This window comes from Drosophila yakuba, chromosome 3L (genome assembly GCF_016746365.2).
Source record: "Drosophila yakuba strain Tai18E2 chromosome 3L, Prin_Dyak_Tai18E2_2.1, whole genome shotgun sequence".
Taxonomy (NCBI): domain Eukaryota; kingdom Metazoa; phylum Arthropoda; class Insecta; order Diptera; family Drosophilidae; genus Drosophila; species Drosophila yakuba.
In genome coordinates this window covers 6,121,704-6,676,229 of record NC_052529.2, presented here as the reverse complement: position 1 = coordinate 6,676,229, position 554,526 = coordinate 6,121,704, and the positions used below count along the sequence as shown (strand labels likewise).

Below are 554,526 nucleotides of genomic sequence, written 5' to 3'. Positions count from 1 at the left end.
CATCGGATCCAAAGGAGGTGATACCGATGAGGGCATTATCGTAAGCCAATGGACCGCCGGAATCGCCCTGGCAGGTGGATTGCGCTTTGGGGGTGGCAACGCAGAGGACCCTGCTGGTCACAATCAGGCTTCCGAAGGTCTGCTGGCACACGGAGTTGGGGATGACGGTAAGGTCGACGAACTGCAGATGAGAAGCCACGGCGGAGGCGGAATCGGAGGTGAGACCCCATCCGGAGGCAACAGCGGTCTTTCCCTCGTAGGTGGAGTAGGTGCTGGCGATGGCGGGCAGGGCGATCTTGTTCACGGAGGACGAGAAGGACACGCTGGAGGTCTTGATCAGGGAGACGTCGTTGCGGACGGTCAGAGCCAGGTAGCTTTCGTGCTGGATGAAGCTCGAGCTGGACACTACCTGGGTGAACTTGGGGCTAGTGCGGACAGTGGCACCGTAGTAGATGGTCACGGAGGCGGCACTGCGTTGGAAATACTCCTATTAGCCAGGATCCTCGTAGAGAAGGACATGCACTTACCCGTCGGTACAGTGAGCAGCAGTCAACACCCATTCGTTGTCGATGATGGAGCCACCGCACCACCAACCGCCTGCAGAGCTGGAGAAGCTGAGTCCCACCTGGTAGGGGAACTGGTCGGCCACGGCGTCCTTGCCGTTGGTGATGCGACCGCTGATGGACGGGCTCGATACCCTGTCACGGGGATGCACTGGTGCGACATTGGGCAGGAGCCCAGCGGAGGCGGAGGCCAAGGCCAGAACCAAAACTACGAAAACCTTCATGCTGATGGGTGCTCAAACTATGAGTGATTTTCCCTTTCCAATGCTGCCTCTTTTATACCCAGACTGAGGAATCTTATCTGCATCGATGGCGGGTCTGGTCCACTTAAATGCTCTGATTAGGTGTCGCAGAAATTTAGTTTTGTTTATTATATGGTTTTTACCCTTTGATAAAAATTGTCTGTCTGATAAGATTTGAAAGTGGCTACTGGTCCTTATTTGTTTATCACAAATTACGGACTTTCAAATTGTGTGAATGAAAGACAATTACCTTGGTAGCATTATTGGTACACTTGGTAATAATCATTAATCGTTATCGTAGTAAATCAGTTTCAGCTTGGTTAAACACAATTATTCCCCACTTATCAATATTTCTTTATCTTAACTGCCTATTTACGTCGTAGCTTATAAAGTAAGCCATAAATATTGGGACTACATTAAAATATCCAAAAGCAAAAATTTGCTTTGGCAAATACATTGTTTTATTCTTGGTAAATAGGAAACTATATTACATTGTTTTATTCTTGGTAAATAGGAAACTATATTACATTGTTTTATTCTTGGTAAATAGGAAACTATATTACATTGTTTTATTCTTGGTAAATAGGAAACTATATTACATTGATTTATTCTTGGTAAATAGGAAACTACATATATTTTCTTAGTGGTGTACGGCACAATTGTATTAAGTCCTTTTTAATACAATTTAAGTATTTAAGTTTCACAATTCTGTTGTTTGCAACCCAGTTTTTTTATCAGGTGGGACTTGGCTTTAAAAACTCTCTCGGCTTTTCAGGATCCTGAATTACACTAATTACTCGATAAAGCACAAAATAAAGGATTTTTTTTTAATGCATCATTTATTATTGAAAATATTACAAAACGGAATAAGTTCCTTAAGCGGAAACTCCGGAGTTGCTCTTGATCCAATCCAAGTAGCTGGTGACTCGAGTGAATCCGGCTGGTGCTCCAATCTCGCAGCCATCGTAGGCTCCAAAGGAGGTGACTCCGATCAGAGCGTTGTCCACCACTAATGGGCCGCCGGAATCACCACTGCAGATGGAGGTGCGATTGACACCATCCACACAGATAACACGACTGGTGACCACCAAGCTGCCAAAGGTCTCCTGGCACACGGCGTTGGGAATGACCGTGAGATCAGCGTACTGCAGATCGCGGGCCACCGTTTCCGAGGTATCGGAGGTCAGTCCCCATCCGGAGGCGACGGCCACTTGTCCGGTATAGGTGGAGTAGCTGCTGGCGATAGCCGGGAGGGCGATCTTGTTGACGGAGGACGAGAAGGTCACGGATGGCGTCTTGATCAGGGAGATATCGTTGCGAAGGGTCAGGGAGATATAGTTGGCATGCTGGATCCAGTTGGCGCTGGAGACGGTGTGGGTGAACTTGGGGCTGGTACGAACGGTAGCTCCATAGTAGATGGTCACGAAAAGGGCACTAGAAAGTGGAACATTCAATTTCCAGGAATGAATTCTCTGAAGGATATCAAAACTTACCCGCTTGTGCAGTGCGCTGCGGTCAGAACCCATTGGTTATCAATGATGGAGCCGCCGCACCACCAGCCGTCCTCCGGTCCGGTGAAGCTGAGTCCCACCTGGTAGGGGAACTGATCGGGCACGGCGTCCTTGCCGTTCGTGATGCGACCAGTAATAGATGGTGTCGATGTCCTGTCACGAGGACGCACCGGCAGAGCCTGGGGCACAAGTCCTGCGGACACACAGGCAAGAGTCAAAGCCAAAACTACGAAAACCTTCATGGTGATCAATATTGAATTGAATGAATGATTTTCCGCACAAATTGTGGCTGTTTTATACCCGTCTTTTAGCGTCTTATCTTCAATAGACCGTGGGAAAAGCCTTTACCTGGTTAAGGGAAAATCCCTATCAGCTAAATCTATACGTGGGTCAAGTCGTAGGTATAATATAATAGGACTTAGGCAGTATGATTGTACGATGCTATTGATAACTTCTCCTTATTGCACTTTAATTGCTAAATTTAATTTTTTTGAAGACAAAGTTAGGCAAGGGATTTTCACAAGCACAAGTGGATTAAGGCCATAATTCAAAGGCGAACCAGTTAACTTGGGATTCGCCCAATATGTTCTAGTGATAAGTTGCTTGGGGTTAGTGTATAAAAGGCTCAATTACAAACAGTAAGACACTCACAAAACGTGAAACATTCATCATGAAGGTCCTAGCAGTTTTTGTTCTGGCCATCGCCGCTGCCTCCGCTGGGCTCCTGCCCCAGATCGCTCCTGTGCATCCTCGGGACAGGATCACGAAGCCAACCATCGATGGACGCATAACAAACGGCAAGAATGCAGTTGCGAATCAGTTCCCCTACCAGGTGGGACTCAGCTTCATCACCTTGACAGGAGGCTGGTGGTGCGGTGGCTCCATCATCGGCAACTCCTGGGTGCTCACCGCTGCTCACTGCACCGACGGGTAAGATATCTCACTTTGTTTCTATCCTAGTAAAGAACAAAATTAACCTTTCTTTCTAGTGCCTCCTATGTTACCGTCTACTATGGAGCAACCGACCGATCTAGCCCCCAGTTCACCCAGACCATCTCCAAGTCCAACTGGATCCAGCATGCCAACTACAATTCGAAGACCGTCAGCAACGACATTTCCCTGATCAAGACCTCCTCCGTGACCTTCTCGGCTTCCGTGAACAAGATCAGCCTGCCCGCCATCGCCAGTAGCTACTCCACCTACGAGGGACAGACCGCAGTGGCCTCCGGTTGGGGATTGACCGCCGATACGGATACCGGAGCTACCAAGCACCTGCAGTTCGCCGATCTGACCGTGATTCCCAACTCCGTGTGCAGGAAGACCTTTGGATTTTTATTGGTCACCAGCAAGATTATCTGCGTGGACACATCCAATGCCATCTCCACCTGCCAGGGTGATTCTGGTGGTCCTCTGGCTCTGGATGGTACTCTCATTGGCATTACCTCCTTTGGCGCTGAGGATGGCTGTGAGATTGGAGCACCAGCTGCTTTCACCAGGGTGACCAGCTACTTGGATTGGATCCAGGCCAACTCTGGCATCTCTGGTTAAGAGAGTTCTAAAAACCTATAATTGTTGTGAAAAATTATAAATATAACAATAAATGGTTTCATTTGATTTGCAAGCAAAAGCCATTCTTTTACTACAACAAATCTGCTAACTACGTTTAAAAAACTCCCCCGTTTAACTGGGCAATTCCCTTAACAATCGATTAAGTGTCCGGAACTGGTTACCTCATCCAGTTGATAGCCAAAATCCGTATCAATAAAAATCTGTAGTGGTTATCAATTGGATTGTGAAACTTGAAGTTTAAATTACGATTTCTTCAAGTGGGTAGTGCCCAAAATGAATGATTTCTTATCTTGGGCAAATACACAACGATTACTTCTTGGAAATTCCACTTGGATTTAGATTGGATTGATACAAAATAAATGTCTAAATGTCTATACACCTTTACAAGTGATTTGAACTTTTTCACAGGTGTTAAAGTTTGAACTGGTTGCGATTATTATTATGTTATGCCCTTATAAGAAAATCTGTTTTTATTACACTATTCATTTTATTGTTCTACAAACTTCTAAATTCCAACTTCTATATTACAGCATTGCCTAAACTGATATTTCTTGTCTTCGCCATTTGCAAACGGAAATGGCCGCCGAGCACTTCTTCAGTATTCTTTGACTTCCATCCAATGGCAGCCGCATCATCGAACTTTTGTTTGCTTTTTGTTCAATTTTTATTAGATACCATTTGTTTGCGTGCCTCGACTGTTTTGCTACTCGAGCCGAACCTTAGAGGTTCGAGGTTCGAGCTCTGTTTTTATGTTTATGCGGAAATCTGCAGAAATTGTGTCAATATCAATAAAATCAGATTAGTATCGACGAGGACGAGGACGAGAATGAGAACGATGCCGACAAACAGGCAACCGAAGTGTGGCAGGCAACAAATAAAGTCCCTTTCCCTTCCATTCCCTCCCCCTTCCACCCGCTTTCGTCCTTAAGCCAATTTCATGTGTTGTGGGCTGCTTCCGTTTTCTGGCTCACTTCCGGCCCCACTTCCTTCTCTCTGTGTGTGTGTGTGTGTGTGAGTGGGTGTGTGTGTATGTGACAACTGTTTAAATGCCTTGAAATTGTTGCAATTTTGATCCGTCCCAATTGGGTAAACTTTCTTGGTGGGCACAAAAGCATAGGGCCCCACTTAATCTCAGTTAATTTTCTTAATGGAAAAGTTTTTCTCAGCTCCTTTCATTCATTTTCTCCCTTTTCGACTAGGCTCAAAAATTGCTTTTCACTTAATTCACGTTGGGCGTTGCTGTTGAAGAATTTTTTATATGCAGCAACCCAATTTTCATAATGCGCAAATTAGAAAAGTTTTTCGCTTCAAGTTTGCCCAGCGAATATGCTCCTCTTGAATTTGCTGTTAAATGCGGCTTAAAGCTGCTCTTTCCCCTATTGATTTCGCATTCAAAACATTTACGTGGCATTATCGCGGGTTTTTCATTTTCCCACTACCCCACAACAATAAACAACATGAACAATTGTGTCTCCATTTCTCATCTGGTAGCGTAATCTTTTATATAAACACAGCCGTGGCGCTCCAACACTTTCCACTCCGGTGTCCAACTAAGAAAAACATTTGCACAAGGAGCCCGGCGAATGGCGGGAAAAGCCGGAAAAGTCGGGCAACTGGAAGTGGAAGTGGGAGGTCTTCACTCCGCGCCGCCAACTGAATCACGTGACGAATGATTGAGTGCACTTCTGTGTGCGCTTTTTCACTTAAAATGTGCGATTTCAATCACTAAAAGCAAAGGTACACATCGGCAAATCGAATCAGCCATGGCTGATGGAGTTTCTGGAGTGCTTGCCGCACTTCTTTCCTTTTTTTTTTTTTTTGTGTGTAACCGCAAGGTGGGCAAAAACAAAAGACATTCGCAGTGCATTCAAAAGCGGAAAAGGAAGTTGGCAATAAAAACGCTGAAACAAGTTATGTGCAAAATATCCGGGACACGTGATGGACTTTTCACCTAAGCAAAAAACCAAAAAAACTTAGAAAAAGGGAAAATAAGAGCAGTTAGAATGCCTGAGAACCTCTTGCTAAACATTCCGCACATCAAAAACGACGCGCCACTTAACAAATCCCAAGTTGTCGTTGCGTGCTACGTGACTGGCATACAAAGCGGCCAAAAAGGACTCCTCGCAGGACCTTCTCCCCGAAAACAATAGCTCTGCTTTGGTCCGCCGGAATGTGAGGGCCAAGCCCACACTGGTTGGTTACTTTATGGCCAGCCAGCAAAACGCTTTCACGCACGCCCACTCCTGTCCAGCTGGCGACCTGCCGCGCTTAATTTCCGCTTGTAATGGACGCACGATAAATCCTGGCAAGCGTTTCCGAATCTCTAGGACTTTCCTCACGCGGCACGCAATCGAAATATATATTTTACAGACTGCCCCTTCACTTGGCCAGCGGACTGCTTGTTGCACTCGCCAAGTTTATGCGTTTTATTAAATTTGCAGTAGTTTAAGTTTGACATGAGGAATGGCTGAGTCGCCTTGGCATTTCATTTAAACTTTATTTCATTAAATAAATTAAAGAGTTTTTTGGAAGTACATATGCATATGCAAATAACAGCATGCCTTTACTTTAACATTCCCTAACTTCGGCGTCTGCAACTTTAGCCAGAAGTCCTTTCTCTTTCTCCAACATTTTGAGTCGCATCCTTTTGGGTCATTTCCGATCGAAAATCCTTTTAACTTGCAGCCGCAATGTGCCAATTGCCAGGGCCATTTTTATTGTCGCCCGTCGTTAGTCAAAGGCTAAAGTCGGGTAACAACTATTGCCTGTCTCGTTGGTGGTCTCCCCAAACCCCATTCCCTTCGCATTTACACCTGAGTTAGCCCACCTGTGCGTGTCGCCTAAGCCGGCGATAAGGTGAGCACATTTGGAAGGACGAACCGAACAGAACCGAACCGAAGCGAAACCCCTTCGATCCTGAGTCCTGCGAGTATCCAGAAGTATCCGGGAATATCCCGCTTTCGCTACGTGCCTTTCTTTGCGGCTGCGATAAATTGCTATTGGTTTGCAGTTGGGCCAAAAGGTAAAGCTGCTAATTTATTGGCCAAAGCGACAAACAAAGCATAAATAAGCACGGGCTTGGGTTCGCCATCGTGTATCTGCAGTTGCGGCTGTAGCCATCCGTCTGACCTTAAACATTCGATTTGCTCATGGCCATTTTCGGCTTTAATGTGTGTGAAAGTGGCACATAAATTTCAATGGGGCGTAAGAATCCGCTAAGCTCTTGGCTTTCCAGTCATGTGCCACGCCCACCCTTTGGGGGCTCATCTTGTCACTGTGTGTGTGTAGCCCTGTGTGTGTGTGTGTGAGCCAAACAATGGAAAAGCGACAACGACACCGCATATTCAATAATGTCGCTTTCAACTTTTATGCTTGCAAAATGCAAAAATCCGCAGTCAGAGGAGTGAAAAGCGGGCACAGATAGTAAGTTGGCTAAACACATTCATGCATTTTACAATGCTGCCAAAGCCCGTCGGACTAAAGTTCTTGGCTGTGAACAATAGAAAAACGAATTAAACAAAAAAGCCAGGCCAGCGGCAACACACTCACATAAGTATATGTTGCCATGGGCACTGGGAGAAATTTCAACGAATTTATAAATTGTCAGCTGTACGAAATGATATCCATGCAATGTATTGCTATTTAAATCGAATTTTGGAAAATTATAAATAAGTTGTAAGCTTTGTACATTTCATATTCAGCTTTTGTATACTTTTTTGATGGGTTTTTAGTTTTCGGCTTAATTTTTTAAGGTGCACGACACCGTTTGTGGGTGTATATGTGTGCCACAACAATAAGCAGAAAGGCAGCAGCTGCAACAATGGCGAACAGCAAAAATGAATGCGAGTGCGAAGCGAATGCGAATGGGAGTCCAAGGGAATGCAGGGAAGCAGGCTCTGCAAGTCCTCCACTGTTGCTTTTACTGGCTTTTGTTTGCCCCACCACCTCCGACCTGCCACGCCCACCCTCCTCCCTGCCTTGTTCTCGTACGCCTCTTTTGGCAGCACTCGCCCCGCTCCTTTGTCGCTGCTGCATTAGCCACCATAGTGCATTAATGTTGCAAGTTGAGCATGTGTGTATGTATGACTGCAGATGGGTTGGCTTTGCTTGGCTTCCGACTCGCAAATAAATGTGGAGCATGCTAAACAGGATTTGATCCGGCATCGATAGCTGATGTGCATAAATGGATAATCGATCGGTGGGTTGGAATTTGGACAGGGTATCAGAAAAACACCTGTATTCCTATATGCAACTCAGGCTTTAAGGTAATAGATTTAGAATGCATATTAGCATTTTAAGGATAACTTGTCTGAATTCCTGAAAGTACAGGGTACTGGTTTCCTCAGCAAATCCTTTCCACTGCTCCCACTTTATGTCCTTTGTTTTATTTCCTTGCATTCTGCACTTTTTCGTGCCTTTTCCGCAGCAGCACTTACAGTTGATCGAACTGTGCCGGCAAAGTGTGTGATTTGGAAAAGTTTCAAGTGGCAGGGCAGCCGTCACAACTCTGGCAACTGCCTCTGAATCGCCGCCCGCACTGTTCCACTCGAAAAATGCGGAATCCTGGTCAATAGCATGCAATTTGGGTTAGGCAAACTGGCAAACAGGCAAACAAGAGGGGTAAGAGGGGGTACTGGGTGTGGCCGGCCAAACATTATGGCATAATCAGCAGGGAACTCATCCACAGGCAGCGTTACTGCAAGAGGGCCACGTTCGCGTCTGCTGCATTCAATTGGCCAACGGCGATGGGCGAACTCTGTCTGCCAATTGGCCAAAAATGCCACAAAAACATATTTGGCAACGCAGCAACGTCAGCAGCAGGACAAACTGCTCCTGGGTCAATGTTGATGTTGATTTTGGACATGAGAGCCAGCTGCAGCAGCATCAAAAGCACCAACAGCACTAACAGCACCAGTAAAACCGGAGTTTGGGCCATAAAATCAGGCAGTCAATGAGCCAAATAGCCGAAATGGCTGTTATTGTTATTGCCGCAGCCCGGCAAATTAATGAGGTGTCCAATTCGGCCATCAACTCCATGCATAATCGAACTAGGACTCTAGGCTCTAGACTCTCGACTGCAGTTTTGTAATTGAGCCTGTCACTTGTGGGAGGAGCAGGATTTTCCCCAAAGCGTTCAAATTTGCGCACATAGCTCACGAACTTTAAACGGGCAATGCTTTAAAATGAACAAAAATATTTGCCATGTGCTTAATTAAAGCAAATTTACTTAATATTCCTTTTAATTCAGCAGTAGCTTTAAGCACTTTAACTTGCCTGTTCGCTTGAGCACTTTTTTGAGGACTTTCAAATGAAAGCCGCCATGAAACTGCAGGCAGGCACTATAATCCCGACATAATGTTTAGCATTCTTGTAGTCGCTTCTCATTGCCGACAGTCCCCAGACAATATTTGCATGAAAACTGTTACTGACACTTAAACATATTCCTGCCAAAAAAAAAGTAGAAAGGAAGGAAGGCTAAGAGAGGGAAAAGTTTCTGTCGCTTTCTTTTTATTGTTTTCTGTAATTTTTCGTTGGCTGGCATTGTTGGAGTTTTAATGACGAGCAGCACTGGCAATTGTCGCCTTAATGTCAGCCAAGGCGACAACGTAGACACAGAATGTACGAAACTCTTAGCCCTCGCAGTTGCCGACTTTTTAAGTTTACATTTTTATGCGAATCTCTGTTGGACTGTTGGACTGCCAAAGATACTTAAAATGCAAGCCCAACAAGTTTTTGGACAGGATTGGTATAATGGTTTTCATTTCCAAGCTGGCTCCAGGCACTGAAACCCATTTGAGAATGGTAATCCCAAAAAGTTCGTTTACCTCGCAGTCATAAAGCACTTATTGCTCATACGCCATGTGTTACGCTTTCCAGCGATGGATGGAAAAAACTTTCAAGGCATTCGCAAACACTCTCACTCTCATTCTTGGCGGTGTCACAAACATTTTTAATTAGCCTAATGAAAAAGTTGAGACGAAAAGAAAATCCTCTCTTATACATTTATGCTTCTATTATAATTTCTGCTGCGAGTTCGGTGGTTTCATTACAAAAGACAACCCGCTGACAAATGAAGAAAACGCAGCGCAAATAAGCATAGCTATAATTTTCACCATTGTGCAGCTGAAGTTGCAAGGGAAAAGGTTTTTGCGAGCTGTAGAACAAAGAAGGACGACTAATGAAAAGCAGTTGTAACAAGGGAGCAAAAATCCTGGGTAAATATAGCCACTGCCACTGTGTCCTGAAAGGACTTTTTTCGATTGCTGTCCGCCATATTTGCCATCGAGAATGTTCAATTAAAAAACTTTTTCCATGCAAAGATGGCAGACGAATGCCTAAGCCACTTACAAATTATAAGCTACCCATTCCAAACAGCAGTCCTGGCCATATATAATTGATTTTCGACGTCTTCTGTTTGTTGTTCCACTCGACCACTTTGGCTTATTAAATATTTAAGAGGCAAATTGTCAAAAACATCCAACTGAATGACAGGCCATCCCCGCAGATTTCTTCCCCCGATTTTCACTGCCGCTTTGTTTGTGCCACCATAATTGACAAATAAAGTGAAAAAGCAGGGAAAAGTTCTTCAAGTTCTCCCTGCTTTTCCCCATGAATACTTCAGGCCCAAGTAGAACTGGGCCCACCAAATGGTTGTGGGATGGTGACAACTTCTTTGGCAATTTTCGAATTATTTAAATGACAGCCATTTCTTTTTTATTTGGCCTTTACTTTTATTTCATTTGCGCGCACGCCTTCGTGTGTAGCGATGCCGATAATTGCAACAAAGGAAAAGTTTCCACCAGAAAAGCAGACAACACTTTGACAACGAACACGAGCACGAGGATGTGGCTGTGGAAAATCGGGGAAAATGGGGGAAAATGGGTGAAAATCGCCGCTGGCCAGAAAGTTTGCCATTGCAAAGATTTGCCACAACTGAAGCAAGAAAAGCGAAAAATAAAAAATCTGTGTTCGGGATAGCTGCAATTAAAAAAGGGATTACGATCCTGGCCAGACTTTCGATTTGCTCTTTTATATCGCGCCACCCGTCTGCCGACTTCCTTCCTTCCTTCCGGCCTTGATTTTCTTTTCGCTTTTCGATTAAAAGTTTAGCAAATTAAAATTGTATAATGACGGTGATTAGGCCCGACAACAAACAACCTGCTGCAGCACAATGTGCCGTTGAAGGCGACCTTAAAGAGAGTATTCAATGCGAAATTGTGTCGCCAACAAATAATTAACGTGCGAAAATTCATTTCAGATGCCAGCTGCCAGGCCAGTGCACAAAAATTTGCATAATGAGTGAGAGAGAGGAGGAATTGATTGTTATTACTCGTGTTCTGTGTTTTCCTTTTTATTGTTTCTCGCTTACTTTTTTTTTTTGTTTTTTTTTATTATAAATTAAACAACTTTATTTACTCAATTGTGTTACGGTAGTGAATTATTTACATTTTTGGTTCGTGTCTGTTTTGCTTACATTTAAATATGCATTTCAATTTGGTATATATTTATTTATGCTTAACAGTGGGAAGCAGCAACAACATTTAACATAGAGCTTTTCCGTACTTGGAATATTATATAATTTTTTTTTAAATATTTTTATAGGCTTGCAGTTGAAAGTGCTCAAAGGAAATTGAAAAGTAAACATTCTGACTGACTGACCAATTGAATAAGTTAATTTTTATTTATAACAATTATTCAAATTCGAAAATGACAATTTATAATTTCCACTTAAATGTTTGAATAACCATTGAATACTTTACGCACTTTTCTATGCCTTTTTTTTGGGATACACTTAACCAAAAAAGCGGGAACAACCAAAACCCGAACTAAACTAAACTAGAGATACTTTCACCATTTATCAGCTAGGCGTTTCATTTGCAGTGTCTGTGTTTTTCTTTTTCATAGAGTATCACATTTTCTCGGTATCGGTTCGATTCAAGCAAAACTATTTTGCACGCACCATAACTTAAATGTAATTTTGCGCAACCAGTTGATCGATTTCCTCCATTAGCTACTGCTGCTGCTCCGTCTCCATGTTCTTGGCACGCAGATACTTCAGCAGCATCTGCAGCGAGTCATAGGTATCAAAGTCGTCGAGATTCCGCCGCGAGGATGACATATTGGTGGGACGGGGCATGGCCAGTGGGACGGGCAGCAGTTCGGGCATCACCGAGTGATGGGTGATCAGTGCTTTCAGGCTGGAGAACTCCTTGCGAAAGCCCTGAAAATGCACAAAAGAAATCCACATCGATGGCATGTAAGTATATAATTAAATTAATAAGCAAATTGCAGTTATCTCACCTTGATTTTGTAGCCCCTTGGGGATCTTAGGATAATGTAGTTGGCGATTTTCGGCCCAGGTGGCGAGGGTACGCGAAGTGTGAGTGCATAGCATCCTGGCTTGGAGCTGCTCTTCCGCACGAGAAACGCACCTGGGCTCTTGCTTTGCAGGACCTCGACGGCAATGTCCCTGGAAATGCCCGCCTGGTACCAGCAGGCATCTTTCAGCTCCAGATCCTCCTCCTCGCATCCCACATTGCCGAAGGCGTTGGCCAAACTGCTGCACCGCTGGTTACTGGCACCCTGGTTCATCCGCAGGCGATTGGCGAAGATTTTCGGACTGGAATTTGCTATAAAATATAAAAAAGTTTTGTAAAATGTTTTAAAATCATATTATGTCAATGCTTTCAAACAAAAACTTGAACTATAAGTGTAGACCAAATCACTTACCGCTGCTCGTTTCCCGCAGATATCGCTTCTTTAAGTTAAACTCGTTGTTGTCGTTCAGGTTGACGTTGTCCAGCATCGGAATGGCTGTCAAGGATTGGCGGCACGAGTCACCGAACTTGCTGTCGATGTAGGAGTCCTCGTTGATGTAGCCATTCGAGTACACCGGCTGGATGTCCAGAGGCGCACTCAAGGGGGTCATGTCGCCCACCAGTGGGCGTGACTCCTCGTTCTGGCGCAGCAAGCCCATTGTCAAGCGCTTGACCTACACAGAAAGAAATAATATATTTCTTTAGGTAATATTATTGGGTGCAATTGAGTACTCGTCATTCTTTAAGCGTACCCAGATTGGTTGATTTAAATTTAAGTATTTTCCTTTACTATATTTAAACTGCTCATAAAATAGCCATATATTTTTCAAGTGTAGACCCAAAGCGACTTAAAGTTTAACGAAATCCGCCGAAAAAAGGGATCAAAGACGATGGCAGAGCGTTCAAGTGGCAACAAAATTAACTACAATTTAAACACCTTGTAAGCCGACAAGGATCAGCAAAGGATGCTGCAGTCAAGGGCAGCGGCTGGGTGGCATTGGCATGGGCGTGGGCGTGGGCGTTGCCTGTGTGAGGGGGGTGGTAGTAGAGGTAGAGGGCGTGGCCCGCAGCCACAGACGGAGGCGGAGCAGAGCAAAGGAGCAAAGAATTTATTACCGAGAACCGCAGCGAGACAAAATGCTGGCAAAATGCGCCGCGCCACAAAAGGCGTCCTCCGAACTGCAGGCGAAACTTTTTTCGGCTGTGCACTTAAACAGGAAACGGATGCTTGGACTAGGCATTACCGGTGGTTGAATTGCGAGAGGAGCTTGGGAGGAGGAACTTTGGTGGTAGAAAAAAAAAGCGAAGAAAGAGTGCAAAGTGCACAAGGAACGGAGAAAGGCGCATAAATTCGTGGCAGACTGCGAGTCCTTTTATGGTACATTGCCACCGTCTAAAATGTTGCATAGCAAATGGCGGCCCTGGCATTCTAGGCGGAAATGTGCCGCAGGACTCGGGACTCGGGACTAAGGACCAGCAGCGGCGGCAAAAAGAATAGCGAACTATAGTATGTAGAGCAAGTGTTGAGTTGTGGTTGCGAAAATACCAATCGACTGGGTAATGCCCCTGTAAATGCTAACTTCAAAGCTAAACTGACTGAAAATGCATAACAAAAACTTTAGAACGTGTTAAAAGAAAGCTTTAAGGATATCTTCGGTACTTCTGTGTACTTTACAGATTTTCTATTAACGTTATTAAGCTTATACATGGTATATGCCATTAAATGTACTATAAGTTTTAAAACTATCTAACCCCTATACGCTCGCTTTTTAGTGGGTGAACTAATGATAAAACTAGCGCCCATGTTGAGATCGTGTTACACTTGCCCCGTGCCCCTTCGCCGGAGTTTCGTCCTGTTTTTTCGGGGTCAGTGGCTTTGAAAAAGTCTGCCGGCGCTTGTAGAATAGTTGTCTGCCCCAAAACTAGACTGCAGTCTAGTTGGTAGCCTAGCCGATTTTCCGCCACCCATTTTTACAGCCCCACTTTTTTGTGGCATAATTTAAGGCGACATTGACAATGAGACGGTGGCTGGTGGAGGGTTATCCTTGCCACCTGCTTTTCCTGCTCCGACGGCAATTGTTTGCCCATTGCTGCATAATTTCGGGTAAAAAAGTGTAGAAGTGAGATGAAGGCACCATTGTTTGCATATTTCACGGCGCATTGCACACTGATTTGCGGCCATGTTTTCGTGACTATGTACACACTTATATCGCTGGAGTTCAGTTCGCTGTATAAAGAAATGGGCTCCTGTTTCAGGTGTGTTTACATTGCGTGGCAGCGTGTTCCCTTGCCCCATTTTCTTTTCTATTTACTTTTCAGCTTTTGCTCTTTTCTTTTCTCAATTTCAGAATAAATATCTTGGCTTCTTGTTCCCCGACTACACTAATTACCCTGCTCGTTTAATGAACTGCCAGCTAGCTGGACATTAGTGGCAGCTGTTGCAAAGCCAAAAGAGGCGGCACGTGCTCCCCAACCCTCAAAAAAAGAAAAAAATACAAAAAAGCAACAACGAACACTTGCCGCAAAATGCTCAACATTTATGCAAATTTAATAAACTGCTTGTGCCAAAGGATAAGGAGCCAAAAACGGGGCTAAACAAAAAGGGCAAAGCGAAAGTCGAGCGGGTTTTAAATCAAATACACCAACTGGCGGTGGGCGATGGGCGTGTGTGTATGTTTGTTTTTCCTGTGTGCTGATGTGGGCGTGGCCCACAAAATATTATTTATGACATTCGAGCTGAAAATATATTCCGTGCACACATGATACATGGGTAGGCGTGACGCAGCCGGATCGAAGAACCGAGTCAAACCAAGTCAAAGCCAGGCACACCAGCCACATGTGGCAACTGATAGCTGTCGCTCAGAGTTCAGAGTGGTTGAGTGGTGCACTCGAATGAAATGTACCCTACTAAATATACCATGTTATTGGTAAAAGAAATAAGCAGCAACGAGCTTAAGGCCAAGTGTCAGCCAAACATGCGCTTTAATAACAGCTTAGATACTTTTAATGCATTTGAAATGCATAGAAAGCAAGCTTTTTGTCGCAGTGCAACAAGGGGAGCGGGCAGCCAGGTCTCGTTTGCCGTTGCAGTTGCAGTTGCTAAACAAACATTTAGCGGCGCCGAGTCAACAGCATCGATGCATCAACGCCAGCGGAGAGCAGAGCAGAGCAGAGCGACCCAACAGACAAACAGACAGACAGACAGTGCGTCATTTCCGTCTAAGTCGGATGTCAGTGGTGTAGGAAGAGGGGGTCATGGGATGCATGAGGGGGTGCAGTAGCAGCAGCAGCAGCAGCAGCAGCAGGAGGAGTGATCCCAGGGACAAGGATATGCGGGTGATGTGGCACTCAGACTGAGACTCCGATTCAGACAACACCGACAGCAAACTGCATAATGTGGCAACGCATTTGTCTTTGACTCCTGCCGCCCCCTCTCCCCCTTTCGCCCACACCCATGTCATCGTGGGTCGCATGTGCAGCAGTTGCCTGCTGCTTTATTTTGCTTATCTGAAATTGAATCAGCCAGCCAAGCAGACGACGACGACGACGTTGGCGATGGTGATGGCAAGTTGCCTGTTGGGCACAATTAGGGAAGCATCACGCCCCTCTGCAAACATTGCTGTGCCGCCCATGGGGGGAAGCAAAAATTAATTTGCTTATCGGGCCGCACCCTGCAACACAGAATGATGTTATTGACAGGCAGCAGCATGTCGAACCACAAAAAAGTAAAGGAAGGGGGACTCAAAAAAATAAAGAACTATGCAAAACAAAAGGATATGCCTGCCGTACCATGCGGCGTATGCGTGTTATTTGCCGTTGCCGGCGAAAAATGTTTATAGCCGAAATTGATTTATTGACAAAACAAGGGAACGCGCGCTGCACAGGAATATGAAAAATACCAAAAGCGAAAGCAAAAACCCTTTTATTTTTCCCTTTTTTTTTTTCCGTTTCTTTGTTTTCCGACCTCGAACATATGCGGAATGTCGGCGGGGGTGGTAGTATATATACATATGTATATAGCTACGGTCCTTGTATTGACAATATTTATGGTTTACCATTAGGGCCAACTGATTGCTTTTCGCTTTCGATACGATTTCAATTTCTCAGAGTGCTGCTGCTGTTGTTGTTGTTGTTGCTGTTGTTGTTGTTGTCGTGCGCCGTGTTTGGATTCCCATTGATGTTTCAGTTTTGCTATGTGACTTGGCCTTGATTCGATTGATTTTTAGTTGCATCGAACTGTGGGTGGCTCATCCTCGAGTCGGAGGCCATTAGTTTACAGACGTAATCACCATAATGCGCAATCGAGTCGCATTGCTGCCATAAACAAGACAAACACATAACGTATACGCAGCGTGGTCGAGTGCCAGCGCGTCTCTCTCGTATGAATAAACTCGCACGTACTTATCGCATAGACTATGCTCGACTGAGCACAGCTGCCTCGACTCCATATCTATCTATATATATATAAATATATATGTATATGTATATGTATATGGAAAGGGGAACGCACACAGGGGCATGAATATTTAAGGCGTTGAATTTATGAAAACAACGTGTGTGCAGTCGGTAGTCGAGGCAAAAGGCTAAAGTTTTGCATTGCAAAACTTCTGCCTCGAACTCGCCCATCACGTGACAAAGAACACGGGCGAAACATTTGATAAACATTTCGCATGTGGGCAGCCCTTCGACTTCTTCTACGTGTTATGACGGAGACAAAAAAAAAACAGAAGTTGAAACGGAAAATGGCAAAGCCGAAAAAATCCAGCAGGCAATCCAGCAAATGGTCCGTAAGGACCTCCAGCATTGTGGGCCCCACAACTTGTCTAAACTTTTTCGCCTTTTAAAAGGAAGCTTAGCTAACCGCGTGCGGGAATACTGGCTGCCAATAATTCATAACAAAGCGTTGAAAATTCACAAGACATTTGGACCACTCCTTCTGCGTGGAAATGGAAAAATGGAAAAGCAATAAACGTGGTCCAAGTGCTGGCGCACCCTTATCAAAGTCAAACCCATCAAATATGTTTGATCTTCTAATGCAGGGCAAAATATTTGCCATCGTTTGGCAGGAAAATCTCTTGAATAATCCTAACACTACGTAGAAATTCCAGCTCTACAAATGTCCCATTATCATTCATACAATTTTGTTTGTTTTTCTGGTATGTTGCCTTTATGCTAAGTAGTAGTAAAGTAGAACTTTAATACACCGAATATAGTTTACACTCACCAAAGGAGGCTTGTCTGCCAGTCGCTTGCAGCTGTTTAGTTCGGTGGGCGAGTTGTCCTCATCAGAGCTCGGTGTTTGGGCCACCTTCTCGTTGTCATTGCAACTGAATAAGGAATTTAGACAATACTCATAAGATGTGTCGAATATTAAAAGCAAAATTATAAAAAGCAAAATTACATAGGCTCTAATTAAAATAGACATACTTAGGCAATAAGTAAACTCCTTGCTTATGCAATTTTTAACTTGTAAGAGCGACTTTTTACTTAAATATGTATTTTAATAAAGCCATTACTTATCAACTATAGTTGTGTAGTTATAGAAGTGTTCTGGGTATCGTGTGCTTTTTAATGGATGTGAAAGCAGTGATTGGAGAAATTTGCTACGAGGCGCCTTGAAAACTACTCACTTGAGATTCGCGTGCGTGAAGAGTTGCAGTGGGCGGCGTCGTCCTAGACTCGCTGGCGAAGGGGGCGTGGCCAGACTGGTCCTGCGGCTAATGGTGGCCAATGGTGATCTCAACATGGCCGCATTAGCCACTCCAGCTGGCTGGCGATTGCTGCAGGATGAGGATCGAAAGCGGGCTCCTGCGCCGGTTAAAACGGCCGCCAAGTTGGCAGCTATGCGATTGTCGAATCGATTGAAATACGAATTGGAATTTGAGTTTGAGTTGGTGTGCTGATGCAAATTCCGATTTATATTTGCGTTTGAATTCGAACTGGAGTTGGAATTGGAATTGGAGTTGTCCGCCGTGGGCGAGGAGTTGCTGCTGCTGCTGGTGCTGCCATTGCTGTTGCTGTTGCCGACGCAGTTGCTCATGGCCACCGATGATGTGGCGACTGTGCCTGCGGTGGTCGTTGTAGCTCCTGTTATTATTGTGCTGCTGGCGCTGGCCTGGTCATAATCCAAATTATTGTTGGTTATCATTGTGGCGGTCGCGCTTTTGGGCATTAACTTTTGGCAGCGGGTGTTACTGGCCGACGCTCTGAATTATGTGCGCATATAAAAAGCGCTGCGGGCGGCTTTTGTCGCACTGCGTGAGCCTGCGAGGACAATTCAGGACATTGGCAGCGAGTTCCAGTCACCACCAGCACGAGACTCTCTGCGCGGCCTTTTATTAAATTTGACTACAGTGGGTGGCAAGTGGGTGGATGGGTGGATGGGTGGGTGGTTGCTTGGTTGGGTGGCCAGCCGCAGGGGTTCACTTGCTCTTGCCGTTGCTGTTGCTCCACTCGGAATGACTGCAGGACGAAGGACCATGAACGACGACGATTCGCAGATTTAAACACGGAATTAATTCAAGCGGAAATTGGCAATGCAGGATGGGTCGAGTTTTCCGGAGAGGGGGACGGCGCAGGAAAACCAAAACAAAAATCGAAAGCGTGAAGCATAAACAAAAACGGCAAGTGAAAACGCAAATGAAAACGCATAGCACGGAGAAATATTGAGGGGGAAAGCCACAAAAATGCACATAAATAGGGATAGGAAAATGGAGGGGAGTGGGTGGCTTAGGGCGGGGGGTGGTGGGTATTACAAGGGGGATTTATCAGCCAAGGGTCGCAGCCATGACGTCACACCATAAAGCGCATAAATAGCAGGATTCGCAGGATGTTCATGAACATGGTGATGATGGTGATGATGATGATGGTGATGATGGTGTTGTTGAAATGTTTTTGTTCGGTGGTTGTTGTGATTGTAAGGGAATACATGATGCCCATATTGTTGTGGTTGTTGTTTTCATATATATTTTTTGTTTTGATTTTACGTTTCCCATTTTATGCGATTTTCGATTACACAACAATTTTACGAATTTCACATTTTGCAGTCGCAAGTGTTTTTTTTTTTGTTCGTTTTTCGCCAATTAGTTGCCAATTTTGCGCATAAGTTCGATGCCAATTTCGATTCGTTTGGTTATCATGTTTAAAGGCCGAATTTCATGTAAATAAAAATGGAGAAAGAATATGCCAATTTTGTAGAAAGTTTTTGTTTTTTCTTGTTGTGCGCTTTTCAAATTTGCATTGAAAACTGCTGGGGAAAAGCGAAAGCAATATTGCCGAATCGATATTTTAGCATCCGCTCCGTATTTTTTTTGGTGCAGTCCGAAAGCGAGTTTTCAATGCAAATCCGTGGCTAGTTTTTCACATATATTTTTATTTTTTTTTGCCTATCCGGTCTTTGCTCTACTTCACGTATTGATTTACTCACATCGGTTGGGGGGCAACCAAACTTTTCATTGGGCTTTCCTCCAGTCGGCCACGTTTAAAGCTGCAAGTTGAGTACGCCGTTCATGAGCTGCAAGTAAAGCAGAAGGAAGATTTTGATTTAATTAAAATCAACTTAAAGCAGCGCCCAAGTGTAAGCACATGAGTTGCTCTCTGTGTGTGTGTTGTTGTGTGTGTTTAAGCGAGGCTGTTCTATGGCAATCATTAGACGTTCATAGTCAACACCTCATTAGGCGACTAATCAAGCGTGGCCTGGGCACGAAATAACAACCAGTTCAGTCCACTGGCAACAGATTAAAGGAGCCCAGCGGCACCCAGGATCAGCAGGAGTGGCGTCTAGAGGATGGAAAGTGGAGGAGGAACATGGAACACGGAACAAGGCGCCAAGCCACAGACACTAAGCAAAACCAAAGCAAATCATCAAGATTGCAGTGGGCGGTGGAGCCAAATTCCAGCTGGAGATGAGAGCGTGCTAGCCCCAAGAGCCCAGGACAAGTTCCAAACTAAATTACTACACGGAAAAGAATGGTGAAAATGAATTTTCCTCTTTAGAAAAACTGCTTTATAAGTAGTTGCAGCAATGGAAAGTATGAGCAATACCTAATGACGTTGAACTGTCTTTCTGTTGTTTTTACATTTAAAGTATTAATACACTAACCTATGCAACTGATTGGATTATTTTGCTTATTAGGACATAATGATAAATCAATCTTAGATTTTACACAGATTTGTTCGCTGTGCACTCGGCGCTGGCCGGGCAATGAAGTAAACACGGAGACGATGCCGCAAATAAAACGCACAGATTAAAGGATGCCCGGGTGAAATGTCTTCTTAATTACTTCGTGGAGTCCAGGGCCTGAGACTGCGAAGGATAAACAAGCCGTGCTGGAGTTGTTGGCCGGGAAAAAGGATCTGCCGGCTGCATGGATGGCTGGGTGGTTGGTTGGTTGGTTGAGTGAGGCGTAATTGAGAAGTCGCCGGGCTGGGACTTCGAATTGGGATGGGTTGGGATGGGTTTGGCTCTCCTCGGGTTCCTGCGTCTGCAACGCAGTTTAAGCGGAAGTAATTTAATTAATTACAAATGAAACGGAAACACGAGCAAAGCGAAGGCGACGACGACGACCATTCCGGCTATTTCCCTTCAGAATGCATCGTGTGTCGATTGTGTTTGCCTACTGGGATTGGCGTAAGTTCGTAAAGCAGGAACAACCAGAAAACACAACGATCAACAACAAGTGCGACCCAGCCCCAATTCGGGTTTTCTTTCGTTTAGCATATAGTCCAAACTGGGAGAGGCCTAAGCGTTTTTCAAAACAACAGCGGAAAAATTAAGGGACCAGCCCTCCTCCCAGCAGAGCAATTAAATTTTTCTATGCCCCAGGACCGCAAACTATTCGATGTTGGAGTACACAGAGAGAAACTGCATGGTCTAGTTGTGATTTGAATTTTTAAAAGTTTTATGTCGCATAACCATATCCTTGCAAAGTTGTCATATAAAAAATAAAAAGACGAACGATTTCCGTTTGATTTCTTTAATAGATATTTAAGAGATTTGGTAAACTGTTTTACTGGTACTTTCAACTTGATACTAATTCAACTCTCTGCTGCATTCCCTTATTATTTAGTCCAGTGTATACACACACACATAGTGACCGCACGCACACATTGGCACACGCATTAAGCACAGCTCATTTGCATTGTGGTTTTAATTGGCAGAGGAACGCGAGTTGAGTGAAGCGGGGAGTGGGGATGCCGGGCTATTACCTCTGACCCCAGTCTGCTGGGTTCGCAGGCAGGGCTTACAAGGATAATGAAAACAATTTAACGACTCTCCCGACAATTCACTGGAGCTTGGGACAGACGGCAAACGAATCCTGGTTAAACAAATCTTGAATCCTTTTTGCCGCCTCTTGCATTTGCGTTTGCCATTAATTTTTATCACCACCACTTTCAGCCAACATGGCCAACTGAATTTTGCGTGTCTGCGCACAATATTTCCAGATATTTTTTGACATTTTAATGAAAATATTTTGCGTGGCAATACGGAAAAGCAAAGCGAAAAAAAAAAATAATAAAAAGCCAGTTAGCACAAAAGGACAGGCGAGCTGAGTGATGAATCCTTTATCCTCTCACTGGCTTAATATTATTTTAACGAAGCGGATTCCCGCGCACCATGATCACTGGAATGAGGGTCACTTTTAAGTCCTGCTGATGGCCAGTAATTAAATGCTTGACATGCCGCTGGGTGTGAGGTTTGGCGGTCCGAGGATTAGCGCCACTAAGAGGATATCTCGACGGAGGGAAAATCCAGAAAATGGCCGAGTGCAAATGTGAAAAATTAATGACGGAGTACTTCAGAAAGGCACGCCACTCATTTCTCGCAGTGCAGCGCGGAAGGTAAATTAACGCTGATGCTGGCTTTATAATTATGGCAAGCAGCTTAGACGTTTGTTAAGCTACAGCAGTCATTTCAAGTTTAAGGTAGAGTGGGCTTCTTATTAAAGCAAAAATGAAGAAATATCATTTTTAAGGGCATTTAATATTAAAAGTGCCATTTAGATTCAGGAATATTATTAACTGATTTACAAATTCGGCTCTTGACTGACTATAATGAGCAGTTTATTAAAGCGTGAATTGCATCCTGTTGCTCTTGTTTATCCTGCTTATCTCTCCACTTCCCTCACATTAAATATTTACAAGTTCTCAATTTGCCAAAGTGAGCATCGTAACGCAACAAAGCCGTAATAAAATCAACAAGCCTAAGCAAAAATATTTGTCTGCCAGTGAAAAATGAAGGAGGAGAAAGGCAAACAGCAGACAGGATAAGAGCGCGGAGTTGCTCGCAAATTAAAAGAAATCAAAATCATATGAGAATTTTCAAGTGATTGCCGCGCGAGTTCTTGTTCGCATTTTTTGCTCACTGCCAGGAAGCGGGCCAACATAAACAAGCAATTTAACAGGCACTCACACACACCCACACCAATCCACACACAGCCGCACAGAAAGCACACATCCTTAAGGATCCGTCGCCAGTTGGCAAACAAACGAAGCGTTCAGGCGAAAAAAGCCAGCGGAGAAGGAAAAAAAGTCGGGCAGCCTCGAAACAAGCAAAGCGTTTTATATGCCGACATCGGTGTGCTAGTGTGGTGTGTCCCTCTATGTGAGTGAGTGTGGGTGTGTGTGTGTGTGTGTGGAACCGCAGATTTCTCTCACCCACACATAGCACATCACACACACACACACACACGTGCCAGCCGCAGCCTTAAAGTATGCCGCAAGTTTCGCCGCTCTTTGTTAATGAAATTTTAATCAAGCTGCAAGCGAAAAAGAGTTTGCCAACCAAGTTTGGCTAGCACACACACACACACATGTCGAGATGCCGCACTCCTTTGCTGCGGCTCCTTTTAAAGGGAATTTCCCTCCTTTTTTCTTTGCTCCGCCAAATAGCCGGCAGCTTCATTAGAGACGCCTCGATCCACGCTGCGTATGCGTAATAATTTATTTAAAATGCAATTCGTTTATGGCAGACATTAATCATTTCGGCGAATGCGATAAGACATCGAGTGAGTCACGTTCCGAGGTCGGCTGCATTTATTAACAATTTACGTCATAAATAAAATTGAAAAACATTCATAATGTCAATGGCGGCGAACGCACAGAGAACGAGTGAAAAGTGAGTGAAAGACGTGAGAGCATGAACTGATGGCAATTTCATAAATTACACCCAGTTGTGGATGGGATGGATGTTGGGCGGTGTGGATGAGCGGCTGGTTTACATAAATTAGACAACAAATTTCCCAGGAAAATGGGAACAACGCGCTGGCAAAAAGGTAAATCACAAGGCGGCCCCAAAAATGACAACATTAAATGCAGCCAGGTGCGGTAACATACTCTTAAATGGGCACTGAAAGAAAATCTAGTGCACAGCCTAAATCTACTTAGCTGAACTTAACCGTTGATGTATAAACTCTTGCTTTACTTTTTCCCAGTGATAAATTTGCAAAAACACTTTTACTTAGAGCCTTAATTCCCTGACCAATTTTTCGTGGTATCAGGCCGAGTTGTTTAACATATTTCTATTTTGCTCTGCCTGTTACGCCTTTTCCTGGCCGAATTCGAGTGAATAATGTTCGCTTAGCACGGCAAATAATTATTTCTCGCTTACTGCCAACTGGCATGCTATTTGGCAAGGGCTTTAAGCAGCGCTTTCGGTCCTTTTTGGGTCCTTTTCACCCAACCGCCCCCACTCGCCCATTGCCACCCACTTGCCAAGCCCCCGGTTTTTGGTCTCCAGTTCATTATGTGAATTTTGAAATTGTTTTTTTTTTTTCTTTTTTCGCCTCCTCACTGTTGTTTCATTGTGTTTTTTTTGCTGCGGGGCACAAAAACACAAAATATATAGAAAAAGAGACTGAAAAAGAAATGCCAACACGTTGGCTTGGCTGAGCAACCCCTCAAAAAGGTGTTGAGTTGAGCTAAATTACAAAAAATTGCTGCTGTTGTTTGTGTGCATTTTCCTTTAATGATTTGAATATGCAAAGCGCGCCGAACGAACCGAATGAAAAGAATTTTAATTAGTTTTCGGAATGTTTTTCGGTGCAATTAAAGCCAAATGCCAGGCAGTGCAATAAACAAAACAATTATTATTCTCGCATATTCGGCATTCAAAATTCTCCATACTTTAGCTTATGAAGGCAAAAATGATTGGTATGCCCGGTGCACAATGGTTAGTTAAATGCTAAAATGTTTTCCAAAATAAAAAAAAAAAAAATATGATGCCAAGATGCCAATAAGGAACGGAAAACTGTGCGCCCACAAGGATGCCTGTACCTTTGCTTTAAAAGGACAAGGAAAAACTATTTTCTATATGTACGAGCATTCGAACAACGGAATAATTCGACTACCTTTCGTCCGATGTCTGGGCAATGTCCCCTGAAGTCCTTCTACTTCCTCCCTTTCGAAAGCAATAAATGTTGAAATCAATTGAAACGTTTTGCCAAAGCCTCACACCCAGTGCGAATCCACCCCCGATATAAATCGAAGGAGCTGGGAATGGATTCCTGGACAGCTTAAGGCGGCGATTTGGTTAGCCTCCGAACAACAGAAAATCGATAAGGGATGCCGAGGAATGTCAACTTGTTTTGAACTAGTCAGACTGCCAGCCCAAGGAAACCAGATCCTGTCCCACATTTGAGAGCAGAGTCGCAATTGGATAGTAGTCTATACTATACTATACTATAAGAGTATATGTATGTATTTCTGGTCCACAAATCGACAGAAGTCGACGGCAATAAAACGCCATTTGGTCATAAAAATAGTCGAACGTTGCTGGGTCAAAGTGAATGCGACAACTGCCCCAAGGGGAGGCAGCGGAGTTTTAGGAGTTTGGGCAATGCCCCCAAGGAGTTGGGGTGTTCTGGATCCTGTCTGCCAGGGCAAATTACGAATTTTGCATATTGCCTTTCTTCGTTGGCCTTCTCTCTGTTCCCACAGTTGGCCAACTGCTCCCTTGGCCCCCCCTTGGCCCATTAGTCATTTTGGTGCCGAGCGAGTGTTTGGCCAGTGACTACGGCTTGGTGTGTCGCCACTTTGCAGGATGAATGACCCCGGCATAGCCGGCATAGTTGCTGCCACTATTCCGCCAGCCAATCCACTCCGCATCACCCCTTTTCTGGGGAAAACCTCGGCTGGCGGAAATTGCGCACACGTCACAGGGCGGCAATTTCCCTATAACCGTTGGCCATTTTCCTCATACTTTTCTCGCAAATAGAGAACTATCGAATGCATACTCCCATTTTTTAAGGTGAGCAATAACATTCTGTGTTTACTGCTTCCTTTCATTAAATACACATTTTCAGCTGGCCCAAATGCAAATGATTTACTTTTTTGCTGATTTAACGCTTTCAAAATGATTGCTGTCCTTAATTAAATATTTGTTTTAAATACTTCAATGGCCGCCGTGTTTAACCCTTGTACTTTTCTGTATCGCATAAATTCACGTTTAATTGATTTTCGCAACCGAATGCATCAAATATTCATGCGTGTGCAATTAATGACATTACCGGAGCTCTTGGCCAGCACGAGGTATTTTTATTCAATAAATTATAGTCATTATCATTATTAAGCAGCATGCGGTGCTCTCACTCTCTCTTCAAAATGACGCGCATTAAGGTAATGCGTGCTCTACTTAATTTTTAATCATAGTGAACGCCATGAAATTGTCGTGAAAACCGATATTTCATATCATTAAAAGTGTGGCTACATTTGAAAGATCGTGGTTTTAAGAGTTTATTTACACAGGCACCACTTTCCTGCTGGTAAGGTTATGAATTTTCTAATTAAAGATAGAAGTTTTTGAACAGCCTCTAGGCGCTGCAGTCATTAGATAGATGAGAGCTTTTTGGTGCGTAAATGTTGCCTTTAATAAGTTCTTTTCCCAATATTCTGCCACTCCCACACCACTTCCGCCCCCTAACCCATACACACTCACATTTACGCACATGTAGGTCAGAGCTGGCTGAGCAAACGCAAAAGCGTTGCATACCTTTGGGCTGTCAATTTATTTTTCGCGCTTCGCATGTTCTTGGGCCATGTTTTTCCGATGCTCCTGCGCCTGTTTTTGCCTGTTTTTGCGTCCTTGAAATTTATGCGTTCGACGCAGGCGAAGCGCCAAGTGTTGAGAACATCGCAGATAGGCACAAGTGCCACATGGCGTGTAATGCGCTCATTATGCTGCTGTACCTACACGAACATATATATGTACATATATGTATCTACATAGAGATGGATGCCACATGCAAAGGATGCCTACCGCCTTTCGCCCTTGGAACTGGGCCAATGTGAAAGGCATTGTCTTTTGGGTCGCCACCGCCGGAGAGATAATAACAACAAATTATTACACTTGCCAAGGGACCTCCATAGTGGAGCAATGGGATGTGGAGCAGAGGTCCTTACTGGGGTAACTAAATTAAGCATATCGTTGATAACTCAACGCAGATCGGACGAAATGCGATAAGACGCAGTCCTTTATCCTGGCTGGCTCTTTGCCAGCTTATGCCCTCCATTTAAACGAAGGCCTCCATCTCTGCACTACGAAAAAAACTTGAAAATTCTGTTTGGAATTCGAAAGAAATATACAAAATATTCAAATATTATTAATATTACCTTAATATTTAATTAACAGACCTTAGTGTAACCAATACTACAAATTTCAGTTTTTGAATAACTCAACTCGATTTTTGGAGTTCAGTTAAGAAGGTTCTGCCCCATTTGTTAAAACAACACAACATTCATTGGCTAGCAAATAGAACACAGAACACGTGCACAGTTTTCCACACAATATTACACAACATCATGCATAAGCGTAAACGGCGGTTTCTAAAAAAAGGAGAAAACCTGATGATGTTGCGAACGATACGATTGGAAAAAGCAAAAAAGGCTGAGCAACAGAAGGAGCTGACCATACTCAACGCTATAACCAAATGCAAATTAGCCTCCTCGGAAGTTATTCCTGGCGTCAAGGAGCTGCTGCAGAACAATACGATAGGAAACCTGGTGGAGTCGCTTGGCCGCGGAAATAAGAAGAAAATTCGAGCCGAGGCCGCAGATGCTCTAGCTCACATAGCCAGTGGCTCAGCTGAACACTCAAATTTAGTGGGTTCTATATTATTTCATAGCTACTTCCTTTTATTCCTAGTATATTTCAACTTTTTCAGATTGCCAAGGCTGGCGCAGTGCCTCGATTGATTCGACTCTTTCAATCATCCGATCCTGAAGTCAGTGAAAAGGGGGTTTTGAGCTTGGGAAATCTCTTACACTTTGCGCCAAACCTTCGCGACTTTATCATCAGTCACGGATTCGTGGAAAAGATGTTGGCCATAATTCAGGATACAAACACTTCTCTAATTTTGAGTCACTTAACCTGGGTTCTAAGGAAACTGTGCATTAGTCCTCAACCGTCGCCACCTGATGACATAGCTGGCATTCTTCAGGCATTGAACATTCTATTGTACAAACCAGAGGCCAAGATTCTGGAAGACTCACTGATGGCAGTGCGTAATTTGGCCCACGGAAGTGAGATGATTCAAATGCTCCTTGGCAGTGAAGTGATACCCAGGATCATTTATCTACTGGAGCATGATGACGCCATGGTTCAGAAGGCCGCGGTTCAAGCCCTCAGAAATATTGCATCTGGATCCGCGGAGCAGATTCAAGAGTTGCTTAAGCACAATCTTTTGCCCCATATATCGGCTCTGATGTCGCATACCGATGCAGATATTCGCTGTCAAGTTCTGTGGCTTCTGCTGAACGTCGCCGATGGAAATCATTGCCAAAGACAGGCCATTATGAACGCAGGTCTGCTGCCCAAAATACTGGAGAACTTAAAAGCCGAAGCGATTCCCTTGAAATCTGCAGCTGCCTTGACAATCAGCATGCTGGCTATTGATAAGGACAAGAATCTCCTGTGCTATCTTATGAGACAGGGTGTTATCCCGGAGTTCTGCAATTTACTGTTCTACGAGGACACGGAAGTCATATGCAATTTGCTCCAAGTCCTGAGCACCATGCTAGATGTGGACCCATCTTTTACGGCCGAGGTGACCGGCATCATCGAATGGAGTGGAGCACTGAACAATATCAAGATGCTCCAAGGCAATGAAAATGAGGAAATCTCCTCGGTGGCACGTAAAATCATTAGTAACTACTTTTCCAACTAAATTCTGATGTGTTTCATCTTCATTATTCATATAATTTTATACTTTTACAGCCAAATTCCAAAACTTCTACTTCATCAAGTTGTTTTATATTGAGTACAAGTTTTGGTTGAACATAAATTTATTTGAAGTACGTCCATGTCCTTGAAAAAGATTGATCGCAAAAGTATCCTTTTTATTTAGTATTTTTTGTGTGGGAGCCGCATCAATTGCACTTCCGCATGAAAAACAAGTTTCGTGCAAAAGCCAGATTATTGCAATCATAAATTTTTATGATTTTCCCATTGGTTGCAGCTCGAGGCAAGAGTGTGTGAAAAGTGTGGGCGGGAAAAGCGTTCGCCGTTCAGCGTTCGGCGTTTGTGTGGGCGGCGTGGGAAAAGTGCTCGCATACCGCACGGAATTTTATGTGTATTTAATAGCCTTGCAGATATGATGCAGAAAGTTATTACACCCAACGCGCCCAAGTCCTCCCATTCCCGAAGCAATGCTGTAGGAAGGCGATAAGTGAGGGGAAAATAAGCTATATATACTGATACATATTCCCATATCAGCTGGCAGGAGTTTGTGTTTTTTCGGCGGCCATTAAAATGAAATTTAATATAAACTTAGCGCAAAATGACGAGGGCCGTAAAAAGCATATTGACATTGCCACAAGATCAAGCCATCCCAACCATCCATCCATCCATCAATCAATCAATCAGGCCTGACACCAGCTGTGGCAGCCACAAAAATGTATCCACAGCACAGGACTCTGGTGGCAGGTAGGACGATGCAAAAAATGTAATCTAATACAATTACTCAACACTGGCAAACAAGGAGGAGGAGAAGGATTCCCGGCACGGCGCTAATGGACGAGTCCCCAAACATGTCGGATATCACATGTCTACAGCAAAGTTAAATAACCGAAGGCAATCGCAGAGTATCAGAGTATCAATGGCCAGGAAAAAGAGTGCGGATAAGGCCAAAGCCACAGGGCCATTTACATCAACAACCCCAACTAACCAAACGAATGCGTTTGATTATTAACCAACAAAAAAGAAAAGAAAATCCCGGGGTAAGAGTGCAAATCCTGGCCCGAAAAGAAGAAAAAAAGAAATTGAAATTCATGCTCATTCGAAGGGTTCTTCCTATGCTTTTGTTAAGGCCACGGGGCTTACAAGATGGAATATCCTGTTAGGTTGGTTGGACTTGCGGCCCCCCCAAAAGCCTTCTATTGACGAAATTATCATTTTTGTTGCTTCAATAAAACGACAGGGCCGAAACTAATATGGTTTCATCTTTACCCCTCCCCAAACAAAGCGGACTTAGGCATGAAATTGAAAATGTAACAAAGGGAAAAGTGAGAGGAAAATGGGAAGGGTGGAATATGTTAGGCTGATTGGATGGCGAAACGACGGATGATGATGATGAGGTGACAAAGCCCACTGGTGAATTCAAGCAATACTCTTATGCCAACGTAGCGATTTAACAAGAATTTCATTTCACTTTTCCCAACCAAACCAAGCCAAACAACTTCAACTTTCACTCTTGGCCATCGAATGGCAATTATAGCCAGCCATAGTTCAAATATTTGCCAGTATTTCACCATCATCATCGGAAACCTTCAATGCTGATGCTGATGGTGACACCGAGTTGGATGGCCAAGCCCCGAACCGATTATGCAAATTTGTCGGGGTTAACGATTTCATTAAATGCCAGAACCGGCCACGCCTTATCACCCAACTGCCCCTGCGGTCTGGCCAACTAATTTCAATATCACATCCACCGCCTCCAGGAGCTGGAGCTTGCATTAATTCTCACATTTAGCCCACAAGCCGCAGGAGGCGTGTCCTTGCTGATAAACAGGCACATCCGAGCTTCCGTTTAGTCTGCCAACTCTGGACTCTTAACAAATCCCCCCCAATCCGCATCCTGCACAGGATGTCCTGCATAGAAGGTAAACCGGGGCGAACACATGGGCGCAAAACTGAGCGACAGCCCAGCATCCAAAGGGGTCAATTGGGAGCGTATCAAAAAGGGACAACAGTTTTATAAACTACAGTTCTGCCAGCTTAGTCCAAGGAAATCCCAAAAGGACGAGGAGGTGGACGCGGGGAACTCTGTCTGGCCGGCATATTTATAAACACATTAAAAACGCTTCACTGGCATGTACTGGTCAGGATATGAGAACTTGATGAGTTATCATCAAGGAAAGGGCGTTCTGGGAAAGGGCAATAACGAAATTAGACACACCATTAGAAAATTAAAAACAAAACTTGAAACAAATCAAAAAAATTAAATTATAAGAGTAGCTAAACAGAACGTTGAGGCTTTGCTAAACAATTAGTTCAGAAACTATTTTCAAATTTAAGATGTGAAATTATTGAAGGAGACATTTTGCCACAGTGTGCAACTAAAACTTCCTGCCACCCTGCCCCCCCAAAAATTAACAGAAAACAAGTCAAAGTCAATGTTTGTAGATGTGATGTGTGTGCTGGTTGTGGGCGAAATCCCACAGCATGTTGAAAAATGTCAGTTGCACATGAGACTGGCAGGGACCTCAAACCTCAAGAACCTCAGCAGTCAAGCCACCGAAGTGGAGGATAGGGAAAGGACCTGCTGCTGGTGGTGCTCCCCATCCGAGGAGCCAGTGATGAGGAATTGCTGCTACTTGCAGCTGACGGTTGTTAAGCTTGTCAACATGAAGCGACAGTAAGTCGCAATGGGACCAGGAGGCGAATGGAGCCAGGTCCTGGTGTAACAATTGAGCCTCCCCCATATGCAGTTTATGCCTCTACCCATCCCCCCAAAGTCCTGGCATACCTATTCCCCAAAGGCGCCGCTACTTTTCCAGGTCAAGCCACATTTGACCCCGTTTTTATCTGAAAGTCAACAGTTTAAATGCCATTTAACATTTTATGGCGCGGGGGAGAGCACAGCGATTTGTAACCTTCATGTTAATACTGCAAGCCAAGTTATTTATGTAAATTACTGGCAACTGCAATGCCAACTGCTCCGAAGGATGCTGGCCAAGCTAAGGATCCCCTTAACTCCCAGCGTTCATGTTTTATAATTAAGTCAGTAATTTAAGAGTGTCGGGCAAGGGAAACTTTTTTCGCTTGCAGCTTTACTCCACTGCATTCCTTGTGGCTTGCAATTTGGTTGGAAAACTTTTCGCCGGTTCCCTCCTCCCCCGCATCTAAATATGCTGGAAAAACAGGGACAGAGAAAAGCCGTGCGAAAAAGCGGAAATGTTAACAACTACTTTGACATTTGCCATGGCTGCGGGATCGGGATCGGGAGCGGTAGCGACTTTTCCGGCGTTGTTTGTTTCCAAGTTGAAATTACTTAAGTGCCAGCGCGACGAGGCGTGTGAATGCTGCCGAATCGAGTGCTCAGTCTCCATCTCCATTCAGCAGTCCAAAGTCACCAGTCACCAGTCCCGACTGAATAAATGAGTTAGAGAGTGACTGAAATGGCTGAAACGGAGCTTAACTTCGACCCTGGCTCATAAATTAATGTCATTGCATTAAAGCGTATTGGGGCAGCTCAGTTGCACTGCCAGACGCAGTTAGAGCACTTTTTCCAAATAAAAATGAAAATAAACAGGAAAACAGTGCTGCAGTGTCGAGAGTAACACAAGTTACTCAGGCCCAGATGCAGCGAAGTGTGAAGGACAAAAGGCAGCAATACGTAGAGTAAAACAGGCTAGAAGGATATGACTTTCACATATCCTGTTTTCAAGAATTAAAAAAAAAATAATTAAATTGTAATAATAAATAATATTAAATCAATATAAAGTACAGATCTTTAGAAGACTTCTACTATCTTTGATTATCCTAATACTGTAATCATGCATGATCCAAAGGATACTCTTGAGTTTCAACAGAACTGAGCACAAAAAGGACGAAGGCTTCAAGGCAAAAGGGGTAAAGGGGTTAGCCCCTAACGAACTACAAATACTCTTAGGCTGTCTGGAGACCTTGAAAGCGTAATACATCCCGATGGAAAAAATGTTTGCTCTGCCGGAAGTAGTTTTCTGCAAGAAGTTGGTCGGAATGTCCTGCCAACTTGACTGCAAAGCGTTCGCCTGATGTGAAAAGGAAGCCATTGTGTGTGTCAGAGTACAAAAATGTTAGTTAAATTTCGAAGCTACATTTGTTTTGTGCCAGTCTGGAAAATAGGAAGAGAGGTACTGACACAGTGAGAAAGGCGGCAAGAGTTGGCAACTCTCGAGTGCATGCATAGTGCATAAGTCAGTCAGTTGCCAGGGGCCAAAATGCAAAGTCGGGGTATTTCGTAGTCCTGGCATGACTTTTAGACTTATTGTTCGTTGACTTTTTGGCAGCACTCGAGAGTTGGCTCTTTCATTTTCATGCTCGCACTTGAAAATGAATAGCCAAGCAAGTCAGTCTTGTTTTTTGCCCGGAATAGAAAAATATATTTCATAAACTGTTGCAAGTTATTAAAATGTCAGTCACACTGCTTTGCGTACCTGTTTTGATTTTCTTTGTTGCAACTTCAGTTCATCTTCGACCATTTCCTTTAGCCAGACTGCGACCAGACCATGGCTCGTAATATATCCTCAAGGTATGCATTAATTACAAGGATCGTAAAAGCCGGCAGTGGAAAACGTGCGCCTTGCAATGCCAGCGCACACGAACTGAAACCCCGAGAGATGCCGACTCCGTTTTACTTTGTGTTACATTCTGCATTTTACGGCCAGACCAAGTTGGAGGTCCTTGAGAGTAGATATCTACATATATATATATTATATATTCCCCCTGCTCGTTCCCTTTATGACATTCCATTGTTTCGGCTCCGTAATCAGGCGGCAAATTTCGAGTGCATAGTTTATATGCCTCCCCGCAGAAGTATTTGTCTCCAGCTGCAAAGGGCTTTTCATAAATTGCTCCTTTAAACTCACGCCAAAGGGATGGGTGGCGGCAAACAAATGACGAACTCATGTTGAAGGCTCATTTGTTTTAGGGCTGACGCTTAGGCAGGCAGCTGATGTCCCTATCTACTACTACTACGCATCCTGTTCTCTTCGTACTCCGGTTGTCCCAGTTATTTGACACGCTTTTTGCAGTCCTAGCAGAAATGAAGACAGGCAGTTGCTGCTCAACTGCCATTCATTACTGGGATGCAGGATACAGGGGGATTTATACAGAACACTTATAAGCAGTCGGGCATTCAAGGCTCGACATTCCACTAGCAATTTAAATAGACTCACAACCAAAAATATTATATTTTACCAGTTATAGATACTCTTCAGATATCCTAGATATTTTTAACTATTTTTTGTTTTATTTACAGTCATATTACTTATTTAAATACGACCTATTGAAGTCTTACCGCGTGCATTTGTATGCAAAATATAATTGCCTACTTTTAGGCGCTGGCCGAAATGGAAATCTTGGAAATCTTCAAAGGCAGCACTGCGGTTACTTTATCAACTTTATTATGCCAGCGCCAAAAGTGGCAGAATTAACAACAACAGCGTGGCAGAAACGGTGGGCTTTGGCAGCGGGGGAATGGCCATAAAGCAGCCTCTCTTTTGGCCCTTAAGACAGGACTCAACTGCAGGCCGCGACCGTTTTACGACTCACATACACACGTACACTCGGCGGTGTACAGTTTCAATGTCTGCCGCCACCTTCCCTGTGTGTGTGAGTGTGCTCCTTATTTATCTCGCTTTTGTTTGGCCCCGTTCAACCAGCCGCTGCTCTCCTTTCCACTTCCACCACCGTCCTCGAAAAGGAGTGTCTTACTTTGCTCGGCTTTCTCGCTTTTTTCGCTGCTGTGGCAACTTCCAGGACGATTTTGTGTGCCTGCTTAGTGCGTACGTGTACGTAGCTGTGTGTGTGTCGGTGAGTGAGTCTGCATTCCGTGCCCGTGTGTGGGTGAGTATCTGGGTATCTGTGCGTGGAACGTGTTCGCCAACAATCGTGGCTGAGCGCCTGTTCCGAAATATTCTCCGTGTGTGGGTGTATCGCACACAGACACAAGCCCACAGAAGCGAAACAGTGCATATGCATGTGTATGTGTGAGCCATGTTGCTGGCAACATTCAAATGGTAATTTTGAAACCGAAAATGTTGCCGAGCCGCTTGAAGTGCTGCGTGAGTGTTTTGATAGCGGGCCAAACTAAGCCCCAGAGATTTTACTCATATGCACACATCATCTCGGCAATTTTAAGCGGCTTACGACGACGATGATGCCGTCGCAGAATTTTCATTACTAAGCCAAAGGTGAATACCTCAGACTCCGAATCATCCCAGCCCAGAACGTTTGCCATTCTCCACAAGTGCGCAGTCAACTTCAAAAGGCTGGCAAATTCCATGGGCAAGCGTGGAGTCTCGAGGCAAACACAGATCAAATCTTATCGGGAATCATTTTATGAGCAAAATTAATACGCTTCAAGCCAACTCAAGCCAACTCAAGCGGCTGGAGCGACTGGCAAATTTGTAGACGTTTTGTTGTTGCCCAGGCAACTTGAACGAAGGATTGGGGTCCTCGTGGAAAGGCAACAATATAATGAGCCAGAGCAGGTGGCAGGAGTGGTATCAAAAGATTGATACAAAAAGATACTTTGGCACTCGGAAAAAGGGCGTACTATTATGGATTTGCTGGATGGTAATATAAATATGTTATAATAACTGAATTATTAGCCTTACAGTGTTCAATTCCTTGATGTTTATTTAGGAAATACTTTTTTCAGAGCATCCATATACAACATAATGTTCTGAATTACTAGGAGTATTCTGGCAGTGTAATAACGGGCTGACGGGCAACGACATCGTCATGGAAATTCTTCATTAACTCAACTCGGGCGCTGAGAGAAAAGAAGTTTATGTTATTAAGAACATGGAGGCGTGGGCGGAGAATGATGGCGATGGTTACCATTCGTGGCGGTTGGGGGCGTGGCTGGGCCGGGAAGGAGGCAGCAGCTGTTGTTGTAGTAAAATGTGTGTTTTACTTGACAAGAAAGAGATAACGGTAAATGAATATGCAGCAATTTGCACGCCCACATAATGAGTAGGGCGATGGGGCAAAGAGGGAGGCAATGGGGGGGAAGCGGTAAGGATACCGCCGGCGGGCAGAGACTGAAATAATAACAGCAGCAGCAGCAGCAGAAAAGCAACAGCATCAGCCGCTAAACAAAAGTCGATAAACATAAACCAGGCAACGCAGACAAGCGCTGATAAGTGTGCTACACTTTCCACAGGAAACGGAAGGCGTGGGCGTGCATGTGTTTGTTTGTATCTATCTGTGTGTGTGTGTGTGTGTGTGTGTTTGAGGCAAAAGTAAATTAAAACGATTTTAATTACGGTTGCCAAGACGATGAATGAAAATGTCAACGATGCCGGGCGACAGCAGGTGGGCGTGGCGATGGCGTTCAAGGAGTGAAAGAGTGCGGAAAAGTGAGACAACTCCTAAAAGCCTTTCGCTGTACCGCTTGCTGAGCAGCACTGTGAATTATGGCACATGTACAAGGAGCTTATGCACCGAAAAAAAGCGAGGGTCTTCTGATAAGTTCGCAAAGGCCATGCCAAGCAGTCGGTAAGTTTCTATCATGGTCTTTACTTTACACTTTAAGCAACAGAATACATTTAAAATATTAAAAACTAATGTGTTTCCTTAAAAAAAACTCCAATTTTAGAGGAAAATTTATTTAAGGAAATGCAAACATATCCTGACAAAAATTAAAGCTTTTTTCTATAGTTTATCAAATCTGTATTTGAAAAATCTTTTTCATACGTGTACGTATGTGTCAGTGAGTGGAATAAAAGCAGATTTTCATTTAGACTCTGTTTTGTTGTCTTTAGCTACTTGACAAGAGCCAGGAGCCAAAGTCACTGCCAAGAGCAACACCAGCAAACTTTAACAAATAAACGTGTTTTCAGGGAAAAGGGGAAAAAAAATGGGAAAGGGAAAAAATTGAAGTAGGAGCAGCAGTCGCTTCTAGCTCAAACAAACAAGCTCCATTTTTATGAGGCTCTTTTGTCTGAGGCTGCTATTCCGGCTTTTTTCCCCCTTACTTTTTTATACCTTATTAACGCTCGCTCACTCGCTTGTTGAAAATGAAAAGTTTTCGTGGCGGGCGTGAAATTTCTTTTTTGCCCACAACCAAAAAAAAAAAATAGCGAAAAAACAAGATGGAATGCTGAAAAGCCACCGAAAAAAAATGGAGAGCAGAAACCATGGCTCGCTGATTAACTTGACACGGCCAAGAGCGGCGGGGGAAAAGTGTCGCGGAAAAGCGGTGGGTGGTGAGGTATAAAATTCGCGGTTCGCATGCAGCTGACAGGCAGCACCTGTCGCCGCGGCGGAAGTGTCGACTGCGAATACGAATACGAATGCGACTGCGGCCAGCAAGCCGCCGCTTGACATTTCCTTGGCGACGCTTTTCAAGGAAAATGTTGCTGGTTTTCCGCGAGGGGGAGCGGAAAACATGGTGGGGTGTGGAGTGGTGGAAGGACGCTGCGGTGGCCTTGTGTATCTTATTTTGTGACTGCATTTAAGTGCATTTTTATGCCACGGATTTAAGTGTAAGCCACTGGATTGCCAAAGTTTGTCCAGAGGTTTTTCTCCATTAATTTTCGCACTGCTTTTTAATGCAGCTCAACCTTGTATTAACCCCAAAAGTATGATGTGACAAGTAATTCGATTTGTACAGGATAAGGGCACTTGCTTAAGTTCATGCCACAAAATGGGCAACAATTTTCAAAGGACTCGTTCTGATTGGAAATCCTATTTCAGGATATAGAATAATGAATATACAAATATAAAACACGCTCCAAATAAACGTAAAGAACATCTTTTTAGTTTGGATTTTTAATAAATTTAATCAATCAATAAAACAGGGGTTTAAGTGCAGTTTTTCAAGAGGAATAACACCCACCATAAAATGGCATAGCATAATATTACTTTATTCACACCAAAGCTTTTTATGCAGGCGTGCTCGCGTGCATTTCAACGCCCCAAAGAATTTAAAGTTTTTCGGAAAAGCTGAAACACTTCACTCCAAACATGTTGACAGCTTAACAGGAAGTCTGCCCCAAGAAGTACGACGACACCCCGAAAAAAGTTGATTCCCATCCTTGGAACCCCCCATTTACACCCCCATTCCCTGCTGATAACTTTAAGCCGAACGAGGCCAAAAAGTGTAACAGCTTTCGTGGCAAAAGTTTGCAATGCATTTTGATGTGCAGCCAAAGTGCCAAAAGGTGGCAAAATGCAGGGGGGGAAACTCTCTGGGAATAATTATATAGAGAAGATGAAAGGCCCCGTAGGCAGCGAAGCGAAACAAGAGCCTATGCAATCCATTCAAGTCAAGGCTATGGACCTTTTTAACACTGTTTGTCAAGGACTCTAAGGGCGGACTTTGATCCCCACAAAGGGATAAAATGAACCCAAATTGACCAACAAACACCAGGCTCGTGTATCCAAAGGATATTCAGGATGTGGAGTCAACAATGCAATTTGTTGTGTTGTGTGTGTATGTCCCACTCACCTTGGCATCAATTTTTGGCGGCAATTTTCGTTATGTTCACGACCTTTGTTTGCGTTTTGGTTTTATTGCCACAATAATGCCAGAGAAAGCTGGCCGAAAGTTTTCGCATAAAATTCAATTACGATTGTGAACTCATAAATCGCAACACTTGGCCGCGTTTTACGATTACGCCTTTTGATTTCGAGCACGGAAAGTGTGAAACTTTTTTGGTTAACGCGGCTACTTTGTTATCACTGTTATCGGGCCACGACTCCGGCAATAAAATTACCCCGTCGCGTCGTTAAAAGTTAAACGACCCTTTGTGCTAAACTGGGGGATTTGTTAAGTTTTTATGGCTTTCGGCGAATTTCGGACAATGTTGAAGTTTTGGGCATCTGCCAGATTTAAACGGTTAGGTGCCTTTATTCTAGGGCAACCTTTGCAGTTGAAAGCGCGCAAGGAACTGTTTATCCTGGCCCCATGTGCTGGCATTTTTGTGCTGAGCCCGAAACTTGGCATCCTGCCACGAAACTTGGCATCCACCAAGGCGCATGCGCTGGATATCCTCGGAAAGTAAATGGGTGGAGTGGGACAGGACCTTTCCAGTCTGCATTCAACTGGTGGTTGGCTTGCCAATCGAATCCTCAAAGGACTGCCATATGTGAATGGTTGTCGTGACAACTTGATTTTCTCAGAAGCTAAAGGTTTCTCATTTCCTACGAGCATGAATTTGATAACATTTTATTACGATTTTTGCCGATGGCAACCTTTGATGCGCCCAAACATCCACATCCACTAGTTTGAAATCCGAGGCTGATCTAATTATGCGACCGTTTAGCAGTGCATACTTTTCAGGGATTTAAAAGAGGGCCGGTAAACATCTGAAAAGGCGAAAGGACTGGCGAATGACATTAAGGCAAATCCGCTTACAGATGCGGCGATGAGATGAAGATACCGAGGGTCGTCCATTGTTTATGCAAGCGCATTAAGTTGAGGCTCAGCCAAGGATACACTGACTACTCGGCATGGAGATGCAGATGGGCAGATACGGATACACAGATAGAGAGCTACAGATACGGATTTAGATACAGTAGCTCAGCTCACACCCACAGGCTGCAGCGACATGTTGCGGTTTGTGTTTTGTGAGCAGCAGATTGACCTGGCCAAGAAGCCCAAACAAAACCGCATGTTGCAGGGCGTGGCGGCATCTTAAAGCAGTCCAAACAGCTGCAACAGTTGAAACTGAACACTCAAAACGCACAAATCAGGAACCCATAGTATGTGCATCGATATATGAAAAGTCAGCGATGCGAAGTTGAACTCATTAACGGCAGTGAGTGGAAAGCCGTTGTCATGTAATCCAATGCTGCGCACCAAATTGGAATCTCGCATTTCTCATAGATACGCGGCAGTACGTGCACACGTATAAAAAGGACTAATAAAAGGAGGGAAAATCAACTAAGAAAAATGGAAACTCGCGCGGATTTTTCGTGATTTTCCGTCTGCAAGCGCCGCCCGTGCAATCTTCTTTTTATATGCCATCCATTTTATTGTTTATTTACAGCATTGTTTAGCAGCATATATCCACGTGTATATATACATAGAACGTATATTCCCCAGTCGGCGTTGATTTAATGGATGTAAATTGAAATGGTATACGCGAAAAAGGGAAAAAATGTTGGCATAGGTGAGCTGAGTTGATTTGGCAAAAATATATTTATTGAAAAAGTTGTCAGAGAAGAATTTGAAAGAATAAAACTTTTGGGGATTGAAACTTGCATTTCACAGTTGTAGGCCGTCGGCTTACGTCATCAATTTTCTATCCTTTATGGATTTTATTAAATATAACGAAAGCCTAAAATCCTTCTTTTTTTTGCATATTTTACGAAGAAAAAGGGAAAACAGCTGGCTGAGAAAACTTCCCTACAAATTTATCTATTGCCTTTTATCCTTTGCGTAACCGTTTAAAAGGAAAAGCCAACTTCTGGTTGCCAATTTCTGTTTATCTTTCTTGTATCTTTTCCTCGTTTTGCTTACATTACGAGCGGAAATTTGATTTGTTTCTGATAAATGCCATTTATTTTACTTGCTTAAGTCCTCCCACTCGCTCGTCCCTAACTTTCCATGAAATTCAATTGCCAAATTGATTCAACTTTTTCCCCTCGCTTGCGAAAAGCCATATAGCTTCGCGTTGAGCCACAGATAATTGAATGATTTGAATTTTTATATTGAATTTGGCTTTATACATAGCTGAACACGCCCATTTTTCATTTAACGCCCACCCACCCGACCTTTCATCATATTTGCCCGCTTGGCAGTTTGGCAGTGCGAAATTTTTGTGTTCATCGTGTTGCGTGGGATTTTTTCTATTTTCCCATTAAAATGGAAATTGTAGGCGAATTGGAAAATTGCTTATCAATTGACGGGGGCATATGCTTCAAGGATCAAACGGTGGCTAAAATTGATTTCCCTAGCCGCCCCCATTTTCCGATGACCCCTCCCTCCCCGCACCCACACCACCGTTTATGCTGCAATTAAGTATAAAATTAAGTTTTTCCCTTGCCAGCGAGCTTAATTGAGTTGTATGTGTTGAGGCTCTCGTTCCCATGGAATTGGGGTGAATCCCTCTTGGAATTTAATTTAATCCGCTGAAGCGTTACGCCGCCAGAAAATGCATGGCGAATTTTTTCTTTCTTTTTCCGAATATTGCGCTGCTTGCCTTCTTTTAATTGTTTGTGCATGGGAATTGAAGACAACTGCCCGCATGATGATGTAACCATATAGAAGGAGCGTGCACATACTATACTATATATACTTAATGATCTACCAAAGCAGACGGAATGTCTGAGGAGCTCCTTTCTGGCAGACATGAAAAGGAAACCCTTGGCTGGCTAATGGCAAGGTGCTCTCGAGATGCCTTTGTTGCCAAAGAACAAAAAAACACAACTATTACTTATTGGTTCGTGGAATGCAACTAGAACGCGGCATAGAAACCCTCTCAAGTGCCACTCCACATTTCGACCTTTGTTTCGCAATCGAGTCTCGATTCAAAAGCAATACAAACACGCACTGCGGGTGCCACTTCACTTCACCCGTTTGAAATGGGAATAGCAATGGAATTGGAATTGAAAATGAAAATGCTTTGCCTTGGCATTCGGCTGGAATCGTTTGAGGAACTGCGTCACCATAAATTGTAATTACCCAGAATTCACGCGACCCACAGTCCCAGAAAGTGAAGAAAAGAATATATAAAGTGTCAAGGGGCGTTTGCAGCGTCACTTCACCGACCCCGCCCCTTTTTCCTTTTGACCGCCCGCTGCTACCAGGTACCGCCCGCCGACTAACGGTCTATATCTATGTGCGTGACTAGCGGTGGTCTGCTGAGCGGCGATAGTTTTTGCAATGTGCTATGCTTTAAATGGATACGATATAAAATTCTATAAGAAAAGAGAAAAGTATTAAGAAGCTCTTAACTACACAGCAAGCATTAATATTAAACCATTAGTATTAATATTTAATTTAACATTAAGCGCTTGTATGAACTGTATGTACTTTCAGAAGTCCTGATCCTGTTTTTGTTATGTTTCTGTGTGTAGTAACTATATCTCAACACTATCCTATCCTAAAGACTTTTACAAATGAATTAATTGCAAGCACTGAGATTAAACCATATATTCATAATTAAATCAACTTGTATGAACTGTATGTTCTTTTAGTAGTTCTGATCCTGTTTCTGTTTTTCTGCGTAGTAACCACATCTTATCGCTATCCCATCCCTAGGCCCCACATATGTGTCACATAACCTGAAGACGTTTACAAATGAATTAGGCCAGTCCATCGCATTGAATGCTGCTCAGGGCGCAAGCGCACAGTTTGAGGTCGAGGCAGAAACATGAGGCGCAAACTTCATGCCAGACACAGTGACACAAACCACATGCTGACTTCTTTCGATTCTCCACGGCTACCCCATACCCATTAAAATCGAATTCAAAACGAAGAGAACCAAGAACCAGCCAAGGCATTCCTAATGCAAAACGTGTGGCGACGACACTTGCCCACGTTCGCATGTGTTTGTCAGCTGTCCGTCTTTGTGGAAGAAGAGAACGCATCTCAAATTATCCAACCCGCAAGAAATGGTGGGAAATTAATAGGAAAATGCCGTGGCTGACAGCCAGCAAAGTGTGACATACTTTTAATGTGATTACGAGTCAAAACTTGCGACGAATGCTGATGGGATTACAAAGCCAGCGCCACCAAAAGCCAATTAGTTTTTTCCCCCAAGAGCAACGCATCGATGATGGAATTACATTGTTTCAGGCGACAGAAACAATCACAGAGTGTGGCTCGCTCCCATTTTCATTTCCACTTGGAAATGCAATGCCATAAACGAGTGCCACTTTCAGTTCTCACATTGTAAAAAGCATTTAAATGCCAAGTTTGTGCTTTTACCTTGGGGATAAACTCAGTTAGCAAAGTCCATATCAATAATTCCGAACTTGCGGCGAACATAAAAGTCAAGAACTTAATTTCCAGCTGCTGTCACTTTAAAAAACAATATTCGGTTTTATGACTTCTTCGTTTGACTTCGTTTGGCCAAGAACAGGCCAGAACCAGGAACAACTTTTCAATATCCGAGGCCATATCCGGTCGGGCTATAACCACACACACCGACAAACATACACAGATGGCGGTCGGCTGCCACTTTTGTTGGCTTTGTGTAAAGTCGCAGCTTAAAACAAATAAAATGCGAATGAAAATGTATTTTATGCATGTTGATGCTCTCCTCCTCGCAGTCGAGTGCATTGTTTTTGCAGTGACAACAGTGAGACAAACGCATGCACACGCACACGCACAGCAGCAGCACAGTTTCACCTGCACACACAAGCAAATGTGTATGCACACCAATACCAATGCACACACACAGGCCACAAGGATTCTGAGAGGCACACGTGATGTTTGCCCGCCTGCAACTGCAACAAAAAGCGAGCTGCTGCTGCTGCTGCTGCTCTAAACTGCTTAGCTCTTAAGGAAGTTGCTGCCACAGTGGCTTCAAAGTGGCTAAACCCAAGGCGATTTGGCTTAATTCGCAGAAGGGCTCAGCCGAAAAGTAGTTAGTTAAACAGATTAGTTTAAGGCGAACACAAACACACGAGTTGGAGATATATTTTGAATGTTATGATCAAAATACTGATATTTATAATCGCAAAAACACAGAAAATCGATTTTCGGCAAAATTCCAATACTTACGATTGGTATTTACGGTATAACTTGGCTAAAAATGTTCAGAAAGTTAAAAGAATTACATTTTTGTTCTCCTAATTAACAGTACTAACCAACTAAATCACTTTTTGACCGACTCTGTTAAAATAATTTTTGACCAAATTTTCGCATTTTTTGTAAGGGGTAACATCATCAAAAATTGCAAAAAATGTGAAATAAACAAAATTTTTTTTTGAAAACACAGTTTGATAGGAAATTTAATTACGAACACAACGAGGTATAACATTCCATATTCGGACCAATACTTCGAATGTTCTGATCAAAATACTGATATTTTTGGTCGCAAAAACCAGAAAAACGATTTTCGACCAATATTCAAAATCATCATCAAATATTGTAAAAAATGTGAAAAAAATATAATTTTTTTTTGAAAACACAGCTTGATTTGAAATTTAATTAGAAACTCAACGAGGTATGACATTCCATATGTGGAGCAATATTTCGAATGCTGTGATGAAAATACTAATATTAATATTCGCAAAAAAACAGAAAATCAATTTTTGGCAAAATTTCAATATTTACGATTGGTATTTTCGGTATAACTTGGCTAAAAATGTTCAGAAAGTTAAAAGAATTACATTTTTGTACTCCTAATTAACAGTACTAACCAACTAAATCACTTTTTGACCGACTCTGTTAAAATAATTTTTGACCAAATTTTCGCATTTGCAAAATTTGCAAAAAATATAAAAAAAATTGCATTTGTTTTTGAAAACACAGTTCGATTGGAAATTAAATTACGAACTCAACGAGGTATGACATTCCATATTCGGACCAATATTTCAAATGCTGTGATGAAAATACTGATATTTATAATCGCAAAAACACAGAAAATCGAGAAAAAATGTAAAGTACATTGTAATACATATGATCAATATTTACCACTGTGCACAACTCGTAACTGAAGCTTATCAGGTATCCGTAAGATCTATTTGTGGTTTTCTTGCGTTTGGTTTGGTTTAGTTTCAGTTTCTGTTTAGTTTCGTGTGCCTGTGTGTTTGTTTATTTGTTAGCTTGAAGCATCACAGACGTAGACGGCGTTTACATTTGCCCAAGTTGGGCAAATAAAGTCGTTAAGCGGAAGCTGGGAAAGATCAGAGGCAGGAGATACGAGAAGAGGAATGGCAACCAAGTAGCAACTTGCATTATCTCGATGGTCATGGCCACATGGTGATGTTCTCTCCTCGTCCTCCTGACGACTGCTTTTTCAGTTAATGCTGCCAATTCCGGGAGCAGCATACAACTGACATGATAAACAAGCTAAACATGCCAAAAGTGTCCTTGGCACTAGCACAACTACTACTGTTGCACAGAGAAAAAAGGAAATGAAGTCTATGATTTTCTAAGGCAGCTCTGTTCACATTTATTTAGCACTTTTGTTATAATTTCCTTCAGAGATGATATATACATGATTAGAATGTTAGTTATTAACAGCTTGTCTAGATCATTGTAAGTTTAATATGGATTTTTTCTCTCTATATGAAAATCCTGCTAGTTCCTTGTCCTTCGCCTGACAGCTCTTTTTTCCTGTCTGTCGGTGTTGTGCACATTTATCCTGTCCCTGCTAGTGACACCTTCTTTGTTCCCCCCGTGTTTTGTCTGCATGTCACTCTTCATTCGCCGCCCCACCTCCTTTCTTTCCCTGCTTTCTCTAATGCTCCTCCTCGCATATGGAATTCAAAGCAACTGCTTGCATGTCCCCCTCGATATTCTCCACCCACACATTTGCTTAAAACGTGGAAATTGATTTTCTATTTTGTTGCTGGCGAGTGCGAGTTTTCCTTTCGGTTCCGCCTGCCTTTTTTCCCTCCGCAGCGCGATTGTCAGTGTCAGCTACACGTGATTGAGTCTTATCTTTAGTTTTGTCACTTCAACGCTGGCAGCTACTTTAAATGTCAGCACTCGATTGAAAACCAGGAGCTGTGGGGCAACTACTCCCCTCCCAGTATTCAACTGAGTTCATTTACCAACCAACACGTGCTGTTTTGGCGAATTTCCCGTTGCCGGGAAATGAAGAGGAAAAAAGGGGAGAGGTTCTATCCCTACAACTGGAGTGTCAAAAGGGCTTACGAGGCGCGTGTGCTGCATTTGCGGCATCGAAAGGGTGAACAGATAGGGTCCCCTCTTTGTTAAGTGCAACACATGTTGGCACTTTGTTTTGGGACTTGCTTTAGAGCTTGTTTAAGCCATTCCGATAATTTTGTACAGGAAGTGTCGCCGACAAAGACAGTGCTTAAATTACCTGTAGAACTTCCGATAAGAAGGTCATGAAATTGTGAGGAACAAAAGAAAGTTAGCCAGAAGACAATTATTACTTTATTTATGATGTTTTAGGATGTAAAAAATAAGCATATTTATTGTATGTTTAGACTGATAACAGTTGTTTGCATTTACAAGATTAACTAAAGCTTGGCTGGTCCAACATCAAATTATTTTACACCATTTCCATAAAGTGCCCCAATATTACCTTCCCCGCACCTTTGTTGATTGAATCCCCGCTGGAAAAAATCACTTTCAAGCACTTTGGCCAAAAATATTTGCTTACGCATCAACAGGAAGTGCTTTCTCTTCCTTGCTGCCGCCAGAAACCACGGAATTTTACTTCGACCACCACAAAGTTTGTTTTAAGTCTGTAAAAACCTGGCCAAGGAGTCCAAGGAGCCCAAGGCAAATAAGGCAAGGACATCGCATAGAAGTTTGGGGCCCCTAACGCAATTTTTATGCCCCGTCCGTCGTTTTTGTCGCTGGGGGAGCCATTAACGAGGAGCGACTGTCGGCCCACTCACGCACATTATGCTTTAAATTTATGTGATTAATAAATTTCCATAATTTCGGGATACAGCATTCTTCGCGACTGCAACGGACGAATGTCCTGTCTGTCAGCAATTTGGCCCGCTTCCATCGCTTCCTTTTTCCTTTTTTGGTTAATGGCAGCCGAGATTGTCCCAGATGGAAATTAAAGATTTTCTCTTTTAAATGTGGCGCATTTTCATCAGCATTTCTTCTCTTTTTTTTTTTTTCTTATTTGGGTTAGTGGTTTTGGTTCGTGAGGGTATTAAAATAAATTTGTGCGCTTAGTTTTGGTGGCTGAGCAAATGAATAAAAATTAGTTTGCAGGCCATAAAAAATTAGGCCAGCTTAAGCGAAAATTCCCCAAGAGAAAAACGCCCGAGAGGGTGGTGTTGGTGAGTCCAAAGCTGGCACTCAGTGAAATTTATGACAGCTTACGCACAATGCATAAATCCTGGCAATTGTGTGCGATTTTTAATGCTAGTTAAATCGACTGAAAATGACAGTTTAATGATTGACATGCGCCGTTGCTGCGCCGCTGTGGTTGCCACTGTACAGTGAGCACCCCGTTCGGGGTATCCTTTTTTGTTTCGTAACCTCATCCCCTGCTCTTACAAACGTTTCAAATGAATGTCAACTGTCTGTCCGTCCGACCGAATGACGAATACACTCGTTAAAGGGCATACGCCGGAATGAGTCCGGCGATTCCACAGTTTGTGGAGCGGAACGAATCGCGGCGGGGGGTTAGTCGGGTACTCGGTTTCCCGGGCACTTCGCATAGTTGGGCAGTTCTGCGACCCCACCACGCCCACTTGTCAGTTGTCAGTGGCACAAACGTGGACCCGGGAAAGGGGAAATAACACTGAGATGCCGGCAACATCGTCATCATCGTCATCGTAGTCATCGCCGACGCATCACCATCATCCACATCAATGTCAATGTTTATGACAGGCGCAGAGGATTAGCGGGTTACCCATTCGGAACCGTTTTAACCCTCCGTGCGAATGCTTTTAGTGGACTGGGGGTGCGGAGTTATGCAAAATGCGCAATGCTCTAATATGTACACTCCGAGAAATTACCATATGACGCGGTTCAGTGAGTCGACAGGGCTCGGCTGGGCTGTATATGTTATAAAGTGTGTGATGGATAGCTTAAGAAGTGGAATGATATGTCACGTGGGTGAAACAAAGGCATTCCCTTCGCTCAATGCTTAAATTATTATTACCAGAACAGAAAATTATAGATATACCTTAAAAAATTCAGATAAATTTCGCTTTTGAAATGAAATTCCAAAAATGTTAAAGTGTAATTCTGATGCGAGAATATATTAATTTATCTATCGTCACCAGATAGTACTCCTTAGCTAGCTATTATTAATGAAATAATGAACAAAGCATGATAAATGATCCCCTTCAGAATCACAGAAAGATAAGCACGTAGAATATAAGGTTACATTTTAAGTGATTTTTGTCTAGTGATTTACGATTTGTTTTATATATTTTTCCGACTGTAGCTGGCAGGTTCGTCATTCACTGTCTCCATTTCGAACTCCCGCGACTGCATTGCGCTTGTCAATCAGCGCCCCTTGTTGAGAATGACGAAAAGTGCATAATGTGGGGGTCATTCATCCAGTGGGAGTTGCGGCATGAGGAGGAGCTCAACGAACTGGGATCTGGGTTGGGGGGCACAATGTGTTCAAGTGGCCTGCGGAATAAATCATGCGTGCTGACCAAACGACCTCCCACCACCGCGTTGCAGCCTCTGACTCCAGAATACCGACGACAATTGCGACCACACTTGAAGTTGCATTAAGCGAGGAAGTAACGAGAGCCCAGTACATACACTGAAAGAAACTGCAATGTGTAGTAAGTCTACATATCGTAATGGAACTGTAAAAGGTACCAAAAAGGTATTAAGTAGCCTGTTAAAATCCAGGAGCAAGCTTTGATCTGCTGTTTTAACCTATAATACCAATTCAGAGATATTTCTTTCTGTGCATCCCATTCTGTATCTCCTCATGTCCCACCGTCACCCCCGCCTCAATCATTGCTGACTTATCTTATTGTTGATAAATGCTGCATTTCATTTCTGCCCGACTCTGGTTGCTGCTCAATTGTTGTCTGTATGTGGCATGAAAATTCGACAAAAACTCACTTGAGACAAATTGTGAATTCGTTTGAGGAGCAGAGCATCAACTACTTGAAGTGCGCTTAGCACAAATTTGTTTTGTTATGGAAAATGTTTTATTAGCCCGCCTGCGATGTAGGGGGGTGCAATACTTCTTGGGGATGTTGCATGGAAACTGTCGCGTAGGCGTTTGATTCACTAGACTAGATGAAGATTAATTGCGTTCCATAAAAAGAGGCCAACGGCGAGGTCACCACCCTACGTAGTCTTCTATATCTATAGGAGCTATCATATCGAGTTGCAAAAGCGCGTTAACTGGAGCGGAATAAGCTTGGAACACTTTTTTGAGAGCTGCACTTGGTTACCTTTGACATCCGCGATGACATAATCTCATCGCGATACGGTGGCCGTGAGATAAACATCGCAAAGGTATCATTACAGGGTCCAACAGTAGGATTTGCAGTCATGACAACGGCGGAGGCGCCGGGGAAATGTACTCATTTCGAGGGTTGCAAAGTCAGCCAAGTGAAAAACAAGCGGGGCACACGTGGACAGGACACACGCCAATTTTTGGGGGGAGAAACGCACTCTAACTATCCCATCCCATCCCAATCCATTCTAGCAAGCAGTCAACAGAAATTATAATAACAGTAATTACCAGCAAACCAACAGACCATCGGGTTCCTCGAACTGAAAGAAAAAAGCACCGAACCCCCGTGCTGAGGGAAAACTTACGTGTTTCCAACAATCAAATTTATGGCTCAAGTGCAGGACAACACCCCATAGCACTAGAGCAACAGGAAGTGGCGGTGCCACCGCAATGCACTGAAAGAAACACAAGCAGTTTGTGCTGCAATACATGTTGCCAATTTGGATTGGGATATTTAAACAAAAGGAGAAATTCAGGGATAGGAAATCAAAATACTTACAGTTCACTTTTTAAAATTTCTCTCAAATAGATATATCATATTTCTCAAGCCTTTGTAAGATCCCCATTACTAGTAGCTTTATATTTCATAAGCCTTTATAAGATCCCCATTATTAGTAGCTTCATATTTCATAAGCCTTTGTAAGATCCCCGATATTAGTGGCTTTATATTTCTAAGTGTAACAAACAACCCCCCCAGAAAGGATTCACACTCGAACTAGGAATAGAAATCGGAGTCTATATAAAAGTTAGTTGCATGTCTCGCTTGTTGCAGTTGTCGCCGCTGATAAATGGGCCACGTGCCTTATCATCCGGGAATATAACAAGCAGCGGACGTAGGACTTGTAAAAATAGAGCTGCCCCGGCATAGAGATCACGTACCCCCTCGCAAACCAAAACCCCTGATTATGCAGCCGGGCAAAATGGATGCGAGTCGAACACGAAAACCAATTTGTAAACGACAAATGCAGACAGGCCGAGGGAAAGGGGAAGTTTGGGGGGGAGGAAGGCCACTAATGTGGCATGCAAACACACAAATGCATTCAAAATAACGCCAATAATAATAAACTCGAATTGAAAGTGCAAACAGCGAAGTTTCAAAGGAGACAAATGGCCAGGGGCATAAGTAACCCTCGCCTTGCGGTGCACTGCAAGCAAATGAGGGTAAAGTTTACCCTAAATTGAAAATTTGTCTCTCCTGAGCGCAACATGTAATACACTAATTTTACAGATGTTTTATTTTGTATAGATAGTGGGTAAGAAAGCGAATTTTCTGTGAGTGAAGCCCCTCAAGGATGCGGGCATCCCCAAGGACTTTGGTTACTGTTCATCCCCATCCGCAGGACATTCAATCCTGGCGCATCCCCCCCAACTCCAAATAGCTCACCTTTTATCGGGCTTTCATCAATTTACGGTATGTTTTTTTTCATATTTTTTCTTTTTACCAATCAGACAAAGCGCGTGTCCTGAGAACGTTTTGAATTAATTTAATGCCCTGTGCCTGCTGCCAGATGATGGCCCAAAGACCATGTCGCGTCAACATCATAATTCAAAAACTTCATTCGAAAACATGACGTTTTCATTTCGGCACGCGTCTCACCCAAAAAGCAAAAAAAAAAGAAGTTCCTTTCATTCATTTGCTTTTGGCCAGAGGGTTGGAAAAGTTGCCGCGGTGTGAAACTCGCCAGCGGCGCTTTCATAATCATAATTTCATTCCGCCTCTAAGTGCTGAGAAATTGTGTTTATGTTTAGTTTAATTTGCAGTTTTCAGCTGAGACGAGGGTGAAGCCTCAAAGTGACCCTGTCATGCAAAAAATATTACTCAACTCGGAATGCACTTTGAAAAATTCAATGAATCGCAAGGATCTACGAAGAATGTTTAAACTAGTTCGAATACAAATTCCACATTGCCAAGTTCGTTGTTAACTTGAAAACTTGTATAAAATTTTCCAAGTGCTCCAAATGCAATAGTAACTTCGATTCTGAGACTGCGGTTTCTTAGTCGGCTGTCGGGCATGAAATTGCAAACTAAAGTCGCCATTTAGGGTTGAACCAGACAGAGTCCTGTCAAGCTTGTGGGTTTCTAATAGACCTGATTGATGACTCAGCCGGGTGGCATATGTCCTGACAGCGTTTAGAGCCCAAGTTGAGCCCGAGAGCAGCTGCTAAAAGCCAGCCAGGTCCCCTGGGGCACTAAGCTTTAAACTTAAAAAAAAGTTGAAACTCTAATGCCACATAAGCTGCCATTAAGGCATTGGCTGTCGGATCCACACACCCACACCCACACACACACAGCATTAAAAATGAATAAAATCAATTTAATAATTTAAGCTAAAGACTTTTTCAATTAACGGCGGTGACAGCAGACCACAGACTAAGCCGCAGGACATCAGAGGCGGCGGGACTCCATTATCCTTGCTGGGGGGTGTGGTCAGCCAGCAGATGAAGCAATGGAGCGGAAATCGAAACCAATAAATTTCACAAGGCTGGGAAATTATGAAAATCCTAATTGAAGCGGGGAAAATATTATACCTCTATGTGGGTGAAAGGAGACTCCTTCAGTCCTTTTCATCCTCTATTTGGTATCTATTTTGTATCGATTTACCTGATCGGCAAACAGGATATCTTTATGGAGGCGTTGGCTGCTAATAGCATTTCTAATTGGTGGGCAGGCAGTTGTTTTTCCCAGTACAGTGATGCGGTTCCCTTTTGATGATCCTTCACGCAGGACACACACGATCAGAGTTCCTGATAAATGGTCACCGTAATCAAAAGTATATCAGATTTAAGGCGTAAGTATTTTTGTCACATATCTAAAGCGGTTCTTATATATTTTGGTAGCATATGCAGCAAACTTGTAGTTTTAATTCCAATTTTCTATAAATCAAATAAAACTTATCGAATTAAGTACCCCACTAAAATTTTATAGATACGTCGCCAGCCAATATATATTTGCCTACCCACTCAAATTGCAGCTGTCAATTTTTTAAACACCTAAATCTTGATAAAATGCCACGCTTGCCCCAAAAACCCGAAAAGAAAACTTTTATCGAAAACCGAAAAAAAGTGGAAAGAAAGAGGAAAATCAGCAAATAATAAGCGAAGTGTCGCGCTTGATTTATGTGATTTTGTTTGGCGCTGTTGGGGTGTAGGTGCCAGGACTCGTGTGGCTGTGTAAATGTGTCCTTAATGGCGCTTTGTCATCATCAACATTTGTCCTTGCGCCGAGTGCGTAGCCGGCAGGCAACAGGATATGATTTATGCCCTCCATTTCTAGGCACCCACATATGTGTAGTTTGCTGTGGGCTCATTTTTTGTTAGGAAAAACCACACAGAAAAGCCGCAGCTAACTTGGCTTACTGCCGGGTATTTTTTTTTTTTATTTGCGCTTTCCGAACTTTTTCTGGCTTTGTCGGCCTAATGACAATTTTTCATATGATTTGCTGGTGTGCGGACTTGATAATGAAGGGCACAGTCCAGGGACCTAATCATAATTTATATCGATTCTTGCTTACGCCTTGTATTTGTGTGACTTGATTTATGCGAATGCCAGCTTGCTGTTCATCTGATGCGATTTTAATGTGGTCCGAATCTATGGAAAACTTCCTCAATTGATGGACTTTGATTTGAACTCTTGAGTATCCAAGTATTGAGTGATTGATTCGATGGCATTTTTTCAATTGCAGTTGCATTCGCCCAGCTTAGAATGCATTTTTCTTGATTCTTTTCCCGCTTGGGCGCATCCATAAAATGTGTGTGACAGAGGTCGTAAATCATATTTCTCTTGACATTTCAACTCGATCTCAATTGAGAGTATCTCCTCGAGCGGCATTGTTTACATAAGCCAATTTGATTACGCTCCGCTGACAACTGAATGGCAAGCCAATCAATTGCAACTATTCTCGTCTTGGCCCAGAAACAATGAGTGCATAAATCAGGGCCCAATGCAATTGAAATAGTTTTCCCAATCGAAACGCCGCCGCTGGACGCGGATGTGCATGCGGATGCTACGACCGGGTCAATAAAGTAATTGAGACTGGCGCCGCGGAGGCGGAGGGCAGCAAGGATAAACAAACAAGCCAGGAGACGCCGGAGTGCCCACGAGGGGTTGCAAATGGATGCGGGCTCTGGGTTTATGCAAATGATATAGGGCAGGAGTCGACCAGATACTGTTACCCGCTCTATTTTAAGTAGGGGATCGCACTGGAGATGTCATCGTGATTCGTTGCATAATAATGTAATACATTTAAAGGACTTTCCTTTCCTTCATTTTATTGACATTTAGTTCCATTATTTAGCAAGCAATTTCATATATTATGTAGGAATTTATTCTGATCTCCTGATCTCTACCCGTTTAATGGATTTTCTTAGAAAATATAGAATAAATTCTGTATATATTTTTCCCTTTTGTAATAATTTGCCATCTCTAGCTCATTTTGGTTGCGGTGCCGTTGGCTGACTGAATGACAGCGAGGTAAACACAATATTTACACAGCCAAAAGTCCGGAGTCCGGACCAGCTCGCATTTAAAAGACATCAACACGAAAGGGTTAAAACGATGCATTTGAATTACCAAGGTAAACACGATATACGAAAATACAAGAATACAATAATACAAAAATACGAAAATACTTTAGAGCGCGTTTCAGGGGCGAGGCATTGGACTAAAGGGGTTAAAGGGGGTTAATTGGACCGCTTGCCGTATCGCACATCCAGAAGATACGATATAGATGCGAAGCGAGTGACTGACTGACTGACTGACAAGTCCCTCGTCGAAGGTCTCACTCTGCTTATGACAGCTGTCTAAAAGTTTTCCCGTGTATCTGACACTCTTGTTTTCCCGACTGCAGCTAGGCTCGGAAATTATGATTTGGGGCGCGGTTCATTAAACACGAATTTTCGTATTTTCGTATTTTCTTTTAATTTACTTGCCCCATTGTTGACTCGTCGTTTTTGGCCAAAAACAAAAAAAAAAGGACTGCCTGCTGACAGCAGCATTTAAATTGGCCATTGTGCGAAAGGATATGGTAGATACATACGTACAGTAATCGAAGTACAGGTAGTTCTCGGGACGGAGAACAATCGAGCAGCTGCCCCAGAGAGAAGTGCGGGAATTGACTTTGCTGACTCTGATTGTGTGTGTGTTGCATGTTGCATGTTGCGGTTGATAGACGGCGACACAGGCACAAAGGGAAAACTCATTATTTCTCGTTTTGTTTTCCATTGCAACGTCATTAACTGCTCGGTGTTCCTTTTCCTTGTTCCCTTGCTGCTGCTCCAGCTGATGCGATGCCATAAATTCCCCTAGAGCGGTGCCAAAAATTTCATTTAGGTCTATGTCTAGGTACTATGCCTAGGTACTTGGTCGTTGGTCCTTGAAAACCCAAAACGACAATGGGCCAGGACTCACCCATCATCCTGACAGCGGCGCTCACAAACCGTCCAGACAGTCAGGCACTTCTTTTGGTTTGGTCCTTTATTTTCTTTCTTTTTTTTTTGCAAATGCTTTGTTCCAGTTTTTGGCATTGTCTCTGATTTTTTTCGCTCGCCGTGCAGCCTTGAAAAATTGGAGAAAAAGTAGTTGGGATGAGCACTCGGCGGCTGCAAGGACATTCTCATTGCTTTCCACTTGAAAATCGCATTAAGCGGATTCCGTTTCGCGCTTTTGTCTGGCTGCATCTTCCACTCATCAGATTTATCCTTTTTTGGCAAAAGGAGGCTTAGGAAGGATATGCGATACAGGTGACATTTGGCTGGGGATTAGGTCATAGGTGAGGCTGATGGGATAACAAGAGGCGTGTGTGGGATGCGCTACTGAAATCTGCAACAAAGGGCCCAAAGAACTTTCTTTCCTTTCCCTGAAAACGAAGAACCTTTTGCAAATTGGGCAAAACTTTTCCTTTTGCTGGACAAACAAATCCGAATCGTTTAGCCAAACTAAGTCAAAGTTTATTTCATTTCCGTGAAAGGTCCGTCCGTCAGTCCACTTGATCCATATGTCCTCGAGGATAACTCAATTTCCACTGATTACCCTCATGAGTCACTTCAAACGAGTGAGTGCTATCTCTTCCACCATCTTCAGTTTGTTTGCCTGTCTGGGTGGAAATACATTTTTATGTCTAAATTTCATTAATTCCAAACAAACAGGAGGCGCCCATATCGAAAATTACAAGTCGCACTTCCTGCGAACGGAACGGGATTTTAGGGTCTGAGAAAAAATATCAAATTACACATCCCTGTGCATATTCAAATGTTCGAAGGAGGAAAAGTCTGTGTCTGGCAGCTGCTGTGAGATGGGCTGGGCCATTAATTTCCACAGGAAAGGCGACGGCTAAGTAAAGGATAACAAGCCTAACGACTGCACATGTCTTCATCTTGATTATGCCACATCCTGGCGGCAAACGCACACGTACCAGGACCTCTCAACCTCCGAACTTCTCAACCTCTCTATTTCTCCACTCGTAAATGCACCTTTAAGGATCGCGCCGGAATGTCGCGCCAGGAGGCGGGGAAGGTGTCCTTAGTCGCCGTAGCAGTCAGATTCAAAATCGTTGTCCGGGTCTCGGGGCATATTTTTTATACAACTAAGCTGCAAGTGTGACATTCTCACTTGGCCATGACATCTACTGCGTGGAGCAGTCGCATCCTTTTTCCTTTTGAGAAATTGTCACACATTTGTTCTTTTTCGGGAAATATAACTCTGCGTCTTCGTTGGCTCTCTCCAATTTCACATGATTTGTGTTCCCATCTTTTGTAGTTCATTAATCTTCGGCGGGTTTTTCTCCACTACATGAAATTTCCAAGCTGGTAGCGTATAGGGCAGGAAAATTGGGTCACTAAGGCAGTCGTTAGTTGGTATTGCAGGTCATTAGGTGCTTACATATGAGTAGTTTGCTTCCCCTGAGGGACTGGAACTAATTTTAGGCAATGATAAAACCCTCAGAACCAAGTACATATGTGTAAAGTATAATAATTTAGAATAAAATTTCTTCTCAACAGCTTTACATAGAAGTGCATTCTTTTGAAGCTTCATTAATTATACGAAACTTATGCTTACCGCCTTTGTATGTTGCTTTGACATCCGAATAAAGATTTGTAACCTCTAAGCGTTATCATCCCATTTCGAATCGGTTTTGCTTCGCTATCGTTCCGGAATAATCGCAAATATTCGGCAAACCCCCTAAGCAAACTTCGGCAGCTGTTCGCACTCTTGGGATCCTATCTGCTACCATATCTCTTGACGACCCAAAACAAAGGAAAACGGCACCTTCAGCAGCACACTGCATCTATCAGAGATTTTCCGATCGCGATAACACTTCACTACTTCCGGGAGATGGAAAATGGGAAAATGGTAAAGGGGCTGTGGAAAAAAAAAGGTTCGTAACCGCAAAACGCCATATAGGAATTTTCTCTGGCCTGCTTTTCAGTTTTTCACGCTAGGCTGCGAGTTTTCCAGCTCACCATTTTAATGGGCATGAAAAAGCCGAACCACTCGATACGATACGATACGATGCGATGCGATGCGGTCCTTTCCTATCAAGCATACACATAATAAAAAAGATAGAAAATGTAAACCCTCGTACGCCAATTACGATTTATTTGTCCGCTCTGAAGTATGGAGGTAAATAAAGGCCCTAACCCCCTGATCAAAACCTACCTCTATCACAAATGCTGTGCATTAAAAACGCAACGATCTGTGGTCGTGTTCCACCTTATCGAGCACTCTCGCATTGTGGTTGATTTCTGTGCATAAATTTGTTCGTTGCGGCACGGAAAAACCGGGTCACACTTCGCTATCACAAACTGGCATTTTGTCACGTTTTTTATGGTGCGTTTCGGTGCCTTTTCCTCCAGCATTTTTCCAGCGATTAAGTGTATCATGCATCCAAATATGCTCATTTGATGCGCACTTGGTCGTGGTCTTGGTCTTGGTCGTAGTATTGGTTATGGTCTTGCTCTTGGAATCGGAATTGAAGTGGAATTCTCTTTTTTTAGTAATTGCCGTACAGGAAATTAGTTATTCACATTGGGTTGCGCTTAATTTATGCATCGCTATAATTGTTTGTGCTGCTGGAAAATCGTTTTCATTGTTCGTGTGTGTGTGCGGGGGGAAAACGAAAAGTTCTCGTTAATGTGGGCGTTATCGGAATCATTACGACGAAGGAAAAAGAAAACAAACATTTGCGGAGTTTGGGGAAAAACTCCACATATTTGATATGTAACGAAACGTGTGAGAAATTCCCAAAATCCAGCGGGCTTTTTTTTATCGCAAGAAATATGAATGGGCGGGGCCGCTGGGAGAAGTAAAGTGAAAGAAACTTTTGATAAATGACTGATTGATCGGGAAGCGCTAACTAAGGAGAACGTAGAGTTTTCCCGGCGGCACACACTACCATAAAACCATGTCAAACAAAATTATCGGCGAGACAAGTTAATGTCCTATAAAATATGAATAACGCAAGTTTACCGCTTCTTGTGAGCTAAATCAAAACAGAAATTAACAACAAAAATTATTCAAAATGCTCGGCTGTCTCTCCCACTCCCCCAAAAATGAAAACCCAAAATGATTTATGACAAGGGGGCGGGCGAAAAAAAAGGGGGGAAAACAAAACGAAAACCGAAACAAATAAAACGAGAACATTGAAAATCAACCAAAACGCAAAGCGCAGCAATTAAAAAATCCGTTGAACTTGCCGGCAGTCGTAAACCAAAACTGAAGAATACGGAAAATGGGAAAACCCAAGATACAAAATACAAAATCCAGTGCCCCAGAGGCTTTGACAAGAGCAGAAAACAATTAAACTAAGATTTAATGGTTTTCACACATAATTCTGGGGCTTGTATAAAATAAAGGATTACCAGAGAACCCAGAAACACTTCACTCGCATTTGGAGAACTCCAGAATGCCAGAATTTCAGAATGCCAGAATTCCAGACCACCCCTAACAAATCATTTATAAACATAATTGCTGGAGTCACTTGAGAATCGGGTTAAAGATAAACGATAAATGTGGAAAATCTTTAAGGAAACAAAGGCGCCGCAGGCCAAATGTTCTTTTCTCAATGGAAAAGCCCTGAGTGGCTTTTCCAGCAAACAAATTGTTTTTCGCCGCATATCCATAACTACGTTTTTAACACTTTCCAGCGACCTCCTGCCGTTCAGTGGGAAATCAACTTGGTCGTGTCTTTTGTCAATAAATATCATTTTATTTCTCTTACGCGCTGCGACTATAAATTAAATCAGGAAAACCCAACGACCTGAACAACAATAACAAACAGCAAACGAAGAGTTTTCTTGTAGGCCATTTATTGCTCTCAATAATGAAGCCATTACATTCGGATTCCGATTCCGTTGAGGGGGTGTTATTGTAGTCAATGCTTAAGTGCAAATGGCCATTAAAAACAATTTAAGGGGCGGATCACCATTCTCGGCAAAAGCATTTAGAAATATTGCAAATTACTGCAAATAATTGACAAACATTAAGTGCCGACTGGAGTGGCGGTGGAAAGTCGAGTTGTGGAAATGGAAAGGCAACAGCTGGCTAAATTTACACAACATTCACTTGGAAAAATCAAATGCTCTTGTGTGTGTAAATTGCCGACTTGAAATTGATGTTATTGTGATGACAAATCAACCTCAGAGATGGAAAAGCTTTCTATCTAATGAAACTGCAATTCACACAGGAGTTAGAAGGCGGTTTTCCACAGCTACCAATGTGAGGGGGTTGCACTTGATTTATGTATTCTTTTCTCGAGAGTACCGAAAGTGCTTTCTCATCGATACCATACAATGGGATATTTTATTAAATGCTGCAACCGAATTCAATTTTCGCAACTGTTGCCAAAATATCAGCTTAGCTAAGTGGAAGTTTTTTTTTGGGGGGTGGGTGGTGTTTTGTGCAGAGCGGAAAATTTGAACATTTGTTAAAGCGACTTATTAATGTTATAATCCAATTGTGATTTCCTCTGGCCCCGGCTTTGATATCCATAAAAAATTACTCAGGTTCAGGAGGGTCGACAATGCGGGTAATATTTCTCGTGATCAGGGGTAAAAATATCCAAATATAGGATTATTAGTAAGCTGCCACGTGAGGAGGAGTCCCAAAAAAGGGATTTTAGTTTTTCCAATTGCATGATTTATTAAGGTAGCCTTACAGGTATTAACTGCAGCTGTCCGAAAACTCCACAAACTTCCCAAAAAAAAATAGTTCCAATTAATTGGAAACCCAACCGGATTTTAGTACGAGCCACAAAACTCTTGACGACAGGACTTCTCCAGCCACTGATGCAAGTTTCGTCCTGCATCCTTCATCCTTGCGAAGCGCTAATTAAGTAAACAAAAGGGGAAAACCTCTGAAGCCAAACCGGAGCAGCTCAATTAATAATAAAATGCGAAAATGGGAGCAAGCCAAGCGCAGCTCGTAAACAAGCCACAAAAAAACTTGAACTCATAATTTCCGGAGGTGCTAATAAGTTGCAAAATTATTTTCAATGAAAATGGCTGCGGGAAAATGCGAGGGGGCGGACGTAAAAGTTGCCAGGGCAGCCACAAAGTATAAAAAATTGACTTCAATTAAAGTGCCATAGTTGCCTGTATAAACAGCACACGGAAAAATGAAAAGCGCAAAACGAGAGAGAGAGCGAGCCGAAAGGATAATGATAATTACGGCCAGTCATGGCGGGGGGAGGGGACTGGGAAAATCGGGGAGGTGGTTCCGCCGTACCGACTGCTGAATGAGACTGCAAAGTTTTTGTGTTTATTTTATGCTCGTGCAAAAAAGGAGACCAGAAAAGGACGATGAAAGTTTCAATGTAGTGCGGCTGATAGAGGTAAAAAGGAAAGCATACCAGGCTAGCGGAAAATGCAGCCCAAATGGGTGGCTCTATATGGCTATGGAGCAGCAGCTACATACGATTACGAGGACGTTAAACAAATAAGCAAAAGGGCAATGTGTAAAACCAGCACAGAGGACACAGAGCCAAATGAAGAAGCCAAAAGTGGAGCGCGCATCATTGACACAGACAGTTGCACATCTATGCGGACAAGGACTCATTCAGGACACACGACTGGCATCAAAATAATAGTGGTATCATTTTAATGTGATAAGAAACAATGTAGTTACTCATCTACATTTGAAGTGATATTTGAACATGATAAGCTATTCCAATGCCAGAATAACATATCATATTTTAAGATTTTTATTGATGAGCGATATAAAGTTGACCACAGCTATAAGAGCGCCTCCTGTCAATAAAGAAATGAGGAGTGAAAACTCTGCTGCCGTTTCTGATGCTGATTCTGATTCAGAATCCGAATCTGCTCCTGATTCAGCTGCTGCTTCATTGCTGTCCAAAATGAATGACTCGCCAGCGGGCCAAGTGCCCCGCTCCGTCTTCACCAGCCCCGCCCTTTCCGCCCCATGGAGCAGTGGCGCCACCCCCTGCAACCAAGCAACCACCCAAGCCACCCACACCACCCACCGGGGTCTCAACTTGTTGAGGAGTGACAGACCAACTCATTCACTTGCCCGCTCGTCCGCTCACCAACTCACTCACTCACTCGCACACCAAATGAATGAATGACTGACTGACTGACTTTTCTACCCTCAAGGTTCATCGTCAGTCCGTCAGTCACTCAAACTCGCATTTCATTCCATTTCCATTTCATTCACTTTGCCCGCTGCCCAAAACAGCCTTGTCTCGTCTTTCCTTTCGCTGCTTCTTTTTGTTTCAGTGTAGTTTCCGTTGGTTGTAGTAAATTTTTCTCATTTCGCTGTTTGTTCGAGTGGTTTTCATACCCGGCATTGATTGAGCTGACGGGTATACTGGATTCGATGGATTACGCATAAGAGAAAATACAGTTTTGAGCCTAGGGGTTTTTTAAATATTTTGATGGAATTATTTTAAAAAACTTATTTTCAGTATTCGAAAAAGGTAAGCTATCAATTTTGGGCTGTGACTTTATGTGACAAAGTATTAACAATAAAAAACCATGGACACTTATTGCTTAAGCGCCTCAAGGTAGGCAACGTTTTACTAGGTATCCCAAAGTCGACTTGTCTCACTTTCCGTTTGCTACTTCTATTTGCGCTGTTGCTGTTTTGAGTGTTCCACTGCTGTGTGTGTGTGTGTGAGTGCTTTGAGAACGGCAAATGAAGAAAAATCAACTCACACAAGCAAACCGAATGAGAGAGGCATAGAGTGAACTAGCGGTAAATGCATGAACAACGCCGGTTTGCCTGTCATGAAATTTGTATTTGTATCTCAGCGGCTGTTGCTGCCCTCGTTCCCTTCCATTCTGCCGCTCTTTCTCCTTTCACTCTCTCTCCCTGTTACACTCACCCCCGCCCGACCACCACACCGCACCGCACCGCTTCTTCCACTGCTTCTGCTTCCACGCTCTGCTCTGCGTCTCGTGCTCATTTTCCGTTGTACTTTTTCGATGCAGTCGCCCCGTGGATTTCATTCCCTCTGCGCACTTCGAACCGATCGCTCGTATCGCTCCCGGGACTCGAAATCCGAATACGAATACGACTTCGAATTCGAAACGAACCTATAACCGAAACTGAACACTCGCCGGACTTCGACTGCGATTCAAATTGCATTTACGCGCTAAGTTATTGAGTTGTCTTGAAGGGCGCATAAAGTTCTTGAAATTACGACTTTAGCATATTGTGCTTGTGTTTAAAGAGCAAAGTGTAAACAAACCCGAAGAATTATCTTCAAATCTGAGTAAAATGGGTCGCCTGTTCCAATACAATCGCTTTGGCGCCACGGATAGCATCAACAAAAACATCAGCAAAAAGGATACGCAGCAGAAGAACAAGATGGTAAGAGTCTCAAGATCCCTTACTTTAAAGAACTATTAAGGGTTTTAGATGGATACCTTAAAGCCATACTTTTAGTTTATTAGTTTAAAGAGGTTTAAAGATTCCAAAGAATGGGTTAAATAGAGTTCCTTTTTCTTTTAAGACTTTTTGGGTCCCTAAGGCAGGACTTCAATAACTATGCTGAGTCAGTTTACATTAGCCATCCAATTATATATGATTTATAGACTTTAACTATGTTCCATAGGTATGTACATCTGACAAAGATCTACAAGCAGATACATTAAAGATACTTTTCAATCCTCCAAGTTCCATGAGAAAGTTCTTGCATATACCCAATACATCTCCACAAATATCCATGCCCTTGATGACTCAAGCTGATCTGGTCTCAGTAGAATCTAACAGTCTATGCACATTTCACACTCCCCACACACCATCGAAGTACAACTTTGGGCACGCACACTTAGCACTATCTACAGTGAACTCCCCACCACGTCGACCAGTGGAGGAGGGGCGGAAACGGGGGCATGGCCGTATTCAAAACACGAACGACAACAATTAAAATGATTTAGTGTCACAGATACCACGAAAAACAACAACACGGCCACACCAAACCAAATGCAACAACAAATAGAACAATGACAGCGCAGCATAATAAACTCGACTGTCGACGTAAATCAGTGGAACACTAAATCACATAGGGCCAAATAAATATGATTTGCATAAAAACTAAATCAAAGTATATATATATGCAAACAGAGGGGGACGATAGTGAGCGAGCTAAGCCCAGCGTAAATCTGAATACAAATAAATCAAATTGTAAATGCAGCCTGATTCCCGATTCGGGAATTGAAATCAAAACATATGTTGGCCCCATAAAGATAGTGATTGATTCGAATTGACAAAATGCATTTCTATATGCAAACAAAGCGCATATGTTATTTGTTTTTGATTCGAGATAAGCGCTAACTAGGCTTTACCGTCTAGTCGCGATGCCCAAAAGGCGATAGGCCCTATAACGATAGCTTAATTAAGACAAACTGCCTTGGCAGCTACCTGAATGCAAAGTCAACTTTTCTTTAAGACCGCAGCTACTTTGCTTCACTAATCTCCTTATTTGACTTGGCAGCCATCCATCCGTAGATGCTGCACACACTCACAGATACAATGGCATTTGTAACAATGCTCCGACATCTGAGCAGCATTTATCAAAATATTTGTTTAAAAGAACAACGACGAACCACGACGAGATAGCGACGGGTAGAGAGAAAAGTTTGTAATTTTAAACTGAATGACAGTTTGCATTTTGCCTCCGCCTCCTTTTATGCCGACCTTTGCATTTTTCATCCAGTCATTTTTCACTGGAATTGACACCCATCTCCTTCTGTATCTCGTCTCTCTGGACTCCCTTTGTTTTGATCTATGAAAATCCATCTTCCTCGCCTCGCATTCAATTTTAGGTTTAGGTGTAGGTGTAGGTGTTGGTTGTTTTGGCTCCCAAAAGGATTGTCTTTTGAAACGGGAAGTCTGGGTGTGGCCGCAACAGGAGTTGTTTTACCAAGAAGCCACGAGGCCCACAAAAGAGACTTCTTCAAGCTGAAAAGTGCAAGAATGCGCACTCTTGTATCCCTTAGATCTTCGTGTATAAATCGCTCGACACCTCCCCGTAAACCCCACCGCAACGCATCCGTTATCAAAATCTATTACCAGACACACACACTATGTTTACAGAGCCAACTGGCTCTGTGCTGACAAACGATTTCAATTAGCCGGCTCGCAACAGATACAAGACATCTCGCCTATCGCGGGTCAAAGATACAAAACGGAATCGTCACGAGCTGCAGAACCGAGAAATCCACATATCCACATATCGAGAGGGACCAGAACTAATAAAATTGTCACACAACTGGCCTGGGTCTGTCTGTCTGTCTGAGTTGACCATATGCTGTCTGGTTGGCGGAAGGAGGGAACTGCAACCATATTGCTAGATTAAAATCGGAGACAATTAAGTCGGAGATGATAAAATCGACTTTGCAGCGGGTTTATTAAAGTGAACTGCGCTCGAGGGGTTTATGAGGCCTGCCAAAGTGTTTATGAACAAGAGATTATTTCCCGGATAAGTATTTGATTACATTTCATTAGGCTGGCACTTTTTAATTAATTAATCAAAGGGAAACTTTCTCAAACTCATCTCATATTCCGCTTCAAGTATAACAAACATTTATCAGAGGCAGTATCATGACCCATCTGCATCAGATATAATTAAGTAAAGCGCGTGGAATGTGAAAAGTATTTAAATAGTAAAAAAGCACCATCTATCACACAATTAATGGAAAATATGGAAAGACATTTGATAAATTTAAGATATCTTTTTAGCCTAATTTGTTATAAAATATGCATCGTTAGTTAAACTGGGCATGTGACTACCAAAGTTTATATCATGAAGTTGTGCCATACGAATTTGGAAAATTCAAAAATCAGTTTCCGCATACACTTTCCCGAACAGACAATGGATTCAAGTGACTTGTGCTGGGGAAATCAGGCCGAAAGCATTTTCCTCATCGTGTGGCTTATGATGCCATGCTCTGGTGCCTTCAACGCCCTGCCTAAGTGGATTTCCTCGACGGCAGAGATCCCGTGATGGGCCTCATAATTCTCGATGAGATGCAGCTAAAATTAAATCAACTGCTGGCGACGATTAGCAGCAATGAGCTGAGGCATTCAAATTCTAAGGCATTTTAATGCACTTTTCCCAAAGAACTCTCGTAGAACTCGTCTCTGCACTCCCTTTTCAAGGGCAGTGATTAATGTTTATTTGGATGCTCGTGTTCTACACATGTATTTTACATGCAGACTCTTTGATTTTTCGGGTGATGCCCCTGGGGAGGGGAAAAGGGAACGCTAAGGATAGAAAATTAATTGCACCGCTTGTGAGTGCATTTAATTAGGAATTTCCAAGCAGACGCCTTGTTCACAATGCCCCAAGATTTATTGGGGAAAAGTGCAATCTGCAAACTGCAGGCTGCACAAATTGATGAGCATAATTAAATAGCCGGCGACTGCATTCGACTTGCATGCTATGTAATTTATGCTCCATATTTTGCCCAACTACCGCCGAATGGCCACGTCGCTTTGAGTAAACAACAATTTCACTTATTTTCATGCCGTCTGCCGTCTGCCGCCTCGACCATCAACTGTCTGCATTGTTATTTTTACGCTCGACTCAATATAAATTTTCGCCCCTCTTCGTTTTGTTCGCCACATGCCACGCCATGAAAATGTAATGCAAATATGCAAAAAAGCTTTCAACGGTATCCGAGCCGCCCAACCCTCAATATCTCTTCTTTTTGCAGCTCCTCCTAGCCCTTGTTCCCTATCCCCTATCCCCTATACCCATCCCATCCAAAACTCCTCTGGCTGCAAATAGTTTTTGGTTTTGGCTTAGTCTGGCCCATCAGCCGGCAAAAGAGAACGGAGTACTGAGTACTGAGTACCACCGAGTACCCAGTATAGAGAAGCTAGCCAACATCATCGTTATCACCAGTCAGTTGTCCGTGTTTGAGTTTCATATGGCTTCCCACCAAGGATTTGTGTGCATTAGACGACTAGACTCGGGGAAAACTATTTGCAAGCCCAGTTACTAGACTTTCCACACACACACACACACACACAAGAGCCGACGTATTGGAGTGGTACAGAAAGTTGTCAGAGTCTCTAATTAAATTGTTCACCATCTCTCAAAGTGATAAAGTCCAAGAGTTCATTGCCTGCTCTTCAAAAAACTTGAGATTCATCTCTTGAACAACCCACGCAACAAAAAAATAAGAAGAAACCCCAAAGCGATGTGCCCATAAAACGCAATTAAAATTTCAACAATTTTCATTTGCATTTAATAAACCCATCAAAACGGTTTTTAAACACGCATAAAACAAACGGCTGAAGGGAAACAGCTTAATTCGATTCACATTTCAATAAATTTTTATATGACCCAATTTTTTACACCTATAAAAATGCCGCAGGAAAATGAAACAAAGGGAGGCCCATAAAAAAAAGCCAATGCCACACGCCACATGTGTCTAAACAAAGGATTTTCCAGCCAAAGGCAAACCTAATTGTAATAAAAAACTTACAAAACATACCAAAAAGCTGAAACTATAAACATTTTTCCTCGCGTATAAAACTAAATTAGTGAGAAAATCATTTTACGAGCTCCCCAAAAACGAACTCGTTTAACCAACTAAAAGAAAAACCAACTCACTGAAAAACCGAATTTTTTTGGTTCATTGGTGGGTGGAGGGGGGAGAAATGTGTGCGAGACGTGTTTTAAAAAATGTCATAAACTACTCGTAAGTCCATGTATCTCTGACATTTTGAAAGCCCCGACACGTGTGTCCGTGCTGGGATCACTTTGAGTTTCTTTTGGTGTGGCATAAAACTGTCAAATTAGCTGGAACTAAAAGCGAGATGACTACAAAATATTCAGAAACGCACGACTAATGGCGCGGAGCCAAATGAAATATTACTAATTTCGATAGTGAAATGTCTTAAGGAATTTTACAAAAATTCATTGATACAGTTGCTGCAACATTTTTTTGGAGTGGGTGGCATTTTAGGGGGTGGCAACTGAATTGGGCGGAGTTTTAGTTTTGGCAGCACAGCTGCTTTGGCAATTGCCCAATTTGTGAGCGGATAAGTAGCCGGTTAGTCGGTTATTGCGGTTGCAATTTAAAAGCCACCAGTTTGCCAGTGAAAACCACTTCCGAAGGTGGAAAGTTGTGGGCTGCTTGAGTGGTGGGGTGGTTTTTGTTTTTCAAGACCCTTCAGCAGCTGCTTGATTTTCACAGAGCGAGCTCAAAAATTCAGGCATATGTCGGTGGGACCTCAAGTGGCGCACAAAGGAAACATTTCAATAAATTCATCGACTCACTCCGGGCACTTCAACTAATTTCTGTACCCCCTCTCTCTCTCTCCATCTATCTAAATGCACAATAAATGAAAATTTAACAACTGTTTTTATAAGACCCAAAAGGGAGAAGACCAAAGGGTCCTCTTTAGAGTTATACCTACCTTCTTGTCCGTCAGCTGTCGAAGGTGCCTCGATTCGGTTACCTGAGTTTTTATTGTAACACATTTTGATTACGAAAATATGCTAACACCTCGCTGGCCAAACAAAAGAGCTCTTTGGCCAAGAATGGAATGGAAAGCCGGCCCGAGGCGCTGTTTCATCATCAATTAGAGCTCAACCTTTCCGCGGGGCAGGATCGGAATATAAAACCAATTGGGTCGGAGTCGGAGTTGGAGTTGGGGGGAATAGACCTATGATTATTGCATTAGCACGAACACCATCAAAGATGAACAGGGCCAGCACGCCAACACCTTTGGGCCACTACTGTGTGCTGGATTTTATTTCGATCCCAATTTTCTTTGGGCTCTATTATCATTGAAATTACAGCACTGTTCCCTATTCTCTTGCTTGACTCGGACTCGGATTTGGACTCGGACTGGCCGTGCATAAATTAAAACTCATGTAGCTGGCAAGAATCGTAGCCATTAAACGCTTGTTGCCCCATTGTGTTTGATTTAAGCCGATAAAAGGTACACTTTTGAGGCATTTCACGCCGCTTTTACCCCACAACTTTCAACAGATTTATGCGCTGCGTGGCCACATCAAAGAAAACTCTTTTGCCTCTTTTGGCCATGGCTCGTTGGCCAAGAATTAATGTCCAACCGGCCAAGATGTAGCAACAGTTTTTTCGGGGGTGAAGGGGCCCTTCATGTTTGTTCACATATAAACAAGATATTGGAAATGCAAATCAATGGGTATGGGATGGTCTGCAACGGAAGTTCTATGTCTGCACTTCCTTTGTTTGCGTTCCCAAACCACTAATTTATTGAATGTGTTGAATTATAAAGCCCCCAGCCACTCCCAATCGAATTCAATTTCGTAATCCCACTTCGAGTTCTACCTGGTCGTCGGATTTCCATTGTGTCCTGCACTCCTTTTTCAATCGATTGCTCATTATTTTGCCATTTTTCCTTCGAGTGTGTGTGCGTGCTGAAGGGTGCAATGCATTTTGGGTTCACAATGCACAAAAACAAGGGGTGAATCTGAAGGGTGAAGAGTGCTATTGCACTTACGGGAATTACGGGAAAGGTAAAGACGACGAGGTGGTGGCAGCCAAATCCATATTCAATGTTCCGATTCAATGGACCTTATAAGGCACCTTCATACTCAGATTTTCATTTAGCGTACTTACTAGAAATTATTATATATTTGGTATAAATATTCCTAACTTTTTCGCCTCAAGCAAACACCGACTAAAGTGTTGAATGGTGCCACGTAAAGGTGAGAACTATTTAAGCATTTTTAAAGCGAAAGTAGGTGTTGAAAAAACAAGAACCCACTAGCAACCCTCCGCCAGAGCGGCATATGAATATTTTATAAACGAAATGAAAGGCAAATACGAGCAGGGAAAACAACGGACTGGCAAATTGTACAACAATGAACAAGTAGAGCAAGCGCATTACAAGGATATCACAGCAGCAGTGACCCAAAAGCATTAGCAAAGCAGTCATGGGGTTTTTAGAGAAGGGAATGGGAACGAAAATAGGACTCAGAATGGGATTGGCTCAACAAAGGCGAAAGCAGAACAAAGCCAGGATAATGGGATGGCAGTGTGTGTTATCTGCGTGGTTCGTTGCATAAGAGTGTTCTTCGAGTGAAATGGGAAACCCCGACGTAGATAAGATTTATAGGGACAGTCCAAACATTTTTTCTACAAATTTCCTGACCAAAACTAACAAAAAATATCCATCTTGTTTGTTCTCGCCCGACAGCTACGCAATGCCATCAAATGTCCTGGCTATTCGGACATCTATGGTCAATACAATACAAACTCGTCCTTCGAGAAGTGCGAGGAATGGAGCAACAAGCTGCAATTTCCAGCCGCCGGAGAAATGGATAAACAGGAACCGATCCAGAGTCGCACACACAAGGTCTACGACAGCATGAAGAGTTTCCTGCAGCGAAAACTCTTCGCGCAACCCTCGCACAAGGAACAGATCTTGAACGAAGAACCTACGAGCGATTATGATGAGGTGTGTATAGTATAAACTTATAATGTTTTAAGAACTAGTCTACAATTAACAAACTAGGAGACCCCTTTTTCGATGTGAGGTCTATGTGAATTAACATTTTGATATGCGGAACCATTTTGGGCTAAATATTGTGGGTAACCCAAAAAGGTTTTCATAAGTGCTATCATGACTTTAGGAACCCTTTCCTTTGAATGGTTATTTAATTGGTTCTTCTTCTTTCTTTTAGCAGGACCTTCTCGACTCCTCGTACCACGCCGACGCGGAAGAAGAGGAGGAGGAACGCGATGCGGACTGCAGCTGCAGCTCCACCGGCAGCAGCACCACCAGCAGCAGCAGCCCAACCACGCCCAAACGCTCGCCCCAAAAGTCCCTGCTGTCCCTCAACTGCTGGCAGAGCAGTCAGCCGAGCAGTGACTCCAATCCCGAAGAGGAGGAGGAGGAGGACGCAGAAGAGGACTCCGATGCAGGGATCTCCGATTGCTGTCAACTTTTGGCTGAGAACTCCCCCAACACCATGAGCAAACGCCGCCGAGCCGCACCTCTCTTCACCAGATACATCAGCGCCCACCAGAACTCCGACGACGATGAGGACGAGGAGCCGGAGCTCCTGGCATGTCCGTGGTATCAGCCCAGAATCACAGCGAAGGCAGCTTTGGAGCATTTGCAGCAGGCGACACCTGGAAGCTTTCTGCTGCGACGCAGTACTCCGCGGCATTTCGAGCTGGTGCTACGACTCGAGAGGAGCAACAAGGTGAAGACGTATCCAGTGCAGTCCACCCGGAACCAGATGTACCGCCTGAAGGGAGCGAAGAAGCAGTTCACCAGCCTGAAAGCCCTGATCACGCACCATTCTGTGATGGCCGAACAACTGCCATTGGTATTGGATATGCCCAGGGAGCGTCATGTGGTGAAGCCGTCATCTGTGCGCTATGCAGATGACTTCGAGCCACTGGAGTCCCTGCAGCTACTCGGCATCCTGAGGAGTCTGCAGGCCAAAAGCATCGAGATGTAGAAAATAATTATTACGCGGGGTTTCATGGGGCGGGTCAAATAATATCGAACTGCAAAGGGAACGATAGGTGAAAGTAATTAGGAATTTGTTTTGTTCTATGCATAAGTACATGTGATATAGTTTACGGAATTGCGGGTCGAGCAACCCTTGAATTTAGTTAGGACTACCAACTACCAACTAATTGAAATATTTTGTATCCGACATAGGGATAAGTTTTCTATTGTGAAAGTGTAATATGAATAAAAATCAAACAATGGCATTCAGCAAAAACGCAACCCTCACGAGTTTAATGTATCCACGCCCCGGCAATCGATGGGCTTCCTGTTTCTGCCCCGTCCACCAGGAATACCCTCCTCCATGGATGAGGGTTGGCCAGAGAACGCTTCACTTACATGTGATTAGCGATTCGAGTGGCTCTCATTAATTTTTCAAGTGCGGCTCGTGGAGCTCTCGACGCAATTCAACCGGCAACATGTTGCTGGCAACATTTTGGTGGCATGAATAATTAGAGCCACTAAATTAGCTACAACATTCTGGGGGATTCCCTTCTGCATTGCAAAGTGTCGACGTCGCACGCAACTGAATAAGTTATGTGCGCATATCAGGGGCATCAACACGGAAAAATGTTTAATTGTTACAAAATGGATTGAATAATCCAGTTTTTGGCATTATTTCTGTTGTTTTGTACATAGCAAACATTTTACATTCCTTTGACATAAGATACTTTTTCTACACACGCATTCTACACCCCAATAAACTGCAGGCCCATAAAAGTATGCTATGGTTTCATTACAATCCCGAATTATGATGAATCCTAAAAGCAGGCAGCTCAGCGGAAAAAGGATAAAATAACAGAGAAATAAGCAAAGAAACTCGATAAACCCGTAATTGTCATGGGCTTAATAAAACTATTTGACAACATTGCCAACAATTCCCAATGTTGGCACTTCGCTAAGCCATTTCCTGTTTAACCAGCGTGAAAAACAAGCTTTTTATGACCCATGATTGATATTGGATATTATTTGCTTTGGTCAAATAAAGGCCATAACTCAAACGATGCACACAATTGGCAGGCAAGTGCATAAAATATTAAAATATAAACTACAAATATTCGCATTGACAGCAGCTGGACAAAAGCCGGACGAACTTTAACCCCAGAGGCCGTAAAAACAAAGGACCATTAACAATAACGAGCGCTGCGAAAAACATTGGCAAACAAATTACAAATAAATGGAAACGCTGACAGCATTAATAACGTTACATCATTAATAAGCGAATCGAAATGAATACAATAACTGAAAGCGGAAAATGTAATAATTATGACAATAAATTAAGTGTACGTGGGGTTTGGTTTCTCTTAGTTGTTTATTTATTTAACTGGCGCCAGTGATTTCCGATTTAAATCGAAGCCACCCAATCATTAATTGCCTGCCAATCTCATCGACCGCAACATGGGAAAATTTCAATGAAATTGTCTTCAAAATAACCAGAGCAAACTGAAATGGAAATGGCATTGAAATCACCATTATTTGGCAGACATAATACTACATTTGTGTATAAACAATACAATCCGATTTCCCTGGACAATGCACCTACAGCGATTTCCATCAGATTATAGTTTTCGATAAACGGAACACGATGGCATTTAATGCAAGCTTTGTGGAGGAATCCTTTCATTTCTAGCATCCTTATCCTTTTGGCCAGCGATTCCTTTTGGTTCTGCGCACTTGGACGTAATGGAATTCAAATTGAATTGCAAAAGGGAACCGGAAGTGTGTGTCCAGGCATATGTGGGAATAAACATTCAGCATTCTCGCTAATGAAGTGCTTTCATCTGCAATGCATGCTGACTTTTTTGCCCCTTTCACTGCGAATGTTTGCATAATTTTTGCACGAGTTTGTTTAGCTTTTCAATGCTGACAGCTGAAAAGGCAACAAAACGGAGAGTGTCGCCCTGTAAATTTCATTTTCATTTGTATATGCCTCACTAATTACGAAACGGTTGCAATAATTCCAGAGAAAACATCCAAAATGCTCCCCTGGGAAAATGAACACACAAAGAGGAAGTTCTGGTAAATAAATTAAATGGAAATTAGAAAGTAGTCGATTTATGAATTTAAAATGGCAATTGCTTGCATTAAATATTTTATATTTAAAGCTATTCAGCCTTAAGTTGTTTTTCTACCCGCTAACTTTGGATTACAAACAACAAATAACTATGTCCATCCCAACTTTTTTGATTTTCGAAAAATAAAATTTAACAAATTTTTGCATTTTCCATAAATCATCAAAATTTGCGAAAAATGGTCAAAAATTAGCATTTCAATGTATGTCCATGGATCGATAGGGAATTTTGTTACGAATTCAACGAGGTATGGCATTCCACATTTGGAAAACTATTTTTACTGCTATCGAAAAAAACGGATTATTTTTTATCAAAAAATCGAAAAAAACATTTTTTGTAAAAAATCTGATATTTTCAATCGGCGCTTTCGCCATAACTTGGCCAAAAATGGATGCACAGCTAAAATAAAGACTGTTTTGTGCTGCTATTAAACATAGCTAACAATGTCTATCCCTACTTTTTCGATTTTCAAAAAAAAAAAATTTGACAAATTTTTACATTTTTGATAAGGGGTACCATCATCAAAATTTGCGAAAAATGGCAAAAAATTAGCATTTTAATGTATGTACATGGATCGATAGGGAATTTTGTTACGAATTCAACGAAGTATGGCATTCCACATTTGGACAACTATTTTTACTGCTATCGAAGAAAAACGGATTATTTTTTATCAAAAATCGAAAACAATTTTTTTTTTTAAATGGGATATTTTTAATCGGCGTTTTCGCCATAACTTGGCCAAAAATGGTCGCACAGCTAAAATAAAGACTGTTTTGTGCTGCTAATAAACATATCTAAATATGTCCAAATATTTGCCTTAGTACCAATTAAAACGTGTTGAGCTCAATAATTATTTCTTTGATCCTCTCAATTAGATTTAAGCTCGTGGGGTTCTCATTAAGCCGCCATTCATTTTCACTATCCATCTGCTTGCCCCATACCTTTTTATGTATAAACTGGCTCCACCGCAGGTAATTACAAAAACAGCTCTTCTATTTGAGTACCCCGGGCTCAGCAGCCCGTATCCTGGGAAAATCAATAACTGACGACGACGAATGCACCCATGAATGGTCAATCATTCAGCAGGGATTCTGGCCACCCATTCATTCGTTCATTCGCATTTACCAAAGGAATTGAAACAGGAGCAACAGGAAAATCAGTGGAAGCAGTGGACCCCCCTAGCGATGAATGGCATTTGCCATGATGTTGCCAGGATTATCTTCTGTTTATATGGGATTTATTTTCCAGCGGGAGAAAGGAGGGCAAAAAGGATGCAGGATGCAGGACACAGGAGCTGGAGCATGTGTTGCCATGACGGCCGCCGTTGCCTTTGTGTGCCTTTTGTTGCTGCGATTGCTGCCAGTCTGGCATTGCATAAATGTTTTGCCTTTTAATTAGCACGCATTTCACATTCGACATTTCTGCTGCACCAGCCTCCAATGCCTACGTTTTAATGCGCTTAAAGCAGATTCAGCCCGGCTCGATGATAATGATGGAAAATACTGGCCAGCTGAGAAGGAAATTCAATCAGCCACCGCTTCGAACTGCCCGTCGAGTAATGCAATCTGAAGAAGGCAACTCGCAAACGAAGGAAACAGAGGAGTGCACTGGAAAAATACTTGTGAATGTCTTTTATAAGAGAAAGTACAGCAAAAATATATTTTGTATTTTCTTAGTTCCATTACTAGTAACTTTCGAAGTAAGTGCAAGCAATACATGCATTACTATATTTTGCGTTAAAGAAATGTACTTTTTTCTCAGTGCACTGCCTAGTAGCTGGCAGCAGTATGGCGGAAATTATGTGCCACTCGAGTGTCCAACGAGCCGTGACCCGAGTATGATGTAAGTCTGGGAAAGATGTGGCAAAAAAATGTGTCAGCAGGGGCACGCACAAGGATAACGAAACCGCTCCGGTGGCTGACTGACTGCCCGACTTATTCCTTATCCTTGGCTACGTGATCCTGCGACGACAGCAGCGCCAGAAAGTATGCAACAAGCAGTGCAAAGTGCACTCAATTGTTTAGCTGCCTCTCGGTGGTAAGAAGGGCTTCTTTTTTTTGTGTAGCGGGGAGTGGCAAGTTCCTTTGTGGCGCACAATCTATATAAAACAGAAAATCAGTTGGCACTCGGCCAAGTGCATATTAAAAGCAGTCAACACACTGAGGTTGGGAAAATCATTTTAAAGAGTGCAGTAAAATGCGATTTTAAAGACGAGTGAATTCCTTAATTGCATTCTATGTAATTGCACTGTTTATGCTAAGTAAATATTGACCTAATAGTTGATGTGTTTATCTGTCGCAATAATTACCCGCTCCATTCCGACTTTACAAAGCAAACAAAATAAATTGAAGACTTAATTGACCCAAATTGTTTTAGATTACTTTCGTTACAACCCTTTCTGCTTCGAGTTACAACTTACTTTCCTCTAATCAACTACTTTAAATTAAAGTCTTAGACTTTTCAATTGGTATATATCTACCAAGGATTGCAAAATAATCTAACTTAATTAAACCGAGTAAACTAGAATAAAGGTTTTTAATTTATTTGCCCTAAAGCTACAATCTTCTCTTAAAAAAGCAATTAAAGTTTTCAAATTATTTCGCAAACTTATTTATTTAAGCTATTACGAGATAGTATGCACCTTACTTATTATAAAAAAAGTATCCTTTTTTGATCCTTTTGTTTTGAATTAATTAATTATGCCACCCTCCGTAAGCTGTTAAAATTGTTATCTTATCCCGATAATGAGGCTTTTAGGACTTGCATCCCCATTTCAAAATGATTGTCCGTTTCCTGTTTGCTGCTGAAAGCAAAAGGAATAAATCAAAATTCCCCATATGGGGACGTGCCTCTAAACTTTTATCTTTTAATTTGGTTAATTAATCGATACGTTGGCTCCTTCCAGTTTCCAGCTTTCAGCATTCAGCTTCCAGCTTTTGCCCCCCGTGGCCAGGCAAACAATTAGAGGAAAAGGAACATACAGCTGGCAACAGACTGTGTCCTTGCAGCAACAATAACACATGCCATCGACTCCTGATTACTCCTCGCTCACTACCCAGCCCCCTCCCACCAATGCCACCCCCCTGGGTTGCTCACATGATTTACAGTCTCAAAGCCCGGCGGCAAAAGTTAAGAAATGAAATTTCAAGAAAATTGCACAAACAACAGGAAGCCGGCAAAAGTGCGGGGGCTGGCGTCTAGGATCGAGGACTTCGAGGGCATTGAGCCAAAAGGAAATATTGTAAAACTCTGGGCATAAAGCAAATACACGATACATATCATCCAGTGGGCGGTGTTCGGTGGGTGGTGTTCGGTGGGAAACCCAAAAATGTGAGCAGCACAAAAGTCGTTATCTTAATTACTTTTATAGCTTCGATTTGGGGCGAGTGGAGCAGTGGCAGTAGCGCCAATAGGAAAAACAACAACAGAGACATGACAACTAAAAAGGACAAATATGATGGCACAACTGAGTGGAAGTCAGGAATACCCTCTAAATGGAAATGCTTGCTTTAAATTAGTTATGTTTGCCACAAAATTAAAATTTGACAGCAATATTATTACTTTTAACACAAATTTCCACCATCAATTAGGCTTAATGAAAGTCGTGCACCGTAATAAATTAATTATTGAATTATTAACGCAACTTGACCAATTTTAAAATATAATACCTAATGATCTGATAATAGCCGCACGACATTTGTCATAAATTAAAACAATTTATTAGTAGTAGCTCAAAGTGTCATTAGTTTTTATAATTCGATTTTTCTGTAATTTTGGGTGAAACAAATTCATGCTTTAAAAGTTCATAGTCAATGCAATAGTTTGCATTTGATTTTAACTCATAAGCAAGTTATTTTTAGTTGCACAAATTTTATTTTAGTTCTTGACTAGTTAAATAAGTAGCAGTGTGTATCTTTAGTCAGCAGCCTTTAGAATTTGACAGTTTGAGGAGCACTAGAGCCCACTTAAAGCATTCGAGTGTCCTTAAAGCAGCCACAAGATATTCCCCACAGAAATGCGATACAAGGATATTACATGTATGCCATCAAGCATATCCACACAGTCATCGGATATTCTATATGCCGCCTCATTATGCCATAGAAATCTTCGCATATTTCGCACTTCATTAAGTCACATTTTTCAACTGCTATCAGGGTGGTTGTATCTGTGTGTCTGGTTTTTGCGTGTGTGTGTGTGTGTGTTTGTGAGCCTAGTTAGCACACCAGTTAATTAAGAGCCCGCGCACATATGTGGCTAGATGGCTAGATGTAGTATACTTGGTATTCAGGTTACTGGAGCCTGTCCTTGAGCCGAGGGAGAAATTTCTAAGGACCCGCACACAGGCTGCTTAATATTTCATGGTTGACTTTGGAGCGCCGGCTCTTAAACTAGACACTTAATTAACATTTTGAACGATAGATACCCCCCCACTGCGAGAATGGCCAAAATCAATTTCCCTTTTCGCCCGAAACGGAAGTGGGAATCCGGATATGAAAGACGAATGCCCGCGGGCGACAATCGCGGCAAGTTCCGGAGTTACGGGGGGGCGGAGTACTCTATAACAACATCAATGCCTTTTAGTTGAAATTATTTTACCATTTTCCATTTGCCTGCTGGAGGTGCTTTTCGCCTTTGATTATTTATGTCGCGCTTTGTGGCTGAAAAGCTGTCGCTTTTCGCTGGCTGAAAAGCCAACATCAATAAACTGTTGACAACTTGAAAATAACCGCGTAAGAACTGTCTGAAGGGGGTGAAATGGTGACTGAAAGTGCTGACTGGCACTTTGTTTATTGAAGTGCGCTAAACTTTTTAGTCGCCATCACCACCGCGTCGTGGCTTGTTAATATCGAGCAGCGCATTATTTATGGCCAACTTTCCACCAAAACACTTTTATCCCAGCATCGCTGATGGCAAGGAGCATAACTTTTAACGAGTTCGGTTCTCTTCAGTTCGGTTCAGATACTTTTCCATAACGCACCAGCAATTTTCTCACCTTCCCGCGTACACTGAATGTGCTACAAAAGTTCTTGCCACTCGGTGACTTTAAGTCCTGGCAGGTGGGTAGTTGGAGTTTTGGGGCAAAGGGACTCTGACCATGGCCACGTCCTTGGCCACAAGCAAGCCAACCCTAAGCATTTCATTATTAGAACACAAAAATGTTTAAAATTTCATTAAATGGCTGCGTTGTCCGGCGCCATACAAACATGGCCAACTTGGGCCCACAGGGTGGCCAGCAACGGAAGTGGAGAAAGGTGTTGCAAGCATATAAGCACTAGAAATGCCCTTTCTCTAAAATGTACAAGAACTCAAAAATATAAAGAAAAATATTCCCAACTTGGTGTTTGCTGTGATGAGTTGATTATTTCAATTTGAGTCTTGCTAAAGTGTCATTTAATACCTTTAGGTTTACCTACCAACTAATAGTCTATAGTATAGAGTACAAACCACCGAACTACGCAGTGCGAACACCCATACCACTTGACCTTTGCCCCACAGCTAGTTTGCGCCCCAAACCGCATCATAACAATAGCTGAAACAACAAGGGGACCAGCAGACGGACAAAACAATTCATAAAAACGTTTAACAAAACGCAAAAGTGAAATTCGCCCCACAGCCAACAACTGACCGAACCCAGAAATGAAATTCCCAGACAAGCAGGAGAACAACAACATGGCTGGGTGCTGGGATACCCGGTATCCCGGATTGCAATCATAATGAGCAGCAATTCGAATCCCCCAACCGCCAGCACCCCCAAAAGCCCGCATCCTACCACCACCAGGAGGATGAGAAGAAGGAGGAGTAAGCCACCGCCAATGTGGTCAGCAGCAAACATTGCAATTTCATTTAATAACAAAATATTTGGACAGCGCCAACAAGAGAGAGTCGCAGCTCTGATGAGTTAGGACTTTGGGGGCCATTGAAACCTGCAAGAGGTAGCAAAGAGTTGAGGCAAATTATTACGTCTTTATGCTGAAATTATTTATGATTGCTTTGTCTAGACTTGGCGGCGTCGATGGAAGCCAACACAATGCACCGGAATTCCGGTCTCAGGGAGTCCTTGCAATGTTAGCCGGGTAATTTATGTGCCTATTGCTCATACGCCACGTGCAACGGCAAAGGTGACTGCGAGTGTGAGTGCTGGCTTTAAAGTTTCAACTAACTTGGTCCACAAAAATTGTTACTGCTAAGTGCATAAATCAAATGAAGTTCCTCAACTACATGACCCTGCCAAACATATATTAAATTAACGCTCCTGCTTTGCATTTTTTAAATTTGTTGCAGCTTTTTAGCTTTTTAAGCCATCAGAAGCGGCAGCTTTAAAATATCCTCGCGAAGCCAGCGAAAAGAAGCGACTGCAAATTGCATTGGGGAAATTTAATTAACGTCGCATTGAATTTTAATCAAGTTCATTCAGCGAATGCGACACAACACAGCACAACACGTGACATTATTTGCATGCGAAATTAACCTGTGACAGGACACCCGCTGCCGATTTTTCACACATTATACGATGTTTCTGTTTCTGTTTCAGTTTCTGTAGTGGGAGGTGGGAGTTGTTTTTAATCAAGCACCGCGAGGTTTTTCCTTTTCCACCCATCAGTCTGTCAGTCTATCAGTCTGTCAGTGCGGTTCGGCTCAGCAGTTAATAGATTGGAAATGTGATGTTGAATTGGACAGTGGCAACTATTTTTTTGGGGTATCTTTAAAGCAGCCAGTTGGAGATTGTGGCCAATATTGGTCGAATCATTTTGCATGCCAATCAGTTGCAAATTGTTTGTTCGCCAGCCGAATTCACTCACATTAGCCACCGAAAACAGATCCACAGAGGGATTGGATTGGCATGTAATCATTGCGTTTATTACGGGTGCATGGATGCTGTTTTTGGGCTTTAATTGAAATATGATTTGCAATTTTGTGTGTGTCCTGGCAGCCAATCTGCAAGTGGTTGGGGCCATCAAAATGCCAGTGATGCCAAAGCAAATTTGATCTCTGGCTGGCAAAATGTATGCAAAATGAATTCATGACACGTCCTCGCCTCACTTTCCTACACCATGTTTTATACTCCGGTTTATATTCATATGCTCGCCATGGCCAAACTGTCCGAAAACTGTCACTGAATCTCTCTCCTGCCCTCAAAAAATACTGCTGCTGTGGCTGCCACCAGAGCAGAAAGTCAAAAAGTTTCTGGCTTTCGAGCAATATGCAAAATATCTGGGATATGCAAAGCGCAAAGCGCTCAAGTCAAGTCAAATCCTGCTTCTAACTCCGTGTGAAACATTTTTCGAAAACACTTGAAAACAAATTCGAAATAAAATGAACATGAGCAGTTTGTGGTAAATGGCTTGTGTGGTCGAAGGGGAATTGTAAAGGCACTTGGAGAAATTTTCGAAACTCAATTGAATGGCAAAATAAAAATAAGAAATAATACTTTATTCATTTTGAATCCATTCAAGTAGCTTTCATCAAATATGCTTTATAATCTATCATGTTTTCTTTTACTCTTTACCCATTATAATGTTCCTCTTTTATTTCTAAATTTTTCTTAAAACATATACTTTCCACTGTAAGTGCGTGTAAAGTTTGGAGCTTTTGGCTGCGGCAAAATTCAATTAACTTGCCTGGGTTGATTGAAGTTTCAGCTTAGAATCTGACAGATTGCCAAAGTTGCATGTGCTAGGAACATTATTACCACCCTACTGAGGTGAAACCATGCATAATTTTAAACACACGCTGGATTTTCATCATTTTCCTCGCTGGGTTTTAGTTTTCCTTCTGCTGTAAAACTCTTATCCTGTGCGTTATGTTTTTACTTACCCCAAAAACTGGTGGACTCCATCACTTTGCGGTCCAGTTAACCGCTTGACATATGACCGTCATCATTTAGCGCATTCATCTCCGGCGAAGCCTTTTAAGACCCGCTCTTAAAAACCATTCCAAATCACGCACTTTTCCCCAACCGTCGCCCAGTTTTCACTGCCCCTTGAGTGGTCTCCGTTGGCAGCCCATTGAGGGGGCGTGTCAATAGCCCAATGCAGCATTTAAATTGTCCATTCCATTCCATCAGAACGTTTACGAGAAGTGGACGATGTGCTGCAATAACTCGGCTGCGATGCCAGACACACAGTGGTTTCCATTTAGCTCAAAAATAACTACACTTAACTTGAACTTACAAATATTTGTTGCAGTTTCTTGAGAGCCAGTATAATTTAGAGTTAGCTTGTAATTGCATACTTACAGAGACTTAGATTTAGATCTCATATTTTATTGGTATCTAGCCCACGGTCTCAGTGCAGTCCTTCTGCCTCTGCTCTTGGCCCATTCCCACTCTAGTTGGCCACAAGCAAATGCACTTTCCTGGCCACGACTAATTTTATGGCCCCCATTCTCGGCAGAAACTTTGTGTGCGTCTCCGGGCTGCTCATTTCTTTTCCTTTTTTCTTTTTTTTTAATGGGCTCAGCCTGGTCGGCTGAACTGAACGGGTCTGGACTGGCGAGGAGGAGTAATTCCGCTTGGCTCTTAACTCATAATTGCCAGCTTGGCCAGCGCCGTCTCGGCCATTATGACAATTGGCAATGCACCAAAAAAACAAAAAAAAGGGGCAGAGAGCCAGAGCCAAACTCCTTTGATGCGTGGCCATGAGGCCAGAAGAACAATTAAATGACAAGCCAATTTAATGAGCAGACGGGGGAGATTCCCGGCCAAGACGATGGTCTCTGTTCGCTGGTCTCAGTTCGCAGTTCGCGGCTTAATGGCCAAATTATTGTCACTTTGAAGTTGGCGCCATTAAAGATCGGCGCTCCAAGCGCTCGACTGCAATTGAAAACCGCAATTTTACAGCTGAATTATTATGACGTTAATTTCGTGATTTTTGTGCTTTTTTCCTTTTTAAATGCGATTTGTTCAACTGGCGACGCGTCGCTAATTTCGCCAACGAAACCAAAACCGAGAGCCACTCACGCGTGATTCGCAAAATAAACCAAACTGAACTTAAATTCTGACTTTAAAGCGGCTGCAAATATGGCAAAATAATAAATAATTGAGCAAGCGATTTGGGGAGTGGCGAATGTATCTATTTGGTTGTTTTATTTACATAACACTTTGCCATTAATCGATTTATGGCGCCCTCTGGCGTTGACTTTTCGCATTTCCTCCGCACACACACAAACACATAAACACCCAAGCACACACACACACACGGTTCATTGAGCCCTGTTGAAATTGTTTCAATTATTCGCATTATTTACCGTGCATTTTCGGTGGGCAGCCAATTATTGCCATAGTTAATTGCATTTGGCATGCCAAAAATTTAAATTAGTTATTTAATTAAGTTGCATAACACACGAGAGCAAGCCAAACGGAGTGCTTACATCCACTGGGACATGAAATAAGCCAGTATTTGATTAATACAATGCCTAAACGGATCCAAATTATCCAATCATCTGCTTCGTCTAGCGGTAATTTATTCAAATGATAACGACGATAACCCAACCAGCCAGTCAGCAGACAAAAAAAAAAAAATTTCACACAAGATTTCCACTAACCCCAAAAAAAATCTCGACCATAAAGCTCGGTAAATGCTGTTAACATGGTAACTGGGATACCCAGCACACGCACACACACACACTCTTGGGAACAGGATACAAAAACATAGATACACACAAACACACACACACCAACACTAACACACACTGAGAGGATAGAGGAACGTGAAGCGTTTTTAATTTGCGTATTTTAGTCACGTTCAGGTAAATCTCAATTGAATCGAATGTGACACCGGATGTGAAAATTGTGCACATTTTCCAAGCATTTTGCCACCGAGCGAAACAGAGCTGGAAAATTGAGATGAGATGATGGCCATGGAGGGAAATGGTCATGTTGCCGCCGTTGTCATCGACGCGTTGTTGCTGCTGCTGCTGCTGCTGTCGCTTTTGCTTTGCTCTTGCTTTTGCTCTGCTGTTGCTATTCCAATTGCTATTGCTAGTGTATGGAAAGCAAAGCACGAGGCACAAACAAAGATCGCATCAGTAAGCATGCTGCGAAATGTTCCCTGCCGAACAGAGGAAAACACGTCGTCAAATCTATCTTACTGATGCAGGGGCCAGCCAGGAACAGTCGTGGATGAATGACGGGGCTTTTGCTTTCCCCAGTGCACTCAAAAAATAAAATGCATTTTAAAGATATTTTTAGATGTACCCACCAGTTTCCAAAAGTCTCTTTATTGCTTTAAGTTTTCAATAAAATCATACAGAATATAAGAACACATTTAAGCCATTCAAATATTCTTTTTAGAAACAAGTTATACATTATCTGGTTAGCCACAGAAACATTTATTATTCGACCAAAACTTACCAATCCTTTCAATATATATATTATATATTCAATATATTTGATTTACCTCGTTGAAATCCTTGCCGTGTAGACAGAAATCAGGGCTATCGTTGTAGACAAAGCATTTACAGGACACTGCAGACAGCACTTGCTCCTCCTGTCTCCACTCCTTATTTTCCAAATTCCCATTGACGTGGGCCATGGCTACTTTGTGCCCGTGTCCACAGAGCTGTCCCTAATATGCCGCACCTGATTTTTATGACGTACCAAGAGTGTCTAGGATGCAGAATGTGAGGCTAAAAGCAGAGTGAGATGTTACAAAAAGGTGTTAAAATGGGGACGCTTTGAGGCACGCACTTGGCAAGGATATTGTTGACCCAGGCCAGGTGGCAAATGGAAGGATATCCACACACAACACACACACACAACACACATACCCACACACTGTACACTGTGTAGATGGTGTATCTGTAGCCCGTTTTGCTTTGATGTCGGAGTGGTGTGTTGGTAAATATTGACTCGGCACATTAACGCCAATTTGCCTCTGGCCAGATATGTAGATTCTGCTCCTTTTGTTGCCCGGGCCGAGGCATTAAAGTATTTCCTGCCCGGCATCCTGGCATCCAACAAAATCGAGTTAGCAACTCGCCCGACTCAACATATAATTACATTGTTATTTATTGAATTTTCGCCCCGAAAACTGCAGCAACAACGCATAAACAACATCAACTTTTGCCCGGAACCCAAAAATTGTTTAGCGACAAATTGTCACAGGCGCTGACAAGAGTTGCAAACTCACTTTTTGGCCAAAAAGCCAGTCAGTCAGTCAGTCAGTCAACCAGTCAGTTCGTCAGTCAGTCAGTTCGTCAGTCAGCCAAGTTTGTGTGGCAGGCAAACAGCCAGACATGATGCGCTCTGCCACAAAATATTCCGCAAAGTCAACAGCGGCAACACAAAATGAGGTCAACCATGAAAATTGCACCGGCGGCAGCAATTTCTCATTTTGAGTTTAGCAGGCTGCTCTGCCAAAGAGCAACAAAAACTAAAGTACTCCAAACGAAAAAAATCGGGGAAAAAAAGAAAGAATTTCGCGATGCGGTCCACTGAGTGCTGGTGTTGTTGCTGTTGCTCTTGATGTTGCTGCTGTTGCTGCTGTTGCTGCTGTTGCTGTTGTTGCTGTTGTTGCTGTTGCTGCTGCTTGTTCCTGCGGTCGATCAGTTGCTGTTGCTGCATGTTTTTGGTGTAGCTGCCGCTGCTGCTGTTGCTGCTGTTGCTGCTGCTGCTGGTGTCATGTCGTTCATCAGCGTAACAATTTTTATTGCTGGTCGGACCGCAACTTTGTTGTCGATAAAATTTTAATTCGCTTTGGCTTACATTTTTTTGTTCGCTCCCTTTATGCGATTTCAATTTGAGCTTTAGTAAACGAGAGCACACTGAAATTTGGGTTATAAAAACAAGATTTTTGGTAACTGAATTTACACAGAAATTAAGTGGCCACTAAGACAGCAAGATTTCGCCACTATGATAACCAATTTTTGTGTCATTAAAACGTAATTATTAAAAGTAATTTTGCCATAAATTAAGTAGCTTTCAAAATGTTCTTGCCTGAATCATAATTCATGTGAAACACAGGGCATTTTCCATTCGTTGGTACAACATTTCACTGGAATTTATGCATGCATCCTTCGACGACCCTGCGTCAAATTGATTTATAGCGTTCAAACACGTTTCGCCCAAAAAAAAAGAAAAAACGTTGCAACCACAAGGGGGAAACATACGAAAAACTGAAGACACCACAGCGATCACGTCCCCAATTATGAACACAACTAATTGCCCCGGCAAATGTAGCATGAAAGCGTTGCGAATACATAATAACATGGCATACAAATCTTGTGCTAAATTGTCAACATTAGCAGGGGCAAGCAACAAGCACAGATGCAACAGCCGCAGCAGCAGCAACACTTGACACAACAACTACTTCTGACACCGCTGCAACAATGTGAGGCACAAGAAATCGCAGATTCTATGGGGCACATTTATCATGGCTACCGTTTTCAGCGCTGCACGCTTTTGACCTGCTGCACAGCAGCAACGCGCGTGCCACAAACAGCAGCGGCAACAGTTGCAGCAACAACAGCAGCAACAGTTGCAGCAACAGTTGCAGCAACAACAGCAGCAGCAACAACAGCAGCAGGGACAACACAATGCCAACACGAAACCTTCCAAGAGTTGAACTTGCTCAGTGATCTTTGATCTTATCTTGGCCAACGAGCGCAGGTAAAAGTGTTATACTGCAGATAAGTGCACTAAGAAAAAGTTTAGTCGCTAAATAAGAGTCAATAACATTTCTTAAATTATTTAATTCAATTTTACAAATATTTTTTATTCCTAATTAGTCTTTAATTTAATATTTTAAACTTAATGTACTATAACAGTGTCACTATTAGCATACAACCACTTTTTGCTCACCCCGCTTGTTACTGATTAATTGAAATTTCGCATATTTCAAGATCCTTGCCGTGTTCATTAATCGTTTGCCCTTCTGCAGGCCTCTTCAGCTGCATAATTTGGCCACGCCCCAAACATGTTGCAAGTGCCACTTTTGGGCTGTTCTCTTTTCCCCTTTGCAGACCGTCGAATGTTACCCTTTACGTGCCACCATTTGTTGTCGCCGTTTAATGCGTTTTTAAAGTGCACGAGCTCCGCCCACGGGGCGTATGAGAAACGTTTGCAGTTATTCAGTGCCGGCAATTAGCCAGCGAATGTCATAAATGAACCACCAACTGCACCACCAACTGCACCACCATCTCTCCACCACTCTCTGCTGTCAAAAACTACGCCAACTAATGACAGTGCGATTGGAGCTGGAATTGGACTGGGAATGACTTGAAATGAGAATGGGTATGGGAATTGAAATCGCACTTTGGACGGCCAACGGAAAGCGGGGGAAAAAAGGGGTTTGGATTGGGGCACTGTGGGATTGAAGCTGTTCGAGATGTAAGCGAAGTGAGGCAATTACACATGCAAATTGCCGGCCACAAGCCTCAAAACTGAAAACTCAAAACTGGAGTCTCGCCGCGCAGTGAACACCATAAATCAGTTGTCATTGCCACATTTCAGTTTGTCTAAGCACACGTCAAATTGCACTCGTGTGTGTGTGGGGGGGGAAATGGTAACAGCGGGGGGAACTTCATTAGCCAAAGAATGAAGATGGAAAGCCAAAAAAAAAAAATGAGCAGCTATCATTAACATTTTTGTATAATTAACAGCTGGGCTCGAAGCCCACATTCTAAAGCAGTTGTGATGGAAACAAACGGGCCTACAACTAATTGGCTAAGAAGGTGAATCAAGGTTGGGCTTTACTCTTTAATAAGTATAATCAGCTTTTATATTTAATTTAAATTAGAGTATCTTAAATTAATTTAAGATACTCTTGTTTATATTAGAATGTTATCTTTTATCTATTTTACTACTTTAACTGGATGTTCTCTTCCTGCGACTCAACTAGTTCTGAACACCAAGAGGCCTCCTTTGTTCCCATGCCACTTGCAACTTGCATCTCCCCCAACAACTGGTTCGCCTACCCCGCACCTGGCCGCGCCCTTCTGCCCACCACCGGAAACCACATCTTGGCAACACACACACACACACACCTAGAACTTCATCTGGATGTGCAGCCAAGCAACAAGCTAGACCAGCGACATGTTGCCAGTGTCGCCCAGCAGCAGCAATTGCTGCTGACGTCGACGCGGCGACAAAAAACACGCTGCCAAGTGATGCGGCGCACAGCAGCAGCAGCAACAGCAGCAACTGGCGACTTGTGGCGCATCAAACCGCGTGGCAGCAACAGCAGTAGCAGCAGCAACAATAGCAGCAACATCAGCACCTAGAACCCAGCTTCGTGTTCGAGTTCGGCTGCTGCTCGTGAGCTCCTCTGAAGATGTTGCTGCCACAGCAGAGACTTGGGAGCCCCCTTCTCCTCCTCTCCCCCCACCACCTCTTATGAAATAGAAATGAAAAGGCCGTTCGCACTCGTTAAAGTGCCAACATGTCCGGCTGCTTATCAGTCAACTCACTTTTTCCGCTTGTCATAAATTATGAGAACTGTTGCAGTTTTATGGCCGCCTTTTGTTTGCACAGCAGGCAGCACGGGCAAACACCCACACGCACACACTCGCAGATGCACTCATTCGCATACACACACACATGTGCACACTGAAAATGAATAATTCACTTTCGTAACAGCACATTTTATGAACATTCCAGGAAGCTCCACAAGTACACTGTTTTGAAATTTTAAGTTAAAATAATTGTTTCTAAGGATATACAGAATACAGTAAATTTAAGTTTAAGAAAAGCAAAGAGAAGACTCTTCTGTATAGCAACTTTTAAAGATGCTGCAAGACCAGCTAGTAATTTCTCTCAGTGCTGGAATATTTAGTGCCCATACGGAAGACTCACGCGTGGCCGCGACTATAACTCATCCCAGTCACGCCGTCTGTCGCGGTCTCCGGATCGGATCGTTCCGCTCGCCGGCTCCTCTGGAGTTCATCTCGAAGCGGGAGGAGCCGTTCCAAGTCCGCCCAACACTTCCTGCCAATCCCTGTGGCCAAGTCCGCATCCCTAGAAGCCCCCTTTCTCCCTCCATTCACCATACATCCAAATAATTTTCGCAATGCAACGCACGCTGGAAATGAGCTCGTTCGAAATCCAAACATTTTCACTCCCAACCTCACCTCTTTTTCCGCCGATTTTTCCGCATTATCCCGCTCCCCCTGACCCTGCCCCTTGCCCGGAAAACTCCCTTCAACTCACTTATTCATTGGTGCGTGTTGGCAAATGCCAAACATTTTTAGATGCGACTGCCAACTGAAGCCTGTAAATACTTTGGAGTTGTGCAAAAGTGGAGAAAAGATTTGCTGCCATCTCGCTTTGTATTCGCGGTATTCACTTTTCACTCTTCACTGTTCACTGTTCTCTGTTGTTGTTCTTGCCGACGTTCTTCGCGGGTATTTGCTGTAGTTGCTGTATTTACTGTATGCCTACGTCTGTAGCTCTTGCCAGCTGCGATTGGCATTTCAACGACTGAGTTTCAGATACGGCTGAGAATGGGGAGTATTCGAGTCGAGTCGGAAATGCGGGAGGCAAACATTTTTAATGCATTTTTAATTAATTTTTTGCCGCGTCAATGGGCTAAGTGGGCGGTTGGTAGGGCGTGGCTGCTGGCGAAAGACAAAGTTGCCACTTTAGCTTCCAGTTTAAAGGCGAAACTTTTTGCACTACAGTGATTTTCCTGCAAGGCGAAAAACAAAATGAACTTTTCTATTTTTTGCCATGCACACTACATTAAGTACCTATTTTTAAATGTGCCTTCGAGCTGCTAATTGTAACTGAATCCATCAAAGGATACAACACACTCATGGGCATGAAAATTATATATCTTTTACCTCCGCAGTTGATTACTAATTATTAGCTATCTTAGCCCGCTTTGCAAGAACAGCTCTAACTAACTAGCGTGGTCAAGAGTAGTTGGCCAGGAATCGTTAAAATCAAGAGACCATCTGAAACTGCTCCTAAATGTCCACGAAGCACTAACCCTAATTGAGCCATCAATTAATTAGTCGGACGAGCGATACTTGTGTTTTTGCGGGCATAGTGAAAATTATCAATTTCCAACGGCTCCCAGAAGTGCGCATTAAAAATTATGAAGCTTGGGGCCATAAAAAACGGTTCTTAGTTCATGGTCTTATCATAAAAGAAGAGATAACAAACCGCTGGCGAGTCGTAAACGGGCCCACCACTGTGGCTGTGGATGCTGGCTTGTGGAACGCGTAGTGTAGTGTGCCCACTTGGCATCCACAAACAATGTCCGTGTGAATGGAAGGAAACTGGTTGCTGCTGCCGGCGTCGCTGTTGCTGTGTTGCCGCTGTTGCTGCTGTTGCTAGTGTTGCTGGAGTTGCGAGTGTTGCTAGTGTGTGTGTGTTGCTGGTGTTGCTAGTATGTGTGTGTTGCCGCTGCTGCTGCTGCCAGCTGAATGCCTGGCCTGGCCTATTGAATGTGCATCAAAATTTATGTGGCCTTTTTTAGTCGTTTGCGTTGAGTCAGCGGAAGCGAACGTCGTCGTCGGAGTAACAGTAACAGCAGCAACATCGCAATAACAACGCAGCAACATCGCAGTAACATCGCAGCAACATCGCAGCAGCAGCAGCAGCAACATTCGTCGTGTGTGCTGCCAGTTTTCGGTTGAATACTGCGAATGCAAAGAGACAGGTTGCCTGGCGGTTTAGGTTTTAAGTGGCAGTCCATTTCGCAACTGTTAAAAAGTGTGTGTGCATAATTTAAGCCATTGCGAAACAAGTGCTCACTCGAGGAAACGAATATCAAAGAAACCAGCGACATTTGTGCACCGAAAAACACGTAAATTAATTGATTTATGCCTGTGACCTTTGCGCACACAGCACACCTGTTGCACTCGCAGGAAAATAGAAGTTGGATACGTTATTTATATAAGGTAATTAAATAATTATGCAATCATCTTAGGCTAAGCGAAATGAATCAACTTCATCAACTTAATCAACTGGTGGGCAGGCATAAAAATGTAAATTAAATTGAGGAAGCCGGAGATTGTAACACTTTGTTGTTGGTCCAACGAGAAGGAGAACATGTTCTGTTCTGCGGTTGACTTCGTCGTTTTCCCATTGGCGATTGTTGCTTCCTTTGGCCAAGCGTGAGAATATTCACTGGGCATTAATTAGCTGGAGAAATCAACATGAGGCCATCGGTTGTGGGACTTCTCAGCGAGTGTGTCTTGCATGTGATTGTGGCCAACTAATTGGTGGCGATCGCAAAGAAATCAAACACGCCATTTGCTCCAACTTGTGGAGGAGTGAGATTCAAATGGTTTATGCTGTATGTATGTATGTATCTAGAGAGCCATAGAAGCAGGCATAAATCACACACCCCTGCTCCTTTTTTTTTTGTATTTTTGGTTGCTGCATCCTGGCCATGTTGGCACAGCGTGGCACTAAACACAGACCCACTCCACAGACTCATTAAGGTTTTAATTTACAAGTTTAACTCGAGATTTAAACACCGAGATTTATATGCGTGCCGCGCGAGGCAATAATCAACGGCAACAACCCGCAATCACGTACGGCAACAAACAAACGAAGCCAGCAACAACATATGCAACAGCAACACTGGCAACACTTGCAACACCAACAACATGCGCCAGTGTCCACCCACGCAGATTGCTGTAACAAACCCTCAATAAGGAGGCCCGTGTCGGAATTGTGTCGGTCGGTAATCGAATATGCAACTCATGGGGGGAAACTTAAACTTAAGACAAAACATGACAACAGTACAGGCAACACCAACCCAGATGAACATTTGCGCAAAACAGACAGGCATTGAAATCATTTAGAGTGCAAAGCAGGATGTTCCCTCTAGAGGTAAATGTAGCTGGGAATCTGCAAAGTACTACTGCTATGTAAGAAAGTCAGGACATGAGAGCAGAAAAGGACATATAGAAATAGTATTCATGTTTAAGATTTTCCAGCTTTTAGGACTATAACTCTAGTTTGAATCTATTTTCCCCTGCTATTTACTAGACCCGGTAAAAATAAGCCAAAATTACAACGTTGATTAAGCTCGCCCCAAATGGGCTTTGGCTTCAGCCCGACCTAACACAACAGCAACATTGCAGCCACAACTGCAGCACGCACCTGCAACTTGCAACCTGCAACAGCCGCCAATCATTCGAGGATGAGGATGTGGATGGGGATGAGGATGGGGATGAGGATGAGGTTGGGGATGAGGATGTGGATGCGGATGCAGCGACGACAGCAACTCTTGGCCTGACTGGAGCAACACGTGCATGTGATTTGGAAGACAAAAACCGTTCTAATTTCTCAACTGTCAGCTGAGAGAGAGAGCGAGGTCTCCACTTGTCCCCCGGCAACTTGCAACTAGCAACTAGCAAGCAGCAACTTGCAACCCCAACTCGTTAGCTGGCTGTTGCCATAGCAATTATGCAGCTGGGCCTCACAAAAGAAGGTCGACATTGCTGTTTGGCTGGTGGGTTCCGGCTCTTTGGCTCTTTGCCTCTGACTCTGGCTCATGTCTTCATTTTGGACTTTTTGCTGCAAGTACACATGTTGCTGGCGTGCTCGAGCAGCAGCAACAGCAACAACGCTTTTTGTTTGTTTGTTTGCATTGGCCAGCACTTTTGGCCTTTGGCGCTGGGATGTTAACCCTAAACCTGGCTGCCTTTATTAAGCCACCGCGACCAAGTCACTTGCACTGCACCACTGCACCATCGCAACACCACACCATCCGCACCACCAGCAAAAACAACTGCAATCTGGGCGCTTTTTTAATAGTTTTTCGCTGCAAACACGTTTTTGCACGGACCCTCTGGTGTTGACGTCGCCTTTGGTTCTCCATCGTTTACCCCCACCGTCTTTTCTTCTGCTCGCCTCTAATTTGCACCGCTTTAATTTTTCCTTTTTATTTGCAACACTTGTCGTTTAAATGCAGCAACAGCAACTGCAGCAGCAGCAGTATAAGGAGCAGCAGCAGCAGCAAAGTGTGGCCAATAAATTAAGCGAAGCCGAAAAAAGAGACACGCCGAGCAGAAATATCATCAAAGCCCAGGTTGCTGGCGAAATTATCTATGTGCGGCTGCCAGGGGTTCTCCCTCCGAAGACTCTTGGGTTCCCAGATCCCCAGATCCCCACATCCAGGTGCCCAGTCTTCAGTCTTCGAGACTCCGAAGTCCCAAAGTTCCGTGCACAATCGCAACAAATGGCATTTTTATTGATATTTCGCTCGGTTCGCTTGGCAGCCGCATGTTGAAATATGCGCGCCACCTGTTGATTTTGTTTTTCGATTGCTGAAGGAGTAGGTGAACCTACAGCCATACCCTCCACTGCATACATATAAATCTGTATATATATATATAGCGATTTATACGTATATAGTGCTCGTGATTTGCGCTGCAAATTAAAAGCGAGGGCGATGCATATAAATAGCAATTTGGACGGGCGAATTAAGGTAAACGACTGCAGCTACAACAAATCTTGGCAGTTCCAACGAAGGAGTTGCAAGAAAAGAACTCGATTCGCCAGGTTGTCTTGTCACATAATGGAGTGGAATTATATCAGCGGCGTGACTTTAATTTTTAACAACTTAAACAGAGGTGGGCTGGAATGCCAGTTAGCAGCAGGCAATCAAGTAACTCAAACATAGGAAACCAGTTAAGTAAAGGGGTACAAAAATATACAAATATTGAGGAAGGAAGAAACATTATAGCAATCTATAGATAAAGTTACTGAGCATAAAAGTTAATGGGACATTAACTGTCAAGCTTAAATTGAAAGTCCTGTATATGTTATTACACGCAATTTCTTGGAACTTACTGTAACTACCAATGAAAATGTGTATAGCCTATAGACAAACTATGTTATAAAACTCCCCATAAAGCAGTTTAAATTATTCCCCTACTAAATGCCAACTATTTCCCCGAAATAGTGCATTAAAAATTCGAGTAAACTGTCTGCAACCCTCGAAAAGTGGAAACTTTTAACTAAGAAAACTCCGAACTAAGTAAATTCCAAGTTTATCAGCCGCTGCTTGCCCACTCGAAAGTAACTTTATCAGACGACGGACGGCCTGCATCCAATTAAAGGTTTTTCCGAGTATTTAGTGGATTGCATTTTCGTTTGCTCCAATAAGATAAGCCGACGAGGAAATGCAACTTCACTACCCATAAACCGATGGCTCTATTGACAGAGCAACTGCGACAGGTAGAGATGTAGATAAAGCGCCTGATAAGCAGCAAATTTGACAGCCATAAAGCAAATAACAACCGACCGACCGATGGACAGGTAGAAGATATAGACCAGTTCAAACTTAAATTACACTGCAATCGGAGAACTGAGGGGGAACTATGAAAATTAATGAAACCAGTTTGGAGCATTTTTTATTGTTCGCCTGTCGTTTAATTAAAAGACAATCAAAGTCGGGACCGCAGCTGCGTAGCTTTGTAGCTGGGTAGCTGTGTATCTGGATAGCTCGGAACAAAGGCGAAATGGAAACGAATATCCAGCGGATGCCAAGAGTTCATCAAAATCAGGAGCAGCAACCAAACAGGCCAGATACCAACTGCAAGCATCGTGATCCCAGATTTTCAGATTCCCAGCTCTGCAGGCACAAAATCTTTAAAGGGGGAAGTCAGAACCTGCTCCGGCATTCTTTATCGACATGTTTATGCGTTCCGTTTGCCCCCGAAGAGGAGAAGAGCCGACAAATGTATAAGTATTTACACAAAATATTTACGATTAGAAGCGCCTGGCAGCGGGGGCAACCGCAATATTGCCGCCTCCTAATGAAATGCTAACGATATTCATTGGAAAAATCAAAAGCGTAACGAGCCCGGCAGCAAAACCGCAGATGCCAGTTGAAAATTTTCAGTTTTTTCAGTGCTCCGTTGCAACACAAAGGAGAATTATGTAAATGCTGGGAAATTGTTGTTTGGGCCTCAAAACCGGCAATTTTCACCCAGCATTTTTTGGGCAAATCAATTTCAATTGCCAGGCCTCTGTGTCCGTAGGCGTTTAGGCCATCACAGCCAGGGTGGGCGTGGCCATGGCCATAACCATGGCTTTGGCCTATGGCTTATAATAATAATTGAATAAATTGAGGCTGCAATTGAATGCGAGGCCAGAATCTGGGCAATCCTGGGCAGGTGTAAGTCGGCCAAATGGAAGCGCCTCGATTTCATCGGTGTCCGTAATGAAAATGCCACTTTGTTGGCTGGCAACAGCCTGCGGTTATGGCCTGGCTATAAATGTAAGCCAAGCCGAAAATGCAATTCGGCTTTCAGCTGCAAGTCGTATGTATATAATTGAAGCAAATGTGTTTTATGAGTGCGTTCCGTCGCATCAGATTTAAGTATCCGGAGCTCATTTGCATGCCATGCAATCCGGCAATTCGGCAATCAGGCAATCCATCCATCGACCAATCCTGCAATTATTCCATCGCCAGTCAGAATCGACCACACAGCGAACAGCGGATCTCGGCAGCTCATCAGCGGCATGCTGCCAAGTTGGGATCCTCCCTTGGGAGCCACTTGGTTATGGAGCCAACGCTGTAATAACTGTAACTCCTCGGCGAAATAATGCAATTATCCAAATTGTTTCCCTTGAAATTTGTTTACATCATTTCTGCAGTTCGAGGGGGCAGAAGAAACAGCAAGACTGCTACCAAATCAAGAAAATCACATGTGTTCTACTGCAGAGTATTGTATACTCTATCTTTAATCATTAAGTATGTAGTGTTATAAAGAAGAATAAATCTACTGGTACCCCTCTTCCTTTTTACTTATGTTAGTTGTTTAAACTATACAAATTATAATGTATTTTTCAATGAATTTTTTAGTAGAATATTAAGCACATATACCGCTACCCTTTTTAAGAGTATTCATGTAATCCCCGGCATGGAATGCAAAGCGTTTCCCGTTAAGAGGCACTTGACGAGCGGCTAACACACACTAGTGCACACAAGTACACACACTAATGCACAAACACTCATACACACACTCATACACACACACACACATTTTATGGTGTAGAGTAGAAGCTTCTGCTTTTTTACATGAGCTCTTCTGCTGCGGCAGCCTTGCAGTTTTCCAAACCGACGCTTCAGCAACAATTTCATTATAGCGCCAACAGCAACATTATCATCATTATCATCATGCAACTCCAGTCGCAACACATCATCTGCAGCCATAGCAATCCCCCTCCCCCCCTTCCATTTCGCATCTCGTGTGGCATTATCTTCATTATCATTAAAGCGGAGCACAGGAAAGCTCTGCTAAACTGTTTAACGTTTTCCCCCTTTTAGCCGACTTCCTTATTTTTCCCGAAGCTTCCGCTTTTGCTTTTTATCCCTTTTCTGGGCTAAGTACTCAGCAGGATCTGCATATATGTACATATATTCATGTTTGCCATAATCCGCTTCATAAGTTGCATTTTAATTGCATTCCACGCTTTGCTTTATTCCTGCTCCAGCTCTGAGTGAAAACCCACTTTTTTTTTTTTTGATCAGAGTGGGTTAAACAGCGCACGCTGTCACTGAAAAGTAGCATTTCACGCTGCGTGGAAAATTGAGCCGGAAAAGCGCTTAACTTTCAAGTGCATGTGAAGTGTTTGCCGCCGCTGCGAAGAGATCCAATCGATGGAACTCTTAGGAAACCATTTTGCCCCATCACTTGGCGGTCGAATTGCTTTGAACAATTTTCGGACGCCACTTTGGGGACTAGCGTTTTCCCATTTTCCCCATTTTCCAGCCAGACTTTTCCATCTACTGTTTGCCCCAACCCTTCAAAGCGCCGCTAAATTGCCCGCTGTCAGCGTCGAGCGGCATGTCAACAACAATAATAATTGTAATAACCAACTCGGCGACGAGTATGAGCCATATATACATGGCCGACTATTAAGGCCATGTTCTGTTGGCAACAGGCTGACAGGCCAAGTTAGCAGAGGGTTCGCGAGTTGGCGATGTGGGGCAAGTGGGGCAAGTGGGGCAAGTGGGGCAGGTGAGGCAATCAAGGCACAAAACTTTGCTGCCAACGATTTACTTTGCGAATCGTCGTGTGGGGCGCCGTTGGCCGTGGCATCGTCTCGCTTTAAACTGGATATTGTCCGCCAAGAATGGAGCCCAAAAGTGGGAGGAACATGGGGGTGTTATATGTACGAACTGTGGGGTCATAAAATTCCAGCTTGGTTGGCCAGACTGCAGGCACATTGAAAGGGAGAAGTGTAGTCTTAATTTTAGAGTGCATAAAATTACAAAAAAATTTTAATTTTTTAAGTGATAAATAACAAACAAAAATACTAAATAAGAAGTTATTACATGCACTTCTAAAGCTAAAAATTTACTGAATAGGAAGTTATTACATGCACTTCTATAGGTAAATATGTTCTGAAGTGTTTAAGTACCTAGATAATATTTCTATCCATTGCTGATGCAGTATGTGAAACAATCTATGTAATAATGTAGCTAATGAAAAGTACTTAACAAAGTATTAAATATTTTCAAAATGAGATCTTTCACATCTGGATATTAACCTTTCCTTGAGTATCCTTCAATGTTATGTTAATTTCCCTTCGCTTAGGAGTCAGTGATCTTATAATTTGCTTCCACTTAACCCACTTAAAGCGATCATTCCGCAGGCAGAATAAAAAGATATAGTATACAGAGAGATATAGTATGTAGGTACAGAGGCAATGGACCGAAAATTGCCCGACTTGATTAGCAATTCCAATTAGAAGTTTTCTCATTTCTGACAGGCTGAGCGACAGGCATGGAATATACATCGCTCCCCACATTTTCCCTTTAAGCCGCTGGCCATCCTGGCAGCCAATCATCATGATCATGTTCATCTGGCATGCACAATAAAAATAAACAGATCATAAATAATATATGAATTCAATTCATATCTAAAAGGATTTGCGGTTAAGACGCCGCAACGCACAAATATGGCGAGGAAAACGAGTTTTCTTTGCACAATGAGGTGGTGTTTTCGGTGGGGAGGGGGGCGCTCTGAGAATCCAGCCAAGGAGATCGCGTAGATGCAACCAAAATCAAAAAAAAAAAAGAAGAAAATAAAAGAAAACAAGAAAAACACGTAGAGCGGCGAGCGACGAGGTGAACTCACTTTTTACCCCCTTGTCTCGTCTGCCGGCAATTTCCCAATGCCGGTTGCGAAATTTCTGGCCGGGCTGCGAATGTTTCATGGCCAAGTTAACAGGCGCACAGAGTCACAGAGCAAGTCGGTCTGGGCGATCTAGCCAAGCTGAAAGAAGAAAAAAAATATATGTATGCTAGACCGGAATGAAAACCATCATTAAGCTGTGTTTGCGGCAACATGCAACATGCAACTAGCAAGCAGCAAACCAACTAGCCGCCACCACTGAAGTTCAAGTTCACAGTCAGCCAGCGAGCAACGAGTTATTGTTTCTCGACAAGATTCTTTCCACTTATTACACAAGTCATCAGTCGTAGTCGTCATTTTCCTCTCCTCTCCTTTCCCTTCCCTCCCAACCGATCCCATCCCAGCAGCCATCATCATCTGGCCTGTCATCTTTGACATTAGCCGGGATCTGGGATCTGAGATCTAAGTACTGAGATCTGGCCATATCCCTCTTAGCTGCCAGCTCTTAACTCTTTTCCACCCGTCTTAACGGTCCGAAATTGCAGAAGGCGTTGCCGCATCATTATCAACTGATTGTGAGCACTGAGCACCGGCTACCGTATCCTGTGCTGTCGCAGCACCCAATTTCATCTCACCGGAAAGAAACGCGGCATTTCACAAAAAAAAATTCAAGAAAAATTCAGAAAAAATTACACAAGGGTACGGAATACAGGGAAGACCCCTCTTGACGGCACTAATTGTTAATTAATGGAATGCATGCGTGCCTTGAGCCTGCCCCTGGCATTTTGGTTTCTCGACTTGCCTGGAAATTAGTGCCACACTTTTTCGTGGCTGCAAGTCATGTTTTGGGGTTCAGATAACATAATTCCCTGCTATATGTTCGAAGAATAAGGAATATGGGACTTAAGATCAAAGGAAAGGGAATAGAAATGATTGGTATTTAAGTAGAACAGGATATGCTGATACAGCATAAAACATAAAAATTTTACACAATATGTAAAATACAATTAAAACATTCTCCTTTAAAAAGCTTTCACCTGAAGCTCTAAAATTATTCGGCAAATACCCAAAACAATTTAAAAAGTCATCTGTGGCACCATATCCCCTTGCTCGCCTAGAGATCCAGTTCTCATTGTTTTTTCCACAGGCACTCTGTGGGGCGAATAAAGATTCATGAAATGCAGCCAAACATATTTCATTTTCACAGTCAACGAGGCAAAAGTTTTTCAATCTCCCAGGAAAATGCATCACCTTTCCGTTCGCCCACCTCGGTTTGCATCCTCTGTGGCAAACTGTGTCATCAGACAGGCATAACTTTTATTGAACTGTCGCCTGGAGAGGAGTTACAACTATCTTTTGGTCTCTTCACATATACATATATATAATATAGTGCAGGGATGTCAAAGGTCGGGAAGCCCAAAGGTGACAAGTGCCGAGTCAAATGCCGCAGACATTTGTATAAATTATTACTGTTGCCCACGGCGGCGTTCAAAGCACATCTCGATATGCATTTCTGATTGCATATGACATTTGCATGACGCTGCCACGCCCCCTATCGCCTTTGGCCCGCCCTCCACTTTTACACATTTCCAACATTTCCACTTGTTGAACAGCTGACACTGGCTTTTCTGGGATTCCGTTTCCTTGGTGTCTCTGGGAGTCGAAATTGGCATCGAAATCGAAGACTTGGAGCGGCGAATGGTTTTCTCCCGTGGCTTTTTGGTATTTGCACGACACAATCATTAAGTAGCCATGGCCAAGTGCTGACAACCACAAGTACGGCCAAAACAAAAGCAAAAACAAAAGCAAAAACAAAAGCAAAAACAACAAATTACAAGCTCACATTGTCAGAGTTGCACTTTAGGCGACATAAATTTTATGTACGTCGCCATGACAGAGCAAACAAAAACATACGACAAAAGGCGATCGCTTTTGATGAAGCGAAGCCAGGGATACTCTTTCCACAAAAGGGACATTTGGACTACTTGAATGTCTTATTTAAAAAATATGCAATATGCTTAGAGTCCGAGTGCTATTCTCTTTGGAATTATTACTATTACACCAAAATATCAATGAAAAACATGTCATACAAGTGTGTATAACTTGTGTAAGGGTATTTGGAGGAGAACCAAAGGCTGCATCACTAAAACAAAAAAAAAACCAACGGCAGGCAGGAGGTGTCAATGTACAATTGCAGGAACAACAACAATGGCATTGGCAACAAGGAGCTGGCACAACAAAGAGCCCATTGTTGTTGTTGTGCTTTTTGTTGCTGGTGTTGCACATGCCAAATGCGGACAGAGACACGACGCCAAGGAGCCCGCCGTTCGGACACAAAGCTCCTCATGCCACCAAACACTTGGAGAAACAATTCCAAATAAATGCATTATGATTCAAAGAATTATCTCAAATGTAACGTGGTTTTTAGTTCAGGAAATCAAGATAAAAATTAAACAATTTTCTTTGTTGGAATCATATAAAAATGCTCGATATTGGTTTCAGTGCATCCATCTGCTTGGCCATCCTTTCCTTTGAGCGGCTACAAAGCATTTCTCACTGTTCTATTGACACACGCAACGCTCGTCTTGGAATGTTGCCGCCGTTGTCGCCATCACAGCGGCTTGTGTAATTACGCGAGTCGCATTAGCACAACAAATCGACCCCACAGAGCTGCATTTAATTAGTGGCTCAGCCACTGGGACAACGACGACGACGACGATGACGACGACGTGGCGATGGCGATGGCAAAGATGGCAAACATGTCCGGCGAAATTGTTGGCATAATTCATAATTGAACTGCATTCGTGGCTGCCACACGATCTCACATCCCCAGCCGCTTCCACAGTGTCTTTTGGAGGCCGAACTCCGCTGGCTTTGATGGCTACATAAATTCTGTGATAGGTTGTGGCGCCCAACGTGGGGCCGTGGCTAGCGTTGGTCGTGCCTGGTATGCAATGCAACGCGGCCCCTCTTTCCCTGGCTGTTAGCTCTTTAAACTGCCGATTTTATACTCTATCAGTAGTAGGCATATGCTATGAAGTTTTCAGATAAGCTTAAGTAGTGTTTTAGACTTTTAATAGCTAATAAAATGAACTAAAATCTCATACTGCACATACGTACATTCCAAACAATTCTGTAAAACCCTTTGATTTCAGCAGGGAAAATACTTAAAAGAGCATTTAAAACTTCACATCCTGTGCCAAATTTTTCTTTACTTTTCGTTCGTAGCCATTGTTAGGAGTCTTTTAAATATTGTAGCCTACTGTGCACTGGGCGCACCTACAACATTTAAAGTTGTATAAGCGGCAGTCCCGTTATTTCTCGCTCTTTGGTGTTGTTAACAGAGTATTCCATTACCACAATTCACATGTCGGCCCAAAAGACCACCCAGGTTATTGTTTCCGCGACTGTATGTGTATCTGTATCTGCATTTGTATCTGTATTTGCGAGTGTGTTTTCGCCGGGTTCAAAGACTGTTGACATTCGTGGGTTATTGTTATTGCGATTGTTGCGGCAACCACATCCGTTTTAGTTGCATGTTGCAGGCCATTGATTGACGTAAGCGCTTTAAAGACTTTGTCAAACGGGGTCCATAAAGCAGCAACTCCGCCGTTGACTCTGGAGTGCAATTTGCCAAAGGGATTGTGTTCTGCACCGAAAAATATGAACAAGCCAAATGGGAAACTGAGGACAGCGAACAAGCCCAAGCGGCAGACATGAGACACCAGCACTTCATATGACAATCAAACTTTGTCTGCAGGAAGTCAACAGGGGAGAAAAAAAAACTATTCCGAACGATTTAACAATGAATTCTGCAACAAAATCTCCATGCAAATAGATATAAACGCAGTCAGACGCCGGGAGAAGGAAAAAGATAATGGTGGGAAGTAGCATATAACCATAATATCAATTTCAATAAACTAACAAGCAAATGTGCGAGATGTGAACGGAAGCGGACTAACACAGTCCGCAGTATATAGGAACTTATGGAGCGCACAGAGGATGTGGATATGAAGGTTGTCATATGGCAGAGGACACACGGACAGGTGCCATAAAAGTAAATTTCACTTCCCAGCGAGCAAAAGAATAACAGACTGAAGCCAAGCGTGTTGATAAGATTGAGGATATGAAGAAAGGTGCCAAACGATTGCCAAGTAGATACATATACATTTAAATTCTTTTGAAAAAACTAATGCAATCTTCACTTTATTAAGAAGACAATATGTTCATTAGAACGTAACTATTTCTTAAAATTGTTTTGAAGAATACATAAAACTGCATTCCCTTATCTGTTTGTACATACAACTACTAAAGAATTAGACTTTAACTTTTGTAGCTTTTCCTAAAAAAAAAGAAATGAACCAGAATAAACTTCCCCTGCAGTTGTTTTGATGCAGAACAGTTCCGTGCAGTTCCAGTTTCCTTGAATAGATAAAAAGTCTTTTGCTTACCACCAAGCAAGCGGCAATAAAATGCCAACTTTTTGTGAAATTTATTGAGCAAAACTTTAACTTGATTCGAGACAAAGAAACAAACACAGAACTAAGTCTCTATTCTCGTCGTCTTCTCCACGGAGTAAGTAACTTGCCGGTTGAAAGGCGCACAAGAGTGTGCTATGCAAAATGTAGTCACTCCGCAGATATGTATGTGTAGCTTATTATCCTTGTAGCTACAACATGTGGATGCGTTGCTGTATGACAAGTCAAATTAACATGTGCAACACAATCCTCAGCCCGCTCACTTTGCTCGCAAATGGAATCAGAGTTGCAGTCCTTGAAATCCTTGTTGTCATTCGACACTTTGCAAAACTCAGCTCGGGGTGACGGTAAATGTCAGCACATTTGTGACTCCTCATCCTTGGCCAAATTAATGCCCGGCCAGCATGGCGTATACTTGTTAAATGCAGAACACCATCACAGAGCATCCAAGAACATCTCAACAACTGTCGACATTTTCGCCTGCAGCTGCAGCTTTTCTTACGCCATCCCCGCGATATTGCAACCAACCCTTTTTTGCATCCCCCTCAGTGTTGCAAGTTCTTTTGTGGCACAAGCGCCCATTGTTCATTGTTTGAAAGTGGGTAAAGTGGTGCAGCACCGGCTGGTGGATAACACAAACTGATGCACAACGAGACCTTCGGGGCAAAGTTAAGGCCTCCTTTGGTCTATTCTTTATCATTTGCACCAATTCAACCTTAACCCACATTCGGTTTCAATTATCCGACACTGCCGTGGAAACCGGAAAAACCACTGCCGAAAGAGCTTTAAAAATTAATATGCTGAAAATCTTGAAACAATTTGCAAACTAATAGCAAACGGCTTAAAATCGCATTAAAAGTTTCACCCAAGAACTATCGGCACAGGCCAGAGGCACTCAAAAACACGCATATATATATATATATAGTTTTATATATGTAGTTTTATATGCGGAGAGATTCAATAAGCAGCCAGTTGTGGGCACAAAGTTTGCAGTCGGAAAGGCTTAAAGCCTTTTTCAAAGTGCCAGCAACTTAAAGCGGCAAAACTTTGGGCCGCAGGCGAAGCATTTTGCACTGCAGGAATAAGTCAAGAAATCATCAACGATGCCATTAGCATGGGGTCCAAAAGTGACCGAACTTCTGGCCCCTGGAAGTGGCAAAAAGTTTTGTGGGACTCACGAAAGGGGTTGCTAAGAGTTTTAACAAGCTTCTTACACTTCCTTCTTGATGCAAAAATGGGAATACATAACACACATACTTTGCAAACAACTAAATAATTGGATGTCTTGAAGTGAAGTTTACCTATTAATTTGCACTTACTATTATTAACCTAATATTTGAATTTACTCTATTTCAGATGCATTGAATGTTTGGAGCAAGAAACACTCAGCTGAACTTAAACTAAGTACCAATGATCATGCAGGATATACGCCTACGCCTGGAACCACAGCACAGTACAGCCACGTTCATATCCACCACCTCCTCCTCCTCCTCGGGCTCATCGTCCTCATCCCAAACAGCGGAGACCACGCTGATTGAGGCAGCTGAGGAGCAGTCGCCAGCCAGGTGAGGGAATGGCCAACGCAACTCCCTTAATCTTCGTCGCAAAGTATACATCCACCACCTTAATCCTAACGCTCATTTGTTAACCGCAGTGAAGCAGCTGCTGCAGCAGTGACAACGACATCGCCGCAGCATTATTTCCATCATCATCATCCGCCGGCGCATCCGCATCCGCAGAGCCAGCCCCAAGCCCAGCTACGCCAGCAGCCGCATACGCATCCGCATAGCCACTCGCATCCGCATCCGCAGCTCCAGCGTCGCCCGGTGGAGCAGCTGCATCTGCTGCACAGCCACCACGATGTCCAGGAGCTGTCCGGACAGGAGCATCCACATCCGCACTCGCACTCGCATTCGCATCCGCAAGCCGGCTCGCATCCGCATCCGCACCATCTGCGCTCGCCCAGCTCCGAGGAGGATAATTCGCCCACTGAAATGAATAATTGCCGTCGTTTGGTGGATAAGCCGCCGCTGGTAAGTTCTGCGAGGGTTCACTGTAAGAAATGGTTAAGTAATTTCAGCATATATTTCAACAAGCTGTCAGGAAAAGAAAAGTAAATCCTTTAGTTGTAGGGCAACAATTTAAGGTGCATTTTATGCAAAAGGAAAGCATAATTCTTAGTAATTATTGAAGCAAGCATGTCATACAGTATGCCCACTGATTTTTTCCAATATCCAACTTATTCTGCACTGTTCTCTTTACCAATGGAGCTAGTTAATATTAACTATTAGCCAAGGTATAAAAAACAGGGGCGGATTTTGCGCAGCCAGCCGAGGGAGCAATCATTTTTTGCTTTGTTGCCAGGTTGCTTTGTTGCTTTGTTGGCCATTTCTCATTGCTTGCAAATTACTTGGCACAGAACATAAATCTGCTTACGCTGATGATTTGCCAGGAAACAAGAGCTGGTGGGGGAATATGAAAGGAATTGCCTATTGGAGGAGCATCGGCTTGGGATGCACTTAGTAAAAGCAAAGCCAAGTAGCGAAGGAAAAGAAAAACTTCAAATCGAGACAGAAGCATCAACAAAATGTAAGGAGCGAGGGACTTGGGGAAAATGAGTGAAAACTCGTTGATTGGGGACTACGTTTAAGGTGGCTTTTCCAGCTTAAATTCTCTTTTTAGTACGTTTAATTACATGCAACTTAAATCACTTGGTTGCAATTGCGCTGCTTGAATCGAACTCAAGAGCAATTGGGAGAGGAGTACGCCCTTCAGGTGGAAAGTGTTTTTGCCACTAAAGCTGCTGCCGAAAAAGAGTTCATTAAATTAATTTGCACAAATGCAAATTTTCGAGTAACGCCACTTTGGCACGCACCACTAACAAAAGTGCACTAACTGCACACAACTAAAATGGAGAGTAAATGGGTGGACACTGAGAGAAAATACAAATATAACGCGACATAGAACACAAGGCTTTTTTGAAGGGGAAACATTTCTTGGTTTTACTACAGCTAAATTGCATTTTCAGATATTAAACGATGTATGGCCTAGTTATAAAAAGAACAGTTGTAGATGAGTTTAATTAAAGTTGAAATTATTTGCAATCAAACTGCATTTTACTGGCAGTTCAAGTTTAGTTTAGTTGCGCTACAAAAGCACTTCCCACTTTTAAATGCTAATTAAATGAGCAACAACTCTATTGCCACCCATAATCCCAAAGCGAGCACAGTTAGCAAACTAATTACTTTCTTTTGTCGGCAGCAACTTAGAGCATTCATAACTTTCTGCTTAAGCCATTTCATGGCAAGCCGTTTAATGCTACTCGTATTTTGCCGTAGTGCAGTTTGAAGTTGGTAAACCGGAGTCCTGGGGAACAATGCAGGATGCCATGGCAAATGGCAGGCAAATGGCGTTAACTTACTGACTTTATGACACATAAATCGCAGCAACAGCGCCAAATGCAACCGACAGCCCCTTGCTGTTGTCACGTGTTTTTAGGCCTAGGGAATGGCCTGGGCGTAGAGGAAATGGTGGAGGGGAAAGAAATCCTTGGCAAAAGGACAATGGAACAACTTTTCTCTGGCGCCGCCTGAAAGTAGGCAACGTGGAAAAGTTTCGCACAGATAACAACGCAAGGAAAATGCGAGAAAATCAAATGCCAGATGGAGCACCGCTGCACTGAATGCTGCTTAGACACGTCTATTGTGCCATTGTCTGGGAAAATACCTTGGAAAAGTCCAGCCCCCAGCCCCCCTGCCTCACAATCTACATTCTTTACAGTCGGGATTTGTGTCTAGAAGTCCTAGAGTTCCAGTCCTTTCCTTTTTTTTGCATTGCATAATGCGCTGGGGCTCCCTTCCGATTGCCATTAGCATAATGGGGGCATTAGGTTGGCACGATGCTCTGATTGCATACTTAACGACAGCCAAGTGCCAAGTGCCGTCGATGCGCCAATTTAATTAGCTGCAATTGAAGAAGCGAGCCTGAATTGCGCCTGAATCGAGCTGCGAATCCGCAATTTAACTCGTATACCGTACTGGCCAAGTAAATCGCCTTTCATCTTCATAAAATCATCATGATTATCGCAAATTAAGAGGAAATAAGCAAGTTCAATTTACGTTTAGGCTGTTAATTACGCAACGCAATGGGAAACAATTTAAAAGCAGCCAAATGAAAACCCAAAGGCAGCAGTATCGCAAACTTTCCATTCCGGGCTCCAACTCATTTCAAAGTAATTTGCCGCAAAAGCCAGTGGTTGCCATAGTGGGCGTTGTGCGGCCAAAGGGGCGTGCCAAGCGCTGTTTAACATTTTATTGGTAACCAGAAATTTTACACATCAATCTCGGTTGTTTTCTGGGCGACTTTTTTGGGGAGTTGGGGTTCAAAGTGCTGAGGTACGTCGTTGTTGTGGTTCTGGCTGTGAGAGCTAAAGTGTGTTTGATGTTTGTTGGATTTTCGGGGCGCGGGTGGAGCGGGGGTAAGCTGTGGGGGGTGTGGGGTGGCGCCACAAATCCCTGAATGAGTACACACCGGCACCGATACTGCAAAAGTAGTCCCGAATTCGTCATTATAGCAATGCAAAAACTTTGCCAAATTGGCAGACAACATGCAACATGCAATATGCAAGAGTACTACTGGATCTGATGCACTGAAAACAAACAGTAGTATTGCATTTTACTTCACTTAAGTTGCATTATTATATATCATTTTATATATCATATCCCTTTGTGATTGTATGAGATTTAATCACTTACATATATACGTTTTGCATTGTTTATTATTTATTATTATATATTTATTTTTCTCTGTGCATTCCTATCCCTTTTGCAGGTGAAACGCCTGACCATGGGCATTGGTCTGCTGCGGGGCACCGAGGACAGCCGCCCCCTGATGCACAGCACCTGCGGCTCCTCCCTGACCTCCGGATCCGGCTGTGGCTCCACCCAGACCATCTCCGATGGCTATGTGAACGAGGCCATCTGCGAGCCGGACAAGTACGTGGCCAGCAAGTTCGGCGACTCCTGCCGCCAGTCACTGTCCGCTCTGGAGAGTGCCACCCAGCGGCTGCAGGTGGAGCTGCCCGCCAGCAGCAAGAAGTATCTGCGGGAGACGTGCAGCGGTAGGTGTACTTTAAATGTCACATAATGCAGCTATTGTATCACTTTTGTGTAATTATCAGCGAACTCCAGTCCGAAATTGTTTCCCGGCCATGGTGCCCTGCGTCTGGATAATCTCAGCCTATCGGAGCAGCAGGAGCTTAAGGGAGCCGCCTGGTTTCAGGCGGGCATTCCCCGGGAAATATCACTGGAGGTGCTATCCCGACAGAGTCCAGGTGCGTTTCTAGTGCGCCAGAGCAGCACAAAGCCGGGCTGCTTCGCCCTCTCGCTGAGAGTGCCACCTCCCTCACCACGAGTGGCCCACTACCTGATCCTGCGGACGCAAAGGGGCTACAAGATTAAGGTGAGATACTTAAAAAGCTTGCTTTGTTTTAGAAATATATATGGAATGATGTAATGCCATGTTGTATACCGTTGTAGGGTTTCACCAAGGAGTTCAGCTCGCTGAAGGCGCTCATCACGCACCACTCGGTGATGCCGGAACTGCTGCCCGTGCCGCTGACCCTGCCACGCCCCCCTAGCACACGATCGCAGCGGTCGCAGGGCGCCTATGGCGGCGGAACCGGAAACGGGGGCGCGGACTTTGAGATGTACGGCTCGCTGAACGACTTTCGCAAAATGATGTCCGATTTGAATGTGTGACCGCTGGGCGCGCTTAATTAATTAAGTAATTATGTCACGTTGATTGAATTAAGCTGCCCGGCTTGTCACATTGTCCAGTGTCCTGTGTCCAGTGTCCTGTGTCGCGACAGGATAACAATCTGTTTAATTTGCGTAATTGGCTGTGCTAACGACGGTTGACGTGGCTACCAATAAATAGGGTCCATGTCCATGTGTACTCTGCAATGGTCGGCGAAGGCCCACCTGTCCGGCAGGTGCTGCAAAAAGTGCACAAAACTTTTTATGAAAATTGATAATAATATCAGCTACGTGGGCGGCGGCAATGGCTGTGGTTTCGCTGGGGCGTGTGCATACACAAATATAGGGAATACGCTCAAATCATTTTTGCGAAACTGATTAAAAAATGGCAAAAACATGCAATATGTATACGCAAACAGACATCGAGTGATTATTATTTTTCGCGTTTTTATCAATTCGGTTTCGTTTTGTATGGCCTGTGCTGAGTGGCAGATGCATCAGACAGACGCATCTGAATGGGGGCAGTCGGATTAAATGTTAATGTTTGGGCTGGGAAATCGAGGGTCGGCTGCCAGGATTTGGAGTGCTGTTGCGGAATGGGTAAAGTGGATGCATTTCGTATTTGATGCACTCACATTGCGGTGTACTAGGTAGATAGACTTATACAGGAACTAAATAAATAACCAATTATATTGTAACTCTATGTATTTTGTAATAAAGTTAATGGAAAACCTATCTTAATAGTATTGGTTTTGGGTTTTTCATACAAATAGCATGTGATAAATAAACATTTTATGTCTTGTGCATTGGCTGAAAGCAAACAACTTCTATATATTTTAAGAGATTTTTTCAGTTTAAATTTCCCGCATTTTATCGATAGCTCTTCGATAAGCACGGACTGTAATCGGTTCGCACACTCGCTAGAGGAGATAAATCCAACACTCTTGGTCAAAGTCCACGCTAAGCTCCATTCAGAATGTGTTGGCAAAGTTATCGATAACAAAAAGTATACAAATTTTGGCCCAAAGTAGCCCGAGTTTTATCTTCTACAATTCCCAAACGCACAAATGTACCACAGCAAAAGAAAAAAACAGAAAACACACCTAATTGAAGGGTAAATAGCCCACTAATCGATCGATAGCCGCCGAGAACCGCCCAAAAGTGGAGCGTGTACCCGCTAATAGCCAGAAGCGGCGTGGAAACCGCCAAGCCCGCAGCACTGCACCCCGAAGGCCAGCTGCAGCCGCTTCCCGCGCATTTTCTTCAATCCAGGTAGGTCGCATTGGGATTCGCTTGCCTTTGGTGTTTTCACTCGCCAACAAACCTCCGTAGCAACACCATCCAGACAACGTGGAACTCCCGCTGAACCAGTAACCGGCATTATTTCCATTGTGAGTGTGGGCAAGCATTGGCTGCAACGCCGGCGTCCCTAACCTTATATGTATATTATATACACACGCACACTTTTCTTTTCCAGTTTCGGAGACCAAAAATTGTGAAAATACAAGATAAAATGCCGCGCAGAAAGGCCCTGACTAATAACAACAATGCCGGCGAGTCGGAGCAACTGCAGCCACCGAAGGCGAAGCGCGCCAGGATCGCATTTCATCTGGAGCTGCCCAAGCGGAGGACTGTACTGGGCAACGTGCTGGTCTGCGGCAACGGTGATGTGGGCCAACTGGGTCTCGGCGAGGACATCCTGGAGCGCAAGCGTCTCAGCCCGGTGGCGGGAATCCCGGATGCCGTGGACATATCCGCCGGTGGCATGCACAACCTGGTGTTGACCAAATCGGGGGACATTTACTCATTCGGTTGCAATGATGAGGGCGCACTGGGTCGCGACACCAGCGAGGATGGCAGCGAGGCCAAGCCGGATCTGATCGAATTGCCCGGCAAGGCATTGTGCATTTCGGCGGGCGATTCGCATTCCGCTTGTCTGCTGGAGGATGGCCGCGTCTTTGCTTGGGGCTCGTTCCGGGACTCGCATGGCAACATGGGCCTCACCATCGATGGAAACAAGCGTACGCCCATCGATCTGATGGAGGGCACTGTCTGCTGCAGCATCGCTTCGGGCGCCGATCATCTGGTCATTCTGACCACTGCCGGAAAGGTCTTCACCGTGGGCTGCGCTGAGCAGGGACAACTTGGCCGGCTCTCGGAGCGTTCCATTTCCGGAGAGGGTAAGTCTTGGTACTAACATATCCAACGCAAATCAGTATTAATGCCAAAATTGGAACGCACAGGTCGTCGAGGCAAACGCGATTTGCTGCGACCCACCCAGCTCATCATCACGCGGGCCAAACCCTTTGAGGCGATCTGGGCCACCAACTACTGCACATTCATGCGCGAGTCGCAGACAGAGGTCATCTGGGCCACAGGACTGAACAACTTCAAGCAGCTGGCCCACGAGACCAAGGGCAAGGAGTTCGCAGTGACGCCCATCAAGACGGAACTGAAAGACATCCGACACATTGCCGGCGGTCAGCACCATACTGTCATCCTGACAACAGACCTTAAATGTTCCGTGGTGGGTCGTCCGGAGTACGGTCGCCTGGGACTGGGCGATGTCAAGGATGTTGTGGAGAAGCCAACGCTTGTGGAGAAGCTGACCGACAAGGTTGTGTCCGTGGGCTGTGGCGAAGTCTGTTCCTATGCCGTTACAGAGGATGGCAAACTGTATTCCTGGGGCTCAGGCGTCAACAATCAACTAGGCGTTGGCGATGGCGATGATGAGCTCGAACCAATCGTGGTCGTCAGCAAGAACACGCAGGGCAAGCACATGCTGCTCGCATCTGGCGGTGGTCAGCACGCAATCTTTTTGGTTAAGGCGGATAAGCAGGAACAGAAGGAAAATGTTCCTGTGAAGGCGTCTGCCAGCAGCAGCAGTAAAAAGGACAAGACCCCGCCGCAGGATAGTGCCGACAAGGAAGCCGATAGTGCAGATAAGCAGGAGCAGAAGGAGAATTTGCCAGCGAAGGCGTCCACCAGCAGCAGCAGCAGCAAAAAGAACAAGACGCCGCCGCAGGATGATGCCGACGAGGCGGTCGAAGAGGAGTCCGTCAAGGAACCGACTCCCAAGAAGGCCAAGAAGCCGGCTGCCAAGCGAGGCGGTAAAAAGACATAAGATTGAGTATAAATACGCTGACTTTCCCAATTTGTTTTTGGTGACACTAAGTTACAAAACCCGTACGCTTACCCTACGCTTAAGGAATGTTTACTCATGGCCCAGATTCGTAAGATAGATCGGAATTTTTGCTTATTTGTACGCCGAGATTTACGAACTGAATCGTGTTAAGTTCTTATTATTTTGATAAATAGATGCCCGCTTATATCTTACAAGTCTGCCTAACGACGAAAACTTCTTTATCAACCCAACTAAATGTTTATTATATATATTCGTTCGCAATACGAAACCTTAGTAAATTTGTATTTGAACGCAAAGTGAAACTAAATGAGATTTATTTACAAACTAATTAACTTGACTTGTGAATCCGACACAATGCATTAGGATTTACAAAGCCATACATCCTACTCACAGTGTATTATAAATTCCTGACTCAGACGGGGGAAAACGGAGATTACAGGCAAATAGCGGAGTAAGTCAAATAATTGGGAGTAAGCACGGGACACCATTTACTCGAATAATATCAGGAAACACGAAATTGTTACTCTTATCATAGGTCTTAAGATTTATACAAAAATATGTATTTGCATGGGTGGCTCGATTTGCAAGGAAGGGAAACATCTTAAAATTACCTTTGAAAGCAAAGGTGGCCATACAAAAATCCGGAGAATTTCAAAAATAATTTATGGATCTTCATTCTATCTTTTGAGAGGAAACCATTGAAGTATGTAAGAAGGCTTTAATATCTGTCGTTCATACCTGGCAAGGGTCAAAATGGATTATTAACGTACACAATTGTACAAATTGCATATTCTGCTAGACAAATCGAACCACCCTGGCCTGCATAGGTGTGGGTTTTGGCTTCACTACGAGTAGTAACACGGCTGACGATTGCCTCTGCCTGAGTCGACTGTGGCTAGGGAGGTGGTTATGGTAGTGGTGGTGGTGGTGGAGTTTCCGCCATAGTTGCTGCCCAGGTAGAAGCTCACGAACAAGATGCCGCACAGCAGCAATAGCGAAAGAACGACGCGTACCATCTTCCTTGCGAATGCGATGAGTCCTAGCAGATGGCCGCCGGCAGCAACGCCGCCCAGCTGTCGATCACCAGTAGTGCGCTGACAGCTAAGGCACAGCTGCAGATGCGCTTGGATCAGTGCCTCCAGGCATTCGCCATCGAATTGGTCCAACGTATCGGCACAGTCCAGACCCAGATTCATTAAATCAACAGCACAGGCACAGTTCTCCAGCTCTGGACAGTCGCAGTCGTGTTCGTTATTGTTGTGGCTATCGCGAGCGGCAATGTCTAGCTCCTGCCTGGTCAGATTACACGGGGAAAGTAAATATTATTTGCGCTTGGCGCACGAATACGCCGTTGTCTTGGGACAGGTAGAGGCGTGCTGGCCCAACTGCTGGTACATTAGAAATCCGAAGCCGGCAAACAACAGGAACAACAGCGCCAGCGTCACATATTGCAGGTTCTGGGTGAATGCCAACTGGCGCTCCATTGCCGTAGCTGGATCAACGTCCTGTGATGCGAAATTACAACTCTATGAGTATATTTTCGGTTTTAAAGGGTTAGGATACTTACAGCACCGGATTTCTTGTTGCAGTCCACGCTGGCCTTACTGGCCTTGTTTGCGCAATCTAGCGGCGCTTTGGACTTGCTCTCCTCGAAGCGACAGACCAACCGATGCTGCTCCACATCCGCAGATGTGGGTAATTTGCTACGCCACAGCTCGGTTACATCGGCGCCACCGCATTCACCGCCTGGCGCGATCATGGCCATCACCAGGAACTTGTCCTTGCTCTCGTCACTCAGCTTGTGCTCCGACTTCAGCCATATGTTGATGGTGGCCTCCTGGTTGGGCTGGATAATGCCGCAACGTGGTCGCACACGGAACTTCTCCGGCGATGTGGTTTGGATCTGCAAGAATTTAGAATAATAGATTAATCTGGTTAATCTCAAGTATGCGTGTAGATTTTACCCACCTTGTATGTCACTGCCGAGGTGGCAATAGACTTGATGCTCATGGTGGCCTCCGCATTCTTGGAATTGAAGTTGACAAAATCCTTGGGATTAATATGCAACATGCCTGGTCAAGGAAAGCACTCTTGGTATTAATTCGCAGTTATTTTTGTTATTACAAATTTCAAATTTGGGTGGGACCAAAAAATTTTGTTTATGTGGGGGATAACGAACTAAAATGAGGCGACTTGATTGTACGATGTGTGTGTGTACATTTGTGACATAATGAGCAGTGCAGATTAATGGAAAGTCGATTGTAAATATACCCTTTCCACACCTTTTTAGGGGCGTTAAGGGCTGTGTTTCTTACCCTCGCTTGGAGTGTGCATCTCGTTGATGTTGGACTCCTTGAGCACCACGGGAGCGGAATCGACGAAGGTGACCTGCCGATGAAAGAGAATGCGTTTAAATGACCGTCTTTTGGATGGTGGATAGGAAGGTTTTGGTGGCGCCTCCTCATCGGACGCCATCGAACGTGATTTTCTGTGTCATTTTCAGAAGGGCCGCCCCAGTAAGCTTGGCACCCTTGCGCTGGCATTATGGGCGAACTGTGGAGGTCCACTCGAACTGAAGGTCGATGGGTGAATTGGTTTCATTTGCTTTTCGGCCGGATGTGGGCTATTCTGTGCGAGATGTGCCGAGGCACATCACCAATGCATTGGATTGGTATATATGGGTTTTATCTGGCTGGTTTATCTGCCCTCCGGATGCCATCGGCAACTCACGTAATTGAAACGCCCTGCCTCAGACATTGGTCACATTCGCCAGTTTCCACACACAGTTAATATCAGTAATCCTATTCAAGATCTCAAACATATAGAGAAAGCCGGACTTTTGGGCCCTTAGGAGAGATTAGGTCTGCAAATAATTTGCATCCACCAAAACATGAAACAGCTGGCAACCCTGAAACTGTGGATTTCCTGGCGTGGCTTTAGGCATTCTTGAAAACGCGTTAGTAAATTGTTATATATTCAACTGTTTTCTAACGCTGTTTTAAACATCATGTTTTAAATGTATGTTATTAAAAATATTTCAGCTTCTGATTAAGGAAAAAACAAGGCTTTAACATTGGTAAAAGTAATTAACTCCAGTATGCTAGCTAGTTAAATTTGTATAATTAACATTACAAATTTTTGAATTTTAACTTGCCCTTTAAGCCGCACTTAATGTGCGGAACCATTTTACTAGCTCATTTCCATCGAATCGCTGTACAGATACAAACTCCAACTGGCACTTGAAACAATTCATACTCCTTAACTTAAACTGAACAAACAACAGTTGTCATTTTCAGCAGCAAACAAAAGAAATTATGCAGGGTGAAGTAATCGTCTTGAATGGCAAGCTAAATTCGATCCGACTCGGATTTGTTGGGCTTTTGCTTAAACTTCCACGTAACGCACACATGATCATGATGACAGACAGTGAACTTCCATTATGATTCGCCGGATAAACTCAAATACTTGGGGATTTTCAATGGTTTATAGATGATTTATTGATTCTGATAAATGACACAAATTTCTTAAGCGCAATTCAATGAGTATGAAACATGACACACAAAACACATTCTATACGCACGCACGCACACACATACCCTTGGCATTTCGTTGTTGTTGCTGCTCAAACTTTGAGTAGTGAATATCAATTGGTACGATAACAATGCAGTTTCCACTTATGCTTGCTCCTTTGTTAATAACAATTATAGTTTGCAAATGTCCATGGCGATTAGCACAAGTTTTGGGACAGAAACGAACGTAAAATGCGGTTGCTTTGCGGAATTTGGTGACTAGTTCGCCCAAAAGTGAAAATACAACTGAATTGAAAGCACACCCAAAAGCTCGCTCCGTCTCTGCTGTCTCGCTCACACTCGATCAGCTTCTTCCAGCTGTTGTTGCGGCCGCTTGCGTCTGGCGTAAAATGAACTGCAACTGTAAATGAAATGAAAGTGCCGTTGAAATGAGAGGCAGAGAGAGAGTGCATTAGAAATGATGACGTCGTGTGGGTGTGATAACAGCGTGTGTGTGTGTGCTAGCGTGGGTGTGAGAGAAATGCCGGATAATATTCGCTCTGGGAGTCATTTACACATACATGGTGGATACAGTACACGTACGACACAAATACGCACACAGAGAACAAGCCATAATCCCTCTGGCAATGTGTGTTCTACTTTTTTCGGGTCAACGCTTCGGGGCCTCGAGAACTGACCATTAGCCACTGACCCCAGCCAGAAACCGAAAGTTTAGCAATATGTCAAATAAGAGACTATAAATAGTTGCTACAATGTTCTGCCCACAAAAGCGTAGGTGCACTGCGAAAAAAAAGGAGCTCGGTACAAAAAGTCTAAATTTGTTTTTCAAACTTTCGTAAAGAGTATGAAAACTAGCTAAATATATGATCTCACATCGTTTCTTTAAAGATAGTATTAAGATTCCTGGCTTGAAACTATTTCTTGAATATGCAGCTGCGCCTAAAAGAATGCTATACATTTTGCCACATTTAAGCTACAACTGAAGATTGGAAGCTCTTATTTGAACTGAAGATTGGAACCTGATATCATATTTGAATCAAGCTTGTAAAACAATGATCTATACTAAAAGATTGAATATTTTTGACTAAACTCAAGTATTTCACACAGTGCACTGGAACAGAACAGTCCTGTGGTCAGTTGGGGACAGGCAACTCACGCAGGACACGCAAACAGCGCACCCTAAATCAATACGTCCCAAGAATGTGAATCAATTATGGTAGAGAGCGCTGTAAGGCGGTTCGCGTGCGGCTTTTGGAAAAAGCAATTAGGCGACCTAGGAACCGAGGGACCGACTCCTTCCGGGTGCAGCCGTGTCACAAGGACACTCCCAACCAGGCGAATGGCGCTCGAGATTTGGTCTCTTGTGGGTGGTAGTAGTAGCTTGTGTCTGGTGCCTCCCGCTCAACCCAGTAGCTTACCTTTTTGTCCGCGAATTGCTCATCATCGCCGGCATTGGCAGCCAGCGGTTTGGAAGTAACCTTTTTAGCCTCCGGCACAAAGCTAAATTCGTAGTTATCCTCGCCACCCCAGATGGCCAGGCAGTTGTCCTTGGTAATGTACTGGTTGATGTCCTTTTTCGATATCATTTTTAAAATCTCAACTGCTTTGGGTGGCAGCAGTGCCTTGATGACCTTAAAAGCAGCTAGAAACAAGCCGCAAAAGGTCATGGTCATGGTTAATGTTCAATGTGAATGGCAGTTATTAATTGAATAAATTCAACTTACCATTGAGCACCCAGGCCAGCTCATATACCAAAATATAGTTGAGGGTATTGGGATAGTACTGCTTAAATGTCTCCACAATGCGTTTAACAAAGTCCAGATCCATGGTGGCCAAGCCAGTGCCGGCCATGTCAAAGAATATGGTCAACTGGGTCAGATGCTGCTCCCTCTGACTTCTCTCCACCCAGTACACCACGATGCGGATTAGCTCGTCCAAGTTCTTGGACTTACTGTGCAGCTTAACGCGGAATATCAACAGCGGCTTGCCATCCACATCATTGTTTCGCACAAACACCGATCCCTCCTTCAGATACTCCTGGTTCAACTGGCTCTCGTCGAGATCGTTGGCCCCATACGACTGACGCCAGACACAGGTTTCCCACAGCTTGGTGAAGGAGGCCTCCATGTCGAGATCGTGCATTTCCAGAAACCTCTGAAGCCACAGATGATCATTGCGAATGCGATCAATATCGGTCGGGTGGAAAGGTGCTGGCAGCGGATCATGTAAAGTAATTTTGATAGTAAAGATTATACCGTTTGTAAATTTTAATGATTTACGTTTAATAACGTTAATAACGTTTAATAATACTTATTGTTCCGATATCAACAAAAATAGTTGTCCAAAAGTGAAATGTCATACCTCGTTGAGTTTGTAACAAAATTTCCTATCGATCCATGTACATACATTGAAATGCTAATTTTTGGCCTTTTTTCGCAAATTTTGATGATCGAAAATGCAAAAATTTGTCAAATTTTTTTTTTTCGAAAATCTAAAAAATTGGGTTAGACATAGGTAGCTATGTTTATTAGCAGCACAAAACAGTCTTTATTTTAGCTGTGCGGCCATTTTTACCCAAGCTATGGGGAAAACGCCGATTAAAAATATCCGATTTAAAAAAAAAAAATTTTTTTCGATTTCTTGATAAAAAAAAACCGTTTTTTCTTCGATAGCAGTAAAAATAGTTCTCCTAATGTGGAATGCCATACCTCGTTGAATTCGTTCTATCCACACGTGTTAAAAAAATGAAAATGTAATTTTTTGTAATTTTTTGCAAATTTTAATGATGTTATTGAAAGTGCGAAAATATCAGTCGGGTGGAAAGGTGCTGGCAGCGGATCATGTAAAGTAATAAAAAGATTATTGAAATCTTATCTGTGCTTATAAATAGTTAATGCAGATAATAAAGTTTATACCGTTTGTAATAATACTCTTATCTCTGCTCTTATAATGTTTGAAATGTGCAATATTGCGCCTAATCTCTGAATACATAGGAGGTGAATTTAAATCGATAAGAGGATTGATAGCATAGGAAACAAACAATTGAAGCATCTAATCTATGCCCACTCTAAAACATTCTGATTTGCTTAAACTTTGGCTGCATGTACTTAACCTTATGTCGCTGACTGTCCGTCGCGCGGAAGTCCATACCCCATTCTATACATAGTACTTTGGGGAGCTATAGCTTAGGTCTCAAGTTCAAAGCTTTCGCTAGAGTGCACTTGGGGCAGTTAAGTCGTTGGGAAAGGCAGGGCTGTTTGAATTATTCACCTACTAATTGGAGAATTTGCACTGCAAATAAGACAGGCGAAATGAATCATATGAACAAACTATTAACCGAACACTGTCATATTTCTGGTAATTACGGAATAAAACCTATAAAAGCGATCATAAACCAAAGCGCACACAAGTTATTAGACAAGCTAGTTAGCGAACGTTGCACTTTGTATCCGTCAAGTGCTTGGGATTATCTCACCTGCTGGCGGTGATGAGGCGTATTTGCTATTGAACCTTTCGCGCAGCTCCTCGATTTGCTGGGGGGTCGTCTCCTTGACCTTGATGCCCATGCTGCCAGCTGCCAGTTAGTTTTCGCACTCGTTCGCTACCAAACTTGTGGCACGACTAAGCGTTTGGGGTTTGAATTCCAATACGGTGCTCCTATCGCTTGGCGCCTAATCAGCAAATCCACTTTCACTGCGATTAGATTGGCTTAGCGGGGTGCACAGGTGAAGGTACAACAGGTGGTGATACTCCAGCGCCAACTGCTCAACTGCTATCCAAGTGCGTTCCACGAGCGTGTGCGGCTAACTGAACAACTGAACTGAACAGCCGACTAACGGTGTCCGCGATCGGCAGCTATAGATACAAACGTATATCGCTGCGATCGTTAGCAGTCATCCGGCGTGCGGCTCGAATGTGGAGCAGCTGGTTCTGCGCGGCACTATAATGGGCCTCCCAAAAGGGCAGCCCACCCACCTTCCACCCGCCAACTGCTGCAATGGAACGTGATCGTGAGTGGGTGGCCGTGCCACCTGCATTACAATTAGCCCCAAACGCTCGAGTGGAGCTACTACGAAAAGCTTTCAAAGCTTTTCGCCCGCGTAGTAAAAATAAAATGTAAAATAAAATGTGTTCAATAAATATCGTATTAATATTTACACTATAATACAAAGTTGAAGGTGCAATATTTTAGGCAAATTTGTAAACGTAGTCATCATTGCCGCCCCAGATTTTCAGGCAGTTATCCTTGTCCACATACTGATCGATGTCCTTTTTGGTGGTCACCTTCAGGATCTTTAGCGCTTCGGCGGGCAGAAAAGTCTTCACAATTTTAAAGGCAGCTGAACAAGGAAAAATCACCATATAAATATGCTAAACTTCATATATCGAATTGTTTACATACCATTTAGCAGGAAAGGCAAATCATGCACCAGTATGTAGTTGGGCACATAGGGATACTTGGTCTCGAACACTCCGATAATACTCTTGATGAAGTCCAGGTCCAAGTTGCTCAGACCGGTCCCAGTCATGTCCATGAAAATGGTAATCTTATCCAGGTTACTCTCCCGCTGCAATCGCTCAATCCAGAAGACAATCACTCGCAGGAGCTCCTCCTGATTTCGGCTCTTCGAGTGCTTGTTGATGGTGAGGATCAGCAGGGGTTTACCATCCTTGTCCTTGTTGTGCACAAAGATGGAGCCATCGTTCAAATACTCCTGGTTAAGGCTCTTCTCTGTGAGGTCATAAACTCCAAAGCTTTGCCGCCAGGCGAGGTTGGACCACAGCCGTGTGATGCACTTCTCCACATCGAAGTCATAGACCTGCAGCAGCTTGGTGATCCAAAGGTCACTGTCCGTAATTCGCTTCAGGTCGTTGGGATGGAATGGTTCTATTTCGGGATTGTACATATACATATATGTAGATTAGAGGTGATTCTTATGGCTGCATTAGCTTACCTGCTGGTGGCTCTTGCTCCAGTTTCTGCAGAATGCTACTCTTAACCTGGCTTATCTGCTCCGGAGTTGGATCCTGATCGGAAGGCATGTTGCTGCTTGGATTTGCGTGAGCCAATTGAAATGTCCCCTGCAGCGGACTTCAAATTTATATCAATTTCTTATCTACCCCCTGAGTAAACTACTCCCAAGTTGATACGAATTTCACCGAGTTCTGGGGGGGAAGACCGAGTTCTTAATCTGGGAGCGGGATGTCTGACCTGTGAGCGCGCTAATCATCGACTGACAAGCAGCTCGTCGTTGCGCTCGCGTCGAGAGCGTTTTCATGTGTTCTCCAATTGTGCTCTGCTTTCAGACGATCATTTAAATGACTCAATGCGGGTGGGGGGCACTGGGTGGGGCAACCGCATGCCTCCCGTTCTTTAATCAATATTGGAGCCCGCAGAAAAAAGCGAGGGAGGGGGGCAAGGGGACGCCGTCAATTGCGATAAGCGGAACAAACGGGGGAACTGGCAATGTTTATGGGGTTTGTTCTTCGGGAACTTGGTTTTTATGATTCTAGCTGTGGTTTTCTTTGCGATATGTGACGTATCCACTGGCTTCCTGTATCTTTGTATCTTGTAGCTGTGAAAATTCCTTGTGGCTTGCCCCCATTCGAGGTAGCAAGCGAAGTGTACTGAGTTCGATTATTCCCCTTCAATTGTCAGCCGCTGATTGCGGTGGCTGTAATTGATATCAAGTAGCAACGGTTTTAGCTTAATAACAGTAATTTCTTTTTTTAATCTGATGGATTTATAATTGCACATATGTATTTCCCAGCAAACAAAAACCACATGTTAATCTTATCAATCTTATAAGCTTTATTTTATTAGCCAGATTAAAGGTGTACTATTCTGATATTGCAAAAATATTATTGCAAAAATTGTACTGAATAAAAAATCGTATATAAACACTGTCTTTACTGTTGAATCATTTGTAAATTTGCATTTAGAAAAAAAAAGATCTTGCAAAGATTACTAGTTTTGTTTTCAAGATACTGATTACATTATAATTAATAACAACCATTATTCAAATTACTTTCCTATTGATATTTACACATCGGTTCATTTCACTGGTTATTCGAGCCCATAATTATTATTAAAAGCATTTAAATATTTTTTCAGACATGTAGTAATTTAAGTTAGCAACGCTAGGCAAAAATCCCCATTTGCTTTAGTCAAATATAAATAGTAAATGATTTTTCTATTACATATTACTGAATGCACCACAGTTGCTTATTAGCTGACTTTTTTAATGGGCGTTACCAATTATACAGAAAACGGCTTTGTAATTACTCCATTGACCAGCTGTAGTAATTTTCATTTTAAAAATAATATATATTATATATACAAATATATGTGCATTAAGCGTTGAAAATCAATCAATTTTGTTTAATAAATTCTCATAATTTCTGAATTGGCTATTTAATAAAATCTAATCATTCTGAGCCTGAATGTGTTGCGCTTTTGTTGTTGTTGACATTGAAAGTGGATGCGAGGCAAGAGCTAACAATAACAAAACCGAAGCCATTTACATATCGAAAGCTCGATGCCTCGTATCCGATGCCCCCGCCACTTGGACCGCCATCCCAGCCAGAATCGACATCCAAGAACTTTCGCTGCCTGTTCGCTTCTGGCCCAGTTGTGATGTTTACGTGAAAACGTGCGTTTGCAGTGCGACCACGTCCTCGCGATTTGTCCAGATGCGGATGCAGTGCAGCCAGTTGTGAGATCCCCCCCCAAAAAAATCCCGAGATGAAGTTCGCCGAGCACCTGACGGCCCACATAACGCCCGAGTGGCGAAAGCAGTACATTAACTATGAGGTGAGTGCCGAAAATCGCCGTTCAAAGTAGCGGAAAAATATGTATCCGTGAGATACACGGACGAGTGTGCTTTTCCCGCTGTCATTCTGCCAGCTGTGACGTCACGTGCCCCATCAGCTGTGGCATCCAACTGTCAAACGGCGGAGCTTTCAACGCGCATGCGCCCTGTTGATCGGCATTCTGTGTTTTGCTCTCCTCGGACGTAAACAAACAGGAAGGGCTTTTGGGGGGTGAAAGAACGGGGAAGTGAAAACACAAGAGAAGATGAGCAGGAGATGTGTAGCTACAGTGCGGGTCAACAGTATAGGTCCTTAGGATAAGGAAATATAGCTTAGATACAGAGATATCAAAAAAATGTTCATACCTTAAAGAAACTTATTGAAGAATATTTATATTTCTAATACAAGTAATTAGAAATAAATATGAAATTATAAAAAATGCTTAGTAATTGTAGATCAATTGTATTAACAATCCTTATGACATCCTTTTAGGAGATGAAAGCCATGCTGTATGCAGCCATCGAGCAATCGCCCTCCGCAGAGCTCGTGGAGCGCGAGATGGTGACCCGATACTTTGCCAAATTCGATGAGGAGTTCTTCCACTACTGCGACAAGGAGCTGGCCAAGATCAACACCTTCTACTCGGAGAAGATGGCCGAGGCGACACGCAAATATGGCAGTCTGCGCAGCGAGTTGACCGAAGCACTGGAGATGGGTCACCCCAAGAAGCTGCCCGCCTGGAAGAGGCGAACGCCGCTGGGCAAAAAGAATGTGCCGGCGCGCAAGATACAGGATCTCAAGTTGGCATTTAGTGAATTTTATCTGGGGCTGATACTGCTCCAGAACTATCAGAACCTCAACTTCACGGGATTCCGCAAGATACTTAAGAAGCACGACAAGCTGCTGAGCGTCGACTATGGTGCACGTTGGCGCACGGATCACGTGGAGGCCGCCCACTTTTACACCAACAAGGACATTGATCGACTGATCCAGGAGACGGAGCAGGCTGTTACGCAGGACATCGAGGGCGGTGATCGTCAGAGGGCAATGAAGCGATTGAGAGTGCCACCACTGGGCGAGCAGCAGAGTCCTTGGACCACCTTCAAGGTGGGTCTCTTTTCCGGCGCCTTTGTGGTGCTCTTCATTACGGTTGTGATCGCTGCCATGTTCTACGGATTCGGTGAGAATTGGCGGGCCGGAATGCGAATGTTCCGCGCTCCATTCCTCATCATCGAATGCCTCTTCCTGTGGGGCGTCAATGTCTACGGCTGGCGTTCGTCCGGTGTGAACCACGTCCTCATCTTTGAGTTGGACCCACGTAATCACCTGTCCGAGCAGAACATCATGGAGGTGGCATCCGTGTTTGGAGTTATCTGGGCCTGCAGCGTGCTGAGCTATATCTTCTGCGATCCCCTGGGCATCCCACAGTATGCAGCTCCACTCTGTCTCTACACATTGATGGCTGCCTTTTTACTCAATCCCACGAAGACGTTCCATCATGAGGCGCGGTTTTGGGCCATAAGGATCCTCATTCGGGTGATCATGGCTCCGTTTTGCTTTGTGAACTTTGCCGATTTCTGGCTGGCCGACCAGCTGAACAGCATGGTGCCAGCTTTTCTGGATATACCCTTTCTGATTTGCTTCTTTGGACGCAGTCCCACTTGGCACAAGGCTGGCAAGGGTAAGTAGAAGTGGGTTAGTAAAAGTATGGAAAAAAATCTAAGATTTCCATTGATTATGAGCATACCTTTTTCTTCCTCTTTAAGTGCATTCAATAAAAGTTCTTCATGCCATTCATTTAACTTGAGACAAGCCTTTTGGCTGAGTTCCTTTCCCAATTGCACTCAATAACTTTGCGGTTTTCAAATGAGCTTGCAAATGGTGAAAGTGAAAACCGCAAGAACCCAAAAGCATTGTTGAAATGCTGAAAATGCACGCTGAATGGTTTAATTATAGACAACAAAGTGTTTAATTTGACGTGCTTGTTTTGTTTGTGCAACAGCTGCCAGCCACTGTGTGGAGTACGTGTCCCTGCTGCATCCCATTGTGGCCATTCTGCCCGCCTACTTCCGGTTCGCCCAGTGCATCCGGCGATACCGCGACACAAAGGAGTCATTTCCGCATCTGGTCAACGCCGCGAAGTATGCCACGTCCTTCTTTGTGGTCATATTTGCCCACAAATACCACACGACCACCGGTAAGTGGATTCATTATACGAAGCGTGAGTTCATTAGGTCACACCTACATTCCCCATCGTAATTGCAAACATATGAGTATATCATGTGTATACATTATTTGTGCTATTTACGGTCCAGTGCCAATTAGTGCCGAAACTTCATGTAGATTGTGTATTGGTTGTGGCGCACGTGCCTCCCTGTTCAACTCACCCCACACCCAACACCATTGTCTTCTCATCTGCAGACACCTATCCGCTGTCCAAGGAGAATCCCTGGTTCTACTGCTGGATTACGGCGGCCATCTTCTCGTCCTGCTACGCCTACACATGGGACATCAAAATGGACTGGGGATTGTTCGACTCGAAGGCGGGCGACAATAGATTCTTGCGTGAGGAAATCGTTTATTCATCGACGGTGAGTCCGGTTTGTTTTGTTTTGTTTTCTCCTAATTTGGGGTCAGAGTAGGGACGACTGTTCCCACAAATAATGGCCACGATAAATATTTGGGCAAACGGCACGTAAAACAATCTTTCAAAGCGTTCATTATCTGTGTATGTGTGTGTGTTATCTTTTCGGTGGCCAGTGGTTCTATTACTTTGGCATAATTGAGGATTTAATACTGCGCTTCAGCTGGACACTGTCCATGAGTCTAATTGAGGCTGGCTACATTGAGGGCGATGTCATGATGACCATACTCAGTCCCCTGGAGGTTTTCCGTCGCTTCATTTGGAATTACTTTCGGCTGGAGAACGAGCATCTGAACAACGTGGGCAAGTTTAGGGCTGTGAGGGATATATCGGTGGCTCCAATGGATTGCTCGGATCAGGTGAGTCTTGTAGCCATAACAACATAGCATATTATACCTTTTTTGATATTACCTTACCTTAAACTTGGTACAAACGCTTAGTTCAAAGCTTACTAAGGCTAATCATATCAAAATTAAATTGAAATTTAAGCAGCATACATACAGCAGTCAACTTATCCTCCACAATATATTTTCCTTACATTTCAGACCACGATTTTGCGCATGATGGACGAAACTGATGGCGTGCTGAATCGGAGGCGTGGAAAAGCCGCAGGCGGCAAATCCGCAACCAAGAAGAACAAACAGGAGCAGCGACTGCTCCTTCAAGGGGAGTCCATTGAGGATCTTTGCTCCTAGTTGGGTCACCTCACAAAAAAAATATCGCTCTCTCTCACTGTGTGCACAAATTTTAAGTTTATGCCAATAAAACATTTCGGTTGCATTTGCGGACACTAAATAAATTCCATTCCTGGTTTCAATGCCATTGATTCTCGCATCTGTGAGCAGCAAAGTTCGAGCAACATCATTTCTCGGGGTCATTTGTTTACCACATGTGGTTGGTGATGGTGATGACGATGGCGATGGCGATGGCGATTGATGACGAGCACTAGTTGGATTGTCGTGACAGTTGAACAATAAACTTTGGGTAAACTCCGGTTTCATTTGGGTGTGCCATTTTGGGTTGCCTAAAAATAAATGTTATTCGATGGATTCTTGTGGTAGTCATAGCAAAATGTATAAAAGCGCTGCCATGCGAAATTATTCCTGACATTACGCTGTGTTACGCTGTGATATGTTTTGATGATGTACTATATTTAAAACAGGCAAAATGGATGACCAACGATGTCGTTTTTTATTTTTTACGGGCTTAGCTTGTTTTCCCGGAAATTTTAGATGGATATTAAAAGAAATTCTTTATTTTACATAATACAGGTACATCAGTGGTGGCTGCTGTTGACACACAAAATTTGATGTATTTCACCGTGAATTTCCGTGGGGAGTTGAAAAGTTCTCGTTCACAGCTGCTGTGTATTGATTGATTGATTGATTCATTTTTTTTCCGTTTCCTCTAACTGTAATTATGGCATAAAACTTGGAAGGGTATTTGCGCCCTGCTGATTACATTCTTATCAAAGCTCATTCATGTTGACAATTCATAGTTGTGGCTAACGTATAAATTGATAAAATTCACATCTTTTGTGTAAGAAATTCTTGCGTTCATCTGTCGTCATAAACCACTTTTTTGCGGTCTTTCTGAAATAAATGGTAATAATAAATGATTCTCGAATTTAATATGTGCTCAATTTAATAACGCAAACGGAAACTTAGCAAGTTTCGGCGAAAGAAAGTTATACAAATAGTTTCGGCAACTTTCTGTGTTTCTTGTAGTCGGAAGAAAGTTTTGCTAGTTCTTGGAACTTTTTCTTTTCTTACAAATACTCCTGGCAGATTTTAGTATTTAATTGATTTAATATTTAAACAACTGTTAACTTAAACTTTCGTGTTCGCCAAATTCGCTTGACAAGCGAATGCGTATAACTGTCAAGCAGATGTACCAAGTCCCTTTCACAAATTCAACTTCAGCAGCTGCTGTGTGTTCTATGTGAAAGCGGATTATGTTCAACCTCACAGTTGCTTATGTGGGCAACGCAGAGTTCAATTTAAATTGCACTTTCCAGCATTTTATACATTTTCGGAAACTTGCCTCCCTTTGGGGCAGCATTTTGATGTGGTTCTGTTGCCGGGCAACTCCCGTAGCAAGGCATTGACCATTAGGAATCTTTTTATGACTCGCAGCTAGGCGTTTCCTTCCTTTCCGGACTGTCACATCGATGGCAATCTCTTATGCCAGAGTGCTTGTTTTTGAAGTCCTGCGATAAGAGTACCCTTTTTTTATGCTTTTATTAGCTCGTGGATGCTGCAGGGCCTTCGTGTGGGCGTGAGCCCATATTTAGCGACATTTAATTTGCCGTTCGCGATAAACCCACTGATAATATTGTTGCTGTATTCGAGTTGTACCTTGTGGCTGCCGCTTTTAGGCAGATGAAATTCCGTAAAGCGCTTACGTTTTGGGAAATCATTGAAAAAAGGTCGATGCTTTTGCTTACCCTTAAAGCCTTTCACTTGAGTGACAAACATCAGTGTTCACTTTCACATATCAAAGTTGTGGTGACACCTTTTATCCCAGCCCCCAGTCTCCTTTGTTGCTTATTTTTTCGGTTCGGTTCCCTTACTGCTGTCAAAGCAGATTTCCTTTTGACTTGACAGGGGGCCATGTCAACTTAGGCTCCAGAAAACTGATTGCAAACACCCGCTTTGCACAATGGCGTTGTTCACTCAAACGTATGGCCCACCGTGCGTATGCGTGATATTGTGTTGACATTTTCGGCGTGGCCTTGCATTTGCCCATGTTGTTGTACAAGTCCCTGATTGCAAATGTTTTGTTTAGCTTAGTCTAGCTTACTTATTGCATATACGCCATGTTTAGCTTGTGCCATCGCCTTGTGCATCGCAGTTAGTTAATGTTTGTCAAGCTGAAACATCTGCGCTTCGGGACTGATAAATGAATAAACATACCGCCAGAGATTGAAGTGGCAATGGCTGCAAATGCAATGCAATCGGGATATGCAAATGGCCAAGGATAAAGAGATTGAGCGTACTGAGCTGAGGTTGTGTGGCACGTGCGAAATTATAAAGCCAGTTGAAATTAAAACTTAACTGAATGCATCGATGGCGAAATACCAATTCAAATGTTGCCTATCACTGACGGTCTGCTGCCAATTAGACGCACGTGTAACTGGTTCATGGCAGAAAATATATATTTCTAATGATGATCTGAAATAGAATTCTTTGATTGTCGACGCGTGTAGATACATCGGGGTAATTAAAACAGCACCTGGGGCCCTTTGCCACTCGAACAGTGCCACGCGGCGTATACGTCATTTGACTGCGGATAAAAACAAACACAGCTGGCTGAAAGTGAATAACATTTCAGCATACAAACTTCAGTGTGACTCGCAGTCAGTTTTCTATTTTGAGAGGGGCACTGATTGAACAAATGTTTACATCGAAAGTTAATTAATTAATTTAAAGCTTGTGGCAGCGATTGATAGGACATTGTCGGGAATTGCCAATTAATATGCTAATCGAATGCCGCACGGCTTTTAATTAACCATAAAAAGCCGACCGCGAACGTCCCTTTTTTCCGATAAAAGTGCGTGGCCTTTAATTTAGGTTGCCCAATTTAATATTGGCTGGCAATGTATGGATAACCCCAAAGGAGGCAAATAAATCTTGTTTGCCAATGCCAATGCCATTCTGAACCATCTGAGTGGGATGTGCTGAGTAATACGATGCGGAAATGCCTTTTGGGCCCATTCGTTGGCCACCATTGATTGATGGCCAAGTTGCTTGCAGAGGAAAAAGCTATTTATAATATGTTTATTATTTATCATGCATGCTAATGCCGCCGATATATGTATGTGTATATAGAGATTCGCACACGAATATACAGCCGTTTATTGGTCCTGCTTGTTTGCTTATGAAATTTGATTGAAACTAATGGACGCCGTTGCCGTTGCCGAATGATATCAGCAAATGCCACCCAAAGGACACGTAAAAGCCATTCAAATATGAGAAATAACTCATGACAATGTTTTCAGCAACCAATTCGTCGGTAAAGCAGATAATATGGATAAAGGACTTACTTTTTCGATGCGTTTCATAACCAGTTTAAAGTCCTTAAAGCGCATTGCAAAATCTGAGCTAAATAAGCTTATTTCTTATGCTCGCGCGCCGTGAAAATTTAATTTGATATTTCCATATCAATTGTCAACCCTGCTTAAGCTCAAGCACTTTGAGTCGATTTATCATTTATAGGAATATTCCTTTCGCTGTGAAGGCAAAGGAGGTCAACTTCAGTTGGCCAAGAATGTCAAGTGGCACTCGCGGTGTCATTCAAAAGTTTTGACAGCCAAATTCATGGGCAAACAGCAGAGTCGACAAAATAAACACACCGAATAACTAAAAGTCAGTATTGGCGCTATTCTAATGAAAGATCAACAAACCGCAGTGGTTGCTTCAGTTAAAGTTTGCTTTTGGGACGCAAGTTATTAATATTATTAGCTGTGCAATTAGCTCAGCCGGAAATAGTTTAAAAATAATAGAAACTTTTAGAACCCATCCATTAGCATAATTGTTTTTTGTGGGCTTTTTTTGTAACGTTACGTTATTCATTGTTTTTTTTAAGGTCCTTACTCTATTAGCACTAATTGAATTAAATGCGGCAAATGCCTTAATAATTGAGCTGAGTTCAAAAGCTCAGGATTTTACTATCGCAGAACTGTAGCCATTTTGCGTAAAATTTTCATATTTATTGCTGAGATATTAATCTCTTTATACCCGACTTCCCTTTGGGGATTTATTTACCCGCGAATCGTTGTCATGGAAACTATTTGCGGTCTATCTCACCTAGAAGTTGTGGGCATATTGGCACTTTATGGTAGCAAATTACAATTTATGAGATAAATAAAAATATCATATTTTCATATAAATGTCTTAAAACATATGCTTACACCTGCCAAGAAATGTGAAAAGGGTATACAAACTGTTGAATGCTTTTTTCACACGATTTTTGTTTATATTGTGCAGATTGCGCATGTATTCCATATTTCAATTAAAAATTCTCGTAAAATGTTACCGGCTAACGAAGTGGTTAAAGGACGAGCAAATAAATTGATTTTTGTGTGATCTTAAAGAGCAAAACTCAAGGTGAAGGGTTGCGTTCTGGAGAAGGGAATAATTTACAAAAGGATTCTTTTTGTTTTCTTTTGAATAAGTCCTCAAGCCTTTTCAATGCTAATATTGTGCCTTCTGAAAAAGGTCAGATTTTGTTTTTTGTTTTGAAGAAAACTCGGTTTTCCCTTCGAAGCCGAGCAAAATAAGAAGCTCAATTAAAAATGTCCTAATTCCTTTGGGAAGCGGAGTGAAGTAGGCATTTTCTTTTACATATGCTACAGCTGCCTAATTTCCAGCGAAAATCCTGCATGTATTTTAACGCTGAGGTGTCACCTAAGCCCACAGCTTTTTGCTCGGAGTCACAAGATTGATGTGTGGGCCTTGTTCCACATAATTTACTTGCACGATTTATTGCCGACAAACGGCTTCCCGCTAATGCGAATCGCCTTGCCGGCTTATATCCTAATTATTTTGGCTTCAATATGTGGAAATCCCTCAAAGGCAATAGGCTTTCAGTGCTTGATGTTCCAAAAGCTGTTTATAGTTTACACTTGGCAGAATTCCAATATTATTTGAAGTCATTTGTGAGCACCAAATGACCCTTAAGCGCTTGTACTTATGGCTCGTCTCGAGGGAATTAAGTTTGGGGACAAATATGACTTCCTGGCCACAATAAGTTTTGTATGTTTCAATTAAAGTTTCTGTACGGAATTTCGTTTCGCAAATGTTTTCATCATTTAATATTCATTAAGAAGCTTACATCTTTTATGGCATCTCCTTGGAGCGTGAATTAGCTTCATTTGAATGCTAATTTTCTAATTGAATGCATGTAGCCACGTATCTATGAGTAAGTACCAAAAAGCTTAAAGAGAGCACATGTACATAAATCTACATAAATTTCCTGCCAACTGTCGTTCATATCGACCCTATACCCGGGCCACGCTGCGTATACGCAATAAAGCGAGTGACAAACTGGCTGCCATTCTCGTCAAGCGTCAAGTTGCCCGAAAATTCCTGTTTACTTTCTGCCTTTTAAAATTCAACAGCACATATATAAGAGCCTTACCCAGTTGTCATATGCTATAAATCAAGTAAAAGTCCAGAAAGTGTGCCAAAGGCAGCCAAGTCCCTCGGTCTCAAGTTGCCTGAAATCTGTCAATATTTCGAGAGTAAGGGAAGAAGTCTTAAACTGCCTTAAAATTTAACATTTCATTTAATCCAAGACCCTCAATCTCCTGAGTTTGGCAGACACAAGTTTCAGTGGGGCATTGTGTGTGTGTGGCAACTTGAGTGGATGCATGTTCAGCCAAGTTCGACACCCATTGTTACACTTCCGGTTTCCTGTTGTTGCCGTGGTTTTGCAGCGTTGGCTGTCAAAACTTTGCATGTTCTCAGCGTTTTCAGTGGCATCCCACATGCATGTTTAGTATATCGCATGCTCGTATTTACCACCAAGTTCAATGTCCAAGTTCCAGCAGTCACTCCAAAGTGTCCAAAGTTGCGGACGCTGGGCGAGACAGGAGTTTCATTTGATTTTACTGCTGCTGCTGCTGATGCTGATGCTTTAATTGAATTTTCACTTAAGCAGTCAGGACGCTTGGCAAATATTGCCACTGCCCGCCGCACTCAAGCGCTAATGGAAAACTCATTATCCTGGCATCCTGGCAAGTCTGGGCAAAGCAGTCATCTTAGCAATTAGATAGAAAGCGTGTGCGTTTCTGCGTTGCGAAACTGAGCTTATTGGCAATTGTGTGTGTGTGAGTTTGTAGCAATAATCCCGGGATCTGGCATTGTGGTGTATGGTACAAGTATTTATCCCCTAAGTGCTCCACAATGGCAACTTTAAAGGACCAACTGAGGGGTGTTGATAATGCCGACAGTAATTCCAGGGATCTGCCACGCGAGTGCTGCATTTGTTTGCCATCAAAAATGCCAGTGATTTTTAAGAACGTAATAAAGGACTTATTTCACTTCATGAGCATAAAAATGAACATGAACTTCCACATCCCGTATTCCATCAAATATTTCATTGCACGCACAAAACACCAGAGAAGAGTAATTACAAGTGCTCTCCATGGCTTCTGAATTAATTTCATCCAAGGCGGAAAAAGGCTGCCAAGCAGAAAGATTGCAATTACAAATATTTGCTCTACAGCTTTATAGTTTACCTAGCTTTTTGCTTTGTATTTGTCTAAGACTTTAATGCAACAATAACACCAAAAATAGAAAGGCAATGTAAAAGCATTTAAACTCCTAATCAATTATGTTTGCAAAAGAATTTTCTCGGTAACTCGATATTTATCTAACAGACTTTACACTGCATTCCGCCACTTAGGAATCCATTAGGCTTTTGTTTTTTTCCGACTCTGTAGCTTTTGACCAATGTCCGCACATTTTTGGCTTGTGGGTTTTCAAGTAGCATGCCACCGAAATGTATGAAGTCTCGCTGCCCGTGGCATTGTCAATATTGGACGACTTTTCACAAAACTAATAACAGTTGTGCGAACTCTCAGAGTGGGACTTTCCACAGCGTCCAGGACCATGTGTACATACCTTGTGAACAAAAATTCTCAATAACTTACTCTTAAGCAAACATACAGTGTGTTTAAAAATTCCTTGAAATAATAAAAAATTTGAGCAATTTCTTAAAATGTGTTTTTGTTGGACTATGAATTCTGACAAATTGAATTCGTTTCTGTCAGTGTTTTGGTGGCACTGGCACACTACACACCGGAAGTTGGACAACAGTTTGCGGATGGTGTGGCTTCTCCACCAGGAGCTCTTTGTCATCGGCAGCTGGCGGTCGGGAAACCCAGGTCAGATCCTAAACCGCTCATCCGCTTCAAGGCAGCAATCCGGTGTCATGTGGCCCTGCATCTCCACCTGGGGGTTTAATTAACAGGGCCAATTTAGTCCGGTGATTAAGTGCCATTTAATGACGCCACTGCTTTGCTCTGTTGTCCTCGGTGGTCCTTCACAGGACTCGTGCTAGCCGTTGTAATGGATTGCAGTGGAAACTGCCTTTTTTGTCTTTTCATTCCAGAGAAGTTAATAAGCGCTTAAGAGCATCATTTAAAAAATATTAGACGGCAATTAAAACCAGTTAACCCGCCCTCAATCTGGTATCCTTCATGGGCGGGTCAGCATTTTTCAAATGCTAATTACGTTTTTAAAGTCCATTTTACCCTTGTGCCCTTGTTGTTTTAGGGTTATTTCGACCTGAGGCTGTCTGACCGGCTGAGGCTGAGGAATTTGAATAATTATTTCAAAACGTCTGACCCCGAGGGTCACCTCCTCCTCCAGTTGCCAAACAGTTTGACTTGGCAAAGCACTCGAGCTCGAACGGAGCTCACATCCTGTTGTCATTGTCAAGTACCGGAATTTACGCAGCAAGTACAGGCAAGCCTGACTAACTTGTACCATTCCAAGACAAAATATTTTGAGCGTAGAAGTAAGCATTTACCATCCTGCAACCTATGTGTGCAAAACGTTGCCTACTTATTGGCGTTCTTGGCTAGTAATGGCTATACCTATTCGTAGGTGGTTGAAAGTGATACAATAATTAAAGCTTTAACATATTAAAGTACAGAAACGAAAGAAAGGCAACTTTAGAACTGGGAACCAAAACGTGATGGGCATTTGACACATCCTGGAATCCTTTTCGCATCCCCCTACTTTTGATACAGTAGCTTTGTTTCCATGGAACACGCTTGTGTTAAACTGTAAAAGCATTTTTGTCAAAGTCTGCTATATGCCTGTTTGAAATCTCATTTCCCTTTTATTCACCCCTTTTCGGATTAATTAACATGTAAAAATATCTTATATCTCAGCAGCAATGTGTAATCGAGGACAAACGCGTAACTCTGGCTTAGTGATGAGTTGCATCACCACAATGAGCTGGACTGGCAGCCAGTGTGAAAATTGGTATGCGGCCGAGTTCCTGTCCAGTTGACTGCTCCGCACGGTGGTCTAGATGGATGTGAGCCAAGTGATGTTTATTGAAAATAAGTACAAGGCCAAGTCGCCCATGGACGCACCTGTGCGGGATTGCTGCTCCTCCTCCTCGGTGATGGTGGAGAAGTTGGTTAGGCGCTGCGAAGTTATTAGCGGACTGGCAGCACCGAGCATACGTCGCCGCTTACCATTTGCTCTGCCGGTCTCCAGCTGCTGCAGTGCATCAGCGTGCTGCTGTTGTTGCTGCTGCGCTTGCTGCAGCTGCTGCTGCGCTTTGGTTAGCTTCTCCGCTGCTGTGAAGACCACAATAGGCTTGGGTTTGACGAATGGGGCACAGAGCACGGTGTTCAGGTGTTCGGGTGTTCAGTTGGGAAGGGGGGAGGGCAAGTAAGCATACTTGGGAGTGGCACAACACATTCACCGAAGAATACCTACCGATGCCGTCGGGGCCGCCAGTCGCATCTCCGCTCGCTGGGAGCGAAACGTCTGGTACTGCGAGATGACGCACAGCAGACAGTATAGCTGGATGCGGAATAGGAATATTACAGGTCATCCCAACATCATGTGGTTACTCTGAGGCATTGAACTCACATTGAGGCACAGTAGGAAGAAATCCATGGTGAAGATGAAACCCACAATCGGATCGAACTTGACGCGGCGGGCGAGGGCCAAGTGGACCAGGTGGCAGACCTCGATGAGCAGATCGCCCAGCATGAAACTTATCCAGGGTATCAGCAAATGTCTCTTGTTCTGTAATTTTATACGGAACTCATGCTTTTGGGTCGGCGATTGCGTTAAAGTAACACACTCACCTGCTGAAGGCCCAATATGAGCAGAACCGACGATAGCACCATCAGTATGGAGCAAAAGAGCAACAAAACGTTGAATATCACAGTCACTGCAAGAGGCATTAATCACACGTAATTGAGTTGCTCGCATGGCACAAGTGCCCGTGTCGGATGCAGTATCCTTTCCACACTACGGTATCCATTGGTATGCTCACCTACAGTCACATCACCCTTCTCCAGTAGACTTTCACCCAACGGCCGAGCACGGTTCCCGAGCAGAAAGTCCTGCTCCTCGATAAGGTAGAACAAAAACATCAGCGTCGAGAAGCCAAAGTAAACCTGTATGGGGAAAAATTGTGAGAAAATACCTGGAACTTCCGTGGGTAAACGTAAATTGCGGCACACGTTTCCTGTTTACACAGAAAAAGACCCAAAAGTGTTCCCTTCTTCATTCCCCGAAAATGTTTCTTCAAGTAAAAAATTGAATTCAGTAATTGTTGAAGAAGTATGCAGCTCAACGCGTTAATATGTATGCTTGGGTATATATTCCACATAGTTAAGCTGTTAATCATTCTAATTTACGAGGTTTCGACAGCAATCAATAAAGGAAAAGTAATCTAACGAGCACGGAAATGTTTGTAATGAGACATGAAATTTATGCGTGTTAAAGAAAAACTCAATATGTTGCTGGGGTTTTTACACTTAATGAAGGTCCTTAAAGAAAACATAAATCTTTTTTACATAGCATATAGCTTTAGGAGGTCAAGTGTAAGGGTTATTGCAACTGGCTTGAAACACTTGAAAAAGTTACATTTTAATACCACACATAGGTATTAAGGTAAGTATTAAAGGTAAGTTTTGGTTGCTTTGGCTTAAAAAGTTTGGAGAGGCCAATAAACTTCGCTCCACTGTTTGCCAATTGGCTGGAAAAGTTCAAGGGAATTTTTGATATATTTACTCAGGCTTCAGGCTCCAGGCCACAAAACCTTATCTCCAGAAATTATTCATATACGAGTGTATGAGGAGCAACCTACCAAAGTGTAGATGGCGCAAGCAAAGCTGCCACTCCGCACATCCTTCCAAAAGCAACAAGACTCCAGGATGGCCATCTTTCAGTAGCTCACGCCTCGCGGATGAGCATTCCAAACACGCTTGACACAGGAGAAGATTTTACGTTGTTTTATTTGATTTTTTTTTTTTGCTTTTCTTTAAGGGAACGGCAGCCGCCACTTTCACTTGACTTTCTTCACTTTCACCCGCTGGGATTTCACTTTTATTTCGTTTCCCGCCAAACGGTTAATTTGCTTGCTTTAGTTGTTTTTCTTTAGACAAGTTTTTATTTGACACTCGCCAGATAAATATCTAGAATTTCTTGTGGCTGCTGCGGCACTGCCACATAATTTCATACACAAGACGCGCAGATTTATGACACTGATTTATGTGGCATGACCGAGCATAGTTAGATGGACCGCAGTGTGGGCTGCCAGGATGACAGGACGCGAAAATCCGTGTAGAACCGCCGCCATTGAAAGTCGCATCGGGACTGGCTTAGTACTCCTTATGCGATGGCAACCACATTGCTTTCAATTTCGAAAGGTACTCGCACACACGTTTTATGAATGAAAGTTCGAAAATCGTTGTGGGGCATGAGATTTTGCGGGCAACGCATGCGCCATCTACAGGCGAACCACAGCAACAGGTGGTATAGAAAATCCTTGCATTGTGGTCCTTGCTACAAACCGAATTTTCCTGCAATTAACCACAAACTGTGTGGGCTTAGCCAATACCGCAAATTACTGCATTGGCTTAGCTCTCTATTGGATTAAAGACTCAATTTAATTAACGTGGAAAACGCACTGGAGGAGGTCCTTGGAATCAGCAAACTGACAAGGAGGAAGTGGTGGCGTCGAGGAGTCCGTCCGCCTGAGTTCCATGACAATGCCCATTTCGTGCTCCAGTTGCTGCCACCGGAACGGAAATGAAAGGAAAAGTAGCTTGGGCAACGAATTGGAAAAGCATCAAGTCATTCGTGGAAAAGAATGGCGAAAATGTAACCAGTCAGAGCTGATTAAATAGTTTTAACATGAATTAACGTGCCCGCGATGATACTAAATACATATAAAAACTAATTTTGTGTATATATGTATATTATATATATTTATGTATATATATTTTTAAAATATTTTTTTGTGTCAGCAAATGACGTTACTTCTACAGAGATTTCATTTCAAACATGAAGCCAAGGTTTATAAGTCACATACTCAACTTTGCCCTGTGTTTCAATATGGCTAATGACGAAAATGAAAATGCATCGACTGAAGATGATGACGTGCCCAAAAAGAGGGAACGCAGGGATCAGGGGCAGCAGTCAGAGCTCATGAAGATGTAGGTAGCGATGCTATAACTGGGTATTAGCTAAATCAGCGTCTTATCGCAGCAGAAAGTATAACAACGAGCCGGATAAAGTGGACATTGGAGTTCAGGTGGATTCGTTGGAGAAGGTCAAGGTGACCTACGTAGAGCCGGATGAGGAAGAAGAGCCTTCCCATAGCTTCTTTTGGGGCAAGAAGCGATCGGAAACATCATTGCCACGTCGATCGTGGGTGACGGATGACTACATTGATTTCGATGATCTCCTGCCGATGATCGGCCAGTTTGGCCGCTTTCAGATTAGGCTGTTCCTGTTCATGATACCCTTCTGCTTCATCACCGCCTTCGTGTATCTGGGCCAGATCTTTATGTGCTTGAGTCCACCGAAGTACTACTGTTTTGTGCCGGAACTTTCGCATACGCCGCTGGAGCTGCGCAAACAGTTGTCCATACCAAAGGAGAAGGATGGCTCTTACAGTCGCTGCCGGATGTACGACACCAACTACACGAAGATCCACTTTGCAGAGAATCAGAGTGCCTATATCAACACCTCGCTGTCCACGATACCCTGCCGGAAGGGTTATGTTTTCGATCAAGAGGACAGACCTTTCAAATCGGCCACCATGGAGTTTGGCTGGCTGTGCGAGGACGACAAGTATGCCACCTATGCCCAGATCATCTTCTTCTTGGGTTCGATTTTGGGCGGACTTGGCTATGGCCACTTTGCCGATCACTGTGGACGGGTGGCGGCGTTGGTCAGTAGCTGTTTCCTTGCTCTGGTTGGCAGCCTGGCCACCTCGATGTCCTCGAACTTCTTTAGCTTTGCGGTTTCGAGATTTCTAGTTGGCGCCTCCTACGATACCTGCTTTACGATGGTATACATTTTGGGTAAAAACGTGCACACACACTGTGCACAATGTGATATATTTTAGTTTTTTTTTTTTTAATATTAAAATACCTCTTGTTATTTCAAGTGCTCGAGTATGTTGGCCCCAAGTACCGCACCCTGGTGGCCAATCTATCGCTGGCCCTGTTCTACTGCCCATTCACGATGCTGATGCCGTGGATAGCGCTTTCCGCGGGAAATTGGAGGAGATTCTCCTCATTCACATCCCTACCCATTGTGCTGGCCATGTTCTCATTCTTCCTGCTGCCCGAATCTGCGCGGTGGGTATCCAAATTGTGCCACCTCCAAACCAAGAGCTCACATCTATCCACACAGCTGGCTGGTATCGGTGGGTCAGATCGACAAGGCCATGGAGATACTGAAGAATGTCATTGAGGTGAACAAGAAGTACGTGTCCCAGGAGGTACTTGATCTCTTCGAGGCGAGCTGCACGCAGTTCTATAAGGAGGAGCTCAATGGACGCGATTTTACAGTGTGTTCCATATTCAGAGGAAAGCGAATGGCCCGCTATATGATCCTGATGATTGTCATCTGGATGTCCATTTCCTTGGTCTACGACGGACATGTGCGGGCGGCCAGTGTCCTGGATAGTGATAACATCTTTGTGTTCTTCACCATCGCTTGTGCCACCGAGTTGCCGGGTAATATCCTGGTGATCCTTACTCTCGATCGCTTTGGACGTCGTTGGTGCTCCTTTTTTTACACCTCCTTGAGTGGGGTTTTCAGCCTGGTAGGAGCCACCTTACACCAGCGGGAATACATGAGGGTATCGGCACTAGCTGGTAGATTCTTTGCCAACATCTGCTATAATATAGGACTGCAGTGGGCCGCCGAGATACTGCCCACTGTGGTGAGGGCCCAAGGAGTGGCCTTCATCCACACGATGGGCTTTGTGGCGATGCTGATGTCCCCGCCAGTGGTCTATCTTTCCAAAAAGTCCCTATCCAGCACGCTGATCATTTTGGGTGTCCTGGGCATCATTGGTGGACTGCTGTCTCTGTTTCTGCCGGAAACACTGAACCACGAACTGCCGGAAACGCTCAGTGATGGCGCCGAATTCGGTAAGAATCAAAGGATATGGCATATGCCCTGCTGTGGCCCGGGATCAAGAAAATCCCATCCGAGACATAACTGGCACCAGGGCTCCAGTTTGAGGACCTTATCGAAGGACGAGTTTCGATCCAGCAAAATGTTTCGCAAGACGAAATATAAGCAGCATGAGGCGAACCCAAGTCGATCATCGAGCGAAATGGAAATCCGTACCTACAAATATGAAAACGGGTCAAAGTGGCCTGAAAATACACGCTGAGGTTATCTTTAAGTTAATTTTTTCTAATTACAGTTTTCATTTTAATATTTTGAAAATTAAAAGAAATTAAGAATTACAGTTTTCATTTTAATATTTTGAAAATTAAAAGAAATTAAGAATTACAGTTTTCATTTTAATATTTTTAAAATTAAAAGAAATTAAGAACTCATTCGAAACTGCGCCTCTAGTAAAGTGCATTGTCAAAGTTTAAATGTTGGATACATATCACAGATTTTTCCCATTCTAGGAAAAGCAAACTTTTTCCAGTTCTGGAAACAGTCGTTGCTAATTAACTAACAACCTGCTAACTTTCATGACGAATGCTTTAGTTATGGGGAAATTCTGTGATGTGTGTTTTTCTAGGCAACAATCCAACTCATTCGCTACTGCCAGTTGCAACAGGAAGTCATTCTCCAAATGCTGGGAAGGATTGCGTTGTTCCTAACCATAATATATGTGGTTTTTAATGCAATGCTTTTGCGTTGGGTCGTTGAAAAGCAACCATTGAAATTCGCTGACGATGAGGAGCACTTTAATGCAACGTTGGCCAAACTGCTAAAGCCTCGATATGTGGGCAGCCAAGGACATCACGAAGTTCGTGACTTCATGGAGATGGAGCTGAAGCGTTTGCAATTCACCACTTTGAGGAATGAATTCCACGCGGGAGGAGTAAATCTTACCAATTTGGTAGGCTTTTGGAATATGGGTGCAAGGTTTTATCTGATGCTAACCTGTCACTACGACAGCAAAAGGCCAGAGAATGGCACAACCGACGAGTTCCTTGGAGCCACAGAAAGTGCTGTTTCGTGTGCCATTCTTCTTAATGTGGCCAAAACATTGAAACCACTTTTAATGGAAAAGTGGTCTAAAAAGAGTGACTTTGGACTGGCTGTGAGTAGTCGTAAACTCGTTAAAACTTTTTAATTACAGAACGGGTTTTTAAAGTTTATCTTCTTCGATGGGCACAATCCTTTGAGCTCAGATCCCTATGACGACAATCAAATCATGGGCTCACAGCACTTTGTAGATGATGAATTTATACCCTTGGAAAACATGGTGGGCACATGAAGTTAATATATAAGAAAAAATATATTATTCTTTCACTAGGCTGTTGCAGTAACTCTTAGCTATATTGGAGCGCCCAATCAAACCTTTCTGAGCTACTTTGAAGTTACCAACGATTTGCACAACATGATTGCTGACATCGAAGTGGCTCTCAGAAAAACCGGACAACTCGACGACTGTCATTTGTTGTTTGAAAAGAAAACGCACTACGACAACGATCTGCTTGACGATCATATTTCATTCGACGAACTTGGTAATATGATAGTTTTATAACTTTAAGACAAACTTTATAAAGAGTATGTCCACAGATGTGCCAGTTCTTCACGTGGGTCCACAGGAATTTCCAAGTGTGCTTTATACGGCAGCTGATAATGCCGAAAATTTACACTTTCCCACCATTCGCAATATGATCAAAATTATGCGCACTTTTGTGGCTAATTTCTTTGAAATGTGGCAAGTCTTTATGAAAGCGAGAAATACTTTTGGAATTAATTATGATTTTTATGATGACTAAATTAAATTACTAACTCTTATTTTTGAAAAATATAAGTTATATTCTAAGTAATTCTCAAAATGTATCTATACATCTAAAATAACTTTTATATCAGAACTTTTGTGTGGTTTGAGATATCAGGCTTTAGGTGCCATTACAATGCAATCGAGGTAATTATCATTATAAGCATCAATTAGTCGGCACACGTTTCCCCAACGAACGCGGCTCCAAAGCTTTTTGGATCTCCCGCAACATCAGCATGATTGGCTCTTAAAAAACTCTTAAAAAACTCTCTTGAATGCGAGTTCAAAGCTTTCGAAGTGGGTTTGCCCGCCAAAGAGGCAGTGGAAAACGAAAACAAAAGCCAAAGCCATCAAAGCATCGAATCCACAACACAACACAGTACAAACTACGGTAAAGATTCGATTTTTCTGGCGCCGATCGCAGTTCGCACGCTTTAGTGCGTCGCCGAGCTCCGAAGCGTAGAGATGGGGAACGGTTCCGTAGTTTTTGCCGCCGCCGGGCTGCTGCTCCTCCTCCTCCCGCCATCGCAGCAACAAGCGGCAACGGGAAACGTAAGTCTCCCGACTCGAAAAACAAACTGAGCTCCAATGTGACTCACTTGGGAAATCACAGAAGTAGCCATCCATCTATATAGTAATGTGACCAAATTGCAGATTGGTTCACAGTGGCGAGACGATGAGGTCCATTTCAACCGCACCCTGGACTCCATTTTGGTGCCACGCGTCGTCGGCAGTCGCGGACATCAGCAGGTTGGGTGATAAAGTTTTAAACTGTATTGCTTGGCATTATAAAATTAACATTGCGAGCAGGTGCGCGAGTACCTGGTGCAATCGCTGAACGGCCTTGGCTTCCAAACGGAAGTGGATGAGTTCAAGCAGAGAGTGCCAGTTTTCGGAGAGCTCACCTTCGCCAATGTTGTGGGCACGCTCAATCCGCAAGCTCAGAACTTCCTCGCTCTGGCCTGCCACTACGACAGCAAGTACTTTCCCAATGATCCCGGATTCGTGGGCGCCACCGACTCCGCCGTACCTTGTGCCATTCTGCTGAACACCGCCAAGACATTGAGCGCGTATCTGCAGAAAGAGTTTCGCAATCGCAACGATGTGGGACTTATGGTAAGTTGCTTACTTAGCGGCCATTACCACAGACCTTGATGGCTTTACAAAATTTTCCATGAACTCCAGCTATAGAAAACCTGAGCGAAAACAAGTTGTATACTTGCTATTCACATCTCCATTTGGAATTAGGCATACATTAGTTTTACATGGCAAAAGATACTTTACACATTGAATAAGCTTTCATTTAGTTATTCAAACACTCGAACCTTCTTATCCACCAGCTCATATTCTTCGATGGCGAGGAGGCTTTCAAGGAGTGGACCGATGCGGACTCCGTTTATGGCTCCAAGCATCTGGCCGCGAAGTTGGCCAGCAAACGCAGTGGTTCCCAGACCAGCAGCCCAGGCCAACTAGCTCCACGGAATATAGACAGAATTGTGAGTCAATGACCTTTGCGTGAATTATCAGCTTGCTAAAATTGCTAAACCAATAACAGGAAGTGCTGGTGCTGCTGGATCTCATTGGGGCGCGGAATCCCAAGTTCTCCAGTTTTTACGAGAACACCGACGGACTGCACTCCAGTCTTGTGCAGATTGAGAAATCTCTGCGCACTGCCGGCCAGCTGGAGGGCAATAACAATATGTTTCTGAGTCGTGTCAGCGGTGGTCTAGTCGATGATGATCATCGACCGTTTTTAAGTGAGAGTAAGTTTGATATTCTTACGCTGAATACATTAATACAGTTGTTATACTTGCAGATGTTCCTGTGCTACATTTGGTAGCCACTCCTTTCCCAGACGTCTGGCACACGCCTCGCGACAATGCCGCCAATCTTCACTGGCCTTCCATACGCAATTTTAACCGCGTTTTCCGTAATTTCGTTTATCAATACCTTAAGCGGCACACGTCACCAGTGAATTTGCGTTTTTACCGAACATAGTTTATGTTTTGTCTTATGGCTAAGATTTATTAAGCATAAGTGTAAAGTGTTTTTCGTTAATTAAAATGTCCTAAGGCATGTGAAATTCTTCCTAGCGACGTTTGCGACCGGCTTGCGCCTTCTTGCCTGGAGCTCTCTGACCACGATTGCCCTTGGACTTCTTGCCCACCGCCTTGCGACTGCCCTTGCCCTTGGGCTTCTTGCCGCCCTTCTTGCCTGGCTCATTTTCAGCCTCTGCTTCACGTCTGTTGGAAAAGTATATAGTTAAACTCCACACTCGGTTCAGTATACGTATGTGATTGAACTTACGCCAAGCGATTGTCGCGCTTCTCCATCGATACCGCCTTGCTCACGTCCAGTTTGGGCTTCTTGTTCAGCACGCTCTTGATGAGATCCAGGTTGGCCTCCTTCTCGGGCGTTTGTGTGATATGCGAAGCCTTGCGTTTGCCGCCAGGAATCAGCTCCTTAATGCCCAGACCACGTGCCTCCTTCTCCTTGGGCAGTTTGTTTTGGAATTTGCCGACCGAGGCTGTGGAGGATTTGGCCACAGTGACGGCTGTTAACAGCTGGCTGGAGGAGGCCGCCTCAGGTCCCAAGTAACCACTGCGTGGCATGTCGATCTTCTTCGCCCGCACAATATTCTTCATGCGCTGGATCTCATTTTTGGCCACCTTCTCGTTACGCAGGTCAATCTTCTTCTGGAACATGTCCGTATTGGGATCGGCGTTCTGTGGCACCTCCAGCACCCAATCCTTGGCCTTCTCGGCCTCGGCACGCTTGAAACCATATGTGGGCACCCATTTCTATAGATATGAAAGCGTTTAGATTGTTACTTCTCAAGATTAAAGAGCTAAAACTTGCATCCATGGTCTCGTCGTAGGTCTTCTTGTCCTTCTTCTTCTTGGTGATGCCCTTCTCCTTGGCGAACTTCTCCCATTTGGTGAGCGGACGTGGACCTGGCGGTTTGCGGAGGCGGGGCAGTACCGTCGTGGGTTCCGGCAGCTTGGCCACAATGCTCTCGTCCACCCGTTCGGTGGGCAGCTCCCAAATGGCATTCACCAGCAGTTGGGTGTTCTCCCGTGTCAGTGCGGTCAGGTACTCCTCTTTGTTGGCCCTAAAAACAATTGAATTGGTGAAACATTCGTAATCCTCGCTGGAAACAGCCGCTTACCTCAATTCCCGGTCATCGAAATCGTTGGGATCTGTGATCAGCAGGCTGCCAACATCCAGTCGGCATTCCAAATGCTTTTCTACTGTGATTGGCTTGTATTTGTCCAATTCCTTTTGGTGTTTTGCCAAAACTTCCTTAACAACATCCATTTTGAGGGAATAAGTGTATAAACAGCAAAATTCAATTCCACGTGCTGACCACTGTGACCATACACCAAAATATTAAATAGGCTTAAAAATACCACACGAGCATACGGAACTGTATCAAAGACTCGAACCGTGGCGGGAAACTTGGCTATACATTTATCGGACTATCGGCGCTATTTCAAAATGCTTTTTATTAATTCAATTGGAATAACAATTATAAAGCCCTAAAACGTTTTTATATATCCGCATTTATTTTACGATCCTTACAACGTAACGTCCAGCGCTTTTCCGCCTCATCCAATGTCTGTGGCATCGTAGCTCCCTTGGTTTCTGGCAGCACCAAGATTATTGAAGCGCCTACTACCGACACCAAAGTAATTATAAACATGGGTAGAGCTCGATAAAAGCGGTGGGTGCTGAGGACAACTGGCGAGATTAGGGCACCCATCTGGCCCATAATGTTAATGACCGCCAGTCCCTGGCCACGCAGCACAGTTGGCAGTATTTCAGAGGCCCACTGTTGGCCCACATTGTAGCCCATGGTGATGAAAAATCTGGCTGCAATGGCCGCTGCTGATACATACCATTCCCCTTTCAATAAGCCAACGAATAGACTGCATGTGGCACACAACAGCATAACGGCCGACATCATGGGCTTGCGACCAATTCGATCTAGCAGAAACATTGGCACAATTCCAGCAGGTATTTCAACGAGCGAGGAAAGGGAAAAGGTTATGAACACATCGGTGTCCAGAATTTGAACGACCCGCACATGGGCATCGTACGCCATGGCCACCGTCATCCAAGTAACGATCAAAATTATAAGGACGACGCATCTGCGAAATGTCTTAAAGAGATCCAGACTGGTATACTGCTTTCCCAATTGCTCGTTGGCGAATTTGAGTTCAAAGCATTCCTTCATCTCCGACCAAGTCTCTTCGGAAATGGTTTTTCCATTGGCCTTGGCCGCATCTCTAAGCACTTCTATTCCCCAGTCCACCTTACCCACCGACAAAAGCCAACTGCAATGTGATACGAAGTGCATACAGCTTTAGAAAATCTAATCATAACATACCTTGGTGACTCTGGAGCCAGCAAACTGGTCAGTATCATTAGTACCACTGGAACGGCAACGACCATGGCATAGTGCCTCCAATTGCTGAAGGCGTAGGCCAGCCAGGGAAGCAGGCAGGCGCCCAAGGTGAAGGAGAAAGTGAGGGCCAAGTTGCCCACCAGAGTGCGATACTTCATGCCAACGTTCTCCAAAGCTATTTCAAATAGAAGTGATTATATAAGGATTTATGGTCATTTACAGTGCAGCACTCACTTAGTATGTAGATGGGAACGAAGCAGTAGTTCATTGCCAGTCCAGTCACAAATCGACTGGCAGCGAAGCAGGGAAAGTCCTTGCAGACCGCACTGACGCAGCCGCCGATCATGGAGCAGGCGTTGGCCAGGAATAGGGCCACCAGGCGACCGGAGTGATCGGTGATGTAGCCAAAGCAGAGGCAACCCACAATGCAGCCCACGAAGTAGACAACGACACTATATGTACCGAAATCCTCCTTGTCGCACACCCAATCGTACTCGGTGGCAATGGACTCGTAGGGCACCTCCTTGCGATCGTAGATCCAACCATTGTTGCAGGGTACCTTGCTCCTTGTCTCGTTTGCATCGTTGGTCTTATTGGAGTTGTAGGGTATATTGTACATGAAACAATTCTCGTAACTGCCATCAGACTTTTTGGGAATGCCCCGATTCTTTTGCTCATTTTCTGGCAATCCCTGGAGTTCGCTTACTTTGCACCAGTGATTCTTTGGCAGCAGTATCATGAATATCTGACCAAAGTAGGTGAAGGCGAACAGAAAGGCGGCGGGCATCATCCAAAAAAGCAGTCGCTTTTGAAAGGGTCCAAAGTCTCCAATGAGCAGCAGGAAGTCATCATACCTTTCACAATCTCTGGGCGGCATTTCCACATTTAACTTAATAAATATTTACAAAACCAAAAGCCAACTTCTTTGAACACCAAATCCATTCAAAACTATTTTGAAATCCATTCCATTCCCGCCAGCTATCGATGACTTCTTAGGCTTGCATTTCAATTCGGTATTTGATTTGTCATACATGCTGGTCCCACATTTACGACTGATATCGATAATTGAGCAGTTCCATCTCTAATTTGCGCGCGAAAAACTTTTAATAACAATGGATGTGGATTTACTGCCTCTGCGAAAGCGAATAACAAACACTTTCAAGCTATGTGGCTTCCTCATCCGCTCGGAGAACAGTTCCTACCTGGCAGAGCAGCTGCTGCCCTTCGACGCCGCGGAACGGGACAAGTGGCTGACGGTGATCACCGAGAATCTGCAAAGCCAAAAGCTTCTGACGCCCCATGTGGAGCGGGCCGCCCTGGAGAAGGCCATCAATGAGCTAAACCGGGTGGGATTGGATGAAGGGGAGACGGTATTTGCCCTGATCGATGCGTTTACGGTGCCCCGTTTCCGGTACAACCAGCGGGTCAAGAAATTCGAACTGGACACACAGCCGCGCCAGTTGCTGACCGCTCCTCGCATGAAATCGGACTACATGCAGCAACGATATGCCATGTTACTACAGAAAACGCTGCGACACGACCTCTTCGCACCCGCCGTCATCCAGGATGGCGTTGGAGCCGAGGCCCAGGCTAAGAAATTTAAGCTCCAGTTCGCTGAGAATCTGCTGGCCACCTCGACGATGCGGGAGGCCGTGGTTTTGGGACTGCTTACCCAACTGAAGGAGGGCAAGTTCTATGTCGAGGATCCAACGGGATGCGTGCAGTTAGATCTCACTGGTGCCCGTTTCCATGCTGGCTTCTTCTGCGAGGGCTGCTTCGTTTTGGCGGAGGGCCACTATAACAACGGTGTGCTCAAGGGTAAGAAGCCTCAAGTAGTCAATAACTACATCATAGGAATATTTTATGCTTTTCCAGTTGACGGCCTGGGCTTTCCACCCGCGGAGCCGGCAAGCAGCAGTCGAGCGTTCTTCGGCACCGCCAACACCTGGGGCGGTGAGTCTGCTAAGCTGCTGAAGTACTCGGCCGGACTGCAGGAACTGGAGCGCACCAACACAGAAACAACCATTGTTTTCCTTTCCGACGTTCGCTTGGATCTGCCAGTTGTCATGGACAAGCTGCGTCAGTTGTTCGTCGGCTACGATTCCTGCCCGCCGCAGGCTATTGTGCTCATGGGTCCATTCACGGCCAGCACAAGGAATCATCATGAGCTGAGGCATCACCTGGATGCTTTGGGTGGCTTGGCGGCTGGCTGCGAGCAGCTGAAGAAACAAACGGATCTGATACTCGTACCCTCTTCGGAGGATCCCACGGCACCAAATATTCTGCCTCGTGCTCCCATTCCCGAATGCCTGGCAGCCGGTCTGCTGAAGGCCTGGCCACGCACCCAGTTGGCCACGAATCCCTGTCGTCTGCAGTACTGCACCCAGCAGATCGTTGTCTGCCGTCTGGATTTAATGGCCAAGTTTTGCCGAAATACGTTGCATTTTCCCGAAGACACGTCGCAGATCGAGCAGCATTTTGCCAGAACGATTGTGTGCCAGGGTCACTTGGTGCCCATACATCCGATTGCCATGCCCGTGCACTGGGACTACGATCCTGCTCTGTGGTTGTATCCACTGCCGGATCTGATTGTCATGGGTGATTCGTGCCAGAGCTTTAGCAGCAGTCAACATGGATGCACTGTTCTCAATACCGGCTCCTTTGTCAAGTCCAAGTTCGCCTTCAAAGTGTATATACCAGCGACGCGAACGATTGAGGACTCGGAGATACCGGACGATTTGGAGTAGTTATGATATAGTTAACCTTAACGTAAGTTTGAATAATTATTTTATTGGATATCTTGATTACTCTTTTGATTGTGGGATATTTGGGCCACTTCTTTTGATTTACAAAAAAACCTTTATACGAATTCAAGCCTACCGTATATTTAAGAAGAATCCCAGTCATTTAACGATTTGAATGTAAACTTGTTTCGGTAGCTAAGCTTCCTCCGGCTTCACATGTTGCTTGGCCCTTCAGCTCGCCCAATTTTTCGGCACCCAGTGCGTGTGGCTGTTCCCTCGTGATAAGCGGCCCAGCCTCATCATCACCGTCGTCAGTCATCATATGCGCACAGCATGTGTTCCACAATCTTCGTCTCCTGGCTGTACGGCTGACGCGCCTCGCAATCTGCTTTTTACGGCGACCGGGGGTTGTCTATTACTTTTCATGACTTAAAGCCGATTTGGAAAAATATTGTTACTCTGCCCGATGCTGGCCACTTAGGGACGTGGAAATTCAATTTCCCAGGCTGGCGCGCATCGCCTCGGCAGCTGAAACGGCAATTTTGATAATGCGTTTGACCCGAGGACATCGATGGCCCCCCATTTGCTGTCACATTTTTTAAGACATCATTAGCCGGGTTCAGATGTGGAAGTGGGTTGGTTTTTTTTGCGCTCCTATTGATTTATGATTTATGAGTGCAACTCTGGGCTAGTTGTATGCCGCACGTCCCTGGGATCAATTTCCAAAATGTGTCCACCATGAGTGTCAATTCGATTTGGTGGGCGTGGTCAGCCTTGGGTGCTAACTATATTTTTCATCTGAGCCATCCCCTTCGAGTGTTAAACATTTATATTCCTCTGACTTTCCAGCGGCGCAATGCAGAAAGGCAGCTTCAAAATGCTTTCTGTGCGACAACAATCTTGCTTCTGCTTCATTTAACTGGTACATTCCAAACTTTTGAAATTTAAATATTGTTTTGCGCTTGCTCTGCAACTTGGCCGCAATACAATAAAGAAAAAAGCATTTTATCTGTTATGGTCATCGGTTTTTATGGTGTACTCGCCGCAAAGTTGACACCATTTAATTTGGAGCTCAGACTTCAGACGTTGGCACTCGATTAAAGCAATCAGTGATGCGGAATTGTGGAATCTGTGTCTTGGCCATCAATCACGCGACCAGCTGCGTCCCCAAGTGGGCCGATTCCAATCAAGGATCAAAGCAACTGCCCATCATGGCCCACCTCAGGTTATCCTTTATCCTTTCGCACACACCACACATGCTTGGCAATCAAACGGCGATGCACTCATGTGCATGTCCTGTGGTTATTTGACAATTGTTAACCCATCTCTGGGCTTTGTTCGACTGATTCCTCGGTGTTGCCAAGTGGCCATATGCCAAGCGTCCCCAGAATATCCATCCGGTAATCCTCGACTTGGTGGTGTGATTTCGATTTGGACAAATATCCTTAACTGGGGTGGCTTTAATCGTTCTCCGCTGATGAAGGGTATCATCGTTGGAGTATGGAAATATTTATGGGAGTTTCTCAATAGAGTTTCACGACCAACAGTCGTATTTACAACAAAACATCTAGTTAGTAAAAATAATAAAATATCAATAATCTTATACTACCCAAAATAAAGAAGATGTACAGTTTTCGTAATTGAAAAAACTTATTTATATTGATAGCAAGAAATCATAGGACTTGTATTTGATGTTAATTTTAAATCTAAATATTATAGAGCATTTAGATTTATTACTTCGTACGTTACTTGCATATATAATACCAATTTAAAAACCCTTCGAGGGCATGAATATGGCAATATTTTTAGCGCATATGGTCAAAGGTTTTGCGTGGCGCTTTGAAACCACAACGTCAACTGGAAAATCAAAAGCTCGCCTTTGTTTATGAACCCATTCTTTTGTTATGCAACCATTGATACTTGCAGGGTTTATTAACTTTTTACGAACTCAACAATGAGCTGCATCCTTATAGCTACTCGTCAGCATTCAACTTTTGATAGGGTTATCATCAACATTGTGTGCAGTCCTAAAACCCAGGGCAAAGTGCACTTGGGTGGCATGAGTAAGCGGAGCTGGAATTGCGAATAAATCCGCTCCATAAACTCCACTGTGATCATATGACAACAATGTATCAACTTAAGTCCCGGATGGCCGGCGGTCTGGAGTCCGGACGTGTGCCGACATTTACGCCTCAATTATCAGCCGCAGAGCAAACACTGGGGGTCACCACCACTTGCCATCGCCATCGCATAGAGGCGATAATTTGCTGGCCATAAGCTGCTCCCACACATGGTGTAGTTGCAGTCCTTGGACCACCCAGCGTGTCCGGCCATTCCCATTCAATTCAAACCAATCCCAAGTGATCCCAACCAAGTCGATGTTGGTAGCAAGGGCAGCAAGTGACACGTGGCGACCATTAATTTACGCGTTGGCTTTATCTGCGATTTGCTTGCGCATTCTCAGCCGGTGCGAGGATAACGCCACTGACTTCGGAGGTCCTGCCACGTGCCAGAGTTGGCAAATCAAATGTTTTTATTATTTAAAGCGACAAACGGCGACGCCGTTTTATTGTCTTCCTTAAGCCGATAACAACAACTGTCTGCCTGTTTGCCAGTTTGTCGGTGGAAGTTGAAGTTGGGGGCAGGACAAATTACAAGGCAGCCGCATCCTGACCGCCATTGTCCTTGGAATTGAATAACGAATTGCACCTTGGGGACACCGCCGGCGCTTGCTCGCCTTTGTGTCTTAATGAAGCAACTGGCATGTGATAAATTTTAATTGATTTCATTTGCGTCTCTGCGGCTTTTGTGCAGGCCACTTGGCCAGCGGATAAGGATCCGCGGCTAAGCGCGGCTCATTAGCCAAGGATAATGCATCTAGATAGCGCCGTGATGTTTGACATAATTGAATTTGGCTTCCTAAGCTCTCCTGCTAATGATCCTAATAATGCCGGCTTCAAACTAATGCCACTCACCTGGCAGGAGTTGTATCATTAAAAACTGCTCATTGCGAGTTTCTAAACGGAATTAATTGTATTAATCAATGGAAATCGTTTCGCTCTCGGATTTTCAATTAATGGATTTTCCGTTTTGGGTTTTTTCTTGGGATTGTCTTCCACATCTTCTATAGAATATATATAATTTCTAAACTTAAATCAACTTATGGTATTAATCAACGAAAATCATTTCCTGTTTGGATTTTTAATTTTCGATACTTTGTTTCGCATTTTGCTTGGGATTTTTTTCTACATCTTCTATCAACTAACTAACACTTCTTGTATTAGTTAATAAAAATCATTTCGTGTTTAGATTTTCAATTAATGGATTTTCTGTTTCGTATTTTGCTTGGAATTTTCTTCTACAGCTTCAATAGAATAGTTCTTAAAACTAAATTAAAATCAACTTGAACTCACTAGCTAAACCCTATTTATTTGTTTTTTCTTGCACAGTTTTCGGTTACATATTTCAAATTGATTGCGTTTTAATTAAAACTCCGCATAAATCACCTGAGTGGGCAGGACTCTCGGCAGTCGACTGTCGACAGGACTCAGGACTCAGTGGCCATTGGACAGTAAGACAAAAGCCCCAATTCTGCAGCCGTGTCAGCACAATGGCACAGGCGACATAAGCCGATTTCAGGGATATCTCTGCCCGGGCTCCAGTTCCCAGTTCCCACTTCCAACTTCCCACTTCCACTACCCCCCAGTACCCCCGAAAATGCTTCAAATATTATCATCAACGCACAAGTGGCTTGTACTTGTCACACAAACACTCACACATACAGTAACCAAAAACCGAATTTCCTCCACTCCGCTGTTGAACATGGAAAAATATTTTCATTGTGTTTCAGCAGATTTTCCGCCACGAGAAGGGGGTTGGAAAAATTGGGTAGCTGGCACTCGCAATGCGATTACCTGCGCTTGCCTATTTGCAGCTTGTTGTTCGCTGCCCCAAAAATCAGGAGTGGGTGAACTGCCCATCCTGCTCGTCCTGCCCTGAATGCTAATCGACTTTTGATTGTGTGTTTTGCCGTTTTGCCGGAAGGATGAGGAGGCTCTCGCACAAAAAGGTTCAAATGGTCGGGCCATAAATAGGAATTTATGCGAGATTGTTTTTTTTTTTTTCACCCCACCCTTTCTGAAACGGACCACCGAGATTTATAGATGAGGGTGGTATATGGTATATGTGTCCAGTGTGGTGATTGAATTTCTGGATGGGATTTATGGTCTGGGCTGCGAGCGGCACAGGTGACATATTCCTGTCGGCCGAATGACAAGTGTTAACGCCTGTTTTGTTTATTATTTCACCCTCTTTGCATGGCAAAGCTGAATCTCTATTGTAATTGCTAAAAAACTTAAGCTGCGTAAAATCCCAAGTTTCAATTTAACGCTCTCATGATTTCTTGTTGGGATTTTCCTGGACATGTGAGTTTGACAAGTGCAGCTTGCACTGGCAGCTCTATGCTATCTTATCTGTACTTTTTTTTTTGCTGATGGCAAAAGCATTCGCCATCCGCTGGCGCTCCCATTTGACACTAAGCAGATGCGTCGCTCGAGAATGCGCTCCATGTGGCCACTCTGGACTCGGTACTCCGTACTCTGGACTCTGTACTCCGGACTCTAGAAGCTCTCTTTCGAAATTGGAGCTCTGCAAAGAGTTTGCCTGGGGAAAAGCGGAGCATGCGCCTCGTTAGTTAAGGGGCGGGTTTTCGGCGAAGCGCCAATGGCAAATGGCAAAATGGAGTCGCCACCGCGTTGCTGAAGCGAGACAGGAAATTGATTGGGGGCAGAAGAGAACAGAGAATGGGGAATGGGCGCCCTGCACATGATTGCACATATGTGCCGGCTGCGATTGCTGGCCAAGATTGCGAGTGGAAAAGGGAGCGGCTGCCAAATAAAACAAAAAAACCAAAAAAAAAAAAAAGAAATGGCGACGCTATCGCTTGCAGGCAACATACGTGTGTACTCGCAACAACATGTGTGATGTGTGCCCCGCCGTATGGAAGCCCCTTTCTCTGCGGATCCTCCCGCTCCGCCAGCACCTCCAACGTCAGCTCCAACTCCTCGCTGCCCTCCAGGCTCACCCATATGTAAGTTTCTACATACAATGCGGCGTAAATAAACAGACTGCCAGCACAAAAGAGACTTCCTTGCTCCTTCGTCTTTTGCTCTAAGCATTTTGTTTTATTATTATTGAGCTCTGCTGGGTTTGAGTTTCTGGATTTCGGTTATGGCCCATGCCGGATGTGCCGTTTAAGCCCGATATCGGTGAATGGTGAACGGTGAACGGTGAATGGCCCATCAAGCTGATGGACCTGCCTATCAATAGTTGGCTGGCGGGCCAACTAAACCTCTTCCTTTGACCATCAGCTTGATTTATGTTGTGTTTTCCGGATGATTGATGCGTTTCCTCTTAACTTGGCGCTCACTTTTTCTGTCCACAACTGAGATTTACTCGTAAGATTTGTTTGCTTGACAGCTTACAAATTTAACACTAGTACGGATCTACTTTCAAGATTAGTTTTCACAAAGTTTTCGGAAGAGATGGAGTTTTCAATCTAAGCTAATAAAAAATTTATGTATTTTAGGTATAAATATTACCTGCGAGTTTTTGAACTTGCTTTCTAAACAATTGTATACTTATATTAAAATGCCATTTTTGGCAAATGCCTCTCTTGCTTTCTGCTTACCGATTTCTAGGATTTTTTCTTACTTTTGAGCACGTTTTGGTAATTATTCAAACTGATTACAAGGCAGAGCTCGTAAAACTTTATGCCCGAGTCTTATCTACTTTTTGGCTTTCCTTGACGTTTTTTATCTGTGCCGCGATTTAAACTCATTTTCCGTGACTTCTGCGCGCAAAAGTCGTTCGTATCAATTAGGGAGTTCGAGGTGGAACCACGTACTTCCAACCAAAAATACAGAAAACATGACTGCACCCCAAGAAGAAGTGGCCCAGTCAAGCATAAATGATTTCAACAATATTTCACTTAAAAGATTCAAATCGCGCGAGAAGCGCGAGAAGAAAAGAGACAACGCTGCGTATAAAACATAACAAGGGAAAATATAAATACGCATACGACAAGTGCGCCCAGAAAAAAGGGGGGAAATTGGGGGGAAAAAGGAAAAGCGTGCTGGCTGGAGTGGGAAACGCACGCGACAGAAGGAAACGGATACGCTCGAAGAGCTCGCAAACAGATTCAAAATTTCCAACCACATATGACAATGCTCCACAGAGCAGCGCCCCTCCGTGCTCCTATACATACGTACCGCATCGCCAACCCTTTCCCTTCATTTTGGGGATCCTCTCCTCGCATCGCGGGCAAAAAATTCAAATTTACTCCAAGTAGTGGGTCAGAAGGGCCAGAAGTGGCCAACTAACTGTCGCGCTTTTTTCACATTTTTCGCTTTTCCATGGTTTTCCATGGTTCTCCATGCTTTCAGCGGAAGTTCCATGAACGCGATGTGGTGAAGGGCTAAAAACTGGCTGTGGAGGCTATATGGTCGTCCTTATGCCAAGGGTCGTCAAGCGCGAACATTTGCATAATCAAATAATAAAAATTTGCATAATTTTATTTTTTACGATACGCATGCCACACTCTTTTACTGCCGCACTCTGCCCCCCTTTTTCCTCCTATGAGAAGAAAGAAAAACACAACTTTTCAGTTTCAATTTGTGTTTTGTCCGGGGGTAAAAGACATTATAGCCAACGTTATCTGGCCAACTCCACCTCCGTCTATAGCACTTGCGATTCCAGTTCTATAAACACAAAATGGTGTCAATATTTATTTGCGAACCTGTTTCTTATCGCCGCCAACGATGAGCTTTTGCAAATTTGCAACTTTAAACTATTAAAGTTTGTTTATAGAATAATATTGAGCACAGTTCTTAGCAGAACTCTTATTCCTCAAAAATATTTCTATTAAACTTATGGCTTAACTTAAACAGATTAACCAATATTTCTTTTGCTAACTTCTGCAATTCCTGTCCAAAATTAACAAGTTATGAATAAGCCTTCTCAAACTGAGCCATAACTTCCACTCTAGTTGGTAACCAACTTTTGGCTTACATATCGTACACTCGATTCGCCTGTTGTTGTTTTGCTGTTGGGTCTTTTTTTGCAACATAAGCTGGCGAAATATTTAGCATGTCAAATGACATATTTGCTGGTTGCCACACACACTTTTTTTTTGCGCGGTGGCAAAAGACCGCGATTTGGCCAAGGATGTAAGTGTCTTACTTGGTTTCTACCACCGGTTTTTGCTCTCCTCCCCGGCTTTTTACCTGGCATATGTGTGCCTCGTTCGGTTGTATTGCTGCCTGTATTTTTGCCGTTTTGTGCTTCATTTATCACTGCGGTGTCGGGATTTCCATATACTCAGCATATTCGCCATGATATATGGCTGCCAGAGTGCTTAACCCGGCCAGAGATCGCCGCGAACGTTTATCCCCGTTCAGTGTGTCACTTGACTCGATGACAAGCAACCCCATGGTGCCATCGTCCAAATGCCCATTCCACACATGGTGTAATTTAGATAAGTGGCCATTCTTCATTTTAATGCTCATAATTTCATAATGTGTACACCCATATGCAGCTCCGCCCATTCCCACTCCCATTTTCATTCTCGTTCCGGGAAAATATTCCAAATTAAAATCGTGCATTAAGAGCTGGGACCAAACAACATGGTCAGCGTCGTGCGTTGGCCATGCCATTTATTTTATTTGGCGAGAATTCTTGTTTTTGCTAGTCCAAACGCCACCTTGCCATTGCCACGAATATAAATGGTATTCGTGGCTCCAACTCACATGAATATGGAGCAGGCGAGCGGAGAGGTCGCGAATGTTGAATATGTGTTTTTCCACGTTGTTTCTCTGATTTACGAGCCATAAAAGTTAACTTAATTAAATGGTTTTTGGCGTTCGCTGAATATTTATGGTGCCAGCATTTCAATGTGTCGCAGAAAGTTATGGGAAACGCTGTGAAGATAGCTATATACATATATTTCTACTACTTCTTAAATAAAAATTGTTTATACTACGTACTCAGCAGACCTAAATTCCCTAAAAAATTGTTTATATTATTGTTAATAAGATCTGCGGATTTAGTAAGTGTTGAGATAATAGTTTATTTTACCAATCTTTCTATCTATATCTGGGGTTGTTTTTCGCGTCACTTTCATCCCTGAGCCACAAATGTGTATTTCATTGAAACTAACAAGTGTCGAAATAACAAATGCGTAGCAAATCTTTCGCATATTTCCAGTCACTTCAAGTTCTGTGCATTTCAAATGCTTTTCATGCTTCAGTAAACCAATGAAAAAATTACACAACAATGAATGCGAATGAGAAACCATCGAGAAGTGATGGAGAACAGCACTTAAAGTCAGCTTAAATGGCGACCGCAGATAGATTCACTCGTAAATCAATTAGCACCCACAACAGGCAACCCGAAAACCACCAACCAACCAGCACACCCAAGTGGGTATCTCCTGTTGTCCTGCGGCTTTTTGGGAAAATTAACTACCTGCTAAGTTAATTGAGCAAACAGCGCTGGCAGGACTCGCAGGATACGCTGCCATAAAAGTTGTGCAGCGGTCCAACTAAAAAGTCAAGCGCTGCGGCTTACAACTATTAATTATGCGGCCCAAAGTTATGACAGCAGAAAACAGCCGCAGAACTCGAGTAGCGAAACTAAAAACTGCCAACTGCCAGCGAGCAAAAGGGAAGCGCACATCATAAATTACGGCCAGGACACGGCCATGGATTGCAAGGATGTGCCAGCTTCAGCTCCTGCTCCTGCTCCTGGATGTATATGTATGTGCGGTAAGCCGCCGCCTGTCTTTTGGCCATGGCAAACAGCTTCCATGCATCCAAAAATATTCGAAAATTTCAATGGACCTGGTGCTCATGAGCATGAGCTGCTGTTGGATCCTCCCGGCACAAAGGTATCCTGCCACGGCACAAAATGGCCAGCGCAGAGCGCACAAAAAGTGTCATGGCGCATGAAAAACTTCCTGCAACGGCGGTGGCTTGGCCAGAAAGGGCCTTCAGCCTCTCCTGACCGTGGCCAAAACAATGGCTCGGCTCCTCCGCAGTTTTCGGCAAATGAAAGTCGCATTGTCAGGCTCAATGTTTCCGGTCGGCTCATGAATGTCCTCGCACCGAGTTTCAGCCTCATCCTCATTCTTATTCTCGATTCTCCAGCTCTCCAGCTCTACAGCTCTTCAGCCATTCCAGCAACCAGCATCCACTGCGTCTGAGTCTCAGTCTGCGTTCCGTGGTTGTGACTGTGGATGTGGCCTGAAACAAAGCGCATCCGTTTGGCGAAAATTGAAATGACAAAGTTCAAAGTTTAAGCGGCTTGGCTGTCAGTTTTTCAGGGGCTCTTATAGTGCCGCGTTCAATGCACAGAGAACAAACCCATGTTTAAGTTTAACTTTTCTATCAATATGTTGAACTCATAAATGGGTTATAATGCATGCATTTATTAAGGTATACTAGTTTTAAACGATTACAGTTTTGTTTGCTCTTAAACCTATGGATGTTTTTCAGTAGTAGGTAGACAGTGCCTTTAATTTTTCTGCGTGTGACAGGGAATTAAGTGGCCCAAACCACAGTGCTAATCAGAAGGCAAACACTCAAACCCCATCGATTGCACTGGGTGCTGGTTGCAAATTAAAAACGACCGGGAGCAAGTGGAAATTAAATTGCCTGCAGTTAAAAAACACTTTGCCCAGGCACCGTCACCAGCACCAGTCGCAGTACCAACAATGTAATAAAAGTCATCTACCGACACGCCCACTCCAATGTTCCCAATCCCGGCAGCTTCAGCTCCAGCTCCACCAGCACGGATACATTTGCATACTTTTAAGCGCAGATGAGCAGAAATCACTCATACGCACGGTGGGCCATTAAGGGCGGTTGACGATGGGGCGGAGCCAAGGCCCAAGGCCCAAGGCCCAAGGCTCACGTCTGAGGCTCAGGCTTGATACAGCTGTCGGATTTTCTTGCTCCTGCTATTATGACGCTATTTGCATTGTGTTTAAACGTATTTGAACACGATTTTCAGTCAAGGGGATTTGCAATTGGGGCTGGACTTGGAATGAGGCTGAATCCACGGCTGGTTAAGTTTGGCGAGGGTAACCGAAATGAGCAGGCAATTTATTTACGGTCAAATTGCGAGGTTAGGCAAGGCAAACACAAAGCGGGGCGCAGGTCGCTGCGCATTGGGATCCCATGGACTGCTCCATTGTGGGCGTAAAAATGTGATAAATATGAAATGTGATTATGGCCGCTATTATGTAGCACCCAGCAGCCAGCAGCCAGGATGATGATGATGATGAGGCTTATTATGGAGTTGCTGCCTTCAGTTCCTGGTTGAATCTGCGGTTGCCCTGGGCGTCGTTTTGAGTGAGTGGCTGCCATGGAATTGTCTGACTTGCCTTCTTGGATGTGGTGGTGGTCTCCTCGGGTAAATGAAATGAGGAAATGTGATTTTGACGATGTGTTCGCTTTACGGCTATGGTAGTTCATATGGGTGGCGCTTGTTTGTTTTTCTTTTTTTTTGGAAGGGCGTCGGAAGTTGTAATTGTTTTTTAAAGGAAGCTTGAATTGCTCATTGGGGAAATGCACGAAATAAATCAGAGGCGAGTGACTATAAACGAAGTGTCTAGGAATGGGCAGTAAAATAAAACTTGAACTGTCTTCAACTTTTTTTCCTCTGCCAGGGATTTTTGGCAACAATAACTTTGCTAGTTGTGAAACTCCCTTTCATTTAAAACAAAACTCGCGGTATCATGCAAATTATATCCAAGTCTGTGACTGTATTAGAATATCAAAAGAGAAATGCTTTTTGATTTGCATACGTTATTACTTCGATATCATTTTAAGCGCTGTTTTCTAGGCTTTCCACCTTATAACTCAAGTCTGCTTATCGCTTCACCTTTACCCACCAATTTAGCAGCATTAACTTTCCCAGCAATTGTTTTTCACCCCACACAAGCTGAGGGAAAATGTCTTTATCAAGTGGCAAGCAGCGAACACAAAGCCATAAAATGCTAATCCCATCATGGGAACAATGAGCAGAGCGGATCGGAGCAGAGCGTTTGCCGTTTGCCGTTTAGCGATGCCATCAATTGATACATCAGTCGATAAGGCAGCCAAGTAGTCCTGTGAGAATCCTGGCTGGCTTCCTTGGCTGTCTGGCTTCTGTGGCACGGGGCTAACTGGATTTGGCCACGCTAAATCAACGCAATTCGTTGTGGCTCATTTGAGTGCAGCAACGAGCCAAGGAAATCGCTGGGGGGAAATAGCAGCCACCACCCGAGGAATTCGTTGCGCTTTGTTGGAATTTGGCATGCTACAAATTCGAGGCTCATGGGAACTGAATTTCTGGGAGGGTTGGCAAGTGTGGAAATATTGAAATTCGAATTACATTTTTGCCAAAAACTGCACTGGCACTCCACTACGATGATGGGTTATCCTGGTGGATATACTCGTCGTATTCGTCGCGCCGTCTGTGCGTCTGACTGCCTTTCGAGTTTAGGACAACCCCGTGGCATCCTTTCATCTTGTTACCATTTCGGTTCCCAGCTCATTAGCGTCGGCGTCGTCGTTTTTGTGGCCGCATCTAATTGCTGCATGCGGCCAACGTGAATCCTGCTGAATTGCAACTACAGGATTCACTGCCTCACTGCGCTAACAAGTCGAACATATTCTTCGCTCTACTCACATGGCGTATGTTACTCGGGGGCCCGCGGATTTCTGCTGGTTTTTCTAGGCCTGGGAACCTATGTTCTGGCTCTACTTCACAATCGAAATAATGGATTGTCCGGCAAGAAATGTAAAGCACTCCATATGCTGCCAAATCTTGATATTTCCGCTTTCTGGAATTTGAAGTTTGCTTGTATTTTCGAACCTGTATGAAATTTTATTCCCGGTCTTTGGTTAAGAAATATATTTCGTTCCTTTTAAAATCGCTTTTCTTTGTATGTAAAAGTTTTTAGATGTGTGGAAGCTATTTTCTTGAAAGGATAAACATCTCTTTGAATTTTATATACCCTCTCTTTCATTCTTTTATATAAACCTTAACTTCTTTTCATAACATGATTATAAATACTTTAGATTTATGCATTCCCCGCTCTCAGCAGAAATTATCAAGAAACCTAATTATCAATTCGTGCGATAAATACGCTTGAGCTCAACAACTCACATTAGCATAAATCCACATTATCATTAACCCACATTATCATTAACCCATATTATCATTAACCCACATTATCATTAACCGACATTATCATTAACCCACATTATCATTATAATTTACCCACATTTTAATAATAATGCTTCGTAATTATTATATTGACATAACAATTAGATTTTTATTGAAACATTCAGCCACACATTGAATGCTAATACAAGCAGATTCGCAACTTAAACATAATATCTTACAATGACGAAACTCCAGATCCTTGCGGCTCCTTCGATAAGAATGATAATTAATTGAGATACAGGGAGATCCAGTTACATGTTTAAGATACAAATTGCACTACATTTAAAGCTAAGGGGAAATGAAAACGGTGCATGAGGGAAACTAAAGTTAATATCACAATCGAAAATGGGCATTATGGGCTAAACCAACGGGTTTTGTTTTCGGTGTAGTGTGTATCGATTTGATGACCTAAAAATATCCGAAAAAATGCTTCGATCATTTGGGCATGCCACCCATTCGGCGACCTGGCGGTGTGCCGCCCACCACGTTGATGATCTCGTTGTCACCGGCCGCGGAGGATGCGTCCTCCAGCTGCGGCTGGTGATCACTGGCCTTGTCCTGGTGGGCGGTCATGTGACGCGTTAGATGGTGTCGCTCGCGGAACGTCTCCTGGCAGACGGGACACCGGAGTTTCTCCTCCCGCTTCCGGCGATTTGGATCGCAGGCCACTTCGCTTTTGTGATGCGATCGCATGTGATACACCAGATCGCTGGTCATCCGGAAACTAATGTTGCACTTGGCGCACACATTCTGTGCGGTCAGCGTGAAAGTGGATGCCAAAGTGGGTGGAATCAGCGTGGAGAGAATGGCCGCGGCAGCGGGATTCTGGAGCGGTTGGGAGACCGCAAATGGATGTGGTGGCGGTGCAAATCCGGGATAGGCATGCAGAAACTCCGACGGCGGTCCTGGCGGCGAGTTGCCCGGCATAGAGGCACCTCCTCCTGCATTGGGATTGGCCGGTCCCGGTGGACGGGTGTACAACAGCTGCTGCTTGAGACGCTGCTGTGCTTGGAGAGCCTGCATCGGATTCACCGCCTGGAAGGCGCCGTTGAACTGATACTCCGGTCGAAAGTTGTGGTACACAATGGGATTGGCTGGCAGGGGATTTGGATTCTGGCCACCGCTATTGGTTCTGGGTGGTGGTGTCACCAATGGCGGACTTATGGAGTGACAGCTCAGCTGATCGGGACTCAAGGGCGGTGCTCCCACATCCACGGGTGACTCCAGACGTGACGTGGTCGACGGCGAGGAGGATGCGGTGGACAGCGACGAGGAGGCCACCTTGGTGAAAGCGCTGCGCATGGGCGGTGGTGGCGACGAGGTTGACGGTGCCTCTGGCGAATCCACCAGTGGTATGACCACACTGGGATCATCATAGACTCGCGGCGAACGAATGCTGATCTGTGGATACCGCTGACGTGCCTCCAGCAGACTGATGTACTCCAATGCCGCCGGCGAAGGTGGTTGCGAGGTGGCTCCTCGAGGAGACAAATCCGTGGGATAGTGGCTCATCTGCTGCTGCTGTTGCTGTTGCTGTTGGTGGTGATGATGGTGGTGGAGGTGCAGTGCCTCCTGGAGGCGAGCCTGCTTCTCGGCCTGCTTTTGCTTGATCCGCTCGTCGGGCATCATGAGGAAGGCCACATCGAAGGCGCGCTTCAGCGTGGTCTTGCCACCGGCTGGCGATGTGGGTGTCTCATTGTTGTTATTGTGATTAGCCGTGGGATTCGGCGGCGGTGACTGTTGCGGCGATGTGGAGATCCTAAGCTCGGCGTGCTGAGGCGGCGTGGAGCGACGCTGGCCAGGATTCGCGTGCGACGGCATGCTATCCATGAGCAGATTCATTTTCACTTGCAAACACTTTTCGACTTTCACTTGGCTCTGGTGGGGATTTGGATTTCTATTTGTGAGGTTCTATATAGTTCCTTGCGTTTCGAAATTCCACTTTCGACTGCTGGCCGCCCGCAATCTGTTCCTCTTTAAGTACCCGCTGCCAACCACCGCGTCCAGTTGGAATTCTCGTATTCTCATATTGTCCCATTCAATTGGGAAAAAGCAACTCTCCGCACTCGCACTCGCGGCACTTGGCCCATCTGTCCTGATTCTGCTCGGAGTCTGTTCAGATTCAGGTCCTGCAGAGAGCACCACCCTTATGTTCCTCCTCCTGCTCCTGCTCTTGCTCCCTCTCTTTCACTCCCGCTTGTGCTCTCTCTCTTTCTGCAGCGGTCTGCCCTCTCTTTCTCCACTCTCCCTTTCTCGCCAGAGTTCCATCTGCTTTGCCAGTTGGCGAACATATTCTGTGGTTTTATTGTGCGAGTCCTGGCCAGGACGACTCCTGGTTGGCTGGCATCTGAAAACCAGGTTGGCTGGTTCGAAAACCTTGTGGTGCTGTATGTGCTGCATGGGCACAGTGGGCTATGTGTTTCTTAAATAGGGTTGATATTATTTAAAAAAATTTCTAAATTGAGCTTAGAAGGATGTGAAATAAGTATAAGCTATATGAAAAGTTACTACTGTTTCTGCGAAAGAGCGGATACTTTAAAGTAATTCTTGTAGTAGTTGTTATCAATACATATACTTAAGTACTAAAACTTATAAAAGTGAAGGTTTTCAAGTATTTTCCTTTAAAAAAAACATTTTGTCTGGTTTTCATTTAAATTTGTAGTGAAATATTGTATCTAACTCCCTGAATTTCCCTGTTTCGCCCACTGTGCCACTCATTTCTTTTCGAAAGGAGGCGGTGCTTGGTCCTGGCTCTCTCGCTGGCTCTCTCTTTCTGTCTCTCCCTCTCTCTCTGGCTTTGCCTCTCACACCCACCCCGAAAATATGGCAGAACGTGCCCTCTCTTTCTGTCGCTATGCCCGTCCCTGTCGGCGGTGATGTCCTTGTTGCAAGTGTTTCCGAACAGGTTGTTTTTGTCGATTTTTTAGCAGCGCCAGCGAGATTGTGTGAATATGTGGCCATGTTTTCTGCTGCTGTATTTGTTGCATTCCTTGTGTTTGTTGTGTTTGTTGCCTTTGTTGCTGCTGGCTTGGATTTTGAGTATATGCTGCGCGTAGCCCTTACATATTGTCAAACACACACACAATCATACACACCCACATACACACTCATACACGCTCACGAATTGGGGGTTCCCCTTGCTTTGTAGGCGACTGTTGAGCGGCGAAATCTTTCAACGTACCCAAATATTTATTTGTCAGTTAAGTTGTCGCTGCTGCTGCTGTGTAGAAAAAAAGTGGCAAGTGCCCAGTAAATATGCAACATGCAACAATAGCAAATTGTGCACTGCTTTCCGTTCGTTTTCCGTCCCCTTCTGATCCCCCGTTTATTTCCCTATTTTTTCTGCCGTCCGGCTAGACCCTAGATCCTGGCAGACCGGATGTGAGGATGTGGCCATTGCCAGGACAAAATATGTGTCTGTTATGGTCAGTCGTGAACCAGGTTCTGCAGGGTGTATGTAGTAGTATTTACATATATATTATTTAAATTTTCGCTTCTTTTGTTGCCATGTGGCTGCAACAGCGGCAATTTAATGTTTGCATATTTTCAGGTGCTAATTGTTCCACTTGCCATATGAGTTGCATTTTTAATTAATATTTATAGCCACCAGTCGAGTGTGTGTGTGTGTTTGTATGTGTATGAGTGCATTTGTATCTGTATATGTATCTGTATCTGTATCTGTATCTGTATCTGTATTTGTGTGCTGGAGCCTATAATTCGCATGGCCGCCATGTTGGCTGTCGACGAAATGAATATTAAACACATGATTGCCTTCCAACCTGACCATTGCATTAAAAATATTGTTTAGTATGTATTTAATTAATTGCCGATCGAACAATCCACGCCCAATCCATAGGCTGATGTGATTTTAAATTGATAAATAATGGGATATTCGAAAGTTATGGGGGTTTATTTCTCCAGCAGATGAGTGCTTCAAATTGTTTGAAAATCATTTAAAAATTACTAAAGAATTAATTGTCTTACCATATACCCTATTAAATGCTGTACTCTGAATCAATTTTCTTAAATTAAGTTCATTTTTAGCTTATCCTGATCAGATATCTTATCTTTTGTATTGTATTGTATTGTATTGTGACCAGATATCTTATCTTAAATCTGACCAATTTCCTCAATATATTTTGTATTATCGCATCGCCCTAGAAATTACCCCCAATTCAATTGGATTCTCACATATGTGACACGTGTGCACAATTGAAGTCAAGTGAAAATGCCGCACACATTCTCAGTTCATTGCAGTAAATATTTTGTGCGGAAATTAATGAAAATCTCCGATATACAAATCGAGCACAAAATTTCCACTAAACCCAAAAGGCTTATCTACCCCTGCTGATCTCCCTCCTATGATCTGCCAAACTAAAAGATTTTGCCATGTCACTGATGTCAGGGGATGGAACTTTAGGTGGGTTGGTTGTTTGGTTTAGCGCCTGTCGATACATCAAACTGCCAAGTGACAAAGTGATTCCCCTCGTTGTCAAACTGAGACAAAGCGCAAAAAGGCGTGAAATTGCCTTTGTGTGATTAAGTCGAGAGCGTAGAAAATGGAAGGTAGCGAGGAAATGTCCCAGGAAGCAAATTAAAAACTAAGATGACAATCTTCCGACTTAAGTTTAGACACAGCTACGTGCTCCTTATGCCCGGGCATGGCATCCTCCTGGTAGATGGGTTTCAATTATCCCTGGTAAGATAGCAAAATGTAAATGCTAATTGCCTCGAGTTTAGCGCAGAGCTGGCTGCGTTTATTCCGGAGACAGCAGACACCTTTTCCGTGGAGATTGTGGCCTCGGCTGATGTTAATGTGCTGCCTGTCTGCCGTAATCTTTGTGTTTTGTGCGCAAATCCTGGCGGAAACAGCTTCTTGCTGCCTGCAAATCTAAGCGCACTCTGCACTTGAAAACAAAGTGGATTAACTTCTAAATCCAAAGAAAAGGAGCATTCTCCTGTCAGCATCCTTGTAATTATTAGGCCTTAATTGGGGTTTCAAAAATACTCAAAGTGATCTGAAATATTATATAGTTTTAAATGGATAACATCGTACTGAAATATTATTTAGTTTTAAATGGATAACATCGTACTGAAATATTAGTTTTATTTAGTTTTAAATGGATAACATCGTACTGAAATATTAGTTTTATTTAGTTTTAAATGGATAACATCGTACTGAAATATTAGTTTTATTTAGTTTTAAATGGATAACATCGCACTGAAATATATTATAGTTTCAAATAGATAACATCGGTGCACCTTCCATGAACACGCATGGGTTTCACATAAACGGGTTTTAAGATATGAAATGCGATAGGTTTTATCATGATCCTTAAACCTTTTTTGTTCAGTGGATTATGTTGTGCTGGCGCAGTGGAAGTTTCCTTGGAGTTTTACCATACAAATTGCATCCTGCAAGAGTCCTGCACTTGCCAACCCTCAGCACGCAAAGTGTCCCTAGAGTGCGGAGTAAACTAAAACTCGAGTCCTGTTCTGGATCCAATCAAGTGCTTTTCGCGCATTAAATAAAAATTCGAATTGGATTTTATGTGCCCTGCTCACACGAGAACCTAATTGTATGAGGGTTGGAGTACTTTCGCCTTTGGAGGGCTGCATCTGAATCTGAATCCAAATTCGAATCCGCATCTCGAACTGAAACTGGAGTATTTTGGGAGGGTTGTTGTCGGCTATGAAGTCCCTGTTGCTGTTTGTTTAAATACCGTGAATAACATGTGGTTTTTTCGAAGCATATGGCAAGGACTTTGTCACTATTAAGGTGCCTTCTGGCGTTGGTCCTGGTCCTGGTTCATCGTCCAGCCTGCCAAATCCTCCAATTAGACTGTCATTCATTTAAACGGATTAAAAATGCGCGAACGAGGGTCGCACTTTTCGCTCTAACAAGGCCCGAGGGTCCTTGGTGATGGTGATGGTGGTTATGCTGGTGGTGGATCTTGTGGTTGCTCCCTGTTTAGTCTTAGTCGGATTAGAGCCCTTGTTTTGGTTAGCAAATCGGCTGATGACGATGTCTATGCCGATTCACATTCAGATTCGTATTCGATTGGATTCCAGCTCTGTTTGCTGTGCGTTGAGTTGGTCCAATCAGTTCGAGACGCACATTCGCCTGCAATCAAATCAAGGCACAAAAACATTTTCTGCTGTCATATGCAAAACGCCAACGATGCTACAAAATGCACCTGACTCAGTGGGTTGGATGATGGGTGGTAGCTGGGTGGCTGGAACTTTATCTAAAATGCTTACGCTTGAGAAGCTTTCAATCGAATGCGGCATAAATATTTATGTGCCCCGATGTGGCAATATTTTCCGCAGCTGAATCATACACACAATTCAAACAATCGTACAACACGCAAACGGAACTCGCAACAGTTGCCAAGTGTTGCACGTGGTTGCTGGATAGCCATAATGTCAAGAGCTCTTCAAGTGGGCCAGAAGGGTCGGCAGGAAGTCGGAACAGGAACTCCCACTGTAGACCCTTCAACTTTACAGGGTATATACATATAGTGAATGAGAGCTTAAGAGAACTTTAATTGCGTTTTAGTTTCAAGAGTTTTTCCTTTTCTTATTTTAATAATAATTACATTTTAATTTTAATATATAAAAATATTTTTGGGAACTTTACGTTAGTATCAAAACAAGTCAGTTATATTTTGTTTAGTAATAATAAAAACATTTATAGTTATATTTACATCAAGTCGATATCTCAACCTCTTTATACTCAGGCTTCTAAAGGTATGGGCATTTCTTAAATATTTTGTGTAATTCTATATTCTACTACTCCCTTTCCTTTCAAAAGCTCCTAAGGGGTAAAATCCATTCCCAGTGACACTTGTAAAACATATTCATAAGAAAAACATGCAACATTTGGCACATTCTACGGTTTGGGGCGGATGTGCAGCGTATGCTCAGCGAAGTTGCACAAATGAAGCGACCACCAAGTCACCACCACCCAACACCGTCATTACCACCAGTTGCCACCAACCCGGAGAACAGAGTACGGAGTACATAGAACTGGGATGACCCGCATTTAAAGTCGCTCAATACGTTTTCTGGTGCCATAAATGGTGACCCTGCCCAAAAAACCCGAACCTGTTTCCCTGCCTGCCTGTCTGTCCAATTGACAGGGCGGTGGAATCGGCTTGCAAAATCAGATCTAATCAGCTTGGAATGTAGAGTGCATAGTGGATCTAGTTCCAATTGCCGGAAGACCTACGACCCACTGTGAGCGGTACGAAAACGATGAAAACTACCCTTTAATGAAGGGTCGCTAGTTATCCTGGGCAGCAGCGAAATCACGCTCGCGCTGAGCAAACATCTGTGCGATTTCGACAATGGTAACAAGGACCTTCGGCGAGGTCCTTCGCCCAGCCCCGTTCGGCGTTTAAAAAGTGTTTAGTTTATGGTCCATTGATGGCTTTGTTAACTCGCCGAACAGTGCACTCCCAATCGCAACCACTCCACGGCAGTAAAGCCCAAAAACAAAAATCGCAACCCCGTCCGCAGGACACCTTACGTTTTTCGACGTTTACGATCTGTCCGGGGCGTTTGTCCGGGGAGGAGAGGGGAGGGGGTTACTCCGTCTGGCTTTAATTATGCTGAAAACCACAAAATGCTGTTAGTGCAGCATTTTTCGATTCCAATTTGGGTAGAAATGCTGACATATGCGCGTTGAAATGCGCTGCGCCGCGGGATTCTCGAGTTCCCAAGTTGCGATTTACGTGTTCCCGGTTTCCAGTTCCCCCGAGTATCCTTCGCTCTTTGACTCTCTGATTGGAACTGGTCCATAGCTGGGTGATAACCATCGCCGGCTGGTGCCACACAGCTCTATAGCCCAGACAGACTGACAAGTGAGTTGTCGATCTAATGTGGCATCAGCATATGCTGGTCCCTTTGGGCATATATACCCAGCCAGCCGTGCTTCGATCAGTTGCGGCTGCCACTAAATTCCCCATTGACTTTGCTTTAGATTGATCTATTTTCTGAGTTTATTCAAGGACCAGTTGCAATGCCATTAATGAGATAGGCATCTTTGAAAGATCTTCATTTAGATCGGTCATCGCGAACCCTTAGGAATATTGTTGTTGAGCTTTGCACCTCAAATCTGTGCTACAGAATTTTAGGTTAGGTGTTTTAAGACTGATTAAATGTCTTCTTTATTTTTTTATATATTCTTGTTTTAAATCAGCATTATCTTTCTATAAATTCAGTGGTCTTTCTCCTTAGATTAACACCCATTAATCTTCGTTATTTATTCTTCAAGCTGCAAAAATGGTTTTAAGCTATTAACCATAGAAGTATGGTCTAGACCACCTATAGTATTTGCTCTTTTACATATTTTTAAGACACTGACAGCAGCCTCCTTCAACGTTTTTCTTTGCTCCAAAAATAATCTATAATTTTTGTGCTCATCGAATTTTCATAACATTAGTTTTTCCTGCCGCCAATTCGACGGCATTATCATATGTAATGACTTCGTTTCTTTGATTTCGTTTGCCTGCGCTTCGAGTTCAAACACTTTGAACAAATATTTTACTTTGCTCAGCATTTTTTTTTTCATTTTATATTTGGCCCGTACCCAAGCGAAGAGCCACCTTCAATTTGCTGTTGATTTTCAAAATCGAATCTTGAATTAATCATGTGGAATAAATTTACTCTACATTTACTCTAGAAGTCTGCCTTGAACGAGAAATAATTGTGGAGCGATGTAAAAGGAATAGAAATGCTATCAACATTTCGATATTTCTGCAGCGGCTAATTGAATTAAAATTGCAATTTCATTTTCAGCGATTGCTTCATGCGTATAAATAACATTCGTATTCCAATCGAATGCGAGAAACCAAAATCGAATGCGAATGCGAAAAACAGCGAAATTTATGACAGGCAGGCAAGATTTACGCTTGTGGCTTCAGTTTCAGACGCAGAGTTCAATAACTTTTCGGGGTGGATTAGAGCATAATTCCATTGTCATGGTAATTTATGAGCTTAGTTTCCATTGTTGTCACTTGTTGTTGTTGTTGTTGCAACTCATCCAGCTTTGCAGATTTTTGCAACATTAGCGCGGAATTATGGCATCCATTACGAAGGATTCTCGCATATGTGCTTGGCTCCCATAAAAGCATTCGAACATTGCTCATATGTCGAAATGTTGATGCTGCAAATGGACCGCGGCAATTACATTAAGCGTTTCGCAAAATCGTCTCTTAAAAGTCCTTTTAAACTGGGTCACACTTTTCAATTGGGTGCTAAGTGGTTGATTCGTTTTTGGTAGCAAATCCATTCCATTGCCATTGCCTGCTTAGTGGTTACCGATTACATATGCGCATATTTTAATAGAGCACAGTTTTTCCCACATGGGGTTGCTTCGAAGTTGGTCGGAAGTAAATGTAAGGGTAAGACTGGAGTTTAATTTGTGGTGTAGATCTAATGAACAAATGAGTTGAGGAGGCACCAGTTGGGTTATGGTTTAGATTTTATTGTATATGTACATATATTTCCATTTTCAGATATATGTTACCAGTTACTAGTTATTATTGAAATGATTGATAAAGTGTTTCTTGACGGCCGCTCTGTTTGCCTTTCTGTTTCCACTCCCAACGAGTTCATCTACAATTAAAGCTCCTCCATTCAGCTGCTTAAACTTGGCAGTTGTACGTTTCCTGACGTAGTCCACCACCTCCTGGGCTTCCAACTGGGCACCCGGTTTCTTGACCACTGAGGCAGCTGCCTCATCTCCATTCACTGGATCCCAAATGCCGAACACACAAGCCTCCAGCACATTTGGCATCTCAGCGATGACATTCTCTATCTCACTGGGATAGTACATGATGTTCTGAAACTTCAGCATATCCTTTAGGCGATCGATGACGAATATATATCCATCCTCATCCACGTAGCCCAGGTCACCAGTATGAATCCAGTTCTCAGAGTCTTGAATTTTCCGGCTTTCATCGGGATCTTGGTAGTAACCAGACCACTTTTGGTCATTGTTAAAGCAGATCTCTCCCTGGACATTGGGTCCTAGAGCTCCACCCTGCTCGTCTATTACCTTAACTTTAATACCCCTGGCCGGACGACCCACTGAATTGGGTTTCCCATCGAAGTTCAAGTTTACACTTCCAGCTGAGTTCAGCTCAGTTAGGCCGTAGCAAAAGTGTAGGCAATCGTGGCTCAGATGGCTGCGAATTCTGCGCTGTGCTTCTAGAGAAGAGCTGGATCCGCCATAGAACAGGTATTTTAAGGAAGAAAGATCAGCCGATTGAAGCTCTGGGCTGTTGGCAAACATGGCTAGGTATGAGCTACTTAAGAGCACCAAAGAGATCTTGTACTTCGCTATAGCCCTACATAAAAGCCCGGGATCGAAGTCACAGTCCGCAATAATGCTGGTGGTACTGAACACGCCAGTGGAAATGGCCATCAAAAGACCCGATAACCAGTCCAAGGTGCTTGATGTATACTGAACAATGGAGCTGTTTAGTCCCCTGGAATAAAGTCGCTCAAAAAGAATGCAATGAAGATAGACTACTATATTTACATGTACTCCACGATAATCTTGTGACTGTTGCTGATGGTAACTGCCTTTGGAAAGCCCGAGGTGCCGGATGAACTGAGTATGGCCAGGGTTTGATCTGTGCCATCTTTCAGACGCACTGGCTGGAAGTTCTGCTTCACGGACGTGGTGAGAATATCCTGGATCCTTACTGAACCCACAGGATGATTCCGCATGGTGACTATCGTTACCTGGAGATCTTTGGTGGCCGCTTGCACCTTTTCATACTCATCGCCATCGCAGAAGATCAAGCGCGGTTTTGTGATTCCAAAAAGCTTACTAATGCATGACTCTTCGTAGGCATTGTGAAGGGCGTGGAAGGGGGTTCCGTTGAAGAAACATGCATATGCCACAGCCGATAAGTGAGTCGTGTGTCTGCCCATCACGCCCACTATATCATCCTGCCCCAAACCCATATCCCTCATATAACTTGCCACTCGCATCGCATTCATGTGTAGTTCCTCGCGGGTCAGTACGGTGTCCTCTGTGATCGAGATCTGCAAGTTGAATACAAGTAAAAGTATATATCTGGTTTTGGATGATGGAACTACTAACCTGGGCAATGAGTTTCGGATGGCACTCCATTTCCCGAAAGATGATCTCTCCGATGGACAAATCCGGCGAAAATGAGCTCCGTGTTTCGCGTCCACTCCAGATCTTGAGGTTTTCATCATAATTCACTTCACTCATTATAGGATATAAAGAATATATCAGAAGTTTACAGATAAACCATGTGGTTATAACCCCAAGCACTCTATTCAATAGCTACAGATCAGCTGTACGAAATATTTGTAGTCGGTATAAGTTTTGGTATTATTTTATTCACCAACTGAGCAAAAAAGAGCAAGATGGCGCATCTCTAAAAAAGCTTACCTTACATACAACAAACTACCATTTTAGAAACAGTGTTTTTTCCATTTTTATTGTACTTTATTTGTTATTATTTTTTTTAAGAAACAACAACAATATTTCAATATTGTAACATTTTTTAGATCGAATTCTTCTGCATAATTCTTAAAAACTCAGCTTTTGTGGCGGCTCTGTTTGCCTTCCTATTACCACTCTGAATAATCTGATCCACAATCAAAGCTCCTCCGTTCAACTGCTTGAACTTGGCATGTATACGCTTCCTCACAAACTCCACAACATCTTGTGCCTCCAGTTGGGTTCCTGGTTTCTTGACCACTGAAGCTGCCGCCTTGTCTCCATTCACTGGATCCCAAATGCCAAAGACACAGGCCTCCACAACATTTGGCATTTCAGCGATGACACTTTCAATCTCGCTGGGATAATACATGATGGTCTGATACTTGAGCATATCTTTTAAACGATCGATAAGGAACAGATAGCCATCCTCGTCCATGTAGCCCAGGTCCCCGGTGTGAAACCAGTTCTCGGAGTCCTGCATCTTCTTGGTTTCCTCGGGATTCTTGTAGTAACCAGACCACTTTTGACCATTATTGAAGCACACCTCTCCCACGACATTGGGTCCTTGTGCCTCGCCCAACTCGTTGACTATCTTAATTTTAATGCCTCTCACTGGGCGACCCACTGAGTTGGGTTTCTCATCGAAGTTGAAGTTCAGACATCCGGTGCTGTTCAACTCGGTTATTGTATAGCTGAAATTTACACACTCATTGCTAAGACGGCTGCGAATCTTGTTCTGAGTTTCCAGCGAGCAGTTTGATCCGCCGTAGAAGAAATACTTTACAGATGATAAATCCGCTGAATAGAATTCCGAGCAGTTGGACAGCATGGCCAATTGCGAGGAACTTACGAACACCATCGATATTTTGTACTTCTCAATTAGGCCACACAAAGTGGCAGGTTCAAAGTCACAGTCCTCGATTATACTGGTCAAGCTAAACACGGCTGCATTAACAGTCATAATGATTCCGGATGCCCAGTCTAAAGTGTTTGGGTTATACTGAACAATCGAGCTATCCACGGGGCTATAAAATATCAATTAGATTAGCTAGGGTGAACATAAAGAAGTTAGTTATATTTACAGAAAGCTCCCAATAATCTGATGACTATTGCTAACGGTGACTGGCTTTGGAAGGCCTGAAGTGCCCGAAGAACTCAAAATGGCCAGTATTTGATCAGTGCCATCTTTTAGACGCACTGGCCGGAAGTTCGACTCCACGGGCGTGTTTAAAATATCCTGGATACTCAGCGATCCTGTTGGGTGATTACGCATGGTTACTATTTGTACCTGAAGCTCCTTGGTGGCAGCTTGAACTTTTTCAAACTCATCTCCATCGCAGAAGATCAAACGTGGTTTGGTTATGGCGAACAGTCGCTCGATGGCAGATTCTTCGTATTGAGTGTGTAGTGCATGATACGGAGTTCCATTAAAGAAACAGGCATAGGCCAGAGCCGTCAAGTGGGTGGTCAACCTGCCAATGATGCCCACAAAGTCACCTTGTTGCAGGCCCAGTTTACGCATATAAGTGGCCACCTTCATTGAGTTTGTATGGATATCTTGCCAGGTGAGCACAGTGTTTTCCGTAACTGATATCTAAGGAACAACCCAAGCTAATTAAGATTTTATTTTTGAAAATATTATTATTGAAATACCTGTGCGGTGAGCTTGGGATTACGCTCCATTTGCTGAAAGGTAATCTCTCCGATGGACAAATCTGGGGAGAACAAACTCCGCTTCTCGCCACCACTCCAGATCTTCAACTTCTCATCATAGGTGTTTTCTGTCTTGAAGGGAGATTTTCCCGCTTGCAGTACAACCATTTTGTTAAAACTTTAATTTCTATATCTCTCCTTGCATCTAAATTCCTTGATGCTCACTCTTTATCATAAAAGCGAACGAGATAAGCGTAGGTAATCGAATTTAAAGCTTTAAGTAAGGTCTCACCATTATCAACTATTTTATCGGTATTTCAATTAAATAAGAAAGAGATACTAAAAGCCTTGTGCACTTCTCATAAGTGAATTTATTTCATCTTCCAATCAATTTTTCCCTCACTGTTGCTATACTAATCAAATTCACTACTTATGTTTACTTAAGCAATGATTAATTGCCAAGACTGCTTACATGAACGCTGATAAGCGGATTTTTTGGGTTCTATCATATAGAAAAATACTCAAAAAGATGGTCAGCTGTCTTAAATGGCCACCACCATCGCCATCGCCAGCAAAAGATTATGATAATGGGCAGCCGTCATGGAGAGGATTATGGGTTTGGGAAAACAAGTGGATTAAGGGGTTGACAATTGGGGGAATGTTTGTGTGCTGTCAGGAACTTGGCTTTTGCGCTTTGCATTTGTCCTTACGATTATGAGCGACATGGATGGATCGGAATCGAAATCGTTCAGTTCTGCCCCTTTGCCATTATGATGCGTTATTTTGAGTGAGCCTGTTTACCCCGCAAACAAAGCAAACTAATAAGTAAAATGTGTTTTTCAAACATTGATTCCGTCCAGTGCGTAGTGGGTGGTGTTTTTGGAACACCCACACTCACACACACACACACACCCTTTTCGAGTCGACAACATTTGTCATACGGCCAAGACAGCCTCAACAGTTGTTGGCGATTATCATTTTGACAGTTGCTTCTCGCTTCGCTTTTGTTTCAGTTCCCTTGGCTGCGTTTTTGGGCCTTGATTTATGCATTTTTAAGCGGTTCACTTATTGTTTCGGCGCACAAATATGGCCAAGTATCTTTGGAGTATCTCCTGCGAGATACAAGCCCATGGGCAGCAGCCCTTGCCGCGTAATTTGTTGATTTATTGCACGGCTGCCACTGCAGGCATCTTCATTAAGCAGCACTAGCTTCCGTTTTTTATCCGGCCACACCCCCTTGCAGCGCCCACAATTCGTCTCATTATCATTATTTTCCTGGCGGCAGCAGTGTCCTTAGCCTCGTTTGTCATGCTCGGTGCGTCTGCTTAAGTTTTTCGCACGCTCCAACGCCTCGGCTTCCTTGGCGCAGTCTTCAAGATGTGGAAATTGAATTGAAAACGTGCTGAAGCGTTAAATGCTCTTGTGTCAACTGCTGCCCATACCCCCCCAAACCTCCTCGCCCCCAAATCTTCCGCTGTCCATCACATTTCGTCCTGTGTGGGTGTGTGTATGTGTGTGTGTTTGTGGCGACATATGAGAATTTGTAACCTCAGCACAAGCTGGTCCGAAGTTGCGGCTCTGCCCCGCCCCCGCCCCTCAAAAAGTTGCCGGCCAAGTGGCAAGCAAGCGTCGCATAATTAATTCTAAATTGCAACCGCAAAGGATTGCCAAGTTTGGGTGGCCACAACTTATCCTACATTCTGCGTAGTGTGTGGCTTAAGGTCTTACCGAAAATCTGCTTTTCTATATTATGATACGTTTCACAGATACGTTACTTTTTGGGAGCAAAATATTCTTATTTACCCAATTGTTTATAGTTATTTATGTATGATCAAAAATTTTATTTTCTATTTAAAGTATAAAAGAAATTATATCTTAAAAGTATGCTATATAATTTTTTTTAATTAGTTCCACTACTGCCCGCAATTCGTAGTGGCGTCTTTTTTATTTTGTACTAAAAACGTACTGGCGACATCTATCGAGTACTGTGTGAACTTGTGGCGCCATCTTTTAGTCGCACTGAGTTTCATGGCTATTAGTCTATGTCAGCCAGAAACTTCTTCAGCAAAGAAATGCAGCCAAGTCAGTAGTCCAGCTGTCTGACGCGTCTGGCTAGGAAACAAATAGTTGAGGTTCAATACCAACAATGGTCTCCTCAAATTTTTTATTAGTTTTGCCTTAAAATAAAACATTGTTTTATCTTAAACTTCATTTTTGTGAATTCCATATGGACCCTTAAAAGCAGCTTATGCTAAATAACTTTTAGCAAAGTCAAAGATTCGTGATTAGCTACTCTTAAAATACCGAAATTATGAATGAACAAAAGATTTGAAATCTGCGAAACAATTTAAAACTTTTAGCATTAAATCTATTAGCTTCTTCTTGTGCTCGCTGAATATACATTGATATTGTTTTCGATTCTGCGCCAGCTGCAAGGAAATTCCCACATACATATGGATATCAACCTGTCTTTATGGCAACTTCGGTGTTTATGTTGCTGGCGGGATGCGAAAATGTCGCCAAAGGATGAGGACACGGACTGCGGGACTGGGACAAGGCGACCGGAAACGAATAGACAAAATGCAAACTTTATTTTTAGTAGTTTTTGGCGCCGCGGTTCCTGTAAGTTGGCTACAACTACACAGACATTCGCACAAACGCAGCATCGCCTGTTATCCATGATAATGATGATGATGTTGTATCCTTGCCGCCGGTCGACAGTTTCTGTGATTTTTCTCTGCACTTTGGCTATGCTGGCTATGCATTTTTATGTGGCTACAAAGAATGTATGGCATGGCTAAATGGAAGTGTCTTGGCAAAAATATTTGCATCTGCCTCGGCGCACAAATTTGCGTATTTATGAAAAGAACAGATTGAAATTGGTGCTCCTGCCATCTCTTCGCCATCTTCTATCGTTGTCACTTGTCATGTTCTTGTCGCTTTTAAATTGAATTTTCAGTGCAGTTTGTGGCGCAATTAAAGCGGTCACATTGCTTAGTGGTTCCTCTGCTTTACGAGCTGTCCTGTAAATATGCCGTAAATATACTTGGCTCACAGCCAGCCGGGCGACGATGTCCTGCGAATTGTCCTTTGGCTGCCCGCCACTGGTCACTGCGCCATGACCGCCGCTCTTCACTCTTCGCTCTTCGAATGGGAATTGCAAAAGCCTGTCAACGGCTCGCTGAATAGATTGCATTGTCTGCCAAGTATACATATGCACATAGATGCAGTAAAATGTCCTTTTTGCGTGCTGCGTGGGTGGGGTCCTTTCAACGCTTTTTGTCAGCAGTAGCACATGTCTTTGGAGTTCACTGACTTGGAAAATGAGCAGCGACACGGCGGCCTCAGTTAGGTAAATGTGGTTCTATATGCAAGTTACTGCATCACAATGCAAGGGAAATTGATTCAGTAATGCAGTAATATATTGCCAAGCAATCAAGCAGATAATCAACTAAGGAACTATGGTAAAAAGGAATCTGCGTAAGGACATAAAACGCTATGAAGTTATGCAGGTTATCTGCGGGTGGAAATGAAAAGCTGTGAAGTTATTTAGGTTCCAGCCAAGATCTGATTATTTTTAAATACATCTTAATTTTTCTAAACTTCCCTTTTCCATCTTCCGTTTAATCACTCCCTTCAAACAATTTGACAAACAACCTGGCTGACCAAATTTGTAAAAACCCATGACCGCCCCATTGACCAGCTCTCGCATCGTCTTAACCTGGCCCAAAAGTAATATCGAATATATACCTTTCATCCTGGCCCCTTCACTCCTTCTCCCCTTGTCCCCCCGCCTCCTGCCCATCAAGTGGGCGTGCCCTGGGCGGGCCATAAACAACCTCTCACGGCCTCTGCTCCGCGTCGGTTCCCAGTAAGCAACAATCCGCGGCTAATCGCCAGGCTACTACCACTTGAAGAAGCTGCCGCCGCCGCCAATGGTTGGCTGATGCTGAAGCTGGTGGGGATGGTGGTGATGCTGGTGATGATGATGGTGATGATGGTCGGAAACAAAGTCAGAGGTTAAGCACGTGCGCATCACTGTGGGCATAGGGCATCGAGCACTGGACATGGGCATGGGTATCCTGGTCATCATCTTCAGTTCCTTGGCTTGCCGGCTACTTGGCTCCTTGGCTGCTTGGATGCTTGAGCGTTACCGCCTCCTCTCGCTGCTTTATGAGCTGCTCCTTCTCGTTCGTTTTGGCTCCGCTTTGGGCCAATTATAACCTTGGCCTGCTGCCGCCATATCTCACATTTTTTAGTACGTGGCCGGGTCGGCAATGATGAAGATGATCATTTCTTTTGCTCTGGCTCTTGCTCAGACTTTGGCTCTTTGGCTGTGACTTTGGCTGGGGGTATCTGGATCTGGAGTCTGGTCTGGGCCGAAAAAGCGTTGGCCTGGCGCTTGGCAAAATTTATAAACGCGCACAGCGAACACCTCGCCACACGTTGGGGCGTCTCTACTTCGATGTTGGCCCTCCTTTAACCCGCTTGGGCCAACTTCTTGGCTTCTTGGCCAACTCAACGACCTGGTAATTTATGATTAATGTTGGGCAGCCGCTGTCGTCGAAGATGTTGTTGTTGTTGCTGCTGTTGTTGTTGTTGTTGTTGCTGTTGTTGTTGTTGCAGTTATTGTTATTGTTATTGCTTTTTGGGGCTAAATCAGAGCGTACCATTTTGGGCAACCCTCCCGTTGTGTCTTATTACAATTGGGCGATTGGCATGCCAGCAAGTTACCTGCATGCAAGTCAACACTTAAAAAAAGGATCAATAACATTTAATTTCAAATAAAAAATATGGTTTAAATTAAATTTATTAAACCAAGCGGATAAGAATACTTCTTCCATGTATGTATGTGGCTCTTTAGTTAAGTAAATATACTAGTAAGAAAGCTTTTAAATTATAGGAAGCTTCCCCCTTTTGAATGTAGTTCTTATTTTGCAAATGTAGTTCCCAGTGTATTTGTGGGCGGCAGGAGCAGCTACCCAGAGGTGAACTCATGTCAACGCTTGGCTGAGTTCGCTGGCCATTTCAGTTGTATTTCTTATACCACTTCTTTTTTTTCTTTTTTTGGTTTTAAAGGCCGGGTTGGGGGATGGATAAAATGCACTTCCTGCTGGCGGCCACGTCGGTGCCGAGGAGCTTAATTAAAGAGCGGCGGTGCTCATTTGACTGGGCCCGAGAGGCTTCCTGGAAATCAAAGAAACAAACTCGCTAAATATTTCAGTTAACGCTTTGGTGGTCTTGGCCTATAATTTGCTGCTGTTGCTGCTTCTGCTGCTGCTGGGATAGACATCATTCGCATCTGATGCGGACGCTGACGGGTTTTGTATAAACAAGTCGAAGTCAGCTCTCAATCATAAATGAATCATGCGCAAATTATATGGCCAAGACTGGACGGCGAATCAGATCGGTGATCTGGAGTCCGAACGGATGGATATATGGATGCTGGGACAGATGGCAGGACACGCAGATCGCAGATCGCAACTTGCTGGCGCTGCTTAATAAACAATCATCAGCAACAACAACATTGGCAGTGGGATCAAGTTGAAGTTGAAGTTAAAGTTGAAGATGAAGATGAGTGGTTGGTTAACAACAACGCCAACGCCAACGGACACATCGGCCATGTGATAATGATGATTTCACAACCAATTAAGCGTTGAAAGCCAAACACCGCCAGCAGAAATTTGAGGTTAATCCTTTAGCTGCTGCAATTTTCGGGGCCAGCGAAACGTGAGCAGCACCATGGAACACCATGGAACACAACCAGCACCATCTACACACCGCACCGATGAAGATCTGAGATGGCGTTGGAGATGGAGTTGGAGATGGCGTTGATGTTGATGCAGGCGGCTTCAATCAGCAGAAACTGCGGCGTCTGTCGGCTTGTTAAGTGGAGTGTTGGAGTTTGTCGGGTCGGCAAACGCCACGGGAAATTATGGTGGCCAAACTTCCCAGACCGCAACTAATTTAACCAAAGTGCGAATTGGAGGAGTCGTCGTCGTCGTCGTCGTCGTCGTCGACGTCGTCGTCGCAATCGGAATCGCAGCGAGCTGTTGCACAGTCGCATTCGCAGTTGGAGCTGATGTTGAGCCGAAAGCGAAGCGAAATGGCCAGAAAAAACCAAAAACAGACCGCAACAAAGCAGCCGCGAATCTGAGGATGTGGATGGGGATGTGGATGTGGGACCTGGGATCTGAGACCTAAAACCTGGTACCTCTCCCCTTGCTACCCGATCTTGTTAGGAGGCCCTGAGAATTATGAGCGTCTGCCCGAGCTGCGAATTTGTGAAGCGTGATGAGCGCATGGCTCTGGGATCTTGGAATCTGACTTGGTACTTGGTGGTATCTGGGAGCCCAGCTGGCAGAGGGACAACAGGCGGATGTGATACTAGCCAGGCTTTACTGTATGCACTGCAACACGCGATCTTCACGTTGGCCAGCAGCAAACAGGCAGCACTCGAAATTAACTCATAAAATATACATTATCATAGCTGAAACCGCGTCTCTTGCTGTGACTGCCGCACTGCGGACTGTTTCATGTTGTGTCTGCCTGCAGTCTGGTTATAAGTCTGCAGTTCTGGCTGGGATCTGCACTTGGATCGACTGGTAGCTGTTAGCTGTGCATGGGAGCTGGGAGCTGGGAGCTGGAAGCATGTCGTGTTCTAGTCTGCCTTTTTGGCGCATTCGTGTGGCACCTGTCGCTGCCACCGCTGATTGGCCCCGACCAGCACCGATCATCATCAGCTGGTGGCACTCGTACTGGCATTGGCACAGGTACTGGTACTGCTACAACTATGTACCTACTGCCTTGCCAATTGCCTTAACAGATTTGTGTGCAATTAGCCGGGCAGTCGCCATGGGAGCACCGCATCTGCTACCCTCGCCAGGGTGAAGACACGAAGGGCAGGAACAGTTGGAGTTGGAGTTGGAGACTTGGGAAGTCGGCAAATGACATGCCGGCCAAGTGCAGCCGAGCATAATGGCAAATAAAGATCGGGCGTACCGATAGTTCAGCCAGGCGGTGCCCATAAACTTGCAACTGATTTTGACGCCCCAAAAGAGCAAAAGAGGGATCCCAGGAGAAGGGGCAGCCTGAAATGGAGAGTAATGCCAGGTTTTGGGGGGAGTTGAAAGCAGCAGTCGTTGGAATTTAATTAACTCGTACTCGCTGAATGCTCAATTTTCAATTTAGAGTTACTCAGTAAAATGGATAGAGGTATAAAGGACAGACAAGCAATTTAATCTATATAATTTATGGCTTGCATGTTTTTATATTTTTCATGTGGATATTGAACTAAGGTCTTTCCAAATATTCAGAAGAAGTTTGCATTATTTTGTAGCATACTTTTCAGAAATGCGTCTTTCAGAAGCTTCGTTCGTTTCATTGAAAAAATTAATATTTCATTTGTATAAGTAGATATATTCTATCCAGATAAATTGTAATAACATTTGAATTTGAATTTACCTTTTCCCATTTATTTGGCGACTGTGGGAACCTGAACAAATTTGGCTCCCTTTTGCTTTACTCCCCCGACGACTGTCGTCCTTTGCGCTCACGTCTACGTGTAGCGCACTTATGCACAATTATGGCTTTATTGTCTAAACTTGGGCACATCTATTTAAAGCCATGCGCGGCGGCAGCAGCCAACTGCGATCGAATCCATAGAGCGTTTCATTTTCGGTTTGGCCTTTAATGCGCCGCCATCGCCATCGCCGCCTGCCCAGCTCCTGGCCATCTCGCTCCTCCAGCTTCTCTAGATCCTCCAGCTCCATCAGCTCCTCCAGTTCCTCTAGCTCCTCCATACCCACCAGCTCCTCCTGCTCCTACTCCTCCTGCCCGCCCACCAGGCACCATGCAATTCGTCCGTCTGTGTTGGCTTCATTGTTTTCTTGGCGGCCCTTCGTCATCGTCAGCAGCTCCAGTCTGCACACTGAGAAAGAAATGTGCTAAAAATGTGGGCAAAATTTTCAAATGTCAACTATTAAAACATACACTCTAATTAATTGAAGAAAAAAATCTAGGAAAAATAATCCTCGTTTTGTTGGTCTTATGAATATCCATTACTATTCTCAACTGAATTTCGAAGTTTGTTAGTTAGTAAAAGTACATCCATATGTGCACTATCATATTTCAAAGCACAATTTTAATTAAGTAAAATTTACAAGGATCTCAGAAATAGTTTGCATTTCCAATGATTTAGTTTCGAACATTATTCTGAGTGTGATCCGCTTCCCAAGGCTTTCGGTGCCTGTGATTGTTTCGGTTTCTGTTTCTGTTTCTGCAAATGCTGGCAAGTTCCAAGCTGCAGCTCCCAGTGGCAACTTCCAAGCGGCGACTCCGACTCCCGGACGAATTAACTTGTTTTGGTATAAACGGCGGCTATTTTGTAAGTTCATAAAGGATAAATTGCCAATTTTGGGATTTGAACTGGCCAACGTTTTGCGTGTCTGTCCCTGGCGCGTCTCTGCCTCTCCCCCTCCCCCTCCATTACCATTTCCATTCCCATAGCCACATAGCCACATAGCCATACCCATGCCCAAGACCCAAGACCATCGCAATACCCATACCCATACCCATATCCATCCCATCATTGGGCCTGCCCCATTCGTCGGTGCTATATTGAGTTTTCAATCTTTTGTTGACTTGATGTGGCCACCGATCGACTGGCAGTCGGAGTTCGAGTACGAGTACGATCAGTCCCCGTGTTTGCGTGGAGTCTTCAGGGAAAACTGGCAGCCAACCTTGAGTTGCTTATTTAAGGCAGTTCGTCAATTTCTGCCGTCTGAGCCGCAGTCTGAATCCCAGTTTTAGCCCGACTGCAAAGACAATGGCCGGGCCAAAAAGCCCAGCAAATCGCTAGCCACTGTGGCGGGTCAGTCTGTCCGTTGCTGTGGCGGCGCAAAATGAAACAAAACCAATTAAAAATGTTTCGTTGCACCCAAAAACGAAGATTCACTGGCCACTGGCCACTGGCTGGGCTTCTTGGGGGCGGCGGGAGGTGCAGCAGGATGAAGATTCTGCACTGAGAGAAATGCTCCCATTTGGGGTGGTGCTTACACTCAATTAACGATAATTGATTTAAGGGAAAGTTTACATAGTTACATGAATTACTATGATCACCAATTCAGTCATGATAGTCAAATGAATTACTATGATGAAATGAATTGAGCAAATATAAATAAATATGAGCAAACGAATTACTATGTTCACCAATTCAGTCTAATGATCGTTAAATGAATTATTATGATCACTAGTTCAGTCTTATGATCAGCAAATAAATTACAATGATCACCAATTCGGTTTCATAGTCAGCAAATAAATTACGATGTTCACCAATTCGGTTTCATAATCAGCAAATAAATTACTTTGATAAACAATTCGGTTTCATAATTAGCAAATGAATTACTATGATCACCAATTCATTCTTATAAACAGCAAATGAATTACTATAATCACCAATTAATTTTCAAAAGGATTAAAATGACGAAACAATTTAAATGTTCTCCTATGTAATTTTGTAAGTATTTTCAAACAAATATGAGCCATAATAATTCCTATCAGCGCTTTAATATTACTTCATTAGTTTCTTGGTTACTTTTCACAAGTTTTTCTCTCAGTGTCCGGCTGTTGCTGTGACTGTGACTGGTGCTGCGCTGGTGGCACTGCCAGCGGAGTATCTGTTTCTGTGGCCACCGAGCGCCACTGGGTGAGTTCTACGTGGAGTGGCCACTGCTGTTGATTGTCTTGCAGATATGCAAGTTCGGGCCTCGGGAGGAGTGGCAGGGCAGGGCAAGGTGGGGCAAGGTGGGGGGCAGGGAAAGGAAAGGGGTGGCTCAACGCCGGCGCACTACCTACACGGTGGCAGGCTAACAAAAAGCGACAACAACTACATTTTTTGGTCTCAGCCTGCTGGGGCAGCAACACACACACCACACACACACACACTGCAAAGTAAGAGACATTCTTCGGGGTCTCAGGTCTTCATTTTTAATGAAATTCTTAACAAGGCGCACAAAATGCAGCGACGTCGACGTCGACGGCGACCGCACCGCGTTGTCCAACTAACTAACCAAATCGCAGTCGCAGCAAGTTAAGTGAAGTGACCGCCCGCCCGCCTGCCCCTTTTTGGGGCACACAAAGGATGGTGGCCGTGTGCTGGGAGGAGGCTAAGAAACTGAAAACTGAAAACTGAAAACTGGGAGCTTGGAGCTTGGAGCTTGGGGCTTGGGGAGCTGCAATTGGGTCCGCAACGCGCATCCATGAGAAGGCGACCGCACACCGCGATTTTGGCCAACGCCGCCGCCGCTCTCATTGGAATTCATTAAAAATTCAGCAGTGTGTGTGAGTCGTCTGCCCAAAAAGCCGGTTAAAAGCCATGGCCCAGCATCCATCCAAGAACAGCACGAGAAAAACACCACACACAAAAACAAAAAAGAAAAAAAAAGAAAATAAAAATAAAAACATTGTGCATGGAATGAGAGCAGTTCGAAAAATTTACGAAATTAGTTCACAAGCTGGCGAGGATCGGGGGCAAACGGGGAGCTGGCTAACTTGGAGGCCCAGAGCATACCAGCGCCACTTTAATTTAGTCATCAGGTGATTTTTCGCGAGCTTCAAGTGAAATCTTTAACGTGACGTTGGAGATTGTTATGTGATCTCGGCTGCGAGCTGGCGATCCAGGGCAAAGGCAAAGACATCGGGAAGGATCCGGGGATTCGGTGCACCGAACCAGTGGACAGTGGAGAGTGGACATTGGGACAGGGTCTGGAATAGTCAGCGCGTGTGTGGGCAATTGGGCTTCCAGCTTGACTGTGCGGCTGATTTGCCTGGGCGATCGAGGGAAAGAAAAATGAAACTCAAGTTCTTACTTCAATATATGTGTATATAAAGAGACAATGACTTGAAGAATTTCGAGTGATTTAACGAGATTTTCTCAGAGCTTTAACGACAATTAACATATAATAGCATGGGTCACCAATCTGAAAATGGAATTCTGGAATATGGATGAACATCATTTGACCAAACCGAATTTTACATAAATATAAACCACATATTTTAAAGCACTTCTAATGGAGAAAGACTACGTACAATATTTTTTAACCAAATTAAAAGCAACCCACTTATTCAAATTCCACACTTTGTACTGTCTGCCGTTTTGCTGTCCAGTTAATACATTCCTGAGTTTAGACTCACCAAATCGCTCAGTAATTGCGCAGGCATTCGACAAATTCAAATAATTTGCAAGACAAACGTCAGAATCGGTTTATAACCCGTACGATCTTGAAGCCTGAGTCGAAGTTGGCGACATTTCTTGAGCCAGAATCCAGAATCCAGATGCCAAAGAGAGCTGGCTCGTAATGGTGGACGCCGTGCAGTCTAGAGCGTAATAACAAAGCCAGGCGACGAACTGCATCACGATGTACTCATGCTCATCCTCATCCTCATACTCAACCCCATCTCCATCCCCATCCCCATCTCCATCCCCATTGCCATCCTCTTACCAGTTCCATATTCCGCTGCCGGCTGTCTGGCATTTCAGTGGCTGAGTTTCCAAGCTGCCGAGCTGCAGACTTCCTTGGGCTGCGAATGCTTATCAACAAATACCGCAGACGGATATTTAGCCAAGTCAAGACGAGGCTTCCAGGCCTGTCAGCTTGACTAGCCACTATGCACTAGACACTATGCACTGGGCACTACTACTGGTACTGAAATATTCCAGCATAACAAGTTATTTACTATGACGAGCTTTGATTGGATCGAATTGGCCACGGCAAGCTACTTAGCTGCTGCAGGGCAGCCTTCCTCAAGGACGGGGAAAATATTGTGAACTGTTTGATTTAGGAAATGCATGGCAAAAAACCAGTAGCCGACACCTGCAATTTCAATAAACTCACAACAACTCGCGCTGGCAAACAGGTGGCAATCGGTCATGCAACTTGTGGCTCGTAGACCCGGCCAATCAGCCAAAGGCACCATCATTGCCAGCCACGTTTAATGACAAGATCAAGCTCAGTTCACTTCACTCCAACCCAACTACACTCCACTTCACTCCACTTCACTTTACTTCACTTTACTTCACTTTACTTCACTTGGGCATACTCCAAAGCCCCACACCCAAGGCTAAGCTAGAGAGTAGGATGCAGAGTCGCGAAAGTGTGCAGCAAATGTTTCCGATGTTGCTGGTGTTGCAGTTGCAGTTGCAGTCACTGCTGCTGTTGCTGTTGCTGCTGTTGCTGCTGATGATGAGAAACAAAAACCAGCTTCGGTGGGGCAGCAAACAGCCAAGATCTCTCACCTGTTGTTGCCCGAATCGCCGGCTAGCTGGCTTGTTGATGTTGCTGCTTATGTTACTGTTGCTCGTGGTGGTGGTGGTGGTAATGTTGCCATTGCTACTTCCACTACGATGTGGCTGCCTCCGTGAGTCTGGTCTCTAGGAGACCACCACCGTCTTTGTTGTGCCCATGGTCGACGCAGTGTCTGGGAAGTCGCTGTGTTCGTCTCGCCGAAGTGGCAGTCATGGGAATTATTGTTTATTGGCATTGGCCACAGTCGTTCCCCACAGTCGCAGACATCCTCTTAACCCCACTTACTTCATACCTGCACTCGTACTCATACTCATACTTGTACTCGGCTAGGCAAATAGAAAGATGACTGGCTCGACTAAGACGACGACGATGAAGACGACGTTTCTGGGACAGATTTCGTTCTGACATTTCTATTAGACAATTTGTCGTCGACTGAACAGCATCACTGCTCAGGAATTCGAGGTGAGAAGTTGGCAAATGGAAAGGGAAAGATGGGGAAAGCTAAGGAATGTTTGGGTAGCATTTTTCCTAGCTGGCTAACCAAGATGCAACAAAACTAGTTTAGATACATAGTATTCTGTTAGAATACTATTTACTTTAAAGAAATTCACATCAAACATAGATTCTTGAATTTTATAAGGATTTCATTTGAGTTTCTGTTAAATTGAAAGACCTAGAGTGTAAATTACATTACAAAAAACGAAGTTAATGAAATTAGGGCAAGTCCAACTCCTTGGCATTTGGATCCACCCTTAACAGCCGAACTGAATGCCTCCAAATTAGTCAGCACCATTGCATGTCACTTGACTTGAACCCAAAACTGCCAGCTGTGCAGTTACTCCGCCAGAAGAAGGAGTTGAAGCTCTTTCAAATTATAAAGCGGCTTTTCACAACAAGTTCGTGGCCGTCTGTGGACTAATGGGCAGGTGCATCACCTGGGCAGCTGCCACTTCGCTCACAAAAGTAGAGCTTAGCGGTCCAAAAAAAAAGAAAAAAACCAAACCACGTGGTCGAAACATTTAAGCCAGGGGGTTAACCACATGACTAACAATGCGGTTGCATTTATTTATTAACTGGCAAGTGGAAAAGCGACCTGTTCGTGGGCTATTTGTGTGTGGTCCTCGATATGGAGGCTACCTTCATTAATTAGGCAAGTTGCTCAAGCCTGTTGCTCATTTGTTGCCAACTGCGGTGACATTCTGATTGAGCAGCTCCGCTCAGGCGACTACCATTCCAGCACCTCACTTAGCACGCCCCAAAAAAAAATATACAGAAATACATCTACAGATACATTTGCAGCTAAAGATACATATACAGATACAAAGACAGATACAGATGCAGAAGCAGGTGCTACCAACCAAAAAAAAAAAAAAAGGAGAGGCAGAAAAGGAGATCCCGAAGCGAGGCAGGTCCTGCCGAAAAGAGAGGGAGCGATTGCGCCGAGCCAGACGGTTCCTTTGTGTCCTGTTGTGTTCGGTGGCAGCTGTTTTACTCTGGACAGGATCAACGACTTAGCACGTGGCGCATGTGGCGTTCCGTTCGCTTCCCCAAAAATCCTCGGTGCAAAAGGGAAGCGAACGTCACTGGCTCCTGCCAAAAACCAAAAACCAACAACCAAATAAAACCAACAACCAAAAAAAGAAACCAACAAGCAAGAAAAAAGGTCACTCGGGAAGTGTGTCCCGGCTATTGAATCCTTGTGGCAGCTGCTCCTGCTTCTTAAATATACCTATATATATATATACATATATATATTTAGATATATATACACCTATATATTTTCCCTATTTTGCCTGGCTTTGTGTGCTGCGCTCCTTCATCTTCGTTGATTTTTTTTTCGTGTTTCTGATTTCATTTACTTTGGCGAGGAGTTGTCATTATTTATTATTGTTTGGTCCTTTGTTTGGCTGCGCTTGTTTGGTCCTTTGCGCGCATTGTGCGTTTTAATTTAATTACGATTTATGTATGGAAATTTTCGGAAATAAACAAACCCCCCTTTGGGCTTGCATCGATTTTATTCAATACTGTTTGGACAGCGCCGCGATAATGAATTGGCATAATATTTTCCCAATACTTTAACGACGGGGTGGAAATTGAAAATTCGATTCGCAGTCGAAAATGAAAAAAAAAAAAACACTCGTTCACACGCAATTGCATTCAGCATCCGGATTGAGGTTGATGATGAGCTAATTGAGACATTTCATCAAATCATCTCCTCATCTCCGCTTTTCACTTATCGCTTTTCAGGGTGGGCACACATACTGCTATATATACATATATATATATATACCTATATGTAGGGATATCGCTGGGATATGGCAACATAAGATAATTCGCGTCGAGGCTTAGCGCCTTGAAATCGCCGGGAACATTGTCTGGGGCAATGTTTTCAGATACTTTATCGCCGGGATGCGTTAAAATGTTTCGCGCTTTTTATTGCGCTTAACGTGATTTCTGCTTTTGGCCTTCTTGCTGCCTTCTTGGCCCTTTCGCAGCCGTATAAATTGACAAACTTATGGCAACGCCTTATCCCCTGTTTTTTTTTTTTTTTTAGCCCTTTATCTCTTTTTAGCCAGCGTGTGCGGCATTCCCTTATTGATTTTATAATTAAGCGTTGTCATTAAATTTTATGTTGCCGCAACGGCGTCACCTAATTGAGTTGTTGCAGCTGCAGCTGCGACTAATTCAGTTCTATTTTTAACGAGCCAACTAAGCTAACTGAAATCTGTGCTAAAACTGCATTTAGCTGCCGCCCTAATCGTGGTAATCCTTTGTTTCTAATTCGGCTTAATGCATAAATCATCTGCATAAATTCGCGAGGAATTTCTTTTGTTTTGGGACGAGCCGAAAAATGTGGTTTTTGTTTGCCTGGCGGCAGTTCATCATGTCGCAGTCAGCGTTGATTGAATGTCTTTCGGTTCGGTGCGGAAATTTCTGAAATTTCTGCACAACTCTGGCCATATATTCTCGATAGCCACTTATAAATCTCCCGGCTGCCCCATTGTCTCTGGACTTTTGGTTCTTTGGGTGCTTTGTCTCACCGCCCATTTAAAACCCCTCCCTGATTGGCGTAGCATTCTGACTCAGGAATTCCTTCAGGTTCGTACCTAGACCGCGCTCAATTAATACAGGGTATGGCTTAAGTGCCGCATCATTCGGTAGTCGCTGGCCACGCCCCCTTTTGATGATGCATTTCATATGCCGCTGCTGGCGTTGTTGCAATCCCCGATCAGCTGACAACTTTATCTAGCTGATGGACATCAGCAAACTGTGTGTGTGGTGCCTAGTGCCTAGTGCCTGGTGGTGTCTGCTTCCGTTGCCGGCAGGCGCATTGGGACACACAGACCTCCGTCTCCTCCATCTCTTCCAGCTCTTCCAGCTCTTTCAGCTCTTCCGTCTCCGCCGGCATCTCAATCTCATTGTGTCGCTAATTGTCCCTGGCCTGTGTGCGCGTCATAAGCCGCCGCTGTTGCTGCTGCAACTTCTTGCCCCGAGTCCCGCTCATTCGCTCATTCCTTTGTGACTGTCTAAGCAGCAGGTCATTCTTCCTGTTTATCTCAGCTGCACTGGGCGAAATAACACGGTCGTTTCACATTTAAATGCCCTCAGAAGTGTACTACATAGACCATTTTATAATAGACTAGATCATGGCATTGTGAACTTCAGGTTGGCCTATTCTTTCTATTTAACCATAAATAAACTATATGTTGTCGGAAAATCTATATGATAACAAATATCCAACTTGAGGCACTATATAGTGTAGCATTCCATTAACTGTCTTAAGTTAAGAAAGGAACTTGCAAAGGGTTTAATATATTCTGTGATCTGTTTGATCACCCCCCCAAAATATATTCTACAAACCAATTTATGCGAAAAAACCAGCACTAGTTTCGCTCTGTGCAGCTGACTGGCTTCCTCTGGCTCTTCCTGTGATATGAGTATTTTTTTATGCCGCAACACGCACAATTTGCCTCGGCCAGCGAGAACACAAACAAAAACAAAGTCAGCTGACTCATGTAGAAATTGACGTCGACCTGGAACTCATCGGCTGGGTGCAAAACCCTCGGAAATGGGACCTCTGGAGTCTGGGCGGTGCGTTTATTGAGCGGAACGGATTTCTGAACGCCCCAGCCGGCCAGCCGTTATCCTGCCATCCTCTTCTGTCCACCGGAACGTTTCGGTGCTCCGGAGTACAGAAGGTAAAGAAGGTAGGAGGAGGCACAGGAGGCACCAATGGCACAGTGGGAGCCAGAGCCACACAATGCGCCCATGGATGTCTGGATAGTCTGGCATAAGTCCCATAGATCGTCTGGCATTGGGAAGTCTGGGTGAGCGTGTGTGTGTGTGTGTGTGTGTGTGTGCGTGTGCACTTAAAATCCTATTAGGCTCAATTATCCGCTGATATTGCGTACACGATCTCATCTCAGTTGGCTTCCTTTCATTGCATTTCGCTTCGTTTTTCATTCATTCATACTCAACTGAGACTGAGAATGAGACAGGCGGCTTTCCCCTGCTCCTCTGTGAATGTGTGTGTGTGTTTGTTCCAGGAATTAGTTGACTTGTTGTTTGCATTCAATTTGTCTTCCCTTCTTAGGCGTTCGGTAGCCTAAGATCCGGGACGATAGAAGATATCCTGGCTGACTGTCTGGCAGGACGTGCCGATTACCCTTGGCAAGCTGCTTTATTGTCCAGCACACGCTTCCAACTGACATTGATTCATATTTAGTGGATGTGAATGGACCGATCGGCTTGGTTCTATTAGTGCATCTTAGGATGTCGTCGTTGTGTGGCGGTGGTCTCCCACTTGTACACACAGGACACACACACAGGACCTTTTTTCTCTACGGTCAGCTGCTTCAGCCAGCAGCTGTGTGTGTGTCTGTGTGCGTGTCGTTTGTGTAAACGATCTGATTAACACCGTTTCTTGGCTGGCCATCAAGGGGTTAAGGAATTATACAGCTGCCTGAAGCAGCAGCTCCTTATATTTGGCATTCCAAAAGGTCCAGATTCGAGTAACATTCGATGCCACTTCAAAAGGCGCCTCGTCTTACCGTTAAATGAAATCACTTTTAATTTCAGTTGCCCATGGCGCAGATTCCACAAGCAAAAACGAGCGACACAATAAGAGCGCTATAAAAAAGTGTCGTATTTCAAATGTTTCATAAAGACATCAACTAAATCAAAAGCGACAACAGCACCTAAGGCCTCCATGGCTTCCACGGCCATAAGTTCTTGGCCCAAAGCATAAAAAAACAGCAACAACAGCGAGTGTTGTCTGGCGATCGTTGAAAAATTAATAAAATTAGTAATCAGCGCTTTAAATCAACAGAAATCAAGGGGCAACCAAGGCAGGCACTCAGCCGCAACACACGTTGAAATCGTGGGTCTCTTTTCTTTTTTTTATTTATTTTTTTTGAGGGGGGTTTGGGACGAGTGTCGCCGCTGAAACCGCAGATTAGATAGCGCCGCCGTTTGCTGCTAATGATTTCTATTGCCTCCGAGGCAGCCACTGTGGAAGCCAGGCTCCCAACTCAGCTAATAAAGCAGCAGGAAAGTGAAGCATAGACGCCGAAACTTACGCACCAGAAATACCCTTTAATTTAATATTTATAACTATTAACAATCACAGACCACATAAGCTTAAATAGTTTAGCAATCATGCCAACGATAAGTAGCTGTTTGCAGTTATGTTAGGCTGCCACTTTCACCAGGATACCACGAGTGCCATACCAACGAAATGCATTAACTAAATAGAGAGGTAGAGAGTGAGAGACTGGGATTCTACGGCGTTCAAGGTCTGCCAGGCGAGGAAATTGAAGGAAGCGAACTGCTGCGGAGTCGCAACCCAACCAATTGGCTCACACTTTGGCGCTGGGCCTTGGGGACGGTGGCCGAAGACCCGAGCGTGGAGATCGCGAGCGTTAGATAAACTTGCCACCAGCATCGTGGTGGCATCCAAGTGCCTGGCTTGCTAGTGGTGATGGTGGTCTCCGTGGATGCCCCCTTTCCCTTTGCCCCTTGCCAATGATCCCATGATCCTTTCTTTCTTTGGGGCTCGTCATCATTATAAAACGAATTGATGTGCGATTATCGCTTGAGGTCTTAGCGCCAGCTTTTGAGGATGCGACTGGCGGCTGGATGGGCAAAAGCTAAAGACGTCCAGATTCTGTGCCTGATTATGGCAGGCGCAACCTTACACTGCCTCCCGTTCAAGCCCACTGCTTCTGTGTGCAGCCGATTTGGGCTTTTTATTTATTTTGTTTTTGTTTTCGTTTTTTATTTTTTTTCGCTTATTTTGTGGCCAAAAGGCAGGAGCTGGGCAGGACCAGTAGCTGTGGGAATGCGGCTGTGCTCTGGCTACTTTGCAATTTCTGGCTGGGCTTTTTGCGGTGCGCGACTGCCAAAAACAATTGAATTCGATTGAATGCACCGCACCGACTGGCAAAAGGGAGGCCGCGCACTCGGCCACATTCCACTGGTGGCAACCACCACAATGCTGGAGCAGCAGCGGCAACAGCAGCGGCAGCGACACAAACAACAAAACAATCACAACAACTGTCAACGCCCAGGCGACGGCGCCGCGGACCAGAAACTCTCTTAAAAGACAATCAGCGACACCTTTTTGGTCCAAAATACTATCGCCGCAGCGGCTTTCTGGCCAAAAAGTAGCCGGAGAAGGATGTGGGTATGAGGATGGCCAAGGCGATGTGCGATGGCGATGGCGATGGCGATGACGCTGACGATGGCCAGAATGAAGAGCGGGCACAAAAAGATTGCCAAGTTCGTTGCTTAAGTCTTTTGTTTCGAATGCAGACACAAAAATTGAACTCTATCCCTTTGTGAAGTGCGAAAGCGACAGTGCAAAGAACAATGCTCCAGCTTCTCATCTCCCAGCTCCCGATTCCTCCCGATTCTACCGACTACCCAATTCCTGACTCCAACTCCATCTGCAGCTTCTGCGCCAGCTCCTGAACTAAACTGAATCCGAACTGAACTGAGATGCTCCCAAGGCTCCCCAGTTATGTCGCGCCATGTTTGGCGTATGATTTCAAAAATTGCCCTTTTTGGGGTTTCGACTTACAGCCAACAGCCTACAGCCTTCAGCAAGAGGCGGAGGCCGCCAAATCCATGACATCATATTTGGGTGCTAAAAGCGAGCCGCCCTTCGCATTGGCCCCGTGTCCCGTGGTAAATAGAGACGATAAACGAGATTTTTCCAACATCTCTGCGCCAGGCCGGCGGGAAAACGAGGCGAAAAGAAGGCAGAGAGTGAGAGAGAGAGAGATGGTGTCGAAGTTCGCACATCAATTGCACAATCCGCAAACAGCAATAATCACTGTCAGAAGAGATTAAAGCGATAAGCCGAGACAGAGGATGCCCAGGCAGATCAGAGGACCAGACACACTGAACGAAGCTGGGAAACAAAAAAAATACATATAAAAATAAAATAAAAAAAGTAAGCAGAAATAATACAGAAAGCCAGGCAAAAGGGTCCGCAGACCAGAGAGCCAGACAGCCTCAATTGGGTGGCCAAAAATGAAATCATTAACACCTAAGATAATAAAAACGCAGTCCCAGCACCAGATAAACGCATTTCGAGTGCCACTGAACGCCAGGAATGCGTGTGTGTGTGTGTGTGTCTGTGCCTGTGGGGTTTTTTTTTTTGGGGGGGGAGGGAAGGGGGCACCGAAGGGCTGTGGCAGGAAGAGGAGCAGACTGTAAGAGGATCTGTGTAAAGCCAAGTTGATTTCTATCTTTTCATGGGAGGTTGGCATTAACGAAAGCAGCAGCAGCAGCAGCAGCAGCAGTAATACTTGCAAGCGAACTTGAGGATCGGTTCCCAAGCCTCCGTTGCCCCTCATCCCCTCATCTCTGCCAAGTACCAACCAACCAAGCAAACCAACCGATCGACGGACCAACCGATCAAATGCTTCAGCCGACACAAAGCCAATTAATTTATTAAATTGAAGTATGATGCTGGGCCGCCGGGGTTTCGGAACGGGGATTGCATGAAAGGAATTTTGGCGACAGACGCCTAAAAGCAAAATGGGTTTCGTGTGCCTGTTTTTGGTCAAGAGCAAAGCAGCGTGTTAATTTTTACCAATTTGCGGTGCCAGCAATGGCCAAAAAAAGGAAAAAAAATTACCAAAAAAAAAATAATGAAAAATCAAGTAAGAAACAACAAGAAAAGACGAATCTTTGGCGATGACAACAACGTCGCTGCAACATGTTGCGAAGGTGCAAAACTAATGGATTTCGTCGTCGCCATTCGGTCGCATTTGCCTGCCCCCCAATAGCCCCCTCCCCCCTCCCACCTACCCCCCAGCAGAGTAACGAAGTCAACGTCCAGTCCTGGCTGAAAACTGGCAAACAAGACCAGGCCATGAATGTGCTTTGCTTCCCAGGCGCTCATGGACGCCTTTTTGGCCCCCTCCCCCCCACCAACTCCACCTCCTTGGGCAGCTCCGCCGCCGCGTTTATATTGATATATTATGGCCACGGTTTCTTTGGGACAAAGATCTGCTTATTATATAAAAAAAGAGCAAAAAAAAAAAAAAAAAATGCAGCAACAAAAGTTTACGAAAAACAACAACAAATCAGCCAGAAACCGAGTCAGAGTTTCAGTGAGTTTCCAAGTCCAAAAGCCCCGGCACCAAGCAAAAGCAGGGACCAAAAGCAGACCCATCCACACATCCCCAACAGCCACAGCCACATTCACATCCACATCCATGGTGCCCCATCCTTATACCCATACCAACCAGCAACCAGCAAGCAGCAACCACATGGTATTCGCATAAAAGGCGCACAGCAGAAGGCATCGCTGCGGCAGATCTTGAGATCTGATAAGAAAATGATAAAAAGGTAGACGCCAGTTTTTAATTTGATTGGAATGGAATTTTCAGATGATTGCAATGTTGCTAAAACGGCAGCGCCGTATAGTCGTCCACCGCCGGACAGACGGACACGGACTTGGCGGACGGAGATCGAGATGGAGATGGAGATGGAGATGGAAATGGAGATGGAGACGGAACGGATTGGATCGGTTTGGATCGTTTGGCTACGGAATGGGGTTGGGAATGGAGATGGAGTTGGAGTTCGAAATGGAGGTGGTGTGTGGTGTGTGGGGATCGAACTGAGACCTGTGATATTTCTGCTGTTGTTGTTGTTATTATTGTTGTTGTTGTGGGAGGGGCAAGCGCGGATCAGGTGGCGGCAAAGAGGGGCACGAAATGAGAGTGCTGGCCAGAACCGAACTCATTGGCATTGGGTCTGCTGCAGTGGCCAGATGCATCAGGTTGCATGAGCTTGTGCAGTGCTCTACTTTAAGATATATGAAGTATCGGGCTCATAAATAGAATCAAGTTCCTTATAAATGATAAACATGTAAAATAGTTCTGTTTTTTAGATAACAAGAAAAACTTTCTTTATTAGAACTTTCCTCCTTTTTATAACCACGAACTATGATGCGGCTCTTGGCTTTTAGTAATATTCATGAAAGTGCCCACATAGGAGTTAACATATGGTTATGTTCTTTTAAATTCTTGGGAGCATTGTGAAATATCATGATTTCGTTTTCTTGTAGGGTATCAGCAAGCTCAGCTTGGCCTGGCCAACATTCCATAGGTAAATTTGCATCTTGCGCCGCGTCTGTCATTTCATTTCACCGAAAGTACACACACACACACACACACGCGAGTGTACCGCCAGCAGCAACAACAAAGGCCAGCAGGCGATGGCCACATGGGTGTAGATGGAGGGGGCTCGGAGGTGGTGGTTCCGGAGGGGTGGGACAGGGAGCACGGGGAGTCGTCGCCACTGGCGGCCTGAACGAACCGTCGCCATCGTCGCCGCCGCAAGGATGCGAGGAATAGGAAGCAGAGCGGATAGTTCGGTGGTTCGGTGGTGCCGCTGGCGGCGGTTGTTGCTGGTGGTGCTGTTACTGCTCATGGTGGTAGTGGTAATGGTGGTGCTGATGGTGGTGGTGCAGCCGGAGCGATGCCGATGCCGCCACCTTAATTTATTTCATCTCATGCAATAATTTTTGTGGTTAACAAGTTTTGGCGGCATCGTTAGCGTCTTCACACGCTTGGCGGGATATCAACACCATTTATTGCCGTTTTGGTATTTTCGCAGTCCCATCGCCTCTGTCCCTCCGATGCCCCCCTTCTGCCCCCCTTCTGTTCCCACACGAATCCCCGCAACAACCCCTCTGGCCCTGCGTCTCTGCTCTTCATTTTGCACTGTTGTTGCTTTTATTTCGCTTTTGTTGTTGCGGCTGGGGCAAAGCGATTTTATTGCTTGATTTTTGCGGTTTATCTGCTCGCTCTCATATAAAAATCGATTGGATTCCCGTGAAATTGATAAGTCAAGTCAACGCCGTTTTCCTTCGCATACCTCCTCCCCCTCCCCCTCCCCCTTCCCCGACCCCTCAGCAGTTCATCCTGCTGACTGTGCAATCCTGGCCATCGTAAATTATTCGCCTCGACTAGTTTTCTACATTAAAAGGCAGACGCCAGCGCCACAGATTTGCCACCGATCCCGATTCCCGATCCCAATTCCGATCCCCATCTTCTATAGCGATGGCAGTGGTCAGACAGCTCCTACTTCTGCCTTCCGGCGGCCTGTGCCCGGTAGTGTTAAAATATTCGACCACCTAGGGTCCCATGGAATTTATTTAGCCCCAAGTCCGTGGGCACATTTCTGCCGCTTTTTATTAAGTTTTGGGCATGTCATCAACTCGCAGACTCACCTCTTTGCCTCCACCTTTCCTTTCATTTTTTTTATATATTTTATTTGTCGCCTAATTGAAATATTAGCCGAGGATTTCAGCATTCTGAGTCATGCGGAGCATGTGCTCGAGTTAGAGTTTGCGGTAGGAAGATGGATATGATCTGCGATCTATGGAGCTGCTGTGACTGCCACTTACGGCCACGGAGTTCAGGAGTCTGCCTGCCACTCTTTATTTATAGCCCATCCATCGCCTCATTGTGTGACTCGTGTGGAGCTCGAGACGTTTTTGGTTATTTTTGCCACATTGCTCTTGTCTGGAGCAGTCACTGGAAATGGAAATGGGAAAGGGAAAGCGCTGATCGCATCAACGCATATTAAATACCCTTTAGTGGTAAAATTGCGGCGATGTTTAACAGCACGCTTTAATGGTTCTCAAAGTTATATCGTTGCGTAGCAATATTCTCTTAAATAGTACTAAGAAATATTTATATTATATCTATGTTGCAGAAAAGGTATATTGCATTCCAAATTCCCTTCTAAATTGGGCCATATCTAAAATGGCTGCTTTCTCCAATTTGAAAGTTCCCTGAAAAAGGATATAAACTTGTAAAGTTTCGTGTTTGTTTATGCACTTAATAAGAGCATTTCAGGAACTGCTTTCGCACTATTTCCCCATTTGGCGGGGCTAATTACATGGAGCATATTTTTAGGCCCAGACACGACGCTGATTATCTGCAATTCACGTGTCGCCGTCACCGTACCTCTTAACTCAACCCAACTCGACTTTACTGGACTCGATGGTTCACTGTTCTGCACTGTTTCTGTCTGGTCGTTGTCTTCTGCTTGAGTTTGGCAAACAAAAAGTTTGCCAAAAAATGTCAAACGTCAGGCGTTTTATTATCAGATCACCACGATGAGCTGTCACCTCCCCCTAGGCGAAATGGACACGCGAGTAAGAGGCGAATGCCTTCACTACCGTTCATTGTCCTCCGGTGATCAAAGCCCTCCCCTTTATTAGGCCAGGTGAGTCACCTGGGCTTTTCCCATTCGTATGCCCATTGTTGTGATCAGTTCCCAGATTTTGGGGGGGGAACTAGAGTCATAGATAGAGGCTAGATAAGGCAAACATTCAATATTTGCTTAAATATTATGTTGTTTGTATCCACTTGAACGCACGCTTAACATGGAAGTGCCAGCTCATCGGTTTGTAAATCGTTTGTAGAGGATATGCGGAATGTGTTTGAATTTGGGGGAAAGTTATCGGGCAAATGGTCAACTTGCCGCAATGCTAAGCCAAGCCGGAACAGCTCAGTGACACTGGTTGTTGGTGGTAGCGGGGCTAATTAGACGGCAAGTCAACACCAAGTCGGCCCGAAGTGAAATTAAATAAATATAATCATTAATTTATCGTGCCCCTGCGCACAACCCTCAACTTGGAGTTAAAGTCGGCTCAGCGGCTCAACGGCTCACCACAAATCATCAAAAGTCATTTAGCAAACATTTGAAGTTGAAAAATAGCCTTCAACTTGCTTCAATGCACTTGAAGAGAATCAACCGCAGAGCAGATGGACGGGGGTAAGGTTAGGGAATATGGCCATATATACCACATACCCATATACCCATGGCCCATGGCCCTACCATGGCACTTCCATGCCACTTCCATGGGAATCGGAATCGGAAAGGGAAAGGGGAGCAGGAATGGGAACGGCAGCAGTGGCAGTGGCAACGGCGGCAACTTTTTACGGAAGCGGCTCAGGTATAGAAGAGCCAAACCAAAGAGTCACGTCACGCGTGGGTGCCCCCCACACAGAAAGCAAAATAAAAAAAATAAAAAAACAGAAAAAAAAGAGAGAAAAAAAAAACAGACTATATAAAATAAAAGACACACGGATGGACAGCCGGGCAGACGGACAGTTCCAGTTCCAAGTCTCTGGGCGTACTTAGCGCTGCTGTTGAATAATTTCCACAACCACGAAACCCAATTGAAATTAGAGCCCAGTTTCAGATAGTCTCGTCGCACTGCAGCGCATGCCCCTCCTGGCCAGGCCACATGTCGCTACCACTAACAACAACCTGCACCGCGATCTGTTGTAAGCCAAGTGCATTTTCATTTCCATTTCCATTTCCTAGCCGTTTTCTCAACCAGCCAGTAAGCGAGTCAGCCAGTCAGCTAGCCTTTAGTCTGCCAGCTACTCATAATGCGGAAGATTGCACCAAGTTCAGTTCGCTCCTTACTTTCCTTTCCGTTCCGTTCCGTTCTGTCTCATGCAGTTTATCTGGCCGCTTGGATCTTGAGGTTTCTGCGTTCTGTACTTTGCCTGTTGGGTTTTTAACACAATTTAGCGGCGTCTCATTCAGCTGAGGGATATACTTCTATACTTGTATACTTCTATACTTGTATACTTCTATATTTGTACACTTCTATACTTGTATACTTCTATACTTGTATAGGCTGGGCTGGCGAGGGCGTTTAGATAGGATCGGTGCGCTATAACGGCTTTGTCCTTGGTTACGCAGACCCTGTTGCTTGATTATTCAACACCAGCGAAGTGCCCGCCAGTGCAACAAGTGCATTGGCCAAACAAATTGTAATCTTTCATTGCATTTACTTTCATTGCAATTACTTAGCCGGCTGAATACGTAGTTGAGCGTAGAGAGATAGGCTAATACCTGAACAATCCTTATCGGTCTGTTTATGACATAATCATATAGAAAGTTCATTAAGGTCTAAATATAGAATTAGGTGGCCTATTTGCTAGCTATTAAAGCCTTATACGCACACCAGTAAACCTCTTGTCGAATCGGAAATAGTGTCGTTATTAGAATGGAATTTTGCACATTACTTTAAGATTGCCGATTGCGGATTCCGATGGCAACAGTGGTTAGATACTGGTTTGTAGTTAGTTACCCTTCCAAATGAATATGAAGATCTTTGGTTCATTACTTAGTGGGCATGGAATTGAAATTGTTTTTCTTCAGTTTGTTTTCCCAACTCGATGCCATCCCACATTAGCGGCCTCCCCCGTGACGACAAATAGGAATTGGATGTTTGCGCCTGCGCGCATTTCGAAATTGCTCTTGGAAAATGTTCTATGTTTTTGTGTTTGTTATTGTTGTGGGCTTGGCTCGCTGCCCTTGTTGTTCTTGTTGCCATTGTTTGTGTATATACATACATATATATATATATGTATATGTATTTATGTATATATGTGGGTATTTGTTGATGATACAATGACGCTGCGCTTGGCAGCTGTTGTCTGTCGTCAGCCAGGTTCTAAAACCGTGTGAGGGGATCTGGATCCCTGAATCTCCGGATTCTGCAGCTTGTCCAACGTTTGCCGCTTCCAGCACTTCCTTCCGTACTAGACAATGGAGTCTCTCTCTCTCTCTTCTTGCAGCTTTTCAAATATGTGCTTACCAAACTCAAGACAATCTACCTGCCCGAACTGTGAACTCTAAACACTCAACGCTGAATGCTGATCGCTGAGCTGAGCGGCGACAGGTGTCGAGCTTTTACTTCCGCTTCCGCGCGCTTTGCGGTTAGGAACTATTATGTTTGTCTAATCGATAAGAACACTATCATTTTTTGTTTTGTTTTTGCGGTCTTATCAGCTGGCTTGTTGCGGTAAGTAGGGTAAGTACCTGTTTTGCTCATTCAGAAAGTGGCAACAACGTAGAGCAAGTTGGCCCAGCTCCGCGTCACAAGTGGCCGACTTTGAACCCTTCTTTGCCTCTGGGTTTTCTTACAATTGTCGCACTTGTCACCACACCACTGCTGCTGCCCCACCTTAACCCCCCTTTTATGCTTTTTCTCTTTCATTTTTTTTGTTTTTTTTTTTCTTTTCTGTCAGCTTCTTTTATTGTTATGCGCAGTGCGTAGAACAAGTGGAAGCTTTGTTTGACAATAACAACAACAACAAAAGCAGCAACAACAGCGAGTGAAACATCAGCAGCTGGGGCAAGTTGGTAAGAAAAAAAAAATACGTTAAGTTTACACGACTTCCAAGCGCTGGACGGAATCACCTGCCGCAGTTTGTTTTTTCTGTAGTCGCTGTTGTGTTGTGGGCTTGACATTTGACAATAAAGCAAATAATCATGGGAAAAAAGCTGAGCCCCCAGAAGAACTACGCCACTCGCCGCCGCAGTCATCATAGGAAAATATCAAAAACTGGAGGAAATCCGGAACCAAAGTCAAAACAAACGAAAGCGTTGAGTTGGATCTTCACTTAGATGAAAGCAAAACTAAATTGAGATTGACGAGTTTTGTTAGGCGTTCATATTGTGATTAATCGATTTGTAACAAATTAATAAAATTATGTCTCGCATCTGTTTTACATATTAAATCAGAAATATATTTACTTAGGCAAATAGTAATTTAAATTTATGAATTTATAATGATAGATCATTAGATCCGTTAGTAATCCATATTTTTTGGAATCGCTTAAGTTAGATGAAAACAGTACATTTAACGTATTGAAATGCAGCATAAACGCACTTCTTTGATTCAATTACCTTGAATGACTCATTGAACTAGGACTTTAACTCTTTGCGTATGAGCAATCATGTTTAAAGACCCTCCGACTGGAAAGCATAAATAGTAGCCTATCAGAAGCTCGACGATTATGAGTAACCTATCGGAAATCGGAGCAAAAGCCAATGACAACTGTCCTCATATCTATCTTTATCTCTTGGATTGGTGATATTGTCGATAGACGACACCTATATAAACATTAAACGGTTCGATTGCCCTCATAGTTCGGTCTAAACTTTAAAGTGTAACGACGGTATTGCAGTTTCTAACTAAGTTGTGGGTGTTAAAAGTTTTAGGAGTCTTGCAACCATAAATTGTTCGACTTAACACGGTAAGAAATTATCCTTACAGCAGAGGAAGAAAGTGATTTTTCGAGAGAGAGAGAAACGGATTTGGTTCTATTAAATATATATATATATAATTAAATAATAAATGAGGACGTTAGAAATCGAAAATGTTTTTTTTTACTGATCTAAATGCATTTATTAACATATTGTGAAGCATACTTATAGTGTTGTCAAATAGCTAAAAGGTCTGGTGCGCCACCCTTGATAATCCATATTAAATAACCCAATTGTTAACCGCAAATCGCCTTTAAGTGATTAATATAAAGTAATGAATTGGATCACCCGCAATTGTTGAGAGAAAACTGCAGGGTTGAGAAAATGCTGGCGTTGCTGTGAGAAAACGTTAAACCAAAAAAAAAAAAAAACACTCAACGTTTGAGCGAAATGAGTGTGCCGAAGATATTCGAACACGGCCGAACGCAGTCGAACAAATTCCGACCAGTGAGATACGTTTGAGTTGTGAGATACGTTTGAGTTGTATCCGTGAGATACGTTGTGAATGCTACCACAGTGCTCTGCATCGGTGAGATACGTTTGAGTCGTTTTCGCGGCATCAAATCGAGCAGACCTGTGCCGCTCCGCAGAGCGAGTTCGCCCAAATAAAAAAAAGAATTATACGAAATTCCGCCTATGTTAGGAGCAGAGAAAAGAATAATTTTAAACCAACATACACAATCAGTTAGTTTCCACCGACAGTCCGCAGAAACCATTCGACGACAACGGTACGGGCGCGCGATTGTCGGCAATCCGAAAGATAGCCAAATTTTATTACTCTTCAGATACTCACCGAGGGCGTTGATTGAAGATCCCCCAGACAACTGCAGTTTCGAGTGAAGTGTTTTTTCAAATCACTACAAAATTCTGTGTGAAAAATTGTGCATTAATTAATGAATTAATCAAAATAAATACAAGCTCCCTGCGAATTTCACCAGCTGGAGCAACCGAAGTGACAACCGCCAAGCAAATCGAACCCAAATCGATCGATCGATCGAACGTGTGAAAAGGACTTTCGGTTTCATTCAGAGTGTGCGATTAAGCGATGGCTTGCTGATTTTCCCCGGCAAAGCGCACTTTTTGCGGAATAAATATATAAAAAAGAAAATAACAACCGCTGTGGCAACTATAACAATAAAAACAACAACAGCCGTGTGGCATCTTCATAGAAGCAACAACTTCTCTCTGCACTTCGTATATGTACTTATCACATAGACATATATACGCACAGATATATAAAACAAAAAACGATCGATTCTCGTGCCAGCGCGTGTGATTGTGTGCGTGTTCCCATGTTGCATATATATATGCACAAAATATATATATATATACATATATATATATCTAGAGCCGACTGTTGCGACGACTTTTCTATATAATCGGGCTAGTGAGCACGCAGACAACGAAAAGGTGCACAACTACACCAACAGATGCGGGTATATATGTATTGCACATATATCTAACCAAAGCCAAAGTAGAAGATATATATATATATGCGTATAAGCTGAACGCGGCGCACTCTGCTCTGTTTTTTCTTTTATAATTACTTTTGTCTAAAATTAGAAGACGTGTGTGTTGTGTGTGCCCCGTCCGTGTATCCGTATCCGTGAGATACGCGTGAGTGTCCGCGTCTGCTATATCGCACATCATCATCGCCGTACACCATCCGCCGTCCAACATCCACCATCATCATCATCATCATCGCCATCGCCATCGACATCATCGTCGTCTTCGTCGTCGTCGTCGTCATCGTCATCAGAGATCAGAGATCTGCGGCGGAGTGTGTGCCAGAAAAGAGGAATCGTGAATCAGACTACGGCTGCGACTACGGCTACGACTACGGGTGCGACTACGGCTACGGCTATATAGGCGAGAGATCGCGTATACGGCCAGACAAACATTATCGTATATCTGGTGGCGAGGATTACAATTACAAGATCAGCAAACGCAACAGCAGCAGCAGCAACAGCAACAGCAGCATCAGCATCAGCAGCAACAGCAGCAGCAGCAGCAGCGGCATCCGAAGCTAAAGCCGAATACGAATACGAGTACGAATATCCGAGCCGCACAACCGAATACGAATACGTTTACGAATACGAATCCGAATCCGAACACGAATCGAGGCGATTCGAAACGATCGCGCGCGTGAAAAGCCTCGTGAAGAAAAGCGCTACGAGCAAAAAAAAGTGAGGGAAAAATCAAACGCCACGCGACCTTAGGCCCGTCCAATTTTGGGGGGGGTGGGCGTGCAGCGGGGCGTGGCCGTGCGTCGACTCCTAGCGATCGCTCAAGTGAAACGCGGCGAAATTCTGTTCAGATAACAAAAATGAGTCACCAAAATAAGCAGCAACAGCAACAACAGCAACAGAAGCAGCAACAGCAACATCAAAAGCAACAGCAACTATCGAGTGCGGCCAAGTGTTCATAAATTAATGCTAGGCATACAGTGTGTTAGACCAGTCCGAAAGACACTATCCCCTCTCTCTCTCGCTCTCGAACAGTCCGTCTCTCTCTCTTGCCCCTGCTGTCGCTCAAAATGCTACGAAACTATCGAAAGTATTTGCAGGATAAACGGAAATACGATAAGCCACAACGACGAGGCAGCGAGTATAACATTTGTCACGTTTAGGCAAATTGCAAGGACACAGGACACACCAACACCAACACAGCAGCAGCAGCAGCAGCATCACGCAGCAATACGCAGCAGCAGCAACGCGCAGCAGCAGCAGCAACACTCGCTATCGAGATTTTGTACATAAAGTCGGGGCAATAGCAGCAACAACTTTGGAGGACGCCATGTATGCGCAACATTTGCGCAAATGGAGTCTAAAAACAAAAAAGCAACTAATGCCATTGATATTGCTAATTATCAGCTACATGTCAGCAACATGTGTGTTGTCGTCGTCGGCGACGACGCAGCAGCTGCAGCTGCAGCAGCATCTGCAGCAACAGCAACAGCAGCAGCAGCTTCCAAGATTATGGGAAGGCAGTGCCGAAGAAAGCAGCTACTATATACCACTGAGTTCGGATAACGGCAGCGGGAGCAGTGAAAGCGCCGAGAGCAGCAGCAGCAGTAGCAGCAGCAGCAGCAGTAGCAACATCGACAACAATATCTTAAGTAGGCTGCTCAGCCGCAACAGCAATAGTCTTAGTAGCCGTAGCAATGTTAAGTTAAAGCCAGCAACAGTATTCGACGCCGGCAGCAGTTCACCCGCTCAGCAGGAGCAACATGTGGCTGCGGTGCCAGAGCAGCAGCAGCAACTGCAGCAGCAGCAACAGCAGCAGCAACAGCAACTGCAGCAGCAGCAGCAACTGCAGCAGCAGCAACAGCAGCAGCAACAGCAGCCGCAACAGCAGCAACTGCAGCAGCAACAGCAGTCAATGCAAAAAGTTCCAAATACTTTAATCAATAGTCAAATATATAATTTATTATACAATGGCATGCCCAGCGAGGCGGCGAGCAGCAAAACGCGTCGTCACATTCAATCCACACAGCTGCCCCATCAGCTGGAGAGCTTAGCGCAATTGCCGAGCAACTACAGCAGTCGACCGGCGGTGCGTAGCTATCTCATAGAGTCCTATGAGTTGCCAGTTAGCCAGCTGGCGGAGGATCGCAGTGCGGAGCAGGCGGCGCGAAGTCGTCGCGATGGCAGCAGCAATGCCAATGGCGGCAGCCGGCAGAAACATCGCAATGGCCATCGGAAGCAGTTGCAGCAGGACAGAAGCGATCATCGCCGCCAGCGGCAGGATCAGCAGAAGGAGCAGCGCCGCCAGCAGCAGCAACAGCAGCCGCATCAGCATCAGCACAAGAGCAGCAACAAGCATCATCACCACCAGCAGCAGCAGAAGCAGCAGCAGCAGCAGCGCGGGAAGCACCAACGGAATCGCCAGCGGAATCACCAGCGATCTGGACGCTACTGCTCCGCACGGGATCCCGCGCAATTGGCGTACGCGGCGCCCACCGTTTTCCAGGGCGTCTTCAAATCCATGTCCGCCGATCGGCGGGTGAACTTCTCGGCCACCATGAAGGTGGAGCGTGTGTACAAGCAGCAGCACGACCTGCAACTCCCCACCTTGGTGCGACTGCAGTTCGCGCTGAGCAACTCCAGCGGCGAGTGCGACATCTACAGGGAGCGACTGTTGCCGCGTGGCATGCTGCGTTCCGGAAATGATCTGCAGCAAGCGTCGGATATATCCTACATGATGTTCGTGCAGCAAACGAATCCCGGCAACTTCACCATCCTTGGCCAGCCCATGATGGTCAGCGAGTCAGTGATGAAAGCGGTCGAATTGGCTGTGAGCGAAAATTATGGTGAGTGGATTTCGATTTTAAAACTACTACTTTTAGAAGAAAGTATTATTCAACATAATTTGTAGCGGATGGTTTGATAGGGAGTATTATTCAACTTAATTCGATGATTTAATAAGAATGTTTTTGATTGAGAGTATTATTCAACTTAATTCGATGGTTTAATACGAATGTTTTTGATAGAGATTATTAATTTAATTCGTATAGGATGGTTTGATAAGAATGTTTTTGATAAAAAGAATTATTCAATGGTTATTAATTCGATGGTTTGATAGGAATGTTTTTGATAGAAAGTATTATTCAATGGTTATTAATTCGATGGTTTGATAAGAATGTTTTTGATAGAAAGTATTATTCAATGGTTATTAATTCGATGGTTTAATAAGAATGTTTTTGATAGAGATTATTAACTTAATTCGTATAGGATGGTTTGATAAGAATGTTTTTGATAAAAAGAATTATTCAATGGTTATTAATTCGATGGTTTGATAGGAATGTTTTTGATAGAAAGTATTATTCAATGGTTATTAATTCGGTGGTTTAATAAGAATGTTTTTAATGAAAAGTATTATTCAACTTTATTCAACTCGTGGGATTTAATAAGAAGTTCAGTGCATCCACTATGATGCTCTATATATTGCATATCTGATATATTGTTTTCCGTCTAAAAGACATGATATGGAAATCTTCCGAAAATTGCTCCCTTTCTCTTGCCACCTTTCTTTCGGCTTCCTCCCATTACCTTTCTTTCTTGCCGTCTCCCTCTCTGACTCTCTCTCTCTCTCTGTCTCTCACTCGGCGTAGCAGCTGCCTCTTTCTACTCTCCATGCTGCTGTTGTTGTTGTTTAATGAAATTTAGCTGCTTTTTTGCAGCTGAATTTCTTATTTGCCAACTTCACGCTCTGCTAATATTCACCAGACCGAAATAATTTTATGCAATACACTCACACCACTGCCACACACACACACTCTCTCACACACATGCAGTTGAACGTTGCGCATGCGCCTGTTCGATTGCATTTATTGTTGTTGTAGTTGTTGTTGTAGTTGTTGTTGGTAGCGAGTCTAGGCTCTGGTCTTCTTTGGATTCTTCTGCTGGATTCTTTTCTTTGTGCCCGGCTCAATTTGGTTGCTGGGCAACAAAAATGCTCACATCTAGAATTTATTATTGCTGCTGCCTTCGCTGTTGCTAGTTGCACATTTTAATTAAATTCGCATTAACTTTGCTCGCTGCCCCCGGCCGCCTTCTCTCCCATTCCTCCCCCTTGCCCCCTTACTTCTTGCTTCCACTCCTGAAAAGTGGGAAAAACTTTGAAAACTCATTTCTGTGTCCGCCCGTCTTTTTAGCTTCAATGTGCAACTCACAACGTCATCGTCATCGTGTTGGCTTGTTGTTCTTGTTCTTGCTACTGCTGCTGCTGCTGTCTGCATTCGACCTTTGCGGTTGGCGGACCCAACCCAACCCTAAGATCCCCTCCCCTCCCCTTCTTACCCCTCCCATCGCTGTTGTTGTAATTATTCTTGCGTCGCGGTTCATGGAGTTTTGCGTCTGTAATGCGACTAAGTGCGATCACCCGGCCCCGCCCCTCGCCGCCTCCCCCGCCTTTCTTTCCTTTCCTCTTCTCTTCTCTTCTCTGCTTCACACCCTCGAAGGGGCATTCCGATTTTGAAGAACTATATGTTCTATATATTTGAAGAACTATGTATATATTGCTAATCTTCAACGGAATCTGTAGATATTCTTCATATATCATAACTTTATATCATGGTAACTTTAATAGAACACCTAATGTTGTTATTATTGAATATAACAATTATAACAAACCGAATTATAATTACATAACAATAATTACTTATAACAATCTGACTATTTGAATATGGAAATTACTATGAATTATAGTTGGTTGAACCCTTGGCAGGGCATATAAACTTCGACTACCTTGGGCTAACTTCCTTTCGTTTTATTTATTTATGTTTGTTGCTGTTGTCTTTATTGTCTTCGCCCTCTTGGATTTTGTGCTTTGTTTCATCGCGGGCGCAATTAGATTTTTAATTCATTTTCTCTCTCTTTCTCACTCTCTCTCTCTCTCTGTCTCTCTCTCACTCTGCACATCGCTCCTTAGCTGCTGTTTCAGCTTCTGGCTCTTCCGTCATGGCTCCCGCACACGGACACGGAGTGGGGGATAAAGAAACCCCCCTTTGGTGTTCCCAAGATCCCCAGAGATATGACTACACATATATAGTATAGATATATGTACATATATCCCCCTTTTGAAGAAGAACCAACCCTTTTTGGATTCGAAATCAGCTGCAATCAGCTGTTCTCTCGCGCTTTGTCTTTTTGGGTTTATTATCTGGTGTTTATTTACTTTCTGGCCTTTGCAAGCAGCTTGCCTCTTTCTTCGCCGCTTTTCTCTGACTTCTCCGACTTCTGCGACTTCACAGACCTCATCAATGAACATATAGCACATATAGCATTAACAGGATATTTACTTTTTGGCCCCACGGCCACGACTGATTTATTTTGACTGCGAACGCAGCAAATGCCTGGGAATCGATTCGCAACTGGTAGCGAATGTTGTATGTATATTAAAAATCGATTACTCATCGAAAATGCATACTAATCAATCCACCCACACAGCCGCAGACAGCAGACCGAAGAAATCTGTCAACTCCTTTCACTTTGCCAATTTTTTTCCTCACTCGGCCCAAAGTGCTGGCCAATTTGCATATGAGGCCATAAAGCCTGAAGATCGTCAGCCAGTTCGTTAAAATCTATAGTCCAATCAAAGCCGCAAAATCAAATGGTATCCAAAATCGTTCAGATCAATCAAAAATCTGACTCGGATCGGTTATTTTACAACCTGAACTATTTTCGTGCTGGACTCGCAATCTGGTGATTGAGAGGCAAATGCAGAGGCAGAGGAGTTTATTATGCATACGCCCCGTGTGACGACGCAGCTTGCGCTCTGCTTGAAACCAATTAAAATGCCTTCGAACCTGACTGAATCGGTAGTATCATGAATTAACTGGTCGCATTTTATGCCCAATTTACACCCACGCCGTGAACGTCAGTCGTCGCCAGCGGCAAAGAGTGTGACTTCAATATGCGAAAAAAACAAAAAAACAAAAAAAAACAAAGAAGTGGCCATGTGAAAAATAAATAAAAGTCACATCTTTTGTATTTAGCTGCTGCGGTGCTACTACGGTTTGTTCTTCGGCCTGTGTTGAATCGATGTAGTAGTAGTTGTTGTTGTTGTCGAGGTGTTAAGTAAATTAGCTGCTCATAAAACATGATTTGATCTGGCAGAAGTTGGTGTCGAAGCAGAATCATCGGCTTAGCTGCCAATGTTTGTGGCTGGTTTGTTGCTGGTTTGTTTGCTGGTTTGGTTTGGTTTTATTTGTTTATTGGTTCGCCTGGCTGGCTGGTCATTCAAAAGCGGAGACAAGCTGGCAGTGGCTGACACAAGATACAATTATATGACTGACTTACCAAAAATATATTTTCAAATGTTTGCCACCGCTGCATTATATAATCAGTTATTTGTCACTTGTACTGCACGCAGCATTGAATACTCATTTATTCTCATTGCGGTCTCTATTTTGTCACCTTGCCAAAGCACTAATAATCTCGAAAAGATTTTTCATTGAGAAAAGCAATACCTGGTGCCAATACCTGGTGTAGAACACACACAGCTCGCAAACAGATAAGCTAGAAACACCGCAGAGAACCTTGACTGCTGGGATTCCATTACTTTGAATCGGGTTGGGGGGGGGGGCATGGATAACCTGCGACTCTGGTTTCGGTTTCTCTTCTGGGTTCTCCACTCCGGTTGCACTTGCTAGCTGGTAAATGGGAAATGGGAAATGTGTGGTGTTTGGTGTTTTTGTGTTTGGCAAGCGATTACAAAACGGAAAACAGAAAGAAAACGCCAGAGCGGAAAATGCTTTTCAGCAGCACACTCGTATAACGGCGACACAGCGCAGTTCGCATATTTAGGTCAACGCCTACGAGTGGTAGCGACAAACTTACCCAACGGCACCCACAATTCATCATTTCTCAGCTCATCTCATCTCATCTCGTCCCATCTGATCTTTTTTTGGGGGTGTCTGGTCTACCTGGTCATAAGATTTTCCACCTCGATGGGTGGAAGGTGGGGGGCATTGGGCGGTTTGCTCATTTAGCGTCACGCCAGAGAAGAGACAAGTTTTCGTTAGTTTTCTTGTCTGCTGATGGCTCTACTTGATTTTGTTATTCGTTTTTTTTTATTTTTTTTGTTTTTTGTCTTTGGTAATTAAGTATGAATGGCGGCGCTAGATGACGAACCTTGGTTCGTTTAGGTAGTAAGTGTAAAGGGGTTGACTCAGCTCTCTGACCACAACAGCCCACTCCGACCCCTCTGCCACTACTCAGCACTGTCTAGCACTCAAAAAAATCATTTCCAAGTGAAAAGTATTTTTTCCCAAATATATTTTAGCAATCTAGAAGGCTTGTCTACGCATCTCTTTGCATGTTTCATCACAAGATTTATGGGAAATATTTTCAACACAGATTTATGGGAAACATTTTCATATTTAACTAAAAATCTATGAAGTTGCTTAACCCATTTTCCCAGGTATCTCAGTTAGAACATTTTTCCAGCATAAGGGCAATATTCGCCGCAGGCTTAATAGTTCTTAGGGTCACTTGATGGGTATTTTCTGCGAGTGTAGGGGCCCCTTTGGGACTTGGAACTGGGGACTTGGCTGGCGGGCCGTTTGGCATGCGGGAAATAGAAAATTATAACGAAATGAAATTTTCAAATGGCATGCCATGTTTCCTTGCCTTGCCTCGCGACTCGACTCGCTTGCCTCGTTTATGAGTTTTATGCTATTTCTGGCCGCGTCGACAGCAGAGGAGCAACATCGGCAGCAGCAACATCACGCAGCTGAAAGCCATTCGAGCTGCTAGGAAGACATCTTGGTCGCCATAGGCTTGCCAAAAAAACAAAACCCCTCCCTCGAAAAAAAAAAAGTAAAATTCGAAAAATAAGCCAACTCGAAAATCTCGCTGCTTGTTAGCCCTGCCTGCAATTTGCATTTTGCATTTCGCAGTTGCAGTTGCAACAGCAGTCGGGCTTTTCTGGTCCATGCCCCCAAAAAGTGGCGCTAATGGAGCAATCTTGGCCAGATAGCAAAAACCAAAAATCGAACAAACGGAAACCGGGCGATCAATGAAGCTCCTCTGTTCCGATCCATCCACATTCACATCCACATCCACATCCAGTCGAGCACTCGCAGCGGATGTGACATAATCTGATTGCCGGTTGCATTGCATATGCAACGTGCCGCCGAAATGGATAAATGGATAAATGTATAAACCGAATGGCATTCATAAGGTCTCTCATTGGGCCCATCAATGGGTACAGATCTGTGTCGGCGCGATATCAAAGGCACCCCCTCAGGTGGCGCTTCCTCAAGCAGTTGATCTACATACATAATGATAATTCGATCAGGGCGAATATGAAATGCCCTGCACCAGAGATACAGCCGAGTTCAATAGTTTGTCCACAGCATGACTCTGCTAAGTTGGTTTCTATTTATAAGTTTTCTATATATAGATGGTAGTATACCCGCCGTTTGGCAAACTAACTTCAACTCAATTAGCCATTCAGCATTTGGCGTTAATTTGCGCGGCACTTGCGGCACATTCCCCAATAACCAAAAAAAAACAAAAACAAAACGCCATTCGTACAAAAAGATAAATGATAAGAGATGTGTTCGGACGGACTAATTGTTTTGGCTGGCTGTTAATTTCTGCCCGCATAATCGCACTGCCCTCGGCCACCTTCTGCTCCACAAAAACAAAAAAGCGCTTCAACAGTTGCGCACGCGGCCAAGATTAATGGCCAAAAAAAAAAAAAAAGTCGGCGACCAACCAGCCAACCAACCGAATGATCGACCGACCAAGTCGATCCATCGCACAGATAGATATTGAAATTGATTGATATTTGAAAAATCATTTCGGTTCGTACGGCTTGGACTCATTATTAGTTTCCCATGGATCATTTTCACAGCTAATGATTGGCTTGGAAGCACGAGCTTCCCAGCAAGTCGCATTCCAAATTTTTTTTTTTCGGCTGCCAAGTCAATTCAATTTGCGTTGGCGGCTCTGGCGCTTTGAACTCAATGGAAACCCAAAAAAAAATATATGAAAACGGTGGGAGGAGTTGGCCAAAATCTGAGATTTCACGCCGACAAAACTAGGCTAGTGACTAAAGTAAGATGAAGTTCAAGATCGCTGCTCTGACCATGGAGCCCTTGTCCTTTTCTCGACTGGCTATCTTAATTACGCATTAATTACATCAAACATTAATAATTCCACATGCCAGCCGAGCGGCTGCTCATCTATCTACTTCAGTGGCAGCAACACCTCCTCCTCGATCTGGGATGGGGATCAGGATGGGTATCTGCTTGGGCATGGGCTCAGGTTGGGGATCGGGTATCAAGGCGGGCTCCTCCTCTGCATCTGTATATTAAACTGTCTGTCACCCCCTGCCCATCTCCATCTGCATCTCCATCTGCATCTGTATCTCCAGCGCCCTGCATCAAATTGCAAGCCATCCTGGTCGTCGTCGTCGTTGTTGTGGAGTCGGATCTTTGGATCGTTGGATCGCCATCGCCGGATCGCTCTGTTCTGTCTGCTTTATGAATTCGCGATGGCAAGTTGAGAAATTTGCCTTTGATATCGACCACATGTGTGCACTGGCAACAAATCCTACGTAGAACGTTCAAATTATTCGGAATTATCAAAAATCCCCTCTTTGAATCAGACTAACTCACATATATTTAAAGACTTTCTGGTATGATAAACTCACATATATATACAGATTTTTTGGTATGATAAACTCACATATATATACAGATTTTTTGGTATGATAAACTCACATATATTTAAAGATTTTCTGGTATGATAAACTCACATATATTTAAAGACTTTTTGGTATGATAAACACACCTTCTCAGTTGCAAGTAAATATTTACGGAAGTGTGTAATTTTTCTGTGTGCAAGTATGCAGCCAGTTCTGAATCCTCCGAATCACCCTGCCTCCGATTTTGCCCCCCGTTGCTGTGGAGCCATATTTTCTTTTTAGCTGACGATTTAGTCCATTTCCCGCTCATAATCGCATGAAGTTGTTTGCCTCCCCACTGAATGGCTTAATCCGCCATCGATGCGTTTGTGTTGACTCAATAATAATAATTCGCCTGAGCAACTCTTTTTTTTTTTAAGGAGTTTATGAAAATTGCAGCAGTTAGATTCGGATTTCATTTACCTGCGTGGGAAAATCGACTAATCTGAGACCGCCTCCGAGGAGTCAGTTTGCCTGTTGTCAACAACAGGACAGGTAACTGGCCACATGTCTGGCCGGAAATTCCCCGTTGACCCCTGACCCCGTGTCCTTATGACGAATTCGTCACTTGGCGTGAGCACACCTGGATTTCCCAGCGCTTAGCCAGCGGAAATTCCAGAACACCTCTGGCCCATCGGCCCTGAAAAGTAGTGATGTAGTGCTCTGCTATAAAGAAAAGAGATGTGTTTTATTGGCGGAAGCATCCGCCAAATTGCACCCAATCTGCAGTTTGAAGTGGTTGCGCCACCCCCCCCTCCTCCCTCTGTGAATTTCCGCCGGCCGGCAAGGTGACCGTGTGCTAAAACAAAATTTTTATATCGAAATTGCCGCCGGTCAACGCGCGCGCCTGGCCAATGGCCACTTTAACCACGTTTCAGCGCGTGTTGGCCTTTTTGGTTCCCAAGCTTTGTTTGGCCCACACACACACACACACATATATGTATGCTCTTACACTGACTCACTCACACACACACACACACACACAAAAGCCATTTCGGACAAGTTGGAGTTGCATTTTTAGCAGCATTTTTGTTTTTGTGCGGCATTTTATTCGTCGCCGCTGGCTACAAATTTGTGGCTGCTGTGGCAGGCTTCTCGGATCTTGGATCTCGGATCTCGACTCTTGACTCTCGAGTCTCGAGTCGCCACTGCCACCGGTTGGCCACCAATTCCAGCCTCTCGGGCTTCACCTTGTGCCCCAAAAGCTATTTAAATGGTATTTAAATGTGTCTAAAAGTAATTTTTTGCGCATTTAATTCGCATTTTTTTGCTCAACAAGCATTTGGCAAAGCACTTAACGACATTTATGAGTATATTTCATTAAAAATGAAAACCTCCTTCGAGTGCCTGACATAATGCGTCATAATTGACGTGGTTTTTGTTCACTTTTTATTTTGTTTTTTGCATTGTTGATGGTCAAACGCGTTGCAAGAATTCAGTTGACAGGCGGCTTGGCTGCAAGCGATGGAATCTAGGGGGTTAATTAAATAGCAAACTTGGCTTAAGATAAACCGAAAGCTATATACCCTAAGTTTACTTAAGTATTAGTTATGATAATTCGTTGATTCGTTAGAACTTATAGCTCATGTTGCATGTGCAAGCAGCAATCAAATTGTTACTATTCTGCCGCAAAATATTTTCACACACACGAAAATGATTTCAACTTGCCACCAGCAACCATAATAACAGCTAACAGCGGCAACAAGTGGTCAGGTAGTCGCTGCATGCCACACACAGCAAACAAACAGCAACTGTTTTTGCTGCTGCTGATGTTGCTGTTGCTGCTGCAATTGCTGCTGCTGCTGCTGTTGCTGTTGCTGCCTCCTGCAACAAAGAAGGCAACTAGAAACTATCCAATGGCCACCAGCAGCAATAGCAACTGCAACATCAGCATCGCCACATGCTTGACCAGCCGACGAGACCAAAGCGAGCGCATAAAGCATAAAAAAGCGCAAAGCCACAAGAAGTTGCAAGTCGAAAAAGTCATTATATGCGACAACCAAGTCGTCGATATTGGCAGCGACGCGAGCAGCACACTGAGAGAAATGTGTGCCACATTTTTGAGCAACTACTGTGGGAGTTACTGCACATAAATCAAAAAGAACAGTAAAAATACATCGGAAATTCATGTGGTTTCAGCTGTGTTTCTGTGCACTTTAGCATGTTAACTCACTTAAACATACTTTGCTAAGTTAAATATGATTAGTTTTCTCTCTGTGCAGCAGGCAGCAAACGGCGACTTTGGCTTTGGCTGCGACACATTTGCTTAAATAGCAACAGCAACAGTTGCAGCCGCTGTTTGTTGCTTGTTTGGGGGCTGCGGCGCAACAGCAACAGCAACAGCAACAGCGGCAGCAACAACAGCAGTGCCCATTTTTTTTATTGCCGCGCAGTTGGAAAATGCAAGGCGGACGCAATCGGGGGTATCTTGGATTTCCAGTTTTCGGTTCCCACAATGCAAAATTAGGTACGAAGCGTCGTCCCCATGACGTAATTAGCATAGAGCAGTCGTTGTTGTTGCCGTTGTCGGGAGCCCATAAAGCGTATTTACCGCACAACGCGCCAGACGCACTGCATCTGGAATGGCAGGGGGGGAGGGAATGGCCGGAGAGGGGGGAAAAGGGGTCAGGTGGCCAGGTTGGAGGGAGGGAGGCTGTTGCCTTTCAGTCAGGTGAGCCATTGCCATTGCGCATATGTGGCGGCGGCGGGAGAAGGTGGAGCAGCTGGACGAGGACGTTGCCATAACTCATATACTCATGTGGCCTGGTCGCCGGCAATTGTCGTGGCAGTCGGGGCCAGAAATAAAAACATTTCGTTTAACGATCTTTATCGATGCGATTATTGATTGTGTGTTCATGGCTTCGCTGCTGTGGCAGCAACATTGCAGCTGCAGCAACATGTTGCCAACGCAACAGCAACATCGCGCTGATCACAGACAATTTGGTTATAACTTTTAGGAGCAGCTGTAGATTTAACTATGAAAAGGCCATGTCCTCGCTTCTTTCTTTAACCTTCAATACTAGTTTATTTCAATTTGATATGTTCATATATAAAATAATGCCAATGACGAATTACTAAGCAATTTGGTAATAAGTATTTGTATCTTTATCTTACTATGGCTAAGATAGTTTGGAGTTAAACAACCATACTAGTAAGTGGAATACGTCAACTTTTAGATTGACTTAAGTTATTAGATAATTGCTGTGGCAATTTCCATCAGCGAGTTACCCAGTTAGTGGTTTATCTACACAGATACCAGATCGCCAGGTTCCTTTGCCCCACCTCATTGTTCTCGCAACCAGCTTTCAATTATTAGATTAACGTTAAGGCAGCTCACAAGCAGGTTGCACGCTCTTCGCAGTTCATTTTCACCTGGCCATGTGGCACCAACACACCCCGCTCCCTTCGCTTCCCCTGTTGGAAATTCCTGGCATACTTTGGCTGACAGCCGGGCAATTGTCGGAGATCCGAGTGCTCCTGCCTTGGCCACTGTCCATGGAGCGGCAGCCTCCTGCCAACCACTTATTACGTAATTATTTAGCCACATCGAGCTGAAGCAGCAGTTGAAGCAGGAGAAGCAGAAGAGGCAGATGCAGCATCGCCCTGGGCACGTGTTGCCAACTGACTTGGGCACCTGTTTCGAGCCCGAATCTCTTAGCTATTTATGCTATAATTTCTGGCATGCAGCCGACGAGAAGCAGAGAGAAGCTGAGAAGCAGCATCAATTCAATTTGCATGCCATGCCCTCAAGCTAGCTGATCATCCAAGTTCGCAACTGCTGATCCTGATAAGCCATCGCCATTGCCATCGATTCGGAATTGGTTGGCAGATAAAGTGAGGCAGCGATCTTAAGTACCTGGCAATTTAGTTGCAGTCGAGCGGACACGTGGGTATCGTTGGGAAAATATTGCGGCAGTAAGCAGTTAACGGCATTTGATAACTGTTTCACGCTTCTGCGTTTGCAATTAAGCCGGATGGCATAGAAACTTTTGATCGTTTCATAGACCATAAACTTGCCTCGACACGCTCTCACCCAGCAAAATCCAAAAAAACCAACTAAACCAACAAAACCGTCAAACGGCAGCGACGACAACACGACGCGCGTTCAACAGTGCGTATGAGCAATGTAGCGGGTGAATTTTTGGAACCGCTTGCGATAGCAAAGAATTCTAAAAACATTTAACAACTTATAACATATTCCAAGTGAAGAAAGGGCCGAAGTGCGTAGCTTAAAGTCAAGTTCTGTGCTTAAGACCAACCAACTAAGTGTTAGGAACCTGAGCTACTGAGCGATTGTGTTGTGCTTGAGCTCATTGATCGTTTGGGCAAGTCAAGATTTTCCAAAACAATTTTCGTTTGTTTATTTATTTCGACATTAGTTAATGCGTTTATAATGCGCAAAGGAAACACGGCGGCCGAAAAGCTGAAAAGTCGAATAGCCGAAAAGCAACAATGACCAGAGAATTTTTGTGCGCTGCTGTTGGCGCCTGCTAAACAATTGAGGGGCAATTCCCACGCTGCGTATGAAATAAATTCCCCAGCTGAAATTGTGCGCACAACTCTTTACATTTTAATGATGCCACCGCGCACTGGGCGAAACTTTGAAGCAGCCGCGCGATTCGCCGCTGCCGAGTCATTTACTTGTTGTCGAGCGCCCCATTATAAATCTGCTAGCCCAGCCTATGACAGTTTTGTATTTGTTTCGCCTTACTTGCCACGGTTTCTGTATCATTTTTCTTATGCTTTTTGGTTGACACAAGAAATAAAATCACAAAATCAGAAAATCACACCAAAATGTGGTTTCTGGGGGCCATTGCTCGACCGGCTGACGCCTGATGTGATTGCAAATGAGCGGATCCGAATGTGGGAGACAAAATCGGAATCAGATAACTACTATATATACATATTAGCCGTGGCCCAAAAGTAAGAGCTCTGCGTTATGTGGGTGCTGACGGCGAAAAGAAGATACGAAGATATCTTATCGTGACTATCACACGCAAATTTCCAAGAAATGTGCGAACTTTACGCCCATGACGTAGTTATGTTTCGGATGCTCTTCCGACCACAAAAAAAAAACCCACTGAGTAATGCCGACTAGACACTTGTTGGTAGTTCCCCTATTGGCAATGTTATAAATAGAAGCAAGCAGTTATCAAGTGCGGAAGCTGAACTTATTATGGACAATTAAGTGATTTAATATCGTAAATTAATAACCAGAAGTGGCACACTGAAGCTATTTGCAGAGATTAGAGCAGATAAGATAAATGGCAACTAGAACACCGTATAAAGTGCAAGCGAGTACATTTAAGATGTATTTTTATGGGCTGAAGATTCAATAAAATGTACTGCTTAACTAGCCTGTTTGTATATGATCGTAATTTTCGTTGATAACCAAAGATGCCTGCTGTTGCATGCCCCTCCAAAAATAACACACTTTTCCCCTCGACGATCTGCACTCGATCGCAAAACGATTACCCGATGTGAAGTGGCCACTTTCGAGCGGCGATTACCCAGGCAGGCAGCCACTACCGGGTTGCTGATGCAGTTGCTCTTGTTGCAGTTGCACTTGCAGCTGCAGTTGATGTTGCCAGACGCAGCGCATCTTTATTTAGACACAAAAATGTTGCATGTTTCGCGCTTTTCACCAAATGCGCTCGCCGATCCACATTATTATGCAAAGAGGGTTGCACTATTTACCCAAAAATGGCCATGGCTAATGATGATGATTGGCCGGCAAAAGAAGAAGAGCGAAGCGGAGTTGCACTTGCCTCTGGCAACAACAACAAAGCTGCAACAACAACAGCGACAACGACAACTTGTTGCTGCCTTGCAGCAAAATTGAGGCTGCAAATGTTGCCAGCGTTTGTTTATATGTCGTTGAAATTTAGTTATTGTATTTATTGTTTACGGCACTCAGGGGAGCTCTGTTTTCGCTTCCTAGTAAGTTGAAAATCCGTCTAAACATTTTGGTAGTTTTTGGCAAATTTCGAAATTTTAATATTTCCAAGGAAATTGCGTTGGTTCGATGATGTGTAGAGGTGCGCAGTGGAAAACTAACAGATGAGAGGAAAAGTTCTCACATGACGAAATATTTATTTGAAATCTTTCATGTTTCATAAATTTATGTGCAATTTATTTTTAAACAACAACCGTCGACGGCGCGACGACAACGTCTGACAAGTCAAAAAAAGGGGGAGACAGACCCTGATGGCATTCATTCCCCCATTCTACTGGCCCCCAAAAAAAATAAGTTCCCTCTAGACACAAAAGTGTGCCTAATTAGAGCTGCAACAACCAGTGGAAGATCGAGCCGTGGCGCCACATTTTGTTGCTTAAGCACTACAAAAGGAGAGCGAGGCATGGATGGGATGAGCATGAGATGCGGGGAGCGAAGAGATCAAAGGGCCGCAGATTTTCTTTTTGGCGCCCTGTCGGCCTCGATTGCGAAAAAGCAAAACAAGCCATACAACCGGAGGGTGGCAGAACATGAAGTTCATGAAATCAAAGGGCACATCCCACACACCTGGATTTTCCCGCTTTGCCCCAAAAAACAACTTCAAGCAGTGACTCAAACTTCTGGCCAGTGATAATTACAGGTGTTGATAGCAAGCAACCATCTCTCAGGGGCTGTCGTTATCAGACAGAAGAATCAACCGGGAAGACTCTCTTGGGGGGTTGGAAAGTCTGCAGAGTCTGGAGATTCTAGAGAGTCTGAAGAGTCTAGGGAGTCTGCTGGAGCATCCGGGGGATTCAGCGGAGTCTGGGGAACTGATATGAAAGCAATTAGCAGCAGCGACTTGGCAACCAGCTGGCTTTTTTCCACAGAATTTGTCAAGCTGTGACTTTGATCTGCGGAAATGTTCGGCAGCAACAACTTTGAATTTGATTTGAAAATGCAGCCGCACCTCCACCCAAAAACAAAAACAAAAACAACAAAAAAATACAACAAAATTAAAGAGGAGAAAAAACCGAAAACAAGCAGCAGTAGCAGTAGCAACAGCAGCAGCAGGGTCTTTTCTTATTTATAGCCACAATTTTTATGCTCCATTTCAATGGGCCTGCGGAGGAGGTTGTGGAGCTTGTGGAGGATAAGGAGGATGGGTTGGGGATCGGCCGTCGTCGCCCCTTTGAAGATTGTGTGCTGGTGCTACCCCCTGGCCCTCTAACCACTTGATTGCACTTTTCGCAGCATAAAATATACATTTATGTGCGTCTGCAATCGGAGAAACAAAACAAAAAAACAACCAGACACACACAGTGCCATAGAGCCATAGAGCCGCACACTCACTCACTCATTCGCAGCGAGACTAGAAAAACTATATAAAATTGATTTCCCCACCCGCACAATGGCCGATCGGGCCGACAATGAAGCGCCATTGAAGCGCAACCAAATTAATCTTTCAACGACAATTACAATTAATTATAAACGCCCCCGCCGGCTTCAACATACACACAAAAGCCTTAGAATTTCCAAAATAAAAAACTTGTGGGGTAGGGGCTGGTAGCGGACGGGGGGATTTGGTTGTAAAGAAGTCCAATTGGCTTGCTGAAAGTGCGTCTGTGTGTGTGTTGGCCACCGAGTGTGTGTGTGTGTGTGTGTGTCGACAGCTGGTGGCCAGCACGTCTGGCGTTTGAATTTGGTTCAAACAGACGAACTAGTCGAAGCTTGAATGTTCTTACCAATATTTAAAAACTAATGACCGATAAGAGATTTGAATATATTTTATAAAGCTTGTTTGAGTTCATATACTTATCACTTAGAAGGAATATTAGGTGTAGAAACATGTAATATTTCAAATATTTAATTATGATACATAGCCCTATAGCATTGCCTTAATTAGTTGTTTGTTCCATCTTTGTCATCAAATAATTGAAATATTCAAGAAATCAATTCCAGACAAAGTCTGTGAAATAAAGACATTCAAGTCAATGGATGGGTTATATGGCAGCGTATGTGTAAACATTTTCTCGGCTGCTGTTTTAATTTTCATCTGTCTAGCGCGCTGCCCCATACACAAAGCACCATCAAGTCGGATCCGTATCTGTAGCTCGTTGTTGTAGTTGTATCTGTATCTGTATCTGTATCCATTCCGTCCATCGGTCCATCTATCTTTTTATCTATCAGTCTCAGCGCTCGCCTAATTACGAAAAGATGAAAGCGCTGTTTGTGGGCCAGCGTCCGTCCATGTGGGCCCACCCACCCATCCGAAGCATCCATCGAATACAACACCTTGGTGGATCGATGGTTGGGTGGTTCGGTGGATTGCTAGATTGGTGGATTGGTGGATTGGTGGATCGGTGGAGCGACGGGATCCCATGTCAGGGGGCTGACCCACCGACTGCGCTGCTTGTTAACGGCAGCTACTTAATTTCGTATTAATAAACATCACAAATGTTGTAATAGTTTGGCACTTTATTTATTTATTTTCCATTTTATGGCCGGCAAGCCATCGAATGACGGCAAACATTTTGATTTCTGATTACGGAAATATATTTTCATCGATGCCAGGCGATTGCTTTTCGCAACAACAAAGTTTACACACTCAAATGATTGACGGACGGTGATTGAGCAGAAGTTGCTTAAACAAATTTCGTTGATTCTCTTGGCTAGTTGTGCAATTTGAATTTAGATTCATTTGTCCGTTTCGAATTTGGATATTGACTTTGGTTTTTCGGCAGGGTGTGGAAACCTTTTGGAACTGTATCCATTGACGCGTAACTATTTCGAGTTGAGAACTGCGTTCTGCATCAGTGTAAATATAATTCAATTCAAAAGCTTGTTTTGGGTATCGACTTTTCAACACATCGTTAGCCACAACAATTTTGCCCAGGTATTTCAAAGATTTTGTTATGAAAACTATCAATTAGAATTGTGATTTGTTGCCAATTAGAAGATTAGCAACTAGAAAAAGGGGAACTCCAAATATACATTTCTATGATTTCCCAGAGCTTCCCCATACAAATATTTTAAAGAATTAATGCCGGCAAAAATCAAATTTGATAATGCGAATCTAATCTAATGAGCTGTGATAACGAATGGCCTTGCCGCCCCCTCATCGCCTGCAGTTAAATGAACTGCAAATGGGAATTCGCAGAAAACTCAACCAAAAGACAAGACAGAATGCAGAGGAACACAAGGCTGTCAGTGCCATAAATATTTCGACAGCCAAAACAGAGCCAAGTCGACTATAAACAGAAAGTGGATTTATTAAGAGTTCGATAAGTAAATAAGCTAAATGGAAAATGCAGCACGATGAATGTGAATCGCATTTTCCGGCACTGCAATAATGGCAACCACCAACATATATAATTCCGCTGATTTTTCAACCATTTACACAGAAAATGTATTTCGACTATATATATATTATATGTGGGATAAGTATAGATATTTGCACAGATTGTTGCCGTCTGCCGAATGGTTTTCCAAGAATTGTGGGCGTGGCTGTTGCCGCTGCCGCCCATTGCTGAGTGCTGATGTTTTAGCTGGAAAAGCCAGCGAATCATGGCCAACAGAAAGCCGCCGGCTTGTTGCGTCATCGCTGTTCAATGGTGCGTATGATTAATTTCGGTTCGCAGTCTCTTTACCAGCTACAAATGTGGTTTTTTCCTTCTTTTTTTTTTTTTTTTGTGCCAACTACTGCTGGAAAAGTGCAACTGCAGTCGAGAAGTTCCCACAAATAGCTGAAGTTCACTTTTGGCTGCTCTTGCCTTGCTTTTCTCCAGGCATTTTCACATTTTCCACTCGCCGCCGAGTGCTGTTGTTGCTTACCGCAGTGGTTGCCCACTTTTGGACATTTAAGCCGCTTTTGGCGTGCGTACAACTTCAAAAGCTGCCAACTCTGGCCTGCAGCAGTTGCAGTTGCAGTTGCTGCTGCTGTTGCTGCAGTTGCTGCTGCAGTTGCAGTTGCTGTTTTTGTTTTTCCTGCTCAGCTGATTTATGCGCCCGCTACACGAGTGTAGGCGCTTTTCATGTAATCTGGCGGGTAATCCAAGTGGCCAAAGCGTGAGAACTTTACACATACCAAGTTGGCCCCGGCCAGCAGCAACTTCCGTATCATTTGTGTTCAATCAGCGAACATGCACCAAATTTAACTGCCAGGTGCTGGATTGCCCTGCCATTTTGTTGCCCAGCTGACTGGGTGTACTGAATAGTGGGTACTGGGTACTTGGTAGTGGGTGTGAACCGTTAGGCCCGCTCGTTGAAGGTCGTTGGTTTCTTGGGCCAGCTGCAGACCCACTCTCTCCCGTTTTCCCCTCTGCAAAACAATGCGAAATAAAAAACGATTCTGGCACAGATTTTCTCACGCTGATAATGAACAGAAAAAGAAAAAGGCTGTGGAAAACTTTGAAGTTGTCGGCTCAGCAGATCAGCAAATCAGCAGATCAGCAGCTCCAAGCTGAAGGATTCACAGCGCTGACAAATGTCAGTCAGGCTCAAATCCCAGTACGTGTCCGAGATAAGCTCGTCATGAGGATGAGGATGTGGATGTGGATGTGCATGTGGATGAGGAATCTCCAGCCAATTGCAGTGGCAACTTTTCCTCCACTCGACACTCCAGCAACTCTGGCACTGTGGCTACCTTTCTCTGTCTTGTGGTTATGTGCTCATTTTCCTTTTACGGCAATTCACCTGAAATTGGGTTAACTTCAGTTCGGTCAAGATTTTGCTCTAGTTTCGTTTGGCTATCATAACCAGGATGATGACGCTGATGGTGGCTTATTATTATGGAGTTGGCCATTGCATACCTTGGGCAATTCCCTGGCTATTTTTAGAGCCTCCAGGGCGCGTCTTCATCGCGATAAGCTGACAAAGACGGAGACATTCAGACATGCAGACAGACAGAGAGACAGACAGAGAGACAGAGAGAGAGACAGACAGACAGAGAGAAAGACAGACAGACAGAGAGACAGAGAGGCAGAGAGGCCCTGGGAACGCTTAGTCATTCCACTTGTTGGCCAAGCTCACCCACGTAACTCAAAATCCAGACGAGGCCACGACTGCAACCTCGGAATGCACTGGGAAAAATCAGAACGTTGTAATGCTAACGATTCGAAATACTCACTTTGGGAAGATTATTCATTCGCTTGATTGCTGTAGCTTATACACTAAATAAACACTTTCTCTTTAAATCAATTTAAATTTGTATCTAATGTGGAAACCACTGGTAACCTTAAGACTTGTCTTGATTTCAACAACTAAAACTGTTTCGTTCAGTGTGGGGCTGGGCTAGCAGGCATAAGAAATAATGTCGTCGGTGGAAATTGATCGATTTAAAAAGAATTAAGATCATCGGCCACGTTCTGCGTCCTCATCCTGACTCACTGACTTAGTGAACGACTAAGCCGCCAGCCAGCTCCAGCTCCATCTGCATCTGCATCTGCAACTGCGGCGAGTGCAACTTAATTATGGTTTGTTTATTCTGCAGCTGTCCCCCCACACCCCTCCCCTCCCCTTTTTCTGTACCGCCGTCTGGCAATCTTGGCCCGGCTGGGAGGTGCGCTTTGTCATTGCCAAACAATTGCAGTCAGTCGTCGCGCTCTTGGCCCGATGGCTTCGACCTGGCCCGTTGTCGTCCACGTCCACGTCTGCATCTCCCCGTGTCTCCATGTCTCCATGTCTCCGTGTCCCCGGGCTTTGGGTCTTTCTGGTCTGGGGTATGGGATCTGGGGTCTGCCCAGATGGCTATCAGCAATCAGGCGCTTTGTGCGCCAACGATTCTCAATCCAATCGAAATGCCTGATGAGCAGCGGCAGGCAGACTCACTCACTTTTGAGGTGAACTGCTGCAAGTTGCAATTTTTCTCGATTTGCATTAATCAAACAGAGTCGTAAAAATAATACGTACAAAAATAACCGCTGCAGACGATAGCAGATAAGAATGGGATTTGGATGACAGTGAGCGTCAGCGTGACAAAGAGTCAGTGGGGGGAAAAACAAAGCAAACTATCTTAACCTTGGGTGCATGTACCCACACCCACTGGATTGCATTCGGAAAATATCACACGCTGTCACCATGGGCGGAAAAATCTAGCCAAGCTGTTTGTTTATCAGCACTGAAAAATATTCTTTTATATGTAGCTTAGAATATGCAAGAAAAATGTTCAACTCAAAAAGTTGATTGATAGAAGATCACGATTTTAGTTGTTTTATTTAAAATATTTAAATAATTGAATATTTTGTTTTTGATTATATGAGAGGTACTACTTAGTTAGATTAGATTAGTGATAAATCGTGCAGTTCCGTCTAGTCATAAATTTCACAACTACCCATGTAATCACTGGCGCTTCTCTTCGACTTGCAATCAAAGCATTTTCCAGATGTTAGTCATCTCAGATTGCCGGCAGATATCATGTGGCACATCAAACTGCGAGTAGATATCACGTTTAGCTAATAGTACGCAGTACGATGCCATTGATAAATGCAGTGACTCACTGGCTAAGAACGCACTATTAGCTCAAGTTGAAGAGCCCAGCATAACTGGTGTGTCCAGCCCTGAAATCCGACGACAAACACCGCAGTTTTCCCTATTCCGCCCACTTTGCGCTTATCGTTTTTATCACTGCCGCATTGTTTGGATTCACACGCCCCCAACAGAAGGGGGGAAAGCAACGACACAAACAACACAGGCAGCACAAACAGCACAAACAAACAAAACAACAAGCTGAATTATGCACTGCGAGAAATATTTGGTGAGAGCGCTAAATGACTGTGCTAAAGATACCAGACAAATTTACATAGAATCGCTGCACAAATATTTGCATAACATTTTGACAGTTTCGTGAAAAACATGCCAAGAGGTGGTCCCCAACAATAGCACCAACAATGGCCACAACAATAACACCAACAATAGGCGTAACAGCAAATGACAGTAACAGAAGCGGGAAAAGGCGGTAGGTAACAGTGGTAGAACGTAGTGTCAACAGCACCCGGCTACGTCATCTGTCACCCACTGTTGACGCATCCCCGTCACGTGCATCGTGGAAAGTTTGTTACGTTGTTATCGTAAGAAAGAATTTATCAGGAATGCCAGCGGATTGTAAATCGGAAGTTTTGAAATGGGAGCAGATAAGGTTAAGATTGGGTTACCCTTGAGAGATCGTTGAATGTTTGACAATGCATTTTCAGCGGATTTTAAGTACAATAAATAATTCATTAAATATATTACTTATAAAGAATATTAAGCACTAACTATCAGCTTAAACATTTAAGCACTTTGCTAACTACTTAAATAAGCAGAAACTTGAAAAAGATTGCAGGTCAAGTTAGTTCGGTGCGGGAAAAGTAACTTTTATTGCTACATATTTCAATCTCATGAAATGGTCCAACGGAAAAAGAAAGGTTGGCGAAAGGAGAAGATTTGTTGACTGCTCATAGTCTTTATATGTAGGTAATAAAATAAATTCGCCATAAAATAAATCTGTTAAGAATCAAGCGAATTTTTTCGAAACGCTCAAAGATGTCTAGACAATTTATTTTGGGAAAATCTCTGTGTGTGTGAACAGAACCGAACGGAACAGAAGAATATTTTTGTAAATTCGCTAAGCGCACGAGTATGCGGCAATTATTGGTGTTTTATTATGCCCATAACGAATAAATATGGTTAGGCTCATTTGGTGGCCATCATTTTGACACTTATTTACCCAAGCAACCATATAAACCTCACACAATTAAAGTATCTATCCACCTAATAATCCAAAGCGCTCTGCTATCTGCAAAAAACAGCTGCAGCATTAGCAGTGTCAACAGCACCACCTGCAGTAGCCAAAAAATAAGCACTTGCCACAGCTGACTGAGTGATAAGATTTCGGGGGCATTAGTCAGAGGATCGTGAGAAAGTGATAAGATAGATATGGGAAGATATGGAGCAGAGGCTGCAGATCGCAGATCTGTTGGTTAAGTCCAACAGCTGGGCGCACAGAAGGCGAAACGAGACTGGGAAAAGAAAATAGAGCAGCGGCAAACAATGAAAAGCAGCCAAATAAACAAAACAAATGCGCTATAAACGAGGTAGACGGTAGAGATAGAAGCATAGAATAGAGCAGAGTGAAGCGAATTTGTTGGCATTTAGCGGCTGAAACCGAGGCGAAAGACAATTGATGCCGATGGCGATGCATGGGGCCAGCAGCGATCCTCGCTCACTTGACTTAATTAAACGCTTCAGACAGCGGGTAAAAATACATGTGAAAGGGGAAGTTCAAATCGACCGCGAAAGGGGCGTGTGAGATATATGTATATGTACAAACGAGTAACACAGATCTGCGAGGGCAAATGCTTATCGCTTATCTAGACTACACAGATTACACTGCTCATCCCAAACCAAGCCAAATGAATAATGGCGCTTTAGACCGGATTCCAGCAGATTCCACTGTTTGTTTGCCGTTGAAGATCTGACTACCCATTTCTTTTCACACAAGAACACACACGAAATGCTTCTTGTTATTGCTGCTGTCTCTCTATTTGCTTGAGTTGTCAGCGCCAGCGACAAAAACGTGGAAAGTCAACGCTTCAAAGGAAATCACGTTGCGTATACGCAATACGCAATGTGCAAATAAACAAGACAAAAACGAGACAAAAATCGCAAGCAAGCTAGCAAGCAAACAAACATGGAAAATTCGACATCGACCAAATGGCGACAACGTAGCTGCTATTTTCCCCCGTTTTATTAGTTCGCCCAGCATTTTGGCCACACGTGCCAGCCATCCATTCAACCATCTCCCATTTAGACCTATTCAAGATTCCAATTCCCATACCCATTCCCATCCATCTGCCTTTTGCCGAACTCACAACTCGCGAAAATCTTTTCGCACTGCCTTCATATTCTTTTTTGATTTGCCCGTCTTGTGTCTTATGTCTTGTGTCTTGCGAAAGGCAAAGACATCATTCGCCTGTTTGTTGCTGTATCGGAATATGTTTTCCCATCTTGACTTGGGTATTGGATGTTGTGGTTAACTCATGAACATATTTGCGCGCGTATCGTATTTCCTATTGGAATGCCTTCAAAAATGCTTTTAAATGCTGTGGAAATTCAGGCGTGATAAGCCAAAGTAGATTTTAGTGCTGTAGACTATCTTTTTTCCTGGAAGTCTGATGCATTGTTTGAGCATTTAAATACGTTTAATTATTTATCACTCAATTCGCTATCTACATTGCGAGTGAAAGGAAATAACTACCTTGTTGTCGAGTAATTATCCCACTGATAAGAGCTAAATGGCATTACACCTTGATGACAATCGGCGTGCCTAGGCCAACACCGCGTATGCGCAATATTAGCCGACACTATTGACACTCCAGTGGTTCGCACTTACATATATATACATATATAGGCGTAATAATGCAAATATTATCAGAGCCTCGAGTGAAGTGAATTGAATTTGAAGTGTTACTCGAGCACGCGTCTGCACAATTGTTAAGTTTTACTCAGACAAATAAGATAGTGATACATATAGTATGTGCCTGCGTACTCACTCGTAGTATTTGTTTATGGCCCGATAAATCACTGACGTCGGGGCGACTCAGCGGCTCAACGCAAGAGAATCCAGCAGTGACACAATGTCGCGAGCCAATAAAAATGAATCAAAAATAATCAAATAAATAACACTCGAACGCATTCGAGAAAGCATAAATAAGCGCCTCGTGGTAAGAAGGGGGAAAATTTATATATGAATTTTATTTTTTGGAAAAACTTCCGCTGACAGCGGCAGCCTCTCTTCTCGGCATCTTCTACACCAAATGTGGGTCACTCGCCGGGCTGCCAAAATAAATCGCCTCTTTCGCTTCCACTCGCTGCCCGTATTGGTAGATTAAACAAAATATATATACATATGTATATATATATATATGTATATGCATATATGAGGAAAAAATAATAAGCGAAAAGTGCAGTTCACATTGCACAATTGGGATAAACCCGAAGGGAACAATGAGCGCCGTGGTAATGACTATGTAAATTGCAATCGCTTCAATGAATGGAGTGAATATTGCATGAATATATATGTGAATATATAAAAGTGCATATATACAGCAGCCAATTTGACCCGGCAGATGGCGCCAGTCGGCGGCGTGTCGCATGCAATTCCGCTGTTTAATTCAATGCAAAGCGACTTCATTTTCGCCCAACAACCTGAGCTGAGATAACCACATGTTGGCGCTGCTCCCCCTCGCCAAGTTTTCCACTTCATCCTCCTAATGGTAACCGCTTTTCGCTTTTGGCTCTTCGCTTTTCTTGATGGATTTGCATGAATCATTAGCGGCGGCGTTACGCTCGAGAGGAAAAGCGCGTCGGCCCCGAAATGAAATGCAAAAAGCAAAAAAAAATATTATTTGAAATATGAAAAGTTATTTTAATGCTCCCCGTCGCTGTGCTGTCTGTGTGCTAAATTGGGGAGCAGGCAGCAAGGCGACAGCAGCGTCGACAGTTTTCCTCCGTTTTCTTTGGCAGCGCTCGCTTCCTTTTCCACAGTGGCACTTGTACTTCTGCCAGACTTTTCCGGAAGCGCGTCGCGACACCAGCCTTTTTGACGTAGGCACTGCCCAAAGTTGTTGACGCACTCGGCAAACGCACAAAAACAGGGCCAACAAAAAGGCCAATGCGCCCGGAGCGCCTGCAGGATATCGGATTTCAGTTCGATTCCTTTATCCTTTGGCTGCGAATTGCGAATCAATTGACATTGACAAATCAAATTTCCACTGGTGCAGGCAAAACAAAAATAAAAAATCAGATAAAACATATTGATGAGTGGTCTTATATGTACATACATATATGCTTTCAAACAAACTCATAGCATAATTTCATTCACTTAAATGCATTTTATTTTATATTTATGAAAACTATGTAGGTTATTTCGTAACTAAGTAGCATATCTTATGATACAAAATATTAAGAGAGAAAAGTATTTTTTACGTTCCAATTCAAGCTGTATGTCTTTTCGTTTAGTGTAGCCAAAAAGACCAATGGCCCGAACAAAAAGCACACATTTTTAAGCGCATAATTATGTCATAATAAGATCGGCGGGGGCGGCGGTGCTGAGGCAATATGATATGCCAATTTTTGGCTGAACCCACGAGCACACGCAGAGGGCAAATAAAAATGTTCATCTTATTATTCTGGCTGGGATTTCTGGTTAAATCAAAGCGGGAACCGCTGAGGGGCATTCATGTGGCTGACTGACTGACTGGTTGGTTGGGAGTTGTGAGCTGGAAGTTGTGAGTTGGGAGGGGTTTGAAGCGATCTGAAGTAGGTGCTGTTCATGACAATTGTCAACTTGTTTTGCGTGTGCCGGTGTGTTGGGTGCCTTCAATACTTAATCGCCTTGTGGTGTGCTTTGTGTGCCTTGTGTGTTTTGTGTGCCGTGGACACTTGTGAGTTGACGTTTCGGATCGCTACCGCACAGATACACACAGCTAAACAGCACACACACACACACAGATACGCACGAACACACATGCAGCCTCACAATTTGGGAGCGTGAGAAAGTGGCGCGCACAATTAAAATGCTGCTTTATGGCCCGACGCTGGGCCAAACATAAATTATAAACAATAATTTATCTTTTAATATACTCAAAATGTTATAGAATATATATACACCTTTCAAGTATATACACTGCACAGAAAAGCGGGCACTCTTTTAGTGAAAAACTTTGCTATGCCAAATGATTTTCGGCAAAACTTAAAAGCAATTTCCTTTTGGTAAATGCATATTACTTATTTCATTGGCTCGAAATACATGCTTTCTCGCAGTGTACGTTTTCGAATTTAAAATCACATTATATACGTACAATATACGTGTATCCATATGGACAGCTTCGTCTGGCCACGCGATCCTCATCGCATAAATTAACATTTGCCGGGCATTAAATCAGCGCAAACTTTGCAGACTGCTTGGAACTGCCTCGCCCTCGTGGATTAGATGTAGTGCGAATATATATTTCGTATTCCCTGCCAATTGCATAACGATCAATGTGTTTTTTTTTTTGTGTATTTTTGTGCACTTTTTGCCGCCACCCACCGACCGACGGTGAAGAACCGAAATAGATGCAGCGATCGATGAATGATCATGATCATCGCTGTGCTGGTGAATCACTTGGACAGCGCACGCAGGTCTCAATTAGCATGTGACGAGCACTTAGACATTACCGGCCCCGCCCCCAAGCCCCACAATGCCCGCCCCCGCCCACCAGACACGTGATATGCCGGCTAATTTAAGCATTTCACCGGGCGGGGGAGTGGCAAATCGCCCAGAAGAAACACACAAGTTTCATTGCCAATTTGTCGGCATTGATGAGTCAGTCTGTTGTGACTCTTTTCATATGTGATTGGGTAACTCGAAAGTGGATATATTTAAACCGCAACTGGGGCCAAATCTATTCATAACGAGCGTACAACTAGGAGCACCTGTTTGGACCTTCGAAATGATCGTAAAAATACATAACTCTCTAAAAAATTGCATTGATAAATAACGCCGGAAATAAGGCTTTCTTTTTTATTGTCATCTGAGCTGCACAAACATTTCATCGTAGATTTTTCCAGCGCTGAAAAGTAGCACACTGATTTTAGTTTAACGATCTCCAGGCAACTTAAGAATCAAAAAGACCAAACAAACGCGACGATCGTAAAAGTCCAAGAGAAAATTTGCCAAGAATGCGAGAAATTTCTAATTTGCTATTTTGTTTACGGCTGTCTGCGAGATTCATTTAGAGTTCAGTGGGGCAGATGGAAAATTCCGCAATTATCTACTCAGCCGTATTTATTGATTTATCCCAAGCGATTGAAGGTGGAAATCATCGAAATCATCTAAATCACCTGAATCACTGAAATTACCAAAATCAACGGAAAGCGAAATGCATGGCCTAATGGTTTGCCTGGTCTTTCTTACAGCACAGAACGCATCGATCGAGAGGATCAAGGTGGAGCCGAATAACACCACCATCCGGGATGGTGAGCAACTGAAGATCATCTGCAAGGTGTCGGGCTGGCCGCTGCCGAAGGTCACCTGGTTCAAGGACGACAAGTCCATCAATCGCAAGCGCAACATTTACCAATTCAAGCATTACAAGTGAGTATCCAGTGAGTGTGTTCATTATGAAAGTGCAAGTATCTAACATGTATCCATCACGCATTGCAGAAGACGTTCCGAGCTGATAGTGCGCTCCTTCAATAGTTCCTCCGATGCGGGCAAGTACGAGTGCCGGGCCAAGAACAAGGCCAGCAAGGCGATCGTCAAGCGCCGCATCATGATCAAGCCCTCAGAAGGTGAGTCCCATATATGTATATCTATCTTATAAGTGATCATATAAGTGATCTGTGGGTGTTGCAACAAGCATGTATTTCTATATGTCGATGTCGAAGTCGATGTTATGTTGCGGCCAATTCGGTATGCTCCAATTCACTTGTTATTTATGGTCGCATATATCTACATATATGTTTTACATGTTAGATTCAGCTAAATTTATATAGAAAATACCAACGCTACATCAATCAAATTATATAAATCAAATTATCTCTACCCTGTATTTCAGTTCACACTCCTCCAGCAGACGGGTCAGGCTTGGGCACACCCTGCCAATTCGAGTACTGCTTCCATGGTGGCGACTGCAGGATAATCTCGGATATCAACGAGGTCTATTGTCGGTTAGTACTGAACTGCTCATGAATCCCTCCATAAGAACCTTTAGAATTAAACCTTTAAATTAAAGCTAGAACTTTTGAAATATTTCATTAGTTTAATATTAGTTTGTACGCTGCTCATTCAACTTTAAGATAACAATGCGACTATCTTACTGTTTTGGATATTTTTTTTCGCTGTGCACTCGTTGCATCCTGCCGCACTCTCGAGCTAGACTCCTCGAAACCGAACCCAAAACTCAAGTGGTTCGCTTGATAAACCGCGCTCATGTGACAGCTGATAAGACCCCATGTAAATATATGTATCTATCTTGTAATATTTTGGCATCGCATTACACATTAGGCTCGAAAAGCGAGCGCCGCGGAGAGGGAGCGCAATTAAAAGGCCACAAATTTCGGTGTGGTGGCCGGAGTAGAGAACTCCACAAAGGCAATGGCAAAGGCAAAGGCAAAGGCGTGTGTGTATGCAATGTGAATAATGTCTTTCAGCGCCTCGTTTCCTCGTTTTATCTGGCAGTACGAGTGTGCACACGCAAACCGAATCGATTCGATCCAATCGGATCCCAAAAAAAGCGCATTTCACTCGCTACCCTTGCGATCATCTCGAGTGGGTTTTATTTTTTGTCCAGTTTTTTGAGGAGGCATCGCAGGCGGTGGAAGGCGGGGGGGGAAAATTGAATTTCCATTTTGATGCCACTTCTTCCGCACATTCAGTATCCACTTTTTCACTTTTCCTTTCCGAAATTCGCATTTAATTTGTTTGTTCTTTTGTTTATATATTTGACCGGATCATCGAGTGGTCAAGCAAATGCTGCACCGCAGTTCATGGCCATTTCAATTGCCCCCACTTGTGTATTCCTTACATATATAATATAATATGTATATATTGCAAATTAAATACGATCTATACTAAATCTGTGCAATCCATCTTGTCTATCTTTGCAGTTGCCCAACCGAATACTTCGGCAAACGTTGCGAGAACAAAAGGCCCGACAGTAGGTACAGCTCTCCCGAATCATGCAAAAATTATCAGGGAGGTTATTACTGCTAAAATAGGCACTTCTATAGCATCGATTGTTTTACGAGTCGAGTCGAGTCGAGTCAAACGCGAGTTATACACAATACCTAAATCGAATCAAATCAAATTAAATCAAATCAATCAAACCGAACTCAGTGCCCATACCAAAATAACAAATAACATAAAGTATAATAAAATAAAAATACGATAACTTAACAGATCTATCTGCAAAGTACTACAACCTAAAATAGAAAAAATGGAAAATCCAACGGAATTCCCATGGCACATTTCACAGCCATCCTACCACATTGAAACTTTCTGCGAAACATCTGAAACAGAGTGACCGAGAAAGTGAAATAAACCAAATATAGTTGATAAAGCCACAAGCACAGCACACCACCCAATCATACAGACAAAAAGTACAAAAACAGTATGCAGAATTGAACCCAAAACTAAACTAAACTCCAGATACCCAATCACACTCCACACACACACACACACACACAGATCCAACTATCAGTCACTTTGTGAAACGACGAACTAAAGGTTTTATTAGAGAACACATTCCAAAAAAGAAACAAAGTAAAGTCTTAGTAATGAAAACAAAGAGTAAACAAAATAAATAACTAACCAAGTTGTTCATAATATTAAATAATTTTATTAACTAAAAACCATATTAAGAGCAATCATTAAAAACGAGAAGAAATCAAATAAATACGAATAAAAACAAAGGGTGCTATAGAAGGTTTATTTTAAATAGTGTTTACATAGGAACTTAATTTAATTTCAACTCACTCATCACACAAACCACACCAACCAAAACCACAAGTAAATGTAAAAAAAAACAGCAAAACAAAACAAAATGATCAAGCAACTCGGACATACGGACAGAAATACGGACGGACAAGCGGACGGATAACGGACAACAGAAAAATTGGCCTAAAAGGGACCTTTGCCCCACAAAGTACTGAGAAACTTGTCGAATCCTTTGGCTCATCCCACATTTACTCACCCGCCCCCCACACAACACACACACAATATGAATATCCAGATTAACGATAAAAATCAACAGAGGCTCTCTTAGTTAGATACACGAATATCAACACGCATAAACGCTGGCAAGTTAGCCAAAATAAAAAACTCACTCACCCACAAAGGCATCGAACTGACTGAACATTTGAAACGGGAACTGAATTTTGTTTTGTTTTCAGTGTTATTATCTGTAGTTTGCAAATATTAAAAACAAACCACATTCAATAACTCATTATAGTTTATGATTTCCAATTAATTTTAGTTACTACTCGTTATTAGACATTAACCATTGGCTGTAGATTTTGACAAACCAAAAAAAACCAAACCAATTCCACCGGAAAGAACCCAATTAAAATCAAACAAAACAAACAATTTCATTCTGCTCCTCGTTTACTTTTATTTGGTGATTGTTTTTTTTTCGTATTTTTTCTTTTCACTAATCTCCTGCGTTTCCGATTTGGGTAACTCTGTTCACTTTATAACTTTCTTAGTTTGTGCTCGTTTCCTCCTTAAGTGTAAACGCCACGGCAAAGTGAGATCTTGAGCTCGAATGAACCAAAAAAAAAAAAAGAAAATGCAAATGAAATCACTTATTTTCAAGTAGTTCTTGCTGAAGACCTTCTCTTCAAAATATCCTACTGCATGGAATTTTTTCATTTGAGAGCGCAATTTGATGCTTGTAGTTGCCCCTAATTGTGGAAATGGTGTTAGCCAGCTTTTAGTTAGCAGTAAATGAAGAACTGAAAGATTCATTTTTTAATTTTATTTATGATTTAATCTCTTCACAGATATTTTGTTGCAATCTACGGCCAAATACATACCTTAAATAACGACTATTAATGCATAGAATTTGGTTTCATTATTTTTATAATTTTATAAACAAAACGAAAAACAAAAACAAAAAAATCGAACTCCCTGCACTCCAAAACCGACAATTGTAATTTTTTACGTTTATTTAAAAAATTAGAGAATTTGTTGCACCAGCAGACCATGCCCAAAAAAAAAACCCCCATCACCGTTCTCGAAGTTTGCAACTACAATGAAAACATATCCGAAAACAGAAAACATTTCAAAATTCGTACAATTCCCCTAGATTCGCCTAGAGTTCCTTCTTACCGAGCGAAAAGTTCCAGAAAAGATCCAGACTTTAGCTGACTTTAGCTACGTTTGTTTTTGTGCACGGTGACAGAATATCCGAAATGTATAAATCTGATGTATGAAATCTGAGCAGAATTTTAATTTATTTATTATACGAAATACATAACATCTAAGTTCGAAGTTTGAGGTTCAAAGTTCGAAGTTCGAGAGCAAAGCATTACCGATTCGACCCTGACTTTGACACTGTTGCGCTTTTGTTGTTGTACCATAAACAATACTTTTAAATTGATAACAAAGGTTGACGTAGCCGAGAACTTTGTAATAAATCCTGTAAATAGCTCTCATTTTAACTAACGATAAGTTTTGTGTACATTTCAACTAAGGTAATGCAAGCCCTTCTTTAACCGTAATTTATTGTATTTAATTACACCTAAATTAAACGTAATTCTAGCTATAAGCTCACACACAAATACACACACACACACACACACACAGCTACTTAATTTCGAAATACTATTTTATTTGTCCTCGATTTTGATTTGCGATTTTGCAATTTAAACACCAAAATATGTAAAATCGCAAATTAGTTATTTTTTTCACCATGTGTATGTTGACATCAGTTTCTATGGCTAAGCGTAAAGCAAGGAAGTGCGTAGAGATTATTTTTAGTTATTTTAAGTGGCAAATTTTTTATATATTTAATTATTGAAAGATTTATACCAAAAATACCATGTAAAGTTTAATTTTAATTTAAAAACAAAACATTAAACAAACAAAAACGAAAAAAAAAAACAAAAACAAACAAAACGATGCGTAAGAAAAAACTTAATTAAAAACTTGCAAATAATTCACATTTTACAAAACATCGATTGCTTTTTGATTTGGTGATTTTCTGTTCTTGTTCTCTGTGGCTTCTACTTCTACATCGTTTATGATTTGCTGCTCTGCTTTTGCTGTATTTTTCCCCACACAACCGACAAATCAGAGCGCAGCAATCAAAGCTCTGACGAACCGAGCTAGGTTTTGGATAGCATAGTTTAACTGGGTCCTCTATTGTCTTGGCTATATCAAAGTCTTGTTTTAGTCTCTTGACAGGCATGCGATGAACCGGAGGAAGCCTGTTAAGCCGAACCACGCGGAGTTACTTTTGCGCTCAGAAATGGATCTCATGCTTAGATTTAGTTTACACAAGGATGGCCAATAAAATTCTGAATTTGTTGCAATCAATTATTGTTGTGTTTTTATTTTGTACAAGGCAACGGTTGGATTTAAATTTGCCGCCCTTTGTTTAATATGCTTGGCAGCACTGGTCGGAATAGCCAGCCCTGGCACCACCGTCCCTGGCGTATAGCAAATACACACACCATACATGGAAGTACACTGCGTTTAGCTAGTGCACACACCATCGATATCCATCGATAGCTACACACAAATGCATCGAAGCATATCGAGCTTCTGCCATCTCTGTAAATCAACAGCTTTCAAAAATAGCGGCAATTCTGCAAATTGTTCATTTCACTGCCATTAAAATCAACTTCAAACAACATGTCAACTGCCCAGGCAACCAAAAACTGCATCACACTCAAGGGATCCGCTCAAATTATTGTAGAATACCTGAGTATGTAGATAGCAACGCCACGCAAGCGTCAGTAAGCCCGCCTGCAATGGCGTCTCCTTTGGTTTTTTCTTTTGTTTTATTTGCAAAATAGAATATGGCATCAATTCGATCCTTTTCCAACGCGGAATTTACCCAGCCGAAGACTTTGACAACACGCAGCAGTATGGACTGACTATTCTAATGTCCAAGGATCCCAAGATACAGACCTTCCTGCAGAACGTACTCAGCCAAACCGAAGGTAAGTGATCTTTTGTGTAGCTAGTGTATAATGATCACGAATAATAATGGTTTCACGAATAGAATGGCTCGCCAAGAACATGATCAACAAGATCTCGATGGTCATCACCAACGCCCACACCAAGGAGGTGCTCGAGTGCTGGGACTTCAACATGCAGGCCGAGTTGGGCGATGGCGATACCAGTGATCCCACCAAGCTTACAACCACCAAGGAGCTGAGCCGCATCCAGAACGAGATCCGCGACGTTATGCGCCAGATCTCGGCCACCGTCAGCTATCTGCCACTGCTCGATTGCATCTGTACCTTCGACGTTATGATCCACACGCTGCAGAACACCGAATTACCGGCCAAATGGGACGAAACGGGTGCCATTATCATTCAGAATCCGCAGGCCGTTCAGCTGCGCTCCTTTTCCACCGGACTGCACAAGGTGGACACCGTGGTGAACTACAAGATGAGCACTTAGAAGGCAGTACCGCCTTATTCTAAAGTTTAAATATTTATTTCGTTTCTATATTTACAATAGTGCGTAACGAACGTAAACATATTTGAGAGTTGCATTAAAAGCCAGTTGTGAAAAGCTAACAGTTGCTAAGTAGTAGTTTTGGTTGGCCGCAGGGGTCGTCTATTTGTCTTTCGCTCAAATGCAATCTGGAGGACGAAACAGGAGAGAAGAGGGTAGCTTCTGTTAGTGGGGGCGAAACGGAAAGGTTTTTGTCTGGGCGACAGCTACCTATCCTAAGCAGCGCTTAGTCGTCAAGTCTGCATGATAGACCCAAATATCTAGTCTGTACCGAAGTATTTCTGGCCAAAGTGATTGGGTGCCACGGGATGCAGCTCGGACGTGAGGATCTTTAGCTTGGGGAAGGCATTCACCACAGTTCGAGCGGCCATGGGAGTGCAGAATAGGTTGGACAGGATGATACAGCTCTCGGGTACGCCGTGCTCCCGCAGCACATTTACCGCCTGCAGCACAGTGTTTCCAGTCGACATGATGGGATACATGAGCAGCACCTGCCTGCTGCCGATGTCATCGGGAAAGCGGGCATAGACCACACGGGCCTCATGGGTATTGGCATCGGACTCGACCAGGATCTTGCCAATGCGAATGGAGCGACAGCAGTCGCGAAGTCCCTGCTCCATGGCCTCTCCCGAACGGATGATGGACACTCCACAGTTGCCGGAGCGATACTTCAGGCCCTCGTAAATCGCACCAGTGGGGGTCTCCACATCGCAATGGGTGTAGGGCAGCTGGTTGAGCGACTCCTCGATGACCAGCCGGATGAGACGATCGGCGTAGAACTTGAAATCGCTGCGTGTGGTGTTCCTGGGGGTAGAATTTTGTAGTAGCCGGCGGTTGCTGACTGCCACCCACAACGTCACCTACTTGTCACGCAGTATGGTCAGCAGTTCGGCCACCTGGGAGTTGCACTCGAGAAGCTTCAGGCTGCTGCCGTACTCCGCCAGAATCTCCTCCGATGTGGCAGCTGGCACCACGGCGTGTGCATGCGTGGGAGTGTGCAGCTGTTGCTCCTGCTCCTGGGCTACCTGCTGCGGCTGCTGGTGATCCGAGGAGCTGCTGCCCTCCTCCGACTGGGAGCCGTTGCTGCTGGGCGAGCCGGTGCGCATGACTCGGCTGTTGCTCTAGCTAATGCTATTACTGGCTACATAAAATAAATAAATTGAATGAATTGTGGAACGTTGGTCTTTGTTCCACTAGCGCGTGCTTGGTTTGCTACGGTCACACTTCATGGCTCATTTCGAAGGCATTGCCATCCGTTGGCTCGCGGTAATTTCTAGCACCTGGCGGTTAGCGCACGACTGGCCACACTTAGCAAATCACCTCGTGTTTCACTCGCAAACAAAGAAAAAAGTGCATTTTAATTACTGATTACTGCATTGCGATTAGGCGTTCGCGAACAACTGCGTTTTCTTGCACATCAGCGAACTCAAAGGGCGCGCGTGGGCAGGGCATTAAGCGCAGTGTCTGTGTGCGTGAGTGTGGGTGCGTTGTGCGTTGTGCGTGCGTCGCAGTGTTGGTGCGTGTGCCCCCATGTGTGTGTGTATTTGTATTGCCATTAACTAATAAACAATAACCTTCGGGCCACGACGAAAGCCACGAAATCGGCACCGCTGCTGTTCAGTTCAATTCTGTTCCGTTCTGCTCTGCTCTGTGCTGTTCTCTGCTATTCTGTTCCATCTGAAGCAGCTGAATAGGAGGACTCATAGCCAGAGACTAAAATAAAACACCAACGCTTCCGCCCCGCGAGAGGTGCGCCCAATTCAGGAGCGGACCAGCGGCGATCCACCATCCCATATCCAAACGGAGTCTCACTCATCTACAACTACACACCTACACCTAACCACACACACACACGCAATGGCGGACGTGAGCGATCCCAGCGAGCTGTTCGACCTGGAGCTGCACGACCTGGAGCTGCAGGACGACAAGGCCAGGGACTCCGACGACGACAGGATCGAGCTGGACGACGTAAGCTACCGCTTCATATTCCATGCCATGCCGTACTATCCCTTGTTGCAAACTGCGCAGCAACAATTTCCCTCTTTGTTTACCTTTTCTGCGCTTTGTCTGCGAGTTTTCTTTTCGGCCGTCTGGGCATCCCAAATTCCACACCCCCCAAAAAAGCAGCATATCCACTAACCGCACACCCTGCAAAACGGGGCTTATCTGCTGCGCAAATGTCTGGCGTCATTCAGTCCAGTCGCCGATTATTCAGCGCATGCACACTCATTGTACTCACTCGTTGTATCAAAAGTTCGACTCGATCCGAGGAACCTCCTTATGAAACCACCATCGCACATCGCACCATCGTTTGATATTGGCCAATCGTGGCCAGTGGTGGTGTCCTTCAAACTAATCAGCCTCAATTGCCCGCCACACTCCATGGCAGCCCGCCCCCTCCCCCCCTTCTCTTGGCCCGCCCCTGTCTCCAGCTGATAATGCAACAACTGCAAAGGTGGTGTGCGAAGGAGAAGGAGGGAGGTCCCAAGCGATCGTTGACTCGCTCGCACCCTCGAAAGAGTCTTAGCTTCCACTTAGAAAACGAAATTCCTTATCAGCGTGCCATATAAAATTAGAAAATGAGAAAAACCTCAACGCGCCGATAAGGGAGCACAACAAAGTGGAAGGAAAGGGCAGCAGGCAGGCGATCCAAATCGAAATCGAAATCGAGCGATCGCGACAAGCCGTCATTTTTAGGCGGGTGCTATGTGGAACCAGTTGTAACTGCACTGCACAGCAGCAAAGTGCACTGAGAACAAATATTTCTACCTTTTGTTGCTGGAACTAGCAACTGGATTTATGTACATATCTACCGAAGTACTTATTAAAACGAAATTATTATAATTACTTCCTGTTTGCAACTCCAACTAAAATAATTGAGTAATTTAATAGCAATGGATGTAGTTTGGCCAGTGCAAGTTGTTGAAACTTTTCATTTGAATTTTCAAATTTTCAAAGTTGCCAGAAATATGAGTAATTTAGCAACTATTAATGCCGTCATACTGTGATGTCAATTGATTTATTTTTAGAAGAATTGAGTAAAGTAATTGTTTGACTATGCCGAAGCACTCTACACTCTTAATAAGAAGTGAGAATAGCTCTTAGGTAACATCATTTTCTTTCGTGTATAATTGGCTTTGGCTGGAGAAACCTTTTGAGGTGCTGATAAGAAGCTATCACTACTACCAACCATATCGCACCCCCTTCCAAAGACCTGTCGATTTACGTGATTTACGCAAGCGCGCACACCCCCTCCCGCGCCCATACACTGAACTTGTGTGAACGCTATAAATTATGATGGATTTGTTAATTGGAATTCACCGCCAACGCTGACGAGGTGAACCAGTTTTTAATGTGCTGCGCGACGAGATGTCGAGATGCGGATTCCGATTCCCATTTCAATTGAACTTTAGTCAAAAATGTTCTATACAAATTTTAGGCATGACGAGAACAGCGGCGGCGGCGGCTTCTGCGGCTGCTGCTGATTCTTCAGATTCTGCCGCCCCTAACTGTGGCCTTCCCCCGATTGGAGCAACCGCATCCGAGGGGGCGGGAGATGGAGCCGGGGGGGATGGACGAGGAACAGCGCCAGCATCGCCGGCAGATTATTTGGCATTGTTCCGAGTTCTAAATTTAGTTTGTCATTAACGCAAAGGTGTGTGTGCGTGCGGAAAGTTTACAAATGTACATCTCTTTTGTGGATGCCACGCTCTTTCTCTCTGTGTATACACAAATACCAACGCAGCGTGAGTGGGCAGATCGAAGGGTGGAGAAACTGACTGGCGTCACCGACTCCCAAAGACGAATGGCATCCGAGATCCCAGAGCGAGCCCCCGTCTGCTCCGATGCGATCTCTCCATTCATCGGAATCGCCCTCTGCTTGCAGTTAAACTGAAAAGTGGGGCAACACCGAATGGGGATTAAAGATGCAACATGAAGATATGCAAGCACAACTATTTAAAAAATTTAAATGTTAATATTTATGAACTTTTAAGCATCTACGCGAAAGCTATTTTAGAACTGATTTTGTATGAATTTTCTTTTGATAATTTAGTTTAGATAGGGATTGTTATTATATATTAGAAAGTTTATTACATTTTTATAAATTTGTGGGTCGTGACCTTAAGCCTGATTTTTAAGCATCTGCTAGATTTTTAGGGCCTCTAGTCTTCGTTGGTGCCCTGTGGTGCTGCTGTGTAACTTTCCCTTCCGCTGTTTGCTCCCAAGTTCGCCATAACTATGATTAATTGTTGACTTTTTCGCATGTATTCCGCTGGCGGTTATGCTCGCAAGTTGACGCCATCTCACTCACACGCTCTCACTCCGTCTCTTTTTCGCATTTGCAGGTTGACCTAGAACCGGAATTGTGTATTAATCTGCACCAAGAGTGAGTAATGCCAGTGCTATGCCTTCGCATCGACACATCGCCACATCGCGGAGGACGTGACTGTGATTTTCTGAAGAATGCGGGGGCGGGGTAGTAGATAGGGAGCCAGATCGCATCGGACTTCCTCTCCCAGCCAGCTGAGCAGATAAAAGCTGGATAAAGCCGGGCAAATGAACAGCCTAATTGCCAATTATCAGCTCAGACTTGTTTACACACTGCGCACGCCGCCAGTGGCAGTGGCAGTGATAGCAAGCATATGATTGATTTGGCTTAAAGCCTGATCCCGTCCAGACGCACCTCTGCCCGTCCTCTGCTGGACTCCGGGGACAAATCCAGACGATAAGGGACCAATAGTCGGACTAACGGACGAACGGACGGACCCAGAAGTGTTTACAACTGCTATTGACTACCAACAAGCTGTCACTCGGCCCCTGGCCGCCTCTTCAATGAGCCAGCTAGTTCGGTGTGTAAACAAGACTCACGGCAAACACTCGACGGCAATAATGCGAGAGCTGGTTGGCAGTGGAAGTGTGGAGTGGAGGTGGAAACGGAAGGGAAAGGGGAGGGAGCAGGGAGGAGCTGCTCGGACCAGAATGAAGGTGATGATTGGCGCGTGCACGCCATGGGATTTATTTATAGCACGTGGGCTGCTCCTTTCCCACGCTAGATGACACAGACGCAAACACCATCGAACAGAAGACCAACAATTAAATCAGTCCCCTAACCCCAATACCCAATTCCCTATTTCCCAATTAATAGCACCGAGGGCCAGGAGACCATACAGCTCTGCGAGGAGAATGTCAATCCAGGTAAAATCAAGCTGGGACCCAAGGACTTTGAGCTCAAGAAGGTCCTTGGCAAAGGTGGTTATGGCAAAGTATTTCAGGTACGTAAATATCCATAAATTCCCGGTTACGGATCACTAATATTCTTGGTATTTCAGGTGCGCAAAACCGCTGGACGAGATGCTAACAAATATTTTGCCATGAAGGTGCTCAAAAAGGCATCCATTGTGACCAATCAAAAGGACACAGCGCACACCCGCGCCGAGCGCAATATACTCGAGGCAGTCAAGGTGCGATCGGTCACGGATGATTGTTGTCTTGCCATTCCTCTTAATTGCATTTCTCTACCTCCTTTAGCATCCCTTCATAGTGGAGCTGGTTTATGCCTTCCAGACAGACGGAAAACTATACCTTATACTTGAATATCTCAGCGGCGGAGAGCTGTTCATGCATTTGGAGCGCGAGGGCATCTTCTTGGAGGATACCACATGGTAGCTATTAATTGAATAACGAATATGCGGATAAATACTAACTTGTTTCCTCGTTTTGGCAGCTTCTATCTAAGCGAAATCATTTTGGCCTTGGGCCATCTACACAAACTGGGCATCATCTATCGCGATCTAAAGCCCGAGAACATACTGCTCGATGCACAGGGACACGTGAAGCTCACCGACTTCGGACTGTGCAAGGAGCACATACAAGAGGGTATTGTCACCCACACCTTCTGCGGCACAATTGAGTACATGTGCGTGCGCCCGCAAGCCTCTTTCAATTTTTCACCCAATGGTGCCATCGAACTTTAATTTAATGTGTGATTAATTTGCTTGCAGGGCACCTGAAATCTTGACCAGAAGTGGCCATGGCAAAGCAGTCGACTGGTGGTCACTGGGCGCTCTCATGTTTGACATGCTCACAGGAGTCGTAAGTGAAATACCTACGAGTGTTTGGATATCATTGTATAATTGCTGATTTCTTTTAGCCACCCTTCACCGCCGAGAATCGCAAGAAGACCATCGAGACCATTCTGAAAGCCAAGCTCAATCTGCCAGCCTACCTCACACCGGAAGCCAGGGATCTGGTGCGTCGCCTGATGAAGCGGCAGGAACCTCAGCGCCTTGGCAGCGGACCCGAGGATGCGGCGGCTGTGCAAATCCACCCATTCTTCAAGCACGTCAACTGGGACGATGTGCTCGCCAGACGCCTCGAACCGCCTATAAAGCCGCTCTTGGTAAGTGGGATTCAATTGAAATGAAATAAGAAATCTCAAATGTTAATTATCTTCGAAACAACAGAGAAGCGAGGACGATGTCTCACAGTTCGACACAAGATTCACAAGACAAATTCCAGTGGACTCACCTGATGATACGACGCTAAGCGAAAGTGCCAATTTAATTTTCCAAGTGAGTATGAAATATATTTGGGGCATAAAAAGTATTTGAAAGGGAGTAATGTCCAATAGTGAACCAAGTTTAAAATTTATTAGCAAAGCAGTTTCAGAAGATTAAGAAAGCAGTCCGGGTTTTTTTTATTTTCTATTTGTTTTTAATCTCTAAGGGATCTTTTTGGGTGGTTTTCACAATAAATACTTTTTTAAACATTAGATTAAGCCAAGGGACCTATTCCCCAATCGCGTCACTAGCGATAATCAGCACCGCATTGAAAGTGGGGTTCCTTGAGTGGAATTCCCGTGGGTCCATCCGTGAACTCACAGAAATTCAAACCGATCCGCCGGAAGGGATGGCAATTGCTTTTGGGATTACCCCATTTGCCTCGATATGTGAGCCAATCAGGCACCAGCGACCGACCTTTCGCGAGAGATAAGAATACAATTAGCAATGAGGCAAAGAAGTAGAAAGCGTCACTCACCATAGGATCTCAGGTTCTCGTAGCTTATGTCCACAGCCTTCCAAGTGTTCCATGGCGTGCCAAAGCCATTAATATCATACAGGCGTGCCACTTTCACAAAGCGATGCTTTCCTGGCGCCGTCCATAGACCATGTGAACCCTTGGCGGCAAATAGAACCGGATGGTTCTTGAAGGTGGTCACCGTTTTGGGAAAGTTTGGACGCTGCAAGATGCCCTTGCGTGTCTCTTGGCGGCGAAACTCGAAGGATCCCGTCAGCCGGTTATAGCTGTAGTAGGCTCCCGCATCGTGGGCGGACACATACATGGCCTGTGGCTCGGCATCGCCGTTAAAATAGAGACTCATGTGCTCCCAATCGCCCACATGGCTGCCGATATCCTTGCGATTGCCCAGACAATATCCATAGACAGCCGGAAAGGGAATCCTTCCAAGTGGCCCCAAACTCACGGTGCACATGGTCTTGCCCTGACTGTAGGGATAGAACATCCAGTAGGTTACATGGAAACCCGGCAGCTTGCCCTTTTCTGAATTCGTCTCCCTTTCGGGTGCCTGGCCAATGCTGTTCTCCTCCAGATTGTCATCGGGATCTGTGCCACCGCTGAACTTGACATTGTCCGCTAGGTTGGCAATGAAGTTGTTCACTGGTACTGCATTCTCCGGCTCTGCCTCCGAATCCTGCTGTGCGTTGGGTTTCTGGGTGGCTTCCACTACAAGTTCTTCGTACTCATTGAGTTGATTGTATTTGGAAACTTTTGGTGCCTCCCGTTTCACTCGCTGGAAGAGAGGAAACAGTCTGGACGATCGCCGAATGGTGTCATTGCGTTCCTCCAGCGGATCAATGGACACGGGAATGTAAACACCTCGTGTGGTGGTGGGTGGCGGTGTGGACACAATCGGCATTACCGGTGCCCTTGTCGAGGGACACAAGTTGACCACTCCATAGATGGGCACCGCTTTCTCATTGGGATTCCGGCCGTACAGAAAGGATTTGTCGTTGCCCAGAAGCTCCTGTACTTCGTTGTTCGTGACCAGGTGGGATTTCGTTGAATATTCCCGGAACGGAACTCCTGGCCGGAAGCTGCTATCCTTGTCCATTGGATGAACATACTGCAGAAACTCCTCCACGCCCAGCGGCATGAATTTCTCCTCCGGCGCCAGCCAGACGATCGGTGCCCACTGCTTGATCAGGCGCTCGACTGCAATGAGATGGAAAGATGGAAAGGCCCCAGATAGGCACGGTTAGCACGGCTAGCTTGGCTTTTAATTAGCGCTGCCCCCCACCCCTGCCTCGATCCGCATGGAATTACCCAACCCGTTCGGCCATCGCCCCCTCTCCGTGGCGCCGGACTAGCTCTGATTTTCGTCGTTCAAATTCGAGCGTAATAAATTTCACTTTCACACTTGAAGTTCGGCCATCAAGTCGACTTGGCTAGGTGCTGCTCCGCAGCCAACCGCTCCACTGCCCTTACAGCCAGGCCGAGAAATATGGCCAAGCCGGCAGCGGTAATGTTTGTTATGGCTAATTCGCAAAATTTAACGCCACCCGAGGTGAGCGGACCATCAGTTGTCCGGCTACCGCTGTTCCATATAAATACGCACTTGGAGTGCCGCCTGATGAGGCGACTGCCAAGCGATGGAGTCGTCCGACTAAGTCGTGTCGGAAATTTCTCTTGGTCACATAAAGAAAGCAAATTAGTGGGATGGGTAAATAGTGAATGAAAGTGGCATTGCGCTGCCCTAAATGATAACTTAATCGTACCTATTATGTGGAGGGAGTTTTAGGTGGATATATAAGCAATGTGGGTGTCTGTCTTAATATAAAAGCTTTGAGTTTCAAATAGAAACAGTTCTTGATTAGGATGAAGATCAAGGAATTAAGTGAAGCTTGTGGTGAAGGTGCTACTATGGAGCATTTTCCTCAATTGATACAAATTGCTGATGCATTCTTTGTAAACCAAAACTAACTATCAGTTGTTTGACTCATGTGACTACCCAAATGCATGGAACTCCTTGGACACAAATTGGATTGGTCACATCCAAAGTGGTTTTGGTTGATGCATACCTACTTCTTTATCTAATGGCGATATGTGTGCATATTGCACAGTAGCTTGTTGTTGCTGCTGTTGCTGTTGCTGCTGCTGCTGCTGCTGCTGCAGTTGCTGCTGTTGTTGCTGCTGCTGTTGCTGCTGCTGCTGCAGTTGCTGCTGTTGTTGCTGCTGCTGCAGTGTCTGCTGCTCCAAGGAGGCGGAATTTTCATTGTTTTGGACCATGTGGTTGCTGCTGGTGTTGTCGATGAAAGTGGCGGCCACACCATCTGAAGTTGCGTTCAAGAGTCTCGTGTTGCTGCTGCTGGCAGGCAATGTTGCAGCTGTCGTCGCTGCAGCAACAGCTGGTAGTTGCTGCACTTGCAGTTGCTGCTGCTGCATTACTTGTTGCGCCTGCAGCGCTGCCACAGAAAACAGCAGCAGCAGCGCTGCTTGGCAATGCAGCAACGAAAGTGAATTTGTTTTCAACTGCTTGGACATTTTGCGAATGTGTTGCCCACTATGATTTTCTTGTATATACTCGTATTACTTTTGTTTATTTTCTTATTTATTTTTGGTGTAGCACGTCTTGCTTAGTGCTTATTTATTGGCCGGCTTGGTTGTTTGATTTTTGGTTTTCACACACGATTCGCGCTTCGAACAAAGCGTGGCTTTTGTGTTATCGGCTGAACACCGCGTTGTTATTATTTTCACACAGCTCGAACGTTTGCCAATTTTACCCATGGGTTTTTCGTACACATTTGTCGTTCATTGTGGCTAGTTAGCGCATTTATGCGGCCTTTATGCGACTGTTTATGTGATGCAATGCCATTTAGTTAACCAACTTAACACTTCCGCGCAGCCACAGTTTGAGCAGCATGTGGCCAAGTCTCGTTCTCGACCCAGTTACGTTGGTTTAACAGAAGGAAAGGGAAAAGACTCGATTGAGTTTGAGTGACTTATGCACGTGCACGCATACGCGCCGAGTTTCTCTCGCGGCATTCAGCTGGTCTCGTTGCCCTTCAACTGGTTTTTTGGGTCCACCAACTGGTAATCCCGATAGCCCTGAACCACCGATGACAATGCACGTTGGCCCCAAGAATCAATGTCAGCGCATAATGATCGCTGAAATGTGGCCGTTTTGGGCGGTGACTACTGTGCTGCTTGTGTGCCTATGTGCCTGGCTTGCAAATAATCAGAAATGCTAGGCCTTTCTCCAGCACGAAAGTCACTCCAGCAAGTCGCCTTCTCTTCGCTGTGTTTTCTTTCTTATTTTGTCGTGTTTTTTTTTTCTTTCTTTCGAGTATGGATATGGATTGGCTGGGACTCCGCTTGACTGGAGCTGGGCTGACCGAACGCTTTGAGCGCTTCTGTGAGACTGGCGATGAGTGAGTGCAGCCAGGTGGCCAAGTCGGTGGCTTGGGTATTTTGGCTCGATGTTTTGGTTTGTACGCTCTCTTTGCCGTGCTGCATTTCAAGCCAATTGCGCACCGAGCCAAGTGGTCTTTATCCCCCCACCACCCACCTGCTCTTTTAGCCGCGTTTGCTTTTATTTGTTTACAAACATCTGAGTTGGCCCAGACCAGGTGAGTCGAACGACCCTTGAGCTGCTTTCGTTCGCTGTTTTGGGGCTCACTGAGCTGTGTAAAGTGTATTTTGCCTACGGCCTTATGGGATTAGTTGGCTAAATGTGTCGTCAAATATTGCCTAATTAAGGTTTTGGAGTCTTTGGATCTCAGGTGTGAACAAATTGAGAAGCTTTCTAGGTAGCGCAAACAGCAACGTAATGAAGTGCTAACAAGTTAAATTAATAAGTCTTAACAGCGACTTATTTTATAACTAATTTATGACTTAAATCCAGCGATTTTTGTGCAGATTTAAGAAAGTGGTTCTTAGATTTCGCTGCCAAACGAAACTGGTTAACACTGTTACCCGTTTGTTAACATTTGTTTGGCAAGATCTACTCTTGCAGTTATCACATCTCAGTTTAACTAATTGCTTAAGGCTGCCTGGCTAGCGGATTTATTTCGCACCTGATTGAGATCGCAATCGGGATTCTATTAGAATCTATTACGGCTAATGGAAAACTTTCTCATCGCTTCGCTAGTTCGCTCGGCGCACCTCGAATTATTACTTGTATGCCGCCTTAGTGGGTCAGCAGTCGGGCTCGTAGTTCCAATTAACGCGACTCTGCTCTCACGTACACATTTCACCTGGTGGCGACAGGTGCAGCTCCTCCGCTCGATACGGCATCACGCATTTGTGTCCAGCCTCCGTGCTGCGGGAATTTACACAGATGAACAGCAGCACGCGGCAGCCGGCGGCTTTTAATTATTTTATTGCATTTGCCGGTGGATTTCGTCAAGACACATATATATATATATTTTTAATTAATGTCTCTCTCCTCGGCGGCTCGGGAAAATTATGTAAAATGTGTGTTACATCAATGGAGCACAGCTCTGGCGGGGCGGCTTGCATAATCCCTGCTCCGACAGCCCGTGGAGGGGAGGGCATTATTAGTATTCAAGACGGGATTCGGATCGGATCGAATCGAGCTGGACTACCGAGTGCGGCAGCAGTTGCCCGATCCAAATTCAATTGCGCACAGGCACACAAACACACACACACATGGTGGTGGAGCAAGTGGGTCAGGGATTTGGGGGAGCGATAGAGTCACACTCTAAATGGCAAACAACTCAAGGTGCTCATTGTGGTTTTGCTCTTTTTTCTTTTTTTTCTGCAGGGTTTCACCTACGTAGCGCCCTCGATACTGGAGGACATGCATCGGGCCAACCGGATGCCGGCACGCTCCCCACGACGCACTCCTCGCCAGCTGCCGGACAGCAGCTTCCGCCTACAGTTCCCATCGGCCAATGTGGGCGCCAATGCGCCGATGGCCATGCACGGTCATCCGCAGCGTTCCGGGATGTTTGCACGGGCCACGCCTCCGCACCATATGCAGCCATTCGCGCCACGCCCCTCGCCGGCGCAGGACGAGATGATGGACGTGCAGCAGGGTCTGCCGATGGTCTAAAGGCTGGAGCGATTGCTTCCCAACCATCCCATCCCATCCCGTACCATCCCGTCCCGTAGGCAACCCACCACCTGCACCAGAAGCTTCAGCTCCCTTCCCTTCACAAACAAAAAAAAAGAAACAGCAAAAGAATACAGAAATTGACAGTTACTATTATGACGTATGTGGAGTGTGGACTTGGTTAAGGATACGGAATGAGCAGGACGATCATCAGGCGAAGGAAAAGGTGGAGAAGGAGGAGGAGGAGGCTGAGCAGCACGAGGAGCACATGACCTCAGTGCGCGAAATTGTTTTTGTTATAGAGAAGCGCGCTCGGATCGCGCCGTTGGATAGTAATGAGATAGTAATGATAATGAGAATACCGAGGAAGGCAGATGGAGAAGATGATTGTGCTACGCGATGGAAAGCGTTCGTTTTTGGATACACCTAGATACTACAGTTAGAGACATCCACATAAGCATATGCTATAGCAATTACTATTATACACCTAGAGAGATGATGGTAGGCGACGATCGCGAAACCCGACCCGGGTAACCAGCCCCAAACTTATCCGTGTTTATGTATAAATATTATACTTACACTTATGTTTTATATAGGCAAAAAGGTTTACACAATTTAGTTCAAATGTACACGCAACACTTTAATTTCGTTTTACTTACTTATTTAACGCCAATCGAAACAGACAGCAACAGCAGACCATTTATATTACGAAAAAGTTCTGTACTTGCGCGATAGCTCTTAAATACAAATCGACATGTGAATCGTGTGAGTTTGTGGCTCAAACACTGAGTTCCAGCCACAAACGCACTGATCGAGTGTAATAACTAACTGGCTAGAAGCGTTCTACACAGCTTATTTTTTATGGTTGTCGAACAGTTTTCCAGTTTTCCAATTGTTTTTGTCATTTCGAACACCTACGGTAGGCATATAGTGACGTTAGTTTTTAGGGACAACTGCAGCGTAGCCAACAACACAAAAACTTAAATGAAATGTAAATTATAAACTAAACTAGAGCATTAAAGAGTAAACTATAAAATAAAGTACATAACGTAAAGTAAAGGTTTCCCAGCTCGATTATAAAAAGAATGTGGCCCAAAGACCCACAACTTTGGGCCCCAACTTGCTCGCATAGCCAATTTGTATTCAATGACCTAACCCCCCGAGGAACTCCGCCTCTGTTTTTAGTCAGCTCCATGCAATTGGTCTAATTCGAATTCGATTTGAGTTGCATTTCTGGATTCAAGCTAATGGAATGGAACAAGTTAATACCGCGTACTGAGAAGCTAAACGCTGCCACAACCATTAAAAACTATAAAAACAATGAAAAAAAAACATAAAAACAGAAACAAAATGGGGAGATGTAACAAATGTATACAATCGATTAATGTACTTTGATTATATTCCGTTTCAGTTTGCAATCTGAATCATATTTTTTGTATTTGCCTAAGGAATGAGAGAATGTTAAATCTCTACAGAAATAAAAAATTAAGATGTCAAATATAATCAAAAGGTGCTTTGAATTGTTTAAAAAGACAAGACAACTACAGAATATAAAATGGAAATAAAACGGAATAGGAAACATGAGAAACTATGAAAAACTATGAAAAACGCGACTAAAAGCGATTAAAACCTAAAAAACCTAAAACTTAAAACGGTTATGTGTATAAAGAATATTTATATAAACAAAAAATAAATACCTCAGAAGCAATTATTTTTGTTACAAGCAGCTAAAAAAAAAGTGTGCGATGCAAATAAAGAACTTAATAAAAATGATAAACTACCAACTAAAGTACAGAAAGAAGAAACTATTAAAAAATAAATCGAGAAATTAGGAAACAGAATATATAAATACATATATTTTTTTTCATTGTACACTTACTTCTTTGTGTTTGGTTTTGTTTACTGCTAAATGTATTTTGTATTTAATTAAACAATCATTTCCTACATGTAAGAAACGAAAATGAAAAACCCTAACAAAAAACCAAAAATGAAACTGTTTTCATTTGTGGACGGAAATGTCTTATTTTCATTGTTAGTAAAACACAACATAGCCATGTGCTAAAGCCAAGAAATATGTTAAAAAACCAAAAAAAAAAAAAACCCAAAAAAAAAGGGAAACCAGAAGAGAAAATCTATCGAACAAAAACCCCAAATATGAAGAAACACTGCCTACACACAAGAGGGGAAACAAGAAGTAACGAAACGAAAAACTAGCAACAAATTATTACCAACTACAATAAACAAAACAAATCGCAAGTAAATGAATTTAAACCAAGACCCAAGATCATGGGCGAAACCAAAACAGCAGCCACACATTAAGTGCAGAGAGTTACACCCATTCGTAGATAGCCAAGTTAACCAATTGAAACAGATGCAGATCCTCCAGCACAGATCACCATCTGCCGTTCAGGGCTCCCATTGCCAGGGTGCAGCTCCAGCAACCAAGTTCGGGTTTAGGCCGGGTTCGGGCCAACTGCCCCAAACTGTACAGTCCAGCTAAGTGAACCTACTAGTTATCCAGTTGACCAGTTATCCAATTTGGCAATGAAGCCACGGCCAGCTTAGAATTCGAACAATTTCAAAGTTCACTGTTAATAAGCCATGAAAAAAAAACAGAAAAACTGAAAACCACAGAGGCAGCGAGACAACAAAAGGCTTGATTGTAGTTATTTTGTATTTTGTAGGCGGAAGTACTGTCCAAAGGGGGCGTGGCCCACTTAAGCGGCTCTAATTGCAAACCAAAATAGCCCAGTCGATATTAAGAGAGTTCAGTTCTGGATGAGAGCAGCCATAAGCCATAAGATCGTTGAAGCCAAACGAAATATGAAACACAAGATACGAAACTCGAGAATCCAATCCAAAAAATACAAAGCGAGCATTGCAACGTCGACAGCCAGAGAAATCCTAGTTAATTAAATTGTACATTTCTATCGTTTAGCTGTAAGCGCAGTGCGTATATGCGACTATGTGGATATAAAAGATGTATATGGCAAATGTGTATCGTAATATATTAAAACTTAATTTTACAAAAAACAAAACAGATTCTTGTTTGCTGGGTTTTTTGCGAAGCTTTTGGAGCTTTTAAGCGCCGTCAGCCGAAAAATGGGGGCTTGTCAGCGGCTCTCAAACTGTGCTGAGTGGGTTTGAGAGCCCATGAAGGCTGGATATAATTTCTAGTTTCCCTCAGTAAGTTTAGGTTTAAAGTTTATAAACTTATATGAAATGTAAATATTATTTATTTGCTTAGTTCTTTCTTTTATTCAATTCCAGTGTGTTCAATTTCTTTCAGTGCCCCTTGTACACTGCCATTTCAAATGCCAAAACCAATCATCGAAAGTTCTTTATTTTTAGGCATTCCCACCTGGACACGCAAATGGCAATTGATTAGCATAATTAATGGCAGAAACTTTGCAATAGAGTCGAATGTACGAACGACCGCTTTCCAAGTCAAAAGACGGCGGCGCAAAAGCGAAAGTATGTTAGCATAAATCGATCAAGGAGGAGTCGCCGTTGTCGGTCCAAAAAGGAGGGGGAATCCCCCCCTCGGACTTGGGAAAACTATTTATAGTCATGCCGTAAGACCGTAAGACGGGACCGCAAGGTGCAGGAGCAGCAGCTGGCGGCACCGCCGGCGGCTCCTTCAGCTCCTTCGGCATTTGAGGATTTGAGCGCTGTGTGCCCAATTGGACTGACTGCCAGGTGACACACGGCACAAGCGCATTGGACAAGCACATGCACACGGTCGTATGGAATTGGTACACTGAGCGAAAAGTAACCTAGGATGTGGGAACATGTTGGAGAAGAGGGGCACTATGTGCGTTCCCAATAATAAAACTATGTTTATGCTACCAAGTTATATGATAGTTATTCATATATGCTGTAAGGCATCTAAATGATAGCTATAAGGTATAATAATATTGGGTTAAATACCTCAATTTTGTGCAGTGTATGCTAAGGGGTTTGCGGTGGGGGGGATAGCCAGCAACATAACAATAAATACCGCTAGGCAACCGTAAATTCCCTAGCATGAATCGATTTAACATGCCCGCGGGAGCGGAGGGCAGGCCACTCAGGTCGCCAGCGACTCTCCTCCGACTCCGGCTGAGATTCCGAGCCAGGCAGCCAGCCAGCCAGGTACATACGGTTTCCTTTCTTTCCTGCCCGGTCTCGAGAAGTGTGCCAGGTGGGTACAATCGAGTGTAGAGATTTGCAGTGACAGTTCCCCTTTGCCAAGCGCTCCTTGCATATATTTCGTACATATACGCTGCTTATGCAATCGTAATCGCACCTAATCCCAGCCAGAAACATGTTGCCCAACCTGAAGTCGCGCCGCATCAGCGGCCTGCAGCTGGCCGGGAAGCACTTGGGTCCGGTGGCCAAGTGCCCGCCGAGATATTCCGAGGAGGACTGGGACTATAACAACAAGATCAAGTTTCGCATCACCTGCGACCAGGAGAAGTTGGCCGAACGGATCGTGGAGTGAGTATATCGGGCGGTTGGCGGTTTTCCTTGGGAGCGGACTCAAGTTGGTGACCCTATTTTATGCAGGGAATCGCGTCGCGTGGTGGACGAAACGAAGGACACCACCAAGAACTGGCAGCGCGAGGTGGAACATCATATGCGCGAACGGACGAGCGAAATTCGATTTCTGGTGGACGAGTTGAATCGCCAGAAGAAGACCGCCGCTCTGGAGGATGAGGCGTTGAACACCTATCGCAATCGGGTGCTGAACTGCATTGAGTTCCTCAAGGACAAGTCGCTGGCCATTTGCAAGCAGTGCCTGATCCTTCGCGAAGGCCGGATTGGTGTGGATCTGTGCGACGACGAGGTGGACCGCTCGCTGCGCCGTGAGCTCAAGGTGATCAAGGGGTGTCAGGGATTGGCCGATGCCGCCCTCAAGGAGGCCGAGGAGCAGATCCGCAAGCTGCGCGCCGCCATCTATCTGCTGGATCAGGACCTGGCCGCCAAGGATAAGTCACTGGCCATCGACGAGAAGAACTTGAAGCTCAAGGAGTTCCAGCACGACCTGGCTAAGGGACAGGACTTGTCCAAGCAGCATTGGTAGGTGTTTGCCAACTGGGTTATATGTCAATCACAAAGGTAGAGGTTTTCTCATTGGGGAATAGTGAAGTAGGTCACATACAAATATTAGATCTTCCACTTTTATATGTTAGATAGGGTATTTCAATTCAGTACACGCACTTCAGAAGTTACTTGAAGGATATACATTGATTTTTACTATTAACTTAACCATAAATTCCATAACAAAGTCAAGTAGCAGTTCCCCTTTTCAGTTGGGAGTAGAATTGAGGAAGGTCAAACCTAACAATGAAACCGCAGTTTCCTAGGTGATATTCGTATTGGATAGAGTTGTCCTGGGACTATTTCATTGGATTGAAATTAAGTGATTTATTTGCGAGCATATAAATCGACCTGATAGTTGCCATGACTCCTTGACTTTTCCTATGCCTTCACCCCTGCTCTTCCTTCCCCAGCCAATTTTCGCTGACCGAGTGGCAGGCGCAGACGTACGAGAATCTGGAGGCCAACGCCAAGGCTCTGGTGTCCGCCGGGCAGCTGCGGGCCTACATCGATCTGCTGCTGAAGCAGGTGTGCGAGGACATGCAAAACCAGACGGACAGGACGAACGAGGCGTTCGAGCGCAGGATCTCGGAGACGAAGCACGTGAAGCAGTGCCTGGAGAACAAGCACAAGGACACCATGGACCACATCCATCAGGTGCAGCGCAACATGACCGAGCTGGAGAAGGAGATGATGGACAAGCAGAGGGCCATTACCCTGTGCCAGACGCGACTGAGCAATCGTGCCCACCGTCCTGGCTTGGAGCTGACCTGTGACATGGTCCAGGATGCCCTCTACAATGAACTGCAGGCCCTGAAGGCATCCGTCTGCAAGCTCAACCAGAAGCTGAACGAGAACAAGGCATCCATGCGGTACCTGATGCACGTCCAGGTGATGCAGGAGGAGGAGATTAATATCAAGGCGAACACCTGCAAGATCGACGAGGTCGACTGCATGACTCTGCGACAGGCGCTGAAGTATCAAACATTTTAGTCGGGCAGCACTACTTCCAGAACCGCACCACCCCAGTAGTCGCCACACAGCCCAGCCACCAATAATCAAATTAAAATCTAATTATTAGATGCATGTGCATTTCGTGTTTGATCCCAAATTACTTAATAAATTGAAATTCACTTTCGATTTCCAGTTACCAATAGTATGGCTTTTTAATGCGTTTTTAAATTTTAACCTTGCATTGTTAAATTATATGCTATCTAATTTCTGTATAAATTTCGAACACAGAAAATTTTAATTTAAATTTCCCGCATTCAATCTAGTATTTTTAGTTTTAGTTGCCAATTCGATTTTTACCGATAAGCACCGACGTCCAGTTATCGATAACACGAACGCAAATGCGAGGGAGTAATGCGAATGGTGGTACCGTACTGCTGTGAAAATCCCAAGTGTGACCGCAGCCCGCATTCGATATTGATGAAGCCTGGCAAAACGTAGAAAAGCAAAAGAAAACCTTAATTAATGTTAAGTTAAAAGTGTATAAACCTGAGATTAAGGTGAGTGGCCCACCACGTTCTAGATTTTGAGTACCCAGCAGGCCTGGCGATGTCGGCAGTGGCGGGAGCATTACGCCTCCACCGCCACCGCCTCCACCGCACACGATAAAAAATGGAGTACAGCCACGAATGGGCAAATCAATAATTTTCAGCACTCCCAATTGTATTCACAACTGCAATCAGTCCTATACGTTCTCTCTGTCCCCCTTTCCGCAGTGCAAGGATGTCGAAACGGAGCGCCGACGACGCCACCGGCAGCAGCTGCTTGGTGGCCGCTGCAGCCGCCGGCCAGCCGCCCATCAAGAAGGTGCACTTCGAGCCCCATCTTATTGGGCCGGTGTCCACACTGGAGGAGATGGACATCAAGGTGCTGGAGTTTCAGAACAAGAAGCTCGCACAGCGCATCGAACAGCGGATGCGAACAGAGGCGGAACTGCGACATCGTATCGAGCAGCTGGAAAAGCGGCAAACGCAGGACGACGCCGTACTAAACGTGGTCAATAGGTATTGGAATCAGCTGAACGAGGACATACGGGTCCTGTTGCAGCGCTTCGATGCCGAGACGGCCGATGAACTGGAGAACCGGAATGAGAACGAGGTGACCACCTCGTTTCTCGCCCAGCTGTCCACCTGGGACAAGGAGGAGCTGGACGAGAAGCTGGCCAACCGCGTCCAAGTGTCCAAGAGGGCGGTGGCCAAGATCGTACAGGTTATTGATAGGTTAATGCAACGCAATGAGAAGATAACTCATGTCTTGAAAGGTGATAGTCTGGCTACAGCTGGGTCCGGTTCCGGATCGGGAGCTGGCGGCGAGGAGGAACAACAGCAGTCCAGCGGCGATGCGGAAACCACAACGCCATCGGCCGGTGTCCATGCGCTGGAGGAAACGTTGAAGCAAACGCACATCGAGATCATGAGCGAGAATCACAAGCTACAGAATCTGAATACCTCGCTGCACGAGAAGTTCCACACCATGTCGCTGAAGATGAAGGAGTACCAGGACGCGCACACCGCCAAGGAGACGGAGAACGCCGAACTGAAGAACCAGATAGACGAACTGCAATATGACCTAGAGAAGATCCATTGCCGGAATGATAAGCTGGAGAACCATCTGGCCGAGGCCATTGAAAAGCTGAAGGCCTACCACCAGATCTACGGTGATCCCAATAAGAGCACCAATAGTGCCAAGACACCCACTTCCACAGGCACCGGCGGCGCCACCACTAGCGTTAATAGCCAGCTCTTGGAGGAGCTGCAAAAGGAGCTAGAGGAGTACCGCGAACTGGCCAACAACCGACTGCAGGAGCTGGATAAGCTCCACGCCACGCATCGCGAAACCCTCAAGGAGGTGGAGAAGCTGAAAATGGATGTAAGTATATAATTCATTTTTTTATTCTTCGCAGGATTACGACTTATATTTTATGATTTTATGTTTATGCTAAATCCTTCAAATCCTTTCCAGATACGACAGTTACCGGAATCAGTAATTGTGGAAACCACGGAGTACAAGTGCCTGCAGAGCCAGTTTTCCGTGCTCTACAACGAGTCCATGCAGATAAAGACCATGTTGGACGAGACCCGAAACCAGCTGCAAACGAGCAAGAACCAGCATCTGCGGCAAATCGAAGTGATGGAGAGCGAGGAACTTATCGCCCAGAAGAAGGTCCGCAGCGAGATGATTCAGATGGAGGACGTTCTAGCCCTCATCCGAAAGGAGTACGAAGCGCTACGCATCGAGTTCGAGCAGAACATGGCAGCTAACGAGCAGACGGCACCCATTAATCGCGAGATGCGCCACCTGATCACCTCTCTGCAAAACCACAATGGCCAACTGAAGGGGGAGGTGCAGCGCTACAAGCGAAAGTACAAGGACACTTCCACGGACAACTTAAAGCTGCGTCAGGAGCTGGCCGATGCTCTAGCTACACTCGAAGGCAACAAGTTGCAGGCGGCAAGTGGTGCGGCAGGCGAAGAAATCAAGCAGGAGAACTCCACAAGTGTCAAAGAGGAGAACTCTAACAACGTTTCCGCCAGTGGTCAAACCAACCAAACGAATTCCGGCAACGACACCAACGTAGCCATCAAGGAGGAAAACCATAACTCGGCTGAAGACGAAGCTGATGACGATGGCAGTGGTAAGGACCTGAAGGACGGCATCAAGCAGGAGAAGCTCTCATCTGGTGATGCGGCGACAGCCGAAAAGAAGGATTCTCCTGGACCCGGAAACTCAACAACTTCTGCTACCAATGCTGTACCCGTCAAAAACGAAAAGGATTCCAAGGATGGTGTCAAGGGCAAGGAAGTGAAGGCAGTGGAAAGCGAAACGGTGCGGGATCTGAAGGCGCAACTAAAGTAAGTTTATGCAGAATTAACGATAATCTGTTTAACCTTGTTTGTTTTACAGAAAAGCGCTGAACGACCAGAAAGAAATGAAACTCCTGCTGGATATGTACAAAGGCGTATCGAAGGATCAGCGCGACAAGGTCCAGCTGATGGCCACCGAGAAGAAGCTGCGCTCCGAGATCGAGGAGCTGCGCCAGCAGTTAAAGAAGCTGCAGGAAAGCAAGCGCGAGGAACGCAAGAAGCTGGCCGACGAGGAGGCGTTACGTAAGATTAAGCAACTGGAGGAGCAGAAGTACGAGCTGCAAAAACAGATGGCCAACCACAAGCCCACGGATAATTCTTGGGGCAGCGGAGCTCCTGGTACAGCGAACTACACGCGACCGTTTGTCGGCTCCCACGAAGAGGAGGCATTGCTAAACGAGATGGAGGTTACCGGGCAAGCGTTCGAGGACATGCAGGAGCAGAATTCCCGGCTCATACAACAACTGCGTGAGAAGGACGACGCCAACTTTAAGCTAATGTCGGAGCGCATCAAGGCCAACCAGCTGCACAAACTGCTGAGAGAGGAAAAGACGGTGCTGGAGGATCAAATGACAACGGCGACCACGCAAATCGAAGCCATGCACATTGTGCTGCGTAAGCTCGAAGAGAAGGAACGCAGCCTGCAGGCCACAGTCGCCTCCATTGAGAAAGAGTTGATGCTGCGGCAGCAAGCCATGGAGATGCACAAACGCAAGGCGATTGAATCGGCGCAGTCGGCAGCGGACCTCAAGCTGCATCTCGAAAAGTATCACGCGCAAATGAAGGAGGCGCAGCAAGTGGTGGCGGAGAAGACCAGTTCGCTGGAGGCAGAGGCCTACAAGACCAAGCGGCTGCAAGAGGAGCTTGCGCAGTTTAAACGCAAGGCAGAGCGTATGAAGAAGATGGAGATGTCGGGCACCACCATCGACGAGGTGATGATCGAGGAGATCCGAGAATACAAAGAAACGCTCACGTGTCCCTCGTGCAAGGTGAAGCGGAAGGATGCTGTTCTGTCAAAGTGTTTCCATGTCTTCTGCTACGACTGCCTGCGCACACGGTATGAAACGCGGCAGCGGAAGTGTCCCAAATGCAACTGCGCCTTTGGCGCCAACGATTATCATAGGCTATATCTGCAGTAGATAAGCGATAGACCCCGTAACGATAATTTAGATACGTTCCGGTCATGTCCTATTCATACACAAACAACACACCGCTCCCACACGCCCAAACAGAGACAGTCACACACACACACTCTCACACACACACATTCATGCCGGATTATTATTCATTATGCATATATTACCTACATACTAATATTTGGTTAAGTAGTCTCCGAATAACTTCCCCCAGATTCCCCATGGCAATTATTTGAATTTGTTCATTCTGGCGCCAAGCAAAAGCATCTCATTATGAGTGCCGCGAGATCGTGTCGCGGTTTTTATGTAGCTTCTAGTTTTTGTAAATCAAACTATTTTTAAATGATTTAATTTGAAAACTAAATGTACGAACACTAATAAACGGCTAAAACCTAATGTTTAGCGTGCCCCAAGTTATTCAGATCCCCAATTTGAGTGTAGGTTCTCCTTTATTCTCTGTCTGGCATTCATTTAGATTATATTAAGCATATTGTAATCTTAAGTAAACTACTCCTATTGTAATGATCAAACGTAGCATAGATATAATATCAACTGTATAAACTTGTCGGAGAATCCGTTTAAAAGTCGCGCTTTGCTTTCAAGGGCTGCTAACTTGGTTATAATTGATAAGTGTAATTGTAATAATGTATGATCGGAAATTGTTGTTCAGTCGAACACAAATAATTTTGATTGTTTTTTGTTTGTGTGTAAGTGTGTTCGTTCTTTCTGTATACTGTTTCATGAATAAAGAAACTAATGATCAGAAATCCTAAATGTGAAACCAATTCATCTCTTTACATAAAATCCACCTGTTAACGCTGTTAGCACCCACGTACTTATGTTAATAACATCGATGTTTGTCTGAAACCTGTTACTTTTGGCGCTCAACAGGTTATCGGGTTTTGAAAAGCTCTGTTAGTATTTTCTTCTCTGCCAAAACAAAACATTACGCATACGCGGTGTTGCCATTAATATAAATTTATTAATAATAAAGTTCATTAGGGAAAAATTCAAATGTTATCTACAAAATTACATTTCTCTAGGTTTTAACTTTATATTCTAAAATTTCGAATTTTAAAAGCATTTTAATACAATGCCATTTGGTCTCTTACCTCAACTGGTATAAATGGGTCACTTTCGTACTGATTATAATCTATTTATAAATAGATAATTGAGTACAGCTGTATTTAAGTTTTTCGAGCATGTGCTTAAGTTTGATTTGCATCATAGTTTTGGAGGCAAGTCTAGTTTAAGTAAGCCGTGTTAGGTTCAAATTGGTTCAAATTGGCCAGAACAGCCCAGTTGGCCATTCCCCAGTAATTATGGTACCTAGTATTTATTACAATGGCTCAAGAGCAGCGACATTGTCTTGTGCAATTATAATTAACAGTTGACGCAATTTGGCGACCAAATGTGAGCCAAGAATTTATTTACCTTGGGCAAGTGGGCTCGTGTTAACTGCGCCAGTATCAACAACAAGTGTGTATTGCGTATTGGCCAAACAGCCCCCTCATCGATGCCCTAAAAAGGCCTAGATGATAAATTATTGTTCTGTAAATCCCCAAAAATGATATGCAAATTTTTCTACAACATCAAACATCTGCCATTTTTGGTGGATCAAGAAAGACTCGAAAATAGCCAGCAGCCAGAAAGAGAATGTATGGATAGATAATGTGAAAACCATAATTAAGCCCAACCGTTGATTTTCCTCGCCGTTAATTATGGTTAAGACCAAAATCACAAAAGCTGCGTAAAATCTTGTGGGCAGTCGAGTCGAATTTTTGTTTGCACGGCTAAATATTTCGAAAAAAGGTTTTAACTCTGTGATATCAAAAATTTACCCAATCCAACCAGATGTACCCCCCTTTGATTCACAGAAATTGCAAATTGTTTCGTCCGCTTTGCGCCATGTAATGTGTTTATTAAAAATTATTATTATTGTTCGCATCGAGAGGTGGCGGCATCTTTATGAGCGGGCTACCTACCAGCTGATGTGGAGCAATTGGACGGGTTGTTGGGGCATCTTTGCCGTAAACTCGTTATGCGGCAAGCCAGGTAAAAACGAAACGAAACGAAATAAATGTGAAAAGAGTGAGGAATTAAAATCGTGCCAGCGATGAGTGAGCACATTACACCGCGCACTTGGCGAAGCGAGTGCGGTTATTACCAACATAACGAATCTGTTTAAAATGTGCCTGCCCCACTGGAGTAGGTCAATCCGCGCTGGTCAGGGACAATGGCGAAGGTTAACGCTGCCATTGGGGGAATAACCGGGTCGTACGACTCCAGGATATCCCAACACGGAAGTCTCCATTAGGGATGAAACCACTTTGGGTTTAAATGATGGGTTTAATCGCCTTTTATTTAGAGATTTATGCAATTTTCCAACAGTTGATGGTCCTCCTTGCCACATAGCCATCTAAATGCTAATGAAATGTAGTTTTTCACTTTACCACCAAGGCTATGAAGGGAACTCTCTCCCGAGTGGCCTTCTCTAAGCCATCAATTAACGAAATTGTCATTGAATCAAGGCTCATAACAAGATCAACATTAATTATCATCGAACAAAGGCATTTTCACACTGCAGTTTAATGATTGCTTAGCACTCAGGGCGTGTCCGCTACGCCCATCCGCCCATCCATCCAATCAACTCGCCCACGGGCGTGGGGCAACTAATCATTATATTAGCATGCTGATGATCGCAACTCAATGAATCCCCCCGTGCATTTGGACCTACGCCCTTCGGGTTGGGAAATGCCGAAATGCCAACGCCACTCACATGTCCAAAATGACCAAATGTCCAAATGTTCAAATGTCCAAGCCCACGTCACGGCCCTGGGTCCAAAAAAAATATCCGAAAGGGCCAACGCATTTCCCAGCCGTAAACTGCAGTCGCACTGCGAAACTGGCACTGAAACTGGAACTGGAATTGGAACTGAAGCTGACACTGGAGAGCTGGATAAACAAGACGATGTCAGCAGATGACGTATCCGCCGGCTGATCATTAGGTGTTTGGGCCATTAGCAATGGCGACAGCATCATTACCATCGGGGGATTGCATTTTCAAGGTTGGCCACCATTCTCGCCTCACTGCCACCTCAAGTCGGGCCATGAAAATGCAAATTTTTTATCACCAGGCGCTACGCGAGTGAGCAATGTTTTTCAAGCCAACCTAATGAATGAAATGATCGTGAAAAAAAGGCGTAGGGAATGCATCTATGGATTCATAAAGCTAAAGTGGGCGCTATAACTGGGAAGGAAAGTCGAAAATGTACCGCTAGCGAACCTGATCTACAGCCACTGGTGGTCAAGTGGTCAAGTGGCCAACTGACTGACTGACAGCCTGACTGAATGACTGACTGGCTGACTGGCTGACTGACATTGCCCAACAACAGCGGCTCTTTAATACTTTATGGCTACCTTTGATGGCTGGGATCTGCGCCTGGCTCTACCCCCTTGGCTCTCCTCCCCAAAAAACATGTGGCCAAAAGGTTCGTGTACTTCGTACTTTCAGTTTCGTCGGGCCAAAAACTTGTTCCCTCCATCTCCAACACCATAACCAACTCCAGCTTCAGCTAAATCTCAATCTCCATGCAGCAGCAGCAGCATTTACCCACCGCACAAACCGATCAGATTGCATTCGAATCCCTCGCTCAGACACACAGACACTCACCTATACATACACAGATACGCGGTGTGCGCTTGTAGTGGTTTGCCCATTATATAATCCAGTTAATTTCTTTAACAATTTTTGTTTCTCCTCGGGCTTTTGCGTTGTTTTGCTAGACGAGGCCTCTCCAGCCAGCGTCATTCGTTGTTTGGACCTCGCGTTGCTTGGACGTACATTTCAATCGGCGCGTCGTCTCTCGAAGATCGTCTGACATCGTCTATATCTCGACTATATCCCGAGGTACTTACAAATATCCAAAAGTTCCCTTATCAAGGATTGCGAAACGGGCGTTTGGCATTGCGCATACGCAGCGTGTGACGTGCTTAGTAAAGCGATCAAGGAATCGAAAACAGGAGTGTAAGTGCCAAACTGTGCGTGTTTGTGTTAATTTCGAGAACTGCTGAAAGGATATGGGAAATATTGAAACACAAAGGATATATAACAGGATAGCACAAGCGTACAAGGATTATAAAAACATAAAAAGCCTTTCATACAACATTTTCAATACTCTTCAAAATATATTAATAACAAAAAATAGTGTTTAAATGCAGCATTTATTGAGAATACCAGAATAAGCATATGTTATAGGATAATAACTTATACCTAATCTTTCGCGAATGAAAAATTAACTTTTCCATTTCATCAAAAAGCAATCAACTACCGCAAGATGTATGAAAATCCAATGAACCTTTAGCCAAATTGGATTGGCTTTTGAATTGTGTGCTGGCTTTTGAAAAAGCAAACATGATCAGCCCGAAACCTTTTTCCAAATCCATCAGCGAGGAGCAGAAAGGAGGCGGTGGAATAACAATTACCAAATAAGCCACGATTGCACCGCCTGTTGCATTATTGGCCCGTTCAGTTGGCCACACAAAAGCCACGCAAGCCACAACGAGCTCCTAATAAACATGTTGAAACCTGTGAAAGAGTGCGAAAGAGTGGGCCAGATGGCGAGCGAAAGAGATGGCAAGCGGGATCCAACGGGCGCATTGCCCAATGACATTTTGAAATCGCCGCATTTCCAGTTGGGGGGAAAACCGACAAAACGAAAAGTGAAAAGCCAAAAAAAAAAAAAAAACAAACAAACGTTGAATGCAAATTTTCGACCAAAAATCGGAATCAATTAAATGGCACAGAGTTCGCAACACTCGAATCGAAGATACAAACATACATAAAACATAGAGATGTATGCAAATGGGTCGATGTCATGGGAAAAGGCATTTCTACCGCGATTATCTGGGATTCGGAGTTCGGGGTTCGATGTTCGAGGTGCGCAGACAAAGGTCCAGCGGCCATAAAGCCATAAGGCAATAAATCCGCACTAAAACAATCAAATCCATCCGCAGTTCGGATCACAAATTGTGTGCAAATATTGGCATTGGTATAAAGCCGAGCGTGTTGATGCATCCCAAGCTGGCACTTTGTTTATCCCCAAAACTCAAACAGTGGCTCCAAAAGGGGGGGGTCATTGTTCAGTCGCTTTCCTCACAGTTTTCTTTGCTTTCCACGCTCTTTTGTGTGTTATGCAATCGGCGATGCTCAAACAGTGAAACTCTTTCTTGTACTAGCTACGAGGGTCGTTTGATAAGTCCGTGACTTTTTGTATTTGCTGCGCACCTGCTCTAAATACAACACTGCTCCTGTCAGCAGTTATCGATTAACAGCTGACTGTAAAATTTTGAGAAAGCTGCGTTTTTTGGTTTGCGTTTTATAGGCATTGAAAGCAGACGATCTCGTGAATTTTAACGAAAATGGAAAAAAGTGAATTTCGTGTGCTAATTAAGCATTATTTTTTGCGTAAAAAATCCATCACCGAAACCAAGGAAAGACTTGATAAATATTATGGGGACTCTGCACCATCAATTTCAATGGTTAAGAAATGGTTTACTGAGTTCCGTTGTGGTCGTACCAGTACAAGTGATGCCGAACATTCAGGTCGCCCAAAAGAGGTCGTCATGCCAGAAATCGTCGACAAAATCCATGGAATGATATTGGATGATCGGAGAATGAAAGTGCGTGAGGTAGCTGAGGCTGTAGGCATCTCAACTGAACGGGTACATCACATTTTACATGAATATTTGGACATGAAAAAGCTTTCCGCGCGATGGGTGCCGCGATTGCTCACACACGACCATAAGCGCAACCGTGTGACCATTTCAAAGGAATGTTTGGCGATGTTCAACCGCAATCCAAACGAATTTTTGCGCCGTTTCGTTACCGTAGACGAAACATGGATCCACCACACCACACCAGAGACCAAAGAACAATCAAGACAGTGGGTTTCTCCGGGTGAACGTGCACCAAAGAAGGCCAAGGTGGGTCTGTCGGCCAACAAGGTCATGGCCACAGTTTTTTGGGATGCACAAGGTATCATTCACATCGATTACCTTGAAAAGGGTAAAACGATCACCGGCGAATATTATTCAGAGCTTTTGGACAGATTCGATATTGATTTGAAGCAGAAACGACCGCATTTGGCGAAAAAAAAAGTGCTGTTCCATCAGGACAATGCACGGGTGCACACGTGTGTAGTCAGCATGGCAAAATTTCATAAATTGGGCTACGAACTGCTACCCCATCCAGCATATTCTCCAGATTTAGCCCCCTGTGACTATTTTTTGTTTCCAAACATGAAGAAATGGCTCGGCGGTAAGAGATTCGGGTCAAATGAAGAGGTCATCACAGAAACAAACGACTATTTTGAGGGCCTTGAGAAAACCTATTATTTGGAAGGAATAAAAAAATTGGAAAAACGCTGGACTAAATGTATAGAGCTAAAAGGAGATTATGTTGAGAAATAAAACGCTTCTTTGACGAAAAAAATATATTTTATTCAAAAAGTCACGGACTTATCAAACGACCCTCGTAATTACGAACGTTTTGTCTGCCTATTAGTCATATACATTTTTTGACCCGCTTTCGGTAAACAGTTTTGAACTTGAACCAATTTGCCAACTTCTTTTTTGGTTAAATTTTTTGATTTTTTGCCACATTTTATGTGTGGCTATAATGGCATTTGGTCGGTTTATGGCTCCCCTGACAACAAAGAAGTGAATAATTTATACATTTTTTTTTCATTTCGTCGCTTTCGCATTGTCCATTTTGCCTTTTGGTCGCTGTTTTAACAAAAACGCGTCTCTGGTGAGTTTTAATTAGCAAATATTTGCAAATTACAGCGATCCATGATCCGGTGGCGTTCGCCTTGAGATCACTGAGACCTTGAACTAATTTCTATGGGTAGAGACCCCCACTAAATCTTATTGATGTATGCAGAATTATTAAACAATAAGTTTAGCTGTTGCTGCCTTACACAGAGATTGGATTAACTAAACCAAAGGCCAAGTAGTACGATCTTGGATAAGTTTATAGTTCATATGCAGTTGATTACCTTTTATAAAGAATATGGAGATAGTGATATTTTACCTAAGCTATTATTTCCTTATTTAATTTAATTACATATTCTTCAAGTAAGTAAGTAAGTAAACTCAATCTCTTCAAGCACATACTATTAATCATACGCCTTGCTTATGAGAAAAAAATAAACCGACTAATCCGCGACTCCTTATCTTTCTTTGTAGTGACCGCAATCCATGCCCAGCGCGTGACCACTGAGTAGCCACAAGGAACCGCAGATCTTCCAGCGCAGAAGGAAACCAGAATGGTGCAGGATCAGGGAGAGAGCACAGTGCTGCCGGAGGCACTGCTGAAGATCGCCAAGCGGGAGCTGCGCGAGGATCGTTGCACCCGGGAGCAGTGCCTGGAGCAGCTGCGCAATTGGGTGGCCAAGAACGAGGATCTGCGGAATGTGCGATGCGACGACACCTTCCTGCTGCGCTTCCTGCGCGCCAAGAAGTTCAGTGTGCCGATGGCCGAGCAGACGCTGCTCAAGTACCTGAACATCAGGCGCACATTTCCGCACATGAGCACCCAGCTGGACTATCTGGAGCCGCGACTCGGCGACCTCATCGATCAGGGATACATTTTTGCGGTGCCACAGCGGGATAAGCACGGTCGCCGCGTGGTGGTCATCAATGCCAAGGGACTGAATCCGAAGATACACACCAGCTGCGACCAGGCGAAGGCGCATTTCCTCACCTACGAGTGCCTGATGGAGGATCAGGAGACGCAGATCACCGGACTGACGCATGTGGGTGACTTTGCCGGTGTGACCACGGCGCATGTGACCAACTGGAATCCCACGGAGTTCGCGCGCATCTTCAAGTGGGGTGAGCAATCGCTGCCCATGCGTCACAAGGAGATCCACCTTATCAATGTGCCATCCACGCTCAAGTGGCTCATTGATTTCGTGAAGAACCGCGTCAGCTCCAAGATGAAGAACCGCCTGATCATCTACGGCAGCGAAAAGGAGCTGATGAAGAGCGTGGATCAGGGCTGTCTGCCACTGGAAATGGGCGGCAAAGTGCCCATGCGTGAGATGATCGAGCTGTGGAAACAGGAGCTGGCGACCAAGCGCGACCTCATCCTCGGCCTGGACAAGAGCACTCTGCTCTCCGATCGCGGCATCCAGCGGAAAAGCAGCTTCAATGCCGAAAAGGCCTCCACCGGCGGACCAAACTTCGTTTCACAAATCGAGTCCATCGAGGGCAGCTTTCGGAAACTGGAATTCGACTAGCCTAGTCGACTGGTCCAGTTGTAGTTGTTTAAGTTTATAGTCCTTAGTCTTAGGCATCATCCGTTAACCCAATGCGCAACGCTTCGCCGGTCCCCCGATCCTGGCCAGCGCCCGATCCAGGGGATCCCAGATTCGCTTATCGGTGGCACCCGCTTTACTCATCCTGCGCTTCTTTGTATACTGTTTGTGTTTGGCGTACAATAAACGAGAGGAATCATTTTGGAACCGTGTGTCTGTGTGGATTCACTTATCCGTGTGGTGGCTCGCGTAGTGCGGCCAGTGTCGCAGTTCGCGCTGCAGTGCGTCCGTTCTGCTGCCCATCACGTACAGTTGGTACTCCTGCCGCAGTGTACGGCGCTTCAGGGATTCCAGGATCAGAGCCTGGGCGGCCATCAACTGGCAGGCGATGGGTGGTCTCCCACTGAAGTTACCCACGAAGGCCACCACCAAAGAGTCTTTTCCGGGAAGATCCCTCGGGATTTGGCTTCGATAGTGCCAACCTTGTGCCTCAAAGACCTGGCAATCGCCGGCCACCAGGAAGTTGTAGGGCAGCTCCCCCAGATGCGACCTCTAAGGAGATGAATGAATTTATCTTTAATCATAATACATGCTCGTATATTTCCGATTTACTCACTTCCAACTCACGCAATACATCCGGGCAATCATCATGGCACCCATTGCCCTCGGTATGGGTAAAGATCACTGTGCAGACACTGATCGGATCCAAGAGTGTGCCCCGACCCTGAAGATCCACATCCGACCATACATCGTGCCCTATGAGACTGAGTCGGTAGCCAAAGTCAGGCGCTTGGGCTGCAAGCAGTGATTCAAAGTGATTCAGTCATTAAGTGGCTTTGTCAACCTATAAAGGCAAATTTCGAAAAATTTAACATTGAGTCATAAGCCGAGTATTTAGCTTATCAATGAAAAGGGGTTTATTTAAAAACATTGAATGCCACATACATTACATGTATATTTCGTACATAACTAGATTTTCTGATTGAATACTTTTTCGACTGCCCAGCAAAACTTACATGTGTGCAGCTTATCATAACCCACAGCTAATTGAGATTTATTTATTGTAACAAAAGCGATTCGAGCACGTCCTCCATCAGCTGGCAAACTCACTTTGTCTCCAGAGCAAATAGGCGGCGAGTGCCAAGGCGGAGGCACACATGACCAGCAGACCCACCGAGCGCCAATTGATGCAGTCGTGCTGGAGCGTCGGGTTGCAGGAAGACAGCGCCGGCGAGGAGGAGGCTGTGTGGGATGAGGGTGTATGTGTATTGGTGGAGCGCTGAGCAGCTGCCAGCAGGGGAGTGGATTCGCTGACATCGCAATCCTTGTCGACGCGAATGTGTATGCCTGGGATGGATTCCAGGCTGCCATACGTGGACTGGGAGACGGCGGCTGGCGAGGGACTACGACGTGCTATCGTAGCGAAAAATAGAGCAAACAACACATTATGGAGTTTAGCCGAGATAAAAGCTACCAGATGATTAGTCAAGTGGCACAGTTTGTCCAGGCCACTCTGATCTTGGTGGTCATAGTACTTGCTGATGGCACGTAGACTGTAGGCGCTCACGAAGATCGGCATCTTGCCACTCACTAAGTGGGAACTGGCATCTCCAGTCGAGGTGCAGATATATCTCACACCGTTAACAATATCTTATCAAGACAAGGGCTTATCTACAGCGGGACTTACCCGCTCGCACGGCTATGTGGCTGGAGTCCATGGCTGCAGCCTCGTCGGCATCAAGGTGCTGCTGTGCACTGGGTCAACTCCGCACCGGTTCGCACTGGAACACACCACTCGATCGATCGGTGGCGGCGATGTCAACCACCGCCAGCAGAATGCATAAAACGACTGAGACGAGAACAAGGGAGAGAGCCCGCATGAAGCTCAGCATTTCCGTAAATCATCAGCTGGGAATTCTCAAGGGGTCTCTTATCGCAGTCATGCTTAGACTCTCTCTTAACTCTGGAGCAACTTTAAAGCGGGAAATAACATTCGCATTGCGTTTATTTTGACTTTCGTTTTCTGATATCTTCAACTAGACTCTAAAAACAATCGTAAATGGGTTTCGCTTTATACACAGAGGTTGGCTTTGCTTAATTTACAGTGCAGAGGCTGCTCCTCCCTTAAGACTAACTTAGGCTTGGGAACCGTAATAAGTTATGAGCATGCTAGCCAGTTTAAGTGGCAGCCACGGGAACACTAAACATGGCCACTGGACAGAGACGTGGCCTGGGACTTGGGAACATTTAAAAGTTTCACGAAAGACAATACACGGAGCTAAAATCGTTCGAAAATCTAAAAGAAATGCATTCGCCTATGTGCTTAATTTAAACTTATTATAGGACTGGCCAAATCCAGCAGCTGGCCATATCAGCGGCTCCTTCGAATTCCCTACTTGTAGGACCTCCAAATCTGCCAGGCGCACAAAGCAGCCGAGAGGAAGGATACGCCGCGGTGCAAGTATTTGGTTTTTGAGTTGGACGAGTAGCCCAAAATCACAGGCGAGGAGACATCTGTCAGTGGGAGTTTCTCCAACACAGTGTCATTATTTTCTACCTGCAATGACCAACGAAAGTTAGTTGCTTAATCTTGGAAATCAGGAATATTTCGTTTCATACCTGATATTGACAGCAAGGATCATAGTTCCAGGAGACCGTGTACAGTCCTGTGCAAAAAATCGAGAGGGCACAAGCGGGTGCTGCAATCAGGGGGCGATCCCGCCAGAGCAAGCTGGCCACCATGGCAATCACTCCATTGGCCACCGCCGTCTTGTGCAGGCAGTTGCCCACCCAGATCCAACGACCTGTGAGGATAGGTAGTCAGTGATCAATCCTTTAAAGGAACACTTCCAAGAGCTCACCAGTTTCGTCGCCCAAGCGAGGCGGCTCTATGATAATGAAGTCCACCTTGGCTTCCAGCGCCTTGTCCAGTTCGGCCTCGAATCTTTCGTGGGCATTGGAACTGTCGTAGACCTCGCGGATGACATGGAAAGTGGGCACCTTACTCGTGCTGGACAAGTAGAAGAACAACACACAAATCAATCACGGTTATCTGGATGTGCAGCTCAAGGTTAAGGTCAAGATTAAGCTGAGAACAACAGAAGCACAGAAGCCATTGTCCAGTCGAGATAAATAAAGAAGCCGCCTAGTAAATTGCATAACCAGGGCAGGTGCACTTGTGATCTGGAATTCGGCTGCACCCAGGTCGAGTGCGTTGCGTAATCCCAGTGCATCTACGTAACTGGGCGCCGTATTTACCTTTCTATATTTTTGCTAACCATTTTGCTAATAAATTTGTTGTTTTCTATGTTGTTAATAAACTCAGTGCGGCCGCAGTTGGACCGTTAAAATATACCAGGTACCTATGGGCATAATACTGCAAATACCATTTGCTATTTGCGATGTACCGCAAAAAATACCACATGTGGGCGGCATATTTGAATTATATAGCATTCGCAAAAGCCATGCTTCTTGGAAAAAGCAGCCTGTGCATAAAGAGACGATCAAATGTTGTAGATTATTTAGTAATTTAACAAAACTCAATAGATATATGCGTGGCTTAGTTTGGAAAATATTTCAGTATTTATATTGCTCCCTGGCTCTACCATCTCTATAAGTGGATGCAATCAAATAACAAATTATGTGTGTTTATTAACCTTACACAATTACAGGAGCGTTAGTTAATTGAAACAAATAATTATACTTCTAAACAAAAATAGATATATTTTGTTAAATGTGGTAAAAGCCGGCTCTTATTGTCCCAGGCGAGCGGGGCATTTCGCCGGTCGTCCGATATGGTCACACTCGCCCACTCATAAGAAAAGACACCCAAAATTGAAAATGGAAAAGCATCATCGCCTGCCGCTCCCTGAATTGCACGACGACAAACACAGACACAAACAGTGCAATGGCGAGAACAGCAATCGCTTCCGGCCGCCGAAGTACAAGACGCGTGGCTACGTCGCTGTGGACAACAACAATCTGAACCGAAGCCAATCGCTGGGGTCCTGCAGCGCCAACAGTTCACAGATCGCCCACGCGATCTCCTTCCGAGACGCCGGGTGCCTGGATTCCAGTATGCTGCCCTCGTCGCCAGTCCAGGCAGAACTGAGCACCCTTTCCATGTCACACTTCGAGCAGTGCTTCGAAAGGCTGGCCAAACTGGGCGAGGGATCCTTCGGCGAAGTGTTCCAGGTGCGCGACCGATCCGACGGGCGGTTATATGCGGTCAAGATCTCCAAGCAGCTGTTCCGCGGCGAACAGTACCGTGCGGAGCGTCTGGAAGAGGTCCGGCGGTATGAAGAGTTCTCCGGCCATGAGAACTGCATCCGGTTTATCCGCGCCTGGGAGCAGTACGACCGGCTGTACATGCAAATGGAGCTGTGCCGCGAAAGCCTGGAGCAGTACTTGCTGCGCTGCCAAAGGATACCCGAGGAGCGCATCTGGCACATCTTGCTAGATTTGCTTAGGGGACTTAAATCGCTGCATGACCGGAATCTCATCCATTTAGACATTAAACTGGACAATGTACTGATCGGCGAGGACGACGAGACGTGCAAATTGGCGGACTTTGGGCTGGTCATCGATGTGGACAGGGCCAACAACCATCACGCGACGGAAGGAGATTCGAGGTATATGGCTCCAGAGATCCTGCAGGGTCACTTCTCCAAGGCTGCGGATATTTTCAGTCTGGGCATCGCCATGCTAGAGCTGGCGTGCTACATGGATCTTCCTTCCAACGGCCCGCTGTGGCACGAACTAAGGCACGGCATCCTGCCCGAGGAGTTCATAAACAGTGAGTATTGCTATTGGATTGCTTTTTAGATGGCAGGTTGCTAAAGTCTTCCTCGTAACACAGAAATATCACTGGAGCTGCAGTCGGTAATAAAGTCCATGATGATGCCGGATCCTGCGCAGAGGCCGACGGCCGATCAACTACTCTCACATCCCAAGCTGCAGCACCTGCAAAAGAAGCGCAAGTCGCTGATGAACTTGAGCATGCTGGTATGTACCCTCGAGCAGATTGCTAAGAAACATTACTAACTCTTAACAACTTGCAGTCGCGTAGTTTTAGGCGATCCCGTCGCGCCGTATGGGGAAGAATGTGCAATTGGAAAACGGCCGCCTTTCGTTATCTTCTATACTTTCTGGAGGTCCTGCATCTATGTAAGCCCATAACGGCCTCACAGCCCAACATTAACTTAGTCCCCCCGTCGCCTTCGTCAAAAGGAGTGCCTTTGGTGCCTCAGGTGGAGTTCCAGCTGGTAGGATCCACACCCATTGCCAATCGTGACTGCTATGCCTCCGACTTCCTTTCCGGCGAGGACCCGCTGGACCTATCCAATCAGGGTACCCCCAACGTAATAAATTCCACGCCATTGAACACAAACCAGGGCAAATCCCGTATGGATTTGCTAAAGAATAAGTGAGTACCCTTAATCGCTTACCCATGGACTAGAATATAACCTATCCGCTTTCAGTGTGGATTCGATGGGCAGGTACGTTCAGGTACACGATTTCGAAAGTCCGTGCTCCGCCATGTCTTCCGCCAAGGTCCTCGACACCTCATCGTTCCGACGCAAAAAACTCTTCGTCCTGGAATATGACGACGAGTGAGTACGATGCCAGAGAGCAACGTAAACCGAATGAATTTATGATACACCCAATATATATCAGTTACAAAACGAATACCAGATACATATGGCAACAGAATATATCGTTAATTGTATTTTGCTTAGTTCTAGACTGTAGTGTTGTACGAAGTTCCCTAGATTTAGTCTTACAATTGTGTAATGTTAATGCTTCTTTAGAAGAACTTGTTGAACTTGAACATATAATCATGTGATATATATACGAAAAGCGATTTGAAAAGTTTAAAAATAAAAACTAACTGAAATTGACACTTGCACTGGATACTTATATGACATTTAGGCATATGAACCAAAAACGATTGCAGGTAAAATACAACGAAGACATGATAACTATAAATATTGCTTACAAATATTTTGAATTGCAACGTGCGTTGAGTTTCGGGCAAAAGTATTTCGGTCATCTGGTAACACTGGCCACTCGCACATGTTAGAAACGTAAACAAAAACGCAAAACACAATTTTTGAAAATGACCAGAAAAAAGGCTCCCAAGAAGAAAACAGAGGTTGTCTTTGACAACAAGAAACGCATGTAAGTAAGGCGACAAATAATCCACGGAGGATACTAATGTCCAAATCCAAATCCCGCAGAGAGTTCCTCAGTGGCTTCCGGAAAAGAAAGAACGAACGACGATCGCGTGCAAAGGCGGAGCTGGAAAGAAACCTAAAGAATGAGCGCAAGCGTATCCGTCAGGAAGTAAAGGATGGCTTCAACCACCTGAAGAAGTCCTTCGAACCACTGCGCGAACTCACCGAGGAGGACAAGGCCGAGGAGGAGCAGCAGGAGGAGACCTACGAAGATGACGAAGTACAGGTGAAGATCGTGGAGCTGACCACCAACGATCTGGCCGCCAAGCGCAATATGTTGGGTGCCAACACGGCAGAGGAAAGTGAACCGGAGGAGCAGGCTGAGCAGAGCGAGGAGGACGATGTCGACCAGGCCAACAGGATACCCGGCATGGATTTCGATCCCAACGCACGCAAACGTAAATCCAAGCCGGTGGAAGAAGAGGAGCCGAAGGCCAAAAAGGCCAACAACTCTACTGAGCCGGACATCAAGAGCAAAAAGGATCTCGACCGCCTGATGAAGACCAAAACGCTGAAGAAAATGCACCAGAGCAAGCTGTTCAAGCAGAAGGAGCGCCTGGACAAGAAGAACAACCAGAAGAAGGCCAAGAGGGACCGCAACAACACCATCAAGAGCGTGCCAAAGCACCAGCGGAAACAGCTTAAGTACGGAAAGTCCAACCAGACCAAGTACCGAAAGGGACGGATGGTCAACAAGAAGGAGCTGCGGCGCAAACGCAATGCCGACTGAATTTAGCTTTTAGCATAGTTTGTTTTACGGTTTATTTACTATTACTCTAGTTGATCAAATAAACTGTATAATTCCTGGCTTGTACAATAATTTTGCTAATACGCCGCTCGATTTCTTTGTACCGCTCGCGTACATATTTTTTCTGTCGTATTCATGGTACATATACATCCAACATACTTTATTATTTTTGTTTTTTTTTTTTGGGTTATTAACATTGGCAATTTCGCTGCTCGCCGCTGTTTGGGTTATGCTCTATAAATAAAAGGGGGTCGCCGCTAAAATTACACTCAATTTTTCATGGGTCCTAGGTCTATTCTGAAATCTATGTACAAAGTTTGCTTGCTTGCTGTTTAGGCATAGGTTCTTAAAATATTGGGTTGCTTTATTTCCATTATGCGCAGTTGTTTAGCATGTTAAGTGTTTGCTTTTACGAGGTTAACATTTTTTTAAAATGAAACATTAGAGCGGTAACCTTGTTTGTTTTCTGATTACTGGCGTCATTAAAGCGGTATCCTTTGTTTCCATTGGATGCAAGGTTACCGCTTCAGTGTAAACGTTAATCTGCCAAAAACAATAAAATGTAATTTCTTGCATTTCTTTTTATCGTACTTAATGATAGGCTTAGATTCTAATGGGGCTGTGCTTGGATGAAGGTTCGGGATGATTCTGGGGGCAACAGTTATGCTCTAGCTTATAGCTTACAGTCCTACGCCTACTCCTACTTATAATATGTTCATCATCATCAGCAGTTAAAAAACGTTTACAAAACTCATGCGAAATTGAAATCCAATAACAAATGCACACGCCGCAGTCGCATCGGCGTCTCCGTCATCTTCTTCTTCTTCTGACCATCGCCTATCCGCATCCAGTTAGGATTGCTGCTGCTGCTGCTGTGCCGATGGCTGTCGCCGACTGAAGCCACCGCCGGCGGCCAGGTGACGTTGCAGGGCTCGCTGCTGCTGGAACTTGGCGCTGCCTGGTCCTCCGAAGCGATTGAACTTGAACTTGTTGCGCTGCTGGAAGTTCTGGCGAAAGTTCTGATTGTAGAAACGGGGAAATCCACCTCCTCCTCCGCCGTTCTTGTTCCAGCGCTTCTGACCCTCGTACTCCTGGAACGGATTGTAGCCGGGCGTGCTATTGCTGGCATTGTTTGCCTTGGCCGATCCAGACGACTTCACCTTCCGCTGACGTCCACGATCCATCTCATTCTCCTCATCGTCATCGAGGTCCCGCTGCCGCTGCTCTCGCGCATCCACCAGTAGCTGCGAAAAACAGAATATCAAGCATTAGGCTAGAGTTCGGACCTTGTGAATGGACAGGCTGGCATGCGCTAGGTAATGAAGCTTATGCAGATGAGTACGGTACGCTCACGAACAAGCACTGGGAATGCATATTGTATTCGAAATGGGTGAGTGGCTTACGGTTGACGGTTCACGGTGACAGGTTATCAGGCAAAACGGTAACGGCACAACGGTTGAATTTATGGCGTATCAGGCGGGGAAATGAAAGAAACAATGGGCTGGCCAGCAGTCAAATCATAAGCTTCATTGCACGGGGACACGGATGCGGAGTCATCGGGTGCATTACCTAGGCTCTGGTGCAGTCACTCCCTCCCGCAATGACTTTTGCAACTCTCTATACACTTTTAACGCTCGGTGAACGGAGGACGCGTTGTGGTGTCCACCCGGTTGGGTACGGATACCATCAACGCAATCACAGACTATTCGGGGTAATCGTATCGTTTGTATTGTGTGTGCTTTGTGGGGAAACAGAAAGAGCGTCGCCTCCGCCGCCGCTTCTGCCTCCTACCGGCCGTCCGTGAGACGATCCGGATCGGGTGCGTCAGCGCTCGCGTCTGATATCGCCACTGCAATTACGACCACGTCGTTACTGTCACTGCCACTAGACGCGTTGACTGCTACCGAGCTCTCGACGATATCGCTGCCATCCACACTGCCGTGACCAGCTATCCGTTTCGCACAAACCAACTCAAAAGGCTAAATGAATGGGGATAATGTGGAAACAAATGCAAATTACAAACAAGTTCGTTTAGTAAATTAACTCAATCCAATTGCATATCATGCAACAACTAAGCGACCGACATAGAAAATAAAGGAGTAAGACCACACAACCAGTTAAAGAACAAATAGTTAGTAAAGGACGCAAATGCGTTACGAGATCAAAATAAGTGAACCAAATTATGTTTTAATCGTATACCGCAACTTATACTTTTAAAGCAAAGGCCCAAAGAAAGTGTGAACTATGCATAGATTTAGTATAAACGCAAGTGTCATAGTTACAGAGATAAAGAAGCGCTTGAAGGAAAATTCCTTAGTGAACTCACCTCCTTCTCGAGCTCCGCAGGTTTGCCATTCCAACTGAGCACCGAGGAGCCGTATCCACGATGCGATTGCTTCAGCAGCTCGTTAATGGTGCTACCATTCGAGGTGGCCTCGCTCTGGTAACCATTGCCCACCCTTGGCTGCTGGTGCGACTTGACCGCACTGCCGTTAAGCAACTTTTGGCGCTTGGCGCCTGGCGTTGCTGGCGACTCCGTGGAGGGTTTGGTACTCGAGAACGGATTGCGATGCGTCTTGCTAGGTGTCTGTATTTTCGCCGGCGCTTCGTCCTCCTCATCATCATCGTCGTCTATGTCGTCGACCTCATCGTTTCGCGTAACTTTCCAGATACCCGTCTTCGATTTGATGACCGCAGGCGAGGGTGGCGTTTTGGGCGATGGTGGTGCTTTGCTTTGAGACTGCGATTGTTTCTGTGGGTGCCAGCCATTCGTTAGCTGAATACTGGACTCCTCCTCATCGTCGTCGTCATCACTGTCTGCGGACTTTTTCAGGCTCTTGAATATCTCGTCTATGGCATCAGTCTTTTGTTTGCTGTTGTTAACGTGAACCGATGACGAGGCGGAGCCGTTGGTTAGGCTGCCATTGGTCTTACTGTGACCATTGGTCTGACCAGACTCTTGGTCCGACTCGCTAGAGTCCTCTTCACTTCGACGCTTGCGGGGATTGGGTTGTGGCGCCTCCTCCTCTTCAGAGGCGGATTCGTAGGGCACTAGACTTTTCAGTGGCGTTTTGACGGGAGTCTTTACTTGGATCTTCACTGGCGACTTTGGCTTCTCCGTGTGATCGTCCGTCATCTTGGGCATGCTCGGCAGCTGCGCTGTCGTTGGCCTGGGCGTCATCTCATCTTCGCTGTCTTCATCCTCCGAGGAGATTGGCAGATATTGTTGCTGGTTTATTGATTTGTGGTTGCTGCTGCTGTTGCTGCTTGTGGAGGAACTTTTGTTACCATTTGCAGTGGGAACTGGATTAGCATCGCCTTTAGCGTGTGCGCCAACCAGTGGAGGCTTCGCAGTGTCCTGAAACTTTCCGGTCCCCAGCTGGAAACCGTTTTGCTGACTTTGCTGGTGGTGCTGCTTAAACTGGATGGCGGTTTTCTGGGCATTGCCATTGCTGTAACCGTTTACTCCACCTGGCGGCAGTTGAGGACCAATGAAACGGGTTGGCGAAGGCGAAGACACAGTTGCCGCCGGCACTGGCGTTGTGCTGTGTCCATTGGTCAAACGCACTCCATTGGGCCTATTAGCCGCCGGACTGGCAGCCTGTGAGAGGTCCAGTTCGTAGAACATAATATAGGCATTTGTGTTGCACACACTCTGCATTGCGATTGGCCGCACGTAGCTGTCGTCGAAGTTGTAATAGCTGCCCGTATCCGTGGAGCCAATGGCCGTATAGTGACCGCAGTGCTGGGACACTCCCAAGTGAGTGACCATCGACACCAGGCGATAGGTAAGCGGTTGTGCCTGAGCCGCTGGTGAACGGGCAGCGTATTTGCTTAAATCGATGCGTGGCTTAAGGGAGATCTGCTTGGTCAACTTGTTGCCGATCATGGAGAATCGCTTCAGCTGAATGCAAAGCGTGATTGGGGCACGCTCCAAAGAGAATTGCTTTGTGGCAGATACCTGCAAGCGATACGTTTATAAAACTGATCTACAAAACAAATGTCAGAAAAAACCGTACCTTCTTCTTGCATCCCTCGCACTTGTAGCCCATATCCTCTAGCCGTTCGCGGGAGAAGTGTCCCTCGAAAGCATCCTCCAGGGAGTCTGCCTTGCGGATGTCAAGCAACAGATCCTGGAAGTGCTGGAACGTGATGGACACATGGTTGCAGCTCAGACAGCGCACCTCGCTGCGCAGATAGCCGCCAAAGATTTGTCCCAGCGGCGTAGTCTCCTTTACCAGCTGATCCAGCTCTTTGTAGTTGCGGAACCGCATCAGATAGGCCCGCTCCATGGCCTCGACCAGGAAGCGCAGGAACTCGTGCGCATCCTCCTGCCGCCCAACGACCATGTGTTTGCAGATCTGCTTTAGCTTGGAGTAGATGAGGAAGGGCCTGACGGCCGACTGATTGCTTTGTGTGGCCAGCAGTGTCTTGGCCATGGCGCAAACGATGCAACCGCCGCCAGATTCGGCCACATTGCAGTTCTCCAGATGCGCCTGCTCCGAAACGAGCCAATTGGCTAGGGCGGGGATGTGCAGGAGCGCTTGAAGCGTTGAGTTGAGGTAGCAGGTGTTGCCCACGTTGATCATGCCCGTGCCGACCTGCCATTTACGCTCCGACTGCTTCCAGCCAATGCGTATGTTCTCCCGGGGATATAGTACCCTCTTTGGCTTGGGCAGCTCATTGGGATTGCTTGTCGGATGCGGATGATTGTTGTGGTTGTTGTGGTGCGACTGATTGTTCGGGTGCTCCGCTTGCTTGCGGGCGCCGTTATTGTCTGCAAAGGTAAAGAGGACGGTAGCCAATTTAAGTACGTGCCACAGGAGAAGGCAGCAGGGAGACAGGAACAGCTTGTAGAGCAGCCACAGGGCGAACCCGTCCACCATTATCACAGTCATAATGCATTTATTGGAAGGAGTCCCTTCTGCAGATTAAGTCACTTGCTCCGAGCAGCTATAAAATATAAATAAAACGAGCAGCGCTCGCTGTGGAAACTGCTGACACACAATCGCACTCCCATCACCTGTGCGCAGTGTTGAAAAGGGTGCACATTTATTGTACCTAGGCACAAGATTGTCCAGAATTAAGATAGCTATTCGATTGAACAAAGAAACTTGAACACAAAAGCTATGCTAACAGAAAAGTCTAGTGCTATATTTTGAAACACAAAACCTCAAACATCGTTACAGAACGTGATAGCACCGAATGTTAGCTAAAAAATATTCACACAGCAGTAATCTCAATCATAATTTTATTTTTATTCATATATATCTTTGAAATTTTGTTTCGCAAATTGTACCCACCGTTCCCATCGTGGTACTTATCCAGGTACACATATCTCAGCTATTACCCAACACTATCGTATACTTGATAACAGCGAGCGTGTGAGCGGGATGGCGACTGGCAGAAGAAGAAAATTTACGCTGATAACAGCAAGCGATTGAGAGGGATGGCGAGTGCTGAAGCTGGCAAAGTGTCCGCTGCTGACAAATACAGTGGTCTCGCTCTGGCTCAGAGGGTTGGGGCGGCACAGTGTTGCCAACTGAATTTTTGGCGCGACCTAACAGTGGTTGTTGTAGGCCCATTGCTCCCCCCTTTTATTGTCTTTGTAACTGTGTTCGAGGCATTGACCAGGCCAAAAAAAAAAACGAAAAGGCGAAATATTTTGTAACAGCTCCTGCTGCTGCTGGGCTTTGTGTCCACTTCCTGCTCTGCGTGAATCACTTTTGCGAGTGTGGCCTTTGTTTGTGCTCTTTTTATCACACACAAGCAGATTGCGGCGCATTTACCGCATCTAAAAAGTACAACAAAGCCAATAAAAGCACCGCTGGCGCTGGCCATGTGTGCGGGGGAACGAGACAGAACTAGAGAGGGGAGCCCTCGTGCTTTTTTTCTTTTTTTTGTTCTTTCTTACTTTTGCCGCTGGAAAGACAGCACGTTTTTTTCCGCCACAACTTCTGTGAATCAGAAGTTAAGAAGAGGCGGCTCTGTTGTTGTTGCTGCTGTCATTTTTCCAGCTTACTCTTTGCGGCGTTGTACTTGTTTTGCTTTTTCCGCGTATTCCTTGGCATTCTGTTTACACGTACACCACCCAAAACGCCGTCACACACGGACACACATGCACGCACACACATACAGAAGCGCCTGAAAAGTACAGGTATGCTGCGCTGCCGACGTCGACTGCACTGCCGACAAAATGCAGGCGGAGCAATAAAAAAAATATGTTTGCGGAAAAACATCACACGTGATTTGTGGAGGGATATTCCCAAAAGATCAGGCAAAACAAACGGGATAATACATATATAAATGTATATATATATACATCTTATATATATATATGAAGATATAGCACATGGAAAATTGCGCAAAAAGTTGCCACACAAAGAAGAAACACAGACGAAGACGCAGACGGAAAAAAGCCACTTTTGCAGGCAACTTTTGGATTTTTATATTTTGCTGTATCTTTACGCTTTACTCACCATGTCCATTTGCGCCCACAACTTTGCCTGTATTGTTTTTGCCACCAAAGCCATTAATGGCGCCTGGATTTCCCGGCTTGATGACAATATATTTGGATTTGAGGTTCTCCAGCACCGATTCGTGGTAGTTGGGCACCTCCTCGTATTCAATTTTGGCCATCAGGATGCGCTTGGCATTGGCCACGATGTGATTTTGCAGGCTGCCGTTGGAGTCCTCGCCGCTTTTGGCCTGGTCAATCGATGAACCGGCGGCGGAGGAGTTGCCGCCAAGGGATTCTCGCAGTGCTGCGTTGACGACATTCGCCGTTTCGCACACGGCCATCGAAACGGGCATGGCGATGCTCCGGCTGGGGATTTGCGGTGGAATTTTGAACGGGTGTGGGGGGCGTGGTGTGGTGGACTGGTGGTGGTGGTTGGCCACCCAGTTAGCTAATGCACATGGGCGATCGAAGGCAGATCCTGGAGATCCTTCTGCACTGTCCACACGTCTTTCAAAACTCTGCTATGCGCTCTCTTTTCTCTTCGACCCCCGCTCACACTCTGCTTCTTGCTTCGCACACCGACTGCGACACCGACACACGCACACTAACGCACTCGGGAACACTCTTCTTTTTCTGGCTTTTTCGCGCTGCGATTTGTTGGCCAACTGAGCATTACGATTGGAAAACGTTTGCTCACAAATCGATCTGTTTCAATTTCGTACGCGGCCAGGCATTTTAAAACGAAAAGTCTGCTTTCGAAAATAGTGACGATTCCTTCCCTCGTGTTTCTTCCGACTGCGGATTCTCTTTTCGCTTCATTTTCGTCGTTTGGAGCTGCCAACTCCGGGCGTACGGCAAAGTGACGCGATAGGCCTCTCAAAATGTCCTAACGCTTTTTGCGATAAATACTAAACTATATTGCGATGTTTTCTTCACGATGATATACTTTTTATATTGTAATAAGATATTTATATCTCTTGAAAATGTAAGCCATAAATTATTTATAGATTTGCAGCTTTATTTATTTACGACTTTTATTCTAGTTATTAATTGATTTATTTTTAACGGTATTTTTAAACCTTATCAGTACGCATATTTACAATTGGGAGCGACAACCCTTCGATATAATGTTGATGCAACTGTTGAGCTAGTTTTTAATTAGTCGCCATCAATCGAGTAGAATGGCCTCGTCCACAGGTCTCCTGGTGGTGTCCAACATCAAGCACCTGGGCAAATCCCTGCGCGCCATCGAGAAGTACGTCAACTCACTGTACATCCATCTAAATGTGTCGGGGTCAACGTCCACGACGTCACCAGTGCCACCGCCTCCGGTTTGGGGTCGCCTAATCTCGCAGCTCTACGCCAACAGCAGCAGTTATGTGGGCAACCAGTTGGACCTGCGGGTCCTTGTCTCGCCCCTACGGCCGGGTATCAGTGGATCCTTGAAGTTGCGCCAGCCCGTGGATCTGATCTTTTCGGATGCACATCATCCGGAGCTGTGCGACAGACTCCGGGCGGATCTTAACATCAGCAAGCCAACCATCTTCCTGGAGGACTCGGTCATCTCTGATTTAGGTACTCAGCAGGATGACACGCAGCCACCGAAGGTGTATTCCTCGGTTGTCCTGGGTGGAACCTTTGATCGCATCCATCTGGGGCACAAAATATTCCTCACCCAGGCTGTACTGCGCACCTGCAAGCGTTTGGTTGTGGGCGTGACCACCTCCGCCATGACGAAGGGTAAGACGAGCATGAATTGGCAAAATTAAGTGCTTATCTTAACGGCCTTTCTTATCGCTGTCTGCAGGAAAAACGCTGCCGGACTTGATTTTGCCGGTGGAGGAGCGTATCGCCCGGCTGAGGGAGTTCCTAATGGACATAGATGGTACGCTGCAATACGAGATTGTGCCGATCGATGATCCCTTTGGGCCCACGCAAGTAGATCCCGACTTGGACTTGATTGTGGTCAGTGCGGAGACATTGCGAGGAGGGCAGAAGGTCAACGAGATACGCTCAGCCAAGCAACTACGCGAGCTGGAGATCTTTGTGATTGACATTGTTGAAAGCAACGTACACGATGGCATCCACGAGACCAAGGTCAGCTCAAGTAACACACGCATCGATCTGCTTGGCAGCCGCTGGAGAAGGCCGGAGCCACGACCACAGCTCCCGGCGCGACCTCACATTATTGGATTGACTGGAGGCATCGCATCCGGCAAGAGCAAGATGGGCGAGAGATTGGCCAAGATGGGCGCCCACGTCATCGACTGCGATAAGGTGGCCCACGATGTTTATGAACCGGGTCAGGTGTGCTACGAAAGAATTGTGCAGCATTTTGGACAGCAAATTGTTTCCGCCGATGGTCGCATCGATCGATCAAAACTGGGACCCTTGGTGTTTGCCGATCCCAAGGAGCTGCAAGCACTCAACGGCATTGTCTGGCCGGAACTTATTGCGGAGGTGAACAGGCGGTTAGATGTACTGCGTTCCCAGGCTGAGGTGCCGCGTGTGGTGGTCCTGGAGGCAGCGGTACTGCTGCGTGCGGGCTGGGAGTCCAATTGTCATGAAGTGTGGTCCATGATTGTGCCACCGGATGAGGCTGTGCGGCGAATTGTTGAGCGCAACAACCTGAGCCAGGAGGAGGCCCAAAAGCGACTTGCCAGTCAGGTGCCCAACCAGGAGATCGTGGCCAAGTCGCATGTGATATTCAGCTCGCAGTGGGATCATGAATTTACCCAGAAACAGGCGGAGCGAGCGTGGCAAATGCTCACCAAGGAACTGGATTCTTACCAGAGCAGCCTTTAACCCGATGGATATTAACTATATTACCTTGTTGATCCTTATTTTGTATGATTCTTTATGCATTTGTTGTACATTGTTTAGTTGTAAGTCCAAAGTTAAATAGAAATGCCGGGACGTCATTGGGAATAACTGAAAGCTGAAATTTTCAATGGAATCCTCCTACTAGTTGGTGACTTAGTGGCTCTCGCCCTTCTTGCCGGCCACTCGCTTAAAATCGTTCATCTTGGTGGTCATGATGGGGGAACCAATGAAGCCGATATAGTCAATCTGCGTCACATCGCCACCCGACTGATTGTTCTTCACGAAGATTTGGATGTTCTGCACATTCTGGAACTTTACATAGCGCAGATTCACGGGCACTCCGCTCTCCAGCTCCTTCTGAGCCAAGCTGCAAAATGGATTGAAAAGTAAGAAGAGCTATGGGAGCAGCAAAGGGAAGGGAATAGCCACCTCAGATCCTGCACACTGGTCATGGACTCGGCCATGTCAAAGTCAATAGTGCGGGGCTGGTTGATGAACAGCTTAACATCCTTGGGACCCAGTTGCGAAGGTGCCTTGAACTTCAGGGAGTGAATCTTGACAGCCTGATTAAAGGTGATGGACAGGATCAGCTGCTCATCGCAGTCGGACTGCAGGTAGCCACCGGCGGAGGCCAGGGCGTGCTTTAAGTTGTGATCATCGGCTTCGTTGAGGCACTCGCACTCCTGCTTCGAGATGAAGGTGTTTAGTTCCATCTGTAAGAAGGATTATGGATTATATTCTGTCAGGTCAAGATTCTAGACTATTTTACCAATCCCTGGCCGTAATCTTCGCCACCATCCTCGCCACCGCTGGTGCCGATGTGCTCCTGAATCTTGGCCTCGAGCCCATTGACGTCCGCACCCTGGATGCGGTCGATCTTGGTCCTGTTTCTGTAGAAGATGAACGTTGGCATGGCCGAAACGCCCTGTCCAGCAGCCGTGTCCTGGCACTTGTCCACATCCACCTTCAGGAAGATGGCCTTGGGGTACTTTGTGGGAAACATCTCGAAGATGGGCGCAATCCTCTGGCAGGGACCACACCACGTAGCTGTGAAGTCCACCACAACCAATTGGATGCCCGCTTGGGCCAACTCCGCCTGGAAGTGGGACTCATCGTTGATCACGCGCACGGACATGCTGACAGATTATGTTTCCTCTAGTTGAGCTTTTGTTTTGGCAGCCGAATTGTATTTACACAGGTAAAACTGTCTTAGCGTTTAGTGCGAATTTTTTATTAAAGATGACTTGTAATATGCATTTAGCTCAATTCGTGCTCAGAAAAAATACCGAATACAGTATTCCAACGGCGGTCACACTGTGAATGTATCGATATTTCGAATTTCTTACTTTCTACTTTTTAGACAGACCGCTAATATGTAACAGAATAAAATACCGAAACTTGCTAATTGTATTGGTATAGAAACATTAATTTACCATTAAATTGTTTGGGAATGTGTGATATGATAAAATATTTGTATTTAACAAAGCTCAAAGTGTCACACAAAATTCGTTTAGCTTTTTGGAATAGCATTCTACGCTTTCACACACATTTTAAGTTGACCGCCCATCTGGCCAGGGCTGTCAAGGCGTAGCAGCAGTTGAGAGGCGGTCGCACTGTCCACGCCACTGGAACTTTCGATACCTGGTTGGCGCCTGGCCACACTTTCATTACCTCGTGGTGTTTCAGTCGGTCGCATTTTCATTAAGTCGCCATTTTAAAATTATTATAGTCAAGTACAATGGCAGATGTGGAAAAGGAGCCCGAGAAGACCATCGCCGAGGATTTGGTGGTGACCAAGTACAAGTTGGCCGGCGAAATCGTCAACAGTGAGTATCATTTGCCCAAAAACAGCGAAGTGTGCGGCGATTTCTGGAGCCGCTGCTACGTGGCGCTTACACAATGCACTAAATGCCGCTTTCCCTTCTGCGCCACGCGTTGGTTAATCCGCCTATTTCTGGACTCCGTCTGCTTGTTTAATTTTAGAAACCCTCAAGGCGGTAATTGGACTCTGCGTGGTTGATGCCTCCGTCCGGGAGATCTGTACCCAGGGCGACAATCAGCTCACCGAGGAGACCGGCAAAGTAAGTGGTGGCCACCTGGCGGTCATTGGCGCCAATTCCATGTCCAATGATTAAGACTTACACCATTGAGGGTTTCCCGATGGGTAGCCCATGTGCTGTGCGGGCTGGTGATCACCTCGTGGTCGCCAGGCGCACGGGGGGATTTCGATGCCCCACGTGCCCGGCTTGTGTGCTTGCCTAAACGGTCCCGAGGATTTACAGATTATGAGATCTGAGGACACACCAGGGGCACCATCTCTGTTGTATAGTGCAAGGAGCAACTAATCTAATGCTTTTATCGATCTTTCACAAACAGGTATACAAAAAGGAGAAGGACCTGAAGAAGGGCATCGCCTTTCCCACCTGTCTGTCCGTCAACAACTGTGTTTGCCACTTCTCGCCAGCCAAAAACGATGCTGACTACACGTTAAAGGCCGGTGATGTGGTCAAAATGTAAGTTATACCTCTTATTCCACATATATCGCCTATACTAAGATCGCAACACTTTCTTTTCTATAGTGACTTGGGAGCCCACATTGATGGTTTCATTGCCGTGGCCGCTCACACAATTGTGGTAGGCGCTGGAGCGGATCAGAAGATCAGTGGTCGCCAGGCCGATGTCATTCTCGCTGCCTACTGGGCTGTCCAGGCTGCCCTGCGCCTGCTCAAGTCCGGCGCCAATGTGAGTCCTCCCTTACTTCTAGGTAATCCTCTGTTAGTCCTTGCAAGAAACGGATTGTCTGGCGCGATTCTCCAGCGACTGAACATCTCAACACTTGCAAAGATCAGCTGCGGCAGCTGGCAATCGCCCTGGCCTATTATTGAGGACTGGAGGCTTCTTGTCAGTTGTCCACAAGGTTACTTCTTCTGCAGGCAACGGATTGACTGCGCCGAAACTTTGGCACAGCCTGCTCAACACCTGCGGATAGAAAACGTGTCAATTTCGTGAACTGAACAAGTTCATTCCACAGAAGTGTTCGGTCTTTAAAGTTGTCCACATCTGCAGAGTATATATAGATCAGAATTGTAATCTGCAGGCAACGGATTGTCTGCTGCCTTAACTCGTGGCTCAGTACAGCTCAAAGTCTGCAGAGATCAACAGTGTCGATTTCGTGAACTGAACAAGTTTAGATATTTGAAATGTTCGGTCTTTAAAGTTGTCCACAATCGCAATGATAATCCCGATTAGTGATTTATTTTGCTGTTATTTTTTGCGTTATCTATTGCATGCTATGATAGGTGACTAAGATTTGGCAAAGGGAAATGGAATGTTTTCAGCTTAACTAACTTATTTAATACTTAATGTCTTTACAGAACTACTCCCTCACCGATGCAGTGCAACAAATCAGCGAGTCGTACAAGTGCAAGCCCATTGAGGGCATGCTCAGTCACGAGCTGAAGCAGTTCAAAATTGACGGTGAGAAGACGATCATACAGAACCCCAGCGAGGCGCAGCGCAAGGAGCATGAGAAGTGCACCTTCGAAACGTACGAGGTGTATGCTATCGATGTTATCGTCAGCACCGGCGAAGGAGTGGTTAGTAATCTACCAAAAAGAAAACTCTACTTCACTTATTTGTTCAATGATTAAAAACACGCGCTTGAGGCTGACTTGGCTGGAGTGCGGTGTTTGTAGCGAGAGCGACTTGTATGCTCGGCGTATTTTTTATACAAAAATCCGGCACGTGCAGACACCAAGTTCCGGCTGGCTGTTGTCCGAAGATAGCAAGATTATGAGATCTGAGAACGCCAAATATCAGCAGGATATTCAGCTTATTCATCGCAAAACATTATTGCTAACCTTTCGTTTTCGTTGCAGGGACGCGAGAAGGACACCAAGGTCTCCATTTACAAGAAGTCTGAGGAGAACTACATGCTCAAGCTGAAGGCTTCCCGTGCCCTGCTGGCAGAGGTGAAAACTAAGTACGGAAACATGCCATTCAACATCCGCAGCTTCGAGGAGGAGACCAAGGCCCGCATGGGAGTTGTTGAGTGCGTCTCGCACAAGATGATTGAGCCCTTCCAAGTGCTGTACGAGAAGCCATGTAAGTGTGATACAATATAACTCATCCTATTATGCGAGTTGGCAGAACTTAATTCCGGATTTGGTACACCTTCGGGTGCTAAGTACGGCCAGACATTTTGCCAGAACAAATCCCAGGCTTTGACGTCTTCAGCAGTTGCCTTAGTGTGGCCTCTGTCTGAACATGGCACTGTCACAATTGAAACCACCTATCTATTTATGCATTAATTAACGAACTAAACTAGTTTAAACAACCTTTAAAAAGTTCGCATTTTAACCGGAAGTCATAACGAAGTTAAACAATCCATTTCCTTATCTTGAATTACAGCCGAGGTTGTGGCGCAGTTCAAGCACACGGTTCTGCTCATGCCCAACGGCGTCAACTTGGTCACCGGCATCCCATTCGAGGCGGAGAGCTACGTGAGCGAGTACAGCGTGGCGCAGGAGGAGCTGAAGGTAAGTTGCAACTTTTCTCATAATTTCACGCGGGTCACTAATTAAAATCCTAACTTTTTTCAGACTCTGCTCGCGCAGCCTTTGGGTCCCGTGAAGGGCAAGGGTAAGGGCAAGAAGGCTGCAGCTGGAGCGGCGACAAAGGTGGAAACGGCGCCGGCCGTCGAGACCAAGGCATAGACCACCCCGGTGATCATGAACAACCGCACCGCCAACCCAACAACGGAAACACAATGTGAACAATTGCGCTGCCTACCGCTGCCGCTCCACAGATTTTTACTATCGAATTCGTTGCGTATTAAAGCCCTTTTGACAACAGAATAGGACAGAAGAGTAGAGACGGCAACAATTTGAGGATGAAAACGCATATACATTTCCCCAAAAATTCCTCCATCCATCAGCAGAGGGCGGTCGGTGCCGCGCCAACTTTACCTCTTTATTTCCTTTACTATAAGCTGCCTTCGTTTATCGGTCTGTTCAACATCATCGCAACGAAAAAGCAAAGCAAGAACTGTCGTCAAATTGTAACAATTTTAACGCTAAATGATCTTAAAATATAATTCAAGTGAAACGTTATTAACGCTGCGTAGTAGGTATTAAATAAAATTAACATTTTCTATAAAACAGCCGATAAATGCCAAACGAGTTTTCATTTATGTACGGCCGGCCACCCAATTCCTAATCGAATTCGAGACGCTTTTCATTCTAATAAATGCACTTGAGAGTCGTGTTTATTTTATACGTTTAATTTAGTTTTGATGTTCACATTCACATTATACAATTTGTAATTTAGATTTCTTGCGTGTTTATTTTAAATTTTACAGTCTCATCTTTGAACTCTTGTATTACGAAAGTTGCAAGAATAACTTCGTTATGGTAAACGTCACTTAGTGCTGTGCTAGCTACCCCAGTTGTCGATCCCAGATCCATTCCTAACAAGTCCAGATTCAGAACCAGACCAATTCGATGCCGTACGCTTTTGCCCATCCGCTGACCCGCTGACCTTTCCCCTTGCGTCAAACAAAATAAAGAACAACAAAAAACGCAATTGCTGCGGGTAAAGTATAGAAAACACGACCAGCACTTGCAGACGACAAAGATATGTGGCCGCTGATTAAAACAGGATCTGGGATTTAATGGTCTGCCGTCGCTTACATACATGGTTTGGTGTACTTTTTGTTATGATCGCGACTGCTTCCTACTCGCCAGACTTAATTATTGACATGCACATCCATCGGTGCCGAGGCGGTCACGTTGCTTGACTTCTCCGGAGAGTCCAGGTAGATCTTTAGGGCACGTTCCCGACGCTGCGAGTATCGCGTGGTGGACACGCAACCCACCCGATCCAGTCGTGCCTTCTCCTTGGCGTTCATCAGGCGTCGCTCCTCCAGCGTCAGCTCTCGCGCAGGTACCGTCCTATCTCTGTTGAAGGCATTGATTGGTTAGTCTTGGGAACTGAAAATACCACTGCCACGTGCTCCACGCTTACTTGTACAGGTAGATGTTTCCCGTCTGTGTGGTGTTAAGCGGATATTTGTCCAGGGTGGCGGGCACGGAGTACCAACTGCTGGACTCGTTAACACTTAACGCTGATATGGTTGTGCAGGGGAAGTTGCTGTTCAACTGCAGTGAAGACAAATGTAGTTTAAATCAAGTTCAATCAAAAACGTATTATTACGAACCTTCATATAGCTCAGTTTGTCTATTGTGATGTTGCTGATCTGTGATAATGAAAGTCTGATTTCGCTGTCCTCTGCAAAAAAATACAAGTTCAATTTACTGCTTACAATGCAATATACATTTAACACTTACGGTCCAAAGTGATTTCTTGGAACTTTCCAAACTCCAGTTTAGCTGGACACCACCGCCTAACAAATATAGTCAGAGAATCGTCCTTGGGCTGCGGGTCCACTCCCTCCTCGCACTCTTGCACAATGAACTGAAATGGTATAAAATATAATCCAAGTTAAGTTTATTCTTCATCACAAGGACAAGGTTACCCACCTCCGATGTGATTGTGGAGCGCATGTCGCAATGGAGCGTATCATCGTTGGACAGAATCTTTATGGGAATACGTCCGCCCTTCAGCCAGATGCGACAGTTCTGCACAGAAAGTGTGGCGTACTTGGCATCCATGCGGTGCAGCTTGGCCACCAGATCTTTCTTGGCCTGCTCCGCCGTGGTGTTGGCATTGTAGACCCACTCGCATACGCAGGGCAGTTTGGACGTCTCGTTGTCAATGTCCGCCAGTCGCAGAAAGTGAATCTTGGCCTTGAACTCGTCCGGCTCCAGCGTTTTACCCAACTCCACCGTCAGTGTTTCGCCTTCTATGAGATGGACCAACGAGTTGTTCTGGTTGTTGGACAGATTATTATCGTGCTTCCGCTGCAGTTTGAAATAGGCGGAGGGCACTTGGATCAGCTGCTCGATGTGTTTCTTGAAGGCGCCCATGCGCATGTGTGTGCCCACCAGCAGCTTATAGGCACGCGTGGGCTTACGCAGCTGCGCCTCCTCGTCGGACTGGTGACCCGAACTGGAACTGGTGCCGATCACATCCACGCACTCGACCTTTGTAGCGTAGAAGAAGTGGTTGGTGCTGGTGGGCAGGAGCAGGGGATCCACCACATCGGCCGCCGCATAACTGCCGTTTCCATTGCAGTAGGCATGAACCCGCATCATGGCATCGTGGGAGGCCGCCTCGTCCTCCGGACTAGACAGCTGCGGCGAATGACTGGTGGAACTGATTTGACTGTCACCTCCTCCGCGATGTGCCATGTTGTCCGACTCCACCAGAGTTCGGTCTCCGTCGCTTAGACTGCTGTCCTCCGAGTTGGACTCGTGGCCGTGGCTGGGACTGGGTTGCGCCATGGGTTCCAGTAGATCTCGCTTGTAGCGCCTCCAATCGCAGTCGTTGCTAGAGGACACGTGACCAGGTGCCACGCCATTCATCATTGCAGCATCGACAACATCACCTCCACTGGCGGACTGAAAGGACGGACAAAAATTAACCTTAGTTATAAACCCAAAAGTTGTAAAACGTACCTCGATGGACTCAACGCTGGGCACACCGAGCATCTCAAGGGTGGCGGCATCCGTGTTGGGTACGTTCAAGTAGAAGTATGTTATGGACTTAAACTGGGTGTTGGCCATGTTCTGAAGGTGTTGCAGGGCCTCGGGCGACGGATGGGGATCGTAGGCCACGAAAGCCTTCGGCACCGTGCCGCGCACCGTGGCGAGAAGGAACTGCTGCTCGCTAATGTGCAAACGGAGGGCGATGGAGCGGCGAAGGACGTCGCTGGCTTCCCGCTCCCGCGCTGCTGAGTAAACCAGGAAGGGACCGTCCATCGCCATGGTCGATAGATCTACCTTAAACACATACCACGTAATGCCGTCTGGCGGATAGACCTCAAACTCTTGATCCTCGGCCCGGTACTCCAGCAGGAAGTCTAGACTGTAGTTCTGTGCCGCGCGCAGTTCGGTCAAAGTTGGATCTGTGCAACTCTCCAGGGACTGGATAATCGTGTCCATCGAGGAGTTGTAAGCCACCAAGCGACAGCGAGAAAGCGGCGCGAACTGCTCCACATTCAACATCTCATAGGCTGACATGAGAACCAGGTTGATGTTGAAACTCTGTGATACGTACACCCTGGTAATCTTCATCTTCTTCAGGGAGGGATTATAAAAGTAGACGCGGGGCTTGTACAAATCCGGAAGTGCCAAGTCCGTAACCGTGATATGCCTGCCCAGGCGGGTACCGCGCGTCTCCTCCTCCGAGTGCAGCTTTGGCAGCAGCGTTTTGATGTGCTCAGGAAAGTCGGCCACCTTGGCGACCTGCTCGTTTCTTTTGGCGTCCACCTGCCGGTACATCAACATGTATGCGTTGGTGCTGGAGGTGTAGGCACTGGAGTAGTAGCTGCCGTTGGGTCCGCCAAACGAACGTTGGATGTCCTCTTGGGTGATCTGCGGATAGATAGTCGGTCAATATCTTTTCCAGTTATAAAGGTGCCTCAAACACCTACACTAGTTACGTTCTGATCGTTAAAACAGAACCACTCGTTGTTGTCGAAGTCCTTAATGTAAGCATAGTAGTGGCCACCGGAAGCGCTGCCCGAATGGATCATGATGGCGAACAATTCGTACAAATACGGACCAGATCCCTGCTTGGCGCTCTTGCTCGTGCTGCTGCTCATGTCGATGCCCTCATCCTCGTCGTTCAGATCGTTCTCGTGCTGACTAGAGCTCGCTGTGGTCACCACGCCGCTGCTTAGGTTATCGTCCTCCATAGCAGATCCACTGTCCGCCGTGCTGCAATCGTCCACGGTGCCGTTTAGCTGAGAGTTTTGCTCACCGTTGTTTCCGCTCCGGTTGATGAACGTGTTCAGGTTGAGCGTCTGAGGGAAGGTCACTCTAAAAAAAGTAGGCGAGCATTAACTTAAATGATGGCGGATTATGGCAAAAGTACTCACCTGTCGTTTAATTTGATGCGGTGCATGGTCTGGTAGTCAAAGTCGAAGCGTTTAAGGTGCAGCGTGAGGATGTAGGGGAAGGACTTGAAGTGCAGTCCCTTGTGAGCGTCGCATTTCTTTTTGCACTTCTCGCACAGATACTGGTTATTTCCATCGAGCGTTTCCGGCTGAACGAAGGCGCGCAGAGCTTCCTCGATGCTGCCGTATGCGGAGCTGCTGCCAAAGGGCCGCACAGGGAGCGGGATATCTAGGAAGGTGTCCTCGCGCGTCTTCTCCGTATTGCACTCCAGGCACTTCACGTAATCGTTCATCTTGCCCTCGTACAGGTTGGATATGAGATTTGCCTGTTTAGTGTTTTTGAATTTGTGCTCTAGAGCGTCGAACATAACTCGGCACAGTTCCTGGATATCATGCTGCTGCCAGGCCTCCGTCGAGTCCCACCCAAAGCTGCGGGTCAGGTCAGTGGTTTCTACCGCCGCTTTGGGCGAGGTCTGCAAGTTAAGGAAGAGCTTTTGCAGTTGGTATGGTATGTTCTTCGCCTCGTTGTCATTATCGAACTCCCAGCGGTACAGAGCATTCCTAAACTCGGGTGTCATAAAGAGTGCTTGCAGCAAACTGTTTAGATAGCAGGTCATGGCTTGGTTGACCAACCCAACATATCCCCTGGGTCCGACGCTCGTCTGCCTTGCCTCTGTTTCAGTTTCTGTGGTGGCCGAGGACACAAAGTCCGCCGCCGTTGTGTTGACTCTCTGCCAAGCTGGCAACTCATCGCCACCATACTTTCGGCGATAGAAGTTAGACAGAGCCGGGTACGTACCATCGTCTGTGCCAATTGTAGATGGGTCTACCACTCCGGTCACACCCTCGACGTCCGAGTCGCCGGTCGGAGCTCCGAAATCGTAGCCAGGTCCCAGCATTGTCGGACTAGCAGAGGCGCCCAGTGCCAGGTCGTCATCCGATAACTGTTCGGCATCCGAGATAAAAAGATCGGAAGGACCATCGTCCACTGGTGAGATTAGGTTTCTACCTTGTGGATACAGCTGCAGTTGCTCAGAGAGCTGTTGCTTGCTCAGAGTGTCAACCGGTTCGCAGTCAAGCTCTTTAATGGGTGATGACGGCTTGATGGGACTCAGCAACTCTAGGGTCGGCTTAGAAGTGACCTTGGCCGTTTTCTTGGCAACCGGACTCTCCGAAGAAGTGATTTTTAAGCTTGTCTCCGTAGATAGCTCGGGGCTTTCTTCAGGACTAGCCTTGGGTGCTTGTTCTGAAACAGGCTTGGCGATCTTTTCGTCAGCGGTCTTGATCTTGGAACTCTTCTCGGGACTTGATTCCGTACTGATGCTGGTCTTGGCCAAGGAGTCCTCATTCGTCGTTTTTGTCTTGCTTGGAGAGGAAGATCCCGATGCTGGCTTCTTTTTGGTTTTCTCGCCAACTACGCGCTTCTTCTTCTCGCCAGTCGCAGGACTCTTGGCCTTCTCTCCGTCTGACTTCATAACCTTTTTGACTACCACTTTTTTAATGGGTAACTCAAAGCGTTTGGTCACGTCGCCATCCCAACTGCCGGAGGGCAGCAGGATCAAGTGATTCTTCAGCTGAGGCTCAAATCCATCCACTTCGTACATCAGCTGGGAATTCACGGCATTCAGATTAACCTTAAAGAAAGGAAAAGGAATTTTATTAGGAATTCATTCAGAACGGTAAGATGATCCATATTTACCAGATCCTTGTTATCGTGTGGCTGCAGCAACAGCTCGAACTTTCCGTACGAGAACTGGGTGCCGATGAGGTCAATCACGCGGTTCACCGTGAAGTGGGAGCGGACCACTACGTTGATCTTCTTTTGCTCCGAGCCGGGTGTCTGGTCAAAGACCGAGACGGTGCACTGCTCGCTCTCCTTGTCCGTCATGTCCAGGCTGCGGATGAATCAAGTGGTGGTGGAGAAAACCCTGCAAATAGATTGTAAGCGAAACGTTGAGCTTTACTAATGAATTTTGTGTGAAGTTTTCCTTTTCTATTCCTCAATTTTAAAATAAAGAAGGTGACACGACACCTTTGACGTCTCCGGCGGGGCCAAGTTGCTGTCCATGACAAAGCTTCTTTTGGCTTGCCATGGCCCAGAGTAAATAAGGAAGAGATGCCCAGCCCCGAATTACTGCGAAATCTTCTTGTTTTCGACCCCATTCGCAAATAAAGCGGCAGAAACCAAGAAGACTCCGTCTCGCCTCCCTAGCCACTGGTATTGACGTGCTCCGGGTTTGTTTTTCGCGCCTTATTTGTACGGGCCAGCACCAGTTGCCGTATATATATATATCTGTATAGATATATACATATAGCACGTACACCCAATCGAGCATCGACTGCCCCCCGAAATCGACGTCGTGACTAACGCGCAGCGGAATTTCGTAAACAACCGACCATCAGTTGCCTCCGGAGGATGTTACGGGAATTATTATTTGCCTCCACTTGGCTACCATCGTCATCATCATCATCATCACCAACACCATCAGCATTGGGCGTACCGAATGCATAAATTTCACTGCAAATGTCGCTCCATGTTTCTGCTGGCTTTCTTTGTGGGTCTCCGCAAGACTCTGTAACGGAAGTGGTGGCTATTATACGGACGAATATCTGGCGCCTTCGATTGGGCAGTGCGCAAATTGCAAGTGGGCGGTGGACATATCCATATGTACAAATAAATACTTATCAGACATAAGCGAATAACTGAGAATTATTCTAGAAATATTTTATAGAACTCGACAGATTTAAGGAAAGCAGATGCTGAATATTAAGTTGATCTATTCTACAATTTCCAGGCGTCAGTACAAATTCAGTTTATTCTAAATTAACATTTTTCAAATGTCTATTTTGGCATTAATTTTTAGTGATTCGTATTGCTTAGCATTTAATTGAGTGTCGCAATCAATTTGGGGCCGAGGTATTTGCAATGTTTTTCCAATTCGCTGCACCAAAATAACCACAAAACAGACAGACAGCCACAGGCAGCCAAGATATTTTGGGTCTCCACCGCCGAATGGAGGATGCACATCGACGATGTGCGATGTGAATGCGCTGCAGTTTGCCGTTCAAACACATGTTGGATGGTCCAAACACAAACCGCATTGCCCGGCGAGGGAGCGAGCGAGATGGGGATCCAAAAATGCTAATACACGTCGGCCAGCAGAAATCAAAATAAGAAACCCGTGCTGCTAAAAATAAAAACAGACGACGGCGACACATCGATGCGGTCGGAAAAAAGCACACGGAGGCAAGCGGAGGAGCACGATATAAGACAGCTTTGGGAGCGTCTTGAATACGCGTATATCTGGCTATTTGTGAATGCGAAGGTTTTCAGAGATTCAGAGAATCTCTGGGGCGCACAGACTCGTAGAATGTGTCTATCCATCAGAATGGTCAGGCACTTTCAACACATATTGTGGGGGCACCCCGCCTCCGCCCCATGCACACTCAATATTTACATGATGACGATGATCTTTTGGTCAATGTTTGTGTTGGTCGGGTATTACAGAAACCGATATCGCGAGTTATCTATGCCATATAGGCGATATACGTGGGGACGGAGGACGGCAGGAGGAGCACAGTCATGCTCGCATATATTTGTGCTATTTTTGAACTATTTCGGTACTGCGAAATCTATGTGATCTACAAAAACCATGAGATGACTGAGAAGATATGACTGCTGGGTGCCGGAAACTGTAGGATTCCCGATCATATAATGCATTGAGCATCGAGCACAAAATCTCCATTACGAAATGCTTTCTATTCTTAGGCGTCGTACAACTTTAATTGGAGCTTCCAATGTTGTGTGAATAAGTGTGTATATATCCGTGGTCTATATGCAACGATTTTTGGTTGAGTTTTACCGTCTGATCTGAGTGTGCCGAAATCTTTCCGAGTTAGAAGACCGCACCGTCAACGCACGGCATAGTTCACGCGTGTACTGACCGATTGGGATGCCGATTCCCCCGATTGCGATCCGAAGATATGTATATACAACCCGATCTGGCGCCCGATCTTTGGCGAAGTGAGCTAGCTAGGTACGTGCTACGTTATTAGCGGGATGCACTATAAAAAAGAGACATGGTCGAAACAGTTTACTTATCTGGCTTACACTTCGATATGAAAACATTACTTTTCTATAGCCTCTATATCTTTGGGATGCGATAAGAAATATATAAATACACTGACTCTGGAACTTGAACGAAGATACAAGGATTGCTACAGCAACCAAACGATTTGTTCTAAACAATGCGAGTGTCAGGCATTTGTTGTTTTTAAAAGGATAAAAGAGAGAGATGTTAGCAATTGAACGGGGTGCAATCCGGGGTCTAATAGCAATCAAACTGTGTGCAGTTCCCTTTTGCGAAATAGCAATGACCACTCACGAACTGCAACTGATAACGATTATCGCCGGACAATGCTGTGGGTGGTGGCTAGTTCTCTGGGGGGAACTTTAAGGCCCCGCGAACCCAGGCGGATTACTCAATGAATATAGGCGATGTGTTGTGGGTTTACAGCGAAAGTGCTATTAATGTCGGCTGTGTGCTCTCTTCGATGTGCCAGCGCTCTCTATTTGCGGGAATGAATGACTATTTTTATGGGTCTGCTGTCGTTGCTCCTTTCTGCTTTCTGCTGCATTGCTGCAGTGGCACATCCTTTGAACAGGCGCCATGCCAAAGGATATTCCTTTGGGGGGAGGAGTTGGGGCAGGGGTTAAGGGTCACATTCGTTTGCGCAACACTTCCATTCGGGGGGCGGTGTTCGGTGGGCGGGTCGATCGGTCAAGGCTTCGACTATGTGGAACGTGACACGCATATGTCGGCTGGGGTTTGCCCCAAAAAGTGGCACCCAAATGGCTGTCCTTCGCGCTGGCAAATTAGTCCTTAGCGAGGCGCGTCCATATGTCGCAAAAATTCGAGGGGCGCCTTGTTTTCTTCTCTCTGTATGCGCGTGTGTGTGTGTGCGTTCGTGTGTGTGTACCTCCATCTCACTCACCTCAAGTGTGTGTGTGAAAATACTGCGGTATACGGTTGCGTGTGTGTGTGAGTGTGGGTTGCGGCTCTGTTCGCCCGATGATCCTGCTCCTCCCGGTCCTAATCCCGGCCTGCTTGGCTGCTCCTGCGTCCTGACTACGCTCAAAATGCGCTGTGAATACGCTTAAAACGAGCCTCGACGGGTCATTTTTACAAATGTTTTTTGTTGTTCCGTTCGGCTGTTTTGCCAGACTTGCTCGTTCCAGTGTGACTGCCCGCCGCTGACTGCGAAATACCAAACGCCTTTAAGGTGAGGGAATCGAAAGTCTATGTGCTAGGGTCACACTATTATTATATTTATTAATTTTTTTTTTCCTTTTCAGTTCCTAATTTTATTTACTTATAAGTTAATCTGATTATTACACAAACAATAATTAGGCGTTTAAAATTCATCTTTTTTTATATACAAAGTTATTTTGTGCAATTTGTTATAAAAATATTTTTTAATTTTAATACTACATTGGGATCGAATGTATGTTAAATTATATTATCTAAAGTTATTATACAAACCCCATAAAATTCCTCTTATTCTAAAGATTGTTGTTTTCTAAAAATTTACGAAAATTGTTAGCTTCTTTTATTAGTTTTCTTTACCTCGACAACAGGTGATTTGTTTAAAATTTATATGAAATACACATTTTTGTTTGTTTTTAAACAATTGCATAGATCTATAGACCGCAGTCTTGTAAAATGCATCGGCGTATTTTTTAACTAAAAATAGTTCGCGAAATATAGGTCGATTTATAACTAAACATTCGCGGTCTTTCAGGAAATATTCCAGAACCGATAGTTTATGCGATATGTGTGACTTTAAAATCTTTTGTCTACCCAAATCGTTCGCAGTCACGCTTTCGTTGCCATTCGCACTCAAACGTTTTCGAGATACAACCCTAAACGACGAGAAGCATCCAGAAACTTCGACGGAGACGAGGGAAAACCTATAAAACGAGGTTGACGCGCGAATGCCGCTCATTATCAAACAAAATTTTGAAGAGAAAGGAACGCGAAGAGGAAAACAGGGTGTGTTTTCAGTGCGCAAGCCACATTCGGTGGGATAAAGAAAAAGCGAAAAAGAACAATCGAATCAATTGCGAGAAAGAGAAGAACCTCATAAATATTTCAAGAACATTGCCCCGTGAAAATATAAATAGTGTGAATACATAGTGAACAACTACCAACTAGCTGCACTTTGCCATTGCATTTTGTGCACTTCCATTTGGATTTTTGGACTTTTAAGGATTCCAACGACACTTGCACAGTTTTGAGGTACGTTTCCATGGGCATATTGCCACATGTGGGCGCATCGAAATGATCTGCCCTCTACACAGCGGGCATACGGAGCACTCGGTGGTGCTGACTACGTCACTCGCATGACAACACGGCAGTTGCACAACTGCTGTGCTTCTAGCACTTTCCATCGCCCCAGAGCAAGCACCACAAGCACAACAAGCAGGCGCCAATCAGTTTTCATTCTAATCTAAGGCGTTTGTGTTTTCCCTACAATTTCAGCAGAGAGAGAGAGAAATGGGCAAGAACTTCTACCAGATTCTGGGCATCGACCGCAAGGCCAGCGACGATGAGATCAAGAAGGCCTACCGCAAACTAGCCCTCAAATACCATCCCGACAAGAACAAGAGCCCGCAGGCGGAGGAGCGCTTCAAGGAGATCGCCGAGGCGTACGAGGTGCTATCGGACAAAAAGAAGCGCGACATCTTCGACAAGTACGGTGAGGATGGACTAAAGGGGGGACAGCCGGGACCAGATGGCAGCGGCCAGCCGGGAGCATACAGCTACCAGTTCCACGGCGATCCGAGGGCCACTTTTGCGCAGTTCTTTGGATCGTCGGATCCGTTTGGCGTCTTCTTTGGTGGCAGTGATAACATGTTTGCCGGCGTTCAGGGCGGCAATACCAACGAGGTCTTCATGAACATTGGCGGCGACGATATGTTTGGCGGTTTCCCCGGCAATCCTATGGCTGGTGCCTTCCGTTCGCAGTCATTCAATGCCCAGGCACCCAGTCGCAAGCGCCAGCAGCAACAGGATCCACCCATCGAGCATGATCTGTACGTGTCGCTGGAGGAAGTGGACAAGGGATGCACGAAGAAGATGAAGATCTCACGCATGGCCAGCGGAAACAGTGGGCCGTACAAGGAGGAGAAGGTGCTGAGCATCACAGTGAAACCAGGCTGGAAGGCCGGTACCAAGATTACCTTCCCCCAGGAGGGCGATTCGGCGCCAAACAAGATTGCAGCTGACATCGTCTTCATCATACGCGACAAACCGCATTCGCTGTTCAAACGCGAGGGCATCGATCTGAAGTACACAGCCCAGGTCAGTCTGAAGCAGGCCTTATGTGGCGCACTGGTTAGTGTGCCCACGCTGCAGGGCAGTAGGATACAGGTGAATCCAAACCATGAGATCATCAAGCCAACCACCACGCGTAGGATCAGCGGACTAGGTCTGCCCGTGCCCAAGGAGCCCTCAAGACGTGGCGATCTAATCGTGTCCTTCGACATCAAGTTCCCCGACACACTGACGCCTAGCTTGCAGAATCAGCTGGCCGAGCTGCTGCCCAACTAGGCGAATGTGGATGGATGTGCCAGCCACACGGACAGACACACACACACACAATCACACACACATAATTGTTATCACTTTAGTTAAGGCCTATATTTAGTTTATCGTACGTACTCGTAAGACACCTAAGCCTAACCAATTGTAGCCCGAAGCTAGTGAGTGTGCCAAGCGAACAGCTGTAGATATTGGCCGAGGAAGCGAGCGCTAGATAAGATTAGGGAAGAGAACACACACAGCAGGTAGCCCGTTTTGTGTTGGAGACTGATCGACTATTAGCTATTTTACCCTATTACCCTAGTACAACCAATTCCATAACTTGTTTTGTTTACCGCCACATGGATCGGTAAATTAACATCTTATATTTATTTATCCCAAAAAACACAAACTATGAAATAAAAGAGGTATTATAAATTGAAAGTAACTCACGATTTTTGAAGCAAAGCACATCTTCGGCATTCCAACACGGGGAGGTTACATCAGTTAGAAAAGAACACTTATAGATTTGTACGTCGTAGAACATAGTACGTTTTAGTACCAATTGCATTATGTTTAACAATAAAATTATTTATACAAACATCATGTGTCGTTTCTGGGTCAGTGGGTTGCAAAAAATAATGGAAATTGCTAGACTTCACGTGGCACATGGCGGCGGTGCATCCAAAACCAAAACAACTTGTTTGTTGGCAATTTTCTCTATTTTTAAATACTTGCTAGTTATGCGCGCCAAATAATTTGAAAGACTCGTTATGTGGCAACTCCAAGCGAGGAGCACGCCACCTGGCGTGTATAAAACCAATATTACATTTTAAGAACCATCTGGCAGCACTGGTAACGTTTTTTCAAACGTCGAGAAGAAAAGATGAATTTGAAAATAAAATCATAGTTTAAAATTCAACCTTTTGTTAACCTGAAATGCCCAGAAGAAACCCAATAAAAAGCCATTCCATCCATGTTGGTTTCATTTTAAATTTCACATTTTATTTTCATTTGTTTTCACTTCAAAAGGATTTCGTAATTTAATCATTTGTCACACATTTTCACTATCCTTATGTTGAGTGTTAAGTTGCATTTGCAATTGTATAATCATTGTGTATTTCTTTTTCTTTACTGTTGCATATTTTGTTTTTTGTTTTTCTCCTTCTCAAAAAGTATTAACATCCATTGCATGCTCGTTTCTGTTGGTAATATATTTTTGTTGTTCTTGTTGCAGTTGCTAATTAGGTTTACAATAAAAATTGAATTTTAATGTTGGTTTCTGCTGTTGTCCATTCGTAAAATGGCTACATTTGTTTCCAATGCTGCTGCATTTTGCTATTGATTTGTGTATAGAATTTGGTTTGCGTGTGTGGCTGACTTATAAATTGTATTCAATATGCAATTGTTACCCTCGTTTTTCCTGCTGCCTCGTTCGCTTGTCGAAAGGAAAGTGTGATAAAGTGATACATATAACTAACAATACGCTCAAACAAATCAAATATCCGATAACAATTTGTTAAAAGAGATTCCAGTGCATTGTGTGCACGTGAACTTAATTAAATGAGTACATTGTTTGGCTCTCAAACATTCGTATAATAGTGACTATGTATATATATTTAATAAAAATGCTTTAAAAATAGTCAAATGCGTACAAAATGTTTCACGCCACCTTCATTCGCCATCAAATGAGTTTCATAATTTAACTATTTCATTTCGCTAAAGTCTTCCAACTGACTGCACCGTCTCCGGTTGAGTTTTGGTTTTTTTTTTTTGTGTTTTTATTATTAAATATTATTTATGTACGTTGCCTCTGTCTGTCGAACTTATACAAACTGTAAAAATTATGTTAAAATGTTGTGATTTGGTATTTGGTAAATTTCTCCTTGTTTTGTCCCGTGTTTGATTAGCTTTCATCTTCCTCATCGACGGACGATGAGATGAAGATCTATCATTAGACTGTTGTATACATTTAGAATTTCTATTTACTCCACATCATATACATGTAGCTGTCTATGGTCTGTAGTTTCAATTATTACGTTTTTCTTAGTATTTCTCATCGTTTAATTCAAGTTTACGTTTTGTTTTTGTATATTTAATTCAATTTGATTGGAAACCTAAAAAATGTTTTGATTATGTTTCGATTTGTTGCTATATGGTTCAATGAGTTTATGAGGTTTATTTTTTTTGGGGGGGTACAAAATGAATGAGTGTGAGCAATGCCTGCAAGTACACTGAAAAAAAAAGACAATCGCCACTCGCACGAACAGTGTGCGGCCAGAAGAATAAACAAACGTTCAGCAATTGGGGATTTCATTGTTCCTGAATCGAATTAACATCCAAGCTGCATTCACAACCAATTAATTATTATTTCTCATCTGGTAGAATTTTCATTGTATTCGACTATATATTTGTTTCTTCTTGGCTAAAAATTCGTCCTACAAAAATTGAAAACCATAGGGTATTGGAGACGTAGGGAAAACAAAAATTCTCGAAATTCTTTAATTGAGTTCTCAAAAATTGTGCCTTTGTCTATGGGATTCTGGGCTTGGGGATAGGCTTCCTTTGTTTAACTATAATTCTGTTGTCATCGTTTCTCGATTCTTAAAGTGTTCAAAGTGAAGTTCTTAATTATTATTGTAATTCTGCTAGAAGGTGTTGTCTTTTTTTTTTTTTTGTTTGTGTTGCTTTTTTATGCTTATGTACTTTCATTTAGTTTGTTTTTTTCGCATAGTTTTATAGTTTAATTTAATGCTTGCCCGCTTTAACGTGTTGAGTTTGAGTTTGCTTTGCTTTGAGTTAATTTTTGTTTGCTTGTATTTGCTGATTGGATTTTTTGTGGCGGCTCGGAGCCCAATTTAATTGCATGGAATCGTTTGCTTCATTATTATTTTGTTTTCGTTTTCTTTTAGTTTACCATTTAACATTTTGACTAAATTTTTGCTATTTTTCTTTAATGTGTATGTGGATTTTGTATGGTATCTTTATGTATTTTTTCAGTGTACTTCCTACGTACTAAACATTTTCATTGCTGTTTTCTTTTAAATTTTCTCATTACGATTACGAGTGTGTTGATTTCCTTCAGTTTGGTTGTGTGTGTGGCTTAATTGGCTAAAATGGTTTTTCATTCAACCCTTTTGGTTTTTTCTTACTTTGCATTTGACTTTTGTTTAGTTTTCTTTTCTTTATTTTTTTTTTGTTGCAATTCTCTGGGGTCTTCGTTTGTTTTTTGTTTTTCTTTTATAATTTAAATTCTCTAAGCCTAAATACTATGGTTGCAATTTGTTTACGGGTTTCCCTCCTCGTCGCATTGACAGCTGCGTCTTCGTCTTGTCCTCAATAAATGTATGTATTTAAATCGAAATTTACTTTCAAGTCTTTTCAGCGACAAATGCATTTGAATTTGTTCTCGTATTTCTTAATCTTGTTAAATCTTTTCACTTAGTTCATATTAAATCTGCTCAAAATCCTTCGCTTTAATTATGCTTTTATTATATGTTTTGCACTTTAAATACAATCAATATAAATCAAAGTCTTCTCTTTTGGTTTTCATTTTTTATGTTAAATGTTTTATGGTTTGGTTTTGTTTTGTTTTCTTAGTTTTCCTTTCTAAAAAGGATCTGTGGCATCCTTTTCGTGGTGCTTTTCCCGTTTAAAAACGCAAACGTAAAAAATGACAAAAACTCTTCGATGTTTTATCCATTTAAAAAGAGCGGAAACAAACCGAAGCCAAGCATTCTTCAAAAGCCAACCACATCCATTCACCATTCACCTACCGATGATGGCCGGTGATTCAATGCATCTTCTTATCGCAGCGTTGAGCTTGAAAAATGCTTTTGGGTTCGCCTGCTCGCCTGCTTTGAACTTTGAACTGTTGCTTCTGCTTTCTGCATTTGCTTTTGCTTTCTGCTTTTGCTTTGCTTTTAGCTGTTTCTGTTGCCGTTGCCTTACACTTGATTAGGTAAAATTGAGAAATCGAACAGAGGATTTGAAGTTGTGGATTAAGAGTTCTTATGCTTGCTTAGCTTGATACTAAATGTTTTGCTTTGCTTTTTCTGATTTAATTTTTCACATCGTCTTTGCGGGTTGTTGACTGTGGATCTGTGCCTAAATTTATCATGTCTCGTGGTTTCCACACCGGGGACCCTACAATTAAATGAAAGAAAAGAAAAGATACAATGGAAACCATATATGAAAAATTATGAAATATTTTCTTTTCGGTTTTGCAAAACTTAATTTGTAGTTTTGGTTTTTGCTTTTTGTATTTTTTTTTTTTGTCAGATAGAAAATATAGATTTAGAGATCGAAAGAGTTAGAAAGAGCAAGTGGGCGGAGGGTAGCACCTCCATTTGGTTATATACAATTGTGTTAAACAGATTTGAATAAGTAATTTGTGGCCAATTCGGATTCGTTTAGTTAAGAAGCATGCAAGTAAAATGTATAAATTTTTCGGTTAAAAAATATAAGCAAAACTAATTATTGTTTAATGTAATGAGCACTACTTCAAGCGGGTTCTTTCACTACTTGATATAGTTTTGGGCTGGGTAGTGGGAGTGGAAGTGGGAGTGATTAACAGCTAGTTCAACAACTAATATTTGCGATTGGGGGACTTTGAGTAGAGAGAGAGTTGTGTTGGCTAAAATGTTGACATCGCTTGTTTTCATTTTCTCGTTTGCAGATAGTTTAGCTTTTGTTAAGAGCTTAAGTTAAGTCTAGGCAATTTTTCGAATTTCCGATCAAAAGTTTTGCATTTTATGCCAACATTTTCCGTTCTGCCTCTTCTGTTTCTCGTGTGTGTCTTTACTAAAGGGCTCCAATTTAATATTGCAAAATGATTGAGAGAAATTGATGTATGTACATATATTTATGGGATGGAAAATGGGGTGTTTATAATTTGGAAAATTATGGTACAGTTAGTGGTGAAATTGAAATAGTTTCGCATTTCAGTTAACCCACTTGCTTATTTGGAAATTAGTTTTCCAGATGCAAAAGTCAAGAGCGTGATTCAAAAATGATGGAAAAAGTTGTGCATAGATGAAAGTTTCATAAAATTTAATTTCAATTTGATTTTATTTCGCTTTGGCACACAAAAAGTTGTATGGAAAACAGAAAATTAAATTTCTGGAAAATAATTGCGTTTCAATGTGTGAAAAAATGCCGAATAAATTCTGAATAAATTCTGAATACTGGATTCTGGATTTCGGGGGGTGGTGAGGAGTTGAATTGAGTCGAGTTGAGTTGGTGGGGCTGGTGTGTGTAACCATAAGACATATATAGTTAGATAAATATATATATATATATATATAGATCGATTATAATGGACTTGGCATTAGCATTGCTCTCTTTCGGTTGGCATGGCATTCAGCAGTACAAGATTTGGCTTTAGATCATCGGCACACTCTGTCATTTAGTCGTGATATTGTTAGAGAAAATGCAAAACGTTCAAATTGAAGGGGAAAACTTGCAAAGTTCATTGATTTTGAATCGAATTTCGGTTATTTCGGCTAATTCGGTTAGTTGTTTGTTAATCAAGCGATGCCAACTAATAATATCAAGTGTTTGTAACAGACACAACAGATACACAGATACGCTATGAAGAGATACACACAAATGCATCGAATGGGCGGGTAATAATACCTATTAACTTAACATGCCTAAGATAACTCCAACTCCATCTCCATATCCGACTTAAGAGTTACGACTAAGTGTATATCTAACTGAGTTCAACATTATTCGAGTCAATTTTTCCATGTGTTTTTAGGGATTTTAGTTATCTTTGAGATAATTGTGTGTAGACAAAATGAAATATCACCCGTTTAATTGTTTAATTACTAATTCAATTCAAGTACTCATCGTTCGTTTGCCTAATTACAAATTAATATCGCACTTACCTGCTAAGCAACTACTAAACAAATTTAAATGCATAACTAATCGAGGGTATGTCTTTCGATTTGATTTGAGAGAGGTTTTTTGTTTTTTGGATGGGCCAGGAAATCGGTGCATAAACTACATACGAGTATATGGGTGTCCTCTACTTGTCGCTGTCCTTTTACATTTATTTAATTTGCTGTATTTTATGTATTTATTGTATTTACTTTAAACTCATGGGGCCAGTTCGTTAATTGCGTTTCGATTGCTTTAGTTAGTTTAGTTTTAGTTAGTTGCATTAAGTTTGGAATTCCCATTAATAGTTATGTACGTAAAGGGCTCGCTTTAGTTTAGTTTTTACGAATTTCATTTCGAAGTTGGCATTTAGTGTGTTGATTTTTCGATTATTTGTTTAGTGGATTTCAGTGTTTGGCCGTGTGTGGGTTGTGCACACACAAGGATTATTGGTTAAATTTGATGTTTGTTTTAGCTTTGCTGCTCCACTTCAATGTTCGCTGTTTGCGGCCTCCGCTTATCTTTATTTAGTTTGCATTTATATTCGTATATTTTTTTGGATTTCGATAGCTCCAATTTTTAGTTTCGTTGAACATTTATGCTGTATATGCTGCTGTATATGTATGTATATATATATGCCGTATTTACGATGTATATTTTTTGATTTTTGAGAATATTTGTTATCATTTCTTGTTTTGATTTTGCTGCTGTGAAGCCCAGTGTAAACTGTAAACTGTAAATGTTCTTGAAGCTTAAACTTATTTATTCTGACTCGTTTGTGTTTTTTTCTATACTGCTTTGAATTCTCGTTACAACAACCTGAAATTTGTTTGATCTTAACCGTTTTCTATATATTTAGTCGAGAGTTGAGTGCGGCTTGGATCGGAGAATCGAATGAGAATTCCCGACCCGTCGCCTCGAAAGGGGAGGATATATATATATGTATATATAATATATACGCGTTTTTTCCAGAGCTACCTAAGTGTACATATATATGTATAATATGATTACCCATTACTGAACATTGAGGTACGACTTACGATTATCATTCTCTGAATACATCCACATTTTGATTCGTTTCCATTTTATTGTATTTTTTTTTTTAATTTGCTGATTTAATTGGAATGTGAAACGGAAATGGTGGTGGAAAACCCATGCGGAAAATGCTTCATTTGATTTGCCCGTCGACTTGTATATGCATGTATATTTGTTTATATCTATAAAAAACCTATAAAAATCATATAAAAACCATATGCATATATGCAAATTATTTGTCACAACATTATTGGTACACACACACACACACCGATGCCCGAATAGCACAAACGTGCAAGTTGGCAAAATTTTCTAACTAACTAATGTTTGATTTAGTTTTTTGCTAGTTGTCCTTTTTTGTCCTTTATGTAAATAATCCCCATATATCGATAGGTAAACTCTTGTTAGGTATATTTTATGTTAACCCCTGGAATGTGTTGGCATTCGAACATCCGAAAGCCCAGCTCAGTAGCAGTAGATCCATGTCGCCAGTTGGGTAATTAAAAATTTTTGATTTCATTTACGGAAGTGACACAGTTTCAACTTTCCCCGCTTTTTCCGCCTTTTTCCGTTTTTCCGCTTTTCCTCTCCCACAGCTAATAGTTAGTTAGCTGGCGACGACTTTTTCCGAACTTTTTAGCTCTGCTCGGCGTCTTTCTCATTTTATATCTGCTCTTGGCTGTCTTATTTTCCCATCTATATGTGTTTCAAGTTGAGTTTGCCATTTGTTTGTCTGCCTGTCTCTTAGTACATAGTTTACTTGAGTGCGAGTATGAATTTCAACTTTAGTTTTAGTTGCTGCTTCTGTTTTTGCTGCTTCTGCTGCTGCTGCTCTTACTACTACTGCTCTTTTCTGTTGTTTGCCCTCGTAATTACGGCACTTGAGTATTGTGTGTGCAACGCGGCGTATACGTAATATTTCTACTTGCCACCCGAGGCGAGCGGAACTTCCGCCATTTTGTTCGTTAATGTGTGTGGGTGTGGTTGTAAGTGTGTGGGTGTGTGTATGGGTGTGAGCGAATGCGGGTGAGTGTGTAAATCACGGCGAAATGTTCGCGCCCAACTCGGCTGCAACTTAAATAATTAACTGCAAAACGGTGGCACATACCCATTGTGCAACCTTTCGCCAACCGGGATTAGTTACCCACCGTTTTATCCTTTGATTAGTTTTCGGTATGAACTACCAAACTACATATGTATTTATGCTGCTGCGCTAAAAGAGCTAGCTACGCTCCAGGTTCGGTGACTTATGGCTAACACTTACACAACGAATACGAGGAATTGGGGATTTTGTTTGGGACATGGTAACGTTTTCAGCTATTTCAACTAGTTTTTAAGAGTGCCTTTCTGGTATTACTTGTATGCATGTGGTTTTCTAGTAAGTAGATTGTATATTTTGTAGGCTAGGTCTTTTTGATTTCAATCCCTTGTGTTGGAAGTTCGTGTTCGGTTTTGATTACTTTCGTTTATACATAGTTAGCATTGTGAGTACGTATTTTGTGAGCTGAGTTCGGTTAAAATTAGTTTTGTTGAGGCATTTCGGGTTGTTCGTCTGTTATCTTTGGTTTCAAAATAGTGGAGGTCTTTTTAGTGGAGGTCCTTGAGTGGCATTGCCTTCGTGGCGCAGTGTTCCATTAGACATGAATCTCGAAGTAGTCGTGACAGTCCACACAACCGCCGGGTGCCTCGGCGGAGCCCATCTCGGGCACGAATCCTATTCCCCCGGTGGCCGTTGGCTGCGCACTGACCACCACCATTCCGCGTGGCGTCTTCTTCCGCGTGCGACTCTGCCGCACGCGGGACTTATGCTAGGAGGGTCTCTTCTGGTACAGACAGTCGATGCATGTGGTGTACTCCGGTGCCGAGGAGCTCAGCTGGTAGCCACCCTGCGGATCGTGCTGACAGCCCGTGTATCCGCCCATCTCTGGGGCATAGCTCATGTATTGCTGCTGTTGCTGCTGCTGCTGCTGCTGCTGTTGGTGGTGCATCGGCGGCTGATGCAGTGGCTGTGGTGGATGACGTGGCAAGGGATCGTATATGGGTTGCGAGGAGAAGGTATTCTCAGCGGATTGCGAACGCAATGGCCCGGAACTAAAGACCACGTAGTTACGATCGGGGGAAACGCCATACGCCCTGTGGCCGTAGGAGCTACTGGTGGTGGTGCTGTCCCTGGAAGTGGAGCGCTCCAGGGATTTGCTCAGCCTGCTCCTGCTACTCGTGCCACCGCCATAGCGCCCAGTTGGAGCGGCAGCCACATAGTGATCACTGCACGTCTGGTTGTCATACACCGGATAATACTGATAGGTTTCCTGGGCCCTTGGCCGCGTGCCCGTCTCAAAGCTGCCGTGGGCAGACATACTCCGCTTGCGACTGCCATGTGGCACATCCAAGTTGTGATCCGACTCACCGTGGCTATCGAAGCTGCTGCGTGGCGAGTGGCGCAGACAGGAGCTGCTGGTCATTGCCCGATCGGGGGACAGGTGATCCATGCTGCCTCTGGGCGAAACCCTGGGCGATAGTGTTTCCACGCTGCACACGTGCGATGGTCCGCCCTTTTTGAGGCAACTCCTGTCCGGACTCTTGGACTTGGCTGGACTGGATGGTGGCTTCAGGATGCCAGGAGCAGGTCCTGTGGTGTGCTTCAGTATGCCACCGCCTTCGGAGGAGCGCCGAGGACTCGGTGTCCTGCGGCCGCCCGACAGGCGATCCTGTGAGTTGTCCCTGGAGGAGGACACACTCAACCGCTTGCCCTGGTCACTCAAACTGGTGCGAGGTGACTTAATCTTGATGATCCTCACTGGGGAGCTACCCTGGGACTTGCAGCGATCTGGCGAGATATATATCTGCCTTCGGCCACCTTTGACTTTGGTGGAAGCTGGACGCTCCGGTGACTTGGCCTTGAAGATCTTGTCCACCTTCTTGTCAATCACCACGATATGCGAGGCCAACGAACTGGTGGTTGCATCCTCCTCCGTTTCATCGCCCGATCTTTCCGACGGCCCTGTGGTGTTGCCAGTGCTATCTGATTCAGTGGCTGGCCGGGATGGCGATTCAATATCCACCACCACAGTTTGCTGTGTATTCTCCACAATGGTTTGTGGCTCCGGCGAGAGGCTGGAGTCATTCTGCTGCTGATCGCCAGCATCTTCGGCCAGATCCTGCGGATCAAAGGCCTTCTCGCGCAGACTCTCCATGTAGGCGACAATGTCGCAGGTGCCATCGGCCAGGTTCTCCTGCTCGAGGTCACTTAAATGCTTGTCCATAAACCGGGCGGAGGCGTCCGTCTCGGTTGGAATACGGTCTCGGTCACGGTCACGGTCACGTCGCTGTTTATGCCCGGATTCCCTGGCCTGGTCCGCCGGATGCTGGTGGACGACGGCCACCTGCTGGGAGGCGGCCAGTCGTTCCGCCTCGCTCTCGAAGATCTCAATCACCTCGATATCTTGCTTGGGCGACTGTCGCGGCGATTGACGCGGCGACTGACGTGGTGAGGGATGCAGGGAATGGATTTGGGATTGGGTGCGGGATTGGGTCTGATTATCTCGGGCATCGGAGACGAATAAGCTACCACTACTACCTAGACTTAAGTTAAAGGAGGCCGCCACCTGGGCGGCATGCACCTCCGACTCCGACTCGAGCTCCGATTCATCCGGGCTGGGCTTACCTAGGTCCTTCATCAGCACCGGCTGGTAACTGGCCGGCGGATGCGACGATTGAATGAGGCGCGCCTGGCTGCCGGTGCTGCCCACCGAGAGTGTCGATGTGGTGCTGCAGGATTTCACGTTTCATGTGACGCGATGCGGGTCGAGCAGTAAGAGAAAGGGATAAGTTCACAGGGTCAAGCAATAGTCGAGCATACTGCAAGGCACTATAACTTTATGGGGATATTCTCTAACTGACTGGATTGAACGCAATATGTGATATATTTGCTTCTCAATACAAGCAAATTTTATTAAAATTTAAATTCCCCTTCCGCTGCCAAACAATAACTAAATAGAAACTCTTAATATTAAATTGAATTATATCAGCAGAGCAGATTAAATTAGAATTACAATTAAAGTATTTAACTCGATTAATGTTTGCGTGTTAATTATAAAATTAATGCAGCTGATTAGGAATAAACTAATAAATAATACAGCTAATCCAGTAAATGCATTTATTTCATTTCCTACATGGCAGTAACAATTATTAGTGGCATTGGCTAAATCCAGTTAGTCAGCAGAACACCAGTTAGCAGGGATTAGGTAGGAGGATTGGCCAGACTCACCTCAGCGTCAGGTGATTGGGCGTTCGACCCAGAGTGGCCTTGGGCCTGATTGTGCCCTGCTGCGAGTCCTCCTCGCCCTCCGACTTCGTTCCAGGATCGATCCGTTCTATGTCCGAGCTGTGGTGGTGCAGATGTGGCTGCCTGATCGGAGGCGGCGGTGGCTCCCGTGGATGCGGATGGGGATGTGGATGGGCATGGGCGTGCCCCTGCTGCTGCATCAGCTGTTGCTGTTGTTGTTGCTGCTGCTGCTGCTGCTGCTGATGTTGCTGCTGCTGCTGCTGATGGGGTTCTGGGGAAGAGCAGGTGATTTCTTTATGGCACGGCGTGCGATGTCAATGAGGTCAATGATGATAACAATGATGCATTGTTAGCAATCTTCTCGACAGAAGCGGCATTATCTGGAATGGACATCAACTCACCAGTAACATCGCCCACCGTCTTGCTGCGTCCTCGGAATCCCGATGGCTGCATCTGCTGGCCGTGGGCGTGGCCGGAGGCGTAGTGGACCACGCCCACACTGGGTGGCAGGTCGTCGGCCTCCTGGCTGCCCGACAAGTTGTCGTAGTCAATGTTGCCAGCCGAGTGGCGCTGCGAGCCGGACTTCTTCTTCGGTTTGCCCAGTGTATGCGAGCCGTGAACGATGGTGATCTGTGGTGCAAAGATGTAAAAGAAATGTTTTAAGGAATGTTTCAACTAAATCTTGTAAAAATCTGTACAATTACGAAGTATTGGTAACACTTACTTGCTGCTTGGGACGCTCCAGCGTCTGGGAGTTGCCCGCATAGCCCATGCTGCCCATGCCCTGCGAGGAGTGGCCGGAGACGGAGCCGGAGCTGCCGCCAAAGTTCTTCATCGGAATTGACATGTTCCGGACGCTCTCGCGGATGATCTGTCGTATGGTCTTCAGGAAGGCATTGCGGAAGTCGGCGGTGCTGTTGGACAGCACATAGACCTTCTCGGAGCGCCGTTGCAACTGGGAACGCAGATGGATGAGCTCCCAGAGGAAGTGGGAGTCCATGTCCTTGGCCGAACTGGCGCGCACTTGCACCTCGGTAACGGGTATGAGCACCTGGTAGCGAATGATCTCCACTTCATTGGTGGCATTTTTGCTGGAAACGCCCTGTGAATTTGAGATACGCATCAAGTGGGTTAATATTTGTAAATGATTTAGTAGGTTTCTATTTTTTACCATCAACTTCTTCTTTTGACGCAGTCGCTCCTTGCACAGGAACACCACTGCCGACTTGAACACAAAGCACATGGCATGTAGCTCCAGTCCCTTCTTGATCTTGCCCAGAAAGTCCGAGATGTTGAGCCACTCCACTCCGCCATAGTACAGCAGATCTCCTACAATTAATAGCAATAAAGATTTAAGATTTAAGTAGGGATCTACATACAAAAGTAGTTTTTAAGTTGCTAACAATTTCCTTACCTGGACTTAGGTCAATGGGCTGTTTGCAGGACTTCTGGTGCTGCCGGAACAGGTGATCGAATATGGCACCGTACTCCTCGTGGATGCGCTGCATCTCGTTGATGTGCTCGGCGACCTTTTCCATGCCCTTGAGCGCCTCTGTTCGATTTGGTATCCATGAGTACACATATCACAATGGATATATAATATACATACCACAAAGATGCACATGCTCATCGGCCCGGGTGTCGGTGAGGTTGCGCATTTGCTGCAGGAGCAAAGGATACTTGAGGATGCGCTGTATGGGCTTGATCAGATACGATTCCAGGGTGCTGCTGTGCTGCTGCTTGGGATTCCGGGCAGCGAGGAACTCCTGCAGGGCGTGATTGCCCTCGTCTGTTTGAATGGTGAATGGCGAACGTAGATGGGTTAAAAAATTGAAATGCAAATTGAGACATTTGCCAAATGATTCGATTTCAATGGACGCTCGTTCGAGTCGTTGTAATTAATTGCAACGTTGGCCCATTAGAGTCAATGGTTGGTAGATGGTTGGTTGAGGGGGGTAAGCATTGAAGGGGGTATTGTTCCGTGGCAGGATGCACAAGGATATGCAGTTACAGCGGCTATGACAGCGTCACAACGTCGACAAGAAAATGTCATTAACTTGTTCTTATTGTTAGCCGAGCAGCTTTTGATAAAGGCAAAGTCAAAGCCTGTCTGGAGCAGGAAAGGCAGCAGCAGCAGGAGATGGAGCTTTAGCTGGAGCAGATTTACGTCTAATAGCGTCTGTCGTTGGCTGCATGTCCTTCTGCCAGCCCGACATCCATCCCTACCCGCTCCTCCCCCTCGTTTGCATCCAGCCCCTCCAAGCCGCAACTGGATTCTCCTGCTCTTGCACGTAACGAAGGCACTTAAGTGCACTTCTTGCTATAATTAATTATCCTTTCAACTTTTCGCATAAAATTTCATGCAACAGCCGGGCCCAATGGCACCATCCATCCCCTCGAGTGGATGATGCTTGCAGGACTGCCCCCCAGTTACCTTGACTACCTTCATTGATTGTAAATATTGCGCATACATTTTTACCTCCAACGATTTGATTAGCTGCAAATCCCCAACCCATCGCAACCCATCATCCTGGCCACAATCAATGCTACTCTACCCTTCTGCCCAGCCATCTAGCCATCTGTTTGCTCGAGTGTTTGGTAAGCTTAGACTAAGTCTAATTTAATTATGACATGTTGTCGCGCCACAGCAGCCTTTTATCCGGCTCACTGCAAGGCAGGCTTAGTGGAAGTGGAGCACCCAAGTTCCACTACCTCCCGCCCGAAACTCTTCGTGCCCCAAAGGACAGAAGTCGTGAAGCCCTGGCATAGTTTTGGGTCGCCATTTGTAAGCGTGTCATAATTCTACAAGTTTAATTAACAAAAGATACTTGACAGTTGCCGCTGCTGCTGCTGCTACTGCTACTGCTGCTGCTGCCACTGGCTGCCTTGGCATGAATATGAATATGCTGCTGCTGCCACTGCCACCACCGCCACATCACACCCCTTTTTTTGGCCCGGGAGTTTGCCTTCAGTTTGCGGTTTCCACTTTGGGGTTTGTCGCCTTCTCCGTCGTCGTTGGCATTTGCGGTTGTAATTATTCATTTAACTTGCAAATCATTTTAAAGTGGGCGTGAGGCTGGCGGGGCGTGGCACAATTGAAGCGAATAGTTTGCCAATTGTTCGCTCTGTGGGTTTCGGATGGGTTCGCTTCGGTTATTTGACTTTTACAAGTTTCTTGCTCAACTGAAACTCAAATAGACTTTGACGCTTGACGCTGATTGCAATAGTTCCCACACTATGTGTACGCACTATGTGCGAAAAAGGCTAAACACACATGTATGTACATACAGTGCGTTTCATGAGGGTAACGCACTTGCTAATTTGATCGAGAAAAACTTTTGCGTTGAACCTTTTTGAGATTTTTCCGCAGCTATCTTTACATTTCATTTCCATTTTACAAGGCCTTACCAAATTAAATTACTCAATTGTTTCAGTTTATAAAATGCAAATAAAGTCCCTTGGCACTAACATTGTTACTTCTGGTCAAGAATGCATATTAATTTGATTTTTCAAAGATTTCAATTGCACTTTCACTTTCAATCTTGTAATATGCAAATACACCATCTTGTGATGTGGCTAATAAAAGTTGTAATTTAATTTTCTCAACATTTCCCTGCATCTTGTGACTGCCTTCCTTTGCATTTATATTTTATTCCCGCCCTGCTGATGTATGTAAATGAATTTTTATACTCTGCGAGTTTGATTTGTCCGAGGAATTGGGACTGTGTAATGTAGAATTCTATAAGGGAATACTCACTCGGATGCAGGACTTTCTGCGCCTTGCTGTGACTGGCACAGAACGAGGAGTACAGCTTGAAGTGGTTGACGTAATACAGGAAGGCCGAGCCAATTGCAAAGAGCACATTCTGCGAATTGCAATGAAATGCCATTACTTGAGTGCCACACACATAAATTACCATTTGCGAAACGCACTCTGAACTGGCCGCAGTGCTCGAACTTGTTGAATTCCGGCTCCAGGTCCAAGGACTCCTCCAGATTCTGCAGGAACTGCCGCTGGAATGTGACGATCTCGTGTATGTTGCCAAACAGTGCGTTGATCTCGGCATTCGAGAGGAATGTCTCGCGTTTCATGGGCTCCAGATAGTGTTCCAGCAGATTGTTCAGGTGCTGCAATGTGAATCGAGAGAGGCGGACGGTTCAATAAAGTCCAAAAATGATAATACCGAAATTAAGGCAAAGTGCTTGCTCTATTTCGCTTTTTAGCGAGAGAACGGTGAAAATGCATAAATTAAATTAAAAAATCAACGACCGGCGACGACTCCGCGCCTTTGCCACTGCCACTCTGCCGCATGGCCACCACGCCGCCCTTTTTGGCCACAACAATTCCCGGCGGAGTTGGCCAGCAGTTATGCTTGGTTGGAGGAAACTTTTTAGTTTTGCCAACTGGCACGAAACATGAAACAAAAAAGAGTGAAGCAATACTGTAGCATAGCCACAGGCGCGCGCTTTCATTTGGAACAATACTTCCGGGCAGCGGGGGGTGTGCGGTTGTCAGTGGGCGGGTCCTAGCCTAGTCTGGTCGCTCGCCACAGATAAGACCCGGAGCCTTCGCCGTTGCCGCAGCGGCGCTTTACATAATTTCTAAATTATAATAATTATTTGTATACTTCCCAGCCCAGACCAATGCACAGCAGACTCGAAGCTGGCTTAAAGCAAACTCTGGCAAGGAGTTTGGGATTGGAGCAGAAGTAGAAGCGGAATGGAGAAACCCAAACAGAAGTCGAGCGACACAGTTAAAGGATTAAAATTTGCATTTTTAATTGCAGGCGAACATTTTTTGCCGCCCCATTCCTTCCTTATGAACATAGGTCGGTGTGGTCGATTCTGGGATTTGCATTTAAGTTGAAGCTGGGCACACTGAGCAAATAACAGTGCTTTACAGATAGGATCAGGAATATTTCGTTATGCTAAGCAGCAATTATGAAAATCAAATAAAAATTGCACAGATACATATCTTTCCAACTTTCTTAAGCTTTGAGAGATATATAAACCGTTTAGCTTTTAAGTATTCCTATATGAGTATTCCAATATGATATTATAATTATAAAAGCTATCTAAAAGTGTGCAATAATGCTAGAAATTAAAACTGCAATATCCAAACTTTTTAATATTTTCTTTATCTTACTTATACTATGTATATTTCCTCGCTGTGTAGACTTACCTTCACATAGGTGCGTTCCGTGTCCACCAGCTCCATGACGACTTTGCGCAGCTTCTCCGCATCGGTCAGCTGGCGTGATGGTGTTAATGCCGTGGTCGACACCGATGAGGTGACCGAGCCGGTTGGGCTCGATTTCCGTGTTTCCTGGGGTGAACGACAAAATCCGGTAACCTTAACACGGTTCACAGGTCAGGTTCAAGTTGTAGTTGTTGTAACAGTGGTGTTGTGTGGTTGTTGTTGTTGAGTTGTTGTTGAATTGTTGTTGAGTTGTTGTTGAGTTGAATTGTTATTTTGGTGTTGTGTTGATTGTTGCATGATGAGGAGGAACAAACCCAAAGGAAGAACAGAACGTAAAGAGATGCGAGCGCGTGAAAAGGAGACACCAAACAAATGACAATAAACAAAAATGAAGTTAGCCATGAGATAGACAAGAATAGTGATAGTTTATAACACCAAGGGGGTTGAATCTACTGGGTAGGGAGGGGGGTGGTGTGCCAAATGGATGGGTTATTCAAAGGGGCTTTTGGATTGGGGTTTTTGGGCGTGGCAGCAAGCCCGCGGCCACTTTAAGGAGACACAGAGACAGCTGCGGTTGTAAATGACTGTCACGTCCTTGTCCGAGTTGTTGGTGTTTTGTTCTTTGTCCTCCAAGGGTGTTCGCGTTGTTGGTGTTGCGGCCAAAGTGTTTGTGGGTCTCGATCTCAAGCCCCACCACTGCCCACCACTCCTATACCAGATAGTAACTATCTGCTGGCCGTGCCACCCACAACCTTCGCCCTTTCTCTGTGTGTTTGCGGTTACAAGCACATTTGGCACTGACAGTTGACGCTTGACGGTTGACATACACAAAATACATACGGACATGTCCTTTGCCCCATCCCATTTGCTTTATCCACATGAAAACCCCCTACTTTTGCATTAAGACTTAGTGGCGGCAGAGACTTTCTTCGTCGCTTTCTCTTGACTTTTCTGCTATTTGCTCAGCTCTTCTGGCTCACCTACTTGTGTCTTTGTCACAGAAAGAGAAAAAAGTGTTAAATGGAGCATTCCTGATAAATTGACTTAGCAAAGGGAGCGGCAAATGAATTTGCATTGTAAATACCTAAACAAACAGAACTCAAACCTCAAAAAAGGGCTTGAACTTGAAGAGCAAAGGATATTGCATACTAAATCTAAGGATATGTTTATGTGTAGTTAGGGGTAAAAAACGCCTTAACCTTGTATGTAGAAGTATATAACCGAATTGAAACTTTTTATTGATTTAATTGGCTAATTGTGGATTCATTTTCCAAGGACCCGCTCATTTTGTGGTTTTATTATTAGACAGAATCCCTGAATCTTAAATCTTGCCGCAAAATCAATTTGTCACGTTGTCATCACTAGGCCTTAGCGCCATCTCTTTCCCTTCCCCCGTTTCCCTCTCTTTCTGACCTGCTGCAATTGCAGTTGTCATTGTTTGACGCTGTTGTTACCCAGCATTGTGGAGACGTTTCACTTTTATGCAGTTGCACTTTGTGTATTGTTAGTGCCCTCTCTTTCCCCAGCCCTATGCCGCTCTCTTTCTGCTTTGGTTCCCTTGGCTGTTGCAGCTTGTTCTTGTCTACTTTCAACTGTTTTATTGTTCTGCATTCTGCTGCTGAGCTGAGCTGAGCTGCGCTTCTGATTTGCATAAGCGACGCCGACCCAAAAGCCAAAACGGCAGACACGGGGGCAGCAAAGAAAAAAAAAAAATGAAGTGGGTGGGTGGTGCGGTGGGTCTTGACGTACAGCAGGTGAAACAGGTGCAACAACAGTGGCAACATCTGCGGCAGCTTCTGGCGCTGAGTGCCCACATTGTTGCCGCTGGCCTGGCCCAAAGATGAAAAATTTGAAAATGTCTTGAATTTTGCGCCCAGCCTCTTCGTTTCGTCCTGTGCGAAATGTCAACTTGAATTAAAAGGATTCCTTATATAACACAACACACCACCCCCTTCCCACACCCCCCCTGCACAAAGCCTTTCGCCCTCAACCGCTTTTGGCTCCCCTCAGTGTGTTTGTGTGTCACAGTGTTCAAGTATCATTAAATGAAGTGGGTTTCTGCCAGTTTCGAGCACACTTGGGGAAAGCATATCCAGAAAACAAAGTGCATTCTGTGGCATCTTTGCTTGTTGTTCTATCTGTCCCGTCGCGCCCCCTCTCTCAACCCCTTCGTCTGGCCACCCACTGAAAAAAAAAATACTCATTAGGAAAATACTCCTAAGATAGTAATCAATGTGCCTAAGCTGGAAATTCATTAGCTACTCATAGCATATAGACTTTTAAATGAATAAAAAAATAAAGCTGCATAATAATGTTTCATTTTATTTATTCTTTTTTGTAGCATGCTATCTTGGTAGCATTTTCTTTCTCTGTAGGCATATCCGTTGTCCTGCATATATATAGATATCCTTGATATTTTTATGCCAGGCACATTGCTATCCGTGACGTTTATTGTTCGCTGTCTGGAGGAGAAGGAAGCGGCGTCGCGCCGAAGGATCTCGTCCTCTTGGCGGCAGTGGGCGACCCAATAGGCCAAATTTGCCATGACATCTTGAGATGTGTCGAGACACGCCCTGGGGCATAGAGCTCTCGGAGATCTCGCTTCCTGTGTTCCGAGTGTTTCTTGCCACATCTTTTTGTGCAAATTTCAATTTGTGCACATTTCAATCACAAGTGCTCATTGGGGGAATGAAGGAAGTCGGCCTTCCGAAAGCCACGCCACATCAACTACTACTGTATACAACCCATTCATATAGTCCGCCCACACCCACACCCACACCCACACCCACACCCACACCCACACCCACACCCACACCCACACATACAAACCCCACCCACCCACTGAATGTCGTGTTTGGCGCTCGTTTTAATAGTTTCCGTTTCCGCTTTGCGAGTTCAAAGCAATTTGATTTGCCTTCCAAGTGGCAGGTTCCTGTGGGACAAGTCGGGGGAGGGTAAATACATACTAAAAGGGGTGGGATTTTGGAGCCGTGCTGGGGGTCATGGGGGGTCGAACAAACGAGGGGAGGAGAGTAAGAGAGAGGGGGGAGGGAGGTAGGTAGGTGCGGAGTTGTGTTTGCGTTTGGTTGTCCCCATTCCCAGTTTTCCAGCTTCAGGAGGTCATCCTCCTGCCTTGTGCCTCCAACCTCCCTCCACCTTCCTCCAGATCATACAAACGTGTTTCGGACGATGCACTTACTTGCTCCGCGGTCTTTAGCAGATTCTCAATCTCAAAGCTGCTCGTACGCGACGTTGGCTTGGCCACGCCCAGTCCGCCCACGACCACGCCTCCCACGCCGCCCATGCCGCCCATGCCGCCCACCGCCAGCTGGGCAGCCATTGCGGCAGGATCCACAAAGGAGGTGGCCGGTGAGCTTTCCGCCTCCGGCGAGTACAAATCCTTGCTAGTGCCATCTGAAAATTGCATGGGGAGATAAGCGAATGTTGTGATTAAGTATTATTACTACTTTTATTATTATTAGTTTTGGCCTGCCTCGCAATTAGTTGAGTGCGTGTGTGTGTGTGTGTGTTTAACAGGCGCGCCTGGAGAATATCGATTAAATGCTCGTTTTTTCGGTTATTTGTCGCTTGTTAATTTTAAATTCCATGTTTGTGCAGTAAAAAAGCCGAACGAAGGAATTTTAATACTGGCGCAAATGGCACGCCTTCACCCTTCTTTTCCGCCTCCCAACCTTCCAGCTTCCCCGCCCCGTAGGTTTTTTACCCTGCCTCAAAGCCGAAAGTAATAACGACAAAAAACAGCCAGCAGCAACAACAAGCTGTAATGATTATTGCTGCAATGTGTTTGCCACAGCGTTCACACACTAAAGGCAGAAAGAGAAGGACACAGGCGGCGGGAAAGGGACAGAGAGAAAGCAACGCTCTTAACCGAAAAAAATTTATGGCCCATACATATGAGGCCAACTCGCAGAGAAACTCACTTGCACTTGCCAAAAAAGAAACCGCAACTATTTTGGGAATTTTTAATCTTAAAACATAGAAACGGCAATTTCTTAGAGGCAGTTTATTGGCCCAAGATCTAGCAAAGAAGCAGCTGGACCGCAAATACTATAGTACTATATTGTTTCGAGAAAAGCACAAAAGTTGCATAAACTTTTTAAATATTAAGTTGGCTGGCAACAAAGAAATTACCAAGAAAGTTCGCAATCTCAAGAATGCAAAAGTTTAGATCCTTAAATGAACATGTGAGGTCTTGCGAAAGTGAATTCAAAATATTACATATTTAAAAGTTCACTCAGAGATCATAGTTCAATTTAGAAAGCTATATTGTTATTTTTTAATAGAGCAAAGTTAAAGTACAGTGTATTTTGGTATATTTTTCTTGCGTGCTTTTGTGGCATGTAGTAGAAGTAGTTTTGCCAGCATTTGGGAAGCGTTTAAATATCATGTCCTTGAAGACACCGCCTTGGTGTCCTGGTGTCGACTATCCTGTTGTCTTGGCCCTTCTGCATGCAAATTTGCTGGCAACAAATTTTATGAGCATTTTTCCCTAAAATTTGACACCACACACACATATTCTGCATGCGTGAGTGTGTGTGGGTAGTTATTGGAAATTGCCGTCTTATAAATTTCAGTTTGCGGTCTCCTTCTGCAAACTGCACGTAGTCCTGGAGCCAGGAGCTAATAACTCGTGGACGTGCCAAGCCGAATTTGTCGATGGCAAATAACTTGGCCAGTTTTAGTGGCTTTAAATAAAGTAAGACTTGCCGTTGTTTATGGCAGGAAGATACGCTCGAGGAGCTCTCAAGTTGGGCCAGTTTTTTGTTTTACTTCCTGTTAGTTTTTTTTGTGTTTTTTTTTTTGTATGTGCCAGGATACTAAACAACTTGGCACAAGGGCTGCATAGTTTCCTGGGGGTAATGATCCCTTGAATGTTTGCGAAGTTCTTCAAGGAAATCCGACTCTTTTTTTCGTTGGCTTTACTTGGCTGGCCTAACTTTTCGCAATTTAATACAACTAATTGGCTTGATGGCAGCCAAGGTATCAATAAACTCCCTTTTTTTTTATTTATGAAGAGCGCATTTAATTAAAAATTGGTGGCTTTGGAAAAAATGTGGGGAATATACTCCCTGTAATCAGTTACTTCGCTTTTGTACGCTTTTATTGTCCCTTCAAATACCCTTCTCTTCTTGGGCAAACTTTTTTAGCCACCAGGATGTGTGTCAACAAAAAAATAAAAATGCAGAAATAAATATTAATACGCGCACACACACACACACATACATATGCGTTCGTATAAAGAGAGTCGTTTAATTTCTGCTACAATTTTTGTTTTGTTGTTATATTTTTTATTTTAATTCTTTTTTTAGTGTTCGTTCTGTGCCTTTTAATTGTTTGCCGCAACAAAAAAGTTTCATTTTGTGTGCCGCTGTTGTTGTGGTTGTTGTTGTTTGCCGCTGCTGCGTTTGTTGGCTTTAATTGTTTTGTGTTCTTAGCCACTTCGGCTTTTTGAGTGCAGCGCAGCGTGTGTGTGTGTGTGTGCGTGCATGCCACTATGGGAAATTTGACCCCTTTTTCTGGCCAAAACCCATTTTCTGAAAGTCGGAATATTACAATAATATTTAGTGTACGCATTCATAATTGACCAATCTTTAGTGGTGCATACCAGAAATTTTAATAGATGGCGCCACAACAAAGAAATCAGCTGTTTAAAACAGCTGTTGCGCGTACACAAAACAACAATCTGCAACATTAAGTTTTTCTTTCGTTACAAAAGCTCTAATATCTTTGGAACCAAAGCGTTAATTTTCATTCTGTAAAAAGTATTTTAATCAGTGGGCCTTCTATTAGGCGTTTGCAACATTCAATAGAAAAAAAAAACTAGTGTTGTCCCAGTAATTTGGTAAAAATCTTAGTTGCTTTACAAAAGTATTTTTTTTTATAATGCCTAACTTTGAATAGAGATTTAAAGTGATTGCAGCAGATTGCATCAATAAAATATACCTCATATTGTAGCTTATTTAATTCTTGTTCAGATTATTGTAATTTTAAAAACCACTTTTACCGATTCTGGGAGAATTTATAGATTTTAGACTTAACCCTACTTTTCCAAATTCAGAGTAATCTCATGCTAAACGGGAGTTAAACAAGGCGGTTGCTGAATTGTTTCGTTATTTTTATTAGTACTATTGTTGTTAACTTCTGTGAAATAATTAAGTATATAAACTCTATCACGAAATCAGTTGTTTTTGCTGAGATTAGAAAAAGCATACAAAAAGAAAGAAAGCCTCTACGAAAATTAATAATATAAATATAAGGGACTGTGCCACGCCCCCAGTTTTTGGGGTACGTTTAAATATGGTCTAGTGCAAATTATTGCAAAAAAAAAAAATGAAATATCTTTATTCGTTCTGGAGTTATAAATTACAAATAATAGAAAGGGCGGTGCCACGCCCACAATTTTTGGTACCATAAAAGATATGGACTAGTGTAACCCCATACAAAAAACACCAATTGAATATCTCTCCCCGTTCTGGAGTTATTAATTTAGGCCAGAAAAAGTGGTCAAATTTCCCATAGTGCATGCGCGTATGTGTGCGAGCGCTCGAATGTATGCTGCAGTTTGTAATCCTGTAATTATGTAGTTGGTTGTTGCGAAACGACACACACACACACATACACGCTTCTCTCGTTCCCTCTTTACTTATTGATGTAATTGTTGTTGTACATGTTGTACACCCACATTCGATGCCTCTCTCTCTTTCGCACACCCTGTTGCCATCTCTTTCACTAGCCGTTGTCTAGAGCCAGCATTTAATGCAACTCAACTCACAAAAAAAAAAATGAAATATAAATTACTTTAATGAACTTTACAAATTCGCATGCATGCCCGGAAATGCGCTTTTTCGTTTCCTGCCACACACACACACACCCACACCCGCACACATTCATACATGTTGGTATTCAGGGATTAAGGATAAAGAGAGGCAGAAATATAGGGACGACGCACCTCAACGTCAAGGCTCGTAAAACCGGACCCCTAGCCGTACATACGGATACGGACACGGAACTGCAACCATAGCCGTGATTAGTATGCTTTTGTTGTACGAGTGGCTGATGAATGCTGCCTATGGCTTGCCCCCCTTTAAACCGCAATGCCCCCCTCTTCATTTTTCCAGCTTAAATGTTTAAAAGCGGCCGAATTCGCACACAACAATTTCGAGGTTAACCGGGGTAGAATTCTTTCGGTTTTGCATGGGTGCATTGGCCACTGAGCCTCTGCGAATCGAGATTTGGGAATTGGGCATTTGGGATTCGGGAATTTGGAATTGGGTGGTACTTACTCCAACCGGGTGCCGGAACAATCAGTCCAGTTATCATCTCCTCGCTCATCACCGGCGGATCTGTTGGCGGCGGCGGACAAACCAGCGAGTCAATCATATCATCCGTAACCCTCATGATACCCACTAGATCTGGTGGCTCAGTGCGCGAGGACCTGCGGAGTGAGAAAAAGTGCGGACTTTAGTCAGGTGAGCCAGGTATTTGCATAATTATCATTGCTGACCCCACTTGATAAGGTGGAACAAATGTTAATGCTCATCCCCACACATGTGCGTATTCCCATGACATCCGTATTAATTAAGATGTAAATTATGTGAGGCGAAAAAATATATTTTAAAAATGTGATTGTATCTCTAACACACAGGTTTCGGTCTTAAAGTGTACTACAAACTTGACTGTTTCAGTTTAAAATTGGATTCAGTTGCGACACATTCAAATCCAAGCCTCTTTGAATTCGTAACAAAATTTCCTATCTACATATTATTATTAGCACTACAAAACAGTCTTTATTTTAGCTGTGCGGCCATTTTTGGCCAAGTTATGGCGAAAACGCCGATTAAAAAATTCCAATTTTAAAAAATTTTTTTTTTTGATTTTTTGATAAAAAATAATCCGTTTTTTTTCAATAGCAGTAAAAATAGTTGTCCAAATGCGGAATGCCATACCTCGTTGAATTCGTAACAAAATTCCCTATCGATCCATGTACATACATTGAAATGCTAATTTTATGCCATTTTTCGCAAATTTTGATGATGGTACCCCTTATCAAAAAGTCGAAAATTTGTCAATTTTTTTTTTTTTGAAAATCGAAAAATTATGGATAGACATAGTTAGCTATGTTTATTAGAAGCACAAAACAGTCTTTATTTTAGCTGTGCGGCCATTTTTGGCCAAATTATGGCAAAACCCCGATTGAAAATATCGGATTTTTTACAAAATTAGTTTTTTTCGATTTTTTGATAAAAAATAATCGGTTTTTGTCGATAGCATTAAAAATAGTTGTCCAAAAGTGGACTGTCATACCTCGTTGAATTCGTAACAAAAATTCCTATCCACATGTGTTAAAAAAATGGGAATGTAATTTTTTGCCATTTTTCGCAAATTTTGATGATGGTACCCCTTACCGAAAATGCCGCATGGAGCATTTAAGAAACCCATTTCGTGCCGTGTAGTATTTGCATAATTCCCGTTTGTGACCCTCCTGACAAATCCAAACAAATGAACGTGTAGCGACACCTGGAATGGATTCCGGACTACCGACTACGGACTACGGACTGCGGACTGTCGTGACCTATTTCTGTGTCAGTGCGCGAAATTAGCAAAAGATGCGGAAAATGCTTCCAACGTGCATAATTTGAATGGACGACCGGCTGACTAGGAGTCGGGGGTCAGGGGTCACAGCGGCACAGGCAGAAACGGGCGCATTTGGCTCCACAAACGCTTAGCACAAAAGCTTTTCTGTTTTCGTTTGCCATAAAGAGAAGCTAATTAGGCTATCAAAATGCCGTTCGGCCCGCCCGAAAGGTGATGCAGTGTGGATGGGGCCCCAGTGTTTTGGTAGATTGGGGCGAGGTTTGGAAAATCGGGTGGAGCTGGGTGTAGCTGGGTGGTGAACTGGTCAACGAAACGGAACCAAACGGTACCAAACGGCACCAAACGGAACCAAGGGTGCCCACCGACCACGTTCTAACTGCATGGCAAGCGAGAGAACGTGAAGTGGCAACGTGTTTGGGTTACGGCTTGTCTCCCCAAAATTTTCCCCGTTTTCCAAACGTTTTTCTTTCACCCTGCATCCCTGCATCCCTCGTCTTCCCCCTACACACCACATTTACCAGCTGCGGCTTGAACTTGTTGTTGACTTTGCTGAAAAACTATAAACCCAAAATGGTTCGAGAATGTACATGGAACATTTTTCGGTTCAAACATCTAGTTACTATTTTTTTTTTTTTTGCTCCCCTTCACTTTCTTTTTCACATTTTTTCCGATTTGTTGCGAAACAATTTCTGCCATTGGTTTAGTTCACCATGTTTTTTTTCGTTGTATTCTGCTCTTTTGGCTGAAAAACTTCTTATGGTGTAACATCATCAAAAATTGGCAAAGCTTGTCGATTGTTGACATTCTGGGGTGTGTGTGAATTTGATGTGGCTTGTGGCCAGTTGGTTGAGTGATGTCAGAGTTAGAAAGCTCTGGACAAAATGTTTTTAATTAACAAGCATCAGTTGCTGCTGCTGCTGTTGCAGCATCTGCAGGTTTTGGTTTTTATACAAATTTGTGTTCAAGCTGGCGCACTGGACATTAATGAAGTTTTCGTTTTTTGGTCCGGTATATCGCAATGAAATCAGCTGAAATGTGTCAGTCAGGCGATATTCCTTCAGCTTTATGAGCCATATCAACTAGGAAATGAACACAAAATGTCCAAACAATGGCGTAACAATGGCCGAGATATTGCATTACGCTGTCACAGGGCGCCCTAAAGCTAATTGACAGTCTGGCCTGGTCGGGTGACTAAAATAGTTAATTAATCCGTGTAACTGAAATTTAAACAATGGCCAGCGTGTGCGCCCACATGGGGAGCGGTCACAAGGCCCACACGGCGTATACTTTATCACCGTTCCATAGCCATTCACGTTTCGAACGAAACATCGAAACAGATGTTAAGCAGGGCATAAACAAGAACAATGATGCCCTGTGGCTGTCATAACTTACCGCATCATCATGCTGAGCGATTGTTCCTCCTGCAGGACGCTCTCCAAGTACATCATATCTAGATCGGACACAATTGCGCCATTGATGACCATTATTTCGTCTCCTTTGATAATGCCTGCAATTGGTGGAACAGCGTTAGTCGTTGGATATTATACAAACTATCTATACACATATTGTTGCACATATCTATGTCGGTTGAGTTATTTTTTTTTTTTTTTTTTTTGCCACGGTCATTGTTATTTTTCAGTCCCATTCCTAGTACACGTTTCCATTCCCTGCAGCTTAGACAATGGTTTATATTCTGTTTGGGGTGCGCAATTCTAATGCTGCCTAGCAATCAAGGATGTTATATGGGTGTGGAATCAATGTCTGACAATTGTGCGGCTCCTGTGGACCACTGACATCTTTTATGTAACAAACGATAAGCGGAATGTCTTCAGCTGCTGGTGCTGCTACTGCTCCTGCTGCATCTGCAACTGCAACTGCTGCTGCTGCTGCTACGGCAGCTTCAATGCTCGTAAAACAATAACAACAAGAGCATTGTGGTTTCTTACATTGTTCATACGCCACGTTATCCCAGCGCCATCTGTGCACTGAGCAAAGTGAGCAAACCTTTACTACAGAAAATGTCTTATACTGCTAAGATTTTACCGCTGCACATTATTATTTAAGAACTAGAGAGATGTGATCATTTAATTATAATTTTAATAGTTTCTGTGATAAAATTAGTTTTTTCTTTCGGTGCACCTCTCTATATCTGCGCTGCGTTCGTTAGCATTTTCTCGTCTATCATGTGTGTTTTCTCTAGCATTTATTCTAGCCATGACGTTGGTTATTCCTTGTTGCCTGCCTCGACCTGTCTTACCCCCTTTTTACCCCCCTTTGGCAGCCACCCCCTTCTTCCTGTTGACGACATGCATTCAGTTGCCTGCAGTTGCATGCTACCAGTGTCGCTTATCATTGTTGGTGCAGCAGGAGCAACATTTTCTTAAGGCAAAAGTTCGATAGATAGACAGATATATGTATATGTGTTCGGAGCCCGCCTTGTGGCAATATTTTACCTATGCTACACCATCGTCTGGGTTTCCTTACTACACCTATGTTTTCTCTCGGGCGGAAAAGGGAGTTTGTCCCCTATGCATTTGTTACAATTTAAACGGATTTTTACATCTTAATGCTGGCACAAGCATGACACATGCGATTTACCATATAAAATGCACATACTCCTATGTATACTACTCGTTCTGTACTTTATCCGTTGGATTATTTCTGGCTGTGGGAAAAAGACAAATTTTATTTATATTGTGGTGGCACTGGGTGCTGCCTTATTCCCCTAAATCTACTTTTTGCTACGATTTGGCCAGGCCTGGCATATGCGTTGTCAACACGTTCGCTTGCTGTTTTCCAGTTGGCCTGGCCCAAAAAAAGAAGGCGAAGCCTGAGCAAATTGTTATTCCATGTTTGCCAAATGCTTTGCCACGCTTGTTTCGCCGCCAAAGTTGCGCCACTCCAAAAGTGCCGAACTTTGTGCAACTCAGATGAAGATGAAGACGGCAATAAGATGCAGTTGCAAACTGCTGTTGCATGGCTATATTCAGGGTAAAACCAAGACCCAAGAATTTAAGATCTGTGCTTAAAGCAGAAAGGTCCTAGGATTACTGCCTGTGTTTTTCCCCCAAAAAGCTGGCATCTTCATCAGGCCACCGCATTTCCTCGCAGTTCGTTACGATTTTACAATTAGCCCAGCAAAAGTGGCCAGAATTTTCCGCTCCCCAGCCACATTTGCATTTGAAAGCTGCGGTCAGGATTTGTTTTTGTTTGGCTCGCTGCTTCCACCCCCATTTCATTGGGTTGAATTGCGAACTTTTGTGCAATTCGGTCGTAAATGCTGTCTTCCAGCTTTGTCCGAGCTTTGTTTTGTGGTTGCTGCTTAAGAGTTGCGTCTTTCGACATGCTAATAGCCATTAAATTCAATTGTGCCCCCGCTTACGCTCCTAGTCCTTCAATCATCTCCGTTTAGTGGCGCAAAAAGGAAGGGGAGGGCACAGAAGGTTTTTTGGGGGGCAAAAAGTTTCCTATTGCGTTTTGCGTTTTGCAAATGTAAATGCGAGTCCTGAGTCCTGAGTCCTTAATTTATGCATACACACGCCACTACAATGAGTGGGGGATATTCCCGCAGAAAGCTGGCCAGATAACGCTGACGGTAGAGGGCTTAAAGCCGCACTTAAAGCTCAACACATTGTATACGCAATATTTGTGGCCAAATGCCGGCAAAGCCAGGCAATCAGCATAGATACTGGTCTATATGCTATTGATACTGGGGAGTCAGAAACCAATAAAGGCTTCATCCACAAATCTGGCTAGAATATGTATGGTACTAAACTGAGTTTGTGTACAAAACTGATATTTGATATTAGCAGTTTAATTCCACTAACGAAGGTGTTTTCGTATCTGAATATCATGGTTTTCCTAATAGTTCGCATGCCCAACCCGTCGTATACGTAATATTTGCAGGTAATTATTTTTATAAAGAACTTACCTAATTGACCCATTTACTCGGGCTAATGCAATAAGATCAATGTTATAACTACTTCAGTGCCAATTCGCCGTAATTTAATTAAGCTAAGGCTTCCTGCATTTCCCTGCCAGCGAATGCAACATTTGCTCAATCGTAAAACTCATTAGCACAACTTCTTCCCCACTTTTATTTTACTCCTGCCATTTTTCTTCTGTTTTGGCTTGCAGTCCAACTTTTCACCCTCTGTGGTTGGTTTTTTTGTTTTTGGAACGGAGGCACTCCTTCCGGGGAATTTCATGCGCATTGTTTCATGGATTTTTTGATTCGTTGTCGCCTTCAAAAACCAACCAAATGAGCGCCACTCGCACTCGACGTGCTTAATGAGTTTTCTGCTGTTACTGCAGCATGAAATGTTCTTTCGGTTCATCACTTTGCCAAGTGCAGCACTGCAGTTTTCCCACCTGGTGGTTGCACCAAGGGGGGGGGGGGGGGGAATTGGGGTAAAAGACGGGGGTGTTGGGTTGAAAAGGTGGCTCTGCCTGTCAGTTCCATAATTTAAGGCGCTGTTCTAGTGGCATTTCGACTACATCCACTTGACTCCATGGCGCGTTGTCGTCGGCATCGTCGTCGACGTTCCCGGCAAATGCAAATGCCAACTTAAGTTGATTTTAAGTGATAGAAAAACAACAGGACGTGGAGAGGGGGCATCTTGGTTGCTGGATGCTGAGACGGCTTACACTCGAGGAAAACCCCTTTAAGGACCTGGAAGCCGCCGTTGCCGCAGCAGAAGTAAACCGTCGCCCACACCTGGCAAACATTTCGAGTGCGCTGCTCATCACCATCATCGTCGTCGTCGTCGTCGTCCAACCACCTGGCCACCCAGTCACCCAGTCACCCAACCACCCATGCAGCAGGTGGAACAAGCGCTGACAGTTGACTTTTCGCATTGCATGCCCCCAGGAACGCCTCCTGCTCCACCGGATACCCGCCTGCTGCTCCTCTTTCTTTTCGGGCTCAAACTCCACTTGACTCGACTCGGTCTCCCTTGTAGACCAAAGTGAGTTTGCTCAAGTTTCGTCTTGTGCTCTTCACTTTTTTTTCGCTTCTTTTTTGTATGACATAAAAGTGAAAAGCATTAAATATAAAAGCAGCAGCAGCATGGATGTACAGAAAAGAGCAGGCGCAAAAGGCAGGGGGGCCCACTACCTGGGCACTTTATAATTTAGCTCGGCAACATTGGGCCACATTGTTTCGCTCGGGGCGCCAGTTGAGTAGTAGAGTAAAGTGGACTGAATGCTGGAGGCTGGAGTAGAGAATGGAGCCACCAATCCTTGGAGACGAAGACAAAGACTCTATTTCATTTGCTTGCGTACCGCTGCGTCACCTCAATGGCATAAATTAAATGCACGATTTCATCGCCTGAATGCGATTTGTGTCAAAACCCATTTTCGTTCTGTCATGTCCTGCCTGGATGATGGCAACTCCACTGCTTTTGTACTCACCATTGTGCATGGCCACACTCTTGTCCTCCACGCGACTCACGTAGCAGCAGAGCTCGTCCTGGCGTTCCGCATTCTCGATCAGCTCCGCCTCCACGGAGAAGCCCCACATCTGCTCCAGAGTCGTGCGCTGCAGCTCCACCTGGTACAGGATCTTCATGCAGACCTCCACGAACTCGTGATTATGTAGCTGTGTGGAAGGGATATGTTGCAGCTAATTAATAATTAAGATTATACTTTATATGAATTATTGTTTGAATGTGTTTGCTTGATATATGAATCCTTAAAGTATCTTAAAAGAAGGACACATCGATGGGAAGTGAGTTTGAGTGCGCAAGCTAAGTGGCAAATTAGCCGAGTTTCGCAAGCAATCATTGTGGGGCAGGGGCAGAAATTGATTGAGTGGAGTTACTGCGAGTTACTAGGAGTTGCTCAAGTTGTTGTCGAAATTTATTGAACTGCCAACGGCGAAAGGAACTTTTTATCAAGCCCACCAAAGCTGCCACCTCCCCAAACCCAAGCTCACTCACATTCTCATTCGAACTCCATTTGCAGTTGCAGTTGCACATTTTTGCCATTTGCCAATTGGCCTGGCTGGCTGGGCCAATATTTACTAGCTTGTTGTTGAGGTCGAAGTTCAGATTTGGGAATGTTGAGGGTCGACGGAGGCAGAGGGTCGAAAGTTTTCAGCTAGCGGCTGACTTGGCAGCTGGCTAAAGTCTCACCTAGACTAATCGTGTGCCAACTGAAGGGGAAAAGGGAAATGGCCAACGGTAAAGTTCATAATTTATGGCATTATGTTTTTGGAAATCGAAGAGTAATGGGCGTGCTGGGTGTGGAGATGAGCTAATTGTGAAATTGGGTACTTTGTTGCCAGTAGTTTCTAGCAGGAATAAAGAAATTTATAAAACCACCTAAGCTGCAAACACTATTCGGTGTGAAAAATGTTGAGAGTACTTTGAATGGGTTTTTCTTTTTTAACATAAAGGGCACATCTACTTTCCATTAAAACATAATCTTTTTTAATCCTATTTGCAAAGCCAGCTTAAAAATGTGTAAAAGGAATAGCTTTATTATGCCCAAAGTTAATTTAAAGGTATCACATTCCGAATTAAGCCTCTTGAATTTCAGTGATGTGTAGTAAGCAAAGGTAAAATGGGATAAAATTTAAGTTGACTACCAAAAAAAACAAGAACTAATTTTGTGAGACATTATCGTTATGAATTAAATTATTTTAATGCAAATAATAAAGAGCTGATATGTGCTTTAAAGTGCAAACGCAGTAATTCCTTGAGCAATCCATCCCAGACACGTTTCCAAATTCCATTTGCACGGCTCCACATGCAATTTCCAAGTTAAATTCGATAAGTTGAATTGAAGGAGAGGAAACTTCATGGAATTACATTCGCAGCTGGAGGCTGAAGGCTAAAGGCTGAAGGCAGGTGGCATATAGACATTCTGGCTTTGATTATGTACTTACATAATTTTCAATCAGATCGTTGCGATGCGGCACAAAGTAATTGTGATCCTCCATGTCACGTCGCTTCTTGACGCGCACAAAGTGCTCCATGGGATTGAGGTTGCGACGGGCGCAGGCGCTGGCGAGGAATTCCTCCACAGACATGGCATCACGTAGATAAACTGTCGAGTAAGCATTGTCGGGCATTGCAACTTTGAAAGTTTTTTCCGGTTCGTCACGTGAATTCATCTGGAAAAAGGCAGAAAATTCGATTGGATAAACAGACATATACACCACACACACATACACACATACACAATCGGTTTCACATACATATACACGTACAATGTCATTAAGCAGTCAGGCCCAGACATTTGCGAGGTCCGCACACAGATACAGATACATTTACGGCTACAGATACAGATTCAGATATATAACCCCCCCCCCCCCCCCTTCCTCTCATACCCTGAATCCATCCATAGCCGTGCGCATTCTTGAATATGGCCACACGGAAGTGAAAATTGAAAAATAGCAAACACACACATTGGTGCCCGCAGTCGAAGCCCCTCAACCCCCTGAAATGTAATGAAAAATGTCGCTAGCAGTGGCTCAGGCAACGGTAAAGGACACACTGCGAAAAAAATTATCCAAATATCATATATGTAACTGACAAAAAGTAGATCCTTAATAAGGATGTTTGTACATTCCAAGTTACATGTCGCCAAACATTTAATGTTTCCTTTGTTTGCAACATTTAATGTTTTCATTGACTGCTCATGTTTTCTCTCAGTGTAGCAGCAGGAGCTGCCGCGGATCTGGAACTGCAGGCGGGATCTGCTGCCGCATCGAGTTGAGTTTGAAGAAAACTCAGTTAAAATGCTTAACCGTTTCCACAACGTCATCGTCATCCAATGTTAACTCCGTGATGAGGCTTCCTGCTGCTCCTGCCTCAGCTGCCTCAGCTGCCGTCACTGCGTCCTTTTCGTCCTTTTTTGTCCTGCTAGCCCGTCTGCTATCCAACTGCAACTGTAAACGAATCAGGTGGCCCAGCTGCCAGTTGTCGGCTACTGGAAATTGCATTTGTATTGGCAGCCATTGGCATTGGGTTCGCTCAAGCTGGCAGCAGCAGTTCATCCACAGGGTGAAGGCACGAGGTCCTCGTCCAGGTAATACGTACTACTACCCCCTCATACACGCAGGACAATTGAATTAGTTTGGCAGTTGGAAAACGGCAGCTTCTCACTTGGATGGCAGCCACAAGCTACAAGAAATGACGAGGAACCTCCGTTTGCATTTGCATTTGCATAACAGTTTTGCATATCGATTACGGCATCATTATTGCCCGGCCAAATAAATCGACTTTATATTCATGGAAATATACATACAAGTATGTGAATTTCTGCTTTCATTTTATAGAAGTGGATTCTAAGAAATAGCATGCTTAGCTTAAAAATTTGTATGGCTTATAGTTGGACATTGTTTACTATTGGTTAAACCGATTGAAGACTGGCAATGGCAGCAGCAAGTGGGTAAAATGAGTGTGTGCTTAAAAGTCAATTTTATGATTTCAATTGTGAACAAGTCAAATTGTTAATCTATCTGTTCCTGTTCCTGATTTCGAGCAGCAATTGTCATTGGATTTGCACTGTTGCGGAGATTGGAGCCCTGAAAGACGATTAATTCTGCACGAACGCCTCTCGCACACACTTAACTCTACTGACTAATTAACTTTTGATTGTTCCTGACTGAGCCCCCTTAAGGCCAGGAAAATTTCAGCTTTCTGCCATTGTCGATGGACAGCTTAATTAAATTTTAGCCAGGGTATTTCAACGTTTGCCAGTTGGCTATTTCGCTTGCCTCGTAGTGGTCGTAGTTGATAATTTGCTTTGGAAAGCTTTAATTTTATTTGCCATTTCTGTATTGCAGTTGCAATTTCAGCTGGATTGCAGTTGACATGTTCCCAAAAAGTGGCCAAGTGAAATGCAGTTACACGATGGTAGAGATTGGCCATTGGTCGAAAATATATGAACCAAATCAAATGCACATTTTTCAAATTCATTGAATTTGCAGGGCATTTACAACGCAACAGCACACTGCGTCTCTCATTTATGTTATTTCATTTCATTTGTTTTTCCATGGTCATGCGAATGTGAATGCATTTTCCCTACTTTTTTTTTTTTTTTTTTTTTGTTGTTTTTTTCTCATATCCGAGTGGCAGCGTGACTGCTGATAGAAGGTGAAATGCGAAGGGTTGAAGGGATGTGGGTATGGGGATAGCAATTGTGCAGCGTTGGCAAATTTAATTGGAAATGAAGTGTATGCCGGGGCAGAGCGAAGAGCCGAGAGTGAACGCCACGAAATCCGAGTTGTGCACAAGATTATTTTGTCAGTAATCGAAATAAATTGAATTTATGAAATGAATTTCATTACAAACACGAGATATGCACAACACAAATTGGTTATACTAATTGAGGCTTAACCAGCGGCACAAGTGAGCTCTGCAGCTCCAGCTAATCGACTCGACAGTCGACATTGGAGTTTATTATATAATATTACATATATAGCATAATGCCTGCCAGCTATTTGCTGGAATTTAAACTGCCCCCCCTCCCCTTCTCCTTCTCCAGCGAACGGACACGGATACGGACCACTTCTCGACTTGATTTGGATTTGATTGTGTTGAGGTCATTAGCAGGGATGGGGGGGAGCGGCATCTGATCACCATTTGAAATGGACTCCTGCATTATTCACTTAAAATATGCAAATATTTTCTTTGCCAAGTCATCTTGGGTTCGCTATCTCTTTTTTTCTGTCTCTTTGCTGCGGCTTTTCTTTTGCCTTTTGGCGAGGGGAACACAAAAAAAAAAGAAAACAGAAGAAAAACAGAAAGAGTGAGAGACCGGGGAGACCCTTCATAAATTTCATTATTCTTTTTGTAATTTTTGATGGCCATTAAATGCAAATTATAAAAGCCAAAATACACAAACAGAGCTAAGTCTAATGGACAGGGGCGTGGCCGGGCGACATATTTTTTTTTGGTGGCCATCCATTTAAGCATTAGCGCTCAATTTAGCTTTTAATGCCGTTTCCGTTGCCTTAAATAAAAATTCAATTACTCGCACACATATACACTCACACACACACGCGCGCACACACAAATGGACGCACATTAAGAGAGAACAAGCCATAAACTCACAAACAGTCACGAGCTGCGCCGTAAATGCGTTTAAAATTGAAATAATTTTATTACCCATACGCCGCGTGGCCAACGTGCACACACATAAAGGTTTATATGCATACACTCATCAAAAGTAAGCCTGCGCTTGGGAAAGTTTCGTTAAATGTTATTTTGCACAGATTTAAAGCAAAACCGTACTTAATTGAGAAATATAGGTTTTAAAAGCTAATGATTTATGGTCAAATAATTTGAAGAATTTTTGTTGTTTTGATATGTTCAAATAAATTGAAGAATTTATCATGTTTTGATATGCTCAAATAAATTGAAGAATTTCTGATGTTTTGATATGCTCAAATAAATTAAAGAATTTATGTTGCTTTATTCTTCAAATATATTAAAGAATTTAAGCTGTTTTGATGATATCAATGTAACATTTAAGGCATTTACGACAACTTTCCCAGTTGTTGGGCAACTTTTTCGGGCAGTGTATACCTGTAGATTGGACTCACCTGCATGGAGCGACGGCTGGAGCCGCTGTTGGACCGCGACAGCATCGGCGGTCGCCGCTTGGTGGCACCGCGTCCGGCGAGCAGGTTGTTGAGCAGCGAGGGGGAGCGGGCGCAGATGAAGGCGTGGAAGGAGGAGACCGTGAATACGCCCAGCTTGTTCAGCGTGTTCTTCGTGGGTCGCGACACGTGAGTCAGCAGCGACTGTTGAATAAGTGACGAATGCGAAATGTTTGAAAATGAAATGTGAATACAAGTTATTTTTGGCATATAGTTGCACCACCACCAGTGCCAGTGCCCCTCAACTAATTTCGTTATATTTACGACCCATTCAAAGAGCATTAAAAAGCAGGTAGAGCATCTACACACAAACACACACACTAGTACACTCGTACACCTATGCAAATAAGCCTTTGGCATTCTGCAGTCGACTGAAGTTGTTCTCTTCACAGGTGCTGAAGTTGTTTGCATTTTGTGGTTATTAATAATAAATAATGTTGCTTTTCAGGCGCACAACTGCACTTACCACTCTCTCCCCCTTCTGGAACCCCATTTTCGCCACCCATGTTCCTGCCTGCCATTAAAAGCGCAATCAACTTTCAACCCTTTCACTCAGTCAGACAGTCAGTCAGTCAAACATACATACAGTCGGTGGTGGCAAATCCCTCTAAGGTTGCCAACAGTTGGCGGCAGCGAAGGTTGCCTTTAAGCCCATTTAAGACGCTTAAACTTTTGTTATGGAGATTAATTGTGCATGTTTGGGTTTTGATTTGCCAAAAGCGTGCCATTGAATTGGTTTTTGCCCCATCCATTGTGAAAATAGGTAGAGGTAATTATAGACTACTCGAGCCCGTAAAGGGTTTTAAACGGAATTGTAAACGGGTTTCGGGGCCAATTGTTGTTAGAGGGATTTGGGCGAATGCCATTGTCCCGGTCTTAAGCTCTCGACCAGTTTGTGAATCTGCTTTTGATGTTTCTGTGAAGCGTGGCTAAATTAAGCCTTGTGGTGGCTTTTGCGACGGAATTGTTTAGCCATTGAGCAGTGATTAGTTCTTCAACATGTTTATTGTATTCTCAGTTATTTCTGCTCAAAAAAATTGAATTGCGTTTCGAAAATTGCTGAAACTTATGCGAGACTGCAATAAATTACCAATAACGCTCTACGCTTTTCAATAAATGGCGCCCAACGAGGAGCACCCTCCATAGCAGCCCCAAAATGTAGGCAATGCTTTTTGCGCCAAACTAGTGTGCTCGTTCTGGATGAATTATAAAGCCGCCAGACGGCAGTGCTTCCGCCATTAATTGCATTTGACTTATCTCCCTGACAGGTTGAATTTTTGGGGGCACTGGTCGCTGTTTTGGGGGCCCATAACTCACCTTCGGATTGGGCAGCTCGCCACTTTGCAGCGAGGCCATGTAGCAGCGCAGCCGGAACTGCTCGCAGTGGAGCCGCTCCAGATTCTCCTCCCACTGCAGTATCTGCGTCTGGATCTGATGACGCGTCTCCTGATCGGTGACAACTGATTGCTGCAGTTCGGCCATGTGCTTCAGCTTGTGATCCTGCGGGGCGAAAGGACATAAAACCGGGTTAGTGCTGGCATATGCATATAAGGAGATAGGGCACTGGTATGGTTATATATGTATGGTGTTTAAGCGTATGTGTGTGTGTGTGTGGTGTGTGGTGTGTGTTCGGTTGTGTGCGACACTCGTTGGTGGGTTATGAAAGCATTCGAGTCATGGCATCATTAGCATTTCATGGCAGCTTTGTCCCACTGCTGCTGCTGCTGCTGCGGTGGCTGCCATTTGACGAAAATACATAAATCACGCGTCATGTGCAGCTTTCCCAATGCACCCCGCTGCACTCCCTGCTCGCTGCTCCCTGCTCCCAATTCAAATATCTCTTGCCTGCCCCGCCCTCCTGTCTCCCTGCAACTGAAGTGCGTTGGCAATGCACCAAAACGGCAAGGAAAAAAATCTCCTCGTTTGGAAAGGGGCGCAAACGGGCGCTGCATATACATGCCCCTGTTTTCATTACAAATACCGTTTGACTTCCGCCGCAGCTACCGTTCCCCCCTTTTTTTCGGTGGTGCAACCAGAATTCAGCATTTGAAATCCCCACTTTGGATCCCACTTTCACGTGCATTTATAGCACGCTTGCATAGATCTCATGGAGCACGTGATTGTTTCATTTTGGTTGCCGTTGTTGCTGCATTGAATGCGAGTCAGTAAGCTGACAATTATTTGCAGATGCAGATGCAGATGCAGTTGCGTGTTGTTGCTGTTGCAGTTGCAGGTTGCCAATGCAAATGTAAGTGCGTGTGTGTGTGTGTGTGTGTGGGAGAGTGTGTGCCGTGGGCGTGGCAACAACCTGAATAGGCACTTTCGATGTTCGACATTTTAATGAATGTGTACACATAAACAGGCAGCGACCAAAAGGACGAAAGGATCGGGTAGTGGTGCTACCTGGGATTACGTACTACCTACAGTACTACAGCTCCCCACACATCTGTGTGTATTTGAACAGTGCGACGTTGAGCCTTTTCAATGTTTGTTTTACGTGGAAATAAATCAAAGTTTTGTGCATTTTATTTGCACATTTCGCATACGTATGCTCGATATGACAATGTGTGCGTTGTGGTGGCAATCGATATGAGAGTGTGTGTGTATGTAACATCACTTAATTCAATTCCACTAAAGATGGCCAATGATTCCTAGTTGTGGTCTAAGCCAACCTGGTCGTGTGCTCCGCTCTCAATTCAGCAGGCATAAAGTTGGTTAATTAATAAACCGAAATCCCATTATCCACTGCGACCGCACACACACATGGTAGCAGGATAGCAGGATATTTGGGATGAGATATCATCCTCCTGGAAGGAGTAGTTCGCCGGGTTGCTGTCAATGGCACTTGGCACTTGAGGAAAGCTGCTTACTTGACAAACACAAACCGGAAGGAGGATGGGCGGCTATGGGTAGTGAGACACTATCTGGGGGAACGGAGAGAGTTTTGTGATTATTTACAACACAAAACTGTGCAAGTGGCGGAGGGATTGGAGTGTTGGTTGGGCTGGAAGGACACTTTCCACAGGCAGGCAACAGTTTGTCCTTGTCAAAGTAATATGGGCTCTTCCTGGGCCATAAATAGCTCTCGCCTGCTTGACCATTAATCGCTCTGCCCATTGTTGCCATTGTGCTGCACTCCATCTCACTGGCTGGCTGCCCCTCGTTGGAGGAGGCACTCCAAGGGTTAATGGCAATGTTAATGGACTTGTAATTGCCATGCAATTGGGAGTGTAAATCACGCAAACGATATTTCCCCACCAGCGATCCTTGAACTGCGATTCGCTCCAGGGTGTTTGAACTCCATTGGGTGTCCGATACGAAAGTGGAATACTTGCTGCACATGCAATGGAAATATTTCCACGAAGGAACTCTCGCTCCTAAAGATTTTACAAACAGCAATGCCCAGCATAAAATATGTAAACTAGATATAGTGACATAGAATAGCAGAAATGCTGGCAAAGAGGACTTAATCAGCAATCTGTTTTAATCATTAAACTAAGTGCTTTTTTTATGCTGTTATTTTTATGTTTTCTTAAAGGAACATGAAGCTGAGAAAGTCTGTTTCTCTGTTGCAAAAGACCTTTAGACTTCCAGCGGTTTGTGCTCTTAATTTAAAGTCAATCTCCTTTTTGGTTTTAGGCTGCTTCCGCTTCGGCAACTCACACACACTGAGTGCCACCACGCCCAGATTTTGAGGCTGCCAACCGCCCAAATCCATTTCACCGCTGCTGTGGAAGGATATTAGCAGCACTCCCAGGACGAAGCCGGGCATGCACTTGTGCAGCAGGCTAGGATTCTGGGAGGCTCTTCTGGTCACGGTCTCGCTGCGGTTGCCGCTTGTTTTGACACATGTCACGCGCTAAGTGACAGCCCCAGCCGCAATTCGAGCGGCTCCTCCTCCTCCTTTCCGGGTATGCCGGGATACGGCGGATGGAGTGAGGGGGACTAGGGACTCGAACTCGGATGCGGCATCGGCTTGAGGTCCTACGGACGACTGTGCTCGCTCACAGCTTTCATCTCAATTCCCCGTGAATTTTATTATGGCTGCATAGTTGGATTCCCCATCTATTTTCCCACTTTTCCCTGGCCGTATCTGTCGCTCCTTGACGATGAGTTTTTGCGGTTCGCCTATTTAGTTGTCCTGCATCTCCTGCTCTTACACTTCTCCTCCCACTCCCCGTCTATGTCCATGTCCATGTCCCCCTGTCCACCCAATCCTGTCCCGCTCAGTTGTCGTGTGGTCGTGTTCCTGCGGTCCTGCCGTTGTCTGTTGCGCTTTCATTAAGCGCCACTTGAGGCTGCCTCCTGCCCCCAGTTGATGCCACCGTCCCAGAGCTCACATTTGTGAGGCAGCTACACTAGGGGAAAATAAATCAGAATAGCTGCACGTATCATCAAATAATGCACATGACATTAATCTGATTGACATTTATATTTCTCAAATTTAAAATACTCTAAGGAAATTATTTTTGACACATTGTCAAAGGCAAGCACTTGTGGTATTTTTTAGTTTACTAGAATCATTAGTAAAATATATGTATAAAAACAAAGTTCAAATCAAACAATTGGCCTGGGATTAATACCATTTTTTTGGCCTCTGTTTTCTAATTTAATGACGCAGTTTTTCGCTCAGTGTGTCAACTGAATCTGAAGCTGGTCGGGAGCTGCCATTGCCATTGCTAGATGTACTTGTTATTATTATTGCTAGTCTTGTTGTTGTCTCTGGTCTGCCATTTCCGCTTGAGAGTCGAGAGTTTGGAGAGTTCATGGTTCTTGCATTGTTTTTGCTTTTGCTATTTTGCTTTCGTCCTGCAGCTGTAGCTGTAGTTGTGTGTTTTAGTTTGATATATGTTTTTACTCGGGAGTACAATTAAAATATACATTTTACCATTGTTATTGTGTCCCCGTTGTCAGCGTTGAGCATTCAGGGATTCAGCATTCAGTATTCAGTACTCAACTCAACATTCTACGTATCTCGCATGACAAGCCAAAGATGCTTGAAATGGCAAAAACCACTAGTACAACAATAACCAAAAACAATGGACTGAAATAATAATCATGTGGCGGCAGTGAGGCAAAAGGACTCGTGACCCGGGTATCAGTTTATTTTGTTTGCCACTGCTAATGGCCCCCTGTACTCCTTGCCACCACAACCCGCCACTTGCCACCCATGATAACAATCAATTAAAGTGGGTGGCAGTGGGTGAAGTTTGCAAGGCGTGCGTCCAAAAGGATATTGAGTTGTTTCAATGGCACGGCGCAACCCTTTGAGCCACCTGCTCGCATGACTTTTGACATGGCTTGTGCATTAAATGGCTGCTCTCCATTGCAGTCAAAAGTCAGAACAGGGGTTGAACCCCTCCTCCACATAAACCGCAACGAGAGGGGCCATGTCAACAAAAGGCCTGAAAAATTGTATATGGTCTGCATAAATGCTGACCACAAAATGATGCCACATTATATAACGTGTGAGTGCTGCAGTTGAAGCGGTGAGCGGTGGCCTGGCCCACAGAAAAGAAGCTAAGCCCCGGATGCTGTGCCCAAACTCAAACCTCTAAACTGGCGCCTAGCTCTGTGGCCACAGGATGAGCTGTCCTGGGTGTTGGGTGATTTTGAGCTGTTGGCTCCGTTCGCTGCGTTCGGTATGCTTGGTATTCCGGTATTCGGTGTTCGGTGTTCGGTGTTCAGTGTTCGGTACTGGTTGCTGTTGACAATTGAATTGAATTTTCCGCCCCTGACCACAGCCACGCCCACTGTGTCAGCGCCTACATAAAGCATATTCTCGCATCTGCATGCAGCAGGCTCGTTCGAACAGAGGCGTCCTTCTCCCGCTCCTCGAACAACAAAAACAAATCAAAAACCAAAGCAAACGCATTCTGCACAGAGTTTAGTTTTTGGGATTTGGGGGCGGGAGGACGGAGGGCATAAGGGTCCTGGGATTAGGGGCCCGGCGCTCCTATTCTACAGTCCCAATGTCCCGATGTCACCGTGTCCTTCTGGCCACGGTGGCAACCATATGCCAGGCCCATTTCCTGTGCAACTTTGGACCAAAAGTTGCAAAAATATTCGCACGTTTGGCCAAAAACAAAGCTGGGCTAGGAGGGGTAAACCCTCCCCCCCACACACACACACTCACACACACACACATGTGTGTGTCCGTGCTTTTCATGCCGGACTTTGGAGCTCAACCCGTTTCTCATATTTCTTGCCATAAATTTCTACCATTTTGGCATTAGTTTATGAAATGCCACGCCCACCCACAATCACCAACGCCCTCTCACTCTATACATACGTACATAATGCCTTTGCGTGTGTGTGTGTGCCAGGTCAAACTAAAGTTTTTTTTACTGCCCGCATCATGAAGAAACCTCAGGACAAAAACGAACCGAACAAGTAAATTTTATGGTAATTATAAACTTTATGGTTTCATTAAAAAATATTGAAGAGAAAACAGAGCCAGAAAAGTAAGAAAAAAAACCGAAAAAAATCACAATACGAGTGGAAAATGGGTGTTTCTGGTGGAAAAAAGGGGGCGGGCCACATTGTTTACTCCTTTTCAGCCCGCTGCCCATCGAAGTTTCTTCTCATTTTGTGCGGCTTTAAGTTGGTTTAATTAAGTAAAGTTTTCGATGTAAGTTGAAATTAACTAAGTATGCATTTCATTATAATTTCGGTTTAAATATTTTCGGGTTATGGATATGCCAGGCCATGCCGGCCAGCAGAAAGTCATGTAAAAGATACATATAATTATATATATATATATATGTATATGGGATGTGGTTGAGTTTCAATTTAATTATTGTAAAATTAATTGCACACTTTGGGGCTTCCCTCGAGTGTGTATCTGTATCTGTAATTGTATCTGTATCTGCTTAGTTGCTTGTGCAACTGGCGGAGTCATTTTCGCAAAAGGAATTTAAATCTTCAATGCTGGTGGAACAACTGAAATGATTGCCTACTTTCCGACTGAGCGGTCAAGGAAAACAATTTTCATTTACTAAATGTTTTCATAAAGCGCAATTAAAATATTTAACTGCCACACCCTGAATGCACAGAAACAGAAAATGCATTACGCACGCCATTCACGACTGTTGCATCATTTAATTAGTGCAATTATTTAAAATCGATGGCAGCCGCAACAAAATCATTTGGCCGCAATAAAAACTGCGGTTAAGGTATTTAAAAAAATATTTATGAAAAATAAGTGAGTAACCGTGTGAAAAGTGAGTTTAAAGGCATAAAAGCATTCATTACTGATGTGGGTCACAAAGGTCGCAACGATGTGTTGCTAAAGATTTAAAGGTAATTCAATTAACTTCTATTAGAAAAGCTCTTTAAAGCCCTTGTGGTTTTAATTAAAGAGTTTAAGTGTTTGAATCAATTTAAATTGATTTTTTCAGGCATTTGTGGTATTTTCTCGTGGATATGACAAGGCTTAAAATTTTATATATCACTTTCACATTTTAAAAATCCTTGTATTTAAAAGAACTTTGAAGTTGTATCTATACTTGTATTTAAAACTATTTTGTGATTGTATGTTTACTTGTATTTAAATAAAAATTTTTAGTTGTATGTATCCTTTTATTTAAATAAAAATTTTTAGTTTTATGTATCCTTGTATTTAAATACAAATTTTAAGTTGTATGTATCCTTATATTTAAATAAAAATTTTTAGTTGTTTGTTTCCTTGTATTTAAATAAACAATTTTAGTTGTATGTATCCTTTTATTTAAGAGAACTTTGTAGTTGTAGGTACGTGCGGAATATGAATACCTATGAATTATTTCATATTCTTTGCTGGTGAAAATAACTATTTTCTGATGTAAGTTGATATATTTGTGAGCCTTTGAACCTTCGTTCGTTCGTTATGCGCGGTTTTTTGCGGCATAAAAAATGTTTATAAAAAATTAAGAGCAAACAAGAATTTAAAACCGGGCAATGGGGGGGGAAACCCGGATTGATGGGCGTGGTACGCGGGGGGCTGCATCAAAAAGGTGGGCGTGGCATGCCGGGAGTGAGGCTGCAGTGAGCTGCTATTGAGCTGAAATGACAGCAGCCATTGCAAATTGAAAGCATCGAGGGGCGTCGGTGGGGGGCGGTTGGGCTGAAAAGCGGGAGTAGCAAGTGAGCCTTGTTTAGACAGCGCCGCCATGGCAATTGCACATCAGGTGCAAAAAGGGGGGGGGGGGTGAGGTGGTTGGAGGTGGATTACAGGTGCAAAGGGGGGTGGGTGGTGTCGTAGGAGTCGTAATTAGAGCGTAAAAACCAGAGCGTACGAAAAACCAAATGCGCTCGGGCAGCTACTACTATTTTTTTACGGTCCTGCATTGTGTATCTCAGTGTGTGTGTGTGTGTTTGTGTGTATGTGTGCGTGTGAGTGCTTTATGCGAGTACAAAAATAGATAGCTGGAAAAAGAAGGAGCAGCTGGAGGATACGAAATGTACATATACTCGTATATGTGTAAGGCAAAAAACTAGAGAAAAGCTAAAGCAAACGAAGCGAAGTGCTGCCAAAACCGCCCACTCGGCCATCCCACAACGCCACGCCTCCTTTACAGACCGCCCACTCCCCCCTGACACATATATGATTATTTCCGAAAGGTGACACCTATAAAAAACAACAACAACAACAAGGAGCTGGGAGCTAGCAGCGTAGGCGCCACACAAAAGTAGAAGAAGGCGCAACAGCAGCAACAACAACAACAAAGGCTGGCAGAAGAAAAAAGTGACAACACTGTTGCTCTTTTCACCGAAAAAGGGACGGTGAACCACCCACACACGCAAACACACAAACACTCACACACACACACACACACACGCCCACAAAAGGAGCAACTAGAATGATGCGTTGGTGTGACACCTTTCCTTTGCGTTACTGCTACTGCTACTGTTACTGCCTACTGCGTCAACTTACTTATAATTTCATTCAGCGTTGCGACCCTTCTGGTATTTTTCTAGAAAATTAATTAACAACAAATGCAACAGGGCAGTGTAATGCTAAGTACTAAATGCTAAATGCAAACTGCAAATGCATTTATGGCCAGTCCTTAGGCTCATTTAATTAATATTCATCCAACAAGTTTGTTTTTTGGCCAAGTGGCGTAGCTGGAAAATGGGGAAATGAGGAAAAGCGGAAGCAATAGGGCACCCAGAGCACTCTTATGGCAATCTTGGACTTCCGCCCAATGGTTTTTGTTTTCTTTCGCTGCTGCCTTTCTTTTTCGAAAAACGAAGTAAACACAAACAAGTCGAGAGAGAGAGATAGGGAAACGGAGCAAAAAAGCTGCAGTTCAAGGAAGTAATTATGGTTTATCCAAAGGGACAGATAGTGCAAGATGGATGAAGGAGCACGGCAAACGCAGGCCTCCTCGACCTGGTCATAACATCAGGCTACAAGTTTGTGGCGGAAAAAACTGAATTAAAAAAGGGCGAGAAGGAAAAAGTGCCGCAGTAACTGGGACACGCAGAAATATCCTAGGACATTGAATAGAGTTTAAATTTTTAAATCGATTGTATGTCATTTTCTCATAGAAAACCATACTTTTAGTGTATAAAAAAGTCAAATAATCAGTATTTAATTTAATAAATCTATGCATGTATCTTTATATGTATCTAGTAACTTAAACTTAAAGATACACCAGTAACAATAGTTTTAACATCCTTCAAAGTTATTTGCCGGCTATTAATTACGAGCACTGAGCAAACTTCTACGGGTCTCTGCTTACTGTAATTTGAAAAACTTTCGTTTTGTTGGATTTCCCATAACCGGAAGTTGTAATTTTCCGGCAAACACTGTAGCAACTGAGGCGGTGAAAATAGAAAAAACAGCAGCGATGCCGGCGACAGAGACGAATGAATCAAGTTGTTGAGGATAGGACAGACAACATAATTGTCTTTTGGAGTCCCTCTAACTAACTAACAAACAACAAAAGCGAAGAAAAACAGCAATGGAAAAGTGGGTGGTGGAGGTGGAAAGCGTGGGGGGGTGTAGGAAAGTGAGGGCCACTGGAAATGACATGATGAAAAATAAATAAACAAATAAAGTTTACTTTCTTTGGCGGGGCCACTGGATGGAATGGAATGGGATGGGATGGCATATCTCTGTGCCTCGATTTCCGGCTGCCTGGTTTATCCAGAGCATTTATCGTGGGCCAAGTGCAATTTCTTGTAGTTTCAGCTCGAGTTCAATTCTGTTTGCACTTGCGATTCGTTTTTCCATCTTCCATCTCTGCCTCCTTTTGCTTTGTCTTGCGATTTGTGCCGCGCAAAAATTTTCCTCACTTTGATTTGGCTTTTCCACCAGCCACCCACGCATTCCATCCAAAACCCATCCCTTTTTCCCCCGTTTTCTTTTTACAAAAGTTTTCGCTGGAGAGAGGAAAATAAATTGCAGTGCAAGGAATTTTACGCTGTTTGCCGCGAAATTGATGGGGAATTGATTTGAAAGCAAATACATAAATAGTTGCAAGTAGAAGCACTTTTCCCCCTCGCCCCCTCGCTCCATCCATCCCGCACTTCTCGTTTCGACAATGGCATAAATCTTTGGGGAATCGCGAGTGAGACTGAGACTGAGAAATTGGTTGGGAATGCGGAAAATGCGGGTGGAAAATGCGATTGTTGTGTTCCGTCGCCTTTTGTGCCGTTGACTTCTGAGTTGACAGCGCGATATTGAGAAATTGTTGTCCTGCCAAGGATATATTTGTGGGAATTTGTTTTTCAAGTCGATTACATTAGTCAGTGCGTCTGGTAATGGAGTTTCGAATGAGTTATGTATGCAGCTGTCGACTAGAAGCTGATATACCAAACTCCCAACTCTCTTTAAATTTAATTAGAGTACATATTTTGCTGGTTAGAACAACTTTAAGTTTAGTTAAACCATTTTTAGGCTGTTCGTAAGATGTACTTCAGTTTATGGGTCAAATCACAGGCTCATCAATATTCACAACATTTACCCAAGAAAAGGGCCAGCACATACTCGTAACTGCACTGATGTGCAGTTAATCGCAATTCGATGGGTTTCCTAATTTAATTCGCTTTTCATCTGCCATTCAGTGGCGTGCTGCATTCATACAGTGCGATGCGATTTATAATAGTTCAAATCCCATTTGCTATTTGCACAAATGGCATGCTCGATGATGCATTCGTAAGCGATACCAATTGATGGGTTATTTGTTGCATATGCCATTCAGTGGAGCTTAGTCGGCCTTACGGCGATGAAACGCAGCGTTATCCCTTTACACATCACTGTATGACTGTATGACTGTATGTGGAGAAGGCATCGCTGTGTGGACCCATTCATTTTGCATTGCAGCCACTTGGCAAAATTGACTTAACTCTCTAGCAGCAACAATTTCCTGAGCCAACAAAGCGGCAGCAGAGTCTGCAACCAAATGCAAAATGCAAAACGCAAAATGCGAATTGCAACCGCAATCCAAGCCCATGCCTTCCTTGGATTTCATCCTGGAATTCTCCAGGTGGTGCTTGGTGCACCGAAAACCGCAACGAATACTTTTGCACGCTCGCAAGCCCACATTGAATGTGTATGGAAATGTATATTGGTTTTGCGGCCTTTACGTTATATGTATGTTATGTGTGCATATAGATATACAGTTCCACACTTGATGGCGACATATTTACTTACCGACTCAATGGCCTTCTCCAGCCGGAAGATCTCCTCCTGGAGCAGGTGTAGTGTTCCAGTTTTTCCGCGATGCCTGGCAAAGGCGGCGGCACAGGCGCTGTGTATGCTGTTCACCCAATTCTCCAGCTCAACCTGCGAATGGATACAGAGATGCGGATGTTAAAGAGGAAACATTGTAACAAATTGCAGACCAAATGCACCGCAAGCAATTTGACATGGCTCCCCAGCGCCAAACGTCGAACTTGTCCCCCAAACCGAATGGCATCCAAGCCTCCATCCAAGCCAGCATCCAACCATTTGGAGCCACCCATTTGCAAAAACCCATTTCATCCCCGCTCATCGCTGGCTATCAGTTATGCAAATTTAATGACAAATCACGTTGGGCCATGGGAGCGAGAGTTGGCAACACCCCAGCAGGACGAAAAGGACGACGGAGGGCCATGCCGAACGTATGCCTTTGAGACATGTAACAGTTTAGGGCTGCCACAAGGATGCTGCTTCTGCCGCTTCTGCTGCCACTGCAGCTGTTCAAGGCAATCTGCCAGTTGGCAGTCAGTCAACGCCACCTCAATCATGGCTCACACTTTAAGCCGCCCCCGGGCCCTTCTATCTCTACACCTATCTCTCTCTCTCTCTCTCTCTCTTTCTGTGTATATCTTACTCTTTCGCACTGGAGGAGACTCTTGCGGGTTGCGTCAGTCAGCGCCTTGCCAGCGTCCTCGTCCATGTCCATGTCCTCGTCCTCGTCCTGTATCTGCATCTGCATCTATGCACACTCGCAGAAATATGCATTGCACTCGTTTCGTAAATTGTGCCCCAGTTATGACTTTAATGAAAAATTCCTTCCTCAATATTCCACAAGCCATTGACTTTGAAAATTATAAAACCAAGATTATGGAGAGCTTAGCTACGACGAGCATGCAACTCCGAAATAAATGAAAGCTTTGAAATGAATTTAAAGCCATCTTAGAATTTGTATATGATCAACAAATATTAATAGATATGTTATATGTGCACAAATCAGGAACTTCTTCACTCAGTAAGAACAGAATTTATATTTTTCAGAGTGCATCTCCATCTGTGGTTTCTTTATGGCATACATTTCACTCAGGCTGGCGATTATGAGAGAGCAGGACGACTCGGACCCGCGAGGGCTGAGCTCGCCTACGTCCGCCCGCTCGCATATCCTTGCATATCCTTGTGCAAACAAATTTGCGCTGCCATCTTGCAATGCGCTGACTTCGGACGCGACAAGGCCAGTCTTTCAAAGCTTCCTTGAAGGACTTCCCTTGGATATTGACTGCTCGAAATGAGAGCGAGCATATCCTGGGGCACTCGTGTCCACCCAACGCAACTTAACCCAATCCAATCCAATCCAACCCACATCCACACCCACACCCACACCCAGCTGCAACTGCAATAAAGATACTCACCTGACAGGGCGCCTGGAAGAGATAGGCATCGCCGAACGCCGTGCTCAGACAGAAGATGTAGTCGCGCTTGGGATGCTCTGGTATCGGTTGCATAATTGCACCATCCACGATAATCAAGTGCTTGGGCGCCGCCTCCACACTCCTGCCCTCCCGGGAATCGCACGGATAGAAGAGCAGCGTGGTGCCCTTCAGGCACACCCAGTAGCCCTTCCAGCCCCGCTTTCTTGCCAGCTCGATCTGGTGCTTCTTGCGTAGTAACCATTTCTTTACCGATAGGAAGCTGCAAGCAAACATTTCGATGTGTTTCACTTTTGGTTAGTGGGTGAGGTAAGAAAAGTGGGCAAAATTTGGATGTTTCTGGGGCAGAGGGAGCAGGCAAAGGGAGCAGGAGCAGGCAGGAAACTGCCACTCGTAATCCCTTGGAGAACTTCAACGGCTTCGCTATCAACCCATTAACCTTCCAAGTTAATCAAGATACGGCGTTATGGGATGGGGCGTGTCCTGTGTACATAAGTCCTCAAGCAGTTTATCATAAGAGCGTTGGTGAGGTAACAAAAAAGGGTCGACTAGGGCATACCCTGGTATACCTTCTCTTTCCAGATTACGCTAAGCGTTGCTGCTATAAAAACTTCCCAAAACTATAGAGGCTTTTGTGTTATATTTTATGTGCTATTTTTTAGGCAAGACAATTAAACTTTTTGCTTTGTAATCCTTTTAGCTATATTATATTTTTATTATTCCTGAAAAAGTTACGCGTTCATTAATAAATTGAAAAAGCCATCTAAAGCACAGTCACGTTCGAAAACACAAGATATACAGACCTGGCTGCTAATATGAATCGCGATTAAATAAAAGTAATGGTATTTTACCCCAATCTCGATTCAGTGGTAAGCCACATGCGAAGGTGCCTTTGCAACATTGATACCCTCTATGCGGACATAATAACGTTAATCCCCAGCCGCTGCTTTCTCCACCTCTGACCAAAACCCTTAATCACTGTGAAATTATGCTCCCCGAGGAGCCTCCCCATGGACCCACTGGACTGGTATGTTATTTATGATGACTTTATGGACGTGAGCAGGTTTGGCCACAGCCAAGGAACCAACCCCAGCTCCAATCCCAACCTCAGCTATCTCCAGCTGCCAGATTACATCAACGGGGGGGCATAAACTCGGCAATTCCCTGGAGCGGATTCCTTACCCGGCTTTGCGAACAGCTCCCGTGCAATTGAAGGAGGATGCAGCGGTGCCAGTTGCCTTTGCTTTATATGGTGACGCCATGACACTTTCCCCATCATCTTCATCCGAAACGGCGGTAGTTAGGCTCATTCGATCATCGTCCGAAATCTGCAAATAAATAAATATAAGAGGTGTTCTCAGTCTCAATCAAGAATCAAGCAGCAAGCATTAAGAATGTGGAGAGACAATTTAATTACGGCTACACGTACGAGGTTTCGGTTGCCGGCGATAAAATTCAATAAATCGAAGAGAAAATAATTGAAATAATTAAGTCATAATTAGCTGGCAGCAGCAGGATGGCATCTCCTGGTAAGCCTCGCAGGACGAAGCCATTTGAAACCAATAATGGCCAGGTTGCTGCTCCTGCCGTACGGTGTTGTTGTTGTTGCGATGTTTGCTGTTGCTTTTGTTGCTGTTGTTGTTGTCAGTGCCGACAGCAACATTTGTTACGTATGTCGTCGATAAAGCAATTTGTCTTCTCTTCTCGCCTGCATTTTTAGTGAACGAAAAGGAGGCTGGGGGTGTGGGGGCAGGAAAAAAGGACCTCGACAGATAGAGATAGGACAGGCCCAGACAACAATTGACAAAATGGCTGGGAGAATCGCTGGGAGAGAAGGGAAATAAATGGCGAAAGGCAAACTGTTACTTGGCAATGTTATTTCATCAAAAGCCGGGTCGTTCGACTGCCTCACTAACTGACTAACTGACTCACTGACTGACTCACTGACTGACTCACTGACTGAGTTCTGTTTGCCTTTGGCCCGGCTGGCCATCTACCATCTACCATCTCCCAGCTTCCAGCTTCCTTCCGTTCGTCACTCAGCCATTTCTGCCTTCTCCGCAGGACGATGGGCTGTGGAGGAGCGCTGTAGTCCTTCGGTTCATGTGGGAATTCAAGCCCAAGACCAAAGTCGATGGCTCTGTGCACTCGGGCTACGTGTCCCGCGTGGCAATAAAAATTGGTTTGCCCATTCATTCGTTTCAATCGTGGTGGGCGTAGCGAGGACCGGGGCCACGCCCATTTCTGCCCAACGCCCAAAACTGTCGCTCACTTGCTTTTCATGCCATTTTTATTTCAGTTCCCAAGGAAATCAATTTACAATGTGTTTATTCGTTTCGTCTCTGCTTCCTGTGACTGGGGATGAGGTCCTTCGACCAGGTCTTGGAGTCCTTGCTCCCTGGTTACTCCTGGTTACGACGATACTCCAGCCTGTCAGCCTCTCACCCCTGCTTACGTTTTGGCAATTTTCAAACATTTTTGCTCATATGCATGTTTTACAAGTTATTTATTTGACTGCCTCCTCTTTTTGGGTGTGAGGGTGTGGTGTTTTTTTGGGTATGGGGTTTTCTGGGTATTGATGTTTGCTTACGGGCTGGCAAGTCCCACCCGTGGCGCAGAGTCACCGTCTTTTGCCAGCCGGGGTCATGTGTACTTAACCCACAGCAGCAGCATCATTGGTCGGAGCGACCAAGTTTAATCAAATTTTATATTAATCGAAGAGCAGTGCAAAGGCATGCAAATAACCAAAGGAGCCCAACCTGAGACGTGGCTTGCTTAGCGACGACTGAGGGGTTGTCGATGATGCCGATGTAGATGGCCAGGAAGCGAAGGACTCCCACTCAGATCAAAGTGGTTACAAGCTGCGAGGAAGGACCTGAGTGGAATGGCATGGATGGCACACCAAATCGATATCTGTGCGTGTCACTTTAAGTGGCTCGTAGAGTTTGGGCCGAAAATTTAAAAGGAAACTTCAGAAACACACCCCCGCACCTGAACTCCGCCAAAACGAAATAGTTTCCGCTTGCTCAATGAAGTTTTCCATGAAATCATCAAGCCGAGCGGAAGCTGTCGAGTGGAACAGTTACAGAATGGGTCAGGGAAATTGAAATGTGGGTGGGGCTGTGGAAACACCAACTCAAACCCCTCTATTATGTATATACCTTATGAACTTAAAGAGCGAAAAATCTACTATTATGTATATACCTCTTGAACTTAAAGAGTGAAAAATATACTATTATGTACATATATACCATTTGAACTTAAAGGTTGAGCCAGTGAAAAATCTACGGATATTAAAGCAATCTTAGTTTAACGACTAATGAAAAATATACTATATATACAGGACACCTTTCGTTTAATCAAATTAGGCGACTTAAAGCGGTCCCCACTTTGGCTACCCTTTCACAACAGATTACCACGCATTTGGCATTTGGTATTCCGGCTGGTCATCCCAGAAGGGATTGGCCCGAGTCCAAGGAGTTTGTCAAATGATTCATGAATTTTTAATTGGCCCCAAAGTGGCAGCAGGTTGTAGTACATCAACCAGGCAGTCGACTTGTTTCTTGAATTTCATCAGGCGAACAGAATCCCCTGAATCTGACAATGGTTCCAATGCCACCAACGGGCAGTCCACTGCCTCTGCTCCCTTTCGATTTAGGCCAAAAACGCTCACATGGGTAAGCCTAAATGGGCAACCCAAAACACAAACACGAATGCGAACACGGCCAAGCAACAATCACACAAAAGATTAAATGGCAGCCAGTTGGGGCATTCCCCAGGTATCCTTGTGCCCCCCTACTCCCCCCTCCACCACCATTTACAGCCCCACATCACTTTGCCCATCTGATTACTTTGGGGGCCTAATACGCCATATCTCAGCATCGGTGCAAAATCAAAATTCAATTTACGCACAGACGAACCCGCCCACTTAGGCTCACTGATGCTCTCCCCCCATATATCCTTCCATATAGTCCATCCAAGTCCCACTCTCTACACCCCCCAACTTATCCGCAAAGGTGAGCCAGGTGCTTTCGTTACGATTTCTAATCAAGAATTGATTGTGATCCCTCGATGCGGCTGTCGTTCACGTTTCAGCCATAATTATCAATGACTTTTGAATGTCAAATGTGGACGAGATGAGCTGGGGATGCCATGTCATTGCCATTGCCATTGTCACCTCTCCCAGACTCCCAGACTGCCACAATCTCAGGTTCCCAGACTTCCCAGTCCCCCCCCAGACTTCATCTTCATTTTGATGGGGCAAAATCTTTTCATATGTCGCTGTCAAAAATTACAATATTTGATAGAGTGTTTATGCAGGGGCTGCGACCTCTCAGGAACCCATATCCCATATAGCCACATATATATATGTATACTAAATTCGGAAGGAGGTGGGTGTGGGTGGCAAGGTTAGCCTGGTATCCCTGCTGGGAAAAAGTTATTCGGTGGCTGTGGCACGTTTCTGGCATTGCTGCGATTAAGTGAGGCATTAAAGAAGTTTTCGTTGCCGGCGCAAATGTTGTTAGCCAAAACGAAATTGATTCAAACACGAGGAAATCTGCCAGGGTGAAGATATAGCTGTGGTTGCTTGGTTGGTCTGGGGATAAAATCGAAAGATAGAGACCAGATCCATCATCGCTCCTTTCGCTGCTGACTTGTAAAGTTTTGTTATCTATTTGCTATTTTTTTTTTTTTTTGCCTCGCTCAGTCAAATTGCTGCATTGCAATGCGAAAATCAATTTGGAATTATCCCACAGCTCATTTCGTTTGGGGTTTCCACTTGGTGGGTGGATGGCTAAGGTGGCAGGTGGCTAAGGTGGCAGGTGGTAAACCTGCAGTGTCATTCCGATTTGATTAAATATTCCAGCCAGCGCCGAGCTGAGCCATCTAATTGGCTGAAGGTGAAACTGTTTAGCATTGAATCAATCAAAATTAACAAGCGACTCGGGCAACCTTGGGATTGGAATGTAATGGTATGGGGATAGAATGGATGTGTGTGTGTGTGAGTGTGCAGTAATCACAGGACATGAAACATTTAGGTATTCAGATCATGTGGACAGGTAACAAGCGTTAATTAGAGCAACGGGGCATGGAAACGGTGGAACTCATAGATATGCGCCACCTTTAATCCGGCAAATCCAATTCGCGCCATACCCTCCTCCGATTCGGGACAATCTCTTTCAGCGTCGTTCTGGCCATTAATTAATATGCAGACCCATTCAGTTGATAAGCCAACTGAAGTCCCTCCCATTGAAGCTCACTCATTTGAATATGTGTGTGTGTATTCTCGGTATCTTTGTGCAGATTCAAGCATTGCTCGTGAAACCCTTGACCAATGTATCTATTTGCTTGTGATGTTAACCAAACGTATGTAGATAGTAGTTACATGGATGCAAAGTAAACACACACACACACACATACACTCACGCACACATTAACATTCTCACGCACACAGAGAAGATACGTGCGTGTTTCCAATGAATTCTGAAGTTGTTACTCACATTTCGAATCTATACTATACTCGTATATCACTGCACGGCATTCTTTATCTACCTATTTTCAGATACTTTCCCACATCGCTGCCCATACTCCCATTTTCCTCATTCGGTGCCACGCCCACAACGTAGTCTTCTCTCTCTCTCTCAATTTTCCATCAGCTTTTTCGGACAAATGGCCTTTTATCACTTTGAAGCCGTTTGATTCATGCGTATTGCAATCAATGCCATTCATTACCGAAAAACTAAATACAAGTACCAGTTTTTCCCACCCCACATTTCCCATTTACACCACCCACTCCGCCCACTTCGTCCCCCCCAAAACGAATGCTATTTGTTCGTGTGTTAAGAGCTTTTTTCAACTGGCGTGGGGGACGGGGGGGAGTTGGGGCTAATGCTCTAATTTATTGCTCCTTTGTGGAGCCAGAAAAGGAGCCCAGTAGCAGCTCGAGCGTGAAAAGGATGCGTTGGCTTTGATCAACGTTTTGTTAGGCAGCCCCCAAAATGAATTTGTACCAGACAGACAATACACTTAGCTGCAGGAATTCGCGGTGGGATGAGCGTGAGTATGAGTATGAGTTTGTGGCTAAATTGGTCCTCTTGGCTCTTTCTGCCAAGGCGACATATTTTCTCACGCGATTTTCATTCATTTCCACGGCAGTAAAAGTTCAAAGCACGCCTGACAAATGTATCCAACGTAAGCGATTGGCATAGGACATTGCCAAGTTTAGAAGTAAGGCTTGCTAAATGAGTACTCGAGATTTTAAGAAATGTTTTGTAAAATATTCGAATAGGATAACCTGTGGCATAATTAAATATGCACTTGTATTAAAAAAGAGATCATTAGTGTTTTAAGCTCAATATACTTCAAGTATTATAAACCCTACTACTAAAAGTTGACGTTAGATATGTATATAGCTCCCAGATCTCGAAACATAAGAAATCCAAGAAGTAATAAAGTGAATTCTCTAGAGGATCAGCTCTTCCTACCTTGCGAAGGAACATTTCGTTGCACTGCTTGGCGGTGCTGCGCCAGTGGCGATGGCGATAGCGGGAGTTGCCCAGCTTCAGGGTGCCCTGGAGGTCGGCTGCCTCCTCGACAACGCGCCGGATGCACTGGTAACGCAGGCGGTTGCATCTGTGGATCGGTTGCATGGGCACCACACCGTGCTCTGGCTCCGATTCCGCGCCAGAGCGCACCTGATCCTCATCGTCGTCCACCCAGGCGCTCAGCACACCCTCGACGAAGTTGTACAGCATCTGGATGTTGGCCTTCATGGGCGCCGAACCGGAGGGCACTTGCGCCTCCGTCTTGATGAGCTTCCTGTTCTGGCACACCTCCCGCAGAAGATTCTCGCCGAAGTGCACGGTTTTGTGGCGCCGTCTTCGGGAATTGAGCGAGGCAGCTGAGGCGGACTTCATCAGCTTGCCATTCGAGTGGTGCACATAGGCGGGCAGTGGTTGCACTAGCGTGGTTGTTGGCTCCAGCCAAGCGAGTCCCGATCCCGATGCTCCTAATCCAACTTGTCCTGCTCCTCCGACTCCCACACCCATTCCTGCGGAACTGGCGGAGTCTCCCCTCTGCAGAGTGTTTGGCTGGGAATTACTGCGATAGTGATGGTGCGGATGCGGATGCGGTGGCGAGGGCAGTGGCTGCATCTCCAGGTCGTCCAGTGGCGCCGGCTCAATGTCATCCAATGTGGTGGGCGGCTGGGCCAGCTGGGTGCGCAGGCGATTGAAGTCGGCGGCACAGCGAGGCAGTGAGTTGCACTTGGCGGCGTTGAGGCATTTGCGATTCCGGCAGCTGAGTAGTGGGGCACAGGATCTGCAGTCGTGGCAGATGACCAGGCGGCGTTCGCTCGTCGTTCCTGCTCCTCCTGCTCCTGTAGCTCCCGCTCCCATAGTTCCACCTCCTGTTGGCGGCGGAGGTGTGGCCGTTGTGGATGGTGTCGTTGGCACATCGGAGCCCATGGCTCCAACCAGATGAGCCGGCACCGCGTGCAGTTGCACCTGCGCCAGTTGCTGATGCCTGGCCAGATTCACCGAGCTCACCGACGACGTGATGCACTGCCTCGCCTGGCACTCCTGGTACCGGCAGTGTGGATCCGTACAGATGGGCAGTAGTGGACAATCGGGATCCGTACAGGGTCCCGGGGATGGTGAACGTGGAGCCCGCTCCGCACTCGAGGACTTGCGCTTGTGGCCACCGGAACGCTGGGCGGACATGTCGGAGACCGTGGCGGATCGTTGGGTCTGATGGCGACGGGAACGCTCCTTTCTACCACTTGACTCTTTGGTTTTCGGCACATACTGATAGCGTTCCTTGTGCGGCTTGGCATACAGCCGTTCCAGATGGGCGGTGTTTGATGTGGATGCCACTCCTGCCCCACCACTCGCCACCACTTCGCTGGCCGAGTGACGCAGTCTTCGCTCCCGGGAACGCTCCTCCCGCCGCTGGCATAGGGGAGTGTGTGACAGAGCACTAGGCACCGCATAGCCACTGGGAATGCTCATCCGCTCCGGTGGTTGAGCTGGCGGTGGTTGCTTTCCAAGGGATTGCAGCTTGTGGAGAGGATAGGCTATCCAATCGGCAGTGAGCTGTTGCTGTTCCTCTTCGCTGACGGCACCACTGTGCCCCAGGCTGTGTCTCTTCCGATGGCTGGTCTTCGACTGATCCTGGGCATCTTCCTGGGAATTGGAACGGGGCTGGGCATCGCCACCACTGCCATTGCGGCGATGATGCGACCGACGGGACTTGCCCCTTTCCGTTCCACTGCTGCCCTGCATCTTGGTGAGCCACTCCACAATATCGGTCTTCAGCAGCGAGAACTCACAGGGTCCGGAACTTTGTCGGGACAGCGGTTTCTTTAGAAGATCGGCCAGGGCCTTTGCATAGGCAGAGCCCACAGCCTTGTCCGCATCCGAAGGCAATCGATCTCGTTCCCGTTCCTTCTTGCGCGGCAGATGATCCAGCAGCCAGTCGGGCAGTTCGTCCTTCAGCACTGTGATCTCACTGGGACCCGACGAGGTGCGCACTGGCTGAATGGGACTGGCAGTTTTCTGGAGCTTCAACCACTCCATGGTCTCCTCCCGCACCTGGCCACCTTCGGCGGATCGGGCGGAGTGGCGCTGCTGCGCACGACGATCGAACCACTCCAGCTGCTCGGGCGGCTGGCGCAGAGCACTCTTTGGCATGGTGGCCACTTCCTCGGCACTTTTCTGCCGTCTCGGTGGCAACTGAGGTCTCTGCTCGATCCGCACGTGGGCATGGCCCATGGGCTCGGCCAGCCTCACCGATCCCTTGCGCCTGATGCACTTCTGTTCCATGGTCTCCTCATCGCGTGCTCTCACCCGGCGTGTGATTTCGAAGATGTCGCCGTTGATCTGGTGATAGAACTTCTCCACTTCCACTCCGCGATCGAATTCCTCCTTGGCCGTGGGCTTGGCATGTGATCGCGAGGGTGGGCGTGGCGGTGGCGGCAACTGGTTGCCCTCGTCCAGTTTCTTCTTCTTGTCATCACTCTCATCGGAGGAGGCGTTGAGCAGGGCACCCGATCCCGCCGCCCCACCATCCACCACCCAGCTTATCGAGCGCTCACCACTGGTCGCTGTCCCAGTGCCGTCGCCCTTTTGCAGCAATCTGTCCAGGCTGCCATGATGGGTCTTAAGTGTGGTGGCACCCAGGCTGCCTTGGGTCTCGCCCAGCGATTGCAGCCGGCACTGGGCATTGCAGATGCAAACGCCGGGTCGCTTTTTGCTGCCAAAGCGAAAGAGTTGGCTGGCCAACTGTGAGACATTCTCGCCAAGGCCAAGGCCCAAGCCACCGCCACCACTGGAACCACCACCTCCGCCAGCGGCGGCTCCACCCGCATCCCTTCCCGAGGCCGTTGTTGCCGATGTCAGGCGTCCTCCTGGATGCGCCACTGGTGTGATGTCGACGATCACGCAACAGCAGTGCAGCGAGAAGGTCTTCTTGGGATCGCCGTCGCTGCTGCAGTCCGCCCCGCCAGCACTTCCGTTTCCGCTTCCGTTTCCGACTCCGTTTCCGGTTCCTCCTGCAGCACCGCCACCACCGCCACCACCGCCTCCTCCGCCTCCTCCTCCTCCTCCTGGACCCGCAGGATCGCCTGCAGTCGCAGCAACACAACCACCACCACCACTAAGAGATGGCGGTGCACCACCGATCGCGCCACTATTGCCGCTGTGATCGCCGCTGTGATCGCCGCGCTCGCTGTTGTTGTTGCCTTGTTGGGCGGCCAGAATGAATCTGAATCACAGCGGCAGCAACGGAGGCGAGGTCCTTTTCGTCCTTGACGATGCCGATGTCCTGTCCTCAGTATCCCATACATCCGGCGCTAGTCCGCCATTTGTGTTTGTGTGTGGGTGCGTGCGTGTGTGCACTTGCCACTTGCCACTTTCCAACTGGCCTCAACTATTTAGTGCTGATTATTATTCATTTGATTAATTAAACTAAAAGCTCATTTTGCGGCACAGTCATTTATTACATCGGCAGCAGGGGTTGTTTTTCGTTTTCGTTTACGTTTACGTTTTTCGGTTTTGCTGTTGGCTCTGTTGCTTTGCCAATTTATCTCACACGCGTCGCACACATTTATCTATAATTAATTATTTTTACTTGTTGCCAGCAAAGCGAGTGGCAAAAAAGAAATCACTTGGCTTGTGTGGGTGTGCGGGTGTGTGTGTGTGTGTGTAAGTGTGTATGTACATATTTATTCAAGGATTTATTTAATTATATTTGTTTTGCTCTATAAATCACAAAGTACGCGAACTTTTTGCTGTTCGTTCGGGGTTTTGCGAATGAGTTTTATTATTCTGCAGTGACCGAATTAATTTTGTATTTAGCGCACTTTAAACTGGTTTTATTTATTGTCTACTTCGAAACGAAAATCCTTAAAGTTTGTGCTGCTATTTATTTAAAATGGCTAAACAAATCTGCTGATTTCCAATGAAACAAAATTATGACTATTGTTAAATTCAAATAGCTTTTGAACTGGTTATTATTTAGGCAGTATTACAGAAAACTATTAATAGACATAAAGAGAGAGAAAACAATTCACCAAAAAAGGAAAAAGGGATTTTCTGAATTTGAAAACAATTTTTAAGCCTTCGTATTTAAGTTGCTCTTCATTTGACAGACGCCAGATATTTAAAAGGATTACGCAGGCGGAGAGATATCTTTTTTTAGACTTTCTCATACTTCTCATAAAAACGTGCTGCATACGAAAATAATCCCTGACAAATACCCCCATATGTACATATATGCATGTCTAGGCGTAGGCGCTTTAATTAGCATATATAAAGTCTAAAAAAAAACAATGTTGCATGCGGCCCTTTTCATTTTTTTTTTTGTACTTTAGGCCAAATTCTCGGAGCTTTTCTTCGGTGTTATTTTAAAGTTGCTCTGCGAGAAAGTTTTTGCAACTCGTGCGCAAATATTTTGTTTGTTATATTGCCAGCATAAATTTGTTGGCTATCTGCACAGACACGCTGTGGAAGTGGGGGCATATATTTATAAGCGCATACATAAATACTTTTCGGGCTGGCAGCAAATGCATAAATTTCATGTCTACATCTACACGGAGATATGACTCGGGAACTGCTGCTTCTACGCTCTACGGTCATGTTTGTGTTTATGCAAAGGAGTTTGCCAAAGTTTTTTCCTCTCTTTTCGTTTCGTTTTGTTCCGTTTCGTTTTGGATGCTGCCAAAAAGTTTGCTTGTTAAGTGAAAGGATTATATGATCCGGCGGCACGAGGGGAACAGCGGGGAGGGGTGGTGGAAAAAAAAACTTAAAAATACACAGCCGAATAGAACAACAAAACTTTTCCTATTTTTATGTTTTTAGCTGTGCTGCACCTAAGAAGAAATCCCATACACAACAACTTGCCACAAAACTTGAGTTGTGTTGATAGTTTTTATAGCCTACTTTTCTGGGCCGCATGAACAATGCGAAAAACAGGCGGGAGTCGGGAGTCGGGAGTCTTGGGCAACTGGGTCTTCCCAGTTGCGAATTAGTGTCTTCGGCAGGCGGGGGCAAAAGTTTTTGGCCAGCTTGTCCCGTTTAGATTAGAGCCGTCGATAAGTTTCAAGTTTGCCACATTTGCCATGTGTTTAGTTGCCAACTGTGTGTGCGTGCTGGAGATGCCACACAGCACGAGTGAGTGTGTGTGTGTGGATGGGGAAGGCAAGGCTCAACTAGTTGGCAACTTGGGAAATGAGAAAATAAGGATGGCCAGGGCTTTCGGCCAAGTCTCGGCTTAAGCCACCACTTGAAAAGGTGCTTGGGCGCATTTGTTTAGCGATTTTCGCTTGATTCGGCCAATAAAGTTAATTTCCTTCCACCCCAAAAACAGAGGAAAACTTTTCGCTACACTCTCACTGACTCGTTTGGCGTGTTAAATGACATTTTTATATCGTTTCGATTGTTGTTCCTTGGCCAAAAAAAACTTTTCCAAATTGCCAAGCAGCGAGGTCCCAACTCAAAAATTTACCTAGCACGCGAGGGAGTCCTGAATAAGTAAAGATGGGATCAGTGAGATAGTAGTTTTGGCCATCCAAACAGGTAGCAAAGCTCCTTTGCTCAACATAAACGGCTGGGGTCTTTAGCTAAAAAAGTTACTTCTGCTTTTACGGCTTATGAAGAATAAGAAAATGTGGCAGCAAATCCACTCGAGGACTTTCTGGGCGGATGTGGCTCAGATAAATTAGATTTCTCTCTAATGCCTGGCCAGCCACAGGCCTTTCGACCCAGGATCTCCAGCTATCTCGATCTCTTTCACATGGATAATAATTTACTTTTAGTTCAAATTATTTTAAATAGATTTATCCGCATCGACTGAGGCTTTAATGCGTTTAGCACGAAGGACGAGGGACTTGTATCCATAAATATAAATACGTTTAATGGTTTGTAGGGACAAGCAACAACAAATGTGCCACACCAACTGCAGCAGCTACCTATCTCACTCTCTTTGGTCTATCTGTCTTCGTCTTTCTCTTTTTATCTGAGACTGCACTTGTATGTGTGAGTGTGTGTGTGTTTGTGTGAACTTCGACAGGCATGACGTTGATAATATCCTTGCACATGCATGACGTTGCTACTGCTGCTTGCTGCTTGCTGCTTCTTCGTGCTCTCGGTTATCCTTGCAACAGAAGGCGCAGCCTTTTCAATATGCCACCAGCACGATTATTATTGTTGTTGTTCGTTTATTATTTTTTTTTTACTTTTGCATTCGTATTTGTGCGCATCTTGTTGATATTTTATTAGCCCAACTTTTGTGGGCCAAAACAGCACGCAAAAAACAAAGCACACATACACGCACAGAGTTTCTCGCTGTTTGTGGGGAAAAAAAGTTTTTCTTTTTTGCCTTAGCATTTGAGTTTTTATTCTTTTTCCGTTCGATGGCGATTTAAATTTTCGCCCGCGTGCTAAAAATATCTGGGCAATGTACATATATATATATGTATTTATACATATATATGTGTTTAGGGACAAAGGCGAGAGCGAAGCAAAACAAGTCCGCAATATAACATGGAATCTCGACACGACTCGAATCTCTGGCGCGTTTCAAGTTTTTCCACGTTTTTTTTCACTTTTTTTAGCGAGTTTTTCCTTTTCTGCCTTGTTTTTGTTGTGCCCCCAAATGACTGCGTGCGTGTGTGTGTGTGTGTTTGGGTGCTGCCGCTGTGTTGGTAAATATGTGTTAAGTGCGTTGGTATTTGCCTGTACCCTTGTAGCCTCTACAAACGCCCCCCCCCCCAACCCCTCGTATCCTTCACAGCTGCTCTGGCATTTTTCAACACTTTTTTCTGTTATTGTTGTTGGGCGGGATTTTCATTTGGTGCGCCAGGTTTTGCAACTTGTTAATTTGCCTTTAATGCCTGAGCTGACAATCGAAATTTTCGTTTGATTTTCTACCTCCCCCGCACCCGCACCCGCTCACAAACACACTCACTCACACCAGTGCAGTGTGTGCTCCCTATTTTCGTCAGCCGTATATTCTTTTTGTATTATTTGCTTTTCCTTTTATTTTGTTATTGCGTTTAACTTGTGTGCTAAATTATATGGTCTATGGTCTGCGTCAATTTCAGCGCTGCGTGTGTTAGTCCTTCTGTCGACACAAGTGTTGGTGTATCTATGTGCTCTTGATTCGACGTGTGTGTGCCTGTGTGTGTTTGTGTGTGTGTGTTGCTGTTTTGTAATTTGATTTCTTTTTTGCCGCCCGCCTCCCGCTGAGGCATCAGGAATATAGCTACAGCTTCAGCTTGAGCTTGAGCTTCAGTTTCAGTTTCACTGCCTCTACTTTCAGCGCTGATGATGCGATGTGGCTGCTTCAAAGGCTGCTGACGCACTTTTCTCGGACTTTTCCCAGCTTTCCTGACCCGTTTTGATTTGATTTGATTTTATGCGATTCGTTGCGATGCTATGCTATGCGATTCGATTCGATACCGATGCCGATACGATTCGATACGGCGGCGGCACATACACGCTGCAATTTATGATTTATTTTAGCGTTTTAGCGTCGACGACGTTTGGCGAAGGACGAGAGGACTTGTGGACCGACACACAGTCCGCAGACTGGCTATGGCGTTCGCGTTACAAAATGGCGTTACACACAGCTGCCAGAGAGCGCTACCAAGCACAGCTCGCGACGACGTTCCCGTTCTGACTGACTTTTCACCACAAAGGATGTGGATATGCCAGGCAGCCGGAGCAGCAGTACCCTAACGTTCTCCCGCTCTCTCCCAATCTCCCACTCTCTCTTTCTCTCTCTCTCACTATTGCTCGCTATCTCTTTTGGAGAGCTTCCAGCAGCGCTGCGACGGCTCTGCTCGCCCCATTTCGTGTAGACACACACGGGCACACGCACACGAACCAAACACTGGGATTCGGGTCGCGAAAAGCTTCGACTCGGCTCGCTTCGGCTCGACTCCTTCGGCTGACGAGTGTGGCATCGGGTGTTCCAGTGAAATTGTTTATAACAGTTCTGGCCGCACACATTCCGTTGGTGGTTGTGTTTTTCGCTCTCGGCTGCCAGGCTTCGCCTTTATTTACGTAATCAGCAAAAATCAGCAAAGCTCCACGACCAGCATCCTTGCTCTCTTCGGCTCTCTCGCCAGTCACATGGTTGGGCAAGGTGAAAAGCTGCCACTAAAGCTTGCGCTCTTCGTATATTCCAAAGAGTTGGGTGCCAAATGAATGCTAAGAGATCCACAGCGCAAATCCCTGTGAACCCAGCATAATTTACAAATCAGACGACGATGGTGACGACGTCATCAAAACCAAAATGCAGTTATAATGCACTCAGTGCGAGCGAGATAGAGCAAGCGAGGCCAAAGAGAGAGAGGGAGAGAGAGCGAGTGTGGTAGAGCTGGGGGAAATATAACGTATACAAGCCGTGTGACAGCTGCCAGAGGGCGAGGCAGCAACTCAAAGGTGTTTAGTCAACATGAACAACGACAGCAACAACGACAACGGCAACAACTTGGAGTTATGTGCGGTAGGTCGGCCGCAGCTAAAATTAAATTTATTCATTGTTGTCTTTAAAGCCAAGCAAACGCAAGTCAAACCACAGCAGATGCTCTACAGAGCGAAAAATTGTGGCCAATGTCTTCATAAGCAGTAAATAAAACTAGATAATAAGGGTATTATGTGGATTATGGAGGTAATCAAGGTAATCGAGCTTAAAAGTTTTAAAAATCCCCTCAAATTGAAAAAAACTTGCATTAAACCCCCCACAAACTCTCCAGCCCAGCAACCCATCTTAGCCAGCAAGTACTGCCTTATTTCTCCGAGTGCACTTGCTTCTAATGCCGCTCCAGCTGGCTGGTTGGCTGCTCCTGCTGTGTGCACTCAGGATTTTGCTCTGGGGCGTATTAAAGCTTTTACAAATCGTGAGCATAATTTATTTTGCTACAACTTGGCTCATCGCGGCGGCCAAAAGGAGACATTTTGTTTGGGGGATAATGGATAATGGAATGGCCGCACAGAGAGAGAGAATGGCAAGTTTTTGGATTAATTTGTAACTGCTTTCTATTGTCATCTGAACACAACATCCGGAGCGAATGTGCGTGTGTGAGTGTGTGCATTAGGCATTTGATTGAATTGATATAAATATTTGATTATTACGTGTGCAAACTTAATTATGTTGATTATATGGCCAACATAATTATGTGGCTTGTGGGTGCAATAAAGCGATCTAGTTGCGACTGCCTCTGCCCCGCCAGTCTACTCATTTTTGTTCATGGAGGCGAAACTCTGTTGCTTGAGTCATAAATCCAGACAGGCGTTAAATCTGCGCCTCAAATGGCCCCATAAAGTCAACACCTCAAAACTCAAATGTCGCCAGGCAGCCAGAAACACACACAAACACACATATACAACAGTAAAAGTTCCCCCTACTATACAACATAGGCAATCACAACAGCACAAATGCTTAAACACGCTCAAATAAGTCACATGGCGGGCCACGCCCACACACTAACACTCGCACAAACACACACACACACACACACATGCACAGGCAGAGGCACACGCACACGCACACGCAAACACCGAAACAGCCATAGACACGAAGGAATCGTAAAATATAACGCATACGCAGCGTTGGCCCAGTCCCGGTCCCATGGCAGCGTTAAGAAAATAGCTCGAAATATGTTAATAATGAGATGTGAGCGGGCGCTGACTGCTAAATATTATACAAATACTTGCATATATGTGTACTCAGATATATAAATATATATATAAATGGCAGGGGAAGCTGGGTATGCAGGGCGAAAGGAACCCACAAACACACGCAGTGTAAAGCCTTGCAAATCTACATAAACTCGGTCAAGGACACTGCAGCTGATGCTGAAGCGCTGAAACGGATTTCGAGGCTTCGAGGCGATGAGGATGTGGAAGTGGATGTGGATGTGAATGTGGCTGCAGATGTAGATGCAGATGCAGATGAGGCGGTGGAGGCTGTGCCACCCAAATTGCCTTTAAATATAATTATTTTCCTTTTATGCGAGTGAAGGATTGCCGCCCTGGCAGCGACATTTAAATTTAGACCACCGCATCCTGCTTGTTCCATTTCGCTAGCAGATACGCTGCCAGATAAGAGAAGTCACTTTTATGACGTCAGTAAACCATTTTAGGCCGTTTTTCTTTCGTTCATCCGTTTGCGGCATCCTCTCCCCCCCCCCCTCGCTTTTCCGTTCTGCCCGTGCAGCTCGTCCTTTTTCGGTTTTTCCTTGTGTTTCAGAGCGCGCGCAAATGGCAGGCGGGCAAGAACAACTGCAACATCAGCGATAGCATCAAAACTACAATAACAGAGCGAACGAAGGTCCTTCTCTTAGGTCCCAAAGAGAATCGCAGGCATTGAAAGCTTCGTTCGTCGTCCTTGCTCTCTGCCATCCTGTCTGTCTGTCGGTCTGTCTGTCGGTCTCTCGCATTTCATCTATTACCATAAAATCAAATCACAACAATAACCATAACCATATAGCAAAGATTTAATAACTGTGATTGGGATTTGAAAAATGAATTTTCTTTCTCTGGTTTGCCCTCGCTTTAGGTGAGATTATTTAATGGCTTTTGCCATTTTATCCAAAGCATTTGGCATTGAATTTCACAAAACCCGAGCGCTTGTAAATGTAATTGAAGTCTCTGACGACTGGCAAAAGAAGCAAAAAAAAATATTGAAATTGTTTTGCGGTGGCAGCTCAAACGATTTGGAAAATGATAACCCAGCTTAATAAATTTCCATTCAATTCAAAGCAACTTGGCTTGCCAATCGAAATTCTGTGCCTTCTGCGGCCCGGAAATCTGCATTTGAGCGTTTTTATAATTTCCGGTCTTAGGTTCTGCCGTTTGTTGCTTAATTTCCGTCACCTCGACCATAAACAAATGCCTGCCTATATTTTTTTTGCTCTACAATTTCCCGCACCTTTCGCAATTATCAACTGTTGACTTGCCGCTTCAATTTGGTTTTATGTCAGTTCATTTTGTTTACTTGAAGCGTCGCCCTCGCCTTGTGTTTTTTTTACATTTTTGTTTTCAAACTCGGACTCTCTGTTTCTAGGCCAAAGCTCTACCGAATATCCTGCCAGGCTGGACACAAAAAAAAAGAAAAAAAAGCTTCCTTGCGGCTGTTGGCGGCATTAAATACAGCCGACACACTGAGATGCTGAAGTCTGGACAGGGCGAAGTGTTTTCAAATCCAATTACCAGCGCAAATTTAATTTGTTGCTGCACTCGAGGAAAAGTTGCCAACACCGCGCTGATAGCCTATGAAAATTGTTTAGCTGCAATAAAGCAATGTTAGTCGGTGGGTTTGGTGAGAAAATTTGGGGGGGAAAATCGGAGGAAAAGCGGTGGCTATCAGTGTGCCGCCGAGTTTGTATTTTTCCGGCTGAACCGGAGGGCGGCATCATCAAGTGGTCACGAGTGAAAGAGAGAGAAACGGAGAGAAAACTCGAGCGAGGGCTGGCAAAAGTTTAATTTGAAAAAGGTTTTCTCGTTTTCGTTGTACTTTTGTTTTCGTTTTTTTCTTCTTTTTTTTCTGCAACAACCACCCTCTCCGCTCGTGCCTGTTTATTTTTTTTTATTAATTTTGTTTGGCCCGGTCTGCTGGAGGTGTTGAATTATGAGCAAAGTTCATGAGCCTGGGAACCCGGGGACTGCTAACAATTTTGTAAGCCAAATAAAGCCATGTTATGGCCAAAGGCGGTTTTAACAGTCGCGCGCGCCAAGCGTTTGGCTCAGATTTTCTAGCCCTTTGGGGAGCATGGAGCGAAAAACCCAAGCTAATTGCCTAGAAATTGCCTTAATGATGGTGCAAAAGCAGAAATCACAAAATATGACTGGCAACAATTTGGTTAAAAGTTCCTTTTTTTTCTCTCTCTTTTGATTAACCTTTTTAATGCTGGGCCACGTTGGGCTCTTCATTTCGCATGCAATATTCATAAAAAGGTCGCAATTTCATTTCGATAAATTCTTGGTGGGCTCAACTGGCCAGCTTGGCATCCCGTTTCCATTTCCATTTCCATTTCCCCTTGGCATGGCCAACAATTTTTCTGTTTTTCTGTTTTCTTCCGTTTTTTATTGTTGTCGATTATTGTTGAGTTTGCCCAGCATTGTCTATGCTTTTCTTGTTGTTCCTGTTGTTGTTATGATTGGGGCGTATTTCGTATTTGAACTATGCCAGGACTCTGTTAGTTTTCCACTTCTTTACTGGCCAGCTCCAGCTCCACAATGGGATTCTTACACGCAGCACAAAGCTGCAGGCTATCTGATCACTCCTCGCGCCAGGCAATCAAATCAGCGGTATTCAATGGGTTATTTCTCTGAGTGTGTTGGCCTACGGCTTTCCAGCTGCTGCCACCTAATTGTTGGCAATGCGAAAACTGAGAACTTGTCTATGAAACTGAAGCTGGAAGCTGTTACTTCCCCGTTTTCCCCCCTCCTCTGCAGGCAAATAACAATTGCTCCACTGACAGGCCTTCTGGCCAGGATTCGTCCTTCCTTCCCATCCCCCCACTTCGCTGCTCCCCCCCTTCCTGATGGCACACCCATGGCTGATTCCCTGGCGCGTTTTGACCAGCACGAAATGCCTCGTGCAACTTGAAACTAAACTGGCTAGAAGGCAGGGGCGTCGGGTGTGTAGAAAAGGGGGGTTTGTGGGGCAGACAGAGGCGTGACTGCTGGCCACTGCACAATGGGGCCATAATTTCAGAGCGAGACAGCTGGCGAGTGGGAGCGGGAGAGGGAGGCAGGACAGCAAACCGAATGCGAAACCGAATTGGAATCTGAATCCGAGACTGGACGCTTAAGCACAATGCCCCACTAAATTACAGTTAATGTTTATTTCTTTTGCCACCCCGCCGACTGGCCTCCTTGGAAAGCTCTCTGCTTCCACTTCTTCTCGAGGGGAGAGCAGTGGGGGGGGTGTAGCCCCCTTTACTGAAGTGGAGAATTGTCGACGGCTCTCCTTGGCTTTGTTTACATTTCTAATCTCCCGCCGCCCAGTGGTTCTTCAAGTGCCGCCCCCTTAAAGCATCCCCTCTCCCCGCCCCTGGCTGACTGCTAGTTACTGCATTTCGATTGTATCTTTGACTGCTTGCCCCCCTGCGCCCATGGAGAAAACCCCCCTCGACGATCTACGCCCATTTTAGCCAGCTTTGGTTTTAGTTTTGCCTTTGTTTTATATTCTTTTTTCTTCTTTTTTGCGTCATCCTCTTTGGCTGTGGACAATGGTTTATTGAGTTATGGCTTGCATGCGGATATCCGCTTCTCTCACAATCACACAGACAGTCGCAGGACACACAGATACAGATGCAGATACACACACACACATGCACATACATACATAGTATGGCTGGCACATTTATATAACTTTGTTATTGGCTCCCATTGAGGTGTCGGCCAGAGATTTCCCTTGGCTTTTCCACTGCCTCCTGCTGCTGTGATTGCCAACTATAAATTAGCAACATTTTCATGTTCGCTCATAAAATGTATGCAATTTTCTTTTATACCCAGCTACGCTCTATAAATTTATCGTTTACTTACCACCGCCACACAAGGCAAAAATTCTGCTGAATATTAGCTTAGCTTACCTGCAATGGCAAAATCAAAAGAAGAAATTGAGAATGGTTACTGTGTGCGTTATAGATATTGATATCAATATTTTACTTAAAGTGTCACACACAAACAAACACACACACATACATATCTAGGTGTACAGGAAAAGGTAAAATCGACACACACATAAAGTTTAAAATCTCCTATGCAGATAAATTGGCATTTGATGTCGGCCAAAAAGTTATGCAAATTGGATTTTTCATTGCTTGTTTACAGTGCGACCGACGAGGGAAAATATTAATTGCCCTAGAAAAGTAGTCAATCGAATTTGCATATATCATTGACAGATCTTCATAGCGAGATATCAATTTGCATTTACTGACGCTTACAGCGGAATATAATGGATTTAATTACAATGAATGGAAATGCAGCAAAAAATTCGAAGTCCGCCTGTCAAATCAATTTCACATGTGACAAATTTGTCTATAAGCCTTTCTATTAATTTATTTCATTATTATATGTTATATGCTATAAAGGAAATATTTTAGAGAAATTCTTTGAAGGTCAATTACTTATTAGTTGGATTTAAAACAACTAATTACTTGTCATATTTTTTCTCTAGTTCTTATACAAAACTAGCAACAAATGGGGACACTCGTTTAACATTTTCTTAAGTTTTCATTTGAGTTTTCCTTAGTTGGCCCTGGCAATCTGTCGCTTTTCGCGCGCTTTTCTCATTAAGAACTTTTTGGGGTAACTCAATCTCGGGACATTTCAATTTCAGCTTAATTTCTCAACTTAAGGACCTAATCTGCCGCTGTCATTGTCCTTAATTGTTGACCAACAACAATAAGAGCCGTTCTAAATGGAATTCAAGTTTTAGGCATCGCTGCCAATCTGCTTCCTTTTTAAGTGTATATATTTTTAGCAAGGGACCCAACCAATTTAGTTGATGACTTTATTCCTGTGTTCGCTCTTCCCTGTACAAAAACACCTCAAAGGACATTTTTTGGCCCCGCTGCCGACTGAGTTTCAGTTGAGAAAACATCGCTTTATAAGAGATGCAAATATGTAGTTGTTACATTTAATTATATTCATATCTTTAGCCCCATTGCCGGCCAGGTAATCTGAGCGGGGCGAGGTTGTGGGCGTGGCATTTCTGCGAACTGTGCGAAAAATGTACAAAATGCTGAAATGCTGAACACATGCCAATTACGCGGGGCAACGCAGCCAGCCAGGCGGCCAAAAAAGGAGCAAAACTGTCGAGGTGCCAAAATGAGGCCTGAGAAACTGTCGAGGTGAAGAAGGTCGTGTTCCCAAAACCCCCCAACCCCTCCTTGGATTTACCCCTTCTTTTTGCACCTGCTCAGGTGGGTGTGCGGGTGTGTGTGTGTGTGAATTTGTGAGGTGCTGAGCAGTTGTGGAATGGCAGCTTAAAATGCGCGAATGCCGAAACGACATTTACATGTTACACACAAAGAAATGCGTATGTGCGGGGGGTGGTGGGGGGTTGCTGTGTGTGCGCTCATGTGAACCTTGGCAAGTTTACTCCCCCTGTAGTTGTGCGTTTTTTGCACATTTTATTATTTTTTATGACTGCACGAGTATAATCTTTTGACATGGAGGTAAAGGCAATAGCAACGGCGGCAGTGGCGGTGGCAACGGCAACGACAAACGAAAACGAAAACGAAACGGAACGACATCGTTTGCCATTTCAGGACCTGTTCCCCAGCAGGAAGGAAGAAATCAAGAGGTGACTGAAGGAAGGAGCCCGGCCGAAACAAGCCAAATGGCAGGCAGGAAGCGGCTTTTTATTCGGTTAACTTGATTTGCACTCGAGTGTGCGAGTGTGCGAGCAAGTGTGTGTGTGTGTGTGTGTGTAAAAGTGCTATTTCCTTCAGCCCAATTTCAGAAGCTCTTCCTGGCAACCATCGCAGCTACCCCACTCAATTGTTCATTGATGTTTCTTTTTAACTTTTTCTGTATGATATCATCTTACGTGGTTTTCAGCCCTCTGCCTTCAGTTTTTACACTTTATACTCCTCGATTAAAGTGCTGAAATGGAAATCTTCTCGATTTCATCGCCTTCCCTTCCCTTCACCCCACCCTCTTCATTTGGCTTTCATTGCAAGTCAAGCCTTCGATATTTTACTCGGCGTTATATATTCGTATTTTCTGTGAAATTTGCAAATGGACACGCCGGAAAAGTTGTACTCCAACTCCCCTTGTGAAGCATGTGCAAAGTTTACTTTTTTTCTGCACTCGGGCTACATTTTTTTTTTTACCATCTTTCATTCGAGCCCGGCTTGAAACTTCTCGGGCGTACTTAAGGCGAGGACTGTGAGTGAAAAGTTGTGTAAGTGTTTTTAAATCCCTTTTCAGGGGGCGCCCGAGCGTCGAGTGCATCTCATTGAGCTGTTGAAAGACCCTAAATTATGCCAAAGTAGCCAAGGACATTCAGGTAAACTCGTAACTCGTATATTCGTTTGTTCGTTTCACCCGGGGGCAATTAATGAGATATTCTACCACCACTCTTCACCTCTTTCCAACTTTCCATACAGCTGCATCAGCTTGAACCGATTCGTTTAATTATTTTGGTTGGCCGGCAGATGCGCTTAAATTTCATAAGCCACATGCAGCATTCAGCATCCGAATGCCAGAGAACTCTGAGCTGCTTTTCGGCCACCGCAAAGGGGCAAATAAAAGGGGCCACTCCCACGGCACTTGGCCATGTGCTACTCACACAAACACACACACACTCATACTAGTATAGTCGACTTATACCACATGCGGCCAGCAGCCAAAAGAATTATCGAGAAATGAAAATGAATTCCAGGCATCTCCCACTCCTTTTGAACTCGTGCTTTCTGCGCTAAACCGAACCCACAGCAGCGGCTTTGGTACTTGGACAACTTTTGGCTCAAGGCTTTTAGCATTTCATAATGTCATTTGGCAAAGAAGATGGCAGCAGCAGTAGCACCAGTAGCTGCAGTAGCAGCAGCGGTTGCAAAAGGACGAAAAAATATGAAATGGAATTGAACACAAGCTGCATGCAGTTTATATCCACACTTCATGACAGATGTGGCATATAGCGGCTAGCTAAGGGCAGCCAATGCATTTCTTGAAATGGTTCTTTAATGTCAAAGGTTTGCAAGAACTTTTAATAAATAGTAAGCAAGAACAAAAAACTTAAGATAAAATTCTAAGCAAGAAATGACTCTTTAATGGTTTAAAAAATTAACTAGCATTAACTAGTATGCATAGATAAAGTCTGAAGCTATAATTCTTTGCAAACCTGGTTCAGTTTTTTAAGCAACAGTAAACAAGCAGATAATGATATCACATCCAATCCTATATAGTTGCATATATACTTATATATCCCATATGCTACCAGTGCGTGTGTGGGTGGTGCAAACTTCTGCTGACAGCTCTCTTTTGCCGTTGGCCTGAGTATCAAAGCTGCTGTCTAACTAACCGGTGGCAAGAAATAATACAAAAAAAAAAGAAAAAAAAACGCAGAAGGATGGAACTTAGTTCCAAACTTTGAGCCAGAAATACGTGGCAAAAACTGAAATAAAAAAAAAAAAGAATGAAACTAGAAAAAATAAATGGCAAAAAACTGAGTTCGTTGGTCAGCGGCAAATAAGAAAACTGTTATTTTTGTGTCAAATAGTTTGGCCAACTGTCCACGTCCAACTTTCGCTGACAGCAGCAGAAGACTTTCTTCCCCCTTTCACCTCTCCTTTTACCTCCTACTTTTCAGCCCCGCCCCGCCCACTTGCCCGTCCGCCTTAATGCACTCGCTGCAAATTAATATTGCACTTTTTTCTTAGCCATCCTCCGCCTGCCTTGGCAATAGTTTGAAGATGAGAAACTTTTTCCCCGAGCAGCTTGTAATACAAAAATTAGTTTCTTCACTTATTGAAATGTCAATGGAATGTCAAGCGTGCGGGGGCGAGGTGGCAAGTGGGGTAAAGGGGCACAACGTCTCTAGCCAAATTGTAATTTCCACGTCTGAGCATTTCTTTTTCTTAGCTGGGCCCTTTTTCTTGCCGCCAACAAGCTCGTGATATTCCTTGCTTTTTCCCTTGGTTTTCCCTTTTCTTTTTGTGCTGCCTGCTCTACGTCAATTTGCTTGAAATGCTCTGTGCCAAATGATTTAGCGTTGCACGGGGAATCCCCCCTCCTGGGCCTCCACACACCTGCTACAAAGTTTTCAGCTTTTGTTTTTTGCGTGGCCTCAGCTGTTTGGCAGCGCGCTCATCAATTTGCCCTAATGATATCAGCGCATCGCAACGCCAAAAAAAAAGGTGCGAAAATGAAAATTGAACAAAATTAAAAAAAGGGAATCCCCCGCGATAAGGACATAAAGCTAATGAGCACAGCCATGCCACAAGAAGTTGGTGGTGGCTTTCGAAATCCCAAAAACTGGTCCAAAGTGGCTTATGTGTTTACACGGTTCTTCATCTTTCAAAATCGCCTTCAGGTCCTTTTCTCGATAGCTCTTCGTGGCCTAATGAATGTCATGCTCCCCCAGCATTCGGCATTCAGCTTTCTTCCACTTCTTCTTTTTGGGGCAAGTCCTTTCTGGTGTCAGTCAGAAAAACCACAAAGTCGCATAAATTAATGTCTTGCCACGCATTTAAAATGCGTTCAATTTGGTGTTGTTTGCGATGTCGCTTCATGGGGGGTAATTAATCAATTTGATTGATCATTCCGATGGCCGCAAACTGCCCGGGGACTCGTCCTTTTCGTTTTCATTTTTTTTTTTGTTTATTTTCTCACTTTGGTGTGGGCAAATGCAAATAAAGCGAATGTCAATATTGTAAATTTTTAAGTACTTTAAATTATGCAAGCTTATTAAGCCAATCGAGCTGAATGCCAAATGCAAAAGTTGTAATCAATACGCAGCGAGTGGGTTGCAAAACTTTATCATTCAATTTTGCCCCAAAAAAAAGAGAAATATAAAAAAAAAATTATAAAAAATGAAGGGAATAAAGTTTGGCCTGCCAAAGTGTCATAAAAACTTTTGTGTGCTGTTGGCGAGAAAAAAATGTTGAATGCACACAATGATCTGACAGTTTAGTCAAATTATATTATCAGCAGAAATTTTCGGGCAACGAAAACTATTTTCAGACAGGCAAAAAACTATATCAACAAAGGCCAACTAACTATACAATGCTATCAATATTTCAGCTACTAATGATGCCTGATAAACTGATGAAGTGGCACACAGAGAGAATTGTATCGAAAATTCACAATTAAAAGGGGTGACGTCTCTTGAAAATTCATCAATCGGCAGGGACACTTGCCCACGCCAACGGACAGGACTCTCCCATTACAGGGGCTCATAAGGAGCTTAACAGCAGCCCGGTTTGGCATATCCTTTGGCCCAACTTTTGCTTGTGCCCCCCTGCTCCATTCCCTGCTCTCCACATTGCCACATCCTGTGGACAGCGCAAAGCTTTTAAATCCCCCTCAAAGGACAGCTGCCGCCCCCCCTCCTTCGGCCCTCCTCGTCCGCAGTTTCCTGCTGCAACATTCGCTCGCTCACTTAACAGAAAAGCTTTCACGAAGCTTTCAGCGGCATGTTAAGTCGGGCAGCAGGCGATTTACATTATTCAAACATTGCCCAGCACTTTCAGCTCTGTGTGTTTGTGTTTGCTCAGCGCCCGAGTACAGTGGTCGCTGGCTAGCAAGGAAATCACAAGGCGGAAACGTGCCTGGGGCGCTTTCGCCACTAATGGCCAGGCTTAGCCTGCGTATCAATTGGGAGTAGTCAACCTTTTAGAGCGCTTTTCCTCTTCATTTTCATTGAATTGATCTAATGGCTTCATCATTATCATTATCACCGTACTTATTTATCAATGGTTGCCGTTTTTCGGGCAGCCATAGAAAGGCATCACATCGCCGGCGGCCACAAACACATTTGCGTTGGAAAACTTGGCTGTCTTATCAAAACACAACATCTACGCATACAAACACCCACACACTCGCACACACACACACACGTGACGGAGGAAAACGTGGTTTCTTCCTAATCGCATTTGGCCAAGTTTTTTGCTCTATTTTGCACAGAGCCTTTTCTTGGGGCTTACTTTTGCAGTTTGTCGATTGCGGCCGGGAACTAATTGAAAGCTGGCCTGAGCTGCATTAGTCCGAGATTTGTGCTCGCATCACGCATACGCCACGTTAGCCCCCCTCAACCCATCAACATTACGCATACGCACTGTGTGTGCGGTGTGACAGTTTTACTTTTATTATCATGTGAATGGGGCATCCCTTTCTGTTTTCATTTCGGGCAACTGAGTAACTGAACAGAGTAACTGAACTGAGTGACTGAGTAACTGAATAACTGGGTAACTGAGCAACTTGTGCGGATCTTAAGGGGGGGATTATCCAAACGTTTAATAGCAGCTTGACACACAAAGGCACATAAAACACTCACTCACTGTCTGACATTATTGGGCCGCTTTTGCCCTTTTATTTTATTGACATTTACTTGCTTAACGTGCTTGTAGCTCCTCTTTTATTGTTATTATTATTGTCGCGTTGAGTTCTGGTTGAGCTGAGGCTGCTTGATTGTTGTTGCTGCTGATTGCTGCTGGTTGCTGTTGGTTGCTGCTGCTTTCTGCTTGCTATTTGGCTGTCTATCGTTCACGTTCAACAAAATTGCAATAAAGCGAATTTTTCCACACGTTGCATACTTTGGAGCGCCGCTCACTCACACACACACACTCGCACACACACATGCTATATGCATGTACATGAGAGAAAATTGCAGTTACTGCCGCTCGATGACTGAATTTTAAAACAATTTTTTATACACAATTTTCCATTGTGCGGCGGCGGCGTTTTGGGGGCAGGAAAACTCTTTTGCAGCAAAAGTCTGTGGCTCCTTGCAGGCCCCGGAAACTTTATTTATTGCAATATTTTCGTAAGTTGCAAATCTGGCACGCGCACGCACACACACGTACGGTACACACACCCACACACTCGCTTCCCGGAATTTCGGTTGATTATAAAACGACAGAGCAAAAGTTAGCGCATCGCCAGCAAAACAGCAAAACAGCAGAGCAGCAATGACAGCGGCAAGCGGAGCGGAGCGCGAACGGCACTGGGAAAATCGCAGCAGCGGGAAAATCGGCAGAGCAGCAGCAGCAGCCGAAAGCTTCTCTTTCGCAGCTGGAAAACTGAAAAGCCTGGAAAACCGAACTGAGAAAGCCGAGCCGACGAGAGAGCACGGCCAATGCGCATGCGCCGCAGCAGAAAAGCTGGAAAAGCCCTGGGGGGGAAAATCGAGGGGGAGCAAACTGGTGGAGAAGCAGCAGGAACATCGAGTTCTCCCTTTTGTGTGTCAGTGTAACAATGGAATGCCCCGTCTGCTCCGTGCTCGCTCCATCTAGATGCAAGTAGAGTTGCAGGCCTCATTAGTGTCAAGGCGACATATAAATTTGGCACTAACTAGACAAATTCCTTGAGTGGCCAATTAATATGCAAGTGCCACGCCCACTAGGCGAAGACGTGGGCGTATAAGGGAGGGATATATACTATATCATCAGCATCTTCATCATCATCAACGCAGACCCATCTATCATCCCAGAATGTTGGCAAAAAAGGAATCAGCAAAGCAGGAGAAAGTATTTCGGGGTTTTACATCCTGTTGTTGGCTTGGGAGTCCTGCGCCTGTCCTCCTGCTCTCTAGGTGTTCAACTGTGTGTGTGTGTGTGTGTGTCTGTTAGTTTGTGTGTGATTGTGTGTGTGTGTGTATGGCAGTTTGTTTTTAATCAACGTTAACTGGGTCAGCTTTGGGGCTGCAACTAAAAATATCATTTATGCTGCATTTGACTTTCCCCCGCTCATTTGCCGCGCCGTTTTTCGGCTTTGAATAAGCAAATACATATAAAATATATTCCTATACCATATTTATACACACGTATTTATATACACATATATATATATATATATATCATATATCAAGGATGTAACAGCGGCTTGAGCTCTGCCAGATTTAACATTTGAAAGGTAGAGGAGTCGGTGCTGTTAGTGTTACAGCTTCTGTTGCTACTGTTGACCCAGTTGGCTCTCTATAAATAGCACAGCCCACAAAGGGGCGGGTCGTGGGGTCAAAGGGCGTAACGGGATGGAGTGGAGAAAGTGGGGAGTTCGAGGCTCCTGCCGCCAACGAGAATTTGAATTTGAGCAATTGATGTCGGATGCTGGCTTATGACGAATGCTGAGCGCTCCGCTTAGGAAAATGCATTCGCTGGGAATGGGAAATTGCATTTCGTGGCAGTTCGTTGGGTGTGGGTAATGCAATATTGGGGAGTGACTTTGCTGGGGACTTTTACTTAAGGTGAATAATCTAATTTTTATGTAGGTGAGGTCAAGGAAGCGGGCACGTGGAGATACTCTCGCTTAAATTGTTTTCACAGTTTTATTTAATATTGTGAAAAGAAAAGCGCTTGAGGAACTACTAACAGCCTTAAACTGTAAGTTAAATCTAAGAATTTGGCTTTAAGTACTAAATCAGTCACTAAATCTCTTTTGCCCTCAATTATTTAAGTGATTTAAAGTATCATTTTGACTTTAAGAGTAGATAGAGCTCATTAACATTAAAATGTACTAATTTTATGTTTTTAGAGGTCAAAAATTCATTGGCACAGTTTGTGAATCATATAAAACTCCATTCATTCAATCCAGAATTAAAAAGTTATGATTTTTCCACTTAAAGTTCACATTCACACAACAAATAACAAGCTTGTATATTTAAGATCACTCACCTCTGATGATGTTAGATAGCACATCCTTGAATCGGTGCTCTCAATGGAAGCCTGTTGAACAATTCCGTAGCGTGACTCGCGATCGCTCAAATACTCTGATCGCAAACTATCCTGACGTATGAACTCGGCACTGAAATTAATAATTAAATGTAACATTATATAATGTAATAGGAATAGAATTGTTAGCTCACCGTTGTTCTAGGGAATCGGCACGAGCACTCTTGTATCCAGAATCATTGAGACTGCTGTCCTGTCTCAACGAAGGCAGCGAGTCCCAGGGCGAGCGTTTATGCCCGGAGCCAGGCATCTGCTGGGTCATCATGCCATGTCCCGATCCGGATCCGATGGTGGAACTTCCAGAACGCCAGCCATCGGAGTGACGGAACCACTGGGCCCGAGCCGATTCTCCAATGCAAGAGGCGCATCGCGAATTCGAGAAACTGAAAGATAAAGCCACGAAGTTGGTTAAGTATTCCCATGGTATTTATCAATTTATCTCACCTGGAATTATGATCCGATAGATAGCCACGATCCCGTTCGCGTTCCCGCTCCCTGATCAACTCATTGCGATCACTGTAGTAGCCATCACGATCGCGATCCCTCTCCTTATCGCGAATAGTGGACAATGGTCGATGTGGCGGCAATGGCAAAGTGGATGATTTGGCATTGGCTGTGGATAAGATATGGCATGGAATGGGATTAGTTCAGTTCGATTTGCAAATACCATTTGAAATCCTAATTGAAAGCATTCCAAAATCTATGTCAGGCAAATGCAATCGACTTATGGCTTCAGTTCGCATCGAACTGAGATCGGATGAGTACAAGCTAGAGAGCATTAAATCTGGAAGAGATCGTGCGGAATGGATCCGGAATGGAACTACTTACGCCTACGTAGTGGATATGGGCTGCGCTGGTTCGATCCGGGTAGGCTTTCAGCGAATTCTGATGATTTGTTGTTGGATTGTTGTGGTTGGTTGTTAATATTGTAGTTGTTCGTGGTGTTGTTGGTTGTTGTTGGTTGTTGTTGGTTGTTGATGTTCGAGTGTCGTTGGGCAATGCGAGGAGAGTAATGAATGAGCATTTCATGAAGTGACATGGATAGCAATTATGGTATATTGTTAAAGAACGGTATAATAAATATTGACAAAATTACATAGATTTTAAGAAAACGAAAGCTCAAGTTAAAGAGTTTAAAGTTCAATATAATAAGTTAGCTGGACATATTAGTCGCTTGTAACTGCACTAGTTTAAACAATCCTATGTTAGTATATTATTTCAAAGAAAAATTCTGCTTAAGCCATTTGAAAAGTTCAATAACTTTAGAATATATTTATATGAAGTAGCTCAACTTTATGATTTAAACAATGAACAAAATGTCGCTTTTACATTACAACACCATTTTTAAATTCTTTGTGCCCTTTTCAACCCTATTCAATCCTTCTTAATTACTACAGTGAACATTCCATCTCCGCCAGCATTTTCATTCCCATTTAATCAGATTATCAAGCCATTCCGCGGCAATACACCCAACCCCAAACAAAGAAATCGACTTTAAAAGGCCGCTGACATGGGTTCGATTGGCTAACTGACAGGTGGATGTGTTACCAAGTGAATTGCACTACCCAAAAGCTAATTAAGAAAGAAATTCAATTAAGCGAAGCAAAAGAAACGGAATAACAAAATGCTCAGCTACCACAACAACGAGAACATAGGTGAACAAAGAGCTAACCCAAAGGAAATGCTAACAAAAACATGTTCAAATCGCGCGAACTATCGAGTTGACTCACCCAGATTCTCCATGCTCTGCGAGAGCAGGGCTTCGAAAGTGTGCAGACTATAGGATTCGGCATCCATGCCCTTGGCCAGTGTGTTCCTCAGATGCATCTCGTACTCGAGGAGCAGCCGCGAAGTGGGCGAGCCCGGTGTGGGTGTCACATTGGGCGCCTGCTGATGATGGTGCTGATGGCGCGAGGATCGCTGCGGCGGTCCCTGCTGCTGTTGCTGCGAATGCTGACCCGATGATTGCTGCTGGCCGTAGGATTGATCCTGATCCGAGTTGCCATTGCTGGAGCTCGGTGTGGTCGCATAGCACTGGTTGTCGAACATGACATTGTCCGAGGGCGGCGAACCCTCGATGCAGCTACGCTCCCGCTCCAGTTCCAAGTACAGATTACGTGGCGGATAGCCGCGTCCAATTTCATGCGAGGATCTGGTTGGGCAGCAATAACAACATTGTTAGGCATGCGAAATGCAAACATACTAAGTACAAGTACACCCACCTCGAGCCGGAGAAGCGCGATGACTGACTGCTGGCACGGCCCATCGTGTTGTTGTTCATGATGTGGTGGCCACCGCCGCCTCCGCCGCCCATTCCCATCGCCATTCCATGCTGATGCATGTGCGGCGGGTGGCCCAATGTCTGGGCCGCATTCGCATTGTAGTAGTTATAGCGACGACGCCCCATCTCCGGCGAGGTCACCGGCGACTCGGTGCTGGGCATCGGCTTCAGCATGCGCTTCAGTGTGCTGGTGTCCACGTTCATGTCCTCGGTGCTCTTGGTCTTCCGCCGGGTGTTGTTGTTGATTACATTATGCTGGTGCATGTCGTGCGAGTGCGCGTCGCGTGTCTGTGGGCGGAGAGTGGGTGTGGCAGGTGGTTAGTGGTATGGCAGTGCTTGTTTGTTGCACACAGCAAAGAAAAGGTGGCCTAAAAGCAGGTGCTAGTGCTACGGCAATTGGTCCCTATTCAGCCTGAAATTGTCTGTGATTCTTCCTCCGATTACCTGATTTCATTCTATGCTTGAGTATTGAGTAGGACTTTAAACTATTGAATGCCTTTAATAGACAAGTTTTCTAGCTTTGGTATATATGTATCAAAATACTGTAATTTCTAGACTCCTGTTTCGGTTCAGTGTTTCAAATTAAAGAACAAACTAACCATATCATCGCCAAAGTCCTTGTTGCGAGTGCCGGTGCCCTTGGAGGAGGAGGTGCATGTGCCCACGCTCTGGTGCAGTCCGCCGCCGGCCTGTGTGCCCTCGCTCTTGGAGAGATCCATGTCCATTTGGCACGCGGCCGGATCATCGTTGCCCACCTGTGAGCCCACATGATTCTGGCCGCACATATCGGAGCCAACGTTGCCCACGCCGGTCACTATGACGCCCGGAGTGTTGGTATTCACACCGGTATTGGCCACATCCTGTCTATCCTGCTGACCGCCCTTCATCTGACGCGGCAAGGTATCTAATATTTGAATGAAAATTCCAATTTAGATGGGTTCTTTTTTGCATAGCTAGATTGCAGAGATTGGACTCACCTGCTCCCTGGTTGGGGCCAGGACCACCGCTGGCGACGTTGTCATACAGCGAGGTGCTGCTAACCGCACTGATCACTTTTCCGGAGCCAACCTGCTGCTGGCCGTCGACGTCGGTGATTCGGTGCGAACCAACGTTACGCGGCAAAGTGGATGAACCTGCAATGAGGATGGCGGTGAGTTTTGATGGTGGTGGTGGGGATGCGGTGGTTCTTGTCGCCTAGTCGCTAAAGCACTGAAGTAGTACGCAAATGTTCGAGTTACAAACTGAGTACGCTTTGTAGCTTCGGGTGTCGACAAAATCATAATGTAATCAAATCAAATCAAGAAACGGGCGGCTAACTCTCGCTTCTGGCGAGGATTCTCATTCGGGGGGCTATCAACTCGCTCTTTGTCATTTATCTTGTGTTTTTATCTCGGGATCTTATGGAGTAGTAATCTCACCTCTAACACGGGGATCGGTTCGCAGGCGCGCATACTGCTCGGCGGACATGCAGGTGCACTGGGGCTCCTGGCGGACGCGCGACGGCGACGCCGGAGTGCTGAGTGGCTTTCGCTTGGCCTTCACCTTGCCCTTGCCGGGGGGATCCAATTTCAGCGAGTACGACGACGAGGCCTTTCGTGAAAATTTGAAAGAAGGCGACTGTAAAACGTCGCACTATCATTAGGTTAGTTGATTGGGATTACAAGGTTCTGTGTGTGCGGTTTCTCCTCATTCTCAATGTATTCTCTGTCTTCTCTCTTCTCTTTTTCTCTAACTATTCGTTTAACACCCAGTTAGGATATATGTCGTAATATCATCTGGGGTTCAACTCTCCGCGGAGATCTGTGGCACGAGTGAAGGAACTCGGCGAAGTCTAGGCGTGTCTGTGTGTTTTCATTTAGTAACGAAAGGATAGTGTTCTGAAGTATCTTAGAGAACAACTTCTACGAGTAGCAATTAGTAGAGGGTGCAGATAGAAGAGTTTCAAGCTTGACTTTGGGTGCTGAAAGCCTGGATCTACTTGCGTACAACAGTATAACTAGATAGTGAAAGCAGTTTTCGATAGAAGAAGTTAGTTTAGTTGAGTGGCTGGTTCTTGAAATTGAAAGCAGTTTGGCCTTTAGGTATCTTCTCTTAATCTATTTTGGGCGCTTGGCGCAGTTTGGTAACTGATTACTTGCTAGTTGCAGTATGGTAACTGATAACTTGGTAGTTGCAGTTTGGTAACTGATAACTTGGTAGTTGCAGTTTGGCAACTGATAACTAGATAGTTACAGTTTGGTAACTAATAACTAGATAGTTACAGTTTGGTAACTAATAACTAGATAGTTACAGTTTGGTAACTAATAACTAGATAGTTGCATTAAGCGATATAGCTGGGTGTCAGCTGAACATTTACTTAGCCTAACGTTAACATTTCTTTTGATTATACAACTTTGATTGGGGTTAACTTGAACAATTTATTGTAAGCATGTGCGTTTGCTTGAATATAACTTATTTTCGTTTCGACTGTATTCGATTTGGTTTCAGAAACCTCCATGGAAGCCGCCTTCGAGGCGATAAATGATGCTCCAAGAATATATATAAGTATATACTATATCTTCAACTACTGCTGGTTCCTAACTATCAAATCTAGCTGTCACTGGAGTGATGCTGATTTGGATTTTTGAAAATTGCTTCGATTCGTAAACCGCCCACTTGCATGGGATCTTGGATTGGGGGAGGATGGATCAGGATTCTCGGGATTGGGGGGGGATCGGATTAGGGCTCGTCGGAAACGGATTGTAGGGGATAGGTAACGGTATTGTAGTAGAGGATACGTGCGATTGTTTTAAAGCGTTTTGCGTTTTTCTTTTGCATTTTCATTTGTACGATTCCACAGTTATTTACATTGTTTATCGATCATCATTGCGTTCGAATTTTCAATATTTAATTTACAGACATTTTTCAAACATTTGCATTCCAGTTATTATCGGAAATTTAGTTTTGGGTTTTTTTCAGTATTTTTTGGTTTTGTGGCACACGTAAAATGCAAACGAATCGATTTGAAAATATATTTATACATAATTATATATTTAGAGAGTAGTTAAATAAAATGATTGTTAGATAATTAAAGCATTTCGAAGTAGGGGAAACGAGGGTTTCATATATAGAATAGATTTCATATAGAATCGAGGTGTACATTCAGAATGTTTTTTATTTGGGGGCATTTTTTTTTGAGGTATTGTTATTGTAGTTGAGTTGTTGTTGAGTTTTGTTTGTTGGAGTTGAGTGTTTATCATTCATAAATTTCGAAAAAAACATCCGTCGGTTTTTTTGGTTTTTTGCATTTTGGTATCGTTAGTTTTTGAAAATGTTTCGAATTGAAGTACGAAATGAAATGCATTAAAAATGAAATATTTCGAAGGATTTATAGTTTTTGAGGTTTGGCGTGTTTCGACAATGATTTCGAAAAATGATTAGAAGAGAGAAAAAGAAATGAAAGAATATATAATATAAATACATTTAACAAATTTTAGTGTGTGTGTGTGTATGTGTGTGTGTGTGTGTGTGTATGTGGCGTGTGTCTGTCTGCGTTCAGTGTTATCGGATAGTTTTCGTTGTTCATCTTTGCACTTGGATGAATCACATTTACAAATGAGTCCTAGGACCGGGAACTTCAGGTGAGAATTCTGAACACTGATAGTGAAAACGAGAGTGGGTGGAAAACTGGGGGCTGGTGGGTGGTGGTGGCATTGGTGGTGGTAGTGGTGGTGGTGTTGGCGCTAGTTGGGTGGCCTTGTGGGTGGGTGGACACATAGAGCAGAAAAGTTTACAACAATTACGACACTCAGTATGTGGTTGTTGTGGTGTGAAAAACACTTATGAAAGGATCTTACATACATGCCCGACATTGCGGATTGAACAGAGAGATTCGTTTAAAGGGGTTTGTAAACTTTTACATGTATATTATTGTTATTATGGTAATAATCTTTTTCGGCGATCAAACGACACTTAGGTGAAAGAAGAATTATTCAGTGGTGTGTGACTGTGTTGGATGTACAATGTACACTGTACACAGTGGAAAAGAAATAATATGAAGCGATACTAACGTATTTTTTTACAATGTAAGACACCTGCAACAAATGATGCGCAAAGTAAGAAAAGAAAACGAAACAATTATTAGACTTGGCTAGTCCAGATAGTTCATGTCTGACTACATTATACTAGAATCTATATATTAATAGGCGTATGATAAGTGTGTTCATCGATGAGTTCTAGTTTCGGTTTGAAATGTATCTGTTCAGATGATAGCTTCATGAGTGAGTAGGTCAGAAATTACGTACCACAGGGGAGTAAAGTGTAGCTGAACTTGTTATAAGTTTTTGACTAGCTTACTCTAGGGAATTTATACAATTTATATGTAAAGTCCATAGGGAATGATAAGTTATATACATTTTTAGAGTTTCAAAAAGGCGTTAGAAACGGACATAATTTTTCCTTAGCTTTTTATATTCTTTATATTATTTTTCTCAATTTCTGACTACGTTGGAATGTTTTTTTTCAGGTACATGTCTCTGTATGCGTGTTGTGTGTTCATGTGTGTGAGCGTGTCTATATAAATACTACGATTATACTTTACTTGGCCAAATTTCTCAATGGGCATAAACTAGAAAACGAAAAACGCAAAACTTTCACATACAACTCAATACAAAATTTGGGAATGTAACGAAAAACTTGTCTTAAATTTTCAGTGAGCCAAAATTTTTCAAATCGTCAGGGTTTTCAACTAATTAGCGAGTACAAGGACGAGTTATGTAAGAGTGAGTATTCTTGAGAGTTTTGGGTATGCAGGGGTATTCACTGTGACGGTGATAGTAACTGTGTTTATGCAAAGCCGATTTTACTAATATTGTTAAGGATTTTAAAGGTTACGTTTAGAAAGCTTTTATTTAGATTTTTATTCAAAAGTCGCTAGACTTAAATAGTCATATTTCTAAAATTCATTTTTAAAAATGTTGAATAAAATATTTACTGTCAAAAGTAAAAGACATTTGTAATTATTTGGATGTTATAGACTTTCAATGGTCAATTGGAAATTTGCAATATAATTATTTCGTGATTGGCATAAACGCAGTTCGTGACTGTGACTATGACAGTGACCGTGACTCTGCGGTGATAGTGAGCGAATGAAGAGCTTAATTATGATTTCATCTTCAGATTGTTCGAGTGCTTGCGGCACTGAACCTTGAGATTGATGGTGGATATTTAGAGTACATAGCAGCTAGAGAGATGGGTTTTATATGCAAAGCAAACATCAACTGGCTCGTAACCATCATAATCATTATTCTCATTATTATCGTCGTCAGCGGCAGCATCAACATCAACATCATAATCATAATCATAATCGTTATCATTTTAATCGTCACCATCTTGGTCGCCACCTTGGTTCTCTCAGTGTTTTTTCTAGTGTTAGTCTCTGTGTGTGAGTGTGTGTGTGAGTGAGTGTCATGAGTGTTTTGTGGGTGGTTGGTTCGGTTTTGTTGGTTTGGTTCTAGTGGTTCTGGTGGTACTGGTGGTTCTAGTGGTACTGGTGGTTCTGGTGGTTCTGGTGGTACTGGTGGTTCTGGTGGTTCTGGTTTTGGCAGTGGTTCGGGGTTGGTGGCTCAGCTGAGTGCTCCAGCTGGCGGGCATGATTACAGCTCGCCGCCCGAACTCTGTTAGTGTTGCTGTTTTAGTTGTGGGGGTGGCTGAGGTTAATTTTTTCGGTATCGGTATATCAGTTGAGGTTGGTTTTGAATTAATTTTCATATGCAGATATATATAAATTATTTTTTTTTTTGGTTTTTCTTTGGCTGTTTTTGTTTTTTCAAATATATAGATTTTTTTTTTTTGGGTTTTTTGGCATGGTTGTTGTTGTCGTCGCTATGCGAAAATGTTTGCTTTGCCAGACCGTAAGAGAATACTTACACAGCACTCGCGGAATTGCTTGGCATCGATGGGCGAGGTGAAGTTGAGGCCCCAGGTGTCGTTGGTCATGGGATCCTTCCAGTAAACGAAGCACTCCGATGCCTGGCCAATGCGTGTACCTACCAAAGCGCGGGAGGGTGGTATTTGGATTGGGAATGTTGCAATAAGTTAATCAAGCAATGTGCACTCACCTGGCTGCACAAGTCTCACGTCGAGTATCTTGTCCACCTGACTGTTGTACGCGGTGATGTGAAAGATGCACTCGGGCGAGTCCTGAATGCAGGTGATGTTCACAGGAACCAAATCCTCGGACACTTGTTGCCATTTGACGGTGCCGGCTCCGCTGGCTGACACATGGAAGACCTCTGCCCACAACCTGAACGAACTATTGTTGGTTAATTAAGTTTTCAGCAATGGTTTGGTAGTTGTTAGTTGGTTTTTGAGGTGGGTCGTTTCGAGATTCGATTCCGGATTCGAATTTGGTTTTTTTAGTTTTGGTGCACAATTGTTACATTTTTGGTTTTCGGGTTTGGAGAGGAGAATATTGGTAAAAACAAACAAAGGAACACATTTTGTTGTTGTTATAGTTGTTGTAGTTGTAGTTGTAGTTGCAGTCGGAGGTAGGAAGGAAAAGTTGATGCAGGATACATTTGTAGTTGTTGTGATGGTTTGGAGGTTTGGCCGCATCAATTTGTTTTGTGTTTTTTTTTTGTGGTTTGAGGTGTATATTTGTTTTGATTTTGTCGTAAGTTGGTAAATTGTATTGAGTTTTTTTTTTTTTTTTTTTTTGGTGAAAGAAAGAAAAACCAGAAGAAGAAACAATTAGTTGGTTTGAAACAAGCTATCGAAAGAGCGAATTCAATTGTGGTTCAGTTGTTGGTAGTGGCGTTGGTTGTTTGGAGCCCTCGTTTTCGGCAGTCAGTTAACATATAAACAGAGTCGGGCTAGAAGCGTGGAACTGTTCCGATAGCTAGGACCATAACCCACCTCAATAGATGACCATCGCGACGACGGGAACTTTGCCAGGGTGAATCCTCATAGCGATAGGCCTTGCGCATCAGCGGGGCACAGGAGCAGCTCAGTTTGTTACCCATGGCGCAGTTGGCGCAGCTTGCCGCAGATCCTGCAGAATGTTTATTGTTTTTGTATTAGTTTCTGGTGGGGATTGGGCTGGGACCATGTGCTCACCTTTACCAGAGGCACCCCGATGTCACCACATGCCGCTCACGTCCGCCTGCGAGAGCGCCTGTCCGCGATTCAGCGACTGTGAGCGCTGGTTGTGCCGATGGTTGTGGTAGCGACTCGATCGCTGAAAGAAATGGAAAGAAATTAATTAATTAGAAATTAATCAATAAGGTTTCTGGTTTAGATACTCTTCTAATTCAACTGCAATCTATATACTTTTATAAATATACAGTACTGAAACGTAAGTATCTCCAGAAACAATATCAAACTATGCTCTGCACTCTTTTAAATTCTATAATATATAACCCTAAGACGAGCGAAATAAACCCAGTGGGACGTTAAAGAAGTGTGTTAAATACCATCTTTAAGCTGCAATAAACTTGAGAAAGACTCGAAATATCTGCAACGGAGCCCGCACAACAAGTTTCACGACTCTGGCTGCTCGAATCAGTGAGATTAAACTGTTGAAGCAACCCACGCCGCAGTTTATTATCATCAAGTCAGCCAAAGAGGTGCGAACGCTGGTGCAGCAATATTTCCCCCTTCGGTTGCCACAAAAGTTGTGTAGGTGTCAAAAACAAAAGCGATGCATAACCCAAGCCAAAACGATGAAAAGCGGAAAATGTGCTTTGAAGTTTTCCACGTTTGATTTTCTTGGACACCTCGGCCGCATACAAATTGCACTCCCCCAGCGGACGCAAAATCGGAGGTGAGTTGGAGCAGAATTTATTTTTATGTGGATTAGATTTTATAAATATTCCCCAGACTGGCCCATATGTCGACCAGACTTCTTGTTCACTGCCACCGAAGCACATGATAGCGATATATATTTTAGGTGATTTAGTACGATTATATAGCTATTTTTGTTTACATCGATTTGACCCAGAGGGCGAGACACACGGACACCTGTTTGTTGTTACTTATGAATCGGTTTTGGCCATTCAGTTGCCGGCTTCGAAGCGATTCGAATTGCGGTTTACGGATCGGGGCTGACGAGCTCTTGAAAAGGCCCAAAACAACATCACAAATGCACGCCGCAAACTCAACTGACTGACTGGCGACTGGCTGACTTACTCGCAAGAAAATCGAAATCAAAACGAATTTTCATCTCTTTTTTCCGATCTCTTGGCGTCTCAAGAGCGCCACATACCGCCCACACATATGTTTATATGTTTGTATCCAAGCTCTCCGGCCGCTCGAGAGATGAGATCTTTGAGAGATCAGATATGGTCGAGCAACATGTGCACATGCGATCACCAAGTGGACCACCATGCGACAATGGGCATGGGAACGTGAATGGGAATCCAGAGTGGTCATGGGAATACAAATAAAATTGAAAAGAGGGAAATGGGAAAACACTCGGAAAATGGAACTGTCTGCGCGGTTAGGCTCTCAGTTCGCGTGCTTGCCGCACGTGTTGTTGTCTAATTTATTTTTAAATCAATCAACTCTCACCACTCTGCGCCCTCATTAAACTTGCAATTGGGATCGTCGGTCTGACACACTTTGTTGCGATGAGCGACATATCGAAAGGGATCATCAAGTGGTTGATAAAATGGGGGTCTATTTTATGTAGTCTTAAGAGCTTAAAAAATTAATCAACAATTATATACTACTTTGTTAAATTATGCATATTTTGGTATATAAATCAGAACCTCTCACAAAAACTAAGCCCGAATGTTAAATTTACTAAAACAGCTCATTAACGAAACCCATTTTATGAGTAATACTACAAGTCTGAACATATCATTTGGTGCCTTGGAAATTTATGAATGTGTTATTAGTTTGTTTGCTTTTGCTTTTTATAAATAATACACACCTCCACATGGCCCCAACCATCGGCGTTCATTTTGGCGGCTGCCTCGACACTTTCCTTGGCGCCCATTGTTTTGTTTTCGTTTTAGGATCGCGTTCAGTTTGGTTGATGTTTTCCTAAGGCAAATCGTATTGCCACACGCTCGGTCTCCGCTTCTTTTTAGCGCCCCTATCCGCTGATGGCTCTTGCAGGACTCCGAATTCAGAATTCAGAATTCAGGACTCTGGGCAGCTGTCAGATGTTATTTATTTTGGGCCCCAGCGGAGGAACAGGAGCGTCTGCGTTGTGAGGGCCGCAAGACTCGTGGGCCTGGAGACTCGGTTTAATGTATAAATATTGAGCGGATTGACGTTGACGTCGCTCCTGCTGTCGCGAACACACACACTCACACACACACTCACACACACAAAGGACTCGCTCTCTCGTTTTCCGTTTACTTTTTTGTGATGTGTGTGCTGAGAGAGGGATGCTGGGTCCGTTGAAAGGCGGCTTTCAATCGACTTTCGTCGGGTTGAACGTGCTGCTGACGTTGAAAGCAGTTAAATAATAGAACAGGAGCACGTCCTGCCCGTCCGTATGTGTGAGTGCGTTGTGTGTGCGTGTGTGTGGTATATCCTGCTGGTATGTCCTGGCCTATATGGCGTATACGTATGTCGAGTGTATTATTTATGCAGCAGAATGTTCTTTGCTGATGCTGATGCTTTTGGCTCCTTCTCTGGAGAGTTTTACTCCTTTGTTTGTCCTTTATTTTCGCTCTGCGTTTTCCTTTAGTCAGTTTTTCACTTGGTGCTTATTAACGGTGCGTATGATTAACTTTTTGTATATCTTAGTTGATTTTATTCTTTGTAGTTAAGGGTTTCCCCTTGTTTTAGTGCCTGCGTTTAGGATTAAGTTGGAAATTTAGTTACGGATCTGTTGTTTTAGCCAGTGGCCTTTGATTTGGCAACGCCTTTTGCGGCCCACCGAAAAATAGTTCGTTTTTGGCCTGCGTTTTTCGTATGTTATCGAAACCAATTTCGTTAATTATTAAATGATCACTATTCACTTTTTTTTTTAGGAATTTTCGGTGCGTCTGAGTGGGATTTTCTGCTGGAAATAACGAGTTATTCCGTTTTTCGCCACGAAATCGAGCAGGATGAAGGCGCTGGGTATTTTCGTGTAGCCAAAATACCTACAAAACTTGACGAAGCCCAAACGAAATGTTTTCACTTGACGAAACGGGAGAGCACAGCAGAGCAGTGGCGAGAAGAGAAAGTAGGCAAGAGCGGAGAAAGAGAGCAAAGTAGAGCAGGAGATGAGCGTCGAATTACAGCGACAGCCGAAAATTGCTGCCCCCCCTCCTCCTCCTCCACTCCTCCGCTGCTCTTCCTTCTCCCACAGGCTTATATTTTAATTTCGATTTCTTTCTTGGTTTTCCGTCGTTATCCTTTATTTTGTATGCCCTCAGCCTCCGCTTCTTCTTCTTCTTCGCCTGCCTCTGCTCCTGCTTCTCTTCTTGTAAGAGTGTGTATGTGTGTGTGTGTGGGCTTAGCTTAGAGGTATGTGCAGTGGCTTCAACACCCCCCCTTCACTCCTCTCTTTTCGCTGCGTGTGTGCCTCAAAAAAGTTGCATAAATCACCACACCTTAATTTACTTAAATGTCTTTTCTTGTTGCGAAATGTTTGTTACTTGAATTTTACGTGATTAATTCATTTTCGTCTGCCTCGTGGGCGTTTTTTCCACTGGGGCTGAAAAGTATGCTACACTTTTCCAGCTTTTTCAATTGACGTTTCTCTGGATTTTCGTTAATTCTTTTAGCTTGGTTATTTACTTAGTTATTTACTATTTTTTTGTGGTTCTAGTTAAAAGCTTTATTTTGTTTAGATTAGTATTCTTTGGAAGCAAGAAAAAAGCGACAAAACACAACCGTCGACGTCGACTTCGAAATTCGTTTTGAGTCGCTCAAATGCAGAGGGATGCTGCGACGCCGACTGCGCAGTCGACCGCGGCGTCGCTGCAACTGTTGGAATGTGTGCCACACACACACGCTCTCGCTATTTTCTTGTTGTTTTTTGTTTTTTTGTTTTTGGGGTGGCTCTGCTCTTGTTGTTTTTGGCCTTTCTTTACATGTGCTACTGTGTGCGAAAGTTTTAATGTCTCCCCAATGCACATGTGTGTGTGTGTGAGTGTGTGTGTGTGTGACTCGGTGGTACGTGTGTGTTAATGTAATATTAATGTTATAATTTGCTAGGCGGAAAGGACAACGAACGTGCCGAGTTAGCGACATCAATAATGCAGCCAACAAAAACATAATGAATAAAGGACGGTGAATTTAAAGGGGGTTTGGTGATAGGTTTGACTTAGTGGTGTAGGGGGGGTGGTGGTGCCTTTTCATTTTGCCATCATGCCAATCAAGTGAGAATTTCCCGATTAAAGGATCAAGCCCAGCTCGCCTCTATTTTCCAACACTGGCCCACCAGGCAAAAGTTCTTCAACAGCACGTTTCCCGACAAAGTAAAAGTGAAAAGCAACATCAAAATTAATAAGTAGAAAGGATGCTGATGCCGGCGTCGCTGTCACCGTCGGCAGTGGCAGCGGCCGCGGCTGCGGCAGAGGCAAAACCAAAGAGAGAGGCAGAGCCTATGCCCCTGCGCCATTTCAATATTTAACGAAGCTTTCGTTGAATTAAGACAGCGACCAGCTGCAGCTTCTCTAACGGTAATTATTCGCTCTAGCCGCATGCACTTTATAGTTTTTAAAGGTTTAACTAATGTTTCAGCGAGAATATAGGTATAAATTCATTTCATTTCGCAAGAAATGCTTGAATAGCATATTCAGAAATAGGCGTGGCATAAAAGCTCGTGACGCCCACTCATATCGGTTAAATACCGTTATCTCTGGCTTGCTTTCATCAGAAAACTGCATTTTGCAGCTGACGTCGGCAGAGGCAGCAGCAGCGCTCCAGAAGTACGTCACAAAGTCTTGAACAAAAATTTCAGAATGAACAAAAAATAGCAGCTTAAAAGTGAACCAAAAATTAAAAAGATTATATTATTGTCTTGGCTCACAAATGCAATAATTGGCCGTCTATATGTATGTGTGCATGTTACTAGGCTTTTGTTGTTGCGTAAGGTTTTTAGGCCAACTAGAGGGTGTGGTTTAGGGTTGCCAAAAACTATAGGGCATTAAAGACAAAAGGTTAACCCTCTGAAATGAATAATACAGTAACCTATTTTATCAACAGACGAAATATAGTTTAATAAGCCTCTAAAACACCTCAAAAAATATTAATTTGATATCGGGGCTCCTTTTTGAGAGGGTGTGGTTGCTGCGCAGCTTCCGCTGCTCATCCTTATTTAGGTGGCGTGGCAACCCTAACATCTGTTTTCCGGCCAACCTGCAATCTCTTGCACCTTTTCATCTCGATTCATGTTTTTATGAATGAACGGTCACAAACATCAACAAGGCAAAAAGCTTTTTGCTGTCAGAAAAAAAAAAGAAAAACAAGTGTACCAAAAGCTATTGTGTCTTAATCGTAACCTTATTATAGTTTATTACTCATCAGCTTTTATAAAATTTGTAATTACTTTAAAATCATGAAACTGTGGTCATAAAGGAAAAAGTTTTCAGTAATTAGTACTGTGTTTTTATTGCGTACATAAATTGCTTGCAGATAAATAAATATAATTATTTATCTAACATCTCATTTATTTATTTTTTGTTCAAAATAACGAATTAAACTAATATTAACTACAATGCAGTTCATGATTAAAACCGCGAAATTCAAAAAAAGTACTAGAAAATACCACACAATGAACTGGTCTCCTATCGCACATCGCCTATCGATAGCTCAGTGTTGGTAAGGGCTACGAGGCATCTATCGTTATCGGTCGCAAAGGAGTAGCGAATTTGCGGACTCAAGTTTGAAAATAAACAATTAAATAAATATTAATAAATAAATACAAGGAAATGCTGGAAACCGGTGGAGAGGCTGAGGTGCTGGCCGGTTTCACCAGTGCGGATGTAGGCCCCGAGGCGAAGGGTAACTATATACACGTAGAAATTCCGAAATACATACAGCAACTTCACGACATGCGAATGTTTCTTCCTCAGAATACAATTTACTGCGCGCTGATGAGGAATATCGCAATGGCAATGTGGAGCACTCAATTTACTACCAGGTTAAGGCCCAGTTCCAGTCCACCGATCTGCGTTACCTTACCGAATCGGCGGAACTGGAGAATCAGCGTCCCACCACAGAGGAGCTCATCAAATCCGCCTCTAAACTAGAGAAACAGGACTACAAAAGGTTGTATAACCAAACTAAACTCCTATAAAACTCGTTAATAACATAATCCTTAGCAAAAAATTTCTGCAGAACATCATCAAGTATCTCCAGCGAATGGAGCAGGAGAAACCGCCAAAAAAGACACCTAACGATATACCGGAGTACCTGGACTTTTTGGAGGACGTGCAGGATCCTACTGAAGGTCTAACTCGCATCGCAGATAAATGTAATAGTCTGCCCCAAGAGTGGTGTGTCGTCCAGCTCTGCAAGAGCTTCAATCCCGCCACCACCTACTCTGTTTTCAATGAGATCATTGCCAGCGATGGAGCAATATATCTCACTTTGCTCCGACACTGTAGAAGTCCCCAACTGGGACCGATTTGCCTGAGAATTTCCAGCGAAAATATGGTCAATCTCTATCGGGAGTACAGCACACTGGTGGAAAGATTTAGGCGCGTGGTAACCGTGGATCCCCTTAACATGAAAGGTAAAGAGGCTAAGCAAAAGTATTGGGAGGAGCTGAATGGTTTTGACACTTTTCTGCACGTAAGTACTAACCATTATATCAATGTATCTTATCATCATAACGCCGCTACCTCTTTCAGAAACTTATCGCTGACTTTCGGGACATTATATCTCCGTATTCCTTTCTGTTCTTTGGCAAGAGATATGACTGCACTGTTGTCCAAAAACAAACCAATACCACCTACACTCGTGTTGACGATTTCTGTCTAGTCAATCAATGGGGTTCCCACCAACGTGTTTTGCTTTCCCAAGCGGCCCTGCATGCCAATCGACTGAGCGCCGCAGATCTCAAACTCATCTGCTATGAACTGTCCAGCAACGAAAACGAGATCCAGTCGGCGTATGACTTGCTTAAGGGCTTGGCCAGCGACTGGACAGAAGTGGAGGAGCGCCAGCCTCTGGCAAGCAGAAGATTTCCCATCATCCTAGTGGTCGATGAGGTAGTGCCTTTGAATTTTTACACTATCACTGATTTTACTTATATTATTTGTGTTGTTTAGCGACTAGACCACCTCCATTGGGAACAACTAGTCACCGTCCAGGAATTCTCCCGCGTCAAATCTCTGCACTGCCTATGGCGCTTGTTCCAGAACCACAAATCAAACATAAAGCATGGCTACTACACAACAAATATTAAACGTGGCATGTGCGTAATAAACCCAGATGCGGATTTGGTCAACTCCGGTCGCAGGTTGCGCAGCTTTTTTGAGTACTGGCTTTCCCAGTGGCAGCATCTTTTCGAAACAGTGCCCAACGAGGAGGTGATAGTGAAACAGGCCCTCCAAGCGGATTGCTTTGTGTAAGACATGATTGCAAGGAAACAATGAAATTCTAATGCTTATGGCTTTCATTTTAGTTACGCAGGTCACGGTTCTGGGCTGCAGTACGTCAACGGTGGCATAATTTGCCGGTCTCGGGCTCGCAGCGTGGTTTTTCTATTTGGTTGCGACTCTACGCGCATGTTGGGCACGGGCCTGTACAGTGCACTATATGGAGCCCATGATTATTACCACGGCGCTCTCTGTCCTTCGGTGGTGGGCACTCTCATGCCCGCCTTGGATGGGAATATGGATACAGTTTCGGTGACAATACTGAGTCTTTGGTTGGCCCCCGGAGATAAGAAAGTGATGCCATGGACACATATTGATCGCGTGTCCTGGCTTAAAAATGGCATTATAAAAGGTAAGTCCTTATTTATTTGGATATTATACATAAAAGACTTATTAAAAATCATATTCATTGTATTTTAGGAAAAGAGGAGACCACGCCCACGATGGACGAACAACCCAACTACCACCTCGGAAGTCTCTGCTCGATCTTATCACTGGTACAGCAAGGAAAAGTGGAACCAAATATCTACAACTGCTGCATTTACGTGTGTCGCGGACTACCCGCATGGAATTTGGCCGTGGAAAAGTTGCCTTTATAGTTAATTTCGTCGTGGAGTCGATCTCCCTAAGCAAAGTTTAGCATGTACAATAATATGATTTAATTAAACTACTTCATTCAAGTGGAAAGTGGTGCTCAAAAGTTTGCATTAATAGTAAATTGTAACACTCAGAATGGTAAGAATAAACTAAACAATTGTAAATTAAAAACAAATTCCGCAGGCACTTACCTTTTCTTAGTTTATTTGGAAGATTTAGTGATGTTTCCTTATAGATTTAGCACTTGAACTGAAGTGTCCTTGATATCGGTTTAGTTTTTAGTTTAAGTAGGAGTTTTAAACATGTTTAGACTTTGTACATTGTGTTGTTGGAACTTTAAACCGTTTGAGAATTATTTAGATTAATTGATTTAGGTTAGAGTTTTCATTTTCCTTAGTTGGAATCATGCCAGTTACAGAGTACAGATTTATTCTTACATTTGCCTGTGCAAGAATAGGGAGTGAAAAACATTAATTCGAGTACAAATCGCAATGTGGGTGAGGTAAAGTAAATAAGGGAAAGTGAAAGTGTGTGGTGCAAACGACAGTCAGAGAGATAAATATTGAATGGAAACATTGAGAATTTATAAAAATGCAATATAATTGAAATGCGAGTAAGGGATTATCCTAAACCCTAGTCCACGGCTCGAATGTGCAATAATGCCTGAATGGCCAGAAACGCCCATCTATTTATTTACTCGCACTCACATTCACATTCACATTCACACTGGCACTCGCATTCGCTTGTCGCCCAGTTTGCTCTCCAAAAACGCGACTCATCTCACCTCGTTCCCGTTCCCGTCCACGTCCTCGGGTTGCCCTTTTGGCCAGAGCTTTTCCCCCAAACGAACCTGCGGCGACCTCCAACCGCCCAGCATCGCATCTACTTGACCTACTAACGCCTGTCGCATTATGACACACATTCGTTAATTAGGCCCAGCCCAATAACTTCTTTGCTTCCCAGTCATCATCATCATCATCATCTTCATCCCATCATCGAGGCGTACGCGGCGTATGCGTAATATGTGATACTCGTGTGAGTTGTGTGTGTTTTTGTTATGGCCTCGATTTGCATGGCATAAAAATGGCAAAAATGGCACGCGGTGCAGACACACCTTGGCGCGTCCCTATTTTTATGATTTACCAATCGCTAGCTGGGTTGGGCGGCCAGTGTCCTTCGTCCTTCGCAGCGAAGTCTCAATGCCGTGCCCATGCAGCGAGTTAAATCAAATTAGCACCCGTAGGGCCAGCAAATCTAAGGTGCATGCCATGCCACACCCCCAAAACACACATACACACACACACACACACGTACGCGAGAATCGGGAAATGGAGAAATGGGGACAGGGAACAAGGAACAGGGACTTGGAACATGACAGGAGACAGCGTCAGAAGGAGGATATTACATAACAGGCGCTCCCCATGTAAATCTGCTTGTAAATTCCCAGTGTATGTGTGTGTGTGCTTGTGTTTGTGTGCCTCTGGGTGTGTTGGTGTTGTTGTGCTCAAGTGTGTGTGTGTGTGTGTACGAGTGTGCGGTTTGGCCCAAATGAATATGCGATGACGTTGACGCTGCCATTGTTATTGTTATTGTTTTTGCCAGTGGATGCTGATGCTTTATTATTATTTGCCCAGTTAGAAAAGGTAATTTACTCATTTTCTCTTAACCTTGAACTCTTAGTTTTCGCCAGCATTTTTCGTTTCCATATTTGTATATCTTATGCGTTGAAAAAACTTTTTCTTTTTATGCAAAAAAAATGAATTGTACAAACGTTTTGCGTTTATTTTTGTGTAATTTTAATTTTTTTAATGTAATTTTTTGGTTTTGGGATTTGTTGGTTTTGTTTTTTTTTGAAAATTTGTTGCTGAAACGCTTTGTTAACTTTGTTGAAATTCTTTTAGTTGTCTAAGTTATTGTTTTTGGTTAAGTTTGATGATTTGACTGGAGTGTTCTTTTTATTTTGGGTTCTTCATATTTTTCTGTGTTAAAATGTTGTAAATGTAAATTCCGCCGCGTTGCACACAACAATTCTCTGGCAGAGATCAACTGAGACTGAGCTCGACACTGGCCTTAGTTGCATCCTTTTGGGTATCCTGCTCCTGCTTCCTTGGCGAAGGACAAAAATTGCGAGAGAGAGCGCGAGCCCGAACAAAATGTTGCAAACTAAACCACAACAAAAACAGCCAAAGGGCCAGGAGCCAAGAGGCAGAGTGGCACAAAGTGGCAGAGAGGCAAAGAGGCAAAGAGGCAGATAGAGCGCAAAATGAGAGAGAACAAAAAAGGCAGGACTTTCCCTTTCCCTTCTGCTCCTGGCCATGTCCTCGCCCAATCCATATGTTGTTGCTGCTGTTCACTCTGTTTCACTTTCTGGGGGTGGTGGGTGGCGAGTGGGTCGGGTTTCAGTTTTCCAAGCTTACAGTGATTCTGCGTTTTCATGGTGATGCCTTTTCTAGCCGTTTGTTGTTGCCCCAAGGAAAGCTCCATTGTTGTCAGTGGCCACGTGACTCGCGACCAGGACTTTCTTATCAGCCCAAAGCTTTAAGTTTGCCCCCCAGGTTGCAAAAGCTCCGACTTCCAATTGCAGACTAAGGAATGCTCTTCTCTAACTAGCTTAATTCGTTTACTTGTACTCTAGTGAAAAACCTTAGTAACTATGGTTCCTAGAAAGTAATATAAAAATAGAGAATAAACTTAGGATAGGATTGTTATGCCGGGTGGCGTCTCTACCCGCTAATATCTAAGTGTAGTAGCTAGTTTTGTTGTACGTGGGTTTCTTTGATTTGATGCGTGTTTTTTTTCGTTTCTTAGATTTCCATTTTGTACTTGTCAACGAAGTTTGTAACTTCCAACTACCAGTCCATGGTACAAGGACTCCTCTTCCTAGGTGGCCTCCTCGCTCTTCTCCTGGGCTCCACTGCTGCTGCTATTGTTGCTGTTGCTATTATTGCTGTTACTGTGGCTTTGGGTCTGCAAAATGATGAGATGCTTAGTTCTTAGTTAGGCTGGGCAATCCTAGGGTAGCACTTACCTTATTTCTGTGCGGGCAGTCGGCGTGGAGATGGTCTTCGCCACGGCAGCGATGACAGCGCTTCGGCTGAGGACCCAAAGCGCATTCGGAGGCAATGTGGTTGGCGAATTCGCCGCAGTTATAGCAGCGCATGCGACGAGTCCTGCGATTTCTGTTGGTTGTTTCGTGGATAGGTGGGTGGTGAAAATTAGTCAAAGGATTTGGGTGCAAACTCACATTCGTGGCCTGTAGGTGCTGCCTTGACAGCTGCCGCCATGCCTGCTGGACACCCTGGTGGCCTCCAGACCGCGCGACGTGCGCTGGCACTCGAACTCCACCTCCTCCTGCTCGCCCAGGGATCGGAAACCGGACATCTGGATGACGCTCTGAAAGGGTGTTATATAAATACATTTATAATTAAATTATTACACACATAATCCAACCGTTATCAAGGCAGCAACTAGGCCTCACTCTTCCAGGAACGAATACTATTAACATTTTATTTATCTGTGTTGTTCTTAGGAACAAAGAGTACCCACCTGATGGACGAACACCTCCTGGCCGCCGTCGTTGGGGGTAAGGAAGCCCCATCCCTTGGCCACATTGAACCACTTGCATTTGCCCACTCGCACACAGCCGCATTCCTCGGCGGGACTCGCAGGATTTACAGGATTCGCTGGAGGGAAGAGAAAATGAAACATGAGTGCGGAGTCCAATTCGTTATCCTGTCTGGGAATGCCTCTCCTCAACGTTTTGTTATTCAAATGACCAAGCGGCGGTTAGGCAGCTGAACAGCATTCATTGTGTCCTTGCCCCATTTGCCGCGAGGCAAGTTCAACTTGGGTTAGGTTCTGCCCTGCCCCTGCCCCTGCCCCTGCCCCTGCCCTCTCACCACGCCGATTCTTTAGCCCTCCACGTCCCCAGCCCAACTCCCATTTGAGGGCAGAAAACAGGTTTCGTTGTTATTATAAGAAATATTTTGGAAAGAACTGAACGAGCGGCGGAGCGGCGTATTCATTCCATTATCTAAGCAGGGGCTCATCTCACTCACACACGCACACACACACACTCGCACACACACGCCCATCCATTTGAACTGGCTCATTCATTGATTCATTCATAAATTGTTTTCACTGCGCTCGCTCCCATTTCGCTGGCAGCTTATCTATTTCTCGAAATGTGCCCTAGTATTCGGAGTACTCGAGTACTCGTAGTATCGCCTAGATGCCGCAATGCCTAAGTGCCTAGATGCCCAGATACTCGGAATGCATTCACATGCTTCTCTGGCTTATCTGAAAACGAAATTTTCATTTTCGGGGGTTGCTGGCATTTCTAGGTCGGCCTGTTCGAGCAATTTTCTTACTCATTTCCAGCGCGAACGTGAATGGACCTTTGAGATCTTGGAAATTTCGTTTGCGTCTGATAAGAAACCTAATTGAATGAAAATCTTTCAGTTTGGCCAAACCACCACCATTACACGATTATCCTTCTTGGCCAGCTTGGTTTCCCTTTCCTTTTCTTATAGGTAAGTCGCAAACTGGTTTCCCCATTCAATTAGCTTTGTAAATCGCGCAGATCTAACGCCTCAAATGCACTGAGGCGAGGATAATCCTCAACTGGCCGTGTCTTTGGCTGTGTCCTTGATCGACGTGTGATGGTAAGTCGGTCAACGTTCGGGGGTTGATGACACCTCTATCGCTGTATATAGAAACCCCCTCCCCCGCAACCAAATTGCCAATAAAAAATCAAATCAACGAATGGCAAAAACACAACAGAAACCGTGAAAAACACACGCCAGCGAATAAAGAACTGCGCAGTATATAAAAACAAAAAAAAAAAAAGCCAGACAAAAACAGAAACCAAATATTAGGGCGATCGCACAGCCAATCAGCAATCAGTTTGATAAGATTTCCTATTGAATTTTGTTGTCGCTTTTTTTGGAACACAAAACACGTTTGTTGTGGGTTGTGGTGGCAGCGGGGAATGTGTGACGTTCATGCATTAGTTGGAAATTAGTTTCACTCTACGCCATATTCTAAACAAACCTGATGAAGTGGAACTCTGGCTGCTGGTCCTCCTGTTCAAGCCATTTTCCAACTGTAGATTTTCCATGCTGACTTCTTGTGTTTTTCAATTTGATTGATTTTAAATTGGAATATACTTAAATTGTTTGATTTTCGCTCAAAAATTGGATGTTGCTTAAAACTTCACTGCAAATGCATGGTTTTCCAGCCAACGCACAGACATGTGGCCAAAGATCCGTATCTGTAAATGTATCTGTATCTTTCACTGCCCGCACTCACACAGCTACAGCACTTTCTCGATATTTTTTTTTTTTTTTGTTATTTACCGAAGGGGAAATTAGGAAAACGCTGCCGCTGCGCACGACGCACTTCGTCACACTGACTCCGCGTTGCGTTTGACTATTTCTAGGAAGGTCGCAGCAGGCCCGAAAAATATTTGGCTCAGTATCTTGAAAACAATATTCGTGTGTGTGTGTGTGTGTGTGTATGTTGGTGTTTGTGTTGGTGTGTCGGTGAGTGAGCGTGGAAATTGTCGAGCTGAGTTGAGTGAATTCGCCCCGTTTCGGTTTGAGTTGAGTTGAGTTCGGCACGTAAATGTATCTGACAGATACTCTATCTACATGACGATCGCGGGGAGAAGCATCGCAAAACGTGCAGAGAGAGCGCGCTAGAGTGAGAGCCAAATTTATCTATGCCGAGCCATAGACCATAGGCCCTAAATGCCGAGCGCACTTTTGGATTCATACTCGGATTTGGATGTATCTGCATCTGTGTAGGGCACTCGAAAAGTGCGTGAGACCAGCGCACTTCAGGATACTTGAGAAGCTTAACTGTTATACAAACCACACTGAATAGGTTTCAATTGACGTTTTTTATGAGTATTTTTAATTAATTGAGTTATTAATTTTAGATTGTGGGTTTGCTTTTTGCCTTAAACGATTATATTTTGAGGTAAACACTTAAACTTTAAATTCCACATGAAATGAAATAAATGAATGAATATGAAATAAAACTAAACTATAAATAAAGCTATAAAATGTGTAAAACTTTTAATCAATAAATTGAAATTGTCGAAATAATGTTCAATTTATGTAAAAATGTCAATTTTCTAAGAACAAATATTTGCAACTCCATTTTTCACTCAAAGTGCAAATAGATGAAATTTATAAAATGAAATACTTAATCACCCCAAATCCAGCCTTATTCTGATAGGCTGATCACTTCCCTAAAAAAAAGATGCCGCTAAAAAGCGAACTACTCCCATTGGTGACTGCCAAAAAATTGCACTAAAAAACTGCACCACAACTGGCGCCCTGCAACCCTCGCTTCAGTCGCGTGCCGGGCAGCTGTGAATCCTCGTTGCATTTCAACCCCTCGCCGCTGGCAAATATATGAAATGTGCACCCCCTGGCTGCATTGTGCAACATATTTGCGAACGCTCGTCCTGCCTCTTCCTCCCTTTTTCGAGCTGCGACGTCGGATTGTAGCAATTAATTTCGGCACGTGCCACGCTGGCATGCCGAATCGATGACCAATGCCATTGATGACAGTGGATCCGAGGGCGGAAACTGTATCGAGGATCGAATGCACAGGGGAGGCATCCGATGAACACTTTGTGGTTCGTAAATTTGGCAAGAGCCAGATCGATTTACTGGGAGATTTGCTTGAACGCATGGATTTGAAAGAGCATTTTTATAAAACTAACAGAAATAAGCAAGACAAATTGAATATAATTTTACAAACTAATTTATGAGTAACTATTTCTAACAATATTGCTTAAAACGATCTTAACAAAACATATATTTAAAAAATTTTATTTAGTTCAGAAATGTACAACTAGTGCTACTGAAAATATTTTCTTGCAATAAAATAAATAAATAATAATCAAAAAATAAAATGTATACATTTTAAGATATTTGGATTGAAATAATAAACATTTTATGCTTTTAAAGCTTGTTGTCATATTGAAGTAAAAAATTGCTAACACAAATAAAAAGGTAACATGAACCAATCAAAGCCCAACCTTGATAAAAAAAAACCATGAGAAAAGCAGGAGGGCGGGTGCTGTTAATGCTCGAGGGGTCACTAAGGGTCAGTTTGATTTTTTATCAATAGTAAATAAATGCTAAAGAACCCAAAACAATGCAGCTCGAGCCAGCCGTCGCACAGTCTGTAATCAATATTTTGGCTGCCCTGAGCCGGTTCCAATCCCGATCCCAATTCTGATCCGATGGCCAGTGGTCGATGGACAAAGCCGGCCAGAAGGACAAAGGACACGGCGAGAGCGAAAGTGCCCATTAGGGATGCAGGCGATGGAATGGGATGGTATGGGATGAAATGGCAGGCACTCACATGTGCGTAATTGGAACAGGATTAACAAGGCGTCCCGGCATTCACACAGAGAATGCAATTGAAGTTTGGGGAAGTGCAGCCGGGCATTGTCCGAGGGTCCGAGGATAGGTTCAGTTCGAGGCACAACCAGACGGGGCATTGTGGACGGGGGGCGTCGACACAATGGCCATGAAAGTAATCGGCTTTAACTATAAAAACGTTGCCAAACATAAAATCAAGGCTGACATGAAAATGAGGAAAATTCCAGCCCAGCATGCTATGCAAAATCGCAGATGAAAGAGCGCTGGGGGTGGGTTGCACGTTGGGGTGTAGGAAAACGTGTAGATGGTAGGATGCATTCGCTCCATTTAGCCATGTGCATGTGGCATTTCCGCACAGCACGCGTTTGACCCGATATGGCACCTCGTCTCCCTCCTCGCCTCGTTTTCCCGTCGATAATCAGGATACGTTTTTTTACGTTTTTGTTGCCATCCTTTTATGCGTAAAACGCATACAATTTGCATGTCCAGGGGGGTTAACATGTGAGCGTAAGCATTGAAGTGCCCTACTTTCATTGTAGATTGACATGTGATTGATGTTTCCATTTGCAGTGACAGACCGTCAAAGAGCTCTTAGTCGCGATAAGCTGAACTGAATTTAATCAAATTTCATACAATTTAGTTGCATAAACAGTGGAATATACTATACCTAAAATAGCTAAATCGTTCGATCCATAACTATCCTCTTAATTCTTTAAAAAAATGTTGAGAAAGTAAAGTCCCCCAAAAGTATGCCACGTTTTTTGTGCCTAACTCAAGCAGCAATTGATTTTAGTATGAAATATTTTTGTATTTATTCATTCTTTTCGTACTGTTATTAATTGTGATTCTTTAGAGATATTTTATAGAGATATTTCATATATAATTAATAGGAATTTAAGTTGCATTCAAATAATTAGATAATTCTTGTTTTCTGCTCGATTTTGGTTTGGTTTTTTTTTCAATGCTTTCTCTTAAGATGTTTCGCATGTAATTGGCGTATAAATATGCATATAGTCAATTATTTCGTTTATTGTGGTATAAGAGGTGAGTGATATATAAGCGTGTATATACCTTGAGGCTCGTATAAATCAACATTTATTTTTTCAAGTGGGTTTAAACAGAAACTCAATCTCCATCTCGAATATTAAAATGATTACATTTAATTGCATTTTTTAATTGGGCTTCGCTTTGATTGCAAATGAAATTCGCTGCGTTTTTTGTTTTGTTTCTTTTTACTAATTTTTAATTATTTATGAGAACCAATTTTGTACATTTTGTGTATATGAGAGAGAGGGAGAGAGAGAATGGGGAAACAATTTCATAGGACATACATACGTATAACAAAGGCTCTACATGTTCTATATAGGGCTGAACTATAGATAATTGTAATTATATAGATTCATACATTTGAAATATTGATTGCAATAAAGGTATACGATAGACTTATTGAATATATAATGGAATATATATTTGGATTTGATTTCTAGAATTGATCCTTGAATCATTTGTGTGTATGTGTGTTTTTCTCTGTATGTGGGTGTGTGTGTGTGAGTGAGTGTGTTCGACCTAAATCAGAGTCACTTATAACACTAAGAAGCAGTCATTTATTCTCCATTTAAATTTACGTTGTGTCGTCACGTTCCTTGAATCCTGAAACAGATTTCAATTACTGTACAAAGTTGGGCGCTTTAACCATGGGCCATTGGTTGTTCGTATGTATAAATAGCTATAGCTATAGCTCTCTACGACTACGTATGTATGTGTGCTTTGTATAAATATATATCTATATGCCTAGAAGTATTCATATTCGTATCGTAATATATTACAATGCTTGCACAAACAAAAGGTTCGGTAAAATATATATCGAAATGTCTGGGTTTCCATGGAGTCCACCTCGCAGACCCTCTATAAGATGGGGCTGCTGATGGAGCTTGGATTTGTTTTCTATGAGTTACGAGTATTGTATATATAGTAATTCATTCAGTCTCACAAATAGGAAAGTATTATGTATGTCGCTTATTTTAGTAGATTTTTGTAACTGTCTAAAAAGTTTTTCAAGTCGTTTAAATGATGGCGAAAAAAGAAAGATAAACATAAATTCGCGAACTATTGCACAAAACTAAAAATAATAATTAGATGATTGCACAACCAACAAATGTGAGTTTAAAACCAAAGGAGAAATAAAAAATCAATTTTGTGTTTTTTGTATAATTTTGATTATCTTCTTTTATATTTTCCATGTATGTAGGCTTGTCTCATCTTTTCTGCGTTTTGCTTTTTTTGTTTTTTTTTTTTTAGAAATATTATGCGTATAAATATTGCATATGCTTAGAAATCTTAGGGCTAGCTTAAACTAGATATTACGTGGCTAAAACATCTCATCGTCACTCCATTCCTAACTCCTGCTAGCTTTGTATCAAATACAAAAATACAAAAACTTTTGCATAGTCTTAGTCTCAGTTATCGGAATTCCTTAGAATTTTCCCGAACTCCCCACCCCCGTATCTCGTACTTTACAAGACAAATACTTAATCATTACGAATTGGTGTTGTGTCTTACAGATCGAAGCCGAGTTCTGGGACTCAGCCTTTAATATACAGAGCTTAGTGGCTAATTTAATTAATATGCGCTTAATAGATTTATGTGGATACTTAAAGCTAGTCAGCCTCATTAAGATTATAAGCTTATGTTTAGCTAAAGATTTAATATATATATAATATTCAGACGAAAACGAAGACTAATTGAGAGCATAATTTTGGTAAAGTACAATACGAGCAAATTTTTTGGATTCCGTTTTTTTTTTGTTTGTGTTGAAAGGAGTTAAAGGACTTAAAGGAGCTGGAGGAAGGTTGAATGTTTAAGGCGCAAAGTAGCTTGTGGGGAAATATCCTAGAGTTTTATACTAACCTGTATATATTTTATATATATATTTAGTGTGGTTTACAATATAATTCATATGTTTCGAAGTACAAATACAATCGTAAATGTAAACGTGGACAAATGGAAACAGTCAAAAGCACCGATTTTTCAGCTAAGTTTTCTTTACGTTTTTTTCTTTTGTTTGTTGCTTAGTTTTTATATCTTCTTTTTCCGTAATAATCATAGTAATCATAATAATGATAATGGTAATGGTAATCCCTAGAGGTCTACGTAATTATATATAGCTAGGCGATACTAGTTCAACAGATGCCGAAATAAGATTTCCTTCTATTTACAGTTTTGCTATCATTTGTTTGTTGCTGCATTTCCGTTTGTGTATATATATGATAAAATACATATAAATATATATATATATATGTATATATACTCGTATGTATAATAATGATATATTCATATATAAAATACGTATATAAGCTTTGCAGATTTCCGTTCTTACTGAACAGAGATGTTCGAAATGTTTTCGGTTACTGTGTTGTTCTTTCCGCGGATTTCTCAGTGCTAACGAAATTCAAATAAGGCAACTTGAATCTATGTATTGTATGTAAATTTATCCTTATTTATCCTTTAACTCTTTAATATGTAATCTACATCTAAAGGTGCGCGCCTCAACAAACAAACAAACAAGCAAACAAACAAACAGCGAGGGTGAGACAACAAATCAGAACTGGAAAATCATCGAAAGTCAAGTGTAAATGCATTTTCTTTCTCTCGTTCACAGTTTTTTTTAATGCAAAATTCTCATCTGCTGCCGGCTCCATTTATTTTTCCCATTAACAATCGCTTTCTGTTAACCAATTTTGTTTCACTTCCGTTTTATATGTTCGGTGTATATATATAAAATATTTATCAAAAATAATATGCCTTTAGTGCTCTCCTGCCATGCTGATAATGATGAGAAGAAGAATTCATGGGATTGCCAATTGGTGAGATCTAGTTTTCATAGCGCGAAAATGAGTTTTCAATTTCAATTTCAGGTTTTAAGGAGGATCAAAAATTTACGTGGGAATCTCTAACTATATACAACTATATAATAATACCGTTTACGTTTACTTGTGCTGCGTTATTTTGTTGTTGTTGTTGTTGTTGTTATCCTTTTTGTTTCGAAAGGGATAACGTCTGTCTGTCTGCCTGTCTGTCGCTTAACTCTAATTAATTTTATTGCACTTGGATTCCATCACTTCCTGGTCTGGTCTGCAGCTGCTCCATGTACCGTGTACCTTCTACGTGCACTCGATGATCATGGGCTGGTTGGAGGACTCAATGACCGATGGTCTGCTCTCCTGCGCCTGCACATGCTGTCCATGCAGATACACCCCCGATTCTGGCAGGGATTTCAGTCCCTTGGGCGAGTGCTGCTGCTGCTGCTGCTGCTGTTGTTGCATCTGCTGCAACGGATGTGGGTGGCCATGTTGCAGCAGGCGGCTTGGCGAGTTCTGCTGATGATGTGGCGGCGGTGGTGGCAACTGGCTGGCGGTGGTCAGCAGCATGGGTGCCGGACCCACTGAATGTTGCGTCATCAGCAAGTGGGGCGGTGGCACGCCCTGCTGCTGATGCTGTTGCTGCTGCTGCTGCTGATGCGACTGCTGTTGTGGCGCCATGTGATTGCCCAGGGGTATCAAGCGTGGTGGTGATTGCCCTCCACTCGAGAGGTGCCTCAATCCCGGATGCACCGCCGGATGCATGTGCTGCGTCAGTTGCTCGTACGCTTCTCGTGAGTCCGGTTCGGGATGGTCTTTATCTGCATAATGTATGTGAAAATGTCATTGTTAGTTCAGTGCCTTAAAGCGCTGCAGGCCATTGAAACTTACCCAAACACTCCGATGTAGCTGCTGCTGCCATGGCCAGCTCCTCCTCCAGATTGTTGGGCTTGCAGCTGGTGGTCTTCCAGTGGGTCCTCAAGCCAGATGCACTAATGTACTTCTTGTCGCAACCCTGGCACACATACGGCCTGTCATTCGTGTGCAACCTCTTGTGCAGCTTCAAATGCACAAACTGTGTGAACTTCTGCGGGCAGAGATCACAGGCATATGGTTTCTGACCACTGTGCAGCCTCAGATGGGTCTTCAGATTGGAGGTGCTCGAGAAACGCTTCTTGCAGATGTCGCACTGATGCGGTTTCTCGCCCGTGTGCACCAGATGATGCTTCTGCAGGTGCGCCAACTGGGTGAAGCTCTTCGTGCACACATTGCACTTGAAGGGCCTTTCGCCCGAATGCGTTCTCAGATGCACCTTCAGGTTGCTCAACTGGCCGAAAGTCTTGCAGCACACATTGCACTCGTAGTGCATCTTGCCATCCTTCTTCTTCAGCGGATAGGGCAAGGATCGGTAGCCACGGGAGGCCAAGGAATTGGGACTCAAAGGGCTGCCACTGCGCGGACACGAGTTGCCATCGGGACTCAGGCTGCTGGGTGGAGAAATCCTCAGCGGTGACAGACGCTGCAGTGGAGTGAGGGGCTGCATCAGCGGATGGTTTAGCATCTGGGTGCTGGTTTGCAATAAATGCAAATTGGTGGCCGAACCGGCACCACTGGACGCATTCGACTGGCGATCGAACGGGGAATGGGAGCTGTGTGGTGGTGAATGAAACGTCGAGGTGGCTGCAGCTCCATAGTGGGGATAGCCAGGATAGCCGGGACTCGGTGAGTGTCCACCCGCTTCGCCGGCACCCAGATATGCAGCATGTCTCGAGGGCGAGAAGATCACATTGTGATGATGATGGCTGGGCGGTGGTGGTGAGCACTCGCCCTTGATCAACGTGGCCCTGGTCATCTCCTGTTCACCGACCACCACTGCCGACGAGGACAGCTGCTCGGGATTCTGTCCCAGATTGGAACTGCTGTCCGGACTGACGGCATTGCCGTAGCGCTGCGACTTCTTGTAGCTGTAGGCCATCTCCGTGGGTGAAGTGGGCGGTGGTGTAGCGGCATTGGCCTGGCGACAGGCATTTGCCGCAGCAGCGGCCGCCTCCAAGCGATGTTGGCTGGTGAGGATGGTCTCCAGGATGCTGGACGAGGGCTGGCCAAATCGCATGTAGCGTTCGCCTGGTGGATCTGGTTCGTAGTAGGGTTTACTCAGTGGAACAATGGTGCGAGCCTGACCGCCGGAGTTGTGCTCCAGCACGATGACCGTGGAGGAGGCGGGCTGCTGGTTGGATGGTTCCCTTTCCTGAATCCTTTCGCGCTCCCTTTCGCGTTCCCGTTCCATCATCAGCATGTGCTCATCGCCCAGATGGGTGGTGGTCGATGGGCATATGGAATCGGGCTCGGGATGCATCACCTGATCCTCCTCCTCCTCCTGCGGCATGGACATCTCCTGGTCGACTTCCTTAAGACTGGGCTCCTGTTTCACGCAGCTCTTGTTCTTGAACTCGTACTTCAGCGGCATCTTCACCTTGAACTTTCTGTACTCATTCTTGTCCGTCTCGCAAATGGGCGTCGCAGTGGGCGAATTGTGGCTATTCAACGAGTTGGTAGTGGTGTTAGCCATAACCACGGCCGGCGGAGAACTGCTGGGCTTTTGGGCCTGGGCAATCACTGTCTCCTTGGGCGCAATTGCCTTCTTGGAGCAGTCCAGCACATAGTTATGCTCGCTCTCGCTGTCGCTGGAATCCTCGGGTGGTGTGAGTCCATCCTCGTGGCACTCGTTGCTGTGATAGCCCTCGTCCGATCTCACAGACCGCACGCTGCCATCCTGCGGGGTCATCTGATGGTCCAGACCGGACAGAGGTGAGCCCGCCGTATCCTTGTCACTGCTGGCCAATGGCGAGCGATCCTGGCCAATGATCACGGAGGCATGGCGACCATGCTGGATGTGCGGGTGGTGGGAGTTGCAGTTGGAGCTGGTGGTGCTGACGTGGGCGGGTGGACTGGAGCGGCGGCAGCAGGGCGTGGCAGTTGGGGGCGGAGGCGTGGCACCGGATACGGAACCCGCAACCGATCCATTGGCCGGGCCACTTCCCGCTCCCACAGGCAGATGGAGACCCATGACGTAGGTGATGTGACTAACGGCCACATCGGGTGGAATTTCCGGAGCTGGCATCGAGTATCGCGGCTTGCCATCCTCACCCTCCGCCTCCTCCTCCTCCTCATCCGCCTCCTCCTCCGCATCCACCGCCTGCTTGCAGGCACCGAAGATCGTCGTCTCGGGATCCACATCGTAGCCCAGGCGACTGGCGAAGTCCTTGCAGTACCACACCATCAGCTCCTCGTTGGGCAGAATGTCGCGGGTGGTGTAGAAATAGATGTTCTCCTGGTGCTGGCACGCCACCAGATTCATTACGGACAAACTATAAGCGGAGGCCACATAGCGCATCCAATTGGACTGCGAGCGATCTGAACCATCCAAGTAATAGTAGTCATCGTCCTTGAAGATCTACAGGAAGAGAAGAGAGCGGCGGGAAAGGGGGATATTTAGAAAAATTCTGGAGAAAGTGAACAAGAGAAAGCATAACGACACAAGACGCACAACAAGGAAGTACAAGCATAGCTCATTCTACAAGGCAAACAGATTGAGGGATGTGCTTTGGAAAATGTTTAAGAATATAAACGTATATTAAGTAATACTTCTTTATATTTTTAAACTTTTAAGAAAACACAACAGAAGGATTTACAGAGCAGTGCGCGGTTAGTTTAGAAAGTGGGTTTGTGCTGATATTTGGGATTAGCTGGGAAAGCGGTTGTATAGTTTTGGGATTGAAAGACAACAAATAGAAATCAAGGAAAGCATAAATCGTGAGTGGTACCTTAATATTCCCGTAGGTTATGTGGCGTGTTCCCTGCACCTGATTAACCACAATCAAATCGAATTCGTTCCAAAATGCAATAGGTATAATTTTGAATTTATGTTCGGTTTTTTTTGGTTTGGTTATACATATTTTTGTGTTCATTTTGGTTGGGTAATTGTGGGATGGTGTTTAAGATTAGATCACATGAAATAAAAATTAAAGAGAAACGATTTGGTTAGTTGCATATATCAATTTTTTTGTTTTTTACTTTTCAGCTGGATGATTGGATGGGGGAAGCATGTTTTAGGTGATTTTTATAATGATTCATTTAAGGCAACACCCAAACCAGCCATTTGCATGGCGGAGTTGTGACCAAAAACGGAGGCAAACAAAAGATGCAAATGAATTGAAAGCCCACAACAAATGCTTAACCCTTCGATTAGAGTTTTAAATGGAGTTAAGGATGCTTACCCGCCAGAAATAGCGCGCCTTATTCTTATCATTGGGATAATTAGAGGTTGGAATGCCTTCGAATGGGCCAAAGCGAGTGCCACGTGGGATGACCCCGCTGCTCCAAACTCCTTCAGTCTGTAAGGTAAAAAAGTATTTCAAATGTAAGGATTAGTTTCATAGTTTTCTCTAAATTCTTTTAAAGACTTTTAATTTCATTTGATTTTAATTTCAATTTGATGTATACATTTTTATATAATTTTTCCTACCTTAACATTTGGCGTTGAGTAGACCATGGACGACTTGAGCGTCAGGCTGCGCGGCAGCGTCTTGTCCGCCCGATTGGGCAGTCCTCGCTCCGCCTGGACATCCGGCACCAGGTAAACGGCCAGCCGCTCGAAGTCCTCCTCCCGCATCCTGGTCACATCGTAGTCCTGATTGCCATCCGGCGTCGGACTGCGACTTCGACTCCGACTGCGCGCCCTTCTCGCCGACAGCTTGTGATGCGGATGCGGATGTGGATGTGGATGCTGATGCGGATGTGGCTGGGCATGCTGATGCGGATGTGGATGTGGATGGCTGAGCGGATGGCTGTGGGCGGGATGGTGGGACTGGTGCGGCTGGTGGGGCTGGTTGGCTGCCTTCATGATGGCCGCCGCCTGCTGCTCCTGCTGGTTTTGTGCCTGCTGCTGCTGCGGCAGATGGTTGTGGTTGTGATGTCCATGCATGGCGACTATAGCTAGGATTGTTGCTCAGCTAACACTGTGTATATATATATATGTGCTGGTTGTATATATATATATATATATATATATGTGGGGGTTCAGTGGTTGCTGCTTATTCTGCTAGTTGTTTGTGGTTGAAGTTTTACTTGATCTGCAATGGCACAAAGGATGCGAGAAATGCGTTTTAAAAATAGTCATAATTTGGCGCTATAAATAGAGGCGCCTCCTAACCCCTCCACCCGCTGCACCCAGAACCCCTTTGCTTTCCTCAACCTGGAAAAGCTCTTCAGCATTTTCACAGTGTTGCATTCGTGTTATCGTCACTGCAAAAAGCTAACTGCAAAGCGGCGACGAGTAGCGAGTGCAGGGGGGTCAGCCAGGAAAAGGGGGGAGAGGGGGTGGGTTGGTGGTGCAGTTCAAGTGCTTAGTGGAGGTTACACGTTCACGTTCACGGGCATGGCCACCCAACGCCCAACGCCCACCCACCGCATCACCGGTCGTGAAAATGAAATGAAAATTCCTCGAAGACAACTCACTTGAATTATTCTTCTTCATTTGGCCGCCGTTTGCTGCGCTTTGTACTCTCGTTTTGCATTAACTAGCTTTTCCCTTACATTGGTTTCCATTTTTTTTTCTATTTAGAAGAATACGCGTTTTTTCTTTTTGCTGGGCTTTTAATTATTATATAGCTGCTAATTGCTGGCGGGCTTTGGATATTTTGCCTTGCACTAATTACCGATATTTTGTATTTTGAGTTTTATTTTAATTTTAGTTGGCTGGGCCCGCAAATTACGCATCACTTTCCGTTTCGTTCTCTCGTTACGCATACGCCGTGTGGCCTGCCGCCCGCCCCGGAATAATTTTCCGGCTGTGGAGCCCTCCGGCTTGGCTTGACAAACTACGGAGACTACGGAGCTCCTGCTGCTCGGTCAGCATTCTACTGCATTTTGCACTGCGACATTCAAGTGTACCGTCGAAATTCGCCAGGCGGAAGTGAAATGTAAACGCATCTGCGGCAAACGACAACGAAAATCCGAACAAAGATTGAAGTAGAAATATTTATAAGATATTTTCTTGGTTTTTTTTTTATTTTTTTCGGTTGCAATGTGTAGAAGAGCTAGGGAAACGTTGACGCCGCCAACCGAGAGTTCCTACTACTGACCCACATCCAACCGGCGTAGACCCCAAAAAAGCTCAAAATTGCAATTTCCCCATACATAGAAAATACACACACTCACACACACACACATACACACAGAGAACAACCGGCATTGCACCAATACCCATTGCATCCCGTTGAAGATTCTCAAATTCTCGCTCGGAAAGTTCGCAGCTAGAGAGGGTTGTGAAAAGCGCTTTCCGCTGGCGAAAAGCTTCTCGTTCGGTGGTTCGTTCGTTCGGTGGCTCGGTGGTGCGGCCAGTGGTTGCAGCGGTGGTTTATTGGTGGTTGCTTGTCGATTATTCAAAATGATAGTTTCCCCACCTTATTTTTTTTCCTTTTCGGACATTTTCAGCTGCGCAATCATGAATTTATTGTGCAAGGTTGGCCATTCAGTTCCTTTCCAGAAATTAAGGGGAAGTTGTATTGGTTTCGCCTAGAGGGTCGCGAATCTTAAACAATTTGTTGGAAAATATATACATAGCTGCGTGATCACTTTATTTTGATTGCATAAATTAAGGTAGAGTTTCTATGGGTATTTATGGTTAGACGCCAGCTTGAATAAACAAAATGCATGTAGCCAGCGTATGTTTGTAAGCAGATTAGTGTAAATAGGGATTTTCCTCATTGGAAACCTGAGCTATTTGCAGCAGGAAATACCAGGAACGCTTCTTATCGCCGCCCCAAGTTGTTCAACTATTAATACGAAATGATATCGCGCCCCCCAATCAAGTTGAGTGCAATCCCATAACCAGGAAGCTCACTTTGGAGGCCGTTTGTTGATGGTTTTGTATGGGGATGGTTGTGGTTGTGGACTCACCCAATCGACACAGATATACGGCTCTATATATATATTCAACTCCCCCGGCAAACCAATCAAGTGGCCAAAAGGAGCTACAAAGTGGCTTAAATCCCGATTCCGTCCGCTCGTCGAACTGCACGCACGTAGAATGCGAAATGCGAATGCGAAATACGAAATGCAAACTACGAAATACGATTTTTCCGAGCCGCGGCGATCAAATGCGACACGGATGCAAAATTGCAACACTACCGACTATGTGAATCTATCTGAATGTCGGTATGGCTGCTTGTGTGTGCTGAATGATGCACTAATGCCTAATGCCTAATGCCTAATGCACTTGCACTTGCACTTGCGAATTGCATTTTGATTCTGTGTCTGCGAGTGCGGAAATGTGCGAAAACGATCTGCAGAAAGTGATTTCTGGCTGCTCGTGATTTTCCCATTTTCCCATCCCTTGTCTATGTCCATCCACTTTTGTGTGTGGGTTTTTGCCAGCTGGCGCCGTCAGCCAAAAATATGCAGACGATATGAGGAAGAATCGAGCTAGTGGGTTTCACGAGATACTTTCGATTTTCAGGCGGGGTTGAGGGGTTTGGGGGGATGGCGGCAACCCCTTTGCGCAATTTACAGATGCGTTCGACACACTAGGAAGTCATGCATGCCTTGCTGTAGAAAAACCAACAATATTCTAGTTAAATCAACAAAATGCATTCGTGAGCGTACAACTGCAGATAGCGCGCCAAAAAAAAGAAGCTTTTCGCTATCGCTGTGAAAATGAAAATAAACAGCTGCACATACAGACATTAGAAACAAAAAGTAAAAATCGCTTGGCGCTTTGCGTTTCTAATCATCGCACAATTGCATTTGAAGGACACACACTCGACGCGAGCGAAATTAAAAATGAATATATAGACCAACACATAGTCATAAAATACTAACAAAAAAATAAAAAAAAAATTTAGAATTGGAATGGAACATAGAGGCAATTGAGCAGAAGCATTCAACATTCAACTTGAACGCTGGCGACCCGTGATAAGAGCACATTGCGCATACGCCGTGTGTGTTGCGTATGTCGCGTATGAAGAAAAACTTCCGCGAAGCTTCTATGCTCTCGATGCCACGATGCACTGCATCGATCTTTATCAAATTGCACTGCGGGAAGCGATTCTAACCGAACCAAACAGCACAGAGCCCCAAATGGGGGGTATCATGCCGCTTGGAAGCGTTCGCTCAAGGACAAACTGCACTGTACTAACCGCATTAGCGCTCTACCTATATACCTATATATACATATATATATGTATTAGAGTAAATATAAATGCATTTGTATGTGTATGCAGTTCTACGTTCAGCTGATAACTGCACTCTGCCAAAGCGGCGCAGTCGTAAAGTGTTCGCCATCTCACTCTATCTAAGTAGGAAATCGGCGAAACTAAGTACTTTCAGTTCGATGAATAAACAAATTTAACGATGTTTTTTTTTTTCAAGTGTAATGTAAATATTTATTATTTAGCCATATGCAAGCAATGGAAGTGCTTCAACAGTATAGGCTTCTGAATTTCCAGAAGGGGTTGTATAAGTTATCACTCAAATTTAGAAGATTGTTAAGTAATGATTATATGAATATTATATTATCTTAGAGATCTGCAATAATTATTTTAAATAATTAATATTAATAATATTAGCTTACTTTAGGCTAAAATAAATTTCTTGTCAATGTTTCTGGCTATTTCTAATAATCCGAGCCGTAATACCTATCAAATGCGGAACCAGGAATTGTACATTTTTGTTTACACATTCTTAGGTCTTTCTGCCCAAGGTCTGATCTATTATGACATCGCATTCGCTACACTTTCGAGTGAATCGCTTTGCACTTGCATACATATACATTACACGGTATTACTCGCAGTTAATCCATATTTTTCATTGTTGGCCGAGATGATTTGCAGTCAGTCAGTGCCCAAATACAGGGTGTGTGTGTGTGTGTTTGTGGGGGATGGGGGCACAACCCGGAAATGTAAATATGTAAGGGGGTGGCAAATGGGGAGGGCACTTGGGGGGAGTTTGCATTTAGTTTTATGTGCATGCAAAACGAAACGAAAAGCGAAAAACGAAACGAGGTGGGGAGGGGGGTTGGGGGGGTGGGTGCCGGTGAGGTGGGGCAGCTGATAAAATAAAATTGCGAGCTATTTGTTTATTATCTCTCTCTCTCTCTCTTGCTCGCTAACTCTCTCTCTCCCACTTGCGCTCGTCGCCAGTGTAATAATAATTTGTGTGAGCTTTTCAGCGTTAAAGGGTGGCAGTGGGGCGGGGAGGGGTGGAAGGGTGGGGCGTTCAGCTAGAGCATCATCATCATCATCATAACCTTGAGTCACAAGTCGAGAATGTGCATGCGAATTGAATGCGAAAACAACAAAAATTGCCGCATTCGTCTCACTCATCCGCATTGCAAAAAAAAATGAGAAAAACAAAAAACGGGAGGTGGGTGGTGGGGGGGAGGATGCAGGGTGCACAGTGGGTGTGTGCAGGTGATTATCTAATCAGAGTGTCGTGAAATTAATATCAGCATTTCAAGGACACTGAACAAAAGGTATGCCAGTTATTTGTATGCTGATGATTCTGTGAACAGAACACCCACCATTCACCACCCACCTTTCACCACCCACTCATAATCCACCCCCTTTTTGCTGGTTAGGTATTGTGTTGCGGTTTCGTTGCACTTTAACCTTGAAAATATTGTGCATTCTTTTGTTTTTGTTGCTGTTGCTGTTGCTGTTGCTATTACTTCGCATGGCGCATGTGCAAAAATGAATGCAATCTCCACCCCACAAACGAGAGTGAGCAAAGGCGATTGAACTGCTCACACTCCTGAAAAAAGCACTTAGCCGATACGCACTGTACAGTCAAGTCGTTGGGCATTTTGTCAGTTAATAATCGCAAATTGTAAATCAATTAAAAATTCAATTCGAACGAACAAAGAAAGCAACACAACTAAAAGCGAAAGTATATTAAATACGCAAATTTTAAAAGCAATTTAAAAACATTTGTACTTTTTTTTTGCACCACATTCAATGCAAATTCTTCAAAAACAAAAACGAAAGTATTTAATTAAACCATTCCCAAGAATTAAGTTCATTCAGTTTTTTGCCGAAGCACGTAATTGAAATAAATGTGCAATGAGTTTGTATTTGATTCGTTTCAAGATTTGCATAATTAAGTACACATGACTTTCGCAGATAAACAAATTAAAATAGCATTCGCAGATAATCAAATTAAAATAACACACTTTTCGAAATTCCTTTTCATGCTTTTAAGAAGAATAATAACTAATAGTGATTTGGTTGTATAACTGGGTTTGTTGTTGCTCTACTGAATTATCTTTAGGTGTTTTACTAATTGTTTTGCAACTCTAGCAGCTGTTGCTGTTAATGGCAATAAATCAATAGGATTTTTTATTGCTTTCCTATTATTTGTGAGTGCTTAGGCTTTGCCCTTGAGCATTTGCTGATTACATGTATTCCTTACTCTGTTTTTGACGTAGGTCAAATAATCATAAATTAAGTGCTATTTTCAACGGGGCGCCGCACCCCTTTCCGCCCCTTTTCCCCCCCTTTGGCCAGCATTTCTCTTATCAATGCAGTTTACGCTTGAAGTGTTTATTTTTTGTTGCTTCGCTAAGCTTTTCGTTTGCACTTTGCTTCCTTATCAGTTGGCAATTTTCGCCCTACTGCGCAGTGAAAGTTTTCCATTTGCATGGCATTGTTGTTGCTGTTTCTGATATAATTAATGTAAATGTGTTTGTTTGCCGTTTAATTAGTTATGATTATACTTGCAAATTTAGATTGCCAATGCAGCAAGGGCGTTTCTATCTTTAAGTACTTGCCATGAATATACAGTTTACCCGCTGTCAAGTCAATATTTATTTTAAACTTCTGTTGCAGGTCCTTCAGTGCCGTGGCTTACATCATCTAGCGTACAAAAGGGTTAACGAACCCAAAGGTCAAATGCTTTTTACCCAGACTCAGACATAGACGTCAACGTCGACGTCGACGCCGGCAGAGCCTGTGGCAGCGGCGCAGCGACGATGAGGCAATGCAAATCCAACTGCAGCCAAGTGATTTGGCTGATGATGTCATGGCTACCAGAAAATACTCAGCGGAAGAAAAAGAACAGCAAAAAATGTCCATTTATCCTGTGGCGAAAATCAATAAGCCACACACACACACGCTGAGCAACAATTAAAAGTGCAACAACTTTTAAGTACAAAAACCCAGCTGAATCAATCCTTTGAGCAGCCATCACCGCTGTCCTTTGAGCTGGCAGGCGGATCAGGACACTTCGCCAGGAAGCGGCTTAAGTCCATAATCCTGTGGGCGACACATTACCTTGACGACAATTCCAAACGGCAACCGACAACCAGAAACCAGCAACAAACACGACCTACGACAAAGCGATTGAAAATGCGCATAAATTCGACAAAGGAGCAGCCACTGTCTGCCGCCTTCCATTGGCGAAAAGGGGGCGGGGCCGGGGCCGGGTCGAGAGTTTGGTTGCCAGACCATGACAACAACAAAAAAGTCAAAGTAAAAAGCACACATACAAAAAAAAGCAGAAGTACAACAAAAATAAGGGCCAGACAACAGAAAAGGCGAACGACCCTTTTCAGGCATTTTCAGACGCCAGACGACGCCATCAGTGTGGATGTGAGTACACTGCAAGAAAAGGTCCTTTTCGATGTTGTTGTGATTGGTTTATATGAGCAACTAACTGAATATAGCAGCAGTTTTAAATAGTTTCCATAAGATAATTTCATAAGACTGATAACACCTTATCTACTTTACATCCTTATTTCTACAGATCTGTCTCCTTATGTTAATATGCTTTTTTTGCGCTGTGCATTCCGTTATGTTGGGGCAGGGCCCAGGCATCGAGCTCAGTCGACTTCGGCTCATTATCCTTTTCGCTTTCCATACATAAATCGTTGGAGCTGCGGCTGGCGTTCAATGAACTCCGCCGGGCACGTACGGTCGTCGTACCCGGGCAATCGGATACACACCCAATACGGAAAGCGAAACACACACAGGACGATGACGACGACGTCGAAGTATGCAGAGCAGTCGACGGCGGCAGTGGCAGTGGCAGCGACAGCGGCGCATGCAGCAGACAGACGCGAAGGTCCTGCGAAACTTGGGTTGGGTTCGCAGCTCCTTCTGTGTCCTTTTTGTGCGCTCCTCTCGCGTGAACGTGGACTTGACAGTGTGCAGCGTGAAAAACTCCGCTCTGCCACTGCTTTTGGCTCTGCCGAGGCGAGGAAAACTCCGTGGGTCGTGACTGCGCCGTTGCCGCTGCCGCTGAGGGCAAGGACCTCCAGACTGCAGACTGCAGACTGCAATTGAGCCGAGCTTCTGCGCCGACGTCATCGTCTGCCCAGGCAGGCGCAGCTAAGTTTCACTTTTAATTTTTTCCACCCATTCAGCAAAAGCGCCGCACGACCAAGGCCATGCGAGCGAAAGAGACAACGACTGGTGTTTGTGTCTGGGATATAAGGATATAAGGATATATGGTGTGGGCTCGCAGTGGGCTGCTTCTGGCCAGGCTTTCGGTTGGGTTTTTGGGCTGGGCTGCGCTGGGTTGGGTTTTGCTCCTCGGAGCAGAGTGCATTACTGAACTGAACCGAACCAAAAACCGAGCTGAACTGAACTGAACTGTGTGTAGAGAGAAAGGTTGTTGAACTGCGTCGGCAGCGGCGAACTTTCACAACGCAAGGCGGAGCGGGGAGACAGTGCGCTAGGACATGGTCAGCACAAAAGCAAAAGTAGATTTTATGCTAAAGCAAAAAAGAAACCCTAACCCCAACCAGTGCATACTGCTCAGAGGGGCTATTGCACAATACAATTCTATATTATTCTAGACTATTTCACATGATTTGATAAATGGTAGAGGAAGGAGCCCAACGGTTAGTTACCTCTTTGATTTCGGTTGTTGCACAATTTCAAAACTCAGTCTCACTGTTTTGCGGCCTCAGTCTTAATGGCTCTGTTTCAGGTGTTGGCCAGTTTTTGATGGCTCTTTAAGCGCGACTTGAAGAAGCTGATGTTGGCGAAGGTGTCGCGAAAGTAGATGCGATCGAAGTATAATGGTCTGCGCTGATCGACGTGTGAACACATTGCACCAATTGGTGGTATCTCCGGATACTTGATTAGATACATTGACTTAGGGCGAGCTTAACACTTAACTAACGCACTGAAGCACTGAAGGATGCACTCGATGTACGCTATTTTTTAACGCTTCTCGTTTGCTGATTGAACACATTGGTGGCATTGGCCTTAGCATGTAGCTAATATATATATATATATATATATATGATATATGTATAACTATTTATGTATATAACTCAGTGCACGGGATGTCCTGCCGATTTTCTCTGGCGTTTTTCTTTGGTCCACGCAACGCGGCTGTGCCATGAGACATGACCTGCCCAACGCGTTAACATCCCGAGTCAGGACTGAAATAAACGAGCAGCTGCAAAAGCAGCCAGCTCCCTTCGATTTCAGCCAAATGCGGCAGCGAACGTTGGCTGCAACGTCGGCTTCTCTGCCCGTCGACTGCAGACAGTAAACAAGGTGGTTCTGGGTGGCTCTCATGGGGGCTAAGGTGGCTGCTAGAGCGGCATACGGGGTGTAAGGTATGGGGGGACCATTGCTATTGGCACTTGCACTTGGCATCAACTGAACTCGCCCAGTGCGAAACAATAACAACAACAGGGCCACAACGGCAGCGGCAGCGACAGCAGCGCAGCAAGGGCGAACGGCCCTTTTCAGCAGAGCTTCGTTTTGCGGATTCGGCCAACATCGTGCTTTTTGGTTTTAAGTTCGTGGCCCTAACCATATAGAGGGTGGATCTCTGGCAACGTGCAGCTCGTTGTGCTCTGGGCCGAGAAGAAGCCACAGCACCAGGGCTTACTTTGGAACACAAAACATATTGGGTTAGGTCAGGCGGAGGATTTGTTGGTCTAGGACCACATTTGGTTAGGCAATTCAGGGTAGTTACCATTTGGAAAGACAAATCTTCATTGCTTTTTGCACTTATTATAGCAGGTATTTTAAAGTTTTGAAACTTGGGTACTTAAAAGATTTACAACTACTTATCAGTGAAATTTTACTTATGAACTAAGCTCTGCAGCATTTAATTTACTTTTCCAAAGCATTCAAATTGATTTTAACATAAATTATTCCCTAAGCTCAATTCGCTGTTTTCACAGTGCATTGCAGACGCTGCAGTGCGCTCACTGCATCTCTCGCCGCACTCTCTTCTAACCCAAATTCGCTCTCTTCTCTCGCAACGCATGCTCTCTGCAGTGGGGGTTGTGCTTTTCGCCCATTCGATTGCAAATTGACCGTTGACAATGAACTAGAGCTGAATCCGGAAGTCTCGATGCCACGGACATTATGCAAAACTATTCGAAAGAGCTGCAGTGTAGACCTCTTCTAAGTTCATTTTGGCGGTGTCTTTGTGAATCTGGCCGCCAACGAAATAGTCATAAGGAACGCCAAGCACGTTTTTTAATGGCCAGCGACATAAAACTGTAAAACGGAATGGTAATAGCTGGAGTACAGCCGGTGAATGTACCGTTAGGTTAATAAAAAGCCATTTTGTCATAGTCAAATTACGAGCGGCCGGTAAATTGGGGGATTACGTATTCATGGCGCGTAAATGAGCATAATTTGATTTCCAGTTCCAAAGAGAGGGGCTTAGTGAATAGTTGGTTAACTCCAACACCCCCTTTCCTATTAGAGCCGCCCAGTCTTTTATCTGACGATCAGTGATCAATGCACTGACAGAAATGGATTTTCAACGTATTTATACAAATAAGAGAAAATTACAGAGAATAACTTTATATTATCTAACACTATCAATTTGTAGTTACTTTTTTGCGTAGTGTTCAATGTCACAGTCTATGCACTGCGAACAATAACAACAATGTGGGCATTTACAGCTAAACACGATGGTGTTAAAGCAGCAACAACAAAGGCGACAATGGCAACAAAACAACAACATTGACACAGAACCTGTCGCATCAAAGTTCAACGTCAAGTGAGGTTCGTAACTCGGTTTCGGCATTCAACTTCGGCTCTGCTTCGACTTCGACTTTGACTTCGGCTTTCGAGCTGGAGCTGTGCGCATGCGCATGTGCTCTCTCCTCTCTCCGCAGTGCGTATGTGTGTGTGTGCGCGCTTTGGTTATAACGCGCTTGAGTAGGTCGGTCATTGAACTTGTTTTCTTTTCATCTGCTGCTGCGCTACCACTTCTTTCGCTCCATTCTTTTGCTTGGCCACACTTTCTTCCTGGTTCGCTCTTTCCTTCTACCTGTGCAGTTTCCCACCTGTGCGTCGGCGTTCTCTTTGCCGTCTCTCTTAAGCCTCTTATTAATTTTTTTTATGTTACCTGGGAAGCTGCCGCGGATGACTTGGCAGCTCCACCTCTGCCTCAGCTGCAGCCTCATCCTCTTGTGCGTGGCAAGTGGCCAAGGTAGCAACAGTTTCAAACGAAGATGCAGCTCCAGCAGAAAGCAAAAGGCAGGAAGAACCGCCCAAGGTAAGAACCACGAGCGAGTCAATAACCCTGGTCCCAGCAAATAAAAAAAAAAGCTGGCCAAGAGTAAGAGTGATTTGATTCCCTTTTCATCAGGCCTTAGAAGTGGCAGAGAACCGGGCATAACAACACCGCACAAAAAACTTGTTGATTTGTTATATACTCGTACCCTAACAAGAAATGTATTCATAATTCAATATTCTTAACTCACAGAAAGATTCTTCTTGTATCAGAAACCGTACCGAGACTATATTATTAAGTCCATTTTAGCTTGATTCAATCAATGAAAGATCAGTATTATACCAAATAGCTGGTTAAGTTAGAGAATCGTATGTTCTATTCCCAATTGTAATTCTTTTTTTGATGTTCTTAATAGAGCACTTGTTAATCTCTTGTTTCCAGTGCAGAAGCAGAAGAACTGGCTGAGTGCAAGAACCTTTGGCTTGCTTCAGTTGAGCACGCCATGTGCCCATGAGCATTTGCCAGTTGAACGCCCTTTTCACGGCAAATGATTCCCAATGTGCGATGCCAGTACCATTGCGGGTGATCCGGGGATCCGGGGATCCGGGAATCAGGAGGTGGTGGCTGGGATAGAAGTGCTGGCTGTGTGCAACCTGCCCCAAACTGAAGCCGTGCCCCTTGCCCAAGGATGAGCCGATCTGAACTGGTTTCCCCTCCTGGTCATTGGCTTCTTCTACTGCTGCGGCTGCTGCTGCTAGCTGAAGCGGCAGATTCACTTTTCGAGGGGGGCATTTGGGGAGGGGATTCTCTAATTCTTGGCCTAGGTCCTTGGCCTCTCCCTAACGCGCTGTCTCGCTTCCGCACACAGCAACTTCTGGTGCTCGAAATGAAAACGAAAACCGAACGAAGGCAAGTTTGTTGCCTAAGTCATTTGTTATGTGGGGTGGGGGCCCTAGTGTGTTAGTGTGTGTGTGTATGTTTGTGGCTGACAGTCAATGAACTCTCGGCATGCGTGCCAAAAAAAGAAACAGCAACAACAACAACAAGTGAAGAAGGGGGATAAGCCATAGAAGAATCAAAAGAATTGCTTTCAAACACAAACTTAGATGGGGAGCTCATTTAAATTGCAAAGTGAAGCAAGCTGTTTCCAAGCTATATGGGCGGATAGAGATATAACTCATTTCGAATGCCATTTGGACTGGAGACAGGAGGAGATTGACAGCTCTGTGGGAGCAGGTGGTCATCGTCATCGACAGCAACTTGGACAGCTGCAGCTGCTAATGACCTTGATATTGAAATGATCATCGTGTGATTTTGAATTGCATTACAATGAATTCGCAATGAGTTTTGATTTCACTCGATCGACTTGTCGCCTTGTTCATTCATCTCATCTCATCACATTTCGATTTCGATTTCAATTTATTTGTTTATACAATATTTTATTGCCGCCGCTGGTGGCGTTGTTGCTTTTATCATCGTCTGTTGGAGCGTGTTAGCGTGCGATCAGTTGTCGAGTCATTTAAAGTCAAAGTCAAGGTTTTTCTGCCTTACGTCGCCAATTAACTGTCGCCATCTCGCTCCATCTGCTGTCCAGCCTATAATTTGCTCTCTGTCCCTCCGCCGGCGTATATTTACCCCCATTTTGTTGTTTGTGCGATTTGTTTAAGCCCAAACTGGTTTTGTCTAATTATTTGTGTTGTGAGTGCTACATTGTTGTTCTTGCCGATGTGATTATTAAAATGTATATAGATATATATTTTCGTTTATATAGGGACAGCCGAGATTGGGGTAGCTTTATACATGGGTTTTCTAATAAAATGCCAGTCCCCATCATTCTGCCATCTCCCATTTGCGGCTAAGAAATTTTAGCTGCTTATGCCATTTTTCTAGCCTGCCTGTAATTAATCATCATACCATTTTTTATTCGCGTTTTTGGGCATTTTGCTGGAAACGTGTTCGCACCCAGTGCGACGTACTATTATATAACCTTTCTATCGAAAACTTATGATGATTAGCATAAATTGTGTGTGAAAGTCAGAAGACTTCTTCGTGGTAGTCAGAATAATAAGATGTTGCTAGCTGATGGTGTAACATCATGGTTAATTTTAAACTGTAGTCATAAATTATGATGGCTTTAATGTGAGATTTAGTGAAGAAAAAGTTGAAAATCAGGAATAGAACCCAAGCAATTAAGATGTCAATAAAAAAGTTGAAATAAAGAAAAATTATCTAAGAATAAATTAAAGGAGAAGATTTGGGAAAAAAAAGTTCTAACTGGAAATTAGAAATGAACTAAGAATTGATTTAAAAGAAAAGATTTTTAAGTAGCAGTGGCCAGTATGATTTATTATGCAATTTATGGGAAAAGACCAATTTGTGTTCATTCTCAACTGAATAAAAAAACCCGCTCAAAAATTTCCTGAAGCTTCTCCAGCGAAGACAGTCTTCCGAAGAAAGCTTTCTTTAAGAACTTTCGGGAACCGTCTTACCAAGCCAACTTCTACCCGTAAACTTAAGCCCATAAAAACCCTTCGTCGAAATCTATTAGCAAGCTCGATCGTTAGCTTGTCATCTATATAATTGACTTGGGGCAATAAAAAAGCAGCTACGAAAAGCTACAATGTTTATATAAGGTAAATCATTTAGAAGTACTTACCATGTTCAGTTTTTAAATGCATATCCGTTCCGTGTTGTTGAGGTTTGCTGCTAATGTTGCGGCTAAATTTAAATCCATTACGCAATAAATCCAATCCGAAAAGCCGAAAAATGCTTGCTGGCTGTTTAAGTTTCGATCATAATAGACACTTTGTTATTCTTAAACTTTTCAAATATAGTTGAGCAAACTATATTTTTTGATACACAAGTGCACTGATTGGGGAATTGAACTAAGTGGCTTAGGTCTAGTGGAATTTCATTTGCATAACTAGGGGGCGGCAGTCTTATGTGTATGTCACTTTTTTGTCAGTTTAGCCGATGCACACAAATCACTTTGAATTGAGGGTTTTAGCTTCTAGATACTTTTAGTTTTAGAACTTTTTGCGGGTGGGTGTGTTGGTGTAAAGTCTGTTGGTGGTTCAGTGGTCTTTTTTGCTGTCTTGAAGCAAGTAGAAGCGTAACGCGTGCGTCTTACGAAATCATGTCTCGATCGTTTTGTTGCTTACGGGAAACTGAAACTACGGATGAGTCGCGGTGCGACTTCAATGTCGATGTCGTTAGAGGCTTCTGAAGGCAGAGCAGCGGCAGCGCGGCGACTGCGCAGACAGATAGACTTTTCAGCATTTCATTACACGGCCTTACGCACACACTCGCACGCCCAGCACTCTCTTCTTTCTCTTCAAACACACCAGCCCACACCAACACACACACACCAGCGCACACCAATACACAGGTAAGGGCGCGCAGCTCAGGTGTCTCAGGTTCTTGATCGCAGTGCCATTTACACTGATCACATCTCGGCGCTCTCTCAGCTCTCTGCCCCTCTCTTTCTCTTTCTCCTTCTCCCTATCGCCCGTCTCTTTCGCTCTCGCGCGCTGAGCGCAACAGGCCAGAACTTTCATTCAAGGTGAGCGCGCGGGCGCAGGTATCTCTTTGGCAGCACCAATACAAATGGCAAATTCCACCACTCTTTTTCGCGCAAAAAACACGGACATACATGGTTCTAAACTCTTCTAACACACAAAATAAAAAATTATTTAAAATATTTTTAATGCATGATCATACAGGCAACTTGGAAACAGCAAAATATTATGAAATTACTGGAATAATTATTAAAAAATTTGTATTCTTTTTTTTTTAAGTCGAATAGCTACTTCCTTTAAGCTAAGCTTAGTGGGAGCTTTAGACCAGCGACAGCACTGATTTTCTTTGCAGTGTACCTAAAGGCTGGCCAGCGAGCGTAAGTTGAGCATGCGAGCGTAAAATTACAACACCACTCTTCTAACAAGTTTAGAATCGGCGCAAGCCAAGCGCAACAAAATGCCGTCCGCGGGCCACTTGTTCTCAATGCTCTTAACCCGTTTCTCTCTCTCTCTCTCTGTTGGCCAGAAGTTTGGCATGGCATGTAATTGGTTTGTACATGATTTGTTTCTGTTTCTGTTTCAGTTTTATTTCTGTTCCTGTTTTTTGGGGTATCAAATATCATGATGCTATAATTGCATGCGAACAATTGGCAAACAAATGTCGCACTCGCACAATAAGGGAAGTGAGAGCTTTTTTTTTGCATCACTTTACAAGGTTATATATCATTGTGATGGATTACTTAATTTGGGTTCTTAAATTTATGCTATACTTTAGGGGAGTTCTCCATTGAAAGGTGAAACAACTTTGATACCATACAGATTTCTTTACAATTCATGAAAACTGTCCAGCTCTTTCTTAACCATTTAAATTTCCCACTTTGTATAATGAAAAATAAATAAATAAACCTTTTTAAACAAAGCTATACTTAAAAGTAAAAGTAGCACATCGAAAAGCTTCTTAAGAGCAATGGATCTCTGTGCATAAACGCTGGTCATTCCATGACTCAAGCTCCTAACCATTAATGATCTAATCGAAGTCCATAAAATTGCGCTATAAATAATGTGTAAAGCACTTACTTAGCGACTACATTTTGACTTGATACCAACTTTGTGAGCTATCATCAAAAACCGGGATGGTTAATAAATATAATTAGTGGGGAGAACACTAAACACTTCACCATGCCATTAGAGTCTGCCAAGACAAAAAACTTAATGAAAACTAATTGAAAAACGAGCATTTACATAATTTAAGTGTAATTGCCCGCGTGAAGTAATCAATATTTTAGCCAACCTAGCCAACCTGGCCAACCTTGAACTTTACGCCCGATGGAAAGACAAAAGACGGAGGATAGCATGCGAATCAAAAGGTAAATCCGCATCCGTTTGTGGCCGGGAATAAAGGCCTAACTCATTAGTTTCTGCCACACTCGACTGCTGCTGCCGCTGCCATCATTGTCTATAAATAACAATTGAAGCATTCAAAGTTGGCTTAGAAAAAAAGCGAAAGACTCTGTGCGGCAACTGGGACTAGAACCTTTTTGGTTTAAGCCATTAGAACTCTTTTGGCGCAAAACCAACGCGATGGGGTCAATAAATTCTTAAACACCACACGAGCATGAACATCATTTTAATAGTTAATACATCATCACTCATTTGGCCCAGACCATGGAGGGAAATAACTTTTTTAGCGAAAAAATAAAAGTGTTGTATGCAGAGGTTTAAACTTATAAACCAGCATCATCACAGCAGGAAATCAATTATATGTTGGATATGTAAATAAAATGGTTACAAGTAATCTAAGCTTAGTTAGAGAAAGAAAAACGCTTTCAAGTTCAACATTCGAGTAATTTGAAAAACAATTTATTAATGGCAATAGCTTCTTCATTTTTAATCGTGCATCATTAATTTTCAGCCGTCCAGAAAAGGAAAGAACTTTCAACTAAACGAATAAGCAAAAGTGAGTTTCGGAAATTTTTAGCATAAAACTATTGCGTCTTAGGGAATGGAATCCCGATCAACAACAAATCCCGCATATCCATCCCATAATTGAAAGTTGAGAAATGGAAGAGGAAGCAGTCTCGTTTAAATAAATATAAATTCGTTTGGGCTAAAAGCAAAAGCCTATGGCCAACAACAAGTGCGTCTTAGGCGGTTGTATTATTTAACACCCAAAAGAAAAAAAACACAAAGACGTACGGGGGCTACCCTCACATAGTTAATGTGAGAAATATACGGGTATAAACGTATATGCGTAGGCCCAAAAAGCCGGCATCTACAGCTGGCTTGTTGGCCCGGCTTCATGGCCAACTCATCATCGTTTTGCCCGCTTTTGATGGCTCTTTCTGGCCGTTCCCGCTCTTCCCTCTCATTTTTTTTTTTGGGCGCAACAATCATTTCTTTTCTTTACATTTCATTTCGTTTGGTTTTTTGGTTAGCCAAGTTTATTTCAAGCTCACGCACACACGCAGTTGGCCGGCAGGTTCATTGACTTCTTACCAAAAAATAAAAGGGGGATAAGAAACAACAATTTTGGTATCTTTCGGTTTCTGTTTCGGACTCTGTCGCGTTCTTTGGCTCTTCTTCGTGGCCGCATTGTGTTCTTGTTGTTTTCGTTTTTTATACATTTCGTTTTCATTGCTGGAGTTCATTGGCCAACAGTTTCAGCACCATCCAAGCCAAAGAAGCTGCCGGCCGTACTTCAACAAATAAATGATGGCTGAAATGAAAAGGCCCAGGAAAGTTACCGGTGGCAGCAAACATACATATGTATATACACATATAAGTGTTCATTATTTATTACATTGGTTATCGGTTTTGCTTTATTTTTTTGGCAAGAAAAAGAAATTCTTCCACTTGCTGCCGCCTTTTCCGATTTTTGTTTTGCATATTTCTCTGTGGCCCGTTTCGAGTTTGTCGCCTGAGTCTTTTGTTTTTCGGGCGCTGTGATTGATTACCGGGATTAAGGCATAATAATTCGAAAATTATTTTGCATGACACAACATCAAAAACTAGTTAATTTATTGTATTCAATCTTCACGCAATGGCGGTGCAGAAATTGTGGAAAAAAGGCTAAGGTAGTTAAGAATAATTGGACACTGAGCTGCTGCGGTTGCGCAACTCAATTCGATTTGCATTTCAAGACTCGGCATTTTTTTGTTAGCAATTAATTCCTTCTAATTGTTGGCAATTATGCTTTAGTCAGGGTGGAAATAATGAAGGTCATTGCCTGTCATTTATTTTTAACTTTTGATGTGAGAATGCATACTAAGAATACAACGCAGCTGTTAAGAAATCAGTATAAGACCATTTTATCCATCTTATCAGCATTCTCTTTAGTTAACGTTTTTTAAGTTTTAATCAAGAAACTCAACAATCAATCAGAAGTCCCAGAAGGACTCAAGTCCCCAATCAGTCTTAACCCAAATCTCATAAAGACCACCGATTGTTTGTTTGTTCGGTGTTTTGGTCGGTTTGTTTGCTTGGTCACTCAACAAATTAAGGAGTTCGCCTCGGCTTGCCACTTGTTGTCAGCTGCTACCAGCAACAACAACAACAATCTCAGATCTTGCCATCAATTACGGCTCTGTTGGCAAAAAAAAAAAAAAGAACGCTTTTTTTTGGCCTTCCCAGTGGGTAAGTAGTTCAACTGCTGCTGGTAATGTTGCAGCTGCTTCTGTTGCTATTTCAACTGCTATTGCTGTTGCTGATGTGAGAACTTGACTCTGGGCCCACGCCAATAGAACACCAGAATACGCCAACTAAAGCTCGCCTTTTTAACTGTTCCTCAGTCTGCACAGCAGCCAAATGGTGGCCAACAAGTGCACTGAGAGAAAGCACTCTTAGAATCAATAAATTACCTATTTAGTGCAACAAACTCTGTATTTTCCGTTATATTTACAATCCTATTCAACCATTTAATAATAATGAAATGGAATAAGTTAATATTACTTTATTTTGTAACAATCCCTATGAAATATACTCTTAACATATAATGTTCCTAACTGATCCTAACTTTACGGTGCAGTTCTTGGCTTCTTTTCTGCGATGTAAGGGGCGGGAAAGGTGTTAAACACACGCGCGAATTTTGCGGTAAAAGCTCTCACCACACACACACACTCCAACACACACACACACACACAGATGGAAATGGAGATAGAATTAGAGATGGAGAGACGTAGACTCATTGATAGCCCGCCACTTGGCGGAGTCTCAGCTCAAGTCTTCAGTCTTGAGTCTCCGGTCTTCGTTCTTGAGCCGTTGTTGTTATCTATGTGCCAAACCTGATTTACTTCATGATTATGTTTAAAAAATTAGGTTAGGAGCAATGAACTTGCCATTCGTCAGAGGCTGGAATGGCAACAGAATCGCGACCGAAGACTGAAGATTGAAGACTGGAGGCGGAGGAGGAGGAGGACCTGGAGAATCGGGCGGAGAAAGAGGGGGAGACAAAGTGAATGCTTTTCTCTGTTTGCCTGTCAGTCTGCGTTCGCCTATCCGTCTGTTTGTCTTAGTAATAGACACCTGTACGGGTCAAATTGGTCGGCTGTCTAAGAACCATTCCGCTCTGATCGGACTCGACTGGACTTTGATTGGTCCGCCGGTGAATGCCAGTGCCCAGGATTGAAAGGCTGCTCCAGCCGAAGGCAGAAGTGGAGGTGAATACTATTTGAACTTAGCCGAAGCTGCCATTTCATACAGACCCATTTAAAGTTCAAGAGCAATGTGTTGACGTTAATGGGAAACTAAAATGTTCTTAAGTCTTCGATGCAAGGAGTTTAGACATGTCGAATAGCAGGTAACATATTTTAACTAAGCAATTAAGCAGGTCACGATGTTTAATACTTTTAGCAAATACCTATCATTTCAAACTTCTATAAAGACACATTTTTAAATGATATTAACTGGGTATAAATAAAGTAAATAACATGCATTCATTTTTGGAATTTAAGGTATGTTATTTAGGCAGTATGTTTGCTATTTTTTTTTCTGCTAATTAAAGAAGATTGCAAAACTCTTGTCTATTAACGCTATGGATGATTAAATAGAAGTCGCGCCAATAAATGACTTGAACGTCTGCTGAAAACAACCAAAAAAAAGTAAAAAAAAAAAGTATCTCAAGGTGCGCTTTGCCATCCGAAGACTGTGAGAATCAATAAGCGATTCGCCGATCTGCCGATCCCAACTCGCTGCAGGAATTCACTCTTTTTTCCGCAACGAAATGAAAAATGTGTGCTAAGCCAATGACCGACAGAAGCGGTACGCCAGCAGCAGCAACAACTACAAACACAACAACCACTGAGCTAACAAACAACCAAGCCAACAACAACAAGAACAACAGCAACAAGAACAACAACAAGAGCAACAACAAGAACAACAACAAGAACAACAACAAGAGCAACAACGGTGCAAGCAGAGCGCACACAAAGGCAGAGCTAACTGTTAACACGAATACGTGTGTACGGGATATTCGCAAATCGCGAAGAGGTGAAAGAGACTGAAGATTGAGGTAGAAAGAGGTGGCAAGAATCGTGAATCGGCCAAAACAACACCCCTCCCCCCCCTCCTTACCCCCTCGCATTGACTTCAAGTGTTTGTGTCAATCTCAGCGGCCTACGTCGCTGCCAACGCCTCTGCCGCAGCGGCACTTTATGCTTATGATTACTCCACCAACACTCGAAGCTCGGAAACTCGGAGAAAAATGTCTAGAAAAAGCGCAGAGCAGTTGGGGAAACGTTCTACATTTTACTTAATACCAATTAAATGCGATTTGGCAGGCCAACGGTAAACGGTAATGCGTGGTAAGAGTGTTTGCGACATTTATTTAGCAAAGAACTTTACTGGAATATTCTGTAATAAGATAAAAATTGATTATAGAATTAATAGTTTCTCAAATCAAAGATACTTTTTAGAAGTATTTTTCTAACAAATGAAACATGTGATGAATACAATCAAGATAAGAGTCTTTGTCCTGTTGAAAATCAAGTTAATTCCCAAGTTGGCAAATATCCTGTTTGCTGTTTCAAATTCGTCCACTTAGCTGACCCACAAAACGTTTGAAAATTATTCATATCCCATTGACTGAGGATCCTCATCTGTTTACCGATCGCATTGTTGGCCATTGTTGTAGGCTACAATTTGCTCTGCATTGTCTGGCCATTGTGTCTTTGTATCTTTCCATCTCCTCTGTTGTTGTTTATTGACCAATTGCGTTTCGGCCAAGTTTATAAAGTGTAACAATGAACTCTTAAGCTGTTGTCGCTCTTGTTTTCGGTTTTGTGGACTAATGCTGATTGATGATCGAACACATGCGAAATCGGATGTACTGATAGCAAAGCATATGTGTTTGTTATGTTTTTATTTTATTTTGAATTTTGCGTGACAAGGTACTTGCATAATTATAAACCGTTAGAGCGGTCCTTAATAGCGCGGCTGTATCCTGTAAAAGGAGCGCTCCCACGATCCAGGACTCCAGAACTCCAGGACTACCGATCGTAATTGCCACGGCATCAGCGTGCAGTAACTGTAAACATGCAACAAAAGGATTTCCTTTATAACAACCACCGGCAACAGCAGTGGCATCCACGATGGGATCATCGGTATCATCATCATCACACCTGACGAAATCAAAAGCGTTCACAGTTATAAGGACGAGATCCCATGATGATAATCAGTGAATCAGTCCCAGCATCTGTCGAGGTTTTTCATTTCGATGTGTTTTTTTCACCGCTTTCTGGGGTTGCGAACAATACTCGAATGGGAAAATTTCCCATTCCGCGCGAAAATTCTCGAGTTTTTTATGGGTTTCCCTGTGTGCTGCGTTTTTTAAGGGTTCCTCCCTTTGATGTGTTTGTGTGTGTTCCAGTACCCAATAATTATGTAATTTAAGATTCGGGATAATAGAGGAAAATACGAAAGGCGCATTAGGAAGTGCCAGTCCTGGATGTGTGTGCTCATTTCATTGAGTGATCACTTCGATTGCCATTTGAACGGAAACGATGACCTGGAAAAGCGCAGGACACGGAAAAGGATGTGCTGACCCAGTTAGTTGGGCAACGGAACTACTGATCCACTTCTCGGCAAATTGGGAACATCGCCTAAAACTACAAATTTCCTTTAGCCTCATTTCATTTCCTTTGCTCATATCCTTAAGTGCGGAAAATCTGTTTATGGTGCTGTCAGAAACGAAGAATTCCCGATAAAGAACACATTTTTTATGCCGGCCTCATAAATTTGATGGATGGCTGACTGAAGCAGCAAAAGGGACAATTTCCACGGATCGCAGTTTGCCACAAATGATGCAACATCTCGTCACGCCGTCTCAGGTAACACAATCCTGACCAGTCCCAAAAACACACACAAAAACTGTGACCCATTGTCCAAAAGGAGCGAGACAGACACGCGCAAATTTGACAGGGATAAACAACGCATAAAGAACACAGTTCAAGGACTCTGACTTGCCATTACTTTCTCCTCTTCGCTGTTTTCTTTTTTTTTTTTTAAGAAGGCTGCGGTCATAATTTTCGCCAAACGCAGGTAACAAACGCAGGGAACAGCTCAAAATATTAGCCAACATTTAAGGGTCGCCTTTGTGAGGAAAATGGTCTCAAATTTACCGAAAATATGCGTATGTAATCTTCAAAAATAAACAAGATTATATTGGCTAATTGTGTGCGGCTTTCTGGCATCTGGAATTTTGCATCATGTATTTTCAAAATGATGAATAACCATATTACGTGACGTTCACGGCTTACTCATCCTGCGAATCGAAATGCAGTAAGTTGTCAAATGGCAACACCCACTCCCTCATTTTTGTGCCGAGTTCCGCTTGCGTATTGCTAATTTAAAAACGAATTCAAATCCAATTGAAGCACAAAAGAAAGCAACACCGGGAGCAATACGCAGCTCAGAACTTCGGACACACAACACCTTTGAGTTTCATACCCGTTTGAACACACCTTCTCGGGCTCCAAAAATCGCAGGTGGGCGGTGGCAGGTGAGGAACGGAGAGAGGGGCAATATGTGGGCTTTGTTTGACGCATTTTGCGAGCACCAACACAACTGTTTGCCCAACTCATTCGACATAATTTAACAAATGCGAAAATAAACAATTTGTAGCCTCATTGCTGCGGGCTTTTAACTGACGTTCCTCGATCGTTAATCAATCGCTTTTCTTCTTCCCAAAATTCTTTTCGCTATCAGTGAATGCCTTCTTAAAGACTGAATCAGTTAGACTAAAAATTACATTGTGGTTTTTAATGATATCCAAGTAATGGCTCCTCTGAATCTTTCTCATAAATCCATTTCTTTTATTCCCCTCTTAACTCAACCCGAAATTCCATATTTTTCGCCAAATATCTCTTCCTTGTATCCCGATTTTGTAAGCACCCATCATTTCTGCTACTGTTCATAAAATTGGGGAATCGAAGTGATTCACTTCACTTTTTAACAAAAACAAAGTAACCAAAAAGCGATTCAAGAACGGCAGAGAAAGAGTTGTATATACATTTACTCTCTCGCTGGCCGAAAATCTGAAAAAAGCGCGTGTTTTCGGGGCGAGAGTGTTTCGTGTAAAATTCGGTGGGTTTTGGGCCAGCTCGCTCTTTTCCATTTCATTTTCGGCTCTGGCCCAAAATGTACATTGACGTATATTATCGAGAAGGTCAACAAACTGAGAGCCACGTTCAAAATGGACTGGGGGGGTGGTGGGGGGTGGGGGGTAAAGAAGACCACTGACTGACTGACTGTTGGTAACAGAGCATGCATTGTTGTTATTTTCATTATATACTTTGTGCGTTCGTTGAACTTCGGCGTTATATATTATTTTTTTTTCGACAGTTGACCAATCTTTTTTTGGGCATTTTATTTATTGTTATTTTTCTTGGTTTTTCGTGCGCATCTTCGTTTCGAAACGAACGACTTAAGCGACGAACTTCGGAAAGTGGGCGCGTCGCGGCGTTGGCCTCAATTTTTCGCAGGAAACTAAACTGATTTGCCTACCGTGCGAGGACGAGAATGGGTTGAAAGGGAATTCCTTGAAAGGAGAAAGCCAGTTAATGGTCAAGAATTGGAAACGAACCCTTTGACGGATGATTTTATGGCTTTATGACCGTGTCCTTGCCATAATTAGGGAATTGTTTTTGGACAGTAGCTGCACTGCTGCTATTTCCGCTGCGAAAGACGCAGTAGAGTGAGTTATCCTTGCACATCCTGTGTGCGCAACATGTGCGTTACAATCGATTGTCTGGGGTTTGTATAAACACTCAATTTCTATATCCTTTCTTTGCCCGCTACATTTTTTTTTTCGGGGATAAAATATCATTTTTCTCCATTTCACGCAATCAAATTGATTGAGGATCCACGCAATCCTATATCCCTTCCCATGCCATACCATTTCATTAGTTGGTGGTGGGATATTATAGGAAAAAGAAGCACCTGACGCCGCTAAACCTTTTTCCCCTTGGCGGGTTTTTAGCGGTACCTGTGCCCGCTGTGTTCCGCTGATGATATTCAAATAAAGCAGACTCATGTCCTGCACCAGGTAGCGCAACATTCCTTAATCCTTCCTCAATCTCGTTTTCGACCGAATGAAAATAGCTCTAGGATGTGTGTGTGTGTGTGTTTGGTTTGCAAGCGGCTCGAAACGAAAGGATTACGGTAAAAATGTTGTTTTCCAAACCATTCTGCGCCTGTTTATTGTTCTATTGTTCCCCAGGAGCATGGAATACACACGGCGACGGAGTTGTGGTGTGTTGGAGTAGGAGAATTCCATGCGGAATACCTTGGTTTGTAGGCGTCAGAGGCGGAACCGAACGTCGCTCCTTGGATTGCTTCATTTCGTATTATTTCGTTTTATTTTACAAGTGAGAATTGCGAGAAATGGAAAGGAGCAGCCTCCTCAGCCACATAGCGGGTTTTTCATACGTTTCTCCCCTCGCCGGTAGGCTGTTCATTATTTAAATTTCACAGCGCGCAGGAAACTCGTTTGTGGGTCTCGAACGTGGGCATTATGTCAAAAGGATGCATTGTCGCCGGGCTGCCATTGCATAACTGTAAATGCAAAGCGAGCGGGTTAACAGTTGTCTAAGAGGACGTCAAGTTGTGCCACCGATTCCGCCGGATATCAATTATGACAGCATGTTGAATGAATGTCGAATATCTTAGCTGCGAGCTGCGAGCTGCGTGTTGCGAGGATCGGAAAACGAGTAGTTGGAGCAGCTGACGCGAAATGGTTTCATTTCATTTGGAGGCACCGTTAGGTTGGGTCATAGATTTTACTCTGGCAATCAGGGAATCCGAGAGGGTTGCTATTCGGCTTTGTTGAGCAACAGGAAGGATGGATACCTCCATCCTGAGTAAGCGTAATTTGTTATTTTGGGGCTATGTAAATGCCAGGACATCTGTTTGATGAGACAAGTTACCCCCAAAGGATATAAAGGTAACTGTAAAATGCAATTATAAAGGGTCTCTTCTTCCGTTAGCTGCAAAGAATTTGTTGGAAGAAAAATTTATTTAAGTACCAGAAAAGTACTACAAGTTTGAATCATTTGAATTCATTCAGTGACTTTGAAACTACTATTATATTCAGTTCTTAATTCCAGCTATCCTTAACCCACATCTGAGAACTATGTTGTTGTTTTCCATTAAAACTTCAAAAACTTAATTGCTTCATTGATGAAAAAAGCAAGTTTAAATCGTTTAACAGAGGTGCAAATAATTTTATGCGAGGAATCAAATTTATTACCAATGACACTAAAACAGGAATTGATCACTTTATTGTATGTGAAACTAGCGATTTGATGAAAATCGAAATTGCTCGCAGAGCAATCAAAGATCATATCCCTCTAAACGATAAACAAAAATGCAAATTAAATTCAGCGCAAGTTGCCGAAACGATCTGTGATTGATGATATGAACTTTGCTAATTTCGTAGGATTTTTATGATACGTTCTATGCCTTAAAATTACCATAAATCAAAACGTCCATATCTAATGACCGATCCCCCAAAGCCCAAGAACCATTATTCCAGCTCTATGTTGGGTACGCGTGTTATCCAAATTTATGCACGAATTCTCACAATAGACTCGCACACGAAGACGGAGAGTTCTTTGAACTTTGGCTGCGACTATAACGATTATGTCTTCATAGGTTCAAAAAGCTAAGCTAGGGCTTTGAGCTGAGCTGTGGAAACGAAAACGAAATAACATCATCATGACATAAAAGCAAACTACCAAAAAATCAAAAAAAAATAAAAGAACCAAAAACTTAAAAAACCCCATAGAGACCGACAAAAGTTCATTCGCCTCACGGTTAGACAAATTAGAAAAATTAATACGCCGCTGAGTTTTCAAAGACCCCAAAGAACTTTCCCCGCCCCTCGGCCCCCAACCGCAAAAGTGCGTTCAAAAAATTTGTTTCTGTGTTTTCCTTTCGTGCCTTTTCTTTTCTTTAATTCGAGCGGGAACGTAACAAAGTTTGCTGGGACTGAACTTTTGATTTGCTTTCGAGGTGTATATGTATATAGTTCTGTTTTTATTTTGGCAGTTCATTGACCAGCAGACAAAAGAAAGACACGACCAAAAGACAAAGCCAGCCCCTAACCAAGTATGGCAGTCTAACCAAATGAACTTTAACACAAAAGCCTCGGTTTCAAGATGGAGTTAGAAGCTACAATCCAAAGCCAAAATTACTCAACTGCTTAGAAGCGGCAAGCGAGATGGCAGCAGTGTTAAAAGGAGACAGAGAACGCGACTCAGTCGGTCATACTTTCAAATTGCAATAAAGACCGGGAAGAAAAAAATCTGCAATCGCTGACTGCAGTCAGAAGAAATAAAATGCAAAGAGGAAAGACAGAAAGAAAGCCTTTCTTTTTGCAATGGAAAAACTGGTTGGCTGCTGTAAAAGACAGAGACGGAGAGAGAGTGAGCCAAAGAGAGATGGTTGTGGAAGAGACACGGAGATTGGCAACGAAAGTATCTGGGCAAAAAAGAATTCTTCTACTTAGATTTTTGCGGAAATGTTCCCTCTCTCTTTCCATTCCATCTCTCCATCTCAGTCGTCGCTGCAGTTCAACCGAGTGCGTTGAACTTGGGTTCTCCACACACACACACAAACACACACGTACCCACTCACTTACACACAGGCACAGAAGTGGAGTAGCAAAAGAGATGACAAATAATTAAATGGCAGAATGCTCCTCTACAGCAGGTTTCATTAAAGATTTCGGCTAACTGATAAGGCGGCGAGATCATCAAAATGCTATTACGATTGCAGCCAATGCATCCGATGATGATTGTGGATAATGCACCACGCTCTTAGAATTGTAATGCGTTTCGTTTGCCTCTCTCTCCCCGTCCCTTTCCCGCAGTCTTTCTTCTGCGACGGCAGGTTGAACTCGATGTCTTAGAGGATAAGAGCTGGCAAGCATTCTTCGTGGCTTGCACATTCCTCGGATGACTGTTTCGAACTAGAACAAAACTGTGCTGAAATTATAGTGAGATAATCTATGGAGTCCAATGGAAAGTCGGAATACTAAGCGAATGCCATAAGTTGAGACAATTGTGGGTCTTGGGGAGCTATGATAATTGTTTCTTCATTGGAGGGATCTCCGGCGGCTGCCTTTTATGTTTTTATTACTATAAGATTAGATATTTGTCGAGTAATAGTATGCCATCCATAATAATAGCTATTTAGCCGATTTAGGATTCCATATCCCGAAGTCCTTTACCTTTAAGGTATGTGATCTTAAATCATAACACACATCATTTAATATACTTACGCACTCCAAACAGCAAAAAACATAACCATAACAGAATAGTTTTGGCCCATTTAACTGGGGAAATTCCCCCACTCATCGGAAGAATTCCCCAGAATGTTTACGAAATCTATCAAGTTTTCTGCTGGACGGCCTGCAGTTCACTCACATTTGGCCCTAATCAAAACGGAACAAAACAAATGAGTCAGAGATCTTGTTTACATAGATGTTGTTATGGTGGTTACAGTTCTTAATGCCATGGTCAGAATTAACATGTCGAGCGACAAAGAAGAAGGGGGTTTCTTGTTTGCTGGTTTGTTTTTGTGACTTATTTTTTTCTGCCCAGTACACTTTCGGTTAGTTGGGCTGCAAGTCTGAGTCAAGCCGTTAGCCCAATTCCATATGCGCGATATTCCCCCGATTCCAATTCCGATTCCAATGAAAAGAAACTCTCAAAATGAGTCAGTCGCTGTGTTATCGCAAAAGGCGATGATGAAGTTGCTGATCAGCACAGAAGTCGTTGACTTCATGAGGCCTCCGTTGGTTGTTTACACGCCAAATTATTACAGATGAACAAAAGGCGAAGAACCGCAGCTCCGGCAGCTCTGGCAACTCGCTCGAGAGTTTGGAGTTTTCAAGTCTCCATCAGCAGGTTCAACGACCGTTTTTGTAACACGAACGAAAAGAATGGTTCGAAGAGAACCTTCTTTCTTTCCAACGTTTGCTGTTTGCCGTTGTTGCTGCTGCTGCTGCTGTTGTTGTTGCGAATAAGAACGCGAATATATCGCAAGACAAAGCGTTCGACGATGGCCAACAACTTTCACCAATTTGTTTTGCTTTCGCAGTTCTGGAGACGTCGACAACGACGACAGCAAACGAAAGACTTCGACGACAAACAATTGACAGGCCAACTCAATGAGCCAAGTTGTCAGTCGGCCAATGCGAATGGCATCTCCCACTGAAAGAGTTCTACATGGATTATACATAGGCCAGTGCACGCGAAAAATCTATGTAATAGAAAGCAATATGTTATTGCATTAATTTATAAAATTTATTAGCATGTCAAATAAAACAGCATATTTCTATACAAATTATTATTTTATTACAAATAAGTTGAGATAAATTAAATTAAATTTCTATAAAAATTATTCTTTTATTACAAAAAAGTTGAGCTTAAATATTGGTTTAATATCAACTGATTATTTTTTGTGCTCTAACATGTCTATATATATTTTATTTATTTACACACCCATCCCACTGGTTCTTTGGCTTTGATAACTTTCCCATTAAAAACTAATAAAGGCGCTTGCCACTTCCGTTTGCGTAGCTCTGTGCCTTCATTTGATTAGCAGACAAATAGAACGTCACGTTCTCTTCGGGCCAAGTCAAGATCCACCCCCTTCGATGATATTTTTAACCATGTTGGCTGGCCGTGCTCACTAATCAAATGCCTCGTTCAATGTTCTGGAAGCCTCGTCTTCATGCGTAGCGGTTAGCTTACGGTACTTTTCGTTTTCATTGCACGTCAGCAGCAGCAGCAGCAGAAGAAGAAGAGGCGCAGAAGCAGTGGAGGCAGTGGAAGAAGAAGAAGCAGCAGCAGCAGCAGCAGAGCCGAGAATGTTTAGCCTAGATTCGAGCGCAGGTTCGTTGAACTGGCTGCTGGCTGACGACGACTCTTCTCTGCTGGCTTCGTGTGTTGTGCCTTCGTTCGGCGAGTTCGCGTCTGCGGCTCTTCTTCTTCCTGTCTTCCTGTGCTGCTAGTTCGGCCAAGTTCGTTGCCTAAGTCTTTCGTTTTTGCCTGCAATTTGAGCGGAAAATTAAAGGTAATCGATTGCAAACATCAACTAAATAAATATGTATGTTACAATTTATGGTTATTTATACTTTTGTAAGTTAACAATTTCCAAAATATTTTGAACTCATCTTCAATGGTATTCTTAAGGTATTTAGTAGATTTTACTTATGGAAGACAGCAGATACAAATGTTTATTAGATGCCGCATTTGCTAAGTTCAAGTTCGTCGCCTAAGTCATTTGATTGCAAACGTAATTCAATATTTATTGTTATTTTTATACCTGAATAGAAGTTATAAAGCAAAATTTGACCAAACAACAAACCAGCTGAGAATAGAAAGAAATTTGCGAAAATGCAAGCCGAAGACGCGGCAGTGGGAAATGCAGCATAAAAAATGTTGAAGCAGTCGGCCGCGAATGCAGTTGTACTCGAAGAAAAAGAAGCTGAAGTCCAAGTCAGCAGAATGAAGAAGAAGCAGTTAAAGGCAATGACCGCAAGTAACTTACATTTGAAAAATGTGTGCAAAAAGCACAGCGAAAGGAGACTTGCATACAGATGCACTGCAAAGAAAGAGGGAGAAAGGCGGTGGCAGAAAGAGAGGCAGAGAGACAGATGCAGCAGAATATAACAGTACTCCGCGGTAGCTTCGCGATTCTTTTTGCTGCCCAAAGATGCAAACCGGTCGCCAAGAAGCATTTTCCAAGAAAATTATCGAGGGAAAGGCGCAAAGCGAAAAAAAAAAAACGGCAGTAACAACTTTTAGGCAAACATCGGAAAAGTTTTCGAGCGCCAGAAGTTCTTGGCGAAACATTCACCTAGACGCAGTGATGAAAGCAATCTCCGAAATGCAATTATGAAATACATTACTATTGATGGGCTAATTATAGGTGTACATAAAATTTTAATATTTTTATTTTTATTATGTCGGATTGTTGGGAGAATGTAAAAGGCAGCTCTAAAAGTTCTAGATATATACTATTATATAATCAAATAAAAATCTTCCAAAACTACATTTAATCATTATTGTCTTAACGATTAAGCTAAAATTATTAAGGTATCACGATTTTATATTGTCTGACTTCAATCTAAAAAAATTTCATTAAGATTAACCAAATATTTAATTTAATGACTACTATTTTTTTACCTCTCATCCAATTTTCCAATCAACAACCTTCATTTAGGAGTCTGAATCAAACTGTCCGAAATTTATATATCCCCAATCACAACCCACATATCACTACTATCTCCCGAGTATCGCACATCTTCATCTGCACCAAAATAACCTTCGAAACCACCGCAATTTATGTCAAAAATGCATTTTGTTAACCACAGAAAAAGAACGGCCACAAAAAATTGCAACTAATTGAAAATTGGCAAGCAAAAGATATTTCTTGGCCATAATCACACTCAGTACCACATAATGCAGCTGGGAACGCTTCCCAAAACAGCAAAAGCAGCCAGAGAAAAAAAAAGAAGGAAAAGAGGAAAAACGTTAGGAAGAAAACGTTCTAACCACAAAAACAACGGCAGCAAAATGTTGCACAAAAAGAATTCCCAGTGACCTAATTTTGCAGTCAGATGCAGTTGTTGTACCTATCGGTTGCCATTGTTGCATTTGTTGTTGTTTGCTGTTGGCGTTAGTTGGCCATTGCCTCTCATTGCTGTTGCCATTTTTTTTGCTATTGCTATTTTTCGTTTTTTGTTCTCGGCCCGGAAGTTCTTTGCCCATGCGCATGAGAGGCCGAGGAACTTGCAGCAAGCAAATAACTGAAATTATGCCCACTCTGCCGCAGCCAATTCTACTTTTCCACTTCGACTTTTACGCCAGCCCGCAATAAAATTATAGAGTACAGGAACCGATCGAATCGCAAAAAGCGGGAAGAGGCCAAGTTTCCGTAGAACGTTTTTGGCCATTGGCGCTTTTGGGCAATGCAGAAATTTTCACAGAACGTGAAATTGTTCGAGTTTGAGTTTCCATGGCAGCAAATTTGTATTGCCAGCGGCCAGATATGGAAAATTACCTTTTCCTACACAATGGCAAAAGGAAACGTTATTAGTTCGGCATTGTCATGTGAGTTATTGTCATGTGGCGAAATCTGAGCGCTGAATTATAGATGAAATTCGATTTGGTACCATAGGAACCATAGTACATAAGTTTCAAATCTAACTCATTATGACAAACTAGTTGCCATAAAGTCACAGATTAAAGCTATTTTGATTGTGATATAAAAATTCAAGATACTACACATCTTTTTGGTTTATTTTTTTGGTTTTAATAAAGGATGTGGACCGTTGTGAACAATTTGCACGGCTTATGTTTCAGTAGTGTTCATTTCTATGCGAACCTTTTTCTTTTCTCCCCTTCCCCCGCTCATCTTCCCCTCCGGCTTCCTTTTGGGTTTCCCCTCAATTTTGGAAACCTCGCTGTCGTCTGTCAATTGTTGCCCACTTTGTATGCTGTAACAGGAGCGTAATAAACACTCGCCTAACGGGGCTTTTCTTTATTTTCGCCAGAGAGTGTGCAACTGCAGTTGCCACAAAGCAAAGGCAAGCTGCAACAACGAGAAAAGCCAGAACGAATGGCTGGAAAAGCCAGAGAACCGATCGCTAAGTGAAATGCAGCAGCGAAGTGCATTATAACCGTACATTTTGCACACACACACACACACACATACCCACTTGCATGAGAGCTATGCAATTTTCCACTTTTTGCTTTTAACGCGGCTAGAATACGGATTCTATTTGCCTTGAGCTGCGACACGGAAAACGAAGTTTACTTTGGTGATTACATTTTTTTGAATTATTTTATTTGGCTATAGCTCTAAGATATACGTGAAAATATTCAATATTCATGATAGCTTAAAGGTATCTCCCTTAACTTCTTATTTCAATTCTGACATTCTATTCTATTTAAAAACTTGATTTTTAGGAAATTTATGCAGATTCTGAAACCTTTGGTTTTTTATTATTGAATTAGTTACTTTAATGATACTTTATAAATGAAGCTATGAGATATGTATTGGTATATTGCAGATACCAAAAACGTTAGAAATGTAAAAAACATTTTTTCTGAATTTCTAGCAGCAACTGCTTTTGCTTGCTCTTTGCGTTAGAAGTTTGCCATAAAGTTTAGCGAATTTGATTTTGGACTGCAAGAGAAAGCAGTTTTTTTTGCTTGTTTCTTTCTGCAACGACTGCAACTGCAACTGCAACACCAATACCAATGCCAATAGACCGACGGTTTTTGCGCTGCGCATGCGCAACTCTGTTAGAATGCAATTTTCTGTTTCGCTTCTCTTTCTCCTCCTGTCTCAATGTGTGTGTGTGTGCGAGTGTCTGTGTTTGAACTTTGAAAAGTGGGTGAATGTACAGTAATGTTTGCTGCATGCTCAATTGCAATGCTGCAAGCAAGAACAGCAACAAAACGTGGCAAATTCGTGATGTTCTGTCAGGGCCAAAAGCGGCTAGGGAAAAAGCCAAAGGTACAGGGCCAAAGAAGGAAATGATTTAGGGCCGCAGGAAAAAGCATTCTCCCAAGCAGATAGATAATCGCCATGGCTAAATGTAAGTTTGAATATGAAAAGTTTTATTCTATACCATCAGCATTTTGATTTGAGGTGCCAGCTCTTCGCAAAGATAATTGTTGTACAATTAACTTTAAAGATTGCCCAACGAGAATGGTTATTTTCATAGACCATTGATTCTTTGTATAAGTAAAAACCTTTGTAAGCGATTTCTTTTTGTTAATTTAGTTGACAAAGTTATAGGTTCGCTAATATATTGTTCTACATAACATATATGTATAATTCCCCCGCTTAATTTTGTTTATGATGGCCCGCTGTTGCGTTTGTCTTCGAACGGGTGTTGAAGGCCACGTTAATCTTGAACTGTTTTATAAATTGGCACACTTATGCAAAGTCAACGACTCATCGCCGCTGCTTTCCTCTCTCTCTCTCTCTAGCTCTCCTGCTCTCCTACTCCTCCTTCAGCATTTCATCGCTGCTTCCTCTGTCCGCAAAACAGTTAGCTTACTTCGTCCAGCTTCGTGTGAAGAGCCGAAAGCTGAAAGCTGAAAGCCGAGCTCAGACTCTGTGTGTGCGTGCGTGTGTGTGTGTGTTGCGTTGCATAACTTTCATGCCAACGCGCAGGCAGCATTAAAACGGAGCGCCACGAAAGTTCATTCGCCTCGTGCACTCCATTCGCGCCGTCTCTTTCTCCCCCACCCACTCTCTCGGCCGTCTGGCTCTCTGTTAACTGATTCTCGGCCTCTTGGAGGCCAACGCACAGTCGCGGTCAAGATAATAGTAGCAAATCTAATAACAGCAACTGGAAAATTCACAGATTTTGAATTTTTCGTAGCCATTACTGACAGCGAACATCTAAGACACCAATTTCTACTACTCTATTTATATGATGTTTATATTTATGGGCTTGACTGTCCTTAGACTGCTTTGCTCTTTTTACTGAGCTGGGCTTTCGTTTCAGTTTTGTTGGCATTGTTGTATTTGCCATTGGCGCGCAGCTTGAAAAAGTTTCTGCTGTGTGCCTTGCAGTGTTGTCTCTTGAAAAAGGAATGTTTGTTGTTTGTCAGCGGCGACGTTTTTGGGTGAATGTGTTTTGGATTTTCGGGTAGAGAAAAAGAGAAGACGAGAGAGGGGGGACTCGATGCTGGAGACGATGACGATGTCGTCGATCTGTGCAGCATTGTTAAAGGTCAGTTCCATTACCTAACTTTGATTGCACATTTTTCGGTTTTTGTTTTATTTTTCGTCGAAACGTTTGCGTTTGTGCGTTATTTGTTGGTCAACAGCTAAAAGGGTTCGGTGAACCAATGAGAGGGGTAAGAAAATATTAGTTGGACAGGGGCAATACCCAATAGGTGCGAAATGCAAACAGAATCTCAAGTGCCCATTAAACAATTTTTAAGGAAGTTTTTAGAATCATTCAGAGGCAAAATAGGCATAAGACTTCAAAGACGCACAGAGGCATATTCCTTTAGATGAAAAATATTTAATCAATTATTGAATATCAATGGTATACTATTTCTAAATGACTTCGTTAGCATACGATCTATACTTATAAGCTGTATTTGATTTATGAAGTTTAAAGATATACCCATCATCACCAATCATTTTAAAGCAAATAAACAAACGCCTAGCATGTAATTTAATCAAAAAATGTGGTCACAAAAAGCAAGAAACATAGTTTCAGGAACTCACACAAAAGGTGTGATTCTATTCAGTAAATTGTATATTCATTTTATTGTATAAAGCATGCGAAAAGTGCAACGACAGAAAAAGCTTTCAAATCGCTTAGAACAATTCAAAAATCTGAAATGCATTCGTGCCCACACACAAAAGAGCAACAACAAGAACACAACGAGTGCAAATTGTGACGCCCCACTGAAACGCACACACACACATGCAGATACACGAAGCGAGCGAGCGAGATAGCGCCACAATGGCCGCGACATTCAACTTGAACTTTTTGCGCAGTGCGCACCTGCTCTCTCGCTCGCTCGCACATAGAAAATAATCAAGATCAAGTTTCTTCCGGCATTTTGCACATTGCAACAATACTAGAACTAGAGCTTTGCACACAGAGAGTAAGGGAGCGAACGAGAGCGAAGAGAGCAAACTTAGAAAGCTCTGCATATGCATTGCATGTGTGTGGGTGCATAGCAAGTGCATTTCTGTTATCTCTGCTATGACGTCACTAATGCATGCGATTGGCTTGAAAGGGTTAATCACAAATATTTTAAGTAGTTTTTAACGCAAATACATTATTGGTTTTAAATATTTAGAATTTTATAAACGAACCTTTCTTTTAAGATACATAAGTGGTATTTCCCATTCTAATGGTTTATTAATATTTTACGACATAGTCGCATATTGTCTAGAAGTAAATTTAGAACCAAATTTACGTTTCCTTTATCGTATCGTATCGTATGTCAAAATGTTTTCTTTTCCGCATTCCAACAACTTTTTGCGTACTGTTGAATACTTTATAATTAATAGCAACTGATCCCCCAACTAAAGCCATTCGAAAATAGAGTTTAATGAAGAACATCTTTGCGGAATTGAAATATAATCAAAATGCAAGGCGAAAATATTGATCTTGCTAAACGTTTCAGTTTGCAGTTTTCCCTATCTGCCCAAAATGAAGCAGACTCATTTTCACTCGCTTGGCGTTGGGAAAGCGCCGGCACGGCCTATGTATGCTATATGTGAAATTCTCGGAAAAGTCGAAAACACACTCGGAGTGCAACAACAACGTCATCGTTGCAAGCATTGAACTCGATTTTGTTTTCATTGCCGCCTGAATTTCTAAAACGCAGCTAATTAGTCGAGAGTGTTTGCGTTGCTGCTGCTGCTGCTGCTGCTGCTGATGCTGCAGTTGTTGCACTTGCAGCACTGCTGCTTCTTTAGCTGTGTTCCACTTTTCTGGCAGTTTTCCACTTTTCCACCGGCCAATGCTGCGACTGCTGCAGATTTCACACGCGGCCAAGCAATTCATCATAAAAATTATAGTAAACTGCCATCCAATGGCAGCACTGATCAAAAACACTTGCAGTTAACCAAAAATTTATTAAATCTGCAGCTGAAACTATATTTATTTATACAAATTTATTGAGGAGCAACAAATACATCAGGAAGTAACTTATGTAACTTATTCGAAAGGCACAATAAACAAGGATATATTTTTTTTCGGTGTAAACCAGAAGAAGGCCGCTTAAGACGATCGAGCATCAGAGTTTTCAGTTGGCAGATGTTTGCTTAAAACCAAATATAAATAAGTTTTTCCAAGTCTAAGTCCAGGCCGCGCCTTGTGTGTTTGTTTAAATAAAATGAAAGTTTTTTTTTGCTGCACTTTTGTGTTGTTTCGCGACCAAGCGCGCGCCAATGTTTGACATACATTGAAAAGACTGCAGTCTGTCAGTCGGCCACTTAGTCACTGAGTCAGTTAGCCAGTTAGTCACTAAGTCGATTGTGTTAGTGGAACACGACGGAATGGCAGACTTTGTTTAGTCAGCGACTTCGACTTGCAACGGTCGTTGCCGTTTCGCTTTTGCTGGCCACTGTATTATGATTTCATTTTCTAATCGAGTTCGTCTTCATCCGCAGCCTCACTTTATATTGGCTTTTCTATGGTCAACGCGAAAGGCGATGTGCTGCAGAAATAAAATCACGCATACGCCGCGTATGACGAAAGTGAAATAGGCGCGACGACGAAGGCCCATAAAAAGCGGCAGACAAAATAAAGCCAAGTAAAAGAGAAAGAGTAGGCGGCAAGAGAGCGAAAGGCGAAAAAAAGCAGACACACAGAAATAGAGAGCTAGAACGGTAGCTTCACTTTTTTTTTCGGCAGTTCAACAAACTTTTGAAACGAACTTGGGTCAACAAACTATGCAAGAACCACGGGGAGATCATTTGAAGATCACCATCAAAAAGACGTTGATGATGGCGCTACAGCTGAACCGAATCTTTTGTCTGTGGAACACGCATAAATAAAAAACAACAAGACGAGAGGTCAATGGCAGCCGCACTCGCTTCAAAATGCAAAGTGGTGAAGGGGCAAGCGCTGTAGAAAAAAAGCTAAGAAAAAGTGAAAAAAGAACCATAAAAATCTTACAGATATAGGTGGTCATTAAGTTTTGTAACTGCGTTCTTTGACCCCCGAAATACATCAAGTATTTCTTGATTTCTTAAAAATGGTTAAGATCATTCAATGAATGAAAGTCATACATGTACTTATTTGATTTGATATTTTTTATCGTATATGCAGCATTACAATTTTAGGTATCTATTCAAAATTCAACAAAATAGTATCAAACTTTTCCATTCGAATTTATTTGCATAGATAAAAACTAAGTTTAAAAAATTTGCTCTACGCAGCGCCACCTATGCAGACAAATTTAAAACTACATCGGGTTTGAGTCACAGCTGAAATTTAGCACCGACCTAAGCCGATAGGCGCAACCGATAACCATAAATCGATATAAAGACTTATCATCGACCAACGGAATTACTGCTTTGCCACACCTGGTCACATTGTCCAAAACAAAATATAAATTGTTGAAATTCTTGCATTTTCTAAAATTATGAGCTCGCCAACGAGTAAAAATGTCAGCGAAACGAACGGCAACAAGCCCAAGAAGTCGGGCAAAACGAGTTCGAATACGAAAAGCGGCTCCATGGACACACGCGCCGAGTTGGCGGACCTCATCAAGAAGAAGGCCGAAACATCGGTGAGCCACAACATAAACAAACCCAAAATCGCACCACTTTATCATTATTGTGTTGCATAAATGACAGGAACAACTGGCCAACCTGGAGCGACAGATCTACGCCTTCGAGGGCTCCTACCTAGAGGACACGCAACTGTGCGGAAACATCATCCGCGGCTGGGAGCGCTACCTGACCTCCAACAAGGCCACCAACTCCAAGGCCGACAAGCGGAATCGCAAGTTCAAGGAGGCCGAGCGCCTGTTCTCCAAGTCCAGCATTACCTCCATGGCCATATGCAATCGTAAGTGCGGTGCTCTTCATGCCCAGAAGGGTCATATATCTGCAATTGTTTATTAAAAATATTCGCACATTTATTCACCTGCAGCTGAGCGCGCCAGCGAATCGGATTCCATCACCAATGAAGACTCCAGCGACAATCAGATCTCAATCAACCAGAACACCACAACGGCCCACGATGGATCCACGACAATCAAGAGCACACCGAAAGATGAAAAGGGTAAGGCAGAATTTACTTAAGTGCTGTTTTCAAGTCAAGAGTCTATAACTGATGTTAATTCCTTTATTAAACCTATTTATTTACAGACTCACCTTCGCACCGGAACGAGGGTAGCGTAGTTGGCGGAGTGGTGGCGGGATCTACGAATAGTGGAGGTAACAAGGATCTGCTCGGCACACCCACAACGAATACAAAGAGTAAACTGTCCACGAACTCCAGTGCGACGGCGAAGAAGAGCGGTCACATAAACAAGAAGATTCGACATCGATGATGACTGCTGCAGTATAATCCGCATCTGAAAAAGCGTTCAGAGTTTTTAAATTAAAATTTGTACAAGAAATAAAGCGAATGTATATTTACAACTTCTTTTATTTGCATAAAACTAAGAACCGTATCACTTAATGCTTATAACATCCACATTAATGTCATGATTAAATTTATCACTTTCATACTAACAACAAACCACTATAACGCAAAACTGTAAAAAATTATTCATGTTCAGATAAGCATGCAAATGAGCTCATTAAGCTTGAGTTAAAAAAATGACTGGTTAAATATGAAAATATCTTTTATAAGTACACAATAAATACACAAGATATATGTATAAAAATATGAAAATATATTTTATAAGTACACAAGTCCGGATGTAGCTCATACAAAATAAAATAATTTAAGTCTTTTTTTAATTCATTTTCAGTTTAAATAAGAGAGTACTCTTGCTTATAGTTTCATGGACATCCTAATGGGACTTGGCGTGTTAGAGATGGTTTCCGAGCACACACTTGGCAGATTTGCTGATAATTTTAAACAGAGGCCTTTCTTTTGGGGAAGTATTCTGGAAAGAGACATATTAGAAAACTAGTTACTCTAACTGCGGACTCAAAATGACTTACTGTTCCTTTATTAGTCTCAGAGTTTTGGGCTTCAGAATAAATAGCACAAATATAATGATGCCTTGGGACCAGTTGAAGTAGCTACCAACAACATTGACCCATAGATCATCATTTTGATACAAGTAGTTGAATATCTCAATGCTCCACGATATCCCCATTAAGGTGAAGAGCGCCAGCAATTGTATGTAACTGCAACGAATCCATGACATTTCAGTGATCTTAAACTGATATATTCCACAACTATAATTAAATTACTTTATTTTGTCCGATTTCATCTTCTGTTCTAGGCCAGAATTGCGAGCAATTTTCCTAAGAGCCAGCTTCAAGTCGATGAAATACTTAGCCGTCAGGGTAAACATAGTGATGTTGAAGAGGATGATGATCAACATCGGTCCATAGAAGTACAGCATTGCAGACCAACTATAAGCTTTAAGTTATAAGGGTAAAGGAAAACATTGGTGTAAAAGTTCCTCAAGCCGGACACAAAATAGAACTCACTAGAGATCCAGCAATGGCCAGCGTTGCCCATGTAAGGCCTCCATGCGTCGGAACCAATGACCCTATCAGCCAGAAAGGTGACTCCGGTCAAGGCCAAAGCCATTCCCCAGGCGAAGCAGCTGTATCTCAAGAATGCACCATCTGACGGAGTCTTCGGAGTGGTGAGAAACCTCCAAAGGTGCCGGCTCATGACAGACAGCCAAAAGAACGCAGCCATCACGAAAAAGTATCCCAGGAAACCTGACCCGGTATGGTTAAGTGGTTCAAGTTGTATTCAACTGTGTAAGAACATGTCTGAATCTTACCTGCTGTGTGACAGAAACTAATTGATAATTGCCACAGATTAAGGAGTAGCATTAGGTATCCGAAAAACAGGCACGCCACGTAGCAGACCAAGCACTTGCCATCCAAATTCCTTAGCTTCCTAACGCACAGGAACACGGCCATCGTAAGAAGCATACATATCAAGGATATGATCATAACTGAGGGGATAAGAATGATGTAGAACTGATGCTCCTATGATGCAAACTGTGGGCTTCACATTACCAACAGTTTGTCCCATTCTTTTTGGCTCTATCAAGCAATTGTGGGGTGTAATTCGAATGGAGTAGTCATCATTGTCTTGGAATGTAAGGTGCTGCAGACAGTACTCCCGCTTGTCCAAATACACGTTATGGAAGTGCCGCAGAAAAGTTCCATTCTGCAGTGAATCAAAAGGAAATTATCATGCAGAAATAAGTTGTTTTTTTAAGCAGCCCTACCTCGAACAATGTATACTCTTCCAATTTCTGGCGGTTGTCCAGGGAAAACATTTTACAGGAAGGCGATGGGAGGTCCCCCTGCACTATGAGGTCCTTTCTGAAGTGCCTTTGCACTACCGATCCGTCCGCCAGGGTCACATTTAGAAAGGGGTTGAGTATTTCCTGCTCTTCCGCCGTCATGTTGGGGACACAAGCGCCACCATCCATTAAGTTGTCATGTGGGCAGCAAAACCGGACGCACGTCCTCAGCTTGCAAGCACATCCTCTCACGTGACTGGGCACCTGCTCCTTTCCTCCGTTCGGCAGGAGCTTAAATTCATACACATCCGTCAAATGGGCGGGTATGAGTAAGCCCTCGTAGAGGTATGATCCATTCGAGAGTCTCTGTCCCAACGAGATATCCACGGTATCAAAAAAGCTGCAGTCGGCAATCTCAGCATTCGCAGATAGCAGCTTCACCAGGAGATACGTAATAAGTGATCCCAAAAGTAGCATTGTTCAACTAATAAGTTTAACACTTAGAGACTTTAATAATAAAAGAAAAATAAAAATAAAAATAATAAAAAAATATATAAGACCTTCGACTTTATTGCGCGGATGCTTATTTACAACTGAGGCGAAGCAACTAAGCGGTAATTGCTAATCTGGATATTCCTACTCATTCCTACTCAACTCGAAAATATATAATATATAATAATATTTCAAACACCAAGATATGCTGAAACGGAAGTCACTTAGATAACATAGAAATGCAACCCCATTTAGCTGGTACCGAATTGAACTTCGCAAAAAAATATTTTTGAGTTACATTCAAAAAGCCCGCCATGGCGATACCTTTATGCGATAGGTGGTATTTTTGTAACACTTTTACGCACGATACGTCGTTCCCCGTCACGTTTTCGTTGGCATTCACATTCATACGTTTTCGAGATACAACCCTAAAAGACGAGAACGGAATTATTTCTGCTGTCGGCAAATCTGTGTGTTTGCCACAAAAAACGATTTGAAAGCGCAATCTTAGCGAGGGCAATCGAGTCAGGCCGGCAGAGCGAGGTCACCCGAAAGACGCGCAATCGAGGTCACCACCTGGACTAGCCACGATGGGCAGCAGCGCCACGAAAACCACTTTCGTGCCGTTCCGTGCAATTTGTTTATGTCTGCTGATCGCCAGCTGCTACGTGTCGCTCTCCCAGGCGGATGAGCACAACCACAAGGTGAGTCTGGATGCCACATCCCGCGAACACTGACCACATCATCCACTTTGCCGCCCAGTACAATGACCGCGAGGAGGTGGTGCTCTGGATGAACACGGTCGGCCCATACCACAATCGCCAGGAGACCTACGCATACTTCTCCCTACCCTTCTGCAGTGGCCAAAAGTCGTCGATATCCCACTACCATGAGACGCTGAGCGAGGCGCTTCAAGGAGTGGAGCTGGAGTTCAGTGGCTATGAGATGGAGTTCAAGAGCGATGCGCCCAAATCGGTCATCTGCATGGTCACCTTGCAGGAGGAGAGCGCCAAGGCCTTTACCTATGCGGTGAAGAACGAGTACTGGTACCAGATGTATATCGATGGCTTGCCCATTTGGGGAAAAGTCGGTGAGCGCGACGAGCGCGATGGCAAGTACTATATCTTCACGCACAAGAAGTTCGCCATTGGCTACAATGGCCAACAAATCGTGGACATCACCCTGCACACCGAGGGTCGCGAGGAACTCAAGCCGGGCTCACACATAAATTTCTCCTACGAGGTCAACTGGAAGCCCAGCAAGGTGGAGTTCAAGAACCGATTCGACAAGTATCTGGATCCCAACTTCTTCCAGCACAGGGTGTGTATAGCAAAATCAGCTAGGATAGAACTTGTTTTACTCCACAACTTTTAAATTAATCATATTTTATATGAATACCAAGAGGAATAGGTCAGAGAGCAATGGGGAATTATATAAAACCATTGCTTTTCATAACTCAGTTTTAATCATTATGAAAAAATTTGATGACATCATTCCTTTCGTAATCTTTTCTAGATCCACTGGTTCAGCATCTTCAACAGCTTCATGATGGTCATCTTCCTGGTGGGTCTGGTGTCCATGATCCTGATGCGAACTCTGCGCAAAGATTACGCCCGGTACAGTAAGGACGAGGAGGTCGACGACATGGAGCGCGATCTTGGTGATGAATACGGTTGGAAGCAGGTGCATGGCGATGTCTTCCGTTCGCCGCCCAACACGCTGCTCTTCTCGGCCTTGGTGGGCGCTGGATACCAACTGATTTCGGTTGTTTTCTGTGTGATTATGTTCGCCATCGTTGGTGAATTGTACACGGAACGCGGCTCCATGTTGTCCACGGCTATATTTGTGTATGCCGCCACTTCCCCAATCAATGGATACTTTGGCGGATCGCTTTATGCCCGACTTGGTGGAAGACTTTGGATCCGGCAGATGCTGGTGTCTGCTTTTACAGTACCAGTAGCTGTGTGTGGCACAGCTTTTCTGATCAACTTCATTGCCATTGGATACCACGCCTCGAGAGCCATCCCCTTCGGTACCATGGTGGCGGTCACCTGCATCTGCCTGTTTGTCATCCTGCCATTGACTCTGGTGGGCACTGTGGTGGGTCGCAATTTGGACGGCCAGCCAGACTTTCCATGCCGCGTCAACGCTGTGCCACGACCCATTCCCGAAAAGAAGTGGTACATGGAGCCGCTGATTATTGTGCTTCTGGGCGGCGTCCTGCCCTTTGGATCCATCTTCATTGAGATGTACTTCATCTTCACCTCGTTCTGGGCGTACAAGATCTACTACGTCTACGGCTTCATGTTGCTGGTGTTCAGCATCCTGACTGTGGTCACGGTGTGCGTCACCATTGTGTGCACCTACTTCCTGCTAAATGCTGAGGACTATCGATGGCAGTGGACGAGTTTCATGGCTGCGGGCTCCACGTCCATTTACGTGTACGCCTATTCCTTCTATTACTTCTTCTTTAAAACCAAGTAAGTTGCGTTTTACTAATGTATTTTCCACATAGTTATATTTAATTTATATGCATTACTTTACAGAATGTTCGGTCTGTTCCAAACGGCCTTCTACTTTGGCTACATGGCACTCTTCAGCGGAGCCTTGGGCATTATCTGCGGCACCGTCGGCTATGTGGGCACGAATCTCTTCGTGCGAAAAATCTATTCCAATGTGAAAATAGACTAAGAGCCCTGCGACTGCGACTGCGACCCGCCCCCAGATCTGTATATCATCCTAATCGATTTACACTTGTATTTATTGAGTAGAGTTTCAGTTGTGTCTCACAACTTTGGCTCCAGTTGGCTCTCCTTTTTTTCGTTTATTTAGGTTTCCCACTTCTCATGTTGGTGTGAAAATGAATGCCAGTCCAATATATTCGCACCAAAGATTACAGATTCAGTTTAACGATGTGTACGCAAACTACATATATTACCTAAAAGAGTTCCTTCGGAATTATAAATCTAAAAAACTTACAAAAGCTCTTTTTGTTGCATTTACGTTTTGCTAGCTTTAAGCGTCAATTATTAATCATATACAATTATTTTTGTCTTGGAATGTCTTTTGTTCCATTTTTTTTGCGCCTACTTAAATTACTAAAAAAAAAGCTTGCTTACACAAAATATTTGAAATATTTCCGAAGATAACTTTTATGTCATATATGTGCTTTTCTATAACGCATGCTACGTTGCATACGGCGTACATCGAGTATTTTATTTGAATTGTTTGCCTAGAAAACTTATCAATCTATGCAACTGCAACAAAATGTGACTTGAAACTTGTTTGCGCCAATTAAGTTATGTACGATGCAAGAAATGTGCTGATTAGCAATAGTCGATAATCTAATAATAAATTCAATATATAAAACCAAACCAAATGTTTATGGCTGCACTATATGCCCCTTCATCTTGGCCATTATCAGGGCGCACATAGATCGTTTCACTTTTACTGTTTTTGATTCACTCGGTAACATTGACCCTCAAATTGTTTTCCAATTACCGGTGAGGCAAACAACTTCAACGCTTATCTGCCCATTTATTAGGGGGCCAATTCTCGCATTTCTATTCTTTTGCTTTTTATTTGGGAGCAACAGGATGGATGGAGTACTTTGGGGTTATTCCATGACAACAGCATTGATAAAGCCTTTCGGATTCTTGTCGTTAACTGATGATGTTTGATTTGGCTCAAGTACTTGAACATGTCTATTATGTTTACATTACGTATACGACTAATCACTGCAGTGTTTACACCATGTGCTATACACTGAATACCATATTACATAGCTTATTTAGTTTGTTTCAAATAGAAGCAAATTTCCAGTATATTATCACTTTTACTTTGTTACTTTTACTTTACTTTACTTAAAGTTTCGTTAGTTAAGTTAGCTGTGCTATGGACACACCTTCAAGATAAGAAAAAAAACTATTTTGAAGTGTATTGAAAGGTTTCAACAGGTGCCACAAGCCACCCTTCATCCGGATTTACTCCTCCGCTTATCTGGACTTTCAAGAGGCCCAATGTCATCAGACTTCTAGTGGACACCTACAGAGTGGACGAGTCCCACTAATGACGCGTATTCTCGGGGGCTTTGGCTCGTCAATGGAATGCTCAGATAAGTCGGAAATGTCGCAGAGCCTTTTCATTTGCAGCCATCGAAGAGTGGAAACAGATTGGAAACATATTGATTTCGTAATTTATGCTAATTATGGGCACTGGAAACTGTAAGGGCGCTTGGGATAATCGCTCCAGAGTTTCCGTTTCGATGAAAAGGCGATTCAGTATGAAAGCGATTTAAAAGTCTGGGTGTCAGTTTGATGGGTATCGCCCACATTTGGTCACATAAACTGTACAATCTGATGACTGTTTATGACCTGATAGACAGTTGATGTATTTTTGAACTGGTCCCGCTGATTGCTGGCCAAGAATCGAGAACCCTGCTGACCCAGTTTATATGTAGGCTTGTCTCGGTCCTAATGATGTTCGTGTATCTTGTTGCATAAATTATCATAAATGTAACTGCACCGACCGGGTGATCACAGTTTTCCATTTCATCGTTTGGCATTCCGCTTTTAATGGTGGGCCAAGAACAGTTATGGAGGTGCGGGAAATGTGTTTTCTGTTCGATCTAGAGATTATTTTGTATATTTTCTATGCATATTAAAATGTTGATCTAGAGTTCTTCAGCATATAAAAGCAGAAGTCGAATTCTTGGCTCAGCTCAGTCCGATCTGAAGAGATATCCGAAGTACACCATGAGCTTTCTGGGACTCTTGGCTTTCCTGGTTTTGGGTAAGTCTTGTAAAATATTTATACATTTTCCTTACATATTAAAATAAATAATTTCCATTCAGGTCTGTGTTCTACCGCCCGGGCTTCGTTGGTGAAATGCTCGTGTGATCCTGGTCCACAGGGCGAGCGAGGACCTCCAGGACCGCCCGGACCTCCTGGCAATCAGATCGGTCATCATGGCAGTGGTTCCGGCTACTGGGGCTATCCACCCTCAGGTCCTTATCCCCCAAATCTGCCATTCATTCAGGGACCCAGAGGCTTACCAGGACCACCGGGTCCTCCTGGATATTGTTTCCCCTGCCCGGCTGGTCCGCCATTGAGAGCCTTTCCGCCGCCTGGAGTTCCTGTGCCGCCTTTCATTTCCACCCCAGCTGGTGGCGGATTTGGTGCAGCCTCTACACTGACCAGCGCCGTGGGCAACATTATTGTGATTCCGGGAGCTGCGGGAACGGTCGCAGCCGGTCGAGCTCAGTTCTACCACATTTCACCAGATGGTCAGGTGCTGCAGATCGATCGACCGCAGAATCTGCCCAGTGAACTATTCGATGCACCGGTAAACCAAGCTGCCGGCGCACCCATTCCACCACCTCAACCCACATCGTCATCTCTGTCGGGGATCACACCACCAGCCGTTCAAGTGCCACCCACTCAGCCCACACCCAGCGATCTGGGCGTCCAGCAGCCCACACTTTTGCCCGAGAATGTGGAGGAAACTGTGTTCGCGGTGGGCAATCGCAACGACTTCCTGCGCGGTAGCTCCGATGCCAGCGATTGGAGAAGGATCCTCCTCCTGGGAGAGCGACCCACCGCCGGTCTGGTCAAGGGCCAGTCCGTCCAGCAGCTTAATCCCAACCAGCTGGAGAGCAGCGTGGAGAACTTCCAGAGGGCCCTAGTCGAACTGAAGGAGAAGTATGCCACGCTCACCCAGCCGCGCAGCTCAAATCAATATGCAGTCATCATTTGAAGGGAATACTTAAGCTTAAAGTTAGTTGAATAATTTAATAAAAACGGTACTGATAATGTCTAACAAGAAAATAAATTTGATTCGATGAGGACGATGTCTTAAATTGGTTATAAGTTTTTTTTTAGAGCTCTTACCTTACTAACTTGTTATGTAGAGCTGGTTCTCAAGTGTTATTTGTTCAAGCTTCACAAATTACGATATCATTTCTTGGTAAGTGCGGATAAAATTAGAAACACCCACTCGAGGGTATTCCCCTATAGAATTACGCATGATAATTGTCAACAATGAATTTGCGTTAAATATTTGCCATAAATACACGAGATTCCACCGAAAAATTCATTTGCCATAAAATCTCGAAACCAATTAACATATTTAATAGTATAAAAGGCGCGATTATTTAACGTTTTTTAAGCCAGTGTAAACATTTTTAAAAGCAATTACGATAATTAGAATTAAAGGTATCAAGCCAATCAACTTGATTTAAATCAAATTTAATTTTCCACCAACAAATTGAATTTAGTTGCATTCATAACATAGACTATCATTTTGTGATAGACTTCAAATAGATTTAACTTGTCGTTGATAAAAATAAAATTCCCTGGAATCGGTGGGTAAACAATTGTGGCGCTCAATCGTTTAACGTCATTGGATTCACATTTCAAAAAAAAAAAGTGCAGATTACTTTTTACTCGTGATTTGCGAAGATAAAAGAAATTGAATTTTTGAACTTTGAACGACAGTTTTCATCTTGAATGATTTGAGATCATGCATGCTTTAAAAAAATTTATTTGAAAAGATTTAACTTTGTAGTTGAATCACAATTTGTTTCGTGACTTAAAAACCGCATGTTGTTCGCTATTTTGTTAAAGTCCATCCTTTTGCGTCATTTAGTATGTACAATCGCAAAAAAAAAGATTACTTATTTGTTAAAGTCCATCCTTTTGCGTCATTTAGTACATATGCAATCGCAAAATATGTTCAACTTTTATCACACATTATGTATGTAATACAAAATAAATATTTTGTTTAAAAGATTGTTTGTTTTTTTATGAAGGAATGCCCCATGAATAGCAAAGTCCAGTATATTTTTTTTGGCTCCGCCGTACTATCAAGATCTTAGAATCCACCAATGGAAAAGTACCCATTCGAATGTGAGGAATGTTGCTAGATAAAAATCGAAAAGCAAATTCATTTCTCATTTTTGAATCACACCACCCTGAGTTATAAAAAGTCGAAAATATAAATTGTTCTTATTAATATAATCAGCTTTAATCGGGCTTTCATTGTCTGCCTATAATCAGACACTATAAGTACATTTGGTTTTTAACATTGATAGGAAAACGTATTGAAGTATTGGTTTTGGTAATCCCTGATCGAATTCATTGCCTCGAGAGCCGCGTGTTCCAGCACCTGTCAATTGTTGAGTATTCATTTAAAACGATAAAGCGTACGTGAGAATCGTCTAGTGGATGTGCTAATTAAGAGTCCTTCTGTCTGTCAATCAACAACTCCTGATGGCGATTCCTAATCACAAGCGGTTAGTCCATCGCCCACACAGGCGGCAAATGCCATCATGTGGGGAATGGTGTTCTGCTCGTAGACGCCGGTAAAGAGATGTGCCCAGGGTCCCGAGGCAAAGACACCGACATCCTCGCCACCATGGGTTTCCGATTCCAAAGGCACCATCGCGGGGAAGAGCTGATCAAAGTCTCCGATTGTGGACAGACTAGTGGGATCCTCACGCTCGTGGGTGTCCGTGTTGTAGAAGTCCTGGAAACTCTTGCCGTTGGCGTAGCTCAGGGCCAGATAGGGTTTGCCATCGGAGCCCTTCGCCTTGGCAGCTCCGAAGATATCGCTGCCTCGTGGCTGATAGCCGGAGATGCTGAAGGTGTGCGAGTGATCCGAGGTCACCACAATGAGGGTCTCCTCCGGATTGGTCATCTCCCTAGCCTTCTTCACCGCCTTCGAGAGCTCAGCGGTCTCATCCAAGGCAATGCGTGCCATTGTATCGTGATGGCTAATGTCAATCTTACCTCCTTCCACGAAAAGGAAGTAACCCTGCTCTTCGGTTTCCAGTACTTCAATGGCCTTCTGTGTCATCTCCTCCAGGGTGGGCTCATTGTTGTCCGGATCGTCCAGCTGCTCCAGATGGTAGTGCATATGGCTCTTGCTGAACAAACCCAACAATCGTCCGGTTTCAGTGGCATTCACCTTGAGCAGCTTCTTCTGCGTTTTCACAAAGGTGTTGCCCGCGTCCAAGGCCTCGAATTCCTCGACGAGATTACGTCCATCTGTGCGCCGTCCCTTGTCGTAGTGTTCCGGACTGTAGAAGCTTCGCTTGCCACCACCCAGCATGACCTTCAGCTTGCTGCCCACCTCGCCGTGGATCAACTGGACAGCTATGTCCTGCAGACCTTCAGACTGCTCACCGCAGGTCTCCTCCAGAACAGCGTTGTTCTCCCATTCGCGATCGGCGACATGGGCGTAGACTCCGGATGGCGAGGCGTGGGTCACTCGGGTGGTGGTCACCAGGCCAGCTGCCTTGCCCGCATCCATGGCCCATTTGCCCAAGGAGAAGACATGGTTTGATTCATCGGCCATCGCCGCACAGTCGCCTCGTTTCACGTGCGCATTAACGCCGATGGTTCCGTAGTTCGCCTTCACTCCGCACAGGTATGAGGTCGAGGTACAGGCGCTATCCGGAACTATTTTATCCACCGAATAGGTCTTCGATAGACCCGTGAAGGGGAATTCCTCGAAGGAGAGCTTCAGCTCCTCGCCACCGATGTAACTCCTGGCAGCGGCCAGAGTAGCCAGTCCCATGCCATCGCCCAAAAACAGAATAATGTTCTTGGCCTTCTTGGTATTCCTCACAAACTCCAACTTCTCGCGGATGAGTTTCTTGCTGGCCGAGTGCCAGAACTCCTGCGTTTCCTCGCCGGAAATCGCACGCAGCCTGGGACTGGTGGGCAGATGTGGATGCATACGCTCCTCGTCCACGGGCGCCTTTCCAGGAACCGCAGCACTCCAAACGATGGTCAGCAGACCGAGGCCAATGCAGAACTTAAGACTCAGCATTTTCGAGATGCTTTCACCGTGCCAGCCAAGTGAATACTGTACTTCGTAGTGCCATAGCACCTATTAATATACCATCAGGTGCAGCTCGTGTGAGGGAGTCGATGGGGCAGTTTGGTGGGGATCGGGTAATTTACGACACCTTCTTAGCCAGACCGTGATACTCACGTTTTTAGGCACTCGAGATAATTAATCGATCGCCACTTTAGATTGCTCAAATCACAAAAACAATCACCCATAACGCGTATGTATATATCACAGGAAGAGCGCTTTGAAAATCTTAGGCTATATAACCGGGCCATTTCGTCAGTTTTGGCCAGTCTCGCGGTCACTCCCGTACGGAGCATTTCTCAGTTTCAAGTCCCAAGATGGTAAAGAGTTGCCTGATCTTGTGCTTCATCGCTCTCCTGGTCATCCAGGTTCGGAGTGATCCAGCCGATGACCAAGAACAAGGTAAGTGCAGCCGATTGGTTTTACGAGCTCAACTGCCGAACGAATCTGATTGGCCAAGAGCCAGCTTATCTACAGCCAATGGGAAAGCTCGCTCGTCTTATCGCAGATCTTGTTGGCCTATTCGACTTGGCTAATCTAAACCTATTTTTAGTCAGTCATCAAGTAACTACATAATAGTTTATGACTCTATTGATCACGTGAAGGCAAATGAAGGCTAGGGTGTCATTTCTATTAATAGATTTATGTATGTTTAATCTGATCATCATTAAGCACTTAACGTTCTTATAAGCTAGTATACCATTAATAATTATGAACTAATAATATACTATAATAATATAATATACTATATAATAAATATAAGATTTTATAGAGTTTTTCTTAAGCTAATATACAGTACAGAAGATAGAGGTTTTCTTAGAAAACAATTGTAGAATTGTTCAGTACAAGATAGAACTGAAAAGGAATCGACAAATTTCTAAGAATTTTTCTTTAGCTAGGAAAGAATTTTAGCATTGTTCACTACGTGAATTAAAACACAAAGGGATCAATTCCTTCATAGTATAAGCTTAAGTACTTAAATCGAATGCGTAATGCTGACAGCACCATAATCAGCTGAAACGTTTTTAACACGTTTTATTAAGCTTCAATCAAGCGATAGCGTGGTAGCTATAATTAAAACTGATTTATAGATCTGCTCCAGATAGGCTGAAAACTTGTTTACCACTTCAAAATGTAGTTTTATTAGACCCATTTTCCCCGCCGATTAGTTGCTAACCCAAAGTCCGGATTTTACAGCCCAACATCCCCGTCTGCAATCATCACGCGACTTCGAGGCCCTCGACGAGGAGCTGGACACACGATTCTGGCACGATAAGGCCCAATCGATTTTGGCCGATAAGCTGGCCAGCCATAGGAAACTGAACGAGAATCGCGCCAAGAACGTGATCCTATTTTTGGGCGATGGCATGTCCGTGCATACGATCGCAGCCACACGTGCTTTCATGGGCGATAGCAACAAGCAGGTGTTCTTCGAGAAGTTCCCCTACTTGGGTCTGTCCAAGACGTATGCCGTCAACGAGCGTACTCCGGACTCGGCCAACACAGCGACGGCCTATTTGACCGGAGTCAAGGCCAACTATGGCACCATTGGCGTCAATGCCCAGGTGCAGAGGGGCGACTGTGTGACCAACTCGAGCACCCATGTCCAGAGCATTGGCCAGTGGGCCCAGGAGGCCGGCAAGTGGGCCGGTGTGGTGACCACCGCCCGGGTGACACACGCTTCTCCAGCCGGTGTTTATGCCCACGTCGCCGAGCGGAACTGGGAGCACGATGGTGAGATCACCAGCTCCAAATGCAGTCCCGAACTCAACACGGATATTGCACGGCAGCTGGTGGAATGGCCAGTGGGTCAGGAACTGCGCGTCATCATGGGCGGCGGTCGATCCTATTTCCGCGATCAGTCCCAGCACGACGAGACTGGCGTTTTGGGCCTGCGAACCGATGGTCGCGATCTGATCAGCGATTGGCAAGAGATCAAGAAACAGCAGGGAGCGGAGGGCAAGTACGTCTGGTCACTGAAGGGCCTGAAGGAAACGGATCTCAGCAAGACGGACTATCTTCTCGGCCTCTTCGACACTTCCCACCTGCCCTACCATGGCGATCGTCGGCGCACCCATTACGAAGATGCCGAGCCATCCCTTTCCGACATGACCGAAGCGGCCATCAAAATGCTCAGCAAGAACGATGAGGGTTACTTCCTGTTCGTGGAGAGTGGACGCATCGATATGGCCCATCATGCCACCAAGGCTAAGAAGGCTCTGGAGGATACCGAGGAATTCGCGGCAGCCATTGAGTTGGCTAGGAAAATGACCGACGAGGAGGACACACTGATTGTGGTGACTTCGGATCACTCGCACACCATGTCCATTAACGGCTATCCGGTAAGGAACTATCTAAAGTTTGAAGAAACCAAAATAAATCTATATATTATATATGTATTTCTCTATCCAATTAAGTACCGCCGACAGAACATCCTTTCGCTAGCTCCCAATCTGGCCGATGATGAGCTGCCCTTTACCATCTTGTCCTATGCCAATGGTCCGGGATTCGTTGACACCTACAGTTCCAAGGATGGACGCATTGATTTATCCCATGCGGACACAACGAATGCGGACTTTGCATTCCAGGCCACGGTGCCACTGAGCAGTGAAACCCACGGCGCCGAGGATGTTGGTGTCTTTGCCTCCGGTCCCTTCGAGCACCTTTTCACCGGCAATTATGAGCAGAGCTCCATTCCAGCCATGATGGCTTATGCCGCCAACATTGGACCCTTTGCCAAGGACAAGATTAATGAGCAATAAAGTGCCAACTGTAGTCGCATACTCATAAGGAATACTCAATAAATAGTTAAGGGGAATGCTATGCCTTTCCTGGTCAGTTATATAAATATATGTTACAAATAAATTTCTCTTTATTTTCCACTAAATTGTATCTAGGGGGAGGAGGGGTGCGGATCTCAGGGGGCAGTGGGTCTTTCTTGCTGACGGATATTAAGAGGGCCACGCGAAGGCGGCAACTTAAACTGTATACAATTTTTGAGCTTAAGCAAATAAATAAATAAATCGCTGCATCAGCAATTTGGCCAGTGAATGTTTCAGTTACTTGGGACTTTCAGTCCGTTGAATTGTGTTAACCTGAGAAGGAACCAAGTCGTGCTAATAAAAGTGTAAATCAAAATACATTCCAATTTTACCAACAGACATTTTGGATTGAGTAATAAAAATCCTGATTATTCATGTCCTTTTTTGAATGGGAAAAACAAATGATTAAAGCCAAAACCAACAGGTAGCAAGCCAGATAATGGGCAGGTAATGTGACAACCCACAGATGGTAAAGCAGTTTTCCCGAAGGATCTGGGAAAGTCTTGGCCTGTCTACTTTACCTGTTTACTTCACTGGCTTGGCCAGCGTTAGTTGTGTTCTGTGCTTCCTACGTGCAAGAGGTCAGCAAAAATGCTGGCTGTTTTGATTTGCACTATCTTGGCGATTTTACTGAGTGCTGTGGCCACGTCCTACATATGCATTCTATATGGAGTCAAACGCCGCGTTATTCAGCCCGTTAAATCAAAGAAATCCACTGAAATCAATCACATTGCTTATCAGAAATATAATCAGGCTCCTGGCCCGCGACCATGGCCCATTATTGGGAATCTGCATCTGCTGGATCGTTATAGAGACAGTCCCTTTGCGGGATTTACGGCGCTGTCCCAACAATACGGAGATATCTACTCCCTGACTTTTGGCCACACCCGCTGTTTGGTGGTGAACAACTTGGAGCTGATCCGCGAGGTGCTGAACCAGAATGGCAAGCTGATGAGCGGGCGACCGGACTTCATACGATATCATAAATTATTTGGAGGCGAGCGGAGCAATTCGCTGGCACTCTGCGATTGGTCACAGCTGCAGCAGAAGAGAAGGAATCTCGCCAGGCGTCACTGCTCGCCCAGGGAGTCCTCCTCCTACTACATGAAAATGTCCCAAATTGGCTGCGAGGAAATGGAGCACTGGAATCGGGAGCTGAGAAACCAACTGGTGCCTGGAGAGCCCATCAACATAAAGCCACTGATTCTCAAGGCCTGTGGAAATATGTTTAGTCAGTACATGTGTTCCCTGAGGTTCGACTACGATGATATGGATTTCCAACGGATTGTTCAGTACTTTGATGAGATATTCTGGGAGATCAATCAGGGACATCCGCTGGATTTTCTACCCTGGCTATATCCCTTCTACCAGCGACACCTGAACAAGATCATCAACTGGTCCTCGACCATCAGGGGCTTCATAATGGACAGGATTATCCGGCATCGAGAGCTGAACGTCGATTTGGATGAGCCAGATCGGGATTTCACGGATGCACTACTTAAAAGCCTGATTGAGGATAAAGATGTCTCCCGGAACACGATCATCTTTATGCTGGAGGATTTCATCGGCGGACACTCAGCGGTTGGAAATCTGGTGATGCTGGTGCTGGCCTATATAGCCAAGAACCTGGATATTGGACGGAGAATCCAGGAGGAAATAGACGCAATTACATCAGAGGAAAAGAGGCCAATCAACTTACTGGACATGAGTGCTATGCCGTACACGATGGCGACGATTTTTGAGGTGCTGCGTTATTCATCCTCTCCAATTGTTCCCCATGTGGCCACTGAGGATACAGTGATCTCTGGCTACGGGGTGACCAAGGGCACCATTGTGTTCATCAACAACTATGTGCTCAACTCCAGCGAGAAATACTGGCTAAACCCAACAGAATTTAATCCATTAAGATTTTTGGAAACACCAAAGGAACCAAATCCGAAAAGTTTAAAGGGTTCTGATTCCGGCATTGAAAGTGATAATGAAAAACTTCAGCTAAAAAAGAATATTCCGCATTTTCTGCCCTTCAGCATCGGGAAGCGGACTTGCATTGGCCAGAATTTGGTGAGGGGCTTTGGTTTCCTGGTCCTGGTCAACGTCATGCAGAGATATGATATCAGCAGTCATGATGTTTCGACGATTAAGATCAATCCGGAGAGTTTGGCACTGCCTGCCGATTGCTTTCCATTGGTATTAACACCCAGGAAATAGAACGGACTGTATACTATACTATTAAAAATTATAAATGGCCAATACATTAGATTATTAGACAAATCTCATTAAGCACTAGCCAATTAAGTATATAACAGAAATAACTCAATATATATAACCGCTCCAGAATGCGATTACTGCATTATCGTTCATCAAACATAACGAATAAGCTCAATCAAATAGTAAAACTATTTTACTGCTGAGTATATTTTCAATTATTCCACTAACGCAAATTTAAAAATTGTATTTCATATCTATATTTTGTACGATACCATACACGCAAAGTCTTATAGTTGCTCACCATACTATAAAAATTTCACATACATTCGATTCTTGAGGTTCTTAATGTTAGATTAATTCGTTAAGAATTTCGTTATAATAAATGACTCAATTATGTTTAAACTGTACGCCGAATGTTAATTCAAGTATAATTCTTAAGCGAACTATTTACATTTTTTATTTTCTTTTAGAAATCAATAAACGTGGTCCAAGTTGGACAAGTTATAAATGACATAGAAACTTAAAGCTGAATAAACCTAAAACGACCTCTATGAATAAATGCAACTTGTTTACAAATGGTCAATTAAAAAATATTTTAAAAACAAAATATTTACGCAATAAATCTTAATGTACGGATACAGGATCCTTATGTTCTTAATTAAAGATAATTATCTAAAAAAAATCAAACTAGCAATATACGGATCTACTACTGGGTCTCCACAAGAAGCTGCGGCTTAACGTCCACCACAGGCTGTTCGGCTGGCTCTGCCTCAACCTCCTTGAGATCGATAATCTCCTCCGGACTGGCAGTTCCGCCTCCATCATCAACGTCCAAGGTCTTGGGCAGCGGGCCCAACTTCTGTAGTATATCCACTGGCATTATCTCCGTTATAGTGGGCACCGAATTCACAGCGAATTGAGACGGCAGTTCGGGTAGAGTCGGCAGCTCGGGCAGAGGTGGTGGTGTGAAGTAAGGAGTTTTCATCGCGGGTGGTGGCGTAAGGTTAGTAGAAACAGGCAAGGGCACAGGCAGCGGCACTGGCACAGGAACTGGAACTGGTGATGGTACCATTGTAGCCGGCTGAGTATAACCCTGATACGCACTTCCATCCAGCACGGGTATGGGTTGTGGTAGCACATTAACAGGCACAGGAGACACGACAGCTCCACTTGGCATAGGCGGTGGACCGCTCAGGTAATAGGGCATCCCATCGGGTAGAGGCATGGGCATCGACAGCGGCGGTGGAGGATGTTTGCTGAAGAATTCCTTAAGCATGGCCCCTTTCGTTACAGCATCGACATGAGGTGGTAAAATTGGCGGGCGGTGTCGCAGGAATCCTGGCGGAATCTGAGGCAGGCGGCCGGTCTTCATAAGCATGGCAAAGTGCTTGGGATCGAATGGAGGGCGGTTGGGTGAGCGTAGCATTCGTGTGTGCGTCTTTACTATGGCGCCTTTGAAAGGATCAAAATGAAAGTATCGGAACTTCGGTTTCTTCTGCACCAAAACAGGCTTTTCTAGATTGGCCGGCTTCGGTGTCAGTGGTGGTGGTGGTGGAGGTAACACAAGTAGCTCATCGCGTATCAGTTGCAGCTTGGCGGCGGCTTGGGAGCGACGCTCTTGATATTTCCGCAAAGCACGTTCCACCGCCATTCCAACAACTGCGCGATCTTCGTTCTCGCTCTCGTAAGTGGGCAGCACGTTATCCACGAAATTGACGCCTTTTCGCTTTGGTTTACTGAAAAACAAATTATATTATCAGTACTTTTATACAAATATATTGAGAACTCTGTCTTACCTAATGTCCTCCACTGGCTCATCTACTACAGCTGCCACTGTGCTCTCCTCCGCTTCCATTATATCCTCACCGGAAGGTACTATTTCCAAAACGTTACCTTTTTGTACGGCCACCGGCATCACAGACGCCGAGGACACCATCGATGGCATTGCCTCCATTGGCGCTATAGGAACAAGGGATTCTATGGGCATCATCGGCGCCATAGGCAGTTCCCTAAGAACCGATCCAGGTTGCTGAGGTGACGAAGCTACTTCGCCCATATAATCCCCATACGTATTCGAATAGTCTTCAGTGTACTGGGCATATGCTTGTTCCATGTTGTATGCGGAGTCCATATAGGCGGCGTAGGCGTCATAGCCCTCACCCATCGTATCCTGATCTTCCTGCTGCATCAATGACATATTGTAGTAGTAGGCAGCCGCTTCCATGCCCTGATTCTCTTCAAAATAATTTGCGAAGGCGCCTTCTGCAGATGATCGAGATCTTGGTGATATCGACCGTGATCTCGACCTGGAGAACGATCTCCTCCTGGTTGGGGATCGTGTTTTTGACCAACTGCGTCTCATTGGTGGCGAAGGTGGTTTGAAGGGCAAGGGGGAGCGCGAGCGAGACAAGCGATCACGTTCTCGATCTCGGCTTAGTGAGTGACGACGACGGGAAGGAGGAGGTGACCGGGGTCCAGCCAATTTTGGTGGAATTGGAGATAATGAACTGCGTTTTCTATGCCCAGTTGTTGGCGGACGTCTTCTTCTATTTGGACTCCTACTGCGTGTTCGACTCCTTGTCAAGCTTCTACTGTGACTTCTTCCTATCTCAATTCCACCGACAGTAACTCCTCCTATTCGCTTTGTGTATCGGGAAGCTCTTCTGGGCGATGGAGGACGCCGACGTCTGGGGCTGGGAGTACGTGACTTGGCCCTCGAGCCGCGACGACGCATCCTATTTCTAGAAATAGAACGTGACCGGGATCTGCGACGACTTCCTGCTGGTGGCGGTGGACTCCTTAGCTTGGGCTTAGATCGGGATTCGACAATGGTCGGTTTCACAATAGCAATCTCCTTTGGTGGCTTCTGTAGCGGTGGCTTTGGCAGCTCCGCCTTGATTTGTTCTGGTAGATCTGGTTCATCCTTGTCGAAAAGTGCAGATTTCCTTGTCAGTTTCAATGGCGAGATGGTCAATTTGATGGCTTCCCGATTGGCACTAAATATATTGTTCACAGGAAAGATTGTCTCTTTAATCACCTCTTGTGCCTGGACAGTGTCTTGTTCGTCTACCGGCTGCTGATCCTCACTGGAATTGCTTTTGAGTTCCTGTTTGCGATATTTATCCATGATTGCGTTGCGCTGCATTAGAAATAGGGATTCCATTTTTAGCAGCTCTTCGGAGATCTCATCGCCCGCATCATAGTTTTCACGCATCATCTGAATCCTAGCCAAATTGTCCTCGAGGCTCTTAAGTTTGCGTAGGTCCTTGCTAACATTGTTTTTCTTTTGCAGCTGCTCCTTACCAGTGGTGTCATCTTGATTTGTGTTGCAATTAGCAGATGCTGTGACCGATTCATCATTTGAAGAGTTTTCATTGGCTTCGTCGTCCTCTGAACTGGAGTCCTCCTCGGATTCGCTACTGCTGCTACTTGTTGAGGAAGTCTCGCTACCCGAGGAACTTTCTTCGGCTGTGGAATTGCTCAAGGAGCTATTTTTGGAGGTGTCCAGCGTTTCCGACTCCAAATGCTCGTTGGACATCTTAATACTATTCATGAATTTGTCATATAATTCATGGATGTTGCTCGTTGGCAGGTTCGCATTTTTGGATCGCGGAGGAGGTGTGCTGTTTGCATTCCACAAAGCGTTGGAGTCGTCATCATCGCCATTAAATTGCGAAGCTCGCGGCAAGGGTGGCAGAGGTGTAGCGTTGAGAGATGCGTTGGCATTTGGAGCAGGAGTTGGAGTAACGGGAGGGGCGTTCTTTGGCATACTGGCCATTGAATCGTCGTTTTCCCAGTTGTCGATGTAGTCATCCGTATCGGGACTTTCTTGCTCTTTTGCCGGTGGAGGAGCATTGGCCGCTACTGCACCGTTTCTAACCAGCACATCGCGCTCCATAGGCCGAGGGGGCGTGGCATTGCGTTCGATTTTTATAGTGGTTCGAGTAAAGTTCGTTTGCTGAGGCGGGGGCGTAAGATCTTTTTCCTTTTTAATGCTGAATTTTTTATACTCATCACTTCGTCTTGGCTGGGATCCTTGTAATTGATTTCTATCGTGTTCTAGATCTCTATCCCAGTCCTCAACATCACTGTCGTGTCTTTGAAGTCGCCTCTCCTTGCTTGAGGGACGAGAGGAAGACTTCCTCCCGCTTAATACTGATTCGCGCTTGAAAGGATTTACATGTCTTGGTTGGTTTTTGTGATGATCGACCTCTGCCCTACTACTAGCAGATCTATTATGCCTGCTATTCGGAAGGGATTCCGCTTTAATCTCTTTGGGAGCCACTTTTCTCTCCTTGTATTCATTGGTGCGACGGAACAACTGCTCTTTAGTAGCCAATAGAGCATCCAAATGCAAATCGGTATCTTCGAGCAGGGCGCCAATTCTACTGTGAATTTCACTGGCTTTGAGAAGAGGATCCACCTTGTCGGCCTTAGCGATCGGAACAATGGGAATGGACGACTTAAACGGCGGCGTGGTACTTCTTTCAACAGTTGCAGCTGGAGCTGAAATGGCAGTGTTTACTCGTGGAGGTGAATCGGCAAAAATATCAAAATCCTTGGGCTTTGTGTTATTGCCAATTGGAGTATGAGAGATCTGAACTTGTGGCGGTGTCATTGGTGGCGTTCCTTCTCTGCTCTCCCAGGATGAAGGCGTCTGGTTTATTGTTCTTGAGTTGTGGTCGCTTGTTGTTGCACTTTCACTGCGGGAATTGTGCGGCGTGCTTGATCTCTTGGACCTATCCAATCCATTTTCTTTCAGCGAATCCCTGCATTTTCCTTGATATCTTTCCTTAGCCGTTTCCCGTGAAAGCTCTCTTGATTTGTCCTTGTCGCTCTCCTTTGAACATTTCGTTACAGATTTTTCCCTCGATCGCTTTCTTTGCTTATCCTTGAAACGTTCCTCTGCTTTTTCTACTAAGTGTCCCAACACTTTGTCTTTTTTACGATCAGATGGCGTTACTTTTGAATGTTCCATTGCATTTAATTTTTTTGCATCACGTTTGTTTTCTGGAGACTTATTCTGAGTTCTTTCATGCAGTCTTTCCTTAGAATGGTTTCTTTCATTCTCCTTGGAACCCGCTCGAAGCTTTTTGCTGGCGTTTTGCTCACTCGTGTCCATATTTTTGTCCTTGGATTCATTTCTCTTTTCGCTGTGCTCTTTAGATTTTTCCCTTAGCTTTTCCTTGGATAAGTCTCTGTTCTTTTCCTTATCGCCTAGCTTTTCCTTAGATTTTTCTCGACGCTTATCCCTGGATCTCGACCTTTTCTTTGATTTCGCTCTGGTGTGTTCCGCATCCCTTGACTTTCCTCTCTTTTGATCTCTGGCTTGTGATATTTCACGTGTTTTAGTCCTAGCCCGATCTCTCTCCCTAGATCGGTCTTTGGTTTTACCTCTGGATTGATCTCTTTCCTGCGACTTGCCACTTGCTGTAGTCCTAAGCTCACCTCCAATTTCATCCTTTTCTGTAGATAGATTCATAATTTTTGTTCTGTTATAATTTTTATCTGGGGATCTTTCTCTACTTTTCCAGCGAGTCAAATTTCTATCTCTTGACTTTTCTCTTTCTTTTCCTCTGCATCCATCGTTGTTCCTGGACTTTTCAGTGGACTTTCCGCGCGTTTCTTTTGACCTCTCCCTAGTTCTTCCTCGATTTAGGTTTCTGTCATGGGATCGATTACTCGGTTTTCCTCTTACGTCATTTCTGTGCATGGACTTCTCCCTCCCTCGATCTATTTCACTTATCGTTTCAGTGGACTTTGTTTCGCTGGGGAGTTTAGCTTCCTTGGAGTTGTGGTCAGTAGTTTCCGCTTTAGTTCTGCAATTCTCATGCTTTGAATTCGAGCACTCGGAAACAAGATTGAAAACAAAGGACACTGGCGGCTGCAATGCTGTCCAACTAAAAATAAAACATTAAAAACTCAACTTTCGATACAAAAATGGAATTTACTTACACAACATCCGATTGGGGTCGCTTGCAACGACCTGAATTGCTGCTATTACCTGTTCCTGGGAGATTTTGCGGTGCATACACACCCGGCGGAGGTCCCTGTGTTGGTGGTCCACCCATCATGGGAGCTCCCATGCGATTCGGCGCGGGTGGTCGTCCAAAGAATAGCGGCCGCATGCCTCTTGGTCCGCCCCTGTTCATTCGAGGCATAAAGCCCATGCGGGGAAAGTCAAAGCAAGGAGCTCTCATGTGGAATCTTAGTGGATTAATGCCCAATAGCGGCGTGGGTGGTGCTTGGGGAAGGGCAGCTGCTGCAGCCTCCTCCTGTTTTTCCTTCCTGGCCTTCTGCACATCCTCCACGTTTTTTAGGTCCTCCCCTGAGGAGTCCGAGTCCGAATAGAGGCCTTCGCTATCGTCCGCATCTTCGGTTTGGACCTTTGGTGTACCGACAGATCCGTTCTCAATGCGGGCTTGTTCCAGAATGCTATCTGGTAGCTTCCGCAGCGTTTTGCTTATCATCAGCTCCTTGGAGAGATGCTTTTTGACTGCTGGACTGCCAGGGTTATGATGGGGCGGGGTCACCACCTCGCCGGGTTCCAGACTATTGGTGTCATTGTCCTGGAGATCCTCCGGTGGCTTCGACTGTTTGCCAGTGGCTGGCTGCTCCATTCCGGCGGTCGATCCTCCAGCTGCTTGCGACATTTTCACATCCGGCGACCTCAAATCGGGTTGCCTCTCACTCCGCTCCCTTTTCGCTGGTTCTTTCTTGTTGTTTGCAAGCGCACACGCTTTTCTTTTTCTGCTCTCTCAATGGCGGCGCCGTGTTGCTGGGTTTCCACGCTGCGCTTTCCCTCGCCGAGCGGTAATATTGATTGGGCGGCGCGGGCGGACGTCCTCGTCGGTTGCAGCGGTGCACCAGCTCGGCGTTTGCGGTATCATGTACGTTCCCGGATAATGTTTATGCCATTATGAACAACCAAAGCCAATAACTTTTCTGCAGCGAGTAAACACTGCTCAATGCAGAAGAAAGTCTGGTCACATTGCATCTATCGCCAGACAGCGCTGCCAGACCGTCTTCACGAATTTACTTTAGATGTAAGTAAAAAGTTTATTTTTAATACATTTTATAACGAAAATCTCGTATGGCAACGTTTATATTAAGCTGAGAGTTTTGTGTACAGCATATATTCAAAATTCACCTTTGACTTTAAGAAACATATTTGCAGATGATTGGGACTCATTGTATTTTTTCCTTTGTCGGGCTTTTACAATGTGTTTTGTCTGCAAGCATGCATGTTTTGCAACACCGCACATTTTATAATCAAAATTGCAATTTTTAAGTCTAACAATATTTAAAAAACGGATATTTTTCCAGAATTATTACTATCGATATCTATCGACACGTTTCTGGTACGTTCTTGTTATCGATATAATAGCGAATACAACCCCCCTGACATTTAGCGAGTACACGTTGTTGTCAGCGTTGCCACAGAGTTGGACTCGTAACGCTCCAATATTTTAAATTTGATTTTAAATTCATCCGCTAAATACAAATTTAACAACTGTCTTTTACATGCTCGAAAAGTTTTAGTAACTGTGCGAAACGCAAACAACCAAATGCGCTTTACCGCTGCAGACTGCACTTATTTCCGCTTCCTCTTGTTGGCGAGCGGCGCTCATTCGAATGCGAAGTGCAATAATTGACAAATACGGTTAACGTTGTGCCCGCTAAACAAACAGTCACTAAATATAGATACATATATGTATGTACAATGTGCGCGCACATAAGTCAAGCGCATCGTGGAAAATGCGCCTATCCGCAGATGTTATGACATTGCCTTTGCCCGGCGGTTAAGGGAAATACGGAAAAAGGCGGAAAAGCTTTTCTCTGGCATATTGACTTCCATCAAATATGAAAAGAGTTTGCTTTTCCAGACAGGTAAAGTCTCCAATTAACATTTTTGTACAAATTGTTGTGTAATTGATTTCATTTCATTTAATGACAGCAATTTAACTTACAGATATTAATAAAATGGAAACCCATAAATTAATTAAAACCTTTAAAGCTGAAAATTTGATTCAATTTCATCTCAGTGCAACACAGATGCCTTTAATTGCCAACAGCGCTCTCGGTTTTTCTTTCTTTTGTAGATTTGCATGTGCAACTTTCTCCGACTGCTGACGGCGACAGCGACGGCGACGGCGCTGCTGCAGCGCTGCGGCAGAGGCGAAAGGTGCAAATTAATTTGTGCCGCCCCACAATAACCTTCCTCACTTTTATCCCCATCATCAAGCATAATCTCCAGCATTTCAAACGATTTTCCATCGTTTTCTTCTCAGCTTTGTCACGCTGCTCGACTGAAGCTCAACCAAATATAAAAACCCATCCTCAAAATGTGAGGTGTTATCTCATTTTGAAAATCACCCACTGCTAAGTGAATGCGCAATGAAAAACAAGGCTAAAAAAGTGCCACCATTGTTTGAGAACGTCAAAAAATCAACTTGGATGTCCCCGAGCAACGCTTGAGTTGAACCTACGTACAAAACTCATTGTATCCCATCACTGCCGTTCTTCAAGCAGGGCTTTGACTTTGGGCCTTTATGTGGCCATCCATAGGCGACCACGAGACTTCTCGAATTTGGCACTTGGGTGCGAAAACCTTGGGCAACATGGCATCTTTGGGATGGAGGGTGCTTTGTCCTTGGGAACAGAAGGAACATGATACCACGGATATGTGGAAAAAAGTCTTTAGGTTCAAAACAGCTTATGAAAACGTTGTATGATAAATGCTACGACAAATGGTATGAATCTGTAAAATTATCTGTAAGTCCAACACGCACATAATATTTTCCCCTTATCATGGAATTCCTCTGAGTTAAGCAACCCAGTTTCCTTACTATTCAACCGAGTATGTTTAATCTCATTTTCAAAACTTTCTTAAATCACTTTCCTAAGTCACTGTAAGTAACCAGCGCCCACGAGCTGCACTGCTTCCTACTCTGCCATAACTTAATTTAATAAACATTTTTAAATGCCGCATTAAGCCAAATATGTGCGGCAACAAATGTAGCTAATTTTTTCCCCACTGCGAGCATATTTATTTTCGTGATCTGCTCGGCAATTAATACCTGAGAAGCGTTAAAAGCGCAACGCTCCGTGGGCATTGAGGGCGGCACTTTTGTGTGTACTTAGTTGTACTTGCGGCTGTTTGCCGGCGTTGACAAATGAGAGCGGTAAACGCTACGCTCAGACCAGCGGCAGTTCCAATCCAAAAAGCTTACAGCAATGACGAGTCATTGACATTCGCTGCTGAACTAGAAAACTTATAGGTCCGCATTCGAAAAATGTGATAATTGCAGTGGAGTACGATGTAAATAAAATGATATATGAGGTACAGAAATAGCCGATGTGGGATGTACTCTGATAAATACATTTAAAATGTTTATTTAATTCAATCGTTCGTATTATTTTAATGCAAGTTTCAGGGCAAGGATGTCAGTCTATATTCCTCATTTAAGATGTAGAGCTTAAGTATCCTTTGGGTTCCTAAAAGCAGGCAATACTTTTTAAAGCAGAGATTCCCACAACATTACAATTAGTTGATCTATTTATTCATTAAAAACTATATGTACCATTAAGCAGATATTGCATCTTCATACTTAATTCTATATAAAATTGTATGATATAAATGGTCAAAATAAGTGGTATCCCCTTTGAGGGCTTAACAAAATCCCTAGCCACGTCCGTTTATGTTCGTGTTAATTATATATATTTGTAAACCAACAACCCACACACACACACCTGTGAGCGTCGCTAATTGGCAGATTTAGAGGAACCGAGAGGCAAAACACGAATCACACAAATGAAGATCTCCGTCAATTTACGGACTGCTAGGCATACAAAAAACTTCTATTGTTCCTGCCCAAATTGGCTTAATTTATTTGGGCATGCTTTCATCACATGCGCATCTCCATAGGGATCAATTGGCGATGAAGGGGTTGCGGGCCAGTTCTCTTTGGACAGGTAGTAGCTCCGGATGAGCTTGGCTTCTAGCGATGAGGTGCTAATCACAGGTCGCACGTTCGTTCCAATATAGGCGGCACAAAAAAGCGGGGCAAGATGCTCGATTCTTAGAACGCAGTTTCTCCGGGAGCCACACAAAGTATATGTATGTATATATACAGATGTGGAAGTACACGTATGAAAAATTAAATAAAATCCCCTCGGCAATCGTTGAAGCATTTGCAATCCAATCGTAATTACTGCTTCGTTCACTCTCCCGTGACCAACTCGCATCAAATGCGATGAAACCATTTGCTGCGGGTCTAGGAAGTTGTGATCCCTAATTGGGTGGGGAAAAGTTGTAAGCAAATGAAGTGGCATCTGCAGGTGTATAATTTGATCGGGGAACCTTCTTGAAAAATGGGGCTAATAAATAAGTAGAAGTTGTTGACGCTTAGGATGAGAAAATCATTCTTAAATGACATGCAACCTCTGAATTAGAGTTAAATGGAAGTATTTATTATTTTAAAGTTTACTACATAGTTGCTAATAACTTTCGGTACATTGAAGACCATCAACATCCCCATGAAGATTTATTTGCCTTGCTTTTCATAAGTTCGTTAGTTTTTTGGTTTATTTTGGTTTTCTGTTTACAATTTTTTATCGTTATTAGCTAATTTTAGCCAAGTCAAAATGGCGAGCTGCGCTAACGACTGAAAAACTTTTGTTGTTGTCGCTGGCGTTGTTCAGTTTTGTGTGGCTATTATTTATGAGCTTTTCGAGATTTGTTTTGATTTTATTTTGCACATAGACACACTCAAACATCAACTTGTATCCAGTTATTAGGCACTGGCATACTGTATTTCTGAGATACTCGCATGTATCCGTCCGATACCTGCATTGAATTTGCTTTTTTCATTCATTTTTCTCGTTTTTAGTTTTGTGTTTTAAGTGTGTATTTTTTCTGTTTTGTTTTTATTTTTTTGTTGCTTTGCAGTTTCTGTTTTGTTTTTTGCCGTATTCACTTTACACAATTCCCAGGCCTAAGACGGTGCCAGTTCGCCGCTGGTACCTCGAAGCACCCGGCATCTCCGTTCCCCGTGATCTCCGCGAATAAAGTCGCAGTTGTTCCAGCCGGAGACGGAGCCAAAATCCGAAGCCGGGTGCCAATTTGCGAGTGGAGCTAAGCTAAGCGCATCTTTCTCTCACATTTTCCCATTTGGTTTAGATTCAGTTTGAGTGTTTATGGCTGGGGAAATACCCCGATCGTAAAACATTTAAAGCCTAATCCCTTGATATATATATGTATATGTATATGTATATACTCTTTTGATTTTGTTTACTTTGGCGGGAATCTATTTTCGCTAATACATTTGGAACTATTACCATTAATTATAAATGCAAAAGCTGCTGCTTATCTTATTGTCGTTGTTTTTTCTAACCTAAGATTCTTTAGCATTGGTGCTTTGACTTTAAGCGATAATTAAATATAATATATTCTTATTAATAAGTAAAATGTGTTATTGTGATGCTCTACAAATAATCTCATATTAGCGAGAAAGGGAAAATCTTATTATAATTGAACCAGTACGACGTGTATATCGTTGAGCTCGAACGATAAATATAAGTTATATTTATAAGTTATATTATATATATGTATATAACTACCAATACTAACCAACCAAATCACTTTTTGACCGACTCAGTTAAAATAATTTTTGGCAAAATTTTAGTACTTTTTCAAAAATTGCAAAAAATGTGAAAAAATAGAATTTTTTTTGAAAACACAGTTTGATTGGAAATTTAATTACGAACTCGACGAGGTATGACATTCCATATGTGGACCACTATTTCGTATGCTGTGATCAAAATACTAATAATAATTGTTGCAAAAAAAACAGAAAATCGATTTTTGCCAAAATTTCAATATTTACGACTGGTATTTTCGGTATAATTTGGCTATAAATGGTCAGAAAGTTAAAAGAATTACATTTTTGTACTCCTAATTACCAATACTAACCAACCAAATCACTTTCTGACCGACTCTGTTAAAATAATTTTTGGCCAAATTTTCGCAATTTTTGTAAGGGGTAACATCATCAAAAATTGCAAAAAATTTGAAAAAAATTGCATTTTTTTTGAAAACACAGTTCGATTGGAAATTTAATTACGAACTTATCGATGTATGACATTCCATATTTGAACCACTATTTACAGTGCTGTGATAAAAATACCGATAATTATTTACTTCTTACTGATAAGAACTGTCATAAATAAGAAAAAATCCCTTTTCTTTGTTGTTACTAACTCGAACTTAAAGAATATCATTTATTTTAGGAATCGGAAGCACATGCTTGGGAATTTCCAGCTGATAAGAATGCAATCAAGCTTCTCATTAAGCTGCTGTAAAAGTATCTGAAAAAATGAAACCCAACCAGCAACCACATTTTCAATTGGTTCGCACAATCTGTGATGCAATGAGAAATGAGTTTGGTTGTTCATTGTGCCATGCAAATTAGGGGACCCAAAACCAAATATTACAGTAATTAATAATGTAACAGCAACCTGAGAAAGAAATGGTAAATAAAAACCATGGGATTAGCGGTGGGATGATCGCAATTAGAGGGATACTGTGGCCCATCTCCACTTTCATGTTGCATAAACATAATCATAGAAAGCCACTTCGTTTTATTGACTAATCACTTGAGTTTGACCAACTTGAAGTGGGGCTTTTATTTCGTAGGTTGCCCGTTGGTTCGTTGGCTTGTGACATTTTATTCATAAACCCTGGGAATTATGCAATTAACGAAGAGAGTCGAAAAACAGATCTTCAGCTTACATAATACCCGAGGCGGGTCCAAAGTTGGGTCACCGAAAATAGATAATAAACGAGCATCTAGCATGATACAAGTCCGTGGAGGAGGGAAAAATCAAAACAAAATCAAAAGATACGAAAACCCGAGAGATGCGAAAGAAGAGAAGAAAACTGGTTTCTAGCCAACATGGCGTATGAGTAATATTTGAATAAGAACCCTGGTTCAATAGTAAGCACCGAAGTTTGCCTTATCAAGCTTATTATTATTTATATTAAAAGCAATTCCCAGAATTGTTTAAAGTAATGGACAATCTAAGCAAACAGCAGGCGGCGCAGCTGTTCGGACAATCAAGATGAGTATATGTAGTCGACACTAAATACCCTGGCATTCTGCATCTGTGTTGGGGCAATTGCAATGCTTTGGCCAGCTACAATCACAATGGAAAAATTACAAAAAAAAATGCAAAAAATACAGAAATACTACAGAAACCTAATGTTTTGTTTTTTCGTAAGCAACTCGAAGTGGTGCAACAACAACTGAGCTGCAGCCAACCACTTTGAAGTCGGGGAGCAAGTTATACGAGGTCTACTCTGGTTGTTAATTTATGTATGTATGTATGTGCTGGTGTTGGCGGAGTTGTGCGAGTACCTTTAATTTTTAGTGTGTCGCGAGAGCTTTATCCACACTCCACACTATATATTTATGTATGTATATGTATGTATACCCTGCATATGAGTGGGGCATATCGCTGGCTTTGCATTTAGCCTGGCATTCACCTATATGGTTCTGCTTCTGTACCGCATTAGCTGCTTCTAATTGATGGAATGCGTGGCGAATCGATTTGGTAAAACAGCGCTCAGCCAACAAAAGAACCTATAAATAGCTGTGTGTGTACACAAGCCATTAAATCATTATATCATTTAATATGATTTTATTTTTAAATTCAATTTAATTCGCATTTCGCATTCGGCTAATTGCTCAGCGTCAACGCACAATCACGTGTGTAGCTCAATTGTAGGGTCCACAACAGCCGAGAGCTTTTTCTAAACCTAAGCTCGGCTTGCAAGCGGACAGTCTGCACTCGCTTAAATGGATTTCGAACTCGTAGCTCAATTGTAGGGTCCACAACAGCCGAGAGCTTTTTCTAAACCTAAGCTCGGCTTGCAAGCGGACAGTCTGCACTCGCTTAAATGGATTTCGAACTCGTTAAAATAAGGCATCATGTTATTTATTTAAATATATACAGCTTCCTATAATATATGTATATATATGTATATCCTGAAAGCAAACTCTTTGTTATATGTTTTTCTCAACTACTAAACAATAACTTGAATATTTTTGGTTTTGAATGCGTGAGTGATTACTGTGCCCACACGTATAAGCTGTCAGTGTATGAGTAAGCCAGCCAGCCAGCTTGAGCCGCTTCACTGTGTTATTGTTGATCTTTTTTGTTGTGTTTTTTAGTTTAACTTTTGTTTTTCGTTCGTTTTTTCAGCTTCGTGTTGATCGTGCAGCTGTCTCTGTCTGCTTCAGTTTACCTGAGTGTGTGTTTGTGAGTGTGGCAGTGTGTGTGTGACCGCTCTGCCGCAGTCACCGTCGCCGTCGCAGTCGCCGAGTGAAAAAAGTTTTAAATCTGGTAGACAAATCTGAAACGAAACGCGTTTGTGGCTTCAGACGGCGAGTGGCAGTCGTACAACAAAGACGTAGTAATCCAAAGTTTCCAGAGGCCCAAAAGTCCCCCTGCTGAAAAGTTGGTCAGGCAACTTTTTCAAATCAACCGAGACCGCTGAAAAATAAATCGTACAACGCAAAACTCCTCTTACTTTTTGTCGAATTTTTGGAAAATCCTCTACGTAAGTGCAGGATACTAAATGCATGACTCTGCGATATAAAACTAAAGCAAGTGAAAAAACTAAAAAAGTGATTAAAAGAAAGTGTAGTAAACTGTGCCTACGAAACTTCAATACGAACTGTTATTGCCCTCAGTTATCCTTGCTTGGATTTTACATGCCAGGACTTCGAATTCGAGTTTGCCGAGAGTTAACCGATTGTTCCCCATATTTTGTAGTGCTATATAGATGACCGAGAAGGATACCGTCTCGATGGCTACCGTGCAAATGAAGCCCGACTATGCGGCTAGCGAGGTCTACAGCACCGCCAGCGAACCGCCACCGGTGAGTACAGTGAAGCCTCGCGTTGCCAGACTCGATCTCTTTGGGTGTGACAAGTGGCGAAACTAATTACTGCCAGATACCTACGCATTGCGATGATTATGGTTTTGCACCGAGAAAATTACAAAATATTAGATTAGGAGATTAATATTTCTGCCCAGTATGCATTAGTTTATTAATGGTAATTTAAATGACATTATGAAAGTGATCAGCATTTTTAGTCTGCGCTAAACTAAGCATTTGAGTTCAACTGACCCGTTGAGCGCTGATTGGCCGGCGGCCAAGTGGGTTAGAAAATGCCAGGGTCACCCTTTGACGTATTGCATCCGCTGGCGAACGGACCACAGAGCGTATGCGCAATGCGGACTTTTTCTGCAAGTAGCTGCAAACGTGAGCTGCATTTTCACCAGATCAGTCTGCACTGCATGCATAAGCAATTTGCAAATGCCCCGCCATTAATGTGCAATTTCAAAAATTATTATTATTGTCTGACAGCCGAGAGGGAATCGCATCGCATGCAACGTGATCGGCTTCGACAATGGTCTGCGACTTGACATTTCCCTCAAATAGGCCATAGTATCGTTCGTATCTGCAAGATACAAGATATATCCGTACCTACCTACACCTACCTGCATGTTTCTTTCTTAGCAAGGTGTGAATGGATCTGTGTATCCGATATGGTTGGACAAATAGAAATCCGCCCGTTTCGAATCTCGAAGAGCTCTAATGCCATAGTCACGACACGCTAATAACGCAAAGCCTAAGCAAATACCATATCTATATAGACTGCGCCACTAACGCCGAGTACTTTGACTTGTTCAACTTGTTTTCCCAACCATACCATACACCATATTTATTTATTTATATGCATACATACGAGTATATAAATCTATTAGATCCCAGGGCGCAGTGGTGTTTGTGTGGGTTGAATTAAAATACAAATTTGCATAAATTGCACCGTACATTTTGCATTTGGCATTCAACAGTCAGCATCCGCATCAGCCATAAATGATTTGTTCGGTTCCATTCACGCGAGGGTTTTCCCCTCCCATTATTATCGCCTTGCCAGCGGTACAGTGAAAGCAATAAGTTATCTAACAGGCTCAATTTCAGTGCCCACTTCCACTGACCCAAAGCAAAAAAGCGTCAAACCTGATTGGCTAAGGTACACTCACTTGGTTTATAGGGTATATAACATTTAGTGAAAATATAAAACACCTAAAATAAATTTTTCATCAGATACACTGTTTATGGAAAATGAAAATGATTTATTTGAATAATTACCTGTTTTTGTTGAATTTTTAAACGCCTAATGACTGTAAAACCAAGCCATTACAAAAACCATTAGGGATAGTACTCAATGCTGTTGAAATGTGTTAAAGTAATTATCATTAATAAATGCTGAATATAAAAATAAACTAGAATTACCTTTATGATGTTCTACTACTTGACAATAAAGCTAACTACGATTACTTTCAGTGACTTTAAAGAGCCAATAGCTTGACCTTTCCAATAACTGAGTCCATCAATCAATGAGTTACTTAATACGTCAATAGCTCTGTCTTAGCCTTCACAATCGACCCTTGGCCAAAAGCTTTCCCTTTTGTGCAGTGTTTACCTTTAAGCCAGCCATTTGTGTTAGGTTTTCACCTCAAGTATTATTAAGCGACCCCACACAGATGCAGTACAATCTCATTAACTTTTTGTCTTTTCTTGTTTTTATGTACTGTGTGTGTGTGCACAACACTCGAAACAAACTCGAAACCACAAAAATCGTTTTTCTTTCGTTTGGCTAAAAAATGTGAATGCAAAAAACCGAAACCCAAACCCAAACCATTCCCGAAACCGTGATTGACAATATGAAATTTTCTCTATTCCCCCGCACTCGCCACCACACAAAAAACCAACACTCAAAACCAACCACAGATGGGATTTTTTAACTTTAATCATCAGGTTTGTCGCTCAAGTCTTTTGTCTGCACAAAAATCTTCACCAAAAAAAAGTAAAAACACAATAAGCAAAAAAATTAAAACCTCATCAAGTAGTGTAGTGTAGTGTAGAGTAGAGTAAACTAGAGTGCCAGGCGATCCATTCACTTCCACTTCACTTTGCCTGGTGTTGATGATGATGATCACTCACTCATTTCGATCGCAGAGCTCACTCACAATTCACTTTCGCAACTGCATTTTGGGGCCACGCCAGCCACGCACGTAAAGGTGTTAACAAAAAACATTGCACATTTCGAAAAAAAATAAGAATAAGATATAGATATAACCGAGAAAGAGCAGAAAAAGCGGCCTCACCTGACTGCACCCACACTTAAGACACTTCGTCTTCAGTTTTCTCTTGGGCTTGCCACTTCCTCAATTTTGCGGAGGGTTTCCTGTTGCGCAACCAAAGGCAAAAAGGCAACCAAATGCGGAATTCGTTTTAGCTAGCCTAACATTTTCGTGGATACTCCCAATGCTGCGGCTTTTTGCATCCACTTGTAAATTTTTGCACCTTACGCGGAAAGCAATTTATTGAGCATATTAGTCACGGCTTCACTCTGCTGGCGAGGCAAATATTTGCGATGATCTAAGGCGTAGTTTAGTCGATTAAGGCACTTGCCAAAATCTTAAATGCCTTTAACAATCACTTATTGTTCATTACCTTGGGCTTCATTTTTCAGCTGACTGTTCAGCTTTTTAGTGATTAATCTCCAGCCACCTCTGTCACCTGCAAACTCTCCTACTTTCGTATTACAGCACTTAAAACCCATTGATAATAAAACATTAATAAAATTGCATGCCCCATCTTAAAACAGTCTCAACTGAAGTAACTCTTTCACGTTTTTTGTAAATAAGTTATAAGCACTTATGCACCCAGCACTTCTTTGAAATTCTGTACAACTTCAACGTTTTGAAGGGGAAAACGCGCTTGACCACGTTAAGTTGTATTTTGTGGAGTAAGGTCGTCGCTTTTACCTGACCCCCAAAAAAAAACAAACCGACACGCAGAGAGGTCATAGGCAAATGAGCACGTAGAAATATTAAATTGCATAGAAAAAACCAAAACCAAATTTTTATGTTCATTGACAAAAAGCCAAAGCTAATGTGATTTTCTGTACTTTTCTAGGCCTACAAGCGCCAGGCGAATTCGGTGAAAATTGCCAAGATCACCGCCTTCACCATCATCGTGTCAGCCTTCATCCTGGGATCCTTCATCCTGGCCTCCTCCTATCTGCAGGCCAAGGCCTCCTGCGATCAGGTGCAGGCCCTCGATTCGGTGCTGGAAAAGGAGCTGATGCTCGAAACTCTGCAGCAGGTGGGCAAGGTAAGTCGAAAGCATTATGCTAAGTACTAGTATGTATATTCAAACTGATATGCCAATCTGTACAATCCGTTGTGCTTCAATGGTCCGTTGCTATGGCAGATTAGTATCGTGCCCGGGCTCTGAATTTAAAAATTATAGAGTTGGCTAATAATGGCTCGCAACGTTCCACTGCACACGCTACGGATTTGAGTCAACTGCCAACTCCCAACTGCCGAAAAAAAAAGTTCGAATATTAAGCAAAATTAAATATAATTACCGGAAAATGTTGCTATAATCTGTGGAAGCCGAAAAATGTTCCCCCTTCGTGTGGACCTGCTGTAATTTCCCTCAAAATGCTGTTGACTGCACGCGCTATTAGTTCCGTGGGACCGCAGACTTTCGACAGCCACTGTAAGGGGTGTGTGTATACACGAAATGTGATATGAGCAACACACATGTTAGGTATATTACCTAAAATCGTAACCAGAGCTTCTCATTAGTTAGAAATTTCATTCGAAGCCAAATGGAAACCGCTGTATCAGTATTAACTGGAATTAAACAGTTTTTTAGTGAAATAAATCAGCCTGAGTATTTTCATATAATTATAAACGAATTACCAACTGGACATTTCTGAGTGGAAAGTAAATTACTTTTCTCTTAACCTGCAATATCTGTAAATCACTTGGACGATTATTGGGAAATATCGATTTGCAGTAAAACTAAACGTTTCCTAGTCATTTGCTTATACAAAAATATTGCCACATAACTGCCAATTCAATCAAAAGTGATTGGATAAGCACCTCTAAAGCAATTTCGCATATTCACATGTGCATAATGGCGAAAAAAAAACTTCAATTGTGTGCTTCCTTGAGAAATTTCACGCATGTAACCAAAACCAAATGGCTGTTATAAAAAAAAAGAGTAACAACTTTATAGACACAACTTTAAGACAGTGGATATAAAATAGCTGATTGATGATTGGATGACTGGACAGGGAGCGTAATTCAAAGTTAATGACTGGCGGTCCAATCATTTGCATTCGTGTCATCAATAACCAATTAGCCGCTATGGAAAGTGCAAAATGAAACAAATTATGCACCTACAACTACTATAGCATATAGCTTATAATGCTGTGATCAGGTTATTCAACCCGATGTGCAGATGGCTTATGTAAACGAATGAGCGAACAAACGAATCAGCGAATGCAACGATAAATTCAATCAAGCGAAATTCCCATAATTTGACGCTTAAGTGGACACCAAAATGGTGGAGTTCGACTTTGGAGCTCGCAGCTTGCGACATAATAACCAGAGAGCAAACAATTGCGAATCAAATGCCAGACGAAGTGAAAGCAGCATTCGGTAGTAACAAAACATGTTGCAAGCCACATACATAGAGCTACAACAAAAATCCACTGGAGCGGGCGTGGGCGCAGCAATTGTTGCTGCTGTTGCTGCTGCTGTTGTTGCTGCTGCTGTTGATGCTGCTGGGGCATCCAAAATGCCAGAGATCATCAGCTGAAAGAGCAGCTGCCACTAGGGATGGTCGGAAAATCGTGAAAGTGATTTTTTCCCAATGCAACTTCCCCGCTTAAAATGAATGCAATTGTTATGTGAGCACCCCAAAAAAAGCCAAACCCTCTAAAAACTATACCTTTTTATAAAGCCTCATTACTGGGAGCATATGCTCCAAATTATTTTGATTGTGCGGCGATTTAATGGATAAGAGTGAAAGCTGCCAATAACGGCCATCGTAATGACCCATTGTCTACACTACTCTATAACTTAAAATCGAATACTATTTTATTTAATTAGATACTCAAGGCTAACGACTTCGATACACAAAGATTGTTCAATATTAGCCCTTAGCTCAAAAACATTTGCAATCATTACAGCACAGTAACTAAACAATAATAGTAGACTTTGTGGTCAGTTAAGTAACTTTGGTTTTTAGCTTAGTTACTAAGGGATGCGTCTTCACTAAAACAAAGCAGAAGTAAGATTTATCTTCAGGCGAATCAAAATCACTTTGGCTCCTTCAAAGCTCGAAATGATGTCAATGCACTTGCAGCTTAAAAGCCTCTCCCTCTTAATGGTTATTTCCCAGAATCCAAATAAAGTTAATAAATCCTCCACCTCAAAAATGCGATTTCGTACACCAACGTTGATATCGCCTGCTGATGAAGATCTTCTCACGTGGCCATCGCTTGCAACAGCCGTTCCATAATGCAATTTTGCTGTCATTTCGGTGTTTTGCTGTTGTTTTTAATTTTTTTGGTGGATTTCTTTTGCCGGCTGGCGCCGCTTGGTACCGACCGAAATCCAAAAAATAAGCAACCGAACAACCTTTCGGGCAAACATCCCAAGCATCCAGCCAAAAAGCCATCAGCAGAGACCGAGAGACCAAAGACCGAAGACCGAAGACTAAAGACCGGGGTTCCATTGTGGTTTTGGCCATTGCCGTTGACTGTTTGCCATTTAAGGCGAGTTGCGCGCTTGAGTCTTTCGTTTTTCTCTGTTTGTCTCTCGCACTTTGTTTGTGTGTGTGTGTGTGTTTTTTCTTTTGGGGACAAAGCAAATGCTTTTTGGCCTGACGATTATGTAATGTACCGACATACAGGCAGGCAGACTGGCAGCCAGCATATAGGTAAATGTAATTTATCTGCTGTTGTGCAAAATTGTTTGGCACTTGGACAAACGACGACGACGACGGGTAGAAGAAAAACTTATTATGCTGGCTAAGCAAATGGATTTTTTTTTATGGATGATTTCCCTAAAGAAATTGCCATGAGCCGCCTCTAGAATTACAATTGCAGCCGGCGACTGACGCACGTCACTCACACGGGGCTATAAATAAAAGTTTTTGCAAATTAAATGCCTACCGTCCGACTTTGGAGGGCTGTCAGTCATTTTAATTGCACAGAGAGCATTCAATTTGTAATCATTTAATTGTCATCTTAATGCGACTCGAGTCGATTCCCAACATGTCCCGCACAATAAACAAATTAGGGGCAGACAAATGTACTCTTTGTATTCTAATAGATCTTATCTCCAGACGCGCCTGGCCTTGAAATTCAACTACGAATGCGAAAAATAAACAATCAAATCGAGCGAACTTGTTTGCTGAACTGGTTGGGCTTGGTTTCGATTTCAATTTTTTTTTTTTAAAGGCTGTTTTCCTCTCTTACACATATGATTTTAAAGTGAAATTTACGGATTGTGTGTCACCTGGCCTGGGAGCACATGACTCAAGATTGACTCAGTTTTTGGTCCATTTTGCATACGGACTGGTTTTTGTTGACGATCTGCGGCTTTTCTGAGAAAAGGAAATTTTGTTAAATTTAACAGGAAAGTTTTTATGGCTTAGAAATAGTTTTTTGTATATTAATAGCTAAAATCAGTTCTAGCTCTTAAAAGTGAAGGGCAGACTTCCTGATTAAATAATGTTTAGAGCATCTTCAAAACTAAATATATATCTCAAGCAACTAGAGGAAATCCGAAGAGAACTCGTCTCAGTTCAATGTCAACCTCTTTTGTCAAGTACACGGTGACCTGCAAAATAAGCCATCCATCCAAACCGGATATATAATACATTATCCACATCACCTCCATCCCGCTTGGAAACCGCCCAACTCCCAACTCCCCCTCATTCGTGGCTGGCCATTAATGAGACTCATATAATTTAAATTTATTTTTCGTTTGTTTACTTCTCTGGCCATTGTGGCCGGGCATGAATTCTGCTTAGCCACGATCCACTCGGGTACAAAACGCAGATATAGCCATTTGTTTGGCTGTGCGACTGTGCGATTGTGTGATTATGTAATTTCGTGGCTGTTTCGCTGTTTCGTTTAGACTTCTCGAGCCGCGGCTACAACGAGCTTACTCCGATGGCATTTTACTTTTGGTTTCGCTCGTATGTAGGTTGGGGTCACATCTCCGCCGGGCAATTGACTGCGATGACTGCCACCGGGTCTCTGCCCCTCATTGTTGCGAGCACGAAGAGCTGGCAAGTAGCTCGGCAAACAAAAACTAGTCAAGAAAATAACGAAAAACCAAACTTAAGCCAGACACTTAGTTTCAGTTGAGGGCCCAAAGAAAATAACTTTGTCAATTTTACGACAAAACGCTGGCAAATTGGGGGAAACAAAATCAAGCAACATGATCTAAGACTAAAAATTGGGGGTCGGTAATATATTATATGTTTGCTTGGGGGAATGACGCAAGCAAAGAAAAATATATAACCTGTGATATATCCACAATTTTGGATTTATAAAAACTAAGATCTTGATCTAACTCCAATATTTTATGATATATTGCAATATATTTTCCGTATTTTTAGGAACTTCCCCGTGCTGAGCCCCTGCTGGGAGGAGCTGCTGGATCTGCCGATGACTCCGAACTGCAGAGCCTGGAGCCGGAAAGTCGCAAGACCGAGGCCACCCAGGACGCCGAGGAGCACTCCGATAAGGACAACTCCTACTCCGACAGCGATGAGACCGATGAGCTGCAGAAGTTCCCCGGCAAGATGCCACTCGAGCTGGACTTGAGTGACCTAGCTGCCGCCATTCTGCGCAACAACAAGAAGTAAGCTAGATTATTGAATTTAAAATTAAATTTAACATTGAATTCAGTAAATACCATTTTTTTTTGTATTGCCAATTCCTATGTGCCTATTAAACCTTTCTGTCTCACAACAGATCTCGCATGAACTGTGTGGTGGAGCGCAAGCACGCCGAGGAGATTGTCGACTCGCCCTCGAAGACGGTGGCACTGCCCTTCGGAGTCAACCTGACCACGGATCCCAAGAAGGCCCGCATCACCGGCGAGCGCATCTCGATCTTCTGCGACGGCGGCGACGACAAGGACAAGGAGGAGAAGGAGGCCAAGCGCCAGCGGGAGCAGGAGGAGGAGGATTCCGATGAGGATGCCGAGCCACTGAGGCCCATGTTCATCCCGTTCCAGCGAGTGCCCATTCCCTTCGGACGCATTCCCGACCAGATGCCGCTGACCCATATGCCCCAGAGAATGATGCCGCCAGCCATGCAGATGCAACAGCAATTGCCCCAGCAGCAACAGCAGGGACCCTTCATCATCCGCCAGCTGCCTCCTCCATTCCAGCACCTGCCCATGCGTCCTCCCATGCCACCCCAGGTGATGCAGGCTCCTCGCATGGAGTCCTCCGAGGAGATGCAAATGCCCAAGGTGCAGACCGTGCGCATTCACATGCAGCAGATCCCCTTCCGTGAGATCCATGTGGCCGATGATGTGCCCGTCCAGATTCCCGCCCAGCAGCAGCGTCAGGAGATGCAGCACCGCCAGGAGATGCAGCAGCGCCAGGAGATGCAGCAGCGCCAGGAGATGCAGCAGCGCCAGGAGATGCAGCAGCGCCATGAGATGCAGCAGCGTCAGGAGATGCAGCAGCAACAGGAGATGCAGCAGCGTCATGAGATGCAGCAGCGCCAGGAGCAGCGTGAGATCCCCCAGATTCAGATCCAGCCCATGCCCTTCGGAATGGCTCTGCAGCGTGTTGGCATCACCGCCGACGATCTGAGGAACATCCAGCGCATGGCCGAGGATCGCATCACCGACGAGCTTCGTCGCCTCGCCGCCGAGGAGAGTGCGGAATCCAGTGAGAGCAGTGATGAAGACGTCTCCAGCTCCGCCGAGCAGGCCACCACTGAGGCCCAGACCACGGTGCCCCAGCAGCAGCAGCAGCAGACCGCTCAGCCCGAACAGCAGCAGCAGGAGGAGCAGCACCAGGAAGTCAGCCAGGAGCGACAGGAGCAGCAGCAGGTGCCCCAGATGCGCATCCAGCGCTTGATCCTGCAGCCTCTGCCTGAGCAGCCCCGTGACACCATGACCCCGCCCATGCCCGACCAGCCCCAGCAGCTGCCCTTCGGCCGCATGGTTTACGGACGCAGTCTGGCCCAGCCCGTCCGCATCCCGGTGCCCATGATGCAGGCCATGGAGGGAGGAGCTGCTGCCCCCGAAGAGTCCCAGCGACCACACTGTAAGTAGACCTTGGCACCTTTTAGGATAAGATGTCATATGGGTGGGTTCCCTTATGGTATACTTCATTGAACGCCAAAGATAATGATGTTTATTAATGCAGTTAATAGTCAATTTCTTATCTTAAGTTCTTATCTTTTCCTTATCTATTCCCTACCTTTGTCCAGCTGATAATTGAATACTTTGTACTTCCAGTCGTCCAGCCTCGTTCCGTTTAAGTAACAAGAAGACCACGCCTGTGATTGCTGCTGTGCGAATCGAATCTCGACGAGAGGGTAGACCGAGAGGAACTAGGAGAAGGAGTCATCATGTACCCAACTAAAACCCGAAGAATCTAAGATTGTAACCGAATCGTCTCGATTTGTTTTGTAATTAAAGCAGCTTAAAAGAAAAAGTAAAAAAACCAAAACTAATCAACAAGTTTTAAACATGCCTTTCCACCCGATTTTGGCCTTCTTCTAAAAGCGTATGCTCTATATATCATTTTTGTATATTTTATATTAATGCGTGTATAACATTCCAAACAACAACAACAACACAGAAAGCAATCTCCTGTGAAAAAGAAAATTGTGAAAGTTTTCCAAGTATTTTTCTTTCAGTTTTTTGAATTGTCTACAGTTTTGTTTTTCACATACACACAAATAAATCCGATGGAAATTTTTGTACATAAATTATTATCGTATTTTTAATGAATTAAAAATAATTGTCTCGTGTAGTTGTTAGTAAATTAAGAACGAAGATAAAGCTGATCTGATCTTGATATAATCAAATTCCAAAACCAACGACAGCGAAGAGAAATTTGTACATTATATATGAACATATATACTATATACACACTCACATTTTGAAGCGAATAAAATTGTGGATAATTGGAAATCAAATAAAAGGTGTACTTTATTTGCCTGTGGGATCTAGAAATATATGATTCGAAAGGTTTAACTGGATATATTTCAAACACACCGATTTTTGAGTAACAGTCCCCGCAATTATAAAAACATTTAAACAACAGGAAAGTTAAGATGTTTACCATTATTTAAATTTTATTTCATTACGTCTACCACACTTTCCACTTTTTAGATACCGCTCAAATCATACAAATTCGCAAAAATCGAACAATATTATTTGTATAAGTTAGAATCGCCCGCATTTTTCTCGTTTTTACATATTTGTGCTTGTCTCTCGTTTACAGTTTATGTATATAATATATATTTTAATCAGTGTAAGTTATATGCTTGTATATACAGTTTTTGCACGTGCACACGACAGGGTAATTACAACCGATGTCAGCAGCTTCCGTTGGCTCAGCAAGGATGCGCAGAGAATTTGTGGTTTGCCTTAATTTTCTTTACAATTACGTTTTGTATAATGTATTTATATATATATAACATATATGACTAATCGTAAGTTGCATTGACAAGTGGGGTAGATAGGGGTATTTTTGATTTTAAGGGTTGGGCTTTTGGGTGGGGTGATGTACAATACGTTTTCGTAGCGCTCTTTTCGTTAAAACTAAATTCGTCTAAGCCTTAAAAATCAAAACACGCTTGAATACAATTACATTTCATAACCAAAAGAATTATGAAGGAAACATACACGGAGCTGGAAATAATGCAATGGGCCTACTAGACACACAATCTTTGTTCCTGGTCGGACTCACTCATCACTTGTATCACTGATCACTTGATTTCACCGATTTGGTCAAGCTATCCTTAATCCCTTAACTCCGCCTGCTCTTCTGACTTACTCCGATCTTCTAGGATGTAAAGCTGTAACAACGCGAACGTAATTCCGTAAAAAGGTAGTTATTATTAGCACTTTATCTTCGTTGACTATGACTACAGGGGGATCTTGTTTTGAGGGAGTGACCGATAAGCGGCGCAATGATGACCCTCTAGCCATTCTCACATTGATGGCCCTCGCAGTTGCCCCAAAAGATGCAGTTCCCGACGCCACTATAGCATATCAGAGATACGGCTGTGAGGAATACGAGGCTGCAGATGGTGCAGGGCTTTCGCTCCAGGAAGAATCCGACCAGGTAGAGGACTATAAACATCACGTGGGTTTCCATTAGGGCCGGATTTGTGGGTTTCGGTATCAGTAGTACGGGCAGCAGGCATTGTAGGCAATACATTCTGTGTGCGGTTGGGTGGGTGGGTGCGTTGTTGTTTCTATGTGGGATCTGGGTACTATTTGCGTGTGCGTTGACGTGGTCTTCCGCGCGGCCTGCAAGAGTCCCAAGGAAACCCCAGGGGGTCGAGGTTAGTCTTAATTGTTCTATAATTACTATCAATCGTAGTCCTGGGCAAAGACCACCAACGTCACCAGGCCACGGATCTGTTGGCCCAGGTCTGGCACGGGTCACCGCTCTCCGGGATTACCTCTAATTGGGCCCTCTGGCGCTGACCTCTCGTTTTTTTTGGGTCGTTTAGGTGCTCGTTTGTTGTGAGTCGTTTAAAACCATCACATATTTACCGAAATTTACTTGTCTGGGCCTATCGGGCCCTATCGATATACCAATGTGGGTCTGCGAGGCAGTGTGACCAGCTGTCCGATTCCGAGGCAATGGACTTGCTGGTTCCGCGGAATGAATGGAACCACTAAGAGCCGCCAATATTTGAATTCATAATTTCTTTTGATTCTAAAAACGACAATCAATTTTAAGACATTTTTTAATAAGCAAATGTAAACAGATAATAAAAGTAAAATGCAAAATACAGCTTAGATTTCAAATTATTTTCTTGAACAACAAAACATTACATCTTACTTTCTAATATGTGCTATACATTATCTGTATCTTTCTTTTTCATTGGAAGTCGTTTTTTTGTGCACGCAATTAGTTTGCATCGATATGCATTTTACACCTATACATAATACATGCAACAATATTTATGTACACATGAATAAACCGACATATGGCAGCGGTTGATACATACAAAGTAATTTAATTATACATTCCAGTATAGGGTATTATCATATATCGAAGGATCAGTGGCCAGTGGTACCAGGAAAATCCATCCAATAAATCCAGCTAAGTAGAGAACAATGGCCACCACTCGTCGCCAGAGATCCTGCTGCCACAGATCCTGCAGATCCGGCAGACCCATGTGGTTGCAAAACGCGTGCACCAAGATCGGAGCCACAACGTGACCAGTACGTGCAAATAGAAATGCGGAATAGAATCCAAACAGCGTGGTGTAGATGAACTGGAACAGTCCAATCAATAGGGCAGTGCTCAACTCCACTCCCAAGCTCAGGCGCTCGGCTATGTGATGCAAGTGGGCCACTCCAAAGAATAGTGGTGTTATGAAAACGGCCACCAGGGGCGAAAAGCTCTGCAGGATCAGGGGCATCATACAGGCACGGAACACAAACTCCTCGCTCAGTGGCGCCATCACATGGTTGCGCACCCAGATGACGCTGCCAAATGATCCTCTCCAGTAGTCAAGATCTGGAATATAAATCATGCAGTGAGAAGGGATTGATAGGCAGAGATGCTTTAACCATTACCGAAGTAGGAGCGTATGGACTCGTTCTGCATGTTGACAAAGATGGGTCCCAGGAAGAGCAGCACCGTCAGGCTGTACGGTATCACAACTGCTTGCCATAATCCCTTCAAGCGCAAACCTAGCAGCGTTGGAAATGGTTCCCGACTGAGGAGCTCCGGCGATGAGAAGAAGTAGACGAAGAACGGAGCTGCCAGCATCACCATGGACACACTGGCGAATCTTCTCTTAATCGTGGTTGGATGATCTCGGTTGTGTTTAGTGCTCCAAATGTAGAGGCTTCCCACGTACAGAACAGCCAGCACGAAGCAACAGGTCACCGAGGTGACTACCGGGATTTGGGGCAATGATTCGTGGACTACATTCTCGTCCATGGTGACTTCGGCTTCCGTCTCACTCAGATTTTTCATTCAATTTGTGTTATTCGTCATTCTTCGGTGACCATAAGCCGAAAAAAAAGTACACAATCGCAGCTGATTTTCAGCTGATTGCAGAAGAAAGACCATGGTTTCGTATGAACTAGTTCCAGATGGTAATGAAATTCGGTATTGTTAAGTATATTTTGATTATCGTGGGAAGTACTCGCACCTCTTGGTCACATTGTGTGGTGATAAGCATCGTGGAACGGCGGCGATATTCGGTTGTGTTTTTAAACTAAATTTGCCGATAAAGTTATAAAAATAAATAAATACCAAGTTAGCCAAGGTATTCAGTTAGCAGCGCAGAACAGCCAAGATGTCGTTCCTACTGAAAGCAGTCACCACAGCCCGTCACATCGTTTATAAGGTTTCCCCGCACATACATTTGTACCCAACTCTTCGAAATAAGAGAAGTTGAAGTGACCTTTGTCTTGGCTTTGTTTATCTTCCGATGATAGGTACCCGTGCGAAACCTGAATCTCTTGGAATTCCAGAGCAAGGATCTCCTCCAGAAGTATGGAGTGGCCATCCAGCAATTCAAGGTCTTGGATAACTCCAAGGCTGATGCCGAGGTCGTCAAGACTTTTGGTAAGTGGAGGAACCATGCCGGTGTTTATGTAATCCCTGGCCTAATTGATGTTAAATGGTGTGTTTCAGAGTGCCCGGAATACGTGGTTAAGGCGCAGATTCTAGCCGGTGGGCGTGGCAAGGGAACTTTCGACAACGGATTCAAAGGCGGCGTCCATATCACCTCCAAGTAAAATAGATTAGGTCTATTCCGGCTCTCACATTCACTTTTTATCTTAAAATTAATATTAGAGACCGGTGTCTATTTATGTTCAACAAATTCATTTGTGTATACGATTAGTCTTATCTTTCTGCCCATATTGGCTAGGGCCATCGTAAAAATTAAAATATGTTTGATAACAGTAAAAATGATAAAAGTTAGTGAAATCCAGAGTGGACCTGGGAAATACAAGTGATAAGACCAGCTTATACTAAAATTTATTTATTATTTCGGCAGCAAGAGCGAGGTGCTCTCGCTTACCCAACAGATGATTGGAAACCGACTGATAACGAAGCAAACGCCCAAATCGGGAATTCTGGTCAACAAGGTCATGGTGGCACGCAGTATCAACATCACCCGTGAGACATATCTCTGCATCTTGCTGGACCGCGAGCACAATGGACCCGTGCTGATTGCTTCGCCTGCAGGAGGAATGGATATCGAGGCAGTGGCCGAGGAAACCCCTGAGAAAATTAAGACTGTACCGCTCGACATTGACAAGCCGATTCCGGAGTCGACGCTCTTGGAGGTGGCCAAGTTCTTGGAGTTCAAGGGAGACTCCGTAAAGCGTTGTGCTGAGGAAATTCAAAAGCTCTATACTCTCTTTAAATCTGTGGATGCAGTACAGATTGAAATCAACCCGCTGGCGGAGACGGATAAAGGAGAAGTCATCTCCGTTGATGCCAAGCTCAACTTTGACGACAATGCCCAGTTCCGTCAGAAGGATATTTTCTCCATGGACGTCACCGAGGAGGAGTCCGATCCCCGTGAAGTGGAGGCGGCCAAGTACAATCTGAACTACGTCGCTATGGATGGAAACATTGGTTGCTTGGTAAATGGTGCTGGCTTGGCCATGGCCACCATGGACATCATCAAGCTGAATGGAGGCGAGCCCGCCAACTTCCTCGATGTCGGCGGTGGCGTCAAGGAAGATCAGGTGGCCAAAGCCTTCGAGATACTTACTGCTGACCCGAAAGTCAAGGGAATCCTTGTAAATGTCTTTGGCGGCATTGTCAACTGTGCCACCATTGCCAATGGCATTGTGGCTGCTTCCAAAAAGCTGCAACTAAATGTTCCGCTGGTCGTGCGATTGGAGGGCACCAATGTGAATCAGGCTCGCGAGATCCTGAAGAATTCGGGCTTGCCCATTCAGACTGCCAGTGACTTGGATGATGCCGCCCACAAGGCTGTAGCTGCCCTTAATTAGGGGAACGATTAAGGAGAGAATGTCTTCCAGGATAATACGACGCACATTAGCATTTACAACGGTTGGGCCTTTTAAATATAAGTTTTTATCGACAATATAACCAAAATATGTTATTATCTAAAAGTAACTATATGTATTTTCTATAAAAAACTTGTTTTGATTTTAGAAATTCCTTAAAAGCTGAGCAAAAATGAAATAATTTAAAAATACATTAATTTCTTAATTTAAAAAAATTTGTTATTTAAATTATTTTTTAGTACTATTTTGGTATTTATTAGAACCGCAGCGTTTGGTATTTATTTAGTGGCCCTATGGTATTTTGCATTGTTATCAGGGCGGTCACACTGCAGTCCACACCCAAACAGCAAACCAAACAAACATTTCCCAAGGAAACCAGCGAAATTCCAATAGATTTTCCTATTCAAAGGATGCAAAAACCATCCCACTTCGCACGCGAGGATTCCCAGGAGCACCTGCCCACCAGCCACACCCAAAACATCCACACGGTCAACATGAAGAGGCGCACACTATCCGGAAGTTGTGGCGTTGGCGTCTTCGTGTTCGCCTTTGCCTTCATCGTGATTGCATTTGCAACGCCCAGTTGGTTGGTCAGTGATTACCGCATCACGGGCGCCAAATTGGATCGCCTGGGATTGTGGGTGCACTGCTTCCGGTCGCTGCCGGACGTAAACGACGACAGCCAGCGTAGGTTCTTCGTGGGCTGTCGATGGGTGTATGACCCATTTACCACGGGCTACGATGAGATCCGAGGATTCCTCCTGCCCGCCTTCATGATAGCCACACAGTTCTTCTACACCTTGGCCTTCATCGGGATGTTGCTGTCTGCCATCGGAGTACTAGTCTTCATCCTGTGTGCTGGTCCGGATCAAAAGCACTTCATAACGCTCATTAGATCGGTGGGATATGTGCTCCTCGGGGCTGGAGTAAGTGCAGCCATTGCAGTGATCGTATTCGCTGGATTTGGCAATCGGAATGGCTGGATGCCGGAGCATGCGAACAATTGGTTTGGCTGGTCCTTCATCCTGGCATGCGTGGGTACTGTGTTCACCCTGGTGGCGGCTACTTTGTTCCTCAGTGAAGCCCACGTGCAACACAAAAAGAGAATTCAGTTCAAGGAATCGCAGACGCGGTTTGAGCTGGTGCGCGGATAGTTGCCGGTGAGTACTTGACTATATCCAAGTCAGGGCCAGTCGATTAACCTTCTTGCATTGTCTCTTTTAGTCGCTGCAGCTGGCACACTTGCACCAAGGAAAACACAAGCAAGCCAAGAGGAAAACAAAACAAAAACATTCCGTCCCCACAAAGAATTCTCACCCTAAACATTACAGTCGAACTTCTCTAAGGCGAAACATTCTAACCCACATTTTCTGGAAGTGCACGTTTTTATTCTTGTTTTATGTTCGGTTTTTTTAAAATTTCCAAAATACTTTAAGAATTCAAATTCAATGGTGTCTGTGCATTGGCAATTGTTAAAGTATTTATGTCGGAAACATTAGTTTAATTCGTTTAAAGAATTCTCAAACCCGTGGAGATTTAAAAAAACTAAAAAGTTTTGTTTTCAAATTTTAACGAACGAATATTATTTTGGAAAAATAATTTTCGCCATATATTCACCGATTTTCACTAACATACATAAACTAACTTATTATAGTTCAGAGAAGTTCGACTGTATTCGTAGTTTCTAATTTAAAAAGTTTATGCAATTGACAAGCGCACCGAGTCACAAGCATTCAGTTTTTGGTACTTATATATCATCCATCCAATCGTCCAGATCAGTTCCAAGAGAAGACTGAATGTTTTTCCGAACGAAAACCAGAACCAAGCACAGATAGTATCAAGCGAAGATGCTCAAACAGATGACTCATGTTCATGTAGAGTATTCTACAGTATTTACATATCAATTTTCGCTCAATTAACGCCCAGACACAAACAGCATTCCCCTCCGCAATTGTACCTTTTTTGTTTTTTTTTAGAAAAAGTCGCAGGCTAGTCGGAACTAGCATCGAAATATTACACTCGTGCCTTAATTAGATAGAACTATTATGGTGTAGTTCGTAGTGCCTAAAAACAAATAATTGTTATAAACATACCTGAACGACTGACCTGCGACTAACCATAGAGATCATTGAATTGCATAAACTTCAGCTAAGCTAGTGCCTTAATTAAGTGACGCAGAGAAAAGGTAAGCGAATTCCGTGCATTAGATTTAAGAACAAAACATTCCCTTTTGAACTCGAATATTCCGCACAAGTTACCTTCTTTTAAAGGTAATAATAAGGTCTGTATTAATAGTCCGTCCAATGCACATTTATTTGTATTTGTATATGTAGCATGTTCTAAACCGAGAATTTACCAATGTATTAAAGCAATACATCCGTCTTTTACCCCATATACAATAATATGTGTAACATTTTTATGTACAAACGACTTTTAGCTAAAGCGAAGAATAATAAAGTTTTTATTGTATACAACAGCTGAATGCATCTTTAGAGCGGGTTCAAGGCAGCTGGGGTCCAAACTGAGATCCGAAACAATGAATCGCCTCGCCAGTCAGTTTGGTGCATTCGACTTAGTTTTCCCATGGCGTTTGCATTTTGGGAAAACCGAACAAACTTTTTGTTGTCAGCTTTTGTTGCCATTGTGGCAACGAGTCGGATATGCATCAGTTTACAGCAGTGCCAACGGATTGTGGGCTGCACCATGTGTCAACCCAGCGATTTCGAAGCTGCCTTTTTGTGTCGGACTATTTGTTAATGATTGATGAAATAAGGTTATCTTTATAAAAGATATGCAACGCATATCATTGGATTTAATAAAGAGTTAAAATTGTAATTGTTCATCATATTTCGTTGTGACCTTTAATCTCATTTAGACTTTTTAAATAGTCCATTCAATCATATAATTTAAAAATTTATTTAGAATAATGCAAAATATATCAGTATTTTAGATTAAATATCAATGAAGCGATGAATTAATTTGTCTTCGTCAAGGCTACTTTCAAATGCCTCAAGATTTTCGAAACATTTGATTAATGGTGCATGGAATAAAAGTTATAATCTGTGACTGACTTTCAAACGTTCCAAAAACCACGCAACTATTAGATCATTTTGTCAACAATTTCCGACTTAAGTCAAGCACTTAAAAAGTCTTTTAAATGGTAACCATAACAAATTGAAATATATTAATTTGTGTGGCTTATAAAGGCATAATTAGCAAGGCAGGTGGTAAGAAATATCGATCTGAAAAAACCCCGCCCACGATTTTAAAACCCAACTTGGCAATGACATTTCAGGGAAGAGACAGAAAGAAAAATGTGTCTTTTAAGCGATTGTGAGGACTTGCTGAAGCGTGAAATCTGCTCGAAGATAGTTCGGATTGATGGATGGATTAGCGCGCAGCACACTCGCTACAGATCTGATTAGCGAAAAAACCAAGTCAATTCAAACCGGATGCTCGGATGCCTCATGACTGACTCGCTTGAAGTAGCCTTGGTCGAGGAAACTGCACTGAAATATGTGCTAAACGCAAATTTATTTACGGATTTTATTATGACCACCATATCGAGAATGCGAAGCCTCCGCATTCACTTTTTTGGTGACCTCACTTTCCGTTAGATTGGCAAACAAATCGGCTTACTCCACTCGTTACACGGAACGGATTAAGAACTTTGAAATACAGCGGCTTAAACCAACTGACTGTGTGAAAATTGTCGAGATTTTGCCGCACGGATTTCTTGATCACGGCTCTTCTGCCTCGCATTTTGAGTTTGATTGACGGACAGCTTCGAAATCCCCTTTGGGAGCAGTTAGCTGATTACAAGTGATTTCAGAGACAGGGTAATTATAAATGTTCATGGGAAATTAGCGTGGACAAAAAGCACTAATTATATGAACTGTGCCCAAAGTATATGTCTTAACTAATTTATACATGAATTCTCATATACGCGGATAACTTAAAACTAATATATTAATTTAATACATTTTATTGAAAAAGTAGGAATTTAACTAAAAGAGAATAAATTGATGCTTAATTGGTTTTAAGAGGTTTCAAGATTTTCCATTTGCATAAAATGCTGCCATCACGGCGTACAGTAGAACACGATATGAAGAACCAGAATCTGAAGTTAGTTTCGCGTCCGAGACGAGACTTCATTAACAAAGGCAACATACCTGTTCTTAGGCGCTGGCCAGAGATTAATTGCCATCGCTTTGGCCACAAAGAAACATTTTGCATAATATTTTCAATCAATTCGAGCGTCAATGAACGCTTATAAACATTGAAATTAAAAGTTATTGGCGGTATTTCGTTTTAATTTATTTTTTGCGGGAAGATTAGAAAACTTAAAATTGAAACTGAGAGTTGGGGTCTGCGATTACGCAAATGTCTCAAAAATAAATTGTTTATAATCAATAGGCAAAGCCATTAGATTGATTACTATTTGCCACACGCAAACTTTCCTTAAAACCACACTTTTATTTTTGAAGTTGGTAAGTGCGGCTGCTGGTCATCAATAAATATTGATTGAGACGTGAAGGTCGGGTTTGGTCTGGCTCATTAAAACTTCATGGACCTGTCGATTTTGTTTTATTATCGAAATAGAACAACTTGATGGCACTTTACACAAATTGGTCTGAAGCATTTAGAACAGCTTCTGCTGGCTTAACTTGTCCAGCCAAATGGAATTAATCAATTTTACGAGCTCTCCCTTTTTGATACTATGATCTCAAATGTTGCTATTTTTAATGCTTGGAGAAAAGGATTTTTTGGATTTTTTTCTTTGGGTTGTGACTTCAGTTGACGTGGCTAATTAATGTGGAATTTATTTGAATTCCTGTTTTTGGTTATCCTAAACGAGATTAGCATGTTTATAAAAGTTTCATAAGAGATGTGCAAAAAAAGCAAGTTAGCACCATGAATATGCAATCAAGAAGTTGGAACATTTCTTTATAGAGTTGAATGAATCTGATTGTCTGGATTATATAAAAAGAGGTTCTTTGAAGCGAAACGAAAGCGGAAAGATAAAGTGAAACAACTTGTATTTTTATATGAAATGTTTGACTTGAAAAAAACCCCACACTTTGAGTTTGATTTATATGTCACTATTTATCAACATTTGTTTTCAATGAAAGTTCTTGCCGCAGTGAAGGTAAAAGTCTTTTCAAAGAAATTTTAAACATGCTTATATTTTTTTCGTTCCTTTGCTGCTGCTGTCTTTTGTTGAAAGTGAAAGCATTTCTAAGCGGATTAACATTTCTGAAAAATTTCTTTGACATTTTACTAGTCACGTGTGGGTAGTTTCATTCTCCCCCTGTCAGGTGAAATGCCATTTTCAAAATAAGACATTAGCATCTTATAGCCCACCCGCAAAGATAGCGTTCTAAAGTTTCGCCTCATATGTGACACCACCTCCATAGATTAAGTATACGCGGCGTGCGTCAGACGGTTCCTTGAACTTCACACAGTTACCTAAAATAGACGAACGTGGCAAGGCGTCTGAGACAGTTTGGTGGCTTTGAGCTTAAAGCGATGCTTAGTTATTATAGAATGTTATATGACAGCATAACCAGTATCATCTAGATGGCTATAATTCTGTGGGCCAGAGATATTATCATTCAAATGGCCAACACCAAAAATCACCAAGTGACCAATCCGGACACCCAGCATTTGCGTCAACGAAGTAGTGCCCACCATGGGACATGATTCTAAGCTTGAGAAGATGGGCAGTTTTTGGAGAAGCACAATGGCGGAGGCAATACCATTACCATCAGCTTTATGCAAAACACATTTCATAACACTTTCAGATAAGAAACTCGTCTCGGATATGAAAGAAAAGCCCTATTAACACTTCATGCCAGCTAAAACGAGTTCAAGTTCTTGAAACTAAACTACAATTTTTGAATTCTAATTTATGCGCACACATTTTGGCCAAATCGAATCAGTGAATTTTTGCAAATAAAACCAGCTACCAAACGAACATTGATTAGAATCAACAAAAATATAGAGAATGTGGTTTTCTGGTCCGCCCATCGTAAAAGTTCAGTTGTTTGGTTGGCAGTTCTTGATTGGTCTTGAATTTGTATGTTTTGCAAGATTTTTTTATGATCTAATTTAAAGTGAGCTTTTTGTGCTAATGACGAACAAGAGAATGGATCAAAGTTACCTAATTGAATTATTTCCATGCTAATTTCTGTTTTCCCTCCTCCAAATAGATCGTAAAATGTTCGCTGTTGCTTTATGCATATCTGCCTCTTGCTCCCCATTAATATCAAAATGTGACACCTGAGCTGGGTAATATATATATATCAGTTTTTGGGCTCACAATCTTAAGTTTAGCTTATATTAATCACTGTTTTTATTTGTGCGAAGCTTCAATGCCACTGTTTTAGTTTGCGCGCTTCTTAGCTTAGTTTCAATTCCTTTTAAAGCGATTTTGGGCTTGTATTTCCTCTTCAGAAAATTATGTGAGCAACGCATTATTTTTCGATAAATCAGCAGAGATAAAAAATCTGGGCAGGTGAGGCGTTTGAAAGGTGTTTTAAGAGGTTCAACCACTTGAAATAGTGGGATTTAAATTCAGGAATTCTCTTGCTCATTTTTGTAAACAATCTTTTAGTTTTTTATGGGCTATATGGATTTTGTCTTGACCACTTAAAGTTGCGGCTTTCGTTGTTTCGTGCGAGCTTAATTTGGTGTCATAATTTAAACAAATGCCTCGCTTATAAATTAATAAATATTTATAGTTTCAATGCCCGGCTTAGGCAAATATTGGCTTGAAATATAAGCCCACATAAGCATTGGTCAAAGTGTATCTCTAGTTTTTGGGCACTCGAAACGGAAGTAAAAATCAAATTCAATCTATGGAAGAAGATAAATTTCGCTCGGTGTTGACAGTCAACGACACGAATGTCTATTGATTGATTGCAAGAAGGTGAAGGAAATTTGTTTGCAGTTTTGTCTGACCATGTTCGACCTTGAAGTTTTTGCTCCACCCCCTGAAGAGGTCGCCCCTTCCACGAATTATCGCCAATACATGGTGGTTTAATGTTCTCTCAGTGTTCGGCCACAATTTGTATGCAAATGATTTGTTTATATGTTACCAGATGCTACTACAAGCTCTACCTTGGCCAAACAAGTTCTTGGTGTCTGATATCATTGATAAGATGGCCAAGCGGATTATGTTTCTGGCCAAGTGCCTAAGACAATTGCGGCCTGTCACTCCATCAGACCCGGTCGTCATTTGTCTTGGCATTATTTCAAATTTTAATTGGCCGCGAATTCTTTTTCACTCTCGTGAATTTCTCACGTATTGTGCGATGACCAATGCGGTGAATAGGGGCGGATTAAATATACTATTCGGGCGCTATTTTATTTTATATCTTACATATCTTTTGCTTTTATAACTTAAACAATTGGGCAATTTTAGATCAATCTTAGCTTTTTGTTATTTCGGCAAGGCTTAAAACATAAATGTTATTTAGTTGAATGACTAAAGAGACTAATATCTTTAACTAGATTTTTTAGAACCGCTCCTGATTTTGTCAAAAATCATAACGTAGGCCTGCTATTCTTTTGATTATCTAAAATTTGACTAATGCATTTTTAATGAAACGCCTCGATGACATCACATATAATTTGTTGCTCGAGATAAAGAAACTACCAGAAATGAAGCCTAATAATTGGAAACTTGTCATTCACTAAATATAAAAACATAGCAGCTCTTTTAAAATTCCAAAAGAATTGCGTGTAATAATTACAAAATCATTCTCAATCTGCTCGGCTGGATAAATTCCCAGCTGCCATTAAATTCTGCGAAAACTGCAAACGGATGTAAATCTTTTGCCAGAGCATCTGTGACGCATCCACGAGTGCGTTTTGCCTTTCACTTTAGGCTGCCCCCTCAAAAAAGAAAAAACTTTTCCTTTCAACGGCATCCCGGCATTAAAGGATTACAGGGGCGTTCTTCTTTTATGCCATGAAATTGAAATTAAAGTCCAGTAGACCCGTCCGGAAATGGCGTAAGAAGAACAATCGAGAAGGGGCGATCAGGAATTCGAAGTTGATTTACTTTTTGGGTCCCAGATTGCACAAGGGCAACATGGCAAGAGTCATTCAACTCCGGTTACATAAGCATCGATGCGTGCAACTGAAGGAGGGAACAGCTGCTGGATGGGGGGATCCACGTTGATATCTGAGATGTGAAGGTCGTCGGCGAATGCAACATGCAACATGGGGACTTGGGATCAAGGGACTTGCCCTGCACACCCATGACTCATTGGCAGTAGAGCAAGCCATTCGGCTGAACGATTTATGGTAACGATTCCCCATCTCATTCCAGCTCATCTCATCGACTTGAGTCAGAGGCGTTGACTTTTGGTATTTCGTCGGTGAGACTGCAACAAATTGATTTTTGGTAGGCTTTCTAAATTTGGTGCTTCATGTGCACATTCTGTCTGCCACAAAAATGTTGGCCATTGCGTAGCTCACTCACTTCGGATTCTTTGTTAGCATGAGATATTTATCTTGGTTTTAACTTGCTCAGTTCTTGTTCCTTTTTTCATATCGAACTTGGGCTTGGGCTTGTTAAAATCGTATATTTCTATTTATATTTTTGGTTTCTTGATAGTTTCGCCGGCTTATGAATTTGATTAACAAAAATTTAACTTGTTTTGCGACTGATGATAGCCAAAAGTTTTTCGTTTTGGGGTTTTGTTCTCTCAAAGGTCATTTCAAAAAAAATATATATATATTTATTGTGTGACTCGTTGTGGTCATAAAAATTTTATTTTGTGTGGGCTAAAATTTTGCAAAGTATATGTATAGATATATATTTAAATTCCACTGAGTAACAAATTTGGAATAATCTCAATTTAAATATGTACAATTTCTTTGTCCCTTTTCAGAGCCTTAATATTACCTAAACCACTTGCTGCTTTTTGGGTTTATCGCGAAATTATGTTTAATAATTTTACTGTCAATGAAACGCTGTCAAAAATGCATTTACATATGAAATAAAATTAAAGCAAAACAAAAGCCCCGGTTTTTAAATATTTCATTTCGTTTTTCCTCTTTTTCGGTCAACTCGAAGCTGCGAAATTAAAGCAAAAAAATTAATAATTTGAGAATGTTGAACGATTAGCAGGATAAAGATATACCCCATTTACTAAGCTATGTCAAGGTTGTTATTCGTGGCAGGTAAGACAAAAGGAATGTTGAGAATGCATTTAAGTATTTGAGTGTTTTCGTTTCTTTTAGTAAGTATTAAGTTTTATTATGCAGCCTTGCCAAATATTGCCATTGGCGAATTGTTTAAAATTTATTTTCTTAATCATTTACTAAGCCCACGTAGACATATTTTAAAAAATGAGCACCAGCTGCGTTGGATGGTTGCATGCTGAGCCAATTTCGATTTCATTGGATTGCCCTTTCCTTAAGGAGGGTATCTTAAAAGTTAAAATCAAAATCTTATTAATCAATACATATAGTAAAAAAACGTGCTTGCAATTATTTTTGATTCATTAATTATTATTAGTAATTATTTACATTTTAATTGATTGCCATTGTTTCAGTTCTGATTGAAGGGTATTTAACTTTTGATTTCTCCGCATCTGCTGACTTCCCTTACTCATCACTGTTTTTATAGTCGAAAATACTCATACTTTGTCTTCATACGGTGGGCTTTGTCCTTGACTTAAGCATTGTCATTAACTTCATCCTGTTTAATGTCCAAGAGCGAGGAAGCTGATTATTTTCTGTGTCAATTGCTGCATTCAAGAGCAAGCCAAGTTTTCGAAATAAGCTGAAATTGTTTCCCCGTTTCTGGCAGTCAAGCCATTTAATCCGCAAAATTTGCTTTAAATGTCAGCAACTCTTTAAGAAATGTATGCAAAAAAAAAATCTTGAGAAACATTCTAGCTAAGCGGATCATTAAACGGAAGTGTTTCGCAACTAAATGAAAAGGTGGCTGAATTATGGCAAATGGATTGGTAATCCTATCTGACATTGGGTTCGTGAGCTCATAGATTAATTGCTTAGCTACTGTGTGAGTTCATATCAGGATTTAGAAATATCTCAATTCTGGCTCATTTGTGTTCAATAGCTGCAGAGGTATTTTAATTATGCCCCTTGCATACACAGGAAGAAAAATTAGTATATGCGGAAATCGTGCGTCAGGTATAATAAATCCAAGCTCGCCTGGTTTTTTTTTGCACAGCTTTAATTAAATCAATAAACCATCTTAATAATATTTAGCAAAATATAAAACCTCAACGGCAGGAGCGAGAAAAATAAAACGACCATCTATAAATATATCTATGTATATGTTCGATTAACGATAAAATTAAATCAAAATAAACACGAAAAACTCGAATTTTCAATTAAAGACAAAAAACGTTCTTTGAACAAACAAACACGCTAGACAATAAAACATAAAAGAGAACAAATAAGATGAGGAAAAAAAAATCAATCTCTAAATATTAATGAACCCCAAGAACCTGAAAGTGAACTTACATTCTTGAGACACGCAAGCAGATCCTACAGAATTCGCAGCAAGAGAGTTCGAATAGCCGAGAATCGAATGCTGCGAGGAGAGTGATCAATATATCAAGTATACGACCCGTGCCTCCGTTGTGGCTTAGTTCGAGCTCATCTCTCCGGCGCTTGGCCAAATAAATTAACGAATCCGGCGAAAAAAGCAAACTCGTTCCAGTCACACTCACACTTACACACACACGCACAAACACTCACGCACTTTAAGCCAGGTCTCTGTATGGGTTAGGAGCTGCTCTCAAGTACGATTTTTAGTCTTTTTGTGTCGAGTTTTGCTTTTTCGCCTTTTTGTTTCGCGTCTGCCTCTGTTTATATGGCTAAGACTCGATGCCTTCATCTTCAGTTCGTCCACATCGGTCACCACGGTATGAGCTCTAGTTTAGGCTCCTAAAAGTAAATACTAAAACACTATCCAACCACTTGTGATCAATGGCTATAGCAGCCCCAAGAGAACTGTACTAATTGCAAGGATAAACAAGAAGGAATATTTGCCAAATTCCAACTTTATAGTGCGAAACTGTGTGCCTGCTTGCGTTTCAATACAACTAAAATCAACATTTTCTTCTTTTTAAGATTGGAAAAGGAATAACTGAGTTTATTCCATTGTAAAATTCAAAACACCTTAATATTTACTGGCGTTTCTTGTGTCAAATAAACCATAAAACTCGTTGCAAAATGGCGCGTGCAGCTTTGTGCATGGTAAGTTCAAAGAATACCAAAGAAAATCCATTATTTTTTAATTATTCGATTTTGGAAGCTATATATATGTCGCCTAATGCCTAATTGCCCAATTAGAAAATATTATAGTCTTTTAACTGACCTTAATTTGGGTTTTTAAACAAAGTAATGTCTTCAGCTGGCCTCCAATTCGATCGTTATTTCATCTCATGTTTTGCAATGACATTTAGCAATTGGCTAAATATATTGTCAAACATTAAATGCAAATACGTCTGCTCAGTTGGTTTGATCACATTTGAATATCGAATATCGATCGAGTGATGTATGGCAACCAATTTCGAGACAAGTTACGAGCTTCGAACTGCATGTAGAATATTTGTACAGCTCATAACTGATATTCAAGACGGAATTCCGCATTTAACGAGCGTTAACAAGTCCCGGGTCAAATTATAACTATTTCGGAACCCCTTATTCACTGTTCACTGTTTATTTGCTCAAGTATGGGCTCGAAGGCGACATTGTTGGGGGAAACGTTTAGTAATAATACTAATAATAATAATAGTCATAGCCAACCGGCATTTTTCTGGACAAACAAATACGAATACCGGCAATTTCGAAACGTTGCGATGCGATGCAAACGCAGGTACTTCTATTTGCTTTGGCGCACAAGGCAGAAGCAAAAGTATTGCCCAGTTTTTATTTGACTTGAATTTTTTTGTGCTGCTCACGCTGTTGGATTTTATTATGGCTGTTTGGTATCGAATCGATACTCGGTACAATTTTGTTGTTTTTAGCCAGGGTTAGCAGATTAGTCAACGCCCAAAAATGCGCCACTAGGGAAGTACGTTGTTTACCAAAAATAACGAATTTCTGGCTATCTAACTAAGATTCAGAAAGTGAGAGCTATTTTTGTTGTCGTTCTGTGCATTATGCAAATTCCCAGTGTTTTATATCATTTGTTAATTTTTGCTGTCTAAGAGAGTCACATATTAAATATGCAAAAGCTGAGATTAAATAAAACCGTGAGTCAAGGACTTGCTTCATTATGAAATACTATCTCAAAAGAGTGTTAATTTGATTATGGCCAAAATATTCTTAGATAATGCTTATCCAAAGCTGTTAATTGTTTTTCGCTTGTGACTGCTACTCTTTTTTTTACCTGCTATTTTGCGAGCACCAAAATTTCCCAAAAAGGTGCCATAATGATGCTCTAAGTGAGCCGCGATACTATCTCCAGTTGGGATAGAAAAAATGGATTCGGTCTGGGGCCTTTGTCACCTGCCAAAATGACCCAATCCACGATGGTCTTTTGGGGTTAAGCTTTGCGGTTTCGGCATTTATCACCAACGCCTGCGGCATAAGCCTCTGTTTTGGGCCAAGATATTCTGCCAGGCACGTACGTGGCCAACAAACAAAAAGGGGGGAACAAAAAAAAAAGAAGTTGAGGGAGAAAAATATTGTTAATGCCCAGCGGCACAACGTTGACGGGGGCATCTCATCTTGGCCCACAATTCTTTTTATTATAAATTTGTTCTCAGCTCGGGTTGTGCGGAATTTTAAAGAGTCCGCGGAATTTTCATTCCCGCTTCTTGTGTAGTGCAATTTGAAGAGATTTAATCGTTGAGTAGGCATGTTGAGTCATAAAATGGAGTAGCCAAAGCCGAGTTTGGCATGACAAACAGTTGGCTGCTGCTGGCAAATGGCAATTGAAATAAATTACGGCATTTATTTGGTTGTAAATTGGAGCGTTATGTCCAATGAATAGTTAAAACTTAACAGTTACAAGAGCCAACGGGCTAGTTCTAATGGAAGATAAAAGAATTAAGCCCAGAAATGTTGTAGTTCATGTGGTTTCCAGAATATTCATATGATTTAATCCAAAACTAAAATGAAAGAAAGGGAAAAACAAGTTAATGAACTTTTCATCAAGATGGGCAGGAACATCATTCCAGCAAGAACATCATTACGTAAGAGTTCAGGGAACTTCACCATCGGTTCTACTATTTCTCCTACTTGCCAGTTAACTTTCGATATTTAAAAGCCCAAAAGGTCGCCTTTTATGCCGCATTAATTTATGAGGCTCTTTGTTGCCATATAAGTTTGTGCAAATTTCAATATGGAATCTGTATCTAAAATCGAATCTAGAAATGCAAATTAGGTCTCGATCGCTAGTCGTCGATTAGGAGAGACAAAAGCCAAAGGCGGCAGCTATGGACTTATACATAGTTATACGATGGAGGAAGTCTTTGGTGCTGGTTTTGGGTAAAAACGAAAACGCTATTCAAAGAGTATTCATTAAGTTCCAGCCAGCCAAATGCCAAGAGTTGAAAGTAAAAGTTTTTAACAATAATATGATGTCATTCGGGATGCTCGACCGTGCCAAGCCCAACGGTTTATTTTTTAATTGCTTTAATAAATCAGAACAAGTCCAGTGGAAGTTCAGTGACAGTCGCGGAGATAATGAGCTACACATTTGGTGGACAAATTCCCAGCTTTGTCTCGGATCAAACTGGCTAATTCGTTTGCCTATCGATGGATTCTGATCTCATTAGCACTTTTCTGCTCTCAAAAAATTCTAGACGCGTCGCTAATTAAATTCAAGTCTGGATTAACTTGAAAATCCAAACCGAAAGGCCATCGCCCACAGCTGGTTTTACTTGTTCTCCAGAATATTTTCGTTTTGATTAAATTTGGTTACTTTTTTTTGCTCAAAGATCGCAAGGTTTGTCCAGTTCCTATAAGGCTTTTGTTACTGCGGGGACCTTTTTACTTTTTTTTGTGTTACTCGTTTATGAATGCGCGTTATGAATGTTTGTTAGGCGTTTTTACGGCCATCTCTTTATCTCTGATTTTATGGAAATGTTTGCCGGAAAGCTGAGGCGTCTGTTGAAACAGGCATTTCACAATTCCCCAACAATGTTTCGTTAAAGAGAAATTTCACAATTCCCTGCAGCCCAAAAATGCATCCTAAAACGAAAAGAAAAACACAAAAAAGATGTCATCAATTAAGGTCGCCGTCCCGCAGTCAGTTGCATTTTGATTCGATTTATAAAGTTTTTTTTTTTTAAAAACAACAGCACATTTTTTCTTGTACAATTCATTGGCCGCCGGCAAAAGATCGACCTTGAAAAGTATAAATACTTACACGAAAAAAAGTTTCGCTCCAAGCGCCAAAGGGCAAAAGCAGTCAAGATACTTCAGCGAAAAGTGTGAGGTTGACTAAACCGGTTACTTTTCGTATGGTTATGATCATCGAGATGCTGATGATGATGAAAAATGCGCTGTACATCAGAAATCATGTTGGCAACAACAGAAACAACCGCCTTGTGCGTGCGAATAAGTCGATTAATAAATTGTCTTCGCTGAGTTATGCAAACTCTTCAAGATTCATTGGCTCATAGAGCATACTACATACTACATACTACATACTGGATAGTAACCATAGAACGCTTTGGTTCTCAAGGCGTAGCCATATGCGTTTTTTGGGTCACAACGTCAGTTGGCACTCGGTTTTGCATGATCTATGCGACTTGGAATTGATTTACTGCATTCGCAACTCGAAATTCGCCTCTTCGCACTTCTTTCAAGACGCCTCGTCTCTGTACACATATTTTGGCCCACATTTGTTGGCTGGCTATTGAGTTTAATTGATTGGCAATTGATGTGAGGCTTTGTGCAGCGATCAGCAGCTCGAAAAGCGGGCTTGGCAGCCCCTTCCCTCAATTTGAGAGCTTAATTACGCACAACAAATGAATTTGTCAGATTTTGGGCTAACCCATATTTGAAATAAATCTATATTTGATTTTTTTTTATGAATGCTGCCCTGAGTAATTGGTTTTATATTCCACTCCTATCTACTCAAATGTAACAATAGTAAGCACAGTTCTTATTCACTTTCTTTAGTAACAATGACTGAATGGCTGTTTCCCCCAATTTGCCACCAGAATGTCAGCATTCAAGTCACATTAGTCAATCCATCACCATTTTCGTATATCCGTCATGTCAACGAAAACAGTTTCCCAGGCTTGAACTAAAGGAAAACTTACTCAATATGTTGGTTTCCCATAGGTGAAAGACGAAGTTTCAAATGCAATCAACTGGCGTAATAAGTTCAAAATCGATAAGGGCCGAAAATAATGAGAAACTTTCGTAATAAAAAGCGGAAAAAAGCAAATTTATTATGAAAAACTTGCCCTCAGGCTCGATTATGTGGGTGAGATGGAAACGACCTCGGCTGTCAGCAGCTGCTTGGATAGCATGGCATAATAAATTAAAAACAAAAATGCTTTTTCCATAGTCTCTGAAATTTTTGTGCACAATTTATGTATTATTGATTAGTGGTGGAGATTTTGGAGCAGGCGATTTGGCCACATTTTAAACTTGAAGATATGCCAATCAAAAGACAGTTATCCGTCGAGCCACCGATTTGCATTAATGAGATTTCATATTTTCCATTTTTTTTTGCCATTGGAATCTCAATCTTGAATCTCGACCCGTTTGATGGCCGCGATAGGCAAATAAATTTGTTTTATGAGAAATTCATTTGTTTTGTCGCCGCATTTTTTGGTTTCCTTCACATGGTTTGGTTTCCACTTTGTTTGCACCCACAAAAGACGCAAAATCATTGACCTTATCGCCAGCTATTGATAGATGGAATCTATTGCGGGTGTTGGCCATAAAATGCCATTGTTTCCCCTTTAATTACTGCAATCCCTCTTTAACCTTAAGGCAAACACACCCTCGCCGAAGAGATGGAGTCTCAATTTGGACTCGAACCAATCCATCAATTCATAAACGAATCGATTACTTAGCATAAGGCGAAGGTCAAACTCCGCACCTGATTTTGTGGCTACGAACTCAGCGACATATTTAAGAATTATGATATTTTAATTCTATATTAGGTTTGGGGTTAAGAGAACTCGTTTCCACAAGGAAGTCTTGGCGATGCCGGAACTTGGCTTGCCTTTATTAATTCTATGGACAATATATGCAAATCGATGAGCGGATCAATTTCGTAATCTCAGCTACTCAGGCGGAGATCTTTGGCCAAAAGATGATCCAATGATTATTATGTGGGACAGTTGAGTGCTAAAACCTGATGCTAAGTGGTAATCGATTTGACGCTGCCACTCAGAGTGCCAGCAAGTGCATTTAGAACTAAGCTAATTGTCCATTACTGTCAGAGTGGAAGCCAACTAGTTTTTCTTGGTCGACTGTGACAAATCTTGGGAAATTAGCATGTTCTGCCAAATCGCAAACTCCAGTTCCAGTTTGCTAAAAAGTCCGTCAACATTTGACGAGTGAGCCAAGAATGCGTTGTGATTTGATTATTATGCCTTTGACATTTTGCCAGCGGTTTTGGTGAACGGATTTCTTCTTTTTTTTTCGGTTTTTGCTGTATTTTTCTTTGCCTCGGTAACGAATCGAACCGGATCTAAACGGCTGCTGATTTGTTTGGGCCTGTTGTCGGAGATACAAATAACCAAAAAACGAGCTCTGGTATTAGACTCATCTCTGAACGGAGTATGCAAATTGAGCCGAGCCGAGCCAAAGACTTAAGTCTTTTGAGACACTTGCTCGGTTTTTCTGTGGGGGCGTGCCTTGAATGTGACAAATCTTTCGACAGTTGTAGGATTTGGGTTTTTCGTTGGACAGTTTCATTAATCATACGCCTATGTTTTTCTTGCACTGTTTTTTCCAGGCCGTCGCTTGCATCTTTTTGCAATGCGTGTACTCTGCCAAGTTCGATGATCAGAACCGTCGTCTGATTCTCGACATTGACGATCAAAAGACAACGAACCGTCAGTACTATTCGTCAAACATTGACACAAGTAAGTGAAGCCGTTTAACAATTTTATATCCGTGCCTATCTAAGCCGCTTGAATCCATACCAAAACATCCGAAAAGTAAAACTAGTACAATCCCTTATCCAATCCATTAACTATGTAAAAATCAGTTGAATTTTTGTACTGCCCATCCATTTCTGATCTGACCCATCCATGCAGTTAGTTAGTCTTCGTTTTTGTTATTTATATACCACTTAAGTAGTTAACTTGACCAACAAATTGTTGTCGTAGTTGTTAGTAGTACCGTAGTCGTAAGTATTTGTACCGCCCCCCTTACACTCCCCTTTTGATAGTTCAACCGACTTACATCAATTAATCTCTATCCCCCAAAATCGAAACAACCAACCAACCAACACCAATTGTAGTACCCTCCTATATATATATAGACATTTATATATATTTCCGTAGCAGCTTTACTAAACTCACCCAGTAGAACTCGTAGTATCAAATTGTAAATATATGTATATACACGCTCAATCAATCAATCAACCATTACCTATATCTCTCCTCTCTCTTATTGTATGCTACTTTCTCCTCCTCTTACATATAAATTTACACTTCTTTCTACAGTTTTATGTAGTGGACATTTGTTCTTCAGTGGCCAAAAGTTCTACATGAAACCTCTTTAAAAATGCTTCGCATACTCATAACTCTACCACACCACCTCAAAATTGATTACTCCGAACCAAAAAAACCGAAAAAAAAAAATAATTAAAAAATACCCAAACAACAACAGCACACAACAAACACCAACATTTTCCTTATACAAAACCTCATCTGATTAGGTTCTTCGTCAAACTTTCAGTTACAGCGCCCTTTTAAGAGAAGTTAGAACACAGTCAGTTAGTCGAAAGTCTTAGGGTTATATAAACACACCATTTACAGGTCCTCACAGCACTACAAACCAATACAAAAAAAACCAAAAAACTGCAAGCAATACTCTAAACATTACTCTTTCAAACCAAACAAAACCCCACCAAATCAAAAACCAATCCAAATCGACACGAACCCACCCACAACGATCCCAATCACCCAAAAGATGCCTATCGCTATGGCTACGATGTCGGCAAGACCGGCAACTTCCATCACGAGACCCGTGGTCCCGATGGAGTCACCTACGGCTGCTACGGCCTGATCGACCCCTACCACCTCCTCCGGGCAACACACTACGTGGCCGATGCCCACGGCTACCGCACCGTGGAGCCGGAGATGCCAGTGGAGACCTTCCCGCCACATCTGTACAGCGAGACCAACGGCGGTCCATCGGAGCCCGGCATTGTCCTCCAATGGGAGGAGCTGTACTTCCCCATCGGCTGTGGAAAGTTTGCGAATGGCGCCCAGCACGGCGTTCCATTCTTCCTAGAAGATGTAAGGGTTGATGGGTTTCCGATCCTGGCGGTTTCTGCTCATTTCCTAGAATTCAACCCCGTTTGGGTTTAATGGCATTCTTGGAAATGCGTAGAAATGCGCCAGTAGGAGCCTTGCTAATCCGACGCACATACACACATATTTTGCAGTTTAAGAACAAGGGCGGTAGCAACGATGCGATACCATCGTTCTCGGCCAACACAATTGTGATCAAGGGCTCCGACCAGAAGAGTCTGCCCATCCACAAGCCCACGGGTCCACTGGTGCCGCAGGGCACGGGGATCTTTGGCACGGACAAGGGTCATTCGGATCTCAGCCATCCCGGGGATCAGGCGCCGTCCTTCCATTCGGTGAACACCCTGCTACCGGGCAGCAATAGTGAGCATGGAGCTAGAGATGGGATCTGCGGATCGGAAACTGCATAGTTTGTGTCCTTTTAGATGATGGCCAGTACGTGCCGGATAATAATCCCTATGTGCATGTGATTGGACCCAATGGCGGTAATGGAGGCAATGGAGGCAGCGGCTCTGGCGGCGGTTTCGGTGGAAACGGAGGATTTGGAGGCGTTGGCGGTTTCGGACTCAATGGACCGGGTGGTCCGAATGGCCCAAAGGGACCCAAGGGTCCGCCGGGACCACCGGGACCACCTGGCGGCTTGGGTCCGGTCGGCGCGGGAGGAGGAGCCTCAGGAAAACCGGTCTATAAGGATGGCGATCGCACTGGCCTGGGCGCCGGTTCCGGAATCGGTTCTGGTGATCGCATTAGCACCGGAAACGGCGGCGGTGTCGGTGCTGGCGACCGTTACACCACCGGAAACGGTGGCGGTGTCGGTGCTGGTGACCGTTACACCACCGGAAACGGTGGTGCTGCCGGTTCCGGCGATCGCTATACCACCGGAAACGGTGGCGCCGTTGGCACTGGCAGCGGTTTCGGAATCGGAGCCGGTGGCCAGTATCGCCCGGATAATGAGGGAACCTACACGAGCACCTACACGCACACAGAGACCGGTTTTCCTGGGGCCATTCCATACACTCCAGGTTAGCCCTCCAACGATTTCTCTACTCATGGAGAGCTAAATTTGAACGAGCTGTGGAGGAAGCGGATGATGGGTAGCCTGCTATGGTGTTACCCAATGAATAAAAAAAGGGTGCCAATGAAACATCGATTAATTTCTCATCTTAGTGCGCGATCAGTTCGTTCAAATTTCTCTCTCTTCAAGGCTTTTAGTTTGTAAGATAGCGATCTTAAACGTATGTCTTTCTCTACAATAATTCGTACTTAAATTTTAAACTATGTTAAGCAATCTATCTGTTTATTTTCAGCCAAGAAACAATGATTTCGCACCTAATTTCAATATTTTCTATAATCCTTTTATCTTTTTTGCCAATTTTCCCCCAAAAAAGAACATATATTCGTATACACACATATTTAAGTCAGGCAATGCTAGGGCACGATTTTGATTTCAGTTATCCTTTATCAGAGCACCTTTCCCAAGAGCGCACAATCCCTGCACAAAAAGTTATCCAATGAAAATTGAATTTGAACACTTGATCATAAATTTCGGGTCTCAGCGTTCATTTGGCTGAGATCGGATCACAGTTATATCACCCATGCTTGCACCGATTCTTCAGTTCAACACCCACCTATCCACAAACAGATACACCCACACACCAACACACCCACACACCAGAACACCCACACAAATACACACATTTATTGTAAAATAATTACACGGCACATGAAAATGTACAAAAAAAATCCGCTTGAGCAATGACTATTAATCAATTCTATAAATGCCACTAACAATTAATACCTGTGATTTATTTTAGTTTGGTTTTCGGTGTTCCCTGATCCCCCAACTAAGCCCATACTTTAATACTAACTCCATCCTACTTGTTTGCTTTGTTGTTATGATTTTCGTTTTTTTTATTTTTGGTGTCGGTGTAGCATGTAAGCATGTAATTTTCGAATGTTACACAAATATCTAGAGCAGTTTTAGAAAATCCATTGTTGTAGTTAATGTATTGTTTAATATATGTAGTTACTAGTAGCTAGTATCTGTAGTTAAAACGTGAGCATGTAGAAAGTACACTTTTTACGGCACAGTTTTTAATCGAACGATTTCTATGATCTTCAAATCCACTATCTAGATAACGGTAAATATAATGGCAACAGCGGACGCTATAACGGTGAGTAACTCTAAAAATCGTTGTATAGAACTATGAATACTCATTACATACGAATGCCAACCGCAGGTATTAACGATGGTCGCTATTATCACGATGATTCGGGCAAATATGTTCACGTTGAAGGCCCCACTGGACCACCAGCACCCCCATATGTCCACGTGGTTGGACCCGAAGGCGGATTCGGCGGCAATGGCGGCAAGGGAGACGGCGGCGGCGTAGGCCCCGGCGGCCCAGGAGGACCTAAAGGACCTGGCGGTAAAATCCTTGCTCAATCCGTTCTTTAAAATCATTTTTATTACAATTTTGAACTCGCTTTCCAGGCCCCAAGGGACCCAACGGACCCAATGGACCACCCGGCCCACCTGGACCACCCGGACCACCTGGTATGTTCTCTAAGACGGCCCAAATTGTTCTCCATATTAAGTGATCGCATCTTTTCTAGGACCACCCGGACCCAAGGGACCCACTAAGCCCGGCCCATTCGGACCTCCGGGACCACCCGGACCTCCTGGACCCACTAGGCCCGGACCTAAGGGACCACCCGGCCCACCTGGTAAGCCAACTTACTCACTTTTTTTGAATAACAGATGTTAGAAGAAATCCGTTTGAATTGCAGGACCTTCTCCCAACGATCCCCGGTACTCGGACAAGGAAACGCCCGGCTATCTGCCACCAAACCAACGGGGTAAAATCACGAAACCACCTCCATCCTACTCACAAGTCATTGAAATTGAACCACCAAAAACAGTCTATAAGCCGAATTACGAACAAAATAATGATTATGCTATTAAGAAACCATCCGTAACGACAAAGCCACCACTAACATATATTCCTCCTTCTTCTCCCAACACTCCAAAACCCTATGTACCCGCTCCCGTTCCCGCTCCCGTTCCCGCTCCCGTTCCCGTTCCCGCTCCTCGACCGCCGTCCCAAAAAATAACCACGACGATCGTACAACCAAAGGTTCCCGTCGCCACTATTGAGAAGGATAAGCCACATAAGAGCGTTCCCACACCGCCAGTGACAACGGGTAATATTGAAAACCACACCTACTTGCCACCACCACCACCGACTCCCAAATACGTGACCCAGACCAAGACTCCGACTCCCATACCGGTTCGCACTCCGGCCCCGATTCCCATCCATTACGAACCCTCGACTCCAAGACCCTTCGAAAAGGTGGTGACCCAACCGCCGCAGATCCAATACCATACACCACAGCTGCCACCCGTGGTGGTGCCCAAACAACCAGTGACTGTTCCGTACAAACCCGTGACTCGACCACCAACCGTTTACGTTGAACCGAAAGTAACGCCACGTCCCTCTCCCCCATTGCATGTGCCATCGATCAGCGATCAGTCCTGTGTTTGTAACGCCGATAAGACGCACTCATCGAAAAGCACCCTTACCTCAACCACTACCACCACCACCACGAACTCCTATCCCAATCCCGCCTCCGTTGACTTTAATAAACAATTTTCCGGCTTCAATGGACAAGCAAACTTCGGCAGCATAATAAACGCCATGTCACTCACCCAATTGCCGGTGATACCACAGGCCCCCGGACAGCCGGCCTTCTATCCGCCGGATAAGATTCCCAAGGGAGCCGTTATCGCCCTAATGCCAGTGGTCATCCTGCCGCAAGAGTACTACTCCAACTGTGAGGAGAACTCGATTAACCAACACACGAACATCGATTCCTTCCCGCTGGGCGTTCAGCCTGGCGTATCCTTCAGCCTTCACTCGGTGCTGACGGGTTCGGCGCCCAAGGATCAGTGCATGTGCCCCTGCTCATGCACCCAGAATCTGCCGTCCAAACTGCACAAGAAACGCGAAGCCAGCGATGCTGAGGCTCCGCTGGAGGTCAAGGCTGCGGAACCCGTTGCCGCCGCCTCTGAAGAGGTGAAAACCCTGGTCGATCCCGTGCCAGCCGCCTCCGCCACCGAGGAGGTGAAAGTCCAGGCCGAACCCGTTCCAGCCGCCTCCGAAGAGGTGAAAGTCCAGGCCGAACCCGTGCCAGCCGCCGCCGAAGAGGTGAAGGTCCTGGCCGAACCCGTGCCAGCCGCCTCCGAAGTGTCCAAGGCTGAGGTTCAGCCAGCAGCCGCCGCCTCCGTGGAGGATAAAGCCCAAGTGGTGGAGCCCAAGCCCGCAGCATCCGAAGAGGTGAAGGTACAGGCTGAACCCGTTGCAGCAGCCAGCGAGGAAGTGAAAGTGAAAGCTGAACCCGAAGCAGAGAAAGTCCTGGCTGAACCCAAACCCGAAACCAAGGCGACTAGCGAGACGAACTGAGACAAGGACGAGAGGACAATCCAATTCCCCTCCCAGATCCCGCTTCAATCCCTAAATCCCAACCTCGATCCTACCTCCTCCTCGAAAAACTAAACCTAGTCTAAGTGTTTTTAATGTCTGCCAGGCAGGGCCAACCAGCATTTAAGAAGCGTAAATCGAATGATTTGATTGATTTGATGATGGAGCACCCAGTTAATGTGTTCGCTTTTTCGTGTGTTAAATTTCGAAAACGATGATAAACGGTTTTGGTAAATGCACTCCAAACCGCCTGTCCACGATGAATTTCGCAGCTCTCCAATGTAATATCTCCCTCAGATACTATTTGTGATCTATACTTATCCTTAGGAGAGCACTGTGAATTGGCAAAAAAAAAAAGAGAGAAAATTGTTTTGTGACATGTTGTTTATTATGCATTTGTGTATGCTTTTTATTTTTTTATGATTTTGTTCACTCTTATTTCTTTATGATTTTTATCAGCTTTAGTTCTTAGTTTATTTAATGTCTACGCTAATCGTGATTGAGACGGAATAATGAATTGTTATGTCAAAAGAGAAACACTGAAATTAAATAAAAATTTTAAGAAAATGCATTCTCGCCTTATTATTATACCCGTTGCTCGTACAGTAAAAGGGTTTACTAGATTTACTAATAATTTACGGTACATGAGAGTTACTTAAATAGAGGACGAGGATTACCCTTTATGGTTCCGCCATGAAGAAAAAATGTGCACATGTGGCCATCAAATAAACATGCCTTAAAGAGTTAGTTTAAACTGTAAGGTTTGGTTTTGACACAAAATTGTAACCTTTACCCTCTGGCCAATTCCGTAACGAATATCATACAAAAATACTGCGGCGCAGTTGAAAAATGTGTTACATACCTTAAAGGCGTTTTCTTTAAATATTTTTACTGTACAGCAACCATACCAATTTAGTAGCGCCATTACTGAGTTTGTGTAGATACAGAACCTAAAAAGATATTTAAGCCTAAAAGTATACTGGCATCTACGAAAATCATTGACTTAAGTAACATCTTTAATTGATTGATTTCGTTTTACTTACATTTGCGCAATCTGTCCGAAAATGACTTGTCATATAATATATTTATATCTATATATAATAATATATTTATATATACATATGTATGTATTTATATTTTTATAGAATTGATTCTAGATAATTGATTCTAACAAAATAAGGGGTATTAAGAGTAAACCAGATATACATAAATAATAATTACTAAAAACGCATATACAAAACCAAATATACCATTATTCAAAATAAGGCTATGCATTTTATTTTATATTTAAATTTTGCAGGGTTTACTGTAGTCGACTTCAGTTAATTAGAATTATCTGCCGCTCCTGATGCGTAAAATGGCTGTCGCCAAGAAATATCTGGCAGCACAATTTGCCATTTGCAAATATGTGTGAGGCTCTTTTGTGCCCCCAGTGCATGGAGCAATCCGAGCAGGTGAGGTCCTTGGAAAAGGACTTGAAATCAATAGGCAAACAAAGAGAGCCACTGAAGCCAGAGTGAAATGAATACCTTCTGTGTATTTTTTATTATTCCTGTGTTTTTCCTCTTTGTTGTTTTGATAGGTATGAAATGGAAATGCCTTTAAGCTTGGAAGGCTTGGCATAATTTTGCCTACAGCTTAAAGAAAACAGAGCGCAGATATTTCATTAGCATTTATTAAATTATTAACTGGAAATTTTCAATTTTTACCCGAGGGAAATATGCATCTCGTGGATTGTTACTTGTACTTGTTATTAAATTCTTGATAAATTGGGCTGAACTCTTGGGCTAGTAACAATTTTACCTTGAATCCAAGAGTAACCCAGTTTTGGGATATATTTTACGACTATGTTGGTTGAATAACCAAAGAGTTGCAATACCCGCATGTCGCAAAATAGTCGATACTTTTCACACATCGTATCTTAAACATTAGCTGTGAACTCTTCAGTTGGTTTTAGGGTTTGGTTGGAGGTCGAATTTCGGGTAAACACAAATACGGTTTTGAGATAATTTTCAAGCTTTCTAGTACGATTGGGAACTGGAGTTTTATGAATGAGCTTGCTACTTCTCAGGGCTTTTAAGAATTACAAAATACTTGGCGGTCTATTTGCTCCACCACGATAACCGGCGATTATGCAAGAGGTTAGCAGCAAAAAAAAAAGTTCACAAAAACCAACAAGAAGTCAAAAAAACTAAATATTTAGATAGCAAACTCTCTGTGGATAATTGGAATTAAAGATATACTAAGCACACACGACCTGGCCAGCAGCGTTTTCAGCATTCTCATTCATGGCGAGATGGCGGGAAACTTGAAAGAAATGCGATCTGTGAACTGAGGGTAAATATTCAATGGTTTACCGGGGCGGGGCTTTTCTCTGTTTTTTGTTTAAGTTTTGTTTTTCTTTCAGTTTGGTTTTTGTTGCTGCTTTGGCTATTTGTGTTTGTTAAAGTTTTGCAAAGGCAAATAGGTGGGTAATATTAAACCCGGCTCACGCACCGGCAAGATGGGCATTTATTTTGTCACCTGCCTCGTGTAATTGAGAATATTACGCGTATTATTCAATAATCATAGATAATCACTGGCAGAAAAGGCCTCAGAGCGATTGCTCAGAATGGTTAGAACTCTTTAGGGCTGGATTCCCACCTGTTGAGGTGGGAAGTTCCGCTGGAGTTTCGCTTGGGCCACACCAACGTGTCGTATGAGTAATAAGCTCGAGTGGAGAGATACTAAAGTGCGACAAGTGCGGGAGTTAGGGGGCTTTGTTTTGTTTCTGTTGCGGATTGTTTGTCTCAGCGACGTCGACGGCGACTTCAACTTGAGCGTAGCAACTCAGCCGGAAAATGAAAAATATAAATTGGCCCCTTGTCTGAGAAACAGAATTATTTAACGTACAACAACCGAGCCAAGCAGTTGTCTTGGTTTCCAAACCTCTCTTGCCGGAAAGCCTACCGTTGCGCCGTATTCACTTTGTTTCGTTTTAAAAATAGTTAAATCCAGTGTCATGTTCATCAAGCTGTTTACCCTAATGGTGAGTGCTCTCAGGAATATTCAATTTGTGTACATAGCCAAAAACAAGAGCTCTTTAACTTTTTAGTTGGCCGTAACTGGAGTCTGGAGTGCCGCGCTCCCGGAAAATCAGGTAGCAACTGCGGCCAGGACAACAACAGGTGACTTGGCAACCGCCGAGACTTCGGCCAAGTGTGAGTACACCAGAGTTTTATAGTTGCCATTAGTCACATATTTCTAAGCTTACTCTAAGCTTACTGGTTTCTTCCGAACTTTTAATCCCCTGTAAAAGAGTTATAAGCTTGCGTCATTGTTTTTATACCCAAGAAGGTAGTGCGTAATTAAACCATTTTTATTCTGCTTTACCCACAACTTTTTAGTGCTAAATCTGTTTGGAACTGGCACTGGCTATCCGAACTATGGCTACAACTACAATCGCCCGAGCAATCCCTACTATCCCGGCTACCATACGAACTACTACGGCTCATCGGGCTATTACCCAGGTTCTGGATACGGATCTACCGCCTACTATCCCAACCAGGGCGGCTATGGTTCCTACTATCCAACCCAGGGCTATAACTACTATTCCACTAGCAGTTATCCCACCACGAACATCCTGGGCAGCCAAGGAGCCGGATACGGAGGATATGGTGGCTACGGAGGTAATGGCGGTTTTAGGCAATATTCGGGATATTGGCAGCGGGATTATCAGGGCCAGCGGAATCGCGGTTATGGCTACTATGATGATACAGATCGCTTTGGCCTGCCAAACTCGAGGGATCGTTCCTATGGATCGAATTCCTATCGTGGCTATAATTGAGGAACTGCTTTTTGTGTCTGTTGTTATTGCATTTTTGTTATCGCTTTTAACCCCTAAACCCTTGACTAATAATAAAATACGCAACCATATCTCAATTGCTACTAATTTAATGTGTAAGCTGTCGCTTTGGCTTGGCGCGTAATTAATTTGCTTCTAGGTTAGATTTCCATGAGGCATTCAAATTACCTACGGACACGCCCAATTGCACACTCAAATCTGTCCATTTGTCATTCGTTCATATTCATGCTCTCCAGTGCCGGTAAAAATGTGTGTTGTGTTAGTGTTACTGTCTGAACTGATGCCTAAATTTAATTGCATTTTTGCAGCTTCAACCTGAAAGTTGACTATACGTATTACTTGTTTGGCTGCAACGCGTTGCCGACTTTTCGACCTCATTCAAATCACTCTTTTCACATTTTTTCAGGCTATGTGCGCAGTACTTTCGGCTAAAACCGCCAAGACACAAGAACTTAGCCAAATGTTACACTCCGGCACGCATCAGAATTAACACACAAAAAGATCGTAAAACTTATATAAGCAATTTATTAGCAAGCACACATCTCCGAGGACGAAATAACCCCTGAACCGGCAAACTTTAACTGCAACGTCGCATCGAAAATATCTCCAAGTTTTTGCGGGGAGACAAAGTGTGTGCAGCATCTTGAGTACTAAGCCTTAAATTTTAAGTAAAGTCATGTTTATGTTTTCCCCTTCGGCATCTGCAAGCTCGTAAATGCAGCGCAGCAAAGTTTTCACTTGAATTTTCTCGGAAAAGCGCCCGAGTCCCTTTGCCAGTTGAGCATGTGCTGAGAGCAATTTGTGATAAGCTAATAGATTTCCCCTGTTAAATAAAGCAATGTTTCCCAACAAATTTATGTCGGACCATAAGAAAATTAATTAGCCAAAATGGAGCTGACGCAGAAGTAAAGTTAAAATATATTTTGGCAAGGAAATTTCCAAACTGGGAAAATTTTGCTATTCATTCCGTCAGTTCAAAGGCGCAACAACTTGTTATTAAAAAATAGAAATTTTCTCAAGAACCAAACGATTTTCTCTTCAAAGGCACAACGTGAAGGTGATAAAAGAGGCGCTGAAATGGAATTTCTATATTTCTAGCATTGCTTTTTACATAAACACATGAATGAATGACAAAAGCACTGAAAGGCATACCTTCATTCATGCCATCTGCGATTTTTAATTTATTTACCCATTTACTCATCTGCTGTCTCATTTGGCTGGTTCCATTGAATGCGCCGCTTCCTTCCGTGCAGTCATAAAAATTAACAAGAGAGAACGCTATAGTCGAGTTCCCCGACTATCTGATACCCGTTACTCAGCTAGTGTAAGTGCGAAGGACAGTTTTTGGCGGTTTGTGGGCGTTAGAGTGGGCGTGGCAAAAAGATTTTTTGCAAATCGATAGAAATTTTCAAGACCAATACAAAAATGAAAAAATATAAAAACATTTTTCAAAAGTGTGGGCGTGGCAGTTTTGGGCGGTTTGTGGGCGTTAGAGTGGGCGTGGCAAAAAGATTTTTTGCAAATCGATAGAAATTTTCAAGACCAATACAAAAATGAAAAAATATTAAAACATTTTTCAAAAGTGTGGGCGTGGCAGTTTTGGGCGGTTTGTGGGCGTTAGAGTGGGCGTGGCAAAAAGTTTTTTTGCAAATCGATAGAAGTTTACAAGACCAATACAAAAATGAAAAAATATTAAAACATTTTTCAAAAGTGTGGGCGTCGCAGCTTTGGGCGGTTTGTGGGCGTTAGAGTGGGCGTGGCAACATGAATCGACAAACTTGCGCTGCGTCTATGTCTCTGGAGTCTGTGTGCTTAGTCTCAACTTTCTAGCTTTTGTAGTTCCTGAGATCTCGACGTTCATACGGACAGACAGACGGACGGACAGACGGACAGACGGACAGACGGACAGACGGACGGACAGACGGACATGGCCAAATCGACTCGGCTATTGATCCTGATCAAGAATATATATACTTTATATGGTCGGAAACGCTTCCTTCTGCCTGTTACATACTTTTCAACGAATCTAGTATACCCTTTTACTCTACGAGTAACGGGTATAAAAACATAAAAAACAAAAACAGTGCAGAACCAAAGACACAAGATACAGATTCAGATACCTAACGAATAATACGAGCGATATGGAATTTTTTTTAAATTTATCGCCAAATTGTTTAGAATAGGTACAGAGGCATAAAAACGGAATTCCCAGGTCATTAAAGAACAAAAATTATGATCGAATGAAATTGAAAGAGAATACGAATCCATTTACGAGTATATGTGTATTTTGCCTTGGTCTTCATTTATTTTGCACTGTTTATTATGGCAGTGCTGCGCTCTACATTAAAGGCAAATAGAAATAATTAGCCGGCGCAAGCTACAAATAAATAAAAATAACGAAAACCGATAAAATTATCTGGCCTGCGGGGCAATGGAAATATTCATTTGCCGCGCGGATTAAATGCCGCATCAGGCATTGAAACCAAATGTTAACAGCATTTTAATTAAGGAACAACGCTGGCAAATAATGCAAAAAGTATTGCACATAATGAGCGGCGCTCATTCAGTCTGTTTATTCAGCGCAAATATTTGCATGTCATATACAAAAACTCTTTTTGCTGCTGCTGCCCACTGAGTCAAAGCGGAAAAACAAAAGAGCAAAGGGGTTGAATGCCATAACGATGCGAATAAAATTGCAATTTCTAAAGAAGTCAATATACAGGCAAAAACTAAAGGCAGCCCACTGATATTTTTAGCAGCTAACGGGTAACAGAAAAGGGTCGAGCTGCGAACTACTTATAGAAATTGTTGTATATTTTAAAAACCTCATCCAGCCAGTCAGCAGTCTGCAGAAAATCGCTTTAACCCTGGGTTTCGTCACGTTCTTATCAGTCTGGCGAAAGACTTTCGCTTTCCCTTTGGCATTTTGGCTGCGGGAAATGGCGCAACTTTTATATGGCAGTTCATAATTTGCCACAGCTGCTGTTGCTGCTTGAAACCAAAACTGGGACCAAGTGTTGTAATTACTTGGACAAACTTGCACAGCAGCTTAAACAGCGTGTGAAGGTGGCAGAAAACGTAGGAATGCTATAGTTGACACGAGGACAAAGTTTCGAGCTTTCCCAAAAAGATTTTCCCACTCAATGGTCAGTGAAAAAGTTTACGCAAGATTTTAATAAGCGCTTCCAGGGAAAATAGAATTTACTAGAATTTCATTGGAATCCAATTTGCTTCGAATCAAAAACACTGGCAGCTTGCAAACGTTAATTGGCTCAATTTTACATTTTCATAACCAAAACGAGAGTGAATTCGTTTACTAAAAAAGGCTCAGAGGTCGCATCTTAAATTTATGAATACATTTGCCAGTTTCATTGGATATTTGCAGTGCAAAGGGTTTGCTATCAATTTCTCGCACTAAATGAAAAACTCGTAAGGCCCTTAAATTTTATTAAATTTTCAATGTCAATAGTTGCATAATTTCTGTTCCAAAGTTTAACAACAAAATGGACACCTTAATGTCGCCATATTAGCCCGCTAATCAACAATTAGATGCTTTTTTCTGGGCGTTTCGCAGTCTCTGCTCCGCATTATCTACGGTATAATCAAAACTCGCTTTCATCGCGTTTTTGTTTAGATCGTGCTTTTCGGCTAACTTTATATAGAACGCGCCCCAAAGCGAGTTCATTTTATGGCATGCTTAACCATTTAGCGCCTGAGAAGGCGCCACGTGCTTCAGTTATTTCAGTTATTATTCCCAAAGAGGTGCAAGTCCAAAGATCACAAGCACCGACCTCGAGCTAAAAGGGAAAAGCAAGTGAAATCGATACAACTGACTAATGATTAACCAACCACAAAACCAACAGCCAGAAATTGTATCTGCAAAACACACAACTGCAATCCCGAATCCCCATCTCCCAGTCTGTAGTGATAGCTTCAGCACGTGCCGTCGGAAGGAAGCCAGACTATAAATGATTCAAAATCATTATCATATCGCACTCAGTTCTGTTTGTGTTTCCCATTAACGTTGAACAAGAGGAGTGTAGAAGAGTAGGGTGATCTATAAACGGATAGAACGAGGGGCAAACCGCCATTGGCATTCATTTGAGCTATGTAATTTATTACAGATAAATCAAAACAAATCGCTTGTTCGCATTTGCCGCTCGCAACGAAGCGGAATTTCTGCATAAATGCATTTAATTGTATGCGTAAAAAACTTGGCCCAAACACAATATCGATTATTGGTGGAAATTTAGTGCCGATTTAATGTATAATCCAAAATGAATAAACCTCGATGTTCAGGAATTTTATGCACTGAACTTCTGAAAGGGCAGACCGTAAAAAAAACACACTTCGTAATTCAAATAATCACAAAGCCAAAGGTAAATCAATCAATGTTGTTTGTGTACATAAAAAGTTGAGAATAACACGTTATATACTTATTTTTATTGGATTTCGATGATACTTTTTCGCGATGCGAAATGAAAATGTTTTCTGGCGAAACATTTAGGTTTTTACCGGTGCGTAAAGTAAGCTGAAATAATGTAAGGCCATAATTAAATTAAGAAAGAATTAACAGACTGATGGCTGAGCTAGACCTGTTGGTTCAACTCAGTTTGCGAGTTGAAGCAAACTTTTCTGGTCCCGATGATAATGCGAATTTAGTTAAATTAGTTTGTATTTAATTCAATTCGCACACGAGCTCTAATGGACGCCATGATGCCACCGACTCGAAATCTGTTCAAATAATATCTTAAGTATGTGTGGCACTTGGCTGCCGTGGGATGTGGTTTCAATGTAAGAATTTCTGCCTAAAGTTTACGGGTTTAAACAATTTTTTCACCCTTTAAGGGTCGCAGAATAAATTGATTAAGTGCAATACCTGAGGAAAATTGTGTGCACTGAAAGCCGATTAAATTGATTACAGCATGCTGGCGAATTTAATCTGGTTGCGAACTGCAAAAGCTGTTTAAGGGTAAAACAGAATTTATAAATATGTATGTACACCCACCAATTGCGCAACTTTAAAGTAATTGAATAGTTTGCCATGCTTCAGAGCTGTTTTATAAAGCGTTCAAGTGCGGCTTAAATTCAAAGGAGCCACATTTTCCCTACGCACTTACCCTCCAATCCTATTAGCCTTTAGCTTCCATTTCGTTTGGGCTCAGTCTGGTTTTAAGCCTGTAAAATTCAATGCCTACGAGCCTTTCTGTATTCTGTTTTCAGCTTTCTGTTTTTCTACGAGACAATCACTGCTCGTTCGGGTCGCCATAGGTGGGTCAATCACTGATGGACATTGTCGTGCATGTGTCTTCCCTGATGAGTTTTTGTTCCCAAATTCAATTTGCGCATCTTAAAGGGAGCAACCAGCAGGACATTCGAGGACAATTCCATTGTAGTTGGTTACTTACTTGGTAAAGTCATAGAATCTCAAGCAGGAATTTAATAAATTGAATAACATTGCAAACTGAAAATTCAAAGGAATTTAGCTTAATTAAGCAGCATAGCTTTATTTTTAGATCGAGAATGTGTTTCATGTGAAATTTCTCCCCCCTGCTTGTGAGCTCAAATTTTAATTAAGAGTCGAAGGAGTGTTCTGCATATTTATTTCAAGCAAGTCGCAAACTCATTAAAGGGCCTTTTATCGGCACTTTTGTGGCCAGAAATTAGTGAAACACTTTGCGTAGCTGTAATTGCTCTGTCTACACCCAAGCCTTGTTACAAATAAATCACTTAGTGCCAGTTAGTTGGCGTAACTCCACTACCACAAACAAGTCTAATTGTCTGGGGTAAATGGTAAATGGATTTAGGGGCGCGGAAAACTCCATTGGAAACCTACTAAAAGTACAGCATTAAATGGTAAATAATTGACTCAACCATACAAAGACATGGAGACTTTCACTTATCTGTGTCAGTTTTGCCGAGGGGGAGGTAATAAAATAATTTGTATGTTCACCTTTTTTTTATTTTGGGTGGATAGCAGCTCTAATCAGTTGGCAAATATTCGGGTGAAACAACCAAGACACGCCCAGACTCCCAGCCGAATTGGCGTTGGATTTTTATTGATTTATATTAACAGCACCGCGCAGAGAATTGGTAAATTGATTAAGATTTCTTGTCGGGCTGCACCTGAGCAATTTTTGTTCGTGGTCATGCCTACTCTGACGTATGCGTTATTCTTCCAGAGATAAAAATATATAAAAAAAATAGGGGGTTGTGTCCGTGTGTGCGAGTGCGCCTGCCCCTCTTTGTATCTGTGTTGGAATCAATAGAAGCCGGCACGACAAGAAAAAATTAACAGGCTGCCGAGTTTCCACTGCCATTCAGTTGAGTTCGGGAGCTTTAATCGTGCGGTTGTATCTTGCGATCGAAACTCTATCGAAAAGAAACTAAATATTCACCCAAAGATACCAAATTCGAGCAGTGGCATATATGCACAGTTACCACAGAATTATTTACGAAACAAATAGTCGTAATTAAAATTCTTTAAAGTGCGCATTTATCTGAGTGTATAATTAAACATATATACAGTTTACTGTTTGTTCGCCGACTGATTATGACCATTAAGCAAATAAATGCGGAGTCAATAGCAAACTAACCAGATAGCTAATTGCATTGGGCAGTGAAAGAAATAAATGAGCATTTACTCATTAATTACAACAGAAAATATAAAAAACGCATTTAAATCCATCAGAAAAGTAATTAATTTTTGTGTGGTAAGTTGAGCACATTAAATGGGCTTCCGTCATACAGAAAATGGTGAAAAATTCATTACCATTACAATTAAGAGCATTAACTGCACACATTGTTGGCATATTAAATAGTTATCAAGCGATCTGAGCTCTCGCCTCAATAAACAAATAAAAAATCTATTAAAAACCCATACACTTTGTCGATTTGTTTGGCAATTGAGCAATTTAAACGTTCTCTCTCATACGGCTAGTAAATTTTTGTTGTCTGCGAAATTTATCAATGAAATTTTAGCATCCAATAGACTTTGATCACGTGGGACAATAAAAGAGCGTCGAGTACAAAGTGGTTTGTTTACTTGCGATAGTCAAACATTTTGCTTGGAATTTTCCTGTTGCGGTTAGCTGACTCAATTCACAATACTCAATAACAATGTGTACAAATGTAGTTAGAATCGAATTTCAATTAACCGCAGGCAAAGCAAACATATTTCATAAACAGGAATACACAATTTATCTGAATTTCAGTGTGTAATAAAATATTTCCCCTGGCACTGCAGACACAATCCTTTTCCTGTCCTTAATGGTTCTGTTCATCATTGAGTATTTCAAATGCCAGATGGAGAAGTGTGGAGTCAGCTTTGTAAGCTGTCTTCTGTTTCTGTTTTTCCCTTGACTGTCCGGCAGATGGAAAAGCTCTCGAGTTATAATCTGTTGCCTTAAATTTTGCAACCTTTACTTTATTCTCAGAACACACATAAGTTATGCTACAATGTTGCCAGGACCAGAGAATTTTCAATTAGTTGTGGTAGAAGGTTATTGCAGGTGCTACTAACTTTTGCCTTGGCAAGGAAATTAAGCAGCGACAAAGAAAAAATCCTAATAATAAACAGAGCTGCTCAGTCAAAAGACCAGGAGCATTAAATGTTTATACAAACTTAAAGACGCATCTGGAATTTAGCACTCATTTTATTTGTGTCTCAAAGGAAGAGCTCGTTGTACATATTAAGCCAAGAAACAAACAAGCCACAACGTGAGTTGCAGGTGAGAAAACACAATCCACAAATGGCCTTTTCCTGTTGCGTGTTTGTTATTCTGGGTAAAAGATAATAAAACCTACTTTCCTTTTCTTGGCCAAAATTCTTCTTTTGCTTTTGCTCCGTATTTAACCCGTTGGCATTTCGGAATTTGGTTTCGTATTGCTAGGCCACTAATTACTAGAGATAATGATAATGCCCGTAATGGGATTTTCATTTGTTGTTGTTGCGGTTAAAGTGTGAGATTAAATGTATTTATCTCAGGTTGGTTTCTGCTATCCTTGCGCACACAGCTTGTCTGGATATCGCGTAACATGATTAATTACATTATCCTGGGAGCATAATAGCATGAAAGTTCGGCGGGAGTAATCGGGAAATAATTTTAGCTCCGTGGTCCATAATTTGCTGGGTTTCTTAATTTCGTTTTTAATTAAGCTCCTGATTGAGCTGGAATAGTCCAAAAATAGAGAACGAGATTTTCATACAAAAGGCCGCGGGATGATGCTATAAATTTGCACCAGCTTCAAGAGGATTTGCATAGTCTACTTATGGGGGCTTTTATATGGATTTCGCTTTAAATGGCCAAATTGCCAAAAGTGGATTAAATTTTCTGCAATTTTTCACTTTTATAGCAGGAAAAATCTTTAAAAATGATTTGTTTGCAATCGCTTGGATAGGCTTTCTACGGCATTTCATGCCATAAATTTTTTATTCAATGTATTCCCTCTTGCAATTTTACAAATATTTTCCTTTCTTTGACACACACGAGGTTTTGGCATATAAGAAATCCTGGCTTTGTCAGGTTGGCTATCGTTTAATTGGGCCATTGGCAGGGGATTTTCCATCTTCTTGGCTTTGTTGTTTCACCTCTGTTGTGAAACCGCTTCGGTGTTGTCATTGTTTGGCAAAAAGGTCAAGGAACAGTGGGAATTTGTAATGGCAAATTGGCTTTGCTACGAATGCTTGCTAAAAAATTAGCTGAACCTCTTTTGCAGATGAAATTCAATTGAATGGAGCTCGATGATTACTGCAAGGTTCACTGAACGGTTGCCAGATGCTCTGGGTAATTAAAGACCTTTGCTGGAACTCAAGTTGTTTTAAGGGGGATTGAGCAAAAGTTTAAAGAACTTTCAAGGGTAGGTGTGGGCTGAAGTGCACAGAACTCAAAGTGGTTGCAATTCTAAGGCTCTCGAAGTCAACTTGAAAACTTTGAAAAGTCTCTGAATTAATTTGTAGAACTTCTCTAGAGTTGTCTTTTGCGGGTAATTTGAAGTCTTATCAATGAGAGACGAGAGAAATTACGGTTGACTTAAAGGATTTAAAGCGGTGAACCACTAGAAGAGGCACTTTTCACAATTTTTAGTTTAAGTTCTTCATAAACTATTTTTTCTCATTTTAAGAGTTTTGTTTTCCTCATTTTTCCTTTAAGTTTTTGTGTTTATCCACAGGATACTGTTTACCATCCGCCCAAGTTCTGTATGCTCATGCCAACACGAAGTCTGCCACGAAAATATTTCAACTCGCTTTCACGCTTGTTGACTTTTATTGAAAAAAATTCACTTTTCGCGTTCCTTATTGCTTGTTTTAATGCTTTTGAAAGAAAGGGTACTTCCCGCCAAGCAAAAGACAAAAAAAAAAGGATGCCGATGAGCAGAGCGATGCAAATTTTGTACCCTCCTCTGGCGGAGGACTCTACTTAAAATGTCTGCAAATCGTATACAGCAATTATTTGCAAATCTTTGACATTTTTGCCCTGGAGAAAATCTTGTCATCGACAGCAGAAGCCAGTTTTCTTTTTTTTTTCTGCATAATATCGTTCTATTTTTAGTCGAAGGAAAATTGTTCGAAGAACATGGTTGCCTTTAAGCTAAAATAAACTTGGTCAGAAAATCTTTAAGTGACGTCTGTCTGCTTTGTTGAATGGCAGTAAAAGTCCCTTGCAGGGCAAATAAAGCAAACATATTTCAGCCTGAATACATTATGAATACAAATCGACTAATGACTATTGAAATCGTGTTCAATGAAAACTGTGGGGTATTAATAATAATAAATATGTCAGTTGCCTCGACTTTGACGGACAGCATAATCAATTTTTGAGTAGGAGGAACCATTCATTTTATACATGCACACTGCTGCAAGCAATTACAATAAGATCAAATTACATTTTACTCGGTTAAATGAAACTCACATGATAATTTGCATAACTAATAATAATTATGAACTTATCGTTCCACGCAATCAAAATTCTATTTCAAGAAATTTTCACTTACATTTCCACTCTTGTGCTATATACGGAATTATAGCTCTTTTGGTAATTATCTTTTCGTAATTATTTATTTATGGTGAACCACGTCAGGCGAAACTACTAATTTGTTGATGTCTTTAGCAACTGTCATCAACGACTTGATGTGCTGAACAGACATTGATCAGATCTAGACACTTTCAGGCTCGAAATTCTATTAATATTTATAACATTTTTACTATAATTAGTTACCTTGAGTAATTGTATTGTGTCGGTGTATTTAACCGCAGAAAGTGGCGGACAATAGAATGTGAAATTTGTTTTCTGTCTGTCTGGAGTTGGCAGTATTCCACGTGGAATTGAGTTTTTTGCTTCTTTTCACCACTTGAGATGACCGATTAGCTGTGGAATTTTGTTGGCTTTCTGACAAGGACGAAGCCAAGTGTGCAAAATGGAGTGTTGTCGCCTTTGTGTCCTTTATGTGCATTTAGATGTGCTGATTAACTTGATTTAGGTCTGGCATTGCCATTGCACATTTATAGTCTGGGCAAAAGTGCCGTGAACTGTAAGCAGGCGAGATTAGATGCACTTCAATTGAAATTGCTTCGTCGATTGCCAAGTGATGCACGTAATGTGAGACCCATATGCAAATTTGAGCTAACAGCTTGTCCAGTGAAAACAAATCAATGTTGACTATCTAACAAGTAAATATGCAGTTCAATTAACTAAGCAAATTGATGGGAAGTCAGTTGTGTTTGTTGCTTTAGCATTACAGATGTGTCCCAAATTTTAATTGAATTATTTAAGCCCAAGCACTGACTTTGTGAATTTACGAATTACCTGGCCTAATGCCAATCTTGTTTCAATCTTGAGATGCCCAAAATGCTAATCTATGTGGGGGGTCAGGGGTCAAGTCTGGAGTGCTACAATCTCATGCTGAGTATGCGTGAATCGAATTGAAATACATTTTTATCGGCGCAAATATGTTTCAATCTAATAAGCAGATTTCAACGCAACCATTTACGGTCCATTTGCACCTGTCGTGTGGCAATTTCGTCTGCCAAAGCCAAAAAGAATTTTGCATTTTGATTTGGTGAGACGGATACCCCCCATAGACAATTTTCCTAGATTTTTCGCCGCGCATGAAAATGATTGCGAATTTGTGACACAGTCACTTTCAGCGCAGCTTTAAGTTGAGTTGTGTTTAAAGTTTTCTTTAGAGAACCTGAACCTCATCAAAAGGTTTTCTATTTCCTTTGATTAAACTAGAGAGGCGCACGTGTTCCCCCCAAGTTATTTTTTTTTTTGCCATGCTGTCAATCCCAAACTTTACACATTTTATTAAAAATACATGTCTCTTTTCAAAAAAGGGGTTTACATTTTAATGAGTTGCGAAGTTGCGAGCAAACGTGATGTGCTTGTTAAATTATCTTTTGATCGAATGGATACCACACGTGAACTAGAATTACTTTGGCTTAAGTGCAGGCAATTTTTTTTAAACTTTAAGTAAAGCCTTCTTAAAAATATACATGAAAGCATTTCCGGTTCGAGGAAATGCTAATAGCCATCAAAAGATTTCCGCGGTTGACTTGAAATGATTTCTGCCCTCCTGTTGACATCAATCAAAGGGAATTATTTTGTTAAGTGCAGAGAAACACTTTTCAGATTATCTGTTTTCAATTTCCGCCATATTTTCCACACACAAATTTGCATATGTTCGGCAATCCAAAAATAAAAGAATGAGCTGGTACAAATTTGGGCATTTCTCCTCCGTTTCTTCGGCATGATATGTAATTTAATTCCCATTCAGAAAAAGCGAGCGTGCCACAAAAGGTGTGTATACACACATTTATAGTAAGTGGCACAAAGGGTGTGTGTGTGTGTGATACATATCGTATATATATAGTATGCAAATCAGAGTGTGTTCAGCCATTTGGATTTTGCCGGCGATGCCAAGGTGCCGGGTAGCGTTAAAGCTGATGACATGGAAAAGCTGTGATAAGTGGAAAAATCGGAGAGGAAATCAGTAGACCCTGTTAATACGAACTTTTTTGGACTTTGTAGGATGTGAAAAACGCTCTTTAATTGCTTATTACTTTTCTTGCTAATTTTTCACTTAGCTTCATCAGCATAAACTTGCCGGCGGAATGGAAATGAGCATCATAAATTTATGCTTTTATATACATATAGAATGCGAATTACTCTTTTTTTTTGGCACCGCTTTTGGCCAAGTTTAAGGGTCGTCGGAACCTGTTCGATGGCCAACAGGTTTGAAGTGCAACTTGTTGTGTTTTGAGTGCCAAAATCCCCGACTTGAATTTGCCTTTTTCGCCCGCCTCGTTTTCTTGTTCTTTGAAAAACTCCGCCATCGGCTGATGCTCGTACTTTTGGCTTCGTGTGCGTGTTGCCAACAGTTCAACAGTTGTTCCAGCCGAAAAAGAACCTGCTGCCAACAGTTGATAACGGAAGGTCGTGCGGCCAGGATGCTTAGCTGGCTCCTCTGAAAACGAAAAAACCCCCTCTCTTAGTGAAAATGAGTTCAGGATAAGCGAAAAGCGCATGGACTTTTAATTGAATTCCCACACGGACAAGTTAATTGTGGCCCTAGGCTGGTGAAGTGCAAAAGAACTATATAAATACCAATTTCAGTGGACTCCTTTTTCTTTTTTTTTTTGGCCGAGTGAACCGGAAGAGGGTTTCGCGTTTCTCGGAATTACAGGCCCTGCGGGCATACTGAAATTTATTACAATTAGACTCTTACTGCCACAAATGTGTCCCCTTTCGCCGCTCACCTTTTCGGGTTTTATTTTTCCGTGTCTTGATGAGGATTTTATTGGATTGTGGTAAGGCTCAACGATGATCACGTGACTTGAGAGAGTAGTAAGAATTCTTTTGCAATTTTAAGACCCTAAATGCGACACTAAAAACTGTGATTTACGTGCAACAAAGTGTGTCCGCTTTCCTTTTGTATTTCTTACCTTTAAGAAAGAGGACCGAAAATATTTAAAATATCATATTCAACTATAGAATGTGTATAATATAGTTAAAAATTTTTTAAAATCGTAATTGTCGAAATAAAATAAATTATGTCATAATTTCAAGTCCATCTAATGAAAGCTCGTGACCTGTTCAATTATTGGTAGCAATCACTGTTATCTTTTACGAGGCACGTGTCCAAAGGACCAGGACAACTGGGCCATGATTTTTGGTAAGCCTTGCTGTGCGTAATGCGCAATTAGAAAGCAGGACAAAAACATGTAATTGGGTCTCGGACATTACTTTGTTATTCGTTTTGAAAATATTTTAGACATACTAATTTTAGCATTTGTGAAATGGTTCTGACAAATGGCAAAGCAGCCGCAAAAGGGCGCATAAAATTGACAGGATATTACGCAAACAATGTCAAAGAGGAGGCGACCTTAATGGGCGACTCTTAGCCAGGTCCTTTGATGAATACCGCGTTAGATGGCCCAAAAGTGGGTGAGGTGAATTGCGGGTGAAGCCAGTTAAATGAACTGTGGGAAATGCTTTTTAACCCAACAGCAAAGAGCATTCGAGTGTCCCAAACTGAGCTGGTAATGTTGGGCTAATGTTGATGATTGTGGGAGAGCATTTCATCATGCCTTATGCAAATTAGTAAGCTGCCTAAAATCATTTACCTGCCCCCTGGGGCATCAAGCTAAATTAATTTTTAATTGATTCGCCTTTGAGTGCTGCTGACAGCAAACGCTCAAGTGACCATCACTTTACCATTGCCCAGAAGAGGGTCAACAGTTAAACTTGAGAATGTCTCTTCCATTCTTCCAGGAAAACTAGGTCAAACAAGGCAAGATCGTAAGACGACAAGTAAACAACATTGAAAGGGTTACGGCAAGTTTCATGGAAAACAATTAAACGAGTTTAAGCCAGCACAAAGCCTACTCATGTCATGAGGATAACTGAACTTTCTGTGACATTTTCTTAAGCTGTTATAAATTCTAACCACTCCTTTGACACTTTAACTTGGCAGAACAATCTTAATTGCAATCCTCGCTCACCCAAGTGATTATTTAATGAAATAAGACTAGACGGCTGAAAACATTTGTCCCAAAAGACCAATCAAACCAGAAACCGTAAACACACGACGTCTCAGTTCGGGCTTAAGTCAAAAGTCCGTTGGCACTGTAAACAAAGGGACCCACACGACCCCAGAATCAACACCCTCGCTTCTTAACTCAAAAGCCTTTGCTCAGAACACAGATCCGAATAAAATATAAGCCAGAAAGAAAAACAATTTCTATACCCAAATACTCGTACATTAAAGTCCACTGAGAAAGGTACAAAGTTCTAAAGAATCAATTAATGTATTGCTATAGCCAAGATACCAAATCCTGATTATTTGACTTTATATCTAATAATCCTTTGATAATATATTAAAACCTTGGTATAATATTTAAATTGTCATATTAATATACGCATACTGTTTAAAATATTTTGGTAACTTTTGGAATTAATTACATTAATATGTATTTTTTATCAAGGGAGAAACTTCATAAACAAATGAAAATACCCTCAGCAAAAGTCGTTACAAGGCATCAGCCTACAGTTGCGCTTTTATTGGACAAGTTGTCTTTTCTTTTCTTTTCCCAGCTTTTTTCATTAAATGAGATGCCTTTGCTTGGCGATGGTATAAGCCTTGCCATAATGTGGCTGTTGTTGCCCGGCTTATGTGTCGTATGCGCAATATTCAATGTTATTTAAAAGGACAGGATGTGGGAGTCCATTCTCATAATACATATATCGTTGTCAGCCGCCTCGTTGATGGGCTCTACTTTTGATGCCGCGTTGCCATCCAATATGAATTTTCGCTTTGATCTCCTATATCTACCTACCCATCTGACGGTCTAATAGGATACACTTTTGTTAATATTCGCTGCCTAACCAACAATTTTATTGAAAAATTTGTTATTCACTTCACCTGACTCTCCAGCGCAGAAATTTCACAACTCGAACGCACGTGCGACCCATGTTCCTTGTTTGTGTGAAGTCAAAAGTCTGTAAATTTTACAAATTAATGGCTTGGTCCTTGGTGACACGAATCCCGGCTGCTTTGTTCTCGAGTGTGTTTCCAGTGAATTTTATGGAAAAATACGGCAGCACTTTTCACGCCGATGGAGTGTTAAGCACGGATAAAAAAGTAGTACCACTTAGGAGATTTTGTGCAAGATTTTCCTTTACTAAATTTCCTATCACATTTCCACTTCTTCAGAAAAACTTAACTTTATGGCGCAAGGTAGATCAATTTCATTCTGAGACCATTTAAGTCAAGGATTATTTAATTTTTTGTTTAAATCTTTAGGTTTATTTTCTTGCGTGCACAAGTTCACACCACAATAAAGTTGTACTTCTGCCTAATGGCCCGAAAATCATCGCCCCTCAATTAGTTGACCATCAAAATTCAAGCCACCCAAGACGGCCACAAATAAAGCGAGATTTTCCTTTGACGTTAATTAGAAAATCTTGGCGTCTCGCTTGGCCGGACTAATTGCACTCACTCTAATCATAATCAGCTCTGACAGTTTTCCCGATTTTTCCCCCTCTCTTCCTTGCCACTGAAAAATTGTATACTATTTTTCAAAGAGCCCGCAGCAAACCTTTGCATATGACTACCGCAAACACAAAAAGCAAACTTCTGGCTTGTCCCTGAACCTTTCATGCGATTAAGCGGCATCTAAATGAGTGAGTGGTGCTGATGTTGTCCCACATATTTACACACAAAAGCAATATTTCAACAATGAACGGAGCTCTCCATTCAGTTTTCAGTTCCTCGATTTCCACGAATTGGGTCCTAAGTTTTCGTATTTTTTTACAGCCCGGGGTAAAGCTGTGCAAATGGGTCTAATTTTGGGATTTTGAGGATTAGGGTGAAGATTCTAGTTCCAATGAAGGCAGCTTATAGGACCCATAATGTTTCGAAAATATGTTCACTTATGGTTGTTGCAACTACAAAAGAAAGTTACGAGTGATATTATTAGACATTTTGGGGCTTTTCTTTAGGGTGCTTTCTTGCAGTATTTGCAGCTTGTGACCAGAATAATAAAATGAGAAATTTAATGCCCGAAACTAAGTTTTGCAACCAATTTGGTGGAGCGTATGATATACATTTCCCTATTAAAAGCCCACAAAGTCTTTAAAGTCTTTCTAGGCCAAAGTGTAAAAGAAGTCATTTAAAACTAAATACATATTTTTGCACGACACTCGCCACTTTCCTAATATACTTTCTACAAGCCTCCCCACATTAATCTATAGCAATTCCGTCTGCCTATGGAATAAACATTTAGTTGCCCAATAAATTAACAAGTCTTGACAGTGTTTACACAGCAGAAGATAAATTAACAAGTCCCAACAATCTTAACAGTTCGATAAATGCCCAATTAACCACAGTGAGGCTCCTATTCTCAAACATACAATGAACTCGCACAGTTTTTTATTTATTTTTTTTTGAGCATCCTCAAAACATTATGGCGTGACTCTTCAATAAAATCATTGAAAATATGAAGAACTGTTTTCATAAGTAACGAAATACAGTCAAAGTTCTATTGCAGTGCACACAGTTGCCGAACTGAATTCTGGTGCAATTTCAATTATACAGAACAAACTTTTCACATGTGAAAGCTGACAGGTGATTCCACCTGAGCCATAACTCATGTCCACCCACTGAATTTGTTATGTTCCTTGAGGGCAAGACTGAGATTGTTTGTATAGCTTTTCAATGTTATTTCGGATCATTTGTTTCATTTGCTGTTGTCTGCACTCACCTTTTACTCTGACCACCAGAAAATGTGGCTGATTCATTTTTTTGCGAATTTTCCGAGAAGGTTTAAACAAATGCTGTAATTTATATGTTTCTAGCTTAGATTGCAATGAAGCCCAGAAGACCCTGAAGATGTACTGCACTACATAAGACAGCAGCAGTCGAACTAAAGTAGAAGGTTTAAAGGATATTATATCCTCATTAGGATACACAACGAAAACCAAAAGGCAAAAAAGTTTTTTGGCCATGGACTTAATCGAGCAGGAGCCCCGCCTGGAATTCTTGCCCGGCGCCGAGGAGGAAGCTGAATTTGGTAAGTGTCCTTCCTAATCCCTTCAAGCAAACTGGGCACGCGACTCATCCAACTGGATCAAATTGACTTGACGTCTCATCAATCAAAAACATTGACAAGTGTTTTTTTCTCCTGACAGTTCGCCGTTAGTTTTTTGATCTTGAATCATTCATGAGACCGGGGGCTGTTTATTTAAAGACCATCCATTTATTGACTTTGATATGTGGAAACAGGTGATGTTCGGAAATGCTAATGAAATTTATATCAAAGTTAGGTTTTTACTATAAATATTTTATAGAAAATTACGTGTGTATCCCTGTTCAAAGTGGCAGTTATGAAATTCTATCTCCGGCTATCTAAATCCGGTTCAATTTCCTCTACTCAAAATTTCCTTTGCTCAGCAGAAACGTGAATGTCGACGGCTCTGCCACCAGTTGACTGACAACTGACATCTGACACTTGAATTAATCTGCTTCTGTCAGCAAGCGCGATTTTTCACACATTTAACACTGAAACTAATGGATCCGAAGAAGCCAAGCATCCTCAGTTTTTTCATTCATAAAAACACGATCTTGTAGTAAATAACTCAGTGGTAGTAACCTATTAGAAGAACTAGTATAACAGTTTTCAATTAATTTGTATTTCTTTTGCTTCGTAGTACGCAATTTCTCTGAGTGATTTGAATCTAATGCACAACTATTTTTTAAATCCATTCGCAGAGCGCCTGTATGCGGCCCCCGCTGAGATTGTGGCCCTGTTGTCCATTTTCTATGGCGGAATCAGCATCGTGGCTGTCATTGGCAACACATTGGTCATTTGGGTGGTGGCCACGACCAGGCAAATGCGGACTGTGACAAATATGTATATCGCTAATTTGGCTTTTGCCGATGTGATTATTGGCCTCTTCTGCATACCATTTCAGGTGAGTGGCAACAGCCGAGCTTAATTTTAATGCGGGTAATTATGCCTCTTCTTTTTTGCGTGGTTTTAAAATACATGCATTCGAAATTGCTCATACGCACTGTTGAGCTGGTAAATGGATTTGGACTTTAACGCATATATCACACAAGCCAACAACATTAGCATTAGTTTTCACTTATTTTCACCATAGATAGGTAGCCCCTAATGGACACGAACACCCAGTTTTTGAAACACACTCTGCGTAGGGACATCAATTTCAGCATAATCCGGCATCAATTTAATTTCCGGACAACGAGCGCTCATGTTGGGAATTAGAAAATTGGCATGGCCCACGCCCATCTTGCCTAAAAAGTTGTGGTAATGGAATATTACCTACATCAAAATTTAAATGTGATTTTCGGTTTATGTGTTAATGGGATTAAATAAAGTGCTAAAAGCCATGTGAACAGTTTTCTGCGCTTTCTTTGGATTTTGTATGCGATACTGAGTAATTCTATTGCGATAATCTTCAATTGATACCCTGGTGTCGTGGAATGCAAAACGCAAACGCAGTTTGCTTTGGAAATGCTGTATAGTCGGAAAATGGCCAATCAATGTGCAATGGATATTTGAATAAAGTAATTGAATCGTTACTTTGTATTCAGCTCGGTTCGCAGTACACCGCAATTGCATTTGAGTTTGTTGTTTACGTAGCATTTTGAATGTAACCAGCGAATCGTATAAGCGAAATAATTGTTAATTGGTAGTAAAAATATTGTTCAAATTTGCTTGTTAGGACTATAAAATATATAATAAATTTTTTCATAGAAATAAAGCTTGTTTTCACAACCCGTTGAACCTTGAACTTCAGCCAAAGCTAGCCTTCACTTTGCGCACCTAATTTATATTAATTTCGCAATCAAATAGAACATTGGTCCTGTCACCAATAAGCCGGCGAGAAAATTGCAATTTGCGGCCGGCATTGAGTGGAGAAAGACGAAAGGCGAAAGGAGAAAGGAGAAAGCGCGTTCTTCAAACATCCGCAGTAACCACACACACGTTTCCACTCACTCCCACGCAAATCAGTGTCCGAAACAACTTAGCTGGGATTTCGAGCGTTTATTTGTCCACTGAATGTTGAAACAGCCCAAATACAACACCCTTCGCAGGTTCCTGTTGTTTGTGGTCCAGTGTCCATTAATGGTGTTTGCCCTGTGACTTGGATGGAGGCGCAATTTTGGGTTGATTTAATCACAGCAAACCGCAGGCACAGTCACATGCAGCTGCCCTGTTTCATTACACTTTTAATAAATAATTTATATAATATATAAATAAATATATAGAAATAAATATATATAAATAATTATTTATTTTTTGTAAGGGGTAACATCATCAAACATTGCAAAAAATGTGAAAAACTTAGAATTTTTTTTGGAAAACACAGTTCGATAGGAAATTTAATTACGAACTTAACGAGGTATGACATTCCATATTCGGACCAATATTTCGAATGTTCTGATCAAAATACTGATATTAATAGTCGCAAAAACCAGAAAAACGATTTTCGGCCAATATTCAAAAATCATCATCAAAAATTGCAAAAAATATGAAAAAAATTTAATTTTTTTTTGAAAACGCAGTTTGATTGCAAATTTAAATACGAACCTAACAAGGTATGACATTCCATATATCGGACCACTATTACGAATGCTGTGATAAAAATACTGATAAATATAAATACATTTTATAGAGATTATCTGTGATATTTAAACTTTAAGTTTAGGCTAAGATCAGTTACAGTTTAAGGAACTAGATATTTATCTTACTAGCCAAGTATTTAGCAGCAATCCTTCTAATAATTGCCATATTTTCTCTCTGTGCAGTTCCAGGCTGCCCTGCTGCAGAGTTGGAACCTGCCGTGGTTCATGTGCAGCTTCTGCCCCTTCGTCCAGGCACTGAGTGTGAATGTCTCTGTGTTCACGCTGACCGCCATTGCCATCGATCGGCATAGGGCCATCATTAATCCACTTAGGTGAGTCACAGTGAAGGGAGGCTCCCTGTATTCGATACGATTCGATTCGTCAATCATAATCATTAAAAATCGGCTTACGCATGCAGGGCACGTCCCACCAAGTTCGTATCGAAGTTCATAATTGGTGGAATTTGGATGCTGGCCCTGCTGTTTGCGGTGCCCTTTGCCATTGCCTTTCGTGTTGAGGAGTTGACCGAAAGGTTTCGTGGTAAGTCAATACGATTTGCATGGATTAAATGCCCATGAACTCAACAAAGAAAAAAATGCCATCCTTTGAACAGAGAACAATGAGACCTACAATGTGACGCGTCCATTTTGCATGAACAAAAACCTTTCGGATGATCAATTGCAATCCTTTCGCTACACCCTGGTTTTTGTCCAGTATCTGGTGCCATTCTGTGTCATCAGCTTCGTCTACATCCAGATGGCAGTACGTTTGTGGGGTACACGTGCTCCTGGAAACGCACAGGATTCACGGGACATCACGCTGTTGAAAAACAAGAAGAAGGTGAGTGTTGCACTTTGGTTTTGTTTGGTATGCAAATCGGAGCGGATTTTAATTTCCGCTTTTTGCGTTGCTTGCAGGTCATCAAAATGCTAATTATCGTGGTCATTATCTTTGGACTCTGCTGGCTGCCACTGCAGCTCTATAATATACTGTATGTCACGATACCGGAAATCAACGACTACCACTTTATTAGCATCGTCTGGTTCTGCTGCGACTGGCTGGCCATGAGCAATAGTTGCTACAATCCCTTTATTTATGGCATCTACAACGTAAGTGTGTGTGTGTGTGTGACCCAAATGATGATGATTTGTTTACGAAGTGTTAAATTTGCATTTGTCTGTCTGGGCTCTGGGATTTGATTGACATCCTCCTCTGTATCGCATTTGCTACCCAGGGACACGTTCTCTACACACGCACTAAAAAGATATATGTCTATAAATGGGCTGTAAATTTGCCAGGGAATAGTGGGGATTGATGAGGGACTTAAGGTCGCCTTGGGTTAGTTTTGAAGCACTTGAGTTCGGGTTAGCTAGATATTGACAGGGGATTTTGGGAGAAATTGCTTTGCGACCCTCTCAATATCTCGTCAAAATATCGACCTATTTAACGTCCTACCTTGAAATGTTAAGTTAAAGGGAACAAGTAAGTTGATAAACTGCTTTTACTTAGACGTTGAAAATATTTCTTTTTTCTAAAAATTTGTTTCTTTATATTACTTTGATACTATAAATTAAAATTAGCTTTTCTATTATCTCATCGAATGAAACACAAACATGGACGCAAAGTAAATGAAACTTTTACGGAACTTTCATAGTCTCAAAAATCAAAGAAGCTTAGAAATGAGTCAAATACGTCTCATTTGATTTCATTGTACGCAAATCGATTGCTTCGTTGATGTTTCCCCATTTTCCTTCTCACTGATTTATTAGCATCCGCGTCACATTTTTATCGAAAATAAATTCCGGCTTACTTTGAAACATTTTCCAATTTCCAAGCGCCGTGTGCCAAAAATAGCTGACACAAAAAAATACTTTGTCGAAGTTAATTAAAACAGCGCTCCACTGTTGCCAATAGGCAAACACCTACAGTCTGGGCCGCAGGAATTGTGAAACCGCGAAATCCACAAAAATCCTCACAATGGCAATGTGGCAAACCGTTGAAGGCGAAAAAAACCCGTCGGCTGTTTGCTTTGTCACTTAAATTGTCTGTAAAAGATAGATTGGGAGCCAGATCTGCGAATGCTCGTAAACTTTTTCCCCTGCTGGCTGTGCGTGAAAAACTTTGTCAACAGATATTCCATTTTACTGTTGGCAAAGACAAATGGCATTCGTCTGCGAAGGTGGAGGTTTTTCTAGACCACTTTCATTAGCCAAAAAGATGCCTTCTGCCCCAAAAATTTTCTGCCAATCCACTTAATAATTAGCCAGAAAGTTTGATTGTGCAAAAGCAAATAGCGTGAAAACGAATTTTGGCATATAATAGACTTTGCTAAGTGGTCTTATGATTTATGCAATGCTCTTTATTTTCGATTTAAGTACCCAGGCAATGTGATATAATTGCATTGAATTAACCTAAGCCGTGCTCTATTTTTCTTCGCACAGGAAAAGTTCAAACGCGAATTCAACAAACGCTTCGCGGCTTGTTTCTGCAAGTTCAAGACGAGCATGGACGCCCACGAAAGGACCTTCTCGATGCACACGCGCGCCAGCTCCATCAGGTCAACCTATGCCAACTCCTCGATGCGAATCCGGAGTAATCTCTTTGGCCCTCCGCGGGGTGGTCTTAACAATGGAAAGCCGGGTTTGCATATGCCGCGGGTGCATGGCTCCGGTTCTAACAGCGCCATTTACAACGGAAGTAGTGGGCAGAACAACAATGTCAGCAGTGCCCATCATCATCATCACCAGCAGCAGCATCAGCATCAGCATCAAAGCGTGGTAACCTTTGCTGCCACTCCAGGTGTTTCGGCATCAGGCGTGGGCGTGGCCATGGCCCCTTGGCGCCGGAACAATTTTAAACCTCTGCATCCGAACGTAATCGAATGCGAGGACGACATGGCACTCATGGAGCTGCCCTCGACCACGCCCCCCAGCGAGGAGTTGGCATCCGGCGGCGGTGTCCACTTGGCGCTGCTTAGCAGGGAAAGCTCCAGCTGCATTTGCGAGCAGGAGTTTGGCAGCCAAACCGAGTGCGATGGCACCTGCATACTCAGCGAGGTGTCGCGAGTCCACCTGCCGCCCGGTTCCCACGGGAAGGTGAAGCAGAAGGAACAGGGGAAGGAGAAGGATGCGGGCAAGTCCTTGTGGCAGCCACTTTAATTTCAACTAGAGTGATTTAAGTTATAGCCATGTTCCAATGGCACATTCCGCAGCCAGTCGGTTGCATAGAAAAACGCGTATGTGATGCATGAGGTGAAATAGCATTCACATATGTGTATTTCAGTAAAAACTTAATCGCCGCAACTTGTGGCACTTGCGTGTGTGTATTAACGTTTTTAGTGACAAACTATTATTAAGGTCAAGCTACACTACACTAACATGTTCATATTTGATGTGTATATATTTTAGGCGTTAGTAAAACCGCTTTACAGTGATTAGAGTCCCGCAACTAAATGTGCCAGTGGAACATGGCCATTTACCTCTGTGATTTCGTCTTAATGAATTGTGATTACAAGTCCCATTGCTGATAATTGTTTCGCAGATGGATACAAGTATATTGAATGAGTGTGAATGCTGGTCGTGAGCCGTGTACAGTATTATAATAATGGTAGCTTCAAATTGCGATCCTACAAGCACGAAGTCCAAAACGTTGTAAATAATTGATTCTTTAAAGACCTTATTATCAAGCCAAAACTCACCAAATCAAATGTATTAATAGCAGAACGAAAAATTGAATCAATTTAAATTTAGCACCTGAAATCAATTAAGTAGTATTAAATTAAATTATTTAAATAGTATTTTAACAACAATCCGATTACGTATTAAATCCTACACAAGCACACAGCTGGATGTACGCAAATGTAATGTACAATATTTGTCATTAAAAAACAGAAAGGCTAATTAATGTAATTATTATTGTATTAAATTACCAAACGAAAACGAATAAACATTTCGAGTCATTAAGCAAACAAACCAAATATATCAGTATTCTTATTATACTTAATTACAATGCAGCACAATTATTATTTTTATGCGTGGCCCATAAATTGTACGCATTAAAACGGTTCGCTATTTCCGCTTCATTTTGCTGGCTTTAAACTAACTGCCATTTAAATCTTGCAATTATGGCATTCTGCTATAAATCTGCAGCATGAAGAAAATATACTTTTAAATGGAAGTATGAGTTTTTCAAGTTTTTACTTGAGCGCTTTTTACTTAAAAGATTATCGCTTAGCAGAGACTCACACCGGAAGTGGGCTACCAGAAGCTTAAGATGGTCGCGGAGCTTTCAAGTTTCTTGCGGCGCCAGCGAAGACATCGAAAAGCTTTAACCCTTAGGTGGTGCCGCTTAGAGTGGGAGTTTTACTTTCTGTGGAAATGGAAAATTCGTTTTCTGTTTGTTTACTGAAGCTTTCAAAAGCAAAGGCTGCGTTGCCAAAGATTCGAAATCAAATTATATTTCCGGTCTAGAATGAGTACACTTATTGATGCCTAAATGCGCATGAATAATTTAAATTTTAAGCCCTTTGAAACTCGTGGCATAATTGGAGTTTAACGATTTGGCCAACCGTTTTTCCCTAATTCCAATGCAAACAACTGCAGGCCGAATGTGGACAGTGACAATTGAACAGAAATGTATGACGACTGCAGCAACAACCACAACTATGTCGCACTGACATGTGTGCACTGGAAAAAATACTTATAAGTTACAGTAGATGATCTCAAAGCTTGAAAGCTAAAGCAAGAAACGCTACTTGTATATATTTAGTTTAAACAAATATTTGTAAGAATAAATTCTCTATTAATTTAAATTAGTTTTTAAAGGGAATTGCTGTTTATTGTATATCTTATTACATTTTTATAATTATTATCTTATTATATCTTATTACAGTTTTATAAGCAATTTTTACCTTTTATTTACCAGTACTTTTGTCAGTGCATCCGTGCACGTTTTACTTGCGCCTCATTTTTCGCTTGCAATCAAACAACATATGCTGCGCACTTGCTCACGCGATGAACAAGGACCAACTGTGACTATGACGGAGGATATGGACACGCACACATGGCTGCCGACACGCACACACACACACACACACACACACACACGCACAGCGGCAGTTAGAAGGACACATGGTCACATGGACGTGGCCGCATTGGCTGTTGATAATTGAATAATTAACATTGTTTAAAATGGCTCAACAAGCGGATGGAAAGAGAGTGAAAGAGCAGGTGGGTCCGCCTTCCGTCTCCCTTTTGCCAGACATCCGGCGCCCAGGTCATCAGGTCAAATGCAACCACAATGTCAGCCATGCCCACCGCCCCCCTGTCCACATTTTTAAGCCATATATGGTACATATATAGATGTGCTTGGTGGAAAAGTGCAGGGGCTGTCGGGCACACAAATAGATATAGTATAATTGGGCTAGAAGGGATATACTCGTATATCGTGTGTACTTCATATTAATATAATTGACTTGCGGTGGGAAAATCTTTTCGATACATGTCTGCCGTTTATTGATTAAAATCCCACTTTTTAGTCGCATTGAAATTGAAAACTTGTCAATGTGCTTTTTACCCTTGAAGTGAACGGTTCGATTTTTGGATAAGTCATACAAAGTCCACTTTTTAAGTCATGCACGAGGCAAATCCTAGTAAAAGTGTGTAAAGTAGGAGTTTAAGATATATTTTCATTATCATAAGATACATTTCATGTACTGCCAAACACATTTAGATTTATCAAAACTCAAAGCATAGTCAGCTGACATCTTTGGCATTGTGATATAACACTTGCACTCATTATTGGTTTTACAAATATCTAACAGTACCAAATAATATATTGTGGCCTACTTTTGGAAACCTTTGCCAAATGGAACAGCGAGTGTTATCCTTGTGACTCTTTTAATTACTTGACAGAATCTTATTCCAAGCAGCACTTAATGAGTCCTTAAATTGATTGGCTTTATATGTGTTCTTTAATACATCCAATAGCCGCTCGCAAGGCCTTCTCGTCCACCAGCTCCTCGCGACGCAGTAGCAATGGGTGTGCCAGTGGCCACGATGTCGAGGAGGACGAGGAGGAGCAGTTCTACCAGGAGGCGTCATCCAGTACAGGAGCAAACAGCGTCGATGGCAGTGGCCATCCCCTCAACGCCGCTGTCAGTGCGACACCGGTTACGGATTTCTATAGCAATGCCACCGTACTCATTACGGGCGGTACGGGTTTCGTGGGCAAAGTGTTAACAGAGAAATTGCTTCGCTCGTTTGGATTGCGTAAAATTTACATGCTGATACGCAGCAAGGACAGCCTGAGCGTGCAGGAGCGTTTGAAGGGCTTTTTCAATGAATCGGTAAGTGTCAGCACAGGATACGGTCAGCCTGTCAGCCGGCCCATTCCATTTCCCGGTTGGCCAGTACAATATCGGATAAAATCCCAAACCCAACCCAACTGCCTTCGAAACAGATATTCAATAGGATGCGCGAGGAGTCACCGCAATTGTTGGCGAAGGTGCATCCGATACGCGCTGATTACAGTGCCATCGACCTGGACATTGATGCCGCCGACCGAGCAATGCTCTCGTCTGAGGTCCAGGTGAGTAACTTTTGTTGCTGCTCCATCGGCTCCATCGCAGTTTCCATGCACCGCAACCACTCCTCTGTCGGCAATTCAATCAATGGACTTTTTGTGTGAGAAACTTTTCATGGGTCTTTGTTGTGTTTGCCTATCTGGATGGCTCCCCCGATTCCTGTCTGCTACTATCTATTTGCACTAAAAAAAATTGGGAACCATTCTTAAAAAATATGAAGGAATAAATACATAAATATAGCTAATATTATTATTAAAGAAGTACATAATACACTGATATCATGGGTTACATTCCATAGATTGAGGTTCACAACTAAGTAGCATCTGACATATTTATCTTAGGGAAATTTCTTTCAGTGCTCCCCTCGGCGCCCCCTAGCTAGCACATTACGTATACGTAGAACGTTGCATGCCAAAGGCAGGCTCAATGTTTACGACAACACCAGCCAGGCAGTCAGTTTATTTCCTTCGTTTCTCGCTCCTTATTTTTTCTGCTCTGTTTTGCCGATCACAAGAGGCACACGATATGTATGCATGTGCTTGTGCATGTGCATATGTATTTGTATATTGTATATATATATTTTCTACTTTTGAACAAAAATTGAAAAACCCGCCGCCACGTAAAACTGTGAAAATGTGTGTTGCCTCGCCTGCTGGTGGTTATAAAACACAATATATAAATAAATGAAAATTCCTGTGCATGCTTCAAGTGCCCGGCATGCGCGAGCCATTGTCCTGCCATCCGGGCGCATCCGCATCTGCATCCTCGTCCCTATCCGCATCCGCATCCGTTGGTCGTTTTTATTTTCCTCAGCTTCCCGTGGCGTTTGCAAAAACATTTTGCATACAAGTCACTCAGGCCTGGACGGTCTGCTTAGAGTCCGCTTGCACTGTTTTAGCTGAAATTGCTTTGTTGTCGATGTTCAATGCACGCGTGGCACTGCAGGATTCCCGCCTCATCGTCCTGTTGCAAGGACCTGCCACCGCATCTGCCACCGCTCATCCTGCTGCATTTGTTGTGCTGACTTGGAGGCTGTCATGAATGAGCGATTAAGAGTAATGAAAAGGGATACATTAGAAATTCGTTTACCTAACATTAATTATTATTTCAGTTTTTGTTGTTACCAAGAAATAAAATAAGGCTTTATGTAAGGAATTAATATTATTTAACCATTTTAAGCACATACTCTTTGTAAAATGGTTGAAGGACATGTAACATCCATAAGACATTAGATATTTGCCATCACTGACTGCAGCTGCTTTGTATGCGAATCTCATGTGCATTTTGCATGAGCATTTCTGTGCCAGTGGGTTCTTCTCCTTTTCTTCTCTTCATTTTTAATATGCATTACAATTCTTGAGTGTGGTTTATCTTCGCCTGCAGATTGTCTTTAATGTTGTGGCTTCGGTGAAATTCAATGAGAAACTGAGCGACGCCATTGACATTAATGTCCTGGGAACGAAAAAGATCCTCGACTTGGCCATGGAAATGAAGCATTTGAAGGTAAGCAGAATGCAAACTGTACTTTCATAAGCATTTTCGACTTTACAATAATAAGATTAAACGAAAGTTATTTATAATGATGACGTTGTTAAACAATGATTCATAAAAAGCCGCTCATTTTCCTTACTGAACCAACGAAAGTATCAGCAATTAATACGCTGGCATTCAATAACGATTCCATGCATATAATTTAAAAGCCTATTAAAGGCTTCCACCGATGATGGTTTATATTCCAACCACCACCCACCCATCATTGGCCGCACTTCCATTAGTGGAAATAAACAATGGTTAAATAAAGGTTCAATATTCGCATATCGCGCTTTTAAGTAACCAAAATACATAATTCCTGTTGCTGAATAAATGCAAAAATATTTGAGTATGAATTGTTATATTTACGTGCTGTTCTCCCACTTTTTCACCCACGAATCCACCCTTTTTCCAACTATTTGGGTGTTTCATATTTTACGGCGTTGGCGGGCAAACAATTGCCAACACAATTCAATCAACATTCAACATGCGTGTTCCCCTCACCGATTTCAATGGCCCTCCATTTGGATCCTTACTTGCGGAAAAACATAGTCCTTCGTGCACATTTCGACACTCTACTGCAACTGCAATCGCAAATTCATCAAGGAACAAGTGTACGAGAACGAAATTGGCTACGAAAAAATCATGCAGGTTGGTTGTGCTGCCATGCAGTTTACACATTACAAAAGAAGTAGTTAAACCATTTCAATGAATGAATTTTAAACTCGAATTTTAACACTTAGCAGACTACAGGCCAAAGACAAAATTTCGATTTTAAAAACTCAATATTTTAAGCTTAGTTAACTGAAGCTGTATGGCATTTTCACCTGCATTCCAACTTCTCCAGATCTATCGCACATTCGACGACGAAACTCTGGAGAAGATGCGGCACTGCCTGATTGGCCAGATGCCCAACACCTACACGATGACCAAGAAGTGTGCCGAGAATCTGGTGAATCACCGGGCATTCCACATGCCGGCGGGTATTTTTCGACCGCCCATAGGTGAGTTGGATGGCTGGAAGGCAGGAATATTTATTGCGGTTGCAGACTTGACTTAACAAACTAATTGTCAGATAATTAGCACAAATACCCAGGGGCAAGCATTGTGCAAGCAAAAACACACAAGAAACATTTCCAGCTCCTTCCATTTCGAGAGAAAGAGAGAGATCCCCGGAGGATCTGTGTGGCAAACAAAAGGAATATAGGAATATTTAAAATTTTGTGAAAAATGGCCAACAGAGTTGTCTTCGTTCGGTAGCTAGTGAATTTTTGGGGGGAGGGTTCTTAGGGTTTACCAGATAAATGTATGTGGAAAAAGTTTTTATATTTCGTTTCTTTTTTTATTCTTGTTGTTTTGGTGATTTTGTTTGCCTCTTTGTTCGTGCTGCACAAAACGCAACGTAACGTAACGAGCGAAACGTAACAAAAAGTCAGTGGATGGCTGACTTGGTTTACCATCGTCTCAGTGTTCAGTGCTCAGTGCCCAGTGCTCAGGGCTGGAGGAATGGAGGAATGGGAATCCTGGCTGCCGAAGCTCTCGAGGAGCAGAGCACAAACAAATTTTCATTTATTTTAACACAAAAATGCCAAAGCATCGTCCTCATGCAGCTGCATCCTAAGCTGGCTGTGCAAACGAGAATGGCAACGAAAAAGTAACATTTTTGGCTGATTTGGTAGATGCTGAAATACTCTATCGTAAAGTTGTGGTTTTTAAAAATAAATTTTAGTTCGAGTCTGAAAATATTTATAATCGGGGAGAGCTGAATTACATAAACTTTCTTAAGATACATACATGAAAATTCTTACAGGCATAGAATTTAACACTTTGAATGGGTTTCTTTACACATTTAACGATAAAATATTTCAAATATTTAATTAATAAAATTAGGTGGAATATCTTTTTCTATTTATTATTTAACCAATATTTACTATAAAATATTTTAAAGTTATAAAATCTCACTTGGCGTCATATCCTTTGAACTCTCTGTAGTCAAAGAGTGTTGGTTGAAAAAATCAAGTCCAAAACTTGCAATTGGGAGTCAGGCATATCAGTTAGCAAAATGGCAAATGGAATGGGAAGTTCGGAATGAGTTGGCTTAGGTGGCATTGGTGGCTGGTAACCGAACTGGTGGACCAGCTTCATCCTACCATTATCGCTTTGACGTTGGCGAAAATCAACAAGGATACTCCGAGCCACAGTAAAAATCCAGCTCCATCCTTTGCGTCTGCGTCTGCGATTCTCTGGCCGAGCGAACAAAGCAGCCATTAATTCTTATTTATTCGCAGTAATGTCAACGTACAAGGATCCATTTCCCGGCTGGACTGATAATTTGTACGGGCCATCAGGTTTATGCACTTGGTCCGCCCGGGGACTCGTCCGTTGCATTTACGGCAAGGCCAGCTGCAAGGCGAACATGCTGCCCGCCGATTATGTGGTGAATGCCATGATAGCAACCGCCTGGGATATCGCTCGAAGGTTAGTCCACCAGCACATAGCACACACACAACATACAACACACATGGCACAGAAGCATCCTGCTGAAGCGGCGCCAAAGGATGTGTAAAAGTTGTAAAGAGTTACACCGCAAGCTGATAGCATTCGCCTGTTTGCAAACGGCAGAAAGAAGGTGGAAATTTGTGAATACCACGGACGCAGAAATTAAGAAGGGCAAAGGTCGCGGGCAATAATGTCAAGGGACCGGAAAAAAATATCACCTTCTTTATTTAATTTATTCGCTGGAATAATTTCTCCATTTTTGTATTTGTAAGATTTTAACAATTATTCTTATATTCATATACTAGTTTTTTCTTTTTAACATTTTACCCATTATTTGCATTTTATTTTTTAGGTTTTTCTTTGTAAGATTTTAACAATTATATTCATATTCATTATCCAGTTTATGCTTTGTAAGATTTTAACAACTATTGTCATATTCATTATACAGTTTTTCTATTGTACCATTTCAACAATTATTATCATATTCATTATCGTTTATAACTCAATTTTGCTTATATTTTTAAGGGGCCTTGCTAATTGTTGCATCATTTTATGTGTGTCAAATGAAGTACTCTGTTTCTTTCCCTGCAGATTTAAGCTCCGCGAAAGTAAAGTGGGTGGCAAAGCGGAGCTGCCCGTATACAACTACGTGTCCGATGCGAACAACATAACCTGGGGCCAATATATGCATCTGTCGCGCAAAGGATTTCACGAACCTTTCGACAAGGCGCTTTGGTGAGTTTATGCCACACACTGCATGGTATTTGCTATAAAAATATATATTCTTTATTGAATTTTTGCCGCCCCCCCTGAAAAAAAAAAAAATCAACACGAACCGCTGCCGTATTGTATGCATGTCTAATCCAATGCTTAAATATTGCCGAATTCTTGTGAATGGAACATTTATCTATGCTCTACTAATACCTCGAAACAACGAAACCTGAACGAAATACGGAATAAAAAACCGAAAAAAAACACACACATGGCTCAAACAACCTAAAAACCAACGTACACAAACTGGAAACACAAAACGAACTGGGGATTGCCAACTAAACCAAATCGAACCCAAATGCCAAACGAAATCGCTTGAATCGCTATGTCCACGACCTCACACACACATACACATAAAAACACACACAAACACACACTCGCACACACACACGTACATGTCCTGCGATCGACCGCATTATTGTCACAGGTGCTTCTCGTACGTTATAATACCATCGAAGCCTCTGCATTGTGCAATTGCATTTTTCTTGCACAATATCCCGGCTTATATTTTAGATTTAATTGCCATGGTCACCGGACAAAAGCGCATGTAAGTACACTCACACATCGATTCAGCTGCTCTCCACACAAAGACACACCACTCACCCACTCACCCACCCACTGACCCTTTGCCACGCCCATTCTCACCACCGCCCCCATTGCGAATATGCTTGCTGAGGTGGCAGTGGTGTTGGTAGGTTGTAGGTTGGTGTGGGTTTCCGGGGGGTTAGCTACATTGAATGGGTTTTAAATGGTACATGGAAAGGCAATTGAATGACCTGTTCAGGGTATCCATGGGGCACTCATTTTTTAATATGGGCTTTGCCACAGATAAATGGCTAATCACGAGAAATTATAGTGGCAGCAAATGTGTTGTGTTGCTAAGTAATATTGTACCATAAAATATTGATTAGTTAGAACTTGGCAGATTCATATATTTGCTTGCATTGCTAAAGAATAATTTTATCCAGTTTCAAAGCGAAAAAGAAAGAGCAAAGACAGTTCGTTGTTTTCATGCGTCGCCCCTCTTGGCAAGCTTCTTAGTTCGGAGCGTATACGTAATATTTAACAAATTGCAATTAGAGCGCATTAGCCTCAGCATTTTGCTATTTATTTATGTAGGTGGTCGGACCCCCAGCACGGACACACAGCCTCCACTCAAGCCCAACCCAATTAGCAAACATATTGACAACAATCTCTGCATCTCAGTACCCCAAAGTGCACCCCACACACACTCCATGCATTTTGTGCACAGGGAGATACGAACAGTAAAGTAATTCGATATTGGTTCGCATATAGCATGCACATAGTACTTTGTTATTTTATATATTTTTTATTGTTCCGAATTGAGCCAATGATTTTCTTCGGTGCAGCTATGTGAAGGCGTACGGAAAGATCTCGCGCATAATCGACATGATGGCTTGGTTCGGATTGAAGGAGTGGAAGTTCGCCCATCGCAACATTGACGAATTGAACGAGCTGCTGCCACGCGAGGAGCGTTCGGTGCTGCAGTTCAACGTTGCGACGATTAATTGGAGCGAATATTTCCGCTCATACCTCAGCGGCATCAGGCGCTACTTCTTCAAGGATAGCGCTAACGATAATAAATTACAGCAGCGCAAAACTATTTATCGCAGGTGGGTCTGACTCACCAGGTTGGCGGCTGCAAGGAAGGGTCCTTTGGTCCTTTGGTCCGTCGCTAAGTAGTTTTTAATTACACTTTGTTTACTACCTTTTTTGCATGCTGCTCCTGCTGCTGCTTCTGCTGCTCCTGGCGATGCATCTGTAACTGGACTCGCTCAGGATGCTCATTTTGCACACGCTGCTGAAGACGACATTTGGTCTTTCATTAATTATGTGCATGCTCCGAGTTTATCTCAAGATTTTCAAAATTATGCCAAAGATTTCGCTGTGAACGGGCGTCGTTGTAAATTGTAATCTTAATAAAATTGTGCGTTTCTTAAAGCGTATATCCCACTCTTGTCTGGCATTACTCATACGCCGTGTGGCGTGGAACTTTTGACAACTTTTGCTCCCCAGCTTGTTCGCCTCCTTTCGCGCTGACAGACATCTTAGTTGGCCCCTCACGGTGGCTGGTAAGTAAAGTTACCTTTCTCGAACTTTATGCGAGCGTTTTTTCCCCCATTCCTATACTGTTTGCTATGCAGTAGGTAGAGGTATTACTTATAAACATATATATATTCGGTTGTCACGCTGAGGTCCGTGAAATATGATGCAATTTCTGGCGCGATAAAGTTGCAAGGACGCCTCGATCTCGAAGCGCATCAAAATGTGAGCTGTGTGTGTTGACTTTGAGTGCGGGAAAGTTGGTGGTCGTTGTGGGTAAAGTTGCCAGATACTCTAAACCGAAAGGACTTGTGGAATTGATGCTACAATGCCAAGGAAGTTATGGATATGGAGTACAAACATAATTATAATTATGAATACAAATATTTTAAAATTTATGACCAACTACAGCAGAATGTCCTGCTCTTAAATTTGTTTTCGCAAAATTTAGAGTTTGCGTATGCATAAGATAAATGAATGGAACTTTACTTAGTATTTCGTTTAGGCTTTTCCCAAATTAATATTAAGAATGCCATTATTGCCAATAAGATGATGTTATATCATTGTAATATTAGGGTATTGTAGTCCAACAAACCGCTAAAATACATCGTGTAGTTTCGCAAGAAAGAAAAATGGCCAAGAAGTGAAGTAAACAACATGACAAATACAAACACACACATCTACCATCAGCGACACATGTAAGTGGATGTGTGTATGCGTGCTGGGCCAACATACATATATAATTTTAGTTAAAAGTTTTATTTCTCGCATATTTCATATTCTTGGCTGCAACTTTTTTCCACCTCCAGCATTTCCTTGTTTCATATATCATCCCAAAAAAAGAAGGACAAGAAAAGAGACAGAGCCGATGAGAGTAAGCGAGCAAGGGCGTCGCGGCGCATTCATTATTGTGTAATATTTTTACATTATTTTATTATAAATCAACAAAATGCACTCAACGCGGCAGCACACAAAACAAAAAAAAAAAAAAAAAGAAAGAGTTAAAAGTTGCATCTACGTCGACGCTGGCAGCAACTGCAACTTCTGCCGCTGACAGCAGAAACACATTAAACGTCATAAAATGCACAACGCAGCGAAAAGTCGCCGACAACGAGGGGGCGTTCAGGCCCTTTTGCCTTTATAATTTATTTTTGCTTGAATTAATGTGAATACTTTT

General features: G+C 43.6%; 62 protein-coding genes and 5 long non-coding RNA genes across 119 annotated transcripts in view; 38 read left to right on the top strand and 29 right to left on the bottom strand.

The window, feature by feature from the left end:
• The window catches only part of LOC6533140 (serine protease 1), a 947-nt gene extending 134 nt beyond the window's left edge, over positions 1 to 813 (bottom strand). The window contains exons 1-2 of the mRNA XM_002093830.3: positions 528 to 813; positions 1 to 470 (exon numbers count right to left, since the gene is read on the bottom strand). The exon at positions 1 to 470 is cut by the window's left edge and continues 134 nt beyond it. Coding sequence (XP_002093866.1) covers positions 1 to 470; positions 528 to 787 — 730 coding nt within the window. The 5' untranslated portion in view covers positions 788 to 813. The remainder of the gene's footprint in view (positions 471 to 527) is intronic.
• An 807-nt stretch (positions 814 to 1,620) lies between these two features.
• On the bottom strand, positions 1,621 to 2,581 carry LOC6533139 (serine protease 1). Its single transcript, XM_002093829.3, has 2 exons — positions 2,299 to 2,581; positions 1,621 to 2,239 (listed from the first exon to the last, which is right to left on the bottom strand). Exons 1-2 carry the CDS (start codon positions 2,556 to 2,558, stop codon positions 1,681 to 1,683), a joined length of 819 nt encoding a protein of 272 aa, XP_002093865.1. The 5' UTR covers positions 2,559 to 2,581; the 3' UTR covers positions 1,621 to 1,680.
• Positions 2,582 to 2,969: 388 nt separating this feature from the next.
• Positions 2,970 to 3,943, top strand: LOC6533138 (serine protease 1). Its single transcript, XM_002093828.3, has 2 exons — positions 2,970 to 3,246; positions 3,306 to 3,943. The coding sequence occupies exons 1-2, from the start codon at positions 2,987 to 2,989 to the stop codon at positions 3,862 to 3,864; spliced, it is 819 nt and encodes a 272-aa protein (XP_002093864.1). The 5' UTR covers positions 2,970 to 2,986; the 3' UTR covers positions 3,865 to 3,943.
• A 7,258-nt stretch (positions 3,944 to 11,201) lies between these two features.
• On the bottom strand, positions 11,202 to 38,298 carry LOC6533137 (putative uncharacterized protein DDB_G0277255). Of its 2 annotated transcripts, XM_002093827.4 has the most exons (7): positions 37,859 to 38,298; positions 19,630 to 19,716; positions 17,834 to 18,665; positions 17,428 to 17,530; positions 12,616 to 12,877; positions 12,187 to 12,515; positions 11,202 to 12,106 (listed from the first exon to the last, which is right to left on the bottom strand). In XM_002093827.4, exons 3-7 carry the CDS (start codon positions 18,373 to 18,375, stop codon positions 11,897 to 11,899), a joined length of 1,446 nt encoding a protein of 481 aa, XP_002093863.1. In that variant the 5' UTR covers positions 18,376 to 18,665; positions 19,630 to 19,716; positions 37,859 to 38,298; the 3' UTR covers positions 11,202 to 11,896. The 2 variants fall into 2 exon arrangements, with proteins under 2 accessions (XP_002093863.1, XP_015049823.1); XM_015194337.3 differs by lacking the exon at positions 17,834 to 18,665 and having other exon boundaries at positions 37,859 to 38,293.
• Positions 26,880 to 29,622, top strand: LOC6533136 (importin subunit alpha-4). The gene is made up of 2 exons (XM_002093826.4): positions 26,880 to 27,299; positions 27,362 to 29,622. Exons 1-2 carry the CDS (start codon positions 27,000 to 27,002, stop codon positions 28,361 to 28,363), a joined length of 1,302 nt encoding a protein of 433 aa, XP_002093862.1. The 5' UTR covers positions 26,880 to 26,999; the 3' UTR covers positions 28,364 to 29,622.
• Positions 38,299 to 60,912: 22,614 nt separating the features above from the next.
• LOC6533135 lies at positions 60,913 to 69,672 on the top strand. 2 transcript variants are annotated; one of them, XM_002093825.3, is made up of 3 exons: positions 60,913 to 61,290; positions 68,125 to 68,385; positions 68,615 to 69,672. In XM_002093825.3, the coding sequence occupies exons 1-3, from the start codon at positions 61,198 to 61,200 to the stop codon at positions 69,395 to 69,397; spliced, it is 1,137 nt and encodes a 378-aa protein (XP_002093861.1). In that variant the 5' UTR covers positions 60,913 to 61,197; the 3' UTR covers positions 69,398 to 69,672. The 2 variants fall into 2 exon arrangements, with proteins under 2 accessions (XP_002093861.1, XP_015049822.1); XM_015194336.3 differs by having other exon boundaries at positions 60,914 to 61,290; positions 68,612 to 69,672.
• Positions 69,673 to 87,933: 18,261 nt separating this feature from the next.
• LOC6533133 lies at positions 87,934 to 106,539 on the top strand. Of its 2 annotated transcripts, none has more exons than XM_002093823.4 (6): positions 87,934 to 88,364; positions 101,405 to 101,613; positions 101,703 to 102,081; positions 104,879 to 105,167; positions 105,228 to 105,508; positions 105,586 to 106,539. In XM_002093823.4, the coding sequence occupies exons 2-6, from the start codon at positions 101,459 to 101,461 to the stop codon at positions 105,805 to 105,807; spliced, it is 1,326 nt and encodes a 441-aa protein (XP_002093859.1). In that variant the 5' UTR covers positions 87,934 to 88,364; positions 101,405 to 101,458; the 3' UTR covers positions 105,808 to 106,539. The 2 variants fall into 2 exon arrangements, with proteins under 2 accessions (XP_002093859.1, XP_039229434.1); XM_039373500.2 differs by lacking the exon at positions 87,934 to 88,364 and adding an exon at positions 100,044 to 100,145.
• A 336-nt stretch (positions 106,540 to 106,875) lies between these two features.
• Positions 106,876 to 109,277, top strand: LOC6533132 (regulator of chromosome condensation). Its single transcript, XM_002093822.3, has 4 exons — positions 106,876 to 107,076; positions 107,137 to 107,195; positions 107,282 to 107,984; positions 108,048 to 109,277. Exons 3-4 carry the CDS (start codon positions 107,318 to 107,320, stop codon positions 108,926 to 108,928), a joined length of 1,548 nt encoding a protein of 515 aa, XP_002093858.1. The 5' UTR covers positions 106,876 to 107,076; positions 107,137 to 107,195; positions 107,282 to 107,317; the 3' UTR covers positions 108,929 to 109,277.
• LOC6533131 (motile sperm domain-containing protein 2) lies at positions 109,247 to 116,526 on the bottom strand. Of its 4 annotated transcripts, XM_002093821.4 has the most exons (7): positions 115,955 to 116,282; positions 114,204 to 114,689; positions 113,898 to 114,121; positions 111,265 to 111,337; positions 110,918 to 111,021; positions 110,517 to 110,852; positions 109,247 to 110,454 (listed from the first exon to the last, which is right to left on the bottom strand). In XM_002093821.4, exons 1-7 carry the CDS (start codon positions 116,043 to 116,045, stop codon positions 110,272 to 110,274), a joined length of 1,497 nt encoding a protein of 498 aa, XP_002093857.3. In that variant the 5' UTR covers positions 116,046 to 116,282; the 3' UTR covers positions 109,247 to 110,271. The 4 variants fall into 4 exon arrangements, with proteins under 4 accessions (XP_002093857.3, XP_039229433.1, XP_039229432.1 ...); XM_039373499.2 differs by lacking the exons at positions 113,898 to 114,121; positions 114,204 to 114,689; positions 115,955 to 116,282 and adding an exon at positions 112,546 to 112,747; XM_039373498.1 differs by lacking the exons at positions 113,898 to 114,121; positions 114,204 to 114,689; positions 115,955 to 116,282 and adding an exon at positions 111,680 to 111,834.
• An 80-nt stretch (positions 116,527 to 116,606) lies between these two features.
• Positions 116,607 to 118,084, bottom strand: LOC6533130 (motile sperm domain-containing protein 2). Its single transcript, XM_002093820.4, has 3 exons — positions 117,435 to 118,084; positions 116,882 to 117,367; positions 116,607 to 116,819 (listed from the first exon to the last, which is right to left on the bottom strand). Exons 1-3 carry the CDS (start codon positions 117,520 to 117,522, stop codon positions 116,668 to 116,670), a joined length of 726 nt encoding a protein of 241 aa, XP_002093856.1. The 5' UTR covers positions 117,523 to 118,084; the 3' UTR covers positions 116,607 to 116,667.
• Positions 118,085 to 119,099: 1,015 nt separating this feature from the next.
• On the top strand, positions 119,100 to 122,735 carry LOC6533129 (xenotropic and polytropic retrovirus receptor 1). The gene is made up of 6 exons (XM_002093819.4): positions 119,100 to 119,293; positions 119,785 to 120,973; positions 121,295 to 121,489; positions 121,714 to 121,883; positions 122,053 to 122,295; positions 122,482 to 122,735. The coding sequence occupies exons 1-6, from the start codon at positions 119,225 to 119,227 to the stop codon at positions 122,629 to 122,631; spliced, it is 2,016 nt and encodes a 671-aa protein (XP_002093855.1). The 5' UTR covers positions 119,100 to 119,224; the 3' UTR covers positions 122,632 to 122,735.
• Positions 122,736 to 123,175: 440 nt separating this feature from the next.
• LOC26534981 lies at positions 123,176 to 125,585 on the bottom strand. Its single transcript, XR_001454085.3, has 2 exons — positions 124,383 to 125,585; positions 123,176 to 123,528 (listed from the first exon to the last, which is right to left on the bottom strand). It is a non-coding gene; the product is annotated as an uncharacterized LOC26534981 (long non-coding RNA).
• A 5,178-nt stretch (positions 125,586 to 130,763) lies between these two features.
• Positions 130,764 to 133,308, bottom strand: LOC6533128. Its single transcript, XM_002093818.4, has 7 exons — positions 132,788 to 133,308; positions 131,969 to 132,092; positions 131,778 to 131,863; positions 131,557 to 131,715; positions 131,401 to 131,487; positions 131,049 to 131,277; positions 130,764 to 130,980 (listed from the first exon to the last, which is right to left on the bottom strand). The coding sequence occupies exons 1-7, from the start codon at positions 132,860 to 132,862 to the stop codon at positions 130,880 to 130,882; spliced, it is 861 nt and encodes a 286-aa protein (XP_002093854.1). The 5' UTR covers positions 132,863 to 133,308; the 3' UTR covers positions 130,764 to 130,879.
• A 643-nt stretch (positions 133,309 to 133,951) lies between these two features.
• On the top strand, positions 133,952 to 136,461 carry LOC6533127 (beta-alanine transporter). 2 transcript variants are annotated; one of them, XM_002093817.4, is made up of 4 exons: positions 133,952 to 134,138; positions 134,194 to 135,011; positions 135,098 to 135,290; positions 135,346 to 136,461. In XM_002093817.4, exons 1-4 carry the CDS (start codon positions 133,987 to 133,989, stop codon positions 136,337 to 136,339), a joined length of 2,157 nt encoding a protein of 718 aa, XP_002093853.3. In that variant the 5' UTR covers positions 133,952 to 133,986; the 3' UTR covers positions 136,340 to 136,461. The 2 variants fall into 2 exon arrangements, with proteins under 2 accessions (XP_002093853.3, XP_015049821.2); XM_015194335.3 differs by having other exon boundaries at positions 133,953 to 134,138; positions 134,191 to 135,011; positions 135,346 to 136,460.
• A 244-nt stretch (positions 136,462 to 136,705) lies between these two features.
• LOC6533126 (glutaminyl-peptide cyclotransferase) lies at positions 136,706 to 138,014 on the top strand. Of its 2 annotated transcripts, XM_039373912.2 has the most exons (5): positions 136,888 to 137,026; positions 137,086 to 137,230; positions 137,285 to 137,395; positions 137,447 to 137,657; positions 137,713 to 138,014. In XM_039373912.2, the coding sequence occupies exons 2-5, from the start codon at positions 137,192 to 137,194 to the stop codon at positions 137,916 to 137,918; spliced, it is 567 nt and encodes a 188-aa protein (XP_039229846.1). In that variant the 5' UTR covers positions 136,888 to 137,026; positions 137,086 to 137,191; the 3' UTR covers positions 137,919 to 138,014. The 2 variants fall into 2 exon arrangements, with proteins under 2 accessions (XP_002093852.2, XP_039229846.1); XM_002093816.4 differs by having other exon boundaries at positions 136,706 to 137,230.
• Positions 138,015 to 138,339: 325 nt separating this feature from the next.
• Positions 138,340 to 140,003, top strand: LOC6533125 (glutaminyl-peptide cyclotransferase). Its single transcript, XM_002093815.4, has 6 exons — positions 138,340 to 138,472; positions 138,575 to 138,670; positions 138,731 to 139,036; positions 139,261 to 139,416; positions 139,476 to 139,683; positions 139,737 to 140,003. The coding sequence occupies exons 1-6, from the start codon at positions 138,386 to 138,388 to the stop codon at positions 139,916 to 139,918; spliced, it is 1,035 nt and encodes a 344-aa protein (XP_002093851.1). The 5' UTR covers positions 138,340 to 138,385; the 3' UTR covers positions 139,919 to 140,003.
• On the bottom strand, positions 139,925 to 141,298 carry LOC6533124 (ribosome biogenesis regulatory protein homolog). Its single transcript, XM_002093814.4, has 4 exons — positions 141,090 to 141,298; positions 140,780 to 141,032; positions 140,228 to 140,721; positions 139,925 to 140,163 (listed from the first exon to the last, which is right to left on the bottom strand). The coding sequence occupies exons 1-4, from the start codon at positions 141,236 to 141,238 to the stop codon at positions 140,010 to 140,012; spliced, it is 1,050 nt and encodes a 349-aa protein (XP_002093850.1). The 5' UTR covers positions 141,239 to 141,298; the 3' UTR covers positions 139,925 to 140,009.
• Positions 141,299 to 141,467: 169 nt separating this feature from the next.
• Positions 141,468 to 143,255, bottom strand: LOC6533123 (solute carrier family 22 member 7). The gene is made up of 3 exons (XM_002093813.3): positions 142,563 to 143,255; positions 142,311 to 142,503; positions 141,468 to 142,257 (listed from the first exon to the last, which is right to left on the bottom strand). Exons 1-3 carry the CDS (start codon positions 143,203 to 143,205, stop codon positions 141,471 to 141,473), a joined length of 1,623 nt encoding a protein of 540 aa, XP_002093849.1. The 5' UTR covers positions 143,206 to 143,255; the 3' UTR covers positions 141,468 to 141,470.
• Positions 143,256 to 143,385: 130 nt separating this feature from the next.
• LOC6533122 (DNA polymerase epsilon subunit 2) lies at positions 143,386 to 228,507 on the top strand. 5 transcript variants are annotated; one of them, XR_005561182.2, is made up of 5 exons: positions 143,386 to 144,146; positions 144,204 to 145,097; positions 196,921 to 197,156; positions 197,374 to 197,488; positions 197,571 to 197,865. XR_005561182.2 is itself a non-coding variant. In XM_039374296.2 (3 exons), exons 1-2 carry the CDS (start codon positions 143,441 to 143,443, stop codon positions 145,073 to 145,075), a joined length of 1,578 nt encoding a protein of 525 aa, XP_039230230.1. In that variant the 5' UTR covers positions 143,386 to 143,440; the 3' UTR covers positions 145,076 to 145,097; positions 228,468 to 228,507. The 5 variants fall into 5 exon arrangements, 2 of the variants coding, with proteins under 2 accessions (XP_039230230.1, XP_039230229.1); XR_005561180.2 differs by having other exon boundaries at positions 197,555 to 197,865; XR_005561181.2 differs by lacking the exon at positions 196,921 to 197,156 and having other exon boundaries at positions 197,555 to 197,865.
• LOC6533119 (pollen-specific leucine-rich repeat extensin-like protein 1) lies at positions 157,424 to 159,528 on the bottom strand. The gene has a single exon (XM_002093809.4). The coding sequence runs from the start codon at positions 159,182 to 159,184 to the stop codon at positions 157,778 to 157,780; it is 1,407 nt and encodes a 468-aa protein (XP_002093845.1). The 5' UTR covers positions 159,185 to 159,528; the 3' UTR covers positions 157,424 to 157,777.
• On the bottom strand, positions 166,812 to 168,693 carry LOC6533118 (luciferin 4-monooxygenase). Its single transcript, XM_002093808.4, has 3 exons — positions 168,462 to 168,693; positions 167,892 to 168,403; positions 166,812 to 167,838 (listed from the first exon to the last, which is right to left on the bottom strand). The coding sequence occupies exons 1-3, from the start codon at positions 168,594 to 168,596 to the stop codon at positions 166,881 to 166,883; spliced, it is 1,605 nt and encodes a 534-aa protein (XP_002093844.1). The 5' UTR covers positions 168,597 to 168,693; the 3' UTR covers positions 166,812 to 166,880.
• On the bottom strand, positions 168,875 to 170,748 carry LOC6533117 (4-coumarate--CoA ligase 1). Its single transcript, XM_002093807.3, has 3 exons — positions 170,487 to 170,748; positions 169,916 to 170,427; positions 168,875 to 169,858 (listed from the first exon to the last, which is right to left on the bottom strand). The coding sequence occupies exons 1-3, from the start codon at positions 170,652 to 170,654 to the stop codon at positions 168,895 to 168,897; spliced, it is 1,644 nt and encodes a 547-aa protein (XP_002093843.1). The 5' UTR covers positions 170,655 to 170,748; the 3' UTR covers positions 168,875 to 168,894.
• On the top strand, positions 198,919 to 233,589 carry LOC6533113 (protein vein). Of its 5 annotated transcripts, none has more exons than XM_039374290.2 (6): positions 198,935 to 202,706; positions 228,468 to 228,645; positions 228,715 to 228,842; positions 229,109 to 229,220; positions 230,160 to 230,209; positions 232,053 to 233,225. In XM_039374290.2, the coding sequence occupies exons 1-6, from the start codon at positions 201,191 to 201,193 to the stop codon at positions 232,088 to 232,090; spliced, it is 2,022 nt and encodes a 673-aa protein (XP_039230224.1). In that variant the 5' UTR covers positions 198,935 to 201,190; the 3' UTR covers positions 232,091 to 233,225. The 5 variants fall into 5 exon arrangements, with proteins under 5 accessions (XP_039230227.1, XP_039230224.1, XP_039230223.1 ...); XM_039374289.1 differs by having other exon boundaries at positions 230,160 to 230,213; XM_039374292.2 differs by lacking the exon at positions 232,053 to 233,225 and adding an exon at positions 233,447 to 233,589 and having other exon boundaries at positions 198,936 to 202,706.
• Positions 233,590 to 233,823: 234 nt separating this feature from the next.
• LOC6533112 (mitotic spindle assembly checkpoint protein MAD2A) lies at positions 233,824 to 234,803 on the top strand. The gene is made up of 3 exons (XM_002093802.4): positions 233,824 to 233,980; positions 234,072 to 234,218; positions 234,281 to 234,803. The coding sequence occupies exons 1-3, from the start codon at positions 233,908 to 233,910 to the stop codon at positions 234,682 to 234,684; spliced, it is 624 nt and encodes a 207-aa protein (XP_002093838.1). The 5' UTR covers positions 233,824 to 233,907; the 3' UTR covers positions 234,685 to 234,803.
• On the bottom strand, positions 234,705 to 235,966 carry LOC6533111 (uracil phosphoribosyltransferase homolog). Of its 2 annotated transcripts, XR_001454083.2 has the most exons (3): positions 235,606 to 235,966; positions 234,952 to 235,545; positions 234,705 to 234,869 (listed from the first exon to the last, which is right to left on the bottom strand). XR_001454083.2 is itself a non-coding variant. In XM_039374298.1 (2 exons), the coding sequence occupies exons 1-2, from the start codon at positions 235,845 to 235,847 to the stop codon at positions 235,002 to 235,004; spliced, it is 786 nt and encodes a 261-aa protein (XP_039230232.1). In that variant the 5' UTR covers positions 235,848 to 235,966; the 3' UTR covers positions 234,705 to 235,001. The 2 variants fall into 2 exon arrangements, 1 of the variants encoding a protein (XP_039230232.1); XM_039374298.1 differs by having other exon boundaries at positions 234,705 to 235,545.
• Positions 235,967 to 236,047: 81 nt separating this feature from the next.
• LOC6533108 (ribosomal protein S6 kinase beta-2) lies at positions 236,048 to 248,954 on the top strand. Its single transcript, XM_002093798.4, has 10 exons — positions 236,048 to 236,709; positions 239,088 to 239,128; positions 239,888 to 240,014; positions 240,072 to 240,203; positions 240,271 to 240,404; positions 240,467 to 240,658; positions 240,744 to 240,834; positions 240,893 to 241,141; positions 241,206 to 241,313; positions 246,545 to 248,954. Exons 1-10 carry the CDS (start codon positions 236,599 to 236,601, stop codon positions 246,833 to 246,835), a joined length of 1,476 nt encoding a protein of 491 aa, XP_002093834.1. The 5' UTR covers positions 236,048 to 236,598; the 3' UTR covers positions 246,836 to 248,954.
• On the bottom strand, positions 241,447 to 246,539 carry LOC6533110. The gene is made up of 3 exons (XM_039374294.1): positions 243,840 to 246,539; positions 241,780 to 242,973; positions 241,447 to 241,718 (listed from the first exon to the last, which is right to left on the bottom strand). Exons 1-3 carry the CDS (start codon positions 244,300 to 244,302, stop codon positions 241,549 to 241,551), a joined length of 1,827 nt encoding a protein of 608 aa, XP_039230228.1. The 5' UTR covers positions 244,303 to 246,539; the 3' UTR covers positions 241,447 to 241,548.
• A 1,980-nt stretch (positions 248,955 to 250,934) lies between the features above and the next one.
• On the top strand, positions 250,935 to 253,071 carry LOC6533107 (tektin-1). Of its 2 annotated transcripts, XM_039374297.2 has the most exons (4): positions 250,935 to 251,018; positions 251,134 to 251,314; positions 251,384 to 251,896; positions 252,331 to 253,071. In XM_039374297.2, exons 2-4 carry the CDS (start codon positions 251,142 to 251,144, stop codon positions 252,908 to 252,910), a joined length of 1,266 nt encoding a protein of 421 aa, XP_039230231.1. In that variant the 5' UTR covers positions 250,935 to 251,018; positions 251,134 to 251,141; the 3' UTR covers positions 252,911 to 253,071. The 2 variants fall into 2 exon arrangements, with proteins under 2 accessions (XP_039230231.1, XP_002093833.1); XM_002093797.4 differs by lacking the exon at positions 250,935 to 251,018 and having other exon boundaries at positions 251,025 to 251,314.
• Positions 253,072 to 253,292: 221 nt separating this feature from the next.
• LOC6533106 (E3 ubiquitin-protein ligase Bre1) lies at positions 253,293 to 257,324 on the top strand. Its single transcript, XM_002093796.4, has 4 exons — positions 253,293 to 253,428; positions 253,645 to 254,797; positions 254,891 to 255,780; positions 255,833 to 257,324. Exons 2-4 carry the CDS (start codon positions 253,652 to 253,654, stop codon positions 256,929 to 256,931), a joined length of 3,135 nt encoding a protein of 1,044 aa, XP_002093832.1. The 5' UTR covers positions 253,293 to 253,428; positions 253,645 to 253,651; the 3' UTR covers positions 256,932 to 257,324.
• A 6,686-nt stretch (positions 257,325 to 264,010) lies between these two features.
• Positions 264,011 to 267,120, bottom strand: LOC6533104 (peptidoglycan-recognition protein LD). Of its 3 annotated transcripts, XM_002093794.4 has the most exons (4): positions 266,937 to 267,120; positions 266,360 to 266,662; positions 265,866 to 266,044; positions 264,011 to 265,801 (listed from the first exon to the last, which is right to left on the bottom strand). In XM_002093794.4, exons 1-4 carry the CDS (start codon positions 266,965 to 266,967, stop codon positions 265,475 to 265,477), a joined length of 840 nt encoding a protein of 279 aa, XP_002093830.1. In that variant the 5' UTR covers positions 266,968 to 267,120; the 3' UTR covers positions 264,011 to 265,474. The 3 variants fall into 3 exon arrangements, with proteins under 3 accessions (XP_002093830.1, XP_015049819.1, XP_015049818.1); XM_015194333.3 differs by lacking the exon at positions 266,937 to 267,120 and having other exon boundaries at positions 266,360 to 266,911; XM_015194332.3 differs by lacking the exons at positions 264,011 to 265,801; positions 266,937 to 267,120 and having other exon boundaries at positions 265,963 to 266,093; positions 266,360 to 266,912.
• Positions 264,257 to 265,456, top strand: LOC6533105 (alpha-tocopherol transfer protein-like). Its single transcript, XM_002093795.4, has one exon. It carries the CDS (start codon positions 264,257 to 264,259, stop codon positions 265,229 to 265,231), a length of 975 nt encoding a protein of 324 aa, XP_002093831.1. The 3' UTR covers positions 265,232 to 265,456.
• Positions 267,121 to 267,236: 116 nt separating the features above from the next.
• On the bottom strand, positions 267,237 to 268,620 carry LOC6533103 (transmembrane protein 11 homolog, mitochondrial). Its single transcript, XM_002093793.3, has 4 exons — positions 268,508 to 268,620; positions 268,111 to 268,259; positions 267,869 to 268,053; positions 267,237 to 267,806 (listed from the first exon to the last, which is right to left on the bottom strand). The coding sequence occupies exons 1-4, from the start codon at positions 268,528 to 268,530 to the stop codon at positions 267,642 to 267,644; spliced, it is 522 nt and encodes a 173-aa protein (XP_002093829.1). The 5' UTR covers positions 268,531 to 268,620; the 3' UTR covers positions 267,237 to 267,641.
• Positions 268,621 to 269,021: 401 nt separating this feature from the next.
• LOC6533102 (membrane-associated tyrosine- and threonine-specific cdc2-inhibitory kinase) lies at positions 269,022 to 270,937 on the top strand. Its single transcript, XM_002093792.4, has 4 exons — positions 269,022 to 270,044; positions 270,108 to 270,253; positions 270,310 to 270,674; positions 270,730 to 270,937. Exons 1-4 carry the CDS (start codon positions 269,090 to 269,092, stop codon positions 270,863 to 270,865), a joined length of 1,602 nt encoding a protein of 533 aa, XP_002093828.1. The 5' UTR covers positions 269,022 to 269,089; the 3' UTR covers positions 270,866 to 270,937.
• Positions 270,938 to 271,276: 339 nt separating this feature from the next.
• LOC6533101 (nucleolar protein 12) lies at positions 271,277 to 272,305 on the top strand. Its single transcript, XM_002093791.3, has 2 exons — positions 271,277 to 271,429; positions 271,489 to 272,305. The coding sequence occupies exons 1-2, from the start codon at positions 271,368 to 271,370 to the stop codon at positions 272,213 to 272,215; spliced, it is 789 nt and encodes a 262-aa protein (XP_002093827.1). The 5' UTR covers positions 271,277 to 271,367; the 3' UTR covers positions 272,216 to 272,305.
• A 267-nt stretch (positions 272,306 to 272,572) lies between these two features.
• LOC6533100 (ubiquitin carboxyl-terminal hydrolase 36) lies at positions 272,573 to 279,509 on the bottom strand. Of its 2 annotated transcripts, none has more exons than XM_002093790.4 (4): positions 278,713 to 279,507; positions 276,253 to 277,010; positions 274,560 to 276,194; positions 272,573 to 273,477 (listed from the first exon to the last, which is right to left on the bottom strand). In XM_002093790.4, exons 1-4 carry the CDS (start codon positions 279,044 to 279,046, stop codon positions 273,085 to 273,087), a joined length of 3,120 nt encoding a protein of 1,039 aa, XP_002093826.2. In that variant the 5' UTR covers positions 279,047 to 279,507; the 3' UTR covers positions 272,573 to 273,084. The 2 variants fall into 2 exon arrangements, with proteins under 2 accessions (XP_002093826.2, XP_039230113.1); XM_039374179.2 differs by lacking the exon at positions 272,573 to 273,477 and adding an exon at positions 273,808 to 274,212 and having other exon boundaries at positions 278,713 to 279,509.
• A 261-nt stretch (positions 279,510 to 279,770) lies between these two features.
• On the top strand, positions 279,771 to 281,630 carry LOC6533099 (bifunctional coenzyme A synthase). Its single transcript, XM_002093789.3, has 2 exons — positions 279,771 to 280,433; positions 280,501 to 281,630. Exons 1-2 carry the CDS (start codon positions 279,875 to 279,877, stop codon positions 281,496 to 281,498), a joined length of 1,557 nt encoding a protein of 518 aa, XP_002093825.1. The 5' UTR covers positions 279,771 to 279,874; the 3' UTR covers positions 281,499 to 281,630.
• Positions 281,534 to 282,814, bottom strand: LOC6533098 (thioredoxin-like protein 1). The gene is made up of 3 exons (XM_002093788.4): positions 282,286 to 282,814; positions 281,946 to 282,229; positions 281,534 to 281,883 (listed from the first exon to the last, which is right to left on the bottom strand). The coding sequence occupies exons 1-3, from the start codon at positions 282,649 to 282,651 to the stop codon at positions 281,670 to 281,672; spliced, it is 864 nt and encodes a 287-aa protein (XP_002093824.1). The 5' UTR covers positions 282,652 to 282,814; the 3' UTR covers positions 281,534 to 281,669.
• Positions 282,815 to 283,093: 279 nt separating this feature from the next.
• On the top strand, positions 283,094 to 286,843 carry LOC6533092 (proliferation-associated protein 2G4). Its single transcript, XM_002093787.4, has 8 exons — positions 283,094 to 283,342; positions 283,500 to 283,597; positions 283,893 to 284,029; positions 284,096 to 284,258; positions 284,891 to 285,112; positions 285,395 to 285,620; positions 285,927 to 286,054; positions 286,118 to 286,843. The coding sequence occupies exons 1-8, from the start codon at positions 283,255 to 283,257 to the stop codon at positions 286,229 to 286,231; spliced, it is 1,176 nt and encodes a 391-aa protein (XP_002093823.1). The 5' UTR covers positions 283,094 to 283,254; the 3' UTR covers positions 286,232 to 286,843.
• On the bottom strand, positions 286,777 to 295,795 carry LOC6533091 (ubiquitin carboxyl-terminal hydrolase 47). Of its 5 annotated transcripts, none has more exons than XM_015194328.3 (10): positions 295,531 to 295,793; positions 292,235 to 292,463; positions 290,518 to 292,169; positions 290,071 to 290,458; positions 289,094 to 290,011; positions 288,056 to 289,036; positions 287,864 to 287,990; positions 287,734 to 287,804; positions 287,541 to 287,674; positions 286,777 to 287,473 (listed from the first exon to the last, which is right to left on the bottom strand). In XM_015194328.3, the coding sequence occupies exons 2-10, from the start codon at positions 292,421 to 292,423 to the stop codon at positions 287,263 to 287,265; spliced, it is 4,671 nt and encodes a 1,556-aa protein (XP_015049814.1). In that variant the 5' UTR covers positions 292,424 to 292,463; positions 295,531 to 295,793; the 3' UTR covers positions 286,777 to 287,262. The 5 variants fall into 5 exon arrangements, with proteins under 5 accessions (XP_015049814.1, XP_002093822.1, XP_039230112.1 ...); XM_002093786.3 differs by lacking the exon at positions 295,531 to 295,793 and adding an exon at positions 294,399 to 294,493; XM_039374178.2 differs by lacking the exon at positions 295,531 to 295,793 and having other exon boundaries at positions 292,235 to 292,531.
• LOC120321512 lies at positions 292,561 to 294,277 on the top strand. Its single transcript, XR_005561153.2, has 2 exons — positions 292,561 to 293,452; positions 293,503 to 294,277. It is a non-coding gene; the product is annotated as an uncharacterized LOC120321512 (long non-coding RNA).
• Positions 295,796 to 296,542: 747 nt separating the features above from the next.
• Positions 296,543 to 298,566, top strand: LOC6533090 (dnaJ protein homolog 1). 2 transcript variants are annotated; one of them, XM_002093785.3, is made up of 2 exons: positions 296,543 to 296,834; positions 297,081 to 298,566. In XM_002093785.3, exon 2 carries the CDS (start codon positions 297,093 to 297,095, stop codon positions 298,146 to 298,148), a length of 1,056 nt encoding a protein of 351 aa, XP_002093821.1. In that variant the 5' UTR covers positions 296,543 to 296,834; positions 297,081 to 297,092; the 3' UTR covers positions 298,149 to 298,566. The 2 variants fall into 2 exon arrangements, with proteins under 2 accessions (XP_002093821.1, XP_015049811.1); XM_015194325.2 differs by having other exon boundaries at positions 296,544 to 296,834; positions 297,078 to 298,566.
• Positions 298,567 to 299,097: 531 nt separating this feature from the next.
• Positions 299,098 to 385,055, bottom strand: LOC6533088. 17 transcript variants are annotated; one of them, XM_039374160.2, is made up of 33 exons: positions 384,926 to 385,055; positions 384,130 to 384,323; positions 383,939 to 384,057; positions 379,450 to 379,621; positions 379,009 to 379,164; positions 378,631 to 378,935; positions 377,973 to 378,319; positions 377,481 to 377,902; positions 376,579 to 376,635; positions 376,195 to 376,363; positions 375,885 to 376,133; positions 375,694 to 375,823; positions 348,024 to 348,169; positions 346,824 to 347,103; positions 345,391 to 345,522; positions 335,067 to 335,249; positions 333,693 to 333,893; positions 330,027 to 330,254; positions 328,550 to 328,736; positions 324,530 to 324,644; positions 321,826 to 321,977; positions 317,721 to 317,935; positions 314,504 to 314,674; positions 313,255 to 313,449; positions 313,079 to 313,187; positions 310,931 to 311,110; positions 310,736 to 310,873; positions 310,493 to 310,650; positions 310,046 to 310,423; positions 309,723 to 309,951; positions 309,304 to 309,613; positions 308,701 to 308,804; positions 299,098 to 302,264 (listed from the first exon to the last, which is right to left on the bottom strand). In XM_039374160.2, exons 1-33 carry the CDS (start codon positions 385,030 to 385,032, stop codon positions 302,179 to 302,181), a joined length of 6,324 nt encoding a protein of 2,107 aa, XP_039230094.1. In that variant the 5' UTR covers positions 385,033 to 385,055; the 3' UTR covers positions 299,098 to 302,178. The 17 variants fall into 17 exon arrangements, with proteins under 17 accessions (XP_039230094.1, XP_039230095.1, XP_039230096.1 ...); XM_039374161.2 differs by having other exon boundaries at positions 384,130 to 384,314; XM_039374162.2 differs by lacking the exon at positions 376,579 to 376,635 and having other exon boundaries at positions 379,450 to 379,648.
• On the bottom strand, positions 335,262 to 341,297 carry LOC120321508. Its single transcript, XM_039374164.1, is given in 2 exon segments — positions 335,262 to 337,914; positions 337,917 to 341,297. Coding segments are annotated over 2 exon segments (267 nt in total). The 5' UTR covers positions 338,032 to 341,297; the 3' UTR covers positions 335,262 to 337,762.
• LOC120321510 lies at positions 381,240 to 387,011 on the top strand. Of its 2 annotated transcripts, XR_006245186.1 has the most exons (4): positions 381,240 to 382,791; positions 385,436 to 385,832; positions 385,889 to 385,958; positions 386,010 to 387,011. It is a non-coding gene; the product is annotated as an uncharacterized LOC120321510 (long non-coding RNA). The 2 variants fall into 2 exon arrangements; XR_006245185.1 differs by having other exon boundaries at positions 385,889 to 387,011.
• Positions 385,126 to 387,536, bottom strand: LOC6533086. Its single transcript, XM_002093782.4, has 2 exons — positions 386,943 to 387,536; positions 385,126 to 385,247 (listed from the first exon to the last, which is right to left on the bottom strand). The coding sequence occupies exons 1-2, from the start codon at positions 387,006 to 387,008 to the stop codon at positions 385,149 to 385,151; spliced, it is 165 nt and encodes a 54-aa protein (XP_002093818.1). The 5' UTR covers positions 387,009 to 387,536; the 3' UTR covers positions 385,126 to 385,148.
• Positions 387,537 to 390,680: 3,144 nt separating this feature from the next.
• LOC6533085 lies at positions 390,681 to 393,334 on the top strand. Its single transcript, XM_002093781.3, has 7 exons — positions 390,681 to 390,961; positions 391,033 to 391,228; positions 391,282 to 391,753; positions 391,813 to 392,172; positions 392,233 to 392,531; positions 392,589 to 392,914; positions 392,983 to 393,334. The coding sequence occupies exons 1-7, from the start codon at positions 390,889 to 390,891 to the stop codon at positions 393,159 to 393,161; spliced, it is 1,905 nt and encodes a 634-aa protein (XP_002093817.1). The 5' UTR covers positions 390,681 to 390,888; the 3' UTR covers positions 393,162 to 393,334.
• A 2,428-nt stretch (positions 393,335 to 395,762) lies between these two features.
• Positions 395,763 to 398,347, bottom strand: LOC26534955 (protein lin-28 homolog). Its single transcript, XM_015194320.3, has 5 exons — positions 398,212 to 398,347; positions 396,706 to 396,842; positions 396,404 to 396,552; positions 396,188 to 396,338; positions 395,763 to 396,126 (listed from the first exon to the last, which is right to left on the bottom strand). The coding sequence occupies exons 1-5, from the start codon at positions 398,276 to 398,278 to the stop codon at positions 396,040 to 396,042; spliced, it is 591 nt and encodes a 196-aa protein (XP_015049806.1). The 5' UTR covers positions 398,279 to 398,347; the 3' UTR covers positions 395,763 to 396,039.
• On the top strand, positions 396,223 to 399,280 carry LOC120321509. The gene is made up of 3 exons (XR_005561148.1): positions 396,223 to 396,360; positions 396,419 to 396,560; positions 396,689 to 399,280. It is a non-coding gene; the product is annotated as an uncharacterized LOC120321509 (long non-coding RNA).
• Positions 399,281 to 401,349: 2,069 nt separating this feature from the next.
• On the bottom strand, positions 401,350 to 423,083 carry LOC6533084. Of its 4 annotated transcripts, none has more exons than XM_015194319.3 (6): positions 422,571 to 423,083; positions 408,945 to 409,551; positions 408,697 to 408,813; positions 408,244 to 408,282; positions 405,311 to 407,873; positions 401,350 to 405,240 (listed from the first exon to the last, which is right to left on the bottom strand). In XM_015194319.3, exons 2-6 carry the CDS (start codon positions 409,401 to 409,403, stop codon positions 404,723 to 404,725), a joined length of 3,696 nt encoding a protein of 1,231 aa, XP_015049805.1. In that variant the 5' UTR covers positions 409,404 to 409,551; positions 422,571 to 423,083; the 3' UTR covers positions 401,350 to 404,722. The 4 variants fall into 4 exon arrangements, with proteins under 4 accessions (XP_015049805.1, XP_039229580.1, XP_015049803.1 ...); XM_039373646.2 differs by lacking the exon at positions 422,571 to 423,083 and adding an exon at positions 411,380 to 411,674; XM_015194317.3 differs by lacking the exon at positions 422,571 to 423,083 and adding an exon at positions 409,937 to 410,768.
• Positions 423,084 to 446,006: 22,923 nt separating this feature from the next.
• Positions 446,007 to 447,081, top strand: LOC6533082 (chromatin modification-related protein MEAF6). Its single transcript, XM_002093778.4, has 4 exons — positions 446,007 to 446,225; positions 446,293 to 446,506; positions 446,591 to 446,722; positions 446,809 to 447,081. Exons 1-4 carry the CDS (start codon positions 446,079 to 446,081, stop codon positions 446,991 to 446,993), a joined length of 678 nt encoding a protein of 225 aa, XP_002093814.1. The 5' UTR covers positions 446,007 to 446,078; the 3' UTR covers positions 446,994 to 447,081.
• Positions 447,082 to 447,324: 243 nt separating this feature from the next.
• On the bottom strand, positions 447,325 to 449,453 carry LOC6533081 (probable G-protein coupled receptor Mth-like 2). The gene is made up of 7 exons (XM_039374097.1): positions 448,875 to 449,453; positions 448,660 to 448,813; positions 448,419 to 448,595; positions 448,114 to 448,353; positions 447,871 to 448,042; positions 447,616 to 447,804; positions 447,325 to 447,557 (listed from the first exon to the last, which is right to left on the bottom strand). Exons 1-7 carry the CDS (start codon positions 449,367 to 449,369, stop codon positions 447,443 to 447,445), a joined length of 1,542 nt encoding a protein of 513 aa, XP_039230031.1. The 5' UTR covers positions 449,370 to 449,453; the 3' UTR covers positions 447,325 to 447,442.
• A 341-nt stretch (positions 449,454 to 449,794) lies between these two features.
• On the top strand, positions 449,795 to 452,758 carry LOC6533080 (transmembrane 9 superfamily member 3). Its single transcript, XM_002093776.3, has 4 exons — positions 449,795 to 450,088; positions 450,147 to 450,704; positions 450,900 to 451,864; positions 451,931 to 452,758. The coding sequence occupies exons 1-4, from the start codon at positions 449,975 to 449,977 to the stop codon at positions 452,073 to 452,075; spliced, it is 1,782 nt and encodes a 593-aa protein (XP_002093812.1). The 5' UTR covers positions 449,795 to 449,974; the 3' UTR covers positions 452,076 to 452,758.
• Positions 452,759 to 453,729: 971 nt separating this feature from the next.
• Positions 453,730 to 455,242, top strand: LOC6533079 (collagen alpha-1(VIII) chain). The gene is made up of 2 exons (XM_002093775.3): positions 453,730 to 454,175; positions 454,238 to 455,242. Exons 1-2 carry the CDS (start codon positions 454,139 to 454,141, stop codon positions 455,137 to 455,139), a joined length of 939 nt encoding a protein of 312 aa, XP_002093811.1. The 5' UTR covers positions 453,730 to 454,138; the 3' UTR covers positions 455,140 to 455,242.
• Positions 455,243 to 456,379: 1,137 nt separating this feature from the next.
• On the bottom strand, positions 456,380 to 458,257 carry LOC6533078 (membrane-bound alkaline phosphatase). Its single transcript, XM_002093774.3, has one exon. It carries the CDS (start codon positions 458,215 to 458,217, stop codon positions 456,664 to 456,666), a length of 1,554 nt encoding a protein of 517 aa, XP_002093810.1. The 5' UTR covers positions 458,218 to 458,257; the 3' UTR covers positions 456,380 to 456,663.
• A 277-nt stretch (positions 458,258 to 458,534) lies between these two features.
• Positions 458,535 to 461,147, top strand: LOC6533077 (alkaline phosphatase). The gene is made up of 3 exons (XM_002093773.4): positions 458,535 to 458,667; positions 459,463 to 460,607; positions 460,683 to 461,147. The coding sequence occupies exons 1-3, from the start codon at positions 458,583 to 458,585 to the stop codon at positions 461,025 to 461,027; spliced, it is 1,575 nt and encodes a 524-aa protein (XP_002093809.1). The 5' UTR covers positions 458,535 to 458,582; the 3' UTR covers positions 461,028 to 461,147.
• Positions 461,148 to 461,496: 349 nt separating this feature from the next.
• LOC6533076 (cytochrome P450 307a1) lies at positions 461,497 to 463,854 on the top strand. The gene has a single exon (XM_002093772.4). It carries the CDS (start codon positions 461,679 to 461,681, stop codon positions 463,293 to 463,295), a length of 1,617 nt encoding a protein of 538 aa, XP_002093808.1. The 5' UTR covers positions 461,497 to 461,678; the 3' UTR covers positions 463,296 to 463,854.
• Positions 463,537 to 470,268, bottom strand: LOC6533075 (serine/arginine repetitive matrix protein 2). Its single transcript, XM_002093771.4, has 3 exons — positions 469,251 to 470,268; positions 465,092 to 469,195; positions 463,537 to 465,031 (listed from the first exon to the last, which is right to left on the bottom strand). The coding sequence occupies exons 1-3, from the start codon at positions 469,946 to 469,948 to the stop codon at positions 464,002 to 464,004; spliced, it is 5,832 nt and encodes a 1,943-aa protein (XP_002093807.2). The 5' UTR covers positions 469,949 to 470,268; the 3' UTR covers positions 463,537 to 464,001.
• Positions 470,269 to 477,722: 7,454 nt separating this feature from the next.
• LOC6533074 (putative mediator of RNA polymerase II transcription subunit 12) lies at positions 477,723 to 488,419 on the top strand. Of its 2 annotated transcripts, XM_002093770.4 has the most exons (7): positions 477,723 to 477,918; positions 478,134 to 478,239; positions 480,163 to 480,189; positions 481,354 to 481,551; positions 485,869 to 486,113; positions 486,227 to 487,539; positions 487,734 to 488,419. In XM_002093770.4, exons 2-7 carry the CDS (start codon positions 478,144 to 478,146, stop codon positions 487,754 to 487,756), a joined length of 1,902 nt encoding a protein of 633 aa, XP_002093806.1. In that variant the 5' UTR covers positions 477,723 to 477,918; positions 478,134 to 478,143; the 3' UTR covers positions 487,757 to 488,419. The 2 variants fall into 2 exon arrangements, with proteins under 2 accessions (XP_002093806.1, XP_015049802.1); XM_015194316.3 differs by lacking the exon at positions 480,163 to 480,189 and having other exon boundaries at positions 477,724 to 477,918.
• A 133-nt stretch (positions 488,420 to 488,552) lies between these two features.
• On the bottom strand, positions 488,553 to 490,074 carry LOC6533073 (bladder cancer-associated protein). 2 transcript variants are annotated; one of them, XM_015194315.2, is made up of 2 exons: positions 489,917 to 490,074; positions 488,553 to 489,761 (listed from the first exon to the last, which is right to left on the bottom strand). In XM_015194315.2, exon 2 carries the CDS (start codon positions 489,667 to 489,669, stop codon positions 489,430 to 489,432), a length of 240 nt encoding a protein of 79 aa, XP_015049801.1. In that variant the 5' UTR covers positions 489,670 to 489,761; positions 489,917 to 490,074; the 3' UTR covers positions 488,553 to 489,429. The 2 variants fall into 2 exon arrangements, with proteins under 2 accessions (XP_015049801.1, XP_002093805.1); XM_002093769.3 differs by having other exon boundaries at positions 490,011 to 490,027.
• A 182-nt stretch (positions 490,075 to 490,256) lies between these two features.
• Positions 490,257 to 491,526, bottom strand: LOC6533071 (CAAX prenyl protease 2). The gene is made up of 2 exons (XM_002093767.3): positions 491,046 to 491,526; positions 490,257 to 490,986 (listed from the first exon to the last, which is right to left on the bottom strand). The coding sequence occupies exons 1-2, from the start codon at positions 491,449 to 491,451 to the stop codon at positions 490,484 to 490,486; spliced, it is 909 nt and encodes a 302-aa protein (XP_002093803.1). The 5' UTR covers positions 491,452 to 491,526; the 3' UTR covers positions 490,257 to 490,483.
• Positions 491,527 to 491,633: 107 nt separating this feature from the next.
• Positions 491,634 to 493,581, top strand: LOC6533070 (succinate--CoA ligase [GDP-forming] subunit beta, mitochondrial). Its single transcript, XM_002093766.3, has 4 exons — positions 491,634 to 491,827; positions 491,919 to 492,048; positions 492,118 to 492,217; positions 492,485 to 493,581. Exons 1-4 carry the CDS (start codon positions 491,777 to 491,779, stop codon positions 493,452 to 493,454), a joined length of 1,251 nt encoding a protein of 416 aa, XP_002093802.1. The 5' UTR covers positions 491,634 to 491,776; the 3' UTR covers positions 493,455 to 493,581.
• Positions 493,582 to 493,786: 205 nt separating this feature from the next.
• Positions 493,787 to 495,948, top strand: LOC6533069. Its single transcript, XM_002093765.3, has 2 exons — positions 493,787 to 494,632; positions 494,697 to 495,948. Exon 1 carries the CDS (start codon positions 493,883 to 493,885, stop codon positions 494,624 to 494,626), a length of 744 nt encoding a protein of 247 aa, XP_002093801.1. The 5' UTR covers positions 493,787 to 493,882; the 3' UTR covers positions 494,627 to 494,632; positions 494,697 to 495,948.
• Positions 495,949 to 498,498: 2,550 nt separating this feature from the next.
• On the top strand, positions 498,499 to 499,473 carry LOC120321464. Its single transcript, XR_005561083.1, has 2 exons — positions 498,499 to 498,621; positions 498,890 to 499,473. It is a non-coding gene; the product is annotated as an uncharacterized LOC120321464 (long non-coding RNA).
• Positions 499,474 to 504,283: 4,810 nt separating this feature from the next.
• On the top strand, positions 504,284 to 516,979 carry LOC6533068 (nascent polypeptide-associated complex subunit alpha, muscle-specific form). Its single transcript, XM_039374070.1, is given in 11 exon segments — positions 504,284 to 504,385; positions 504,594 to 504,719; positions 510,400 to 510,529; positions 511,584 to 511,912; positions 512,062 to 512,290; positions 512,353 to 512,949; positions 514,063 to 514,101; positions 514,168 to 514,356; positions 514,422 to 514,484; positions 514,544 to 516,015; positions 516,064 to 516,979. Coding segments are annotated over 10 exon segments (3,399 nt in total). The 5' UTR covers positions 504,284 to 504,385; positions 504,594 to 504,695; the 3' UTR covers positions 516,391 to 516,979.
• A 2,306-nt stretch (positions 516,980 to 519,285) lies between these two features.
• Positions 519,286 to 521,105, top strand: LOC6533067 (prisilkin-39). Of its 2 annotated transcripts, XM_015194314.3 has the most exons (4): positions 519,286 to 519,436; positions 519,503 to 519,608; positions 519,795 to 520,076; positions 520,659 to 521,105. In XM_015194314.3, the coding sequence occupies exons 1-4, from the start codon at positions 519,410 to 519,412 to the stop codon at positions 520,682 to 520,684; spliced, it is 441 nt and encodes a 146-aa protein (XP_015049800.1). In that variant the 5' UTR covers positions 519,286 to 519,409; the 3' UTR covers positions 520,685 to 521,105. The 2 variants fall into 2 exon arrangements, with proteins under 2 accessions (XP_015049800.1, XP_002093799.1); XM_002093763.4 differs by lacking the exon at positions 520,659 to 521,105 and having other exon boundaries at positions 519,795 to 520,323.
• Positions 521,106 to 526,583: 5,478 nt separating this feature from the next.
• Positions 526,584 to 543,878, top strand: LOC6533066 (RYamide receptor). Of its 3 annotated transcripts, none has more exons than XM_002093762.4 (8): positions 526,584 to 526,965; positions 537,109 to 537,323; positions 538,022 to 538,224; positions 540,086 to 540,234; positions 540,321 to 540,442; positions 540,516 to 540,742; positions 540,820 to 541,011; positions 542,344 to 543,878. In XM_002093762.4, the coding sequence occupies exons 2-8, from the start codon at positions 537,257 to 537,259 to the stop codon at positions 543,058 to 543,060; spliced, it is 1,677 nt and encodes a 558-aa protein (XP_002093798.1). In that variant the 5' UTR covers positions 526,584 to 526,965; positions 537,109 to 537,256; the 3' UTR covers positions 543,061 to 543,878. The 3 variants fall into 3 exon arrangements, with proteins under 3 accessions (XP_002093798.1, XP_039229994.1, XP_039229995.1); XM_039374060.2 differs by lacking the exon at positions 526,584 to 526,965 and adding an exon at positions 532,672 to 533,060; XM_039374061.2 differs by lacking the exon at positions 526,584 to 526,965 and adding an exon at positions 533,406 to 533,425.
• Positions 543,879 to 545,477: 1,599 nt separating this feature from the next.
• Positions 545,478 to 553,252, top strand: LOC6533065 (fatty acyl-CoA reductase wat). Of its 2 annotated transcripts, XM_015194313.2 has the most exons (11): positions 545,478 to 545,558; positions 545,890 to 546,248; positions 546,362 to 546,490; positions 547,869 to 547,988; positions 548,568 to 548,666; positions 548,863 to 549,019; positions 550,304 to 550,493; positions 551,106 to 551,249; positions 551,713 to 551,832; positions 552,656 to 552,919; positions 553,086 to 553,252. In XM_015194313.2, the coding sequence occupies exons 1-11, from the start codon at positions 545,534 to 545,536 to the stop codon at positions 553,195 to 553,197; spliced, it is 1,719 nt and encodes a 572-aa protein (XP_015049799.1). In that variant the 5' UTR covers positions 545,478 to 545,533; the 3' UTR covers positions 553,198 to 553,252. The 2 variants fall into 2 exon arrangements, with proteins under 2 accessions (XP_015049799.1, XP_039230293.1); XM_039374359.1 differs by lacking the exons at positions 550,304 to 550,493; positions 551,713 to 551,832; positions 552,656 to 552,919; positions 553,086 to 553,252 and having other exon boundaries at positions 551,106 to 551,185.
• The last annotated feature ends 1,274 nt before the right edge of the window (positions 553,253 to 554,526 follow it).

Coding starts and splice junctions, on each gene's coding strand:
- LOC6533136 (XM_002093826.4), top strand. CDS start 27,000: ATGCATAAGCGTAAACGGCGGTTTCTAAAAAAAGGAGAAAACCTGATG. Junction 27,300..27,361: donor CAGCTGAACACTCAAATTTA/GTGGGTTCTATA, acceptor CAACTTTTTCAG/ATTGCCAAGGCTGGCGCAGT.
- LOC6533125 (XM_002093815.4), top strand. CDS start 138,386: ATGGGGAACGGTTCCGTAGTTTTTGCCGCCGCCGGGCTGCTGCTCCTC. Junction 139,037..139,260: donor GCAACGATGTGGGACTTATG/GTAAGTTGCTTA, acceptor CTTATCCACCAG/CTCATATTCTTCGATGGCGA. Junction 139,417..139,475: donor CACGGAATATAGACAGAATT/GTGAGTCAATGA, acceptor AACCAATAACAG/GAAGTGCTGGTGCTGCTGGA.
- LOC6533080 (XM_002093776.3), top strand. CDS start 449,975: ATGGGCAGCAGCGCCACGAAAACCACTTTCGTGCCGTTCCGTGCAATT. Junction 450,089..450,146: donor CGGATGAGCACAACCACAAG/GTGAGTCTGGAT, acceptor TTTGCCGCCCAG/TACAATGACCGCGAGGAGGT. Junction 450,705..450,899: donor CCAACTTCTTCCAGCACAGG/GTGTGTATAGCA, acceptor AATCTTTTCTAG/ATCCACTGGTTCAGCATCTT.
- LOC6533070 (XM_002093766.3), top strand. CDS start 491,777: ATGTCGTTCCTACTGAAAGCAGTCACCACAGCCCGTCACATCGTTTAT. Junction 491,828..491,918: donor CCCGTCACATCGTTTATAAG/GTTTCCCCGCAC, acceptor TTCCGATGATAG/GTACCCGTGCGAAACCTGAA. Junction 492,218..492,484: donor GGCGTCCATATCACCTCCAA/GTAAAATAGATT, acceptor TTATTTCGGCAG/CAAGAGCGAGGTGCTCTCGC.
- LOC6533132 (XM_002093822.3), top strand. CDS start 107,318: ATGCCGCGCAGAAAGGCCCTGACTAATAACAACAATGCCGGCGAGTCG. Junction 107,985..108,047: donor GCGTTCCATTTCCGGAGAGG/GTAAGTCTTGGT, acceptor TGGAACGCACAG/GTCGTCGAGGCAAACGCGAT.
- LOC6533110 (XM_039374294.1), bottom strand. CDS start 244,302: ATGTCCAAGCAGTTGAAAACAAATTCACTTTCGTTGCTGCATTGCCAA. Junction 242,974..243,839: donor GCCATTAGATAAAGAAGTAG/GTATGCATCAAC, acceptor ATCTCATTGCAG/TCGAGCGCCTGATCAAGCAG. Junction 241,719..241,779: donor CGAGAACCTGAGATCCTATG/GTGAGTGACGCT, acceptor CTCTCGCGAAAG/GTCGGTCGCTGGTGCCTGAT.
- LOC6533108 (XM_002093798.4), top strand. CDS start 236,599: ATGGCGGACGTGAGCGATCCCAGCGAGCTGTTCGACCTGGAGCTGCAC. Junction 239,129..239,887: donor TGTATTAATCTGCACCAAGA/GTGAGTAATGCC, acceptor CCCAATTAATAG/CACCGAGGGCCAGGAGACCA. Junction 240,405..240,466: donor TTCTTGGAGGATACCACATG/GTAGCTATTAAT, acceptor TCGTTTTGGCAG/CTTCTATCTAAGCGAAATCA.
- LOC6533119 (XM_002093809.4), bottom strand. CDS start 159,184: ATGAATCTGCTCATGGATAGCATGCCGTCGCACGCGAATCCTGGCCAG.
- LOC6533079 (XM_002093775.3), top strand. CDS start 454,139: ATGAGCTTTCTGGGACTCTTGGCTTTCCTGGTTTTGG. Junction 454,176..454,237: donor CTTGGCTTTCCTGGTTTTGG/GTAAGTCTTGTA, acceptor ATTTCCATTCAG/GTCTGTGTTCTACCGCCCGG.
- LOC26534955 (XM_015194320.3), bottom strand. CDS start 398,278: ATGGAAAATCTACAGTTGGAAAATGGCTTGAACAGGAGGACCAGCAGC. Junction 396,339..396,403: donor AGCACCTACAGGCCACGAAT/GTGAGTTTGCAC, acceptor AACAACCAACAG/AAATCGCAGGACTCGTCGCA. Junction 396,127..396,187: donor ACTGCCCGCACAGAAATAAG/GTAAGTGCTACC, acceptor ATCATTTTGCAG/ACCCAAAGCCACAGTAACAG.
- LOC6533091 (XM_015194328.3), bottom strand. CDS start 292,423: ATGACGGACAAGGAGAGCGAGCAGTGCACCGTCTCGGTCTTTGACCAG. Junction 292,170..292,234: donor CACACGATAACAAGGATCTG/GTAAATATGGAT, acceptor CCTTTCTTTAAG/GTTAATCTGAATGCCGTGAA. Junction 290,459..290,517: donor CGCATCAAATTAAACGACAG/GTGAGTACTTTT, acceptor TACTTTTTTTAG/AGTGACCTTCCCTCAGACGC.
- LOC6533126 (XM_002093816.4), top strand. CDS start 136,757: ATGCTGGGAAGGATTGCGTTGTTCCTAACCATAATATATGTGGTTTTT. Junction 137,231..137,284: donor AGAGTGACTTTGGACTGGCT/GTGAGTAGTCGT, acceptor GGGTTTTTAAAG/TTTATCTTCTTCGATGGGCA. Junction 137,396..137,446: donor TTATACCCTTGGAAAACATG/GTGGGCACATGA, acceptor TTCTTTCACTAG/GCTGTTGCAGTAACTCTTAG.
- LOC6533065 (XM_015194313.2), top strand. CDS start 545,534: ATGCACGAGGCAAATCCTAGTAAAA. Junction 545,559..545,889: donor CGAGGCAAATCCTAGTAAAA/GTGTGTAAAGTA, acceptor TACATCCAATAG/CCGCTCGCAAGGCCTTCTCG. Junction 547,989..548,567: donor TGGAAATGAAGCATTTGAAG/GTAAGCAGAATG, acceptor GGAAAAACATAG/TCCTTCGTGCACATTTCGAC.
- LOC6533071 (XM_002093767.3), bottom strand. CDS start 491,451: ATGAAAAATCTGAGTGAGACGGAAGCCGAAGTCACCATGGACGAGAAT. Junction 490,987..491,045: donor GTCCATACGCTCCTACTTCG/GTAATGGTTAAA, acceptor TTTATATTCCAG/ATCTTGACTACTGGAGAGGA.
- LOC6533128 (XM_002093818.4), bottom strand. CDS start 132,862: ATGGCCATCCTGGAGTCTTGTTGCTTTTGGAAGGATGTGCGGAGTGGC. Junction 131,864..131,968: donor GAAGGGTGATGTGACTGTAG/GTGAGCATACCA, acceptor TGCCTCTTGCAG/TGACTGTGATATTCAACGTT. Junction 131,716..131,777: donor TCATATTGGGCCTTCAGCAG/GTGAGTGTGTTA, acceptor ATAAAATTACAG/AACAAGAGACATTTGCTGAT.
- LOC6533099 (XM_002093789.3), top strand. CDS start 279,875: ATGGCCTCGTCCACAGGTCTCCTGGTGGTGTCCAACATCAAGCACCTG. Junction 280,434..280,500: donor CACCTCCGCCATGACGAAGG/GTAAGACGAGCA, acceptor CGCTGTCTGCAG/GAAAAACGCTGCCGGACTTG.
- LOC6533123 (XM_002093813.3), bottom strand. CDS start 143,205: ATGCCGCCCAGAGATTGTGAAAGGTATGATGACTTCCTGCTGCTCATT. Junction 142,504..142,562: donor CGTTCCCATCTACATACTAA/GTGAGTGCTGCA, acceptor TATTTGAAATAG/CTTTGGAGAACGTTGGCATG. Junction 142,258..142,310: donor CTGGCTCCAGAGTCACCAAG/GTATGTTATGAT, acceptor ATCACATTGCAG/TTGGCTTTTGTCGGTGGGTA.
- LOC6533084 (XM_015194319.3), bottom strand. CDS start 409,403: ATGCATGGACATCACAACCACAACCATCTGCCGCAGCAGCAGCAGGCA. Junction 408,814..408,944: donor ACTCAACGCCAAATGTTAAG/GTAGGAAAAATT, acceptor TTTACCTTACAG/ACTGAAGGAGTTTGGAGCAG. Junction 408,283..408,696: donor AGGCGCGCTATTTCTGGCGG/GTAAGCATCCTT, acceptor GTGGTTAATCAG/GTGCAGGGAACACGCCACAT.
- LOC6533104 (XM_015194333.3), bottom strand. CDS start 266,828: ATGCCGATCTTCGTGAGCGCCTACAGTCTACGTGCCATCAGCAAGTAC. Junction 266,045..266,359: donor CTATTTGCTCTGGAGACAAA/GTGAGTTTGCCA, acceptor CACTGCTTGCAG/CCCAAGCGCCTGACTTTGGC. Junction 265,802..265,865: donor ATGTATTGCGTGAGTTGGAA/GTGAGTAAATCG, acceptor TCATCTCCTTAG/AGGTCGCATCTGGGGGAGCT.
- LOC6533137 (XM_002093827.4), bottom strand. CDS start 18,375: ATGCCCAAAAGCGCGACCGCCACAATGATAACCAACAATAATTTGGAT. Junction 12,516..12,615: donor TCTGCGGGAAACGAGCAGCG/GTAAGTGATTTG, acceptor TATATTTTATAG/CAAATTCCAGTCCGAAAATC. Junction 12,107..12,186: donor CAAGGGGCTACAAAATCAAG/GTGAGATAACTG, acceptor GTGCATTTTCAG/GGCTTTCGCAAGGAGTTCTC.
- LOC6533124 (XM_002093814.4), bottom strand. CDS start 141,238: ATGGATGTTGTTAAGGAAGTTTTGGCAAAACACCAAAAGGAATTGGAC. Junction 141,033..141,089: donor TTCGATGACCGGGAATTGAG/GTAAGCGGCTGT, acceptor AATTGTTTTTAG/GGCCAACAAAGAGGAGTACC. Junction 140,722..140,779: donor CCTACGACGAGACCATGGAT/GCAAGTTTTAGC, acceptor TCATATCTATAG/AAATGGGTGCCCACATATGG.
- LOC6533076 (XM_002093772.4), top strand. CDS start 461,679: ATGCTGGCTGTTTTGATTTGCACTATCTTGGCGATTTTACTGAGTGCT.
- LOC6533081 (XM_039374097.1), bottom strand. CDS start 449,369: ATGCTACTTTTGGGATCACTTATTACGTATCTCCTGGTGAAGCTGCTA. Junction 448,814..448,874: donor AAGAGTATACATTGTTCGAG/GTAGGGCTGCTT, acceptor GATTCACTGCAG/AATGGAACTTTTCTGCGGCA. Junction 447,558..447,615: donor CTGAGACTAATAAAGGAACA/GTAAGTCATTTT, acceptor GTCTCTTTCCAG/AATACTTCCCCAAAAGAAAG.
- LOC6533078 (XM_002093774.3), bottom strand. CDS start 458,217: ATGCTGAGTCTTAAGTTCTGCATTGGCCTCGGTCTGCTGACCATCGTT.
- LOC6533088 (XM_039374149.2), bottom strand. CDS start 385,032: ATGGGTAACAAACTGAGCTGCTCCTGTGCCCCGCTGATGCGCAAGGCC. Junction 384,058..384,129: donor CGTGAGACTTGTGCAGCCAG/GTGAGTGCACAT, acceptor GCGCTTTGGTAG/GTACACGCATTGGCCAGGCA. Junction 379,664..382,080: donor CTTACATTGTAAAAAAATAC/GTTAGTATCGCT, acceptor ACCTAATGATAG/TGCGACGTTTTACAGTCGCC.
- LOC6533090 (XM_002093785.3), top strand. CDS start 297,093: ATGGGCAAGAACTTCTACCAGATTCTGGGCATCGACCGCAAGGCCAGC.
- LOC6533105 (XM_002093795.4), top strand. CDS start 264,257: ATGGTGCAGGATCAGGGAGAGAGCACAGTGCTGCCGGAGGCACTGCTG.
- LOC6533113 (XM_039374289.1), top strand. CDS start 201,191: ATGTATGCGCAACATTTGCGCAAATGGAGTCTAAAAACAAAAAAGCAA. Junction 228,843..229,108: donor CATGATCAAGCCCTCAGAAG/GTGAGTCCCATA, acceptor CCTGTATTTCAG/TTCACACTCCTCCAGCAGAC. Junction 230,214..232,052: donor AACAAAAGGCCCGACAGTAG/GTACAGCTCTCC, acceptor ATCTCTTCACAG/ATATTTTGTTGCAATCTACG.
- LOC6533117 (XM_002093807.3), bottom strand. CDS start 170,654: ATGGTTGTACTGCAAGCGGGAAAATCTCCCTTCAAGACAGAAAACACC. Junction 170,428..170,486: donor ATCCCAAGCTCACCGCACAG/GTATTTCAATAA, acceptor GTTGTTCCTTAG/ATATCAGTTACGGAAAACAC. Junction 169,859..169,915: donor CAGATTATTGGGAGCTTTCT/GTAAATATAACT, acceptor GATATTTTATAG/CCCCGTGGATAGCTCGATTG.
- LOC6533085 (XM_002093781.3), top strand. CDS start 390,889: ATGCTGGAAACCGGTGGAGAGGCTGAGGTGCTGGCCGGTTTCACCAGT. Junction 391,229..391,281: donor GAGAAACAGGACTACAAAAG/GTTGTATAACCA, acceptor CATAATCCTTAG/CAAAAAATTTCTGCAGAACA. Junction 392,915..392,982: donor TAAAAATGGCATTATAAAAG/GTAAGTCCTTAT, acceptor ATTGTATTTTAG/GAAAAGAGGAGACCACGCCC.
- LOC6533101 (XM_002093791.3), top strand. CDS start 271,368: ATGACCAGAAAAAAGGCTCCCAAGAAGAAAACAGAGGTTGTCTTTGAC. Junction 271,430..271,488: donor TTTGACAACAAGAAACGCAT/GTAAGTAAGGCG, acceptor CAAATCCCGCAG/AGAGTTCCTCAGTGGCTTCC.
- LOC6533074 (XM_002093770.4), top strand. CDS start 478,144: ATGACCGAGAAGGATACCGTCTCGATGGCTACCGTGCAAATGAAGCCC. Junction 478,240..480,162: donor CCGCCAGCGAACCGCCACCG/GTGAGTACAGTG, acceptor AACCAACCACAG/ATGGGATTTTTTAACTTTAA. Junction 486,114..486,226: donor ATTCTGCGCAACAACAAGAA/GTAAGCTAGATT, acceptor GTCTCACAACAG/ATCTCGCATGAACTGTGTGG.
- LOC6533103 (XM_002093793.3), bottom strand. CDS start 268,530: ATGGTTAGCAAAAATATAGAAAG. Junction 268,260..268,507: donor GTTAGCAAAAATATAGAAAG/GTAAATACGGCG, acceptor CTACTTGTCCAG/CACGAGTAAGGTGCCCACTT. Junction 267,807..267,868: donor ATCCTTGCTGTCAATATCAG/GTATGAAACGAA, acceptor TGGTCATTGCAG/GTAGAAAATAATGACACTGT.
- LOC6533139 (XM_002093829.3), bottom strand. CDS start 2,558: ATGAAGGTTTTCGTAGTTTTGGCTTTGACTCTTGCCTGTGTGTCCGCA. Junction 2,240..2,298: donor GCAGCGCACTGCACAAGCGG/GTAAGTTTTGAT, acceptor TCCACTTTCTAG/TGCCCTTTTCGTGACCATCT.
- LOC6533112 (XM_002093802.4), top strand. CDS start 233,908: ATGTCAACTGCCCAGGCAACCAAAAACTGCATCACACTCAAGGGATCC. Junction 233,981..234,071: donor AATTATTGTAGAATACCTGA/GTATGTAGATAG, acceptor TTTGCAAAATAG/AATATGGCATCAATTCGATC. Junction 234,219..234,280: donor CGTACTCAGCCAAACCGAAG/GTAAGTGATCTT, acceptor TTTCACGAATAG/AATGGCTCGCCAAGAACATG.
- LOC6533127 (XM_015194335.3), top strand. CDS start 133,987: ATGAAGCCAAGGTTTATAAGTCACATACTCAACTTTGCCCTGTGTTTC. Junction 135,012..135,097: donor TACGATGGTATACATTTTGG/GTAAAAACGTGC, acceptor TGTTATTTCAAG/TGCTCGAGTATGTTGGCCCC. Junction 135,291..135,345: donor CTGCTGCCCGAATCTGCGCG/GTGGGTATCCAA, acceptor CTATCCACACAG/CTGGCTGGTATCGGTGGGTC.
- LOC6533135 (XM_015194336.3), top strand. CDS start 61,198: ATGGGTCGCCTGTTCCAATACAATCGCTTTGGCGCCACGGATAGCATC. Junction 61,291..68,124: donor CGCAGCAGAAGAACAAGATG/GTAAGAGTCTCA, acceptor CTCGCCCGACAG/CTACGCAATGCCATCAAATG. Junction 68,386..68,611: donor CTACGAGCGATTATGATGAG/GTGTGTATAGTA, acceptor TCTTTCTTTTAG/CAGGACCTTCTCGACTCCTC.
- LOC6533122 (XM_039374296.2), top strand. CDS start 143,441: ATGGATGTGGATTTACTGCCTCTGCGAAAGCGAATAACAAACACTTTC. Junction 144,147..144,203: donor TAACAACGGTGTGCTCAAGG/GTAAGAAGCCTC, acceptor ATGCTTTTCCAG/TTGACGGCCTGGGCTTTCCA.
- LOC6533092 (XM_002093787.4), top strand. CDS start 283,255: ATGGCAGATGTGGAAAAGGAGCCCGAGAAGACCATCGCCGAGGATTTG. Junction 283,343..283,499: donor GGCCGGCGAAATCGTCAACA/GTGAGTATCATT, acceptor GTTTAATTTTAG/AAACCCTCAAGGCGGTAATT. Junction 285,113..285,394: donor TCAGCACCGGCGAAGGAGTG/GTTAGTAATCTA, acceptor TTTTCGTTGCAG/GGACGCGAGAAGGACACCAA.
- LOC6533130 (XM_002093820.4), bottom strand. CDS start 117,522: ATGCCTTCCGATCAGGATCCAACTCCGGAGCAGATAAGCCAGGTTAAG. Junction 117,368..117,434: donor GGAGCAAGAGCCACCAGCAG/GTAAGCTAATGC, acceptor ATCCCGAAATAG/AACCATTCCATCCCAACGAC. Junction 116,820..116,881: donor TTTGCCTTTCCTGCTAAATG/GTATGTAAACAA, acceptor TTCCTTGTTCAG/CTGCCTTTAAAATTGTGAAG.
- LOC6533069 (XM_002093765.3), top strand. CDS start 493,883: ATGCAAAAACCATCCCACTTCGCACGCGAGGATTCCCAGGAGCACCTG.
- LOC6533077 (XM_002093773.4), top strand. CDS start 458,583: ATGGTAAAGAGTTGCCTGATCTTGTGCTTCATCGCTCTCCTGGTCATC. Junction 458,668..459,462: donor AGCCGATGACCAAGAACAAG/GTAAGTGCAGCC, acceptor CGGATTTTACAG/CCCAACATCCCCGTCTGCAA. Junction 460,608..460,682: donor TGTCCATTAACGGCTATCCG/GTAAGGAACTAT, acceptor TATCCAATTAAG/TACCGCCGACAGAACATCCT.
- LOC6533106 (XM_002093796.4), top strand. CDS start 253,652: ATGTCGAAACGGAGCGCCGACGACGCCACCGGCAGCAGCTGCTTGGTG. Junction 254,798..254,890: donor TGGAGAAGCTGAAAATGGAT/GTAAGTATATAA, acceptor AATCCTTTCCAG/ATACGACAGTTACCGGAATC. Junction 255,781..255,832: donor GATCTGAAGGCGCAACTAAA/GTAAGTTTATGC, acceptor TTTGTTTTACAG/AAAAGCGCTGAACGACCAGA.
- LOC6533102 (XM_002093792.4), top strand. CDS start 269,090: ATGGAAAAGCATCATCGCCTGCCGCTCCCTGAATTGCACGACGACAAA. Junction 270,045..270,107: donor GCCCGAGGAGTTCATAAACA/GTGAGTATTGCT, acceptor CTCGTAACACAG/AAATATCACTGGAGCTGCAG. Junction 270,254..270,309: donor TGATGAACTTGAGCATGCTG/GTATGTACCCTC, acceptor AACAACTTGCAG/TCGCGTAGTTTTAGGCGATC.
- LOC6533098 (XM_002093788.4), bottom strand. CDS start 282,651: ATGTCCGTGCGCGTGATCAACGATGAGTCCCACTTCCAGGCGGAGTTG. Junction 282,230..282,285: donor AAGATTACGGCCAGGGATTG/GTAAAATAGTCT, acceptor TCCTTCTTACAG/ATGGAACTAAACACCTTCAT. Junction 281,884..281,945: donor ACCAGTGTGCAGGATCTGAG/GTGGCTATTCCC, acceptor TCCATTTTGCAG/CTTGGCTCAGAAGGAGCTGG.
- LOC6533129 (XM_002093819.4), top strand. CDS start 119,225: ATGAAGTTCGCCGAGCACCTGACGGCCCACATAACGCCCGAGTGGCGA. Junction 121,490..121,713: donor CAAATACCACACGACCACCG/GTAAGTGGATTC, acceptor TCTCATCTGCAG/ACACCTATCCGCTGTCCAAG. Junction 122,296..122,481: donor CAATGGATTGCTCGGATCAG/GTGAGTCTTGTA, acceptor CTTACATTTCAG/ACCACGATTTTGCGCATGAT.
- LOC6533138 (XM_002093828.3), top strand. CDS start 2,987: ATGAAGGTCCTAGCAGTTTTTGTTCTGGCCATCGCCGCTGCCTCCGCT. Junction 3,247..3,305: donor GCTGCTCACTGCACCGACGG/GTAAGATATCTC, acceptor CTTTCTTTCTAG/TGCCTCCTATGTTACCGTCT.
- LOC6533067 (XM_002093763.4), top strand. CDS start 519,410: ATGTTCATCAAGCTGTTTACCCTAATG. Junction 519,437..519,502: donor TCAAGCTGTTTACCCTAATG/GTGAGTGCTCTC, acceptor TTAACTTTTTAG/TTGGCCGTAACTGGAGTCTG. Junction 519,609..519,794: donor CGCCGAGACTTCGGCCAAGT/GTGAGTACACCA, acceptor ACAACTTTTTAG/TGCTAAATCTGTTTGGAACT.
- LOC6533086 (XM_002093782.4), bottom strand. CDS start 387,008: ATGGGCGCCAAGGAAAGTGTCGAGGCAGCCGCCAAAATGAACGCCGAT. Junction 385,248..386,942: donor ATGGTTGGGGCCATGTGGAG/GTGTGTATTATT, acceptor CATTTCTTTCAG/CGATCGAGTCGCTACCACAA.
- LOC6533118 (XM_002093808.4), bottom strand. CDS start 168,596: ATGAGTGAAGTGAATTATGATGAAAACCTCAAGATCTGGAGTGGACGC. Junction 168,404..168,461: donor ATCCGAAACTCATTGCCCAG/GTTAGTAGTTCC, acceptor TTCAACTTGCAG/ATCTCGATCACAGAGGACAC. Junction 167,839..167,891: donor AAGATTATCGTGGAGTACAT/GTAAATATAGTA, acceptor ACTTTATTCCAG/GGGACTAAACAGCTCCATTG.
- LOC6533111 (XM_039374298.1), bottom strand. CDS start 235,847: ATGCGCACCGGCTCGCCCAGCAGCAACGGCTCCCAGTCGGAGGAGGGC. Junction 235,546..235,605: donor CTGACCATACTGCGTGACAA/GTAGGTGACGTT, acceptor TTCTACCCCCAG/GAACACCACACGCAGCGATT.
- LOC6533082 (XM_002093778.4), top strand. CDS start 446,079: ATGAGCTCGCCAACGAGTAAAAATGTCAGCGAAACGAACGGCAACAAG. Junction 446,226..446,292: donor AGAAGAAGGCCGAAACATCG/GTGAGCCACAAC, acceptor CATAAATGACAG/GAACAACTGGCCAACCTGGA. Junction 446,507..446,590: donor CTCCATGGCCATATGCAATC/GTAAGTGCGGTG, acceptor ATTCACCTGCAG/CTGAGCGCGCCAGCGAATCG.
- LOC6533107 (XM_039374297.2), top strand. CDS start 251,142: ATGTTGCCCAACCTGAAGTCGCGCCGCATCAGCGGCCTGCAGCTGGCC. Junction 251,315..251,383: donor TTGGCCGAACGGATCGTGGA/GTGAGTATATCG, acceptor TATTTTATGCAG/GGAATCGCGTCGCGTGGTGG. Junction 251,897..252,330: donor GACTTGTCCAAGCAGCATTG/GTAGGTGTTTGC, acceptor TTCCTTCCCCAG/CCAATTTTCGCTGACCGAGT.
- LOC6533131 (XM_002093821.4), bottom strand. CDS start 116,045: ATGGGCATCAAGGTCAAGGAGACGACCCCCCAGCAAATCGAGGAGCTG. Junction 114,690..115,954: donor CGCCTCATCACCGCCAGCAG/GTGAGATAATCC, acceptor ATCCGCTGCCAG/CACCTTTCCACCCGACCGAT. Junction 110,455..110,516: donor GCAACAAGAAATCCGGTGCT/GTAAGTATCCTA, acceptor TTCGCATCACAG/GACGTTGATCCAGCTACGGC.
- LOC6533133 (XM_002093823.4), top strand. CDS start 101,459: ATGATCATGCAGGATATACGCCTACGCCTGGAACCACAGCACAGTACA. Junction 101,614..101,702: donor GAGGAGCAGTCGCCAGCCAG/GTGAGGGAATGG, acceptor TGTTAACCGCAG/TGAAGCAGCTGCTGCAGCAG. Junction 102,082..104,878: donor TGGTGGATAAGCCGCCGCTG/GTAAGTTCTGCG, acceptor TCCCTTTTGCAG/GTGAAACGCCTGACCATGGG.
- LOC6533073 (XM_015194315.2), bottom strand. CDS start 489,669: ATGTATTGCCTACAATGCCTGCTGCCCGTACTACTGATACCGAAACCC.
- LOC6533066 (XM_002093762.4), top strand. CDS start 537,257: ATGGACTTAATCGAGCAGGAGCCCCGCCTGGAATTCTTGCCCGGCGCC. Junction 538,225..540,085: donor TCTTCTGCATACCATTTCAG/GTGAGTGGCAAC, acceptor CTCTCTGTGCAG/TTCCAGGCTGCCCTGCTGCA. Junction 541,012..542,343: donor TTATTTATGGCATCTACAAC/GTAAGTGTGTGT, acceptor TTCTTCGCACAG/GAAAAGTTCAAACGCGAATT.
- LOC6533100 (XM_002093790.4), bottom strand. CDS start 279,046: ATGCCCGTTTCGATGGCCGTGTGCGAAACGGCGAATGTCGTCAACGCA. Junction 277,011..278,712: donor TGTGGGCGCAAATGGACATG/GTGAGTAAAGCG, acceptor TTACCTTTGCAG/ACAATAACGGCGCCCGCAAG. Junction 276,195..276,252: donor GCGAGGGATGCAAGAAGAAG/GTACGGTTTTTT, acceptor TATCGCTTGCAG/GTATCTGCCACAAAGCAATT.
- LOC6533075 (XM_002093771.4), bottom strand. CDS start 469,948: ATGTCGCAAGCAGCTGGAGGATCGACCGCCGGAATGGAGCAGCCAGCC. Junction 469,196..469,250: donor CGACCCCAATCGGATGTTGT/GTAAGTAAATTC, acceptor TTTTATTTTTAG/TTGGACAGCATTGCAGCCGC. Junction 465,032..465,091: donor GAGCCAGTGGAGGACATTAG/GTAAGACAGAGT, acceptor TTTGTTTTTCAG/TAAACCAAAGCGAAAAGGCG.